General features: G+C 46.1%; 3 protein-coding genes across 4 annotated transcripts; 1 reads left to right on the forward strand and 2 right to left on the reverse strand.

The window, feature by feature from the left end:
- Positions 1 to 41,056: 41,056 nt before the first annotated feature.
- LOC140398691 (zinc finger protein Aiolos-like) lies at positions 41,057 to 337,511 on the reverse strand. Of its 2 annotated transcripts, none has more exons than XM_072487687.1 (8): positions 337,297 to 337,511; positions 318,403 to 318,454; positions 317,251 to 317,367; positions 240,193 to 240,357; positions 236,627 to 236,794; positions 85,387 to 85,503; positions 50,485 to 50,607; positions 41,057 to 43,226 (listed from the first exon to the last, which is right to left on the reverse strand). In XM_072487687.1, the coding sequence occupies exons 2-8, from the start codon at positions 318,449 to 318,451 to the stop codon at positions 42,520 to 42,522; spliced, it is 1,446 nt and encodes a 481-aa protein (XP_072343788.1). In that variant the 5' UTR covers positions 318,452 to 318,454; positions 337,297 to 337,511; the 3' UTR covers positions 41,057 to 42,519. The 2 variants fall into 2 exon arrangements, with proteins under 2 accessions (XP_072343788.1, XP_072343787.1); XM_072487686.1 differs by having other exon boundaries at positions 240,097 to 240,357.
- A 392-nt stretch (positions 337,512 to 337,903) lies between these two features.
- Positions 337,904 to 413,177, forward strand: LOC140398692 (zona pellucida-binding protein 2-like). The gene is made up of 8 exons (XM_072487688.1): positions 337,904 to 338,003; positions 357,574 to 357,663; positions 360,589 to 360,714; positions 376,489 to 376,638; positions 387,397 to 387,615; positions 389,359 to 389,444; positions 391,522 to 391,699; positions 412,493 to 413,177. The coding sequence occupies exons 1-8, from the start codon at positions 337,931 to 337,933 to the stop codon at positions 412,588 to 412,590; spliced, it is 1,020 nt and encodes a 339-aa protein (XP_072343789.1). The 5' UTR covers positions 337,904 to 337,930; the 3' UTR covers positions 412,591 to 413,177.
- Positions 413,178 to 413,340: 163 nt separating this feature from the next.
- LOC140398693 (von Willebrand factor C domain-containing protein 2-like) lies at positions 413,341 to 420,784 on the reverse strand. Its single transcript, XM_072487689.1, has 3 exons — positions 419,569 to 420,784; positions 416,650 to 416,779; positions 413,341 to 414,265 (listed from the first exon to the last, which is right to left on the reverse strand). The coding sequence occupies exons 1-3, from the start codon at positions 419,944 to 419,946 to the stop codon at positions 414,063 to 414,065; spliced, it is 711 nt and encodes a 236-aa protein (XP_072343790.1). The 5' UTR covers positions 419,947 to 420,784; the 3' UTR covers positions 413,341 to 414,062.
- Positions 420,785 to 430,881: the final 10,097 nt, after the last annotated feature.

Here is a 430,881-nt window from a genome sequence, read left to right on the forward strand (position 1 = left end):
AAAGCCTCCGCACATTCGCGTTCAACTGTCTCCCCTTCACAAACCCCGTCTGGTCTTCATGGATGATCTGCGGCACACAATCCTCAATCCTCGTGGCTAAGACCTTCGCCAGCACCTTGGCATCTACATTTAGCAAGGAAATCGGTCTGTAAGACCCACATTGCAGGGGATCCTTGTCCCGCTTCAGGATCAAGGAGATCAGTGCCCGGGACATCGTCGGGGGTCAAGCCCCCCCCTCCCGTGCCTCATTAAAGTTCCTAACTAACAGCGGGTCCAACAGGTCCATATATTTTTTATAGAACTCGACCAGGAAACCATCCGGCCCCAGTGCCTTCCCCGCCTGCATGCTCCCTATCCCTTTGGCCAGCTCCTCCAGCCCAATCGGGGCCCCCAATCCCGCCACCAGTCCCTCTTCCACCTTTGGAAACCTCAATTGGTCCAGGAAACGGCCCATCCCTCCCTCCTCCCGTGGGGGCTCGGACCGATACAGTTCCTCGTAGAAGTCCCTGAAGACCCCATTGATGCCAACGACTAGCCACATTAATACTGTGGCTATCAGGACAGGTCGAAGGCTAGGAATCCTATGGCGGTAACTCACCTCCTGACCCCGCCAAAGCCTGTCCACCATCTACAAGGCACAGGTCAGGAGTGTGATGGAAACTCTCCACTTGCCTGGATGAGCGCAGCTCCAACAACACTAAAGAAGCTCGACACCATCCAGGACAAAGCAGCCCCGCTTGATTGCTCCCCTTCCACAAACATTCAAACCCTCCCCCACCGACGCACAGTGGCAGCCGTGTGTACCATCTACACGATGCATAGCAGTAACTCACCAACAGCGCTGAGACAGCACCTTCCAAACCTACAACCTCTACCATTTAGAAGAACAAGAGCAGCAGATACCTGGGAACCCCACCACCTGGAGGTTCCCCTCCAAGTCATTCACCACCATGACTGGGAAATATATCGTTGTTCCTTCACTGTCGCTGGGACAAAATTCTGGAACTCTACCTAACAGCACAGTGGGTGTACCTCGGGGACTGCAGCGGTTCAAGAAGGCAGCTCACCACCACCTTCTGAAGTGCAATAAATGCTGAACAGCGTCGCCCACTACCTGTAAATTAATTTTGAAAAATGGTCTCACAGAGCGGATTACAATGTAAAGTTAAAGCACATGGGATTACGGGTAGTGTCTCGAGATGGAATGAAAGCGGGTTAGCAGACAGGAAGCGAAACTTTGGAATAAATGGGTCTTTTTCCGATTGGCAGGCAGTGACTAGTGGGGGACCGCAGGGATCAGTGCCAGGACCCCAACTGTTCACATTATATATTAATGATTTGGATGAGGGAACTGAATGTCTCCAAATTTGCAGATGATACAAAGCTGGGTGGGAGGGTGAGCTGTGAGGAGGATGCAGAGATGTTTCAGCGGCATTGGGACAGGCTGAGTGAGTGGGACACGCACGGCAGATACAGTATAATGTGGATAAATGTGAGGTTATCCACTTTGGTAGCAAAAATAGGAAGGCTGATTATTATGTGAATGGGTGTAAATTGAGGAGGTGGATACTCAGCGAGACCTTGTGTCCTCGTGCATCAGTCGCTGAAAGGAAGCGCGCAGGTACAGCAGGCAGCCAAGAAGGCAAATGGTACGTTGGCCTTCATAGCGAGAGGATTGGAGTATCGGAACAGAGATGTTTTCCTACAATTGTTTAGGGCATTGGCGAGGCCGAACCTGGAGTATTGTGAGCAGTTTTGGTGTCCTTCTCTGAGGAAGGATGTTCTCGCTGTGGAGGGAGCGCAGCGAAGGTTTACCAGACTGATTCCTGGGATGGCGGGACTGTCATATGAGGAGAGACTAAGTCGGTTAGGATTATATTCATTGGAGTTTCGAAGAGTGAGAGGGGATCTCACAGAAACTTACAAAATTCGAACAGGATTAGACAGGGTAGATTCAGAAAGAATGTTCCCGATGGTGGGGGAGTCCAGAACTAGGGGTTGTAGTATAAGGGTCCTTCCGATTTATTTCCTTATTTCTCCTTTCTTTTATTTTTGCCGTTGATTTTTGATCCATGGGTGATTAATGGACATCTGACTTTAAGGCAAGTGGCCTGGATCTTTAATTTGAGTGGAAGAATCCAGAAGATCCAGGGGAGGACATTCTGATGAGCTGCAGATTTGTCGACACCAGTGAGAGAGATGAGGTTTTGACTCGGTTTGATTAATTGGCCCAAAAGGCTGTGCTCTGCCCTGTAACAGGTGGTGATTGAATCCACTCCCACTGGAATGCTTTCCGAATCCCAAGGTTTCAGTTTTGTTACTGGCAGCCTGGAGACAGGATTCTGCTAACTCTGTAGCGCACTGGGGTTTATTATAGGGACAGTGACAGCGCACTGGGGTTTAATATAAGAACAGTAACAGCGCACTCGGGTTTATTGAAGGGACAGTGACAGCGCACTGGGGTTTATTATAGGGGCAGTGACAGCGCACTGGGGTTTATTATAGGGACAGTGACAGCGCACAGGGGTTTATTGAAGGGACAGTGACAGCGCACTGGGGTTTATTATAGGGACAGTGAGAGCGCACTGGGGGTTATTATAGGGACAGTGACAGCGCACTGGGGTTTATTATAGGGACAGTGACAGCGCACTGGGGTTTATTATCGAGACAGTGACAGCGCACTGGGGTTTATTATAGGGACAGTGAGAGCGCACTGGGGGTTATTATAGGGACAGTGACCGCGCACTGGGGTTTATTATAGGGACAGTGACAGTGACTGGGGTTTATTATAGGGACAGTGAGAGTGCACTGGGGGTTATTATAGGGACAGTGATAGCGCACTGGGGTTTATTATAGGGACTGTGAGAGCCCACCGGGATTTATTATAGGGACAGTGATAGCGCACTGGGGTTTATCATAGGGACAGTGACAGTGACTGGGGTTTATTATAGGGACAGTGATAACGCACTGGGGTTTATTATAGGGACAGTGACAGTGACTGGGGTTTATTATAGGGACTGTGAGAGCGCATTGGGGTTTATTATAGGGATAGTGAGAGCCCACTGGGATTTATTATAGGGACAGTGAGAGCGCACTGGGGTTTATTATAGGGACAGTGACAGCGCACTGGGGTTTATTATAGGCACAGTGACAGCGCACCGGGGTTTATTATAGGGACAGTGAAAGCGCACTGGGGTTTATTATAGGGACAGTGAGAGCGCACTGGGGATTATTATAGGCACAGTGACAGCGCACTGGGGTTTATTATAGGGACAGTGACACGCACTGGGGTTTATTATAGGGACAGTGAAAGCGCACTGGGGTTTATTATAGGGACAGTGAGAGCACACTGGGGTTTATTATAGGGTCTGTGAGAGCCCACTGGGATTTATTATAGGGACAGTGATAGCGCACTGGGGTTTATTATAGTGACTGTGAGAGCCCACTGGGATTTATTATAGGGACAGTGACAGCGCACTGGGGTTTATTATAGGGACTGTGACAGCGCACTGGTTTTTATTGTAGGCACAGTGATAGCGCACTGGGGGTTATTATAGGGACTGTGATAGCGCACTGGGGTTTATTATAGGGACTGTGAGAGGCCACTGGGATTTATTATAGGGACAGTGAGAGTGCACTGGGGTTTATTATAGGGACAGTGATAGCGCACTGGGGTTTATTATAGGGACAGTGACAGCGCACTGGGATTTATTATAGTGACAGTGACAGCGCACTGGGGTTTATTATAGGGACTGTGACAGCGCACTGGTTTTTATTGTAGGCACAGTGATAGCGCATTGGGGTTTATTGTAGGGACAGTGACAGCACACTGGTTTTTATTGTAGGCACAGTGATAGCGCACTGGGGGCTATTATAGGGACTGTGAGAGCACACTGGGATTTATTATAGGGACAGTGATAGCGCACTGGGGTTTATTATAGGGGCTGTGAGAGCCCACTGGGATTTATTATAGGCACAGTGACAGCGCACTGGGGTTTATTATAGGGACAGTGAAAGCGCACTGGGGTTTATTATAGGGACAGTGACAGTGACTGGGGTTTTTTATAGGGACTGTGAGAGCCCACTGCGATTTATTATAGGGACAGTGATAGCGCACTGGGGTTTATTATTGGGACAGTGACAGCGCACTGGGGTTTATTATAGGGACAGTGACAGCGCACTGGGGTTTATTATAGGGACAGTGACAGCGCACTGGGGTTCATTATAGGCACAGTGACAGCGCACTGGGGTTTATTATAGGGACAGTGACAGCGCACTGGGGTTTATTATACGAACAGTAACAGCGCACTGGGGTTTATTATAGGGACAGTGACAGCGCACTGGGGTTTATTATAGGGACAGTGACAGCGCACTGGGGTTCATTATAGGCACAGTGACAGCGCACTGGGGTTTATTATAGGGACAGTGATAGCGCACTGGGGTTTATTATAGGGACAGTGAGAGCGCACTGGGGTTTATTATATGAACAGTGACAGGACACTGGGGTTTATTATAGGCACAGTGACAGCGCACTGGGGTTTATTATAGGGACAGTGAGAGTGCACTGGGGTTTATTATAGGGACAGTGAGAGCGCACTGGGGTTTATTATAGGCACAGTGACAGCGTACTGGGGTTTATTATAGGGACAGTGACAGCGCACTGGGGTTCATTATAGGCACAGTGACAGCGTACTGGGGTTTATTATAGGAACAGTGACAGCGCACTGGGGTTTATTATAGGGACAGTGATAGCGCACTGGGGTTTATTATAGGGACAGTGAGAGCGCACTGGGGTTTATTATAGGGACAGTGATAGCGCACTGGGGTTTATTATAGGGACAGTGAGAGCGCACTGGGGTTTATTATAGGAACAGTGACAGCGCACAGGGGTTTATTATAGGGACGGTGATAGCGCACTGGGGTTTATTATAGGGACAGTGAGAGCGCACTGAGGTTTATTATATGAACAGTGACAGCACACTGGGGTTTATTATGGGCACAGTGACAGCGCACTGGGGTTTATTATAGGGACAGTGAGAGCGCACTGGGGGTTTATTATATGAACAGTGACAGCACACTGGGGATTATTATAGGCACAGTGACAGCGCACTGGGGTTTATTATAGGGACAGTGACAGTGACTGGGGTTTATTATAGGGACAGTGAGAGCGCACTGAGGTTTATTATATGAACAGTGACAGCACACTGGGGATTATTATAGGCACAGTGACAGCGCACTGGGGTTTATTATAGGGACAGTGACAGTGACTGGGGTTTATTATAGGGACATTGATAACGCACTGGGGTTTATTATAGGGACAGTGACAGTGACTGGGGTTTATTATAGGGACTGTGAGAGCGCATTGGGGTTTATTATAGGGACAGTGAGAGCCCACTGGGATTTATTATAGGGACAGTGAAAGCGCACTGGGGTTTATTATAGGGACAGTGACAGTGACTGGGGTTTATTATAGGGACAGTGAGAGCGCACTGAGGTTTATTATATGAACAGTGACAGCACACTGGGGATTATTATAGGCACAGTGACAGCGCACTGGGGTTTATTATAGGGACAGTGACAGTGACTGGGGTTTATTATAGGGACATTGATAACGCACTGGGGTTTATTATAGGGACAGTGACAGTGACTGGGGTTTACTATAGGGACTGTGAGAGCGCATTGGGGTTTATTATAGGGACAGTGAGAGCCCACTGGGATTTATTATAGGGACAGTGAAAGCGCACTGGGGTTTATTATAGGGACAGTGACAGGGAACTGGGGTTTATTATAGGCACAGTGACAGCGCACCGGGGTTTATTATAGGGACAGTGAAAGCGCACTGGGGTTTATTATAGGGACAGTGAGAGCGCACTGGGGATTATTATAGGCACAGTGACAGCGCAATGGGGTTTATTATAGGGACAGTGACAGCGCACTGGGGTTTATTATAGGGACAGTGAGAGCGCACTGGGGGTTATTATAGGGACAGTGACAGTCACTGGGGTTTATTATAGGGACAGTGGCAGCGCACTGGGGTTTATTATAGGGACAGTGACAGCGCACTGGGGTTTATTATAGACACAGTGAGAGTGCACTGGGGTTTATTATAGGCACAGTGACAGTGACTGGGGTTTTTTATAGGGACTGTGAGAGCCCACTGGGATTTATTATAGGGAGAGTGATAGCGCACTGGGGTTTATTATTGGGACAGTGACAGCGCACTGGGGTTTATTATAGGGACAGTGAAAGCGCACTGGGGTTTATTATAGGGACAGTGACAGTGCACTGGGGTTCATTATAGGCACAGTGACAGCGCACTGGGGTTTATTATAGGGACAGTGACAGCGCACTGGGGTTTATTATACGAACAGTAACAGCGCACTGGGGTTTATTATAGGGACAGTGACAGCGCACTGGGGTTTATTATAGGGACAGTGACAGCGCACTGGGGCTCATTATAGGCACAGTGACAGTGCACTGGGGTTTATTATAGGGACAGTGATAGCGCACTGGGGTTTATTATAGGGACAGTGAGAGCGCACTGGGGTTTATTATATGAACAGTGACAGCACACTGGGGTTTATTATAGGCACAGTGACAGCGCACTGAGGTTTATGATAGGGACAGTGAGAGTGCACTGGGGTTTATTATAGGGACAGTGAGAGCGCACTGGGGTTTATTATAGGCACAGTGACAGCGTACTGGGGTTTATTATAGGGACAGTGACAGCGCACTGGGGTTCATTGTAGGCACAGTGACAGCGTACTGGGGTTTATTATAGGAACAGTGACAGCGCACTGGGTTTATTATAGGGACAGTGATAGCGCACTGGGGTTTATTATAGGGACAGTGAGAGCGCACTGGGGTTTATTTTCGGGACAGTGATAGCGCACTGGGGTTTATTATAGGGACAGTGAGAGCGCACTGGGGTTTATTATAGGAACAGTGACAGCGCACTGGGGTTTATTATAGGGACAGTGATAGCGCACTGGGGTTTATTATAGGGACAGTGAGAGCGCACTGGGGTTTATTATATGAACAGTGACAGCACACTGGGGTTTATTATAGGCACAGTGACAGCGCACTGGGGTTTATTACAGGGACAGTGACAGTGACTGGGGTTTATTATAGGGACATTGATAACGCACTGGGGTTTATTATAGGGACAGTGACAGTGACTGGGGTTTATTATAGGGACTGTGAGAGCGCATTGGGGTTTATTATAGGGACAGTGAGAGCCCACTGGGATTTATTATAGGGACAGTGAGAGCGCACTGGGGTTTATTATAGGGACAGTGACAGCGCACTGGGGTTTATTATAGGCACAGTGACAGCGCACCGGGGTTTATTATAGGGACAGTGAAAGCGCACTGGGGTTTATTATAGGGACAGTGAGAGCGCACTGGGGATTATTATAGGCACAGTGACAGCGCACTGGGGTTTATTATAGGGACAGTGACAGCGCACTGGGGTTTATTATAGGGACAGTGAGAGCGCACTGGGGGTTATTATAGGGACAGTGACAGTCACTGGGGTTTATTATAGGGACAGTGGCAGCGCACTGGGGTTTATTATAGGGACAGTGACAGCGCACTGGGGTTTATTATAGACACAGTGAGAGTGCACTGGGGTTTATTATAGGGACAGTGACAGTAACTAGGGTTTATTATCGGGACAGTGACAGTCACTGGGGTTTATTATAGGCACAGTGACAGTCACTGGGGTTTATTATAGGGACAGTGAGAGCGCACTGGGGTTTATTATAGGCACAGTGACAGCACACTGGCGTTTATTATAGGGACAGTGAGAGCGCACTGGGAGTTATTATAGGGACAGTGACAGTCACTGGGGTTTATTATAGGGACAGTGACAGTGCACTGGGGTTTATTATAGGGACAGTGACAGTCACTGGGGTATATTATAGGCACAGTGAAAGCGCACTGGGGTTTATTATAGGGACAGTGACAGCGCACTGGGGTTTATTATAGGGACAGTGGCAGCGCACTGGGGTTTAATATAGGGACAGTGATAGCGCACTGGGGTTTATTATAGGGACAGTGAGAGCGCACTGGGGTTTATTATAGGGACAGTGATAGCGCACTGGGGTTTATTATAGGGACAGTGAGAGCGCACTGGGGTTTATTATAGGGACAGTGACAGCACACTGGCGTTTATTATAGGGACAGTGAGAGCGCACTGGGAGTTATTATAGGGACAGTGACAGTCACTGGGGTTTATTATAGGGACAGTGACAGCGCACTGGGGTTTATTATAGGGACAGTGACAGTCACTGGGTTATATTATAGGCACAGTGAAAGCGCACTGGGGTTTATTATAGGGACAGTGACAGCGCACTGGTTTTTATTGTAGGCACAGTGATAGCGCATTGGGGTTTATTGTAGGGACAGTGACAGCACACTGGTTTTTATTGTAGGCACAGTGATAGCGCACTGGGGGCTATTATAGGGACTGTGAGAGCACACTGGGATTTATTATAGGGACAGTGATAGCGCACTGGGGTTTATTATAGGGGCTGTGAGAGCCCACTGGGATTTATTATAGGCACAGTGACAGCGCACTGGGGTTTATTATAGGGACAGTGAAAGCGCACTGGGGTTTATTATAGGGACAGTGACAGTGACTGGGGTTTTTTATAGGGACTGTGAGAGACCACTGGGATTTATTATAGGGAGAGTGATAGCGCACTGGGGTTTATTATTGGGACAGTGACAGCGCACTGGGGTTTATTATAGGGACAGTGAAAGCGCACTGGGGTTTATTATAGGGACAGTGACAGCGCACTGGGGTTCATTATAGGCACAGTGACAGCGCACTGGGGTTTATTATAGGGACAGTGACAGCGCACTGGGGTTTATTATACGAACAGTAACAGCGCACTGGGGTTTATTATAGGGACAGTGACAGCGCACTGGGGTTTATTATAGGGACAGTGACAGCGCACTGGGGTTCATTATAGGCACAGTGACAGCGCACTGGGGTTTATTATAGGGACAGTGATAGCGCACTGGGGTTTATTATAGGGACAGTGAGAGAGCACTGGGGTTTATTATATGAACAGTGACAGCACACTGGGGTTTATTATAGGCACAGTGACAGCGCACTGGGGTTTATTATAGGGACAGTGAGAGCGCACTGGGGTTTATTATAGGAACAGTGACAGCGCACAGGGGTTTATTATAGGGACGGTGATAGCGCACTGGGGTTTATTATAGGTACAGTGAGAGCGCACTGAGGTTTATTATATGAACAGTGACAGCACACTGGGGTTTATTATAGGCACAGTGACAGCGCACTGGGGTTTATTATAGGGACAGTGACAGTGACTGGGGTTTATTATAGGGACATTGATAACGCACTGGGGTTTATTATAGGGACAGTGACAGTGACTGGGGTTTATTATAGGGACTGTGAGAGCGCATTGGGGTTTATTATAGGGACAGTGAGAGCCCACTGGGATTTATTATAGGGACAGTGAGAGCGCACTGGGGTTTATTATAGGGACAGTGACAGCGCACTGGGGTTTATTATAGGCACAGTGACAGCGCACCGGGGTTTATTATAGGGACAGTGAAAGCGCACTGGGGTTTATTATAGGGACAGTGAGAGCGCACTGGGGATTATTATAGGCACAGTGACAGCGCAATGGGGTTTATTATAGGGACAGTGACAGCGCACTGGGGTTTATTATAGGGACAGTGAGAGCGCACTGGGGGTTATTATAGGGACAGTGACAGTCACTGGGGTTTATTATAGGGACAGTGGCAGCGCACTGGGGTTTATTATAGGGACAGTGACAGCGCACTGGGGTTTATTATAGACACAGTGAGAGTGCACTGGGGTTTATTATAGGGACAGTGACAGTCACTGGGGTTTATTATAGGGACAGTGACAGTCACTGGGGTTTATTATAGGCACAGTGACAGTCACTGGGGTTTATTATAGGGACAGTGAGAGCGCACTGGGGTTTATTATAGGCACAGTGACAGCACACTGGCGTTTATTATAGGGACAGTGAGAGCGCACTGGGAGTTATTATAGGGACAGTGACAGTCACTGGGGTTTATTATAGGGACAGTGACAGCGCACTGGGGTTTATTATAGGGACAGTGACAGTCACTGGGGTATATTATAGGCACAGTGAAAGCGCACTGGGGTTTATTATAGGGACAGTGACAGCGCACTGGTTTTTATTGTAGGCACAGTGATAGCGCATTGGGGTTTATTGTAGGGACAGTGACAGCACACTGGTTTTTATTGTAGGCACAGTGATAGCGCACTGGGGCTATTATAGGGACTGTGAGAGCACACTGGGATTTATTATAGGGACAGTGATAGCGCACTGGGGTTTATTATAGGGGCTGTGAGAGCCCACTGGGATTTATTATAGGCACAGTGACAGCGCACTGGGGTTTATTATAGGGACAGTGAAAGCGCACTGGGGTTTATTATAGGGACAGTGACAGTGACTGGGGTTTTTTATAGGGACTGTGAGAGCCCACTGGGATTTATTATAGGGAGAGTGATAGCGCACTGGGGTTTATTATTGGGACAGTGACAGCGCACTGGGGTTTATTATAGGGACAGTGAAAGCGCACTGGGGTTTATTATAGGGACAGTGACAGCGCACTGGGGTTCATTATAGGCACAGTGACAGCGCACTGGGGTTTATTATAGGGACAGTGACAGCGCACTGGGGTTTATTATACGAACAGTAACAGCGCAATGGGGTTTATTATAGGGACAGTGACAGCGCACTGGGGTTTATTATAGGGACAGTGACAGCGCACTGGGGTTCATTATAGGCACAGTGACAGCGCACTGGGGTTTATTATAGGGACAGTGATAGCGCACTGGGGTTTATTATAGGGACAGTGAGAGCGCACTGGGGTTTATTATATGAACAGTGACAGCACACTGGGGTTTATTATAGGCACAGTGACAGCGCACTGAGGTTTATTATAGGTACAGTGAGAGCGCACTGGGGTTTATTATAGGCACAGTGACAGCGTACTGGGGTTTATTATAGGGACAGTGACAGCGCACTGGGGTTCATTGTAGGCACAGTGACAGCGTACTGGGGTTTATTATAGGAACAGTGACAGCGCACTGGGTTTATTATAGGGACAGTGATAGCGCACTGGGGTTTATTATAGGGACAGTGAGAGCGCACTGGGGTTTATTATAGGGACAGTGATAGCGCACTGGGGTTTATTATAGGGACAGTGAGAGCGCACTGGGGTTTATTATAGGAACAGTGACAGCGCACTGGGGTTTATTATAGGGACAGTGATAGCGCACTGGGGTTTATTATAGGGACAGTGAGAGCGCACTGGGGTTTATTATATGAACAGTGACAGCACACTGGGGTTTATTATAGGCACAGTGACAGCGCACTGGGGTTTATTATAGGGACAGTGACAGTGACTGGGGTTTATTATAGGGACTGTGAGAGCGCATTGGGGTTTATTATAGGGACAGTTAGAGCCCACTGGGATTTATTATAGGGACAGTGAGAGCGCACTGGGGTTTATTATAGGGACAGTGACAGCGCACTGGTGTTTATTATAGGCACAGTGACAGCGCACCGGGGTTTATTATAGGGACAGTGAAAGCGCACTGGGGTTTATTATAGGGACAGTGAGAGCGCACTGGGGATTATTATAGGCACAGTGACAGCGCACTGGGGTTTATTATAGGGACAGTGACAGCGCACTGGGGTTTATTATAGGGACAGTGAGAGCGTACTGGGGGTTATTATAGGGACAGTGACAGTCACTGGGGTTTATTATAGGGACAGTGGCAGCGCACTGGGGTTTATTATAGGGACAGTGACAGCGCACTGGGGTTTATTATAGACACAGTGAGAGTGCACTGGGGTTTATTATAGGGACAGTGACAGTAACTGGGGTTTATTATAGGGACAGTGACAGTCACTGGGGTTTATTATAGGCACAGTGACAGTCACTGGGGTTTATTATAGGGACAGTGAGAGCGCACTGGGGTTTATTATAGGCACAGTGACAGCACACTGGCGTTTATTATAGGGACAGTGAGAGCGCACTGGGAGTTATTATAGGGACAGTGACAGTCACTGGGGTTTATTATAGGGACAGTGACAGTGCACTTGGGTTTATTATAGGGACAGTGACAGTCACTGGGGTATATTATAGGCACAGTGAAAGCGCACTGGGGTTTATTATAGGGACAGTGACAGCGCACTGGGGTTTATTATAGGGACAGTGGCAGCGCACTGGGGTTTATTATAGGGACAGTGACAGCGCACTGGGGTTTATTATAGGGACAGTGAGAGCGCACTGGGGTTTATTATAGGGACAGTGATAGCGCACTGGGGTTTATTATAGGGACAGTGAGAGGGCACTGGGGTTTATTATAGGGACAGTGACAGCACACTGGCGTTTATTATAGGGACAGTGAGAGCGCACTGGGAGTTATTATAGGGACAGTGACAGTCACTGGGGTTTATTATAGGGACAGTGAAAGCGCACTGGGGTTTATTATAGGGACAGTGACAGTCACTGGGGTATATTATAGGCACAGTGAAAGCGCACTGGGGTTTATTATAGGGACAGTGACAGCGCACTGGTTTTTATTGTAGGCACAGTGATAGCGCATTGGGGTTTATTGTAGGGACAGTGACAGCACACTGGTTTTTATTGTAGGCACAGTGATAGCGCACTGGGGGCTATTATAGGGACTGTGAGAGCACACTGGGATTTATTATAGGGACAGTGATAGCGCACTGGGGTTTATTATTGGGGCTGTGAGAGCCCACTGGGATTTATTATAGGCACAGTGACAGCGCACTGGGGTTTATTATAGGGACAGTGAAAGCGCACTGGGGTTTATTATAGGGACAGTGACAGTGACTGGGGTTTTTTATAGGGACTGTGAGAGCCCACTGGGATTTATTATAGGGAGAGTGATAGCGCACTGGGGTTTATTATTGGGACAGTGACAGCGCACTGGGGTTTATTATAGGGACAGTGAAAGCGCACTGGGGTTTATTATAGGGACAGTGACAGCGCACTGGGGTTCATTATAGGCACAGTGACAGCGCACTGGGGTTTATTATAGGGACAGTGACAGCGCACTGGGGTTTATTATACGAACAGTAACAGCGCACTGGGGTTTATTATAGGGACAGTGACAGCGCACTGGGGTTTATTATAGGGACAGTGACAGCGCACTGGGGTTCATTATAGGCACAGTGACAGCGCACTGGGGTTTATTATAGGGACAGTGATAGCGCACTGGGGTTTATTATAGGGACAGTGAGAGCGCACTGGGGTTTATTATATGAACAGTGACAGCACACTGGGGTTTATTATAGGCACAGTCACAGCGCACTGGGGTTTATTATAGGGACAGTGAGAGTGCACTGGGGTTTATTATAGGGACAGTGACAGCGCACTGGGGTTCATTATAGGCACAGTGACAGTGCACTGGGGTTTATTATAGGGACAGTGACAGTGCACTGGGGTTTATTATAGGGACAGTGATAGCGCACTGGGGTTTATTATAGGGACAGTGAGAGCGCACTGGGGTTTATTATATGAACAGTGACAGCACACTGGGGTTTATTATAGGCACAGTGACAGCGCACTGAGGTTTATTATAGGGACAGTGAGAGTGCACTGGGGTTTATTATAGGGACAGTGAGAGCGCACTGGGGTTTATTATAGGCACAGTGACAGCGTACTGGGGTTTATTATAGGAACAGTGACAGCGCACTGGGTTTATTATAGGGACAGTGATAGCGCACTGGGGTTTATTATAGGGACAGTGAGAGCGCACTGGGGTTTATTTTCGGGACAGTGATAGCGCACTGGGGTTTATTATAGGGACAGTGAGAGCGCACTGGGGTTTATTATAGGAACAGTGACAGCGCACTGGGGTTTATTATAGGGACAGTGATAGCGCACTGGGGTTTATTATAGGGACAGTGAGAGCGCACTGGGGTTTATTATATGAACAGTGACAGCACACTGGGGTTTATTATAGGCACAGTGACAGCGCACTGGGGTTTATTATAGGGACAGTGACAGTGACTGGGGTTTATTATAGGGACATTGATAACGCACTGGGGTTTATTATAGGGACAGTGACAGTGACTGGGGTTTATTATAGGGACTGTGAGAGCGCATTGGGGTTTATTATAGGGACAGTGAGAGCCCACTGGGATTTATTATAGGGACAGTGAGAGCGCACTGGGGTTTATTATAGGGACAGTGACAGCGCACTGGGGTTTATTATAGGCACAGTGACAGCGCACCGGGGTTTATTATAGGGACAGTGAAAGCGCACTGGGGTTTATTATAGGGACAGTGAGAGCGCACTGGGGATTATTATAGGCACAGTGACAGCGCACTGGGGTTTATTATAGGGACAGTGACAGCGCACTGGGGTTTATTATAGGGACAGTGAGAGCGCACTGGGGGTTATTATAGGGACAGTGACAGTCACTGGGGTTTATTATAGGGACAGTGGCAGCGCACTGGGGTTTATTATAGGGACAGTGACAGCGCACTGGGGTTTATTATAGACACAGTGAGAGTGCACTGGGGTTTATTATAGGGACAGTGACAGTAACTAGGGTTTATTATCGGGACAGTGACAGTCACTGGGGTTTATTATAGGCACAGTGACAGTCACTGGGGTTTATTATAGGGACAGTGAGAGCGCACTGGGGTTTATTATAGGCACAGTGACAGCACACTGGCGTTTATTATAGGGACAGTGAGAGCGCACTGGGAGTTATTATAGGGACAGTGACAGTCACTGGGGTTTATTATAGGGACAGTGACAGTGCACTGGGGTTTATTATAGGGACAGTGAGAGCGCACTGGGGTTTATTATAGGAACAGTGACAGCGCACTGGGGTTTATTATAGGGACAGTGATAGCGCACTGGGGTTTATTATAGGGACAGTGAGAGCGCACTGGGGTTTATTATATGAACAGTGACAGCACACTGGGGTTTATTATAGGCACAGTGACAGCGCACTGGGGTTTATTATAGGGACAGTGACAGTGACTGGGGTTTATTATAGGGACATTGATAACGCACTGGGGTTTATTATAGGGACAGTGACAGTGACTGGGGTTTATTATAGGGACTGTGAGAGCGCATTGGGGTTTATTATAGGGACAGTGAGAGCCCACTGGGATTTATTATAGGGACAGTGAGAGCGCACTGGGGTTTATTATAGGGACAGTGACAGCGCACTGGGGTTTATTATAGGCACAGTGACAGCGCACCGGGGTTTATTATAGGGACAGTGAAAGCGCACTGGGGTTTATTATAGGGACAGTGAGAGCGCACTGGGGATTATTATAGGCACAGTGACAGCGCACTGGGGTTTATTATAGGGACAGTGACAGCGCACTGGGGTTTATTATAGGGACAGTGAGAGCGCACTGGGGGTTATTATAGGGACAGTGACAGTCACTGGGGTTTATTATAGGGACAGTGGCAGCGCACTGGGGTTTATTATAGGGACAGTGACAGCGCACTGGGGTTTATTATAGACACAGTGAGAGTGCACTGGGGTTTATTATAGGGACAGTGACAGTAACTAGGGTTTATTATCGGGACAGTGACAGTCACTGGGGTTTATTATAGGCACAGTGACAGTCACTGGGGTTTATTATAGGGACAGTGAGAGCGCACTGGGGTTTATTATAGGCACAGTGACAGCACACTGGCGTTTATTATAGGGACAGTGAGAGCGCACTGGGAGTTATTATAGGGACAGTGACAGTCACTGGGGTTTATTATAGGGACAGTGACAGTGCACTGGGGTTTATTATAGGGGCAGTGACAGTCACTGGGGTATATTATAGGCACAGTGAAAGCGCACTGGGGTTTATTATAGGGACAGTGACAGCGCACTGGGGTTTATTATAGGGACAGTGGCAGCGCACTGGGGTTTATTATAGGGACAGTGATAGCGCACTGGGGTTTATTATAGGGACAGTGAGAGCGCACTGGGGTTTATTATAGGGACAGTGATAGCGCACTGGGGTTTATTATAGGGACAGTGAGAGCGCACTGGGGTTTATTATAGGGACAGTGACAGCACACTGGCGTTTATTATAGGGACAGTGAGAGCGCACTGGGAGTTATTATAGGGACAGTGACAGTCACTGGGGTTTATTATAGGGACAGTGACAGCGCACTGGGGTTTATTATAGGGACAGTGACAGTCACTGGGGTATATTATAGGCACAGTGAAAGCGCACTGGGGTTTATTATAGGGACAGTGACAGCGCACTGGTTTTTATTGTAGGCACAGTGATAGCGCATTGGGGTTTATTGTAGGGACAGTGACAGCACACTGGTTTTTATTGTAGGCACAGTGATAGCGCACTGGGGGCTATTATAGGGACTGTGAGAGCACACTGGGATTTATTATAGGGACAGTGATAGCGCACTGGGGTTTATTATAGGGGCTGTGAGAGCCCACTGGGATTTATTATAGGCACAGTGACAGCGCACTGGGGTTTATTATAGGGACAGTGAAAGCGCACTGGGGTTTATTATAGGGACAGTGACAGTGACTGGGGTTTTTTATAGGGACTGTGAGAGACCACTGGGATTTATTATAGGGAGAGTGATAGCGCACTGGGGTTTATTATTGGGACAGTGACAGCGCACTGGGGTTTATTATAGGGACAGTGAAAGCGCACTGGGGTTTATTATAGGGACAGTGACAGCGCACTGGGGTTCATTATAGGCACAGTGACAGCGCACTGGGGTTTATTATAGGGACAGTGACAGCGCACTGGGGTTTATTATACGAACAGTAACAGCGCACTGGGGTTTATTATAGGGACAGTGACAGCGCACTGGGGTTTATTATAGGGACAGTGACAGCGCACTGGGGTTCATTATAGGCACAGTGACAGCGCACTGGGGTTTATTATAGGGACAGTGATAGCGCACTGGGGTTTATTATAGGGACAGTGAGAGAGCACTGGGGTTTATTATATGAACAGTGACAGCACACTGGGGTTTATTATAGGCACAGTGACAGCGCACTGGGGTTTATTATAGGGACAGTGAGAGCGCACTGGGGTTTATTATAGGAACAGTGACAGCGCACAGGGGTTTATTATAGGGACGGTGATAGCGCACTGGGGTTTATTATAGGGACAGTGAGAGCGCACTGAGGTTTATTATATGAACAGTGACAGCACACTGGGGTTTATTATAGGCACAGTGACAGCGCACTGGGGTTTATTATAGGGACAGTGACAGTGACTGGGGTTTATTATAGGGACATTGATAACGCACTGGGGTTTATTATAGGGACAGTGACAGTGACTGGGGTTTATTATAGGGACTGTGAGAGCGCATTGGGGTTTATTATAGGGACAGTGAGAGCCCACTGGGATTTATTATAGGGACAGTGAGAGCGCACTGGGGTTTATTATAGGGACAGTGACAGCGCACTGGGGTTTATTATAGGCACAGTGACAGCGCACCGGGGTTTATTATAGGGACAGTGAAAGCGCACTGGGGTTTATTATAGGGACAGTGAGAGCGCACTGGGGATTATTATAGGCACAGTGACAGCGCAATGGGGTTTATTATAGGGACAGTGACAGCGCACTGGGGTTTATTATAGGGACAGTGAGAGCGCACTGGGGGTTATTATAGGGACAGTGACAGTCACTGGGGTTTATTATAGGGACAGTGGCAGCGCACTGGGGTTTATTATAGGGACAGTGACAGCGCACTGGGGTTTATTATAGACACAGTGAGAGTGCACTGGGGTTTATTATAGGGACAGTGACAGTCACTGGGGTTTATTATAGGGACAGTGACAGTCACTGGGGTTTATTATAGGCACAGTGACAGTCACTGGGGTTTATTATAGGGACAGTGAGAGCGCACTGGGGTTTATTATAGGCACAGTGACAGCACACTGGCGTTTATTATAGGGACAGTGAGAGCGCACTGGGAGTTATTATAGGGACAGTGACAGTCACTGGGGTTTATTATAGGGACAGTGACAGCGCACTGGGGTTTATTATAGGGACAGTGACAGTCACTGGGGTATATTATAGGCACAGTGAAAGCGCACTGGGGTTTATTATAGGGACAGTGACAGCGCACTGGTTTTTATTGTAGGCACAGTGATAGCGCATTGGGGTTTATTGTAGGGACAGTGACAGCACACTGGTTTTTATTGTAGGCACAGTGATAGCGCACTGGGGGCTATTATAGGGACTGTGAGAGCACACTGGGATTTATTATAGGGACAGTGATAGCGCACTGGGGTTTATTATAGGGGCTGTGAGAGCCCACTGGGATTTATTATAGGCACAGTGACAGCGCACTGGGGTTTATTATAGGGACAGTGAAAGCGCACTGGGGTTTATTATAGGGACAGTGACAGTGACTGGGGTTTTTTATAGGGACTGTGAGAGCCCACTGGGATTTATTATAGGGAGAGTGATAGCGCACTGGGGTTTATTATTGGGACAGTGACAGCGCACTGGGGTTTATTATAGGGACAGTGAAAGCGCACTGGGGTTTATTATAGGGACAGTGACAGCGCACTGGGGTTCATTATAGGCACAGTGACAGCGCACTGGGGTTTATTATAGGGACAGTGACAGCGCACTGGGGTTTATTAGACGAACAGTAACAGCGCAATGGGGTTTATTATAGGGACAGTGACAGCGCACTGGGGTTTATTATAGGGACAGTGACAGCGCACTGGGGTTCATTATAGGCACAGTGACAGCGCACTGGGGTTTATTATAGGGACAGTGATAGCGCACTGGGGTTTATTATAGGGACAGTGAGAGCGCACTGGGGTTTATTATATGAACAGTGACAGCACACTGGGGTTTATTATAGGCACAGTGACAGCGCACTGAGGTTTATTATAGGGACAGTGAGAGTGCACTGGGGTTTATTATAGGGACAGTGAGAGCGCACTGGGGTTTATTATAGGCACAGTGACAGCGTACTGGGGTTTATTATAGGGACAGTGACAGCGCACTGGGGTTCATTGTAGGCACAGTGACAGCGTACTGGGGTTTATTATAGGAACAGTGACAGCGCACTGGGTTTATTATAGGGACAGTGATAGCGCACTGGGGTTTATTATAGGGACAGTGAGAGCGCACTGGGGTTTATTATAGGGACAGTGATAGCGCACTGGGGTTTATTATAGGGACAGTGAGAGCGCACTGGGGTTTATTATAGGAACAGTGACAGCGCACTGGGGTTTATTATAGGGACAGTGATAGCGCACTGGGGTTTATTATAGGGACAGTGAGAGCGCACTGGGGTTTATTATATGAACAGTGACAGCACACTGGGGTTTATTATAGGCACAGTGACAGCGCACTGGGGTTTATTATAGGGACAGTGACAGTGACTGGGGTTTATTATAGGGACTGTGAGAGCGCATTGGGGTTTATTATAGGGACAGTTAGAGCCCACTGGGATTTATTATAGGGACAGTGAGAGCGCACTGGGGTTTATTATAGGGACAGTGACAGCGCACTGGTGTTTATTATAGGCACAGTGACAGCGCACCGGGGTTTATTATAGGGACAGTGAAAGCGCACTGGGGTTTATTATAGGGACAGTGAGAGCGCACTGGGGATTATTATAGGCACAGTGACAGCGCACTGGGGTTTATTATAGGGACAGTGACAGCGCACTGGGGTTTATTATAGGGACAGTGAGAGCATACTGGGGGTTATTATAGGGACAGTGACAGTCACTGGGGTTTATTATAGGGACAGTGGCAGCGCACTGGGGTTTATTATAGGGACAGTGACAGCGCACTGGGGTTTATTATAGACACAGTGAGAGTGCACTGGGGTTTATTATAGGGACAGTGACAGTAACTGGGGTTTATTATAGGGACAGTGATAGTCACTGGGGTTTATTATAGGCACAGTGACAGTCACTGGGGTTTATTATAGGGACAGTGAGAGCGCACTGGGGTTTATTATAGGCACAGTGACAGCACACTGGCGTTTATTATAGGGACAGTGAGAGCGCACTGGGAGTTATTATAGGGACAGTGACAGTCACTGGGGTTTATTATAGGGACAGTGACAGTGCACTTGGGTTTATTATAGGGACAGTGACAGTCACTGGGGTATATTATAGGCACAGTGAAAGCGCACTGGGGTTTATTATAGGGACAGTGACAGCGCACTGGGGTTTATTATAGGGACAGTGGCAGCGCACTGGGGTTTATTATAGGGACAGTGACAGCGCACTGGGGTTTATTATAGGGACAGTGAGAGCGCACTGGGGTTTATTATAGGGACAGTGATAGCGCACTGGGGTTTATTATAGGGACAGTGAGAGGGCACTGGGGTTTATTATAGGGACAGTGACAGCACACTGGCGTTTATTATAGGGACAGTGAGAGCGCACTGGGAGTTATTATAGGGACAGTGACAGTCACTGGGGTTTATTATAGGGACAGTGAAAGCGCACTGGGGTTTATTACAGGGACAGTGACAGTCACTGGGGTATATTATAGGCACAGTGAAAGCGCACTGGGGTTTATTATAGGGACAGTGACAGCGCACTGGTTTTTATTGTAGGCACAGTGATAGCGCATTGGGGTTTATTGTAGGGACAGTGACAGCACACTGGTTTTTATTGTAGGCACAGTGATAGCGCACTGGGGGCTATTATAGGGACTGTGAGAGCACACTGGGATTTATTATAGGGACAGTGATAGCGCACTGGGGTTTATTATAGGGGCTGTGAGAGCCCACTGGGATTTATTATAGGCACAGTGACAGCGCACTGGGGTTTATTATAGGGACAGTGAAAGCGCACTGGGGTTTATTATAGGGACAGTGACAGTGACTGGGGTTTTTTATAGGGACTGTGAGAGCCCACTGGGATTTATTATAGGGAGAGTGATAGCGCACTGGGGTTTATTATTGGGACAGTGACAGCGCACTGGGGTTTATTATAGGGACAGTGAAAGCGCACTGGGGTTTATTATAGGGACAGTGACAGCGCACTGGGGTTCATTATAGGCACAGTGACAGCGCACTGGGGTTTATTATAGGGACAGTGACAGCGCACTGGGGTTTATTATACGAACAGTAACAGCGCACTGGGGTTTATTATAGGGACAGTGACAGCGCACTGGGGTTTATTATAGGGACAGTGACAGCGCACTGGGGTTCATTATAGGCACAGTGACAGCGCACTGGGGTTTATTATAGGGACAGTGATAGCGCACTGGGGTTTATTATAGGGACAGTGAGAGCGCACTGGGGTTTATTATATGAACAGTGACAGCACACTGGGGTTTATTATAGGCACAGTGACAGCGCACTGGGGTTTATTATAGGGACAGTGAGAGTGCACTGGGGTTTATTATAGGGACAGTGAGAGCGCACTGGGGTTTATTATAGGCACAGTGACAGCGTACTGGGGTTTATTATACGGACAGTGACAGCGCACTGTGGTTCATTATAGGCACAGTGACAGCGTACTGGGGTTTATTATAGGAACAGTGACAGCGCACTGGGGTTTATTATAGAGACAGTGATAGCGCACTGGGGTTTATTATAGGGACAGTGAGAGCGCACTGGGGTTTATTATAGGGACAGTGATAGCGCACTGGGGTTTATTATAGGGACAGTGAGAGCGCACTGGGGTTTATTATAGGAACAGTGACAGCGCACTGGGGTTTATTATAGGGACAGTGATAGCGCACTGGGGTTTATTATAGGGACAGTGAGAGCGCACTGGGGTTTATTATATGAACAGTGACATCACACTGGGGTTTATTATAGGCACAGTGACAGCGCACTGGGGTTTATTATAGGGACAGTGACAGTGACTGGGGTTTATTATAGGGACATTGATAACGCACTGGGGTTTATTATAGGGACAGTGACAGTGACTGGGGTTTATTATAGGGACTGTGAGAGCGCATTGGGGTTTATTATAGGGACAGTGAGAGCCCACTGGGATTTATTATAGGGACAGTGAGAGCGCACTGGGGTTTATTATAGGGACAGTGACAGCGCACTGGGGTTTATTATAGGCACAGTGACAGCGCACCGGGGTTTATTATAGGGACAGTGAAAGCGCACTGGGGTTTATTATAGGGACAGTGAGAGCGCACTGGGGATTATTATAGGCACAGTGATAGCGCACTGGGGTTTATTATAGGGACAGTGACAGCGCACTAGGGTTTATTATAGGGACAGTGAGAGCGCACTGGGGGTTATTATAGGGACAGTGACAGTCACTGGGGTTTATTATAGGGACAGTGGCAGCGCACTGGGGTTTATTATAGGGACAGTGACAGCGCACTGGGGTTTATTATAGGGACAGTGACAGTGACTGGGGTTTATTATAGGGACTGTGAGAGCGCATTGGGGTTTATTATAGGGACAGTTAGAGCCCACTGGGATTTATTATAGGGACAGTGAGAGCGCACTGGGGTTTATTATAGGGACAGTGACAGCGCACTGGTGTTTATTATAGGCACAGTGACAGCGCACCGGGGTTTATTATAGGGACAGTGAAAGCGCACTGGGGTTTATTATAGGGACAGTGAGAGCGCACTGGGGATTATTATAGGCACAGTGACAGCGCACTGGGGTTTATTATAGGGACAGTGACAGCGCACTGGGGTTTATTATAGGGACAGTGAGAGCATACTGGGGGTTATTATAGGGACAGTGACAGTCACTGGGGTTTATTATAGGGACAGTGGCAGCGCACTGGGGTTTATTATAGGGACAGTGACAGCGCACTGGGGTTTATTATAGACACAGTGAGAGTGCACTGGGGTTTATTATAGGGACAGTGACAGTAACTGGGGTTTATTATAGGGACAGTGATAGTCACTGGGGTTTATTATAGGCACAGTGACAGTCACTGGGGTTTATTATAGGGACAGTGAGAGCGCACTGGGGTTTATTATAGGCACAGTGACAGCACACTGGCGTTTATTATAGGGACAGTGAGAGCGCACTGGGAGTTATTATAGGGACAGTGACAGTCACTGGGGTTTATTATAGGGACAGTGACAGTGCACTTGGGTTTATTATAGGGACAGTGACAGTCACTGGGGTATATTATAGGCACAGTGAAAGCGCACTGGGGTTTATTATAGGGACAGTGACAGCGCACTGGGGTTTATTATAGGGACAGTGGCAGCGCACTGGGGTTTATTATAGGGACAGTGACAGCGCACTGGGGTTTATTATAGGGACAGTGAGAGCGCACTGGGGTTTATTATAGGGACAGTGATAGCGCACTGGGGTTTATTATAGGGACAGTGAGAGGGCACTGGGGTTTATTATAGGGACAGTGACAGCACACTGGCGTTTATTATAGGGACAGTGAGAGCGCACTGGGAGTTATTATAGGGACAGTGACAGTCACTGGGGTTTATTATAGGGACAGTGAAAGCGCACTGGGGTTTATTACAGGGACAGTGACAGTCACTGGGGTATATTATAGGCACAGTGAAAGCGCACTGGGGTTTATTATAGGGACAGTGACAGCGCACTGGTTTTTATTGTAGGCACAGTGATAGCGCATTGGGGTTTATTGTAGGGACAGTGACAGCACACTGGTTTTTATTGTAGGCACAGTGATAGCGCACTGGGGGCTATTATAGGGACTGTGAGAGCACACTGGGATTTATTATAGGGACAGTGATAGCGCACTGGGGTTTATTATAGGGGCTGTGAGAGCCCACTGGGATTTATTATAGGCACAGTGACAGCGCACTGGGGTTTATTATAGGGACAGTGAAAGCGCACTGGGGTTTATTATAGGGACAGTGACAGTGACTGGGGTTTTTTATAGGGACTGTGAGAGCCCACTGGGATTTATTATAGGGAGAGTGATAGCGCACTGGGGTTTATTATTGGGACAGTGACAGCGCACTGGGGTTTATTATAGGGACAGTGAAAGCGCACTGGGGTTTATTATAGGGACAGTGACAGCGCACTGGGGTTCATTATAGGCACAGTGACAGCGCACTGGGGTTTATTATAGGGACAGTGACAGCGCACTGGGGTTTATTATACGAACAGTAACAGCGCACTGGGGTTTATTATAGGGACAGTGACAGCGCACTGGGGTTTATTATAGGGACAGTGACAGCGCACTGGGGTTCATTATAGGCACAGTGACAGCGCACTGGGGTTTATTATAGGGACAGTGATAGCGCACTGGGGTTTATTATAGGGACAGTGAGAGCGCACTGGGGTTTATTATATGAACAGTGACAGCACACTGGGGTTTATTATAGGCACAGTGACAGCGCACTGGGGTTTATTATAGGGACAGTGAGAGTGCACTGGGGTTTATTATAGGGACAGTGAGAGCGCACTGGGGTTTATTATAGGCACAGTGACAGCGTACTGGGGTTTATTATACGGACAGTGACAGCGCACTGGGGTTCATTATAGGCACAGTGACAGCGTACTGGGGTTTATTATAGGAACAGTGACAGCGCACTGGGGTTTATTATAGAGACAGTGATAGCGCACTGGGGTTTATTATAGGGACAGTGAGAGCGCACTGGGGTTTATTATAGGGACAGTGATAGCGCACTGGGGTTTATTATAGGGACAGTGAGAGCGCACTGGGGTTTATTATAGGAACAGTGACAGCGCACTGGGGTTTATTATAGGGACAGTGATAGCGCACTGGGGTTTATTATAGGGACAGTGAGAGCGCACTGGGGTTTATTATATGAACAGTGACATCACACTGGGGTTTATTATAGGCACAGTGACAGCGCACTGGGGTTTATTATAGGGACAGTGACAGTGACTGGGGTTTATTATAGGGACATTGATAACGCACTGGGGTTTATTATAGGGACAGTGACAGTGACTGGGGTTTATTATAGGGACTGTGAGAGCGCATTGGGGTTTATTATAGGGACAGTGAGAGCCCACTGGGATTTATTATAGGGACAGTGAGAGCGCACTGGGGTTTATTATAGGGACAGTGACAGCGCACTGGGGTTTATTATAGGCACAGTGACAGCGCACCGGGGTTTATTATAGGGACAGTGAAAGCGCACTGGGGTTTATTATAGGGACAGTGAGAGCGCACTGGGGATTATTATAGGCACAGTGATAGCGCACTGGGGTTTATTATAGGGACAGTGACAGCGCACTAGGGTTTATTATAGGGACAGTGAGAGCGCACTGGGGGTTATTATAGGGACAGTGACAGTCACTGGGGTTTATTATAGGGACAGTGGCAGCGCACTGGGGTTTATTATAGGGACAGTGACAGCGCACTGGGGTTTATTATAGACACAGTGAGAGTGCACTGGGGTTTATTATAGGGACAGTGACAGTAACTGGGGTTTATTATAGGGACAGTGACAGTCACTGGGGTTTATTATAGGCACAGTGACAGTCACTGGGGTTTATTATAGGGACAGTGAGAGCGCACTGGGGTTTATTATAGGCACAGTGACAGCACACTGGCGTTTATTATAGGGACAGTGAGAGCGCACTGGGAGTTATTATATGGACAGTGACAGTCACTGGGGTTTATTATAGGGACAGTGACAGTGCACTGGGGTTTATTATAGGGACAGTGACAGTCACTGGGGCATATTATAGGCACAGTGAAAGCGCACTGGGGTTTATTATAGGGACTGTGAGAGCACACTGGGATTTATTATAGGGACAGTGATAGCGCACTGGGGTTTATTATAGGGGCTGTGAGAGCCCACTGGGATTTATTATAGGCACAGTGACAGCGCACTGGGGTTTATTATAGGGACAGTGAAAGCGCACTGGGGTTTATTATAGGGACAGTGACAGTGACTGGGGTTTTTTATAGGGACTGTGAGAGCCCACTGGGATTTATTATAGGGAGAGTGATAGCGCACTGGGGTTTATTATTGGGACAGTGACAGCGCACTGGGGTTTATTATAGGGACAGTGAAAGCGCACTGGGGTTTATTATAGGGACAGTGACAGCGCACTGGGGTTCATTATAGGCACAGTGACAGCGCACTGGGGTTTATTATAGGGACAGTGACAGCGCACTGGGGTTTATTATACGAACAGTAACAGCGCACTGGGGTTTATTATAGGGACAGTGACAGCGCACTGGGGTTTATTATAGGGACAGTGACAGCGCACTGGGGTTCATTATAGGCACAGTGACAGCGCACTGGGGTTTATTATAGGGACAGTGATAGCGCACTGGGGTTTATTATAGGGACAGTGAGAGCGCACTGGGGTTTATTATATGAACAGTGACAGCACACTGGGGTTTATTATAGGCACAGTGACAGCGCACTGGGGTTTATTATAGGGACAGTGAGAGTGCACTGGGGTTTATTATAGGGACAGTGAGAGCGCACTGGGGTTTATTATAGGCACAGTGACAGCGTACTGGGGTTTATTATACGGACAGTGACAGCGCACTGGGGTTCATTATAGGCACAGTGACAGCGTACTGGGGTTTATTATAGGAACAGTGACAGCGCACTGGGGTTTATTATAGAGACAGTGATAGCGCACTGGGGTTTATTATAGGGACAGTGAGAGCGCACTGGGGTTTATTATAGGGACAGTGATAGCGCACTGGGGTTTATTATAGGGACAGTGAGAGCGCACTGGGGTTTATTATAGGAACAGTGACAGCGCACTGGGGTTTATTATAGGGACAGTGATAGCGCACTGGGGTTTATTATAGGGACAGTGAGAGCGCACTGGGGTTTATTATATGAACAGTGACATCACACTGGGGTTTATTATAGGCACAGTGACAGCGCACTGGGGTTTATTATAGGGACAGTGACAGTGACTGGGGTTTATTATAGGGACATTGATAACGCACTGGGGTTTATTATAGGGACAGTGACAGTGACTGGGGTTTATTATAGGGACTGTGAGAGCGCATTGGGGTTTATTATAGGGACAGTGAGAGCCCACTGGGATTTATTATAGGGACAGTGAGAGCGCACTGGGGTTTATTATAGGGACAGTGACAGCGCACTGGGGTTTATTATAGGCACAGTGACAGCGCACCGGGGTTTATTATAGGGACAGTGAAAGCGCACTGGGGTTTATTATAGGGACAGTGAGAGCGCACTGGGGATTATTATAGGCACAGTGATAGCGCACTGGGGTTTATTATAGGGACAGTGACAGCGCACTAGGGTTTATTATAGGGACAGTGAGAGCGCACTGGGGGTTATTATAGGGACAGTGACAGTCACTGGGGTTTATTATAGGGACAGTGGCAGCGCACTGGGGTTTATTATAGGGACAGTGACAGCGCACTGGGGTTTATTATAGACACAGTGAGAGTGCACTGGGGTTTATTATAGGGACAGTGACAGTAACTGGGGTTTATTATAGGGACAGTGACAGTCACTGGGGTTTATTATAGGCACAGTGACAGTCACTGGGGTTTATTATAGGGACAGTGAGAGCGCACTGGGGTTTATTATAGGCACAGTGACAGCACACTGGCGTTTATTATAGGGACAGTGAGAGCGCACTGGGAGTTATTATATGGACAGTGACAGTCACTGGGGTTTATTATAGGGACAGTGACAGTGCACTGGGGTTTATTATAGGGACAGTGACAGTCACTGGGGCATATTATAGGCACAGTGAAAGCGCACTGGGGTTTATTATAGGGACAGTGACAGCGCACTGGGGTTTATTATAGGGACAGTGGCAGCGCACTGGGGTTTATTATAGGGACAGTGACAGCGCACTGGGGTTTATTATAGGGACAGTGAGAGCGCACTGGGGTTTATTATAGGGACAGTGATAGCGCACTGGGGTTTATTATAGGGACAGTGAGAGCGCACTGGGGTTTATTATAGGGACAGTGAAAGCGCACTGGGGTTTTTTATAGGGACAGTGACAGCGCACTGGGGTTTATTATAGGGACAGTGAGAGCGCACTGGGGTTTATTATAGGGACAGTGATAGCGCACTGGGGTTCATTATAGGGACAGTGAGGGCGCACTGGGGTTTATTATGGGGACTGTGAGAGTGCACTGGGGTTTATTATAGGAACAGTGACAGCGCACTGGGGTTTATTATAGGGACAGTGACTGGGGTTTATTATAGGGACAGTGAGAGCGCACTGGGGTTTATTATAGGGGCAGTGAGAGCGCACTGGGGTTTATTATAGGAACAGTGACAGCGCACTGGGGTTTATTATAGGGACAGTGATAGCGCACTGGGGTTTATTATAGGGACAGTGACAGTGACTGGGGTTTATTATAGGGACAGTGAGAGCGCACTGGGGTTTATTATTGGGACAGTGACAGCGCACTGGGGTTTATTATAGGGACAGTGAGAGCGCACTGGGGTTTATTATAGGGACAGTGAGAGCGCATTGGGGTTTATTATAGGGGCAGTGAGAGCGCACTGGGGTTTATTATAGGGACAGTGAAAGCGCACTGGGGTTTATTATAGGAACAGTGACAGCGCACTGGGGTTTATTATAGGAACAGTGACAGCGCACTGGGGTTTATTATAGGAACAGTGACAGCGCACTGGGGTTTATTATAGGGACAGTGATAGCGCACTGGGGTTTATTATAGGGACAGTGACAGTGACTGGGGTTTATTATAGGGACAGTGAGAGCGCACTGGGGTTTATTATTGGGACAGTGACAGCGCATTGGGGTTTATTATAGGGGCAGTGAGAGCGCACTGGGGTTTATTATAGGGACAGTGAGAGCGCACTGGGGATTATTATAGGCACAGTGACAGCGCACTGGGGTTTATTATAGGGACAGTGACAGCGCACTGGTGTTTATTATAGGGACAGTGAGAGCGCACTGGGGGTTATTATAGGGACAGTGACAGTCACTGGGGTTTATTATAGGGACAGTGGCAGCGCACTGGGGTTTATTATAGGGACAGTGACAGCGCACTGGGGTTTATTATAGACACAGTGAGAGTGCACTGGGGTTTATTATAGGGACAGTGACAGTAACTGGGTTTTATTATAGGGACAGTGACAGTCACTGGGGTTTATTATAGGCACAGTGACAGTCACTGGGGTTTATTATAGGGACAGTGAGAGCGCACTGGGAGTTATTATAGGGACAGTGACAGTCACTGGGGTTTATTATAGGGACAGTGACAGTGCACTGGGGTTTATTATAGGGACAGTGACAGTCACTGGGGTATATTATAGGCACAGTGAAAGCGCACTGGGGTTTATTATAGGGACAGTGACAGCGCACTGGGGTTTATTATAGGGACAGTGGCAGCGCACTGGGGTTTATTATAGGGACAGTGACAGCGCACTGGGGTTTATTATAGGGACAGTGAGAGCGCACTGGGGTTTATTATAGGGACAGTGATAGCGCACTGGGGTTTATTATAGGGACAGTGAGAGCGCACTGGGGTTTATTATAGGGACAGTGAAAGCGCACTGGGGTTTTTTATAGGGACAGTGACAGCGCACTGGGGTTTATTATAGGGACAGTGAGAGCACACTGGGGTTTATTATAGGGACAGTGATAGCGCACTGGGGTTTATTATAGGGACAGTGAGGGCGCACTGGGGTTTATTATAGGGACTGTGAGAGTGCACTGGGGTTTATTATAGGAACAGTGACAGCGCACTGGGGTTTATTATAGGGACAGTGACTGGGGTTTATTATAGGGACAGTGAGAGCGCACTGGGGTTCATTATAGGGGCAGTGAGAGCGCACTGGGGTTTATTATAGGAACAGTGACAGCGCACTGGGGTTTATTATAGGGACAGTGATAGCGCACTGGGATTTATTATAGGGCCAGTGACAGTGACTGGGGTTTATTATAGGGACAGTGAGAGCGCACTGGGGTTTATTATTGGGACAGTGACAGCGCACTGGGGTTTATTATAGGGACAGTGAGAGCGCACTGGGGTTTATTATAGGGACAGTGAGAGCGCATTGGGGTTTATTATAGGGGCAGTGAGAGCGCACTGGGGTTTATTATAGGCACAGTGAAAGCGCACTGGGGTTTATTATAGGAACAGTGATAGCGCACTGGGGTTTATTATAGGAACAGTGACAGCGCACTGGGGTTTATTATAGGAACAGTGACAGCGCACTGGGGTTTATTATAGGGACAGTGATAGCGCACTGGGGTTTATTATAGGGACAGTGACAGTGACTGGGGTTTATTATAGGGACAGTGAGAGCGCACTGGGGTTTATTATTGGGACAGTGACAGCGCATTGGGGTTTATTATAGGGGCAGTGAGAGCGCACTGGGGTTTATTATAGGGACAGTGAAAGCGCACTGGGGTTTATTATAGGAACAGTGACAGCGCACTGGGGTTTATTATAGGAACAGTGACAGCACACTGGGGTGTATTACAAAGACAGTGTCACAGGCACAGCTTGTCATTACATTGCTGCAAATCTGATTTATTGCTGCATCACTGCTATATGTATACCTCAATACTCCAAATGTACTCTTTTGACAGGCTATAAGACCATAAGACAGAGGAGCAGAATTAGGCCACTCGGCCCATCGAGTCTGCTCCGCCATTCAATCATGGCTGATATTTTTCTCATCCTCATTCTCCTGCCTTCTCCCCATAATCCCTGATCCCCTTATTAATCAAGAACCTATTTATCGGGCAGCACGGTGGCGCAGTGGGTTAGCACTGCGCCCTCACGGCGCCGAGGTCCCAGGTTTGACCCCGGCTCTGGGTCACTGTCTGTGTGGAGTTTGCACATTCTCCCCGTGTTTGCGTGCGTTTCGCCCCCACAACCCAAACATGTGCAGGCTAGGTGAATTGGCCACGCTAAATTGCAAGAAATTAATTGGGTACTCTAAATTTATTTTTAAAAAGAACCTATCTATCTCTGTCTTTTATTCGCAAGTTATAGCTTCAGATTTTCGGCAGGATCAGTGGCCAGGGGTCTGTTGGGAAGGTACGTTTACCCTTTAACAACTTACCTTGCAGGAGAAGCGGCCTTCAGATTTTCGGCGGGAGCAGTGGCCCGGGGTCTGTCGGGAAGTTAAGTAGCTGGGAGAAATTTAACTCTTCCTGGGTTGGTAAGTATTGTGATTGGTAAGTAAAATCTTTATTCCTTTCACTTATTCATTATTTGATATTATCTTTGTAATCAGTTAAGGTAAAGTGTAAAAATGGCAGGCGATCCCAGACCCATGCTATGCTCCTCGTGCTCAATGTGGGAGTTCAGGGACGTGGCCGATGCCCCTGACTCCTTCATGTGCGGGAAGTGTGTCCAGCTGCAGCTCCTGTTAGACCGCATGACGGCTCTGGAGCTGCGGATTAGGGTTGGTGAGGGAGACAGGGAATGGGTGACCAAAAGGCAGAGAAAGAGCAGGAAGGCAGTGCAGGTGTCCCCTGCGGCCATCTCCCTCCAAAACAGGTATACCGTTTTGGATACTGTTGGGGGAGGTGACTCACCAGGGGAAGGCAGTAGTAGCCAGGCTCATGGCACCGTGGCTGGCTCTGCTGCACAGAAGGGCGGGAAAAAGACTGGCAGGGCTATAGTCATAGGGGATTCAATCGTAAGGGGAGTAGACAGGTGTTTCTGTGGTCGAAAACGAGACTCCCGAATGGTATGTTGCCTCCCGGGTGCACGGGTCAGGGATGTCTCAGATCGGCTGCAGGACATACTGAAGGGGGAGGGTGAACAGCCAGTTGTCGTGGTGCATATAGGCACCAACGATATAAGTAAAAAACGGGATGAGGTCGTACAATCAGAATTTAGGGAGTTAGGAGATAAGTTAAAAAGTAGGACCTCAAAGGTAGTAATCTCAGGATTGCTACCAGTGTCATGAGACAGTCAGAGTAGAAATTCAAGAATAGTCAGAATGAATACGTGGCTTGAGAGATGGTGCAGGAGGGAGGGGTTCAGATTTTTGGGACATTGGAAGCAGTTCTGGGGGCGGTGGGACCATTACAAATCGGATGGTCTACACCTGGGCAGGACTGGAACCAATGTCCTAGGGGGTGCTTTTGCTAACACTGTTGGGGAGGTTTTAAACTAAAGTGGCAGGGGGATGGGAACCAGATTAGGAAGTTAGAGGTCAGTAAAGAGGCAGCAACTAAAGCCAGTAAGGTACTAGATAATAAACTCAATGTGACTAAGGGGAAGAGTAGACAGGGAAGAGATGATGAATGCAAAGGGGCAGGTGTTCTGAGGTGCATTTGTTTCAATGCGAGAAGTGTAGCAGGTAAGGCAGATGAACTTAGGGCTTGGATTGGTATGGGAATGTGATGTTATTGATATTACGGAGATTTGGTTGAGGGAAGGGCAAGACTGGCAACTAAATATCCCAGGGTATAGATGCTTCAGGAGGGGTAGAGAGGGAGGTAAAAGGGGTGGAGGAGTTGCATTACTGGTCAGAGATGATATCACAGCTATGATTAAGGAGGGCATGATGGAGGATTCGAGCACTGAGGCAATATGGGTAGAGCTAAGAAATAGGAAGGGTGCAGTAACATTGTTGGGACTTTACTACAGGCCTCCCAAAAGCGAGTGTGAAGTAGAGGTACAAATATGTAGACAGATTATAGAAAAATGTAGGAGCAATAGGGTGGTCGTGGTGGGAGATTTTAACTTCCCCAACATTGAATGGAACTCATGTAGTGTTGGAGGTGTAGATGGAGCAGAATTTGTAAGGAGCATCTAGGAGAGTTTTTTAGAGCAGTATGTAAATAGTCGAACTCGGGAAGGGGCCATACTGGACCTGGTATTGGGGAATGATCCCGGCCAGGTGGTTGAAGTTTCAGTCAGTGATTACTTTGGGAATAGCGATCACAATTCCGTAAATTTTAGAATACTCATGGACAAAGACGAGTGTGGTCCTAAAGAAACAGTGCTAAATTAGGGAAAGGCCAAGTATAACAAAATTCGGCAGGAGCTAGGGAATGTGGATTGGGAGCAGCTGTTTAAGGGTAAATCCACATTTGAAATGTGGGAGTCTTTTAAGGAAAGGATGGTTAGAGTGCAGGACAGACATGTCCCTGTGAAAATGAGGGATAGAAATGGCAAGATTAGGGAACCATGGATGATGTGTGGAATTGTGAGACTAACTAAGATGAAAAAGGAAGCATACATAAGATCTAGGCGACTTAAATCTGATGAAGCTTTGGAGGAATATCGGGAAAGTAGGACAAATCTCAAACGCGCAATAAAGAGGGCTAAAAGGGGTCATGAAATATCTTTGGCGAACAGGGTTAAGGAAAATCCCAAAGCCTTTTATTCGTATCTAAGGAGCAAGAGGGTAACTAGAGAAAGGATTGGCCCACTCAAAGACAAAAGAGGGAATTTATGCATGGAGTCAGAGGAAATGGGTGAGATTCTTAATGAGTACTTTGCATCGGTATTCACCAAGGAGAGGGACATGACGGATGTTGAGGCCAAGGATGGATGTTTAAATACTCTAGGTCAAGACAGCATAAGGGAAAGTTTTGGGTATTCTGAAAGGCATTAAGGTGGACAAGTCCCCAGGTCCGGATGGGATCTATCCCAGGTTACTGAGGGAAGCGAGGGAAGAAATAGCTGGGCCCTTAACAGATATCTTTGCAGCATCCTTGAGCACGGGTGAGGTCCCGGAGGACTGGAGAATTGCTAATGTTGTCCCTTTGTTTAAGAAGGGTAGCAGGAATAATCCAGGGAATTATAGACCTGTGAGCTTGACGTCAGCGGTAGGCAAACTGTTGGAGAAGATACTGAGGGATAGGATCTATTCACATTTAGAAGAAAATAGACTTATCAGTGGTAGGCAGCATGGTTTTGTGCAGGGAAGGTCATGTCTTACAAACCTAATAGAATTCTTTGAGGAAGTGACGTTAATTGATGAGGGAAGGGCTGTAGATGTCATATACATGTACTTCAGTAAGGCGTTTGATAAAGTCTCCCATGGCAAGTTGATGGAAAAAGTGAAGTCGTATGGGGTTCAGGGTGTACTAGCTAGATGGATAAAGAACTGGCTGGGTAACAGGAGAAAGAGAGTAGTGGTGGAAGGGAGTGTCTCAAAATGGAGAAAGGTGACTAGTGGTGTTCCACAGGGATCCGTGCTCGGACCACTGTTGTTTGTGATTTACATAAATTATCTGGACGAAGGTATAGGTGGCCTAATTCGCTAGTTTGCAGATGATATTAAGACTGGTGGAGTTGCAGATAGCGAGGAGGACTGTCAGAGAATACAGCAAAATATAGATAGATTGGAGAGTTAGGCAGAGAAATGGCAGATGGAGTTCAATCCAGGCAAATGCGAGGTGATGCATTTTGGAAGATCTAATTCAAGAGTGGACTATACGGTCAATGGAAGAGTCCTGGGGAAAATTGATGTACAGAGAGATCTGGGAGTTCAGGTCCATTGTACCCTGACGGTGGCAACGCAGGTCGATAGAGTGGTCAAGAAGGCATACAGCATGCTTGTCTTCATTGGACGGGGTATTGAGTACAAGAGTCGGCAGGTCATGTTACAGTTGTATAGGACTTTGGTGCGGCCACATTTGGAATACTGCATGCAGTTCTGGTCGCCACATTACCAGAAGGATGTGGCTTCAGAGAGAGTGCAGAGGAGGTTCACCAGGATGTTGCCTGGTATGGAGGGTGCTAGCTATGAAGAAAGGTTGAGTAGATTAGGATTGTTTTCGTTGGAAAGACGGAGGTTGAGGGGGGATCTGATTGAGGTCTACAAAATTATGAGAGGTATGGACAGGGTGGATAGCAACAAGCTTTTTCAAAGAGTGGGGGTGTCAATTACAAGGGGTCACGATTTCAAGGTGAGAGGGGGAAAGTTTAAGGGAGATGTGCGTGGAAAGTTTTTTACGCAGAGGGTGGTGGGTGCCTGGAACGCTTTGCCAGCGGAGGTGGTAGAGGCGGGCACGATAGCATCATTTAAGATGCATCTAGAGATATATGAACGGACGGGGAACAGATTGAAGTAGATCCTTGGAAAATAGGTGACAGGTTTAAAGGATCTGGATCGGCGCAGGCTGGGAGGGCCGAAGGGCCTGTTCCTGTGCTGTAATTTTCTTTGTTTTTTGTCTTAAAGGCACTCAGTGAATTGGCCACCACAGCCTTCTGCGGCAAAGAGTTCCACAGATTCACCACCCTCTGGCTGAAGAAATTTCTCCTCATCTCTGTTTTAAAGGATCGTCCCTTTCGTCTGAGATTGTGACCTCTGGTTCTAGTTTTTCCTACAAGTGGAAACATCCTCTCCACATCCACTCTATCCAGGCCTCGCAGTATCTTTTAAGTTTCAATAAGATCCCCTCTCATCCTTCTAAACTCCAACGAGTACAGACCCAGAGTCCTCAAACGTTTCTCATATGACATGTTCTTCATTCCAGGGATTACTAGGTCTAACTAGGGTAGGCTAGTTAGTGTTCCCTTCTGCCTCGGGTCAAATCATATCGGGCCAATGTGATGAATGATTCCTCTGGCTGTAGATGAAATGTGTCTGGACAACATTGTATTAATTTTTGGACAGCTTTTTATTAATTCTTTTTGGAGCGCTAAATACATTTCCAACTGACAAATTTGACCAAAGGAGTCTGCAGGCTGAATCTATGGGGATGGAGAAATACCTGGTTGGGGCTGGGATGGATTATCTGCAATCAGGGAGAAGACACTCTTTGATGAAAATATAGTTTACCTAAATTAGTTGGGAACATAAGTACTAGGAACAGGAGTCGGCCATCTGGCCCCTCGAGCCTGCTCCACCATTCAATGGGATCATGGCTGATCTTTTGTGGACTCAGCTCCACTTTCCGGCCCGAACACCATAACCCTTAATTCTTCAAAAAAATATCTATCTTTATCTTGAAAACATTTAATGAAGGAGCCTCAACTGCTTCACTGGGCAAGGAATTCCATAGATTCACAACCCTTTGGGTGAAGAAGATTTAAGCTCAGTCTTAAATCTACTAACTGCAACTTTTATCATATTTCTGGAAAATCCTTGTATTTGGCACATCATATTTAAATTCTCATTCGGTTTTGTACTCAAATGATTTCTTAAAATACTTCAGATGATCTGCAACTGCTCGGATTGTCCCAGTGGCTGTGTGTGTGGAGAAGCCTGTGATCATTGACCTGTGATTTACTGTGCATGTGACAGGCTCAGTCTGGCACCTAAAACACGAGAACAGTTCCAATCATTGATTACATTTCAGACTTTCACCCACAGAATTAATTCAGGGCTTTCTTGCCTCACCCAATCCCCTGGACTCCAGAAACTGTGAATCTGGATGACCTCTCTCAGGACTGCGTACAATCTTGTTTGACTCAGTGAGATTCTAATTATAAAAGTAAATTGCCAGTACAGAATGGGCCTGGAGTGAGTGGTGTGATATGTGTCAGTCTGATGGGAAATCTATGCCAGTGGGAGGTCTGTGCAAATCTACCGTTAATTGGGGAAATTCAGATCATTTGCACAAATTGCCAAGGGACTGGAAGCCGGTCGTGCTGGCACTCTGAGAATGCATCAAGGGCTGTGCCAAGATATCTCCTGCAGTTATATGCTGCACGAATAATGTTTATAATTATTGCCTCTTTTTCTTTATTTCTCCAGCAGAGGAAGAAACAACAAAATTCTTTGCAGTACATCAAAGGCCTTCTCCAGCTAGAGCATTAATATAGGTGGAACAGGCTCCGCACCATCTGGGATATGTAGTACACAAACTCTCCCAGTGTGCAGTCAATGCTGGACCCTTCAGCAACAGTGGTCAAACAGGCAGCTAAATATTCAAACCCTGCTTGCGATATTAGCAAAGGAAAGTATTTCAGTTTCTCCAAGTAAAAGGTGACTATGCCGCATGTATGTTGTAATTGCAATGAACACCAAATGATTTTAAAAGCTGTTAGTTTAACAGCTATGCTTCTCAGATTAAATTAGTTTGCAAACTCATTGTGTCACGACTATCTCAACAATGGAGAAAATAAAACTGAAGAAAGACTGCCGAATTCATTCACACACAACAAAGTATTTCCAAATTCTTTATTTGACAGTTAATTAAACAGTAATTTAGTCCTGCATTACACAAGAACATGATTTAAAAATAGAAAGTCTGACATTTATATCGCGCTTTCCACTACCTCAGCCGATTGAAGTATTTTGGACGTGGAGACACTGTTGCAATGTAGCATTTTGTGCAAATATGTCCATGTGCACAGCACTCCCACAATGACCTGGTCATCTGTTTTTCACTAATGCTCTTCACAATGGAGCCATGGGATCTTTTACAGAATCACAGATTAATACAGCTCAGAAGAGGCCCTTCGGCCCATCAAGCCTACACCGATGGACAGATGGAGCCTGTTTAAGGCTCCAAAGGAAAGACAGCCCCTCCAACAGTGCCAGCCTAGATTTTTACACTCATGTCTCTAAAGTGGGAATATGAACCCACAGCCTCCTGCCTCAGGTGCGAGCGCTCCCCACTCAGCCAGGGCTGGCACTAATACCAGAGCCGAGATTTCCCAGCCCCGTCTGCAACCAGGGACTCCCGGTCCCACTAGAATGGCTGGTTTGCTGCACCCGCCGCACCGGGGCTAACCACGGTGCAGCCAGGAAATACAGGCCTAAACTCCAAAATCTATTCATTCTCTCATGGCCCCCTGTCCATGGTGAGGGTTCAGGGGTTTGTGGGGGAGAGAAGTTGGTCAGGGGAAGAATAATTGTCAGTTGAGTTTGGGATTTTATCCCAGTACCTCTGATCCATGACAGTTTGCAACAGGATCAAACTGCAGGGACTGCAGGAATATATGGGATTCTATGCAGCTGAGCAATGAGGCAATGACTGCTGCTCTATTACGAATTCTAATAGGCTGAGGTGCACCTTGAACATGACTCTCTGCAACTACTGTACTGAAAGCATTCACACACATATAGAATGAGGTGTGTTCCAATGCTGCTAGCTTGCATCAAGCAATGTACTGGTCTTGTTTATTTCAAAGGGAGGGTTGTAAGTATTTTAAAATTTCACTGACACAATTGTGGGTGGCACGGTATCACAGTGGTTAGCACTGTTGCTTCACAGCGGCAGGGTCCTAGGCTCAATTCCCAGCTTGGGTCACTGTCTGTGCGGAGTCTGCACGTTCTCCCCGTGTCTGCGTGGGTTTCCTCCGGGTGCTCCGGTTTCCTCCCACAAGTCCTGAAAGACGTGCTCAGAACATAAGACATAGGAGCAGAATTAGGCCACTCGGCCCATCGAGTCTGCTCCGCCATTCAATCATGGCTGATATCTTTCTCATCCCCATTCTCCTGCCTTCTCCCCACAACCCTGATCCACGTATTGATCAAAAACCCATCTATCTCTGTCTTAAAGACATTCAGTGATTTAGGTGAATTGGACATTCTGAATTCTCCCTCCCTGTAGCGAAACAGGTGCCGGAATGTGGCGACGAGGGGATTTTCACAGTAACTTCATTGGAGTTACAATAAACAGTAAACCTACTTGTGATACTAATAAAGATTATTACCTAGACTGTGGGGCAGGACTGGATTCAGTGTAACCGTTCATTGGATATTTGAAGTCTGGAGTTCACATGTACAGCCAGCAGGTTTGGTGTAGGGTATCTTGGGATTCTTCTTGCCCTGGCGAAGCTCATCTCCAATGGCTGGGACAGCACTGGTGCGATCGGTGTCTATTTCAAACATGATTGTAACGTTTTTAAAATAACATGCAACAAGTTTTGCATCAGTATTCCGTTGTGAGTGAGTCAGACAGACCAAAATAAAAACTGTCATGAATCTGCTACTTCAGAAGTCACTGTCTGGAACCTTTATTTTTAAAGGAACAAAACCTGGTGGAATCTGTTCACTTCGATTATTAAAAAAATACATGCAAATGGTTCCAGATAAAAAGAATTATATTACAGAAAGCGAACAAAGCACAGCTCAATAGTAAAATGCACAAACTATATAAAATAAAAAAGAGCTTTGTTTGGAAATAACTTTACTGTGTCAATCTAGTGTAAAATCTAGTGAAGCAGGAAATATAAAAACGTTTCACATTTACATTCACAGTAGAAAGGGGTATTTTGGGTGTTTATGCACCAACAGCTGGTTCTATCAGACAGCACAGTGAATCTGCTTTCCTGTCTTATAGACTGTTCCCGCGGGTTCCTGTTCCGATGTGGGTCAATGATCACTCACTTTGCTGTCTTAGATACTGCCCTAATAATGGAATCTGAACTAAATCTTAGCAACTGCGGGACAATGCAAAGGGCTCTGCCTGTTCTTTCTCCGTACTCCAACACTCTTTCATCCCAATACCACCCCATCAAATGTTTCTGACAGCTGAGCTCTGTGCAAACAGACTCCAGTCTCGTCTACAACACAAGTACAACAGAGAATGCTCAAAGAATTTAGATTTTCTGCAGTTTAAATTCTTTGTTATAAAGTTGCATTGTTTACTTTGCAATAGATGAAAAAGCAGAGAGAAGTTAAGGGTTAATGATTTGGGGATGCAATATATCTCATGTAGGTGTGAACCATAGAATCCATAGAACTGTGAACAATTTCTTGGAAGCGGATACTGCTTGTGAGATGTATATATTATAATGAACTGTATCACAAGGTCATGTATTAGACCTGACAGGAAAAACTCAGAGAAAACCTGATTGCAGTCTTCATTATGAAGTCCATTAGGTCTGTATAAAAAAATGAGATGGATTTGAAAAGGTTTATTTACTGCACCATCCATGTGCTGGATGTGAACTACAGTACAATGTGCTTTCAACATTTACAGGGTCAGCCAAAGCTTCTAATCTTAACAGGCTACACCTGAGTGAACATCACTGTAAGTGAACTCACAACCTGCCCGATATTAATGGTTTCAGGATTCTCATGGACTGTCCACTAGCAATATCACTGGATTTTGGAAAGCTTCCAGTAAAACTTGTCAAGTATAGAAACACATTGGAAGTAACTGGGGTTCCCCAGGGCAGCAGCGGGGCATAGTCTGTGCAATGACAGTGCTGACGTTAGACGCATGGTTAGATGGCCGTTGTTGTAAGGCTTGAACGTGGGGCCAAGAACAAGAGCTACAGCAGAAATGAGTTGGGAATCCAAAACCAGATTACCCAATCACAGGAGCATTAAACATTGATGGGGCCATTCCTCGTGTTACACTGAAATTAACGTCAACAAAAGGAATACTTCACCTGCAATCTGAGGGTATTGTGCCAACTCACACGTCAGATTGGTCAGATTGACGCTGCTCAGATGCAGTGTTGATGTGCACAGATTAACTGTGACTCCTGAACAATGGCATCAGGCAATTGGAAAGGAGTTACTTCCTGCATTTCTTATTTACTTGTGTGGAAATGGGAAATAAAAGTGCTTTTTCAGTTCATCTTGAGATTCGTATCTTCCGTCCAACACACAGACATGCGGTCTAAAATCTTACGAATTTAGTATTTTATAACAACACTGTGTAAAAATTATAATGATGAAAATCAGAAAAGAAATACAAAAATTAAAATGAAGGCACTAAGGATGGAATGTGAAGAATGGGATTGAAATTAAAGCTGTTAAAGCTGGAATCCTAAAATGTTTATACAAATTCAAAAGTAAACCATTACATGAATTTTCTGGAAGGATGAATATGCGATGTAGTTAAAGGTAGTAGTAAGGAATGTCCATTCTTGCTGCGCACAGCACAGTGGGCGCAATTCTCCCATCGGGAGTCTAAGTCCCAACGCCGGAGTGAAAACTGGAGTGTTTCACTCCGGCGTCGGAGGCCGTTCCTAGCCCCCTATTCTCCCACCTCCGGGGGGGGCTAGGAGCGGTGCCGCGTCATTTACGTACGCCGGGCCTTAGCGCCGCGTAAATGACGCGGCCGGCGCCGCGTAAATGACATCACCCGCGCATGCGCGGGTGCCGTCCTCCCCGCGGTCGCCCCGCAAGAATATGTCGGATGTATCCTGTGGGGCAGCGGAGGAAAGGAGGTCCTCCTTCAGAGAGGCCGACCCGCCCATCGGTGGGCGCCCATCGGTGGGCACCGATTGCGGGCCAGACCCCTTTTGAGGCCCCCTCCCCCCAGGTGCAGGAACCCCCCTCTCCCCCCCCAACGTTCCCGCACTGTTCCCGCCGGCAGCAACCAGGTGTGGATGGCGCCGGCGGGAACCTGTCGTACTGGGCAGGCCGCTCGGCCCATTCGGGCCGGAGAATCGGCGCTCGCCCATTACCAACAGCAAGCGGCAATTCTCCCAGCGGCCAGCCGTGTTTCGCGCCGCGCCAGTTTGGGGGGGGGGGGGGAGAATCGCGTGCAGGCATCGGGGCGGCACTCACGCGGCACCCGGGCGATTCTCCCACCCGGCGTGGGGGGGGGGGGGGGGGGGAGAATTCCGCCCATGGGGTTTCCTCACAGTAACTTAGCTAGAGCAATAAAGGAACAAATCAAAACTTAACATGGCATCAACTTTGCAACAGACACCTGTGAAGCTACTGTTTTGTTCTGTTCCAATATTACTGTCTCCATACAATATGAAAGCAGTGTTAAAAGGCAGGTGGAAGCTATTTACAAAAGCTGAAAGAATGCAACAAGAAAGGCAATGCCATGTGTCTGTCTGAGGTACTGCTCCAATGCACAATCCAATTGGGGAATGTGGTCCTTCAACGTGGATGGAATTAAATGTCACTTTCTCTTGTAACCTGCATTTGATGATTCGCATCCACCGAACAGGAACCTCTGAGATGAGCTATCTTCAAACTCCAGCAACTGTTTTTGAGTGTTAGGTGGCACTGGAATACGCTCTTATCAGGATAGGTAATGAATTCTGAACTCTGGAATTCACATTTGTAACTATCTGGTGGAAGAGCTTCAGTTAATGGAGTCAAGAAAGAAAATAGTCTTTTGAGAGATAGCAGTTACGAAGCAGCTGGAACAGGAGAGAGGTGTCTGACTACAGCTAGGCCAGAATCCCACTAACTTCCAGAACAAATGACACTCTGTCACAGGGCACAGAAAGATCTTGATTAAATACCAGAGGAAACAATGAAGTACACCGCTCACAATTTTAACGGAGATGCTGGCCGGCAGGCTTGGTGGGATGGATCACCGGATTGTCCTTCAGTTATTGACAGAGGAGGATTTAGACGAGGATGGCAACTCAATCTGGTGCCTGTTGCTTCACAGAAAGTCAGAGAATATTGAAGATTAACTGTTCTAATTGGTGAAGTTCATTGTTCTCTTAGGAGGTATTTGTGAAATGTTCAGATCGAATCTCTGTGCCTGGGAGGTGCACCTTGCTGAAGGTGCAGTCATTCCATGTTTAGCATTGCTGCATATCTGTTACTGGATGAGTTCATTACTGCTACAATGTAATGTCTCCAAGTGATTCACGTTATTGCTCAACAAATGAAACGTCTTTTACCCGAGTGCAGATTTCAGATTTGTGCTCAGTAAGGCACACAGCATTAAGTATGAAAGCATAGCATGAGGCCTAAAAATATTTTTGTTCTTTTTTGATTCCCGAATAGAACATCTCTGCAGCTCATTTCCTGTAGTAACGATGCTCCCCTCTTGCTATATGTGAGGAGAACTCGTACCTGTCCTGACTGTGGTACCCACACACATTACATTCAAAAGGATTACGAAAACCATGGCAGCCCATATGAATAGTGAACATCACATAATCCAGGTACAGCACTCGACAGTGGTCACATTTGAATACTCTGACCTGTTCACCCTCATTAGTGATCACTTTAAACATCTCGCGACCCAATCCCCCTGTTGTTTTGATGATGTCAAACGGTTTGGGACCCTCTTTGACGGCGGGGACCCCATTTCTTATTCGGGGCGCAATCATCTGGTGCTGCAGGTAGGCCTGATGGTGTCGCTCCTCATGGTTACTCTCAGTGTCTGTGGAGTCCTGGCTAGGGGACGTGCCTCTTTCAGAGGACTTTGTTTTCAATTGGGAGCCGCTGTTCTCTGTGGCTACTTCTCGCATATGATGGCCATTCGCGGCATCAGATCGTGTCAGTGACAGTGGGTAAAGGCTGCTGATAACGGACACCATCTCTGATGTGGGAGCAGGGGCTGTCTGGACGAGGGGTCGCAATGATTCTGCCCCCAGGTAAGAAATGGCATTGTTGATAGCCTGGTCCATAAAACGGGTCTGCATCATCTCACCATCCTTGTCATAAATTGGGGCTGAGGCGTACTGCAGGTCAGGGTAGCCTAGGCAAAATTGCTTCTCACCTGCATACAAAAAAAAGGCATATTTTAGGGCTCAGGGGAAGCATCACAAACTCAAATTCTGCATGCGCTGAAAAACTACAGGGACATTCGGAGAGTTACTTGAATCCTGAGGATAACTGGTTTTACGGACAACATCATTTGTTGTAACATGAGCTGGTTACTTACTGAAGTGGAGCCTATTATCTGGATCAATATGAAGTGGGTCTGTGAGGAGAGGCACATCTGTAACTTAATCCAGGGTCTGTAAACTCTCAGGCTGGTTATTCAATGTCACTCCCTCAACCACTGGGAAATATCTGGCAGCATTTATTCAGGGACGTGACCTGGAGCCCAGTCGGTGGGGAATATCCCAGTTTATATTCAGGATTCTGTGTTTTTACTGCAGGTGGGAATGCATTCTTCAAAATGAGAGAAACTGTTTGTAATGTTGCTGTGAACTAATGATATATGAAACTGAGACGGTCACATTAAATATCAGCAATCAAAACACTTGTTAATTTCTTCTTAATGTTAATTTCCTGTTTTGTATTTATACCTCTCACAGTGTGATTTTTCCAAATGTCACTTATGGGGGGGGGGGGGGGGTCTGCATTAACCCCAATGTTCAACACTTTTTAATTTGCTTCAACCTCAAATTTAAATCTTTTTGCCTCTATTATATTTTCTAAAACAATGCCATAATTTCTTTGAAATACTATCCTCAGCATTAGATTCCAGTACAACTTATTCCTTACCACTGAAGGGGTAATTTTGTGATCCTATGCTCCCACTATGGAGCTAGCCTTGCAGGAACTGGGGTTAGTGAACGTCACACTCGCTCTCTCGCCTGTATCGCTGGTGCGTGCATCATTCCCCATTGCAAACCTGAGGCTGCACAATGACTTTCTATTTTCTAAACTGTGGAGTTAATGGAGGTACGGGGTCTCGGCTAGCAGCTGACAGGAGCTCCACTTCACCTCGTTTGCCTCTATTATATTTTTATAAAACAGTGCCACCATTTCTTTGAAATGCTATCCTCAGCTTTAGAGTCCAGTACAACTTATTCCCTACTATTGAAGGAGTAACTGTGTGAGCTTATGCTCCTAATATACAGCTAGACTTGTAGGGAACTAGGGTTATAGAATGTCACAGAGAACGCCTGCCAAATTAAGTTCTACTCAAGCACTTGTCAGACCAGCAGCATGGGGACTCTGGTAACACACAGGCAACAGTCTTCTCTAGGTTGTGGTACGGGGACCAAGGCCCAATTTGTTGGGACGTGACTGGTGGCAAGTCCTCTGTTTCAACTGAAAACAGGTTTTACGGGCACCGGGAATCTCCATGAGGTACTGAACAAATATCCCAAAGTGTTGCAGGAGGGTCTGTGCAGGATAAAATGGGCCAATGTCCTTATCAACATGGATCCTAAGACTCAGCCCTGGTACTTCAGGGCAAAGCCTGTCCCCTAAGCATTGCCTGCCAGGGTTGACGTGGAGCTTCAGCGACTGAAGAATCTGGGAATTATACGCCCTGTACAATTTGCAGAGTGGGCCGCATCTGCGGTGCCCGTAATGTAGCCTGGTTAATCTGTCCGACCCTGCGGTAAACAGAGCTTCACACCTGGACTGGTACCTGATGCCTAGAGTGGAAACTCAACAGGGGACACGCCTATTTACAGGTGGAGCTACATCCAGAGATGAGGATGAATTTATTCTCTCAGTGGGTAGTGAATCTGTGGAATTCTTTACCCCAGAGAACTGTTGAGGTTGCGTCATTAAGTTTGTTCAAGACTGGCGGCACGGTGGCGCAGTGGTTAGCACTGCTGCCTCACGCCGCTGAGATCCCGGGTTCGATCCCGGATCTGGGTCACTGTCTGTGTGGAGTTTGCACATTCTCCCCGTGTTTGCGTGGGTTTCACCCCCACCCACAACACAAAAGATGGGCAGGGTAGGTGGGTTGGTCACGCTAAATTGCCCTTAATTGGGAAAAAAAATGATTTGAGTACGTTAAATTTAGTTTTTAAAATATGGAGACAAGAAATTCAACCAATATGTTTATGGGAGACACCTCTGACCACTGAGAATAAGTAAATCTCACCCATCACATCAGCCAGAATTCAGCGTTGGGCGTTTCTACTCGCTGTGAATGAATATTTGTTCTCTCACCGCCCGGGTACACAGATTACCAATACCGACGCTCTCAGTCGTCTACCATTGCCCACAAGGTTGGATACCTTGCCAGTGACGGCCACTCAGGTGCGAGCATGGACGCAGCTTTTGAGCAGCAGAATGCAGAGGACCCATCCTGTAGCCCGACAGACCTTTGTCCTGAAGCTCTCTGAGCTCAGTGTGGAGGATGGTGCCATATTGTCATCACGCCACAGGCCAGGAGTCTCTGCTGAAGGACATACAGAGTGAGCCCCCTGGCAACTCCAAGATGAAGACATAACCATAGCTATGTCTGGTGGTCCAGCATCGATGGGGATATTGAGAGGATCGTATGCAGCTGCCCAGCGTGCCAAGACCATCAGAAGGTCCCGCCAGCAGCCTTCCTTTATCCATGGGAATGGCTGGGATGCCCGTTGCTGCGACTGCACACAGACTTTGTAGGGCCATTCGTGGGGTCCATGTTTCTCTCTTCGTAGTTGCCCACTCAAAGTGGCTTGACTTGTAAAAGATGGCCTCGATGACATTCGGGGCCACGGAGGAGAAGCTCCAGTGCTCGTTCAACACCCACGGGATCCCTGAGGTGCTGGTGATGGACAATGGGATGCCTTTCACGAGTGAGGAGTTTGCTACATTTACAAAACGGAATGGCATCCGGCCTATAAGAACCGCCCCGTACCATCCCTCATCCAACAGTGGAAAGGGTGGTCCAGACTTTCAAAGGGGGCAAAAAAAACCAACCACGGGCTCCATGGTAATGCAACTGGTGCGGTTCCTTTTTAACTAATGCCACACGTGACAACAGGAATCACCCCTGCACAACTGCTGATGGGCCGAAGGCTTCGAACCCGGTTGAGTCACACATTTCAGAACCTCGGCAGGAAAGTGGAGGTGCAGCAAGGAGGCGCAGAAGCAGCACCATGACTTGAGGTCGTCAGGGCAGCAGGTTCACTCAGGGGATGCATCTATGTCGCAACTTTGGAGACGGGGCACTGAGGCTCCCAGGTGTCGTGCTGGAGGGAACGGGACCGGTCTCCTACAAAGTTAGGATTCAGGGGATGGTCAGCGGAAGTATTTGGACCACCTCAAGAGGCAGGAGCCTGCGCTACGTGACGCCCATCCAGAAGCTTTAGTTTAGATGTCCTCTCTATGCCAGGAACTGCCCCTCAGCCAGGGGACCCAGCCGTCTATGTCTAAGTGCGCAGTCCAGCGGGAGAAGGATGACTCCGGCTCAGAAATGGACATGGAAGTATCCATGCAGACGGACGACGTCATGTCCAGAACCAAGATCCTGGCGTTAACATTTCGGAGGTCGGCCAGAAAGAGACGGTCGAAAAACCGATATACAGCGCCTGACCCAGAGCCGCTGCAAGCTGACGTACCGCCTCGGGCGAAGTGGCGCAGAAGGCCCCTACCGCTGTTGGCTGAAGGGGAATGTTTGGACTGGCGGGAGGGGGGGGGGGTTCATAACCCCCCCCACGAGGACCATGGGAAAACCATTGTCGATCTCCCTGTGGGACCCGTGGAGTACGAGCTTCCCAGGTAGAGGGCGGAGGCCACCCGGCTGGAACTCGTTAAAGACTACACATAAAAACTGGCCCAAGCAGGGCCCGCAGTTGTTGGTTGTCCCAACAAGGACTGGATTGGGAGAGAGTTACTGCTATGGACAGAGTTTGTACATAGTTCAATAAATCCTTGTTCCACTACGGATGTCTTCCTCAAGTTACTCAACCCCACCATGGAGCAGTTAGTTAGACAGCTGGACAACTCGCAAAAGCAACTGATGCCCTTCCAAAGGCAAGTGGATAAATAGCTGACAGTAATCAGGATTAGGAATACAGTCGAGAAAAACAAATTCTCCAGTGCGGGGGCAATGACAATCCCTATTCTGCAGAAGACAAAATCGAGGGAGACGGGGGTTGGACAGCAGATGGATTGATTGATAATCAGAGTTTTTCCGAGGGAACAGGAAGTACTTATTGCAAATGGGGCAAAGCATATAATGAGGGTAGATTGCATATGGATTGTGGAAAGGGCGGGTCTGATAACCTGCATTATTCTCTTCCGATGTTTACTGAAAGCCTGTCATTACAGGAAAGGATCCCAGGTAATAATAGAAAAGTCTGCAACATGGAAATCATGAAACTGCTCGACATGTGGCCACTTCTGCATGGTGCAAGTGGAAATGTACAGTATTTGAAACTGAAATTCTCACCACATTCACCCCCTGTTTAATGTCTATTTCACACATTCTGGTAATCCAGAAATTGAGTGGGGCTTGTTTGAATATACAGGAGACCTAACAATGGAAACAGGTAGTTAATGTATTATCCACTGTTAAACACTCTGGAATACAAGGTGATAAATTATTTTACATTTTTCATTACTGAATAAGAAGTGTAATTGTGTTGCAGTCTAACATTGTTCAATAGGATGCTCTGTCTCCCGAGATTTTAGGAGGTGCAGTTTTGAAACAATGAGCATGTTGAGTACTGGCATCGAGTTTAACACCTTAGAAAGTTGTTACCGGTACATCATGATCTGAGTGAGCTGGTTAAGAAGATGTCAATCCAGGTTTATTCAACCTGTGCTCATCGTTTAAACCTTCAGCCTTGCTATCCATCTGGTGAATCTGCTCTGCACGCTTTCCAAGGCAATATATTTTTGCTGGGATATGAATTGAATGGAGTTCCCAATCCTAACAGGATCACAGGGGGATGTATAGACAGATCCTGCTTCCAGCAGTAATCTTCTTGTCCTTCAGTCAATACTTGACTAAGGAAACCACAAAACCGTAGGTTTCAAGTGAAGGAGAAGAGCTGGGAACTAAATGGAAACACAGTGCACTGCTGCTGGGAATGTAAACCCCATGGCATTCAGGTTCACCCTGTATACAATATGGAAGCTGTGAACAGTTAAGATGCACCAATGCACAGCTTTTGGAAGCCTTGAATCTGTACCAGAGCCACTGATATTAACAAACCCGCCTTCACTTGAAACTGAGAAAAGTGACTCACGAGCTTAAATACTCATCAATATGATGTGAAGTGAGCTGATCCGGTGGCAGAGGATGTCACTTCTTCCCTCTCCTACTAAAACAAGCCTAATCCAAATGGTATTGTGGGTTTGGTCTAAATGAGTAAAACATACAGATATCTATCACAATGTTCTTACATTTACGGGTAACATAAATGTCAAGAGCTCTCAAGCAGATGAAAGCGATTGTTCAAATCATTTTGGTTGGATTCTTGTTACTTTCTCTCTTAATTTACAGAACACAGATAACAAGAGTTCAGAAAAACCGGTGTGAAAAAGCCTCCAGTGAACAGGAAAAGGACTCTGACACTTTGATCCACATTAACACTTTAGCTACAGTCAGTGCAGCTTTGCTGAATCTATTTGAAAACCCTTTGCAAAGTATCTTTTTTGTGGTAAATGGCTGGGAACAAAATGATATAAACTGGGAAACGTTCAGAGAAAAAGGTCTTCTTTTTAAAAAAATGTATTTCCTGTAAAGTGGAAACCTTTGGGGGTTGTGCTGTACAGAGAGAACTCCTAGAAACTTTAAAAGGGTTAAAATACCACAGGCAGAGGTGTTACAAAGTTTAGTATTTTTATCTCTTGGAACTGCTGCTAACATGAAACTATAATATTACGCTTTGGTAGATCGGACAAGGGTAATTTTATTTGATGTGTTGAGTTAACCCATACAATATTACAGATCAATTTTCAGCTGCAAAGAAAACTAAACTGCTACAATGTGAAATGTACAATCATACCTGTAGCTAAACCAGGCCCTGCATTTAATATTCCCTGATGTCACACACAGCACGATTTGCTTTGTCACTATTTAATTGAATGATTTAAAAGGCATTGATCCATATAAAGAGAACAGAACAGGCCAAAATGCAATAACTTCTGATAGATGAAGTTCACATTGTAAACTGATATTATGTACCCGTCTGCACTACTTTTATACCAGTGTTAATCCAGTTAATTGGTAAAATTAGCACACAAATACAAACTCTTAAGCGTTCGACCTGGGTTTTGCATTGAAAAGTCGAACCTAAAGTCTCTAAATATTGATTTGATTCTCAGTGAATGCTCTAAACAGCAGAAAATCTTAACCGAATACAAGTTGCTTCAATTCTTTTCCTGAAATGATTTGCACCTGTCATATGAATTGTAAAGCATTTTTATTTTTTTTTAAATCCTGCAGCTTAGAATTTCAAACATGACACCTGGTAACATGAGAAAAACGTAGCACAGAATATTAAAACACGGAACACAATGACAGAAATTCAAGGGCTGAACTAACTTCTCAGTTTCTTATTAGACTGAAGGGTGTTTTACACGAGGAGTTGAACATTTAATATAATTCACCTTTTTCCCTCCAAATTTATTCTTTGACCATGCTTCATTTTAATTAGCCTTTTAGTTAACGTTGATTATAAAATCTGATTTATTTCAGTGGAACTTATCTTTTAGTTTAAAACTGGGATCCTAGTAATGAAACTGAACTGGTTAATCTTTCAGCAAAACTAACATATAAATGGATTAGTAACATGACGTCCTCAAATAACATCACAGCAACTGTATATCGAGCTCTGAATCCTTCAGATCCATAAAGGACCAAGAAAGTTTAATTTTACAGCAAAATGGTTATTACATTGTAGACAGCGTACAGATACACATGTCTGTATTTTAAATGAAAACAGCTCTACAGGCAATGCCTGGAGGATACTGTGTAACTATTTTTTTCAACAGTAACCTTTCTAAAATCCACTACAAAAATATCACTCTTTTCTTGAAAGAACAAGTTGCAAAAAACTTTAAAAACTCCAACCAAACGTAATCTTCAATTGTAAAAAAAGCTTCAACAGTCCAGCAATTGCTAACTCTACAGCAGCTAATTACCAGAGATCTATTTCTCTCAGGGTTTGTCATTGCTACAAGCAACACCAGAAAAAGCGACACTGCCATTTATGAAAATAAGAGCTCAATCCAAACACCAGAGTGTAAAAATCTTCAGCTTCATCTGCAGGAACTGGTGGGCGTCAGAAGCCAGCTTACTTACAATGACTAAAATAAAGTGTCTAAGTTCTTGGTCTTACCAATAAACTTTTGAGGCATTGAGCTTTTCCGTTTGGCAACATTACTCGCAAGCCTATCCAGGACCAGAGCTCTCTCGGATCCCATCTCTGTCTTTAGGCTGTGCTGTCGAACTTCTTCAGTCGCTGCGAAAAGAGAAAAAAAAAATCAACAGAATAACATGAGGTTTCACCTCTGAACAGTTTGTGGCAGGTGGAAGGAAGGTCTGACGTAACGACAGGGTGCTGACTCTGGCCAGTGGGGGCATGCAGAGAAACCTTGTGGTTACCAAAGTTATGCTGGAGATGTACTATCAGTGTTATTTCATCAATGGAGGAAATAACTGATCAAAACTGAGCTTGGGGTGAACAGAGAGGAAGACAATGAGGAACATTTGCTGGATCAACACTAAACTCTACAATCCTGGCTAACTAGGCTAAATGAAACTCTGCCGTGACTTCCGATGATGTACGTGGGGGAGTCGCACACGCGTGTTAAAAATACATTATTTTGAAGCCCAACGGATAATCAAAACAGCTTTCAGGCTCAACAACTTGGCATAGGAAGGCATTGACCTTATAAAAATGTCAAAAGAGATAAAAGTAAGTAGGGTCCCAATCACTCATCAGAATCCGAGGCGTCACAGCACTCGGTACTAAGTAAGATGATGGGAGCAGCGAGCTCACCTTCTCCCCAATGACCATGCCACTGCCGGCCGACAACATCAGCTGGAATTAGATGGAATTAGAAAAACATCACCAAGATTTGGTGGCAGAATTAAAACAATCTTTTGATGACGCTCCAGCCAACATGACTGTAAAATGAGATTGTTGGAGCCGGAGCTGTCACAGGGAAACGGCAGTGTAGCAGCCCAGCCGGACCAGAGAGCAGCTCACATCCTCAGAAGCACCACTTGACCTCAGTAATCTAAGGGTTAAAATAACCGACCTGGAGAAGTGGTCACAAAGGCAAAGAGCTGGATTCTCCGCTGCTCCGGCAGCGCTCCCACGCCTGGGGGTTTTCCGCCGGCTTGGAGCTGCCCACAATGGGAAATCCCATTGGCCGGCTGGCGTTACGGAGGATCCTGGGGCGGCGGGGCGGAGAATCCCACCCAAAATGTCTGCATTGTGGGGTTACCGGAGAAGATAGAGGACAACGCTCCTACTGATTACTGGTATGTCATATAAAATGGTGGGTGAGGCTATGTTCACAACCCCCCTGAGCTAGGCGGGGCTGATTGCTCTCCGCGACGAGGCCTCGAGCTGGCCGACCATCACGTGTGGGAGTCAACCAGGTCCACAACTTTGAAAAGAAGCAGGGGCGGGAATCTCCGACCACCCGCTGGGTCAGAGAATCACCGGGGGGCTGCGTGAATCCCGCCCCAACGGCTGCCGAATTCTCCGGCGCCAGGGATTTGGCGGGGGGCGGGAATCGCGCCGCGCCGGCCGGGGTCCAATGTGCCGAGTGGCTGCCCGTTCACGACCGGTCCCGCCGGCGTAAATTAGAGTAGGTACTTACCGGCGGAACCTGGCTCCGCGGGTGGCCTCCGGGGTCCTCGGGAGGATCTAGCCCCGGGGGATGCCCCCACGGTGGCCTGGTCCGCGGTCGGGGCCCACCGATCCGCGGGGGGGCCTGTGCCGTGGGGGCACTCTATTCCTCCGCGTCGGCTGGTGTGGACCTCCGCGATGGCCGACGCGGAGATTAACCACCCTGCGCATGCGCTGGGATGACACCAGCACACGCTGGCGCTCCTGCGTATGCGCCAACTCGCGCCAGCCGGCGGAGGCCCTTCGGCACCGGTTGGTGTGGCACCAATCCCCTTCCGCGACGGCTGGCGCGGCGCAAACCACTCCGGCGCCGGCCTAGCCCCTGAGGGTGCGGAGGAATCCGCATCTTCGAGGCGGCCTGATGCCGGAGTGGTTCACGCCACTCCTTCGCGCCGGAGTTGTCCGCCCCACCGATTCCCGCCCCAGGTCCCTTGCTGGGCCAGGGAGCACTGGGAGAGAAAGTGGGAGCCCACTCCATCCAGATTTATCACCATCTGAGCTCAGGCCTGGCAAAGAGAAGAGCTGCCTTCACCAGGCTGAAGACCATCCCATATCCAAAAATATTTAGGTTTTGGTATGACCTACCCAGCCCCCCTCCATGTGACTGTTGTAGAGAAGGGTAATTTCTTTGATTCTCTTGAAGAACAAACTCCTTTATTCAAAGACTTAACTTGAATTCTGTTTGATTCTTCTTCCTGTTTGTTTTATTACGTACACTGATGTCTGGCCATTTTTATATTGCTTGTTTTTACTGAGGTTGGGGATTGTAATCCCGGTTAATGATGAGGTTTAGTTGACGGGAGAGTCTCCCGGTTAATGATGGGGTTTAGCTGACGGGAGAGTCTCCCGGTTAATGATGAGGTTTAGTTGACGGGAGAGTCTCCCGGTTAATGATGAGGTTTAGTTGACGGGAGTCTCCCGGTTAATGATGAGGTTTAGTTGACGGGAGAGTCTCACGGTTAATGATGAGTTTTAGTTGACGGGAGTCTCTCGGTTAATGATGGGGTTTAGCTGACGGGAGCCTCCCGGTTAATGATGAGGTTTAGTTGACGGGAGTCTCTCGGTTAATGATGGGGTTTAGCTGACGGGAGCCTCCCGGTTAATGATGGGGCTTAGCTGACGGGAGAGTCTCCCGGTTAATGATGAGGTTTAGTTGACGGGAGCCTCCCGGTTAATGATGGGGTTTAGCTGACGGGAGAGTCTCCCGGTTAATGATGAGGTTTAGCTGACGGGAGAGTCTCCCGGTTAATGATGGGGTTTAGCTGACGGGAGAGTCTCCCGGTTAATGATGAGGTTTAGTTGACGGGAGAGTCTCCCGGTTAATGATGAGGTTTAGTTGACGGGAGAGTCTCCCGGTTAATGATAGGGTTTAGCTGACGGGAGACTCCCGGTTAATGATGGAGTTTAGCTGACGGGTGAGTCTCTCGGTTAATGATGGGGTTTAGGTGACGGGAGTGTCTCACGGTTAATGATGGGGTTTAGGTGACGGGAGTGTCTCTCGGTTAATGATAGGGTTTAGCTGACGGGTGAGTCTCCCGGTTAATGACGAGGTTTAGTTGACGGGAGAGTCTCCCGGTTAATGATGGGGTTTAGCTGACGGAAGAGTCTCCCGGTTAATGATGGGGTTTAGCTGACGGGTGAGTTTCTCGGTTAATGATGGGGTTTAGTTAACGGGAGTCTCTCAGTTGATGATGGGGTTTAGTTGACGGGAGTCTCTCGGTTAAGGATGGGGTTTAGTTGACGGGAGAGTCTCCCGGTTAATGATGAGGTTTAGTTGACGGGAGAGACTCCCGGTTAATGATGTGGTTTAGTTGACGGGAGAGTCTCCCGGTTAATGATGGGGTTTAGTTGACGGGAGAGTCTCCCGGTTAATGATGAGGTTTAGTTGACGGGAGTGTCTCCCGGTTAATGATGGGGTTTAGCTGACGGGAGAGTCTCCCGGTTCATGATGAGGTTTAGTTGACGGGTGAGTCTCTCGGTTAATGATGGGGTTTAGCTGACGGGAGAGTCTCCTGGTTAATGATGGGGTTTAGCTGACGGGAGAGTCTCCTGGTTAATGATGAGGTTTAGTTGACGGATGAGTCTCCCGGTTAATGATGGGGTTTAGCTGACGGGAGAGTCTCCCGGTTAATGATGAGGTTTAGTTGACGGGAGAGTCTCCCGGTTAATGATGAGGTTTAGTTGACGGGAGAGTCTCCCGGTTAATGATGGGGTTTAGCTGACGGGAGAGTCTCCTGGTTAATGATGGGGTTTAGCTGACGGGTGAGTCTCTCGGTTAATGATGGGGTTTAGGTGACGGGAGTGTCTCTCGGTTAATGATGGGGTTTAGCTGACGGGTGAGTCTCCCGGTTAATGACGAGGTTTAGTTGACGGGAGAGTCTCCCGGTTAATGATGAGGTTTAGTTGACGGGAGAGTCTCCCGGTTAATGATGGGGTTTAGCTGACGGAAGAGTCTCCCGGTTAATGATGAGGTTTAGCTGACGGGAGACTCCCGGTTAATGATGGGGTTTAGTTGACGGGAGTCTCTCGGTTAATGATGGGGTTTAGCTGACGGGAGAGTCTCCCAGTTAATGATGGGGTTTAGGTGACGGGAGAGTCTCTCGGTTAATGATGGGGTTTAGCTGACGGGAGTGTCTCCCGGTTAATGATGGGGTTTAGTTGACGGGAGAGTCTCCCGGTTCATGATGAGGTTTAGTTGACGGGAGAGTCTCCCGGTTAATGATGAGGTTTAGTTGATGTGAGAGTCTCCCGGTTAATGATGGGGTTTAGCTGACGGGAGAGTCTCCCGGTTAATGATGGGGTTTAGCTGACGGGAGAGTCTCCCGGTTAATGATGGGGTTTAGCTGACGGGAGAGTCTCCCGGTTAATGATGAGGTTTAGTTGACGGGAGAGTCTCCCGGTTAATGATGAGGTTTAGTTGACGGGAGAGTCTCCCGGTTAATGATGAGGTTTAGTTGACGGGAGAGTCTCCCGGTTAATGATGGGGTTTAGCTGACGGGAGTGTCTCTCGGTTAATGATGGGGTTTAGCTGACGGGTGAGTCTCCCGGTTAATGACGAGGTTTAGTTGACGGGAGAGTCTCCCGGTTAATGATGAGGTTTAGCTGACAGGAGAGTCTCCCGGTTAATGATGGGGTTTAGCTGACGGAAGAGGCTCCCGGTTAATGATGGGGTTTAGCTGACGGGTGAGTTTCTCGGTTAATGATGGGGTTTAGTTAACGGGAGTCTCTCAGTTAATGATGGGGTTTAGTTGACGGGAGTCTCTCGGTTAAGGATGGGGTTTAGTTGACGGGAGAGTCTCCCGGTTAATGATGGGGTTTAGCTGACGGGAGCCTCCCGGTTAATGATGAGGTTTAGTTGACGGGAGAGACTCCCGGTTAATGATGAGGTTTAGTTGACGGGAGAGTCTCCCGGTTAATGATGGGGTTTAGTTGACGGGAGTGTATCCCGGTTAATGATGGGGTTTAGCTGACGGGAGAGTCTCCCGGTTAATGATGGGGTTTAGTTGATGGGAGAGACTCCCGGTTAATGATGAGGTTTAGTTGACGGGAGAGTCTCCCGGTTAATGATGAGGTTTAGTTGACGGGAGAGTCTCCCGGTTAATGATGGGGTTTAGTTGACGGGAGTGTATCCCGGTTAATGATGGGGTTTAGCTGACGGGAGAGTCTCCCGGTTAATGATGGGGTTTAGTTGACGGGAGTGTATCCCGGTTAATGATGGGGTTTAGTTGACGGGAGAGTCTCCCGGTTAATGATGAGGTTTAGTTGACGGGAGAGGCTCCCGGTTAATGATGAGGTTTAGTTGACGGGAGAGTCTCCCGGTTAATGATGGGGTTTAGTTGACGGGAGTGTATCCCGGTTAATGATGGGGTTTAGCTGACGGGAGAGTCTCCCTGTTAATGATGGGGTTTAGTTGACGGGAGTGTATCCCGGTTAATGATGGGGTTTAGCTGACGGGAGAGTCTCCCTGTTAATGATGAGGTTTAGTTGACGGGAGTGTATCCCGGTTAATGATGGGGTTTAGTTGACGGGAGAGTCTCCCGGTTAATGATGGGGTTTAGTTGACGGGAGTGTATCCCGGTTAATGATGAGGTTTAATTGACGGGTGTGTCTCCCGGTTAATGATGGGGTTCAGCTGACGGGAGAGTCTCTCGGTTAATGATGGGGTTTAGCTGACGGGAGAGTCTCTCGGTTAATGATGAGGTTAAGCTGACGGGAGAGTCTCCCGGTTAATGATGAGGTTTAGTTGACGGGTGAGTCTCCCGGTTAATGATGGGGTTTAGTTGACGGGTGAGTCTCCCGGTTAATGATGAGGTTTAGATGATGGAAGAGTCTCCCGGTTAATGATGAGGTTAAGCTGACGGGAGAGTCTCCCGGTTAATGATGAGGTTTAGTTGACGGGTGAGTCTCCCGGTTAATGATGGGGTTTAGTTGACGGGTGAGTCTCCCGGTTAATGATGAGGTTTAGCTGACGGGAGAGTCTCTCGGTTAATGATGAGGTTAAGCTGACGGGAGAGTCTCCCGGTTAATGATGAGGTTTAGTTGACGGGTGAGTCTCCCGGTTAATGATGAGGTTTAGTTGACGGGTGAGTCTCCCGGTTAATGATGGGGTTTAGTTGACGGGTGAGTCTCCCGGTTAATGATGAGGTTTAGCTGACGGGAGAGTCTCTCGGTTAATGATGAGGTTAAGCTGACGGGAGAGCCTCCCGGTTAATGATGAGGTTTAGTTGACGGGAGAGTCTCTCGGTTAATGATGAGGTTTAGTTGACGGGAGAGTCTCCCGGTTAATGATGGGGTTTAGCTGACGGGAGAGTCTCCCGGTTAATGATGGGGTTTAGCTGATGGGAGAGTCTCCTGGTTAATGATGAGGTTTAGCTGATGGGAGAGTCTCCCGGTTAATGATGAGGTTTCGTTGACAGGAGAGTCTCCCGGTTAATGATGGGGTTTAGTTGACGGGAGAGTCTCTCGGTTAATGATGGGGTTTAGCTGATGGGAGAGTCTCCCGGTTAATGATGAGGTTTCGTTGACGGGAGAGTCTCCCGGTTAATGATGGGGTTTAGTTGACGGGAGAGTCTCCCGGTTAATGATGGGGTTTAGCTGATGGGAGAGTCTCTTGGTTAATGATGAGGTTTAGCTGACGGGAGAGTCTCCCGGTTAATGACGGGGTTTAGCTGATGGGAGAGTCTCCCGGTTAATGATGGGGTTTAGCTGATGGGAGAGTCTCGCGGTTAATGATGAGGTTTAGTTGACGGGAGAGTCTCCCGGTTAATGATGGGGTTTAGCTGATGGGAGAGTCTCTTGGTTAATGATGAGGTTTAGTTAACGGGAGTCTCTCGGTTAATGATGAGGTTTAGATGATGGAAGAGTCTCTTGGTTAACGATGAGGTTTAGCAGACGGGAGAGTCTCTCGGTTAATGATGGGGTTTAGTTGACGGGAGAGTCTCCCGGTTAATGATGGGGTTTAGTTAACGGGAGAGTCTCCCGGTTAATGATGGGGTTTAGCTGACGGGAGAGTCTCTCGGTTAATGATGGGGTTTAGCTGACGGGAGAGTTTCTCGGTTAATGATGAGGTTTAGCTGACGGGAGAGTCTCTCGGTTAATGATGGGGTTTAGCTGACGGGAGCCTCCCGGTTAATGATGGGGTTTAGTTGACGGGAGAGTCTCTCGGTTAATGATGGGGTTTAGCTGACGGGAGAGTTTCTCGGTTAATGATGAGGTTTAGCTGACGGGAGAGTCTCTCGGTTAATGATGGGGTTTAGCTGACGGGAGCCTCCCGGTTAATGATGGGGTTTAGTTGACGGGAGAGTCTCCCGGTTAATGATGGGGTTTAGCTGACGGGACTGATGAGAGAGGGCTTGCTGTAGCTCATCACAAATGGTTTGTGAATAGGAGCTAAGACCGTACTTTTAGTCGGGTCCTGTTAAGTAGGGGCTTAGGGATAAGGTATTGTCTGTTAATGTTATTGAGCGGCGTTGTTGGGACGGGCAGGGTGAAGGTGTTAATGTTGCTTCGCTGATGGTGTCTTTATGACTTGCCTTGGTTGCGGTCTTGGGTGCATCTTCTCACTTTAACTTTTCGAGATGCCTTGCTTGATATTCCTGAGTGGATATATCCGGTGTACAGAGTAAAGTGGGACCTCCACTTCGCTTCGTAATCTGCAATGTTCGAGGTCGAAATGGCCCAGTAAAGCGGGGTGGGACTTTTGCCCATTTTAAGAATCTAAACTCTGATCTTGTGTTTTTACAGGACACCCACCTGCGTGTGAAGGACGAGACAAGGCCTTGTAAAAACTGGGTCGGAGGGTCCTTCACTCGAGTTTTAACAGTAGGACCAGAGGCACGGCAATTCTAATTCATAAAATAATACAATACTCCTCCTCGGATTATAGATTACCCTGACGATCGCTATATTATGTTTGTAGTTTATTGGCAAGCACTCCAGTAATCCTAGTAAACATCTCTGCTCCCAAATGGGAAAACCCGAACTTTACAAAGGTACCATTGAACTCCCTCCCTGAGCTGATTCACACCAGATGATTCTGGGAGGCATCCTGAACTGTGTCTTGGGCCCAAATCTGATCCAGTCCATTCAATGTGGGATGGCCAGGGTATTGACCTCATTTGCAGAATGGCATGGTGGGACAGTCCCGTACCGTTTTCTACATCCAGGCAATCAAGAATTTTTTTTCACATGTCCACCATGCTTATTCCCGAGTGGATGATTTTATTGTTGATAAGACCCTTCTCCCTTCAGTGGTACCAACTGAATATTCACCGATTATCACCTAACACCACGCCCCTCATTTTGTTGATTTATGCTTTGATTTTGGCCCTTCCCAACACCCACCTTGGAGACCAGACACCACACTGATGTCTGATGACAAATTCTGTGAGCGTTTATCTGCTGCCACAGCAGACTTTATCAAGCTCAACAAGCCAGAGTCAGGCTCTTCTTCGACACTCTGGGAGATCCTAAAGCAATCATTTTAATGTCCTCGTGCATCAGTCGCTGAAAGTAAGCATGCAGGTACAGCAGGCAGTCAAGAAAGCAAATGTTGGCCTTCAAAGCGAGAGGATAGGAGTATAGGAATAGAGATGTTTTACTGCAATTGTACAGGGCATTGGTGAGGCCACACCTGGAGTATTGTGGGCAGTTTTGGTCTCCTTCTCTGAGGAAGGATGTTCTTGCTCTCGAGGGAGAGCAGCGAAGGTTTACCAGGCTGATTCCTGGACTGTCATATGAGGTTAGGATTAAATTCATTGGAGTTTAGAAGAGTGAGAGGGGATCTCATAGAAATTTATAAAATTCTAACAGGGTTAGACAGGGTAGATTCAGAAAGAATGTTCCCGATGGTGGGGAGTCCAGAACTCGGGGTCATAGTTTGAGGATAAGGGGTAAACCTTTTAGGACTGAGGTGAGGAGAAATGTCTTCACCCAGAGAGCAGTGAATCTGTGGAATTCACTCCCACAGAAAGTAGTTGAGGCCAAAATGTTGTGTAATTTCAAGAAGGAATTCGATACAGCTCTCGGGACGAAAGGGGGATGAGGGGAAGGTGGGATCAGGGTCTTGAGCTTGATGATCAGCAATGATCATAATGAATGGTGGAGCAGGCTAGAAGGGCCGAATGGCCTCCTCCTGCTCCTATTTTCTATGTTTTTATAAATGTGGAAATTATCTCATATAAAGCTCACACCATAAAAACGGAGAGATTGAGGTGACAGGGGCAAGTGGACTCCATTTTGGACGTTGACCACCAATATTCACAAGTCCCGATGGTGGAGCTACTGACGCATGGGAAAAAAAATTACTGTTGCAATTTGAACTGATATCTACCAGTAAGGCAGTGTGTCAGTTACGGTGCTCGAGGGGCACCTGCTATGAACATGGTGAGAAGGTTCAAGCGGAAAACCGCCTCTCGGGAGATGCCAATGATTGGAACAAGGAGGGTAATCTGGTTTCCGCTCCTCTCCAGGTTAATACGACTTTCGGTTTGTATCACCGTGAACTATAAGAGTCAGAGCCTCCTCTGAACACATCAGGTATGGTAAATTTTACCAAGATCCACATATCCCGACCATTGAGGAATGTAGGGGACAGGAATTGGATTCCCCCTCTGCCAGGGCGAGATACTGAAGAGCATTGGGCGGCTGCAACCTGGCAATGCCCACGGTCCTGGCGGATTCCCAGCCGAGTTTTACAAAAGGTTCTCGGAACAGCTCATACCTTTATTAATGGACATGTTTAACCACTCGCTGTCCAAGGGTCACTATCCCGACCTTCACTCAAGCCTCAATTTTGTTGCTCCTCAAGGGAGATGAGGACCCAGCAGAATGTGGGTCATACCGACCCATTTCTAGGCGTTAAGCTGCTGGCTGAGGTCCTGTCGGATGCCTCATCTCCCAGGTAGAATATCTGAGGGGAAGACAGGCTTTGTGAAATGAAATGAAAATGAAAATCGCCTATTGTCACAAGTAGGCTTCAAATGAAGTTACTGTGAAAAGCCCCTAGTCACCACATTCCGGCGCCTGTTCAGGGAGGCTGGTACGGGAAGGGCCGGCAGTTGTCAATCAATGTTCGACTCCTCTTAAACATTGTCCTCTCTCCTTCCACTGCACCGGAACCTGCAGTCATAGTGTCTTTGGATACTGAAAAAGCATTTGATGGGGTGAAATAGGGCTTTCTACTTGAGATTCTGGGCATTTGGATTGGGCCCTAAATTAGCCTCCTGGATTTGTCTGTTGTACAATGCCCCTGAGGCCAATATTTGTACAAATACGGTATTTTCAGAATACTTTCCCTTAGGCAGGGGCACGAGACAGAGCTGTGCTCGCCTCCCGCTGCTCTTTGCATTAGCTATTAAGCCCCTCTTGAAAGCGTTGAGGGCATCTGATTGGTGGAGGGTTATTTCATAGAATCATAGAATCCCTACAGTGCCGGAGGCCATTCGGTCCATCGAGACTGCACGGCCCTCTGAAAGAGCACCTACCTAGGCCCAATCCCCCACCCTATCCTCGGAACCCCACCTAGGGGCAATCTAGAATGGCCAATCAACCTAACCTGCACTGAGGTAGGAAACCGGAGCACCCAGAGGAAACCCACGCAGACACGGGAAGAAAGTGCAAACTCCACACAGTCACCTGAGGTTGGAATCGAACCCGAGTTCCTGGCGCTGTGAGGCAGCAGTGCTCGCCACTGTGTCATCGTGCCGCCCCATTTGTTGGGGCAGAGTGGAGCATCGGGTATCGCTTACATTACAGACCTGGCTCCCTCTGCAGACGACATAATGAAGATAGTCACTACCTTTGGTACCTTCTCTGGTGACAGACTAAATGTGGGTAATAGTGGGTGTTTTCCAGTGAGTCTACTTGCTAGAGGAGCTCAACTTAATTCATTGCCTTTTCGCATCTCTGACACCAGTTTCTGTTATTTGGGGGTCCGTGTAGCTCATAATTGGGCATCACTTCACAAATTGAATTATTCAACCTCATCAGTAATGTCAAAGCAGATCAGCAGAGGTGGAGAAGCCTCCCTTTGTCCCTGGCAGGTAGCATCCAAACAATTAAAACAAATGTGCTTCCCAGATTCCTCTTTTTCTTTCAACATATCTCCACTTTTTTGCCCATATCAATTTTTATTATGGCCAACAAATAGATTTCTGCTTTTATTTGGGTGGACAAGTGTTCCCGAGTCAGCAGCGCTCTGCTTCAGAGAGACAGGGGATCAGGAGGTTTGACCCTCCCAAATCTTTTGTTTTATTATTGGGCTGCCAACATACAGAAAATCCTGCAATGGCCGAGTGACCCTGGCTGGATTTGGGGCAAAATGGAGGCTCAATCATGGTCCACCACTGTGGTGAACACCACGAGTGGTATATTATATGTATTATGGCACTGCCCGTACATTAGAGGTACCGACGGTAAATCCCTGCCTGCTGGCTCCGCCCAGTAGGCGGAGTATAAATGTGTGTGCTCGCCGTGCTGCAGCCATTCTGGTTCCAGCTGCAGGAGGCACAACATCTTTGCTCAATAAAGCCTCGATTATCCCACCATTCCCGTCTCGTGGTTGTTGACGGTACATCAACCACCTCCTCTCTTTGCGCCATAATTACTGTTAACGCACCCAAGGCACTAAGAATAAAGGGAATTGGGATGGGGTGAGCACGAGGTTAGGACATTATCTGTGTACTGTCCTTAGCTAAACAAATCAACAAACGGTGATACTGCTGTGTGCGTGAAGTACCTGCAAAAGCCTCAACAACCAGATTTTTTAAATTTCCTTGAAGGCGACAGGTAGGGCAAATAAATCCAGCGCACTCTGGATGACGACAGAGTTGGAGGAGTGAGGTGTGACGATGAAAAAGAAGAAGTGCGAGTACAACAGATGTCAGGCAGAAAATACTCTTTTTAAAGTATGTTTATTAAAATGTTTAATATAAAACAACTAACCCCAGTTACAATATCACAGAACAAGACAAACAAATCTAGGCACAAATTAACTTAACCCCACAGAACTAAACTAAACCCCTGAATAACTAATGGTGACTAGCTCTTGGAAAAAGGAATTGAATGGCTGCCATCTTAGGTAGAACCCTTCTCCTGACCCCCTGATGGTGAACTTAACCTTCTCCAAACGTTAGTAAGACATGAGGTCACCCAGCCAAGCTGGTGGACTGGCCTCCACCCAAGCAGAACTCGTCTCCGGGCTATTAACAAAGCAAAGGCAAGGACATCAGCCTTCACCCTCATCTGGAGCACCGACGAGTCTGACACCCCGAAAATGGCCACCGGCGGACACGGCTCCAGATCGACATTGAGTATCTGTGACATGGTGTTGAAGAAAGAGACCCAAAAGCTTACTAACTTGGGACAAGACCAGAAAATATGAGTGTGGTTGGCTGGCCCCCGAGAACAACACTCACACTCTTCCTCCACCCCAGAGAAGACACTGCTCATCCTTGCTTTAGTCAGATAAGCCCCGTGCACCACCTTGAACTGGATCAGACTAAGCCGAGCACATGAGGATACAGAGTTGACCCTGTGGAGGATTTCGCTCCATACCTCCTCATCCAGAATGGGACCCAACTCACCCTCTCATTTTATCTTTACTTCATTCAGACTCCGCTGATAGGATCTGGCCGTTTCTGCACAAAATATTCCCCCCACCAGACTCGAACAAAGACAAAATCATCTTCAACAGGGAGGAGAGTGGTGCCAAGGGGAAAGAGGGAAAAGCCTTGCGTGAACAATTGTGAATCTGAAAGTATAATCTGAAAGGACCTGAAAAGACTGGAACCAGGCAGTGGAAATTTCTCCGCCAGCTCCTTAAAGCTGGCAAACCTTCCCTCAACATGAACAGGTCCCCAAACCTCTCCAAACCCTTCCCCTCCCGTAACCTAAATGTTGAGTCCAAACCCGGTGGCAAAAAAGGTGATTGTTGCAGATAAGGGGGCAGCAAAGACATGGGACTGAGTTTAAAATGCTGCCTGAACTGCTTCCAGATTCTCAGGGTGGACACCACTACCGGATTCAGGGAAAATCTTGCCGGAGAGAACAGCAGCAATATGATTCCTATTGCACGGAGGCTCGAACCCTTACAGACTCCATTTGCCCCCAGATTGAACCCGGATCATTGAACCACAACAGTACTTTCTGAATATTGGCTGCCCAAGAGCAAAATAATAAATTGGGTAAAGTCAAGCCTGTGGGCTTAGCGCAGGTGCTCTTTCTAAGGGCGGGTGCAGACTCGATGGGCTGAATGGCCTCCTTCTGCACTGTAAATTCTATGAAATCCTAACTGCCTGTCTCTCTGGAACAAAGCCCACAGACCCTTGGAGTCTTAACCACCCAAATAAATGAAGACATATTTTATTAACTTTGACAAAGAAGGACTTGGGGAGGAAAGTGGGGAGACATTGAAAAAGAAATAGAAATCTCTGAAGCACATTAATTTGAATAGCCTGAACCCTGCCCGCCAAGGACAGGGGAAGGTTGTCCCACTTCTGACTCCCCAACTCAGATTTAACCCCATTAACCAGACTAGTACAATTCAATTTATGAAGCAAGGTCCAACTGTGGACCCCCCGGATTCCCAGATAACGAAAGCTGGATCTGGCAAGGCAAAAAGGTAACACCCCCAGAAAGGCTCCCCTCCCCGGGGGGTTAACCGGGAAGCATTCGCTCTGATCCAAATTCAACTTATACCCAGAGAGGGAGCCCAAACTCCCAAGCAGCTTCATTATCTCACCCATAATGGATACTGGGTCCGTAATGTAAAGAATGAGTTCATCTGCTCACAAGGAAACCCTATGCTCCACCCCTCCTCGAATTATGCCACTCCACTTAATAAAAGGTCTCACTCTATGGCAAGCGGTTCTGTTGCCAAAGCAAACAGGAACAGAGACAATGGACATCCCTGCCTCGTGCCCCTATTCAGCGCGAAGTAGTTAGCATTCGTGCGAACACCAGCAATGAGGGCCCTATAAAATAAGCGAGTACAGGATATAAACTTCTGTCCAAATCCAAACCTTCCAAAATCTCAAACCGATATTCCCACTCCTTTCTATCCAACGCCTTTTCAGTGTCTCGGGAAACAATCTCCTTCGGTTCGGGCATCGAGGAGGGGAGAGGACAACATTTAACAGACGGCGTATATTGGCCGACAATTGCCGACACTTGACAAAGCCTGTCTGATCTTCCAAGATCACCCCTGGGAGGGCTCCAAACGCAGCGCCAGCACTTTGGCAAGTTACCTAATATCCGTATTTAAAAGTGAAACAGGTCTTTACGACCCACTCTGTTGGGTCTTTGTCTTTCTTAAGCATCAAGGAAATAGAGGCCTGCACAAGTGTATCGGGCAATGAGCCCGGATAAGGAGTCGTGAGCATATCTAAAATTAGAGGTACCAATTGCTCTGCAAACTTCTGATAAAACCCAAAGGGGCAGCCATCAGGGCTGGGAGCTTTACCCGTCTGCATCAACCTAGTGGGGCAGCCATCAGGGCTGGGAGCTTTACCCGTCTGCATCAACCCAATGCATTTCCTCATTTTCTCTGGCCCAACGGGGATTCCAACTCTGCGCACCTCTCCCCCTCCACAGCCGGATGCATAATCCATCCAAAAAAAATCAATCATGACCAAACTCTTTGCCGGTGCTCCAATGCATAGAGACCCCGATAACACGGTTCAAAAGGCATTATGACTTGAGATGGGGTGGAAACCAGGCTGTCTGCCTCTCAAGTCACGTACCTGTACAATCTCCCAGGAAGTCACCTGTCATTTCAGCTGGTGCACTAAGAGGCGCCTGGCCTTCTCCCCGTGTTCATAAAATACTCCCCTAGAACGTTGCAGCTGGCCCGCAGCCCTATCCACTGACAATAATTTAAATTGTGTCTGCAGCTTTATCCTACTTGCCTCAAATCTGGGGCAACCTAACTCCCACCCCCCTCATCTTCAGACACTACTACACCCAAATACGCATATAGAAAACAGCAAGGAGAACATAAACCACTAAAACCTACTTTTAATAAACATAACTCCAAACAGAACAAAAACACTAAGCTCATTATTGATGCACCTATCAATTACGACGAGACGAGAGTAGAGAGTAATCGAGGTTTTATTAAGCAGAGATGTGTGGCCTCCTACAGCTGCTGCCGAAATGGCTGCAGCTCGGTGAGCACACACATTTATACTCCACCTATTGGGCGGAGCCAGCAGGCAGGGATCTACCCCCGTACCTGTAGTACAGGGACCTTACCGTAATACCCTCATATACAGTGCAGTATATACAATGTAATACAACAGTGGTGACTACCACAATTATCTAAAACAGAACGACTATAATGAGAATCAGTCAACCCCTAACACCACTCCCCTTAGCTCAGTCTTCAGGGAGAAAATACAATGGAATATAAGGCTGGATGTAGAAGGAACACAGGGAAGTGAAAATGCTAATCAGAAAGACAAGGAGAGAGCATTAAAGTGACTGGCATTGTTCAATCAAGGTTACGAGGACCAGGCAGGGGTGTGGGAGGAGGTAGAATGCTTTTTCAGAGAGCCGCTGCAGGCTTGATAGCCTCTTACCACACTCAAAATTCTGTGATGTGAAAACTGGTATTTATTATTATGCCAAGTTTGTGTACCTGGCTTTAAACTGTCCACATTTTGAAGCTGAAGTCAAACTCAGGCCCAGGAGGAATGTGAATCTAAGCCACTGCACAAACCAATACTTTGAATGCTAGACGATTTATTGATCTGATGTTTTAAATAATGCGTGATACGGTAAGAGTTTGTTATGGTGTTTTCACATGTGTGACAAGTGTGGAGTTCCCTCATCTAGGTACACAGCAACATGTGGAAGTGTACAAGATTTTCATAGAAGTCACAGAATAGCTGAAGCATGAACTGATTTGGCCCATTGTCTGTGCCAGCTCTCTGAAGGAGCAATTCACCCAGTGCCTCTCCCCCGTCCTGCATTCTTCCTTTTCAGATCGTAATCCAATTCCCTCTTGGGGCGGGATTCTCCAATCCCGCGGCAGTGTCCACGCCATCATTAACGCCGTCGTGTTTTACGACAGTGTGAATGGGCCGCTCCCACGTCTAATTCTGGCCTCTACAGGGGGCCAGCACGCTGGAGTGGTTTGCGCCGCTCCAGATCCCGGCGCGAACTGGACGCCGCGGGATCCGCGCATGCGCAGTGGCCTCCTTCAGCACGCCGGCCTTGACGCAACATGGCGCAGGATTACAGGGTCCGGCGCGTAGGAAAGGAGGCCCCCAGCCAGAGAGGCCGGCCCGTCGATCGGTGGGTCCCAATCGTGGGCCAGGCCACATCGGATCCCCCCCCCCCCCCCCACAGGCCGCCACCCGACCCTTCCACGCCGAGCTCCCGCCGGCCCAGAGCAGGTTAGAATGGCGCCGGCGGGACTCAGCTCCTTTCCTACGGCCGCTCGGCCCAGAGAATCGGTGGGCTGGCCGCGGAGAATAGCGTGCCGTCCACCAATGGGAACAGTTTCTCCCAATCTACATAATTTTGGATACCTCTTCAAATTTACTGCCAACCTTCTCTGCTCCAAACAAAACAGCCCCGATTTCCCCAATTTATCTGTGGTGTGTCATTCATTTATGACACAAAAATAGGTGAGCGGCAGGTGGTGAGGATGTCACAAAGAGTCTACAGAGGGATATGGACAGGTTAGGTGAGTGGACAAAAACTTGGCAGGTGGAATATGATGTAGGAAAATGCGAAGTTATGCACTTTGCAGGGAAGAAAAAAGGGGGTGAATATTGTTCAAATGGAAAAAGTTGCAGTCCAGAGGGGATTTGGGTGTTTGTGTGCATCAATCTGAAAAGCTAGCATACAAGTTCAGCGGGTAATTGGGAAGGCGAGTGGAATGTGGGCCTTCATTGCAAAAGAAATGGAGTATAAAAATAGGGAAGTCCTGCTCAAACTATACAAAGCACTAGTTGGACCACAACTGGAATACAGTGAACAGTTTAGGTCCCCTTAACTAAGGAAAGACAGACTGGCATTGGAGGCAGTCCAGAGAAGGTTCACTAAGTTGATCCTGGTTAAGGAGGGATTTTCTTATGAGGAGAAATGTTAACATTGCATTTGCCTTCCTAACTGCCAACTGAACCTGCACATTAACCTGAAGAAAATCTTTTTTTTTTTTTAAACGCATTTTATTCAAACTTGTATCAAAGTAGATTACAGCAAATAAACACCCCGGGAAACATTCTTTCCAACAATCAACTATACAGTTTGTACAGATATTTCTCCTTTTTCACCCCCCCCCCCGACGAACAGCTCCTCAAACACGGTCACAAACATCCCCCACTTTTTCTCAAACTCCTCTGCTGAGCCCCTTAACTCATACTTTATCTTCTCTCTAATCGCAGGAAGTTGTACAGGTCACCCAACCAAGCTGCTACCCCCGGTGGCGATGCCGACCGCCACTCCAGCAAAATTCGCTGCGTGCAATCAGAGAGGCAAAGGCCACGACATCGGCCTTCCTCCTCTCCATGAGCTCCGGCTTCTCTGAAACCCCAAATATCGTCACCAAAGGGTCCGGGTCCACCTCCTCCTCCACTATCCTGGCTAAGACCGCGAGCACTCCCGCCCAGAATCTTCCCAATTTTTCACAACCCCAAAACATGTGCGCATGATTCGCTGGCCCCCGCCCACACCTCTCACACTCATCTGCTACCCCCTGAAAGAACCCACTCATTCTCACCTGAGTCATATGCACCCTGTGCACCAACTTAAACTGTATCAGGCTCATCCTGGCACAGGAGGAGGTCCCATTTACCCTTCGCAGTGCCTCACTCCATACTCCCCAATTGATCTCCATTCCCAACTCCGCTTCCCATTTCTCCTTGATCTTCACCACCCGCTCCCCCAGCCACTTAGAGATATCCCCGATTCTTCCCTCCCCTTCCACATCCGGAAGCAGCAGTCGCTCCAGCAGGGTGTATCCCAACAATCTAGGGAACCCCTTCCAGACCTTTTGTGCAAAGTCCTGTAGATACCTGAACTCACTACCCCTCGGCAGCTCTACCCTCTCCCTTAGCTCCTCCAGACTGGCGAACCCTTCCTCCAAGTACAAATCCCTCACCTTGACCAGCCCCACTTCCCTCCACCTCCTGTATACACTATCCAACCCCCCGGCTCAAACCCATGATTCTCGCACAGCGACGTTAGCACCGACATCCCTTCCACCCTAAAATGCCTCCTCAGCTGATTCCATATCTTCACCGTGGACTGCACCACTGGGCTCCCTGAATACCTACTCGGAGCCATTGGCAACGCTGCCGTCACCATAGCCCTCAAACTAGACCCCTTACAAAATTCCTCCTCCATCCTAACCCACTCTACCCCTTCTCCATCTCAGCACCGCCGCACCTTGTCCACATTCGCCGCCCAATAATAACGAAGCAAGTTTGGCAATGCCAACCCCCCCCTGCTGCCTCTGCCGCAGGGTCCTCCCCACCCTCGGCACCTTCCCTGCCCATACAAAGTCAGATATGATTGTGTCCACTTTCCGAAAAAAGGCCTTTGGTATAAAGATCGGGAGAGCCTGAAAGATAAACAAACCTTAAGAAAATCTTGAACAAGGACCCCCAAGTCCCTTTGTGCTTCTGATTTCTTAAGCATTTCCCCATCTAGAAAATAGTCTATGCCTCCATTCCTCCTTCCAAAGTGCATAACCTCACACATTTCCACATTGTATTTCATTTGCCACTTCTTTGCCCACTCTCCTAGCCTGTCCAAGTCCTTCTGCAGCCCCCTTGCTTCCTCAATACTATCTGTCCCTCTACAGATCTTCGTATCATCTGCATCATCTGCAAACTTAGCAACAGTGCCTTCAGTTCCTTCTTCCAGATCATTAATGTATATTGTGAAAAGTTGTGGTCCCAGCACAGACCCCTGAGGCACACCACTAGTCAGCAGCTGCCATCCTGAAAAAGACCCCTTTATCCTCACTCTCTGCCTTCTGCCAGTCAGCCAATCCTCTATCCATGCCAGGATCTTACCCTTAACTTATTTAACAGTCTCCTAGGTGGCACCTTGTCAAAGGCTTTCTGGAAATCTAAATAAACCACGTCCACTGGTTCTCCTTTGTCTAACTTCCTTGTTACCTCCTCAAAGAACTCTAACAGGTGCATGATGGTATTATAGATTTCAAACAACTAACAGCTCTTTGAACTTTGTTTTTTTTCATAGAATCATAGAATTTACAATGCAGAAGGAGGCCATTCAGCCCATCGAGTCTGCACCCCCCCTGTAACCCCCATCGATCTGCACCCCCCCCTGTAAACCCCATTGAGTCCGCACCGGCCCTGTAACCCCCATCGAGTCCGCACCGGCCCTGTAACCCTCCCTGTAACCCCCATCGGGTCTGCACTGGCCCTGTAACCCCCCCCTGTAACCCCCATCGGGTATGCACTGGCCCCTGTAACCCCCATCGATCTGCACCGGCCCTGTAACCCCCATCGAGTCCGCACCGGCCCTGTAACCCCCCTTGTAACCCCCATCGGGTCTGCACTGGCCCTGTAACCCCCCCCTGTAACCCCCATCGGGTATGCACCCCCCCCTGTAACCCCCAGCGTGTCTGCACCGGCCCTGTAACCCCCCTGTAACCCCCATCGGGTCTGCACCGGCCCTATAACCCCCCTGTAACCCAGTAACCCCCATTTAACCGTTTTGAACAGTAACGGCAATTTACCATGGCCAATCCACCTAACCTGCACACCTTTGGACTGTGGGAGGAAACCGGAGCACCCGGAGGAAACCCACGCACACACGGGGAGGACGTGCAGACTCCGCACAGACAGTGACCCAAGCAGGGAATCGAACCTGGGACCCTGGAGGTGTGAAGCAACTGTGCTAACCACTGCGCTACCGTGAGAATCCAGTAACTTTTTTCCAAGGGGCAATTTAGCGTGGCCAATCCACCTAACCGGCACATCTTTTTGGGTTGTGGGGGTGAGACCCACGCAGATACGGGGAGAATGTGCTAACTCCACACAGACAGTGACCCAAGGTCGGGATTGAATCCTGGTCCTCAGCACAATAGGCAGCAGTGCTAACCACTGCATCACCTTGCTGCCCGAGCTGCTTGAACTTTGCTTGTCCTCTCAACTCTGACAACCTTCCGATAAAATAACCTAGAACAGCAAACTGCAGGACTGGATGGAACGAGCAAACTATTTCAATGATGCTCTCATTGAAAATTCTTTTACGATGTATAATTATTTGAGAGTATTCAATTTCTGGAGAATTGCAAAGTTTTGAAATGAGAAATTAAAAGAATGTAACGTCACAGATCAGAAGCTGTGACCTATATAAAGGGATGTGATGCGATCATATCTGAATGTAGTGCCCTATTTAATAAAATGGAAATTTTACATAAAGGAAAATAAAATGATCGCACTTTTAACCTTTTGACTAATGACAGGTGCAGGGAAGTGGCAAGCTTCTTAGACCAGCTAGTCACTTTTTCAAATTTCAGCCACACAGCCCGGTGACGAAACGCGGTTGAGTAAGGCTCTGTAACAAGTGTCCGTTGTTACAAAATATCTCTCTTCCAGAACCATCACTGGCTGGATTCCCCGTCACCGTGTCCAAAATGCGAATTGCGATCAGGCAGAGAATCGCGAGGTAAACCAAAAATCCAGGTCTGTGCCCGGCACCGATTCCGACACCACGCTCCTGTCCCTCACTGGCGAGGATATGGATGTTTGCGCCCACGGGGTGGGTGGGGGTTGCCGAGGCCGGGGTGCAGTAGTGGTGAGTGACTTGGTGCATTTCCCCCTCGGGATCAGGGTGGCTTGGCTCAGACCGCCATTGTTGCCGTCTAGCTGTTTAATGAACCCCTTTGGTGTTCCGTACCGGCCCCTGGCTGCTCACTTTGCTGAGTGCTACCGGTGTCCCGTGAATGCTCAGAGAGCCTCGGGCCATCTGGGAGCCCACCCAGGCCGCTCCTCTGGATATCCTCATACCCCAGTGATTCATCAAGGGGATGGGCGTGGCCATGTTCAACCAGGGCACACAGGTGTTGGCACGCCTCAGTAGCGCTGCCCCACTGCACAGAAAGCAGGGGATCAGCAGAGCTCACCTCAACACGAGGATACCTGCACATGACCTTTACAGTCCTCCCTGGTTCTCTGCCTGTCTCAGGGCAGAGGCCTCAACGGTGACCGCCACCCGTCCAGATCTCCTCCTGGTGAGACTGGCAGCGCTGACAGCCTCTGCCACCACCCCCCAGGCGCTGTTCAGGCGGGCGGGCTTGAGACTGCAGCGCACCCTGGGGAAGGCAAGCCTGGAGCTGTGGGTCCACCTGGGACTCCCGAACTCGGGTGGTAGGTCTTATGTGAGCCATTTTTGTGGGTGCAGTGAGTGTGTGGTAAATGGAGTGCTTAAAAACAGCTCCAGCAGGTTAGCACTGCTGCCTCACGACGGCGAGGACCCAGGTTCAATCCCGGCTCCGGGTCACTGTCCGTGTGGAGTTTGCACATTCTCCCCGTGTCGGTGAGGGTCTCACCCCCACAACACAAAGATGTGCAGGGTAGGTGGATTGGCCACGCTAAATTACCCCTTTATTGGAAATTTAAAACAAAAACAGCTCCAGCTGCCAGGCTCTTTAGCGCTAACTCCGGCTCCAGTGATTACAATGTCCTTAGGGCCAGGAATTGCTCTGAATTTACACTGGCAGAGTGCTGGCCATTTTCATGTCCTGACTCGTTTACCGAATAGCACCTGCAGTGGGAATGTGAATCACACACTATCCAGCCCCAACGGCAATAATTAGGCTGCGATTCAGTAACCGCGTTGCGCCCGGCGCGGATCCGGGTGAATTGTGCGGGAACCACTCCGGCGTCGGGCTGCCTCAAAGGTGCAGAAGTCTCCGCACCTTTAGGGGCCAAGCTCTCACCTTGAGGGGCTAGGCCCGCGCCAGAGTGGTTTGCGCTCCACCGGCCGGCGGGAAAGGCCTTTGACTCCACGACAGCCGGGGCCAAAAGGTCTTCGCCCGGTGACGCGGGTCGGCGCATGCGCAGGGGAGGGGGTCTCTTCCGCCTCCGCCATAGTGAAGACCATGGCGAAGGCGGAAGAAAAAGAGTGCCCCCACGGCACAGGCTCGCCCGCGGATCGGTGGGCCCCAATCGCGGGCCAGGCCAGATCGCCTCGCGCCCCCCCAGGACCCCGGAGCCCACCTGCGCCACCTTGTCCCGCCGTTCAAAAGTTGGTTTACTCCACGCTGGCGGGACAGGCATTCCAGCAGCGGGACTTCGGCCCATCGCGGGCTGGAGAATCGGTGGGGGTGGGCCTGCCGACCGGCGCGGCACGATTCCCGCCCCCGCCGAATCTCTGGTGGCAGAGACTTCGGCCCATCGCGGGCCGGAGAATCGGCGGGGGTGGGCCTGCCGACCGGCGCGGCACGATTCCCGCCCCCGCCGAATCTCTGGTGGCGGAGACTTCGGGACACGGCGGGGGCGGGATTCACGCCAGTCCCCGGCGATTCTCCGACCCAGCGGGGGTGGGGGGGTCGGAGAATCCCGCCCAAGGGCTGGAATCTCATGGCCCTGCATGCCAAAGGGATCATCCAGTTCCGCCGATAGTGCGCCCCAGCTGCGGGCTTCCCGATGGCGAGGGGGGTGGGTTGCGTGGACAATACCGTCCACGGATTTGCAAAATCTTCCCTCTTGCGTCCGGTTTTGTCTCCAAATGAGATGATGCTGCTGAGTTGATCAGCCAGGAGGTGAATATTTGTGGAATATTCGCCCAAGCAGTATCTCAGTAAACCATCAGAGTGCGGGGCACCGTCCAACACCAGCAATGAGAACCATTTTGTGAACACCCTTGGTGCTGAGGAACATGTACCCTGGAAATTGAGCTACAGATACCGGAAGTGAAAATTCTTAATGGGACTGTGAACGTAAGCATTTTTCAGACTGATTTAGACCAGTCCATTTTTTTGTGGACTCACTGCATGGTTAACTTTTAAAAAATAAATTTAGAGTACCCACTTCATTTTTCCAATTAAGGGGCAATTTAGCCTGGCCAATCCACCTACCCTGCACATCTTTGGGTTATGGGGTTGAGACCCACGCAGACACGGGGAAAATGTGCAAACTCCACACGGACAGAGACCCAGAGCCGGGATCAAACCTGGGACCTTGGCGCCGTGAGGCAGCAGTGCTAACCACTGCGCACCGTACTGCCCACTGCAGGATTAACTTGAGGCAGTATTAGACTCCTGAACCTTTCCTTCTTCAAAAACTTGTTAAACTTTCTGGGATAGCATCGTCCATGACAGATGCTGTTGTCGGGCTGGAGGGATAGTGTCAGGGGCGGAAAAATACACTTTCTTCCCCTCACTCCCAGAGAAATTATTATGGACCAAAGTCTGGTTGGTTCCTACAAGGTGTTCAATCCAACATGACACTGGTACCTGGATACAATGAAAGAGGGAGAAATGTGAAAAGTGTTTGCACTGTCAGCCTCACTTTCTAAACCTCACCAGTGACATAATCACATCGACCCCCTTCAAATAACACATGACTCCCTCTGAATGATCAGTTGAAGATAACACGGTAGCACAGTGGTTAGCACTGTTGCTTCACAGCGCCAGGGTCCCAGGTTCAATTCCCGGCTTGGGTCACTGTCTGTGCGGAGTCTGCACGTTCTCCCCGTGTCTGCGTGGGTTTCCTCCGGGAGCTCCGGTTTCCTCCCCCAAGTCTCGAAAGACATGCTTGTTAAATAATTTGGACATTCTGAATTCTCCCTCTGTGTACCCGAACAGGCGGCGGAGTGTGGCGACTAGGGGATTTTCACAGTAACTTCATTGCAGTGTGTGGTGGTATGTATTAGGGGTATTAAGGTACCCTGGGATGCCGAGAGGCTATTGGTGGATAGACACTGGATCCCGATTGGATCAGCCGCCTGCTGGCTCCACCCAGCAAGGCGGAGTATAAGAGCCCGGGTTCTCCCAGCAGCCGCATTCTGTAACTGTGCTGCTGGGGAACAAGTCTGCGTAATAAAGCCATCGTTCGACTCCTTCTCATCTCGCCTCGTGAGTGATTAATTGTGCTACAATTTATTACGCAAAATTTTAAGGACATGGAGCTCCGAATCATGCCGGAGTGTCTGCGAATCAGCCCCCACACGGCAAACGCAGCGGCCGCTTTTATACATTGGTTAGTGTGTTTCCAGGGATACCTCCGAACGGCCCCCGGCATACCTACAGAGGAACAGAAAACCCAGGTCCTGCATGCCAGGGTGAGCCCTGATATCTACACGCTCATAGAGGATGCGGACGATTTCCTGACGGGAATCACGATGCTGATAGGAATCTACGTTCGGCCCGTCAACCAGGTCTACGCACGCCACCAGCACGCGACGAGACGGCAGATCCCCGGGAGTCGCTGGACAAATTCTACAGTGCGCTGTTGATACTGGGGAGAAACTGCAACTGCCCATCGGTTTCGACTAACGAACACACAGAGCTGCTGGTCCGAGATGCGTTCATGGCAGGTATGCTTTCATCCCAAATTCGCCAGCGATTGCTGGAAAGAAACACACTAGGCCTCAAAGAGGCAAAGGCCCTTGCGGCCTCGTTTGATGTGGCGCCATAGAACGCCAGCGCCTACGTCCCCAACCGCGCGGCAGTCCCTTGGGCACCGTGGACCCCGCCGCGACCGAACCCCCGGGACTTCCTGGGGGCCTGCACTGCCAGAGCGGCAGATCACCCGGGGGGGCCCTGCTGCTACTTTTGCGGGCAGGGGAAACACCCCTGGATGCGCTGCCTGGCCCGCTCGGCCCTCTGTAAAGGGTGCGGGAAAAAGGGCCATTTCGTTGCTGTGTGCCTTGCCCGGGGGTAGCCACAATCTCCGGGGGAGAACCCAAACTCAACCCCCACAGCGATCCATGTGCGGCCAATGGGCGCCGTCATCTTGGGTCCCGGACTCCACGCGGAGGGATGTGCGCCGCCATTTTATACCCCCCCAGCAACGTGCGACCCGTGGACGCTGGCATCATGCCCACCCCCGACTGTGTGCGACCCGTGGACGCCGCTATCTTGGCTGACGTCTAAGGACCCCGGGATGGATGCCCACACGGGGCCTGAAGAAAACGCCCCGATGCAGCAACTACGACTGGCTTCGGTGACCCTGGACCAGTCGCGGTCCCGAACGCTCCAAACAGCATCAACAACGATATTCGTAAACGGGTACGAGATGCCCTGCCTGATCGACTCTGGGAGCACGGAGAGTTTTATACATCCTGATACGGTAAGACGACGTTCCCTTCTGATCCACCCAAGTAATTTTTAAAAAATTCTGGCAGCGGGGTCCCATTTGGTAGAGATAAAAGGGTTCTGCATCGCGAACCTCACGGTGCAGGGGAGGGAGTTCAAAAACTACCGGCTGTACGTCCTTCCCCACCTCTGCGCTGCCACACTCCTGGGATTGGATTTTCAGTGCAATCTCCAGAGATTAACGTTTAAATTCGGCGGCCCTATACCCCCACTCACTATCTGCAGCCTCGCGACACTCAAGGTCGATACACCTTCCCTGTTCGCGAACCTCACCTGGATTGCAAACCAGTCGCAACTAGGAGCAGACAGTACAGTGCCCAGGACCAATCTTTTATCCGGTCAGAAGTCCAGCGGCTTCTGAGGGAAGGCATAATCCAGGCCAGCAATAGTCCCTGGAGAGCACAGGTGGTAGTAGTAAAGACCGGGGAGAAGCAGAGGATGGTCGTAGACTATAGTCAAACCATCAATAGGTACACGCAGCTAGATGCGTACCCTCTCCCCCGCATATCCGACATGGTCAATCGGATTGCACAGTACAAGGTCTTTTCCACGGTGGACCTTAAGTCCGCCTACCACCAGCTCCACATCCGCCCAAGCGACCAAAAATACACTGCTTTCGAAGCAGATGGGCGGCTCTATCATTTTTTAAGGGTTCCATTCGGCGTCACTAACGGGGTCTCGGTCTTCCAACGGGAGATGGACCGAATGGTTGATCGGTACGGTTTGCGGGCCACGTTCCCGTATCTCGACAACGTCACCATCTGCGGCAACGACCAGCAGGACCACGATGCCAACCTCCGCAAATTCCTCCAGACCGCAAACGCCCTGAATCTCACATACAACAGGGAGAAATGCGTGTTTAGCACCGACCATCTAGCCATCCTTGGCTACGTAGTGCGAAATGGAGTGATAGGCCCCGACCCCGAACGCATGCGCCCCCTCATGGAGTTCCCCCTCCCCCACTGCTCCAAGGCCCTGAAACGCTGCCTGGGCTTCTTCTCTTATTACGCCCAGTGGGTCCCCAACTACGCGGACAAGGCCCGTCCGCTAATCCAGTCCACGGTTTTTCCCCTGCCGACAGAGGCCCTTCAGCCGCATCAAAGCGGATATCGCAAAGGCCACAATGCACGCCATCGACGAGTCCCTCCCCTTCCAAGTCGAGAGCGACGCGTCTGACCTAGCTCTGGCGGCCACCCTCAACCAAGCGGGCAGGCCCGTGGCTTTTTTCTCCCGAACCCTCCACGCTTCAGAAATTCGCCACTCCTCAGTGGAAAAGGAGGCCCAAGCCATAGTGGAAGCTGTGCGACATTGGAGGCATTACCTGGCCGGTAGATTCACTCTCCTCACCGACCAACGGTCGGTTGCCTTCATGTTCGATAATGCGCAGCGGGGCAAGAACAAGAACGACAAGATCTTGCGGTGGAGGATCGAACTCTCCACCTATAACTATGAGATCTTGTATCGTCCCGGAAAGCTGAACGAGCCGTCAGATGCCCTATCCCGTGGTATATGTGCCAACACACAAGTGGACCGTCTCCGAACCCTCCACGAGGACCTCTGCCACACGGGGCTCACTTGGTTCTATCACTTCGTAAAGACCCGCAACCTGCCCTACTCCAGCGAGGAGGTCAGGACCGCCACCAGGAACTGCCACATCTGCGCAGAGTGCAAGCCGCATTTCTACCGGCCAGAGAAAGCGCACCTGATAAAGGCTTCCCGTCCCTTTGAAGGCCTCAGTCTGGACTTCAAAGTCCCCCTCCCCTCCACCGATCGCAACACGTACTTCCTGAACGTGATTGACGAATACTCCCTGTTCCCATTTGCCATTCCCTGTCCCGACATGACCGCGGCCACGGTCATTAAAGCCCTCGGCACCAGCTTTACACTGTTCGGTTTCCCCGCCTACATACATAGCGATAGGGGGTCCTCCTTCATGAGCGACGAACTGCGTCAGCAAGGGCATTGCCTCGAGCAGGACGACCAGTTACAACCCCCGGGGGAACGGTCAGGTAGAGAGGGAGAACGGAACGGTCTGGAAGACTGTCCTGCTGGCCCTGTGGTCCAGACGTCTCCCAGTTTCCCGCTGGCAGGAAGTCCTCCCGGACGCCCTCCACTCCATCCGGTCGCTGCTGTGTACAACAACAAATCAAACACCTCACGAACGCCTCCTTGTCTTCCCTAGGAAGTCCTCCTCCGGAACGTCACTTCCGACCTGGCTGGCAGCCCCGGGACCCATCCTGCTCCGAAAGTATGTGTGGACGCACAAATCGGACCCGTTGGTCGAGAGGGTTCATCTCCTCCACGGGAACCCTCAAAACGCCTACGTGGCGTACCCCGACGGCCGACAGGACACGGTCTCCCTGCCGGACCTGGCACCTGCCAGAGCCCCACCCCCTCCCCAACAACAGTGACCCCCTCTGGAGCCACGCACACACCCCCAACACCAATCACCCCCTCCCTCCCGCCGGCGCACCCCACAGCTACCCCCTTCCAGGGTGGATCGGTCCTTCCCCCGGCCCCAAATAGGGATATTGGACCGGGACGAGGCATCGCGACGCTCCCAGAGACGACGAGGCCAGAACCGACGCCTGCATCACCACCGGGGCTAAGCCGATCGGTGAGGACGACCGGGGCACCCATTCGACTCATCGAATCTGTATAATGAAGCGAGATTTGCCTCTGTAAATATTGTTTTGGGTTGCCCAGTAAAAGCGGCATTGTAAGTAGTTAATATCGGAGCATAGCCGCCATGTTAGCGGCATCCGAGGTACCGACTCTGGAAACCCCTACCACCATACGGCCCACTACCCCGCCGGGTTCCTTTTTAACAAGCGGTGAATGTGGTGGCATGTATTAGGGGTATTAAGGTACCACTGGGATGCCGAGAGGCTATTGGTGGATAGACACTGGATCCCGATTGGATCAGCCGCCTGTTGGCTCCACCCAGTAAGGCGGAGTATAAGAGCCCGGGTTCTCCCAGCAGCCGCATTCTGTAACTGTGCTGCTGGGGAACAAATCTGTGTAATAAAGCCATCGTTCGACTCCTACTCATCTCGTCTCGTGAGTGATTGATTGTGCTACACAGTGTTAATGTAAGCTGACTTGTGACACTAATAATGATTATTATTATTATAACACAAATACTTGAGTAGAGGAGGTTGAAGGGCTGACACTACCAGTAAGCTCCAGGACATGGCAGCACCTAGTGGCTCCACAAATGCTGTTTCTGTCCTTCTCTGCTGGGTCTTTGCTTTGTTGGGTGAAGTTCAGCACAAGTTGATGCGGAAATGCTTGCGACACTCAAACATGCCAGAAGTTGGCTCCCGGAGTCCTCCTGATGTTTTATTTTTCTCCTAATCATTCCGGAATTATGCAGGACTGTGTTTGGAGTCAGACCAGGCAGCTCCTGCCAGAAAGGTAAAGGTGCTGCTCTAACATTGTCGGTTCAGTGTGTTTGGAGTAGCATTTGGAATTTGTTTGCTGGCTAATGTTCAGCTTACCAACTGTACCCTGGAATCTTCAGTTGAAATCTGTGGTGTCAACCAAGAAAAATGACTACAGACAACAGTTGGTACTAAGATAATGATCAACTGTGGTAATGGCCGTGTACGTTGGTTGGAAAGCTCTCAAGTAGTGCAGAAAGCAAGATAATGGCCAGCTATGAGCATCGGCTGACTAACACTGCCAATCAATGTCAGCTACAATAATAACAAAGCAGCCAGTCGACATTAATAGATACCGCTGTCAGAAATACTCATAGATCAGGCCTCCCACCAAATGGTTTGTGTGTGATCAGCCTCCTACGCTCCAGCAATGGGGGGAAGATGCTAAAAGAGGAATAATGGAAGAGGTTGGTTTATTGAGCAGCTATTTGATGAGAGAGTGAATGGGAAACATGTTTAGATTGTTGGATGCTAAAATCAAAACAAAATGGAAATTGGGCAGTATCTATAATGGGTGCTGAATTTACAATGACAATTTATATGGGTGGCAAACTAAAAATCCGCTCCTTGGGAATCTATAATATATAAATGAATGGGAAGGTGTTTAGGTTGTACAAAATCCGTAATATGAGAGTAAGTGGTAAGAGAGTTTAGTAGGGATTCTAAGGTGCAGGACTGAATGGGAAGGAAGCCACCCGTCTGGAAGAAATCACTTATCATTCCACTGCATATATATTGGGATCTTCAGGTGGGAGGCCCAGGCTACCTGCTAGAATTAGGCAAGAGGTATTTCACTATATGTAATGCAATATTGGGGGACATAGGACCCAAATGCAATTGACAGTGACAACTGGATAGAGTGTGCGAGAAACACTTCACTAGTTAAGACTGAGTGGGGCAAAGGAAAAGGCCCCATAAACAAGCTCCGTGCGAATGGCACTCCTGCTCTCGAGTACTGCTCTATTTGCCTTGTAGGCAGGTCAGCCTCTGAACCTCCCAATATTGGGCCAGGCTATACAGCCAGCGAGATGCAGTGGAATGCCAGTTTGGGATGTGCAGCTAACCACCAGCATTGCAATGCGACCCTCAGAAAGAATCAGGCCGCCTGGTGCCAGCGTGCCCCACGCCCACAGAGAGGGTCTGGACACACTGGATAGGAAAAAGCCACAGCCATTGGTAGAAGGATGGAGAAGACACGGGCACACATTTAAAATAATTGGTGAAGACGCAATGGTGCCATGAGGTGAAAGATTTTCACGCAGTGAGAGGTTCAGAGTACAGTGCCTGAGAGTGTGGTGGAGGCACGTTCAATCCAGACATTCGAGAGGGAATTGGAATCTGGAAAGGAAAAGTGTAGGGATACAGGGAGAAGGCAGGGGAGCGGCACTAGGTAAATTAATCTTACGGAAAGCTGGTGCTGACACAAGCCACATAACCTCTTTCTGTAACCATTCTGTGGAAATGACGATAGTTTAATTCTATGGGTGTCTACTGACAAGGTTTTGGCTTCAGTCTCGAAAACATGTTCACCAGCCCTTGAGATAAATCAAGTTTATTGATGAACTGGTACATTTTGAAACAATGTGTAGAACAAATTGTTCCAGCCACAAGCATCATGACTGGGTGTCCAGATTTGTCAGATGTACAATGAAAAAAACACCAGGTTCAACCACCTAGGCCCAGCATAAGTAAAGGAAAATGCTCATTTCCTGTTAGATATGTAATGTGGTTGGCTCGTGATAGAGGGATGTGCACAGAGGTAGATTATTTTGCAATCACAACTGCCTATCTGATTAACAATGATTATTATCAGAGGCAGCTGGGATCCTCTGATAATGATTGCATAAAAAGAAACTTGTTTGATTTCAGGATATGTTTGCTGACAGCTTCAATAGGAAATGGTTGCTTTGTGCGTGTTGGAATGTTGCAGCATAAAAATGTCTCATTGGTTGTAAATATTTTATTTTGTGAATTTGGTCTTTTTGAAAATTAATGTTTCAACTGGAAGTGGATGGTGGGTGATAGGCTTCCCGGGATAACTGGAACCTCTCCTTTTAACTTTGCAAGTGGTACAGCCTCATTTTTACTGAATTCAAGGGGAACGTTCCTCTGAAATTCCCCAACGTTCTTCGTGGGAAACTCCACCACTCGCCTAGTGACACATCTCAAATCCGGTATTGCCAGATTTGTTTAAAATAGTTGCACATGAAGGAATGATCAGTCTGGTTCATTAAAACATTTTCCACAATTGCGTCTGCAAAATAACTAATGTGTTGCCTGAAAATATCGGGAGCATGCACCAGGTGTTCTCAGTGCTGTAAGAGTTCGAGATTTCACACCCCATATTGTGCTGGGGGGCAGTGAGGAGGCACAAAGCACAGTACTACAAAGAATAAAAACCCAAACAATTTGTAAGAAGACAGATACTTTTAGAAACAGTTTCCTTTTCAATTTCAATGCCAAAATCCCGTCAATCTTTCCAATGCGCAGTCTGAAAAACTGCTCCTTGGACACTCCATCCTTTCTTTCCAAAAGAGAAGTTAATTGCCTTTTTTCAATGTCTTCCAATTAGGAAGTTGAGTTTCTGCAAAGTTAGGTTAAGTCATTTTTCACATTAAAAATCTGACCACGTTGAACCAAAGAAATCCAGTCGATCACAACATGACGATGTTCTGATATTGTTCGAGCAATGAATGAGTTTCTGAATTGTTTCAGATCATGTTTCCTTTATCTAGCTGGGCAGGAGTATGTTTCCATTACAGCTCAATTATACAATGCAGGAAAATTATACATTTTCGTCAAAATAAGTTCTGAAATGCTAACTTGACCTTCCTGTCTCCAAAGTTTCTGGGCGCTATTCTACCCCCACCCCCCCCACGCCGGGTGGGAGAATAGCCGGGGTGCCATGCGAATCGCACCACGCCTTCCCGACCCCCGCACGCGATTCCCCCACCCCCCGGAAACCAGCGGGGCGCGATTTGCACCGGGCCGCTCGGAGAACCGGCGATTCTCCGACCTGGATGAGCCGAGCAGCTGCTACGACACGACAGGTTCCCGCCGGCGCCGTCCACCCCTGGTCGCTGCCGGCGGGAACTCTGCGGGAACGCTGGGGGGGGGGGGGGGGGGGGCGGCCTGTGGGGAGGGAGGGGGGCTCCTTCACCGGGGTGGCCTCCGATGGGGTCTGGCCCGCGATCGGGGCCCACCGATCGGCGGGCCGGCCTCTCCCCCCCCCCCCCCCCGGGCCTACCTCCTTCCGCGCGCGGCCCCAGAACACCGCCGCCATGTTGGTGAGGGGCCGGCGTGCGTAAGCGTAAGACGTTCCACGTGCATGCACGGGTTGGCGCGGCGCCCATTTGGCACCTCTTAAGGATGCTGGAGTGGCGTGAACTGCTCGAGCGCTGTGCTGCCCCCTGTGGGGGCCAGAATAGGTTGTGCCCGGGCCCTGATCGTGCCTTCGTGAAACGTGATGGCGTTCACAATGGTGCGAACACGTGGCCGCCATATTGGAGAATCGCCCCCTTATCTTTAGTTTCCACCATTGTCTTTTTTTTGTAGTTCTGACATCAGCTGTCCCTCGATTCAAAGAAGATTTTACCCAGGGTCACGGTCATCGGTCTGTAAAACCCACAGATCTTTCGGTACATGGGGTATGGTATCTCACGGAGGTAGTGAGACACAGAATGCAGGATGTCCTCCCCTTTCTTTAATTTCTCAGCTGTTGTTCTGCCAGGTGCTTAGACCGAAAGGTTTTAACGCAGCTTGACACAAGTTGCTGCCATTCTGAATGATTGGTAGCAGGTTCTCCCAATCGTTCATGCCAACCCTGCAGCACTTCAGGGAGACCCTCAGCGTTTTTGAAGCATTTCCGTTGTCGTCCTGTGGAATGTTGTCCATTTGCAAGTTGAGAAAACAGGAATTTTGCCATCAACTCCATTTTCTCGCCCTCTCCCCATATCCCTTAATGTACTGTGAGCCCAAAAATCTCTCTATCCCTGTGTGTTCAGTGATGGAACATCCACAACCCTTTGGGATAGGGAATGCCAAAGATTCACAACCCTCTGAGTCAATTAATTTATCTTCATCTCAGTCCTGCAAACTTGGCTGATGGAATATAACTGAGGGAAATGTGAAGTTATGCACTTTGCTAGGAGCTGAATATTGTTTAAATCGGGAAAGACTGCAGAAAGCTGCAGCACAGAGGGATCTGGGGGTTTGTGTGCATAAATCACAAAGAGCGAGCATGCAGGTTCAGGGGGTAATTACAGTTCTCACCCTGCATTAAGGCAGACTTTTCTCTGTTTCCATAGCTGGCTATCCCTGGAACAGATCGCTAGTCTGTATGTAAAAGGTTTATAGCTTGAGAAGCGCCACTTGGCATCAAGCGTGACTGACCAGAAGTCTCTCCTGCTCTTATCGTCTGCCATTGGTGTGTTGGAAGGATTCGCACTCAATCCGTTTGGCTCCGTTGTGAACGCCACCAGGCCTGAGGCGGGATTCTCCCCGACCCGGCGGGGGGTCCCGGGGGGATGGAGTGACGTGAACCACTCCGGCTTCGGGCCACCCCAAAGGTGCGGACAATCCGCACCTTTAGGGGCCATGCCCTCACCTTTAGGGGCGAGGCCCGTGCCGGAGTGGTTGCCGTCCCGCCGCTCGGCGTGGAAAGCCTTTGGCGCCATGCCAGCCGGGGCCAAAGGGACTCCGCCGGCCGGCAGAAGTCAGCGCATGCGCGGGGGTCACCTCCGCGTCGGCCATCGTGGAGGCTGTGGAAGATTCTAGGACCAGTGGGCATAATCTCAACGTTCGGGGTCACCAATTTAAGATAGAAATTAGGAGGAATAGTGAATCTGTGGAATTCTTTACCGCAGGGAGCTTGGAGACTGGGTTGCTCAATACGTTCAAGACTGAGATAGCCAGATTTTTAATCAGTAAAGGAATCAAGGGTTAAGGGGATAAGGTGGGGAAGTGGAGTTGAGGATTATCATATCAGACTGAATGGCAAAGCAGACTCGATGGGCCGAATAGCCGACTCTACTCCTACTCCTTTTGGTCAAAATGATTGGCCCCGTATCTTGAGACTGTGCCCGTGTTTTAGACTCCCAGCCAGCAGAAACATTCTCTCGGCACCTAAGGGGATCAGGGGCTATGGGGAGAAGGCAGGAGAATGGGGGATAAGAAAATATCAGCCATGATTGAATGGCGGAGCAGACTCGATGGGCCGAGTGGCCTAATTCTGCTCCTATGTCGTCTGGTCTTATCAAACCCCCTCAGAATGTTGGAGGCTTTACTGGGATCACCTCCTCATGCTTACAAACTCCAGAGAATAAACCCAATCTATTAACCTCAGCCCAGGACAACAACCCACTCATTTGGCAGCAAAAAAACAATCCCAAGGTGATAAAGGGAAAGGAAGCCACACATTCAGTTAGTTTGATTGTTTGAGGTTGGTGGCACCCTACAACGTCCAAACAGTGTTATTATTTAATATTTGGGACACATTAAAGAGGTCGGTATTTTACCCAGAAGCAGAATATTATAATTTCCTGGGTTCCAGTCTTCCTTTGGTAACTTTGCTGGAATGAATCTGTGGTGAATAGTCAAAGGAAAACCTCTGGGGGGGGAAAGTACATACTGAACAAAGATGGGTTCTGGTGAGGGAGCTACCCTGCCGCTCTGACCAATTTACAAGGTGTTAAATTTCAGAAATTAAAAAGAAAGGTTTGTATTTATATAGTGCCTTTCATAACCACAAGCTGCTCCAAAGCACTTTGTAAGCAATGAAATACTTCTGAAGAGCAGTCACTGCAATGAAGGAAATGCAGCAGCCAATTTGTGAACAGCAAGATCTCACAAACTGCCAGATGATCTGTTTTTAGGTGTTGGATGAGGGATAAATGTTGGCCAGGACACTGGGAGAACTCCTTGCTCTTCTTTCTACCCAAGAGGTTTAACAGCATTTCTGACAATGCAACACAAGGAAGAATTTCTTTATTGTGCTGGGCGAGAGAAAAACTATGTGGGGCTCATTGCACTCTCCACGATCCATTCTTCAATTGCCACTTGACCTGTAAGGGCTTTTAAAAGAAACTCCATCCATCTTTTGAAAATACATAAATATATAAATCTCACCTGGGGCGCAGAGGCCTGTTTTCTCCAGGTAACTGTGGCAACGATCCTTGTGCTCTTCGAGGGAGCTGCGTTGTTTATAACTCCGTCCACAGAAGCTACACTTGTAGGGCTTATCAACTGCAATGAAAACACGCAAATGGTGAAACATCTCACAGGAATACAAAGTAAACACGTGTGAGTTTAAGAGCTATTGTTAGCAGTAATATTTTTAACTTCGAGCCAGTTAACAAAAAAATATATTTTAAGTAAATAGTAATTGTGGCATAAGTAATAGTCGTCTGTGTACATTAATAAAAATATCACTCAGAGAGAAAATTGCGCGTGACAGCCAAACACAACCACTCGTGAGCCTCTGACTTACATTTAAGAGGCTAAGATGTTGGAGCAGTAACTGCGCTGGTATTCGCTTGGTTCAATGGCAGCTTCACAAAGCTCGAACCATAATCATTTGGCCCATTTCTTTTCAGTCAAGAAATCTGCATTTCAGCAAATCACAAGGTTTCTTTGTTTGCTTTTATATCCGTTTTCTCTTCATTTGGACACTAGCTGCCGGTATTTCAATGTTTTAGCCCTCTCACAAAACCTGTCCGTCCAATTTTACTCAGAATGCTTTTTGTTAATTCATTCTCAGGATGTGGTGGCATTGGCAAGGTTGGCATTTATTGTTCATCCCAGGGCGCCCTGAGAAGGCAGTCATTGTAATTGATGCCCACATCAGGATTGTTCATGCTTTTGAAGTGGTTCATGCTTTTGGAGCGGAGCAAGTACATAGACTAGGCAAATATAGCACAAAAATATCATTTTTAATCCAAACAACTTAATTCCCTTCCATTGTAGTTGTTTTTACCACTTTTGGAAAGGGGGTCATTCTGCCTTTTGAGTTAATAATAATATATAATAATCGCTTATTGTCACAAGTAGGCTTCAATGAAGTTACTGTGAAAAGCCCCTAGTCGCCACATTCCGGCGCCTGTTCGGGGGGGCTGGTAAGGGAATTGAACCCGCGCTGCTGGCATTGTTCTGCATTACAAGCTAGCTGTTTAGCCCACTGATTGTTCCATTGTTCAGTTAGATCTTGGCTGGTTGATATCTCAGCTTATTTACCTGCTTCAGCTCGATATCCCAAGCCATCCTTACCCAACAACATTCTGTTAGGCTCAGTGTTGAAAAGTTCAATTGACAATCCCCCTCACCGCTGCATGCAGCACGCACCACGCTCATGGAGAGCAAGTTCCAGATTTGTACTACTCTTTGCGAGGAAAGCTATTTCCTGATTTTATTCCTGAATTTTGCATTTACTCACTGATAACAGGAACAGTAGAATATCTAGTTCACTTCTCTAGATGGGAAAACAATAATTGTTGTGAAATATTAAGGGTTCCTCATTTGCAAAGCAATTTTGCCCAACTTGCCTGTGTTCTGAGCAGCTGTGCAAGCCCATTGGGCTGAATGGCCTATTTCTAAACTGTAACAACCTATAATTATGCAGGGTCTGTTGACCGGGTAAAAGCAACTTAAAGGCCAGTTCTGAAAATGATTTTCTTGCAAAACTAGGATATACTGGCAGCTGTTTGTAAATACATTAAATGAAAATCGCTTATTGTCACAAGTAGGCTTCAAATGAAGTTACTGTGAAAAGCCCCTAGTCGCCACATTCCGGCGCCTGTTCGGGGAGGCTGGTACTCTTCGGGAGGGTTTAAACTAATTTGGCAGAGGAATGGGAACCGGATTTGTAGTCCAGCAACTAAGGTCGCCGATATTCAGGACGCCAAAGCGTGTAATGAGGCAGTGGGGAAGGGAACACTGACAAAGGAGAGTACTTGCAGGCACGGAGATGGGTTGAAGTGTGTATACTTCAACGCAAGAAGCATCAGGAATAAGGTGGGTGAACTTAAGGCATGGATCGGTACTTGGGACTACGATGTGGTGGGCATCACGGAAACTTGGATAGAAGAGGGGCAGAAATGGTTGTTGGAGGTCCCTGGTTATAGATGTTTCAATAAGATTAGGGAGGGTGGTAAAAGAGGTGGGGGGGGTGGCATTGTTAATTAGAGATAGTGTAACAGCTGCAGAAAGGCAGTTCGAGGAGTATCGCCCTATTGAGGTAGTATGGGTTGAAGTCAGAAATAGGAAAGGAGCAGTCACCTTGTTAGGAGTTTTCTATAGGCCCCCCAATAGTAGCAGAGATGTGGAGGAACAGATTGGGAAACAGATTTTGGAAAGGTGCAGAGGTCACAGGGTAGTAGTCATGGGTGACTTCCCAAATATTGAGTGGAAACTCTTTAGATCAAATAGTTTGGATGGGGTGGTGTTTGTGCAGTGTGTCCAGGAAGCTTTTCTAACACAGTATGTAGATTGTCCGACCAGAGGAGGGGCAATATTGGATTTAGTACTTGGTAATGAACCAGGGCAAGTGATAGATTTGTTAGTGGGGGAGCATTTTGGAGATAGTGACCACAATTCTGTGACTTTCACTTTAGTAATGGAGAGGGATAGGTGCGTGCAACAGGGCAAGGTTTACAATTGGGGGAAGGGTAAATACGGTGTTGTCAGACAAGAATTGAAGTGCATAAGTTGGGAACATAGGCTGTTAGGGAAGGACACAAGTGAAATGTGGAACTTGTTCAAGGAACAGGTACTACGTGTCCTTGATATGTATGTCCCTGTCAGGGCAGGGAAGAGATGGTCAAGTGAGGGAACCATGGTTGACAAGAGAGGTTGAATGTCTTGTTAAGAGGAAAAAGGAGACTTATGTAAGGCTGAGGAAACAAGGTTCAGACAGGGCATTGGAGGGATACAAGATAGCCAGGAGGGAACTGAAGAAAGGGATTAGGAGAGCTAAGAGAGGGCATGAACAATCTTTGGCGGGTAGGATCAAGGAAAACCCCAAGGCCATTGACACATATGTGAGAAATATGAGAATGACTAGTGCGAGGGTAGGTCCGATCAAGGACAGTAGCGGGAGATTGTGTATTGAGTCTGAAGAGATAGGAGAGGTCTTGAACGAGTACTTTTCTTCTGTATTTACAAATGAGAGGGGCCATATTGTTGGAGAGGACAGTGTGAAACAGACTGGTAAGCTCGAGGAAATACTTGTTAGGAAGGAAGATGTGTTGGGCATTTTGAAAAACTTGAGGATAGACAAGTCCCCCGGGCCTGACGGGATATATCCAAGGGTTCTATGGGAAGCAAGAGATAAAATTGCAGAGCCGTTGGCAATGATCTTTTCGTCCTCACTGTCAACAGGGGTGGTACCAGGGGATTGGAGAGTGGCGAATGTCGTGCCCCTGTTCAAAAAAGGGACTAGGGTTAACCCTGGGAATTACAGGCCAGTTAGTCTTACTTCGGTGGTCGGCAAAGTAATGGAAAGGGTACTGAAGGATAGGATTTCTGAGCATCTGGAAAGACACTGCTTGATTAGGGATAGTCAGCACGGATTTGTGAGGGGTAGGTCTTGCCTTACAAGTCTTATTGAATTCTTTGAGGAGGTGACCAAGCATGTGGATGAAGGTAAAGCAGTGGATGTAGTGTACATGGATTTTAGTAAGGCATTTGATAAGGTTCCCCATGGTAGGCTTCTGCAGAAAGTAAAGAGGCATGGGATAGTGGGAAATTTGGCCAGTTCGATAGAAGTCAGAGAGTGGTGGTGGATGGCAAATATTCAGCCTGGATCCCAGTTACCAGTGGCGTACCGCAGGGGTCAGTTCTGGGTCCTCTGCTGTTTGTGATTTTCATTAATGACTTGGATGAGGGAGTTGAAGGGTGGGTCAGTAAATTTGCAGACGATACGAAGATTGGTGGAGTTGTGGATAGTGAGGAGGGCTGTTGTCGGCTGCAAAGAGACATAGATAGGATGCAGAGCTGGGCTGAGAAGTGGCAGATGGAGTTTAACCCTGAAAGTGTGAGGTTGTCCATTTTGGAAGGACAAGTATGAATGCGGAATACAGGGTTAACGGTAGAGTTCTTGGCAATGTGGAGGAGCAGAGAGATCTTGGGGTCTATGTTCATACATCTTTGAAAGTTGCCACTCAAGTGGATAGAGCTGTGAAGAAGGCCTATGGTGTGCTCGCGTTCATTAGCAGAGGGATTGAATTTAAGAGCCGTGAGGTGATGATGCAGCTGTACAAAACTTTGGTAAGGCCACATTTGGAGTACTATGTGCAGTTCTGGTCGCCTCATTTTAGGAAGGATGTGGAAGCTTTGGAAAAGGTGCAAAGGAGATTTACCAGGATGATGCCTGGAATGGAGAGTAGGTCTTACGAGGAAAGGTTGAGGGTGCTAGGCCTTTTCTCATTAGAACGGAGAAGGATGAGGGGCGACTTGATAGAGGTTTATAAGATGATCAGGGGAATAGATAGAGTAGACAGTCAGAGACTTTTTCCCCGGGTGGAACAAACCATTACAAGGGGACATAAATTTAAGGTGAAAGGTGGAAGATATAGGAGGGATATCAGAGGTAGGTTCTTTACCCAGAGAGGAGTGGGGGCATGGAATGCACTGCCTGTGGAAGTAGTTGAGTCAGAAACATTGGGGACCTTCAAGCAGCTATTGGATAGGTACATGGATTACGGTAAAATGATATAATGTAGATTTATTTGTTCTTAAGGGCAGCACGGTAGCATTGTGGATAGCACAATTGCCTCACAGCTCCAGGGTCCCAGGTTCGATTCCGGCTTGGATCACTGACTGTGCGGAGTCTGCACATCCTCCTCGTGTGTGCGTGGGTTTCCTCCGGGTGCTCCGGTTTCCTCCCACAGTCCAAAGATGTGCAGGTTAGGTGGATTGGCCATGATAAATTGCCCTTAGTGTCCAAAATTGCCCTTGGTGTTGTGTGGAGGTGTTGAGTTTGGGTAGGGTGCTCTTTCCAAGAGCCGGTGCAGACTCAAAGGGCCGAATGGCCTCCTTCTGCACTGTAAATTCAATGATAATCTATGATTAATCTGGGACAAAGGTTCGGCACAACATCGTGGGCTGAAGGGCCTGTTCTGTGCTGTGTTTTCTATGTTCTATGTACGGGATGGTACATTTACAGCAAGCTAACTGAAGAGACCATAACACATAGGAGCAGAATTAGGCCACTCGGCCCATCGAGTCTGCTCTACCATTCAATCATGGCTGATATTTTCTCATCCCCATTCTCCTGCCTTCTCCCCATAACCCCTGATCCTATCTCTGTCTTAAAGACACTCAGTGATTTTGCCTCCACAGCCTTCTGTGGCAAAGTGTTCCACAGATTCACCACCCTTTTCCCGTTTGCAGGGTGGATGTTTTGCAGAATAGAGGTGTAGGACTGGCTGGAGAAGAGTCTGACGCCACTGGTGGGGCTGGTGGATGGATCCACGGACCAGAAGTGGGTCGAGAAGAAGGGAGCAGTTGGAGCAAGAGAATCTTTGTGCACCACAGGACAAGATGGCGGAGGGTAAATAGTCTGCCCTGCCTGCCCAGTGGTCGACGGAGCAACTTGTGGACTGTCGAACTGAAAAGTTTAGCCTACAGAGGAAGGAGGCCCAGGAGGATCGAGCCAAGGTAGTCGAGCCGTTAAAAGCGGGAATTGACCGGATGGAGCAGAGGTTGGAGTCCCAGGGCCAGGCCATTCGGAAAGTGGAGGAGGCGGTGGGGGAAGCACAAGGAGCCTCGATTGCGACCGCGATCAGGATGATGTGGGAGGCTTAGCAGTGTTTCAGGGAGAAGGTTGAAGACTTGGAGAACCGTTCCAGGAGGCAGAACCTAAGAATCGTGGGGTTGCCTGAAGACATTGAGGGAGCAGACGCTGGCATGTATGTGGCCAAAATGTTGGAGAGGTTGATGGGGAGGGGGCTTTTGACCGGACCTGGATGTCGACCGAGCGCACAGGGCGCTGATGAGGAAGCCGCAGGCGAACGGGTCGCCAAGGGCGACGGTGGGGAGTCTTCACCAATCCCTGGACAAGGAAAAGATACTGAGATGGGCGAGGCAAACGAGAGGGTGCACCTGGGAGGGGAGCGAGGTTCAGGTGTACCAGAACCTGGGCGTGGACCTGGCGAAGAGGACAGCCGGATTTAACAGGGTGAAGACTGCTCTCTTTAAAAAGGGGGTGAAGTTTGGGATGTTGTACCAGGGCCGCCTCTGGGTGACTTTTAATAGCCGAGAGCACTATTTGTCAACACCAGAGGAGGCGATGGAATTTGTATCGGACAATGGACCGACAGGGGAAGGAGGACATTGAACTGTGGAGGAGGTTGTTTGAGGGTGTACTGTTGGATTCATTTTTTTGTGGTAGGTAAGACGTGATTGGCGGAGGTGGTCAACTCGGGGTACTCGACGATCGCGGTGTCAGACCATGCTCTGCATTGGGTGGAGTTGCAAGTGGATAGGGGGGCTCAGCGCTCGCACTGGAGGCTGGACGGAGGGTTGCTGGCGGATGAGGAGTTTTGAGAGCAGGTGAGAGTCGCCATTCGGGGGGATGTGGAACTAAATTATACACGTGAGGTCTTGGCCGCCACGCTGTGGGAGACACTCAAGGCAGTGGTCAGGGGGGAGTTCATATTGATCTGGGCACACAGGGAGAAGGGGGAGTGAGCAGAGATGGCAAGGCTGGTAGATGAGATTTTGCGGGTGGACAGGAGATAGTCAGAGGCCCCGGGGGCAGGATTGTTGGGCAGAGGCAGAAGCTCCAGGTGGAGTTTGGGCTGATGTCCACGGGGAAGGCAGTGGGACAGCTGTGGAGGGCCGGGGGGGGCAGTGTATGAGTACGGGGAGAAGGCTAGTAGGATACGGGCCCATCAACTCAGGAAGCAGGAGGCATCAAGGGAGACTGGAAGGGTGAAGGATGGGTCGGGGTGGAGTGGTATTGGATCCGGTGGCGCTAAATCGGGTATTTGAGGAGTTTTATAGGAGGCGTTATAAATCGGAGCCCCCGACAGGGGGGGAGGGAATGCGGCGATTCCTGTATGGGTTGGACTTCCCCAAGGTGGAGGAGGACCTGGTAGAGGCGTTGGGATCACCTATTGGACTGGTGGAGGTGATGAGGGTTTTGGGGGCGATGCAGGCAGGGAAGACCCCGGGCCCGGATGGTTTTCCGGTGGAATTTTATAAAAAGCCTTTGGGTGACCTGGGACTCCTGGCTGGTAAGGACATTCAATGAGGTGAGGGAGAAGGCGAGCTCCCCTCCACATTGTCACAGACCTCAATATCTTTAAATTTGAAGAGGGATAAAGACCCGGAGCAGTGTGGGTCTTACCGCCTGATACCACTGCTGAATGTGGACGCCAATATGTTGGCTAAGATCTTGGCCTCATGGATTGAGGACTGTGTGTCGGCGGTGATAGGAGAAGACCAGACGGGGTTTGTTAAGGGGAGGCATCTGTCAGCTAACGTTAGGCGTTTTATGAATGTTATAATGATGGCGTCGGAGGGATGGAATGTGGAGGTGGCGATGGATGCGGGGAAGGCCTTTGATCGGGTAGAATGGGAATATCTCTCAGAGGTACTGGGGCGGTTTGGGTTTGGGCAAGGGTTTGTGGACTGGGTCCAGTTGTTGTATCAGGCGAGTGTAAGGACGAATTGGGTGAGTTTGGGATACTTTAGGCTGTATCATGGGACGAGGCAGGAATGCCCACTCTCGCCATTGTTCTTTGCCTTGGCTATAGAGCAACTGGCAATAGCGCTTAGAGCGTCAAGGAGTTGGCAGGGGATAGTGTGGGAGGGGGGCTGTTGAGCACAGAGTCTTGCTATATGCAGACGACCTGTTGCTCTACATATTGGACCCATTGCAAAGCATAGTAATAATAATAATCGCTCATTGTCACAAGTCGGCTTCAATGAAGTTACTGTGAAAAGCCCCTAGTCGCCACATTCCGGCGCCTATTCGGGGAGGTCGGTATGGGAATTGCACCCGCGCTGCTGGCATTGTTCTGCATTACACGCCAGCTGTTTAGCCCACTATGCTAAACCAGCCCCTGGAGGGATCCAGCATTGGAGGGACCATGGTCATTTTGGTAGAATTCGGCCAGTTTTCGGGGTATAAGTTAAATATGGGGAAGAGTGAAGTCTTCCCGATCCAGGCGAGGGGGCAGGAGTGGAGGTTGGGCGAGCTGCTGTTTAAGGTAGTGGGGGCGAGCTTCAGATCTGAGCCAGATGGTGCGGAGATGGGAGCAGCTACATAAACTGAATTTGGTCTGGTTGATGGAACAAATGAAGGGGAATTTTAGGAGATGGGACGTGCTCCCGTTGTCAATGGCGGGGTGGATGAAGTCCATGAGGATGACGGTACTCCTGAGGTTTTTATTAGTGTTTCAGAACCTTCCGATTGTTATTTAAAAGGCCTTTTTTAGGAAGGTCAATTTGTTGATCTTGGGGTTTTTGTGTGGGCGGGGAAAGCACCTTGGGTGAAGAAGGAGCTGTTGAGGTGGGGGCTGCCATACCAAACTTAATAAACTATTACTGGGCAGCAAACATAGCCATGGTAAGGAAGTGGGTAGTGGGGGAGGGGTCGGTATAGGAACGGATGGAGACAGCCTCGTGTAAGGGCACTAGTTTGGGGGCACTGTTGACGTGCCTCTGCTGTTCTTGCCACCCAGGAACTCCACAAGTCCGGTAGTGGGTGTGGGGACAGTGGCGGCAGCACCTGAGGCCGGAGGAGGCCTGGGTATGAGCTTTGATTTGTGGGAACCACAGGTTTGTTCCGGGGGGGGGGCACGCGTTCTGGGCCTGTCTGAAGCTGGAGGGATTTTGGCGGGGGTTCGCTGACGTGATGTCTGAGGTGCTGAGGGTGAAGGTGGCCCCGAGTCCAGAAGTGGCGATTTTTGGAGTGTCGGAAGACCTGAGATTCCAGGGGGGGGAGAGAGGCCGACGTTTTGGCCTTTGCCTCTCTGGTGGCCCGGAGACGGATCTTGTTGGGATGGAGGGACTCGGGGCTGCCAAACCCGGGGGTGAGAGTGAGCAACCTTCCAGAGTTCCTCGGGATGGAACAAAATCAAGCCCGTCTTGAGAGGGTCTGTGGAGGGCTTTGCCCGGAGATGGAATTTTTCCAGGATAGTTAAGTCAGCAGTTGGAGTTTGTGGGGGGGAGTTTTAAAAAAATCTGGAATTAAAAGCTAGTCTCAGTCATAGTGACTGTGACCATGATTGTTGTAAACACCCGTCTGGTTCACTAATGTCCCTTTAGGGAAGGAAAATTTCCATCCTTACCTGGTCTGGCCTACATTTGAGTTCAGGCAACAATGTGGTTGGCTTCTAAATGCCTCCAAACTGGCCGAGCAAACCACTGCAAAATGGGATGAATCTGGATGGTCGCCTGTCATCGAGCTAGGCACCAGTTACGACAAAAGCAAATCCAGTACTAATATCTGGGTGCTTGTGCCAGAATTAGGTCAGCTATCTCCCAGCCTAGTCAAGCAACAGCCTGACATTGTATTTAAGGTATTGGTCCGTGAGTATGACTATATCCCAGGCACCATCATCACCATCCCAGCAGAGGTGGTGCCACGGTGGTATACAGTCGGGAGCCTCAACATGAACTCGAGATCCCATGAAACTCCAAAGTATCAGGTCAAACACAGGAAATGGGTCCTCCTGCTGACTACCAGCACTCCTCTTTGGAGGAAGCACTGAGGGTAACAAGGGTACAGAATGTACTCTGGGTGGGAGACTTCAATGCCCATTACCAGGATTGGTTCAGTAGCACACTACTGACTGTGCCAGCCAGGGGCCCTCCAGGACATAGCTGCTAGGCTGGGTCTCAGCAGGTGTGAGTGGAGCAACATGTGGGAAAGATCAACTGGAGGCTCATCCTCACCAATCTCTCTGTCCATGACAGGATCGGTAGGAGAGACCATCACACAGACTTGTGAAGACAAGGCCCTGGCTCGGCAGTGAGGATACTCTCAATTGTATTATATGGCACTACCACCGTGCTAAATGGGTTAGATTTTGAACAGATCTAGAGACTCAACTCTGGGCATCCATGAAGCGCTGTGGGTCATCAACAGGCAGCAGAATTGTACTCTACCATAATCTGTAATTTCAGGGCTCCGCATATCCCCCACTCTACTCTTCCCATCAAAAGCTGTGGGATCAAACGTGGCTCAATGCAGAGCGCCGGGAGGCGAGTTCTGCTGGGGTGGAGGTCTCCTACTCTGCCCAGCGTCTCGGTATGATTGGGTGACCTAGTGGAATTAGTACCTGGAGAAAGTCAAGTACATCGCATGCCAGAGCAACACCAATTATACCTAAAAATGAGGTGTCAATCTGGTGAAGCTACAACACAGGACTACATGCGTGTCAAACAGCTGAAGCAGCATGCATTAGACATGCTCAATGGTGGGAGAGCCCATCAGTGCATTCGTGATGTTTGAAGCATCTTCAGCCAGACGTGTCGAGTGGATGATCCGTCCTCCTGAGGTTCCCAGCATCAGAGTTGCTAGTCTTCAGTCAATTCGATTCACTCCAAGAGTTCACAAGAAATTGTGAAGGCACTAGATATTGTGGGCAAGGACAACTTTCTGAATACAGTACTGAAGCCTTGTGTTCCAGAACTAGCTGCGACCTAGCCAAGCTGTTCCAGTACAGCTACAAAACTGGCAGCTACCCAGCAATATGGAAAATTGCCCAGTCCACAGAGCAGGACAAATCCAATGAGACCAATTACTGGCCCATCAATTTACTCTTGACCATCAGTAAAGTGATGGAAGTTTTTGTCAACAGTGCAGTCAGGCACACTCACAATAACCTGCCCACTGGCGCTCAATTTGTGTTCTGCTCGGGCCACTCAGCTCCTGACGTCATTGCAGCCTTGATCCAAGCATGGACAAATGAGCTGAACTCACGAGGGGTGAGAGTGGCTATTCTCGACATCAAAACAGCATTTGACTGAATGTGGCATCAAGGAGCCCGAGCAAAACTAGAGTCAATGGGAATTGGGGAAACCTCTCCACTGATTGCAGTCATACCTAGCACAAAAGGAGACAGCTACGGTTGTTAGAGATCAATAACTTCAGTCCCAGGACATCACTGCAGGAAGTCCTCAGGGTAATGTCCAAGGCCCAGCCATCTTCAGCTGTTTCATCAATGAATTTCCCTCCATTAATAAGGCAAAAGTGAGGATGTTCGCTGATGATTGCACGACCTTCAGTTCCATTTGCAACTCCTCAGATACTGAAGCAGTCTGTGTCCATACGCAGCAAGGCCTGGACAACATTCAGCCTTGGGCTTATGAGTCACACGTAACATGCGTGCCACACTGGAAACTGAACAGGGCCAGCCAAATAAATACTGTGGCAACAAGAGAAGTTCAGAGACTGAGAATTCTGCAGTAAGTAACGCATCTCCTGACTCTCCAAAGCCTGCCCACCATCCACAAGGCTCAAGTCAGGAATGTAATGGAATACTCTCAGCTTGCCTGGATGAGTGTAACTCCAGCAACACTTATGAAGGTTGACACCACACAGGAAAAAGATGTCCGCTTGCTTGGCACCCCATCCAACACCTTAAGTATTTACTCGTTCCATCACATTGGCACTGCAGAAACTCACCAAGGCTCCTTCAACAATACCTTTGATATCTGCAACCTCTACCACCTCAAAAAACAAGGGCAAAGCAGATACATGAGGACACCACCACCTGCAAGTTCCCCTCCAAGCCACACGCCATCCTGACTTAAAACTGTATCGGTTACTTCACTGTTGCTGGGCCAAATTCCAGGAACTCTCTTCCTAACAGCATTGTGGGTGTACCTACTGTGGTTTCAGAAGGCAACCCACCACCACCTTCTCAAGGACTATTAGGGGTGAGTAATAAATGCTCACCCAGTCAGTGACACCCAGAACCCAAGAATAAAAAAATATTAACTTCCATTTACACGCAATCTTCGATTTATTACAATTAAATAATAGGATACCAATATTTTCATGCAACAGAAATCCTGCAAAGTTTCAAATATGCACTGCAATATTTTAAATGTCAGCTTTCAGATCCATCTGATACTTAATGATATGTTTTTGTCGGGAAACTTTTGATGGAAGGAGAAAAAAGTTGAAGCAGAGGACTCATCCAGATCGCAGCCTTGAGCCAAGTCCTGGTCTCAGTTTCTAGTCTGACTAAGATTGGATGTTCGAAGTGAATGTTGCTGGCTTGCAAGGTTGTGTGTTTAGAGTCCTGTGGTTTCAAATTATCTGTGTGAGTTGATAAGGCTGAAATCTATCACACAATAGAGCTGACTTACTACAAAAAGGTTTCCTTTTACTGCAAGTATCAGTAGTATCAGAATTAAAACATCCAACAGGGATGTAATTCAGCACAATTAGAAGGCTGGAGTAAATGTGCCCCGCATGCAAGCAGTTTCACATCTCGACTAGCAATTCCTTTTGCTACATTAACCACAACTTTAAAAAGATTTAAACAGAGAGTCCATTCGGGACCAGTACCTGACCACAGTGAGTCTGCTGTTGTGGGAGCAGCATTGCGTGCTGGACATTGCCACGTAGCAGGCTGCATTGGGAGATTTCCACATCGTCAAAATGTAATTTGCAGACAATTCAAAGAATTAAAACTTAATGATTGGTTAAAATAATGAGGTGGATTTTTCAGGGTATAAACTGAACATGGGGAAAAGTGAGTTGTTTGTGGTGCATCCAGGGGAGCAGAGCAGAGAGTTAGATGATTTACCGTTGAGGAAGGTAACAAGGGACGTCCGGTACTTGGGGATCCAGATAGCCAAGAATTGGGGTACATTACACAGGCTTAATTTAACGCGGTTGGTGGAACAGATGGAGGAGGACTTTAAGAGATGGGACATGGTGTCCCTGTCATTGGCAGGTAGGGTGCAGGCGGTTAAAATGGTGGTCCTCCCGAGATTCCTTTTTGTGTTTCAGTGCCTCCCGGTGGTGATCACGAAGGCTTTTTTCAAAAGAATCGAGAAGAGTATTGTGGGTTTTGTGTGGGCTGGGAAGACCCCGAGAGTGAGGAGGGGATTCTTGCAGCGTAGTAGGGACAGGGGGGGGGGGGGGGGGGGCTGGCACTACCAAGCCTAAGTGAGTACTACTGGGCCGCCAATGTTTCAATGGTGTGTAAGTGGATGGGAGAAGGGGAGGGAGCTGCGTGGAAGAGATTGGAGAGGGCGTCCTGCAGGGGGACTAGCCTACAAGCAATGGTGACGGCACCGTCGCCGTTCTCACCAAAGAAATACACCACAAGCCCGGTGGTGGTGGCTACATTGAAAATTTGGGGGCAGTGGAGACGGCATAGGGGAAGGACGGGAGCTTCGGTGCGGTCCCCGATAAGAAACAATCATAGGTTCGTTCCGGGGAGAATGGATGGGGGATTTGGAGCATGGCAAAGAGCTGAGGTAGTACAACTGAGAGATCTGTTTGTAGATGGGACGTTTGCGAGTCTGGGAGCGCTGACGGAAAAATAGGGTTGCCCCAAGGGAATGCATTTTGGTACATGCAATTGAGGGCTTTTGCGAGGCAACAGGTGAGGGAATTCCCGCAGCTCCTGACGCAGGAGGTGCAGGATACAGTGATCTCAGAGACATGGGTGGGGGATGGTAAGGTGTTGGACATATACAGGGAAATGAGGGACGAGGGGGAGATCATGGTAGATGAGCTGAAAGGGAAATGGGAAGAAGAACTGGGGGAGGAGATTGAGGAGGGGCTGTGGGCTGATGCCCTACGTAGGGTAAACTCATCGTCCTCGTGTGCCAGGCTAAGCCTGATACAATTTAAGGTGTTACACAGGGCGCATATGACTGGAGCACGGCTTAGTAAATTTTTGGGGGCAGAGGATAGGTGTGCGAGATGCTTGAGAGGCCCAGCGAATCACACCCACATGTTCTGGTCATGCCCGGCACTACAGGGGTTCTGGGTGGGGGTGGCAAAGGTGCTTTCGAAGGTGGTGGGGGTCCGGGTCGAACCAAGCTGGGGGTTAGCTATATTTGGGGTTGCAGAAGAGCCGGGAGTGCAGGAGGCGAGAGAGGCTGACGTGTTGGCCTTTGCGTCCCTAGTAGCCCGGCGCAGGATATTGTTAATGTGGAAGGAAGCCAAACCCCCGGGTGTGGAGACCTGGATAAACGACATGGCAGGGTTTATAAAGTTAGAACGGATTAAGTTCGTGTTAAGGGGTTCGGCTCAGGGGTTCACCAGGCGGTGGCAACCGTTCGGCGATTACCTCACAGAAAGATAGAGGGAATGGAAAAGAAGTAGACAACAGCAGCAACCCAGGGGGGAGGGGGGTGGGGGAGGAATCAGACGGACTCTCAGAGATGTTATTGTATATGTATAATATGTATAGGTATTTGTTATAGGTAATTGTATATTGGATTATTGGGTTGTATTTTTGGAGAGTAGTTATTTTGGACAAGGCAGTTGCCATTCAGTTTTGTTTTTGTTTATATATTATTTATTTATTTGTTTAAAACTGGCCACTGTTATTTATATTGCTTTATTGTTGTGTAAAAGAAACACTACGTACTGTTATGTTTGGCCAAAAATCTTGAATAAAATATATTTAAAAAAATAAAAAATAATGAGGTGCCATTGGTTAAGGACAGCAGGCTAACTTGACTCCAGCTTGTGTCTCATCTGCCAGGTCGTCACCTTGTTCTTCACTCAGCCATTCTTTAAATTGAGAAACCGTGGTAAAGAATATCACTGAAGTAAAGGATCCAGTTGTGGAGGACACCACTGAGCAGAAACCAATATTATCTACTGGTTACATGAAGATTCCGCTGGATTGTCCAAGACTGTACATTAGAAGAACATAAGAAATAGGAGCAGGAGTGGGCCATTCAGCCCTGCTAAACCATTCAATGAGGTCATGGCTGATATTCTACTTCCACGCCATTTTCCTGCACTATCCCCGATTTTAATTCATGTTTTTAATAGTAATAGTAAAAACCGCTTATTGTCACAAATAGGCTTCAATGAAGTGACTGTGAAAAGCCCCTAGTCGCCACATTCTGGCACCTGTTCGGGGAGGCTGGTATGGGAATCGAACCTGCTTGATCTGTCTTGAAAATATTCAATGGCCGAGCCTCGACAGCCCTCTGGGGGAGAGAATTCCAAAGATTCCCCAGCCTCTGAGTAAAGAAACTTCTCCTCAACTCAGTTCTAAACAAGCTGCCCTTTATGCTGAGACTGTGTGCCCTGGTTCGAGACCGTCTGCCAGGGAAAACATCCCACCGGCATTTACCCTGTCGGGCCCTGTAAGTATTGTGTGTACTTCAATGAGATTTATCTCAATGAGATTACCTCGCAATAACGGCCAACATACAGTTTGCTTTCTTGATTGCTTTCCGTATCTGCATGTTGGCTTCCAATGAACAAAGACACCCAAAGTCCCTTTGAAGTTCAACACTTTCCAGCCTCTCACTGTTCCAGAAATACTCTGCCTTTCTATTCTTCCGACCATAGTGGATAACCTCACCTTTCTCCACAATTGTATTCAATCTGCCAGTTCCCCCTTATCTATTCTGCCAGTTACAGTCTTTAAAAAATCCATCAGATTTGTTAAACGTGATTTCCCTTTTACAAATCCACACTGACTCTGCCCAACCCGTACCATTTTTTTCTCAGTGTCCTGGTCATCCATTATTATAGATTCTAGCATTTTTCCTACTACTGATGTCACTATAACGGGCCTGTGGTTCCCCATATTCTCACTCCCAATATTTGCCAATTTCCAATCTGCAGGAATCATTCCACAGTCCAGAATTTTGAAAGATGACCACAAATGCATCTACTATCTGTGCAGCAACCCCTTTCAACACTCTTGAGATGCCGTTCATCAATTCTGGGGGATTTATATTTCATATTATTTTCAACTAATATTAATATTTTGCCATTCCTCATTTACACTTGCTTATTCATTATTTATGGGTTTTTTTTGTTGTATTTTCCCCCTTGAAGACAGACACATTCCTTAGGCCCCAATAGAATCGCTGCAGTGCAGAAGGAAGCCATTTGGACCATCGAGTCTTCACTGACCCTCTGAAAGAGCACCCTAACTAGGCCCACTATCCACCCGATCCCCTAGCCCCACCTAGCCTGCACATCCTTTGACACTAAGGGGTAATTTTAGCATGCACCTAACCTGCACATCTTTGGACTGTGGGAGGAAACTGGAGCACTCAGAGAAAATCCATGCAGACAAGGGGAGAATGTGCAAATTCCACACACTCACCCAAATCCAGAATCAAACTGGGGTCCCTGGTACTTGAAACAGCAGAGCTAACCACTGTGCCACCGTGCTGCCTTATTCCCGAATAGAAATTCTCCTAACTATGCATGTAATGGACCCATATGTGCTTTGCTCCTTTTTACATCTCTGTAGAATATTTCAGTCCGTTTTCATGTTTCTCACTAGTTTACTCTCAAATTCTATTTTCCCTTTATTAATCTTTTTCTTGCTTCTCCTTTGCAGAATCTCCAATTCTTAAGCTTGCCTTTTTTGGACAACTTTATATGTTAAGAAAACAAAGGTAGTTTAAAGGGATTTATATTTGTATTGGCAAACATTAGAAATAATTTTAGTTTTAAGTGGGTTTAATTTAATGTTTCTGTGCCTGGAATATAAAACAAATAGTTAGATACATGCTGGACAAAGGTGCTGGATATGTGGGGGTTGGTTAAGATCCAGCTGTTTCTATTGTGCTTAGAGAGAGCTACAACGTGAAGAATAAATAGGCCAGCAGTGGTTGCTTAGTAACTGGGGCCTTGTAAGGTAGAGAAGCTTTATGTTTTAGCTTGGCTAATTTGCTTGCTGTTGAGGATAGGTAGTGAGAAAGAAGGCAGCTCTCACAGCTCTGCTAGAAGCAAATGGTTTCGAACGCAAGTGAGGAAACATCTCTCTCAGCTTTGCTAGAAGAAAAGTCATACCCTGGAGTAATGGTGAAGAATGCAAGTGCAAAGATCTAAAGGGCAGCTAGTTAAGGGAACTAGGGGAGACATTCTCCTTTATAGAGACTCTGCTCTGCCGCCGGAGGAGAATTGCTACCGATTTACGTTCCCTGGGAACGCAAATCTGGAGGCAATTCAGTATCCCTTGCCATGAAAATCTATGCATGGCACGGAATCCAAGGGATTCCTGAAGGAATCCTGCTATTGGGCCGTCATTTTGAGCGGGTGGCCCAATAGCGAAGTCCTGCAGCCGGCCACCACCCCACCACAAATCAGTTCCCCACCCCACCCCCGTACCGCAAAGCAGCCTCCCACTCCTGGATTGCCTGGGTGCTCCCCCTTCCCCCAAATACGTGGATGACAACCCCCCCCCCCCACCCGCAGGGGCTCCCTAACCAGGGAGACCCTCCTCAGGGACCACCTTAATAGGAAGATCCCATAAGGGAATCAATTAATAGGGAGACCTCCCCTCCTTGAAGAGATCCCCTATATATAGGGATCCGCACAGAGACTCCTTAACCAAAGAAACACCCCCACAGAAACTCGCCAACCAGAAGGACCCCCACAAAGACTCCCAAACTAAAGGAACTCCCGCCCCACAGGGACCCCCTAACTAATGCAATCCCCCTTCAGGAAGCCCCTGACTATAGGGACCCCACCCCTCCAGAAAAGAAACCCCTTTCTGGAACCTAGAGAGCAGTCCAGACAGTGGCAGTGAAAAAAATTACAGCTGTAACACTTACGTGGAAGCTCCATGTGTCCATTGCTGGAAGGAGAACAGAAGTGTGCCTGAACCCCTCAGGTCCATTAGCTGCAAGTCATTCATTCATTTCTAGTAGTGGACTGTACTTGACAGCTTCCACTAAACAGCAGCAGCCATGATTCATTCATCTCCCTTCATGGATGAGTGACTCTAAGTGCTGAAACCCCAATGTTTACAAAAATCAACAACTTCAAAGAGAGGTAAATGTTCATGGTTATTCATGAAGGCCTCACCTTCTCAAACTTGCCCCTTGCCTGAGGCGTGGTGAGATCCTCAGGTTAAACTAGCACCAGTCAGCTCTCTCCCTCAAAGGGGAAAGCAGCCGATGGTCATCTGGGACTATGGCAACTTCACCTTTACCTGCATTCCAATCACTCAAACATTTCATGCTTAATAAATGTTTTTTCTTGTTGTTAAACCCAATTAGTGGTCATGTGACTCTGTTCCTCCACATTTTACATTTAAAAAAATGAAAGTTAGGGTCTTTTAAGCAGTTCTCCCTTCTAGGATCTTCCCATTCAGTTGTAACATTAACTGAAATCATAACACATATGCCTCTTCCTTTGATCTAATTGTTAAGAACATAGGAATTTCAGATATATTGTATTCTCTGTATTTGGTGCAGTAAGTGTTTCCGGAGAAATACAGCCAGAGATTCTGCATTGTTCTAACCCGGTACCCGGTCTCTTTCTTTAAGCAGTCTCAAAAATCTTGGTTTCTCAAAGTGGATTATCCAGGACATCTCTTTACAGCAAGTATTCCTGAATCTGCTAAAAGTGGGTGTGATCTGAGATGGTTTTGTTGTTTGAGTGGGAGTAAAGATAGCAGTTAAGGGTTATTGTGTCACTGCACACCGAGGAAACCGGAGCACCCGGAGGAAACCCATGTAGACACGGGAAGAACGTGCAGACTCCGCAAAGACAGTGACCCAAGCGGGAATCGAACCCGAGAGCCTGGTGCTGTGAAGCAACAGTGTTAACCTTAAATTTACAATCACTGTTCCTTCCTGTCACATTTCGATTACCATCATGTTCATAGCTACTTTGATCTATTGCCTTATTTACCATTAATGTATTCAATCTTGTCCTACATGATCACTTCCCCCCTTAATTTAGATTTTAAAAATAAATTCAGAGTATCCAATTATTTATTTTTTCAATTAAGGGGCAATTCAGCGTGGCCAATCCACCTAGCCTGCACGTTTTTGGGTTGTGGGGGTGAGACCCACGCAGACACGGGGAAAACGTGCAAACTCCACACAGACAGTGAGCCAGGGCCGGGATCGAACCTCTGACCTTGGCGCCATGAGGCAGCAGTGCTAACCACTGCGCCACTGTGCCGCACTCACCCCTTAATTTAGTTAACATTTATTTTAACATACAAACTAGAAGCAGAAGTCAGCTAATTGACCCCTCCAGCCTGCTCGGCCATTCAAAAAGATCATGGTCAAGCTGGAAGGTGATACAGTCTGATGCTCGAGTCTACAGCGCTTCTGTCACCTCCCGGATATACCTGTGGGTGGATGACTGGGATATGCTGTATAGGACCTTAGTTAGGCCACAATTGGAGTATAGTGTTCAATTCTGGTCGCCACACTACCAGAAGGATGTGGAGGCTTTAGAGAGGGTGCAAAAGAGATTTACCAGGATGTTGCCTGGTATGGAGGGCATTAGCTATGAGGAGCGATTGAATAAACTCGGTTTGTTCTCACTGAAACGATGGAGGTTGAGGGGCGACCTGATAGAGGTCAATAAAATTATGAGGGGCACAGACAGGGTGGATAGTCTGAGGCGTTTCCCCAGGGTAGAGGGGTCAATTACTAGGGGGCATAGGTTTAAGGTGAGAGGGGCAAGGTTTAGAGGAGATGTACGAGGCAAGTTTTTTTACGCAGAGGGTAGTGGGTGCCTGGAACTCGCTGCCGGAGGAGGTGGTGGAAGCAGGGACGATAGTGACACTTAAGGGGCATCTTGACAAATACATGAATAGGATGGGAATAGAGGGATACGGAGCCAGGAAGTGTAGAAGATTTTAGTTTAGTCGGGCAGCATGGTCGGCACGGGCTTGGAGGGCCGAAGGGCTTGTTCCTGTGCTGTACACCAGTGGCTGACAGCTAACAAAGTATTGCCATTGACACAGCTCAAAAAATCCCACTCATTTGAGATCCTGTTATTCCGACTGGAACACACTCCACACCCTACAAACTGACAGCAGCTCCACCTCTCAATGGTGCATCTCTTAGCTGGCTGCAAACATCACCAACCACAAGCTGGTGACTGACCGGCGTGGTTCGGACACAGGTTTCAACACAGAAAATCTGCCTGTCCCTCAAATTGTAACTGTGACCATCCAAGTCAGGTCATCACCCCCACACTGAACTGCCCCGAGAGATCACCCCCATACTGAACTGTCCCGAGAGATCACCCCCACACTGAACTGCCCCGAGAGATCACCCCCATACTGAACTGCCCCGAGAGATCACCCCCATACTGAACTGCCCTGAGAGATCACCCCCATACTGAACTGTCCCGAGAGATCACCCCCACACTGAACTGCCCCGAGAGATCACCCCCATACTGAACTGCCCTGCGAGATCACCCCCATACTGAACTGTCCCGAGAGATCACCCCCACACTGAACTGACCCGAGAGATCACCCCATACTGAACTGCCCTGAGAGATCACCCCCACACTGAACTGCCCCGAGAGATCACCCCCATACTGAACTGCCCCGAGAGATCACCCCCATACTGAACTGTCCCGAGAGATCACCCCCACACTGAACTGCCCCGAGAGATCACCCCCATACTGAACTGCCCTGCGAGATCACCCCCATACTGAACTGACCCGAGAGATCACCCCATACTGAACTGCCCTGAGAGATCACCCCCACACTGAACAGCCCCGAGAGATCACCCCCACACTGAACTGCCCCGAGAGATCACCCCCACACTGAACTGCCCCGAGAGATCACCCCCATACTGAACTGCCCCGAGAGATTACCCCCATACTGAACTGACCCGAGAGATCACCCCCACACTGAACTGCCCCGAGAGATCACCCCCACACTGAACTGCCCCGAGAGATCACCCCCATACTGAACTGCCCCGAGAGATCACCCCCATACTGAACTGCCCCGAGAGATCACCCCCACACTGAACTGCCCCGAGAGATCACCCCCATACTGAACTGTCCCGAGAGATCACCCCCATACTGAACTGCCCCGAGAGATCACCCCCATACTGAACTGTCCCGAGAGATCACCCCCATACTGAACTGTCCCGAGAGATCACCCCCACACTGAACTGCCCCGAGAGATCACCCCCATACTGAACTGTCCCGAGAGATCACCCCCATACTGAACTGCCCCGAGAGATCACCCCCATACTGAACTGCCCCGAGAGATCACCCCCATACTGAACTGTCCCGAGAGATCACCCCCATACTGAACTGCCCCGAGAGATCACCCCCACACTGAACTGCCCCGAGAGATCACCCCCATACTGAACTTCCCTGAGAGATCACCCCATACTGAACTGCCCCGAGAGATCACCCCCATACTGAAATGCCCTGCGAGATCACCCCATACTGAACTGCCCCGAGAGATCACCCCCATACTGAACTGCCCCGAGAGATCACCCCCATACTGAACTGCGCTGAGAGATCACCCCCATACTGAACTGCCCCGAGAGATCACCCCCATACTGAACTGTGCTGAGAGATCACCCCCATACTGAACTGCCCTGAGAGATCACCCCCATACTGAACTGACCCGAGAGATCACCCCCATACTGAACTGCGCTGAGAGATCACCCCCATACTGAACTGCCCCGAGAGATCACCCCCATACTGAACTGCCCTGAGAGATCACCCCCATACTGAACTGCCCCGAGAGATCACCCCCATACTGAACTGCCCCGAGAGATCACCCCCATACTGAACTGCGCTGAGAGATCACCCCCATGCTGAACTGCCCCGAGAGATCACCCCCATACTGAACTGCCCCGAGAGATCACCCCCATACTGAACTGCCCTGAGAGATCACCCCCATACTGAACTGCCCCGAGAGATCACCCCCATACTGAACTGCCCCGAGAGATCACCCCCATACTGAACTGCCCTGCGAGATCACCCCATACTGAACTGCCCCGAGAGATCACCCCCAAACTGAACTGCCCCGAGAGATCACCCCCATACTGAACTGCCCCGAGAGATCACCCCCATACTGAACTGCGCTGAGAGATCACCCCCATACTGAACTGCTCCGAGAGATCACCCCCATACTGAACTTCCCCGAGAGATCACCCCCATACTGAACTGCCCTGAGAGATCACCCTCATACTGAACTGCCCCGAGAGATCTCCCCATACAGAACTGCGCTGAGAGATCACCCCCATACTGAACTTCCCCGAGAGATCACCCCCATACTGAACTGCCCTGCGACATCACCCCCATACTGAACTGCCCCGAGAGATCACCCCCATACTGAACTGCCCCGAGAGATCACCCCCATACTGAACTGCCCCGAGAGATCACCCCCATACTGAACTGCCCCGAGAGATCACCCCCATACTGAACTGCCCCGAGAGATCACCCCCATACTATACTGCCCCGAGAGATCACCCCCATACTGAACTGCCCCGAGAGATCACCCCCATACTGAACTGCCCCGAGCGATCACCCCCATACTGAACTGCCCTGAGAGATCACCCCCATACTGAACTGCCCCGAGAGATCACCCCCATACTGAACTGCCCTGAGAGATCACCCCCATACTGAACTGCCTTGAGAGATCACCCCCATACTGAACTGCCCCGAGAGAATACCCCCATACTGAACTGCCCTGGGAGATCACCCCCATACTGAACTGCCCCGAGAGATCACCCCCATACTGAACTGCCCCGAGAGATCACCCCCATACTGAACTGCCCTGAGAGATCACCCCCATACTGAACTGCCCCGAGAGATCACCCCCATACTGAACTGCCCTGAGAGATCACCCCCATACTGAACTGCTCCGAGAGATCACCCCCATACTGAACTTCCCCGAGAGATCACCCCCATACTGAACTGCCCTGAGAGATCACCCCCATACTGAACTGCCCCGAGAGATCACCCCCATACAGAACTGCGCTGAGAGATCACCCCCATACTGAACTTCCCCGAGAGATCACCCCCATACTGAACTGCCCTGCGACATCACCCCCATACTGAACTGCCCCGAGAGATCACCCCCATACTGAACTGCCCCGAGAGATCACCCCCATACTGAACTGCCCTGAGAGATCACCCCCATACTGAACTGCCCCGAGAGATCACCCCCATACTGAACTGCCCCGAGAGATCACCCCCATACTATACTGCCCCGAGAGATCACCCCCATACTGAACTGCCCCGAGAGATCACCCCCATACTGAACTGCCCCGAGCGATCACCCCCATACTGAACTGCCCTGAGAGATCACCCCCATACTGAACTGCCCCGAGAGATCACCCCCATACTGAACTGCCCTGAGAGATCACCCCCATACTGAACTGCCTTGAGAGATCACCCCCATACTGAACTGCCCCGAGAGAATACCCCCATACTGAACTGCCCTGGGAGATCACCCCCATACTGAACTGCCCTGAGAGATCACCCCCATACTGAACTGCCCCGAGAGATCACCCCCATACTGAACTGCCCCGAGAGATCACCCCCATACTGAACTGCCCCGAGAGATCACCCCCATACTGAACTGCCCCGAGAGATCACCCCCATACTGAACTGCCCCGAGAGATCACCCCATACAGAACTGCGCTGAGAGATCACCCCCATACTGAACTTCCCCGAGAGATCACCCCCATACTGAACTGCGCTGCGACATCACCCCCATACTGAACTGCCCCGAGAGATCACCCCCATACTGAACTGCCCCGAGAGATCACCCCCATACTGAACTGCCCTGAGAGATCACCCCCATACTGAACTGCCCCGAGAGATCACCCCCATACTGAACTGCCCCGAGAGATCACCCCCATACTATACTGCCCCGAGAGATCACCCCCATACTGAACTGCCCCGAGAGATCACCCCCATACTGAACTGCCCCGAGCGATCACCCCCATACTGAACTGCCCTGAGAGATCACCCCCATACTGAACTGCCCCGAGAGATCACCCCCATACTGAACTGCCCTGAGAGATCACCCCCATACTGAACTGCCTTGAGAGATCACCCCCATACTGAACTGCCCCGAGAGAATACCCCCATACTGAACTGCCCTGGGAGATCACCCCCATACTGAACTGCCCTGAGAGATCACCCCCATACTGAACTGCCCCGAGAGATCACCCCCATACTGAACTGCCCTGAGAGATCACCCCCATACTGAACTGCTCCGAGAGATCACCCCCATACTGAACTTCCCCGAGAGATCACCCCCATACTGAACTGCCCTGAGAGATCACCCCCATACTGAACTGCCCCGAGAGATCACCCCCATACAGAACTGCGCTGAGAGATCACCCCCATACTGAACTTCCCCGAGAGATCACCCCCATACTGAACTGCCCTGCGACATCACCCCCATACTGAACTGCCCCGAGAGATCACCCCCATACTGAACTGCCCCGAGAGATCACCCCCATACTGAACTGCCCTGAGAGATCACCCCCATACTGAACTGCCCCGAGAGATCACCCCCATACTGAACTGCCCCGAGAGATCACCCCCATACTATACTGCCCCGAGAGATCACCCCCATACTGAACTGCCCCGAGAGATCACCCCCATACTGAACTGCCCCGAGCGATCACCCCCATACTGAACTGCCCTGAGAGATCACCCCCATACTGAACTGCCCCGAGAGATCACCCCCATACTGAACTGCCCTGAGAGATCACCCCCATACTGAACTGCCTTGAGAGATCACCCCCATACTGAACTGCCCCGAGAGAATACCCCCATACTGAACTGCCCTGGGAGATCACCCCCATACTGAACTGCCCTGAGAGATCACCCCCATACTGAACTGCCCCGAGAGATCACCCCCATACTGAACTGCCCCGAGAGATCACCCCCATACTGAACTGCCCCGAGAGATCACCCCCATACTGAACTGCCCCGAGAGATCACCCCCATACTGAACTGCCCCGAGAGATCACCCCCATACTGAACTGCCCTGAGAGATCACCCCCATACTGAACTGCCCTGAGAGATCACCCCCATACTGAACTGCCCTGAGAGATCACCCCCATACTGAACTCACCCGAGATCACCCCCATACTAAACTGCCCCGAGAGATCACCCCCATACTGAACTGCCCTGAGAGATCACCCCCATACTGAACTGCCCTGAGAGATCACCCCCATACTGAACTGCCCTGAGAGATCACCCCAATACTGAACTGCCCCGAGAGATCACCCCCATACTGAGCTGCCCTGAGAGATCACCCCCATACAGAACTGCCCAGAGAGTTCACCCCCATACTGAACTGCCCCGAGAGATCACCCCCATACTGAACTGCCCCGAGAGATCACCCCCATACTGAACTGCCCCGAGAGATCACCCCCATACTGAACTGCCCTGAGAGATCACCCCTATACTGAACTGCCCTGAGAGATCACCCCCATACTGAACTGCCCTGAGAGATCACCCCCATACTGAACTGCCCCGAGAGATCACCCCCATACTGAACTGCCCTGCGAGATCACCCCCATACTGAACTGCCCTGAGAGATCACGCCCATACTGAACTGCCCTGCGAGATCACCCCCATACTGAACTGCCCCGAGAGATCACCCCCATACTGAACTGCCCCGAGAGATCACCCCCATACTGAACTGCCCTGAGAGATCACCCCCATACTGAACTGCCTCGAGAGATCACCCCCATACTGAACTGCCCTGAGAGATCACCCCCATTCTGAACTGCCCCGAGAGATCACCCCCATACTGAACTGCCCCGAGAGATCACCCCGTACTGAACTGCCCCGAGAGATCACCCCCATACTGAACTGCCCGGAGAGATCACCCCCATACTAAACTGCCCCGAGAGATCACCCCCATACTGAACTGCCCCGAGAGATCACCCCCATACTGAACTGCCCCGAGAGATCACCCCCACACTGAACTGCCCCGAGAGATCACCCCATACTGAACTGCCCCGAGAGATCACCCCCATACTGAACTGCCCCGAGAGATCACCCCCATACTGAACTGCCCTGAGAGATCACCCCCATACTGAACTGCTCCGAGAGATCAACCCCATACTGAACTTCCCCGAGAGATCACCCCCATACTGAACTGCCCTGAGAGATCACCCCCATACTGAACTGCCCCGAGAGATCACCCCCATACAGAACTGCGCTGAGAGATCACCCCCATACTGAACTTCCCCGAGAGATCACCCCCATACTGAACTGCCCTGCGACATCACCCCCATACTGAACTGCCCCGAGAGATCACCCCCATACTGAACTGCCCCGAGAGATCACCCCCATACTGAACTGCCCTGAGAGATCACTCCCATACTGAACTGCCCCGAGAGATCACCCCCATACTGAACTGCCCTGAGAGATCACCCCCATACTGAACTGCCCCGAGAGATCACCCCCATACTGAACTGCCCTGAGAGATCACCCCCATACTGAACTGCCCTGAGAGATCACCCTCATACTGAACTGCGCCGAGAGATCACCCCCATACTGAACTGCCCCGAGAGATCACCCCCATACTGAACTGCCCCGAGAGATCACCCCCATACTGAACTGCCCCGAGAGATCACCCCCATACTGAACTTCCCCGAGAGATCACCCCCATACTGAACTGCCCCGAGAGATCCCCCCCATACAGAACTGCCCCGAGAGATCACCCCCATACTGAACTGCCCCGAGAGATCACCCCCATACTGAACTGCCCTGAGAGATCACCCCCATACTGAACTGCCCCGAGAGATCACCCCCATACAGAACTGCCCCGAGAGATCACCCCCATACTGAACTGCCCCGAGAGATCACCCCCATACTGAACTGCCCCGAGAGATCACCCCCATACTGAACTGCCCTGAGAGATCACCCCCATACTGAACTGCGCTGAGAGATCACCCCCATACTGAACTCACCCGAGAGCTCACCCCCATACTGAACTGCCCCGAGAGATCACCCCCATACTGAACTGCCCCGAGAGATCACCCCCATACTGAACTCACCCGAGAGATCACCCCCATACTGAACTGCCCTGAGAGATCACCCCCATACTGAACTGCCCTGAGAGATCACCCCCATACTGAACTGCCCAGAGAGTTCACCCCCATACTGAACTGCCCCGAGAGATCACCCCCATACTGAACTGCCCCGAGAGATCACCCCCATACTGAACTGCCCAGAGAGATCACCCCATACTGAACTGCCCTGAGAGATCACCCCATACTGAACTGCCCGGAGAGATCACCCCCATACTGAACTGCCCCGAGAGATCTATTCCTGGTGGCATCACCACCGTTCACACTGCATCAATAGATCGTTAATCTCGCAATCAAACAATAACTGCTCCCCATACAAATAAAAAAAATGCAGGATAAAAAATACATTTAAAAGCTTGTGTGCAGTGGTGTGTAATGTGCCTGAGCTGTATTGATCCGTCTGTCACGCGGCGTGCGGTTTCCAGCAGCAAGAGAGGTCACAAGAGGGAGGGTCTGACAAAGGCTCATTACTTTCAGTTGTTAGTGTAGATTATGATAAATCTTCTGTATATGTAAATTTCACTTCAGCTAAGAGCAAATATATTGTCATTTCAGGAGAGCTTGTTTTGCAGAGGAAGGGTGTAGTGAAATGAGAAAACTGTTGGTTAGATTACTTGCCATTTGTAGTTTCAGTGTTAGCCTTACCCTGCACATCAACTCCCACACCCACGGCCCTCCCTCCATCTCACCCATTTGCCACCTCAGAGGTTTTTTTCACCATCTCTCCATCCTCAACACCTCCCTCCCTGCCTCCAATAAATTGCTGAAAAGCTGTAAAACGACGCTCCCTGCGTTCTCCTTTTCCCGGGGGAGGGGAGTGATATGGTGACGGTTGGAGGGTTACGTAGTGTGGGTTGGGGCAAGGGTGGAGTCAGGGCCAGGGTGCAGGGTTGGCTGCGATGGGTATTGAGGTGTGGTGAGATGGGGTGGAGTGAGGTTGGCGTGTTACAGGGTCACATATTCTGAGCTGAAAGAGAAAGGCTGCCATAACATCCTCAATTTCAAGTTGTTCATCTCAGAAGCTTCAAATTAAATCCACAATCTGGGAAGACACAATGTCCTGATCCATATCTGCAAGAACCCGGAGCACTTCTGCACAAACAGACAGCGTGAATTTAATGGCAGTAAAAGCTAGCAGCCAATGCGGGGGCAGAGAAGACTCCGACAAAGGTCCAAAACTAATTTTTAGTGGTCAACAATATCAGAATGAGACCTGAAACTAGACCAGATATGATGGGTCTGGTTTAGACAGCCGCTAACTGGGTAGCATAACAGTCACGGCAGTGCAGAGGAGTAATTCATTATGTAAAACACTTTATGATGTGTCTGAATGAAGCAAAAGGTGGTGAATAAATGAAAGTCTTTAGATTTTTATTTCTAAACAAAACGTGCCACATTCAAAGGTGGTTTTGTGTTGCATTCATTGTAGGTGTATTCTAAATGTCCCTGACACCAGGGGCGGAATTCTCCCCTCCCCCGGCGGGGCGTGGGGTCCCGGCGGGATGGAGTGGCGTGAATCACTCCGGCGTCGGGCCGCCCCAAACGTGTGATCCGCACCTTTCGGGGCCAAGCCTTCACCTTGAGGGGCTAGCCCCGCGCCGGAGTGGTTGGCGCGCCACCAGCCAGCGGGAAAGGCCTTTGGCGCCACGCCAGCCGGGGCCGAAAGGACGTCGCCAGGCAGCAGAGGTCCGCGCATGCGCGGGAGCATCAGCGGACGTCATCCCTGCGCATGCGCGGGGGGGGGGGGAGTGTGTCTGTTCCGTGTCGGCCATGGTGAAGACTGTGGCCAAGGCGGAGGGAAAAGAGTGCCTCCACGGCACAGGCCCACCCGCGGATCGGTGGGCCCCGATTGCGGACCATGCCACCGTGGGGGCTCCCCCTGGGGCCAGATCGCTCCCCCCCCCCCTCCCAGGACCCCGGAGCCCGCCCGCATCGCCTTGTCCCACTGAGAGAGAGTTGGTAGGTCCTGGCCGGCAGGACAGGCATTCCAGCAGCGGGACTTCGGCTCATCACGGGCCGGAGAATGGCCAGGGGGGCGCTCACCGACCGGCACGATTCCCGCCCCCGCCGAATATCCGGTGCGAGTGAATTCGGCAACCGGCGGGGACGGGATTCACGTCAGCCCCCGGCGATTCGGGGCGGAGAATCCCACCCCTGTTTAACTTTCTGCACAACTGCCATGTTTAATTTGGACATCTGGGGCGAGATTCTCCGTAATCGGCGCAATGTCCGCCGACCGGCGCCAAAACTGGCGCGAATCAGTCCGGCATCGCGCCACCCCAAAGGTGCGGAATCCTCCGCATCTTGAGCGGCCGAGCCCTTACCTTGAGGGGCTAGGCCCGCGCCGGACTGATTTCCGCCCCGCCAGCTGGCGGGAAAGGCCTTTGGTGCCCCGCCAGCTGGCGCGGAAATGACATTGCCGGGCGGCGCATGCGCGGGTGCGTCAGCGGCCGCTCACGGCATCCCCGCGCGTGCACAGTGGAGGGAGTCTCTTCTGCCTCCGCCATGGTGGAGACCGTGGCGAAGGCGGAAGGAAAAGAGTGCCCCCACGGCACAGGCCCGCCCGCAGATCGGTGGGCCCCGATCGCAGGCCAGGCCACCATGGGGGCACCCCCCAGGGCCAGATCACCCCGTGCCCCCCCAGGACCACAGAGCCCGCCCGCGCTGCCTTGTCCCGCCGGTAAGAGAGGTGGTTTAATCCACGCCGGCGGGACAGGCATTCTAGCAGCGGGACTTCGGCCCATCCGGGCCGGAGAATCGCCGGGGGGGGGGGGGGCCGCCAACCGGCGCGATTCCCGCCCCCGCCGAATCTCCAGTGCCGGAGAATTCAGCAACCGGCGGGGGCGGGATTCACGCCAGCTCCTGGAGATTCTCCGACCCGGCGGGGGTTCAGAGAATCCCGCCCATAGGGTGGGATTCTCCGACCCCGCCTCGGCGGGTCGGAGAATCACCGGGGGGGTGGGGGGGTGGGGCGGGGCGGCGGAAATCCCGCCCGGCCGCCCTGCGATATTCTCCGGCCCCCCCAAAAAAAATCTGTCGACGTGAATCGCGCCGCGCGCCTCGGAGAATGCCGAGGACTGGCACGACGCAACGGGCCCCGGGGCCTCCCCAATTCTCCGGGCCGGATGGGCCGAAGTTCCGCCGACATGACCACGGGTCACGCCGGCGTAAATCAATCCACCTATTTAATGGCCTCAACCAGTCGTGCTGGTTGACGCTGGCCAGCGCGGAGGTTGGGGTTGGCGTGGAGCGGCCGCTGGAGAAGTGACGGCACGGCCGCAGGTGGTGAGGGGGGGGTCGCAGGAGCCGTTGGAGTGCATGGGGGGGGGGGGCTGGGGGAAGGGGATGGGGCTGGGGAGGAGAGGAGGGCGGGTGCGTGTTGGAGAGGGTGCATGCTGAGAGGAGTTTTCCCCATGTGGGAGAAACTAGAGCGAAAGGAAAACAGTTTAAAAATAAGGGGTCTCCTATTTATTCAATGGTCTAATCCTGCCACTAATTTGTATGTATGTATTGTAAAATTCAACATTGAATACGTTCCCAAAGGGAAAGGGTAAATAATTATTTTCTAACTAAAATAACTTCAGTGCTTTTTTATATTAGTTTATTGAGTCATTTTCTTTGAAAAGATGCAAAATCTTCGCACATTTCTGATCACAGATGAATATCTAGTGTAGTGAATCATTAACCCCTGATCCCAGGCATTTTGGGGAGGCCAGAGGGAAGGGAACAGTTTTACACATTGACGGTGCACGTTGCTCACAGCAGCTGGAGGGCAGCAGTTGAGGGTCACAGAATGTAACCATTAGCTTGGGTCTGGGAATGGTGTGTAGTTTGGGATCAAAAAGGAGGAAATTATTATTGCATGAATGGCGGAGGAGGAGGTAACTGTACTGTTTCTTTCTGTTATATTGTTAATCACCCACACATTACAGTACGTGCTTCTGTAGTGTAGGTGACAATGTGAAACTTTCCGCTGTGCTGATGAGGTGATGAATCAATAATAACACGGTTATAAATTGCTAAGCCGAAAAGTTGGCAGCAATGAGGAGAGTCAGACTTCAAAATTACGAGAAAATGTTCACTCAGAGTTATTGGGATCTGGAACGCTCAACCTGAAACGGTAGTGGAAGCGATTCTATAAATAATTTTAAAAGGAAGATGGGCAGATACTTGACCGAATCATCAAATGATTACAACACGCAGCAGCGCGGTGGCGCAGTGGTTAGCATTGCTACCTCACAGCGCCAAGATCAATCCCGGCTCTGGGTCACTGTCCGTGTGGAGTTTGCACATTCTCCCCGTGTTTGCGTGGGTTTTGCCCCCACAACCCAAAGATATGCAGGGTAGGTGGATTGGTCACACTAAAATTGCCCCTTAATTGGAAAAAATGAATTGGGTACTCTAAATTTATTTTAAAAATGATTACAACACAGAGACCATTCTGCAAGAACAACTCAGCTAGCCCCACTCTCCTGCCGTTTCCCCGTAGCCCTGCAAATCTTTTCTCTACAGATAACTACAAAATTCTCTTTTGAAAGCTACGATTGAATCTGCCACCACCACACTCTCAGGCAGTGCATTCCAGATCCTAACCACTCCCTGTGTAATAGTTTTTCTTCAAGTCAGTGTTGGTTTTCTTACCAATCACTTTACATGGTGTCCTCTGGTTCTCGAGCATCCACCAATGGGAACAATTTCTACCCATCTACTCTGTTCAGAGACCCCTCATGATTTTGAACACCCTTCACAACATTCTCTTCCCTAAGGAGAACAGCCTCAGCTTCCCCAAACTATCTACAGAACCAAAGTCCCTCATCCTTGGAACCATTGTCACAAATCATTTCAGCACATTCGAGGTGAGGGCAGGAGGATGCCAGACCGCCCTTCAAATCTGCTCCACCAATTAAGAAGAACATGGCTGATCTAATTGCAATCTGAACTCCAAATTCCAGCCTACCCCTGCTAACTTTTCACTGCTGGCTTATCAAGAATCTATCTACATCTGCCTTAAAAATATTGAAAACTCTATGCGCGGTCTACTGGCCGTTCAGGCAGACGGGATATTCCGGTCCCTCGTCGTGGCACGGGTTTCCGGGCACGAGGGGTACAGTCACCAGCAAATCCCGTTGACAACGGCGGGGCCGGTAAATCCCACATCCGGGCTGCCTCCGCCTCCGAAAACCATGTGAATCCCGTCCGCCGCTTCAGTCAACTTTTGAGGATGAGAGTTCCAGAGACTCACGACTCTCCCAGTGAAAAGAATTCTCCTAATCTCGGTCTTAAATGGGTTTCCTCTTATTTTTAAACAGTGACCCCCGAGTTCTAGATTCTCCGAGAATAGGAAGCATCCTTTCCACATTCATCCTGTCAAAGACCTCTCAGGATCCTATATGTTGCAATCAAGTTGCTTCTTGCTCTTCTAAACTCAAACAGATACAATTTGAGCCTGCTCAACTTTTCCTCGTAAGACATAGCATTCTGGGTATTAGTCTCGTAAACTTTCTTTGAACTGCTTCCAAAGTATTTACAACCTTCTTTAAATAAGGAAACCAATACTCCAGATGTGGTCTGACCATTGCCCTGTATAAATGAAGCATAACCTCCCCACTTTCGCAATCAATTCCCCTCACAATAATTGATAACATTCTACTAGGTTTGCTAATGTACCTGCAGACGAACCTTTGGAGATTTGTGCACCTGGACACACAGATCCCTCTGCGTCTCACAGCTCCTTCCATCTATCACCATTTAGGTAATAAGCTTTTTTATTCTGCCTGTAAAAATGGGAAATTTCAGGCTGTCCCACATTATACTATATTTGCCAGATCTTTGCTCACTAACTTAACCTAACTACATCCGTCCTTATGGTCTCTTCACAACTTACTTTCCGAACTACCTTTGTGTCATCAGGAAATTTGGCAAGTATACTTCAGTCACTTATACCCTCTCCAAAATACCATTATACTTCAGTCACTTATACCCTGTCCAATATACCATTATACTTCAGTCACTTATACCCGCTCCAAAATACCATTATACTTCAGTCACTTATACCCTCTCCAATACACCATTATACTTCAGTCACTTATACCCTGTCCAATATACCATTATACTTCAGTCACTTATACCCGCTCCAAAATACCATTATACTTCAGTCACTTATACCCGCTCCAAAATACCATTATACTTCAGTCACTTATACCCTCTCCAATATACCATTATACTTCAGTCACTTATACCCTCTCCAGGAAACCATTATACTTCAGTCACTTATACCCTCTCCAATATACTTCCGTCACTTATACCCTCTCCAATTTACCATTATACTTCAGTCACTTATACCCTGTCCAATATACCATTATACTTCAGTCACTTATACCCTGTCCAATATACCATTATACTTCAGTCACTTATACCCTGTCCAATATACCATTATACTTCAGTCACTTATACCCTCTCCAATATACCATTATACTTCAGTCACTTATACCCTCTCCAATATACTTCAGTCACTTATACCCTCTCCAATATACTTCAGTCACTTATACCCTCTCCAATATACTTCAGTCACTTATACCCTCTCCAATATACCATTATACTTCAGTCACTTATACCCTCTCCAATATACCATTATACTTCAGTCACTTATACACTCTCCAATATACCATTACACTTCAGTCACTTATACACTCTCCAGGAAACCATTATACTTCAGTCACTTATACACTCTCCAATATACCATTATACTTCAGTCACTTATACCCTCTCCAATATACCATTATACTTCAGTCACTTATACCCTCTCCAATATACTTCAGTCACTTATACCCTCTCCAATATACTTCAGTCACTTATACCCTCTCCAATATACCATTATACTTCAGTCACTTATACCCTCTCCAATATACCATTATACTTCAGTCACTTATACCCTCTCCAATATACTTCAGTCACTTATACCCTCTCCATTATACTTCAGTCACTTATACCCTCTCCAATATACCATTATACTTCAGTCACTTATACCCTCTCCAATATACCATTATACTTCAGTCACTTATACCCTCTCCAATATACCATTATACTTCAGTCACTTATACCCTCTCCAATATACCATTATACTTCAGTCACTTATACCCTCTCCAATATACTTCAGTCACTTATACCCTCTCCATTATACTTCAGTCACTTATACCCTCTCCAATATACCATTATACTTCAGTCACTTATACACTCTCCAATATACCATTATACTTCAGTCACTTATACCCTCTCCAATATACTTCAGTCACTTATACCCTCTCCATTATACTTCAGTCACTTATACCCTCTCCAATATACTTCAGTCACTTATACCCTCTCCAATATACTTCAGTCACTTATACCCTCTCCATTATACTTCAGTCACTTATACCCTCTCCAATATACTTCAGTCACTTATACACTCTCCAATATACTTCAGTCACTTATACCCTCTCCATTATACGTCAGTCACTTATACACTCTCCAATATACTTCAGTCACTTATACCCTCTCCAATATACCATTATACTTCAGTCACTTATACCCTCTCCAGGAAACCATTATACTTCAGTCACTTATACCCTCTCCAATATACTTCAGTCACTTATACACTCTCCAATATACTTCAGTCACTTATACCCTCTCCATTATACGTCAGTCACTTATACCCTCTCCATTATACTTCAGTCACTTATACCCTCTCCATTATACTTCAGTCACTTATACCCTCTCCAATATACCATTATACTTCAGTCACTTATACCCTCTCCAATATACCATTATACTTCAGTCACTTATATCCTCTCCAATATACTTCAGTCACTTATACCCTCTCCAATATACCATTATACTTCAGTCACTTATACCCTCTCCAATATACTTCAGTCACTTATACCCTCTCCAATATACCATTATACTTCAGTCACTTATACCCTCTCCAGGAAACCATTATACTTCAGTCACTTATACCCTCTCCAATATACTTCAGTCACTTATACCCTCTCCAATATACCATTATACTTCAGTCACTTATACCCTCTCCAATATACTTCAGTCACTTATACCCTCTCCAATTTACCATTATACTTCAGTCACTTATACCCTCTCCAATATACCATTATACTTCAGTCACTTATACCCTCTCCAATATACTTCAGTCACTTATACCCTCTCCAATATACCATTATACTTCAGTCACTTATACCCTCTCCAGGAAACCATTATACTTCAGTCACTTATACCCTCTCCAATATACTTCAGTCACTTATACCCTCTCCAATATACCATTATACTTCAGTCACTTATACCCTCTCCAATATACCATTATACTTCAGTCACTTATACCCTCTCCATTATACCATTATACTTCAGTCACTTATACCCTGTCCAATATACCATTATACTTCAGTCACTTATACCCTCTCCAGGAAACCATTATACTTCAGTCACTTATACCCTCTCCAATATACTTAAGTCACTTATACCCTCTCCAAGATACCATGATACTTCAGTCACTTATACCCTCTCCAATATACCATTATACTTCAGTCACTTATACCCTCTCCAATATACCATTATACTTCAGTCACTTATACCCTCTCCAATGTACTTCAGTCACTGATACCCTCTCCAATATACCATTATACTTCAGTCACTTATACCCTCTCCAATATACCATTATACTTCAGTCACTTATACCCTCTCCAATATACTTCAGTCACTTATACGCTCTCCAACATACCATTATACTTCAGTCACTTATACCCTCTCCAATATACCATTATACTTCAGTCACTTATACCCTCTCCAATATCCCATTATACTTCAGTCACTTATACCCTGTCCATTATACCATTATACTTCAGTCACTTATACCCTCTCCAATATACCATTATACTTCAGTCACTTATACCCTCTCCAATATACCATTATTCTTCAGTCACTTATACCCTCTCCAATATACCATTATACTTCAGTCACTTATACCCTGTCCAATATACCATTATATTTCAGTCACTTATACCCTCTCCAATATACTTCAGTCACTTCTCCCCTCTCCAACATACCATTATACTTCAGTCACTTATACCCTCTCCAAGATACCATTATACTTAAGTCACTTATACCCTGTCCATTATACTTCAGTCACAGATACCCTCTCCAATATACCATTATACTTCAGTCACTAATACCCTCTCCAATATACCATTATACTTCAGTCACTTATACCCTCTCCAAGATACCATTATACTTCAGTCACTTATACCCTGTCCATTATACATCAGTCACTTATACCATCTCCAATATACCATTGTACTTCAGTCACTTATACCCTCTCCAATATACCATTATACTTCAGTCTCTTATACCCTTTCCATTATACTTCAGTCACTTATACCCTCTCCATTATACTTCAGTCACTATACCCTCTCCAATATACCATTATACTTCAGTCACTTCTACCCTCTCCAATACACCATTATACTTCAGTCACTTATACCCTCTCCAATATACCATTATACTTCAGTCACTTCTACCCTCTCCAATACACCATTATACTTCAGTCACCTATACCCTCTCCAATATACTTCAGTCACTTATACCCACTCCAACATACCATTATACTTCAGTCACTTATACCCTCTCCAATATACCGTTATACTTCAGTCACTTATACCCTCCCCAATATACATTATACTTCAGTCACTTATCTCCTCTCCAATATACCATTATACTTCAGTCACTTATACCCTGTCCAATATACCATTGGACTTCTCATTTATACCCTGTCCAATATACCATTATACTTCAGTCACTTATGCCCTCTCCAATATACCATTATACTTCAGTCAATTATACCCTCTCCAATATACTTTAGTCACTTATACCCTCTCCACCATACCATTATACTTCAGTAACTTATACCCTCTCCAATATACCATTTTACTTCAGTCACTTATACCCTCTCCAATATACTTCAGTCACTTATACCCTCTCCAATATACCAGTATACTTCAGTCACTTATACCCTCTCCAATATACCATTATACTTCAGTCTCTTATACCCTCTCCATTATAGTTGAGTCACTTATACCCTCTCCAATATACCAGAATACTTCAGTCACTTATACCCTCTCCAATATACTTCAGTCACTTATACCCTCTCCAATATACCATTATACTTCAGTCACTTATACCCTCTCCAGGAAACCATTATACTTCAGTCACTTATACCCTCTCCAATATACCATTATACTTCAGTCACTTATACCCTCTCCAATATACTTCAGTCACTTATACCCTCTCCAATATACCATTATACTTCAGTCACTTATACCCTCTGCAATATACCATTATACTTGAGTCACTTATACCCTCTCCAATATACCATTATACGTCAGTCACTTATACCATCTCCATTATACTTCAGTCACTTATACCCTCTCCAATATACTTCAGTCACTTATACCCTCTCCAATATACCATTATACTTCAGTCACTTATACCCTCTCCAATATACTTCAGTCACTTATACCCTCTCCAATATACCATTATACTTCAGTCACTTATACCCTCTGCAATATACCATTATACTTGAGTCACTTATACCCTCTCCAATATCCCATCATACTTCAGTCACTTATACCCCCTCCAATATACCAGTACACTTCAGTCACTTATACCCTCTCCATTATACTTAAGTCACTTATACCCGCTCCAATATACCATTATACTTCAGTCACTTATACCCTCTCCATTATACTTAAGTCACTTATAACCTCTCCAATATACCAAAAGACTTCAGTCACTTATACCCTCTCCAATATACCATTATACTTCAGTCACTTCTACACTCTCCAGGAAACCATTATACTTCAGTCACTTATACCCTCTCCAATATACCATTATACTTCAGTCACTTATACCCTCTCCATTATACTTAAGTCACTTATACCCTCTCCAAGATGCCATTATACTTCAGTCACTTATACCCTCTCCAACATACCATTATACTTCAGTCACTTATACCCTCTCCATTATACCATTATACTTCACTCACTTATACCCTCTCCAATATACTTCAGTCACTTATACTCTCTCCAATATACCATTATACTTCAGTCACTTATACCCTCTCCAATATACCATTATACTTCAGTCACTTATACCCTCTACAACATACCATTATACTTCACTCACTTATACCCTCTCCATTATACTTCAGTCACTTACACCCTGTCCAATATACCATTATACTTCACTCACATATACCCTCTTCAATATACCATTATTCTTCACTCAATTATACCCTCTCCAATATACTTCAGTCACTTATACCCTCTCCAATATACCATTCTACTTCTGTCACTTATACCCTTTCCAATATACCATTATACTTCAGTCACTCATACCCTCTCCAATAGACCATTATACTTCAGTCACTTAAACACTCTCCAATATACCATTATCCTTCAGTCACTTATACCCTCTCCATTGTACTTCAATCACTTATACCCTGTCCATAATACAATTATACTTCAGTCACGTATACCCTCTCCAATATACCATTATACTTCAGTCACTTATACACTCTCCATTATACTTCAGTCACTTAAACCCTCTCCAATATACCATTATACTTCAGTCACTTATACACTCTCCATTATACTTCAGTCACTTAAACCCTCTCCAATATACCATTATACTTCAGTCACTTATACCCTCTCTATTGTACTTCAATCACTTATACCCTGTCCATAATACCATTATACTTCAGTCACGTATACCCTCTCCAATATACCATTATACTTCAGTCACTTATACACTCTCCATTATACTTCAGTCACTTAAACCCTCTCCAATATAACATGAAACTTCAGTCACTTATACCCTCTCCAATTTACTTCAGTCACTTATACCCTCTCCATTATACTTCAATTACTTATACCCTCTCCAATGTACCATTATACTTTAGTCACTTATACCCTCTCCAATATACCATTATACTTCAGTCACTTATACCCTCTCCAATATACTTCAGTCACTTATACCCTCTCCAATATCCCATCATACTTCAGTCACTTATACCCCCTCCAATATACCATTATACTTCAGTCACTTATACCCTTTCCATTATACTTCAGTCACTTATACCCTGTCCAATATACCATTATACTTCAGTCACTTATACACTCTCCAATATACCATTATACTTCAGTCACTTATACCCTCTACAATATACTTCAGTCACTTATACCCTCTCCAATATACCATTATACTTCAGTCACTTATACACTCTCCAATATACCATTATACTTCAGTCACTTATACCCTTTCCATTATACTTCAGTCACTTATTCCCTCTCCATTATACTTCAGTCACTTATACCCTCTCCAATATACCATTATACTTCAGTCACTTATACCCTCTCCATTATACCATTATACTTCACTCACTTATACCCTCTCCAATATACTTCAGTCACTTATACTCTCTCCAATATACCATTATACTTCAGTCACTTATACCCTCTCCAATATACCATTATACTTCAGTCACTTATACCCTCTACAACATACCATTATACTTCACTCACTTATACCCTCTCCATTATACTTCAGTCACTTACACCCTGTCCAATATACCATTATACTTCACTCACATATACCCTCTTCAATATACCATTATTCTTCACTCACTTATACCCTCTCCAATATACTTCAGTCACTTATACCCTCTCCAATATACCATTCTACTTCTGTCACTTATACCCTTTCCAATATACCATTATACTTCAGTCACTCATACCCTCTCCAATAGACCATTATACTTCAGTCACTTAAACACTCTCCAATATACCATTATCCTTCAGTCACTTATACCCTCTCCATTGTACTTCAATCACTTATACCCTGTCCATAATACAATTATACTTCAGTCACGTATACCCTCTCCAATATACCATTATACTTCAGTCACTTATACACTCTCCATTATACTTCAGTCACTTAAACCCTCTCCAATATACCATTATACTTCAGTCACTTATACACTCTCCATTATACTTCAGTCACTTAAACCCTCTCCAATATACCATTATACTTCAGTCACTTATACCCTCTCTATTGTACTTCAATCACTTATACCCTGTCCATAATACCATTATACTTCAGTCACGTATACCCTCTCCAATATACCATTATACTTCAGTCACTTATACTCTCCATTATACTTCAGTCACTTAAACCCTCTCCAATATAACATGAAACTTCAGTCACTTATACCCTCTCCAATTTACTTCAGTCACTTATACCCTCTCCATTATACTTCAATTACTTATACCCTCTCCAATGTACCATTATACTTTAGTCACTTATACCCTCTCCAATATACCATTATACTTCAGTCACTTATACCCTCTCCAATATACTTCAGTCACTTATACCCTCTCCAATATCCCATCATACTTCAGTCACTTATACCCCCTCCAATATACCATTATACTTCAGTCACTTATACCCTCTCCATTATACTTAAGTCACTTATACCCGCTCCAATATACGATTATACTTCAGTCACTTGTACCCTCTCCATTATACTTAAGTCACTTATACCCTCTCCAATATCCCATCATACTTCAGTCACTTATACCCCCTCCAATATACCATTATACTTCAGTCACTTATACCCTCTCCATTATACTTAAGTCACTTATACCCTCTCCAATATACCAAAAGACTTCAGTCACTTATACCCTCTCCAATATACCATTATACTTCAGTCACTTATACCCTCTCCAATATACCATTATACTTCAGTCACTTATACCCTCTCCATTATACTTAAGTCACTTATACCCTCTCCAAGATACCATTATACTTCAGTCACATACCCTCTCCAACATACCATTATACTTCAGTCACTTATACCCTCTCCAATATACCATTATACTTCAGTCACTTATCCCCACTCCAATATACCATTATACTTCAGTCACATACCCTCTACAACATACCATTATACTTCACTCACTTATACCCTCTCCAACATACTTCAGTCACTTATACCCTCTCCAAAATACCATTATACTTCAGTCTCTTATACCCTCTCCAATATACCATTATACTTCAGTCACTGACACCCTCTCCAATATACCATTATACTTCAGTCACTTATACCCTTTCCATTATACTTCAGTCACTTATACCCTGTCCAATATACCATTACGCTTCAGTCACTAATACACTCTCCAATATACCATTATACTTCAGTCACTTATACCCTCTACAATATACTTCAGTCACTTATACCCTCTCCAATATACTATTATACTTCAGTCTCTTATACCCTCTCCAATATACCATTATACTTCAGTCACTTATACCCTCTACAACATACCATTATACTTCACTCACTTATACCCTCTCCAATATACTTCAGTCACTTATACCCTCTCCAAAATACCATTATACTTCAGTCTCTTACACCCTCTCCAATATACCATTATACTTCAGTCACTTATACCCTTTCCATTATACTTCAGTCACTTATACCCTGTCCAATATACCATTATACTTCAGTCACTTATACACTCCCCAATATACCATTATACTTCAGTCACTTATACCCTCTCCAATATACTTCAGTCACTTTTACCCTCTCCAATATCCCATCATACTTCAGTCACTTATACCCCCTCCAATATACCATTATACTTCAGTCACTTATACCCTCTCCATTATACTTAAGTCACTTATACCCGCTCCAATATACGATTATACTTCAGTCACTTATACCCTCTCCATTATACTTAAGTCACTTATACCCTCTCCAATATACCAAAAGACTTCAGTCACTTATACCCTCTCCAATATACCATTATACTTCAGTCACTTATACCCTCTCCAATATACCATTATACTTCAGTCACTTATACCCTCTCCATTATACTTAAGTCACTTATACCCTCTCCAAGATACCATTATACTTCAGTCACATACCCTCTCCAACATACCATTATACTTCAGTCACTTATACCCTCTCCAATATACCATTATACTTCAGTCACTTATCCCCACTCCAATATACCATTATACTTCAGTCACATACCCTCTACAACATACCATTATACTTCACTCACTTATACCCTCTCCAACATACTTCAGTCACTTATACCCTCTCCAAAATACCATTATACTTCAGTCTCTTATACCCTCTCCAATATACCATTATACTTCAGTCACTGACACCCTCTCCAATATACCATTATACTTCAGTCACTTATACCCTTTCCATTATACTTCAGTCACTTATACCCTGTCCAATATACCATTACGCTTCAGTCACTAATACACTCTCCAATATACCATTATACTTCAGTCTCTTATACCCTCTCCAATATACCATTATACTTCAGTCACTTATACCCTCTACAACATACCATTATACTTCACTCACTTATACCCTCTCCAATATACTTCAGTCACTTATACCCTCTCCAAAATACCATTATACTTCAGTCTCTTACACCCTCTCCAATATACCATTATACTTCAGTCACTTATACACTCTCCAATATACCATTATACTTCAGTCACTTATACCCTCTACAATATACTTCAGTCACTTATACCCTCTCCAATATACCATTATACTTCAGTCACTTATACACTCTGCAATATACCATTATACTTCAGTCACTTATACCCTTTCCATTATACTTCAGTCACTTATTCCCTCTCCATTATACTTCAGTCACTTATACCCTGTCCAATATACCATTATACTTCAGTCACTTATACACTCTCCAATATACCATTATACTTCAGTCACTTATACCCTCTACAATATACTTCAGTCACTTATACCCTCTCCAATATACCATTATACTTCAGTCACTTATACACTCTGCAATATACCATTATACTTCAGTCACTTATACCCTTTCCATTATACTTCAGTCACTTATTCCCTCTCCATTATACTTCAGTCACTTATACCCTGTCCAATATACCATTATACTTCAGTCTCTTATACCCTCTCCAATATACCATTACACTTCAGTCACTTATACACTCTCCAATATACCATTATACTTCAGTCACTTATACCCTTTCCATTATACTTCAGTTACTTATACCCTTTCCATTAAACTTCAATCACTTATACCCTCTCCATTATACTTCAGTCACTTATACCCTCTCCAATATACCATTATACTTCAGTCACGTATACCCTCTCCATTATACTTCAGTCACTTATACCCTCTGCAATATACCATTATACTTCAGTCACTTTTACCCTCTCCAATATACCATTATACGTCAGTCACTTATACCCTCTCCATTATACTTCAGTCACTTATACCCTCTCCAATGTACCATTATACTTCAGTCACTTATACCCTCTCCAATATACCATTATATTTCGGTCACTTATACCCTCTCCATTATACTTCAGTCGCTTATCCCCTCTCCAATATACCATTATACTTCAGTCACTTACACCCTCTCCAATATACCATTATACTTCAGTCACTTATACCCTCTCCAATATACCATTATATTTCGGTCACTTATACCCTCTCCATTATACTTCAGTCGCTTATCCCCTCTCCAATATACCATTATACTTCAGTCACTTATACCCTCTCCAACATAACATTATGCTTCAGTCTCTTCTACCCTTTCCATTATACTTCAGTCACTTATACCCTCTCCATTATACTTCAGTCACTTATACCATCTCCAATATACCATTATACTTCAGTCACGTATACCCTCTCCAATATACCATGATACTTCAGTCATTGATACCCTCTCCAATATACCATTATACTTCAGTCACTTATACCCTCTCTATTGTACTTCAATCACTTATACCCTGTCCATAATACCATTATACTTCAGTCACGTATACCCTCTCCAATATACCATTATACTTCAGTCACTTATACTCTCCATTATACTTCAGTCACTTAAACCCTCTCCAATATAACATGAAACTTCAGTCACTTATACCCTCTCCAATTTACTTCAGTCACTTATACCCTCTCCATTATACTTCAATTACTTATACCCTCTCCAATGTACCATTATACTTTAGTCACTTATACCCTCTCCAATATACCATTATACTTCAGTCACTTATACCCTCTCCAATATACTTCAGTCACTTATACCCTCTCCAATATCCCATCATACTTCAGTCACTTATACCCCCTCCAATATACCATTATACTTCAGTCACTTATACCCTCTCCATTATACTTAAGTCACTTATACCCGCTCCAATATACGATTATACTTCAGTCACTTGTACCCTCTCCATTATACTTAAGTCACTTATACCCTCTCCAATATCCCATCATACTTCAGTCACTTATACCCCCTCCAATATACCATTATACTTCAGTCACTTATACCCTCTCCATTATACTTAAGTCACTTATACCCTCTCCAATATACCAAAAGACTTCAGTCACTTATACCCTCTCCAATATACCATTATACTTCAGTCACTTATACCCTCTCCAATATACCATTATACTTCAGTCACTTATACCCTCTCCATTATACTTAAGTCACTTATACCCTCTCCAAGATACCATTATACTTCAGTCACATACCCTCTCCAACATACCATTATACTTCAGTCACTTATACCCTCTCCAATATACCATTATACTTCAGTCACTTATCCCCACTCCAATATACCATTATACTTCAGTCACATACCCTCTACAACATACCATTATACTTCACTCACTTATACCCTCTCCAACATACTTCAGTCACTTATACCCTCTCCAAAATACCATTATACTTCAGTCTCTTATACCCTCTCCAATATACCATTATACTTCAGTCACTGACACCCTCTCCAATATACCATTATACTTCAGTCACTTATACCCTTTCCATTATACTTCAGTCACTTATACCCTGTCCAATATACCATTACGCTTCAGTCACTAATACACTCTCCAATATACCATTATACTTCAGTCACTTATACCCTCTACAATATACTTCAGTCACTTATACCCTCTCCAATATACTATTATACTTCAGTCTCTTATACCCTCTCCAATATACCATTATACTTCAGTCACTTATACCCTCTACAACATACCATTATACTTCACTCACTTATACCCTCTCCAATATACTTCAGTCACTTATACCCTCTCCAAAATACCATTATACTTCAGTCTCTTACACCCTCTCCAATATACCATTATACTTCAGTCACTTATACCCTTTCCATTATACTTCAGTCACTTATACCCTGTCCAATATACCATTATACTTCAGTCACTTATACACTCTCCAATATACCATTATACTTCAGTCACTTATACCCTCTCCAATATACTTCAGTCACTTATACCCTCTCCAATATCCCATCATACTTCAGTCACTTATACCCCCTCCAATATACCATTATACTTCAGTCACTTATACCCTCTCCATTATACTTAAGTCACTTATACCCGCTCCAATATACGATTATACTTCAGTCACTTATACCCTCTCCATTATACTTAAGTCACTTATACCCTCTCCAATATACCAAAAGACTTCAGTCACTTATACCCTCTCCAATATACCATTATACTTCAGTCACTTATACCCTCTCCAATATACCATTATACTTCAGTCACTTATACCCTCTCCATTATACTTAAGTCACTTATACCCTCTCCAAGATACCATTATACTTCAGTCACATACCCTCTCCAACATACCATTATACTTCAGTCACTTATACCCTCTCCAATATACCATTATACTTCAGTCACTTATCCCCACTCCAATATACCATTATACTTCAGTCACATACCCTCTACAACATACCATTATACTTCACTCACTTATACCCTCTCCAACATACTTCAGTCACTTATACCCTCTCCAAAATACCATTATACTTCAGTCTCTTATACCCTCTCCAATATACCATTATACTTCAGTCACTGACACCCTCTCCAATATACCATTATACTTCAGTCACTTATACCCTTTCCATTATACTTCAGTCACTTATACCCTGTCCAATATACCATTACGCTTCAGTCACTAATACACTCTCCAATATACCATTATACTTCAGTCTCTTATACCCTCTCCAATATACCATTATACTTCAGTCACTTATACCCTCTACAACATACCATTATACTTCACTCACTTATACCCTCTCCAATATACTTCAGTCACTTATACCCTCTCCAAAATACCATTATACTTCAGTCTCTTACACCCTCTCCAATATACCATTATACTTCAGTCACTTATACACTCTCCAATATACCATTATACTTCAGTCACTTATACCCTCTACAATATACTTCAGTCACTTATACCCTCTCCAATATACCATTATACTTCAGTCACTTATACACTCTGCAATATACCATTATACTTCAGTCACTTATACCCTTTCCATTATACTTCAGTCACTTATTCCCTCTCCATTATACTTCAGTCACTTATACCCTGTCCAATATACCATTATACTTCAGTCACTTATACACTCTCCAATATACCATTATACTTCAGTCACTTATACCCTCTACAATATACTTCAGTCACTTATACCCTCTCCAATATACCATTATACTTCAGTCACTTATACACTCTGCAATATACCATTATACTTCAGTCACTTATACCCTTTCCATTATACTTCAGTCACTTATTCCCTCTCCATTATACTTCAGTCACTTATACCCTGTCCAATATACCATTATACTTCAGTCTCTTATACCCTCTCCAATATACCATTACACTTCAGTCACTTATACACTCTCCAATATACCATTATACTTCAGTCACTTATACCCTTTCCATTATACTTCAGTTACTTATACCCTTTCCATTAAACTTCAATCACTTATACCCTCTCCATTATACTTCAGTCACTTATACCCTCTCCAATATACCATTATACTTCAGTCACGTATACCCTCTCCATTATACTTCAGTCACTTATACCCTCTGCAATATACCATTATACTTCAGTCACTTATACCCTCTCCAATATACCATTATACGTCAGTCACTTATACCCTCTCCATTATACTTCAGTCACTTATACCCTCTCCAATGTACCATTATACTTCAGTCACTTATACCCTCTCCAATATACCATTATATTTCGGTCACTTATACCCTCTCCATTATACTTCAGTCGCTTATCCCCTCTCCAATATACCATTATACTTCAGTCACTTACACCCTCTCCAATATACCATTATACTTCAGTCACTTATACCCTCTCCAATATACCATTATATTTCGGTCACTTATACCCTCTCCATTATACTTCAGTCGCTTATCCCCTCTCCAATATACCATTATACTTCAGTCACTTATACCCTCTCCAACATAACATTATGCTTCAGTCTCTTCTACCCTTTCCATTATACTTCAGTCACTTATACCCTCTCCATTATACTTCAGTCACTTATACCATCTCCAATATACCATTATACTTCAGTCACGTATACCCTCTCCAATATACCATGATACTTCAGTCATTGATACCCTCTCCAATATACCATTATACTTCAGTCACTTATACCCTCTCCAATATACTTCAGTCACTTATACCCTCTCCAACATACCATTATACTTCAGTCACTTATACCCTCTCCAATATACCATGAGACTTCGGTCACTTATACCCTCTCCAATATACTTCAGTCACTTATACCCTCTCCAACATACCATTATACTTCAGTCACTTATACCCTCTCCAATATACCATTATACTTCAGTCACTTATACCCTCTCCAATATCCCAATATACTTCAGTCACTTATACCCTGTCCAATATACCATTATACTTCAGTCACTTAAACCCTCTCCAATATAACATGAAACTTCAGTCACTCATACCCTCTCCAATATACCATTATACTTCAGTCACTTATACCCTCTGCAATATACCATTATACTTCAGTCACTTATAGCCTCTCCAATATACCATTATACGTCAGTCACTTATACCCTCTCCATTATACTTCAGTCACTTATACCCTCTCCAATGTACCATTATACTTCAGTCACTTATAACCCCTCCAACATACCATTATACTTCAGTCACTTATACCCTCTCCATTATACTTAAGTCACTTATACCCGCTCCAATGTACCATTATTTCAGTCACCTATACCCTCTCCATTATACTTAAGTCACTTATACCCTCTCCAATATACCAAGACTTCAGTCACTTATAACCTCTCCAATATACCATTATACTTCAGTCACTTATACCCACTCCATTATACTTAAGTCACTTATACCCTCTCCAGCAAACCATTATACATTCAGTCACCTATACCCTCTCCAATATACCATTATAGTTCAGTCACTTATACCCACTCCAATATACCATTATACTTCAGTCACTAATAGCCTCTACAACATACCATTATACTTCACTCACTTATACCCTCTCCATTATACTTCAGTCACTTACACCCTGTCCAATATACCATTATACTTCACTCACTTATACCCTCTTCAATATACCATTATACTTCACTCACTTATACCCTCTCCAATATATTTCAGTCACTTATACCCTCTCCAATATAACATGAAACTTCAGTCACTTATACCCTCTCCAATATACCATTATACTTCAGTCACTTATACCCTCTCCAATATACCATTATACGTCAGTCACTTATACCCTCTCCATTATACTTCAGTCACTTATACCCTCTCCAATGTACCATTATACTTCAGTCACTTATACCCCCTCCAATATACCATTATACTTCAGTCACTTATACCCTCTCCAGGAAACCATGAAACTTCAGTCACTTATACCTTCTCCAATATATCATTATACTTCAGTCACTTATACCCTCTCCATTATACTTAAGTCACTTATACCCTCTCCAAGATACCATTATACTTCAGTCACTTATACCCTCTCCAGGAAACCATTATACTTCAGTCACTTATACCCTCTCCAATATACCATTATACTTCAGTCACTTATACCCACTCCAATATACCATTATACTTCAGTCACTTATACCCTCTACAACATACCATTATACTTCACTCACTTATACCCTCTCCAATATACTTCAATCACTTATACCCTCTCCAATATACCATTATACTTCAGTCACTTATACCCTCTCCAATATACCATTATACTTCAGTCACTTATAGCCTCTACAACTTACCATTATACTTCACTCACTTATACCCTCTCCATTATACTTCAGTCACTTACACCCTGTCCAATATACCATTATATTTCACTCACTTATACCCTCTTCAATATACCATTATCCTTCACTCACTTATACCCTCTCCAATATACTTCAGTCACTTATACCCTCTCCAATATACCATTACACTTCAGTCACTTATACCCTCTACAATATACCTATATCCTTCAGTCACGTACACCCTCTCCAATATACCATTATATTTCGGTCACTTATACCCTCTCCATTATACTTCAGTCACTTATACCCTCTCCTATATAACATTATGCTTCAGTCTCTTCTACCCTTTCCATTATACTTCAGTCACTTATACCCTCTCCATTATACTTCAGTCACTTATACCATCTCCAATATACCATTATACTTCAGTCATTGATACCCTCTCCAATATACCATTATACTTCAGTAACTTATCCCCTCTCCAATATACTTCAGTCACTTATACCCTCTCCAACATACCATTATACTTCAGTCACTTATACCCTCTCCAATATACCATTAGACTTCAGTCACTTATACCTTCCCCATTATACTTCAGTCACTTATACCCTGTCCATTTTTCTTCAGTCACTCATACCCTTTCCAATATACCATTATACTTCAGTCACTTATACCCTCTCCAATATCCCATTATACTTCAGTCACTTATACCCTGTCCAATATACCATTATACTTCAGTCACTTATACCCTCTCCAATATACCATTATACTTCACTCACTTATACCCTCTCCAATATACCATTATTCTTTAGTCACTTATACCCTCTCCAATATACCATTATACTTCAGTCACATATACCCTGTCCAATATACCATTATACTTCAGTCATTTATACCCTGTCCAATATACCATTATACTTCAGTCACTTATACCCTCTCCAATATACCATTATACATCAGTCACTTATACCCTCTCCATTATACTTCAGTCACTTATACCCTGTCCATTATACCATTATACTTCAGTCACTTATCCCCTCTCCAATATACCATTATACTTCAGTCACTTATACCCTGTCCAATATACTTCAGTCACTTGTACCCTCTCCAACATACCATTATACTTCAGTCTCTTATACCCTTTCCATTATACTTCAGTCACTTATACCCTCTCCAATATACCATTATACTTCAGTCACTTCTCCCCTCTCCAATATACCAGAATACTTCAGTCACTTATACCCACTCCAATATACCATTATACTTATGTCACTTATACCGTCTCCAATATACCATTATACTTCAGTCACTTATACCCTCTCCAATATACCATTATACTTCAGTCACTTATACCCTCTCCAATATACCAGAATACTTCAGTCACTTATACCCACTCCAATATACCATTATACTTCAGTCACTTATACCCTCTCCAATATACCATTATACTTCAGTCACTTGTACCCTCTCCAACATACCATTATACTTCAGTCACTTATACCGTCTCCAATATACCATTATACTTCAGTCACTTATACCCTCTCCAATATACCATTATACTTCAGTCACTTGTACCCTCTCCAACATACCATTATACTTCAGTCTCTTATACCCTTTCCATTATACTTCAGTCACTTATACCCTCTCCAATATACCATTATACTTCAGTCACTTATACCCTCTCCAATATACCAGAATACTTCAGTCACTTATACCCACTCCAATATACCATTATACTTCAGTCACTTATACCCTGTCCATTATACCATTATACTTCAGTCACTTGTACCCTCTCCAACATACCATTATACTTCAGTCTCTTATACCCTTTCCATTATACTTCAGTCACTTATACCCTCTCCAATATACCATTATACTTCAGTCACTTATACCCTCTCCAATATACCATTATACTTCAGTCACTTTTACCCTCTCAGATATACCATTATACTTCCGTCACTTTTCCCCTGTCCATTATACTTCAGTCACTTATACCCTCTCCAATATACTTCAGTCACTTATACCCTCTCCAATATACCATTATACTTCAGTCACTTTTCCCCTGTCCATTATACTTCAGTCACTTATACCCTCTCCAATATACCATTATGCTTCAGTCACTTGTACCCTCTCTAAGAAACCATTATGTTTCCGTCTCTTATACCCTTTCCATTATACTTTAGTCACTTATACCCTCTCCAATATACCATTATACTTCAGTCACTTTTCCCCGGTCCATTATACTTCAGTCACTTATACCATCTCCAATATACCATTATGCTTCAGTCACTTATACCCTCTCCAATATACCATTATACTTCAGTCACTGACACCCTCTCCAATATACCATTATACTTCAGTCACTTATACCCACTCCAATATACCTTTAAACTTCAGTCACTTATACATTCTCCAATATACTTCAGTCACTTATACCCTCTCCAACATACCATTATACTTCAGACACTTATACCCTCCCCAATATACTTCAGTCACTTATACCCTCTCCAATGTACCATTATACTTCAGTCACTTATACCCTCTCCAATATCCCATTATACTTCAGTCACTTAGACCCTGTCCATTATACCATTATACTTCAGTCATTTATACCCTTTCCAATACACCATTATACTTCAGTCACTTATACCCTGTCCAATATACCATTGTACTTCAGTCACTTATACCCTGTCCAATATACCATTATACTTCAGTCATTTATACCCTGTCCAATACACCATTATACTTCAGTCACTTATACCCTGTCCAATATACAATTATACTTCAGTCACTTATACCCTGTCCATTATACTTCAGTCACTTCTTCCCTCTCCATTGTACTTCAGTCCCTTCTTCCCTCTCCAATATACCATTATTCTTCAGTCACTTATACCATCTCCAATATACCTTCCACTTGAGTCACTTATACCCTGTCCATTATACCATTATACCTCAGTCACTTATACCCTCTCCAATATACCTTCTACTTGAGTCACTTATACCCTGTCCATTATACCATTATACTTCAGTCACTTATACCCTCTAAAATATACCATTATACTTCAGTCACTTATACCCTGTCCAATATACCATTATACTTCAGTCACTTATACACTCTCCAATATACCATTATACTTCAGTCACTTATACCCTCTCCATTATACTTCAGGCACTTATACCCTCTCCAATATACCATTATACTTCAGTCACTTATACCCTCTCCAATATACCATTATACTTCAGTCACTTATACCCTCTCCATTATACTTAAGTCACTTATACCCTCTCCAGCAAACCATTATACATTCAGTCACCTATACCCTCTCCAATATACCATTATAGTTCAGTCACTTATACCCACTCCAATATACCATTATACTTCAGTCACTAATAGCCTCTACAACATACCATTATACTTCACTCACTTATACCCTCTCCATTATACTTCAGTCACTTACACCCTGTCCAATATACCATTATACTTCACTCACTTATACCCTCTTCAATATACCATTATACTTCACTCACTTATACCCTCTCCAATATACTTCAGTCACTTATACCCTCTCCAATATAACATGAAACTTCAGTCACTTATACCCTCTCCAATATACCATTATACGTCAGTCACTTATACCCTCTCCATTATACTTCAGTCACTTATACCCTCTCCAATGTACCATTATACTTCAGTCACTTATACCCCCTCCAATATACCATTATACTTCTGTCACTTATACCCTCTCCATTATACTTAAGTCACTTATACCAGCTCCAATATACCATTATACTTCAGTCACTTATACCCTCTCCATTATACTTAAGTCACTTATACCCTCTCCAATATGCCAAAAGACTTCAGTCACTTATACCCTCTCCAATATACCATTATACTTCAGTCACTTCTACCCTCTCCAGGAAACCATGAAACTTCAGTCACTTATACCTTCTCCAATATATCATTATACTTCAGTCACTTATACCCTCTCCATTATACTTAAGTCACTTATACCCTCTCCAAGATACCATTATACTTCAGTCACTTATACCCTCTCCAGGAAACCATTATACTTCAGTCACTTATACCCTCTCCAATATACCATTATACTTCAGTCACTTATACCCACTCCAATATACCATTATACTTCAGTCACTTATACCCTCTACAACATACCATTATACTTCACTCACTTATACCCTCTCCAATATACTTCAATCACTTATACCCTCTCCAATATACCATTATACTTCAGTCACTTATACCCTCTCCAATATACCATTATACTTCAGTCACTTATAGCCTCTACAACTTACCATTATACTTCACTCACTTATACCCTCTCCATTATACTTCAGTCACTTACACCCTGTCCAATATACCATTATACTTCACTCACTTATACCCTCTTCAATATACCATTATCCTTCACTCACTTATACCCTCTCCAATATACTTCAGTCACTTATACCCTCTCCAATATACCATTACACTTCAGTCACTTATACCCTCTACAATATACCTATATACTTCAGTCACGTACACCCTCTCCAATATACCATTATATTTCGGTCACTTATACCCTCTCCATTGTACTTCAGTCGCTTATCCCCTTTCCAATCTTCCATTATACTTCAGTCACTTATACCCTCTCCTATATAACATTATGCTTCAGTCTCTTCTACCCTTTCCATTATACTTCAGTCACTTATACCCTCTCCATTATACTTCAGTCACTTATACCATCTCCAATATACCATTATACTTCAGTCACGTAAACCCTCTCCAATATACCATTATACTTCAGTCATTGATACCCTCTCCAATATACCATTATACTTCAGTAACTTATCCCCTCTCCAATATACTTCAGTCACTTATACCCTCTCCAACATACCATTATACTTCAGTCACTTATACCCTCTCCAATATACCATTAGACTTCAGTCACTTATACCTTCCCCAATATACTTCAGTCACTTATACCCTGTCCATTTTTCTTCAGTCACTCATACCCTCTCCAATATACCATTATACTTCAGTCACTTATACCCTCTCCAATATCCCATTATACTTCAGTCACTTATACCCTGTCCAATATACCATTATACTTCAGTCACTTATACCCTCTCCAATATACCATTATACTTCAGTCACTTATACCCTCTCCAATATACCATTATTCTTTAGTCACTTATACCCTCTCCAATATACCATTATACTTCAGTCACATATACCCTGTCCAATATACCATTATACTTCAGTCATTTATACCCTGTCCAATATACCATTATACTTCAGTCACTTATACCCTCTCCAATATACCATTATACATCAGTCACTTATACCCTCTCCATTATACTTCAGTCACTTATCCCCTCTCCAATATACCATTATACTTCAGTCACTTATACCCTGTCCAATATACTTCAGTCACTTATACCCTCTCCAACATACCATTATACTTCAGTCTCTTATACCCTCTCCATTATACTTCAGTCACTTATACCCTCTCCAATATACCATTATACTTCAGTCACTGACACCCTCTCCAATATACCATTATACTTCAGTCACTTATACCCACTCCAATATACCTTTAAACTTCAGTCACTTATACATTCTCCAATATACTTCAGTCACTTATACCCTCTCCAACATACCATTATACTTCAGACACTTATACCCTCCCCAATATACTTCAGTCACTTATACCCTCTCCAATGTACCATTATACTTCAGTCACTTATACCCTCTCCAATATCCCATTATACTTCAGTCACTTAGACCCTGTCCATTATACCATTATACTTCAGTCATTTATACCCTTTCCAATACACCATTATACTTCAGTCACTTATACCCTGTCCAATATACCATTGTACTTCAGTCACTTATACCCTGTCCAATATACCATTATACTTCAGTCATTTATACCCTGTCCAATACACCATTATACTTCAGTCACTTATACCCTGTCCAATATACAATTATACTTCAGTCACTTATACCCTGTCCATTATACTTCAGTCACTTCTTCCCTCTCCATTGTACTTCAGTCCCTTCTTCCCTCTCCAATATACCATTATTCTTCAGTCACTTATACCATCTCCAATATACCTTCCACTTGAGTCACTTATACCCTGTCCATTATACCATTATACCTCAGTCACTTATACCCTCTCCAATATACCTTCTACTTGAGTCACTTATACCCTGTCCATTATACCATTATACTTCAGTCACTTATACCCTCTAAAATATACCATTATACTTCAGTCACTTATACCCTGTCCAATATACCATTATACTTCAGTCACTTATACACTCTCCAATATACCATTATACTTCAGTCACTTATACCCTCTCCATTATACTTCAGGCACTTATACCCTCTCCAATATACCATTATACTTCAGTCACTTATACCCTCTCCAATATACCATTATACTTCAGTCACTTATACCCTCTCCATTATACTTAAGTCACTTATACCCTCTCCAGCAAACCATTATACATTCAGTCACCTATACCCTCTCCAATATACCATTATAGTTCAGTCACTTATACCCACTCCAATATACCATTATACTTCAGTCACTAATAGCCTCTACAACATACCATTATACTTCACTCACTTATACCCTCTCCATTATACTTCAGTCACTTACACCCTGTCCAATATACCATTATACTTCACTCACTTATACCCTCTTCAATATACCATTATACTTCACTCACTTATACCCTCTCCAATATACTTCAGTCACTTATACCCTCTCCAATATAACATGAAACTTCAGTCACTTATACCCTCTCCAATATACCATTATACTTCAGTCACTTATACCCTCTCCAATATACCATTATACGTCAGTCACTTATACCCTCTCCATTATACTTCAGTCACTTATACCCTCTCCAATGTACCATTATACTTCAGTCACTTATACCCCCTCCAATATACCATTATACTTCAGTCACTTATACCCTCTCCATTATACTTAAGTCACTTATACCCGCTCCAATATACCATTATACTTCAGTCACTTATACCCTCTCCAATATACTTAAGTCACTTATACCCTCTCCAATATGCCAAAAGACTTCAGTCACTTATACCCTCTCCAATATACCATTATACTTCAGTCACTTCTACCCTCTCCAGGAAACCATGAAACTTCAGTCACTTATACCTTCTCCAATATATCATTATACTTCAGTCACTTATACCCTCTCCATTATACTTAAGTCACTTATACCCTCTCCAAGATACCATTATACTTCAGTCACTTATACCCTCTCCAGGAAACCATTATACTTCAGTCACTTATACCCTCTCCAATATACCATTATACTTCAGTCACTTATACCCACTCCAATATACCATTATACTTCAGTCACTTATACCCTCTACAACATACCATTATACTTCACTCACTTATACCCTCTCCAATATACTTCAATCACTTATACCCTCTCCAATATACCATTATACTTCAGTCACTTATACCCTCTCCAATATACCATTATACTTCAGTCACTTATAGCCTCTACAACTTACCATTATACTTCACTCACTTATACCCTCTCCATTATACTTCAGTCACTTACACCCTGTCCAATATACCATTATACTTCACTCACTTATACCCTCTTCAATATACCATTATCCTTCACTCACTTATACCCTCTCCAATATACTTCAGTCACTTATACCCTCTCCAATATACCATTACACTTCAGTCACTTATACCCTCTACAATATACCTATATACTTCAGTCACGTACACCCTCTCCAATATACCATTATATTTCGGTCACTTATACCCTCTCCATTGTACTTCAGTCGCTTATCCCCTTTCCAATCTTCCATTATACTTCAGTCACTTATACCCTCTCCTATATAACATTATGCTTCAGTCTCTTCTACCCTTTCCATTATACTTCAGTCACTTATACCCTCTCCATTATACTTCAGTCACTTATACCATCTCCAATATACCATTATACTTCAGTCACGTAAACCCTCTCCAATATACCATTATACTTCAGTCATTGATACCCTCTCCAATATACCATTATACTTCAGTAACTTATCCCCTCTCCAATATACTTCAGTCACTTATACCCTCTCCAACATACCATTATACTTCAGTCACTTATACCCTCTCCAATATACCATTAGACTTCAGTCACTTATACCTTCCCCAATATACTTCAGTCACTTATACCCTGTCCATTTTTCTTCAGTCACTCATACCCTCTCCAATATACCATTATACTTCAGTCACTTATACCCTCTCCAATATCCCATTATACTTCAGTCACTTATACCCTGTCCAATATACCATTATACTTCAGTCACTTATACCCTCTCCAATATACCATTATACTTCAGTCACTTATACCCTCTCCAATATACCATTATTCTTTAGTCACTTATACCCTCTCCAATATACCATTATACTTCAGTCACATATACCCTGTCCAATATACCATTATACTTCAGTCATTTATACCCTGTCCAATATACCATTATACTTCAGTCACTTATACCCTCTCCAATATACCATTATACATCAGTCACTTATACCCTCTCCATTATACTTCAGTCACTTATCCCCTCTCCAATATACCATTATACTTCAGTCACTTATACCCTGTCCAATATACTTCAGTCACTTATACCCTCTCCAACATACCATTATACTTCAGTCTCTTATACCCTCTCCATTATACTTCAGTCACTTATACCCTCTCCAATATACCATTATACTTCAGTCACTTATACCCTCTCCAATATACCAGAATATTTCAGTCACTTATACCCACTCCAATATACCATTAGACTTATGTCACTTATACCCTCTCCAATATACCATTATACTTCAGTCACTTATACCCTCTCCAATATACCATTATACTTCAGTCACTTAAACCCTCTCCAATATACCATTATACTTCAGTCACTTTTCCCCTGTCCATTATACTTCAGTCACTTATACCCTCTCCAATATACCATTATACTTCAGTCACTTGTACCCTCTCTAAGAAACCATTATGTTTCCGTCTCTTATACCCTTTCCATTATACTTTAGTCACTTATACCCTCTCCAATATACCATTATACTTCAGTCACTTTTCCCCGGTCCATTATACTTCAGTCACTTATACCCTCTCCAATATACCATTATACTTCAGTCACTTTTCCCCGGTCCATTATACTTCAGTCACTTATACCCTCTCCAATACACCATTATACTTCAGTCACTGACACCCTCTCCAATATACCATTATACTTCAGTCACTTATACCCACTCCAATATACCTTTAAACTTCAGTCACTTATACATTCTCCAATATACTTCAGTCACTTATACCCTCTCCAACATACCATTATACTTCAGACACTTATACCCTCCCCAATATACTTCAGTCACTTATACCCTCTCCAATGTACCATTATACTTCAGTCACTTATACCCTCTCCAATATCCCATTATACTTCAGTCACTTAGACCCTGTCCATTATACCATTATACTTCAGTCATTTATACCCTTTCCAATACACCATTATACTTCAGTCACTTATACCCTGTCCAATATACCATTGTACTTCAGTCACTTATACCCTGTCCAATATACCATTATACTTCAGTCATTTATACCCTGTCCAATACACCATTATACTTCAGTCACTTATACCCTGTCCAATATACAATTATACTTCAGTCACTTATACCCTGTCCATTATACTTCAGTCACTTATTCCCTCTCCATTGTACTTCAGTCCCTTCTTCCCTCTCCAATATACCATTATTCTTCAGTCACTTATACCATCTCCAATATACCTTCCACTTGAGTCACTTATACCCTGTCCATTATACCATTATACCTCAGTCACTTATACCCTCTCCAATATACCTTCTACTTGAGTCACTTATACCCTGTCCATTATACCATTATACCTCAGTCACTTATACCCTCTAAAATATACCATTATACTTCAGTCACTTATAACCTGTCCAATATACCATTATACTTCAGTCACTTATACACTCTCCAATATACCATTATACTTCAGTCACTTATACCCTCTCCATTATACTTCAGTCACTTATACCCTGTCCATTATACCATTATACTTCAGTCACTTATCCCCTCTCCAATATACCATTATACTTCAGTCACTTATACACTCTCCAATATACCGTTATACTTCAGTCACTTATACCCTCTCCAATATACCATTATACTTCAGTCACTTATACCCTGTCCAATATACCATTATACTTCAGTCACTTAAATCCTGTCCATTATACCATTATACTTCAGTCACTTATCCCCTCTCCAATATACCATTATACTTCAGTCACTTATACACTCTCCATTATACCATTATACTTCAGTCACTTATACCCTCTCCAATATACCGTTATACTTCAGTCACTTATACCCTCTCCAATATACCATTATACTTCAGTCACTTATACCCTGTCCAATATACCATTATACTTCAGTCACTTATACCCTGTCCATTATACCATTATACTTCAGTCACTTATCCCCTCTCCAAAAGACCTTTATACTTCAGTCATTTATACCCTGTCCAATATACCATTATACTTCAGTCACTTATACCCTCTCCAACATACCATTATACTTCAGTCATTTATACCCTCTCCAACATACCATTATACTTCAGTCACTTATACCCTCTCCAATATACCATTATACTTCAGTCACTGATACCCTGTCCATTATACCATCATACTTCAGTCACTTATACCCTGTCCAATATACCATTATACTTCAGTCACTTATACCCTCTCCAACATACCATTATACTTCAGTCATTTATACCCTCTCCAACATACCATTATACTTCAGTCACTAATACCCTCTCCAATATACCATTATACTTCAGTCACTTATACCCTCTCCATTATACTTCAGTCACTTATACCCACTCCAATATACCATTATACTTCAGTCACTAATACCCTCTCCAATATACCATTATACTTCAGTCACTTATACCCTGTCCAAGATACCATTATACTTCAGTCACTTCTCCCCTCTCCAACATACCATTATACTTCAGTCACTTATACCCTCTCCAAGATACCATTATACTTCAGTCACTTCTCCCCTCTCCAATATGCTTCAGTCACTTATACCCTCTCCAATATACCATTCTACTTCAGTCACTTATACCCTCTCCAATATACCATTATACTTCAGTCACTGATACCCTGTCCATTGTTTTTCAGTCACTTATACCCTGTCGAATATACCATTATACCTCAGTGACTAATACCCTGTCCAATATACCATTATACTTCAGTCACTTATGCCCTGTCCAATATACCATTATACTTCTGTCACTTATACCCTGTCCAATATACCATTATATTTCAGTCACTTATCCCCTCTCTAATATGCTTCAGTCACTTCTCCCCTCTCCAACATACCATTATACTTCAGTCACTTATAGCCTCTCCAATATACTATTATACTTCAGTCACTTATACCCTGTCCAAGATACTTCAGTCACTTGTACCCTCTCCAACATACCATTATACTTCAGTCACTTATACCCTCTCCAATATACCATTATACTTCAGTCACTTATACCCTGTCCATTATAGATCAGTCACTTATACCCTCACCAATATACCATTATACTACAGTGACTTTGACCCTCTCCAATATACCATTATACTTCAGTCACTTATTCCCTCTCCATTATACTTCAGTCCCTTCTTCCCTCTCCAATATACCATTATTCTTCAGTCACTTATACCCTTTCTAATATACCATTATACCTCAGTCACTTATACCCTCTCCAATATACCTTCTACTTGAGTCACTCATACCCTGTCCATTATACCATTATACTTCAGTGACTAATACCCTCTCCAATATACCATTATACTTCAGTCACTTATACCCTCTAAAATATACCATTATACTTCAGTCACTTATACACTCTCCAATATACCATTATACTTCAGTCACTTATACCCTCTCCATTATACTTCAGTCACTTATACCCTGTCCATTATACCATTATACTTCAGTCACGTCTCCCCTCTCCAATATACCATTATACTTCAGTCACTTATACCCTTTCCAATATACCATTCTACTTCAGTCACTTATACCCTGTCCAATATACCATTATATTTCAGTCAATTATACCGTCTCCAATATACCATTCTATTTCAGTCAATTATACCCTCTCCAAAATACTTCAGTCACTTCTCCCCCCTCCAATATACCATTCTACTTCAGTCACTTATACCCTCTCCAATATACCATTATACTTCAGTCACTTATACCCTCTCCATTATACTTCAGTCACTTATACCCACTCCAATATACCATTATACTTCAGTCACTAATACCCTCTCCAACATACCATTATACTTCAGTCACTTATACCCTGTCCAAGATACCATTATACTTCAGTCACTTCTCCCCTCTCCAATATGCTTCAGTCACTTATATCCTCTCCAATATACCATTCTACTTCAGTCACTTATACCCTCTCCAATATACCATTATACTTCAGTCACTGATACCCTGTCCATTATACTTCAGTCACTTATACCCTGTCGAATATACCATTATACTTCAGTGACTAATACCCTGTCCAATATACCATTATACTTCAGTCACTTCTTCCCTCTAAAATATACCATTATACTTCAGTCACTTATGCCCTGTCCAATATACCATTATACTTCTGTCACTTATACCCTGTCCAATATACCATTATATTTCAGTCACTTATCCCCTCTCGAATATGCTTCAGTCACTTCTCCCCTCTCCAACATACCATTATACTTCAGTCACTTATACCCTCTCCAATATACCATTCTACTTCAGTCACTTATACCCTGTCCAATATACCATTATACTTCAGTCACTTCTTCCCTCTAAAATATACCATTATACTTCAGTCACTTATAGCCTCTCCAATATACTATTATACTTCAGTCACTTATACCCTGTCCAAGATACTTCAGTCACTTGTACCCTCTCCAACATACCATTATACTTCAGTCACTTATACCCTCTCCAATATACCATTATACTTCAGTCACTTATACCCTGTCCATTATACATCAGTCACTTATACCCTCACCAATATACCATTATACTACAGTCACTTTGACCCTCTCCAATATACCATTATACTTCAGTCTCTTATACCCACTCCATTATACTTCAGTCACTTATACCCTCTTCAACATACAATTATACTTCAGTCACTTATTCCCTCTCCATTATACTTCAGTCCCTTCTTCCCTCTCCAATATACCATTATTCTTCAGTCACTTATACCCTTTCTAATATACCATTATACCTCAGTCACTTATACCCTCTCCAATATACATTCTACTTGAGTCACTTATACCCTGTCCATTATACCATTATACTTCAGTGACTAATACCCTCTCCAATATACCATTATACTTCAGTCACTTATACACTCTCCAATATACCATTATACTTCAGTCACTTATACCCTCTCCATTATACTTCAGTCACTTATACCCTGTCCATTATACCATTATACTTCAGTCACGTCTCCCCTCTCCAATATACCATTATACTTCAGTCACTTATACCCTTTCCAATATACCATTCTACTTCAGTCACTTATACTCTGTCCAATATACCATTATATTTCAGTCAATTATACCGTCTCCAATATACCATTCTATTTCAGTCAATTATACCCTCTCCAAAATACTTCAGTCACTTCTCCCCTCTCCAATATACCATTCTACTTCAGTCACTTATACCCTCTCCAATATACCATTATACTTCAGTCACTGATACCCTGTCCATTATACTTCAGTCACCTATACCCTGTCGAAAATACCATTATACTTCAGTGACTAATACCCTGTCCAATATACCATTATACTTCAGTCACTTCTTCCCTCTAAAATATACCATTATACTTCAGTCACTTATGCCCTGTCCAATATACCATTATACTTCAGTCACGTCTCCCCTCTCCAATATACCATTATACTTCAGTCACTTATACACTCTCCATTACACTTCAGTCACTTATACCCTCTCCAATATACCATTATACTTCAGTCACTTATACCCTCTCCAATATACCATTATACTTCAGTCACTTATACCCTCTCCAATATACCATTATACTTCAGTCACTTATACCCTCTCCAATATACCGTTATACTTCAGTCACTTATACCCTCTCCAATATACCATTATACTTCAGTCACTTATACCCTGTCCAATATACCATTATACTTCAGTCACTTATACCCTGTCCATTATACCATTATACTTCAGTCACTTATCCCCTCTCCAAAAGACCTTTATACTTCAGTCATTTATACCCTGTCCAATATACCATTATACTTCAGTCACTTATACCCTCTCCAACATACCATTATACTTCAGTCATTTATACCCTGTCCAATATACCATTATACTTCAGTCACTTATACCCTCTCCAACATACCATTATACTTCAGTCACTTATACCCTCTCCAATATACCATTATACTTCAGTCACTTATACCCTCTCCAATATACCATTATACTTCAGTCATTTATACCCTGTCCAATATACCATTATACTTCAGTCACTTATACCCTCTCCAATATACCATTATACATCAGTCACTTATACCCTCTCCATTATACTTCAGTCACTTATACCCTGTCCATTATACCATTATACTTCAGTCACTTATCCCCTCTCCAATATACCATTATACTTCAGTCACTTATACCCTGTCCAATATACTTCAGTCACTTGTACCCTCTCCAACATACCATTATACTTCAGTCTCTTATACCCTCTCCATTATACTTCAGTCACTTATACCCTCTCCAATATACCATTATACTTCAGTCACTTATACCCTCTCCAATATACCATTCTACTTCAGTCACTTATACCCTGTCCAATATACCATTATACTTCAGTCACTTCTTCCCTCTAAAATATACCATTATACTTCAGTCACTTATAGCCTCTCCAATATACTATTATACTTCAGTCACTTATACCCTGTCCAAGATACTTCAGTCACTTGTACCCTCTCCAACATACCATTATACTTCAGTCACTTATACCCTCTCCAATATACCATTATACTTCAGTCACTTATACCCTGTCCATTATACATCAGTCACTTATACCCTCACCAATATACCATTATACTACAGTCACTTTGACCCTCTCCAATATACCATTATACTTCAGTCTCTTATACCCACTCCATTATACTTCAGTCACTTATACCCTCTTCAACATACCATTATACTTCAGTCACTTATTCCCCCTCCATTATACTTCAGTCCCTTCTTCCCTCTCCAATATACCATTATTCTTCAGTCACTTATACCATCTCCAATATACCTTCTACTTGAGTCACTTATACCCTGTCCATTATACCATTATACTTCAGTCACGTCTCCCCTCTCCAATATACCATTATACTTCAGTCACTTATACACTCTCCATTATACTTCAGTCACTTATACCCTCTCCAATATACCATTATACTTCAGTCACTTATACCCTCTCCAATATACCATTATACTTCAGTCACTTATACCCTCTCCAATATACCATTATACTTCAGTCACTTATACCCTCTCCAATATACCGTTATACTTCAGTCACTTATACCCTCTCCAATATACCATTATACTTCAGTCACTTATACCCTGTCCAATATACCATTATACTTCAGTCACTTAAATTCTGTCCATTATACCATTATACTTCAGTCACTTATCCCCTCTCCAATATACCATTATACTTCAGTCACTTATACACTCTCCATTATACTTCAGTCACTTATACCCTCTCCAATATACCATTATACTTCAGTCACTTATACCCTCTCCAATATACCATTATACTTCAGTCACTTATACCCTCTCCAATATACCATTATACTTCAGTCACTTATACCCTCTCCAATATACCGTTATACTTCAGTCACTTATACCCTCTCCAATATACCATTATACTTCAGTCACTTATACCCTGTCCAATATACCATTATACTTCAGTCACTTATACCCTGTCCATTATACCATTATACTTCAGTCACTTATCCCCTCTCCAAAAGACCTTTATACTTCAGTCATTTATACCCTGTCCAATATACCATTATACTTCAGTCACTTATACCCTCTCCAACATACCATTATACTTCAGTCATTTATACCCTGTCCAATATACCATTATACTTCAGTCACTTATACCCTCTCCAACATACCATTATACTTCAGTCACTTATACCCTCTCCAATATACCATTATACTTCAGTCACTGATACCCTGTCCATTATACCATCATACTTCAGTCACTTATACCCTGTCCAATATACCATTATACTTCAGTCACTGATACCCTCTCCAATATACCATTATACTTCAGTCACTTATACCCTCTCCATTATACTTCAGTCACTTATACCCACTCCAATATACCATTATACTTCAGTCACTAATACCCTCTCCAATATACCATTATACTTCAGTCACTTATACCCTGTCCAAGATACCATTATACTTCAGTCACTTCTCCCCTCTCCAACATACCATTATACTTCAGTCACTTATACCCTCTCCAACATACCATTATACTTCAGTCACTTCTCCCCTCTCCAATATGCTTCAGTCACTTATACCCTCTCCAATATACCATTCTACTTCAGTCACTTATACCGTCTCCAATATACCATTATACTTCAGTCACTGATACCCTGTCCATTATACTTCAGTCACTTATACCCTGTCGAATATACCATTATACTTCAGTGACTAATACCCTGTCCAATATACCATTATACTTCAGTCACTTCTTCCCTCTAAAATCTACCATTATACTTCAGTCACTTATGCCCTGTCCAATATACCATTATACTTCTGTCACTTATACCCTGTCCAATATACCATTATATTTCAGTCACTTATCCCCTCTCTAATATGCTTCAGTCACTTCTCCCCTCTCCAACATACCATTATACTTCAGTCACTTATACCCTCTCCAATATACCATTCTACTTCAGTCACTTATACCCTGTCCAATATACCATTATACTTCAGTCACTTCTTCCCTCTAAAATATACCATTATACTTCAGTCACTTATAGCCTCTCCAATATACTATTATACTTCAGTCACTTATACCCTCTCCATTATACTTCAGTCACGTAAACCCTCTCCAATATACCATTATACTTCAGTCATTGATACCCTCTCCAATATACCATTATACTTCAGTAACTTATCCCCTCTCCAATATACTTCAGTCACTTATACCCTCTCCAACATACCATTATACTTCAGTCACTTATACCCTCTCCAATATACCATTAGACTTCAGTCACTTATACCTTCCCCAATATACTTCAGTCACTTATACCCTGTCCATTTTTCTTCAGTCACTCATACCCTCTCCAATATACCATTATACTTCAGTCACTTATACCCTCTCCAATATCCCATTATACTTCAGTCACTTATACCCTGTCCAATATACCATTATACTTCAGTCACTTATACCCTCTCCAATATACGATTATACTTCAGTCACTTATACCCTCTCCAATATACCATTATTCTTTAGTCACTTATACCCTCTCCAATATACCATTATACTTCAGTCACATATACCCTGTCCAATATACCATTATACTTCAGTCATTTATACCCTGTCCAATATACCATTATACTTCAGTCACTTATACCCTCTCCAATATACCATTATACATCAGTCACTTATACCCTCTCCATTATACTTCAGTCACTTATACCCTGTCCATTATACCATTATACTTCAGTCACTTATCCCCTCTCCAATATACCATTATACTTCAGTCACTTATACCCTGTCCAATATACTTCAGTCACTTGTACCCTCTCCAACATACCATTATACTTCAGTCTCTTATACCCTCTCCATTATACTTCAGTCACTTATACCCTCTCCAATATACCATTATACTTCAGTCACTTATACCCTCTCCAATATACCATTCTACTTCAGTCACTTATACCCTGTCCAATATACCATTATACTTCAGTCACTTCTTCCCTCTAAAATATACCATTATACTTCAGTCACTTATAGCCTCTCCAATATACTATTATACTTCAGTCACTTATACCCTGTCCAAGATACTTCAGTCACTTGTACCCTCTCCAACATACCATTATACTTCAGTCACTTATACCCTCTCCAATATACCATTATACTTCAGTCACTTATACCCTGTCCATTATACATCAGTCACTTATACCCTCACCAATATACCATTATACTACAGTCACTTTGACCCTCTCCAATATACCATTATACTTCAGTCTCTTATACCCACTCCATTATACTTCAGTCACTTATACCCTCTTCAACATACCATTATACTTCAGTCACTTATTCCCTCTCCATTATACTTCAGTCCCTTCTTCCCTCTCCAATATACCATTATTCTTCAGTCACTTATACCATCTCCAATATACCTTCTACTTGAGTCACTTATACCCTGTCCATTATACCATTATACTTCAGTCACGTCTCCCCTCTCCAATATACCATTATACTTCAGTCACTTATACACTCTCCATTATACTTCAGTCACTTATACCCTCTCCAATATACCATTATACTTCAGTCACTTATACCCTCTCCAATATACCATTATACTTCAGTCACTTATACCCTCTCCAATATACCATTATACTTCAGTCACTTATACCCTCTCCAATATACCGTTATACTTCAGTCACTTATACCCTCTCCAATATACCATTATACTTCAGTCACTTATACCCTGTCCAATATACCATTATACTTCAGTCACTTAAATTCTGTCCATTATACCATTATACTTCAGTCACTTATCCCCTCTCCAATATACCATTATACTTCAGTCACTTATACACTCTCCATTATACTTCAGTCACTTATACCCTCTCCAATATACCATTATACTTCAGTCACTTATACCCTCTCCAATATACCATTATACTTCAGTCACTTATACCCTCTCCAATATACCATTATACTTCAGTCACTTATACCCTCTCCAATATACCGTTATACTTCAGTCACTTATACCCTCTCCAATATACCATTATACTTCAGTCACTTATACCCTGTCCAATATACCATTATACTTCAGTCACTTATACCCTGTCCATTATACCATTATACTTCAGTCACTTATCCCCTCTCCAAAAGACCTTTATACTTCAGTCATTTATACCCTGTCCAATATACCATTATACTTCAGTCACTTATACCCTCTCCAACATACCATTATACTTCAGTCATTTATACCCTGTCCAATATACCATTATACTTCAGTCACTTATACCCTCTCCAACATACCATTATACTTCAGTCACTTATACCCTCTCCAATATACCATTATACTTCAGTCACTGATACCCTGTCCATTATACCATCATACTTCAGTCACTTATACCCTGTCCAATATACCATTATACTTCAGTCACTGATACCCTCTCCAATATACCATTATACTTCAGTCACTTATACCCTCTCCATTATACTTCAGTCACTTATACCCACTCCAATATACCATTATACTTCAGTCACTAATACCCTCTCCAATATACCATTATACTTCAGTCACTTATACCCTGTCCAAGATACCATTATACTTCAGTCACTTCTCCCCTCTCCAACATACCATTATACTTCAGTCACTTATACCCTCTCCAACATACCATTATACTTCAGTCACTTCTCCCCTCTCCAATATGCTTCAGTCACTTATACCCTCTCCAATATACCATTCTACTTCAGTCACTTATACCGTCTCCAATATACCATTATACTTCAGTCACTGATACCCTGTCCATTATACTTCAGTCACTTATACCCTGTCGAATATACCATTATACTTCAGTGACTAATACCCTGTCCAATATACCATTATACTTCAGTCACTTCTTCCCTCTAAAATCTACCATTATACTTCAGTCACTTATGCCCTGTCCAATATACCATTATACTTCTGTCACTTATACCCTGTCCAATATACCATTATATTTCAGTCACTTATCCCCTCTCTAATATGCTTCAGTCACTTCTCCCCTCTCCAACATACCATTATACTTCAGTCACTTATACCCTCTCCAATATACCATTCTACTTCAGTCACTTATACCCTGTCCAATATACCATTATACTTCAGTCACTTCTTCCCTCTAAAATATACCATTATACTTCAGTCACTTATAGCCTCTCCAATATACTATTATACTTCAGTCACTTATACCCTGTCCAAGATACTTCAGTCACTTGTACCCTCTCCAACATACCATTATACTTCAGTCACTTATACCCTCTCCAATATACCATTATACTTCAGTCACTTATACCCTGTCCATTATACATCAGTCACTTATACCCTCACCAATATACCATTATACTACAGTCACTTTGACCCTCTCCAATATACCATTATACTTCAGTCTCTTATACCCACTCCATTATACTTCAGTCACTTATACCCTCTTCAACATACCATTATACTTCAGTCACTTATTCCCTCTCCATTATACTTCAGTCCCTTCTTCCCTCTCCAATATACCATTATTCTTCAGTCACTTATACCATCTCCAATATACCTTCTACTTGAGTCACTTATACCCTGTCCATTATACCATTATACTTCAGTCACGTCTCCCCTCTCCAATATACCATTATACTTCAGTCACTTATACACTCTCCATTATACTTCAGTCACTTATACCCTCTCCAATATACCATTATACTTCAGTCACTTATACCCTCTCCAATATACCATTATACTTCAGTCACTTATACCCTCTCCAATATACCATTATACTTCAGTCACTTATACCCTCTCCAATATACCGTTATACTTCAGTCACTTATACCCTCTCCAATATACCATTATACTTCAGTCACTTATACCCTGTCCAATATACCATTATACTTCAGTCACTTAAATTCTGTCCATTATACCATTATACTTCAGTCACTTATCCCCTCTCCAATATACCATTATACTTCAGTCACTTATACACTCTCCATTATACTTCAGTCACTTATACCCTCTCCAATATACCATTATACTTCAGTCACTTATACCCTCTCCAATATACCATTACACTTCAGTCACTTATACCCTCTCCAATATACCATTATACTTCAGTCACTTATACCCTCTCCAATATACCGTTATACTTCAGTCACTTATACCGTCTCCAATATACCATTATACTTCAGTCACTTATACCCTGTCCAATATACCATTATACTTCAGTCACTTATACCCTGTCCATTATACCATTATACTTCAGTCACTTATCCCCTCTCCAAAAGACCTTTATACTTCAGTCATTTATACCCTGTCCAATATACCATTATACTTCAGTCACTTATACCCTCTCCAACATACCATTATACTTCAGTCATTTATACCCTGTCCAATATACCATTATACTTCAGTCACTTATACCCTCTCCAACATACCATTATACTTCAGTCACTTATACCCTCTCCAATATACCATTATACTTCAGTCACTGATACCCTGTCCATTATACCATCATACTTCAGTCACTTATACCCTGTCCAATATACCATTATACTTCAGTCACTGATACCCTCTCCAATATACCATTATACTTCAGTCACTTATACCCTCTCCATTATACTTCAGTCACTTATACCCACTCCAATATACCATTATACTTCAGTCACTAATACCCTCTCCAATATACCATTATACTTCAGTCACTTATACCCTGTCCAAGATACCATTATACTTCAGTCACTTCTCCCCTCTCCAACATACCATTATACTTCAGTCACTTATACCCTCTCCAACATACCATTATACTTCAGTCACTTCTCCCCTCTCCAATATGCTTCAGTCACTTATACCCTCTCCAATATACCATTCTACTTCAGTCACTTATACCGTCTCCAATATACCATTATACTTCAGTCACTGATACCCTGTCCATTATACTTCAGTCACTTATACCCTGTCGAATATACCATTATACTTCAGTGACTAATACCCTGTCCAATATACCATTATACTTCAGTCACTTCTTCCCTCTAAAATCTACCATTATACTTCAGTCACTTATGCCCTGTCCAATATACCATTATACTTCTGTCACTTATACCCTGTCCAATATACCATTATATTTCAGTCACTTATCCCCTCTCTAATATGCTTCAGTCACTTCTCCCCTCTCCAACATACCATTATACTTCAGTCACTTATACCCTCTCCAATATACCATTCTACTTCAGTCACTTATACCCTGTCCAATATACCATTATACTTCAGTCACTTCTTCCCTCTAAAATATACCATTATACTTCAGTCACTTATAGCCTCTCCAATATACTATTATACTTCAGTCACTTATACCCTCTCCATTATACTTCAGTCACGTAAACCCTCTCCAATATACCATTATACTTCAGTCATTGATACCCTCTCCAATATACCATTATACTTCAGTAACTTATCCCCTCTCCAATATACTTCAGTCACTTATACCCTCTCCAACATACCATTATACTTCAGTCACTTATACCCTCTCCAATATACCATTAGACTTCAGTCACTTATACCTTCCCCAATATACTTCAGTCACTTATACCCTGTCCATTTTTCTTCAGTCACTCATACCCTCTCCAATATACCATTATACTTCAGTCACTTATACCCTCTCCAATATCCCATTATACTTCAGTCACTTATACCCTTTCCAATATACCATTATACTTCAGTCACTTATACCCTCTCCAATATACGATTATACTTCAGTCACTTATACCCTCTCCAATATACCATTATTCTTTAGTCACTTATACCCTCTCCAATATACCATTATACTTCAGTCACATATACCCTGTCCAATATACCATTATACTTCAGTCATTTATACCCTGTCCAATATACCATTATACTTCAGTCACTTATACCCTCTCCAATATACCATTATACATCAGTCACTTATACCCTCTCCATTATACTTCAGTCACTTATACCCTGTCCATTATACCATTATACTTCAGTCACTTATACCCTGTCCAATATACTTCAGTCACTTGTACCCTCTCCAACATACCATTATACTTCAGTCTCTTATACCCTGTCCATTATACCATTATACTTCAGTCACTTATCCCCTCTCCAATATACCATTATACTTCAGTCACTTATACCCTGTCCAATATACTTCAGTCACTTGTACCCTCTCCAACATACCATTATACTTCAGTCACTTATACCCTCTCCAATATACCATTATACTTCAGTCACTTATACCCTCTCAGATATACCATTATACTTCCGTCACTTTTCCCCTGTCCATTATACTTCAGTCACTTTTCCCCTGTCCATTATACTTCAGTCACTTATACCCTCTCCAATATACCATTATACTTCAGTCACTTAAACCCTCTCCAATATACCATTATACTTCAGTCACTTGTACCCTCTCTAAGAAACCATTATGTTTCCGTCTCTTATACCCTTTCCATTATACTTTAGTCACTTATACAATCTCCAATATACCATTATACTTCAGTCACTTTTCCCCGGTCCATTATACTTCAGTCACTTATACCATCTCCAATATACCATTATGCTTCAGTCACTTATACCCTCTCCAATATACCATTATACTTCAGTCACTGACACCCTCTCCAATATACCATTATACTTCAGTCACTTATACCCACTCCAATATACCTTTAAACTTCAGTCACTTATACATTCTCCAATATACTTCAGTCACTTATACCCTCTCCAACATACCATTATACTTCAGACACTTATACCCTCCCCAATATACTTCAGTCACTTATACCCTCTCCAATGTACCATTATACTTCAGTCACTTATACCCTCTCCAATATCCCATTATACTTCAGTCACTTAGACCCTGTCCATTATACCATTATACTTCAGTCATTTATACCCTTTCCAATACACCATTATACTTCAGTCACTTATACCCTGTCCAATATACCATTGTACTTCAGTCACTTATACCCTGTCCAATATACCATTATACTTCAGTCATTTATACCCTGTCCAATACACCATTATACTTCAGTCACTTATACCCTGTCCAATATACAATTATACTTCAGTCACTTATACCCTGTCCATTATACTTCAGTCACTTATTCCCTCTCCATTGTACTTCAGTCCCTTCTTCCCTCTCCAATATACCATTATTCTTCAGTCACTTATACCATCTCCAATATACCTTCCACTTGAGTCACTTATACCCTGTCCATTATACCATTATACTTCAGTCACTTATACCCTCTAAAATATACCATTATACTTGAGTCACTTATACCCTGTCCAATATACCATTATACTTCAGTCACTTATACACTCTCCAATATACCATTATACTTCAGTCACTTATACCCTCTCCATTATACTTCAGTCACTTATACCCTGTCCATTATACCATTATACTTCAGTCACGTCTCCCCTCTCCAATATACCATTATACTTCAGTCACTTATACACTCTCCATTATACTTCAGTCACTTATACCCTCTCCAATATACCATTATACTTCAGTCACTTATACCCTCTCCAATATACCATTATACTTCAGTCACTTATACCCTCTCCAATATACCATTATACTTCAGTCACTTATACCCTCTCCAATATACCGTTATACTTCAGTCACTTATACCCTCTCCAATATACCATTATACTTCAGTCACCTATACCCTGTCCAATATACCATTATACTTCAGTCACTTAAATCCTGTCCATTATACCATTATACTTCAGTCACTTATCCCCTCTCCAATATACCATTATACTTCAGTCACTTATACACTCTCCATTATACCATTATACTTCAGTCACTTATACCCTCTCCAATATACCGTTATACTTCAGTCACTTATACCCTCTCCAATATACCATTATACTTCAGTCACTTATACCCTGTCCAATATACCATTATACTTCAGTCACTTATACCCTGTCCATTATACCATTATACTTCAGTCACTTATCCCCTCTCCAAAAGACCTTTATACTTCAGTCATTTATACCCTGTCCAATATACCATTATACTTCAGTCACTTATACCCTCTCCAACATACCATTATACTTCAGTCATTTATACCCTCTCCAACATACCATTATACTTCAGTCACTTATACCCTCTCCAATATACCATTATACTTCAGTCACTGATACCCTGTCCATTATACCATCATACTTCAGTCACTTATACCCTGTCCAATATACCATTATACTTCAGTCACTAATACCCTCTCCAATATACCATTATACTTCAGTCACTTATACCCTCTCCATTATACTTCAGTCACTTATACCCACTCCAATATACCATTATACTTCAGTCACTAATACCCTCTCCAATATACCATTATACTTCAGTCACTTATACCCTGTCCAAGATACCATTATACTTCAGTCACTTCTCCCCTCTCCAACATACCATTATACTTCAGTCACTTATACCCTCTCCAAGATACCATTATACTTCAGTCACTTCTCCCCTCTCCAATATGCTTCAGTCACTTATACCCTCTCCAATATACCATTCTACTTCAGTCACTTATACCCTCTCCAATATACCATTATACTTCAGTCACTGATACCCTGTCCATTATATTTCAGTCACTTATACCCTGTCGAATATACCATTATACTTCAGTGACTAATACCCTGTCCAATATACCATTATACTTCAGTCACTTCTTCCCTCTAAAATATACCATTATACTTCAGTCACTTATGCCCTGTCCAATATACCATTATACTTCTGTCACTTATACCCTGTCCAATATACCATTATCTTTCAGTCGCTTATCCCCTCTCTAATATGCTTCAGTCACTTCTCCCCTCTCCAACATACCATTATACTTCAGTCACTTATACCCTCTCCAATATACCATTCTACTTCAGTCACTTATACCCTGTCCAATATACCATTATACTTCAGTCACTTCTTCCCTCTAAAATATACCATTATACTTCAGTCACTTATAGCCTCTCCAATATACTATTATACTTCAGTCACTTATACCCTGTCCAAGATACTTCAGTCACTTGTACCCTCTCCAACATACCATTATACTTCAGTCACTTATACCCTCTCCAATATACCATTATACTTCAGTCACTTATACCCTGTCCATTATACATCAGTCACTTATACCCTCACCAATATACCATTATACTACAGTCACTTTGACCCTCTCCAATATACCATTATACTTCAGTCTCTTATACCCACTCCATTATACTTCAGTCACTTATACCCTCTTCAACATACCATTATACTTCAGTCACTTATTCCCTCTCCATTATACTTCAGTCCCTTCTTCCCTCTCCAATATACCATTATTCTTCAGTCACTTATACCCTTTCTAATATACCATTATACCTCAGTCACTTATACCCTCTCCAATATACCTTCTACTTGAGTCACTTATACCCTGTCCATTATACCATTATACTTCAGTGACTAATACCCTCTCCAATATACCATTATACTTCAGTCACTTATACCCTCTAAAATATACCATTATACTTCAGTCACTTATACACTCTCCAATATACCATTATACTTCAGTCACTTATACCCTCTCCATTATACTTCAGTCACTTATACCCTGTCCATTATACCATTATACTTCAGTCACGTCTCCCCTCTCCAATATACCATTATACTTCAGTCACTTATACCCTTTCCAATATACCATTCTACTTCAGTCACTTATACCCTGTCCAATATACCATTATATTTCAGTCAATTATACCGTCTCCAATATACCATTCTATTTCAGTCAATTATACCCTCTCCAAAATACTTCAGTCACTTCTCCCCTCTCCAATATACCATTCTACTTCAGTCACTTATACCCTCTCCAATATACCATTATACTTCAGTCACTTATACCCTCTCCATTATACTTCAGTCACTTATACCCACTCCAATATACCATTATACTTCAGTCACTAATACCCTCTCCAATATACCATTATACTTCAGTCACTTATACCCTGTCCAAGATACCATTATACTTCAGTCACTTCTCCCCTCTCCAACATACCATTATACTTCAGTCACTTATACCCTCTCCAAGATACCATTATACTTCAGTCACTTCTCCCCTCTCCAATATGCTTCAGTCACTTATATCCTCTCCAATATACCATTCTACTTCAGTCACTTATACCATCTCCAATATACCTTCTACTTGAGTCACTTATACCCTGTCCATTATACCATTATACTTGAGTGACTAATACCCTCTCCAATATACCATTATACTTCAGTCACTTATACCCTCTAAAATATACCATTATACTTCAGTCACTTATACACTCTCCAATATACCATTATACTTCAGTCACTTATACCCTCTCCATTATACTTCAGTCACTTAAACCCTGTCCATTATACCATTATACTTCAGTCACGTCTCCCCCCTCCAATATACCATTATATTTCAGTCACTTATACCCTTTCCAATATACCATTATACTTCAGTCACTTATACCCTCTCCAATATACCATTACACTTCAGTCACTTATACCCTCTCCAATATACCATTATACTTCAGTCACTTATACCCTCTCCAATATACCATTATACTTCAGTCACTTATACCCTGTCCAATATACCATTATACTTCAGTCACTTATACCCTCTCCAATATACCATTATACTTCAGTCACTGATACCCTGTCCATTATACCATTATATTTCAGTCACTTATACCCTCTCCAATATACCATTATACTTCAGTCACTGATACCCTGTCCATTATACTTCAGTCACTTATCCCCTCTCCAATATACCATTATACTTCAGTCACTTATACCATGTCCAATATACCATTATACTTCAGTCACTTATACACTCTCCAATATACCATTATACTTCAGTGACTAATACCCTCTCCAATATACCACTATACATCAGTCACTTACTTCTTCCCTCTAAAATATACCATTATTCTTCAGTCACTTATACCCTCTCCAATATACCATTATACTTCAGTCACTTATACCCTGTCCAATATACCATTCTACTTCAGTCACTTATACCCTCTCCAATATACCATTACACTTCAGTCACTTATACCCTCTCCAATATACCATTATACTTCAGTCACTTATACCCTCTCCAATATACCATTATACTTCAGTCACTTATACCCTGTCCAATATACCATTATACTTCAGTCACTTATACCCTCTCCAATATACCATTATACTTCAGTCACTGATACCCTGTCCATTATACCATTATATTTCAGTCACTTATACCCTCTCCAATATACCATTATACTTCAGTCACTGATACCCTGTCCATTATACTTCAGTCACTTATCCCCTCTCCAATATACCATTATACTTCAGTCACTTATACCATGTCCAATATACCATTATACTTCAGTCACTTATACACTCTCCAATATACCATTATACTTCAGTGACTAATACCCTCTCCAATATACCACTATACATCAGTCACTTCTTCCCTCTAAAATATACCATTATTCTTCAGTCACTTATACCCTCTCCAATATACCATTATACTTCAGTCACTTATACCCTGTCCAATATACCATTCTACTTCAGTCACTTATACCCTGTCCAATATACCATTATATTTCAGTCAATTATACCCTCTCTAATATACTTCAGTCACTTATACCCTCTCCAATATACCATCATACTTCAGTCACTTATACCCTCTCCAAGATACCATTATACTTCAGTCACTTATACCCTCTCCAATATACCATTATACTTCAGTCACTGATACCCTGTCCATTATACTTCAGTCACTTATACCCTGTAGAATATACCATTATACTTCAGTGACTAATACCCTGTCCAATATACCATTATACTTCAGTCACTTCTTCCCTCTAAAATATACCATTATACTTCAGTCACTTATACCCTGTCCAATATACCATTATACTTCAGTCACTTCTACCCTGTCCATTATACTTCAGTCACTTATACCCTCTCCAATATACCATTATACTTCAGTCACTTATACCCTCTCCATTATACCATTATACTTCAGTCACTTATACCCTCCACAATATACTTCAGTCACTTATACCCTGTCCATTTTACTTCAGTCACTCATACCCTCTCCAATATCCCATTATACTTCAGTCACTTATGCCTTCTCCAATATCCCATTATACTTCAGTCACTTATACCCTCTCTAATATGCTTCAGTCACTTCTCCCCTCTCCAACATACCATTATACTTCAGTCACTTATACCCTCTCCAATATACCATTCTACTTCAGTCACTTATACCCTGTCCAATATACCATTATACTTCAGTCACTTCTTCCCTCTAAAATATACCATTATACTTCAGTCACTTATAGCCTCTCCAATATACTATTATACTTCAGTCACTTATACCCTGTCCAAGATACTTCAGTCACTTGTACCCTCTCCAACATACCATTATACTTCAGTCACTTATACCCTCTCCAATATACCATTATACTTCAGTCACTTATACCCTGTCCATTATAGATCAGTCACTTATACCCTCACCAATATACCATTATACTACAGTGACTTTGACCCTCTCCAATATACCATTATACTTCAGTCACTTATTCCCTCTCCATTATACTTCAGTCCCTTCTTCCCTCTCCAATATACCATTATTCTTCAGTCACTTATACCCTTTCTAATATACCATTATACCTCAGTCACTTATACCCTCTCCAATATACCTTCTACTTGAGTCACTCATACCCTGTCCATTATACCATTATACTTCAGTGACTAATACCCTCTCCAATATACCATTATACTTCAGTCACTTATACCCTCTAAAATATACCATTATACTTCAGTCACTTATACACTCTCCAATATACCATTATACTTCAGTCACTTATACCCTCTCCATTATACTTCAGTCACTTATACCCTGTCCATTATACCATTATACTTCAGTCACGTCTCCCCTCTCCAATATACCATTATACTTCAGTCACTTATACCCTTTCCAATATACCATTCTACTTCAGTCACTTATACCCTGTCCAATATACCATTATATTTCAGTCAATTATACCGTCTCCAATATACCATTCTATTTCAGTCAATTATACCCTCTCCAAAATACTTCAGTCACTTCTCCCCTCTCCAATATACCATTCTACTTCAGTCACTTATACCCTCTCCAATATACCATTATACTTCAGTCACTTATACCCTCTCCAATATACCATTATACTTCAGTCACTTATACCCTCTCCAATATACCATTATACTTCAGTCACTTATAGCCTCTCCAATATACTATTATACTTCAGTCACTTATACCCTGTCCAAGATACTTCAGTCACTTGTACCCTCTCCAACATACCATTATACTTCAGTCACTTATACCCTCTCCAATATACCATTATACTTCAGTCACTTATACCCTGTCCATTATACATCAGTCACTTATACCCTCACCAATATACCATTATACTACAGTCACTTTGACCCTCTCCAATATACCATTATACTTCAGTCTCTTATACCCACTCCATTATACTTCAGTCACTTATACCCTCTTCAACATACCATTATACTTCAGTCACTTATTCCCTCTCCATTATACTTCAGTCCCTTCTTCCCTCTCCAATATACCATTATTCTTCAGTCACTTATACCCTTTCTAATATACCATTATACCTCAGTCACTTATACCCTCTCCAATATACCTTCTACTTGAGTCACTTATACCCTGTCCATTATACCATTATACTTCAGTGACTAATACCCTCTCCAATATACCATTATACTTCAGTCACTTATACCCTCTAAAATATACCATTATACTTCAGTCACTTATACACTCTCCAATATACCATTATACTTCAGTCACTTATACCCTCTCCATTATACTTCAGTCACTTATACCCTGTCCATTATACCATTATACTTCAGTCACGTCTCCCCTCTCCAATATACCATTATACTTCAGTCACTTATACCCTTTCCAATATACCATTCTACTTCAGTCACTTATACCCTGTCCAATATACCATTATATTTCAGTCAATTATACCGTCTCCAATATACCATTCTATTTCAGTCAATTATACCCTCTCCAAAATACTTCAGTCACTTCTCCCCTCTCCAATATACCATTCTACTTCAGTCACTTATACCCTCTCCAATATACCATTATACTTCAGTCACTTATACCCTCTCCATTATACTTCAGTCACTTATACCCACTCCAATATACCATTATACTTCAGTCACTAATACCCTCTCCAATATACCATTATACTTCAGTCACTTATACCCTGTCCAAGATACCATTATACTTCAGTCACTTCTCCCCTCTCCAACATACCATTATACTTCAGTCACTTATACCCTCTCCAAGATACCATTATACTTCAGTCACTTCTCCCCTCTCCAATATGCTTCAGTCACTTACATCCTCTCCAATATACCATTCTACTTCAGTCACTTATACCATCTCCAATATACCTTCTACTTGAGTCACTTATACCCTGTCCATTATACCATTATACTTGAGTGACTAATACCCTCTCCAATATACCATTATACTTCAGTCACTTATACCCTCTAAAATATACCATTAAACTTCAGTCACTTATACACTCTCCAATATACCATTATACTTCAGTCACTTATACCCTCTCCATTATACTTCAGTCACTTAAACCCTGTCCATTATACCATTATACTTCAGTCACGTCTCCCCCCTCCAATATACCATTATATTTCAGTCACTTATACCCTTTCCAATATACCATTATACTTCAGTCACTTATACCCTCTCCAATATACCATTACACTTCAGTCACTTATACCCTCTCCAATATACCATTATACTTCAGTCACTTATACCCTCTCCAATATACCATTATACTTCAGTCACTTATACCCTGTCCAATATACCATTATACTTCAGTCACTTATACCCTCTCCAATATACCATTATACTTCAGTCACTGATACCCTGTCCATTATACCATTATATTTCAGTCACTTATACCCTCTCCAATATACCATTATACTTCAGTCACTGATACCCTGTCCATTATACTTCAGTCACTTATCCCCTCTCCAATATACCATTATACTTCAGTCACTTATACCATGTCCAATATACCATTATACTTCAGTGACTAATACCCTCTCCAATATACCACTATACATCAGTCACTTCTTCCCTCTAAAATATACCATTATTCTTCAGTCACTTATACCCTCTCCAATATACCATTATACTTCAGTCACTTATACCCTGTCCAATATACCATTCTACTTCAGTCACTTATACCCTCTCCAATATACCATTACACTTCAGTCACTTATACCCTCTCCAATATACCATTATACTTCAGTCACTTATACCCTCTCCAATATACCATTATACTTCAGTCACTTATACCCTGTCCAATATACCATTATACTTCAGTCACTTATACCCTCTCCAATATACCATTATACTTCAGTCACTGATACCCTGTCCATTATACCATTATATTTCAGTCACTTATACCCTCTCCAATATACCATTATACTTCAGTCACTGATACCCTGTCCATTATACTTCAGTCACTTATCCCCTCTCCAATATACCATTATACTTCAGTCACTTATACCATGTCCAATATACCATTATACTTCAGTCACTTATACACTCTCCAATATACCATTATACTTCAGTGACTAATACCCTCTCCAATATACCACTATACATCAGTCACTTCTTCCCTCTAAAATATACCATTATTCTTCAGTCACTTATACCCTCTCCAATATACCATTATACTTCAGTCACTTATACCCTGTCCAATATACCATTCTACTTCAGTCACTTATACCCTGTCCAATATACCATTATATTTCAGTCAATTATACCCTCTCTAATATACTTCAGTCACTTATACCCTCTCCAATATACCATCATACTTCAGTCACTTATACCCTCTCCAAGATACCATTATACTTCAGTCACTTATACCCTCTCCAATATACCATTATACTTCAGTCACTGATACCCTGTCCATTATACTTCAGTCACTTATACCCTGTAGAATATACCATTATACTTCAGTGACTAATACCCTGTCCAATATACCATTATACTTCAGTCACTTCTTCCCTCTAAAATATACCATTATACTTCAGTCACTTATACCCTGTCCAATATACCATTATACTTCAGTCACTTCTACCCTGTCCATTATACTTCAGTCACTTATACCCTCTCCAATATACCATTATACTTCAGTCACTTATACCCTCTCCATTATACCATTATACTTCAGTCACTTATACCCTCCACAATATACTTCAGTCACTTATACCCTGTCCATTTTACTTCAGTCACTCATACCCTCTCCAATATCCCATTATACTTCAGTCACTTATGCCTTCTCCAATATCCCATTATACTTCAGTCACTTATACCCTCTCTAATATGCTTCAGTCACTTCTCCCCTCTCCAACATACCATTATACTTCAGTCACTTATACCCTCTCCAATATACCATTCTACTTCAGTCACTTATACCCTGTCCAATATACCATTATACTTCAGTCACTTCTTCCCTCTAAAATATACCATTATACTTCAGTCACTTATAGCCTCTCCAATATACTATTATACTTCAGTCACTTATACCCTGTCCAAGATACTTCAGTCACTTGTACCCTCTCCAACATACCATTATACTTCAGTCACTTATACCCTCTCCAATATACCATTATACTTCAGTCACTTATACCCTGTCCATTATAGATCAGTCACTTATACCCTCACCAATATACCATTATACTACAGTGACTTTGACCCTCTCCAATATACCATTATACTTCAGTCACTTATTCCCTCTCCATTATACTTCAGTCCCTTCTTCCCTCTCCAATATACCATTATTCTTCAGTCACTTATACCCTTTCTAATATACCATTATACCTCAGTCACTTATACCCTCTCCAATATACCTTCTACTTGAGTCACTCATACCCTGTCCATTATACCATTATACTTCAGTGACTAATACCCTCTCCAATATACCATTATACTTCAGTCACTTATACCCTCTAAAATATACCATTATACTTCAGTCACTTATACACTCTCCAATATACCATTATACTTCAGTCACTTATACCCTCTCCATTATACTTCAGTCACTTATACCCTGTCCATTATACCATTATACTTCAGTCACGTCTCCCCTCTCCAATATACCATTATACTTCAGTCACTTATACCCTTTCCAATATACCATTCTACTTCAGTCACTTATACCCTGTCCAATATACCATTATATTTCAGTCAATTATACCGTCTCCAATATACCATTCTATTTCAGTCAATTATACCCTCTCCAAAATACTTCAGTCACTTCTCCCCTCTCCAATATACCATTCTACTTCAGTCACTTATACCCTCTCCAATATACCATTATACTTCAGTCACTTATACCCTCTCCATTATACTTCAGTCACTTATACCCACTCCAATATACCATTATACTTCAGTCACTAATACCCTCTCCAATATACCATTATACTTCAGTCACTTATACCCTGTCCAAGATACCATTATACTTCAGTCACTTCTCCCCTCTCCAACATACCATTATACTTCAGTCACTTATACCCTCTCCAAGATACCATTATACTTCAGTCACTTCTCCCCTCTCCAATATGCTTCAGTCACTTATATCCTCTCCAATATACCATTCTACTTCAGTCACTTATACCCTCTCCAATATACCATTATACTTCAGTCACTGATACCCTGTCCATTATACTTCAGTCACTTATACCCTGTCGAATATACCATTATACTTCAGTGACTAATACCCTGTCCAATATACCATTATACTTCAGTCACTTCTTCCCTCTAAAATATACCATTATACTTCAGTCACTTATGCCCTGTCCAATATACCATTATACTTCTGTCACTTATACCCTGTCCAATATACCATTATATTTCAGTCACTTATCCCCTCTCTAATATGCTTCAGTCACTTCTCCCCTCTCCAACATACCATTATACTTCAGTCACTTATACCCTCTCCAATATACCATTCTACTTCAGTCACTTATACCCTGTCCAATATACCATTATACTTCAGTCACTTCTTCCCTCTAAAATATACCATTATACTTCAGTCACTTATAGCCTCTCCAATATACTATTATACTTCAGTCACTTATACCCTGTCCAAGATACTTCAGTCACTTGTACCCTCTCCAACATACCATTATACTTCAGTCACTTATACCCTCTGCAATATACCATTATACTTCAGTCACTTATACCCTGTCCATTATACATCAGTCACTTATACCCTCACCAATATACCATTATACTACAGTCACTTTGACCCTCTCCAATATACCATTATACTTCAGTCTCTTATACCCACTCCATTATACTTCAGTCACTTATACCCTCTTCAACATACAATTATACTTCAGTCACTTATTCCCTCTCCATTATACTTCAGTCCCTTCTTCCCTCTCCAATATACCATTATTCTTCAGTCACTTATACCCTTTCTAATATACCATTATACCTCAGTCACTTATACCCTCTCCAATATACATTCTACTTGAGTCACTTATACCCTGTCCATTATACCATTATACTTCAGTGACTAATACCCTCTCCAATATACCATTATACTTCAGTCACTTATACACTCTCCAATATACCATTATACTTCAGTCACTTATACCCTCTCCATTATACTTCAGTCACTTATACCCTGTCCATTATACCATTATACTTCAGTCACGTCTCCCCTCTCCAATATACCATTATACTTCAGTCACTTATACCCTTTCCAATATACCATTCTACTTCAGTCACTTATACCCTGTCCAATATACCATTATATTTCAGTCAATTATACCGTCTCCAATATACCATTCTATTTCAGTCAATTATACCCTCTCCAAAATACTTCAGTCACTTCTCCCCTCTCCAATATACCATTCTACTTCAGTCACTTATACCCTCTCCAATATACCATTATACTTCAGTCACTGATACCCTGTCCATTATACTTCAGTCACTTATACCCTGTCGAAAATACCATTATACTTCAGTGACTAATACCCTGTCCAATATACCATTATACTTCAGTCACTTCTTCCCTCTAAAATATACCATTATACTTCAGTCACTTATGCCCTGTCCAATATACCATTATACTTCTGTCACTTATACCCTGTCCAATATACCATTATATTTCAGTCACTTATCCCCTCTCTAATATGCTTCAGTCACTTCTCCCCTCTCCAACATACCATTATACTTCAGTCACTTATACCCTCTCCAATATACCATTCTACTTCAGTCACTTATACCCTGTCCAATATACCATTATACTTCAGTCACTTCTTCCCTCTAAAATATACCATTATACTTCAGTCACTTATAGCCTCTCCAATATACTATTATACTTCAGTCACTTATACCCTGTCCAAGATACTTCAGTCACTTGTACCCTCTCCAACATACCATTATACTTCAGTCACTTATACCCTCTCCAATATACCATTATACTTCAGTCACTTATACCCTGTCCATTATACATCAGTCACTTATACACTCACCAATATACCATTATACTACAGTCACTTTGACCCTCTCCAATATACCATTATACTTCAGTCTCTTATACCCACTCCATTATACTTCAGTCACTTATACCCTCTTCAACATACCATTATACTTCAGTCACTTATTCCCTCTCCATTATACTTCAGTCCCTTCTTCCCTCTCCAATATACCATTATTCTTCAGTCACTTATACCATCTCCAATATACCTTCTACTTGAGTCACTTATACCCTGTCCATTATACCATTATACTTCAGTCACGTCTCCCCTCTCCAATATACCATTATACTTCAGTCACTTATACACTCTCCATTATACTTCAGTCACTTATACCCTCTCCAATATACCATTATACTTCAGTCACTTATACCCTCTCCAATATACCATTATACTTCAGTCACTTATACCCTCTCCAATATACCATTATACTTCAGTCACTTATACCCTCTCCAATATACCGTTATACTTCAGTCACTTATACCCTCTCCAATATACCATTATACTTCAGTCACTTATACCCTGTCCAATATACCATTATACTTCAGTCACTTAAATTCTGTCCATTATACCATTATACTTCAGTCACTTATCCCCTCTCCAATATACCATTATACTTCAGTCACTTATACACTCTCCATTATACTTCAGTCACTTATACCCTCTCCAATATTCCATTATACTTCAGTCACTTATACCCTCTCCAATATACCATTATACTTCAGTCACTTATACCCTCTCCAATATACCATTATACTTCAGTCACTTATACCCTCTCCAATATACCGTTATACTTCAGTCACTTATACCCTCTCCAATATACCATTATACTTCAGTCACTTATACCCTGTCCAATATACCATTATACTTCAGTCACTTATACCCTGTCCATTATACCATTATACTTCAGTCACTTATCCCCTCTCCAAAAGACCTTTATACTTCAGTCATTTATACCCTGTCCAATATACCATTATACTTCAGTCACTTATACCCTCTCCAACATACCATTATACTTCAGTCATTTATACCCTGTGCAATATACCATTATACTTCAGTCACTTATACCCTCTCCAACATACCATTATACTTCAGTCACTTATACCCTCCCCAATATACCATTATACTTCAGTCACTGATACCCTGTCCATTATACCATCATACTTCAGTCACTTATACCCTGTCCAATATACCATTATACTTCAGTCACTGATACCCTCTCCAATATACCATTATACTTCAGTCACTTATACCCTCTCCATTATACTTCAGTCACTTATACCCACTCCAATATACCATTATACTTCAGTCACTAATACCCTCTCCAATATACCATTATACTTCAGTCACTTATACCCTGTCCAAGATACCATTATACTTCAGTCACTTCTCCCCTCTCCAACATACCATTATACTTCAGTCACTTATACCCTCTCCAACATACCATTATACTTCAGTCACTTCTCCCCTCTCCAATATGCTTCAGTCACTTATACCCTCTCCAATATACCATTCTACTTCAGTCACTTATACCGTCTCCAATATACCATTATACTTCAGTCACTGATACCCTGTCCATTATACTTCAGTCACTTATACCCTGTCGAATATACCATTATACTTCAGTGACTAATACCCTGTCCAATATACCATTATACTTCAGTCACTTCTTCCCTCTAAAATCTACCATTATACTTCAGTCACTTATGCCCTGTCCAATATACCATTATACTTCTGTCACTTATACCCTGTCCAATATACCATTATATTTCAGTCACTTATCCCCTCTCTAATATGCTTCAGTCACTTCTCCCCTCTCCAACTAACCATTATACTTCAGTCACTTATACCCTCTCCAATATACCATTCTACTTCAGTCACTTATACCCTGTCCAATATACCATTATACTTCAGTCACTTCTTCCCTCTAAAATATACCATTATACTTCAGTCACTTATAGCCTCTCCAATATACTATTATACTTCAGTCACTTATACCCTGTCCAAGATACTTCAGTCACTTGTACCCTCTCCAACATACCATTATACTTCAGTCACTTATACCCTCTCCAATATACCATTATACTTCAGTCACTTATACCCTGTCCATTATAGATCAGTCAATTATACCCTCACCAATATACCATTATACTACAGTGACTTTGACCCTCTCCAATATACCATTATACTTCAGTCACTTATTCCCTCTCCATTATACTTCAGTCCCTTCTTCCCTCTCCAATATACCATTATTCTTCAGTCACTTATACCCTTTCTAATATACCATTATACCTCAGTCACTTATACCCTCTCCAATATACCTTCTACTTGAGTCACTCATACCCTGTCCATTATACCATTATACTTCAGTGACTAATACCCTCTCCAATATACCATTATACTTCAGTCACTTATACCCTCTAAAATATACCATTATACTTCAGTCACTTATACACTCTCCAATATACCATTATACTTCAGTCACTTATACCCTCTCCATTATACTTCAGTCACTTATACCCTGTCCATTATACCATTATACTTCAGTCACGTCTCCCCTCTCCAATATACCATTATACTTCAGTCACTTATACCCTTTCCAATATACCATTCTACTTCAGTCACTTATACCCTGTCCAATATACCATTATATTTCAGTCAATTATACCGTCTCCAATATACCATTCTATTTCAGTCAATTATACCCTCTCCAAAATACTTCAGTCACTTCTCCCCTCTCCAATATACCATTCTACTTCAGTCACTTATACCCTCTCCAATATACCATTATACTTCAGTCACTTATACCCTCTCCATTATACTTCAGTCACTTATACCCACTCCAATATACCATTATACTTCAGTCACTAATACCCTCTCCAATATACCATTATACTTCAGTCACTTATACCCTGTCCAAGATACCATTATACTTCAGTCACTTCTCCCCTCTCCAACATACCATTATACTTCAGTCACTTATACCCTCTCCAAGATACCATTATACTTCAGTCACTTCTCCCCTCTCCAATATGCTTCAGTCACTTATATCCTCTCCAATATACCATTCTACTTCAGTCACTTATACCCTCTCCAATATACCATTATACTTCAGTCACTGATACCCTGTCCATTATACTTCAGTCACTTATACCCTGTCGAATATACCATTATACTTCAGTGACTAATACCCTGTCCAATATACCATTATACTTCAGTCACTTCTTCCCTCTAAAATATACCATTATACTTCAGTCACTTATGCCCTGTCCAATATACCATTATACTTCTGTCACTTATACCCTGTCCAATATACCATTATATTTCAGTCACTTATCCCCTCTCTAATATGCTTCAGTCACTTCTCCCCTCTCCAACATACCATTATACTTCAGTCACTTATACCCTCTCCAATATACCATTCTACTTCAGTCACTTATACCCTGTCCAATATACCATTATACTTCAGTCACTTCTTCCCTCTAAAATATACCATTATACTTCAGTCACTTATAGCCTCTCCAATATACTATTATACTTCAGTCACTTATACCCTGTCCAAGATACTTCAGTCACTTGTACCCTCTCCAACATACCATTATACTTCAGTCACTTATACCCTCTCCAATATACCATTATACTTCAGTCACTTATACCCTGTCCATTATACATCAGTCACTTATACCCTCACCAATATACCATTATACTACAGTCACTTTGACCCTCTCCAATATACCATTATACTTCAGTCTCTTATACCCACTCCATTATACTTCAGTCACTTATACCCTCTTCAACATACAATTATACTTCAGTCACTTATTCCCTCTCCATTATACTTCAGTCCCTTCTTCCCTCTCCAATATACCATTATTCTTCAGTCACTTATACCCTTTCTAATATACCATTATACCTCAGTCACTTATACCCTCTCCAATATACATTCTACTTGAGTCACTTATACCCTGTCCATTATACCATTATACTTCAGTGACTAATACCCTCTCCAATATACCATTATACTTCAGTCACTTATACACTCTCCAATATACCATTATACTTCAGTCACTTATACCCTCTCCATTATACTTCAGTCACTTATACCCTGTCCATTATACCATTATACTTCAGTCACGTCTCCCCTCTCCAATATACCATTATACTTCAGTCACTTATACCCTTTCCAATATACCATTCTACTTCAGTCACTTATACCCTGTCCAATATACCATTATATTTCAGTCAATTATACCGTCTCCAATATACCATTCTATTTCAGTCAATTATACCCTCTCCAAAATACTTCAGTCACTTCTCCCCTCTCCAATATACCATTCTACTTCAGTCACTTATACCCTCTCCAATATACCATTATACTTCAGTCACTGATACCCTGTCCATTATACTTCAGTCACTTATACCCTGTCGAAAATACCATTATACTTCAGTGACTAATACCCTGTCCAATATACCATTATACTTCAGTCACTTCTTCCCTCTAAAATATACCATTATACTTCAGTCACTTATGCCCTGTCCAATATACCATTATACTTCTGTCACTTATACCCTGTCCAATATACCATTATATTTCAGTCACTTATCCCCTCTCTAATATGCTTCAGTCACTTCTCCCCTCTCCAACATACCATTATACTTCAGTCACTTATACCCTCTCCAATATACCATTCTACTTCAGTCACTTATACCCTGTCCAATATACCATTATACTTCAGTCACTTCTTCCCTCTAAAATATACCATTATACTTCAGTCACTTATAGCCTCTCCAATATACTATTATACTTCAGTCACTTATACCCTGTCCAAGATACTTCAGTCACTTGTACCCTCTCCAACATACCATTATACTTCAGTCACTTATACCCTCTCCAATATACCATTATACTTCAGTCACTTATACCCTGTCCATTATACATCAGTCACTTATACCCTCACCAATATACCATTATACGACAGTCACTTTGACCCTCTCCAATCTACCATTATACTTCAGTCTCTTATACCCACTCCATTATACTTCAGTCACTTATACCCTCTTCAACATACCATTATACTTCAGTCACTTATTCCCTCTCCATTATACTTCAGTCCCTTCTTCCCTCTCCAATATACCATTATTCTTCAGTCACTTATACCATCTCCAATATACCTTCTACTTGAGTCACTTATACCCTGTCCATTATACCATTATACTTCAGTCACGTCTGCCCTCTCCAATATACCATTATACTTCAGTCACTTATACACTCTCCATTATACTTCAGTCACTTATACCCTCTCCAATATACCATTATACTTCAGTCACTTATACCCTCTCCAATATACCATTATACTTCAGTCACTTATACCCTCTCCAATATACCATTATACTTCAGTCACTTATACCCTCTCCAATATACCGTTATACTTCAGTCACTTATACCCTCTCCAATATACCATTATACTTCAGTCACTTATACCCTGTCCAATATACCATTATACTTCAGTCACTTAAATTCTGTCCATTATACCATTATACTTCAGTCACTTATCCCCTCTCCAATATACCATTATACTTCAGTCACTTATACACTCTCCATTATACTTCAGTCACTTATACCCTCTCCAATATACCATTATACTTCAGTCACTTATACCCTCTCCAATATACCATTATACTTCAGTCACTTATACCCTCTCCAATATACCATTATACTTCAGTCACTTATACCCTCTCCAATATACCGTTATACTTCAGTCACTTATACCCTCTCCAATATACCATTATACTTCAGTCACTTATACCCTGTCCAATATACCATTATACTTCAGTCACTTATACCCTGTCCATTATACCATTATACTTCAGTCACTTATCCCCTCTCCAAAAGACCTTTATACTTCAGTCATTTATACCCTGTCCAATATACCATTATACTTCAGTCACTTATACCCTCTCCAACATACCATTATACTTCAGTCATTTATACCCTGTCCAATATACCATTATACTTCAGTCACTTATACCCTCTCCAACATACCATTATACTTCAGTCACTTATACCCTCTCCAATATACCATTATACTTCAGTCACTGATACCCTGTCCATTATACCATCATACTTCAGTCACTTATACCCTGTCCAATATACCATTATACTTCAGTCACTGATACCCTCTCCAATATACCATTATACTTCAGTCACTTATACCCTCTCCATTATACTTCAGTCACTTATACCCACTCCAATATACCATTATACTTCAGTCACTAATACCCTCTCCAATATACCATTATACTTCAGTCACTTATACCCTGTCCAAGATACCATTATACTTCAGTCACTTCTCCCCTCTCCAACATACCATTATACTTCAGTCACTTATACCCTCTCCAACATACCATTATACTTCAGTCACTTCTCCCCTCTCCAATATGCTTCAGTCACTTATACCCTCTCCAATATACCATTCTACTTCAGTCACTTATACCGTCTCCAATATACCATTATACTTCAGTCACTGATACCCTGTCCATTATACTTCAGTCACTTATACCCTGTCGAATATACCATTATACTTCAGTGACTAATACCCTGTCCAATATACCATTATACTTCAGTCACTTCTTCCCTCTAAAATCTACCATTATACTTCAGTCACTTATGCCCTGTCCAATATACCATTATACTTCTGTCACTTATACCCTGTCCAATATACCATTATATTTCAGTCACTTATCCCCTCTCTAATATGCTTCAGTCACTTCTCCCCTCTCCAACATACCATTATACTTCAGTCACTTATACCCTCTCCAATATACCATTCTACTTCAGTCACTTATACCCTGTCCAATATACCATTATACTTCAGTCACTTCTTCCCTCTAAAATATACCATTATACTTCAGTCACTTATAGCCTCTCCAATATACTATTATACTTCAGTCACTTATACCCTCTCCATTATACTTCAGTCACGTAAACCCTCTCCAATATACCATTATACTTCAGTCATTGATACCCTCTCCAATATACCATTATACTTCAGTAACTTATCCCCTCTCCAATATACTTCAGTCACTTATACCCTCTCCAACATACCATTATACTTCAGTCACTTATACCCTCTCCAATATACCATTAGACTTCAGTCACTTATACCTTCCCCAATATACTTCAGTCACTTATACCCTGTCCATTTTTCTTCAGTCACTCATACCCTCTCCAATATACCATTATACTTCAGTCACTTATACCCTCTCCAATATCCCATTATACTTCAGTCACTTATACCCTGTCCAATATACCATTATACTTCAGTCACTTATACCCTCTCCAATATACCATTATACTTCAGTCACTTATACCCTCTCCAATATACCATTATTCTTTAGTCACTTATACCCTCTCCAATATACCATTATACTTCAGTCACATATACCCTGTCCAATATACCATTATACTTCAGTCATTTATACCCTGTCCAATATACCATTATACTTCAGTCACTTATACCCTCTCCAATATACCATTATACATCAGTCACTTATACCCTCTCCATTATACTTCAGTCACTTATACCCTGTCCATTATACCATTATACTTCAGTCACTTATCCCCTCTCCAATATACCATTATACTTCAGTCACTTATACCCTGTCCAATGTACTTCAGTCACTTGTACCCTCTCCAACATACCATTATACTTCAGTCTCTTATACCCTCTCCATTATACTTCAGTCACTTATACCCTCTCCAATATACCATTATACTTCAGTCACTTATACCCTCTCCAATATACCAGAATACTTCAGTCACTTATACCCACTCCAATATACCATTATACTTATGTCACTTATACCCTCTCCAATATACCATTATACTTCAGTCACTTATACCCTCTCCAATTTACCATTATACTTCCGTCACTTTTCCCCTGTCCATTATACTTCAGTCACTTATACCCTCTCCAATATACTTCAGTCACTTATACCCTCTCCAATATACCATTATACTTCAGTCACTTAAACCCTCTCCAATATACCATTATACTTCAGTCACTTTTCCCCTGTCCATTATACTTCAGTCACTTATACCCTCTCCAATATACCATTATACTTCAGTCACTTGTACCCTCTCTAAGAAACCATTATGTTTCCGTCTCTTATACCCTTTCCATTATACTTTAGTCACTTATACAATCTCCAATATACCATTATACTTCAGTCACTTTTCCCCGGTCCATTATACTTCAGTCACTTATACCATCTCCAATATACCATTATGCTTCAGTCACTTATACCCTCTCCAATATACCATTATACTTCAGTCACTGACACCCTCTCCAATATACCATTATACTTCAGTCACTTATACCCACTCCAATATACCTTTAAACTTCAGTCACTTATACATTCTCCAATATACTTCAGTCACTTATACCCTCTCCAACATACCATTATACTTCAGACACTTATACCCTCCCCAATATACTTCAGTCACTTATACCCTCTCCAATGTACCATTATACTTCAGTCACTTATACCCTCTCCAATATCCCATTATACTTCAGTCACTTAGACCCTGTCCATTATACCATTATACTTAAGTCATTTATACCCTTTCCAATACACCATTATACTTCAGTCACTTATACCCTGTCCAATATACCATTGTACTTCAGTCACTTATACCCTGTCCAATATACCATTATACTTCAGTCATTTATACCCTGTCCAATACACCATTATACTTCAGTCACTTATACCCTGTCCAATATACAATTATACTTCAGTCACTTATACCCTGTCCATTATACTTCAGTCACTTATTCCCTCTCCATTGTACTTCAGTCCCTTCTTCCCTCTCCAATATACCATTATTCTTCAGTCACTTATACCATCTCCAATATACCTTCCACTTGAGTCACTTATACCCTGTCCATTATACCATTATACCTCAGTCACTTATACCCTCTCCAATATACCTTCTACTTGAGTCACTTATACCCTGTCCATTATACCATTATACTTCAGTCACTTATACCCTCTAAAATATACCATTATACTTCAGTCACTTATACCCTGTCCAATATACCATTATACTTCAGTCACTTATACACTCTCCAATATACCATTATACTTCAGTCACTTATACCCTCTCCATTATACTTCAGTCACTTATACCCTGTCCATTATACCATTATACTTCAGTCACGTCTCCCCTCTCCAATATACCATTATACTTCAGTCACTTATACACTCTCCATTATACTTCAGTCACTTATACCCTCTCCAATATACCATTATACTTCAGTCACTTATACCCTCTCCAATATACCATTATACTTCAGTCACTTATACCCTCTCCAATATACCATTATACTTCAGTCACTTATACCCTCTCCAATATACCGTTATACTTCAGTCACTTATACCCTCTCCAATATACCATTATACTTCAGTCACCTATACCCTGTCCAATATACCATTATACTTCAGTCACTTAAATCCTGTCCATTATACCATTATACTTCAGTCACTTATCCCCTCTCCAATATACCATTATACTTCAGTCACTTATACACTCTCCATTATACCATTATACTTCAGTCACTTATACCCTCTCCAATATACCGTTATACTTCAGTCACTTATACCCTCTCCAATATACCATTATACTTCAGTCACTTATACCCTGTCCAATATACCATTATACTTCAGTCACTTATCCCCTCTCCAAAAGACCTTTATACTTCAGTCATTTATACCCTGTCCAATATACCATTATACTTCAGTCACTTATACCCTCTCCAACATACCATTATACTTCAGTCATTTATACCCTCTCCAACATACCATTATACTTCAGTCACTTATACCCTCTCCAATATACCATTATACTTCAGTCACTGATACCCTGTCCATTATACCATCATACTTCAGTCACTTATACCCTGTCCAATATACCATTATACTTCAGTCACTAATACCCTCTCCAATATACCATTATACTTCAGTCACTTATACCCTCTCCATTATACTTCAGTCACTTATACCCACTCCAATATACCATTATACTTCAGTCACTAATACCCTCTCCAATATACCATTATACTTCAGTCACTTATACCCTGTCCAAGATACCATTATACTTCAGTCACTTCTCCCCTCTCCAACATACCATTATACTTCAGTCACTTATACCCTCTCCAAGATACCATTATACTTCAGTCACTTCTCCCCTCTCCAATATACCATTCTACTTCAGTCACTTATACCCTCTCCAATATACCATTATACTTCAGTCACTGATACCCTGTCCATTATATTTCAGTCACTTATACCCTGTCGAATATACCATTATACTTCAGTGACTAATACCCTGTCCAATATACCATTATACTTCAGTCACTTCTTCCCTCTAAAATATACCATTATACTTCAGTCACTTATGCCCTGTCCAATATACCATTATACTTCAGTCACTTCTTCCCTCTCCAATATACCATTATACTTCTGTCACTTATACCCTGTCCAATATACCATTATATTTCAGTCACTTATCCCCTCTCTAATATGCTTCAGTCACTTCTCCCCTCTCCAACATACCATTATACTTCAGTCACTTATACCCTCTCCAACATACCATTCTACTTCAGTCACTTATACCCTGTCCAATATACCATTATACTTCAGTCACTTCTTCCCTCTAAAATATACCATTATACTTCAGTCACTTATAGCCTCTCCAATATACTATTATACTTCAGTCACTTATACCCTGTCCAAGATACTTCAGTCACTTGTACCCTCTCCAACATACCATTATACTTCAGTCACTTATACCCTCTCCAATATACCATTATACTTCAGTCACTTATACCCTGTCCATTATACATCAGTCACTTATACCCTCACCAATATACCATTATACTACAGTCACTTTGACCCTCTCCAATATACCATTATACTTCAGTCTCTTATACCCACTCCATTATACTTCAGTCACTTATACCCTCTTCAACATACCATTATACTTCAGTCACTTATTCCCTCTCCATTATACTTCAGTCCCTTCTTCCCTCTCCAATATACCATTATTCTTCAGTCACTTATACCCTTTCTAATATACCATTATACCTCAGTCACTTATACCCTCTCCAATATACCTTCTACTTGAGTCACTTATACCCTGTCCATTATACCATTATACTTCAGTGACTAATACCCTCTCCAATATACCATTATACTTCAGTCACTTATACCCTCTAAAATATACCATTATACTTCAGTCACTTATACACTCTCCAATATACCATTATACTTCAGTCACTTATACCCTCTCCATTATACTTCAGTCACTTATACCCTGTCCATTATACCATTATACTTCAGTCACGTCTCCCCTCTCCAATATACCATTATACTTCAGTCACTTATACCCTTTCCAATATACCATTCTACTTCAGTCACTTATACCCTGTCCAATATACCATTATATTTCAGTCAATTATACCGTCTCCAATATACCATTCTATTTCAGTCAATTATACCCTCTCCAAAATACTTCAGTCACTTCTCCCCTCTCCAATATACCATTCTACTTCAGTCACTTATACCCTCTCCAATATACCATTATACTTCAGTCACTTATACCCTCTCCATTATACTTCAGTCACTTATACCCACTCCAATATACCATTATACTTCAGTCACTAATACCCTCTCCAATATACCATTATACTTCAGTCACTTATACCCTGTCCAAGATACCATTATACTTCAGTCACTTCTCCCCTCTCCAACATACCATTATACTTCAGTCACTTATACCCTCTCCAAGATACCATTATACTTCAGTCACTTCTCCCCTCTCCAATATGCTTCAGTCACTTATATCCTCTCCAATATACCATTCTACTTCAGTCACTTATACCATCTCCAATATACCTTCTACTTGAGTCACTTATACCCTGTCCATTATACCATTATACTTGAGTGACTAATACCCTCTCCAATATACCATTATACTTCAGTCACTTATACCCTCTAAAATATACCATTATACTTCAGTCACTTATACACTCTCCAATATACCATTATACTTCAGTCACTTATACCCTCTCCATTATACTTCAGTCACTTAAACCCTGTCCATTATACCATTATACTTCAGTCACGTCTCCCCCCTCCAATATACCATTATATTTCAGTCACTTATACCCTTTCCAATATACCATTATACTTCAGTCACTTATACCCTCTCCAATATACCATTACACTTCAGTCACTTATACCCTCTCCAATATACCATTATACTTCAGTCACTTATACCCTCTCCAATATACCATTATACTTCAGTCACTTATACCCTGTCCAATATACCATTATACTTCAGTCACTTATACCCTCTCCAATATACCATTATACTTCAGTCACTGATACCCTGTCCATTATACCATTATATTTCAGTCACTTATACCCTCTCCAATATACCATTATACTTCAGTCACTGATACCCTGTCCATTATACTTCAGTCACTTATCCCCTCTCCAATATACCATTATACTTCAGTCACTTATACCATGTCCAATATACCATTATACTTCAGTCACTTATACCCTGTCCAATATACCATTCTACTTCAGTCACTTATACCCTCTCCAATATACCATTACACTTCAGTCACTTATACCCTGTCCAATATACCATTATACTTCAGTCACTTATACCCTCTCCAATATACCATTATACTTCAGTCACTTGTACCCTCTCTAAGAAACCATTATGTTTCCGTCTCTTATACCCTTTCCATTATACTTTAGTCACTTATACAATCTCCAATATACCATTATACTTCAGTCACTTTTCCCCGGTCCATTATACTTCAGTCACTTATACCATCTCCAATATACCATTATGCTTCAGTCACTTATACCCTCTCCAATATACCATTATACTTCAGTCACTGACACCCTCTCCAATATACCATTATACTTCAGTCACTTATACCCACTCCAATATACCTTTAAACTTCAGTCACTTATACATTCTCCAATATACTTCAGTCACTTATACCCTCTCCAACATACCATTATACTTCAGACACTTATACCCTCCCCAATATACTTCAGTCACTTATACCCTCTCCAATGTACCATTATACTTCAGTCACTTATACCCTCTCCAATATCCCATTATACTTCAGTCACTTAGACCCTGTCCATTATACCATTATACTTAAGTCATTTATACCCTTTCCAATACACCATTATACTTCAGTCACTTATACCCTGTCCAATATACCATTGTACTTCAGTCACTTATACCCTGTCCAATATACCATTATACTTCAGTCATTTATACCCTGTCCAATACACCATTATACTTCAGTCACTTATACCCTGTCCAATATACAATTATACTTCAGTCACTTATACCCTGTCCATTATACTTCAGTCACTTATTCCCTCTCCATTGTACTTCAGTCCCTTCTTCCCTCTCCAATATACCATTATTCTTCAGTCACTTATACCATCTCCAATATACCTTCCACTTGAGTCACTTATACCCTGTCCATTATACCATTATACCTCAGTCACTTATACCCTCTCCAATATACCTTCTACTTGAGTCACTTATACCCTGTCCATTATACCATTATACTTCAGTCACTTATACCCTCTAAAATATACCATTATACTTCAGTCACTTATACCCTGTCCAATATACCATTATACTTCAGTCACTTATACACTCTCCAATATACCATTATACTTCAGTCACTTATACCCTCTCCATTATACTTCAGTCACTTATACCCTGTCCATTATACCATTATACTTCAGTCACGTCTCCCCTCTCCAATATACCATTATACTTCAGTCACTTATACACTCTCCATTATACTTCAGTCACTTATACCCTCTCCAATATACCATTATACTTCAGTCACTTATACCCTCTCCAATATACCATTATACTTCAGTCACTTATACCCTCTCCAATATACCATTATACTTCAGTCACTTATACCCTCTCCAATATACCGTTATACTTCAGTCACTTATACCCTCTCCAATATACCATTATACTTCAGTCACCTATACCCTGTCCAATATACCATTATACTTCAGTCACTTAAATCCTGTCCATTATACCATTATACTTCAGTCACTTATCCCCTCTCCAATATACCATTATACTTCAGTCACTTATACACTCTCCATTATACCATTATACTTCAGTCACTTATACCCTCTCCAATATACCGTTATACTTCAGTCACTTATACCCTCTCCAATATACCATTATACTTCAGTCACTTATACCCTGTCCAATATACCATTATACTTCAGTCACTTATCCCCTCTCCAAAAGACCTTTATACTTCAGTCATTTATACCCTGTCCAATATACCATTATACTTCAGTCACTTATACCCTCTCCAACATACCATTATACTTCAGTCATTTATACCCTCTCCAACATACCATTATACTTCAGTCACTTATACCCTCTCCAATATACCATTATACTTCAGTCACTGATACCCTGTCCATTATACCATCATACTTCAGTCACTTATACCCTGTCCAATATACCATTATACTTCAGTCACTAATACCCTCTCCAATATACCATTATACTTCAGTCACTTATACCCTCTCCATTATACTTCAGTCACTTATACCCACTCCAATATACCATTATACTTCAGTCACTAATACCCTCTCCAATATACCATTATACTTCAGTCACTTATACCCTGTCCAAGATACCATTATACTTCAGTCACTTCTCCCCTCTCCAACATACCATTATACTTCAGTCACTTATACCCTCTCCAAGATACCATTATACTTCAGTCACTTCTCCCCTCTCCAATATACCATTCTACTTCAGTCACTTATACCCTCTCCAATATACCATTATACTTCAGTCACTGATACCCTGTCCATTATATTTCAGTCACTTATACCCTGTCGAATATACCATTATACTTCAGTGACTAATACCCTGTCCAATATACCATTATACTTCAGTCACTTCTTCCCTCTAAAATATACCATTATACTTCAGTCACTTATGCCCTGTCCAATATACCATTATACTTCAGTCACTTCTTCCCTCTCCAATATACCATTATACTTCTGTCACTTATACCCTGTCCAATATACCATTATATTTCAGTCACTTATCCCCTCTCTAATATGCTTCAGTCACTTCTCCCCTCTCCAACATACCATTATACTTCAGTCACTTATACCCTCTCCAACATACCATTCTACTTCAGTCACTTATACCCTGTCCAATATACCATTATACTTCAGTCACTTCTTCCCTCTAAAATATACCATTATACTTCAGTCACTTATAGCCTCTCCAATATACTATTATACTTCAGTCACTTATACCCTGTCCAAGATACTTCAGTCACTTGTACCCTCTCCAACATACCATTATACTTCAGTCACTTATACCCTCTCCAATATACCATTATACTTCAGTCACTTATACCCTGTCCATTATACATCAGTCACTTATACCCTCACCAATATACCATTATACTACAGTCACTTTGACCCTCTCCAATATACCATTATACTTCAGTCTCTTATACCCACTCCATTATACTTCAGTCACTTATACCCTCTTCAACATACCATTATACTTCAGTCACTTATTCCCTCTCCATTATACTTCAGTCCCTTCTTCCCTCTCCAATATACCATTATTCTTCAGTCACTTATACCCTTTCTAATATACCATTATACCTCAGTCACTTATACCCTCTCCAATATACCTTCTACTTGAGTCACTTATACCCTGTCCATTATACCATTATACTTCAGTGACTAATACCCTCTCCAATATACCATTATACTTCAGTCACTTATACCCTCTAAAATATACCATTATACTTCAGTCACTTATACACTCTCCAATATACCATTATACTTCAGTCACTTATACCCTCTCCATTATACTTCAGTCACTTATACCCTGTCCATTATACCATTATACTTCAGTCACGTCTCCCCTCTCCAATATACCATTATACTTCAGTCACTTATACCCTTTCCAATATACCATTCTACTTCAGTCACTTATACCCTGTCCAATATACCATTATATTTCAGTCAATTATACCGTCTCCAATATACCATTCTATTTCAGTCAATTATACCCTCTCCAAAATACTTCAGTCACTTCTCCCCTCTCCAATATACCATTCTACTTCAGTCACTTATACCCTCTCCAATATACCATTATACTTCAGTCACTTATACCCTCTCCATTATACTTCAGTCACTTATACCCACTCCAATATACCATTATACTTCAGTCACTAATACCCTCTCCAATATACCATTATACTTCAGTCACTTATACCCTGTCCAAGATACCATTATACTTCAGTCACTTCTCCCCTCTCCAACATACCATTATACTTCAGTCACTTATACCCTCTCCAAGATACCATTATACTTCAGTCACTTCTCCCCTCTCCAATATGCTTCAGTCACTTATATCCTCTCCAATATACCATTCTACTTCAGTCACTTATACCATCTCCAATATACCTTCTACTTGAGTCACTTATACCCTGTCCATTATACCATTATACTTGAGTGACTAATACCCTCTCCAATATACCATTATACTTCAGTCACTTATACCCTCTAAAATATACCATTATACTTCAGTCACTTATACACTCTCCAATATACCATTATACTTCAGTCACTTATACCCTCTCCATTATACTTCAGTCACTTAAACCCTGTCCATTATACCATTATACTTCAGTCACGTCTCCCCCCTCCAATATACCATTATATTTCAGTCACTTATACCCTTTCCAATATACCATTATACTTCAGTCACTTATACCCTCTCCAATATACCATTACACTTCAGTCACTTATACCCTCTCCAATATACCATTATACTTCAGTCACTTATACCCTCTCCAATATACCATTATACTTCAGTCACTTATACCCTGTCCAATATACCATTATACTTCAGTCACTTATACCCTCTCCAATATACCATTATACTTCAGTCACTGATACCCTGTCCATTATACCATTATATTTCAGTCACTTATACCCTCTCCAATATACCATTATACTTCAGTCACTGATACCCTGTCCATTATACTTCAGTCACTTATCCCCTCTCCAATATACCATTATACTTCAGTCACTTATACCATGTCCAATATACCATTATACTTCAGTCACTTATACACTCTCCAATATACCATTATACTTCAGTGACTAATACCCTCTCCAATATACCACTATACATCAGTCACTTCTTCCCTCTAAAATATACCATTATTCTTCAGTCACTTATACCCTCTCCAATATACCATTCTACTTCAGTCACTTATACCCTGTCCAATATACCATTCTACTTCAGTCACTTATACCCTCTCCAATATACCATTACACTTCAGTCACTTATACCCTCTCCAATATACCATTATACTTCAGTCACTTATACCCTCTCCAATATACCATTATACTTCAGTCACTTATACCCTGTCCAATATACCATTATACTTCAGTCACTTATACCCTCTCCAATATACCATTATACTTCAGTCACTGATACCCTGTCCATTATACCATTATATTTCAGTCACTTATACCCTCTCCAATATACCATTATACTTCAGTCACTGATACCCTGTCCATTATACTTCAGTCACTTATCCCCTCTCCAATATACCATTATACTTCAGTCACTTATACCATGTCCAATATACCATTATACTTCAGTCACTTATACACTCTCCAATATACCATTATACTTCAGTGACTAATACCCTCTCCAATATACCACTATACATCAGTCACTTCTTCCCTCTAAAATATACCATTATACTTCAGTCACTTATACCCTGTCCAATATACCATTCTACTTCAGTCACTTATACCCTGTCCAATATACCATTATATTTCAGTCAATTATACCCTCTCTAATATACCACTATACATCAGTCACTTCTTCCCTCTAAAATATACCATTATACTTCAGTCACTTATACCCTGTCCAATATACTTCAGTCACTTATACCCTCTCCAATATACCATTATACTTCAGTCACTTATACCCTCTCCATTATACCATTATACTTCAGTCACTTATACCCTCCACAATATACTTCAGTCACTTATACCCTGTCCATTTTACTTCAGTCACTCATACCCTCTCCAATATCCCATTATACTTCAGTCACTTATGCCTTCTCCAATATCCCATTATACTTCAGTCACTTATACCCTATCCATTATACCATTTTACTTCAGTCACTTATCCCCTCTCCAAAATACCATTATACTTCAGTCACTTATACCCTGTCCAATATACCATCACACTTATCATTTATACCCTGTCCAATATACCATTATACTTCAGTCACTTATACCCTCTCCAATATACCATTATACTTCAGTCACTTATACCCTGTCCATTATACATCAGTCACTTATGCCCTCACCAATATACCATTATACTACAGTCACTTTGACCCTCTCCAATATACCATTATACTTCAGTCACTTATACCCTCTCCATTACACTTCAGTCACTTATCCCCTCTCCAATATACCATTATACTTCAGTCACTTATACCCTGTCCAATATACCATCATACTTATCATTTATACCCTGTCCAATATACCATTATACTTCAGTCACTTATACCCTCTCCAATATACCATTATACTTCAGTCACTTATACCCTCTCCATTATACTTCAGTCACTTATACCGTCTCCAATATACCAGAAGACTTCAGTCACTTATGCCCTCTGCAATATACCATTATACTTCAGTCACTTATACCCTCTCCAATATACCATTTTACTTCAGTCACTTATACCCTCTCCAATATACCATTATACTTCAGTCACTTATACCCTGTCCAATATACCATTATACTTCAGTCACTTATACACTCTCATATATACCATTATACTTGCGTCACTTTTCCCCTGTCCATTATACTTCAGTCACTTATACCCTCTCCAATATACTTCAGTCACTTATACCCTCTCCAATATACCATTATACTTCTGTCACTTATACCCTCTCCAATATACCATTATACTTCAGTCACTTATACCCTCTCGAAGAAACCATTATGTTTCAGTCACTTTTCCCCTGTCCATTATACTTCAGTCACTTATACCCTCTCCATTATACTTCAGTCACTTATACAATCTCCAATATACCATTATACTTCAGTCACTTATACCCTCTCCAATATACCATTATACTTCAGTCACTGACACTCTCTCCAATATACCATTATACTTCAGTCACTGATACCCTGTCCATTATACCATTATACTTCAGTCACTTATACCCTCTCCAATATACCATTATACTTCAGTCACTGATACCGTGTCCATTATACTTCAGTCACTTATCCCCTCTCCAATATACCATTATACTTCATTCACTTATACCCTGTCCAATATACCATTATACTTCAGTCACTTATACACTCTCCAATGTACCATTAAACTACAGTGACTAATACCCTCTCCAATATACCATTATACATCAGTCACTTCTTCCCTCTAAAATATACCATTATACTTCAGTCACTTATACCCTGTCCAATATACCATTATTCTTCAGTCACTTATACCATCTCCAATATACCTTCCACTTGAGTCACTTATACCCTGTCCATTATACCATTATACCTCAGTCACTTATACCCTCTCCAATATACCTTCTACTTGAGTCACTTATACCCTGTCCATTATACCATTATACTTCAGTGACTAATACACTCTCCAATATACCATTATACTTCAGTCACTTATACACTCTCCAATATACCATTATACTTCAGTCACTTATACCCTCTCCAATATACCATTATGATTCAGTCACTTATACCCTCTCCAATATACCATTATACTTCAGTCACTGACACCCTCTCCAATATACCATTATACTTCAGTCACTTATACCCTCTCCAATATACCTTTAAACTTCAGTCACTTATACATTCTCCAATATACCATTATGATTCAGTCACTTATACCCTCTCCAATATACCATTATACTTCAGTCACTGACACCCTCTCCAATATACCATTATACTTCAGTCACTTATACCCTCTCCAATATACCATTATGATTCAGTCACTTATACCCTCTCCAATATACCATTATACTTCAGTCACTGACACCCTCTCCAATATACCATTATACTTCAGTCACTTATACCCTCTCCAATATACCTTTAAACTTCAGTCACTTATACATTCTCCAATATACTTCAGTCACTTATACCCTCTCCAACATACCATTATACTTCAGACACTTATACCCTCCCCAATATACTTCAGTCACTTATACCCTCTCCAATGTACCATTATACTTCAGTCACTTATACCCTCTCCAATATCCCATTATACTTCAGTCACTTATACCCTGTCCATTATACCATTATACTACAGTCACTTATACCCTCTCCAAGATACCATTATACTTCAGTCACTTCTCCCCTCTCCAATATGCTTCAGTCACTTATACCCTCTCCAATATACCATTCTACTTCAGTCACTTATACCTTCTCTCCAGTATACCATTATACTTCAGTCACTGATACCCTGTCCATTATACTTCAGTCACTTATACCCTGTCGAATATACCATTATACTTCAGTGACTAATACCCTGTCCAATATACCATTATACTTCAGTCACTTCTTCCCTCTAAAATATACCATTATACTTCAGTCACTTATGCCCTGTCCAATATACCATTATACTTCTGTCACTTATACCCTGTCCAATATACCATTCTACTTCTGTCACTTATACCCTGTCCAATATACCATTATATTTCAGTCACTTATCCCCTCTCTAATATACTTCATTCACTTCTCCCCTCTCCAACATACCATTATACTTCAGTCACTTATACCCTCTCCAATATACCATTCTACTTCAGTCACTTATACCCTGTCCATTATACATCAGTCACTTATACCCTCACCAATATACCATTATACTACAGTCACTTTGACCCTCTCCAATATACCATTATACTTCAGTCTCTTATACCCACTCCATTATACTTCAGTCACTTATACCCTCTTCAACATACCATTATACCTCAGTCACTTATTCCCTCTCCATTATACTTCAGTCCCTTCTTCCCTCTCCAATATACCATTATTCTTCAGTCACTTATACCATCTCCAATATACCTTCCACTTGAGTCACTTATACCCTGTCCATTATACCATTATACCTCAGTCACTTATACCCTCTCCACTATACCTTCTACTTGAGTCACTTATACCCTGTCCATTATACCATTATACTTCAGTGACTAATACACTCTCCAATATACCATTATACTTCAGTCACTTATACCCTCTAAAATATACCATTATACTTCAGTCACTTATACACTCTCCTATATACCATTATACTTCAGTCACTTATACCCTCTCCATTATACTTCAGTCACTTATATCCTGTCCATTATACCATTATACTTCAGTCACGTCTCCCCTCTCCAATATACCATTATACTTCAGTCACTTATACCCTGTCGAATATACCATTATACTTCAGTGACTAATACCCTGTCCAATATACCATTATACTTCAGTCACTTCTTCCCTCTAAAATATACAATTATACTTCAGTCACTTATGCCCTGTCCAATATACCATTATACTTCTGTCACTTATACCCTGTCCAATATACCATTATATTTCAGTCACTTATCCCCTCTCTAATATGCTTCAGTCACTTCTCCCCTCTCCAACATACCATTATACTTCAGTCACTTATACCCTCTCCAATATACCATTCTACTTCAGTCACTTATACCCTGTCCAATATACCATTATACTTCAGTCACTTCTTCCCTCAAAAATATACCATTATACTTCAGTCACTTATAGCCTCTCCAATATACTATTATACTTCAGTCACTTATACCCTGTCCAAGATACTTCAGTCACTTGTACCCTCTCCAACATACCATTATACTTCAGTCACTTTTCATAGAATTTACAGTGCAGAAGGAGGCCATTTGGCCCATCGAGTCTGCACCGGCCCTTGGAAAGAGCACCCTACCCAAGGTCAACACCGCCACCCTATCCCCATAACCCAGTAACCCCACCCAACACTAAGGGCAATTTTGGACACTAAGGGCAATTTATCATGGCCAATCCACCTAACCCGCACATCTTTGGACTGTGGGAGGAAACCGGAGCACCCGGAGGAAACCCACGCACACACGGGGAGGATGTGCAGACTCCGCACAGACAGTGACCCAAGCTGGAATCGAACCTGGGACCCTGGAGCTGTGAAGCAATTGTGCTATCCACAAGGCTACCGTGCTGCCCCCCTTATACCACTTATTCAGTCACTTATACCATCTCCAATATACCTTCCACTTGAGTCACTTATACCCTGTCCATTATACCATTATACCTCAGTCACTTATACCCTCTCCAATATACCTTCTACTTGAGTCACTTATACCCTGTCCATTATACCATTATACTTCAGTCACTTATACCCTCTAAAATATACCATTATACTTCAGTCACTTATACCCTGTCCAATATACCATTATACTTCAGTCACTTATACACTCTCCAATATACCATTATACTTCAGTCACTTATACCCTCTCCATTATACTTCAGTCACTTATACCCTGTCCATTATACCATTATACTTCAGTCACGTCTCCCCTCTCCAATATACCATTATACTTCAGTCACTTATACCCTCTCCAATATACCATTATACTTCAGTCACTTATATCCTCTCCAATATACCATTATACTTCAGTCACTTATACCCTCTCCAATATACCGTTATACTTCAGTCACTTTTCCCCTCTCCAATATACCATTATACTTCAGTCACTTATACCCTGTCCAATATACCATTATACTTCAGTCACTTAAATCCTCTCCAATATACCATTCTACTTCAGTCACTTATACCCTGTCCATTATACCATTATACTTCAGTCACTTATCCCCTCTCCAATATACCTTTATACTTCAGTCATTTATACCCTGTCCAATATATCATTATACTTCAGTCACTTATACCCTCTCCAACATACCATTATACTTCAGTCACTTATATCCTCTCCAATATACCATTATACTTCAGTCATTTATACCCTCTCCAACATACCATTATACTTCAGTCACTTCTACCCTCTCCAATATACCATTATACTTCAGTCACTGATACCCTGTCCATTATACCATCATACTTCAGTCACTTATACACTGTCCAATATACCATTATACTTCAGTCACTAATACCCTCTCCAATATACCATTATACTTCAGTCACTTATACCCTCTCCATTATACTTCAGTCACTTATACCCACTCCAATATACCATTACATTTCATTCACTAAAACCCTCTCCAATATACCATTATACTTCAGTCACTTATACCCTGTCCAATATACCATTATACTTCAGTCACTTATACACTCTCCAATATACCATTATACTTCAGTGACTAATAAACTCTCCAATACACCATTATTTTTTAGTCACTTCTTCCCCCTAAAATATACCATTATACTTCAGTCACTTATACCCTCTCCAATACACCATTATACTTCAGTCACTTATACCCTGTCCAATATACCATTCTACTTCAGTCACTTATACCCTGTCCAATATACCATTATATTTCAGTCAATTATACCGTCTCCAATATACCATTCTATTTCAGTCACTTATACCCTCTCCAAGATACCATTATACTTCAGTCACTTCTCCCCTCTCCAATATGCTTCAGTCACTTATACCCTCTCCAATATACCATTCTACTTCAGTCACTTATACCCTCTCCAGTATACCATTATACTTCAGTCACTGATACCCTGTCCATTATACTTCAGTCACTTATACCCTGTCGAATATATCATTATACTTCAGTGACTAATACCCTGTCCAATATACCATTATACTTCAGTCACTTCTTCCCTCTAAAATATACCATTATACTTCAGTCACTTATAGCCTCTCCAATATACTATTATACTTCAGTCACTTATCCCCTCTCTAATATGCTTCAGTCACTTCTCCCCTCTCCAACATACCATTATACTTCAGTCACTTATACCCTCTCCAATATACCATTCTACTTCAGTCACTTATACCCTGTCCAATATACCATTATACTTCAGTCACTTCTTCCCTCAAAAATATACCATTATACTTCAGTCACTTATAGCCTCTCCAATATACTATTATACTTCAGTCACTTATACCCTGTCCAAGATACTTCAGTCACTTGTACCCTCTCCAACATACCATTATACTTCAGTCACTTTTCATAGAATTTACAGTGCAGAAGGAGGCCATTTGGCCCATCGAGTCTGCACCGGCCCTTGGAAAGAGCACCCTACCCAAGGTCAACACCGCCACCCTATCCCCATAACCCAGTAACCCCACCCAACACTAAGGGCAATTTTGGACACTAAGGGCAATTTATCATGGCCAATCCACCTAACCCGCACATCTTTGGACTGTGGGAGGAAACCGGAGCACCCGGAGGAAACCCACGCACACACGGGGAGGATGTGCAGACTTCGCACAGACAGTGACCCAAGCTGGAATCGAACCTGGGACCCTGGAGCTGTGAAGCAATTGTGCTATCCACAAGGCTACCGTGCTGCCCCCCTTATACCACTTATTCAGTCACTTATACCATCTCCAATATACCTTCCACTTGAGTCACTTATACCCTGTCCATTATACCATTATACCTCAGTCACTTATACCCTCTCCAATATACCTTCTACTTGAGTCACTTATACCCTGTCCATTATACCATTATACTTCAGTCACTTATACCCTCTAAAATATACCATTATACTTCAGTCACTTATACCCTGTCCAATATACCATTATACTTCAGTCACTTATACACTCTCCAATATACCATTATACTTCAGTCACTTATACCCTCTCCATTATACTTCAGTCACTTATACCCTGTCCATTATACCATTATACTTCAGTCACGTCTCCCCTCTCCAATATACCATTATACTTCAGTCACTTATACCCTCTCCAATATACCATTATACTTCAGTCACTTATATCCTCTCCAATATACCATTATACTTCAGTCACTTATACCCTCTCCAATATACCGTTATACTTCAGTCACTTTTCCCCTCTCCAATATACCATTATACTTCAGTCACTTATACCCTGTCCAATATACCATTATACTTCAGTCACTTAAATCCTCTCCAATATACCATTCTACTTCAGTCACTTATACCCTGTCCATTATACCATTATACTTCAGTCACTTATCCCCTCTCCAATATACCTTTATACTTCAGTCATTTATACCCTGTCCAATATATCATTATACTTCAGTCACTTATACCCTCTCCAACATACCATTATACTTCAGTCACTTATATCCTCTCCAATATACCATTATACTTCAGTCATTTATACCCTCTCCAACATACCATTATACTTCAGTCACTTCTACCCTCTCCAATATACCATTATACTTCAGTCACTGATACCCTGTCCATTATACCATCATACTTCAGTCACTTATACACTGTCCAATATACCATTATACTTCAGTCACTAATACCCTCTCCAATATACCATTATACTTCAGTCACTTATACCCTCTCCATTATACTTCAGTCACTTATACCCACTCCAATATACCATTACATTTCATTCACTAAAACCCTCTCCAATATACCATTATACTTCAGTCACTTATACCCTGTCCAATATACCATTATACTTCAGTCACTTATACACTCTCCAATATACCATTATACTTCAGTGACTAATAAACTCTCCAATACACCATTATTTTTTAGTCACTTCTTCCCCCTAAAATATACCATTATACTTCAGTCACTTATACCCTCTCCAATACACCATTATACTTCAGTCACTTATACCCTGTCCAATATACCATTCTACTTCAGTCACTTATACCCTGTCCAATATACCATTATATTTCAGTCAATTATACCGTCTCCAATATACCATTATACCATTTTAATTTTAATTAATTGACGCAATGTCAGTTAGAGGGGTGCTGTGCTCTGACTGTGAGATGTGGCAGGTCCGGGAGGCTTCCAGCGTCCCGGATGGCTTCATCTGCAGAAAGTGCACCCAACTGCAGCTCCTCACAGACCGCATGGTTCGGTTGGAGCAGCAATTGGATGCACTTAGGAGCATGCAGGTGGCGGAAAGCGTCATAGATCGCAGTTATGTAAGTGTGGTCACACCCAAGGTGCAGGCAGAGAAATGGGTGACCACCAGAAAGGGCAGGCAGTCAGTGCAGGAATCCCCTGTGGTTGTCCCCCTCTCGAACAGATATACCCCTTTGGATACTGTCGGGGGGGATAGCCTATCAGGGGAAAACAGCAGCAGCCAGAGCAGTGGCACCACGGCTGGCTCTGATGTTCAGAAGGGAGGGTCAAAGCGCAGAAGAGTAATAGTTATAGGGGACTCTATAGTCAGGGGCACAGATAGGCGCTTCTGTGGACGTGAAAGAGACTCCAGGATGGTATGTTGCCTCCCTGGTGCCAGGGTCCAGGATGTCTCCGAACGGGTAGAGGGAATCCTGAAGGGGGAGGGCAAACAGGCAGAGGTCGTTGTACATATTGGTACTAACGACATAGGCAGGAAGGGGCATGAGGTCCTGCAGCAGGAGTTCAGGGAGCTAGGCAGAAAGTTAAAAGACAGGACCTCGAGGGTTGTAATCTCGGGATTACTCCCTGTGCCACGTGCCAGTGAGGCTAGAAATAGGAAGATAGAGCAGACAAACACGTGGCTAAACAGCTGGTGTAGGAGGGAGGGTTTCTGTTATCTGGACCACTGGGAGCTCTTCCGGGGCAGGTGTGACCTGTATAAGATGGACGGGTTGCATCTAAACCGGAGAGGCATAAATATCCTGGCCGCGAGGTTTGCTAGTGTCACACGGGAGGGTTTAAACTAGTATGGCAGGGGGGTGGGCACGGGAGCAAGAGGTCAGAAGGTGAGAGCATTGAGGGAGAACTAGGGAATAGGGACAGTGTGGCTCTGAGGCAGCGCAGACGGGGAGAAGTTGCTGAACACAGCGGGTCTGGTGGCCTGAAGTGCATATGTTTTAATGCAAGGAGCATTACGGGTAAGGCAGATGAACTTAGAGCTTGGATTACTACTTGGAACTATGATGTTGTTGCCATTACAGAGACCTGGTTGAGGGAAGGGCAGGATTGGCAGCTAAACGTTCCAGGATTTAGATGTTTCAGGCGGGATAGAGGGGGATGTAAAAGGGGAGGCGGAGTTGCGCTACTTGTTCAGGAGAGTATCACAGCTATACAGCGAGAGGACACCTCAGAGGGCAGTGAGGCTATATGGGTAGAGATCAGGAATAAGAAGGGTGCAGTCACAATGTTGGGGGTATACTACAGGCCTCCCAACAGCCAGCGGGAGATAGAGGAGCAGATAGGTAGACAGATTTTGGAAAAGAGTAAAAACAACAGGGTTGTGGTGATGGGAGACTTCAACTTCCCCAATATTGACTGGGACTCACTTAGTGCCAGGGGCTTAGACGGGGCAGAGTTTGTAAGGAGCATCCAGGAGGGCTTCTTAAAACAATATGTAAACAGTCCAACTAGGGAAGGGGCGGTACTGGACCTGGTATTGGGGAATGAGCCCGGCCAGGTGGTAGATGTTTCAGTAGGGGAGCATTTCGGTAACAGTGACCACAATTCAGTAAGTTTTAAAGTACTGGTGGACAAGGATAAGAGTGGCCCGAGGATGAATGTGCTAAATTGGGGGAAGGCTAATTATAACAATATTAGGCGGGAACTGAAGAACATAGATTGGGGGCGGATGTTTGAGGGCAAATCAACATCTGACATGTGGGAGGCTTTCAAGTGTCAGTTGAAAGGAATACAGGACAGGCATGTTCCTGTGAGGAAGAAAGATAAATACGGCAATTTTCGGGAACCTTGGATGACGAGTGATATTGTAGGCCTCGTCAAAAAGAAAAAGGAGGCATTTGTCAGGGCTAAAAGGCTGGGAACAGACGAAGCCTGTGTGGCATATAAGGAAAGTAGGAAGGAACTTAAGCAAGGAGTCAGGAGGGCTAGAAGGGGTCATGAAAAGGCATTGGCAAATAGGGTTAAGGAAAATCCCAAGGCTTTTTACACTTACATAAAAAGCAAGAGGGTAGCCAGGGAAAGGGTTGGCCCACTGAAGGATAGGCAAGGGAATCTATGTGTGGAGCCAGAGGAAATGGGCGAGGTACTAAATGAATACTTTGCATCAGTATTCACCAAAGAGAAGGAATTGGTAGATGTTGAGTCTGGAGAAGGGGGTGTAGATAGCCTGGGTCACATTGTGATCCAAAAAGACGAGGTGTTGGGTGTCTTAAAAAATATTAAGGTAGATAAGTCCCCAGGGCCGGATGGGATCTACCCCAGAATACTGAAGGAGGCTGGAGAGGAAATTGCTGAGGCCTTGACAGAAATCTTTGGATCCTCGCTGTCTTCAGGGGATGTCCCGGAGGACTGGAGAATAGCCAATGTTGTTCCTCTGTTTAAGAAGGGTGGCAGGGATAATCCCGGGAACTACAGGCCGGTGAGCCTTACTTCAGTGGTAGGGAAATTACTGGAGAGAATTCTTCGAGACAGGATCTACTCCCATTTGGAAGCAAATGGACGTATTAGTGAGAGGCAGCACGGTTTTGTGAAGGGGAGGTCGTGTCTCACTAACTTGATAGAGTTTTTCGAGGAGGTCACTAAGATGATTGATGCAGGTAGGGCAGTAGATGTTGTCTATATGGACTTCAGTAAGGCCTTTGACAAGGTCCCTCATGGTAGACTAGTACAAAAGGTGAAGTCACACGGGATCAGGGGTGAACTGGCAAGGTGGATACAGAACTGGCTAGGCCATAGAAGGCAGAGGGTAGCAATGGAGGGATGCTTTTCTAATTGGAGGGCTGTGACCAGTGGTGTTCCACAGGGATCAGTGCTGGGACCTTTGCTCTTTGTAGTATATATAAATGATTTGGAGGAAAATGTAACTGGTCTGATTAGTAAGTTTGCAGACGACACAAAGGTTGGTGGAATTGCGGATAGCGATGAGGACTGTCTGAGGATACAGCAGGATTTAGATTGTCTGGAGACTTGGGCGGAGAGATGGCAGATGGAGTTTAACCTGGACAAATGTGAGGTAATGCATTTTGGAAGGGCTAATGCAGGTAGGGAATATACAGTGAATGGTAGAACCCTCAAGAGTATTGAAAGTCAAAGAGATCTAGGAGTACAGGTCCACCGATCACTGAAAGGGGCTACACAGGTGGAGAAGGTAGTCAAGAAGGCATACGGCATGCTTGCCTTCATTGGCCGGGGCATTGAGTATAAGAATTGGCAAGTCATGTTGCAGCTGTATAGAACCTTAGTTAGGCCACACTTGGAGTATAGTGTTCAATTCTGGTCGCCACACTACCAGAAGGATGTGGAGGCTTTAGAGAGGGTGCAGAAGAGATTTACCAGAATGTTGCCTGGTATGGAGGGCATAAGCTATGAGGAGCGATTGAATAAACTCGGTTTGTTCTCACTGGAACGAAGGAGGTTGAGGGGCGACCTGATAGAGGTATACAAAATTATGAGGGGCATAGACAGAGTGGATAGTCAGAGGTTTTTCCCCAGGGTAGAGGGGTCAATTACTAGGGGGCATAGGTTTAAGGTGAGAGGGGCAAAGTTTAGAGTAGATGTACGAGGCAAGTATTTTACGCAGAGGGTAGTGGGTGCCTGGAACTCGCTACCGGAGGAGGTAGTGGAGGCAGGGACGATAGGGACATTTAAGGGGCATCTTGACAAATATATGAATAGGATGGGAATAGAAGGATACGGACCCAGGAAGTGTAGAAGATTGTAGTTTAGTCGGGCAGTATGGTCGGCACGGGCTTGGAGGGCCGAAGGGCCTGTTCCTGTGCTGTACATTTCTTTGTTCTTTGTTCTTTGTTCAGTCACTTCTCCCCTCTCCAATATGCTTCAGTCACTTATACCCTCTCCAATATACCATTCTACTTCAGTCACTTATACCCTCTCCAGTATACCATTATACTTCAGTCACTGATACCCTGTCCATTATACTTCAGTCACTTATACCCTGTCGAATATATCATTATACTTCAGTGACTAATACCCTGTCCAATATACCATTATACTTCAGTCACTTCTTCCCTCTAAAATATACCATTATACTTCAGTCACTTATACCCTGTCCAATATACCATTATAATTCTGTCACTTATACCCTGTCCAATATACCATTATATTTCAGTCACTTATCCGCTCTCCAATATACTTCAGTCACTTCTCCCCTTTCCAACATACCATTATACATCAGTCACATATACCCTCTCCAAGATACCATTATACTTCATTCACTGATACCCTGTCCATTATACTTCAGTCACTTATACCCTCTCCATTATACTTCAGTCACTTATACCCTGTCCAATATACCATCTTACTTATCATTTATACCCTGTCCAATATACCATTATACTTCAGTCACTTATCCCCTCTGCAATAAACCATTATACTTCAGTCACTTATACCCTGTCCAATATACCATCTTACTTATCATTTATACCCTGTCCATTATACCATTATACTACAGTCACTTATCCCCTCTCCAATATACCATTATACTTCAGTCACTTATACCCTCTCCAAGATACTTCAGTCACTTGTACCCTCTCCAACATACCATTATACTTCAGTCACTTATACCCTGTCCATTGTACCATTATACTTCAGTCATTTATACCCTTTCAAATACACCATTATACTTCAGTCATTTATACCCTGTCCAATACACCATTATACTTCAGTCACTTATACCCTGTCCAATATACCATTATACTTCAGTCACTTATACCCTCTCCATTATACTTCAGTCACTTATACCCTCTCCAATATACCATTATAATTCAGTCTTGTGTACCCTCTCCAATATACTTCAGTCACTTATACCCTCTTCAACATACCATTATACTTAAGTCATTTATACCCTGTACAATATACCATTATACTTCAGTCACTTATACCCTCTCCATTATACTTCAGTCATTTATACCCTGTCCAATATACCATTATACTTCAGTCACTTATACCCTCTCCAATATACCATTATAATTCAGTCACTTATACACTCTCCAATATACTTCAGTCACTTATACCCTCTTCAACATACCATTATACTTAAGTCACTTATACCCTGTCCAATATACCATTATACTTCAGTCACTTATTCCCTCTCCATTATACTTCAGTCCCTTCTTCCCTCTCCAATATACCATTATACTTCAGTCATTTATACCCTGTCCAATATACCATTATACTTCAGTCACTCATACCCTCTCCAATATACCATTGTACATCAGTCACTTATACCCTCTCCAATATACTTGTCACTTATACCCTCTCCAATATACCATTATACTTCAGTCACTTATACCCTCTCCAATATACCATTATACATCAGTCACTTATACCCTCTCCAATATACCATTATACTTCAGTCACTTATACCCTCTCCAATATACCATTATACTTCAGTCACTTATACCCTCTCCAATATACCAATATACTTCAGTCACTGATACCCTGTCCAATATACCATTATACTTCAGTCACTTATACCCTCTCCAATATACCATTATACTTCAGTCACTTATACACTCTCCAATATACCATTATACTTCAGTGACTAATACTCTCTCCAATACACCATTATACTTCAGTCACTTCTTCCCTCTAAAATATACCATTATACTTCAGTCACTGATACCCTGTCCAATATACCATTATACTTCAGTCACTTATACACTCTCCAATATACCATTATACTTCAGTGACTAATACCCTCTCCAATACACCATTATACTTCAGTCACATCTTCCCTCTAAAATATACCATTATACTTCAGTCACTTATACCCTGTCCAATATACCATTATACTTCTGTCACTTATACCCTGTCCAATATACCATTATATTTCAGTCACTTATCCCCTCTCCAACATACCATTATACTTCAGTCACTTATACCCTCTCCAACATACCATTATACATCAGTCACATATACCCTCTCCAAGATACCATTATACTTCATTCACTGATACCCTGTCCATTATACTTCAGTCACTTATACCCTCTCCATTATACTTCAATCACTTATACCCTCTCCAATATACCATTATACTTCAGTCACTTATACCCTCCACAATATACTTCAGTCACTTATACCCTGTCCATTATACTTCAGTCACTTATACCCACTCCAATATACCATTATACTTCAGTCATTTATACCCTCTACAACATACCATTATACTTCACTCACTTATACCATCTCCAATATACCATTATACTTCAGTCACTTATACCCTCTCCAATATCCCATTATCCTTCAGTCACTTATACCCTGTCCATTGTACCATTATACTTCAGTCACTTATCCCCTCTCCAATATATCATTATACTTCAGTCACTTATACCCTGTTGAATATACCATCATACTTATCATTTATACCTTGTCCAATATACCATTATACTTCAGTCACTTATACCCTCTCCAATATACCATTATACTTCAGTCACTTATACCCTCTCCAAGATACTTCAGTCACTTGTACCCTCTCCAACATACAATCATACTTCAGTCACTTATATCCTCTCCAATATACCGTTATACTTCAGTCACTTATACCCTGTCCATTATACATCAATCACTTATACCCTCACCAATATACCATTATACTACAGTCACTTATACCCTCTCTAATATTCCATTATACTTCAGTCTCTTATACCCTCTCCATTATACTTCAGTCACTTATACCCTCTCCAATATACCATTATACTTCAGTCACTTCTACCCTCTCCAATATACCATTATACTTCAGTCACTTATACCCTCTCCAATATACAATTATACTTCAGTCACATATACCCTCTCCAATATACCATTATACTTCAGTCACTTTTCCCCTGTCCATTATACTTCAGTCACTTATACCCTCTCCAATATACCATTATACTTCAGTCACTTATACCCTCTCTAAGAAACCATTATGTTTCAGTCTCTTATACCCTTTCCATTATACTTTAGTCACTTATACCCTCTCCATTATACTTCAGTCACTTATACCATCTCCAATATACCATTATACTTCAGTCACTTATACCCTCTCCAATATACCATTATACTTCAGTCACTGACACCCTCTCCAATATACCATTATACTTCAGGCACTTATACCCTCTCCAATATACCATTATACTTCAGTCACTTATACATTCTCCAATATACTTCAGTCACTTATACCCTCTCCAACATACCATTATACTTCAGACACTTATACCCTCCCCAATATACTTCAGTCACTTATACCCTGTCCATTATACTTCAGTGACTCATACTCTATCCAATGTACCATTATACTTCAGTCACTTATACCCTCTCCAATATACCATTATACTTCAGTCACTTATACCCTGTCCAATATACCATTATACTTCAGTCATTTCTACCCTGTCCAATATACCATTATACTTCAGTCACTTATACCCTCTCCAATATACCATTATAATTCAGTCACTTATACCCTCTCCATTATACTTCAGTCACTTATCCCCTCTCCAATATACCATTATACTTCAGTCACTTATACCCTGTTCAATATACCATTATAATTCAGTCATTTATACCCTGTCCAATATACCATTATACTTCAGTCACTTATACCCTCTCCAATCTACCATTATACTTCAGTCACTTATACCCTGTCCAATATACCATTATACTTCAGTCATTTATACCCTGTCCAATATACCATTATACTTCAGTCACTTGTACCCTCTCCAATATACCATTATACTTCAGTCATTTATTCCCCCTCCATTATACTTCAGTCCCTTCTTCCCTCTCCAATATACCATTATACTTCAGTCGTTTATACCCTGTCCAATATACTATTATACTTCAGTCACTTATACCCTCTCCAATATACCATTGTACATCAGTCACTTATACCCTCTCCAATATACTTCAGTCACTTATACCCTCTCCAACATACCATTATACTTCAGTCACTTATACCCTCTCCAATATACCATTATAATTCAGTCACTTATACCCTCTCCAATATACTTCAGTCACGTATACCCTCTTCAACATACCATTATACTTAAGTCACTTATTCCCTGTCCAATATACCATTATACTTCAGTCCCTTCTTCCCTCTCCAATATACCATTATACTTCAGTCACTTATACCCTCTCCAATATACCATTATACTTCAGTCATTTATACCCTGTCCAATATACCATTATACCTCAGTCACTTGTACCCTCTCCAATATACCATTGTACATCAGTCACTTATACCCTCTCCAATATACTTCAGTCACTTATACCCTCTCCAACATACCATTATACTTCAGTCACTTATACCCTGTCCAATATACCATTATACTTCAGTCACTTATACACTCTCCAATATACCATTATACTTCAGTCACTTATACCCTCTACAACATACCATTATACTTCAGTCATTTATACCCTCTACAACATACCATTATACTTCAGTCATTTATACCCTCTCCAATATACCATTATACTTCAGTCACTTATACCCTGTCCAATATACCATTCTACTTCAGTCACTTATACCCTGTCCAATATACCATTATACTTCAGTCATTTATACCCTCTCCAATATACTTCAGTCACTTATACCCTCTCCAACATCCCATTATACTTCAGTCACTATCCCCTCTCCAATATACCATTATACTTCAGTCACTTATACCCTCTCCAATATACCATTATACTTCAGTCACTTATACCCTGTCCAATATACCATTCTACTTCAGTCACTTATACCCTGTCCAATATACCATTATACTTCAGTCACTGATACCCTGTCCATTATACTTCAGTCACTTATACCCTCTCCAATATACCATTATACTTCAGTCACTTATACCCTCTCCAAGATACCATTATACTTCAGTCACTTCTCCCCTCTCCAATAAACTTCAGTCACTTATACCCTCTCCAATATACCATTCTACTTCAGTCACTTATACCCTCTCCAATATACCATTATACTTCAGTCACTGATACCCTGTCCATTATACTTCAGTCACTTATACCCTGTCGAATATACCATTATACTTCAGTGACTAATACCCTGTCCAATATACCATTATACTTCAGTCACTTCATCCCTCTAAAATATACCATTATACTTCAGTCACTTATACCCTGTCCAATATACCATTATACTTCTGTCACTTATACCCTGTCCAATATACCATTATATTTCAGTCACTTATCCGCTCTCCAATATACTTCAGTCACTTCTCCCCTCTCCAACATACCATTATACTTCAGTCACTTATACCCTCTCCAACATACCATTATACATCAGTCACATATACCCTCTCCAAGATACCATTATACCTCATTCACTGATACCCTGTCAATTATACTTCAGTCACTTATACCCTCTCCATTATACTTCAGTCACTTATACCCTCTCCAATATACCATTATACTTCAGTCACTTATACCCTCCACAATATACTTCTATCACTTATACCCTGTCCATTATACTTCAGTCACCCATACCCTCTCCAATATCCCATTATACTTCAGTCACTTATACCCTCTCCAATATACCATTATACTTCAGTCACTTATACCCTCTCCAATATCCCATTATACTTCAGTCACTTATACCCTGTCCAATATACCATCTTACTTATCATTTATACCCTGTCCAATATACAATTATACTTCAGTCACTTATCCCCCCTGCAATAAACCATTATACTTCAGTCACTTATACCCTGTCCAATATACCATCTTACTTATCATTTATACCCTGTCCATTATACCATTATACTTCAGTCACTTATCCCCTCTCCAATATACCATTATACTTCAGTCACTTATACCCTCTCCAAGATACTTCAGTCACTTGTACCCTCTCCAACATACCATTATACTTCAGTCACTTATACCCTGTCCATTATACCATTATACTTCAGTCATTTATACCCTTTCCAATACACCATCATACTTCAGTCATTTATACCCTGTCCAATACACCATTATACTTCAGTCACTAATACCCTGTCCAATATACCATTATACTTCAGTCTCTTATACCCTCTCCATTATACTTCAGTCACTTATACCCTCTCCAATATACCATTATAATTCAGTCACTTATACCCTGTCCAATATACCATTATACTTCAGTCATTTATACCCTGTCCAATATACCATTATACTTCAGTCACTTATACCCTCTCCAATATACCATTATAATTCAGTCACTTATACCCTCTCCATTATACTTCAGTCACTTATCCCCTCTCCAATATACCATTATACTTCAGTCACTTATACCCTGTCCAATATACCATTATAATTCAGTCATTTATACCCTGTCCAATATACCATTATACTTCAGTCACTTATACCCTCTCCAATCTACCATTATACTTCAGTCACTTATACCCTGTCCAATATACCATTATACTTCAGTCATTTATACCCTGTCCAATATACCATTATACTTCAGTCACTTGTACCCTCTCCAATATACCATTATACTTCAGTCACTTATTCCCTCTCCATTATACTTCAGTCCCTTCTTCCCTCTCCAATATACCATTATACTTCAGTCATTTATACCCTGTCCAATATACCATTATACTTCAGTCACTTATACCCTCTCCAATATACCATTGTACATCAGTCACTTATACCCTCTCCAATATACTTCAGTCACTTATACCCTCTCCAACATACCATTATACTTCAGTCACTTATACCCTCTCCCATATACCATTATAATTCAGTCACTTATACCCTCCCAATATACTTCAGTCACGTATACCCTCTTCAACATACCATTATACTTAAGTCACTTATACCCTGTCCAATATACCATTATACTTCAGTCCCTTCTTCCCTCTCCAATATACCATTATACTTCAGTCACTTATACCCTCTCCAATATACCATTATACTTCAGTCATTTATACCCTGTCCAATATACCATTATACTTCAGTCACTTATACCCTCTCCAATATACCATTGTACATCAGTCACTTATACCCTCTCCAATATACTTCAGTCACTTCTACCCTCTCCAACATACCATTATACTTCAGTCACTTATACCCTCTCCAATATACCATTATAATTCAGTCACTTATACCCTCTCCAATATACTTCAGTCACGTATACCCTCTTCAACATACCATTATACTTAAGTCACTTATTCCCTGTCCAATATACCATTATACTTCAGTCCCTTCTTCCCTCTCCAATATACCATTATACTTCAGTCACTTATACCCTCTCCAATATACCATTATACTTCAGTCATTTATACCCTGTCCAATATACCATTATACTTCAGTCACTTGTACCCTCTCCAATATACCATTGTACATCAGTCACTTATCCCCTCTCCAATATACTTCAGTCACTTATACCCTCTCCAACATACCATTATACTTCAGTCACTTATACCCTCTCCAATATACCATTATACTTCAGTCACTTATACCCTGTCCAATATACCATTATACTTCAGTCACTTATACACTCTCCAATATACCATTATACTTCAGTCACTTATACCCTCTACAACATACCATTATACTTCAGTCATTTATACCCTCTCCAATATACCATTATACTTCAGTCACTTATACCCTCTACAACATACCATTATACTTCAGTCACTTATACCCTCTCCAATATACTTCAGTCACTTATACCCTCTCCAACATACCATTATACTTCAGTCACGTATACCCTCTCCAATATACCATTATACATCAGTCACTTATACCCTCTCCAATATACCATTATACTTCATTCACTTATCCCCTGTCCAATATACCATTCTACTTCAGTCACTTATACCCTGTCCAATATACCATTATACTTCAGTCACTGATACCCTGTCCATTATACTTCAGTCACTTATACCCTCTCCAATATACCATTATACTTCAGTCACTTATACCCTCTCCAAGATACCATTATACTTCAGTCACTTCTCCCCTCTCCAATAAACTTCAGTCACTTATACCCTCTCCAATATGCCATTCTACTTCAGTCACTTATACCCTCTCCAATATACCATTATACTTCAGTCACTGATACCCTGTCCATTATACTTCAGTCACTTATTTCCTGTCGAATATACCATTATACTTCAGTGACTAATACCCTGTCCAATATACCATAATACTTCAGTCACTTCTTCCCTCTAAAATATACCATTATACTTCTGTCACTTATACCCTGTCCAATATACCATTATATTTCAGTCACTTATCCGCTCTCCAATATACTTCAGTCACTTCTCTCCTCTCCAACATACCATTATACTTCAGTCACTTATACCCTCTCCAACATACCATTATACATCTGTCACATATACCCTCTCCAAGATACCATTATACTTCATTCACTGATACCCTGTCCATTATACTTCAGTCACTTATACCCTCTCCATTATACTTCATTCACTTATACCCTCTCCAATATACCATTATACTTCAGTCACTTATACCCTCCACAATATACTTCTGTCACTTATACCCTGTCCATTATACTTCAGTCACTCATACCCTCTCCAATATCCCATTATACTTCAGTCACTTATACCCTCTCCAATATATCATTATACTTCAGTCACTTATACCCTCTCCAATATCCCATTATACTTCAGTCACTTATACCCTGTCCAATATACCATCTTACTTATCATTTATACCCTGTCCAATATACCATTATACTTCAGTCACTTATCCCCTCTGCAATAAACCATTATACTTCAGTCACTTATACCCTGTCCAATATACCATCTTACTTATCATTTGTTCCCTGTCCATTATACCATTATACTTCAGTCATTTATACCCTGTCCAATATACCATTATACTTCAGTCACTTATACCCTCTCCAATATACCATTGTACATCAGTCACTTATACCCTCTCCAATATACTTCAGTCACTTATACCCTCTCCAACATACCATTATACTTCAGTCACTTATACCCTCTCCAATATACCATTATAATTCAGTCACTTATACCCTCTCCAATATACTTCAGTCACGTATACCCTCTTCAACATACCATTATACTTAAGTCACTTATTCCCTGTCCAATATACCATTATACTTCAGTCCCTTCTTCCCTCTCCAATATACCATTATACTTCAGTCACTTATACCCTCTCCAATATACCATTATACTTCAGTCATTTATACCCTGTCCAATATACCATTATACCTCAGTCACTTGTACCCTCTCCAATATACCATTGTACATCAGTCACTTGTACCCTCTCCAATATACTTCAGTCACTTATACCCTCTCCAACATACCATTATACTTCAGTCACTTATACCCTCTCCAATATACCATTATACTTCAGTCACTTATACCCTGTCCAATATACCATTATACTTCAGTCACTTATACACTCTCCAATATACCATTATACTTCAGTCACTTATACCCTCTACAACATACCATTATACTTCAGTCATTTATACCCTCTCCAATATACCATTATACTTCAGTCAATTATACCCTCTACAACATACCATTATACTTCAGTCACTTATACCCTCTCCAATATACTTCAGTCACTTATACCCTCTCCAATATACCATTATACTTCAGTCACTTATACCCTCTCCAACATACCATTATACTTCAGTCACTTATACCCTCTCCAATATACCATTATACTTCAGTCACTTATACCCTGTCCAATATACCATTCTACTTCAGTCACTTATACCCTGTCCAATATACCATTATACTTCAGTCACTGATACCCTGTCCATTATACTTCAGTCACTTATACCCTCTCCAATATACCATTATACTTCAGTCACTTATACCCTGTCCAATATACCATTCTACTTCAGTCACTTATACCCTGTCCAATATACCATTATACTTCAGTCACTGATACCCTGTCCATTATACTTCAGTCACTTATACCCTGTCCAATATACCATTATACTTCAGTCTCTTATACCCTCTCCATTATACTTCAGTCACTTATACCCTCTCCAATATACCATTATAATTCAGTCACTTATACCCTGTCCAATATACCATTATACTTCAGTCATTTATACCCTGTCCAATATACCATTATACTTCAGTCACTTATACCCTCTCCAATATACCATTATAATTCAGTCACTTATACCCTCTCCATTATACTTCAGTCACTTATCCCCTCTCCAATATACCATTATACTTCAGTCACTTATACCCTGTCCAATATACCATTATAATTCAGTCATTTATACCCTGTCCAATATACCATTATACTTCAGTCACTTATACCCTCTCCAATCTACCATTATACTTCAGTCACTTATACCCTGTCCAATATACCATTATACTTCAGTCATTTATACCCTGTCCAATATACCATTATACTTCAGTCACTTGTACCCTCTCCAATATACCATTATACTTCAGTCACTTATTCCCTCTCCATTATACTTCAGTCCCTTCTTCCCTCTCCAATATACCATTATACTTCAGTCATTTATACCCTGTCCAATATACCATTATACTTCAGTCACTTATACCCTCTCCAATATACCATTGTACATCAGTCACTTATACCCTCTCCAATATACTTCAGTCACTTATACCCTCTCCAACATACCATTATACTTCAGTCACTTATACCCTCTCCCATATACCATTATAATTCAGTCACTTATACCCTCCCAATATACTTCAGTCACGTATACCCTCTTCAACATACCATTATACTTAAGTCACTTATACCCTGTCCAATATACCATTATACTTCAGTCCCTTCTTCCCTCTCCAATATACCATTATACTTCAGTCACTTATACCCTCTCCAATATACCATTATACTTCAGTCATTTATACCCTGTCCAATATACCATTATACTTCAGTCACTTATACCCTCTCCAATATACCATTGTACATCAGTCACTTATACCCTCTCCAATATACTTCAGTCACTTCTACCCTCTCCAACATACCATTATACTTCAGTCACTTATACCCTCTCCAATATACCATTATAATTCAGTCACTTATACCCTCTCCAATATACTTCAGTCACGTATACCCTCTTCAACATACCATTATACTTAAGTCACTTATTCCCTGTCCAATATACCATTATACTTCAGTCCCTTCTTCCCTCTCCAATATACCATTATACTTCAGTCACTTATACCCTCTCCAATATACCATTATACTTCAGTCATTTATACCCTGTCCAATATACCATTATGCTTCAGTCACTTGTACCCTCTCCAATATACCATTGTACATCAGTCACTTATCCCCTCTCCAATATACTTCAGTCACTTATACCCTCTCCAACATACCATTATACTTCAGTCACTTATACCCTCTCCAATATACCATTATACTTCAGTCACTTATACCCTGTCCAATATACCATTATACTTCAGTCACTTATACACTCTCCAATATACCATTATACTTCAGTCACTTATACCCTCTACAACATACCATTATACTTCAGTCATTTATACCCTCTCCAATATACCATTATACTTCAGTCACTTATACCCTCTACAACATACCATTATACTTCAGTCACTTATACCCTCTCCAATATACTTCAGTCACTTATACCCTCTCCAACATACCATTATACTTCAGTCACGTATACCCTCTCCAATATACCATTATACATCAGTCACTTATACCCTCTCCAATATACCATTATACTTCATTCACTTATCCCCTGTCCAATATACCATTCTACTTCAGTCACTTATACCCTGTCCAATATACCATTATACTTCAGTCACTGATACCCTGTCCATTATACTTCAGTCACTTATACCCTCTCCAATATACCATTATACTTCAGTCACTTATACCCTCTCCAAGATACCATTATACTTCAGTCACTTCTCCCCTCTCCAATAAACTTCAGTCACTTATACCCTCTCCAATATACCATTCTACTTCAGTCACTTATACCCTCTCCAATATACCATTATACTTCAGTCACTGATACCCTGTCCATTATACTTCAGTCACTTATTTCCTGTCAAATATACCATTATACTTCAGTGACTAATACCCTGTCCAATATACCATAATACTTCAGTCACTTCTTCCCTCTAAAATATACCATTATACTTCTGTCACTTATACCCTGTCCAATATACCATTATATTTCAGTCACTTATCCGCTCTCCAATATACTTCAGTCACTTCTCTCCTCTCCAACATACCATTATACTTCAGTCACTTATACCCTCTCCAACATACCATTATACATCTGTCACATATACCCTCTCCAAGATACCATTATACTTCATTCACTGATACCCTGTCCATTATACTTCAGTCACTTATACCCTCTCCATTATACTTCATTCACTTATACCCTCTCCAATATACCATTATACTTCAGTCACTTATACCCTCCACAATATACTTCTGTCACTTATACCCTGTCCATTATACTTCAGTCACTCATACCCTCTCCAATATCCCATTATACTTCAGTCACTTATACCCTCTCCAATATATCATTATACGTCAGTCACTTATACCCTCTCCAATATCCCATTATACTTCAGTCACTTATACCCTGTCCAATATACCATCTTACTTATCATTTATACCCTGTCCAATATACCATTATACTTCAGTCACTTATCCCCTCTGCAATAAACCATTATACTTCAGTCACTTATACCCTGTCCAATATACCATCTTACTTATCATTTGTTCCCTGTCCATTATACCATTATACTTCAGTCATTTATACCCTGTCCAATATACCATTATACTTCAGTCACTTATACCCTCTCCAATATACCATTGTACATCAGTCACTTATACCCTCTCCAATATACTTCAGTCACTTATACCCTCTCCAACATACCATTATACTTCAGTCACTTATACCCTCTCCAATATACCTTTATAATTCAGTCACTTATACCCTCTCCAATATACTTCAGTCACGTATACCCTCTTCAACATACCATTATACTTAAGTCACTTATTCCCTGTCCAATATACCATTATACTTCAGTCCCTTCTTCCCTCTCCAATATACCATTATACTTCAGTCACTTATACCCTCTCCAATATACCATTATACTTCAGTCATTTATACCCTGTCCAATATACCATTATACCTCAGTCACTTGTACCCTCTCCAATATACCATTGTACATCAGTCACTTGTACCCTCTCCAATATACTTCAGTCACTTATACCCTCTCCAACATACCATTATACTTCAGTCACTTATACCCTCTCCAATATACCATTATACTTCAGTCACTTATACCCTGTCCAATATACCATTATACTTCAGTCACTTATACACTCTCCAATATACCATTATACTTCAGTCACTTATACCCTCTACAACATACCATTATACTTCAGTCATTTATACCCTCTCCAATATACCATTATACTTCAGTCAATTATACCCTCTACAACATACCATTATACTTCAGTCACTTATACCCTCTCCAATATACTTCAGTCACTTATACCCTCTCCAATATACCATTATACTTCAGTCACTTATACCCTCTCCAACATACCATTATACTTCAGTCACTTATACCCTCTCCAATATACCATTATACTTCAGTCACTTATACCCTGTCCAATATACCATTCTACTTCAGTCACTTATACCCTGTCCAATATACCATTATACTTCAGTCACTGATACCCTGTCCATTATACTTCAGTCACTTATACCCTCTCCAATATACCATTATACTTCAGTCACTTATACCCTCTCCAAGATACCATTATACTTCAGTCACTTCTCCCCTCTCCAATAAACTTCAGTCACTTATACCCTCTCCAATATACCATTGTACTTCAGTCACTTATACCCTCTCCAATATACCATTATACTTCAGTCATTGATACCCTGTCCATTATACTTCAGTCACTTATACCCTGTCGAATATACCATTATACTTCAGTGACTAATACCCTGTCCAATATACCATTATACTTCAGTCACTTCTTCCCTCTAAAATATACCATTATACTTCAGTCACTTATACCCTGTCCAATATACCATTATACTTCTGTCACTTATACCCTGTCCAATATACCATTATATTTCAGTCACTTATCCGCTCTCCAATATACTTCAGTCACTTCTCCCCTCTCCAACATACCATTATACTTCAGTCACTTATACCCTCTCCAACATACCATTATACATCAGTCACATATACCCTCTCCAAGATACCATTATCCTTCATTCACTGATACCCTGTCAATTATACTTCAGTCACTTATACCCTCTCCATTATACTTCAGTCACTTATACCCTCTCCAATATACCATTATACTTCAGTCACTTATACCCTCCACAATATACTTCTATCACTTATACCCTGTCCATTATACTTCAGTCACTCATACCCTCTCCAATATCCCATTATACTTCAGTCACTTATACACTCTCCAATATACCATTATACTTCAGTCACTTATACCCTCTCCAATATCCCATTATACTTCAGTCACTTATACCCTGTCCAATATACCATCTTACTTATCATTTATACCCTGTCCAATATACAATTATACTTCAGTCACTTATCCCCTCTGCAATAAACCATTATACTTCAGTCACTTATACCCTGTCCAATATACCATCTTACTTATCATTTATACCCTGTCCATTATACCATTATACTTCAGTCACTTATCCCCTCTCCAATATACCATTATACTTCAGTCACTTATACCCTCTCCAAGATACTTCAGTCACTTGTACCCTCTCCAACATACCATTATACTTCAGTCACTTATACCCTGTCCATTATACCATTATACTTCAGTCATTTATACCCTTTCCAATACACCATCATACTTCAGTCATTTATACCCTGTCCAATACACCATTATACTTCAGTCACTTATACCCTGTCCAATATACCATTATACTTCAGTCACTTATACCCTCTCCATTATACTTCAGTCACTTATACCCTCTCCAATATACCATTATACTTCACTCACTTATACCCTGTCCAATATACCATTATACTTCAGTCACTTACCCTCTCCATTATACTTCAGTCACTTATACCCTCTCCAATATACCATTATAATTCAGTCACTAATACCCTCTCCAATATACTTCAGTCACTTATACCCTCTTCAACATACCATTATAATTCAGTCACTTATACCATCTCCAATATACCTTCCACTTGAGTCACTTATACCCTGTCCATTATACCATTATACCTCAGTCACTTATACCCTCTCCAATATACCTTCTACTTGAGTCACTTATACCCTGTCCATTATACCATTATACTTCAGTCACTTATACCCTATAAAATATACCATTATACTTCAGTCACTTATACCCTGTCCAATATACCATTATACTTCAGTCACTTATACCCTGTCCAATATACCATTATACTTCAGTCATTTATACCCTGTCCAATATACCATTATACTTCAGTCACTTATACCCTCTCCAATATACCATTATAATTCAGTCACTTATACCCTCTCCATTATACTTCAGTCACTTATCCCCTCTCCAATATACCATTATACTTCAGTCACTTATACCCTGTCCAATATACCATTATAATTCAGTCATTTATACCCTGTCCAATATACCATTATACTTCAGTCACTTATACCCTCTCCAATCTACCATTATATTTCAGTCACTTATACCCTGTCCAATATACCATTATACTTCAGTCATTTATACCCTGTCCAATATACCATTATACTTCAGTCACTTGTACCCTCTCCAATATACCATTATACTTCAGTCACTTATTCCCTCTCCATTATACTTCAGTCCCTTCTTCCCTCTCCAATATACCATTATACTTCAGTCATTTATACCCTGTCCAATATACTATTATACTTCAGTCACTTATACCCTCTCCAATATACCATTGTACATCAGTCACTTATACCCTCTCCAATATACTTCAGTCACTTATACCCTCTCCAACATACCATTATACTTCAGTCACTTATACCCTCTCCAATATACCATTATAATTCAGTCACTTATACCCTCTCCAATATACTTCAGTCACGTATACCCTCTTCAACATACCATTATACTTAAGTCACTTATACCCTGTCCAATATACCATTATACTTCAGTCCCTTCTTCCCTCTCCAATATACCATTATACTTCAGTCACTTATACCCTCTCCAATATACCATTATACTTCAGTCATTTATACCCTGTCCAATATACCATTATACTTCAGTCACTTATACCCTCTCCAATATACCATTGTACATCAGTCACTTATACCCTCTCCAATATACTTCAGTCACTTATACCCTCTCCAACATACCATTATACTTCAGTCACTTATACCCTCTCCAATATACCATTATAATTCAGTCACTTATACCCTCTCCAATATACTTCAGTCACGTATACCCTCTTCAACATCCCATTATACTTAAGTCACTTATTCCCTGTCCAATATACCATTATACTTCAGTCCCTTCTTCCCTCTCCAATATACGATTATACTTCAGTCACTTATACCCTCTCCAATATACCATTATACTTCAGTCATTTATACCCTGTCCAATATACCATTATACTTCAGTCACTTGTACCCTCTCCAATATACCATTGTACATCAGTCACTTATACCCTCTCCAATATACTTCAGTCACTTATACCCTCTCGAACATACCATTATACTTCAGTCACTTATACCCTCTCCAATATACCATTATACTTCAGTCACTTATACCCTGTCCAATATACCATTATACTTCAGTCACTTATACACTCTCCAATATACCATTATACTTCAGTCACTTCTACCCTCTACAACATACCATTATACTTCAGTCATTTATACCCTCTCCAATATACCATTATACTTCAGTCACTTATACCCTCTACAACATACCATTATACTTCAGTCACTTATACCCTCTCCAATATACTTCAGTCACTTATACCCTCTCCAACATACCATTATACTTCAGTCACTTATACCCTCTCCAATATACCATTATACTTCAGTCACTTATACCCTCTCCAATATACCATTATACTTCAGTCACTTATACCCTGTCCAATATACCATTCTACTTCAGTCACTTATACCCTGTCCAATATACCATTATACTTCAGTCACTGATACCCTGTCCATTATACTTCAGTCACTTATCCCCTCTGCAATAAACCATTATACTTCAGTCACTTATACCCTGTCCAATATACCATCTTACTTATCATTTATACCCTGTCCATTATACCATTATACTTCAGTCACTTATCCCCTCTCCAATATACCATTATACTTCAGTCACTTATACCCTCTCCAAGATATATCAGTCACTTGTACCCTCTCCAACATACCATTATACTTCAGTCACTTATACCCTGTCCATTATACCATTATACTTCAGTCATTTATACCCTTTCCAATACACCATCATACTTCAGTCATTTATACCCTGTCCAATACACCATTATACTTCAGTCACTTATACCCTGTCCAATATACCATTATACTTCAGTCACTTATACCCTCTCCATTATACTTCAGTCACTTATACCCTCTCCAATATAACATTATAATTCAGTCACTTATACCCTCTCCAATATACTTCAGTCACTTCTACCCTCTTCAACATACCATTATACTTAAGTCATTTATACCCTGTCCAATATACCATTATACTTCAGTCACTTATTCCCTCTCCATTATACTTCAGTCCCTTCTTCCCTCTCCAATATACCATTATTCTTCAGTCACTTATACCATCTCCAATATACCTTCCACTTGAGTCACTTATACCCTGTCCATTATACCATTATACCTCAGTCACTTATACCCTCTCCAATATACCTTCTACTTGAGTCACTTATACCCTGTCCATTATACCATTATACTTCAGTCACTTATACCCTCTAAAATATACCATTATACTTCAGTCACTTATACCCTGTCCAATATACCATTATACTTCAGTCACTTATACACTCTCCAATATACCATTATACTTCAGTCACTTATACCCTCTCCATTATACTTCAGTCACTTATACCCTGTCCATTATACCATTATACTTCAGTCACGTCTCCCCTCTCCAATATACCATTATACTTCAGTCACTTATACCCTCTGCATTATACTTCAGTCACTTATACCCTCTCCAATATACCATTATACTTCAGACATTTATACCCTCTCCAATATGCTTCAGTCACTTATACCCTCTCCAATATACTTCAGTCACTTATACCCTCTCCAATATACTTCAGTCACTTATACCCTCTCGATTATACTTCAGTCACTTATACCCTCTCCAATATACTTCAGTCACTTATACCCTCTCCATTATACTTCAGTCACTTGTACCCTCTCCAATATACCATTATACTTCAGTCACTTATACCCTCTCCATTATACTTCAGTCACTTCTACCCTCTCCAATATACCATTATACTTCAGTCACTTATACCCTCTGCAATATACCATTATACTTCAGTCACTTATACCCTCTCCATTATACTTCAGTCACTTATACCCTCCCCAATATACTTCAGTCACTTATACCCTCTCCAATATACCATTATACTTCAGTCACTTATACCCTCTCCAATATACCATTATACTTCAGTCACTTATACCCTCTCCAATATACCATTATACTTCAGTCACTTATACCCTCTCCAATATACCATTATACTTCAGTCACTTATACCCTCTCCAATATACTTCAGCCACTGATACCCTCTCGAATGTACCAGTATACTTCAGTCACTTATACCCTCTCCATTATACCATTATACTTCAGTCACTTATACCCTCTCCAATATACTTCAGTCACTTATACCCTCTGCAATATACTTCAGTCACTTATACCCTCTCCATTATGCTTCAGGCACTTATACCCTCCCCAATATACTTCAGTCACTTATACCCTGTCCATTATACTTCAGTCACTCATACCCTCTCCAATATACCATTATACTTGAGTCACTTATACCCTCTCCAATATCCCATTATACTTCAGTCACGAATACCCTCTCCAATATACCATTATACTTCAGTCACTTATTCACTGTCCATGATACTTCAGTCACTTATACCCTCTCCAATATACCTTTATACTTCAGTCACTTATACCCTCTCCATTATACTTCAGTCACTTATACCCTCTCCAATATACCATTATACTTTAGTCACTTACACCCTCTCCAATATACCATTATACTTCAGTCACTTATACCCTCTCCAATATACCATTATACTTCAGTCCCTTATACCCTCTCCAATATACCATTATACTTCAGTCACTTATACCCTCTCCAATATACTTCAGTCACTTATACCCTCTCCATTTTCCCATTATACTTCAGTCACTTATACCCTCTCCAATATACCATTATCCTTTAGTCACTTACACCCTCTCCAATATACCATTATACTTCAGTCACTTATACCCTCTACAACATACCATTATACTTCAGTCACTTATACCCTCTCCAATATACCATTATACTTCAGTCACTTATACCCTCTCCATCATACTTCAGTCACTTATACCCTCTCCAATATACCATTATACTTCAGTCACTTATACCCTCTCCAATATACCATTATACTTGTCACTTATACCCTCTCCAATATACCATTATACATCAGTCAGTAATACCCTCTCCTCTATACCATTATACTTCAGTCACTGATACCCTCTCCAATATACCATTATACTTCAGTCACTAATACCCTCTCCAATATACCATTATACTTCAGTCACTTATACCCTCTCCAATATACCATTATACTTCAGTCACTTATACCCTCTCCAATATACCATTATACTTCAGTCACTTATACCCTGTCCATTATACCTCAGTCACTTATACCCTCTCCGATATACCATTATACTTCAGTCGCTTATACCCTCTCCAATATACCATCATATTTGCTCTGAGTGCTGAATTTGGTGCATTTGAGTGCGATAGTGAGAGTTTGGTGACCGAGGGAGTATAAGGCTTCATTTTTATCTATAGTTTAGTCTTTCTTTTATTTAGTTAATTAACTTAAAAGTTACTGTTTGGTTTAGAAGAAGGTGAATTTTCAATAAGCTTTAACCAGGCTTCTACTTGTAGGCACTTGCAGCTGGAGCTTGTTAATTAGTTAATTGGATTAGGCCAGTTTTCAGAGGCTAGATTCACAGTATAAAAGTGATCCCCTCCAGTGCAGACTTTGTTTGCACTGAGTGCTGAATTTGGTGCATTTGAGTGCGATAGTGAGAGTTTGGTGACCGAGGGAGTGCTGAATTTGGTGCATTTGAGTGCGATAGTGAGAGTTTGGTGACCGAGGGAGTGCTGAATTTGGTGCATTTGAGTGCGATAGTGAGAGTTTGGTGACCGAGGGAGTTAGGTGAGGAGGGAGTAAGGTGCTCCTTTCATTTTGTTTCCGACATTTCCGCAAAGAATGCGAAGAGAGCCAGGAGTTTACAGAAAGTGTAGCTGACTGGGAGCAGGGTCGGAGGGCGGAGATCTAGTTAGTCCACAGGGCAGCTATATTCTGTCAGGTAAGAGGGGATGGAGGCTAGGCCAGTTACATGCTCCTCCTGTAGGATGTGGGTGGTGAGGGATACCACCGGTGTCCCCACTGACTATACCTGCGGGAAGTGCACCCAACTTCTGCTCCTCAAAGACCGTGTTAGGGAACTGGAGCTGAAGCTGGATGAACTTTGGATCATCCGGGGGGCAGAGGGGGTGATTGAGAAGAGTTACAAGAAGGTAACCACACCCAAGGTACAGGACAAGAATAGCTGGGTTACAGTCAGGGGGAAAAAAACAAACAGGCAGAAAGTGCAGGGATCCCTCATGGCCGTTCCCCTTCAAAACAAGTATACCATTTTGGATGCTGTTGGGGGGGATGACCTACCGGGGGAAGGCCCTAGCGGCCAGGTCTCTGGCACTGAGTCTGGCTCTGGGGCTCAGAAGGGAAGGGGGGAGAATAGAAAAGCAATAGTTGTAGGAGATTCAATGGTTAGGGGAATAGATAGGAGATTCTGTGGTCGCGGGCGAGACTCCCGGAAGGTATGTTGCCTCCCGGGTGCCAGGGCCAGGGATGTCTCGGATCGTGTCTTCAGGATCCTTAAGGGGGAGGGGGAGCAGCCAGAAGTCATGGTGCACATTGGTACCAACGACATAGGTAGGAAAAGGGGTGTGGAGGTAATAAACAAGTTTAGGGAGTTAGGCTGGAAGTTAAAAGCTAGGACAGACAGAGTTGTCATCTCTGGTTTGTTGCCGGTGCCACGTGATAGCGAGGCTAGGAATAGGGAGAGAGTGCAGTTGAACACGTGGCTGCAGGAATGGTGTAGGAGGGAGGGCTTCAGGTATTTGGATAATTGGAGCGCATTCTGGGGAAGGTGGGACCTGTACAAGCAGGACGGGTTGCATCTGAACCAGAGGGGCACCAATATCCTGGGAGGGAGGTTTTCTAGTACTCTTCGGGAGGGTTTAAACTAATTTGGCAGGGGAATGGGAACCGGATTTGTAGTCCAGCAACTAAGGTAGCCGATATTCAGGACGCCAAAGCGTGTAATGAGGCAGTGGGGAAGGGAACACTGACAAAGGAGAGTACTTGCAGGCACGGAGATGGGTTGAAGTGTGTATACTTCAACGCAAGAAGCATCAGGAATAAGGTGGGTGAACTTAAGGCATGGATTGGTACTACGATGCGGTGGCCATCACGGAAACTTGGATAGAAGAGGGGCAGAAATGGTTGTTGGAGGTCCCTGGTTATAGATGTTTCAATAACATTAGGGAGGGTGGTAAAAGAGGTGGGGGGGTGGCATTATTAATTAGAGATCGTATAACAGCTGCAGAAAGGCAGTTCGAGGAGTATCACCCTATTGAGGTAGTATGGGTTGAAGTCAGAAATAGGAAAGGAGCAGTCATCTTGTTAGGAGTTTTCTATAGGCCCCCCAATAGTAGCAGAGATGTGGAGGAACAGATTGGGAAACAGATTTTGGAAAGGTGCAGAAGTCATAGGGTAGTAGTCATGGGCGACTTTAACTTCCCAAATATTGAGTGGAAACTCTTTAGATCAAATAGTTTGGATGGGGTGGTGTTTGTGCAGTGTGTCCAGGAAGCTTTTCTAACACAGTATGTAGATTGTCCGACCAGAGGAGGGGCAATATTGGATTTAGTACTGGGTAATGAACCAGGGCAAGTGATAGATTTGTTAGTGGGGGAGCATTTTGGAGATAGTGACCACAATTCTGTGACTTTCACTTTAGTAATGGAGAGGGATAGGTACGTGCAACAGGGCAAGGTTTACAATTGGGGGAAGGGTAAATACGATGTTGTCAGACAAGAATTGAAGTGCATAAGTTGGGAACATAGGCTGTCAGGGAAGGACACAAGTGAAATGTGGAACTTGTTCAAGGAACAGGTGCTACGTGTCCTTGATATGTATGTCCCTGTCAGGCTGGGAAGAGATGGTCGAGTGAGGGAACCATGGTTGACAAGAGAGGTTGAATGTCTTGTTAAGAGGAAAAAGGAGACTTATGTAAGGCTGAGGAAACAAGGTTCAGACAGGGCATTGGAGGGATACAAGATAGCCAGGAGGGAACTGAAGAAAGGGATTAGGAGAGCTAAGAGAGGGCATGAACAATCTTTGGCGGGTAGGATCAAGGAAAACCCCAAGGCCTTTTCCACATATGTGAGGAATATGAGAATGACTAGAGCGAGGGTAGGTCCGATCAAGGACAGTAGCGGGAGATTGTGTATTGAGTCTGAAGAGATAGGAGAGGTCTTGAACGAGTACTTTTCTTTGTATTTACAAATGAGAGGGGCGATATTGTTGGAGAGGACAGTGTGAAACAGATTGGTAAGCTCGAGGAAATACTTGTTAGGAAGGAAGATGTGTTGGGCATTTTGAAAAACTTGAGGATAGACAAGTCCCCCGGGCCTGACGGGATATATCCAAGGATTCTATGGGAAGCAAGAGATGAAATTGCAGAGCCGTTGGCAATGATCTTTTCGTCCTCACTGTCAACAGGGGTGGTACCAGGGGATTGGAGAGTGGCGAATGTCGTGCCCCTGTTCAAAAAAGGGACTAGGGATAACCCTGGGAATTACAGGCCAGTTAGTCTTACTTCGGTGGTAGGCAAAGTAATGGAAAGGGTACTGAAGGATAGGATTTCTGAGCATCTGGAAAGACACTGCTTGATTAGGGATAGTCAGCACGGATTTGTGAGGGGTAGGTCTTGCCTTACAAATCTTATTGAATTCTTTGAGGAGGTGACCAAGCATGTGGATGAAGGTAAAGCAGTGGATGTAGTGTACATGGATTTTAGTAAGGCATTTGATAAAGTTCCCCATGGTAGGCTTATGCAGAAAGTAAGGAGGCATGGGATAGTGGGAAATTTGGCCAGTTGGATAACGAACTGGCTAACCGATAGAAGTCAGAGTGGTGGTGGATGGCAAATATTCAGCCTGGATCCCAGTTACCAGTGGCGTACCGCAGGGATCAGTTCTGGGTCCTCTGCTGTTTGTGATTTTCATTAATGACTTGGATGAGGGAGTTGAAGGGTGGGTCAGTAAATTTGCAGACGATACGAAGATTGGTGGAGTTGTGGATAGTAAAGAGGGCTGTTGTCGGCTGCAAAGAGACATAGATAGGATGCAGAGCTGGGCTGAGAAGTGGCAGATGGAGTTTAACCCTGAAAAGTGTGAGGTTGTCCATTTTGGAAGGACAAATATGAATGCGGAATACAGGGTTAACGGTAGAGTTCTTGGCAATGTGGAGGAGCAGAGAGATCTTGGGGTCTATGTTCATACATCTTTGAAAGTTGCCACTCAAGTGGATAGAGCTGTGAAGAAGGCCTATGGTGTGCTCGCGTTCATTAACAGAGGGATTGAATTTAAGAGCCGTGAGGTGATGATGCAGCTGTACAAAACTTTGGTAAGGCCACATTTGGAGTATTGTGTACAGTTTTGGTCGCCTCATTTTAGGAAGGATGTGGAAGCTTTGGAAAAGGTGCAAAGAAGATTTACCAGGATGTTGCCTGGAATGGAGAGTAGGTCTTACGAGGAAAGGTTGAGGGTGCTAGGCCTTTTCTCATTAGAACGGAGAAGGATGAGGGGCGACTTGATAGAGGTTTATAAGATGATCAGGGGAATAGATAGAGTAGACAGTCAGAGACTTTTTCCCCGGGTGGAAGAAACCATTACAAGGGGACATAAATTTAAGGTGAAAGGTGGAAGATATAGGAGGGATATCAGAGGTAGGTTCTTTACCCAGAGAGTAGTGGGGGCATGGAATGCACTGCCTGTGGAAGTAGTTGAGTCGGAAACATTAGGGACCTTCAAGCAGCTATTGGATAGGTACATGGATTACGGTAAAATGATATAGTGTAGATTTATTTGTTCTCAAGGGCAGCACGGTAGCATTGTGGATAGCACAATTGCTTCACAGCTCCAGGGTCCCAGGTTCGATTCCGGCTTGGGTCACTGTCTGTGCGGAGTCTGCACGTCCTCCCCGTGTCTTCGTGGGTTTCCTCCGGGTGCTCCGGTTTCCTCCCACAGTCCAGAGATGTGCGGGTTAGGTGAATTGGCCAATGATAAATTGCCCTTAATGTCCAAATTGCCCTTGGTGTTGGGTGGAGGTGTTGAGTTTGGGTAGGGTGCTCTTTCCAAGAGCCGGTGCAGACTCAAAGGGCCGAATGGCCTCCTTCTGCACTGTAAATTCAATGATAATCTATGATTAATCTAGGACAAAGGTTCGGCACAACATCGTGGGCCGAAGGGCATGTTCTGTGCTGTATTTTCTATGTTCTATGTATACTTCAGTCAATTATACCCTCTCCATTATACCATTATACTTCAGTCACTTATACCCTCTCCAATATACCATTATACTTCAGTCACTTATACCCTCTCCATTATACTTCAGTCACTTATACCCTCTCCAATATACCATTATACTTCAGTCACTTATACCCTCTCCAATATACCCTACAACGTATAACTAAAAAAGATCAATAACAGTTGACAGTGACTAACTCTCTGAAAAAGGAAATGAATGGCTGCCGTCACGAGTAAAACTCTTCTACCCACTCTCTAGGAGTGTATTTGACCTCCTCTAGCTACAGGAACACCATTAAATCAGCCAGCCAGGCCAAGGCACTGGGCGGGTCGGATATCTCCACCACAGCAGAACTCGCCTCCGGGCAATCAACAAGGCAAAGGTGAGGTCTTCCGCCGCCAACCGTCTTCAGCATCAATGAGCCCAAAATCCCGAAAATGGCCACCAGTGGTCACGGTGCCAGCTCGATATCAAGAATCCCTGACATGGTGTTAAAGAAGGAGACCCAGAAGCTTACAAGTTTAGGACATGACCAGAACATATGGGTCCGGTTCGCTGGCCCTCCTGAGAACAGTGTTTGCATCTATCCTCCACCCCTGAGAAGAGAACACTCATCCTCGTCTTGCTCAGATGTGCCCTGTGCACCGCCTTGAACTGTATCAAGCTGAGCCTATCACAGGAGGAGGTGGAGTTGACCCTGTGAAGAGCCTCACTTTCCCCCCCCCCATTAAAAACCAGAAGCAGCTCACCCTCGCACTTCCTCTTCACCTCATTCAACAGCTCCATCAAATCCAACAAGCCTATCTATCCTCCAGACAGATCCCCAAACCGCTCCAGCCTCTCCTCCCCCATCAGTTGAAATTCGAGATTCCTACAAACAGGGGCTGCCAACGACATGGAATCGAGCTTAAAATGTTGTCTGAACTGCCTCCAAACCCTCAGAGTGGACACCACTATTGGATCCGAGGTACCAGAAAGTATTCGCTCTTATCCAAATTCAACCTTTCACCTGAGAAGGAGCTGAAACTCCTAAGTAGCTTCATTATCTTGTCTGTGGTGGAGACTGGGCCGGTAATATAAAGAAGCAGATCACCTGCATACAAGGACACCCTATGCTCCCTCCCTCCTTCCTGCTTTATCCCCCTCCAATCAGTGGAAGGTCTTAACGCTATGGCCAGTGGTTCGATTGCCAAAACGGTGACAACGGACAACACTGCTTCGTACCCCTATTCAACTGGGCTTCAGCCGTTTGTGTGAACACTCGCGGTGGGAGCCCTAAACAACAACCCAATGATAAACACAGGTCCAAAACCAAACCCCCCAAGAATCTCAAATCGATCCCCCCACTGACCCTATCAAAACGCTTTTTAGTCCATTGAAACAATCAGCTGCGGTTTGGGGGCTGGAGAGGGAAAAGGACGATATTTAATCATCAACGGATATTAGCCGGCAGCTTCCCACCCTTGACAAAACCCAAAATCTTCCACAACCACCCCTGGAAGGCAGGACTCCAAGGCCATTGCCAACACTTTAGGCAGTAATTTAGCATCAGCATTCAGCAACGAGATAGGCTAATAGGGCCCACATTCTGTCGGGCCCTTATCCTTTTTCAAAATCAGGGAAATAGAGACCTGCGATATGTGACTGGAAATACTCCCCCCTCCCGGAACAAGGAATCATTAAATATGTCCAATAGCAGCAGGGGATGTTTAGCACAGGGCTAAATCGCTGGCTTTTAAAGCAGACCAAGGCAGGCCAGCAGCACGGTTCAATTCCCGTACCAGCCTCCCCAAACAGGCGCCGGAATGTGGCGACTAGGGGCTTTTCACAGTAACTTCATTTGAAGCCGACTTGTGACAATAAGCGATTTTCATTTCATTTCATTTTTCAGAAACTGCCCCACAAATTTCTCATATAAACTCGATGGGAAATCCATCCGGGCCTGGAGCTTTACCCAACTGCATTAAGCCAATTCATTTCATAACCACTTCGGGGCCTATCGGGGATTCCAACTCCTCCCTTCTCTCCGTCTCCACCACCGGGAGGGAGAACCCCTCCAAAAACTGCATCATGGGCGGCCTCTCCTCCGGGGCCTCCAACCTGTACACACTTCGATAATAAGCTTCAAACACAGCATCAACCTTTGATGGGGTGGAAACCAACCTGCCACCCGGGCCCCCCCACAATCTCCCGGGTGGCAGCCTGTCGCCTCCGCTTGTGCGTTAAAAGGTGACTGGCCGACTTCCGGGTGCGGCGATGACCAGCTGAGTCGCATGTTTCGGCAGCTCCCGGTGAAAGGGACTTTTGGGCTCTTGATAGGAGCCCCAACGTCAATTTTGACGGCTAAAAACACTGTGCGGTAAACCAGAAGGGAATCCCCCCTGGATACGGATGAAAAAAGGAGGAGAAAGTGGCCGGATTGCAGTGGATCCTTTAGAACAGCGGCAAGGAAGGCAAGCAAAAACCAAGATGGCGTCGGAAGGTGGCAGTTTAACATGGGGCCCTGAACTACAAGAGTTCTTGAAATGCTATGTGGAAGAGCTCAAAAAGGAAATGAAGAAAGAGCTGTTGGTCCCGATACTACAGGCGATCGAAGGGCTAAAGGAGGAACAAAAGACCCAGGAGCGGGAGCTTCGGGTCGTGAAGGCAAAGGCAGCCGAGAATGAGGACGACATACAGGGCCTGGTGGTGAAGACGGAGACGCAGGAGGCACATCAGAAACGATGTGTGGAAAGGTTGGAGGCACTGGAAAACAACGCAAGGAGGAACAACCTGAGGATTCTTGGTCTTCCTGAAGGTGTGGAGGGAGCGGACGTCGGGGCATATGTGAGCACGATGCTGCACTCGTTAATGGGAGCGGAGGCCCCGGCGGGTCCGTTGGAGGTGGAGGGAGCATACCGAGTGATGGAGCGAGGACCGAGAGCAGGAGAAATTCCCAGAGCCATAGTGGTGAGATTCCTCCGTTTTAAGGATAGAGAAATGGTCCTTAGATGGGCAAAGAAAACTCGGAGCAGTAAATGGGAGAACGCGGTGATCCGCGTTTATCAAGACTGGAGTGCGGAGGTGGCGAGAAGGAGGACGAGCTTTAATCGGGCCAAGGCGGTGCTTCATAAAAAGAAGATAAAATTTGGAATGCTGCAACCGGCAAGACTGTGGGTCACATATCGAGGGAGGCACCACTACTTTGAGACGGCGGATGAAGCGTGGACTTTTATTGTGGAAGAAAAACTGGAATGAGCGGGTTATTAAAAAGAACGTTTGAACAAAGTGGTGGGGCGAATGTGGGGGGCGAAGAGGGGGGTTAAAAAGGGGGGAAAGAGGAGTTTTATGTACTAACCTGCGATGTGGTAACTTTTCTCTCTTCCACAGGTGGTGATGGGGGGAGGAGGGGAGGTGGAGGAGATGGGGCGTTGGCCATTGGGGGCGGGGCCAAGGGAGAAGCGCGGGCTTGGTTCCCGCGCTATGATAATCATGGCGGGAATAGAGAAGCAGGAAGGAGGGGGCGTCGCACGGTGCGAGCCGAGGTCACGGGGGGGAAGCCGAGGTCGGCCAGAGTTTGCTGACTTCTGGGAGCAACATGGGGGGAGTAATTATGCTAGCGGGGGATCTAGCGGGGGTGGTGGGAGGGGGGAATTATTGGGTTGCTGCTGCTGGGGAGAGGGGGGAGCTGGTATGGGAGGGGATGGGCGGGGGGGGCACTGCCTGGGGGAGATACAGCTGCGTGGGAACCGGGTGAGGAGCTGGAAAAAGGGGATGGCTAATCGACAAGGGGGGGGTAAAAAGCCCCCCAACCCGGCTGATCACGTGGAACGTGAGAGGGCTGAACGGGCCGATAAAGAGGGCACGGGTACTCGCACACCTTAAGAAACTTAAGGCAGATGTGGTTATGTTACAGGAAACGCACCTGAAACTGATAGACCAGGTTAGGCTACGCAAAGGATGGGTGGGGCAGGTGTTCCATTCGGGGCTAGATGCGAAAAACAGGGGGGTGGCTATATTAGTGGGGAAGCGGGTAATGTTCGAGGCAGAGACTATAGTGGCGGATAACGGGGGCAGATACGTGATGGTGAGTGGCAAACTACAGGGGGAGACGGTGGTTTTGATAAACGTATATGCCCCGAACTGGGATGATGCCAATTTTATGAGGCGGATGCTAGGACGCATTCCGGACCTAGAGATGGGAAAGCTGATAATGGGGGGAGATTTTAATACGGTGTTGGAACCAGGGCTGGATAGGTCGAAGTCCAGGACTGGAAGGAGGCCGGCAGAAGCCAAGGTACTTAAAGATTTTATGGAGCAGATGGGAGGTGTAGACCCGTGGAGATTTAGCAGACCTAGGAGTTCTCGTTTTTCTCCTATGTCCATAAAGTCTACTCGCGAATAGACTTTTTTGTGCTGGGAAGGGCGTTGATCCCGAAGGTGAGGGGAACGGAGTATACGGCTATAGCCATTTCGGATCACGCTCCACTCTGGGTAGACTTGGAGATAGGGGAGGAAACAGGAGGGCGCCCACCCTGGAGAATGGACATGGGACTAATGGCAGATGAGGGGGTGTGTCTAAGGGTGAGGGGGTGCATTGAAAAGTACTTGGAACTCAATGATAATGGGGAGGTCCAGGTGGGAGTGGTCTGGGAGGAGCTGAAGGCGGTGGTTAGAGGGGAGCTGATATCAATAAGGGCACATAAAGGGAAGCAGGAGAGTAAGGAACGGGAGCGGTTGCTGCAAGAACTTTTGAGGGTGGACAGACAATATGCGGAAGCACCGGAGGAGGGACTGTACAGGGAAAGGCAAAGGCTACATGTAGAATTTTACTTGCTAACTACGGGCACTGCAGAGGCACAATGGAGGAAGGCACAGGGTGTACAGTACGAATATGGGGAGAAGGCGAGCAGGTTGCTGGCACACCAATTGAGGAAAAGGGGAGCAGCGAGGGAAATAGGGGGAGTGAGGGATGAGGAAGGAGAGATGGAGCGGGGAGAGTGAATGAAGTGTTCAAGACATTTTATAAAAAATTATATGAAGCTCAACCCCCGGATGGGAGGGAGAGAATGATGGAGTTTTTGGATCGGCTGGAATTTCCCAAGGTGGAAGAGCAGGAAAGGGTGGGACTGGGAGCACAGATCGAGGTAGGAGAAGTGGTGACAGGAATTAGGAGCATGCAGGCGGGAAAGGCCCCGGGACCGGATGGATTCCCAGTCGAATTCTATAGAAAATGTGTGGGCTTGCTCGCCCCGGTACTGACAAGGACCTTTAATGAGGCAAAGGAAAGGGGACAACTGCCCCCGACTATGTCTGAAGCAACGATATCGCTTCTCTTAAAGAAGGAAAAGGACCCGCTACAATGCGGGTCCTATAGACCTATTTCCCTCCTAAATGTAGATGCCAAGATTCTGGCCAAGGTAATGGCAATGAGAATAGAGGAATGTGTCCCGGGGGTGGTCCACGAGGACCAAACTGGGTTTGTGAAGGGGAGACAGCTGAACACGAATATACGGAGGCTGTTAGGGGTAATGATGATGCCCCCACCAGAGGGGGAAACGGAGATAGTAGTGGCGATGGATGCCGAGAAAGCATTTGATAGAGTGGAGTGGGATTATTTGTGGGAGGTGTTGAGGAGATTTGGTTTTGGAGAGGGGTATGTTAGATGGGTGCAGCTGTTGTATAGGGCCCCGATGGCGAGCGTGGTCACGAATGAACGGGGATCTGCATATTTTCGGCTCCATAGAGGGACAAGGCAGGGATGCCCTCTGTCCCCATTATTGTTTGCACTGGCGATTGAGCCCCTGGCGATAGCGTTGAGGGGTTCCAAGAAGTGGAGGGGAGTACTTAGAGGAGGAGAAGAACACCGGGTATCTTTGTATGCGGACGATTTGCTACTATACGTGGCAGACCCGGCGGAGGGGATGCCAGAAATAATGCGGATACTTGGGGAGTTTGGGGATTTTTCAGGGTATAAATTGAACATGGGGAAAAGTGAGTTGTTTGTGGTGCATCCAGGGGAGCAGAGTAGAGAAATAGAGGACCTACCGTTGAGGAAGGTAACAAGGGACTTTCGTTACCTGGGGATCCAGATAGCCAAGAATTGGGGCACATTGCATAGGTTAAATTTAACGCGGTTGGTGGAACAAATGGAGGAGGATTTCAAGAGATGGGATATGGTATCCCTGTCATTGACAGGGAGGGTGCAGGCAGTTAAGATGGTGGTCCTCCCGAGATTCCTCTTTGTGTTTCAGTGCCTCCCGGTGGTGATCACGAAGGCTTTTTTTAAAAGGATTGAAAAGAGCATTATGGGTTTTGTGTGGGCCGGGAAGACCCCGAGAGTGAGGAAGGGATTCTTACAGCGTAGCAGGGATAGGGGGGGGCTGGCACTACCGAGCCTAAGTGAGTATTATTGGGCCGCTAATATTTCAATGGTGAGTAAGTGGATGGGAGAGGAGGAGGGAGCGGCGTGGAAGAGATTAGAGAGGGCGTCCTGTAGGGGGACTAGCCTACAGGCTATGGTGACAGCCCCATTGCCGTTCTCACCGAGGAACTACACCACAAGCCCGGTGGTGGTGGCTACACTGAAGATTTGGGGACAGTGGAGACGGCATAGGGGAAAGACTGGAGCCTTGGGGGGGGTCCCCGATAAGAAACAACCATAGGTTTGCCCCGGGGGGAATGGATGGAGGATATGGAATGTGGCAAAGAGCAGGAATAACGCAACTGAAAGATCTGTTTGTGGATGGGAAGTTCGCGAGTCTGGGAGCGCTGACCGAGAAATATGGGTTGCCCCAAGGGAATGCATTCCGGTATATGCAACTGAGGGCTTTTGCGAGGCAACAGGTGAGGGAATTCCCGCAGCTCCCGACACAAGAGGTGCAGGACAGAGTGATCTCAAAGAAATGGGTGGGGGACGGTAAGGTGTCGGATATATATAGGGAAATGAGAGACGAAGGGGAGACTATGGTGGACGAACTAAAAGGGAAATGGGAAGAAGAGCTAGGAGAGGAGATCGAGTAGGGGCTGTGGGCAGATGCCCTAAGCAGGGTAAACTCGTCGTCCTCGTGTGCCAGGCTAAGCCTGATTCAGTTTAAGGTATTACACAGCGCGCATATGACTGGAACACGGCTCAGTAAATTTTTTGGGGTGGAGGATAGGTGTGCGAGGTGCTCGAGAAGCCCAGCGAATCATACCCATATGTTTTTGTCATGCCCGGCACTACAGGGGTTTTGGATGGGGGTGACAAAGGTGCTTTCAAAAGTAGTGGGGGTCCGGGTCGAACCAAGCTGGGGGTTGGCTATATTTGGGGTTGCACAAGAGAGGGGAGTGCAGGTGGCGAGAGAGGCCGATGTTTTGGCCTTTGCGTCCCTAGTAGCCCGGCGCAGGATATTGCTAATGTGGAAAGAAGCCAAGCCCCCGGGGGTGGAGACCTGGATAAATTACATGGCAGGGTTTATAAAGCTAGAGCGGATTAAGTTCGTTCTAAGGGGGTCGGCTCAAGGGTTCACCAGGCGGTGGCAACCGTTCGTCGAATACCTCGCAGAAAGATAGATGGAATGGAAAAAAGAAGGCAGCAGCAGCAGCTTTGTGTTGTTATAATATTGTGTAAAGGATGCACAATGTACTGTGTTGGTTGACCAAAAATTTTCAATAAAATATTTTATTTAAAAAAAGGTGACTGGCCTTCTCCCCGTGTTCACAGAACGTCCCTGTCGAGTGTCGAGCTGGCTCACCGCCTCACCCGCTGAGAGTAATTCAAATTGCGTCTGCAACTTTTTCCTACTCGCCAGCATCTCCAGTGTAAGAGCAGAGGGACGTGCTGGCGGTCCACATCAAGGACAATCCAGCAGCCCCCGTCGCTCCAGCCTCCCAATCCTTTCATTGTGTGACTTGTAGGAAATGATCTCCCCCTAATGACCACATTAAGGGCCTCCCACAGCACAGAAGCTGAGATGGACTCCCTCTTACTAAACGTAATGTACTCCCCAGTGGCAGAGGATATGTGTTCACAAAATCCTTTGTCTGCCAACAACGCCATGTCCAGTCCCCTTGGCAGCCTTTGAGAAAGACCAAATCCACAAAACCTGGGGCGAGATCTGAGCAATTGCCGAGTCTCCCACCCTCTTCACCGCAGGAAGAAGAGACCTTCCCACCACAAAAAGGTCAATCTGAGATTGGGTAGCCAGGATCTTAGCTGAAAAAGGAAACCCTTTTATTAATCAAAACTGAAGCTTTGTTGGTCGGTGCTCTGCATGTTTTGGCCATGCTGAGTGTTCAGTACATCAGTGTGAATGCTAGCCATAATTCTTTACTTTCTGTGATACTGTACATGTGCCTGCATTTAACTTCACCTGTCATGTTTCTATCCATTTACTTATTTCAACTCATTCTGTAACTTCTGGGTTGCCTCCGCCAATTCCACCAATTTTTCTCGTTTGGTATCAACTACAAATGTGAATAAGTTACAATGAGCTTCTGAATGTAAACCATTGAATTAAATTACTGGTCTCAGCAGCAATACTTGCGACATCCGATTTACTACAACCCTCACCTTACATAGCTCCTCTGACAAGTGTCTTTTGATTTTTACCCGTCAGTCATTTGATTATCTGTTCATAAAATCCCTACAGTGCAGAAGGAGACCATTCAGCCCATTGAGTCTGCACCAATCCTTGGAAAGAGCATCCTACATGAACCCAATTTCCTATCCACCCTGCCCTATCCCCGTAATCTAACCTGTACATCTTTGGACACTAAGGGGCAATTTAGCATGGCCAATCCACCTAACGAACACATCTTTAGACTGTGCAATAAAACCGGAGCACCCGGAGGAAACTCACAGACACTACACAAGTCAAAGGATGGTCATGATCAAAATTGTACAGTATGTGCTCACACTGCACTGAGTTTGGTTTAGCCATGAAAGCAAAAGAGATTTGGAGGCACCGCACAGATGGACTATGAGCCCGATTCCTTATGGCAGAGGGGTTAAGCTTTGAGGAAAACAATGAAGAACTCTTCAGTCTTGGAAGGTGATGTCTGAGAGATAACCTGACAGCAACAAGAAGGACTGGAAAGATGAAATGAAATGAAAGTCGCTTATTGTCACAAGTAGGCTTCAATGAAGTTACTGTGAAAAGCCCTTAGTCGCCACATTCCGCCGCCTGTTCGGGGAGGCTGGTACGGGAAATGAACCGTGCTGCTGGCCTGCCTGGGTCTGCTTTAAAAGCCAGCGATTTAGCCCTGTGCTAAACCAGCCCCTTTAGATGATGGAAAAGGTAAATCTGAAAATTACTTCAAATTAAATTACATGAATAGGACAAGGAGACGTAGATTCAAACTAACATAGAGGCAAATTTAGGATTAATGTCAGGAGTTTCCTCTTCACAAGAAAAGTGAACACATCATGGAATTGGTTTTCAGTTAGTGTATTGGAAGTGAAAGCCCTGAAATAATTTAAGAGAAATTGGATGTGGCGCTGCGAAGAACTGAATGTCTCTCTAGATGGACGAATCATAACGGTCTTGCTCGTCTATAATTATCATGTGGTATCATCTTTCTTTTTAAATTCATTCCTGGGACGTGGGCGACGCAGGCTGTGCCAGCATTTATTGCCCAACCCTAATTGCCCTTGAGGAGACAGTTAAGAGTCAACCACATTGCTGTGGGTCTGGAGTCACGTGTAGGCCAGACCGGGTAATGACGGCAGATTTCCTTCCCTCAAAGACATTAGTGAACCAGATGAGTTTTTAAGACAATCGGCAATGGTTTCATGGTTACCATTAGACTTTTTTAATTCAGGATTTTTCTTGAATTCAAATTTCACCATCTGAAGTGGCGGGATTTGAACCTGCATTTTCTGGCCCCGCCCCCACCAGGACAGGGTGGTAAAATTCCGCCCGAGGGTTAGTTGAATAGGTAGCGAGGGTTTATTGCGGCAGAACACCAATCAAGTTACTGTGAAAAAGTAAAACTGAATATATTGGTGGTACACTGAATATTTGATTTTAACATTATTTTCTGCCTTGCTCCTTTCGATGAGTCCTACTTCACTGCGGAAAACTCGAACTGATATTAACGCGTTGCAAACAATCATGGCAGACAGATATACTGACAACAAAATCACTGACACGTACTGGTGTTACAAACTGTTCACATTTCTTCTTGCAATTATAATTTTATAGATTATGAAATAGTTTGATTTGCTTCTGGCCTATTTCCTCAAATGAAGCTTGCATGCAAATCATGACCTTTACTCATACTTCTTGGAAGCTGATCTGAAACAATGTCAAAATTTTTGATGACACTAAATAATTTAATTCACTGATCGACTTACTGGAATGTGTACGCAGGTGACCTGACAGGGCGTCTCTGCGTCGACAAGCGTAATTACAGAGGTGACATTTGAAGGGCTTTTCGCCAGTGTGAAGTTTTATGTGGCGCAGAAGATTTCCTTTCTGAGTAAAGGATGCTCCACATTGACTACAGTGAAATGGCCGCTCACCTGCAAAAGCAAGAGATGCCATTAATGATTCAAGGAGTTCACATACAGAACATTCTCAAACATTCACGTACTATTTTGGGAGGCAGATTGTTGAAGAATGTAACGTGTTTGGAATGACCCTTTGGCGGCAAAATTTTGTTTGAAAACTAACAAGTCTGCGGGACGGTGTTTGCTGGCCAGTCGCAGTGGGTACTTTCAGCACTTCACACTCCTGCCAGCGCACCGCACCCTCCACGATTTCCCCCCTGTTAACATGCAGGAAACCAGAATGTTTTGGAGGTGAATCTCTGTGCAAGAATGCAAATTTGTAAAATTAACCCGGGATAAATTTGTTTCAGAGTGATGGTGATGATCAGGAAGGTGAACTTAATGCTGATCAACATGAACTCTAACTTCAGTAAATGAACGTAGCCTTGGGCCATGCTCACTACCTCGGCCACGTGTCAATGGGTGTCTCACCAGGCTCATGTGAATCTTCACTGATGGGAAAATGGAATTTTAATGTGGAAATCCAATTTGTTGGGAATGAAAAAAACCAAACCAAACCCTCTGCTTCCCAAGCCTCTTGGATAATCCACATCATTCCAATAACATGAAAACGATGGTTATCCGAGAAATTAGTGATGGTGCCCCAGAAAAATGTTTTAGTTTTAGTGTAGACAGCCTGCTCGTTGTGTTGCCTTTGCATTAACCACAGCTAGGTGGCAGAATTCTGATTGTTTGTCACAGGCTGTTGTGGCAAGGTTCCTCACTGCCCTGCTTGATCTTCAAGTTAATTTACAATACTTATGGGAAATTGAAATAGCTTCTTCTTTGTAATGGATGAGTTGTGATGCACTGAGAAGGTACTGAGGGACTGGGGAAAGTGAGGTCAGGATGCAAATAATTTGCACAAACACTTTCCCGTTCCTGACAAAACTTCCAAACCATCTGCTCAGAATAATCAAAGCAGGATATCGGTGCGAACTCATGCAGCGGGAAAGAGGTGATATGCATTTCCCAGGAATTAGGTGGAGGCAGGTTCAAACAATTCAGAATTGGTTAATTATCTGAAAACAAAGCATGTGCAGGGCCACGGGGAGAAGCTGGGGAGTGGCTCAGGGTTCCCTTGTGCAGCCAGTGCAGGCATGGCAGGACAAACCGCCTTGTTCTGTGCCATAGCCATTCTGTGATTCTATTGTCTTGGAGGGCTGAAGGGCCTGTTCCTGTGCTGTACTTTTCTTTGTTCTTTGTTCAGCAGCCCACAAAGAGATGTCGGGCGAGATTCTCCAGCCTCCCTGTGGTGTGAATCTCGGTGGCGGGAGACAGGCTGCTATTGGCTTGCGTCGGGACTTGTGGTCCCACTGCTGTCACTGGGATTTCACTGCGCTATCAGCAGGACCGGAAGAACCCGCCAACATGAGCAACCAGAAGATCTCGCCCATGGAATGTTGTTTCTTAGGGTCACCATGGAAATAAAAGGCAACATTTCACCATTGGCTTCTGCAATGTTTCAGGCACACTGCTTTCCTTGTTAAGCTTCATTCAACATTGTTGTAAAAACCTATTTGCAATTTAAGGACCGATTAAAAAGTGAAGCACGGTTGATCAGTGCTGGTCAACTCGGGTTTAAGCCGTCCTGTGATTGTCAACTAGTTTGTTGTGAAAATGGATGATCTGTAACTTTGAAATCATTAGAAAGGGACAAAGCTTTATTCTTGCATTAAACTGAGGGGTGACCAGTGCATTTAGCTGTGACACACAGTCTCTCTGAGCAGTTACAAGGCAGCTGTGAGCGTATCGCCTCCTGGCCAATTGCGCACAGGATACGGGCAGCAAATACTGGCCAATGAATTTCTCAATAAGCACCTTGTTATTCGCCAAATGTAAAACGGACACCAGTAAAGGAGTACACCTTCTGTTGGTTGATTGGCCAAACATTATACTTTCACGAGCATCTGTCCTGGAATCGCACGAATAATGGGTTGAATTTTATGGGGTGTGCCGACTGCTCCCCACCCATTCACCATAGAAGGAAAGTCGGCCGGAAGCCGGCATGTACCAGGGAAGCATGCCCGCGCAGCAATATCACGCTATAAGCAGGCTAAAGTGGCTGAGAATAGGGCTTCCGCCCCTCAATGACAGGAAGTCCCAACCTCCCTCAGTTCCAGCAGTGCCGTTGTTTAGAAATGGGCAACAGTGGGACTTCAGGAAGAAACTCAAAGAGGATCACGGCTGCTCAGAATAGGTACATCCTGGGGTTTTAGGGCAGGGAGAGATCCTAGAGCAGAGAGGCAGTACAGATGAAGGGTGGGGGTGTTGTCATCTTGAGGGAGGGGGGGGCCCTCCTGATGTGCACAGTGCACCCCCTGAATGAGGTGCCCACCCCCCACCACGCTTCCTTACCACCTTTTCTCATGACGGTCTTAAAAATGGCCTGCCACACCCGACCAACTGCCCACGCCAACCATATTACTGTGTGGGCAGCGATTATTCCGGTCAAGAGACTTGTTAACAAACATGATTAACCTTTAAATATTCATTTAACTATGCCGGGAGAAAAGATTTTGATGCCCAGCCGTCTAGCATATTCTGGGAATTGGGTCGGAGTGGGTGGGAAACTGGAGGGCTTGCCACCAGGTTTATTCTGTAGAACATACAGTGCAGGAGAAGGCCATTCGGCCCATCGAGTCTGCACCTACCCACTTAAGCCCTCATTTCCACCCTATCCCCGTAACCCAATAACCCCTCCTAACCTTTTTTGGTCACTAAGGGTAATTTAGCATGGCCAATCCACCTAACCTGTACGTTTTTGGACTGTGGGAGGAAACCGGAGCACCCGGAGGAAACTCACGCAGACACGGGGAGAACGTGCAGACTCCGCAGACAGTGATCCAGCCGGAATCGAACCTGGGACCCTGGCGCTGTGAAGCCACAGTGCTAACCACTTGTGCTCCCGTATGTGATCACTCCCCTCGCCCGGCCGAAAACATGCCAGGAAGGGACAGGTAAAACGCAGCCCAAAGTGTGCACCTTCCACTAGTCATTGTGCAGTGACATGGCCAGGAAGCATGTCTTTTACTAACTGAGAGTGGTGGGTGGGGAAGTACAAGGCTCAGACTTCACCCGAGCACTTAAGGTCTCCTGCAAAGAAATGCCGTAGGTTAAAAAGAATCCTGTATTCAGGATGTAAAACAATTACATATTAACTAAATTAACACTGAAGTGTGATATTTGTTAAATGTTATGCATTTAAATTGGTTCCACTGTACAATGCTGAATGGATTATGGTCTTGTACTGTAAATTTAGTAACACCAATTACCAGTGTGGCTTCGCTTGTGTACCATGAGGACATTTGGCCCAACACATGACAGTCCACAGATATCACATGTCAGTTTTCCATTAGACGCTCTAATACCATCGGCTGAAGTCGATCGATTGTTGCAGTGATCCCCGTCATAGCTTTCATTCTCTAGCACGCAGCCGCTGCTGTTGGTTCCTCCATATTCCTCAACGTGACATCCATCATCCCGAAGATCAAGAGCTTGCTCACCATCATCATAATCAGGAGTCACTGCGTCTGCTGTACAATAAGCAATAGCAAAGCCGTCAGTTCATTCTTCCAGTGGTTAACACTGTGCATCAAAAATGACTTACTCATACGAACAAACAAATCAGGAGCAGGCCATTCAGCCCCTCGAGCCTGTTCTGCCATTCAATCAGCCATAGTTAACCTCAACCCCACATTCCCACCTACCCCCGAGAATCTGACACACGCTTGTTTATCAACAATCTATCTGCATCTGCCTTAAAAATATACATAGACTCTGCTTCTCTCAACTTCTGAGGAAGAGAGTTCCAGAGGCTCATGGTCCCCCGAGAGGAGGGGCTGGTTTAGCACAGGGCTAAATCGCTGGCTTTCAAGGCAGGCCAGCAGCACGGTTCAAATCACGTACCAGCCTCCCCGAACAGGCGCTGGAATGTGGCGACTAGGGGCTTTTCATTTGAAGCCTACTTGTGACAATAAGCGATTTTCAGAGGAAGAAATTCTCATCTGTCTTAAATGGACGACCCCTTATTTTTAAGCATTGGCTCCTAGTCCTAGATTCTCCCAGATAAGGAAACATTATTTCCAAATCAACTGTCAATATCCCTCAGCCATAGTCACACAGCACAGAAAGGACCTTTCAGTCATTGCGTCTGTGCCAGTCAGCAACCACCATCTAACTATTCGAATCCCATTTCCAGGACTTGGCCCATTGGATTTCATGTTTCAATCGAGTCACCTCTTAACTTTTCTAAACTCCAGCAGATACAAGCCCAGCCTGTCGACCCTTTCCTCATAAGACATGGCACAGTGGTTAGCACTGCTGCTTCACAGCGTCAAGGACGCAGGTTCAATTCCTGCCTTGGCTAACTGTCTGTGTGGAGCTTGTACATTCTTCCCGTGCCTGCACGGGTTTCCACCGGGTGCTCCGGTTTCCTCCCACAGTCCAAAGGTGTGCAGGTTAGGTGGATTGGCCATGCTAAATTGTCCCTTAGTGTCCAGGGATGTGCAGGTTAGATTACAGGAGACCGGGCTGGTTGGGCAGGCGAGTGGGCCTGGGTAAGGTGCTCTTTCACAGGGTTGGTGCAGACTCGATGGGCTGAATGGCCTCCTTCTGCCCTGCAGGGATTATATACCATTCCAGGTATTTAGTCTCGTAAACTTCCTTTGAACTGCTTCCAATGCATTTACATCTTTCCTTAAATAAGGAGACCAATACCGTCGTCCAGATGTGGCTTCACTAATACCCGTATAAATGAAGCATAATCTCCCTACTTTTGTACTCAATCCCCCTCACAATACACAACAACATTCTATTAGCTTTCCTGAATACTTGCTGTATCTGCATACTAACCTTTTGTGATTTGTGCACAAGGATACCGAGATCCCTGTGCATCATCGAGCTCGGAAATCTCTCACCATTTAGATAATATGCTTTTTTTATTCTTCCAGCCAAAATGAACAAGTTCATGTTTCCCACATTACATGACATTTGCCAGATCTTTGCCCACTCACCAAACCTATCTACATCTCTTTGTAGCTTCTTTATGTCCTCTTCATAACTTACTGGAGCTGGAGCTCGATGAACTTCGGATCATTCGGGAGGCAGAGGTGGTCATAGATAGAAGCTTCAGGGATGTAGTTACTCCAAAGAATAAAGATAGATGGGTGACGGTGAGAGGGGCTGGGAGGAAGCAGTCAGTACAGGGATCCCCTGTGGCCGTTCCCCTGAGTAACAAGTATACCGCTTTGGATACGTTTGGGTGGGGGGGGTGGGGGGGAGACTTACCAGGGGTAAGCCATGGGGTACAGGTCTCTGGCACAGAGTCTGTCCCTGTTGCTCAGAAGGGTAGGGGGAGAGGAGTAGAGCATTAGTCATTGGAGACTCCATAGTTAGGGGGATAGATAGGAGATTCTGTGGGAACGAGAGAGACTCGCGGTTGGTGTGTTGCCTCCCAGGTGCCAGGGTCCGTGATGTCTCGGATCGTGTTTTCGGGATCCTTCAGGGGGAGGGGGTGCAGCCCCAAGTCGTGGTCCACATAGGTACCAATGACAGAGGTAGGAAAAGGGATAGGGATGTAAGGCAGGAATTCAGGGAGCTAGGGTGGAAACTTAGATCTAGGACAAACAGAGTTATTATTTCTGGGTTGTTACCCGTGCCACGTGATAGCGAGGCGAGGAATAGGGAGAGAGAGGAGTTGAACACGTGGCTACAGGGATGGTGCAGGAGGGAGGGTTTCAGATTTCTGGATAATTGGGGCTCATTCTGGGGTCGGTGGGACCTCTACAAACGGGATGGTCTACATCTGGACCAGAGGGGTACCAATACCTGCGGGGAAATTTGCGAACGCTCTTCGGGAGGGTTTAAACTAGTTCAGCAGGGGCTTGGGAACCTGAATTGTAGCTCCAGTGTACAGGAGGTTGAGAGTAGTGAGGTCATGAGTAAGGTTTCAAGTTGCAGGAGTGTACCGGCAGGCAGGAAGGTGGTTTAAAGTGTGTCTTCTTCAATGCCAGGAGCATCCGGAATAAGGTGGGTGAACTTGCGGCATGGGTTGGTACCTGGGACTTCGATGTTGTGGCCATTTCGGAGACATGGATAGAGCAGGGACAGGAATGGTTGTTGCAGGTGCCGGGGTTTAGATATTTCAGTAAGCTCAGGGAAGGTGGTAAAAGAGGGGGAGGGGTGGCATTGTTAGTCAAGGACAGTATTACGGTGGCAGAAAGGACGTTTGATGAGGACTCGTCTACTGAGGTATATGGGCTGAGGTTATAAACAGGAAAAGAGAGGTCACCCTGTTAGGGATTTTCTATAGGCCTCCGAAAAGTTCCAGAGATGTAGAGGAAAGGATTGCAAAGATGATTCTGGATAGGAGCTAAAGCAACAGGGTAGTTGTTATGGGGGACTTTAACTTTCCAAATATTGACCGGAAACGCTATAGTTTGAGTACTTTAGATGGGTCAGTTTTTGTCCAATGTGTGCAGGAGGGTTTCCTGACACAGTATGTAGATAGACCAGCGAGAGGCAAGGCCATATTGGATTTGGTACTGGGTAATGAACCAGGACAGGTGTTAGATTTGGAGATAGGTGAGCACTTTGGTGATAGTGACCACAATTCGATTACATTTACTTTAGTGATGGAAAGGGATAGGTATATACTGCAGGACAAGAGTTATATCTGGGGGAAAGGCAATTATGATGCGATGAGGCAAGACTTAGGATGCATCGGATGGAGAGGAAAACTGCTGGGGATGGGCACAATGGAAATGTGGAGCTTGTTCAAGGAACAGCTACTGCGTGTCCTTGATAAGTATGTACCTGTCAGGCAGGGAGGAAGTGGTCGAGCGAGGGAACCGTGGTTTACTAAAGCAGTCGAAACACTTGTTAAGAGGAAGAAGGAGGCTTATGTAAAGCTGAGACATGAAGGTTCAGTTAGGGGGCTCAAGAGTTACAAGTTAGCGAGGAAGGACCTAAAGAGAGAGCTAAGAAGAGCCAGGAGGAGACATGGGAAGTCTTTGACAGGTAGGATCAAGGATAACCCTAAAGCTTTCTATAGATATGTCAGGAATAAACGAATGACTAGGGTAAGAGTAGTGCCAGTCAAGGACAGTAGTGGGAAGTTGTGCTTGGAGTCCGAGGAGATAGGAGAGGTGCTAAATGAATATTTTTCATCAGTATTCACACAGGAAAAAGACAATGTTGTCGAGGAGACTACTGAGATTCAGGCTACTAGACTAGAAGGGCTTGAGGTTCATAAGGAGGAGGTGTTAGTAATTCTGGAAAGTGTGAAAATAGATAAGCCTCCTGGGCCGGATGGGATTTATCCTAGGATTCTCTGGGAAGCTAGGGAGGAGATTGCTGAGCCTTTGGCTTTGATCTTTAAGTCATCTTTGTCTACAGGAATAGTGCCAGAAGACTGGAGGATAGCAAATGTTGTCCCCTTGTTCAAGAAGGGGAGTAGAGACAACCCAGGTAACTATAGACCAGTGAGCCTTACTTCTGTTGTGGGCAAAATCTTGGAAAGGTTTATAAGAGATAGGATGTACAATCATCTGGAAAGGAATAATTTGATTAGAGATAGTCAACACGGTTTTGTGAAGGGTAGGTAGTGCCTCACAAACCTTATTGAGTTCTTTGAGAAGGTGACCAAACAGGTGGATGAGGGTAAAGCAGTTGATGTGGTGTATATGGATTTCAGTAAAGCGTTTGATAAGGTTCCCCACGGTAGGCTACGACAGAAAATACAGAGGCAGGGGATTCAGGGTGATTTAGCAGTTTGGATCAGAAATTGGCTAGCTGGAAGAAGACAAAGGGTGGTGGTTGATGGAAAATGTTCAGACTGGAGTCCAGTTACTAGTGGTGTACCACAAGGATCTGTTTTGGGGCCACTGCTGTTTGTCATTTTTATAAATGACCTGGAGGAGGGCGTAGAAGGAAGGGTGAGTAAATTTGCAGATGACACTAAAGTCGGTGGCGTTGTGGACAGTGCGGAAGGATGTTACAAGTTACAGAGGGACATAGATAAGCTGCAGCGCTGGGCTGAGAGGTGGCAAATGGAGTTTAATGCAGAAAAGTGTGAGGCGATTCATTTTGGAAGGAATAACAGGAAGACAGAGTACTGGGCTAATGGTAAGATTCTAGGTAGTGTGGATGAGCAGAGAAATCTCGGTGTCCATGTACTTGGATCCATGAAAGTTGCCACCCAGGTTAAGAGGGTTGTTAAGAAGGCGTACTGTGTGTTAGCTTTTATTGGTAGAGGGATTGAGTTTCGGAGCCATGATGTCATGTTGCAGCTGTACAAAACTCTGGTGCGGCCGCATTTGGAGTATTGCGTGCAATTCTGGTCGCCGCATTATAGGAAGGATGTGGAAGCTTTGGAAAGGTTGCAGAGGAGATTGACCAGAATGTTGCCTGGTTTGGAGGGAAGATCTTATAAGGAGAGGCTGAGGGACTTGAGGCTGTTTTTGTTAAGAGAAAAGAAGGTTAAGATGATCAGAGGATTGGATAGGGTGGACAGTGAGAGCCTTTTTCCTTGGATGGTGATGTCTAGCATGAGGGGACATAGCTTTAAATTGAGGGGAGATAGATATCGGACAGATGTCAGAGGTAGGTTCTTTACTCAGAGTAGTAAGGGCGTGGAATGCCCTGCCTGCAACAGTAGTGGACTCGCCAACACTAAGGACATTCAAATGGTCATTGGATAGACATATGGACGATAAGGGAATAGTGTAGATGGGCTTTAGAGTGGGTTCACAGGTCGGCGCAACATCGAGGGCCGAAGGGCCTGTACTGCGCTGCAATGTTCTATGTTCTACTTTACTATCTATCTTTGTGTCATTAGCAAATTGACCATAACTCTGATTCCTTAATGCAAGTCGTTTATATAAATTGTAAAAAGTTGAGACCGCAGCACTGATCCGTGCGGCACAGCACCCGCCACACTGTCAACCAGAAAATGACCCATTTATACCTCCTCTCTGCTTCCTGTTCGCTAGTCAATCTTCTATCCAGGCCAAAATGCTACTCCCTATATTGGGAGCTGCCCACAATAATCTTTGATGTGGTAGTTTATCAAATGTGCTGGCACTCAGTAGTCACTGATTTACCTTTATTCACAGCACATGTTACTTCTTCAAAGAATTCTAATGAATCGGTTCAACTCGATTTCCCTCTCACAGAACCATGTTGGCTCTGCCTGATTAACTTGAATGTTTCCAAGTGCCCTGCCATAGCCTCTTTAATATTGGCTCCTAATATTGTCCCCCATGACAGGTGTTCGGCTAACTGGCCTGTAGCTTCTGTTTTCTGTCTCCCACCCTTTTTGAATACAGGAGTTATATTCGCTATTTTCTAATCTGATTAAACCTTCCCCAAATCTTGGGAAATTAAAACCAACGCACCAACTATCTCATTAGTCACTTCTTTTGAGACCCTCGGATGAAGTCTATCAGGACTCAGGGACCTGTCAGCCCACAGCTCCTACAATTTGCTCAGTATCACTTCCCTGGTGATTGTAATTTTCCTGAGTTCTTCCCTCGCTTCCATTTCCTGATTTGCAGCTATTTCTGGGATGTCACTTGTTCCTCTGTAGTGAACTCAGCTGAAAAATACCTGCTCCATTCATCTGCCACCGTCTTATTTTCCATTGTTCGATCGCCAGGCTCATTTTCTGTAATACCAGTACTCGCTTTGTTGACTCTTTTCTTTTCAAAATATGTGCAGACACTTGCTTCCGTCTTTTCTTGCTTTTACGTTACTATTTCCCTCCTTATTAATCTTTTAGTCATTCTTCGTCGTTTCTTATATTCTGTCCAATCTTCTGACCTGACGCCCATCTTTGTGCAAATACTTTAATTTTTTTAGTTAACTACGGATGGTGGGTCTTCCCTTGGAATGTTTGTTTCACATTGAAATGTATCCATTCTGTTCCCACACCCTGGGTTAGCGCGCGGTCAATTCCAGCTCCATTGACCTGGAGTCGCAACACAATTAAAATCAACTCTTAATTTCAAAATTAAATCCAAAGTCTCTGCTCTCTGGCTGCCCAATAACTACAGAAACCGGGACCGGGATTCTCCCCTACCCGGCGGGGGGCCCCGGCGGGATGGAGTGGCGGGAACCACTCCGGCGTCGGGCCGCCCCAAAAGGTGCGGAGAAACCGCACCTTTAGGGGCCAAGCCCTCACCTTGAGGGGCTAGACCCGCGGCGGAGTGGTTGGTGCGCCGCCGGCCGGCAGGAAAGGCCTTTGGCGCCACAGCAGCCGGGGCGAAGGGTCTCCGCCGGCCAGAGGAAGTCCGCGCATGCGTGGGAGCGTCAGCGGCTGCTGCCGTCATCCCCGCGCATGCGCGGGGGGGGGGGGTTGTCTCTTACGCGTCGGCCATGGTGAAGGCTGTGGCTGAGGGAAAAGAGTGCCCCCACGGCACAGGCCCGCCCGCGGATCGGTGGGCCCCGATCGCGGGCCAGGCCACCGTAGGGGCACCCCCCCCGGAGCCAGATCGCCCCACGCCCCCCCAGGACCCCGGAGCCCGCCCGCGCCCCCTTGTCCCGCCGGTAAGAGAGGTGGTTTGATTCTCGCCGGCGGGACAGGCATTCCAGCAGCGGGACTTCGGCCCATTCGGGCCGGAGAATCGCCGGGGGGGAGGCCCAGCGTCCAGCGCGATTCCCGCCCCCACATAATATCCGGTGCCGGAGAATTCGTCAACCGGCGGGGGCGGGATTCACGCCAGCCCCTGGCGATTCTCCGACCCGGCGGGGGGTCGGAGAATCCCGCCCCTGGTTTGTAAATTTAAACACAATTAACAATAACTGTGAGTAAACAGGCAACAAATACAACTGGTTAACTTGTTTCCCATTTCTAACCGCCCCCCCCCCCACACACACACACAAACACACAAAGACAAATAAACATAGAGGGGAAAGAGGGATGTGAAAAATATTAAAAGTAAAAGAATGAAAGTATCTGTTTCAGATGGACACTTTCCAATTTGATTTCTCTTCAGTCCAGGCCTCCCACTTGGATGCTTTTGCTTTCAGTCTGTGATGGTTTTCACTGCAGACTCATCAGGGCCTCGAGCAAATTTATCAATTCGACCACGCAAGAGAAACAACTGGCCCTGGAATTCACTGATTGCACCCGGACCCCGAGTCGGGCGTACTGCGATCGCTGAATCGCGCCCTATGTCTCTGTTTTAAATTCTTACTGGCTGCAAACTGACTCATCTGGACATACAACAACAATTCGCATTTGTATACCGCCTTTAATATAGTGAAACATCCAAAGTCGGTTCACAGAAGTGTTATGAACTAACTATAACATTGAGACACATCAGGAGACACGAGGGCAGATGGCCAACATCTTGATCAAAAAGAAGTGTCTTTTTAAAATTATTTTATGGGTTGTGGGCTTCGCTGGCCAGGCCAGCATTGGTTGCCATCCCTAATTGCCCTTGGAAAGGTCGTGGTGAGCTGCCTTCTTACACCGCTGCAGTCCATGTGGTGCAGGTGCATCCACAGTGCTGTTAGAGAGTGAGTTCCAGGATCCTGACGCTGCAACGATGAAAGAACAGAGATACAGTTCCAAGTCAGGGTGGTGTGGCTCTGAGGGGAACTTGCAGGTGGTGGTCTTGCCATCCATTTGCTGCCCTAGTCCTTCTACATGGTAGAGGTGACGGTTTTGGAAGGTGCTGCCGAAGGATCCTTCAGGAGTTGCTGCAGTGCATGGTGTAGATGCTGCACCCTGCTGGCACAGCGGGTAGGTGGTGCAGGGAGTGAATGTTCAAAGTGCTCGGATGGTGTGCCAATCGTGGGCTTTGCCCTGGAGGAAAGAGGAGAGGCAGAGGGGTTTATGGAAGGAATGCCAGAGCTTAGGGCCCAGGAAGCTGAAGGCACACCCACTAATGCTGGAACAATTAAAATCAGGGATGCTCAAGAGTCTAGAAGTGGAGCAGTGCGTAGTGCATAGATTTCAGTGGGTTTTACGGCTGGAGGAGGCTACAGAGATAGGGAATGATGAGGCCATGGAGGGACCTGAACTCAAGAATAATTGCTTTGCAAATTGAGGTACTGCTTCACTTGAATAGGTCAGTGAGCACAGGGGTGATAGGTGAACAGGATTTGGTCTGACTCAGGATATAAGCAAAGTATTGGATACATTTAGTTTTACGGAGGGGTGGAAGATAGGACATTGGCCAGGAAAATGGTGGAATAAAAATAAAGAGATAGCAAAGGCATGGATGAGGGTTTCAGCTGCTAAAGCATGGGTGGATTTAGGTGATGTTGTGGAAGTAGAAATAGAAATCTTAGCGATGGCATGAATATGTGGTCAAAAGCTCAACTCCAGATCAAAAATGACCAAGATTACAAACAGTCTTGTTCAGTCATCAGACAGAGGGATGGAGCCAATGGCGAGGGAACTGAACTTGTAATGGAGACTGAAGACATTGGCCAGAATTCCCGGCCGTTAGGATTCTCTGTTCCCGCCGGCAGCGCACCGCCGCCTCTGGGTTTTCCCGTGGCATGGGATGGCTTCAATGAGAAATCCCGTTGACAAACGGCGGGAGCGGAGAATCACGCCACCAGCGACCGGTGCGCCGCCGGGGAACACGCGACTGGGGGGGGCGGGAGAACCCAGCCAATGGCACAGGTCTTCTAATTGTTTATTGGGAGGAAACTTCTGTTCATCCGTGTCGCACAAGCAATTTGATAGTTTAGACATGATGGAGGGATCAGGAATAATTCTTGTGAGGTCTAAATGAGTGTTGCCAGCATAAATGTGGAAAATGATGCTGTGCTTTCTGATGAAGTCACTCAGAGGCACCCCATGCAGATGGAAGACCAGAAGACGTAGGAGCAGAGGTCAGCCATTCAGCCCATCGAGTCTACTCCGCTATTCAATGCGATCAAGACTGATATGACATAATAATCCTCAAATCTACTTTCCCGCCATATCCCCACAACCCTTGATTCTTTTACGGATTAAAAATCTGTCTTTCTCAGCCTTGAAAATACTCAACAACCAGCTCTACATCTTTCAATAACAGGGTTTTTCAAGCGACCCACAGGAACATCGCAGACAGGTGTCAGAAGGGTGGCGGAGCTAAGGTCACAGTGTTCTGTGTCCGTCAGCCGTGAATGAAGGGTTTCCCCAATGGCAGCATCCAGGAGATTGCAGGGAAAATCCTGCCTAAAATATCACTTCAGTCACCTAGAACAGGCATTGTCAAACTCGGGGGCGCGACCCACGGGTGGGTCGCGGGGGCGTCCGTCGCGGCTCTCCCGATCACGCAAATCTGTGCGCAACAGCCGGCTGTTAATAACGGCGGCTGCAAGCGGACTTCAAAATGGCCACGAACATGTAAAAAAAATGCGGCCGCACTGTGCACGCGCGCCGATGATCGGGTGCGCAATGCGGCCGCACTGTGCACGCGCGCCGATGATCGGGTGCGCAATGCGGCCGCACTGTGCACGCGCGCCGATGATCGGGTGCGCAATGCGGCCGCATTGTGCACGCGCGCCGATGATCGGGTGCGCAGGCGCAGTGCGGCCGCTTTTTTTTTTTAACGGCCACAGCTTTGTTTTACAAATTCAGGGCAGTTTTATTCATTTATTTTATTCTTTTTTTTACAAGTTCGGGGTGGTTTTATTTGATAAAAACTTTATAGGAAAAAAATGCAGAACTTTGGACAGATGGAGACTCCATACTTTCCGACACCGGAAGGCTTCACCTTCATCCAACAGGTTCCATTGGAGGAGCGTGTACGAGGGCCAAAGGGACCCAAAACCATTTCCTCCATTTTTGTCAGCAGCAAACAAGGCAAGAGAAAATGGTGGGTCGCGGAGGTCGGCCGGCGTGGGTCGCGGAGGTCGGCCGGCGTGGGTTGCGAAGGTTGGCCGGTTGGCAAAAATGGGTCCCCGGAAAAAAGGTTTGAAGAACACTGATCTAGAAGGAACAATGATTTGATGGAAGGGGGGGAAAGAAGCTCCAGAATTTCTCTGAAACTGATTGTAGCTAGTCCCTCAATCTCGTGGCAATCACCAATGAAACTGTAATATTAATATGGGGTATTTAAAAATGTCACTCCAGTAAATCTTGCCCTCCCCTCTTCCCCCCACCAGCCCCTTCTGGGAGGCAGCTCTGCTTCAAAAATCATGTGCCGCAAAATGTTTAGCGGCTTCCTCGCCTTCTCCAGGTCAAAGCAGCGGCCCAAGCTTGCCCAGACGCGGTTCACCTGCACTTCCATCTCCCTGGACATGGACCCCACATGCTCTGCCCCGAGGCAGAACAGTGATCTGGTTGTCAATATCAAGGGATAATACGCCCCCTCCGGGAGACCACTCCACAGCAGAAAGAACCCGTCATCAAACAGAATGAGACCATCCGAGATCTCAACGCCGAGCTCGGCAGATTTGAGTCAGAGCCTTCGGTGAGTGAACACAAACCTGGACAGGGTTTCCCTGTTTGCATGTATGTGTGTTTGTCGTTCTCGGTGATGGCAACAGCAATACAACTGAGGCAATGTCTCCATGCAGACAAATAGCTTGAGAATCTTCTGCAGATCTTCTAGCAGTGTGGTAGCTGCTGAGGGGTCAGAAGCGTGTGTGTCAGCGATGGAGGCACCTTCAATGGGAGCAAATCTGCTGCCATTTCAGCAAAAGCTACATTATTGGAGATCAATGTCTCCAGGAAATGACTGCAATAGTGTGGCCTCTGGTTGGCGAGACATGAGCACGTCACGATGCCACAATTGAATAGCAGAGAAAATACTGAATATCTGAGAAAACCTTTTTCAATGTCCATTCTGTCTGATTAATGACAACCAGAACAGTTAGTTTGTCAGTTGTCTGTGGGCAGTTTTAGTGTTGTCAGCATTCATCAATATTGGTGAACTTGTTTCCAATAGTGTACTTTGAAGTTGAATAAACTTGCAATGTGTAACTGAATTGCATTTATGCCAATTATTAATCAAGGCTTTGATATCACTGTGGTGATACCAGGTATTGCAGTACCTGAGAGGTGGATGACCATTGGCTAGACCCAGGAGTCTACCATTGGCTGATGTACATAGCTCCGCCCTGAGAGGCGGAGTATAAGAACCGATGCCGACCCAGCAGCCTTCACTTTCTGTATCGAAGCTGCTGGGGAAGAGTTCTAGCAGATTAAAGCCTATTAGTTATGACTCACCTTGTCTCGAGAGTAATTGCGCATCAATCACCATCTCCCGATTTACGGCTGTTTTATTTACAAGAACCACATATGGCTCGCCCCCAGTGATATCTGTTCTTTGTTCTCCTCTCCCCAGTCTGATTTGTTTCCTTGAGGTAGTGACCCAGGATGAATGCAGGTTCACAATTGTTGGCAGCTCTCCAGTATCTCACGTGAGTAACTATCCTTCACGTGTGCCCCAGGACAGTGGAATACATCACCAGGTGCTCCAGTTTCCTCCCACAATTCCTGAATGTGGCGACTAGGGGATTTTCACAGTAACTTCATTGCAGTGTTAATGTAAGCCTACTTGTGACAATAAAGGTTATTATTATTGATTATTATATGATCCAGTCCTCACTTAATGTTGACATAAATTCAATGCACCTGGGCTTCTGGATAGTGAACAAGAAAACTAGACGATTAACTTCCCTCCATTGTGTGGGGCAAGAAAACTTTAGTGTCTCAAACGTTGCCTTGACTCAGGATAGACTGGGTAAGCAAACGTGGAATGGGTCCCAAAGGTTGGCTGACGTGGGTTCCCAACATCGGCCAGTTGGCAAAAGTGGGTCCCGGGAAAAAAAGTTTGAAAAACACCACTCAGTGATAAAGATTCACTCCCGTCTGAGAGGAGAAATTCCTCCTCACCTCTGTCGGAAATGGGTGACCCTTTACTCTGAGATTCTGCCCTCTGGTCCTGGACTCTCCCAGAAGATATCAAGCCCCCTGAGAATCCGATATGTCTCAATAAGGTCGTCTCTCATTTTTCTAAACTTCAATGAGTCCAAGTCCAATCTTTCCTTTGAAAAAGAGGCCAAAACTGTTCACAGTATTCCAGGTGAGGTCTAACTGCTGCCTTGTATAGTTTTAGCAAGCAAGACTTCCCTCTTATAATTCATTCCCTTTGAAATAAACATTCCATGTTTAGCACAGACTGTTTAGCACAGGTCTAAATCGCTGGCTTTGACAGCAGACCAGCAGCACGGTTCAATTCCCGTAACAGCCTCCCCGAACAGGTGCCGGAATGTGGCGACTAGGGGCTTTTCACAGTAACTTCATTTGAAGCCTACTTGTGACAATAAGCGATTTTCATTTTTCATTCCATTTGCCCACCCTGTTACCTGCTGAACTTGCTGGCATTTTGTGATTTATGCACGAGCATCCCCAAATCCCTCGGTGCTGCCGCTTTCTCCATTTAAATAATATTCAGCTACTTTATTTTTTCTATCAAAATGCATAACGTCACATGTTCCTCAGTATATTCCATCTGCCAAGTTTTTCTCACTCAATTAACTGTCTATATCCCTCTGTTCTGTGTCATCCTAATCACTCGCCTTCCCATCTACCTTTGTGTCATCCTCAAACTTGGCAATAGTACATTCCCTTCCATCCTCAAAGTCAATCAGAGATATTGTAAATAATTATGCCCCCATCACTGACCCGTGTGGCATTCCACTAGTTACACCTACAGGTTGCCATCCTGAAAATGCCCCTCTTATCCCAACACTCTGGGTGCGATCTACCCGAATGGGGACAGAGTCTCATAGTGGGCAGGGTGAGCTGGGTATTTTCCGATGCTTGGAGTGGCAAGAAACACCCCGCTATCCGACACCCATCCGGGTAGATCGGTGGCCTCAGCGAGGAATGTGCGCCGAGGCCGCACTTAGCCCCGTTCCCTGCACTGAGGACCTCCGCTTGACGGAACTCCTCAGTACAGGGAGATCCCCAACCTGATCGCCGTGCAAATAATGCCAGGCTGACACCCACTGGCACTGCCAGGGTGCCCAGGTGGCATCAACAGCGCCAGGGTGCCCGATCTCCCAACACCTCGAAGCGATCCCCGGACACCCCCAACACACTTGTTGAGGTATCCTTGAGACCCCCCCGCACCCCACCTCATGGGCAAGGAACTCCAGGCCTGACCCCGAGTGCGGGAAAAATGACACCTGAGCACTGCCAGCCTGGCTCCCAGGTGGAAGTGCCAAGGTGGCAGTGCCAGGGTGCCCCGGTGACATCAGTAATTCCTGGGTGCCACCCTGCCCAGAGGCCAACCACCCGGGGCGTCCGATCGCCTGGAGACCCCCCCCCCCAACCCGCTTGTGAGGAACAGTGCCAAACGACACCCGGCAGGGGTCTCCTCGGTGAGGCCGGTAGATCCCGGGGGCCGTTTAGATCCATTGTGGGCAGGATCCAGATCCACGTCTCACGCGATCTCATTTGATCTCACAGGGCATACCGACCATCAGGAATCCCGGAAGAGGCCTCTTGCTGGATCTACCAGCCATGACCCCTCCCGATTCCAACTGGACTCCCACGGTGCCGCACTCCCACGGTGCCGCACTCCCACGGTGCCGCACTCCCAGGGTGCAGCACTCCCAGGGTGCAGCACTCCCACGGTGCCGCACTCCCACGGTGCCGCACTCCCAGGGTGCCGCGCTCCCACGGTGCCGCGCTCCCACGGTGCCGCACTCCCACGGTGCCGCACTCCCAGGGTGCCGCACTCCCACGGTGCCGCGCTCCCACGGTGCAGCGCTCCCACGGTGCCGCACTCCCACGGTGCACCACTCCCACGGTGCCGCACTCCCACAGTGCCGCACTCCCACGGTGCACCACTCCCACGGTGCCGCACTCCCACGGTGCACCACTCCCACGGTGCCGCACTCCCACGGTGCACCACTCCCACGGTGCCGCACTCCCACGGTGCCGCGCTCCCACGGTGCAGCGCTCCCACGGTGCAGCGCTCCCACGGTGCCGCGCTCCCACGGTGCCGCGCTCCCACGGTGCCGCGCTCCCACGGTGCCGCACTCCCACGGTGCCGCACTCCCACGGTGCAGCGCTCCCAGGGTGCCGCACTCCCAGGGTGCCGCACTCCCAGGGTGCCGCACTCCCACGGTGCACCACTCCCACGGTGCCGCACTCCCACGGTGCAGCACTCCCACGGTGCCGCACTCCCAGGGTGCCGCACTCCCACGGTGCACCACTCCCACGGTGCCGCACTCCCACGGTGCAGCACTCCCACGGTGCCGCACTCCCAGGGTGCCGCACTCCCACGGTGCCGCACTCCCACGGTGCCGCACTCCCACGGTGCCGCACTCCCACGGTGCAGCACTCCCACGGTGCCGCACTCCCACGGTGCCGCACTCCCACGGTGCCGCACTCCCACGGTGCCGCACTCCCACGGTGCCGCACTCCCACGGTGCCGCACTCCCACGGTGCCGCACTCCCACGGTGCCGCACTCCCACGGTGCAGCACTCCCACGGTGCCGCACTCCCAGGGTGCCGCACACCCAGGGTGCCGCGCTCCCACGGTGCCGCGCTCCCACGGTGCCGCGCTCCCACGGTGCCGCGCTCCCACGGTGCCGCGCTCCCAGGGTGCCGCGCTCCCACGGTGCCGCGCTCCCACGGTGCCGCGCTCCCACGGTGCCGCGCTCCCACGGTGCCGCACTCCCAGGGTGCAGCACTCCCACGGTGCCGCACTCCCAGGGTGCCGCGCTCCCGGGGTGCCGCGCTCCCGGGGTGCCGCGCTCCCGCGGTGCCGCGCTCCCGCGGTGCCGCGCTCCCACGGTGCCGCGCTCCCACGGTGCCGCGCTCCCACGGTGCCGCGCTCCCACGGTGCACCACTCCCACGGTGCCGCACTCCCACGGTGCCGCACTCCCACGGTGCCGCACTCCCACGGTGCCGCACTCCCACGGTGCCGCACTCCCAGGGTGCCGCACTCCCAGGGTGCCGCACTCCCACGGTGCACCACTCCCACGGTGCACCACTCCCACGGTGCAGCACTCCCACGGTGCACCACTCCCACGGTGCACCACTCCCACGGTGCAGCACTCCCACGGTGCCGCGCTCCCACGGTGCCGTGCTCCCACGGTGCACCACTCCCACGGTGCCGCACTCCCACGGTGCCGCACTCCCACGGTGCCGCACTCCCAGGGTGCAGCACTCCCAGGGTGCCGCACTCCCACGGTGCACCACTCCCACGGTGCACCACTCCCACGGTGCAGCACTCCCACGGTGCCGCACTCCCACGGTGCACCACTCCCACGGTGCACCACTCCCACGGTGCAGCACTCCCACGGTGCCGCACTCCCAGGGTGCAGCACTCCCACGGTGCCGCACTCCCACGGTGCACCACTCCCACGGTGCCGCACTCCCAGGGTGCAGCACTCCCACGGTGCCGCACTCCCAGGGTGCCGCACTCCCAGGGTGCCGCACTCCCACGGTGCCGACCTCCCACGGTGCCGCACTCCCACGGTGCCGCACTCCCACGGTGCCGCACTCCCACGGTGCCGCACTCCCACGGTGCCGCACTCCCACGGTGCCGCACTCCCACGGTGCAGCACTCCCACGGTGCCGCACTCCCACGGTGCCGCACTCCCACGGTGCACCACTCCCACGGTGCCGCACTCCCACGGTGCCGCACTCCCACGGTGCCGCACTCCCACGGTGCCGCACTCCCACGGTGCCGCACTCCCAGGGTGCCGCACTCCCAGGGTGCCGCACTCCCAGGGTGCCGCACTCCCAGGGTGCCGCGCTCCCGCGGTGCCGCGCTCCCACGGTGCCGCGCTCCCACGGTGCCGCGCTCCCACGGTGCCGCGCTCCCACGGTGCACCACTCCCACGGTGCCGCACTCCCACGGTGCCGCACTCCCACGGTGCCGCACTCCCACGGTGCCGCACTCCCAGGGTGCAGCACTCCCAGGGTGCCGCACTCCCAGGGTGCCGCACTCCCAGGGTGCCGCACTCCCACGGTGCACCACTCCCACGGTGCACCACTCCCACGGTGCAGCACTCCCACGGTGCACCACTCCCACGGTGCACCACTCCCACGGTGCACCACTCCCACGGTGCAGCACTCCCACGGTGCCGCGCTCCCACGGTGCCGTGCTCCCACGGTGCACCACTCCCACGGTGCCGCACTCCCACGGTGCCGCACTCCCACGGTGCCGCACTCCCACGGTGCCGCACTCCCAGGGTGCAGCACTCCCAGGGTGCCGCACTCCCACGGTGCACCACTCCCACGGTGCACCACTCCCACGGTGCACCACTCCCACGGTGCCGCACTCCCACGGTGCACCACTCCCACGGTGCACCACTCCCACGGTGCACCACTCCCACGGTGCCGCACTCCCAGGGTGCAGCACTCCCACGGTGCACCACTCCCACGGTGCACCACTCCCACGGTGCCGCACTCCCACGGTGCCGCACTCCCAGGGTGCCGCACTCCCAGGGTGCCGCACTCCCAGGGTGCCGCACTCCCAGGGTGCCGCACTCCCACGGTGCCGCACTCCCACGGTGCCGCACTCCCACGGTGCCGCACTCCCACGGTGCAGCACTCCCACGGTGCAGCACTCCCACGGTGCCGCACTCCCACGGTGCCGCACTCCCACAGTACTAGTACTAGAACTTGTTTGGAAGGAAGTAACATGTATGCATGTACTAGGAAATAACATGCATGTATGTACTATGTCATATCCTCAGGCCATCCAAAAGCACTTCAGAACCAGTGATTTCATTTTGATATGAACACAGCAGCCATTTTGCACAGTATTATCTCATTTGTTGAGTGAAGAAGCTGAGTGCAAATGGAGATTTCACCCAGGAGAAGGCAAGCTGCCGTTGATGCAAAACATTTTCACGTTTCAGTTGCTGATCAGATGTATCGTGAAGTGAAATGTGCTGCGCGAGGACAATCTTTGTTCTCCTGAAAATCAGCTTTAAAATGTTGTGTGACCTTCACACTTCAATAAGAACTAGTTTGCTAAAGGATGCACCTGACTTTCGGTCTCCTCAGCTGTGCTGCCCTCCCGCCAGTCTGCTTGTTCAAGTGTAGGCGTAAAAAGTACAAAGGCAGCATCAACATATAAAGCTGAGCAGGCTGAACTCAGAATGTTGCCTGTGCTCTCAGTACCTGAGAAAACAGGAACGAGGCTGCTGTTTGCTGGTGTATGATCAGAGAGCCAGGCACCCTCACACATACCCAACATACTTGCTATATTCTTGCCAGAAAACCCTATCAACTGCACCTTATGTCAAGCCATTGCAATGACTGCCTATAAATTGTGTTATTTATACCCTCCCATCAGTTTAAGATATATATTATTTTAATTTCCCATTGTTTGTTGTATCAGGTGACCAAAATCTCTGTATCTGCTGTCAGCCAGCCGCTAGAGGAAGACACCACCCAAGCTGCGTTCCCCATTTCTCTTGGTTTTAGGAGGACCCCCACTGCACCTTAATGGAGGCTGTGGTTGGTTTAACACTAATGGTGATATATTCACATTTACTGATCGACAGTATTAATGCAGCAACTCTTGATCTGGCTCCTGGTTAAGGGAAGCAGTCATTTTAGAATTCTCATACTTGCTGTCAAATTCCTCTGTCGCCTTGCCCCTCCTTTTCTCTGTAACTCCTCCAGTTTTATAACGGACTGAGAGCTCTGCACACCTTCCAAATCTGAGCTCTTCAGCATTCTCAATTTTAATCGCTCCACCCTTGGCAGCTATGTAGCAATTTCATGGGTTTTTAGCTTCACTTAAAAGAGTTGTTAAGTGACAAACGCATTAACGTGGGACTAGACTCACCACATATAGGCACACATATAGGTTTGAATTTCAGGTTTCCCGCTACCCATCACTGCTCATAAATCAGCAGCGTCAGAATGAAGTCCTTAAGTGGGCATTAATTGCCTCTATTAGCATCTGGGTGGGAAGACCATCCATAATTGTGAGGATGACCCTGAGCGACTTCAGAAGGACATTGACAAGTTGGCCAAATAGGCAGACACCTGTCAGATGAATTTCAATGCAGAGAAATGTGAAAACTGCATTTTGGGAGAAGAAACATGGGGTGGGATTCTCCGACCACCCACTGGGTCAGAGAATCGCCAGGGGTCGGCGTGAATCCCGCCCCCACCGTCCTCCAAATTCTCCGGCCCCCGGAAAATCGCCCCGGCGTGAATCGCGCCACCCGCCTCGGAAAATGGCGGGGACCGGCGCGACTCAATGTGCCCCGGGGCCGCCCAAATTCTCCGGGCACGATGGGCCGAAGTACCGCCCATTTAACAAGGGTCCCGCCGTGTAAATCAAGGTTGGTCCCTACCAGCGGGACGCAGCTCCGTGGGCGGCCTATGGGGTCCTTGGGGGGAGGGGCGCGGGGCGATCTGGCCTCGGGGGATGCCCCCATGGTGGCCTGGCCCGTGATCGGGGCCCACTGATCCGCGGGCGGGCCTGTGCCGTGGTGGCACTCTATTCCTCCGCGTCAGCCTTGTACCGATCCACGATGGCCGACGCGGAGATGAACCCCGCCCTGCGCATGCGCGGGGATGACGCCAGCAGGCGCTAGCGCTCCCACGCATGCGCCAACTCGCGGCGGCTGGCGGAGGCCCATCGGCGGCGGTTAGCGTGGCACCAGCCCCTTCCCGCCGGCCGGCGCAAACCACTCCGGTGCTGTCCTAGCCCCCGAAGGTGCGTAGGATTCCGCACCTTTGGGCCGGCTCGACACTGGAGTGGTTCCTGCCAGGGTTTGTGCCGTGTTTTCCCGCCCCGGCGATTTGCACAGAATCCCGCCCATGGAGAGACAATACAGGCTCAATGGTACAACTTTGAGGGGAGTACAGGGGCAGACCTCGGGGTTCAAGTGCACAATTCTCTGAAGGTGGCCAGGCAAGGTGAAACAGTTGTGAAAAAGGTTGACAGGATCCATGGGTTTATAAATAGTGGTATAGAGTATAAAAGCAAGGGAGTGATCCTACACCTCTAGAAATCATTGGTCAGACCACAGTTGGAATATTGTGTTCAGTTCTGTGCACCTTATTTAAGGAAGGATGTTAAAGCCCTGGAGAGAGTGCAGAGCGGACTCGGCTGATATCAGGAATGAGGAATTTTAGATACAAGGAAAGATTGGAGAAATTGGGCTTGTTCTCCTTGGAGCAGAGAAGATTAAGAGGTGACCTCATTGAGGTGTTCAAAACTATGAACAATTTTGACAGGGTAAAAAAAGATATTGGGCTGGATTCTTCGATTTAAAGACTATGTGCTGACGGTGCCGTGGGAACAGTGGCGTTTTACGCCAGAAAAACTGGAACAAAAGCTCCACCGATCCTCTGTCTTGTGGGGGGCTAGCAGGCACGCAGCGTAAAGCCCCGGCTTTACCAGCGGATACAGCCGAAGAATTTCCGGGTCCGCGGCCTGCAGCGGTCGTGCCGTGCAACATGGCGCTGGCCGCGAGCGGACTCCTCTGGCCAAAAACTGCTCCCCTTTGACCAGGCTCGCCACCCCTGGACCACCCCCCAGCAGTGCCCCCAGCCCCCGCCCGGAACGGCTCCATCCCCCAACTGTGGTGGCGCTGGACTCAGTCTCGAACGGTGTGAGCACACGTGTCCCACGCTGGCGGGAAGTTGGCCCATCGGGGGAGGGCCTGAGATGACGTCCTGAGGCCGTCCGTACGGTGGACTTGCCGAGTACGCTGTGTTTGAGGGGGCGGAGCATCGTAAATCGGCGCTGACCCCGATTTCAGAGCAAACGGGGATTCTCTGCCCAATCGCCGAACGTGATTTCGGCATGGGCGACCGGAGAATCCCGCCCATTCTGTTTCCACTAGTTGGTAAATCAGTGACCGGGGGAGGGGGGGGGTCACAATTTCAAGATGGTGAGCAGGAGAGCTCAGAGTGAGATGAGGAGAAACCTCTTTACTGAGAGAGTTGTTGGGATTTGGAATGTGCTGCCTGGGAGAGTGATGGCGGAGGATTCCAGGGGAGGTTTCTAAAGGGAACAAGTGATGAATTTAGAGGGCCACGGAGATAGGGTTGGAGAATGGGACTAGCTGGGTAGCTCTTTTGGGAGCAGGTGCAGACGCGATGGGCTGAATGGTCTCCTTCTATGCTGTATGATTCTAAAAGCCTACCCGCTCCAGAGTTAATTGGGCAGAGAAAGGAAGACAGCAGGGTCCTCAAACTTTGCGCCGGGAGGTGCGGCGGGGGGGGGGGGGGGGGGGGGGGGGGGGGGGTGGGGGGGGGGGGGCCATTAAATGTCAGCCATGGTCAATTTTACTGAGACCAGCTTTTGACTTCTGGCTTTCTTTACAGCTGGATGGGAATTTGAAGCCAAGCTCTGCTGGATTATTAGCCCAGTAACAAAGCAGCACATTACTATTCCCTGTAATGTATTCGCAGAGACTCTGACAGCAGCTGGAAGCGAAGGAACCAAGAGGAAGGGAGAGATTGGATGGTACCGTTGAGAGTTTTTTTGAAAGATAAAGTAGCTTTCAAGGAGTACTCCAGAGGCCAGAGTGAGTAAGTGACCTCAAGCATGCACAGTCACACAGTGGTTAGCACAGTTGCTTCACAGCTTCAGGGTCCCAGGTTCAATTCCCGGCTTGGGTCACTGTCTGTGCGGAGTCTGCACGTTCTCCCCGTGTGTGCGTGGGTTTCCTCCGGGTGCTCCGGTTTCCTCCCACAGTCCAAAGATGTGCAGGTTAGGTGGATTGGCCATGCTAAATTGCCCTTAGTGTCTAAAAGTTAGTTGGGGTTACGGGGATAGGGTGGAGGTGTAGGAATAGGGTGGAGGTATCTTAGGTGGGGTGCTCTTTCCAAGGGCTGGTGCAGACTCGCTGGGCCGAATGGTCTCCTTCTGCACTGTAAATTCTATGATTCAATGTATATGATGTTAAGGAATAGCATGAAAATGATAAAGAGTAGGGGGCCAAAGAGGGATTTGGATCTGTGCAACCACGCCTCAACAAGAAGCAGGATATTGAAGGTAGGAGAGAAATGGGAGAGAAACCCTGAGAAAGAAGGCAGTTGGAGGGGGTGTAAATTATTTGCCGATTAGTGAAATTGCTCAGTCTTCAGTAAGGGTTTAAATGAGCGATTTTTATCAGCGATATGGCCTGCCAAAATACTTTGCATAACAAAGCTGCCAAAAAGATTATGATTTTTTCACCAGTTCACAAATATGTAATAAAAGCATTTACTTTTCACATTTCTCAGAGTGAAATTCTCAGAAGGGCAGTAAAGCTGATGATGGATTTTCCGTAGGCCCTCACCTAACCAGAGATTTAATTTTCAAGCACTCTGATTACAGTAGCAATCCTACGCTTTACTCTGATTTCTTTTAAGCAACAGTAAATTGAGCTATGTGGAAAATGTAAGATTATTGTCGCATCGTAATGTGGAGGTCACCACACAATGGCTGATTTGCATCTCCCAGTTGTACCAGGGTGGAACAGGATTCTGTAAGAACACTACAGGCAACTTTGAAGTTCAAAAAGCAGAAACACGTTTGCATTGTCCACTGAACATATTTATACTGCTGAAGGGCAAGATCTCGGTGACTGTCCGGACAATGATTCTCAATAAGCTACTTCAGATAATAGCAGGATATCCATAGAATCCCCACAGTGCAGAAGTCGGCCATCAGCTCATCGAGTTTGCACCAACCCTCTGGAAGAGCACCCTATCTAGATCCCCCCCCCCCCCCCGCCTTATCCCTGTAACCCCACCTAACCTGCACATCTTTGGATCGTGGGGGGGAAACCGGGGGCGGGATTCTCTGTCCTGAGGCTAAGTGTTGACGCCGTCATAAATGTTGTTGCGTTTCTCGACAGCGTTAACATGCCCTCAGGAGCCCAATTCTGACCCCTACACCCGGTGCCGGTGTCAGATGGGCGCCGCGGGGTCTGCACGCGCGCAGTGGGACCGGTGCCAACGCGCACATACGCAGTGGCTCCCTTCTCCGCGCCGGCCGCGACGCAACATGGCGTAGGGCTACAGGGGCCGGCGCGGAACAAAAGAGGCCCCCAGCCCGAGAGGCCGGCCCGCCGATTGGTAGGCCCCGATCGTGGGCCAGGTCACAGCGGAGGCCCTCCCCCCTGGGTCTCCCACCAGGCCGCCCCCGGATGCATGCACGCCGAGGTCCCGCCGGGTAAGACCACACGTAGACGGCGACGGCGGGACTCGGATGTTTTGTACAGCCACTTGGCCCACCCCGGGCGGAGAATCGCCGGGGGGGCCGCGTAGAGCGGACCCCGACCAGCGCCGCGCCGGCGCCAATTCGCCACTCTCCGGAGAATCGCCGGGGGGCGGCATTGCGCGATTCGCGCCCGTCCCAGCGATTCTCCGGCCCGGCCTGGGCTGAGAGAATCCCGTCACGGAGTCCCCACGCTAACACGGGGAGCACATGCAAACACCACATAGACAGTCACCCAAGGCTGTGATTGAACCCGGGTCCCTGGCGGTGAGGCAGCAGTGCTAACCACTGTGCCACCGTGGACTTTTGCTAGTGATCCTCTCGAAGACGAGGCGGTCCTCACTGCAGCAGAGACAACAGATGAGGCACAAAGTGAATCAGTGGAGAGGTACAAAAAATAATTCTTGAAAAAATGGACTGTTGTCCTTTATATCAAAGGGGCTGGAATACAAAACTAAATAAGTTACGCTACAGTTCAATAAAGTTCAGGATGTGCCCCATCTAGACTTTATGTCCTGTCCTGGTCACCGCACCTTGGGAAGTATATATTGGCATTGGAATGGGGGCAGTGAAATTTCACTAGAATAATGCAGGGGTTAAAAGGGTTAAATTATGAGGACCAGTTGCAAGATATTCCCTTGAAGATTAAAGGATGATATAATCAAGGTGTTTGAGATGATTAAAGTACTTGATAGGGTGAATAGAGAGGAACTGGGTGGATACAAATAAACTATTTCCTTTGGTGATGGGGTCTGGAACTGCGGTATAATTCTGAAATAAGAGCTGGGCCGTTCGCGGTGAGGGGTTGTGGAAATTTCTCTTCCAAAAAGCTGTTGAGGTTGTGAGGAAACTGAAAATTTCAAAACTGAGATTGGGAGATTTTTGTTGGGCAAAGGTATTGAGGAGTTAGAAAAGCAGGACGCCACACTTCAGAAGTGAGCATACCTTCCACGATCCCCCACATAAAACCTGCATTTTAGCCGAGGTCCAGTCAAGAATTCTAGTTAGTATTTGAGCCTCGACCTCCTGGATTGGAGCGCTGTACTCTACTGTCTCAGCACATCAACAGAGCACGCATGTTCTCCCTCTCCTCCTGAAGCTAGTGAATCTAGCCAGCAAATGTTGATAAACTATTTGAGCTTGGAAAAGAAAAGCACAGCCCAGGCCCCTGTGCAGCCAACTCTTGCACATGTGGACTTCCAGCATCAGCACTGGGTAGCAATCAGGAATGGGATCCTGCCCAGCGTTTACTCTCGCTCTCTTGGGTACAGTGAAGGTAACCAAAATCTCTTTCACACCACTGGTTTGAGCCAGTTCACTAAATTCAGCACCTGGCACCTCTCTGATGAGTATGCCTCACAAGATTGGAAATGCATCTATACCCAGTGTCACCAGCAGACAGAATAGACACAATTTCCATTAGGCTAGTAGCAGGTACTTGTCCCATTGAGAAGTCCTTCTGCTTGCTTTACCAGTGGTCAGTCAGCTTAATGCTTGGAACCTGAAGACTCAAACGATATCTATTTAATTGTTTCCTAAAGTCTTCAAAGGACTAAATTCGGAGGTCAAAAATGAGGAACTAAATGTTTTCTGAACTCCTGGTTCTTAGTTGACCTGTATCACCTTCACTTGCTGAAGATTCTGAATAATGGGGGTAAGTGTGCAACGAGAAATTCTCATCAATCTTCCTTTCTGCTACAATTTTATGCTTTCAATTTTAATGCATCCTTTTCTGGGTTGTCTCGCAGCAGGTGCTGACGCTGGTTGAGAGGATGGGTATAACCACGTACAATCCCACACAGTGGTTCTTTCTGTCTTTGTTCCCCAGGGAAGAGCTGTATTTCTGCTCCGTGTCTCTGCATTTACCCAACCAGACAGGTACCATGTGGCAAATTCATAGAGAAAATTCGACAGCCAACCACTGTCTCTATTCTATTCTATTCTATTCTACTGCGCCACTTTATCCTGATCTCCTTTCCTGCTTCTGTTATGGTGAGGACATCCTCTAAGCAGTTTCCTCAATCACTTACAACACAGCTCAGCACCACTTTAAGTGCTGAAAGAGATATATTCTAAACTTGCACTAGAAATCCATGTCCCAGGATCAAGACCCCTTCTAGCTTTAAAAAAACTGGATAATACAGGGTGGAAAACGGCAACGCCACAATCAGGAAAAATGACAAAAAAAACTGACATGGTCCGCTTGACTGTCATTTGTTACCTACAGAAAATCCCCAGCTATTGAGTTACAGCAGCAAAGCTGTGATGCCGCGAGATAAGTCTCGCTCCCATGAGATAGGGTTTATCTGGGCTTCAGAGATGTAGCATGTTGATAAAGACTTCCTCTCACAGCCGATATGAGCAATCCTGCAGCAGGGGCTCAGTGTCTGTGCAGTCAAGTGAGCAGCGTGTGCAGACTTCTCACCTCTCCAGTCTCACTCCACAGCAATAAATAGAAATCCTTTCCAATTGTACACTCAACAGTATTTGACATCCATGAACCACAATGTGCTTTGCTGAGAAGCTTAAAACCCACAAGCACTTGTTCACCTAAACAGGCAGAGGGCTGGTAACACTCACTATAGAACCACTGTGTTAAAAATGCTGCACAGCCTGATCACTGTGTATCTTCGTTTATTTACAAGGATGTGTTTCCTGTGAACTGTACACCAGTGTAGAGAACAGAGCGCCTAGCACTGAAATGGTGGAGGAAACACAATTCAACAATAACTTTCCAAAGAGAATGATAAGCTAACTCAGTAAAATAGAGATGGCTGGGCAGGCGATGTGCTGTAGCTGCAGGGTGTGGGAACTGGGCAGGCGATGTGCTGTAGCTGCAGGGTGTGGGAGCTGGGCAGGCGATGTGCCGTAGCTGCAGGGTGTGGGAGCTGGGCAGGCGATGTGCTGTAGCTGCAGGGTGTGGGAACTGGGCAGGCAATGTCCTGTAGCTGCAGGGTGTGGGAGCTGGGCAGGCAATGTCCTGTAGCTGCAGGGTGTGGGAACTGGGCAGGCGATGTGCTGTAGCTGCATGATGTGGGAACTGGGCAGGCGATGTGCTGTAGCTGCAGGGTGTGGGAACTGGGCAGGTGATGTGCTGTAGCTGCAGGGTGTGGGAGCTGGGCAGGCGATGTGCTGTACCTGCAGGGTGTGGGAGCTGGGCAGGCGATGTGCTGTAGCTGCAGGGTGTGGGAACTGGGCAGGCGATGTGCTGTAGCTGCAGGGTGTGGGAGCTGGGCAGGCGATTTGCTGTAGCTGCAGGATGTGGGAGCTGGGCAGGCGATGTGCTGTAGCTGCAGGGTGTGGGAGCTGGGCAGGCGATGTGCTGTAGCTGCATGATGTGGGAGCTGGGCAGGCGATGTGCTGTAGCTGCAGGGTGTGGGAACTGGGCAGGCGATGTGCTGTAACTGCAGGGTGTGGGAGCTGGGCAGGCGATGTGCTGTAGCTGCAGGGTGTGGGAGCTGGGCAAGCGATGTGCTGTAGCTGCAGGGTGTGGGAGCTGGGCAAGCGATGTGCTGTAGCTGCAGGGTGTGGGAGCTGGGCAGGCGATGTGCTGCAGCTGCAGTATGTGGGAGCTGGGCAGGCGATGTGCTGTAGCTGCAGTATGTGGGAGCTGGGCAGGCGATGTGCTGTAGCTGCAGGGTGTGGGAGCTGGGCAGGCGATGTGCTGTAGCTGCAGGGTGTGGGAGCTGGGCAGGCGATGTGCTGTAGCTGCAGAGTGTGGGAGCTGGGCAGGTGATGTGCTGTAGCTGCATGATGTGGGAACTGGGCAGGCAAAGTGCTGTAGCTGCAGGATGTGGGAACTGGGCAGGCAAAGTGCTGTAGCTGCATGATGTGGGAACTGGGCAGGCGATGTGCTGTAGCTGCAGGGTGTGGGAGCTGGGCAGGCGATGTGCTGTAGCTGCAGGGTGTGGGAGCTGGGCAGGTGATGTGCTGTAGCTGCATGATGTGGGAACTGGGCAGGCGATGTGCTGTAGCTGCAGGGTGTGGGAGCTGGGCAGGCGATGTGCTGTAGCTGCAGGGTGTGGGAGCTGGGCCGGCGATTTGCTGTAGCTGCAGGGTGTGGGAGCTGGGCCGGCGATTTGCTGTAGCTGCAGAGTGTGGGAGCTGGGCAGGTGATGTCCTGTAGCTGCAGGGTGTGGGAGCTGGGCCGGCGATTTGCTGTAGCTGCAGGGTGTGGGAGCTGGGCAGGCGATGTGCTCTAGCTGCAGGGTGTGGGAGGAGGGCAGGTGATGTGCTCTAGCTGCAGGGTGTGGGAGCTGGGCAGGCGATTTGCTGTAGCTGCAGGGTGTGGGAACTGGCAGATCCCATTCGAGCTGCAGTGACCAGTTTGCAGCTCGAGGTATTTGGGCTCAGAGTTGATGAGCTGGAGTCTGGGCGACAGAGACGGCGGTACATCCGGGAGGGGGAGAGTTACCTGGACGCTTTGTTTCAGGAGGCAGCCACACCCCGTAGATTAATTATCTTAAATTCGGCCAGTGGTCAGGGACAGCAGGTGTGACTGCCAGTGAGGGTAGCAGAGGGATCCTGAATTCAGGAATGGATGAGCTTCAGCTCTTAACTTTGTCCAACAGGTCGTAGGTACCTGCTCCCTGTGTGGATAAGGAAAAGGGCTGTAGGGGGGGGGTGAACGATCTGCACTGTAGTCCAGGAGGCCATTCAAGCACGGGGGTGGGGGTGATAGCAAAAAGACAAGTAGTAGTGGTAGGGGATTCTATAATTTGGGGACTGATAGCATCCTTTGTAAGCAGGACCGAGAGTCCCGCATGGTATGTTGCCTGCCCGGTGCCAGGGTGAGGGACATCTCTGACCGGCTGAAAGGATATTGGAGTGGGAGGGGGAAGATCCAGTTGTTGTGGTCCACGTTGGGACAAACAACATCGGCAAGACTTGGAAAGAGGACCTGTTTGGGGAATATCAGGAACTAGGAACTAAATTAAAGAACAGGTCCTCAAGGGTTATAATCTCTGGATTATTAACAGAGCCACGTGCAAATTGGCACAGGGACGAGAAAATTAGGGAAGTAAACACGTGGCTAAAGGAGTGGTGCAGGAAAGGGGGGACCAGGGTCCAAGCGGAAAGGATAAATAGGGAGGTCACAAGGACTTGAAACGAGCAAATGTGGGAGGAAAGGGAGGCCTCAGGAGAACTCAATACAGTTCCAAAAATAAGAAGCTGGGCAGAGAGTAAAGAAATAGTCAGGAACTCAATTTCTGGAACTGCAGCCAATGGCAAAACTGCAAGTATACTGGTTAAAGCAAAAGAGAAAAATAATAACAAGCAAATAAAGCATCATGCTGAGGCACAGAATCATAGAATTTACAGTGCAGAAGGAGGCCATTCGGCCCATCGAGTCTACACCGGCCCTTGAAAGAGCAGCCTACTTAACCCCACGCCTCCACCCTATCCCCCGAACACAGTAATCCCACCTAACATTTTGGATAGTAAGGGGCAATTTAGCACGGCCAACCCACCTAACCTTCACATCTTTGTACTTTGGGAGGAAACCGGAGCATCCGGAGGAAACCCACGCAGACATAGGGAGAAAGTGCAAACTCCGCACAGACAGTGACCCGAGGCCGGAATCAAACCTGGGACCCTGGCGTTGTGAGGTAGCAGTGTTAACCACTGTGCCACCATGCCGGCCCCAGGTTAGGGGGATAGCCCAATTAAGAGTTCTATAAATTAATGCATGGAGTGTAAGGAATAAACTAGATGAGCTGCAGATGCAAACTGAAGATTATGTTGTAATATCTATCACAGAGACCTGGCTGCATGGTCGGGACTGGGTCTAAATATCCCTGGTTATAAAGTTTACAGGAGGGACAGGGTTGGCGACAGAGGGGGTGGAGTAGCCTCACTGATTGAAAATACTATCACCTCAATGGTGAGGGAGGATAAAATAAGGGGACGTATCCAGTGGAGACCATGGGCGCAATCAAATGGCCACGCTGCACCCAAAAAGCAGCACATTGCGGTACAACATGGCCGATACAAGCCGGGAGACCCCGCTCCCGGGGTCTATCTGGCTCACAATGCCTCGCAAGATCTAACCCGGTCTCACAAGACGTTGCGATGCGAATCCCGCTCGCGTTTTGGCAAATCTGCACATTACAACAAGACAGTTAGGCGCACTCTAATATGCAGCTTCCCAACGCACCTGAGGCGTTGGGATCTATCACCTTCGCCTCGAAGACCTCGGTACTACGTCACCACAAAGGGGGAACAGATGGAACGGCACTCATGGGGGTCTTCCACGGGATTGGAGGCTCGGAGGTGCATGCCCTTTGGGCAGGTGGCAGTGCCATCTGGGTGCCAGCCTGGCACTGCCAATGTGCCCAGGTGACACTGCTGGGGTACACGGTTGGCACTGTTAAGGTGCCACGCTGGCATTTTTTTGCACAGTGCCGATTGAGCCAGGGTGCCCTGCGTGGGTGTTTGATGGGGATACGGGTAGGCCATGGTGAGTTGGGACTTGCCGGGGAGGGGGGGATCACATCGGGGCTACAGAGATCTCATTGCCGCAAAAGGCTGTAGAGGCCAAATACTGAGCGTCTTTAAGACAGAGATGAATAGATTCTTGTAATAAGGAGATCAGGGGTTATGGGGAGAAGGCAGGAGAATGGGGTGAGAAACATAATAATTTAATAATCGTTATTAGTGTCACAAGTAGGCTTACATTAACACTGCAATGAAGTTACTGTGAAAAGCCCCGAGTCGTCACACTCCAGCGTCTGGTCGAGGGAGAATTCAGAATATCCAATTCAACTAACAAGCACGTCTTTGTGGGAGGAACCGGAGCACCCGGAGGAAACCCACGCGCAGACACAGGGAGAACGTGCAGAATCCGCACAGTCAGTGGCCCAAGCGTGGGAATCGAACCCTGGTCTCTGGCGCCGTGAAGCAACAATGCTAACCACTGTAACGGCCGCATCTGCCATGTATGATTGGTGGAGCAGACTCAATGGGCCGAATGGCCAATTCTGCTCCTGTGTCTTATGGTCTTAAAATGTGCACAGCAACATCCTGGGAAGGCATTTTAATTGTTATGCAAAAATTTACAGGAATACAAACATTTTCTACAGACCTACCAACCGTACTCCTTTATCGGAGATGAATGGCGTCCACTCACTCTCTCTCCAGAAATCCAACTTCTGATTCCACTTATATTTCCTGTAGCATCTTTCCTGCTAACATATTTCACAACTTCTAATGGTGTTTAGTCTGACCTTCCTTTTTACTTCAAACAATTTAATGTTCCTGTGATTGAACCTTTTACAGTAATGAGCACTTGTTCTATATTAAAGAATGCATTATCACCCAGGGAAAACAGTGCCTGTACGTTCCTGTGGCATTGTTCTGCAAGTGGGCCCTCAAAGGGCTGGTGTGAGGGGATTTTGCCCACTCGTTGTTGTGTATGGACCCCCAGCCCAGATCCCAGGATTTGGGACATGTACAGCATGTTGGACACTCCATTCGGATGGGCAGTATTTGCATGATGTCTGTTATAATTAAGTCAAGTCATGCTTCTGATCAAAGGTTTTAAACTGAATTCACAAATCACCCCCCCCCCCCCTTCAAAAGACAATTTCAAATATAGCCCCTGCCCCATCTCCTGGACCAAAGGCAACCATTATGGCCAATTTTAATAAGGTGCAAATAATATTCTAAAACACCGCCCCACATTTGGAAGGATATATTATACACCCGATGCCATTTCTGGTGGAAATGTGGGGCAGTGAGGATGTGCACCTGCCAAGGTTTTCATGCGAGGGGCAAAGTTTAGGTGTGTGAGGGGGGCTTTTCCACGAGTGCCTGGAACTCGCTGCGCGCAGGGAGGTGGTGGAAGCAGGGACGATAGTGACGTTTGAGGGGCGTTTTGACAAATACGTGAATAGGATGGGAATAGAGGGATACGGACCCAGGAAGTGTAGAACATAGAACATAGAAAATACAGCAGGTTTTAATTCAGTCGGGCAGCATGGTCGGCACGGGCTTGGAGGGCCAAAGGGCCTGTTCCTGTGCTGTCTTTGTTCTTTGTTCTAAAATGTAATTGTTATGCATGGCCCATTTTCTTCCATGTTTAGTCCTTCAAATTATTTGACATTGTCTTACATACACTTTATTTATCACAGGAGAAGGCCTGCATGCTTCCTATCAGGCAGCTGTGCAGCCGCACCTCCATTCGGTCTAGCTGCTACGTTGCTCCTCCCTGCTGTACAGATTCGGACAATGCTGAAGTTGCAGTCTGGTCACTCCTGTGCAATCAGAGCTTCAGGTGGAGTAGAGAAATCCAAACAATTGAGACGATTTTCGCACCACCCAAGTACAATATTCTGCATTTTCTTATTTAATACCCCCTGTCACTCTATTGATAAACTATATAAACATAATCTCGGTGATAATGTTGGCAGGGTTAGCAGCAGAATGCCAGATATGTTTGGGTGACATTCTTTTGTCTGCCTGTTTAGCAACTTTCACTCAGTGAAGGCTTTAAAATAGTAGCAAAGGAATGTCATATGATTAAGAAGCACTTGGCACCTATTTCCCACCAACAGACATTTCTGGGCTCATAATCTGCAATGCTGTGGGGAGATGAAGCACATGACCGCGTGTATACCAGCAATAAACATTCTGGCGGTGTGTAAACTCATCCTCACCACAGACTGGTGTTATTTTCAGCACACTTGTTACTTCAAACCATTTATATTCCTGGGATTGAACCTTTTACAGTAATGAAGACTTGTTCTACATTAAGGGATTCATTACCATCCAGGTCATAAAGGTTTTGTCCCAGAACGCCCTTCCACCCATCGTCTATGCTAGCGCTAGTTCCTCACTGGAGCTGCCCAGTCTGAATAATCAGTAGACGTACTCCAGTGTTGCTGAGGCTCCAGGCGTGTCCCTATTTTGTTTAACTGCCCCAGCAGATTTTTAGCCATGATTCAAGATATTATATGGCCATCTTGCCATCATGTCTACGCCGGTCAAAAACAACTACCTAAGTATTCTAATCCCATTTTCCAGCATTTGGCCCATAGCCTTGTCTGCCCTGGGATTGCAAATCCAGATCTAAATATTTCTGCAATGTTCTGAGGGTCTCTGCCTCCACCCCCCTTTCAGGCAGCGAGTTCCAGACTCCCACCCCCCCTCTGGGGGAAAAGGCTTTTTCTCACATCCCCTCTAAACCTCCTGCCCCTCACCTTAAATCTCTGCCCCCTGGTCACTGATCCCTCCCCCAAGGGGAAAAGGTTTCTTCCTGTCTACTCTATCTATGCCCCTCATAATTTTATACATCTCAATCCTGTCCCCCCTCAGTCTCCTCTGCTCCAAGGAAAACAACCCCAGTCTATCCAATCTCTCTTCATAGCTGAAACTCTCCAGCCCAGGCACCATCCTGGTAAATCTCCTCTGCACCCTTTCCAGTGGCTATCACATCCCTCCTACAATGTGGATTCCAGAACTGTACACAATACTCTCGCTGTGGCCTAACCAATGTTTTATACAATTCCAGCATAACCTCCCTGCTCTTAAACTTTATGTTTGGGCAAAAAAGGCAAGTATATTATATGCCTTCTACCTTAAGGGACCGGTGCACATGCACTTGATCCTCGGTGCTTCTAGGGTCCTGCCGTTTATCATGTATTCCCTTGTCTTGTTTGTCCTGCCCAAGTGCATCACCTCTATTCAAAAAGGGAGGTAGAGAGAAAGCAAGGAATTATAGACCAGTAAACCTGACGTCAGTAGTGGGGAAAATTCTAGAATCCATTATCAAAGATTTAGATCGGACAGAGTCAGCATGGATTTATGAAGGGGAATCATGCTTGACATCCTCTTTGAGGATGTAACGAGTAGAGTTGGTGAAGGGTAGCCAGTGGATGTGGTGTATTTGGATTTTCAGAAGGCTTTTGGCAAAGTCGCACATAAAAGATCAGCATGTAAAATTAAAGCACATGGGATTGGGAGAGGTGTATTGAGATAGACAAAGAACAAAGAAAATTACAGCACAGGAACAGGCCCTTCGGCCCTCCCAGCCTGCGCCAATCCAGATCCTTTATCTAAACCTGTCGCCTATTTTCCAAGGATCTACTTCCCTCTGTTCCCCGCCCGTTCATATATCTGTCTAGATGCATCTTAAATGATGCTATCGTGCCCGCCTCTACCACCTCCGCTGGCAAAGCGTTCCTGGCACCCACCACCCTCTGCGTAAAAAACTTTCCACGCACATCTCCCTTAAACTTTCCCCCTCTCACCTTGTAATTGATACCCCCACTCTTGGAAAAAGCTTGTTGCTATCCACCCTGTCCATACCTCTCATAATTTTGTAGACCTCAATCAGGTCCCCCCTCAACCTCCGTCTTTCCAACGAAAACAATCCCAATCTACTCAACCTTTCTTCATAGCTAGCACCCTCCATACCAGGCAACATCCTGGTGAACCTCCTCTGCACCCTCTCTAAAGCATCCACATCCTTCTGGTAATGTGGCGACCAGAACTGCACGCAGTATTCCAAATGTGGCCTACCCATAGTCCTATAAGATGGATAGAAAACTGATCGGCAGACAGGAAACAAAGAGTAGGAATTAATAGGTCTTTTTCAAATTGGCAGGCAGTGACTAGTGGGGTACCGCAGGGATCGGTGCTGGGACCCCAGCTATTCACAATATATATTAATGATTTAGATGAGGGAACAAAATGTCATATCTCCAAATTTGCAGATGACACCAAGTTGGGTGGGAGGGTGAGCTGTGAGGAGGATGCAGAGATCCTTCAGTGTGATTTGGACAAGTTGAGTGAGTGGGAGACTTCAGTATAATTTGGAGAAATGAGAGGTTATCCACTTTGGTAGCAAAAACAAGAAGGCAGATTATTATCTGAATGGCCATAAATTAGGAGAGGGAAATGTACCCTATCCCTGTAACCCCACCTAATCTGTACATCTTTGGACACTAAGGGGCAATTTTAGCATGGCCAATCTCGCCCAGCGAGAGCAAAATCCAGATTGTGACGTCTTGCGCGACTTTGTTAAATCTCACGAGATGTTTCGAGCGGCGTGAGCCTCTGCCAAGATTCAATGGCCTTGTCCCAGCACCAAGGTGGACGCAACAAGGTTGTTGAATAGCACCGAGTACCTCTGTTAGAAAGCGAGATGGTCACAAGGGACTCCTGCACTAACTGCCTTCCTCTACTCTGCCTGGTGGTCATCCATGTCCTTTCTGCCTGTTCAGGCTTCACCTGCGGTGTTACCACTGGGAGCCAGGTGTATTCGGTTTGAAATGGTCCGAGTATATTTAAATGCTCATTGATATATTCATCTTGTTCGTGTCCAACAAGGGTGTGAACTACATTGCGTCAAGTGCCGCGGGCCGGGAACATCGCACTCCGTTCAGTGCCCAAGTGAGCCCCGTTTAGGGGCTCTCCCGCTATTCTCCCGGAATAGCCTGAGACGCAGGCGGCGAATCACCTCCTAATGTAGCGGACAACCAGACAGGAGGCCACAGGCAATGCTGAGGGGGTGAGGGCATTGACTGAGGCCAGTCAAGCAATGGAGATGGTAAGGTACCTGAGAAGAGAGTGAATGATCGCTGCTGTTTAAGTTCCAGGAGGACAATGGGTGAGGGGAGGTACTGAGGTTAAGTGGCTGCGACATCAACCTCACTGCCTCTCTCTCACATCCTTCGCAGCTTACCGAACAAGACCGGAATAGAGCCAGTGGAGCTGGCAATTTGGCTAATTACAGGTTTGGAGGAGCACAGACTCCATTAGCAACGAGCGGCGTCACCCAGAGAACATTCAGCATAAGGAGACCCAGGCCGCAGGACAGGCTCAAGGGACAACAACAGCAGCAGTTGAACAGGGGGCATGAAGTCAGCAGGGTGCTGGGCCTTGTTCCTGCTGATCAGAAAATGCAGGATGGTGATGATGACTCGCAGTGAGGGAAGCTCGGTGATGCACCTGAGCTATTCACACCTGTCTGCCAGCACACTGAAATCCCGGTTCATGCGTGAGGAAGTTTCGGCCCTAGATCCCTTTGTTGTATAGCATTAGAGAGGGACTGGGGGCCAAGGTCGAGGGATCACTGATTAATTCCAGAGTTCTTTCAGGAATGATGTTATTTTCACTTTGAATGAGTCTAATCATTTGCCAGAGTTCGCGGGCCTGGGAGACGTGCTGAGTCCAGAAAGGATGAGGTGCTATCCCATTGAGAGGAGGGTTAACGACAGTGACACCTTAAGGTTGTGAAGAACAAGAATTTTAATGTGTTGACATGTGCATTTATAACATTTAATAAAGACCCCCAGATATCTGTGCCTAACTTCACCCGTGCCCACTCTGTGCCATTACAATTCCTTAGTCTTGCAAACCCTCCCACTCTGTCTGAGTGCAGTCCCAGGGTGCACAGCAGAAATGGAGATGGCCTGCTGCCTTCCATGCCCTGGTGCTTGGTGTGCTCTGTAGGCAGGTACCCGGGGCCCTGGTTTACTCTCAGGTGCCACTGATGTTGCTGCATCACTCTGTTCAGCTTGCTGCCCCTGAGGTGCGCTGGTATCAGGGAGGACTGGTCACTCCCAGGCTCTCCTGGGTGGAAGACCCCAGGAGGTGCTCCAGTGGTTCCTCCTCCATCCAGGTGCGTGTAGGTCCCTGGGTTACTTCACCACACGAAGGGGCAGCTGGGGTGAGCTCCAGGAGCATCAACGTCATCTGGTGCTGCCAGTCCTGGAGGCCTGCCATTGCACTGACCAGGGTGTTTACTTCTCAGCCATGGTTCTCGGGGACTGAACCATGCTTTGCAGTTCAGTAGTCATGAATCTGGCTTTCCAATGCAGCCGCCACCCTTGCACTCTTGGCCTGGGTGTCATGCATCGTCGGCAATATCGCCTGCAACAGGAGACTTTGGGACTCCTCCATTTGGCCTTGCAGCCGCAGGAATGTCGCTGACAACCCCTCCTGGTATTCCTCGCTCTGCCTTTGCATTTCAAACAGATAAGGGGAGAGCATGTCCAGAGACATGGCGCCTGGCTGGGGCACAGCTGTGTCCTGGGATCCAGCAGACCTCTGACTGTCCGATCCTCGGGACGTCCATGCCTCCACCTGATGTTCATCAGAAGTAGTTCAGTGTGTGTTGCTGCAATGGTGGATGGTGTGTGTGACAGCTGTGACTCTTCATCTGTGTTCCTCCTCCGGAATGTTGTTGAGGGTGGACGGTGGGGCACTGCTGGTTGACAGGCCAGGCTCCTCGGCTGATGTCCTGCAAGGCTTTAGTACTTGGCCCGGTCAAGGGTTTGGACAACAAAGCATTCCCTTGAGACTGATCATCTGGATGAAGTTGCAGTGGCTCTTCACTTTTCTCCTGCAGGCCAACCTTGCTCTCAGAGCAGGCCCAGTCCTGCTCTTCCCCTGCGAGTTCCATGGCCCTCTCCTCGAAAGGTATCAGGATCCTCACCTCGGGCATTCTGCCGCCCGTTTTCTCTCTCAGGTTGTGGGCTATCTCCTCCTGCAGGGACATAAAAGGGCACAATGTGACCTGGAGAGGGGTTTGAGGATGATGCTGGAAGGTCAGTGCTGGGAACCCGGAGGTGGTGACTTGTGAATTCCAGGGGGTGATGGAAAGGGGGCAGGGGGGCCCCCGAGAGGAGACAGAGAGCACCTACCTTTACTGATCGCAACAGATCATTCATCTTCTTCCGACACTGCACTGCCGCCCTCTTGGTTGGGCTGCTGACACTAACCAGTGCTGCCACCGTCTCCCAGGTGGGATTCGCGACCTTGCTGGAGGGTCTCATGCCAACCTGAGGGTATATTGTTGCACGACTCTCCTCCACGGCATCAAGCATATGGGTGAGGGCCCCCTCTGTAAACCGAGCAGCTGGTTTCCTTGCTGTCATCCTCCTGGTTTGAGCAATAAGAGCCTTTGAGTAGAGACCCACTCATGCCTCCGGAAGACAAGTAGCTGGCACCGGTTTACTTGTCACGTTCTCTGTGAGGCAACAATTCCGCCCACAGCTGAATTAAGAGCAGAGGCACCAAGTACTGGTCTTAAAATCTACAAGAAATGTTGGTACAAGAAAAATGGCAAGGACCTCAAAATGCTTTTTTACATCAAACGGATGCTGAACAAAGGAAGAATATTTTGTGAGGACGGTAAGTAGCTTGGTGAGCAAAAGGTAGGTGTTAAAGAGGAAGGGAGGTGCAAAGGTGGGAATTCTGGATGGTGAGGCCCAGCTGGCTGAACTTGGGTCATCATTGGAAGTACAAGGGGTATGAGTGAATGTGGTCTGAATCAGGAGAATGGGGATTGCAGTAGGGCTAGAGGAGGTTACAGAGATGGCCAGTTGGTGAAGAATTAAATTTGATCTATCTTTATTTATTTCAAACTTATTCACAAAGTGGAAACATTCCAAATGCATACCTCCTAACTCAAACTCACAACAGTGTCTGTAAGTCTCTTTAACCAATGGAACAAAAAGTAAACTAATCAACAAGTTTACTGATTAAACTGGCAGACCCTTAAAGGAGCACTGTATCAAAAGAGAAACACTTCACCAATCAAATTAAAATGACATCTTTGGGGCCGAGGATACACTCCAGCCCCAGCTGTGCCCACCGGTCACAGTATAATCTTCTGCTAAGATTAAGATTCACACCAAAGTCAGAGGCTTTATCAATTGGCCCATACAGCATGGCAATTGGTTACATGTAGATAGCTCAGGGGCACCAATCCACAAACATGGAGCCAGGCCTCCATCAACATAGAACATACAGTGCAGAAGGAGGCCATTCGGTAACCCCCCCACCCCAGGTCTCTGGTGCTGTGAGGCAGCAGTGCTAACCTCTGGGGCTGGTTTAGCACAGTGGGCTAACCAGCTGGCTTGTACTGCAGAAGAAAGCCAGCAGCGCGGGTTCAATCCCCATACCGGCCTCCCCGAACAGGCGCCGGAATGTGGCGACTAGGAGCTCTTCACAGTAACTTCATTGAAGCCGACTTGTGACAATAAGCGATTATTATTATTATTATTAACCACCGTGCCACAATGCCGCCCACATCGTTTTTGGAATTCCTTCGGATATGAAACTTCGGCCGGGATTCCATGGCCCCGCTGCGGAGGGTTCCCCATGGAGGATGCATGAACCATTCACATCTCGGTTGGCTTCGGTGGGGTCGGAAGATTCCACCAGCAGGAGGGGCTGGAACCCCCCCCCCCCCCCACAGAATCTGTCTTATCACATTCATTATATTTCAGACACAGATTTAAAAACTAGATCAAAGTCATATTAGCTAATCAACACTTTCTTAAAACACCTCGTTTTATTTTCTTGACAACCGTAATAACTTTAACTTGGTGCCTTTTATATTGGGCACCAATGTAAATTCTGGGGGAAATTTTGAGAAACTGCAGCTGATTTTCTCACTGAATCTTTCACAACTTTCCAGAACCAAATCTAACACATCATTTCCTAAAGTGAAAATGTTCCTCTAAAAATTATCTGTGATTTATAACAATACATCACGTCACAACACACAGCAAGGCCCTGTGTCGTTACAAACTCTCATATGAACTGAAACTCAGGTTAACGATTGCCAGGATACAGTGCCACAATTGTCTGGGTGCTCAACATTCACAAGCACACAATTTCAAGCTGTGATCTGCAAGGTCTTTAGATTTATGGGGACGGGTTACCATTCTGGCATGGCGGCACAGTGGTTAACGGGCGGCGCAGTGGTTGTCACTGCTGCCTCACAGCTCCAGGGACCCAGGTTCAATTCCGACCTTGGGTGACTGACTGTGTGGCATTTGCATTTTCTCCCTATGTCTGCGTGGGTTTCCTCCGGATGCTCTGGTTTCCTCCCACAGTCCAAAGATGTGCAGGTTAGATGGATTGGCCGTGCTAAATTGCCCCTAAAGTGTCCAAAAGGTTAGGTGGGGTTATTGGGTTATGGGGATAGGGTGGAGGCGTGGGCTTAAGTTGGGTGCTCTTTCCAGGGAACGGTGCAGACTCGATGAGCCAAATTGCCTCCTTCTGCACTGTATGGATTCTATTCTCTGATTCTATCAGTAATCTGCAACATTAACCCTGCTTAAGTTTCAGGGTTCAGTGGGAGGGCACTTCATATGTGCAGCACTATTAGGCAGAAGACCCACTTGGTACTTCTTTGGCATCTTCCTTCCCATGACAATGTAAGTAGTGCCCAGACTCATTCCCAACAGCAATGTGTACAGTCCACGTTTTCTTTAAAAAACGATGTTTGCTATTTCAGTCTGAGGGCTTTCACCATTGGATTTGTGCTGCATGATTGATTTCACAACCTACCAATATCACAACAGGGTGTCTGTCAGTTCACAGCTTGATTCAAAGTTCAAGTGCTTATATGTGTGGCTATAAATACAAATGCTTTTTATTGTAATGGATTAAGTAGTTGAAGGAATTTCTATGTAGCGATTTTTTTAATGAATGAGAGTTCTTTTAAAGTCACAAATTAATCAATAGACACTTAGAACTTTATTTTATTTCCTCTCAGCATGGGTCCTGAGGTCTTCCCATGGTGAATACTGGGTGGGGTTGACAAAGGATTTGGGGGGCGTGGGTTGGCATGAGCTAGCACCAAGTTGGCATGGGGCTATAAAGGGCTATGGTGGGTGAGTGGAGGGTCAGAAGTTAGCATAGAAGGTATCATGGGCCATGGTGAGTGGGTGGACGCAATAGGTTGGCATGTAGGGTATGTGGTAGCATAGATAAGCCATGTGGGGTGAGGGCGGAGATGGGGGGGGGGGGGGGGAGGATTTTTTGTTTTGTTGATTTATTTTTGCAGCTGGCCTGATGCCCAGCCCGTGACCGGACCCAGCAGCCCCTGTACTGCTTTGAAACTGTTTCTCAAAATGGTAGGGTCGGTTCTTGCTAACACCCGCCTCCCAGAACAAAAATCAGACATCCCGGGGCTGTTTGTCGAGAGTTGGGTTTGCAGAGCAAGGGGTTCACTCGACTCTATGCCACCAATCTGGGAGGGCAAATTCAGGCCATTGTTCTTGTAAAAGAAACATGGAAAGTAAATATACAGGCAGAGCAGGCAATGTGGAAGGTAAATGGTATATTGGCCTTTCTTGTCAGAGTATGGAAGTAGAAGAGTAAGGAACATTTTCTGCAATTATACAGGGCTTTGGTGAGAGTTGGAGTACAGTGTGCAATTTTGGGCCCAGATCTTTACCACAATAGAGAGGTTCAATGGAATCCCTACAGTGCAAAAAGAGGCCATTCAGCCCATCGAGTCTGCACAAACCCTCTGAAAGAGCATCCTACCTCGCCCCCCCCCCCCCACCCTATCCCCATAACCCCACCTAACCTGCGGGACTTGGAAGTTTCAGCCATTTCCAGGATTTTCGCCACGACTGGCGTGTGGAGTTTGCTCGTTCTCCCTGTATCTGATACTGGCCCACATGTGGGTTTCCTCCTGGTGCTCCGGTTTTCTCCTACAGTCCACTAAGGGGATATTTAGCATGGTTAATCCACCTAACCTGCACATCTTGGCATATGGACGATAAGGGAATAGTGTAGATGGGCTTCAGAGTGGTTTCAGAGGTCGGCGCAACATCGAGGGCCGAAGGGCCTGTACTGCGCTGTAATGTTCTATGTTCTATCTTTGACTTTGCGCGAAACCGGAGCACCCGGCGGAAACCCACGCAGATACAGAGAGAACATGCTAACTCCACACAGACTGTCATGGCGAAAATCCTGGAAATGGCTGAAATGTCTATGTCCTGTCCCTGTACCTGGCATTTACCATCTTGGTGGGCACGGGTCTGGAGTCTGGCCAGGTTTTGCACGTGAGCAATTAGCGGGGGCAGCTGGCCATTCCATTTACCAGCTGCCTCCACTGAAATGGGATTTTGGCAGAACGTAATTGTGGAATCTGGAGTTTCAAGATGAGAACAAAGAACAAAGAAAAGTACAGCACAGGAACAGGCCCTTCGGCCCTCCAAGCCCGTGCCGACCATGCTGCCAGAACAGGTAAGAGAAGGTCTGAACTTCGTGGCTCTGTTTGGATAGCCAGGATACCCCTTTGGAGAGGTAAGGCACCCCTTTGGATAGGGTCCCAGAGCACCTTTGGGAGAGGTAAGGCACCCTTTGGGATTGTTAAAAGTGAACATAATTAGCACTTTTTACAACATCATCGGAACTATTAAGCTTTCAAAGAGCTGTCCTGGAATTGTCCAGTTGTCAAGGAACTGCTAAAGACCTGTCCAGCTGTCGAGCCTGACAAAACTATCAAGGAAGTGTCAAAGCTGTCAAGGAACTGTGCAACTGAGTTGGATGGATGGGCTAAGGGTGGCCATGGGAGGCATTGGATGGCACTAGGTTGACACAGATGGTATGAGGCCATTGTTGTGGGTACAATGGCTCTAAATTGGCATGGGGTAGGTAGGGGCACAGGTTGGCATTGATGGGGCATAGGGAATGTGTTAATGATTTTTGTTTAATTATTTTTTATTTATTTAAACACAGTACCGGGTGCAGATGCAGGCCTTGTGCCCAACATGCGGGGAAATCTGCTGTGTTACCCTTTCCTCCTCCCCTGGCTGCAGGCCGCTTGTGCCTAGTGCCTCACCATGTGTGGGTCCTTCCCCTAAGCCATTCTCTACAATATGCAAAAGTGTAAGTATCTGAGCCAGTGGCTGCAAGTGTGAGTGAGTGATGGTTTTTGTTCTTCATCAGCCTCTTCTTCCTCTTTCACTTCTTCCCCGCGCAAAACATCCTGGCCAGGTGGCTATCCAAAAAGAGAATGGCACAAAGAAGGGATTGTGGTGAGGTGAAGGGTGAAAGGCATGTCAGGCGACCTCCAGCTTGTAAATAAGAGATTGTGACGAGTGGGAAGTTGGATGTGAGGAGGATGAGGTAAGAGCATCTTGAGTCCTTTCAGCCCCATTCTGTCATGACCTCAATCATGGGAATGAATTTTACCAGGGTGCATATTGATCCCCAAGTTAGAAAAGTCAACTGATTTGAAAAAGGCTGCCCTGCGGTAATATTTACCCTGCGCACGGCCTTCACAAGCTCAGTGTGGCACTTCTACTCCTCACAGGCAGGACGTTCCACCTACGAACAAAGAAATGTACAGCACAGGAACAGGCCCTTCGGCCCTCCAAGCCCGTGCCGACCATGCTGCCCGACTAAACTAAAATCTCCTACACTTCCTGGGTCCGTATCCCTCTATTCCCATCCTATTCATGTATTTGTCAAGATGCCCCTTAAATGTCACTATCGTCCCTGCTTCCACCACCTCCTCCGGCAGCGAGTTCCAGGCACCCACTACCCTCTGTGTAAAAAAACTTGCCTCGTACATTTACTCTAAACCTTGCCCCTCTCACCTTAAACCTATGCCCCCTAGTAATTGACCCCTCTACCCTGGGAAAAAGCCTCTCACTATCCACTCTGTCTACGCCCCTCATAATTTTGTAGACCTCTATCAAGTCGCCCCTCAATCTCCGTCATTCCAGTGAGAACAAACCGAGTTTATTCAACCGCTCCTCATAGCTAATGCCCTCCATACCAGGCAACATTCTGGTAAATCTCTTCTGCACCCTCTCTAAAGCCTCCACATCCTTCTGGTAGTGTGGCAACCAGAATTGAACACTATACTCCAAGTGTGGCCTAACTGAGGTTCTATACAGCTGCAACATGACTTGCCAATTCTTATACTCAATGCCCCGGCCAATGAAGGCAAGCATGCCGTATGCCTTCTTGACTACCTTCTCCACCTGCGTTGCCCCTTTCAGTGACCTGTGGACCTGTACACCTAGATCTCTCTGACTTTCAATACTCTTAAGGGTTCTACCATTCACTGTATATTCTCTACCTGCATTAGACCTTCCAAAATGCATTACCTCACATTTGTCCGGATTAAACTCCATCTGCCATCTCTCTGCCCAAGTCTCCAAACAATCTAAATCCTGCTGTATCCTCTGACAGTCCTCATCGCTATCCGCAATTCCACCAACCTTTGTGTCGTCTGCAAACTTACTAATCAGACCAGTTACATTTTCCTCCAAATCATTTATATATACTACAAACAGCAAAGGTCCCAGCACTGATCCCTGCGGAACACCACTGGGCACAGCCCTCCAATTAGAAAAGCACCCTTCCATTGCTACTCTCTGCCTTCTATGACCTTGCCAGTTCTGTATCCACCTTGCCAGCTCACCCCTGATCCCGTGTGACTTCACCTTTTGTACTAGTCTACCATGAGGGACCTTGGCAAAGGCCTTACTGAAGTCCTTATAGACAACATCCACTGCCCTACCTGCATCAATCATCTTTGTGACCTCCTCGAAAAACTCTATCGAGTTAGTGAGACACAACCTCCCCTTCACAAAACCATGCTGCCTCTCACTAATACGTCCATTTGCTTCCAAATGGGAGTAGATCCTGTCTCGAAGAATTCTCTCCAATAATTCCCCTACTACTGAAGTAAAGCTCACCGGCCTGTAGTTCCCTGGATTATCCTTGCTACCCTTCTTAAACAGAGGAACAACATTGGCTATTCTCCAGTCCTCCGGGACATCACCTGAAGACAGTGAGGATCCAAAGATTTCTGTCAAGGCCTCAGCAATTTCCTCTCCAGCCTCCTTCAGTATTCTGGGGTAGATCCCATCAGGCCCTGGGGACTTATCTACCTTAATATTTTTTAAGACGCCCAACACCTCGTCTTTTTGGATCTCAATGTGACCCAGGCTATCTACACATCCTTCTCCAGACTCAACATCTACCAATTTCTTCTCTTTGGTGAATACTGATGCAAAGTATTCATTTAGTACCTCGCCCATTTCCTCTGGCTCCACACATAGATTCCCTTGCCTAGCCTTCAGTGGGCCAACCCTTTCCCTGGCTACCCTCTTGCTTTTTATGTACGTGTAAAAAGCCTTGGGATTTTCCTTAACCCTATTTGCCAATGACTTTTCGTGACCCCTTCTAGCCCTCCTGACTCCTTGCTTAAGTTCCTTCCTACTTTCCTTATATTCCACACAGGCTTCGTCTGTTCCCAGCCTTTTAGCCCTGATAAATGCCTCCTTTTTCTTTTTGACGAGGCCTACAATAGCTCTCGTTATCCAAGGTTCCCGAAAATTGCCGCATTTATCCTTCTTCCTCACAGGAACATGCCGGTCCTGAATTCCTTTCAACTGACACTTGAAAGCCTCCCACATGTCAGATGTTGATTTGCCCTCAAACATCCGCCCCCAATCTAGGTTCTTCAGTTCCCGCCTAATATTGTTATAATTAGCCTTTCCCCAATTTAGCACATTCATCCTAGGACCACTCTTATCCTTGTCCACCAGCACTTTAAAACTTACTGAATTGTGGTCACTGTTCCCGAAATGCTCCCCTACTGAAACTTCTACCACCTGGCCGGGCTCATTCCCCAATACCAGGTCCAGTACCGCCCCTTCCCTAGTTGGACTGTCTATATATTGTTTTAAGAAGCCCTCCTGGATGCTCCTGACAAACTCTGCCCCGTCTAAGCCCCTGGCACTAAGTGAGTCCCAGTCAATATTGGGGAAGTTGAAGTCTCCCATCACCACAACCCTGTTGTTTTTACTCTTTTCCAAAATCTGTCTACCTATCTGCTCCTCTATCTCCCGCTGGCTATTGGGAGGCCTGTAGTAAACCCCCAACATTGTGACTGCACCCTTCATATAGCCTCAGAGCCCTCTGAGGTGTCCTCCCGCAGTACAGCTGTTATATCCTCCCTAACCAGTAGCGCAACTCCGCCACCCCTTTTACAGCCCCCTCTATCCCGCCTGAAACATCTAAATCCTGGAACGTTTAGCTGCCGATCCTGCCCTCCCCTCAACCAGGTCTCTGTAATGGCAACAACATCATAGTTCCAAGTACTAATCCAAGCTCTAAGTTCATCTGCCTTACCTGTAATACTTCTTGCATTAAAACATATGCACTTCAGGCCACCAGACCCGCTGTGTTCAGCAACTTCTCCCTGTCTGCTCTGCCTCAGAGCCCCACTTTCCCTATTCCCAAGTTCTCCCTCAATGCTCTCACCTTCTGACATATTGCTCCCATGCCCACCCCCCTGCCATACTAGTTTTAACCCTCCCGTGTGACACTAGCAAACCTCGCGGCCAGGATATAGGAGCTATTGGCCAATCAGACCTTTTGGCATTCTGATGATCTTAGCAGTGCTAAAACTCAGTAGTGGGCATGAAGAACAGCAAAGGATCCTGGATAAGGGGAGGCAGTGGTATTGTCGCTGTATTAGTAATCCAGAGACCTCGGTCCCTCTGGAATTCCAGCTTCAAATCCCACCACAGCAGATGGTGAAATTTGAATTCAATAAAAATCTGGAATGGAAAGTCTGAAACCATTGTCGTACCATCTGGTTCACTAAGACCACAAGACCATAAGACATAGGAGCAGAATTAGGCCACTCGGCCCATTGAGTCTGCTCCGCCAATGTCCTTTAGGGAAGGTAATCTGTCATCCTCCAGATCCACAGCAGCGTGTTTGACTCTAGATTGCCCTCGGGGATGGCCCAGCCAGTGACCCCCACGTCCCATGAACGAATCACAAAAAAAAAAATAAGTCCGAGCTTTTTGGGTTGGGAGGGATCAGGCGGAGGGGCTGTAAATTCACCCTTGATGGCTGCAATTGTGGAAAGCACGGTCTCAATCATTGAGGTGAAAGTATCCAGCTGTACCTGTCCCCAATAGCTAGATGCTGCTACCTGTAGTTGTGCGCTACCTTCTCTTGAAAGAGTGTCCTGGAAGAGTATAATGAGTGTGGTGTGTGTTTGTGTGTTGAGGCTGTCATAGTTCATTACCTGGCAATGTGCGCAAATTGTGAGATGTGAGGTGAGGTGAGCAGTAACATTAGGTGCGTGAGGATGAAGGGAAGCTGTGTGTGAGGTTGGAGTTGTGGGTGATTGACATTGTTGGTAGCTGAGAGGTGATGAGTTAAGCTGTGTGTGTATATGAGGCCAGTAGTTCTGGAAGGTAACTGAACTTCTGGTCTCATTGCATCCAGGCTCTTGGGATGAGATTTTTGGCATTCACCACAACAGATATCGGCTTCTATTGCCTGTGTATATCTATAGGGCTTACTGGGTCCCTTTGGATAAAGCCCCGCTCTATTCCTGTCCACCAAAGCCATCTTCAGTGATGTGTTGGGGAACCCTGCTCAGTTGCACTCTTATTCAGTATTCATCCTGCTTGATTACTTTGTCTCAGCCACTTCCAGCATCTGTTCCAGTCACAATTCACCTCCTCTGGTTTTGACTGCTGTTAGCTGTTGTGTTACGCTGCTTCGTGTAGCATAAACTGCTTCCTTGATGTACGCTTTGACAAAGGAAGCTCCAGACTACGAAATGAGTTCAACGTGTTTATTGAACTATTAACACAGTTCTTAGATGCGTTCCACTCTCTGCTGATCTAACTGTAGTAACTCAGTCTATCTTTACCAGCCTGCTTTAAGCCACGTGCTGGGTGTGATGCTGCTGATCAACCCTGATGTACTCTCTAGATGTCTGTCTGTGGGAAGGGGCAGAGCCTGTGTGCCCTGTCCTTTTATATGGGTTGTGAAGTGCCCCCTTGTGGTAATGCCACCTCTGGGTGTCCTGATTACCCATTGGTTGTGTCCTGTTGTAATGACCCATTGGCTGTATGTTTGCATGTCATAACAGCTTTGGTGCTCCCTCTAGTGGTTACTTAGTTGTAGTGTATTTACATTAACCACGTGTGTATATACAGTGATGCATATCACCACATTAGCGTTTCCTAATTTTACACTCCATGTTCAGACAGGCAGCCTTTCAGTTGTACGGTTATCACTGGCTGCGCGCTACAATCATGGTAAAGAACAGGCAACACAAAGCTTGCATGCTGCTGGGAAGAAACAGGCATTGGTTACTCCTGTATTCAGACCCCTGCACCCATTTTTGGATCTTATCGGATTTTGCGACAAAATGTGTTAAAAAATTATTGTTAAATCAAACTTCACACATTTGATTCTAACCATGAAAGAAATTCTCCAGAGGACATTTTCGGATTAATTTTTGTCAGGGTATTTTATTGATTTCTTTTTCAGGATAAGTGGTGAATCTATATATAAAAGTTTCCACCGTGCCAGTGCCATTGTTTAAGGTGCAATGAGAACAAGCTAGTGGTTAAGTCAATAGCTTAAAGTTTGACGCAAGTTTAAACCACTCAGATTCTTATTGGTGACATGTGGATGGGGGTTTCCAGGAGTGTTGCTGCTAATCACATAATGTTCAACAAGTTGAAAATACTTGGGTTACTGACAGTCTGGAAGTGGCATGAGCAAGGTCAGACCACAAAACCCAATACAAAACTTGATGAATAGCAATTGCAAAAGAAATACTGCAAACAGAGCTACCTTTGGCAGCTCCTCATAAGGCAACATTTCATTTTCTCAGAGACACATAGAATATATTATATATGTTACAGGTTACATTAACATATCTACTGGGCTTGTCCCCAAAAGGTCAAGAGGAAGTAGCAGATGGGAGGGAGGAATGAAATAGCTCAGTGTCCCGTTACAAATCTGTGATTCCTACAAAAACAAATTGCAATACGATCACGCAGTGGGAATGGCAACGGCAACCCAGTTGGAAAGTGACATAGTGGCGGGACATTGTTTGTTCTGGTTGCGTGTGATATGTTCAAATCCATCCACAGCATCAGAACTAACATGGACATAAGTAATTAATTCCCTAACATCTCTTTATAAACAATTCACAGCTCTATAACCCAAGTGTACCAACAAGCTATATAGCTTCTTTAATGGAGTACTGCATCTTAAGCACTTTGCAGGTGTATTATCAGCCGCAGAAGGATATCAGGAGAGATAAACAAAACCTTGGTCAAAGAGGTAAGTTTTAAGAAGCATCAAAGAGGTAAGTTTTAAGAAGCATCCTAAAAGTGGAGAGAGAGTGATGCACGATCAATTACTGCAAAGACGAGGTTAAAGCATAACTGAAGGTTTTAATAGACTAGAACTGTTCCCCAGCAGCTCAGGTACAGAATGAGGGCTGCTGGGACGGCACCGACTCTTATACCCCGCCTATCTGGGCGGAGCTACATACTATACAGCCAATGGTAAACCATCAGGTTTGACCAATGGAACTTCAGCCTCTTGGGTGCGGCAATACCTGATAATACCACATTCACCCCCTGTTAAAAAAAAGAGTCCGGCGGGGGAGGTGGCCAACGGCTACATGGTATGATCAGATATGGAGGTAGCGTGATACCTCCTTACAGTGTTTAGAGGATATTTATAGTCATGGCAGATATATACAGTCAGTGTTTATTATTTACAGTTACAGATCGGTTAAGATGAAGCAATCAGTCGTTAGGGTGCCCTGGTCGTCCTCTGGGACCATCTGGGCCTCAGTGGTGATTCCGGTGGGGGTCCAGGCGTCTGCGATTCCGGGAGCGTGGCTTCGGCCTCCATGTCAGCTTCGTCACCCCTAGACGGCGCTGGTGGGGAGAGCAGTTGACCTGGGAGGGGGGCGCCGGTGGGTGGGCGGGCCCAGGCAGGAGCGGCGGGAGGACTGACCCTCCGGTGAGGTGCTGTGGAGGGGGTGTGGGGGTGGTGGTTGGGGTGCACGTGGGGTTCCGGCGGGCGCCAGGTCCCGTCGGGAGACCGTATCTTGTCGGCCGTCAGGGAATGCCACGTAGGCGTACTAGAGGTTAGCGTGCAGCAGGTGGACCCTCTCGATCAACGGGTCCGAATTGTGCGCCCGCACGTGTTTTCGGAGCAGGATGGGTCTGGGTGTCAGGTTGGGAGCGCGGTCCCGGAGGAGGACTTCCTGGGGAAGACAAGGAGACGTTCATGAGGTGTCTGATTGGTGGTCGTACAGAGCAATGACTGGATGGAGTGGAGGGCCTCCTGGAGGACTTCTTGCCAGCGGGAGGCTGGGAGGTTCCTGGACCGTAGGGCCAGTAGAACGGTCTTCCAGACCGTTCCGTTCTCCCTCTCTACCTGCCCGTTTCCCCGGGGGTTGTAACTGGTCATCCTGCTTGAGGCGATGCCCTTGCTGAGCAGGAATTGACGCAGTTCGTCACTCATAAAGGAGGACCCCCTATCGCTGTGTATGTAGGCGGGGAACCCGAACAGTGTAAAGACACCCTGGAGGGCCTTGATGACGGTGGTGGTGGCGGTCATGTCTGGGCAGGGGATGGCGAAGGGGAACCGGGAGTACTCGTCAATCACGTTCAGGAAATACGTGTTGCGGTCGGTGGAGGGGAGGGGGCCTTTGAAGTCCATGCTGAGGCGTTCAAAGGGACGGGAAGCCTTTATCAGGTGCGCCCTTTCTGGCCGGTAGAAGTGCGGTTTGCACTCTGCGCAGATTTGGCAGTCCCTGGTGGCTGTCCTGACCTCCTCGATGGAGTAGGGCAGGTTGCGGGTCTTAACATAGTGGAAACAGCGAGTGACCCCCCGGGTGGCAGAGGTCCTCGTGAAGGGCTCGGAGGCGGTCCACTTGTGCGGTGGCACATGTGCCGCGGGACAGGGCGTCAGGAGGCTCGTTTAGCTTCCCGGGACGATACAAGATCTCGTAGTTGTAGTTGGAGAGTTCGATCCTCCACCGCAAGATCTTGTCGTTTTTTATCTTGCCCCGTTGTGCATTATCGAACATGAACGCCATCGACCGTTGGTCAGTGAGGAGAGTGAATCTCCTGCCGGCCAGGTAATACCTCCAATGTCGCACAGCTTCTACTATGGCCTGGGCCTCCTTTTCCACTGAGGAGTGGAGGATTTCAGAAGCATGGAGGGTTCGGGAGAAGAAAGCCACGGGCCTGCCCGCTTGGTTGAGAGTGGCCGCCAGAGCTATGTTGGATGCATCGCTCTCGACCTGGAAGGGGAGGGACTCGTCAATGGCGTGCATCGTGGCATTTGCGATGTCCGCTTTGATGCGGCAGAAGGCCTGGCGGGCCTCCATCGACAGGGGAAAGGTTGTGGACTGGATCAGGGGATGGGCGTTGTCTGCGTAGTTAGGGACCCACTGGGCGTAGTAACTAAAAAACCCGAGGCAGCGATTCAGGGCCTTGGGGCAGTGAGGGAGGGGGAACTCCATGAGGGGGGGCATGCGTTCATGGTCGGGGCCTATAAGCACTACGTAGCCGAGAATGGCTAGACGGTCGGTGCTAAATACGCATTTATCCTTATTGTACGTTAAGTTAAGGATTTTAGCAGTCTGGAGGAATTTTCGGAGGTTGGTGTCGTGGTCCTGCTGGTCGTGGCCGCAGATGGTGACGTTATCGAGATACGGAAACGTTGCGCGTAAGCCGTACCGGTCAACTATTCGGTCCATCTCGCGTTGGAAGACCGAGACCCCGTTAGTGACACCGAAAGGAACCCTTAAAAAATGATAGAGCCGCCCATCTGCCTCAAAGGCAGTGTATTTGCCGTTGCTCGTGCGGAGGGGTAGCTGGTGGTAGGCGGACTTGATATCCACCGTGGAGAAGACCTTATAACGTGCGATCCTGTTTACCAGGTTGGATATGCAGGGGAGAGCGTTCGCGTCCAGCTGCGTAAACCTGTTGATGGTCTGACTGTAGTCAATGACCATCCTATGTTTCTCCCCGGTCTTTATCACCACTACTTGGCCTCTCCAGGGACTGTTGCTAGCTTCAATGACCCCTTCCCTTAGTAGCCTTTGGACCTCCGACCTAATGAAGGTCCAGTCCTGGGCACTGTACCGTCTGCTCCTGGTGGCGATGGGTTTGCAATCCGGGGTGAGGCTCGCAAACAGGGAAGGCGGGTCGACCTTAAGGGTCGCGAGGCCGCAGACAGTAAGGGGGGGTATGGGGCCGCCGAATTTGAAGATCAGACTTTGCAGGTTACACTGGAAGTCCAGTCCCAGGAGTGTAGCCGCGCAGAGGTGCGGAAGGACATAAAGGCGGAAATTGTTGAATTTCCTTCCTTGGACTGTGAGGATTGCTAGGCAGAACCCCTTTATTCTTTGATTTACAGGGTGGGTAAAAAGTGAACAGCGCCTTACCGTGTCGGGGTGTATAAAGCTCTCCATGCTCCCACAGTCGATCAGGCAGGACGTCTCGTGGCCGTTGATGAAGACCATCATCGTTGCTGTTGAGTGTTCGATGTCGAGTTTGGTCCAGAGTCTCCGAGGCCAGACGCAGTAGCTGTGAATTTTGATCGGGCAGTGTATAGATGGCCGGGCTGGGGTCCTGGGGCCCCATCCAAGATGGCGTCTCCCATGGGTCGCACATGGTGGTCGGAGATGGACAAATTGGCGGCGCCCATCCGTCCAGCGCGGTGTCCGGGAACAAGATGGCGGCGTCCCTGGCCGCGCATGGCCCTAGGATACGGGGGTGGTGGTGACTGCTGGCCGCCTGGGGCCCAAGGGGAAGTTCGCTGTGGCAGCTCGGAGTCGCCGCTGGAGACTGCAGCCAACGCTCGTGCCTGGCAGACCCCCACAAAATGGCCCTTCTTGCCGCACCCTTTGCAGGTGGATGTGCGAGCCGAGCAGCGCTGGTGCTTTTCTTGCCCGCAGAAGAAACAGCGGGGTCCATCGGAGTTGGCGGGCCGCCTTACAGCGCAGGCCTGCGGGGACATGGGGAAGGTCTGTGGGGCTGCCGCTGCGGGATTCCACGCTGCCCGGGGGGCCGCCACGCGGTCGGGCACATAGGATTGTGCGTTCCTGGAGGCAACGTCCAAGGACCCTGCCAAGGCCCGTGCCTCAAGTCCCAGAGTGTCTTTCTCTAAAAGACGCTGGCGGATCTCTGAGGAGTTCATACCTGCTACGATGGCAGCCCGGATTAGCAGTTCCGTGTGGTCGCTCGCCGAAACTTGCAGGCAGCCACAGCTTCTTCCCAGCACCAATAGCGCACGGTAGAACTCCCCCAATGATTCCCCGGGGCTTTGTCGTCTCGTTGCAAGCAGGTGACGGACGTAGACCTGGTTTACTGGGCAGATATAATGTCCTTTTAAAAGTTTGATTGCTGCGTCAAAGTCTTCTGCCTCCTCGATGAGGGTGTAGATCCCAGGGCTTACCCTTGACTGCAGGAGATGCAGTTTTTGCTCCACCGTGGGTGTGCCTCCAGCCGTCTCAAGGTAGCCTTTGAAACACGCCAGCCAGTGTTTGAAAATCGCCGCTGAGTTCGCCGCGTGGGGACTGAGTTGCAGACACTCCGACTTCTCTGCTTAAGTGTAGTCTATTAAATTGATGCACGATCAATTACTGCAAAGACCAGGTTAAAGCATAACTGAAGGCTTTAATAGACTATAACTGTTCTCCAGCAGCTCAGGTACAGAATGAGGGCTGCTGGGACGGCACCGACTCTTATACCCCGCATATCTGGGCGGAGCTACATATTATACAGCCAATGGTAAACCCCCAGGTTTGACCAATGGAACTTCAGCCTCTCGGGTGCTGCAATACCTGATAATACCACAGAGAGGTAGAAAAACAGAGAGGTATTCTTTCAAGTTCCTTTTGAAATTATCGATGCTCTCTGCTTCCACTACCACCGTGGGCAGTAAGTTACATGTCATTACCACTTGCAGTGTAGGAAAGTTCTCGTCTCATTCCCCCTGTATCCCTCGCCCCAAACCTTAAATCTGTCTCCCCATGTCCTTGTCCAGCTTTACTTTCCACCTTCTAAACCTGTCATAATCTTGCTCAGAGATGGAATTCCACAGCCTAGGGCCCAAACAGCTGAAGGCACTGATACCAATGATGGAGTAATTAAAATTGGGAATGCACGGTGTTAAGAAACTCAGATACTTACCTTCTGTAGTTCATAGGTATAATGGCCGTGATTCTCCGAAAATGGGGCGATGTCCCCGCTCCCGCCGGAAACTGGGCGCGAATCACTCGACCTTTTTCAAAAAGTCCGAAGTTATTCTCTGACTTCAGGAGGCAGAGCAGGGCCCCAGCATGCGCCCCCCCCCAGCTCCTGCTGCCAATAAGGGGCCCTGCACTTCCGGCTGCGGGTCCACGCATTCGTGCGGCGGCCGGTTTCACGCCAGCCCCCGCGCAACATGGTGGAGCCACACAGCGGGCCAGCGCGGAAGAAGACAGCCCCCCCGGATAGCGCGCGCCTGCCAATCGGTAGCCCCCGATTGCGGGCCTGGCTGTTGCGGAGGCCCCCCCCCCCCGGGAGTCTGATTCCCCCCCCCCCCGCCACCAGGACGGCCACCGCGGCCGCGGGTCCGAGTCCCGCCGGGTGAAACCATACGAGAACAACGCCGGCGGAACTCGGCCGATCGACCGCGGAGAATAACCGCAGAGGCCTCTTTCAACGGCCCCCGACCAGCGCCGCGTCGACCGCGCATGCGTGACTGGCGCCGATTCTCCAGTCGCCGGAGAATTGCGTTCCGGTGTCGGAACCGATCGCGGGTCTGAGACCTCATTCTCCGCCCCCGCGCTGAGCGTGATTTCGGCGCGGAGAATCCCGGCCAATATCTTCAGGAGTCCCGAGAAGGTTGCACAAAGAAAATTTATTTTGGCAAACAAAAATACAGGTGTACAACACAAGTCTCAGTCGGGTATACCGATCTTGCCAGTTCAAATCCGGGCTGGCTTTTAAATACGAGCCCCAGCTGCTAGGCCTCCGCCCTGATTGGGAAACTCATATTTCACATGCCCCACGTGGAGATCAATTGGGTCATCACCGTGACTCTCATGAGGGTTATTGCATCTCTTCGCACCCCCCCCACAACCCGAAGTCCTTAGGTCCCTCTGTCGCTGGAGGAATCTCCTTCACTGCTTTGCCTGACGGTGTGTTTCCAGCAGTTGTGGTGCTGGGTCGGAGAGTGTGTAACATGTCAGGCAGCGATGCTTCCACACAGATCCTGTCAGCAGTCTCTCCCTGACCAAACTGTCACCCGAGATAATGGATGTTTCTGTCTCCATGTCTGACCCAGTATCCTCCGTTTCAAGCAGATCAGTGTTAAGAACAAAGAACAAAGAAAAGTACAGGAAATGCTGCCCATATAACCTATAACCTGCTTGGTCCGTATCCCTCTATTCCCATCCTATTCATGTATTTGTCAAGACGCCCCTTAAATGTCACTATTGTCCCTGCTACCACCACCTCCTCCGGCAGCGGGTTCCAGGCTCCCCCATCTCCTCTAAACCTTGCCCCTCGCACTTTAAACCTATGCCCCCTAGTAATTGACCCCTCTACCCTGGGGAAAAGCCTCTGACTATCCAATCTGTCTATGCCCATCATAATTTTGTAGACCTCTATCAGGTCGCCCCTCAACCTCCGTCGTTCCAGTGAGAACAAACCGAGTTTATCCAACCTCTCCTCATAGCTAATGTGCTCCATAATAGGCAACGTTCTGGTAAATCTCTTCTGCACCCTTTCCAAAGCCCCCACATCCTTCTTGTTGTGCGGCGACCAGAATTAAACACTATATTCCAAGTGTGGCCTAATTAAAGTTCTATATAGCTGCAGCATGACTTTTATACTCAATGCCCCGGCCAATGAAGGAAAGCAAGCTGTACGCCTTCTTGACTACCTTCTCCACCTGTGGTGCCGCTTTCAGTGCTCCTAAACGCCCAAATACCTCTGCCTATCAATACTTTTAAGGGGGCGGCCATTCACTGTATATTTCCCACCTGCATTAGACTTTCCAAAATGCATTAACTCATATTTGTCTGGATTAAACTCTATCTGCCTCCTCTCTGCCCAAGTCTCCAACCTATCGTATCCTACTGTATCCTCTGACAGTCCTCATTACTATCCGCAATTCGAGGCGGCATGTGGCGCAGTGGTTAGCACTGGCACTGCGGTGCCGAGGACCCGGTTTCGAACCCCGGCCCTGGGTCACTGTCCGTGTGGAGTTTGCCCATTCTCCCCATGTCTGCATGGGTTTCACCCCCACAACCCAAAGATGTGCAGGGTAGGTGGATTGGCCACGCTAAACTGCCCCTTAATTGGAAAAAAATTAATTGGGTACTCTTAAAAAAAAATTTTTTTTTTAATTACTATCTGCAATTCCACCAACCTTTGTGTCATCCACAAACTTACCAATTAGACCACTATATTTTCCTCCATATCATTTAAATATACTACAAACAGCAAAGGTCCCAGCACTGATCCCTGCGGAACACCACTAGTCACAGCCCTCCATTCAGAAAAGCACCCTTCCACTGCTACACTCTGCCTTCTATGACCTAGCCAGTTCTCTATCCGTCTTGCCAGCTCACCTCTGATCCCGTGTAACTTCACCTTTTGTACCAGTCTGCCATGAGGGATCTTGTCAAAGGCCTCATTGAAATCCATGTAGACAAAATCCACTGCCCTACCTGCATCAATCATCTTCGTCAATTCCTCAAAAAACCCGATCAAGTTAGTGAGGCACAACCTCCCTTTCACAAAACCATGCTGCCTCTCGCTAATACATCCATTTGCTTCCAAATGGGAGTAAATCCTATCTCGACGAATCCTCTCCAATACTTTTCCTACCACTGGTGTAAGGCTCACCGGCTTGTAATTTCCTGGATTATCCTTGCTATCCTTCTTAAACAAAGGAATAACTTTAGCTATTCTCCCGTCCTCTGGGACCTCACCTGTAGCCAATGAGGATACAAAGATTCCGGTCAAGGCCCCAGCAATTTCCACCCTTACCTCCCTCAGTATTCTGGGGTATATCCCATCAGGCCCTGGGGACTTATCTACCTTAGTGTTTATCAAGAAGCCAAACACCTCCTCCTATTTGATCCCAGATTATCTACACACCCTCCCCCAGACTCATCATCCACCAAATCCTTCTCTTTGGTGAATACTGATGCAAAATACTCATTTAGTGCCTCACCCATTTCGAACATAGAACAGTACAGCACAGTAAAGGCCCTTCAGCCCACGATGTTGTGCCGACCACTTATCCTAATCTAAGATCAACCTAACCGACACCCCTTCAATTTACTGCTGTCCATGTGCCTGTCCAAGAGTCACTTAAATGTCCCTAATGACTCTGACTCCACCACCTCTGCTGGCAGTGCATTCCACACACCCACCACTCTCTGTGTAAAGAACCTACCTCTGACATCTCCCCTATACCTTCCTCCAATCACCTTATTATGTCCCCTTGTGACAGCCATTTCCACCCTGGGGAAATCTGGGTCTCTGTCTATCCACTCTGTCTATGCCTCTCATTACCTTGTACAGCTCTATCAAGTCACCTCTCTTCCTTCTTCGCTCCAGTGAGAAAAGCCGTAGCTCCCTCAACCTTCTTCATAAGACATGCCGTCCAGTCCAGGCAGCATTCTGGTAAATCTCCTCTGCACCCTCTGGCTTCCCGCATAGATTCCTTCCCCTGCCCTTGAGTGGGCCAACCCTTTCCCTGGCTATCCTCTTGCTCTTTATATATGTTTAAAAAGCCTTGGGATTTTACTTAATCCTGTTTGCCAACATTCTGGCCCTTGGGGGGAATTACTCCCTGGGTGATGGACAAGAGGGACGGAGGACTGATTCATTCGGTGGGTCTGGCTCCAGTGTGGGTTCCCTGCCTTTGAGGTGGTCTACGTGTTTGCGTACTGTCCGTTCCTTGGTTTTTACCGTATAACAGACTGACCCTGTCTTCCTGACTATGGTTCCCGGTAACCACCGGGCACCGTCCCCAAAATTCCGACGTACACAGTGTTCCCTGGATTGATCCCTCAGTCCTGCTTCCGGTGCTCATGGGACTTTGTCTGGATATCTTATTTCTTCTCGACCGTCCCATCAAGATTGGGAAACATTAGACGAGTTTGTAGTCTTCGGCCCATCAGTAATTCTGCCTGTGCTACCTTGGGGTCGTCCTTTGCGGCGTGGTCCGATAGTTGAACAGGAAACATGACAATTTTGCCTCAACTGACCCTGTGGCTTGTTTCGTCATGCCCCCCTGAAAGGTCTGTACCGTAGCTCAGCCAGGTCGTTTGAAAAAGGGTAGCACGGATAGGTCCAAATGTTTCACTCCATTCGCCTGCATGAACTTTGAGAATTCCTTGCTGGTGAAGGATACCATGGACACTGAATGACTGCCGTAGCTTCTCTCTGGTGGTTCGCGAAGTGGCGGATGACATCTGGTAAACGTCCATCCATTTATAGTGGGCGTCGACAAGTATTAGAAACATTGACCCTAAGAAAGGACCAGGGAAGGTGACATGTAACCGCACCCAGGCCCAGCCTGGCCCCTCCCACTCCCAGGGGTGAAGGAAGGCTGATGGCAGGAGTTTTTGATGCTCTTGGTATGCTGCACAAATCTCTCAATGTCTCTATCAAGTCCCGGCCACCACACGTAGCTCCTGGCGAGCATCTTCATTTTGGACTACCCTGGGTGTCCATTGTGCAGGTCCTGCAGAATGGCTTTCCTGCCTTGCCTGGGACTAGTACACGGACTCCCCACAGGAGAATGCCGTCTTCAACACTAAGCTCCTGTTGCTTGGTTGTGAAAACCCACAGTTCTTCAGGCAGTTTCCCCGTAGCCCCCATGTAGGACAACGGGGCGCAGCTTTGCCAGCATCGGGTCTTTTTACGTCCACGAATGAAGTTGCGAGGCTGTGGCAAGCAACAAACATTTAGTGCCAGCATGACTTTGTCCCTACTGGCGGGGAAGGAGGGGCGTGTCGGCAATGGGCGTCGGCTCAGGGCATCCGCGTGCGCAGTCTGCGCCCCCGAACGATACTCAAAGGCATATCATATGCCGCCAACAATAACGTTCTTCTCTGGATCCTGGCCCATGCTTTCGGTGGTATTGCCTTGTCTTCTTTGAAGAGACTGAGTGACGGTTTGAGATCCGTAATGACTGCAAAGTGTTGCCCACAAACGTTTTGATGAAATATTGTGACCGCAAAGATCACTTTCCTTTTCAATCTGAGCATACCTGCGATCTGCATTAACTACGGTTCTCGATGTTTAGGCTTTGGGCCTCCCCATCCCGTCGTCCACCCAATGGACAGCACTGTCACGATACCATATGGGATACCATACCGATATCACATGTGACTAGGAGCGGTCTGGCAGGGTCATTATGTGTTAGCAGCTCAGAGGACAACAGTTATCGTTTTAATTTGGCAAATGCCTCCCCCTGTGGCACCGGCCACGCCCATTTCTGATGTTTCTTTCAGAGAGCATGTCACGGTGTCAGTATGATCGGCAGATTTGGAATGAACTTTCCAGAATAATTTATGAACCTGAGGAATGACCGTAGCTCTGTCACGTTCTCTGGCGTGGGGGCCTGCTTGATAGCTCGGACCTCCTCCTGTGCCAGGTGTAAATCGTCCTCGTCTACTCAATACCCCAGGTACATGACCTCTTCCTTCAGGAAGACAAATTTGCCCCTTTTCAGGCGGACAGCTGCCTCCGACAAACGGCTGAGGACTTCCTCTCAATTATCTAGGTGTTCCTCCGCGATGGCGCCAGTAATCAATACATGGTCCAGGTAGACCGCCCCCCCTGGGAGCCCTTGAAGGATGCTCTCCTTAATCCGCTAGAAAATCTCACAGGCGGATGGGAGTCTGATGTATTCATACAATCACCTGTGGGTAATGATGGCCACATATTTCCTGGACGCTGCATCCAACTCCAACTGGAGGTATGCGTGGCTCATGCCCAACTTGGAGGAAGACTGTCCTCCAGCCAATTTTCTATATATGCGGCATTTTATAATCACTGCACAGGCGGGCGCTCTTGTCTGGCTTCAGCAGCACGACCACCAGTGCTGCCCTCTCTGCGAAGTGGCCTGGGCGAATAATCCCCAACTTCTCCAGCCAGTTGAGCTCGACGTCCACTTTTGACAAGGCATATCGAACCAGGCGGGCCCTAAACTACCTGAGTTTGGCTTCTGGGCCCATGTAAAGTTTGGCCATGGCTCTCTTCATTTTCCCCAAACCATCTTGGAAAACTCCTGGGTATTTTCTCAGGACCTGGTACAACCCGCCTGGACCCATTTTAAAACTTTGCTTCCAGTCTTGGCGAAGCCTCTGTGACCAGTCGCGGCCCAATAGACTGGGTCCGTGCCTTTAACCACAATCTGTGGCAGGAAAACTGACTGCTGCTCAGTCCACCACAGTCGTCCTTGTTCCAATGATGGATAAAGGCTCTCCCGTATATGTCGCCAACCATGCTTTAGTATCCCTTAGGTCCATGTGTTGGATCCCCATGGGAACTTACTGGTACGTTTGTTGCTCAATGACCGAGACAGCAGCCCCTGTGTCTATTTCCATCTCTGATGGGTGACCATTTATCTGGATGGTGATCATGATGGGAGCTACTTTTGGTGCCGTCATACAATTTACTTGCATGCAATCATCCTCATCAGGTTGTGCTAAGTGTAAAGCCCTGGCTCTGGGTAGACGTGAACCCTGACCGGGGCGATGTGCTGGTTCATGGTTCTGTCATTCCCGGCTCCCCCACGGTTCCTGCGACCCACAGGGGCAGCACTGTTGCGAGTTGTCCTCCTGGGGTTCAGGAGAGATATCTCGCCAGGCTCCAGTGGCTCTTGGCCAATGGGTCTGACCACGATGTTGCTCAAGGGACGAATTGGCCCCATGGAACTCTGCTCTCATGGAGCCCTGGAGATCCTGGACTCCCTTTTCTGCATTTTCGCTAGAAAGGGACAATTCTATGGCTCTTTTTACGTCCAAAGAAGATTCCGCCAGCAACTTACGTTGGGTCGACATGTTGTTTATGCCAGAGATGATCCCGCAGCATCTATGGAAGGGATGGCCCATAGTCGCAATGTTCAGCCAGCTTGCATAAGCGTGTTACGAATTCCGCGAGGTTTGAAGCCCAGGGTTCGCCCGGCCATGTCAAGCCCACAGCTCTGCACTATCATCAACGACTTGGGGTTGTGACGGTCTGCCACAACTCCCACCAGCTCATCAAAGGTCTTTGAATCCAGGGCAAAGCCAACATTTGTTGCCCGTCCCTAATGTCCCTCAAGAGTCAACCACATTGCTGTGGGTCTGGAGTCACATGTAGACCAAACCAGGTAATGACGGCAGATTTCCTTCCCTAAAGGACATTAGCGAACCAGATGGGTTTTTACGACAATCGACAATGGTTTCATGGTCATCATTTGACTTTTATTTGCAGATTTTTTCATTAAATTCAAATTTCAACGTCTGCCATGGCGGAATTCGAACCTGGGTCCCCAGAGCATTACCCTTTGTGTCTCGATTACCAGTCCAATACCACAACACCATCGCCTCCCCCACTAAAGGTTGGGGCTCCGCAGGCAGTCAGGAGGATTAACTTTTGGCGATCGTCTCCTCCAATTGCATTCGCCTGAAAGAAATACCTCATCTGCTCAGCACACTGGGCCCAACCTTCCATCTGCTCAGCACACTGGGCCCAACCTTCCATCTGCCCAGCACACTGGGCCCAACCCTCCATCTGCTCAGTACACTGGCCCCAACCTTCCATCTGCCCAGCACACTGGGCCCAACCCTCCATCTGCTCAGTACACTGGGCCCAACCTTCCATCTGCCCAGCACACTGGGCCCAACCCTCCATCTGCTCAGTACACTGGGCCCAACCTTCCATCTGCTCAGTACACTGGGGCCCAACCCTCCATCTGCTCAGTACACTGGGGCCCAACCTTCCATTTGCTCAGTACACTGGGCCCCAACCTTCCATCTGCTCAGTACACTGGGCCCAACCTTCCACCTGCTCAGTACACTGGGCCCCAACCTTCCATCTGCTCAGTACACTGGGCCCAACCTTCCACCTGCTCAGTACACTGGGCCCAACCTTCCATCTGCTCAGCACACTGGGCCCAACCCTTCATCTGCTCAGTACACTGGGCCCAACCCTCCATCTGCTCAGTACACTGGGCCCAACCTTCCACCTGCTCAGTACACTGGGCCCAACCTTCCACCTGCTCAGTACACTGGGCCCAACCTTCCATCTGCTCAGTACACTGGAGCCCAACCTTCCATCTGCTCAGTACACTGGGCCCCAACCTTCCATCTGCTCAGTACACTGGGCCAAACCTTCCATCTGCTCAGTACACTGGGCCCAACCTTCCATCTGCTCAGCACACTGGGCCCAACCCTCCATCTGCTCAGTACACTGGGGCCCAACCTTCCATCTGCTCAGTACACTGGGCCCAACCTTCCACCTGCTCAGTACACTGGGCCCAACCTTCCATCTGCTCAGTACACTGGGCCCAACCCTCCATCTGCTCAGTACACTGGGCCCAACCTTCCATCTGCTCAGTACACTGGGCCCCAACCTTCCATCTGCTCAGCACACTGGGCCCAACCTTCCATCTGCTCAGTACACTGGGCCCCAACCTTCCATCTGCTCAGTACACTGGGCCCAACCCTCCATCTGCTCTGTACACTGGGCCCAACCTTCCACCTGCTCAGTACACTGGGCCCAATCTTCCATCTGCTCAGTACACTGGGCCCAACCTTCCATCTGCTCAGCACACTGGGCCCAACCTTCCATCTGCTCAGTACACTGGGCCCCAACCTTCCATCTGCTCAGTACACTGGGCCCAACCCTCCATCTGCTCAGTACACTGGGCCCAACCTTTCATCTGCTCAGTACACTGGGCCCCAACCTTCCATCTGCTCAGTACACTGGGCCCAACCCTCCATCTGCTCTGTACACTGGGCCCAACCTTCCACCTGCTCAGTACACTGGGCCCAATCTTCCATCTGCTCAGTACACTGGGCCCAACCTTCCATCTGCTCAGTACACTGGGCCCAACCCTCCATCTGCTCAGTACACTGGGCCCAACCTTCCATCTGCTCAGTACACTGGGCCCAATCTTCTACACCTGCATCGAAAGCCTCAAGTCTGCCAAAAAGCGGCATTTTTAAACTTGCTCTGACCTTGCTCTTGTGCCGAGGATTTCAAATGCAGGCCAGAATCACAGCCTAGTGTTTCCTTCTCGCCAGTAAATTATCTTCAGGAATCCCGAGGTTACATAAAGTAGGTTTATTTTGGCAAAGAAAAAGTAAAGGCCACAATGCGGCCTACAGTACATAGGTCCCAGACGGGGCTACTGATCTTGCCAGTCCCAGTCCGGGCCAGCTTTTAAGTACCAGTTCACAAGCTCCAGCTGCTATGCCACTGCCCCTCAGCAGGAGAGCTCATAATCCACGAGCCTCACGGGAATGTCAACTGGGTCATCCCCTTGGGTCTTGTGAGAGTTATTTGGTCAGGAATTCTGGTTCCGGATGGTACTCAAGCCTCATGCACATTCACCAGCTGGGAAATGGCTGCACATGTGCAGTTTGGTCAGGTTTTTTAAAAGCATCTTTTTAATATATATTATTATTAGAGCTATTCCATTTTTACAGATAACGCAACAAAATCCTAAAAACTGGTACAGTACCATATACATGCTTGAGCCTGCCCGGATCCCATTGGCTGGAGTCAATTGCTTACCCCATGGTCCTTGAGGAATACGAGCTCCCCCGATAAAGGGCGGTGGGGCAATGATTAGCAGTGCTGCTGGATAAGTAGAGCTGGCCAGTGTGGTGGCCGGTTAGAGAGGGGACCAGTAGTGAACTGTTGGTACTGCAGACATATGATGCAAATGAAGTTACTTTCTGTTTGACTCCACAAACCCGTGCTGGATTCTTCGTGGCCCTCACAAAACGTGTACAAGCACAGAAAAAAACAGGAGAACACCAACTGTCAGTTCACTCTTGGTGCCTCTGTTTATACCAGGAAAGACGGTAAACTGATAAACTCGAGAATGAGGGAGAGGAAGATAAAGCCGTGGTGAAGTGGCACACACCTTCACTTGTACCAGGGGCACCACTCAAATCCTGCCATCACTGGAAAGCTTAAACCATTCTCCACCAAGGAAACCCCACCAACAGGAAGAAGAATCGTCAATAGGATATCTCAGAGAAAAGTACACAACTCTCCTCCTCCTGACAGGATATGGGATAGAACCAAATACAAGAAATTGTTCATACAGCCCTCAAGAATATAGAATCGGATTTCCGTTCAGGCATACCCCAACTCCAATGGTAACAGAGACACCAATGACACATTATAATGTCTTTTCTTCAGACCTGAGACCTGCCTATACGTTTGCAGGAGCCGGTCAAGGATTCTTTGTCCCCAAAATAAAGAAAAGTAAAGAACAATTTTGCAAAGACAACAGTTCAAAGGGGATATTTGCAACAAAACCCCAACATTCGGTACTGTACAGAGTAATGATTATTCCATATATTCATACAGAGAAGACCAGCAAATATTCATACATTTGGTTCAGATTGTAATCATTGAGGTCAGCGTCTCCCTTCACACAATGACAGGATAAAAAGATAGCAAAAAGAGCCGGGGATCTGGGGATAACAGGATACCAGGATAAAGCCATGAGCACATAGCGGAGTATGCCTCCCCCACAAGATAAAACTACGCATTCAAACCTAACACAGCCTCCCAAGACCCCCAGGCAATGAATGGGTGCCCCAAGCAAAGGGGAACAATAGGATACCACCCTCAGTAGAAGACATGGCCTGGTGGTGTACATTCCCGTATACAGGAACCAGTGAGCCAAGGATACTCACACCATACCAACATCCGCCCGCCACACATCATACCTCACTGCTCCCCAGCCAAATCAGAGGCACCGCTCAGGCCCCCGCCAGCACTGGAAGACTTAAACCATCTTCCACCAAGGAAACCCCAATAAGGAGAAGAGTCGGCAAGACATCGTTTTTTAAAAATTCATTTACGGGATTTGGCATCGCGGGTTAGGCCAGCATTTATTACCCATTCCTAGTTGCCCTTCAGAAGGTGGTGATGAACTGCCTTCTTGAACCGCTGCAGTCCCTGAGGTGTAGGTACATCCACAGTGCTGTTAGGGACAGAGTTCCAGGATTTTAGCATATTTCCAAGTCGGGGTGGTGAGTGACTTTGAGGGGAATCTCCAGGTGGTGGGGTTCCCAGGTAACTGCTGCTCTTGTCCTTCTAGGTGGTAGCGGCTGTGGGTTTAGAAGGTGCTGCCTAAGGAGCCTTGGTGAGTTTCTGCAGTGCATCTTGTACCTGGTACTCACGCCTGCCACTGTGTGTCGGTGGTGGAAGGTTTAAATGTTTGTAGAAGGGGGGCCAATCTTTCAAATCTTTTCTGCGCATGTCTCTACATTCTTCCTAAAGTGTGTGTCCAGCTTTCGACACGTACCCCAGCTGAAGCAAAACCAGTGTTTTTGACAGCTTGATCAGAACTTCCTTACTTTTGTACTCTATCCCTTATCTCTAAACTCCAGGAACAGGTAAGCTTTAGTAACTGCTTTCACAACCTGGCTTGGCACCTTCAAAATTTGTGCAGATATCCCCAGATCCATCTGCTCCTGCACTCCCTTTAGAGTTGTACCTTTTATTTTATATTGCCTCGCCTCATTCTTCTACTAAAATGTATCACCTCACATTTCTCTGCATTAAATTTAATCTGCCATGTGTCCATCTATTCCAGCAGCCTACCTATATCGTCTTGAGGTTCATCACAATCCTCCTGACAGTTCACAATACTTCCAATTTTATTGTCATCTGCAAATTTTGAAATAATGCCCCGTATACCCAAGTCTAGATCATTAATAGATATCAAGAAAAGCTGTGGTCCTAACACTGGCCCTGCGGAAATCCACTATAAACATTCCCCCAATCCAAAAATCAAACCTGTTCACCACTACCCTCTGTTACCTATGAACTGGATTCAAGCATCTGTCCTCAACATGTTTCCATTGATAGTGAAAGTGACAGAAAGCCATGCAAGTACATGACCAAAGTCATGTTACGCTGCTGATGGATGGCAGAGCTTTGGGTTAACAATGAAAATTACCCTGCTACAAAGGTAACATAAAGAGTTGTCAAAGCTGAAGCACTTCAAACACTAATCTTTCAGTGAATAATCAAAATAGAACAATTATTTTTTGTTTATGGGTTGTAGGCATCATTGGATTGGCCAGCATTTATTGCCCAGTCCTAACTGCCCTCAAGACGGTGGTCTTGAACTGCTGCAGTCCATGTGGTGTAGGTACACCCACAGTATTGCAAAGGAGGGTGTTCCAGGAGTTTAACCCAGTAACGGTGAAGAAACGGCGATATATTTCTAAGTGAGGATAGTGAGTGACTTGAGGATAAGTTCCAGGTGGTGGTGTTCCAATGTGTTTGCTGCCCTGTCCTTCTAGATGTTAGTGTGATGAATGTCGGATACAGTTAAATGTTATTAAAATCCCTGTGTTCCAATACTTACAGGCAGTGTGCTTGCTAAAACTGTGATGTAGAGATGCCGGCGTTGGACTGGGGTGGGCACAGTAAGAAGTCTAACACCACCAGGTTAAAGTCCAACAGGTTTGTTTCGAATCACTAGCTTTCGGCGCACTGCTCCTTCCTCAGGTGAATGGCCCTGCGGCCATTAAAGAAGCCACCACCTATGGACAAGCCCTCTGTATACACAGGGTCTGCTCAGACAAGGAGGAGCATAACAGACATCTACAGACGCTGAAAGATGCCCTCGTACGAACGGGTCATGGCACTCGACTCGTCGATCGACAGTTCCAACGCGCCACAGCAAAAAACCGCACCAACCTCCTCAGAAGAGAAACACGGAACACAACTGACAGAGTACCCTTCGTCATCCAGTACTTCCTCGGAGCGGAGAAACTACGACATCTTCTTTGCAGCCTTCAACACCTCATCGATGAAGACGAACATCTTGCCAAGGTCATCCCCACACCCCCACTACTTGCCTTCAAACCGCGCAACCTCAGACCATTGTGTGCAGCAAACTACCCAGCCTTCAGAACAGCGACCCCGACACCACACAACCCTGTCATGGCAATCTCTGCAAGACGTGCCAGATCATCGACATGGGCACCACCATTACACGTGAGAACACCACCCACCAGGTACGTGGTACATACTCATGCGACTCGGCCAACGTTGTCTACCTCATACGCTGCAGGAAAGGATGTCCCGAAGCGTGGTACATTGGCGAGACCATGCAGACGCTGCGACAACGGATGAACGGACATCGCGTGACAATCGCCAGGCAGGAATGTTCCCTTCCAGTCGGGGAATACTTCAGCAGTCAAGGGCATTCAGCCTCTGATCTTCGGGTAAGCATTTTCCAAGGCAGCCTTCAGGACGTGCGACAACGCAGAATCGCCGAGCAGAGATTTATGGCCAAGTTCCGCACACGTGAGTACGGCCTCAACCGGGACCTTGGATTCATGTCGCATTACATTCACCCCCCACCATCTGGCCTGGGCTTGCAAAATCCTACCAACTGTCCTGGCTTGAGACAATTCACACCTCTTTAACCTGGGATTATCCCCCTCTCCAGTTGCTCTGTCTGGACCTGTAAAGACTTAATTACCTGCAAAGACTCGCATTCAAAGTATTGTCTTGCATCTTTGAACATAGAACATAGAAAATACAGCACAGAACAGGCCCTTCGGCCCACGATGTTGTGCCGAACCTTTGTCCTAGATTAATCATAGATTATCATTGAATTTACAGTGCAGAAGGAGGCCATTCGGCCCTTTGAGTCTGCACCGGCTCTTGGAAAGAGCACCCTACCCAAACTCAACACCTCCACCCAACACCAAGGGCAATTTGGACATTAAGGGCAATTTATCATTGGCCAATTCACCTAACCCGCACATCTTTGGACTGTGGGAGGAAACCGGAGCACCCGGAGGAAACCCACGCAGACACGGGGAGGACGTGCAGACTCCGCACAGACAGTGACCCAAGCCGGAATCGAACCTGGGACCCTGGAGCTGTGAAGCAATTGTGCTATCCACAATGCTACCGTGCTGCCCTTTGAACAAATAAATCTACACTATATCATTTAACCGTAATCCATGTACCTATCCAATAGCTGCTTGAAGGTCCCTAATGTTTCCGACTCAACTACTTCCACAGGCAGTGCATTGGATTTGTCTATATATATGTTTCTGGAACCCACCTCTTCATTCACCTGAGGAAGGAGCAGTGCTCCAAAAGCTACTGATTCGAAACAAACCTGTTGGGACTTTAACCTGGTGTTGTAAGACTTCTTACTGTGCTAAAATTGTGATAAAGAGGTTGTAAACATAAGGTAATCATAAATTTTAGCCATTTACTTGTTTACATATAGATGGCTAATAGAATATTGTTGACGTTTAGGAGGCTCCCTGGGATGTAGATAATTATGAGGCATTATGTTTAGTCCTTGCTAAACAGGTCATGGGACATTATTAGTGGGAGGAGACGGGAGGACGCCTGACGCTTGTGGTAAGATACCAGGTCTGTCTGTAGTTTTGCAGTTTGCCATAGAATTTTAGTCTGACAAGACAGAAGGATTTCAGGTTGTTCCTGAAAGAGCCTCTCCATAGAATCCCCACAGTGGAGAAGGAGACCACGCAGCCCACTGAATCTGCACCAACCCTACAAAAAAGCACCAAGTCCAGGGGCCCCCCTCCCCGCCAACCCCATAATCCTGTACATTAATCATGGCCAATCCACCTAACCTGCACATAACTGAACTGTGGAAGGAAACCGGAGCACTTGCAGGACACCCACGCTGACATGGGGAGAATGTGCAAACTCCACACAGTCACCCAAGGTCGAAATTGAACCCATGTCCCTGCTAAAGGTAGCAGTGCTAAACACCGTACCACACTTCACTCCAAAGGTCTGCACAGAGAAACAAGAAGCAGATTATTAACTGCATTTAAATGGCATATGAACTGTATTGGGTTGCTTAATTGGAATATATAGTGGCAGGTGTAGATAGTGAATTAGAAGATATTTTCCCATTAAGTTAAGAACTGTTTTAACTGTCAAGTGTAAAGTTATTACTGTTTCTAACGCGATTGTGTTTAAAGTTTGTTTTACCATAAAAGATACCTATTGGTCAGTATTATCATTCCTGTGGTTTAGTAGTCTTCCCTCAGACTTTCAAATTGCAAATAGTTGGGATTCTCGTACGCAGTCCTGACAGTAGAAGTGTGGGTTTGGAAGGTGCTGCCTGAGGAGCCATGGTGAGTTCCTGCAGTGCATCTTGTAGATGGTACACACGGCTGCCAGTGTGCGTCGGTGGTGAAGGGAGTGAATGTTTGTGGATGGGGTGCCAATCAAGCGGCTGCTTTGTCCTGGGTGGTGTTGAGCTTCTCGATTATTGTTGCAGCTGCTCTCATCCAGGCAAGTGGAGCGTATTCCCAAATGGTGTTGGGAAAATTGATGGGATTGAAGGCAGATAAATCCCCAGCCCGATAACCGATAATCTACATCCCAGAGTACTTAAGGAAATGGCCCAAGAAATAGTGGATGCATTATTGGTAATCTTCCAAGATTCTATAGGTTCTACAGCAATTCCTACAGATTGGAGGGTAGTAACCCCACTATTTAAAAAAGGGAGGTAGAGAGAAATCAGGGAATGTTGACCAAGTCAGCCTGATGTTGGTCACGAGAAAAATTCTAGAATCCATTGTCAAAGATTCAATAGCAGTCATTTGAAAAACAGTGGCAGGATCGGCCAGAGTCAGCATGGATTTATGAAGGGGAAATCATGCTTGACAAATTCTTCGAGGATGTAACTAAGGGCAGAACGGTGGGGCAGTGGTTAGCACTGCGGCCTCACGGCAGTCCCAGGTTCGATCCCGGCTCTGGGTCACTGTCCGTGTGGAATTTGCACATTCTCCCCGTGTCTGTGTGGGTTTCGCCCCCACAACCCAAAGCTGTGCAGGGTAGGTGGATTGGCCACGCTAAATTGCCCCTTAATTGGAAAAAATGAATTGGGTACTCTAAATTTTAAAAAAAAGAGAATGTAACTAGTAGAGTTGATGAGGGGGAGCTAGTGGATGCTGTTTATTTGACAAGTCACACATAAAAGATTAGCATGTAAAATTAAAACACATGGGATTAGGGCTTTTGACAAGTCCCACATAAAAGATTAGCATGTAAAATTAAAACACATGGGATTAGGGGTACTGTCTTGAGATGGATAGAAAACTGGTTGGCAGACAGGAAACAAAGCTTAGGAATAAGTAGATATTTTTCCAAATGACAGGCAGTGACTAGTGGGGTACCGCAGGGATTGGTCCTCAGCTAGTCACAATATATATATTAATGATTTAGATGAGGGTACTGATGCACGATCAATAACTACTAAAATGAGGTTGTAGTACAACTGAAGGCTTTAATAAGCTAGAAGTATTCCCCAGCAGCTCAGGTACAGAATGAGGGCTGCTGGGACGGCACGGGTTCTTATACCCCACCTATCGGGGCGGAGCTACCATACTCTACAACCAATGGCACTTCAGCCTCTCAGGTAGCTCCATACCTGATAATACCACAGGTACTAAATGTAATATCTCCAAATTTGCAGATGACACAGCGCTGTGTGGGAGAGTGAGCTATGAGGAGGACAGAGAGATCCTGCAGTGTGATTTGGAGAAATTGAGTGGGCGGGCAAATGAATGGCAGATGCAGTATAATTTGGAGAAATGCGAGATTATCCACTTTGGTCGTAAAAACGAGAAGGCAAATTGTTATCTGAATGGCCATAAAGTAAGCGAGCGGAGTGTGCAACGATGCCTGGGTGTTCCCGTACACCAGTTGTTGAAGGTAAGCATGCAGGTGTAACAGGCAGTAAAGAAGACATATGGTATGTTGGCCTTCATAGTGAGAGGATTGGCGTACAGAGGCAGGGATGTCTTGCTGCAATTGTACAGTGCCATGGTGAGGCTACACTTGGAATATTGTGTGCGGCAATATTCGGAGTGTCGGAAGATCCGGGCCCGGGGGCCGGGGGGGGGGGGGGGGGGGGGGAGAGGCTGACGTTTTGGCCTTTGCCTCCCTGGTGGCCTGGAGACGGATTCTGCTGGGAAGGAGGGACTCGGAGCCTCCAAAGTCGAGGGTTTAGGTCAGTCACATGACAGGGTTTCTCAGGCTAGAGAAAATTAAGTTTGCCTTAAGGGGTTCATTGCAGGGTTGGAGGTGGCAGCCGTTCATCGACTTCTTCAAGGAGAATTGACCGTCAGCAGCGGGGGGGGGGGGGGGGGGATAAAATATGAGGAGAGATTGAGTCAGTTGATTGTATTCACTGGAGTTCAGAAGAATGAGGGTGGGTATTGTGGTGAACCACTGTATTAGGAGATGGAAGGTAGGACCTGCATTACAGGTTCGCCGGTAGCTCCTGCCGGCTGGCTCCGCCCACGGAGAACTGTATAAATATGCATGACCTCCAGTGCCCTGCCATTTCGCCAGCTGCAGCAGGAGGCCTCGCATCTGACTGGAATAAAGCCACAGTTGTACCCAACTTTAGTCTATGTGCAATTGATCGTGCATCAGGAATCTCATAGAAGCCTAAACAAATTCTAAAAGGACTAGATAGGGTAGATACAGGAAGGATGTTCGCGATGGTGGGGTGTCCAGAACCTGACCTCACATTCTGATGATACAGGGTAGCCCGTTTAAGACAAAGGTGAGGAGAAATTTCTTCACCCAGAGTGTGGTCAGCCTGTGGAATTCATTACCACAGGAAGTAGTTGAAGGGCAATTAGGGATGGGACAAGAAATGCTGGCCCAGCAGCAACGCCCACATCCCATGAATGAATAGAAAATAAAATTTTCTTTCAACTCCAATCTTGCCGAGTAAAGAAACCCATTCCATTGCACCAGCCTGTTTGACTACTATGGCCAACATCAAGATCCTCTGCTCTCTGGATCCCCAACAAATCACTTCTCTTCCGTAGATATTTTCTTAATTAGTGCGGTGAATTTTAACTCTCCAATTATTTTCGGCTGGTCAGTTCTGTCCTAATCTAAGTTCAACAGTTTAGTTTCTAGCATGGTCGTCCCCCTAGTGACCTTCAAACCTCTTTGGAAAACCTTTGCAAATCTGCGTTTAAACATGTTGTTAAAACTACTTTGTTGCTTTGAGCGTCTCCAAATGTTTTGACAGGGTCTGGCACCTTACACTTCGAAACAAAGTTTTCAGAATGTGGCCTCCCATCAGAGCTCTGATCAAGGTACCCAAATCTCCTCTCACATTATTCTACTTGTGTTGTAGTTCATGTCTGATCCTCTGATTCTTTCCATTAATGCAAGAGTTACCAAGACTCTGTGCTTCAAATCAGTTACTTCACCAAATCAATAACCTCACTTGCTCACCATCCACTCAGTTTCCCCTGTCCTGGTGATCTCTGCACTCGACACTGAGCTCCCTCCAGGTCCCAGGACCCTCAGTGCAGCAAATTAATGATTGAATCTTGTCCTTCGACAGGGCAATAAAACCTTTTCTTTAATTCCTCAAAGATTTTCATACCTCATGCAGGTCTAACCAATTGCTCCTTTCTCTGACCTTCGATGGTTATAAAGCTGACCTTCATTTAGGAGAATTCTTGGCCTCTTCATCTCCACTGATCTCGAATGTAAGTCACGCATCACTGAAGCTCCAAGAAGATTCTCATTCTGACTCAAATACTTGTTTTCCCTCAAAAAATCTTAATACACCATGGGCGGGATTCTCTGAGCCGAAATCACGTTCGGCTCGGGGGCGGAGAATGGGCGTTCGCGTGGGAATCGTAACGGACGCCGCTGAAGCGATTCTCTGGTCGTGCGCACGCAAGCGGTCTACGCGGTGCGGGTAGGGAGCCATTGACAGAGATCCCCCCCCGCGACTGGCCAAGTTCCCGACGTTGTGGTTCGGACTACATATCGGCCGTCGGGAACCTCGGGTGGCGGCTGCGGACTCAGTCTGCGGCCGCCCTGGTGGGGGCCTCATGGACGGCCAGGCAAGCGATCAAGCGGCACCGATCCGCGGGTGTGCGCGATCTTGGGGGGACCTACTTCGTTCATCATAGTCCGCGGTGTGAGTCCGCCACGTCGCACGGGGCCGCCGCCGTGCATCTGCGTGGACTCACGCCCAGGGGCTCCGTATCCGCAGCCAGAGCTGCGAGAAGCACTCCGGAGCCCTGCAAGCCCCCTGCCCAGTAGGAGAATCGCTCTGGACTTTCTCAAGTTATGATGCTGGCTTGGGGACAGAACCCCATTTTGGAGAATCCAGCCCTGTAAATTCAAAATTTATCCAACAATTCTTCATTTGGAAAAGCTCTTCCAATACCTGGCTACCATTTATAGAATGCACTTGGTAGAGAGCTTGCCATTTGATTAATGACCCAGCTCTCACCCGAGTCTCCAGCCTATATGACTGCCCTAACCTATCCTTCCCGTTTCTTTTTTAATTCAATTTATTAAAGTTACAGGGTTCTCGTCTGTCGAATACTAACACAGTTGAAAACAACTGCTGCTGCACAGTCTCATTCTTTTTTTAAAAATTCCAATTAAGGGGCAATTTAGTGTGGCCAACCCACCTAGCCTGCACATCTTTGTGTTGTGGGGGTGAGACCCACGCAAACACGGGGAGAATGTGCAAACTCCGCACGGACAGTGACCCGGGGCCGGTGCCACCTCACAGTCTCGTTCTTTAACTCACTCTTTCTTAGTTGCCCAAAATTGTTGGGTACCTGAACTATCATAGTCTTCAGTTTCCCAATTAATCTTCTGGCTTTTAAATCAAAGTTTGTGTTGCCCAGCCATCGCTTATCTTTATTCTGTCTTTAATTTGTTACCAAATTGGTCATGTCCTAAAATGAATCTCACCTTTTAATCTTGAGTTCTAGTCCATGACCCCTTCTTCCCACCGCCCCAAATTCACTTTCACCCCAATTTCTATTGTAATTTTTAAAAATTCGTTCCTGGGATGTGGGCGTCGCTGGGTCAGCATTTATTGTCCATCCCTGAGGGCAGTTAAGAGTCAACCACATTGCTGTGGGTCTGGAGTCACGTGTAGGCCAGACCAGGTCAGGGCGGCAGATTTCCTTCCCTAATGGACATTAGTGAACCAGATGGGTTTTTACGACAATTGACAATGGTTTCATGACTTTCAATTCCAGATTTCTATTGAATTCAAATTCCACTGACTGAGTGGTGGGATTCGAACACAGGTCCCCAGAGTATTACCCTGAATCTTTGGATTACTAGTCCAGCGATAATACCACTGCGTCACCGCCTCCCCAACATTACTGTTTCAAACATTTCTCCTAAAATGTTATTTGGGAAGCAAATTTCTCTGAAACAAAGGGCTGAATTTTCTCAGTCTTGCAGGGGTGGGTTAGAAGGCGAGACTCAGAGTTAAAGCAGAAAAGAGTGCATCAGATCAGCTACCTAACGTGGGCCTGAAATTAGTTTCATTCTGCCAGTCGGACATTGCTGCAAGAATTCCGATTGGCTACACACTGGTCCACCTGCTGTCCTACGGAGTCTCTGGGGACGGCTTTTCAATTGGCAGCCCTCTGGAAAGATCATCAGTTGTATCCCATACATGGACACTTCCATGTTGAGGCCAGCATCGGAATCATGGACTAAGCAGACAAATCCGGTCTGAAGTGAATTGCTGAAGGTGTAAGTGTGGAACCGTACACAGGAGAAGGCGATTAACTTTCAGGATCCTGATTTCAGGACCACTCCCACGACTACCTTGGGCAACACCACCTGATCTTTGCCGGTGCTCATCTTTTGAGGCTGGAAAGATCTCCAGGGAGAGATCCTTTCTGTGAGGCCACGAAGGAGTCCACACCAAGTAATTCAAAGAAACTTAGTTTATTTACAATAACTATGATAAACATCACACGAGATCCAAACTGGATCTGCCTTTCCGATGCCTGACTGGCTGGCTTTATAGATCGTCCAACTATACATTATTTAATGGTCTCTCGCCCCCTTAACGGGCGAGCTGATGCACGATCAATTGCACAAAGACTAAAGTTGGGTACAACTATGGCTTTATTACAGTCAGATGCGTGGCCTCCTGCTCCAGCTGGCGAAATAGCAGGGCACTGGAGGTCATGCATATTTATACAGTTCTCCGTGGGCGGAGCCAGCCGGCAGGAGCTACCGGCGAACCTGTAATGCAGGTCCTACCTTACATCTCCTATTACAGTGGTTCACCACACAAGCTCGTATTCGGCAAGATTCACGGGGAGGTTCACTGTTCCTGGCACAAAGTAACTTGCGGGTTATAACAATACTGGCTTTTGTTGTCGTGGGATTAAAAATAAATCTGTTTGAACATTATGTGGCTTTAGTGATTGGAAGGTTGCGATGTCCAGTCTTCTCCGTGTTGCTCACTGAAGTGCTCACTTACACTTGCATTGGATAAAGAAATTCATTGAGAATCTGTAGTGGACGTTTTTATTATTTCCACAACCAAAACCAACCACTTATTGCACAAACAGGGTCATGGTAAACTCTTAAGTATAAATAAAGATTATAACTGTATAGGAACGACTTCCAATTATTACACTGTTCATAACTATAGTTGGCCATGTTTATGCTCCACGTAAGCCACGTACGGTGAGGACGTTTTTTACATGGAGTATTGTGTATAGACCAACGTTTGTGCATTTGAATTGAAAATGAAATGAATATAGCATTTGATGCTATATGTCTAACTAATTGATGTATCAATTAGGAGGAACTTCTTCACCCAAAGGGTTGTGAATCTATGAAATTCCTTGCCCAGTGAAGCAGTAGAGGCTCCTTCATTAAATGTTTTTAAGATAAAGATAGATAGTTTTTTGAAGAATAAAGGGATTAAGGGTTATGGTGTCCGGGCCGGAAAGTGGAGCTGAGTCCACAAAAGATCAGCCGTGATCTCATTGAATGGTGGAGCAGGCTCGAGGGGCCAGATGGCCTACTCCTGCTCCTAGTTCTTATGTTCTTATTATTGAGTTCCACATTCTCACCATTCTCAGGGGAAATGCGTTCCTCCTGAGCTCCCTATTGGATTTATTAATGGCTGTTTCATATTTATGATCCCATATGTTTGGCCAATGACCCAAGTGGAAACAACTTTCCATCAGATCACCCTCAGCCTTCCCTCTTCTAGACAAATCAACATTCTTTAAAAAATGTTTTTATCCCATCCTCAAAGTTACAAAGCCAATGCGCAGAGTGGAGAGGGAAAACCCATAATCCATCTCATTGCTTGCTACAAAAAACAATTCAAATTGAACCCAACTCATGGTTTCCACAAGGAAGACATACAACATCCAAGCTGACAAGAAAAGACATTGCACCTCATCTTGGGCTCGATCTGACACTTCATCTTAGCCAAAAGGCCGAGAAGTTTAAATAGGAACAAAGTCCAATCGCAATTCAAGTTGTACAGCCACGTTTCCCAGCGCTCGCAGTGCTGAGAAACACGTGACTATATAACGTGACTCGCGTCGTATAAGGGGAATCAGCGGGGAACTCACGGCTGAGGCTGCACAGGGCCCCGTTTTATACACTGAGGTGCTCCGTACGCCAGATGTCCCCAGTGTAGCGAGAGATTGGGATGCCATTTATAAATGGCGTTCCCATCTCCAAGGTTCCCAAAGCAACCCCCCACCACCCAACCCTGCCTGAACGCACTATGGGAAGGTCCCCGCACCCGGCCAACACCCATGCAGGGCACCCCTGGCCCAATGCATGCACAAAAAATGCCAGCTTGGCACCTTGGCAGTGCCAGGCTGGCAAACAGGTGGCACTGGCAAGGTGCCAGGCTGGCACTGCCAAGATGCCACAGTAGCACCAGCAGTGCCAGAGCACCCCCCTGCCCAAAGGTCATGAAGCTGGGGGCATCCGATTACCGGGGAGACCTCCATGAGTGTCATTCTGTCTGGTCCCCATTTATGGAGACTAGGCTGAATGGTGCTTGCTTGAGGTCTCTGAGGCAAAGGGGACGAATTGCAAAGCCTAAGGTACATTGGGAATCTGCACATTGGAATGAGACTAGCTATCTCACTCTAACATGCAGATTTGCCAAAAGATGACCCTGTCCACAATGGGCGGGATTTACATCGCAATGTCTCGCGAGATCGTGTTCGATCTCACGAGGTGTTGCGAACCAGGTAGATCCTGGGAGCGGGATTCCCCGGTTTTTATCAGCCACGATGTGCAGCGGTGAGCTGCTTTTTGGGCGCAACGTGGCCATTGGATCGCGTCCAAAATGTTTTTTGCATCTTCTCCAGCACTTCTATATCTTTTTATTAATATGATGTGGGGATGCCGCAGGTTTCTTTCGAATCACTAGCTTTCGGAGCGCAGCTCCTTCATCCGTAATTTTAGTAATATAGAGACCTGACACAGTGCCATATTCTAAGTGTGATCAAACCAAGATTCAATATTAACTTTGCTGCTTCCACATTGCGTATGTGTTAATTTAAACATTAATAACAGGATAAACACATTCATCCACTACCTATTTCTAGTGGTGCTACACAGACTGATTCCCCAGGTGAAGACAGCGCCACGAGCGATGCAGTCCGCAGCGTTAGAAGTGACGCTACTGGAACAAATTTCTCCCTCATAAATGTTATTATTTTAGGTCAGGAAGTCAGTGTCAATCATCTTGTGAGATCAGTTCGCATCACTAGGTGAAATGTACTTTTTATTTTCATAATTGTGGATTTATTCTAGTACCAGTGCAGTAGAAATAACTCATTTTAACCTGATTCAACACTGATGGTGATAGGTTTTGTGGTGCAGTGGGTGGAGTGCCTGCCTCTGAACTAGAAGTTGCGGGTTTGAGTCCCACTCTAGAAATTGAAGGCCGAGGAAGTGTTCACAATGTGGCCAAATAGATTGATTATCAACCTGAACATCTTTCCAATATGCCTACGGCAGGTGGTGGGAGCCGGAGAGACTGCCATGCTTGATGCAGAGTGGCACTGCTCAAGTTATAGCCTCTGGTTCCTTCAGGCTGGTGGTGACCTGTTCCAGGTAAACAAGCTGACAGCTAAACCAATGTGAGCATGTGCTTTATCTGCCTCTTGCATCTGTGGATGTGGGAAGTGTTCAAAGTCTAAGTCAATGCAGAAGGATCTGGTCAGTCCATGTATAACAGAGATTTTAGTCGAAAAAGTTGATGGAAACAAGCACAATATGTTGCTTCTATAGTCCCAGTGCTTCAGTTTGGAGGCCTATTTCAGTAGGTCAATGGATCCAATTTGGCTATGAAAACCACCCTGTCCTAGTCTGGGTATTACCAGGTTTCACATGGGCGATTAGTTGGGAGTGCCCTATGTATGAGCACGCTGTAGAGGACAGGTATTGTTTAATTCATTCCTCATAAATAAAATGACTTGTCATCTGTTTATACAATATAGCAGCATTGATGACTGGCAGTCCTCAAGAAAGATCCATAAAGAACTTCCTGATCAAAAGCCTGACAGGGAGCAACCATCTGACAAGATAATCTGCTAAAAGTCTAACTGGTTGTCTTACCAATAACGGCTTCCGTGTTTAGCTGTTCCTGATTATTGGGCTCCTGAACAGGGTCGGAGGCATCGCTCTTCTCTGGAAGATCTGGAGCTTCACTAACAGTGGGGATTGCCTCAACATCTAAACAATAAAAATGTCGTACCTGATTATATATTACAATGGTAAATGGTAAAGGTTTAAAAGTGCTAGCCAAGGTGACATTGTTAGCAGCAAAATTACTAAAATAGTTAAATCTTCTGTTACAAGCTTATGCAATGAACATCTGCACAAAAATGATAGCAAATATAAGACTAAGGGGCAATTTAGCGTGGCCAATCCACCTACCCTGCACATCTTTGGATTGTGGGGGTGAGACCCACGCAGACACGGGGAGAATGTGCAAACTCCACACGGACAGTGACCCGGGGCCAGGATCAAACCTGGGTCCTCGGCACCGTGAGGCAGCAGTGCTAACCACTGCGCCACCGTGCAGCCTCTTAGAGTGTGTTACATCCACTTTTGATCCATAGAATCCCTACAATTCAGAAGGAAGCTATTTAGCCCATCAAGTCTGCACCAATCCTCCAAAAGAGTAGCCCACTCCCCGTCCTATCCCCGTAACCCCACCGAACCTACACATCCCTGGACACAAAGGGGCAATTTATCATGGACAATTCACCTAATCTGCACATCATTAGGTTGTGGGAGGAAACCGGAGCACCCGGGGGAAACCCACGCAAACAGTTACCCAAGGTTGGAATTGAACCTGGGGCCCTGGCACTGTGAGGCAGCAGTGCTAACCCACTGTGCCACCATGCTGTCCAAGGTCAAAGATGCTACCTTACTTGTGACGATTTCCAGCATTTTCTGATTTTATTTCAGATTTCCAGCATCTGCAGTATTTCACTTTGGTCAAAGTCATTTTACTTACCAACTTTTAAATATATTTTAATTCCGAAAAATTAAAATTGCCTTCTTTCAGCTGGATTCAAATTGCCTCCAAACTTGAGATGACAGTGAGTTAGGATTGTCCCAGGGGACTGACGTTACAATTGTAAGCACACCCTTTCCTTTCCTAAAAGTCTTTGCTCCCTTAGGTGGCATTACATGTTGGGATTGCCCTAAACTGATATTATCTTCCAGAATGATTTATTAGTCAAGTAAAGGCAGCATTACCTTCGTGTTGAGTCTTTTCTTGGATCTCTTCCATTCCCATATCAGACATATTCTGGAAGAGAAAGTATTAAAATCACCCAAATTTCAGAAACAAATTCAATTTGAATGTAAATATTGTCTGAATATATTATTAACTACAATAAATAGATGTTAATCCCTTCATTAATGAACTGAGGAATTTCAGTACAATGATAAAACAAACAATGTTTAGCCGCTTAGCTCAATTTTTATGTAAATTACAAACACAAATGCCATTATTTGCAGTAGTAAATTAATACATTTATGCACACTCTCATTGATAATCTTTTGTGGCTTTTATAGTTGTGATTTTAAAAAATTCATTCATGGGATGTGAACATCGCTGGCCAGGCCAGCATTTTTGCCCAATCCTAATTGCCCTTGCGAAAGTGTTGAGCTGCTTTCTTGAACCGCTGAAGTCCATGTAGTGTAGGTACATTCCCAGTGCTGTTAGGGAGGGAATCCCACTATTCTGACCGAGCAACAGTGAAGGAATGATGATACAGTACAGTAGCACAAGTGGATAGCACTGTGGTTTCACAGCGCCAGGGTCCCAGGTTCGATCCCCGCTGGGTCACTGTCTGTGCGGAGTCTGCACGTTCTCCCCGTGTCTGCGTGGGTTTCCTCCGGGTGCTCCGGTTTCCTCCCACAGTCCAAAGACGTGCAGGTTAGGTGGATTGGCCGTGATAAATTGCCCTTAGTGTCCAAAAAGGTTAGGAGGGGTTATTGGGTTATGGGGATAGGGTGGAAGTGAGGGCTTAATGTGGGTCGGTGCAGACTCGATGGGCCGAATGGCCTCCTTCTGCACTGTATGTTCTATGTTCTAAGTCAGGATGGTGCATGGCTTTGAGGCGAACGTGCAGGTGATGATGTTCCATGCAACTACTGTTGTTGTCCTTCAAATGGTAGAGATTACCAGTTTGGAAGGTGCTTTTGAAGGAACCTTGGCGAGTTGCTGCAGTGCATCTTGTAGATGGTCCACATTTCTGTCACTGTGCCTCGGTGGCGGAGAGAGTGAATGTCGAAGGTAGTGGATGGGGTGCCAATCAAACGGGCTGCTTCGTCCAGGATGGTGTCGAGCCTCTTGGGTTTTATTGGAGCTGCACTCATCCAAGCGCCATCACACTCCTGACTTGTAAATGGTGGGGGTGAGTTACTCACTGCAGGATTCGGATCCTCTGACCAGCTCTTGTAGCCACAGTACTGAAATGGCTAGTCGAGTTCAGTTTCCTGGGTAACCCCCAGGATGTTGGTTGTGGGGCATTCAGTGGTGGTAATGACACTGAATGTCAAGGGGTGATGGTTAGATCCTCTCTCGTTGGAGATGATCATTGCCTGGCCCGTGTTTGGCATGAAAGTCACGATCCACTGTCAACCCTAGCCTGGGTATTGTTCGGGTCTTGCTACATCTGGACAGAGACTGATTCAGTATCTGAGGAATTACGAATTGTGCTGGACATTGTGCAATCAGCGAACATCCCAACGTCTGACCTTATGATGGAAGGTCATTGATGAAGCAGCTGAAGATGATTGAGCCTAGGGCAGTACCCTGAGGATCTCCTGCTGTAATGTCCTGAGATGATTGACCTCCAACCACCACAATCATCTTATTTTGTGCCGGGTATGACTCCAACCAGCAGAGAGTTTCCCCCTGATTCACACTGACTCCAGTTTTGCTCCGGTTCTTTGATGCCATAATCGGTGAAATGCTGCCTTGATGTCGGGAGCAGTCACTCTCACCTCACTGCTGCTGTTCACTTCTGGTCGTGTTTATGAATCTGTTGAAATTATTCATGGAAATTTACTAATCTACTGTCACAAATTAGTCATGCTTGTTCCTGTATTTTACACTTTTAAACTGCTGGTTAGTTAGAGAAGCCTGGGAGTAGAGGTTGAATGAGTCAGGTCGATACTATTTCTGGGCATCACTGGAATTGGACTTTATAAAATCACCATTACCACGGCACCCTGATCAATCGAAAACAAATAAAACACTCAATCAGGAAAGGACTGAGAGATTTCAGCAGATATGGATACCTACCATGTATATATGTCAACTCAGTGGAAAAACCTTAAGCTCAAATTAAAATCACTTAGTTTTATCTCTATTAGCATTCTTCAATATGACACCGCCTGCCTCAACATTACTGTGGCAGCTACCTCCAATATCAAAGCCTTTACAGTAATGGCAGTTCCAGTACAGTAAGCAGAAACAATTCTTCACACTTCATTTCAACATCACAGGACCTTTTCAAGACTGTATGAACGCACTCAAAATGCTCCATAAGGTGGCATCACTGGGGCTCATTCACAAAATCATAGAATCGGTTCTGACCAGTTAACACTCTGATAGTGGGTTGTTTTTGAGATTGAAGCCTGTGACCAGCGATGTACCGCAGGGATCGGGGCTGGGATCACTGCTGTTTGTTATATACATTAACAACTTGGATGTGAATGTAGAAGGTATAATTAGCAAGTTCGCAGACGACACAAAGATTAGTGGTGGCGTGGATAGCGAGGGCGATAGTCTTAGGCTACAGACTGATATTGATCAGCTGGTAAATTGGACAGAGCAATTACAGATGGAATTTAATCCTGATAAATGTGAGGTGATGCATTTTGGAAGGTCTAATAAGTGTAGGATATACACAATGAACGGTAGGTCCAGAGGGAGTATTGAGGAACAAAGGGATCTTGGTGTACTAGCCCATGGATCCCTGAAGGTGGCAGCACAGGGAGATAGGGTGAAGAAGGCACACGGAATGTTTGCCTTCATTAACCGGGGCATAGAATATAGGAGCAGGGAGGTCTTGGTACAACTTTATAGAACATTGGTTAGGCCACAGATGGAATATTGTGAGCAGTTCTGGTCGCCACACTATTGGAAGGACATGATTGCACTGGAGGGCGTGCTGAGGAGATTCACCAGGATGTTGCCTGGGATGGAAAGTTTCAGCCACGAGGAGTGACTGAATAGATTGGGTTTGCTTTACCTGGAACAGAAGATGGTGAGGGGGGAATGTGATAAGAGGTTTACAAAATTACGAGAGGCATTGATAGAGTAGATTGTAAGAATCTTTCCCGCATGGCAGAGGTGTCTAAGACCAGAAGGCTTGGGTTAATTAGTTTAGAGGGGACTTGAGGAAATATTCTTTCACCCAGAATGTGGTGGGAATATGGAACGAGCTGCCTGAGCGGGTGGTGGAGACAGGAACTCTCACAGCATTTAAAAAGCATCTGGACAAGAACTTAAATCGCCAAAGCATAGTAGGCTATGGACCAAGTGCTGGTAAATGGGATTAGTATAGATTGGTATTGATGGTCAGCATAGACATGGGGGCCGAAGGGCCTGTTTCTGTGCTGTATGAGCCTATAACTCTCTACATAACCAATCAGTAGGAACCTACAATGCTGTATTGTTTTTCTTAAGATTCCAGCATCTTTTGCCATCATTATTACCCTCCCCAGAAATCTATTCCTTTTATTGATCACTCTTAATATGCAGAAGAACTGCCTGATAGCCTTTCCAGAAGATTGCCATTCAAAGATTAGACAAGAATGTTGGTTGAAAAGCCTCATTGATGCTGATTATTAAAAATTGTTGAATAGGATTTGCCATAAATTGTGAAACAGCTGACTTGGCTGTGATAATAATGAAGTTTCTCACTCACTCCCCTCTTAACCCAGATACTTAAAAGGACAGATGCTGACGTAGCTCTCCTGCGTCGATTCCAGAGCTAGGAAACTCTCAGCTTCACAGGATCAAAGTCAATTTCGTCTTGAGTCCCACAAATTGTTCTTGAGTGTAAAATTCAGTTTTTGTTTTTAAATGATCCACTTCAAGAGGAATTCTGTAAATTACCATTTTTCAAAGTGAGGCTGGATTAGCTTATCTCTCCAATGCTACAAATGGAGCATTATGATTGGCTAGTGACCCTGGAGCGGGAGAGCAATAAAGGTTGCTCCACTTGACATCAGGGGCGGAATTCTCTGAAAATGTGGCTATGTCGCCATGCCCACGGGAAAACGGGCGCGAATCACTCTGAATTTTCCTGGAGAAAGTCCAGAGTGGTTCTCCATTTTGAAGGGGGCTAGCAGGACCCTGGAGTAGTCCGCGCAGCTCCGGCTGCCGATTCAGGACCCTGCACTTCCGGCAGTGGCCCCGCTCAACATAGCGGACCCACACAGTGGGTCAGCTCTGACAATATAGTCCCCCCCCCCCGCCCCAGATCCCGCCCGCCCGCCAATCGGTGGACTGGGTCCGCAGCCGCACTTGTATTAGAGTTGGTACAGCAAAGGTTCACTGGATGTTCTCTGGGATGAGAGGGTTGTCCTGTGATGAGAGGCTGAGTAAATTGGATTATGTTCTCTGGAGTTTAGAAGGATGAAAGGGAATCTCATTGAAACATCGAAGATTCAGAAGTGGTTTGCTAGGGAGGACAGGGAGAGGCTGTTTCCTCTGACTAGGAAATCTAGAACACAGTACTGTTCCAGAATAAGGGAGTTGATCCTTTAGGACTGAGATGATGACAAATTTCTTCACTCAAATGGTTGTGAATCTTTGGAATTCTCTATCCCAGAGAGTTTGGGTGGGATTCCCCGGCCGCGCCTGCCCGGCGACCAGATATTCCCGCCCGAGGTCAGTGGACCTTTACATGGTCCACCACCCAGCCGTGGTGATGTGAGGTGGGTGGGGCAGAAGAATCCAGCCCTGTATGCGTGTGGATAGGTGGGTGCGTGGGGTATGTCCACGTGTGGGATAGCTGTGCATCGAGTTTGTGTGTGAGGGAATGTGGGTGTGAGTATGTCCATGGGTGGGTCTGCTTGTGTGTGGAATGCGTGTAACTGGGGTGTATGGGTAGGGGTGGGGGGGGGGGGGATGGGTTTGTACTTGGGCGGAGTATGTCTGTGTGTTGGGGTGGAGGTGTGGTGGATGTGTGAGCTGCTGACTGGTATGTGGGGTGTTTTTGATGGGGTGTGGAGTGGGTGTGCGTGGGGCGGGATGTAGAATATGTGCATGTGTAAGTGTTTGTAAGTGGGATGAGTGTGGTGGTGCGTATGTTTGTGTGTAGTAGCCATTGGTGTGTGCATGTGAAGGGTGTGGTGTGTGTGGAGTTGGTGTTTGTGTAGGTGGGGGACTTTTGTGTGCAGGGTGTGTCCATGGAGTGGGTGTGTATGGTGGTGAATTTGGGTAAAAGACAAGATTGGATGAAGCTATGATGTGCCCCATAATTAAATAGCTTTATGATTCTCCTGGAAGCCCACTGTCATCTGTTAAACCACAACCCAGCAACGGTTAGCAGCTTCAGGGGATACAGGGTTGAAAATAGGCAAGTATTGATGCCCAATCTTCCTCTGCAAAAGATGTTCTAATAGAAAGCCAGGTGGCCAGATGGCCTGTCTCTTCCATCAACCACTCGTGTTATTTTCCTTTGTGGGTTTTAAAACCCCTGAGAATACAGAAATGTCATTCCTGTAATACTCTCTGAATAAAGTAACAACTGAAATGTTGTTCTGTTTTTCGTTTTGATGCAAACATGAAACTGCAGATCTCAAAGAGTTAAACCCACGACTACTGCTCCGCCTGCTCCTAACTTATTCTAATGGTTACTTCTGAAAACAGCTTCTGGTTAAATTTGCTAAACTTTACTAAAACCAAACAACCAAGATTCTAAACTCAAAAATGGTTCTCATGGCCCCTTACTCTCCAGCAACAGGTCCTGTATAAATAAAATTAAATTTAAAGAGGGTTATACTGAAGGAGCAGAATTCACCCTCCTTCTACTGAAGGTGGAGGGTAATTAAAGTTTATTTTAATCGTACGTTTTTTTTCCAAGCTATTCATAGATAGAGAGCCCCTTCAGTCAGTGTTATCATTTGGTGAGTGAAACACCATCAAAATAGGAGTTCCCCCGGAAGAACCTTGTGTGTCTGGTGATATCACAGCAGCCTAATAGCGACCAGTGAGGAGACACAACATATCCCATAACACAAGAGAGAAGCCAAAGAGAAAATGCTGGAAAATCTCAGCAGGTCTGGCAGCATCTGTGGGGAGAAAAGAGCGAAAGTTTCGAGTCCAGATGATCCTTTGTCAAAGCGCCTAACACAGACAGCTACCAACAGCTTTGAACTTAAGAACAGCTATGGTACAAGAGAAAAAAGGCAGCTGATGTCAAGGATTCTTGTTAGGATGTAAACAGAGCCAGAATGAATGGTTTCCTTGTAAGACTGTAAGAAGCAGTCTGTTCCTTCACAAATCTTCATCCATATCAGCTTCACTCAGGGAGTATGGATACAGTTGGACATTTTCAAGGAGCTCTTTCACTGTGTACTGATCGCCACCTTAACCCAACTACCGTAAGGTCTGGGATAATATATATAGCGAAAATATTCTGATCACTTCAGAAAATTAGTCATTACAACCTTTAAGGGTTAGTGTGAAAGTGGGCCAATAGGCTGCCAGACAGTGCCTGCAATACTGGCAGGATCCACAAATGTTTCATACCCAGCCTGCCTGCTTTATTCAAATAATCTACAAACGTACAATGCAAGGACAACCTGTGAGCAACTTCAGCAAAATTGTAACCAAACGTGTTACAAATAATAATGCTGTGAATAATCTAATGCCCGGATTTTTGTGCGAATGAGGTATGAAAATTCTGTCACAATAATAAAGATTTACATTTACCTCTGTGGCAATGTTTTCTTGAATTTTCATCTGTGTGATCCTGAGATGCTGCTGGTTACTGGGAGCAATTTCCTGAAAGCCTGTCAGACAATGCGACCTCACCAAGTGCCGGTTCTTCATGTCTGTGCGGACAGTGTGCCTTGGCAGAGTATTCCAGGCAAGAGGAGCGATCATCACAACCAAACCCAATCATGGTCTTACCGAACATTCTCATGTACTTTCAAAAATATGTGGATGGGAGATAAAGAACAGATCACTTTTCTTCTCAGTTCCAGGATACCGAGATCAATTGGACCAGTTCGATCAATGCCGAGGTCAGATCAACTAAATCAACACAGATAGAGAATGGAGCCCAGGGCTTTGTACCATAAAGGTTCAGTGATGCTCTGACTGAGTCATACTGGTCCATGAGAAAGCACTTTGCCACATGGATTTAATATACATAGATACATATAATATGGGAGCAGGAGGAGGCCTTTTTGCCCTTCGAGCCTGCTCCGCCATTCATCACCATCATGGCTGATCATCCAACTCAATAGCCTAATCCTGCTTTCTCCCCATAGCCTTTGATCCCATTCTCCCCAAGTGCTATATCCAGCCGCCTCTTGAATATATTCAATGTTTTAGCATCAACTACTTCCTGTGGTAATTAATTCCACAGGCTCACCACTCTTTGTGTGAAGAAATGTCTCCCCATCTCTGTCCGAAATGGTTTAAACCATTAACACGGCACTTTCAGCCAGATTTTTGTAGAAATTGGGTTTGGGCTATTCATACATGGAAACATGTATAGAAAATAGGAGGAGGCCATTCGGCCCTTCGAGTCTGCTCCACCATTCATTATGATCATGGCTGATCATCAAGTTCAACACCCTGATCCTCCCCCATACCCCTTGACCCTTTAGCCCCAAGAGCTGTATCAAATTCCTTCTTGAAATTACACAATGTTTTGGCCTCAACTACTTTCTGTGGGAGTGAATTCCACAGATTCACCGCTCTCTGGGTGAAGAGATTTATCCTCGCCTCAAGCCTAAAGGTTTCACCCCTTGAGCTCAAACTATGTCCCCTAGTTCTGGACTCCCCACCATCAGGAACATTCTTTCTGAATCTACCCTGTCTAGTCCGGTTAGAATTTTACAAGTTTCTATGAGATCCCCTCTCACTCTCCTAAACTCCAATTACTATAACCCTAACCAACTTAGTCCCACCATCCCAGGAATCAGCTTGCTAAACCTTTGCTACACTCCTTCCATAGCAAGAATATCTTTCCTCAGATAAGGTCACCAAAACTGCCCACAATACTCCAGGTGTGACCTCACCCACGCCCTATATGATTGCAGTAAAACATCCCCATTCCTATTATAGAATATATTCCCATTTTGTAGAATCATAGAATTCCTACAGTGCAGAAGGAGGCCATTCGACCCATCAAGTCTGCAACGACCCTCCGAAAGAGCACTCTACCTAGGCCCACTCCCTTGCCCTATCCCCAGAACCCCGTGCATTGATCATGGCCAATCCATCTAACCTGTACATCTTTGGACAGTGAGAAGAAACTGGAGCACCCGGAGGAAACCCCCGCAGACCTGGAGAGAACGTGAAAACTCCACACAGACAGTAACCCAATCGAACCCAGGTCCCTGGTGCTGTGAGGCAGCAGTGCTAACCACTCTGCCACCCCCACTGTAGTCAATTATAACAGGAGGACTTAGCTCTGGGATTTTCACTCCAGATCTTAATTTAATTCTGATCAGTACATCGAGAATCAATTTGTAATGTTTTGCACAATCACAATTGTGAAAGAAATTATGAGGGAACAAAAGCGTGGAACTCTCTCCCACAAAAGCAGTAACTACTCAAACACATACTTTGTGCAGATTATCAACTTATCCCCAGTCATAAAAGCGGCTGTGCAAACAATCCCACAATTTTCATTTCCATTGCTTTCTGGATAATCTTCACTGTTTTAAAGTCTTTTGGCAGAGTAGCGTGGACCCTCATAAATCCAGTCAGATTATTGTAGCAGAAGGAACAGCTCTGGAAATCAAAATCTCGAAAGTCACAGTTTCTGGATTGTGAGGGACAAGGTCTGCATGTGTGAGAGGCAGTTGCCCCATGTAAAGGCTGTGTAAAGACCAAGTGCCGTGATCCAATCACCAAGCTGTAAAGTGATGCTTCAGGGATATTTTATTTCAAATGGCTAGATTTGGAAAAAGTTCAATGGATAATATACACCTGCACAGACAGGTATATTTTAGGGGCTCTTTGATCAGAAGTCATCAGAATTTTCTTTTGCATTTTAAAAGCTTTCTAATATCTCATGATTCAGACACTTATTATAATTCAATATAACATCATTTTAGTTTAATCCTTTTGAAGTGTGATGCCCGAACTGCATACAGTGCTCGAGATGTGGTCAAACCAGGGCTTTGTATAGCTTCGCAAAACCTCCTCCTCATTATATTCTAGCCCTTTTGATATAAAGTTTAACTTTCCATTCACCTTCTGATTAATTTTTGTACTTGATTATTATATTTTAGTGATCTATATGCCGACACCTCTAGGTCTCTCTAGACCTCCACTGTTCTTCATCATTTAAACATATACATTAAATATATAATTCAACATCATTTAAATAATTTGTGTAAAACCTAAACTTAGGCATCGTCCTTCACGCTGAGTCTGAATAACCAGCATTTACTTCTGATTGCCAAATCAGGAGGGAAGCTACTTAAATTTGTTCCATGAAGCATTGGTGCTTTATTCAATGCCTTATTAGCCCTGTGTGCATCAATCTTTGCATCAACATAAATTTCTAAAGGCTAAGTCATGTCTAACAAACCTAGTTGACTTTTTGAGGCGGTAACTAATGTGGTAGGTGAGTGTCTATGGATGTTTTTTATATGAATTTTTATTTATTTGTTCACAGGGTGTAACAAAGCTTTGAAAAAGAGTCTCCCAGACTTGAAAAGTTAGCTCCCTTCCCTCTCCGCTGATGCTGTTAGACGTGCTGAGATTGTCCAGTATTTTTGTTTTTTGTTTCAGATTCCAGCATCCACAGTAATTTGCTTTTATCTTAGAGCTTGTGGGTTTGGAAGGTGCTATTGAAGGAACATTATTGAGTTGCTGCAGTGCATCTTCTTGATGATACATATTGCTGCCACTGTACGTCAGTAGTGGAGGGAGTCAATGTTTTTTACATGGACTTCCAGAAGGCAAGCAACAAGGATTTTCACAGTAACTTTATTGTAGTGTCTTACAAGTAGGTAAGCCTACTTGTGACACTAATAAAGATTACTATGATAAGAGACTGTTGACAAAAATGGGAGCACTTGGAATTGGAGGCAACCTATTGGCATGGATAGGCAATATGTTAAAAATTAGAAGCAAGGGTGATGGGTATGTACTCCAATTGACAGGAAGAACCTGGTTGTGTCCCTCAGGAATCTACACTGGGGCCTCAGCTTTTCACCATGTTCACAAATGATTTTAATAATGGAATAGAGAATTATATATCCACGTTTGCTGACAGCACTGAGTTAAGTGGCATAGTAAATAATGTAGCTTGCAGCAGAAAATTCTAAAGAGACATTGATCTGTTAAATGAATGTGCAATCATCCACTCTGGACCAAAGAAAGATAGATCAGAATATATTAAATAGGGAAAAGTTAGAGAGATTTAAGGGTTCAAGTACAGAAATCACAAAAGCTCATGGACAGCTACAAAAAATAATCTAACAGGCTAACGGGATGTTGGTCTTTATCTCGAGACTGGAAGATATTTCTGATTTTTAAAAAGGGTTAAAGGGATATAGGGAACAGGCCAGGAGGTGGATTTGAAACCAGGAAGAGATCAGCCAGGGTCTGATTGAATGGCGGATCAGGCTCGAGGGGCTGAATGGCCGATTTCTGCTCCTAATCCCTATGTTCCCAATATAAAGTTGTGAAAGTTATTTTCTATATACAAATCTGATTGGAGTATTCACTCATTTGTGAGTTCAACATCTTAGAACGATATATCAGCCTTGGAAGAATTGCTATGCAGATTCACAAGAATGATATAAGGGCCAAAAGGGTTACATTTATAAGGATCGGTTGTATCCCCTTGGAAATTAGATATTAAAGAGTTATCTAACTCAGGTGTTTAAGATGATTAAAGGAATGAATAGGATCAAGTTACAGGAACTATCTCCTCACATGGTGGTGGGGGGGGGGGGGGGGGGCGTGGGGGGCAGTCCAGAACAAGAGGAAATAATGTTAAAATTTGAGCTAGATGCTTCAGCGTGATGTCAGGAATCACTTCTTCACAAAAAGGGTATTGGAAATACCCCTGAAAAGTAGTTGAGGCTGGAGATCAGCTGAAAATGTCAAAATTGATGTGAAAGATATTTTGTTCAGAAACGGTATTCAGAGTCACAAAGCCAAGGCAGGTAAATGGAGTTAACATATACATCAGCCGTAATCTAAATGGGGTGCGACAGGCTGGAGGGGCTGAATGGTCAATTCCTGTTTGTATGAGACCCAATGCTCATACTTTCTCCAGTGTAACACAACATTCCACTAAATCCATATACTATTTGGGGGACACGGCAGCACAGTGGTTAGTACAGTTGCTTCACAGCTCCAGGGTCCCAGGTTCGATTCCCGGCTTGGGTCACTGTCTGTGCGGAGTCTGCGCGTCCTCCCCGTGTCTGCGTGGGTTTCCTCCGGGTGCTCCGGTTTCCTCCCACAGCCCAAAGATGTGCAGGTTAGGTGGATTGGCCACCATAAATTGCCCTTAGTGTCCAAAAAAGATTGGGTTAGGTTGGGTGGGGTCTCGATGGGCCGAATGGCCACCTTCTGCACCATAAATTCTATGATACTATGATTTGGAACATCAAGTGTCTATTTATCATTTTTACACAAATAACTGGCGGATTTTACATGGCGTCATTAGATTTCAGATTTTTTTAAGTGTAATGCTCATTTATATCTTTGTGGTGTTACATACGAACAAACCAGTGTTTCTGCTAGAATTGTCTCGCTCCCTGCTTGTGTCCTCGAGCCTTTCACTTTGTTATCCATTAATCTGAATTGTTTGACACCACTCTCTTTTCCTTCCTCTTCTTCTGTTTCTTCTTTCCTGCTTCATATTCCTCTCCACTTCTTTGTCATATACTTCATTCTTGGACAGCCATGATTCCCATCCATGCTTTTTACTGTCGCTGTGACAGTCCTGTCAGATTTAGGAAACTGATTGGATCAGGTACTAGTACTGGCAGGCTGGCCCAGCCTCCTCCATTCGATACAGTTTAACAGGGGAGCAGATTAATTACCTCTATCGGGGTGTAAAGTTTACTCTTTTGAGTAACTATTTTCTACATTTAGCCACTTACCCCTGTGTCAACAACTTCAGATAACATCTACTGATCTGTAAACTCAACCCCAGCATTACTCCTGCCACCTGCTAGATGTCCATAGTGCTCTACTTATCTTTAATTGACCCTGCTTCCAATTCCAAAACCCATACCCAAATAGCAGCCAGATCTCTGCTGATTCCACTCCGATTGCACCAAATCATTTCCAATATGGTTATCTTATTTCTCTTTGCGTTCCTTTTTTAAAAAATCTTGCCTTTTTCATTGTTGTTTGTGAAAGCTTGCTGTGCATAAACTGGTTGCCATGTTTGTTTGCCTAACAATGACGACAAGTCCAAAGCAATTCATTGTCTGTGAAACACTTTGGGACGTCCAGAGGTAGTGAAAGTGCTGTAGAAATGAAAGTTCTTTCTTCTTCCTTTTACTTCAAAATCACCTTCAGCAAGAATGCTTTTCTCAGATACCAGGAAGGGCATTTTTCAAAGTACAGGACTCTTCTGGGCTGCTCTCCTCAACCAGGCACCCGACAGGAGGCAGTGTGGTCACCACAGGACAACTGATAAGATTGTTACGCTGTGGCCAGAGCACGGAGAGGTAAAAATAGCAACTTGCAGTGCTCATTTCTCATTCAAGACAAATGTGTATTTTTGTAACCTCAACCCACCCATTCCACTTAGTTATTGACCATATTAAGATTCATTATCTCTTTTATTGCCAAATTAAAATTCATATAGAAACATATACCAAGTGCTGATCAGCGATGACACCTCAATGTGAAAAAGTAACCAATAGATTTATAGTGTAAGGGTCCATCCTCTATTTTCCCTTATTTACCCGTTCTTTTATTTTGTCGTTCTTATTTTGATCCATGGATGATTATTGGACATACCTCTTTAAGGCAAGCAGCCGGTATCTGTAATTCAACCAGAAGGATCCAGATGTTACAAGAGAGATCACTTTGCTAGTCTGTGCTGGTTTGAACAGGAGCTGCAAACCCGCTGGTACCAGGGAGAGAGATGGGGTTGGGACTTGGTTTGATTGATTGGCTGGTGGCCAATGAATTGGCCCAAAATGCTGTGCTCTGCCCGGCAACAGGTGGTGATTGGAAGGCTTTTCAGAGTTCCAAGGTGTTTCACTTTTGATCCTGGCAGCACGAAGGTCCTGCTATTCTCTCTCTCTTCCGAATTTCTATCCAGAAAGCCTGCTATGAGTGCTGTATTACTGGAACAACAGTGGCCTGAATACAAACCACGAACTGAAACGAAAATTTGAAGAAAGGTGAGGTGCCTCTCCAGAAAAGCTGCTGAATTCCTGAACTTGCAGAGAAACCATTACAGGCTCCAAAACAAAGACCAGAACCTGCAAGCTTGCTGTGAAGGAAAGTGTGCTGAAAAACCCTCATCTGAAACTCACTTCCTTTCACTTATGATTTTTACCCCTTTCCACCCCTCTGTGTTTGTCTGCCTGTGTAGAGGGTGGGGGAAAGTTAAAGTGGGGAGTTAGGAAATAGTAGTTAACCAGTTGTATTTGCTGAATAGTTCATTGTAGTTCTTGTTATAAACAGTAGTTGTGTTTAAACTTACAAACCTGGTGACTATAATTATTGGACAGCCAAGGGCCAAAGACTTTGGGAATTTTTCTAAGAATTATTGGTTAATTCAGTTGTGTTGTGTCTCAGGGACGAGTGTGGCTGGAATTGACCACACACTTGCCCAGAGTGTCGTAGCAATAGGGCTTTATGCAGTAATACCATCATTAATATGTGTAAATTAAATGTGTACAGTATACACATCGATGTCATGGGATGTGGCGTATAATTAAAAACTATTCCCAACAGAATGCAACTTACAGGCAAGGTCATATCTCAGAATAAATTTTGAGAAACAGCAGTGTGTCTGCACGGATAGGCCCCGAATTTGGAAATACAATATCAGTGTCAATATCTAATAACGACCATGAAACCATTGTCAATTGTCGTAAAAACCCATCTGGGTCACTAATATCCTTTAGGGAAGGGAATCTGTCACCTTTACCTGGTCTGGCCTACATGTAGCTCCAGATCCACAGCAATGTGGTTGACTCGAGTGCCCTTAGGGGGTGGGGAATTAATGCTGGCCCAGCGACGCCCACATCCCATGAACAAATTTTTTAAAACTTTGGCAGGAAGCAGAAGAACAGTACAAACAAAATGGTACAATAAAGGGAGGCAGGAACAGAGCTTGTGGTTTATTTGCAAATATTTGAAGGAGACAGGACATGTAAACACAATAAAAAATCTTTAGGAACAGAAGCATAAGATAGTTTTCCCAGCCCCACATAGGATCAGAAATAAAAACACCGGATCTTGTTGGGACATCCGGAGTCTCCCTGCCAGCTGGAGAGCCAGCAGGACCGGCCCTGCCTCTTATTGGGAAGGCCTGCCCGAACCACGTACCTGACAGGCAGTGGTAAAGCCAGTGGTGCGCCTTCCCCTGGAATCAAGACCCCCAGAGGCAGACATCTCACCTCCTGAGAGCCACTGACCAATTAGAGAAAGGTTCAGAAGAATCAACAGCAAGGGCAGGGGCTGGTTCCTGGTGGGCCTCCTTCCTGATGTCAATCAGAGGCTGGCCAACCTCCCTCCCTTCCAGGTGACAAGCTGGCCACTGAACTTTACCTGTCACATACACTATGGCCACCCACAGCTGGGTTAATACGAGCGGTGATGGGATGGGGAGGTTGATCGTGGGTCTTTCCGCCAGAACCTATTACTGCTGGAGGTAGCGAGGTGGCACAGTTCTGGCATCCCACCATCCGGCCTCCAGGTTCACCACCAGTGACAACACAGGATTCCAGCTGACACTCCCCAACATGTTCCCGCCTCTTCACATTTTCCAGGAGTAGGATCACAGCTGTGACAGCAATCTACCCGGCAGCAGCAGACATCCCCATCAAGGTATTTAATGAGCCAATTAGCACCTATATTACCAGAGGAATGCAATATTCAGAGCATCATACAGACCACCCACTGGGTCAGAATTTCAGAAACTTGGGAGGCAGTTGCACTGCAGGAGATTGAAGTTAGGATTGATTTGAAGGATTTTAAATGTGCACACACCAAAAAAAGGCAAGAATGCTGTCATCCCAGGTCAGGGGCTTGCTATTGTGCAGGGTCTCCTAAAGCCTCATGTCTCTGACTGTGCTGGGACTGATACAACTGCTCTGCTGGTAAAGATGGCACCTCCACTGAGCTCCTGCTGCTTGAACCTCAGCAACATTCTCACTGATGAGACAGCGAAGGCTGCTGGCTGCCAGCTGCCCAAGTAACGGTCCTTGATGTTAATCCCCCGCCTCCGGAACCCACCTACCGTCCCTTATTGCACAGCGACTCACATGTAGCTTGCTAATTGGCTGGCTGTTTAAGACTTTGCCGGGAGCTCGCTGCTGCAACATGCAGGGCTGGGCCTTGAACTTGAAATTAATGCCCTACACACTCAGCTGCAGGTCATTAACATATAATCAAAGGGAGCAATGGTCCTACTACTGACCCCTGGGGATTGCTGCTGTAAAACTACCTGAGGCCACACAGCACAATAGCGAGAAAGTTTTGCTAAATTTTGTGAAGCACTGATTGGGCCTCAGCTGGTGAATTGTGTCCAATTTGGGGGACCACACTTTAGGAAGGATATCAAAGACGTTACAAAAGTATTTGAAGTGGGGAAACTCAGAGGGACAAGGGGGCAGAAATGGGGAGTTGGACTAAACAGACAGCTGTACCAAAGAGCTGGCACAATTCATGGGGTCGAATGGCCTCATTCTGTACTACTTTTGGGATATGAAGTGAGGGTCGGAGTTATCCGTTAACCAGAGCAGGCACTAGTGGTGGTTCCTTCCTCTGAAGTCAGCCATTTGGGTTAAACGATAGTCCGACAGCTCTCACAAGTTATTTTATTGGATTAGTGGCCAGCCACGAGTTACTAGATTTATTGTATTCAATTTCACAAAATGCCATGAGGTCTTATTTCACAAACTCTGGTTTCTAGTACCATAAGTTTCTGTACCCATCAGACACTGCTCTTCTGAAATAGGAAAAGATAGTTATGTTTTGTAACACTCGCTACTTTTTTCCTGTTCCATCTGAGCAAGCTGTTCTGGTTATTTATTTCACACGAGAATACTGGAAAATCTGAATCAAAGCATTTCAGTGTTAGCGAGCAGGCAGACACCCAAAGTAATTTCAGAGGTTACTGGACGGGGTGGCACAAATCCAGTGATCTATCCAGTGGTCTGTCTCCTCCTCAGCCCAGAGGGGGAGTTTGAGGTTTCTTGCAATAATCAAGAATTCCTGCTATATCAGGTGATCAATGGCATCCAATTCTAGAATTTTATACAACTGAACAACTATTTAAGGAAAGGTTTCATGAAGAAAAACAATTCAGCCAAAAACAGTGAAACTTTGCTAACAATATTCTGTAAACTGTCACCAAGGAATACTGGGCATTGCCACGGAGTTACCCTGCTTCAGATTGTTTCTCCTTTTCCATAACCATATAAAATAAGATGAGAGATTTGTGACGAGTCTGGAACACACAATATTTCTATTGAAGCACATCACCATTGGGCAGGTCCTTTCTTTATTGCATCATTGTGATGCCATAAAGGCATAATTTAAAATAAAATCTGCATTCTAAATTAACATTGAATCCCTACAGTGCAGACGGAGGCCACTCAGCCCATCAAGTCTGTAACAACCCTCCAAAAGAGCACCCTACCTAGGCCCTTTCCCCCGTCCACCCCATCATGTCCCTCTAACCCGGTAACCTAACCTGCACCACCCTGGATAATTTAACATGGCCAATCCATCTAACCTGCACATCTTTGGACTGTGGCAGGAAACCGGAGCACCCGGAGGAAACCCACGCACACACGGGGAGAACGTGCAGACTCCGCGCTGTGAGGCCACCCATGTATTTGATAAATAGGAGACAGATTATTATTTCCGCTCTTCAAGTTGAGCACAAAATCACGTCCTTAGAATTCATCATCATCTCGCTTTTGAACAAATCTATAATCAAGCATGTCCTATATCTATACACCTAATATTTGCTGGTTAAGATGTCCCTGAATGTGCTCCTACGGAGGTCAATTCATCACTGTCTCTGCACAGCAATGGGCACCAATCTGCCACACTCACAATTGTTCCTTCAAAATGGCTGCCCTTGTCCATCTGTGCCCCATTGCCTGTGGGTGGGTAGACAAACCAAATTAAGGTTGTGTCAGTGAGCACAGGGAAGTATTGGAGATGTTTAAGATCGCTGTATCATATTGAATACTTCAGTCTGAATCCAATTTGGATTAACAGCCTAACATATCAAATAATGCCTAGCTGTAAAAGGAGAAGTTATTGACCATTCATTCCGGGCAAATGCTGCTGAAATTACTGGACAAGATGGCAATAATCTTCTGGATTGTGTTAGTTTTAGTGAAGATGCTCGCACAACTCATGTTCCAAAGTGCAGGGAGATCCATCAGCTCCGCACTCTGTATATTACAAAGAAAAGCCACTAAATAACTAAGCCAGGATGATATGTTTGAACCAATGAAGAAAACGTTTATTTTTGAAGATAGTCCATAAAATTATAATCACAATCTTAAAAAAAAACATTTTTTCACCAGAAAATTCGTTCTTACTATCCGTGTGGCCGAAATACACCCAGAAACCTGCTTACATTTTGGTTTCTGTACTTCAGACGAACTGTTCGATGTGCTTGAGACTGAATGCGTGTTAAAAACTGTATGACAGCAGATCTCGGGCGCCGATAGGTGACACGCAGTGTGATTTCACAGCAACAAGAGAATGTAACGGACAGGCAATGGTTCCAACAAAATGAGATGCCCACAGTAGATAGCGGGAACACAGAAGAGCAATCGGCACCTGCGGATTTTGAGATCAGGGTTGGACTTTGGGTCCACAAATGCTGGCCGAGGTGGTTCCTGCAGCTCCCCTTGTTGCTTCCGATATCCAGCATTGACTTTTTTTTGTAGAGGTAAAATAGACCTTCAGAAGAAACCAGTCTTACAACAACCATTCTTCAAAAGATTGTTGCATAATTCAATTACGTAACTTAAAAATGCACCGAAAGGTCTTATCGTAAGAGGTGTGGAAACAAATTCGAGGTACCTGCTTCTCACGCACACGAAGCCCTCGGAATCAGCAGACTGGTCAAATTAAGCAACTCTTTGCAAGAAGCCAGCCCTCCAGTATGCATCAGCAAGAAGGACATGATCAACTGGCAGAGCACTGTTATTCACAGCAGCCTCAAATGCAGAAACACCTCGACAATACGGGACATTAATGGCAGGATTTCTGCTTGTCACTCACTCACCACCTTCACACTTTAACATTTTATTCTCGCCCTATCCATTAATCTAAAAATGCAATTTTGGACCTGATATCCTTTCAGCAAATATAGACGATTAAATCCACACCATTAAAATGCCTCCCCTGTGAATACACAACAGTATATTGTTTGCTCCGCTCTGGGCTGTCAATAGTTTGTAATCTACTGTTTACGTCTCTACCAACATCAGATCGCGTTTAGGTCACGGGATTCGTACGCGGAACCTCGAAAGGAAGCAATTAAAACGAAGCAAAGGATATCTCCATGATTACTAAACCCCCAACTGTACTTAAAAACGTTTTTGTTTCAGGTTTCCCACCTATTTTGCTGTTCGCAAACTTCCACATTTGAGTTTGTAATCCCAGAAAAGCCCTGCTGGATGTGCCCCCCCCCCGGTATTCCCAATGCGGGTGTGGTTTGAGGAATGCCGCTCGCTGTGTGGCTGTCTAACCTGTGCTTGGCCGCTGTGTTGCCGCTCCCACGTGTGCAGTGTGGCGCCGCTCTGCCTCCTTCACATGGATACATTGACAGGCGGGAGAATCCCTCCACGCACGCTTCCGCACTCCCGTGACGCCAGCACGTAACTGGGATACTCTGCGTGCGCGCGTGGCTGGCTGCCACCGGGACTCCGACGTCATCACGTCAACGGGCGGGAAGACGTCCACGTGACGCGCGACCCTCTTGAGGCGGGGCCTCCCTCATCCCAAGGTGAAGGTACGGAGTCAGTGCGCTATCGCGATTCGCCCCAACTTAGTATTAACGGTTAAATATACACGCATATTACTGGCAAAAGTCAACCAGCCTTCCATATCTGCGGTGTTTCTAATTAATAATAAACCATTAGTGATTGTGCGTCGAACATCAGCTCCGGCTCAGACCCAGGCGCGCGCAGTCGCAGTCGGCAGGGGGGACAGGCAGAGCGACGCATGCGCCGGGGGACAGGCAGAGCGACGCATGCGCCGGCAGGGGACGAAGCAGGGCGACGCATGCGCGGCGACTTCCCGCGCTCCCTGGCGGCAGTGCGCAGGCGCGTGGCTGGGCGCGCGCTCGTCGGTTGGTGCGCGGCCTCCTCGGCGGCGCCGACCATGAGGAGCAGCGGGGCGGCCTGGCTGCCACTCCGAGTCGCGGCGCTGGCGGTCCTCGTGTGCGCCGGACCAGGTGAGAGGGGCGGGGGCTGCAACAGCTGGGCGGCAGTTGGAAAATGAACAGCTGAGAAGAGCGACCTCAGTCTGCTCCTCACCCCCTCCCAACCCCCCCTCACCCCCAACCCCCCCCCTCACCCCCAACCCCCCCTCACCCCCAACCCCCCCCCTCACCCCCAACCCCCCCCCTCACCCCCAACCCCCCCCTCACCCCCAACCCCCCCCCTCACCCCCAACCCCCCCCCTCACCCCCAACCCCCCCCCTCACCCCCAACCCCCCCCCACCCCCTCCCAACCCCCCCCTCAACCCCCCCTCACCCCCAACCCCTCACCCCCAACCCCCCCCCTCACCCCCAACCCCCCCCTCACCCCCAACCCCCCCCCTCACCCCCAACCCCCCCCCCCCAACCCCCCCCTCACCCCCAACCCCCCCCCCCCAACCCCCCCCTCACCCCCAACCCCCCCCCCTCACCCCCAACCCCCCCCCCTCACCCCCAACCCCCCCCCTCACCCCCAACCCCCCCCCTCACCCCCAACCCCCCCCCCTCACCCCCAACCCCCCCCCTCACCCCCAACCCCCCCCCCTCACCCCCAACTCACCCCCAACCCCCCCCTCACCCCCAACCCCCCCCCTCACCCCCAACCCCCTCCCTCACCCCCAACCCCCCCCTCACCCCCAACCCCCCCCTCACCCCCAACCCCCCCCTCACCCCCAACCCACCCCTCACCCCCAACCCACCCCTCACCCCCTTAACCCCCCCAACCCCCCCCCGTGCCCCCCAACCCCCCCCCCGTGCCCCCCAACCCCCCTCCGTGCCCCCCAACCCCCCCCCGTGCCCCCCAACCCCCCCCCGTTCCCCCCAACCCCCCCCCGTTCCCCCCAACCCCCCCCCGTGCCCCCCAACCCCCCCTTACCCCCCCAACCCCCCCTTATCCCCCAACATCCCCTTATCCCCCAACATCCCCCCTTATCCCCAACATCCCCCCTTACCCCCAACATCCCCCCTTACCCCCAACATCCCCCCTTACCCCCAACATCCCCCCTTACCCCCAACATCCCCCCTTACCCCCAACATCCCCCCTTACCCCCAACATCCCCCCTTACCCCCAACATCCCCCCTTACCCCCAACATCCCCCCTTACCCCCAACATCCCCCCTTACCCCCAACATCCCCCCTTACCCCCAACATCCCCCCTTACCCCCAACATCCCCCCTTACCCCCAACATCCCCCCTTACCCCCAACATCCCCCCTTACCCCCAACATCCCCCCCTTACCCCCAACATCCCCCCCTTACCCCCAACATCCCCCCCTTACCCCCAACATCCCCCCCTTACCCCCAACATCCCCCCCTTACCCCCAACATCCCCCCCTACCCCCAACATCCCCCCTTACCCCCAACATCCCACCCTTACCCCCAACATCCCACCCTTACCCCCAACATCCCACCCTTACCCCCAACATCCCACCCTTACCCCCAACATCCCACCCTTACCCCCAACATCCCACCCTTACCCCCAACATCCCACCCTTACCCCCAACATCCCACCCTTACCCCCAACATCCCACCCTTACCCCCAACACCCCACCCTTACCCCCAACACCCCACCCTTACCCCCAACACCCCACCCTTACCCCCAACACCCCACCCTTACCCCCAACACCCCACCCTTACCCCCAACATCCCACCCTTACCCCCAACATCCCACCCTTACCCCCAACATCCCACCCTTACCCCCAACATCCCACCCTTACCCCCAACATCCCACCCTTACCCCCAACATCCCACCCTTACCCCCAACATCCCACCCTTACCCCCAACATCCCACCCTTACCCCCAACATCCCACCCTTACCCCCAACATCCCACCCTTACCCCCAACATCCCACCCTTACCCCCAACATCCCACCCTTACCCCCAACATCCCACCCTTACCCCCAACATCCCACCCTTACCCCCAACATCCCACCCTTACCCCCAACATCCCACCCTTACCCCCAACATCCCACCCTTACCCCCAACATCCCACCCTTACCCCCAACATCCCACCCTTACCCCCAACATCCCACCCTTACCCCCAACATCCCACCCTTACCCCCAACATCCCACCCTTACCCCCAACATCCCACCCTTACCCCCAACATCCCACCCTTACCCCCAACATCCCACCCTTACCCCCAACATCCCACCCTTACCCCCAACATCCCACCCTTACCCCCAACATCCCACCCTTACCCCCAACATCCCACCCTTACCCCCAACATCCCACCCTTACCCCCAACATCCCACCCTTACCCCCAACATCCCCCCCCTTACCCCCAACATCCCCCCCCTTACCCCCAACATCCCCCCCTTACCCCCAACATCCCCCCCTTACCCCCAACATCCCCCCTTACCCCCAACATCCCCCCCTTACCCCCAACATCCCCCCTTACCCCCAACATCCCCCCCTTACCCCCAACATCCCCCCTTACCCCCAACATCCCCCCCTTACCCCCAACATCCCCCCTTACCCCCAACATCCCCCCTTACCCCCAACATCCCCCCTTACCCCCAACATCCCCCCCTTACCCCCAACATCCCCCCTTACCCCCAACATCCCCCCTTACCCCCAACATCCCCCCCTTACCCCCAACATCCCCCCTTACCCCCAACATCCCCCCCTTACCCCCAACATCCCCCCTTACCCCCAACATCCCCCCCTTACCCCCAACATCCCCCCTTACCCCCAACATCCCCCCCTTACCCCCAACATCCCCCCCTTACCCCCAACATCCCCCCCTTACCCCCAACATCCCCCCCTTACCCCCAACATCCCCCCCTTACCCCCAACATCCCCCCCTTACCCCCAACATCCCCCCCTTACCCCCAACATCCCCCCCTTACCCCCAACATCCCCCCTTACCCCCAACATCCCCCCCTTACCCCCAACATCCCCCCCTTACCCCCAACATCCCCCCCTTACCCCCAACATCCCCCCCTTACCCCCAACATCCCCCCCTTACCCCCAACATCCCCCCCTTACCCCCAACATCCCCCCCTTACCCCCAACATCCCCCCCTTACCCCCAACATGCCCCCCCTTACCCCCAACATGCCCCCCTTACCCCCAACATGCCCCCCTTACCCCCAACATCCCCCTTACCCCCAACATCCCCCTTACCCCCAACATCCCCCCTTACCCCCAACATCCCCCCTTACCCCCAACATCCCCCCTTACCCCCAAAACACCCCCAACACCCCCTTACCCCCAACACCTCCCTTACCCCCCCACTCACCCAACACCCCCTTCACCTCAACACTTACTCAAAAATCACTCCAATCCTCCTTACCCAAACACCCCCTTACCCCCAAGACCCACTCCAAATCACCCTTACCCCCAAGACCCACTCCAAATCACCCTTACCCCCAACACGCCCCTTTCCCCCAACACCCCCCTTACCCCCAACCCCACTCTTGCCCCAAGCCCCCCTTCACCCCATTCATCCTTTTTCTGCAATCTCCACTGTCCAAAATCCCATCCTTTTACACTCCCCTCTTTCTACTGCCTCTGCCCATTCCCCTCATTTTCCTCCACTATCTTGTGAGTTCTTTTCCACCTCCTGTGTCTTTTCACCAGGTTGGTTTGTTGGGAACCCCACAATGTTTCCCAGCATTGGTTTTTCATGAAAATAACAATATAATAATAGTAATCTTTATTATTGTCACAAGTAGGCTTACATTAATACTGCAATGAAGTGACTGAAAATCCCCTAGTCGCCACACTCAGGCACCTGTTTGGGTACAGAGGGAAAATTCCGAATGTCCAATTCACCTAACAGCACATCTTTCGAGACTTGTGGGAGGAAACCAGAGCACCCGGAGGAAACCCGCGCAGACACGGGGAGAATGTGCAGACTCCGCACAGACAGTGACCCAAGCCGGGAATTGAACCTGCTAACCACTGTGCTACCGTGCCGCCCATTGGACCCAATCTGCATACTGAAAGAAAGACCATGCTGTTTTCCTGTGGGTACCCTTCCCATCAACTTGGGAAAAGCAGATTAAAATCAGAGCTTGTGAGTGGGAGATCAGCGGTTAAGCTTCACTGGCAAATTCCTGCCTGCTTTTTGCTGAATGGGCACAGTTAGAATTGTTCCTTTTGCTTTTCTGCAATATTTGAAAAATTGAAATAAAGATTCAATTTGTTATAACATGCCTGATTATTACTGGCTGGGAATCCCACAATCCTGTGAGTATGAGCATCCCCAATGAGAGGCGGGGCGGAGAAATCATTAGCAGAGTCACCTGCATAAATAGAGCAGGCCCGTGTGGAACCAGCTAGAGAGGCAAGAGCAGTGGTGGAGTACTGCTGCAGTTGGATATATGTAATTGTAAATAAAGCTATTTCTTTCGATTCTACAAACTTGTGCTGGATTCTTCATGGCCTCACAAAACTGGCGACGAGGGTTAAAGTGGATAGCTGTTTGTGCTGCTGAAGCCAGCTCCCTGGATTATTGTTGGATACAGGATGGAATTTTTTTTCTGTTACATCATGCCACTTTGTGGACGCTTGCATATCTTTGCTGCTGCACTGGAAAGTTGGAACCAGTGCGCACAACCGATTTCTATTTCCGGGCGAAAAACATCACCGCAAACGAGTGCCAGGTGGTCATTTTGCTCACTGCCTGTGGCCCACACACGTTTGGGGTGAAGAGGAGTCTTGCGTACCCAGTTGCGCCGGACATCATGACGTTTGATCAACGTCTTGATGGGGCAACATTTTAACCCAACCCAGTCCACGATAGTCCAGCGTTACCGGTTTAATATCGTAGAGAGGACCCCTGGAGAATCCCTTGCTGAGTTTCTATCCAGGGTACACAGGATTGCCGAGTGTATGGTGAGACTTTGTCAGAAATGTTACACGACCATTTGGTTTGTGGTATTAACAACGCGGCTCGAAAGCAAAAAGTGGGGATTAATGGATATTTCTCTGGTTGGCAATCAGTCGTTAGTGTTGGGCCCACAATTGTTCACAATTTACATAGATGATTTGGAGTTGGGGACCAAGTGCAATGTGTCCAAGTTTGCAGACGACACTAAGATGAGTGGTAAAGCAAAAGTGCAGAGGATACCGGAAGTCTGCAGAGGGATTTGGATAGGTTAAGTGAATGGGCTAGGGTCTGGCAGATGGAATACAATGTTGACAAATGTGAGGTTATCCATTTTGGTAGGAATAACAGCAAAAGGGATTATTATTTAAATGATAAAATATTAAAACATGCTGCTGTGCAGAGTGACCTGGGTATGCTAGTGCATGAGTCGCGTGTGCTAGTGCATGAGTCGCAAAAAGTTGGTTTATAGGTGCAACAGGTGTTTAAGAAGGCAAATGGAATTTTGTCCTTCATTGCTAGAGGGATGGAGTTTAAGACTAGGGAGGTTATGCTGCAATTGTATAAGGTGTGAGTGAGGCCACACCTGGAGTATTGTGTTCAGTTTTGGTCTCCTTACCTGAGAAAGGACATACTGGCACTGGAGGGTGTGTGGAGGAGATTCACTAGGTTAATCCCAGAGTTGAAGGGGTTGGATTACGAGGAGAGGTTGAGTAGATTAGGACCGTAGTCGTTGGAATTTAGAAGGATGAGGGGGGATCTTATAGAAACAAAATTTTAGAAGGGAATAGATAGGATAGATGCGGGCAGGTTGTTTCCACTGGCGGGTGAAAGCAGAACTCAGGGGCATAGCTTCAAAATAAGGGGAAGTAGATTTAGGACTGAGTTTAGGAGGAACTTCTTCACCCAACGGGTTGTGATTCTATGGAATTCCTTGCCCAGTGAAGCAGTTGAGGCTCCTTCATTGAATGTTTTTAAGATGAAGATGGATAGTTTTTTGAAGAATAAAGGGATTAAGGGTTATGGTGTTCGGGCCGGAAAGTGAAGCTGAGTCCACAAAAGATCAGCCATGATCTCATCGAATGGCGGAGCAGGGTCGAGGGGCCAGATGGCCTACTCCTGCTCCTAGTTCTTATGTTCTTACCCAGAGACGTTGTTAGCCGAGCCGACAATGGCTTTTCAACAGGCCATTCAGATAGCATTGTCCCGAGAGAGTGCAGAATGGGGGGGGTGCAGGAGCTACAGGGAATGGAGGTGCATGCCTTGGGGCGCAACCTCTTCCATCCAAAAGTGTTTCCCGCACCCCTGCCGTACCTTGGGTGGGGCAGTGTCCGGATCAACGCCAGTGGCCGCCGGACATTCCTCCCCGAAGGGAGCCTTCTCCAGAACCAATGGATGAGGAGCCATGTCAGTATCGGACTTGTGGACGCCAATCCCCGTCGCGGACGCCGATCCTGGGGGCGCCAGAGGCACCGTAGTTCCGACAGAAACTGGGGCCAGCCCAGGGGCCGTATCTTCCATTTGGATGAACCTGCAGCGATTACTCCCGAGGATGTGGAGACAGAGGACGACTGCCTGCAGCTGCATTGTGTGGCAGCTCCCCGTGTGGCTCCCATTAACGTGACTGTACAGGTTAATGGTCACCCGCTTGAGATGAAGTTGGACACTGGTGCAGCAGTCTCCGTGATTGCCCAGAGGACATTCAACCACATCAAGCAGTTATACAAACCCTTACATTAACCGATACACAGGCCAGGTTGGGCAACTATACGAGGGAACCATTGGACCTTGCTGGAACTACGATGACCCCTGTTGCTTATGGACGCCAGGAGGGGCGTTTCCCGCCTATCGTGGTGCACAGCCATGGGCCCAGCCTGTTGGGTCGGGACTGGTTGCGCCATTTGCGGCTGCAGTGGCAGCACGTCCTTCAAACAGGTTCTGGAGGGTTGACAGAGGTACTAGGACGGTACCCAGATGTATACCAGCTCATTTGGGGAAGATAAAAGGGGCCGTAGCCCGTATCCAAGTTGAACCAGGAGCCATTTCCAGGCACGCCCGGAGCCTTGCTCGAGAAGGTAGAAGGGGAGCTCACTCTTTGGAGTCCTTGGGTATTATCAGGCCCCTCCATTTCGCTGACTGGGCAGCGCCAATTGTACCTGTAATGAAGCCAGATGCCACGGTTCGCTTGTGTGGCGACTATAAACTTACAGTAAATACGGCTTCCCGGCTCGACCGATATCCAACACATAGAAGATCTCTACGCGAAGCTTGCAGGCGGACTCTCGTTCACAAAATTAGATACGAGTCTCGCCTACCTCCAGTTGGAGCTGAACCCTGTCTCCCAGACCGATGTAACTATTAATATACACAATGGCCTGTATGAATATACACAGTTGCCCTTTGGAGTATCCTCTGCCTGCGTTATCTTTCAACGTGTCATGGAGGGCATCTTGAGAGGTTTACCGCATGGCGCTGTCTACTTCGATGACGTTTTGATTACGGGGACATCGGAGCAGGAAAATTTGGAAGCTGTCCTTAGATGCTTCTCAGAGGCTGGAGTCCGTTTACGTTGTGCAAAGTGCATCTTTCAGGCGAAGGAAATGGTCTACCCGGGTTATCGTTCTCTGAGTTACTAACCCACTGTGATCCTGGAAAGCCTTTGCTCATCACGTGTGATGCATCCCATATGGTATTGGGGGCGTCCTGTCCCACAAGATGGAAAACGGAGCTGAGCGCCCGATAGCTTTCGTCTCCTGCACATTGACTGCAGCGGCAAAGAAGTACGCACAGATCGAGAAGGAGGGCCTGCCGGTGATCTTTGCGGTGAAACGCTTCCACCAGTATGTTTATGGCCGCCACTTCACTATTGTGACTGATCATAATCCTCTGCTTGGACTTTTCCGAGAGGATAAGCCAATTTCACCCATTGCTTCCGCACGGATCCAGCGCTGGACTTTGTTGCTCGCTGCCTGTGAGTATACTTTAGAGCATAAACCAGGGACCCAGATAGCAAATGTCGATGCACTGAGTCGATGCCGATGCACAATGATCGAGAAGATGAAAATGAAATGAAATGAAAATCGCTTATTGTCACAGTAAGAAGTTTTACAACACCAGGTTAAAGTCCAACAGGTTTGTTTCGATGTCACTAGCTTTCAGAGCGCTGCTCCTTCCTCAGGTGAATGAAGAGGTATGTTCCAGAAACATATATATAGACAGATTCAAAGATGCCAGACAATGCTTGGAATGCGAGCATTAGCAGTCACATGTAGGCTTCAAATTGCAGACAACGGCACTCCTTTCACCAGTGAAGAGTTTGCGAGGTTCATGAAGGTGAACGGCATACGCCATATCTGCACTGCACCGTACCACACGGCGTCCAATGGATATGTGGAGCGCGCAGTGCAGTCTTTCAAACGGGGCCTAAAGAAACAGTCTTCCGGGCCTATGGACACTAGACTGGCTCGTTTTTTGTTTTCATATAGGACCACTCCACATCCAGTGACTGGGATAGCTCCCGCGGAACTCCTAATGGGCCGGAGACTTCGCACCCGCCTTAGCATGGTTTTCCTGGACATTGGCACAAAACTTACGCCGCACTCTAGAACGTCAGTGGGATGGCCTTTCTCGGCATCGGCCAATTCGGCAGTTTGCGCCTGGTGACCTGGTGTTCGTTCGAAATTTTGCTGGTGGTGCCAGTGGATCCCTGGCATTATCTTTCGACGAACGGGTCCTATTTCTTACGAGGCGCAAGCCCAGGGTCGTCTCCAGCGCAAGCATGTAGACCGCATTCGGCCCAGAAGGCTGCCTCTTCCAAAGATTCCCTGCTCCCGGAGCTCACTTCTACAACTGCTTAGCAACTGGGACCTGCTAAGGTAGCAAAGCTTCAAAGTTTTAGTTCAGCTAATTTGGTGGCAGTTGGTGACAGGATCTCAGAGTGAACGTCTCTCAACTCGGCCAGAAGAAAGGCTGGACAGGATGGAGCTGCAAAGAGACGGGCTTCCTAAAGTATAATTTACGGTCCAGATAACCAGGAAATTGGAATAGAAAAGTGTTTACAATGACTGAAGTTAAGTGAACAGAGAGCAAGATATTGTTCAGAAGAATTCAAAGAAGATTAAACTAAATGTTCTGAGTTAAAGATACAATTGTAGTAGCTAGCTTTAAAGTGGGACAGCAGCCTTCAAAGGTAAATCAAACATCTGATATTTTTTTAATACAGTCTGGGAATCGAGAATTATAGCAATTGTGAGCAGTTTGCACAGCAATCAAGACATAGAAATCCTAATGGCATTGGTGTAAAATCCTGGACTTGATATGCTGTTAAAAATGGAGCAGAAGCTTTGTTTAAAAGCTTTGTTTTAAAAGATTTAAAAGTCTAATTTGGAAAACCTGGTCTAGATTTTGGAAGCAAATTACTAAGGAAAAGCATAATAATGAGAGAAGATTTTAAAGCATGTTTGTGGGATTGGAGTTTGAAAACTCACAGAAACGTAGAAAATAGGAGCAGGAGGAGGTCCTTCAAGCCTGCTCTGCCGTTCATTATGATCGTAGCTGATCCACCTCAGTAGCCTGCCCTGTCTTCTCTGCCCCCCCCCTCTCTATTTCCTTTGATCCTCTTATCCCCTTCACCCAAGTGCTATATCTAACTGCGTTTTGAAAACATACAATGTTTTGGCCTCAGCTGCTTTCTGTGGTAACATTCCACAGGCCGACCACACTCTGGGTGAAGAAATTTCTCCTCCCCATAGTCCTAACACTGTATCCTTAGACTGTGACCCCTGGTGTTGGACACCCCACCATCGGATACATCCTTCTTGCATCTACCCTGTCCACTCCTGTTCGAATTTTATAGGTTTTTGTGAGATACTCCCTCATTCTTCGTAACTCCAACCAATATAATCCTACCTGACTCAATCTCCCCCATATACATCCATCCTGCCATCCCAGGCATCAGCCTGGTAAATCTTCGCTGCACTCCCTCCAGAGCAAGAACATCCTTCCTCGGATAAAGAAACCAAAACTGCACACAATATTCCAGGTATGGCCTCACCAAGGGCATGTACAATTGCAGCAAGACATCCCTGCTCCTGTATTCTAATCCTCCCGCTATGAAAGGCTTTCCCGCTGCTGTATCTGCATGCTTACCTCCAGCGACTGGTGAACGAGGACACCCAGGTCTTGTTGCACACTCCTCTCAATTCATGGTCATTCAGATAATAGGCTGTCTTCCCTTTTTTGCTACCAAAGTGGATAACCTCACAGTTATCTAAATGATACTGCATCTGCCATTCATTTGCTCACTCACTCAACTTGTCCAAATCACACTGAACAATCTCTGTATCCTCCTCATAGCTCACCCTCCCACCCAACATTGTGTTGTCTGCAAATTTGGAGATATTACATTTTGTTCCCTCATCTAAATCATTAATATATGTTATGAACAGCTGGGGTCCCAGCGATCCCTGCAGTACCCCACTAGTCACTGACTGCCAATTCGAAAAAGGCCTGTCAATTCCTACTCTTTGTTTCCTGTCTGCCAACCAGTTTTCTATCCATCGCGATACACTACCCCCAATCCCATGCACTTTAATTTTACACACTAATCTCTTTTGAGAGACTTTGTCAAAAGCCTTCTGAAAGTCCAAATAAACCATATCCACTGGCTCGCAATCATAAACTCTACTAGTTACATTCTAGAAAAATTCCAGTAGATTTGTCAAGCACGATTTCCCCTTCATAAATCCATGCTGACTGTCCAATCCTGCCACTGTTTTTAAAATGCTTTGTTACAAAATTTTTGATAATGGATTCTTGATTTTTTTCCCACTACCGATGTTGGGATTACTGGTCTATAATACCCTGTTTTCTCTCTACCTCCCTTTTTAAATAGCAGGGTTACATTAGTGATGCAGGAACATAGAATCCTGGAAGATGACCACCAATGCATCCACTATTTCTAGAGCTACTTCCTTAAATTATCTGGGATGTAGATTATCAGGCCCTGGGGATTAATCAGTTTTTAATCCCATCAATTTACCCAACATCATTTCTCTACTAATATTGATCTCCTTCAGTGCCTCCCTCTCACTAAACCATTCTTTTTTCAACATTTCTGGTATCTTATTTTTAACCTCATTATTTAGTTACTCAGCCATTTCTTTGCCCGCATTATAAATCCCCCTGTTTCTGATTAAGGGACCGACATATGTCTTTACCAATCTTTGTCTCTTCACGTATCTATAGAATCTTTTACAGTCAGTTTTTATGGTCCCTGCAAGTTTACTCTTTGTACTCTATTTTCCTCTTCTTAATTAATCCCTTGGTCCACTTTTGCTGAATTCTAAACTGCTCCCAATCCTCAGACCTCTTGTTTTCGTTAGCCAATTTGTATGCTTATTCCTTGGATTGAATGCTATCTCCCTTGTAAGCCATAGATTGGCCACCTTTCCCACTTTTGTGCACGATAGGAATAAATGATTGTTGCAGTTCCCCTATGTACTCCTTGAATGTTTGCCATTGCCGATCCACTGTCATCCCTTTAAGTAATGTTTCCCAATCCACCATAGTCGCATAACATCTTAGATTCCTTTATTTAAATTCAGGACCCTAATCTCAGAATCAACTTATCTCACGCCATCTTGATGAAAAATTCCATCATATTATGATCACTTATCCCGAATCTAGCACAACTAGATTGCCAATGATTCTGTTCTCAATCATACAGTACCCAGTTAGGATGGCCTGTTCTCTAGTTGGCTCCTCAATGTATTGGTCCTGAAAACCATCCTGTTAACACTGCAAGAATTATATGGTATTGTGACTAATTCCATTTGCCCAATCTATATGCAGATTAATATCATCAAATGTTCTTTTATAACATGCATCTCCAATTTCCTGTTTAAAGCCATTCCCAACATCATCACTACAGTTTGAGGATCTATATACAATTCCCACTAATATATTTTGCCCCTTGGTGTTTCTGAGCTTGACCCATTCAGATTCCACATTGTCGGAGCTAATATCCTTCCTCACTATTGCGTTAATTTCCTCTTTAATCAGCAATGCAACTCCACAGCCTTTTCCTTTTTGTCTGTCCTTCCGAAATACTGAATACCCCTGGATGCTTGGTTCCCATCCCTTTTATGAAATAAATTTAGAGTACCCAATTCTTTTTCTTCAATTATGGGACAATTTAATGTGGCCAATCCACCTACCCTACACATCTTTTTGGGATGTGGGGATGAGACCCACACAGACACTTGGAGAATGTGCAAACTCCACACAGCCAGGTCCTCCGTGGCCGTGAGGCAGCAGTGCTAGACACTGCTGCACTGTGCCGCCCTTTCAGTTCCCATCCCTAGTCACCTTGCAGCCATGTCTCCCTAATCCCTATCATATCATGGGCAGCGCGGCAGCACAAGTGGTTAGCACTGAGGCTTCACAGCGCCAGGGTCCCAGATTCAATTCAGTGACCGCTGGGTCACTGTGCGGAGCCTGCAGGTTCTCCCCGTGTGTGCGTGGGTTTCTTCCGGGTACTCTGGTTTCCTCCCACAGTCCAAAGACGTGCAGGTTAGGTGGATTGGCCATGATAAATTGCCCTTAGTGTCCAAAAAGGTTTAGGAGGGGTTATTGGGTTACGGGGATAGGATGGATCAGTAGGATGCTGGCCCATCAGTTGAGGAAGCAAGCAGCGGCAAGGGAGATTGATAGAGTGAGGAATGAAGGATCGGGGGTGGGGGGGGAACACTCCCTCCACGGCAGGCCTGCCAGCCCTCCACAGCAGGCCTGCCAGCCCACGGCTGCTCCTTTGGGAACGTATCTTACATCCTCTCTCTCCCTTAGCAGCAATGGTGCCTGCTTCCTGATTTTAAATACTGCAAGTGAACTTCGCCATCAGTAATTCCACCTGGCGGAGGTGGAGCATCACAGGAGGCCCGGGGAATGCCATGGACGGCCCGTTAATTGCCAACGCTGTTTACTGAACAGTTTGCATGTCCACACCGCCATGCAGCATGGTACGCATTCACTCCGCTGTCGAGGCACCTCAGAGCATGGCATTCTGTCCGGCTCCAGCCTCGATTTCCAGCTGACACACGATGCTCTGCCCAATCGGGCTTGCCGATTCCGACGTCACTGGACGTAGAGTCCCGCCCACAGTCTCTTGAGCCAGGGTTCCATTCTGGAATTTTCCCATCCAGTTGTAACATTAACTGGGATCTTAACAAGCTGAAGGTGAGGACAAGGCAAATCCTATCATGGTTCTTGGAGGGAAGGGAAGGAGTGAGAGCAGAGATGTATGAAATGGATCAGACCTGTTGGAGGGCCCTGTCAACCATCCTGGGCGGGTATCCTCAATTGAGGGAGAAGGAAGATGCGTTGGATATGCTGGGTGGGAAGGTTGCATCATCTGAACAGATGCAACGGAGAGACAGAGATTTAAGTAGACTCCTTTTCGGAAGATGGGTACAAGGAAGTGTAGTTCTGCTAGCTGTAGGAATCCATTGATTTGTAATGAACATTGGTAGATAGCCTATCAGTAGTGTAATAATGAAAATCGCTTATTGTCACAAGTGGGCTTCAAATGAAGTTACTGTGAAAATCCCTTAGTAATAAGTCCACGGAGGCAGATGTCACCAGAATTCCTTTTATTTACAAACCCAACAGCTGAACAACCATGACCATTCAGTCTGCTGTCTACACCGGGAGTGCAGAGGATCTGACACTCCCTGTTATATACACAGAAAGGGGTTCCCTGATTGGGCCACTAATCAGGGAACTCTTATTCTAATTGGCTAATCTCAAAGGCCTGGCCTAAGTCATTACAAATAGAGAGAGAAGTTGAGGAAGGAACGAATCAGAGGGACCAGGTAAAGGTGGGGGAAGGGGGAAAATTCAAAACAAAGTCAATGACTTTTTAAAAAAAATATTTTATTGGAAATTTTTGGTCAACCATCACAGTACATTGTGTATCCTTTACACAATAATATAACAGTATAAATAACAATGACCTGTTTTATAAACAAAGAATAAATAATATATAACAAAAACGAAAACTAAAACTAAATGGCAACTGCCTTGTCTCAGATAAACACTCTCCAAAAATATGATTTAACAGTCCAATATACAATTATTTATAGCAACGACCTATACATATTATACATATATATTAATAACCCTGAGACTCCTTCTGGTTCCCCCCCCCCCCCCCCCGGGCTGCTGCTGCTGCCGCCTTCTTTTCCATTCCCTCTATCTTTCTGTGAGGTATTCGACGAACGGTTGCCACCGCCGGGTGAACCCTTGAGCCGATCCCCTTAGGACGAACTTAATCCGTTCCAGCTTTATGAACCCTGCCATGTCATTTATCCAGGTCTCCACCCCCGGGGGCTTGGCTTCCTTCCACATCAACAGTATCCTGCGCCGGGCTACTAGGGACGCAAAGGCCAAAACATTGGCCTCTCTCGCCTCCTGCACTCCCGGCTCTTGTGCAACCCCAAATATAGCCAACCCCCAGCTTGGTTCGACCTGGACCCCCACTTCTTTCGAAAGCACCTTTGTCACCCCACCCAGAACCCCTGTAGTGCTGGACATGACCAGAACATGTGGGTGTGATTCGCTGGGCTTCTCGAGCATCTCGCACACCTATCCTCTACCCCAAACAATTTACTGAGCCGTGCTCCAGTCATATGCGCCCTGTGTAACACCTTAAATTGAATCAGGCTTAGCCTGGCACACGAGGACGATGAGTTTACCCTACTTAGGGCATCCGCCCACAGCCCCTCCTCAATCTCCTCCCCCAGCTCTTCTTCCCATTTCCCTTTCAGCTCATCTACCATAATCTCCCCCTCGTCCCTCATTTCCCTATATATATCTGACACCTTACCGTCCCCCACCCATGTCTTTGAGATTACTCTGTCCTGCACCTCATGCGTCGGGAGCTGTGGGAATTCCCTCACCTGCTGCCTCGCAAAAGCCCTCAGTTGCATATAATGCATTCCCTTGGGGCAACCCATATTTCTCGGTCAGCGCTCCCAGACTTGCGAACTTCCCATCCACAAACAGATCTTTCAGTTGCGTTACTCCTGCTCTTTGCCATATTCCAAATCCCCCATCCATTCTCCCCGGGGCAAACCTATGGTTATTTCTTATCGGGGACCCCACCAAGGCTCCCGTCTTTCCCCTATGCCGTCTCCACTGTCCCCAAATTTTCAAAGTCGCCACCACCACCGGGCTTGTGGTGTATTTCTTCGGTGAGAACGGCAATGGGGCCGTCACCATAGCTTGTAGGCTAGTCCCCCTACAGGACGCCCTCTCCAATCTCTTCCACGCCGCTCCCTCCTCTTCTCCCATCCACTTACTCACCATTGAGATATTGGCGGCCCAGTAGTACTCACTTAGGCTCGGTAGTGCCAGCCCCCCCCCCCCTATCCCTACTACGCTGTAAGAATCCCTTCCTCACTCTCGGGGTCTTCCTGGCCCACACAAAACTCATGATACTCTTTTCGATCCTTTTGAAAAAAGCCTTCGTGATCACCACCGGGAGGCACTGAAACACAAAGAGGAATCTCGGGAGGACTACCATTTTAACCGCCTGCACCCTCCCTGCCAGTGACAGGGATACCATGTCCCATCTCTTGAAGTCCTCCTCCATTTGTTCCACCAATCGCGTTAAATTTAACCTATGCAATGTACCCCAATTCTTGGCTATCTGGATCCCCAAGTAACGAAAGTCCCTTGTTACCTTCCTCAGCGGAAAGTCCTCTATTTCTCTGCTCTGCTCCCCTGGATGCACCACAAACAACTCACTTTTCCCCATGTTCAGTTTATATCCTGAGAATTCTCCAAACTCCCGAAGTGTCCGCATTATCTCTGGCATCCCCTCCGCCGGGTCCGCTACATATAACAAATCATCCGCATACAGAGATACCCGGTGTTCTTCTCCTCCTCTAAGTACTCCCCTCCACTTCTTGGAACCCCTCAATGCTATTGCCAGGGGCTCAATTGCCAGTGCAAACAGTAATGGGGACAGAGGGCATCCCTGCCTTGTCCCTCTATGGAGCCGAAAGTATGCAGATCCCCGTCCATTCGTGACCACACTCGCCACTGGGGCCCGATACAACAGCTGCCCCATCCAACATACTCATCTCCAAAACCAAATCTCCTCAGCACCTCCCACAAATAATCCCACTCCACTCTATCAAATGCTTTCTCGGCATCCATCGCCACCACTATCTCCGCTTCCCCCTCTGGTGGGGGCATCATCATTACCCCTAGCAGCCTCCGTATATTCGTATTCAGCTGTCTCCCCTTCACAAACCCAGTTTCGTCCTCATGGACCAGCCTCGGGACACAATCCTCTATCCTCGTTGCCATTACCGTGGCCAGAATCTTAGCGTCTACATTTAGGAGGGAAATAGGTCTATAGGACCCGCATTGCAGCGGGTCCTTTTCCTTCTTTAGGAGAAGCGATATCGTTGCCTCAGACATAGTCGGGGGCAGCTGTCCCCTTTCCTTTGCCTCATTAAAGGTCCTCATCAGTAGCAGGGCGAGCAAGTCCACATATTTCCTGTAAAATTCAACTGGGAATCCATCCGGTCCCGGAGCCTTCCCCGCCTGCATGCTCCTAATTCCTTTCACTACTTCCTCTATTTCAATCTGTGCTCCCAGTCCCACCCTTTCCTGCTCGTCCACCTTGGGAAATTCCAGCCGGTCCATAAAGCCCATCATTCTCTCCCTCCCATCCGGGGGTTGAGCTTCGTATAATTTTTTATAAAATGCCTTGAACACTCCATTCACTCTCTCCGCTCCCCGCTCCATCTCTCCTTCCTCATCCCTCACTCCCCCTATTTCCCCTCGCTGCTCCCCTTTTCCTCAATTGGTGGGCCAGCAACCTGCTCGCCTTCTCCCCATATTCGTACTGTACACCCTGTGCCTTCCTCCATTGTGCCTCTGCAGTACCTGTTGTCAGCAAGTCAAATTCTACGTGTAGCCTTTGCCTTTCCCTGTACAGTCCCTCCTCCGGTGCCTCCGCATATTGCCTGTCCACCCTCAGAAGTTCTTGCAGCAACCGCTCCCGTTCCCTACTCTCCTGCTTTCCTTTATGTGCCCTTATTGATATCAGCTCCCCTCTAACCACTGCCTTCAGCGCCTCCCAGACCACTCCCACCTGGACCTCCCCATTATCATTTCAATACGGTTCCAACACCGTATTGAAATCTCCCCCCATTACCAACTTTCCCACCTCTAGGAGGATGCGTCCTAGAATACGCCTCATAAAATTGGCATCATCCCAGTTCGGGGCATATACGTTTACCAAAACCACCGTCTCCCCCTGTAGTTTGCCACTCACCATCACGTATCTGCCCCCGCTATCCGCCACTATAGTCTTTGCCTCAAACATTACCCGCTTCCCCACTAATATAGCCACCCCCCTATTTTTCGCATCTAGCCCCGAATGGAACACCTGCCCCACTCAACCTTTGCGTAGTCTCACCTGGTCTATCAGTTTCAAGTGCGTTTCCTGTAACATAACCACGTCGGCCTTAAGTTTCTTAAGGTGTGCGAGTACCCGTGCCCTCTTTATCGGCCCGTTCAGCCCTCTCACGTTCCACGTGATCAGCCGGGTTGGGGGGCTTTTTACCCCCCCCTTGTCGATTAGCCATCCCCTTTTTCCAGCTCCTCACCCGGTTCCCACACAGCTGTGTGTCCCCCAGGCGGTGCCCCCCCGCCCATCCCACTCCATACCAGCTTCCCCCTCTCCCCAGCAGCAGCAGCCCAATAATTCCCCCCTCCCACCCCCCCCCCGCTAGATCCCCCACTAGCGTAGTTACACCCCCATGTTGCTCCCAGAAGTCAGCAAACTCTGGCCGACCTCGGCTTCCCCCCGTGACCTCGGCTCGCACCGTGCGACGCCCCCTCCTTCCTGCTTCCCTATTCCCGCCATGATTATCATAGCGCGGGAACCGAGCCCGCGCTTCCCCCTTGGCCCCGCCCCCAATGGCCAACGCCCCATCTCTTCCACCTCCTTTCCTCCCCCCACCACCTCCTGTGGAAGAGAGAAAAGTTACCACATCGCAGGATTAATAACATAAAACTCCTCTTTCCCCCCTTTTTACCCCGCTCTTCGCCCCCCCATACTCGCCCCACCACTTTGTTTCAAACGTTCTTTTTTTAATAACCCGCTCATTCCAATTTTTCTTCCACGATAAAAGTCCACGCCTCATCCGCCGTCTCAAAGTAGTGGTGCCTCCCTTGATATGTGACCCACAGTCTTGCCGGTTGCAGCATTCCGAATTTTATCTTCTTTTTGTGAAGCACCGCCTTGGCCCGATTAAAGCTCGCCCTCCTTCTCGCCACCTCCGCACTCCAGTCTTGGTATACGCGGATCACCGCGTTCTCCCACTTACTGCTCCGAGTTTTCTTTGCCCATCTAAGGACCATCTCTCTGTCCTTAAAACGGAGGAATCTCACCACTATGGCTCTAGGAATTTCTCCTGCTCTCGGTCCTCGCGCCATCACTCGGTATGCTCCCTCCACCTCCAGCGGACCCGCCGGGGCCTCCGCTCCCATTAACGAGTGCAGCATCGTGCTCACATATGCCCCGACGTCCGCGCCCTCCGCACCTTCAGGAAGACCAAGAATCCTTAGGTTGTTCCTCCTCGCGTTGTTCTCCAGCGCCTCCAGCCTTTCCACACATCGTTTCTGATGTGCCTCGTGCATCTCCGTCTTCACCACCAGGCCCTGTATGTCGTCCTCATTCTCGGCAGCCTTTGCCTTCACGACCGAAGCTCCCGCTCCTGGGTCTTTTGCTCCTCCTTTAGCCCTTCGATCGCCTGTAATATCGGGGCCAACAGCTCCTTCTTCATTTCCTTTTTTGAGTTCTTCCACGCAGCGTTTCAAAAACTCGTGTTGTTCAGGGCCCCATATTAAACTGCCACCTTCCGACGCCATCTTGGTTTTTGCTTGCCTTCCTTGCCGCTGCTCTAAAGGATCCACCGCAATCTGACCTCCTTCCTCTCCTTTTTTCATCCGTATCCAGGGGGGATTCCCTTCTGGTTCACCGCACAGTACTTTTAGCCGTTAAAATTGCCGCTGGGGCTCTTATTAAGAGCCCAAAAGTCCGTTCCACCGGGAGCTGCCGAAACGTGCGACTCAGCTGGTCATCGCCGCACCCGGAAGTCTGTCCGCACCCGGAAGTCTGTCGTCAATGACATTTTTAAGTTCATGGTGAAAGCAAGAGGTGGCACCAATACAATCATCAATGTGCTCGAAAAATAAATGAAGGAGGGGGCCTGAATAGGGCTGGGATAATAAATGTTCCACATCTCCCTCAAAAGGCAGGCATAACTGGGATCATTGCGGGTCCTCATAACAACACTTTCTATTTGGAGGAAGTGAGTGGAGTGGAAGGAGTGGTTGTTCAGATTGAGAACAAGTTCAGCCAGGCAGAGGAGGAGCGTGATTGTGGGTGCGAACTGGTTGGGCCTCCATTTTAAGAAAAAGCGGAGAGCTGTGGGACCGTCGGAGTGGGGTATGGAAGTGTACAGGGATTGAGTTTAATTTGAAAATTGAATTAGGTGATCTCAGCAAAATGACTCCAGTTGGAATTTCTAAATCCATCTTGCTTTTCAGCGTATGTGTATAGGGTTTACAGATGTTTACCTGCTTCAGCCCTAAAGACGCAATGACATTACAACTGTTCTTTTATTTAACACAGGCAGAACCATTGAGTTCATTGGCATAACACAAAGTCAACAGGAGCAACCTGAACAAATCATAGACATTTATGGCAACAGCAACAGACCAGGTAACTAAAAGCAAGAATGGTTGAATCTGATCAATGACTAACACTAGTTATCTTGGTAAGGCTACTACATGATGCAAAACCCAGAAATTAAGGAAACTTAATAACTTAACAAAAAACAAATCAAATGATTTCGATTGTAAAATGAAATGAAATGAAAATCGCTTATTGTCACAAGTAGTCTTCAAATGAAGTTACTGTGAAAAGCCCCTAGTCGCCACATTCCGGCGCCTGTTCGGGGAGGCTGGTACGGGAATTGGACCGTGCTGCTGGCCTGCCTTGGTCTGCTTTAAAAGCCAGTGATTTAGCCCAGTGTGCTGAACCAGCCCCTTAAATTTTCTTCAGGAAAGGTTTATTATTTATTTTGAGGCCAGGAGGGGTAAGAAGACCAGTTTAAATTTATTTGAGGCCGAACAATACCCAATCTTCCACCTCTCCAGAAAGTTATTGTAAAAATATTATGGTTGTGTCTGATATTGTTAGATGTGATTTAACACTGTACATTCTCATGATAATTTTAACAATAAATCTCAATATTAATCCTTCAGGGAACCTTTACATCAGATGCTGCGAGAGTCTGCCATTGGCTACTACTACTGGCAACAAAACAAAATTGAACTGATTGCATTAAATCCAAGTTGTATTGCTGCCTCAGTGCTTCATACTTGCATGGTGGGGAGGGGGTGGTGTTGCTGTTTCAGTATCTGGATTGTAAAGGTCCTTCCTGTTTATTCCCTTATTTCCCCTTTCTTTTACTTTGCCACTCTGATTTTGATCCATGGATAATTAATGGACATGTCATTTTAAGGAAAACAGCCTTAAATAATAATATTATTATTAACAGTGTTAAAGTGGACACAGTGGTTAGCACAGCTGCCTCACAGCACCATGGACCCCGGTTGCCTTGGGTCACTGTCTGTGTGGAGTTTGTAAGTTCTCCCCATGTCTGCGTGGGTTTCCTCCGGGTGCTCCAGTTTCCTCCCCCCACAGTCCAAAGATGTGCAGGTTAGGTGGAATAGCCATGCTAAATTGCCCCTTGGTGTCCAGGGATGTACAGGTTAGGTTATGGGGTAACAGGGATAGGGTGGGGTGAATATTGGAGTAGACATGGGTAGATCGCTCGTTCGAAGGGCCTGTGGAGCCTCAATGGACTGAATGGCCTCCTTCTGCACTGTAGGGATTCTATGATGGCCTGTATCATTAATTCAAATGGGAGAATCCAGAAGGTCCAGGAAAGAACATTCTGCTACTCTGCTGGTTTAAACTGGAGCTGCAGACCCTGTGGCACCAGGGAGAGAGATAGGGTCGGGACTCTGTTTGATTGATTGGCTGGTGATCAACGAATTGGCGCCAAAGCTGTACTCTGCCTGGTAACAGGTAGTGATTATCAAAGTTCCAAGGTTTCAGTTTCGATTCTGGCAGCACAAGAGGCAGAACCAACTCACGCTCTCTCCAGAAGCCAGCTGTGAGTGCTATCTCTCTCTTTAGAAAGCCTGTGGGTGCTGTATTCCTGAAACCAGAGAGACCTGGATACAAACCATGAACTGAAAGCAAAGTTTGGACAGAAGTAAAGTGCCTCTCTAGAAAAGCCTGTGAGTACTGCATCTCTAAACTACAGAGAACATGAATGAATGAATCTACAGAGAAGGAGAAGGCCATTACAAGCTGTACACCAAAGACTCTGCAAGCTTGCTGTGAAGTTTGATAAAAACCATCGTCTGAAACAAAGATTCCTTCTTCCTTTCACTTATGATTTTTACCCCTTTCCAACCCCTGTGTTTGTCTGCCGTGTGCGTGTGTACATAGAGGGTGGGGGCAAGTTAAAGTTGGAATAGGAATTAGCTTCTAAGTAACCAGTTGTATTTGCTGCATATTTCATGTTAGTTCTCGTTATAAATAAACAGTAATTGTGTTTACATTTACTAACCTGATGACTGTAGATATTGGGTAGCCAAGGGCAAAGATTTCAGGTATTTTTTAATAAGAATTGACCACCCACTTTCCCAGGGTGTTGTAACAGGATCTGTCTCAGCACCATTTTCAGTGTTTGTTCTGTTGTATCAGTCTTTGCCTTGCGTCATGTCAGACTTTCCCAATGATGTCTCAGTGACTGTGGCAATGTATCTGCATCTGTCTCACTCATTGCATTACCATATACCAACATACTGCATTCACCAGTCGAAACACAGAAAGTCTTCATAGCCAAGTTAGAGACATGCCTAAGAATGTTTTCAGAAGTGTGAAGAATAATTCATGCTGAAATACAATCTGAGGTTCAATTTCCAGTGTGCGTCATGTTAACTGATCTCAACTGGAACATTTACACATATGGCCTCCATGTCACTGGGTAATTGTTCTGAATTGCTGCCCAGTACCTTGTGCTGGAAAATGTGTATGTTCAGAGTCTATGTGAAAATAAAAAAAGCTGAAACAACCTCTGTGATAAATTAGCCTGTTGATGTCACTGTTTAGGCTCAGACAAGAAAAATGGCCTGCAGGGCTTCAGGACCTATAGATCTGCACTCTGATGTGAATTAGTATCTTTGCTGGACAAGAAGAGAAAAGGGAGACTGAGAAATCTTGTAGCGAGATGTGGATTATGAAATTTTCAAATTTCAGGTGAATCGTCCGTGTTTTTCATGTAATCCCGGGCAGCACGGTGACGCAGTGGTTAGCACTGCTGCCTCACGGCTCCAAGGACCTGGGTTTGATCCGGGCACCGGGTCACTGTCCGCGTGGAGTTTGCACATTCTACCCGTGTCTGCGTGGGTCTCACCCCACAACCCAAAAAGATGTGCAGGGTAGGTGGATTGGCCACGCTAAATTGCCCCTTATTTAGAAAAATAAAGAATTGGGTACTCTTAAAAATTTTTTAAAAATGTAATCCTACTATACAAATAATGATAATCTTCATTAACTGTTTTGTAGTAAAAGTTTATGTGAAGATGTACCATGACAGCCCAGCTCTTCTCTGTACAACTCAGGAGCTTTCGGAAAAAGAATTAGTGGATCCATATTTCATATGGGTGGGCCCATCAGGAAGGAATATAAAAGGTGAGATGCATTACTTTTCTTCCAGGTTCAGAACAAACTGGGCACAAGAAGTTCAATGATCTGACAGATAGTTCTGGCATGAAGCAAGATTACCATGCTATGTGGTTACCAGATAGAACATCATCAATTAGCAGAGGTTATTTACAGCTGAAGGATATAGCGACAGTGCCATGGATGTCAAAGTAATTTGTTGATGCTACTGCTTTAACTGGGAAGTAGAGGAAAATGTGGGATCACACAGTTAAAATTCGTGATGCTTTCAGAATCAATATTTTGATCACCCGCATAGGATTCCACTCTCCTTGGAATTTTTAACATTAAAGGCTGAGAGGTTGTGACACTAAGGAACTCTTGGGGAATTAACGGATATGGGAACTGGGCAGGAAAGTGGAGATGAGATTGAAGATCAGCCATGATCTTACCAAATGGTGAAGCAGGCTCAAAGGGCTCCAAAGCCCACTCCTATCCTTATTTTGTACGTTCTCCCCATGTCTGCGTGGGCTTCCTCTGGGAGCTCCGGTTTCCTCCCACAGTCTAAAGATCTTGCTGGTTAGGTGGATTAGCCATGCTAAATTGCCCCTTGGTGTCCAATGGTTAGATGGGGCTACGGGGATAGGGCAGGGGTGTGGGCCTAGTTAGGGTGCTCTTTCAGAGGGTCGGTGGAGACTTGATGGGTCGAATGGCCTCCTGCACTGTAGGGATTTTATATTCCTACATTCTTGTATAGTTACCTAGTCCTGAATTAGTATTCAGGAGAAATATTCATCACAAAACTGGAGATGCATTTTAAAGATCGGAAACCAAGTTATGACTTTAAACACTTGAGTCATGCCTTTAAGGGAAGCAGGGTAGCATAGTGGTTAGCACAATTGCTTCACAGCTCCAGCGTCCTAGGTTCGATTCGCTTGGGTCACTGTCTGTGCGGAGTCTGCACTTTCTCCCCGTGTGTGCGTGGGTTTCCTCCGGGTGCTCCGGTTTCCTCCCACAGTCCAAAGATGTGCAGGTTAGGTGGATTGGCCATGATAAATTGCCCTTAGTGACCAAAAAGGTTAGATGGGGTTATTGGGTTATGGGGATAGGGTGGAAGTGAGGGCTTAAGTGGGTCGGTGCAGACTCGATGGGCCAAATGGCCTCCTTCTGCACTGTATGTTCTATATCTAAACCATAATCTTCTGTTTTAGGATGTAGAGTTGTAAATTTGATTCCATTGTATTTCTTCAAAATCCATACCTCTCAGCCTCCATGACTTCAGGTTAAAAAACCCTCAGGTTTAATATTATTTTTTCATAAGAACTAGGAGCAGGAGTAGGCCATCTGGCCCCTCGAGCCTGCTCCACCATTCAATGAGATCATGGCTGATCTTTTGTGGACTCAAGCTCCACTTTCCCGCCTGACCACCATAACCCTTTATTCTTCAAAAAACTATCTTTATCTTGAAAACATTTAATGAAGGAGCCTCAACTGCTTCACTGGGCAAGGAATTTCATAGATTCACAACCCTTTGGATGAAGAAATTCCTCCTAAACTCAGTCCTAAATCTACTTCCCCTTATTTTGAGGCTATGCCCCCTAGTTCTGCTTTCACCCGCCAGTGGAAACAACCTGCCCGCATCTATCCTGTCTATTCCCTCTATAATTTTATGTTTCTATAAGATCCCCCCGCCTCCTTCTAAATTCCAACGAGTACAGTCCCAGTCTACTCAACCTCTCCTCGTAATCCAACCCCCTCTGTTATACGTTTTAGTTACTGTTGTATGAAGAGTCAAAAGTCCTGTTCCTTTTCACCAAACACCATTTATTTCACTTCCACCGCCTCTGCACAAAATTCTAACAACACACCACCTGACACAAGAGCCACCTGAAGCCCCTTTACATATCAGTGTCAATCATTGGATACTTAACATAAATGAGAGAACAAATTGCAATGTCTCTTAATGCATTACTTAACCCTTAACCCATTACTTAACACCCTCAACTCTGGGATTAACCTCGTGAATCTCCACTGCACACCCTCCAGCATCAGTACGTCCTTTCTCGGGTAAGGAGACCAAAACTGAACACACTAACATCTTATACAGTTGCAGCATAACCTCCCTAGTCTTAAACTCCATCCCACGAGCAATGAAGGACAAAATTCCATTTGCCTTCTTAATCACCTGTTGCACCTGTGAACCAACTTTTTGCGACTCATGCACTAGGACACCCAGGTCCCTCTGCACAGCAGCATGTTTTAATATTTTATCATTTAAATAATCCTTTTTTCTGTTATTCCGACCAAAATGAATAACCTCACATTTGTCAACATTGTATTCCATCTGCCAGACCATAGCCCATTCACTTAACCTATCCAAATCCCTCTGCAGACTTCCAGTATCCTCTGCACTTTTTGCTTTACCACACATCTTAATGTCGTCTGCAAGCTTGGACACATTGCCCTTGATCCCCAACTCCAAATCATCTATGTAAATTGTGAACAATTGTGGGCCCAACACTGATCCCTGAGGGACACCACTAGCTACTGATTGCCAACCAGAGAAACCCCCATTAATCCCCACTCTTTGCTTTCTATTAATTAACCAATCCTCTATCCATGCTACTCCTTTCCCCTTAACGCCATGCATCTTTATCTTATGCAGCAACCTTTTGTGTGGCACCTTGTCAAAAGCTTCCTGGAAATCCAGATTTACCACATCCATTGGCTCCTCGCTGTCTACTGCACTGGTAATGTCCTCAAAAAATTCCACTAAATTAGTTAGGCACGACCTGCCCTTTATGAACCCACGCTGCGTCTGCCCAATGGGACAATTTCCATCCAGATGCTTCGTTATGACTTCCTTGATGATAGATTCCAGCATTTTCCCTCCTACACCTATCCATAGATGCCAAATGATAAATGTACCAGTGTTTTACATGCACCTTTCCTTCTCCACTTTTGATCTGATCAATTTTCTCTAAATGTATACTTTCCCCTCAACCCTAACCCCAAAAAGATCTTGGCTGGGATTTTCCACTCCAGTTTGCATCGAGAGGGGGGAGGGGCACGGATTTGGTGGTGGGAGCAGAAATTATTGCGAAAATATGAAATCGCACTTTACATTGCGTAAATGGTCAGTGGTGGGGCCTGTTTCTTGGCATTCAATGTCGGGAACATCATTTGAATACATTACCACATCATTATCAGGCCCTGACTCCTCAATCATCCCAATCAAGAAAAAAGCAACAAGTCTGGCAGCATCTGGAGTTAACGGGTGCAATTTGGCGGACTCGAGTTAAAGTATTCTAAACGGCACGTTTAGCGGGGTGTTTCTTGTTACCTGCAGTGACGGGTAATACCCTGCTATTCAGTGGCACTTGGCCGTTTTTATTGGCCTTTGGGGAGATTCCGTCGAGGTGGCGCTTAGAGGGATTGGGAAAAGCCCCTCACAAATCGGAGTGCCATTTTGGAAGGCCGCCGTGATCTCTTCCTCTCCCCCAACCTCCCATTTTTGGAACAACACCCTCTTACCCCAACTTGGGAAACCCCCTCCCCCCTCTCTGGGGCCAAACCCTGGAAGTGGCACCTGGACACCCTGGTAGAGCCAGCCGCGAACCCTGGCAGTGCCACCCTGCCCTGTCTCCGATCACCCGCGGGTCTCTCAATGGCACCCCCCATAGGTGCCGTTATGCCTGGTCCACGTTTGTGTGGACCAGTACTGAATGGTGCCCGAGCGAGATCTCCCAGGCGTGGCTGAATGGCTCACTTAAATGTGTGGATCGGGATCTCACCCAGCAAGGGCATGCTCCAGATCGTGCTGGGCGGAGTGAGTCGGGTGACTCATGATCAGCCCTGCGCGGAGCCCAGTTCACTTGTTGCGCCCAGATTTGCACTGGGTGGCAGCACGCTAGCTGAATTGCACCCAACATTTCAAGTCCGTATGGCTCTTTAAAGCAAAAGTCCTGTCTCCAATCAATTAAGACTTCACATCAGACAGCTGTAGGCTTGCTGTGATGGCATGAGTTCCCCACCATATTTCAGTTAGCAGAGTGGGAACCCTACCATTGGAAAATCCTGCCCCATGTCGCGGCAGGAAAATGCCAAGAATAGTGAATCATGGCACCCTCGAGTGGTCAAGAAATGTACAACAATCTTGTCATTTGGTGTCATTCGAGGATGTAAAATCAGGGAGGAACTTTTAAAAGCTTTGCACAGTATTTTTACAAGACAGCAATAACCACTACCTGTATTTCGCATTTTTCACATCGAAAAATATCCCAAAATCTAATGGAGGAGTTCATTAGGATAGTACGGTTAGATTTTGAGTAGGTTTCTAAGGAGGGGAGTGGTATCAGGTGAAGAGAAATCCAGAGCACAAAGTAGTGGGACCAGTGGTGGAGCAGAGAAGGGGGCAGTTAACCAGTGGAAAGTGTGGATCAGTGGTTCTTAATTATTTCATCCGATGTCAGTGAACCCTGGATCACACTTGGAGAACCACCAGTGCATAGTGTAATCCGGCCCCTTGTCAGTCCTCCCCAAGTGAATTACCTCATGCTTTTCTGAGTTGAATTCCATTTGCCACTGCTCTGCCCACCCAACCAGTTCATTTATATCCACCTGCAGTCGATGACTATCCTCCTCCCAATTTAACACCCGACCAATTTTTGTGTCATCCGTGAACTTCTTGATCATATTCTGTCCCACAGAATTCTTTCTCGTAGCTTCCCATCACCGAAATGCTGCTAACTAGCCTATCCCTACCTCCCTTTTTTAACAATGGGGCAATATCACCCATTTCAATATCAAGCTAAGATTGCCACCATCGCTGCTCCTACTCTATGATTTAAAATGGTACAGTTCAGCTGAAGTGATTGTCTTCGATTTTCTGGTACCATTGGAATACTGTTGTGTCGTCTATGACTATTTATTTTGAAAAATATTGTATTGAGGCATTTATATTATAACTTTTAACACAGTACACAATCACACACCCCAAAACCGGCCAACATGGTGCTTACATAACCAACACCCCAACAAAACTTCCCCACCAACCCGTCTCCACCTTGTCCGCCTCCCCCGCCTCCTCTTTTTAACCCCCCTGGTGACAGTTGAGTTCTTTCCAAGGAAGTGATAGACGGCTGCCATGTCCGGGCAAACCCTACCATCGAGCCCCTCTGGGCAAACTTAATTTTCTCAAGCCTGGGAAACCCAGCCATGTCACTCACCCATACCCCCGACTTCGGAGGGTCCGAGTCCCACCATGCTAGCAAGATCCGTCTCCGGGCTACCAGGGAGGCAAAGGCCAAGACATAAGCCTCTCTCGCCTGCTGGACTCCCGGGTCCTCGCCACCTCTGGACTCCGGACTACCCTTACCTTCAGAACCTCCGACATAACTTCGTCAAACCCCTGCCAGAATCCCCCTAGCTTCAGACAAGCCCACAACATACAGACATGGTTCACGCGACTACCCGCACACCGCCCACACCTATCCTTGACTCCTTCAAAAAACCTGCTCATCCGGGCCACAGTCAAAAGTGCCCTGTGGACCACCTTAAATTGTATAAGGTTAAGCTTGGCACACAACGCAGAATCATATATGACTTTATGTTGGACAAGCAGTCTTGACAGGTTGGAGTTCGTGTTTGAGAGAAGTGATGGGGAATTGGAACTGGGTACCATTAGTGCATATAAAGAATTGATTTGTGCCTATGGACAGTTGGAACAAGGGGTGATACGTCATCAAGGAAGGAGGAGAAAAAATCATAAATCTTTGGAGATCTCAACTGATGAGTACTAAGGGGGGATGAGATGGGATTGTGTATAGAGTGAGACGGAAGAGATTGGAGAGAAATTGCCTTGCCAGTGAGCGAGACTTCATTAAAGAAAAGCTGCAATGGATGATAATGTCAAGGGGTTCACAAAGAATATGCGTGAGGGAGTTTATATGAAGAGTGAGGATGTGAGTGTCGGTTGAAATCAATTCCTCACTTTTTGCCACTTGTTTCATTGCATTTGAATAGTTGTAGCTTCTGATATGCCAGTCTTGTGATGACCTTTTGCAAATGGGCTTTTTGAGAATTGGAGTTCACTTAAAATATCACAATGGTGACCGTTCCCATTTTAATTTGCTTCATCTTTTGAACTAATAAGTGAAGTACTCAGGGTGATAACTGCCTCTGAAGAATTGTTAAAGCTGCTTTCTACTCTTGTGTAATCACTTGATACAATGACAAAGAGTTTGCCTTTGGTGAAAAATAACTGAAACATAACTGTATTGCATAAACAATATCTCATGTTTTTTACTCCTGATATCTGTCTATTCAGTTTACCCTCCAGTGCGAGGCAATGTTCTGTAGTGATTCCTTAAGCTTTGTAATAGCTAGAGTCATTTAAAGCTGGTACTTCCATAATATCGATAAAGCCAGTTGTGCAAATCCTTTGAAAATTATGGATTTTTACACTTTACTATACTTTAAAAGAAAATGATCCTATTTACTTAGTCATTTCTCAGTAGCGTTTGTCATGATTTGCAAACATGCAGCTAATGAACACATAGAATAGGACACGACCAATGAGCAGTGAGGACACTCAGGGGTGGTATCTCACTATAAAAGGGATGAGGCACTCCCACCGCACCTCTTTCCACAGACCAACATCTACAGAGTGAGACAGGGTGCATCCTCAGCAACACACCCTAGCACGTGGCTGAGAGCAAGGCTGGTTCAGTTAGACTGAGTTACTACATTTAGATTAGCAGAGAGTCGAACTCATTGAGAACTGTGCCAATAGTTCAATAAAACACATTGAACTCACTTCAAAGTCTGGAGCATCTTTTACTCAAAACTGCATCAAGTGGCAGCTTTTGTTATTCCAAATTACATAACACAACATGAAACCAGGAGTCTGTTCAATCTAGTTAGTTCAACTCCGCAAGATCCGTGACGACCAGCGAAGTATACTGGCACAATGGAAAAGATTCAGGCTCCTCACCAGCTCAGACCTCCGACAATCTCAGTGCCAACTGGTGGACATTCAAGCAGAAATTTCAGCTTTACGTCGAAGCATCAGACCTCAATGGTGCGTCTGATGCACGGAAGATAGCTCTTCTCACCACAGTGGGTGATCACGCCTTGGAAATATTCAACTACTTTCACTTCGCCGAAGACCAGGACAAGACAAAGTTTCAGATCATCCTGGACAAGTTTGACAGCCACTGTGAGGTGAACACCAACAAAATCTTTGACCGCTACATATTCACGCAGCGATTGCAAGGTAAAGACGAATCCTTCAACTCATATTTAACTAACCTTAGACTGCTAGCGCAATCCTGCAGCTTCGGTGATATCACTGACTCCATGATCAGAGACCAAATTGTTTTTGGAGTTCACTCTGATCCTCTGAGAGAGCAGTTACTGAAGATCAAGCATATGACCCTGCCAGTCGCTATTGAAACATGCACAGTGCATGAGCACACTAAAAATCGCTATTCCCAGTACAAAAGGGCAGAAAATGATAAACTAGCCTCCCACAAGGTGGAGAGCATGCAGGCCATCTCCCGGATGCAGCGCCTCGACGTTGACAATTTTGCGCGCTCTTCCCGGGGCCGACGAATGCGCGATGTGAACGGGATAACGAAGCGGCCGAAACCCGCACTGCGCAGGTGCAGACATCTGAGAACTGCACTGCGCATGTGCAACGACGCACGGAGCGGCAGGACGCCGATGTCATGACGTGTTCGAACTGTGGCACCGCCCATTTAAAGAAACACTGCCCTGCAAGAGGCAGACGCTGTTTAAACTGCGGGAAGCCAGGCCACTATGCAGACCTGTGCAGATCTGCACCACCAGTCAGGAGCCAGCACTCCCAATTCCGATGACGGCGCATCCGGAGTGTGCAACAATGCCTACAGGATTCTGATTCTGGCAGTGCAACGGATCCAGTGTGGGCATTATTACAAAGTGTGAATATGCCACACCAGACACATCGCACGTCCCATTAATCCTAGCTGTGGATTCCAAGGACGAATGGCGAACCGTGATGAAGGTCAACCACTGCCCATCCAGTCCAAGCTGGACACGGGTGCCTCTGCCAACCTCCTCTCACAGGCAGACTTCAGATGCATTAAGAAGCCTCCCACGGTCCTTCCGGCTGCCTACAAGCTCCTAGATTACAACGGGAATGCCATCACGGCACTGGGCTCCTGCCATCTGCACATATCCAACCGACACACACAAGCACGGTTACGCTTTGAAATTGTTAAGTCAGACAGGGCATCCCTACTTGGTGCGCTCGCCTGCAAGCAGCTGAACCTCACTCAAAGGGTTTACACCATGACATCCTCCCATTTGGATCTTCAGGCCGGCATCGATGACATCCTCGCCCAGTATCCAGATGTGTTCAATGGGATGGCACGCTGCCGTATCGATACAAGATTCTGCTATGACCTGATGCCAAGCAGTGGTCCACGCACCTCGACGAGTCTCTGCTTCACTGAGAGAGCGCCTGAAGGCACAGCTCAAGGATCTTCAGCAAAAAGGCATCATATCCAAGGTCACCGAACCGACTGACTGGGTCAGCTCGATGGTGTGCATAAAGAAGCCTTCGGGGGACCTGCGCATCAACATTGATCCCAAGGATCTCAATAAGAATATCATGCGGGAACACTACCCCATCCCGAAGCGGGAGGAACTCACGAGTAAGATGGCACACGCGTGCTTCTTCACCAAATTGGATGCATCACAGGGATTTTGGCAAATCCAGCTGGAAGAGTCACGCAGAAGGCTCTGCACCTTCAAAACGCCTTTTGGCAGGTGCTGCTACAATCGCATGCCATTTGGCATCATCTCGGCATCGGATATATTCCATCGCATCATGGAGCAGATGATGGAAGGCATTGAAGGGGTTTGTGTGTATGTGGACGACATCATCGTATGGTCCACGACCCCTGAAAAGCATGTGTCCCGTCTCCAGAAGGTATTCCGCCGTGTACATGCCAACAGCCTAAAGTTAAACAGGACCAAATGTTGTTTTGGCACATCGACGCTCAAGTTCCTAGGCGACCAGATCTCACAGCATGGTGTGCGCCTGGACACTTGCAAAATCAAGGTCATCCAGGCGATGAAGGTCCCCGAGGACAAAAAGGCGGTACTGCGCTTCTTGGGTATGGTCAATTTTCTGGGCAAGTTCATTCCAAACATGGCCCCACACACCACGGCCCTACGCAACCAGGTGAAAAAGTCAACTGCCTTTGAGTGGAAGGTGGCACACCAGACAGAGTGGCTGGAGCTGAAAGCCAAGCTCACCACTGCACCAGTCCTGGCATTCTTCGACCCGGACCGGGAGACAAAGATATCCACAGACGCGAGTCAGGATGGCATCGGTGCGGTGTTGCTTCAACGAGATGACACATCCTCCTGGGCACCAGTAGCCTACACATCAAGGGCGATGACGCCCACTGAAACCAGATATGCACAGATTGAGAAGGAGTGCTTGGGTCTTCTCATCGGTATCCTCAAATTTCATGATTATGTCTACGGCCAGCCGACATTGTCGAGACGGATCATAGGCCTCTGGTCCACATCATCCACAAGGACCTGAACGACATGACTCCTCGGTTGCAGAGAATCTTAAACTTAGGAGGTATGACTTCAACTTGGTATACACACCTGGCAAGGAGCTCATCATCGCTGATGCATTGTCCCGCTCCGTCACCTCGCCCAGTGAGCCACTGGAAATCATCCAGCATATCGAATCGCAGGTGCAGCTGTGTGCTAGCACTCTCCCGGCGACAGATGAGAAGGTAGTTCTCATCCGTGATGAGACAGCCAAAGACCCTCTCTTGCAGCGCGTCATCCACAACCTCACCAATGGCTGGCAGAAAGGGCAGTGCCCACAATTTTACAATGTGACGGATGACCTGACGGTGATTGATGGTATCCTCCTCAAGCTGGACAGGATTGTCATTCCGCTCAGCCTCCAGAGCTTGGTGCTGCGCCAGAACATAGAACATTACAGCGCAGTACAGGCCCTTCGGCCCTCGATGTTGCGCCGACCTGTGAAACCACTCTAAAGCCCATCTACACTATTCCCTTATCGTCCATATGTTTATCCAGTGACCATTTGAATGCCCTTAGTGTTGGCGAGTCCACTACTGTTGCAGGCAGGGCATTCCATGCCCTTACTACTCTCTGAGTAAAGAACCTACCTCTGACATCTGTCCTATATCTATCTCCCCTCAATTTAAAGCTATGTCTCCTCGTGCTAGATATCACCATCCGAGGAAAAAGGCTCTCACTGTCCACCCTATCTAATCCTCTGATCATCTTGTATGCCTCAATTAAGTCACCCCTTAACCTTAGTCTCTCTAACGAAAACAACCTCAAGTCCCTCAGCCTTCCCTCATAAGATCTTCCCTCCATACCAGGCAACATTCTGGTAAATCTCCTCTGCACCCTTTCCAATGCTTCCACATCCTTCCTATAATGCGGCGACCAGAATTGCACGCAATACTCCAAATGCGGCCGCACCAGAGTTTTGTACAGCTGCAACATGACTTCATGGCTCCGAAACTCAATCCCTCTACCAATAAAAGCTAACACACCGTACGCCTTAACAACCCTCTCAACCTGGGTGGCAACTTTCAGGGATCTATGTACATGGACACCGAGATCTGTCTGCTCATCCACACTACCAAGAATCTTATCATTAGCCCAGTATTCTGTCTTCCTGTTCCTTCCAAAATGAATCACCTCACACTTTTCTGCATTAAACTCCATTTGCCACCTCTCAGCCCAGCGCTGCAGCTTATCTATGTCCCTCTGTAACTTGTAACATCCTTCCGCACTGTCCACAACTCCACCGACTTTCGTGTCATCTGCAAATTTACTCACCCATCCTTCTACGCCCTCCTCCAGGTCATTTATAAAAATGACAAACAGCAGTGGCCCCAAAACAGATCCTTGTGGTACACCACTAGTAACTGGACTCCAGTCTGAACATTTCCCATCAACCACCACCCTTTGTCTTCTTCCAGCTAGCCAATTTCTGATCCAAACTGCTAAATCACCCTGAATCCCCTGCCTCTGTATTTTCTGTCGTAGCCTACCGTGGGGAACCTTATCAAACGCTTTACTGAAATCCATATACACCACATCAACTGCTTTACCCTCATCCACCTGTTTGGTCACCTTCTCAAAGAACTCAATAAGGTTTGTGAGGCACGACCTACCCTTCACAAAACCGTGTTCACTATCTCTAATCAAATTATTCCTTTCCAGATGATTGTACATCCTATCTCTTATAAACCTTTCCAAGATTTTGCCCACAACAGAAGTAAGGCTCACTGGTCTATAGTTACCTGGGTTGTCTCTACTCCCCTTCTTGAACAAGGGGACAACATTTGCTGTCCTCCAGTCTTCTGGCACTATTCCTGTAGACAAAGATGACTTAAAGATCAAAGCCAAAAGCTCAGCAATCTCCTCCCTAGCTTCCCAGAGAATCCTAGGATAAATCCCATCCAGCCCAGGAGGCTTATCTATTTTCACACTTTCCAGAATTACTAACACCTCCTCCTTATGAACCTCAAGCCCTTCTAGTCTAGTAGCCTGAATCTCCTCGATAACATTGTCTTTTTCCTGTGTGAATACTGATGAAAAATATTCATTTAGCACCTCTCCTATCTCCTCGGACTCCAAGCACAACTTCCCACTACTGTCCTTGACTGGCACTACTCTTACCCTAGTCATTCGTTTATTCCTGACATATCTATAGAAAGCTTTAGGGTTATCCTTGACCCTACCTGCCAACGACTTCCCATGTCTCCTCCTCGCTCTTCTTAGCTCTCTCTTTAGGTCCTTCCTCGCTAACTTGTAACTCTTGAGCCCCCTAACTGAACCTTCATGTCTCATCTTTACATAAGCCTCCTTCTTCCTCTTGACAAGTGTTTCGACTGCTTTAGTAAACCACTGTTCCCTCGCTCTACCATTTCCTCCCTGCCTGACAGGTACATACTTATCAAGGACACGCAGCAGCTGTTCCTTGAACAAGCTCCACATTTCCATTGTGCCCATCCCCTGCAGTTTTCCTCTCCATCCGATGCATCCTAAGTCTTGCCTCATCGCATCATAATTACCTTTCCCCCAGATATAACTCTTGCCCTGCGGTATATACCTATCCCTTTCCATCACTAAAGTAAACATAATCGAATTGTGGTCACTATCACCAAAGTGCTCACCTACCTCCAAATCTAACACCTGTCCTGGTTCATTACCCAGTACCAAATCCAATATGGCCTCGCCTCCCGTTGGCTTATCTACATATTGTGTCAGGAAACCCTCCTGCACACTGGACAAAAACGGACTCATCTAAAGTACTCGAACTATAGCGTTTCCAGTCAATATTTGGAAAGTTAAAGTCCCCCATAACAACTACCCTGTTGCTTTCGCTCCTATCCAGAATCATCTTTGCAATCCTTTCCTCTACATCTCTGGAACTTTTCGGAGGCCTATAGAAAACCCCTAACAGGGTGAACTCTCCTTTCCTGTTTCTAACCTCAGCCCATACTACCTCAGTAGACGAGTCCCCATCAAACGTCCTTTCTGTCACCGTAATACTGTCCTTGACAACAATGCCACCCCTCCACCTCTTTTACCACCTTCCCTGAGCTTACTGAAATATCTAAACCCCGGCACCCGCAACAACCATTCCTGTCCCTGCTCTATCCATGTCTCCGAAATGGCCACAACATCGAAGTCCCAGGTACCAACCCATGCCGCATGTTCACCCACCTTATTCCGGATGCTCCTGGCATTGAAGAAGACACACTTTAAACCACCTTCCTGCCTGCCGGTACACTCCTGCAACTTTGAAACCTTACTCATGACCTCACTACTCTCAACCTCATGTAGACTGGAGCTACAATTCAGGTTCCCAATCCCCTGCTGAACTAGTTTAAACCCTCCCGAAGAGCATGAGCAAATTTCCCCACTAGGATATTGGTACCCCTCTGGTCCAGGTGTAGACCATCCTGTTTGTAGAGGTCCCACCGACCCCAGAATGAACCCCAATTATCCAGAAATCTGAAACCCTCCCTCCTGCACCATCCCTGTAGCCACGTGTTCAACTCCTCTCTCTCCCTATTCCTCGTCTCGCTCGCACGTGGCACGGGTAACAACCCAGAGATAATAACTCTGTTTGTCCTAGATCTAAGTTTCCACCCTAACTCCCTGAATTCCTGCCTTACATACCTATCCCTTTTCCTACCTATGTCGTTGGTACCTATGTGGACCACGACTTGGGGCTGTTCCCCCTCCCCCTTAAGGATCCCGAAAACACGATCCGAGACATCACGGACCCTGGAACTTGGGAGGCAACATACCAACCGCGAGTCTCTCTCGTTCCCACAGAATCTCCTATCTATCCCCCTAACTATGGAGTCTCCAATGACTAATGCTCTACTCCTCCCCCCTTCCCTTCTGAGCAACAGGGACAGACTCTGTGCCAGAGACCTGTACCCCATGGCTTACCCCTGGTAAGTCCCCCCCCCCCCAACAGTATCCAAAGTGGTATACTTGTTACTAAGGGGAACGACCACAGGTGATCCCTGTACTGACTGCTTCCTCCCAGACCCTCTCACCGTCACCCATCTATCTTTATTCTTTGGAGTAACTACATCCCTGAAGCTTCTACCTATGACCACCTCTGCCTCCCGAATGATCCGAAGTTCATCCAGCCCCAGCTCCAGTTCCCTAACGCGGTTTCTGAGGAGCTGGAGATGGGTGCACTTCCCACAGATTAAATCAGCAGGGACACTGACGGCGTACTTCACCTCAAACATTCTGCAGGAGGAACATTGCACTGCCTTCCTTGCCATCCCTTCTGGATAAAAAAAGAAAAAGAAAGAAAGAGCTTACCTGTTATTCACTCTACCCCTTAAGCTATAAGGAGGCCAGATTCATGAGGGACACCTGGGCGTCGAGAAGTGCAGACGCAGAGCCCGGCAAGCTGTCTACTGGCCCGGCATCAACCAGGACATCACGAACATGGTCCTGAACTGTGCTACCTGTCAGCGGTTCCAGCCAACGCAGAGCAAGGAGACGCTCCAACAGCATGACATAGTGACCTCTCTGTGGTCCAAGGTTGGCATCGAATGGTCGCGACTACGTCTTGATCATCGACTATTTCTCAAATTACCCTGAGGTGCTGAAGCTCCCGGACCTCACCTCTCAGACCGTCATCAAAGCCTGTAAGGAGACGTTCTCAAGGCACGGCATCCCAATCACCGTCATGAGCGACAATGGCCCGTGCTTTAACGGTCGAGAATGGTCCACATTTGCCAGGTCATACAATTTCCAGCATGGCACCTCCAGTCCGCACTATCGGCAGTCCAGTGGAAAAGTCGAGAAAGGGGTGCACATTGTGAAACAGCTCATCTGAAAGGCCGCGGCCTCTGCTTCCGACATACACCTTGCACTGCTCACGTACAGGGCGACTCCATTGTCCACTGACATGTCGCCGGCTCAACTCCTGATGAACAGGGACCTGTGGACGACGCTTCCAGCCATACACCTGCCCGACCTGGATCACCTCCTGATGCTGCAGAAGATGCAGCAGCTAAGAGACCATCAAAAGCAGGGTTACGATGCCCATGCCACCGATCTGGCCGTGCTATCCCCAGCAGACCTTATCCGGATCAAGATGGTGGGTAGTCTGCCCCAGCTGTCGTTGTTCGACAGGCCGCGCCCCACTCTTATGTTGTACGTAAGGCTGATGGCTCCATCGTGTGAAGGAATCAACTGGGCACTGCGCAAAGTTGCCTGTCCACAACCACTTTCTCCTCCATTTCCATATGTTGAATTGCCACCTCCTGATGCCTCGCACCACGAGGCCACCAGTCAGGCTTCCACCCTGCCTGTCAAGGCGCCGTCGTCCTCTCCGCCACCTCTCCAGCGGTTGACCAGGATCAGACGCAAGCCTCAGAGACTGGACTTGTGAACATTTGTTTTGTTTGCTCTGTTCTGTTGTCCTCCATCAGTCACGTTAGACAGACTCATTCACATGTAAATACATTAACATACGCCAACAAAACATTAAAAAAAGGGGAAGATGTCATGATATGCAAACATGCAGCTAATGAACACATAGAATTTGGACACGACCAATGAGCAGTCAGGACACTCAGGGGTGGTATCTCACTATAAAAGGGATGAGGCACTCACACCCCGCCTCTTTCCACAGACCAACATCTACAGAGTGAGACAGGGTGTATCCTCAGCATCACGCCCCAGCACGTGGCTTAGAGCAAGGCTGGTTCAGTTAGACTGAGTTACACAGTTAGATTAGCAGAGTCGAACTCATTGAGAACTGTGCTAATAGTTCAATAAAACACATTGAACTCACTTCAAAGTCTGGAGCATCGTTTACTCAAAACTGCATCAAGTGGCAACTTGTGTTATTTCAAATTACAGAACACAACATTGTTCACCAAGAAAAGTCGTAGCATGTACAAACCAACCTCAGAAATAAATCTGAAAATCCCACAATTACGTAATGAAAACATCCGGGTCACCCCTGAAATATACGGAGTCCGAGGATCCGCCATCAATAATCAGCTTCAGTCACATTGGCAACAAGTTTAATTGCGTCCTGTAGTTAAGAACTGTGTTGCTCCACAAATAATTCTCTGTGTGTTGAGGATCTTAGAACATAGAAAAGTGTTTCAACTAAACTTTCCTTCAAATGAATACAAGAGGAAGAATTATATGACCCATTGCTTACAGTAGTTTTTGTGTGTTCCATTTCAGGGGAGCCTTATGTGAGGATATCGGAAACAGGAAGCCTTATGCTGAAATCCTTTGACAAGTTAATGTCAGGAGATTACACATGCACAGTTTCCTACAAGGATGTGGAGAAGAACAAGGAACTATTCCTTGATATGAAATTCTCGATATATGGTAAATATTGGGTAAAAGACAAAGGGCACATTTTTACACTCTAACTATAGCTAAATTTCCACTACACGGAGCTTGGATTTCCATATTTTCAGCTGCTCACAGTAAAATTAGAGCGAAAGCTGGGAGAATTTCCTTGCAAGGAGAATTAGGGCCACATTGTTCTCAAGAGGTAGCAGTGAGCTCATTTTACATGGAGGATAATAAGGGTTTCACAGTGGTTCCAATATTCTGCCATATTCACTGGAGTAATATTGTTTAATGGCTGAAGGTTGGCAGTGATGTTATCTCCATGGGAGTTATGTTGATCTCTCACTGAAGCTTTAGCACAGGATTAGAACATCTCTGACAGAATTTCAGGACCACATCATTTGGGATCAGCAGCTTTCTGAGACACAGAATAGGCTGACAATATACTGCACTGCTCACCCATGAGCATGTATGTGAGTTTATAATCTAATAATGTTTCACTATCTCCATTCTACTGACACTAACAAACTTCTGAATGCATGGTACAGTTTACAGCATAGGATCATTAGATATAGGAGCAGAAATAGGCCATTCGGCCCATTGAGTCTGCTCCTCCAATCGATCATAGAACATACAAACTAGGAGCAGGAGTAGGCCATCTGGCCCCTCGAGCCTGCTCCGCCATTCAATGAGATCATGGCTGATCTTTTCTGGACTCAGCTCCACTTTCCGGCCCGAACATCATAACCCTTAATCCCTTTATTCTTCAAAAAACTATCTATCTTTATCTTAAAAACATTTAATGAAGGAGCTCCTACTGCTTCTCTGGGCAAGGAATTCCATAGATTCACAACCCTTTGGGTGAAGAAGTTCCTCCTAAACTCAGTCCTAAATCTACTTCCCCTTATTTTGAGGTTATGCCCCCGAGTTCTGCTTTCACCCGCCAGTGGAAACAACCTGCCCGCATCTATCCGATCTATTCCTTTCACAATTTTATATGTTTCTATAAGATCCCCCCTCATCCTTCTAAATTCCAACGAGTACAGTCCCAGTCTACTCAACCTCTCCTCATAATCCAACCCCTTCAGCTCTGGGATTAACCTAGTGAATCTCCTCTGCACACCCTCCAGTGCCAGTACGTCCTTTCTCCAGTAAGGAGACCAAAATTGAACACAATACTCCAGGTGTGGCCTCACTAACACCTTATACAATTGCAGCAGAACCTCCCTAGTCTTAAACTCCATCCCTCTAGCAATGAAGGACAAAATTCCATTTGCCTTCTTAATCACCTGTAAACCAACTTTTTGCGACTCATGCACTAGCACACCCAGGTCTCTCTGCACAGCAGCATGTTTTAATGTTTTATCATTTAAATAATAATCCCTTTTGCTGTTATTCCTACCAAAATGGATAACCTCACATTTGTCAACATTGTATTCCATCTGCCAGACCCTAGCCCATTCACTTAGCCTATCCAAATCCCTCTGCAGACTTCAAGTATCCTCTGCACTTTTTGCTTTACCACTTATCTTAGTGTCGTCTGCAAACTTGGACACATTGCCCTTGGTCCCCAACTCGAAATCATCTATGTAAATTGTGAATAGTTGTGGGCCCAACACTGATCCCTGAGGGACACCACTAGCTACTGATTGCCAACCAGAGAAACACCCATTAATCCCCACTCTTTGCTTTCTATTAATTAACCAATCCTCTATCCATGCTACTACTTTCCCCTTAATGCCATGCATCTTTATCTTATGCAGCAACCTTTTGTGTGGCACCTTGTCAAAGGCTTTCTGGAAATCCAGATATACCACATCCATTGGCTCCCGTTATCTACCGCACTGTTAATGTCCTCAAAATATTCCACTAAATTAGTTAAGCATGACCTGCCCTTTATGAACCCATGCTGCGTCTGCCCAATGGGACAATTTCCATCCAGATGCCTCGCTATTTCTTCCTTGATGATAGATTCCAGCATCTTCCCTACTACCGAAGTTAAGCTCACTGACCTGCTTTCTGCCTACCTCCTTTTTTAAACAGTGGTGTCACGTTTGCTAATTTCCAATCCGCCAGGACCACCCCAGAGTCTAGTGAATTTTGGTAAATTATCACTAGTGCATTTGCAATTTCCCTAGCCATCTCTTTTAGCACTCTGGGATGCATTCCATCAGGTCCAGGAGACTTGTCTACCTTTAGCCCCATTAGCTTGCCCATCACTACCTCCTTGGTGATAACAATCCTCTCAAGGTCCTAACCTGTCATAGCCTCATTTCCATCAGTCACTGGCATGTTATTTGTGTCTTCCACTGTGAAGACCGACCCAAAAAACCTGTTCAGTTCCTCAGCCATTTCCTCATCTCCCATTATTAAATCTCCCTTCTCATCCTCTAAAGGTCCAATATTTACCTTAGCCACTCTTTTTTGTTTTATGTATTTGTAGAAACTTTTACTATCTGTTTTTATATTCTGAGCAAGTTTACTCATAATCTATCTTACTCTTCTTTATAGCTTTTTTAGTCGCTTCCTGTTGCCCCCTAAAGATTTCCCAGTCCTCTAGTCTCCCACTGATCTTTGCTACTTTGTATGTTTTTTCCATCAATTTGATACTCTCCCTTATTTCCTTAGATGTCCACGGTCGATTTTCCCTCTTTTTACCGTCCTTCCATTTTGTTGGTATAAACCTTTGCTGAGCACTGAAAAATCACTTGGAAGGTTCTCCACTGTTCCTCAACTGTTTCACTATAAAGTCTTTGCTCCCAGTCTACCTTAGCTAGTTCTTCTCTCATCCCATTGTAATCTCCTTTGTTTAAGCACAAAACACAAGTGCTTGATTTTACCTTCTCACCCTCCATCTGTATTTTAAATTCCACCATATTGTGATCGCTCCTTCCGAGAGGATCCCTAACTATGAGATCCTGAATCAATCCTGTCTCATTACACAGGACCAGATCTAGGACCGCTTGTTCCCTCGTAGGATCCATTACATACTGTTCTAGGAAACTATCGCGGATACATTCTATAAACTCCTCCTCAAGGCTGCCTTGACCGACCTGGTTAAACTAATCGACATGTAGATTAAAATCCCCCATGATAACTGCTGTACCATTTCTACATGCATCATAGGACATAGAACATAGAAATTACAGCACAGAACAGGCCCTTCGGCACACGATGTTGTGCCGAACCTTTGTCCTAGATTAATCATAGATTGTCATTGAATTTACAGTGCAGAAGGAGGCCATTCAGCCCCCTGAGTCTGCACCGGCTCTTGGAAAGAGCACCTGACCCAAACTCAACACCTCCACCCAACACCAAGGGCAATTTTGGACACTAAGGGCAATTTATCATGGCCAATCCACCTACCCTGCACATCTTTGGACTGTGGGAGGAAACCGGAGCACCCGGAGGAAATCCACGCAACACGGGGAGGATGTGCAGACTCCGCACAGACAGTGACCCAAGCCGGAATCGAACCTGGGACCCTGGAGCTGTGAAGCAATTGTGCTATCCACAATGCTACCGTGCTGCCCTTAAGAACAAATAAATCTACAGTATATCATTTTACCGTAATCCATGTACCTATCCAATAGCTGCTTGAAGGTCCCTAATGTTTCCGACTCAACTACTTCCACAGGCAGTGCATTCCATGCCCCCACTACTCTCTGGGTAAAGAACCTACCTCTGATATCCCTCCTATATCTTCAACCATTCACCTTAAATTTATGTCCCCTTGTAATGGTTTGTTCCACCCGGGAAAAAGTCTCTAACTGTCTACTCTATCTATTCCCCTGATCATCTTATAAACCTCTATCAAGTCGCCCCCCTCATCCTTCTCCGTTCTAATGAGAAAAGGCCTAGCACCCTCAACCTTTCCTCGTAAGACCTACTCTCCATTCCAGGTAACATCCTGGTAAATCTTCTTTGCACCTTTTCCAAAGCTTCCACATTCTTCCTAAAATGAGGTGACCAGAACTGTACACAGTACTCCAAATGTGGCCTTACCAAAGTTTTGTACAGCTGCATCATCACCTCACGGCTCTTAAATTCAATCCCTCTGTTAATGAACGCGAGCACACCATAGGCCTTCTTCACAGCTCTATCCACTTGAGTGGCAACTTTCAAAGACGTATGAACATAGACCCCGTGATCTCTCTGCTCCTCCACATTGCCAAGAACTCTACCGTTATCAGTTATTTCTTTGTTTATTGCCTGCCACACAATAATGTTACTATTTGGTGGTCTATAGATTACTCCTATCAGTGACTTTTTCGCCTTACTATTCCTGATTTCCACCCAAATGGATTCAACGTTATCCTCCATAGCACCGATGTCATCCCTTACTGTTGCTCGGATGTCATCTTTAAATAACAGAGCTACACCACCTCCCTTACCATCCACTCTGTCCTTCCGAAAAATTTGATACCCTCGGATATTTAACTCCCAGTCGTGACCATCCTTTAACCATGTTTCAGTAATGGCCACTAAATCATAGTCATTCACGATGATTTGCGCCATCAACTCATTTACCTTATTCCGAATACTACGAGCATTCAGGTAAAGTACATTTATGTTGGCTTTTTTTACCTCTGTTCTGAATCTTAACACCTCGATCAGTAACCTCTCCTAAGTTATATTTCCTCTTAACCTTTCTCCTAATTTTCCTTGTCGTTGAACCCATGTCTTCGTGTAGCTACCTGCCGCGTCGCTGACCATTAATGTTTTCACTTCCCGTTTTATTTCTTTTAGTATTCCTGGTCCTATTCACTGAGCTCCCCTCAGTCACTGTACCTTGTACTGTCGACTTTTTTATTTTCGACTATGGCTTCTCTGCCTTACACTTTCCCCCTTACTGCCTTTTATTTCTGTCCCTGTTTTACTACCTTCCAACTTCCTGCATCGGTTCCCATACCCCTGCCACATTAGTTTAAACTCTCCCCAACAGCTCTAGCAAACCCCCCCCCCCCAGGACATCGGTTCCAGTCCTGCCCAGGTGCAGACCGTCCGGTTTGTACTGGTCCCACCTCCCCCAGAACGGGTTCCAATGTCCCAGGAATTTGAATCCCTCCCTCTTGCACCATCTCTCGAGCCACGCATTCATCCTCTCTGTCCTGACATCCTACTCTGACTAGCTCGTGGCACTGGTAGCAATCCTGAGATTACTACCTTTGAGGTCCTACTTTTTAGTTTAACTCCTAGCTCCCTAAATTCAGCTTGTAGGACCTCGTCCCGTATTTTACCTATATCGTTGGTGCCTATGGGCACCACGACAGCTGGCTGTTTACCCCCCCCCCCCCCCCCCCCCCCCCCCCCCACCCCCCCCACCCCACACACAGAATGTCCTGCAGCCGCTCCGAGACATCCTTGACCCTTGCACCAGGGAGGCAACATACCATCCTGGAGTCTCGATTGCGTCCACAGAACCGCCTGTCTATTCCCCTTACAATTGAGTCCCCTATCACTATAGCCCTGCCATTCTTCTTCCTGCCCAGCTGCGCAGCAGAGCCAGCCACGGTGCCATGAACCTGGCTGCTGCTGCCTTCCCCTGGTGAGCCATCTCCCTCAACAGTATCCAAAGCGGTATATCTGTTTTGCAGGGAGATGACCGCAGAGGACACCTGCACTGCCTTCCTACTCTTGCTCTGTCTTTTGGTCACCCATTTTCTATCTCCCTCAGTACCTTTCACCTGCGGTGTGACCAACTCGCTAAACGTGCTATCCACGACGTCCTCAGCATCGCGGATGCTCCAAAGTGAGTCCATCCGCAGCTCCAGAGCCGTCAAGCGGTCTAACAGGAGCTGCAACTGGACACACGTCTTGCACGTGAAGGAGCCAGGGACAGTGGACGTGTCCCTGAGCTCCCACATCGCACACGAGGAGCATGACACGGGTCTGAGATCTCCTGCCATGTCTTAAACCTTCGGTTAACTTCAACAACTGCAATTTCAACAAAAAAAACAACAAAGAAAAAAAAATATATATACCAATGAAAAGAAACAGAAAAACAGAAACACGACTTACCAGTCACTTACCAGGGATAAAAAGCACTTCCTCCCCCCCCCAGCTTTGAATTCCCACCTAGATTCAAATTCCCAAACTCACTCTTGGTTCTGTCTCACTCCTGGCTCTGTCTTCTCTCTGGCTCACTGGGAGAACTCACTGAGAGTGAGTTTACAAGTGGCTCTTTTTAAACTGTCCTGAATTGACTCCCCTCCCCCACCTGCTTTTAGATCAAGGTAGATTTAAGTGACTGACACTTAACTGCCAACCAGTTATGTGAGTGGGTGGGGCAGCCCTTGTTAACCTACACTGCACAATACTAGCTTAATTTAAATTAATTTAAACTCCTGAAATTTAAAAGGAGCTGCCTTACTGATTTAATTCAATTCCCACCTAGATTCAAATTCCCAAACTCACTCTTAGCTGTGTCTCACTCCTGGCTGTGTCTTCTCTGACTCACTGGGAGTGAGTGAGTTTACAAGTTGCTCTTTTTAAACTGTCCTGAATTGACTCCCCTCCCCCACCTGCTTTTAGATCAAGGTAGATTTAAGTGACTGACACTTAACTGCCAACCAGTTATGTGAGTGGGTGGGGCAGCCCTTGTTAACCTACACTGCACAATACTAGCTTAAATTTAAATTAATTTAAACTCCTGAAATGTAAAAGGAGCTGCCTTACTGATTTGATTAATTCCCACCTGATATGTTCCTCATTCTCATTCCTTCTCCCCATAACCCCTGACCCCCTTATTAATTAAGAAATCCCTTATTAATCAGGAACAGCAGATTTGTGCTTGTGTTTCCGTCAGGGCCACAGACCAAGTGCTGGAGGATAGTCATTAACACTGGGCTAGATTCTCCCATTCTGGGGCTATGTCCCCACGCCGGCCTGGGAACGCTGGCATTTTAAGCCAAAAGAAATGGCGCTCAACGGCCACCGATCCTCCGTTTGGTGGGGGCTAGTATGCCGACAGCGTAGAGCACCCGGCTCCAACTACCGATACGGCATGGAGAATTGCTATGTCCGTGGCACACATGCGCATGGCGGCAGCCTACAGCGGCCGCGCTGTGGTACATAGCGGAGGCCACTCGTGGACTCGGCCCGCGAAATAGTGATCCCTCTTTGGCAGGCTCACACACCGGGACCGCCTTCCCCTGACTGACGGCGCTGGACTGAGTTATTAAAGAATAGTTAAAATGCCTTTGTATACCTGTTAAAATGGAACTTCAACGCTGTTCAATATCTTTTTAAAAAATATTTTATTCAGGCATTTGGGAAAACAAACAACAAACAAATGAAAGCAGAAGTAAAATTATACAATGTAATAAATAACCAGCATTCCCCCCCCCCGCCACACCCCTCCTTCCCATCCTGCCTTCCCCATTTTAACCCCCTTAGTCACCCCCTCCTCTGCTGACTCCTCAATTCTCCTTAAAGAAGTCAATGAACGGCTTCCACCTCCGGGCGAACCCATCAACCGACCCCCCCCTCCCCCCCGCCCGAGACGAACTTGACTTTCTCCAGCCTTAGGAATTCTGCCAGGTCGCTCACGCACACACACGCTTTCGGCGGTTCCGAGTCCCACCCGAGTAAAATCCATCTTCAGGCTATCAGGGAAGCAAGGACATTGGCCTCTCTCACCCCATGCACTCACGGGCCTTCCGCCACCCCAAATATCTCTACCTCTGGGCTCGGGGACACCTTTACCTCAAACCTCCGATATTAGGTCGTAAACCCCTGCCAGAACCCCTTCATGTTCGGACATGCCCAGAAAGTGTAGACATGATTCACGGGCCTCCCTGTGCACCGCCCACACCTTTCCGCTACACCCTCAAAGAACCCACTCATCCTACCAGGGAGGAGGAACTGGGGCAGGGACGAGGAACTGGGGCAGGGGGAGCTGGAGCAGGAGGGAGGAGGAGCTGGGGCATGGGGGGATGAGCTGGGGCATGGGGGGAGGAGCTGGGGCAGGAGGGAGGAGGAGCTGGGGCAGGAGGGAGGAGGAGCTGGGGCATGGAGGGAGGAGCTGGGGCATGGGGGGAGGAGCTGGGGCATGGGGGGATGAGCTGGGGCATGGGGCAGGAGAATACCGGTCCCAAGGGCGGCAACCCGGGAAAGGATGGCACCTCACGCCTCACGAAATCCCAGACCTGAAATCGTTCTCCTTGGCAGCCCGTACTCTTCCTCCAGGTTCTCTAAATTCGCAAAACCTCCCCCTACAAACAGATCCCCGAATCACACAATCCCTGCCTGCGGCCACCCCTGAAACCCCTCACACCCTGCCCCCCCCCCCCCCGCCCCCCCGGGTGCAAACTGACGATTATCGCAGATAATACCTTCAAACCAACCCCTCCCTGACTATCCATTTCCTAACCATAGCCTTGTTTGCCGTCCAGTAGTTCGTAATTCATTATATTCGACAATGCCAGCACACCATCCCCCCCCCCCCCCCCCGCCCTTCCCCGAATATCAGTTTGATATGTGCTGATAGCAAACCCTGATATCAGCACATTAATCTTCTTATAAAATAACTTTGGGACAAAGCTCAGCAGATTCTGAAACACGAACAGGAACCTTGGCAGCACCGTTACCTTCACTGTCTGCACCCGTCCCGTCAACCACAGTGGCAGCGCATCCCATCTCTTAAAATCTCCCTTCATCTGCTCCACCAGCCGAGTCAAATTTAACTTGTGCAGCTGCGCCCAACCCTGTCTCACCTGAATGCCCAGGTACCTGAAGTGCACCACCACCTTGAACGGCAGCTCCCCTAACCTCCTCTCCTGTCCTCTGGTCTCAGTCGGGAACACCTCGCTCTTTCCCATGTTCAACTTTACCCGGAGAACCATCAAGAGTCCTCCAAATTCCCCATAATGCCCCGATGACACCCAGTGGGTCCAAAATAAATGCTGTTCATTCTCATTTGATACTTGTGCGGAAGAGTTAATATTGGAATTTAATTGCCTTTCTCATGTGGCAGTTGAATTCTATTTCACATAAAGTAGTGTGTAGCATGGTCTGATCCTTTCCTGAATTAGGGAAAGCAAAGTAATTTACACCTTACGCTGCAAATCAGGGAGTGATATTCATGGTCTAACTTCTTCCAATTGAAAGGGAATAGTTAGGCCTGGAGATTCCCTCTGGACCCACAGAGACAGGGGCATAGAAAGAACAGAATGGCTGCAATAAATGTACCATTTAACCCGCTGTGTGACTGGAGATTGTTGCCATGTTGAAGAAGCAATAAAAGTGCTTTTGAGGTACTAGGCTCAGTTTTAAGTGATAATAAGTGAGTTCGAGATGATACTGGATTGTTGATGATTGTGAGCTGTGGGTTATTGTGGCCTCTAGTGGTGGGTGATGGTGGGTTGTCAATGATGCTAAACTGTCTTGGATGGGCGTGCACCTGTTAATGCAGTTGAGCTGTCTTGGGGTGAGCATGTCAATAGGGGGGGTGGGGGAGCTGTCCGGGGTGAGTTCTCATTGGGAGTGAGTTGTCTGCGGGTGAGCTGTCTGGGGGTGAGCTGCCAGTGGGGGTGAGCTGCCAGTGGGGGTGAACTGTCTGGGGGGTGAACTGTCTGGGGTAAGCTGTCTAGGGGTGAGCTGTCTGGGGGTGAACTGTCAGTGGGGGGGGAACTGTCAGAGGGTAAGCTGTCTGGGGACGAAGTGTCTGGTGTTGTGCTGTCAAAGTGTGAGCTGTTAATGAGGGTAAATTGTCTGAGGGTGGAGCTATCGGTCTTAGAAGCTGTCAGTGGGCGGAGTTGTCAGCGGGCAGAGAAAGCGGTGGGCGGAGCTAGCGTTGGGCAGAGCTGGCGGTGGACGGAGCTGGCGGTCGGCAGAGCTGTCAGTGGGCCGAGCTGGTGGTGGGCCGAGCTGTCGGTAGGCGGATCTGGTGGTGTGCCGAGCTGGCTCTGGGCGGTGCTGTCGGTGGGCGGAGCTTTCGGTGGGCGGAGCTGTCGGTGGGCGGAGCTGTCGGTGGGCGGTGCTGTCGGTGGGCGGAGCTGTCGGTGGGCGGTGCTGTCGGTGGGCGGTGCTGTCGGTGGGCGGTGCAGTCGGTGGGCGGAGCTGTCGGTGGGCGGTGCTGTCGGTGGGCGGAGCTGTCGGTGGGCGGTGCTGTCGGTGGGCGGTGCTGTCGGTGGGCGGTGCTGTCGGTGGGCGGTGCTGTCGGTGGGCGGTGCTGGCGGTGGGCGGTGCTGTCGGTGTGTGCGGTGCTGTCGGTGTGTGCGGTGCTGTCGGTGGGCGGAGCTGGCGGTGGGCGGAGCTGTCGGTGGGCAGAGCTGTCGGTGGGCGGAGCTGTCGGTGGGCGGAGCTGTCGGTGGGCGGAGCTGCCGGTGGGCGGAGCTGCCGGTGGGCGGAGCTGTCGGTGGGCGGTGCTGTCGGTGGGCGGAGCTGTCGGTGGGCGGTGCTGTCGGTGGGCGGTGCTGTCGGTGGGCGGTGCTGGCTCTGGGCAGAGCTAGCGGTAGGCGGATCTGGCGCTGGGCGGATCTGGCGGTAGGCAGAGCTAGCGGTAGGCATATCTGGCGCTGGGCGGAGCTGGCGGTGGGCAGAGCTAGCGGTGGGCGGATCTGGCGCTGGGCGGAGCTGGCGCTGGGCGGAGCTGGCGCTGGGCGGAGCTGGCGCTGGGCGGAGCTGGCGCTGGGCGGAGCTGGCGCTGGGCGGAGCTGGCGCTGGGCGGAGCTGGCGCTGGGCGGAGCTGGCGCTGGGCGGAGCTGCTGGTGTGTATTTCATGATCCTTCAGCTTTATTAATTTTCTAGTAGTTCTGACAAAGAAACCTTTTAATTGAAATATTCCAGGCTTTCGTGAACCCGACTATTCATTTAAGTTTTCAACTCGCTATCATACACATGAATGCCATGATCCTTCCAATAATCGTTTTTTTCGTAAGTTCAAGTCAGTGGAGAAGGAGCTAATTGCCGACCTGACCTGCAGAATAACTGATGTAGAGATGAAATGCCACGTTGTCAAATTACCACACAAGGGCCTAATCACTGAACTCTTCATTACATTTAAAGGTAAGTTCAATATGCATTGGAGCATCTGGAGTGTGTGATTCTTTTGTCTTCAATGTGTAAGTGACTTTTTCTCAAAACTCTGTTGTTGAATATGTATACACGGCATGCCTTTACTAGCTTTGTGCACACCTGTGAATTGATGTGTTTCTAGAAGAAGTGTGTGCCTCTGTTATTTTGCAAATCCGTGTTTTTGAACATACACCAATCTCCACTAATCATTCAGTCTGTAGCCTTTCAGTGCTTGAATAAATCTTTCAGAAAGAACATTTAATTACCCAAATATGTGGGTGGTGTACTGCCTACTTCCAGAGGACGTACATTTAAGGTTATCCCAAGAAGAACAAAAGAAGGAAGTTCTGCCCACAAAGTGTCATTAATAAATGGAATGTGCACCACAAAGAGCGGGTGGCTCCATCATAGGTTTTAAAAGGAAACGTTTGAAAGGAATAGGGGGAGCCAGTGAATGGGATAGATGCAATGGGCTTAATGGTCTCTTCTTCTGCATGGTTTAAGAACATACTGAAGTGAATGAGAATATATCTGTAACCACTGAAGGGCAGGTGTAGTATGACAGAGATACTGAAACTCTTTGCAACACTAGGCATTGTCTTTGGCCTCCTCTATATATTTGATGCCCTTACTACTTATTCCGCCATTGGGTTCGATCCCGGCTCTGGGTCACTGTCCATGTGGAGTTTGCACATTCTCCCCGTGTCTGCGTGGGTTTCATCCCCACAACCCAAAGATGTGCAGGTTAGGTGGATTAGCCACGCTAAATTGTTCTTTAATTGGAAAAAAAATGATTGAGTACTCTTTATTAAAAAACAATATATTCTATCCGCCATTTGGCCACTATGTCAGATTGAACTAAACGATTCATAATCTCAGTCTCAGGTCAATTCCAATCTAAGATATTGACCCCGTATCCCCTGCACACAAAGACCATCTATTTTCACTTCCATAACATTGTTGCCTTCACATTTATCTCAGCCCTTCTAATGCTGATTCTCTGATCCATGTGTTTGTCATCTACCAAGTCAACCAATGCAATGTTCTCCCAGCCAGCTTTGCATTTTCCACTCTATTTGTTTAAATTCATTTGAAACTCTGTTGCCTATATCCTATCCTGTACCGTGGATGTCAGTTGGCTTGGTGGCTGGTTTGTGATGTGGAATGACTCCAACGGCATGGGTTCAATTCCTGTACCGGTTCAGGTTATCCATGATCTTCTCACCCTTGCCCCTCGCCTGAGGTGTGGTGACCCTCACTACCAATCACCTCTCTCTCAAAAGGGGGGAGTGGCCAATGGATTCTGGCGACTTCCATCCCGCACTGCTGTATGTTTCTATATTGAAGTGCAGGATTCGAGATCTTTACCCCTATGATTCCAACTGAACAGCTTTTCTAAACCATGTCCCTGATGCTAGACTAAACAAAATGGAGTACAGGGCCCGCCTCCGAGTGTTAGCTATACATGATAACCACAGCAGCATGGGTATGATCGTGTGATATGATCATTGAAAGACTTAAAGAGTGGTGGCATTTAATTGGATGATATTCCAATAATGTCTGCAAAGATTTTCAGAATGTCACACCAAGGTAAGGTGACGTTTTTTAAATTCACTTCTTTGTGAACCAGTCACTTAAAACTAAACTGATTGAAAAATCTGTCGAAGATCTGAGCTGTAGGCTCAACCTGTAACACAGCTTAAAACAAGAACTGTTTTCTCTTCAAACCTGCAGTGGATCCTTTTGGCTATGGATGGGAAGAAGTATGTAGCAAATTCATACAAGACTGTGAGGATGAAACAAACAGAAGAGTAGAGAAAGTAAGTTAAAGAACACAGAGCAACTCCTGCCAGGTCACTGAGATGTGTAACAATCTGATAGTGAAAGCCCATCTCCAAGTTTTAAGTGTAAGATGTATATCAGTGTATGAACACTTGGGCTCAGCTTTTCATTCCCGGGTCAGGTGCACAAAAGTGGGAGAATTCCCGGCCCCACAAACCCAACCTTTAAAAGTGATGCCCAGATGTCGGACTCTCGCTACAAAGAGGGGGTGGTGGGCTGGGTTTGAGGTCAAGGTGAGCAATCTGGGAAGAACTGAAGAGGCTGCAGGGGACGAAGGCAGGCTGGGGTTGGCCTGCCTCAGGGCTGCAGCACTGCCCAATGTTTAAAAATAAAGATTAAAACATGTAACATTCCCTCCTTTCCCACCCCCACATTCCTTATGTGCCATCGATGCCAACCCCCATAGGGCCAGGCAGTGGTGTACTGGTGTTGTCGCTGAACGAATAATAATAATAATCTTTATTGTTGTCACAAGTCGGCTTACATTAACACTACATTGAAAACACTGAAAATCCCCTAGTCGCCACATTCCGGCGCCTGTTCGGGCACACAGAGGGAGAATTCAGAATGTCCAATTCACCTAACAAGCACGTCTTTTGGGATTTGTGGGAGGAAACCGGAGCACCCGGAGGAAACCCACGCAGGCACGGGGAAAACGTGCAGACTCCGCACAGATAGTGACCCAAGCCGGGAATCGAACCTGGGTCCCTGGCGCTGTGAAGCCGCAGTGCTAATCACCGTGATACCGTGCTGCCCATGAGGTACTTCCATTTGATTCCGTCGAAGGCCTTTTCTGCATCCAGCGGGACGATCACCTCTGGGGTTCTCTCCCTTGGGGTCATTATTACATTCAGCAGCCGCCTGATGTTCGCAGTTAGCTGTCTACGTATGACAAAGCCCGTCTGGTCCTCTGCTACCACCTCTGGTACACAGCTCTCAAGTCTCTTAGACAGGACTTTCACGAATATCTTCGCGTCCAAATTGAGCAGTGAAATGGGTCTGTATGATCCGCATTCCGTCGGGTCTTTGTCTTTTTTTGGGTATCAGCGATATCGTGGCCTGTGTTAGCGTTGGAGGCAGGGTGCCCTTCGCTAGCGAATCTGCAAATATTTCCCGTAGGTGTGGGGCCAGGGTTGGTGCAAAATATTTGTAGAAGTCCACCGGATATCTATCAGGTCCAGCATCTTCTCTGCCTGCATGATCGCTCCCAGTCCTATTGGTGCTTCCTGCTCCTCTCCCCTGGCATGTCCAGTCAATTGAAGAACTGTTTCATCACTGTCGTTGGGATCGAAGGTGTACAGTCCCCGGTAGAAGGCCTCAGATGCTTAGTTGACCTTTTTTGGTTCGGCTACCAGTCCGCCTCTATTGTCCTTCACCTGCGCTATCTCCCTTGTGGCTGCCTGGTTTCTCAGCTGGTGAGCCAGTAGATGGCCAGCCTTCTCGCCGTCATCATAGAAGGTCCCCCGTGTCCGGCGGAGTTGGTGCAACGCTTTCCTGATGGACAGCAGGTTAAAGGCCATTTGTAGCTTTTTCCTCTCCTCCAGGGGTCCCACGCCACCAGGAAACCCGCTGGTGGGGGTCTCACTGGGAAACCCGTGGGCGAGGATGTCACTGAGAAATCCGCGGCGGGAGTCCCACAACACCGGGAAATCCGCGGGTGGGAGGCCCACAACACCGGGAAATCCGCGGGTGGGAGGCCCACAACACCGGGAAATCCGCGGGTGGGAGGCCCACAACACCGGGAAACCCGCGGGTGGGAGGCCCACAACACCGGGAAATCCGCGGGTGGGGGTCCCATTGGGAAACCCGCAGGCTGGGGTCCCACACCACTGAGAAACCCCCGGGCGAGGGTCCGCTGCCAACAAGAAAAGTGAATCGCGACAACCAGAGAAATCCAGCCATTATCACGAGGAACATATACAACACAGCTGTCCAGGGCAATTAAAATGCCCCACAACCTGCTACCATTCCAGTATTTCCATGTTATTCCTTCTCCATTCTGTCAGGGACCATCTCCTGATGTTGTGACGCAGCCTGTGTGTGATTCTGTTTCAGGCCCGAAATCGTATTGAGGCTTTCTTCAAGAAACAGAGTGTTGCATTGGAAGCGATGAAAGACAACACGCCCACCTTTTATTACATTGCAAATTCTCTGAACACAGTCCGATTGGATCATTGCCGGCCAGGGTTTGGAAAAAATAAGTTATCACACTTAGATTGTTCTGAATGCTGCGGTGAGTTGTGAGCTGCTGTTTTTGTAATTAGTGACTGAATCTTTCTGTGGCTTTTGTATCCTTTCCATAATGGGATGTCCAGGAATGCAGGTGGGGCAACTATTTAAAAAAAATGTAATTTATTCCAAACATATTCAAAAGTACAACACAATTCAGTACAACACAGGTGCGATTCCGGCTTGGGTCACTGTCTGTGCGGAGTCTGCACGTTCTCCCCGTGTCTGCGCGGGTTTCCTCCGGGTGCTCCGGTTTCCTCCCACAGTCCAAAGATGGGCAGGTTAGGTGGATTGGCCCTGATAAATTGCCCTTAGTGTCCAAAATTGCCCTTAGTGTTGGGTGAGATTACTGGGTAATGGGGATAGGGTGGAGGTGTTGATCTTGGGTAGGGTGCTCTTTCCAAGAGCCGGTGCAGACTCGATGGGCCGAATGGCCTCCTGCACTGTAAATTCTATGATAATGATGATAATTCAACTCACATTCCCAACACCCTCACAACTCACATTCCCAACACCCTCACAATAACATTCCCAACACCCTCACAATAACATTCCTATCATAGAATTTACAGTGCAGAAGGAGGCCATTCGGCCCATCGAGTCTGCACCGGCTGTTGGAAAGAGCACCCTACCCAAGGTCAACACCTCCACCCTATCCCCATAACCCAGTAACCCCACCCAACACTAAGGGCTATTTTGGACACTAAGGGCAATTTATCATGGCCAATCCACCTAACCTGCACATCTTTGGACTGTGGGAGGAAACCGGAGCACCCGGAGGAAACCCGCGCGCACACGGGGAGGATGTGCAGACTCCGCACAGTCAGTGACCAAAGGCGGAATCAAACCTGGGACTCTGGAGCTGTGAAGCAATTGTGCTATCCACAATGCTACCGTGCTGCCTAACACCCTCACAATAACATTCCCAACACCCTCACAACTCACATTCCCAACACCCTCACAATTCAGCTTGTACAATTTCTCCCCATTTTCAAACCCTCCACATCCTCTTTCCCCCCCCCCCCCACACCCACGACAAACAATTCCTCAAACATTGTCATGAACAATCCCCACCGTGTATCGAAGCCCCCCGCTGATCCCCCAACTCGAACTTGATCTTTTCCAGCCAAAGGCAGTCATACAGGTCTCCCAGCCAGGCCGCCAGCACCACCGACCCAGCCAGGTACCCCACCCCCCCCCACCCAGGCGGCATCACCGACCCAGCCAGGCCACCCCCCCTCCCCCGGCGGCATCACCGACCCAGCCAGGCCGCGCAACCCCCCCCCACGTAATGGGTTCATCCTCACACACAAGGAGGTCGAATTTACCCTATGCATCGCCTCGCTTCACACTCCCCTACGCATCGCCTCACTTCACACTCCCCATCCTATCTCCGCCCCCACTCCTTCCATTTATTCTTGATACTCACCACCTGTGCTCCCCCAGCCAACCATATATATTCCCAATCCTGCCCGCCCCCTGCCCTCCACATCCGGGAGCAGCAGCCACTCCAGCAGGGTATACTCCGGCAGCTTGGGGAAACCTCTCCATTCCTTCTGCGCAAAATCCCTCGCTTGCATACACCTGAATTCACTTCCCTTCGGAAACTCCACCCTCTCCCGCAACTCTTCCAGACTTGTGAACGACTCTTCCAGGTACAAATTCTTCGCCCTCACCAACCCCACCTCGCTCCACTTCCTGCACTGCCATCCATCTCACCCCGGCTTAAACCCACGGTTCCCACACAGCGGTGTCAGCACCGACATCCCCTCCATTCGAAGGTGTCTCCTCAACTAATTCCACACCAAGATCATCACTGTACCACTGGGCGGAAGCGACGGCGTCACCAATGCCCTCAGGTTGGATCCCCTACAGGACTCCTCCTCTATCCTGACCCACTTTTTAAAAAATATTTTATTGAAAATTTTTGGTCAACCAACACAGTACATTGTGCATCCTTTACACAATATTATAACAACACAAATAACAATGACCTATTTTATAAACAGAAAATAAATAAATAATAAATAACAAAAATGAAAACTAACCCTAATTGGCAACTGCCTTATCACAAGTAACACTCTCCAAAAATATAATTTAACAGTCCAATATATAATCCTGACCCACTCTTAACAGTCCCCCTCCCACCACCGTCTCAACTTCTCCACATTCGCCGCCCAGTAGCAATGCAGCAGGTTTTGGAGCGCCAGCCCCTCTTTCTGCCTCTGTAACAGAGCCCTCTTTACCCTTGGTACTTACCCCACCCAGACAAACCCGGAGATCACTGCCTCCAATTTCCGGAAAAAAGCCTTAGCGATGACGACTTCCGGGTGCGGCGATGACCAGCTGAGTCGCACGTTTCGGCAGCTCCCTGTGAAACGGACTTTTGGGCTCTTGATAGGAGCCCCAACGGCAATTTTAACGGCTGAAAACACCGTGCGGTAAACCAGAAGGGTGTTCCCCCTGGACACGGATGGAAAAAGGAGAGGAAAGTGGCCGGATTGCAGCGGATCCTTTGGAACAACGGCAAGGAAGGCAAGCAGAAACCAAGATGGCGTCGGAAGGTGGCAGTTTCATATGGGGCCCTGAACAACAAGAGTTTTTGAAACGCTGCGTGGAGGAGATAAAAAAGGAAATGAAGAAAGAGTTGTTGGCCCCGATATTACAGGCGATTGAAGGGCTGAAAGAGGAACAAAAGACCCAGGAGCAGGAGCTTCGGGTCGTGAAGGCGAAAGCAGCAGAGAATGAAAACGATATACAGGGCCTGGTGGTGAAGTCGGAGATACAGGAGGCACACCAGAAACGATCTGTGGAGAGGTTGGAGGCACTGGAAAATAACGCAAGGAGGAACAACTTGAGGATTCTTGGCCTTCCTGAAGGTGTGGAGGGGGCGGACGTCGGGGCATATGTGAGCACGATGCTGCACTCGTTAATGGGAGTGGAGGCCCCGACGGGTCCGTTGGAGGTGGAGGGAGCATACCGAGTTATGGTGCGAGGACCGAGAGCAGGAGAAGCTCCCAGAGCCATAGTGGTGAGATTTCTCCGTTTTAAGGATAGAGAAATGGTCCTTAGATGGGCGAAGAAAACTCGGTGTAGTAAATGGGAGAACGCGGTGATCCGCGTCTATCAAGATTGGAGTGCGGAGGTGGCGAGAAGGAGGGCGAGCTTTAATCGGGCCAAAGCGGTACTTCACAAAAAAAAGATAAAGTTTGGAATGCTGCAACCGGCAAGACTGTGGGTCACATATCAAGGGAGGCACCACTACTTTGAGACGGCGGATGAAGCGTGGACTTTTATTGTAGAAGAAAAATTGGAATGATTGGACTACGAAAATGAACGTTTGGACAAAGTGGTGGGACGAGTGGGGGGGGGGGCGAAGAGGGATTGTATGATTAATCCTGCGGTATGGTAACTTTTCTTTCTCCCACAGGTGGTGATGGGGGGAGGTGGGGAGGGAGAGGAGATGGGGCGTTGGCCATGGGAGGCGGGGCCGAGGGAGAGGCGCGGGCTTGGTTCCCGCGCTATGATAATTATGGCGGGAATAGAGAAGCAGGAAGGAGGGGGCGCCGCACGGGGCGAGCCGTGATCACGGGGGGAAGCCGAGGTCAGCCAGAGTTTGCTGACTTCTGGGAGCAACATGGGGGGAGTAATTACGCTAGCGGGGGGTCTAGCGGGGGGGGGGGGGGGAGGGGGGAATTACTGGGTTGCTGCTGCTGGGGAAAGGGGGGAGTGGGTGCGGGAAAGGATGGGCGGGGGGGCACCGTCTGGGAGAAATACAGCCGCGTGGGAACTGGGCGAGAAGCTGGAAAAAGATGATGGCTAACCGGCAAGGGGGGGGGTGGGAAGCCCCCCAACTCGGCTGATCACGTGGAACGTGAGGGGGCTTAACGGGCCGATAAAGAGGGCACGAGTACTCGCACACCTTAAGAAACTTAAAGCAGATGTGGTCATGTTACAGGAAACGCACCTGAAACTGATAGATCAGGTTAGGTTGCGCAAAGGATGGGTAGGGCAGGTGTTCCATTCGGGGCTGGATGCGAAAAACAGGGGGGTGGCTATATTAGTGGGGAAGCGGGTAATGTTCGAGGCAAAGACTATAGTGGCGGATAACGGGGGCAGATACGTGATGGTGAGTGGCAAATTACAGGGAGAGATGGTGGTGTTGGTAAACGTGTATGCCCCGAATTGGGACGATGCCAATTTTATGAGGCGAATGCTAGGACGCATCCCAGACCTAGAGACCGGAAAGCTGATAATGGGGGGAGACTTTAACACGGTGTTGGAACCAAGGCTGGATAGGTCGAAGTCCAGGACTGGTAGGAGGCCGGCAGCAGCCAAGGTGCTTAAGGATTTTATGGAGCAGATGGGAGGGGTGGACCCGTGGAGATTCAGTAGACCTAGGAGTAAGGAGTTCTCGTTTTTCTCCTATGTCCATAAAGTCTATTCACGCATAGACTTTTTTGTGTTGGGTAGGGCATTGATCCCGAGGGTGAGGGGAACGGAATATACGGCTATAGCCATTTCGGATCATGCCCCACACTGGGTAGACTTGGAGATAGGGGAGGAAACAAGAGGGCGTCCACCCTGGAGAATGGATATGGGACTAATGGCGGATGAGGGGGTGTGCTTAAGGGTGAGGGGATGCATTGAAAAGTACTTGGAACTCAATGACAATGGGGAGGTTCAGGTGGGAGTGGTCTGGGAGGCGTTGAAGGCGGTGGTTAGGGGGGAGCTGATATCAATAAGGACACATAAAGGGAAGCAGGAGAGTAAGGAACGGGAGCGATTGTTGCAAGAACTTTTGAGGGTGGACAGACAGTATGCGGAAGCACCGGAGGAGGGACTGTATAGGGAAAGGCAAAGGCTGCATGTGGAATTTGACTTGCTGACCACAGGCACTGCAGAGGCACAATGGAGGAAGGCGCAGGGTGTACAGTATGAATATGGAGAGAAGGCGAGCAGATTGCTGGCACACCAATTGAGGAAAAGGGGAGCAGCGAGGGAAATAGGGGGGGTGAGAGACGAAGATGGAGAGACGGAGCGGGGAGCGGAGAGAGTGAATGAAGTGTTTAAGACATTTTATAAAAAATTGTATGAAGCTCAACCCCCGGATGGGAGGGAGAGAATGATGGAGTTTTTGGATCGGCTGGAAATTCCCAAGGTGGAAGAGCAGGAAAGGATGGGATTGGGAGCACAGATCACGGTAGAAGAAGTGGTGAAAGGAATTAGGAACATGCAGACGGGAAAGGCCCCGGGACCGGACGGATTCCCAGTTGAATTTTACAGAAAATATTTGGACTTGCTCGCCCCGCTACTGACGAGGACCTTCAACGAGGCAAAGGAAAGGGGACAACTGCCCCCGACTATGTCAGAAGCAACGATATCGCTTCTTTTAAAGATGGAAAAGGATCCGCTACAATGCGGGTCCTACAGACCAATCTCCCTCCTCAATGTAGATGCCAAGGTCTTGGCCAAGGTAATGGCAATGAGAATAGAGGAATGTGTCCCGGGGGTGGTTCATGAGGACCAAACTGGGTTTGTGAAGGGGAGACAGCTGAACACGAACATACGGAGGTTGTTAGGGGTAATGATGATGGCCCCACCAGAGGGTGAAACGGAGATAGTAGTGGCGATGGATGCCGAGAAAGCATTTGATAGAGTGGAGTGGGATTATCTGTGGGAGGTGTTGAGGAGATTTGGGTTCGGAGAGGGGTATGTTAGATGGGTGCAGCTGTTGTATAGGGCCCCAGTGGCGAGTGTGGTCACGAATGGACGGGGATCGGCATATTTTCGGCTCCATAGAGGGACAAGGCAGGGATGTCCTCTGTCCCCATTACTGTTTGCACTGGCGATTGAGCCCCTGGCGATAGCGCTGAGAGGTTCCAAGGGATGGAGGGGAATACTTAGGGGAGGAGAAGAACACCGGGTATCTTTATATGCGGATGATCTGCTACTATATGTGGCGGATCCAGCGGAGGGGATGCCAGAAATAATGCGGATACTTGGGGAGTTTGGGGATTTTTCAGGGTATAAATTGAATATGGGAAAGAGTGAGCTGTTTGTGGTGCATCCAGGGGAGCAGAGTAGAGAAATAGAAGACCTACCGTTGAGGAAGGTAACAAGAGACTTTCGTTACCTGGGGATCCAGATAGCTAAGAATTGGGGCACATTGCACAGGCTAAATTTGACACGGTTGGTGGAACAGATGGAGGAAGATTTCAAGAGATGGGACATGGTAGCATTGTCAATGGCAGGGAGGGTGCAGGCAGTTAAGATGGTGGTCCTCCCGAGATTCCTTTTTGTGTTTCAGTGTCTCCCGGTGGTGATCACGAAGGCTTTTTTCAAAAGGATAGAAAAGTGTATTATGGGTTTTGTTTGGGCCGGGAAGACTCCGAGAGTGAGGAAGGGATTCTTACAGCGTAGTAGGGATAGGGGGGGGCTGGCACTACCGAGCCTAAGTGAGTATTATTGGGCCGCTAATATTTCAATGGTGAGTAAGTGGATGGGACAGGAGGAAGGAGCGGCGTGGAAGAGATTAGAGAGGGCGTCCTGTAGGGGGACCAGCCTGCAGGCTATGGTGACAGCCCCATTGCCGTTCTCACCAAGGAACTATACCACGAGTCCGGTGGTGGTAGCTACACTGAAGATTTGGGGACAGTGGAGACGACATAGGGGAAAGACCGGAGCACTGGGGGGGTCCCCGATAAGAAACAACCATAGGTTTGCCCCGGGGGGAATGGATGGGGGATATGGAATGTGGCAAAGAGCAGGTATAACGCAATTGAAAGATCTATTTGTGGATGGGAAGTTTGCGAGTCTGGGAGCGCTGACCGAGAAATATGGGTTGCCCCAAGGGAATGCATTCAGGTACATGCAATTGAGGGCTTTTGCGAGGCAGCAGGTGAGGGAATTCCCGCAGCTCCCGACACAAGAGGTGCAGGACAGAGTCATCTCAAAGAAATGGGTGGGGGACGGTAAGGTGTCGGATATATATAGGGAAATGAGAGACGAAGGGGAGACTATGATGGACGAACTAAAAGGGAAATGGGAAGAAGAGCTAGGGGAGGAGATTGAGGAGGGGATGTGGGCAGATGCCCTAAACAGGGTAAACTCGTCGTCCTCGTGCGCCAGGCTAAGCCTGATTCAGTTTAAGGTATTACACAGGGCACATATGACTGGAACACGGCTCAGTAAATTTTTTTGGGTGGAGGATAGGTGTGCGAGGTGCTCGAGAAGCCCAGCGAATCATACCCATATGTTTTGGTCATGCCCGGCACTACAGGGGTTTTGGATGGGGGTGACAAAGGTGCTTTCGAAAGTAGTAGGAGTCCGGGTCGAACCAAGCTGGGGGTTGGCTATATTTGGGGTTGCACAAGAGCCGGGAGTGCAGGAGGCGAAAGAGGCCGATGTTTTGGCCTTTGCGTCCCTAGTAGCCCGGCGCAGAATATTGCTAATGTGGAAAGAAGCCAAGCCCCCGGGGGTGGAGACCTGGATAAATGATATGGCGGGGTTCATAAAGTTAGAGCGGATTAAGTTCGTCCTAAGGGGGTCGGCTCAAGGGTTTACTAGGCGGTGGCAACCGTTCGTCGAATATCTTGCGGAAAGATAGATAGGGGAGAACAAAGAAGGCAGCAGCAGCGGCCCAGGACTTGGGGGGGGGGGGGAGGGATGGGGGGGGATGGGGGGGGGGGGGGTGTGGCCTGAGACAAGGCAGTTGCCAATTAGGGCTAGTTTTTATTTTTTGTTATTTAATATTTATTTATTTGTTGTTGTTTTTGTTTAAATTTAAAAAAGGTCATTATTATCTGTATTGTTACAATGTTGTGTAAAGGATGCACAATGTACTGTGTTGGTTGACCAAAAATTTTCAATAAAATATTATTTATAAAAAAAAAAAAAAAAGCCTTAGCGATGATGATCAGGAGGGTCTGAAATCAATCAGGAACCCTGGCAACACATTGATTTTAACCACCTGGACCCTCCCCGCCAATGTCAGGTGCAGCGTATCCCACCTCCTAAAATCACCCCGAACCTCCTCCATCACCGTTATCAGATTTCAATTGTGCATCGTCACCCACTCCCCCGCCACCTGGACCCCTAAATACCCAAACCTATCGCTGGCCATCCTGAATGGCAACACCGCCAGGTTGGCCCACCCGACCCGCCATATTCACCGGGAACATCTCACTCTTCCCGACATTTAACTTATATCCTGAAAAGGCCCCAAACATCTCCAGTATGTCCATAATTCTCCCCATACTCTCCAGTGGGTCCGACACAAACAGCAACAGGTCATTCTCGGACAGCGACACCCAGTATTCCCTACTCCCCCTCATAATCCCCTGCCACTCCACTGACCCCCTAAGGGCCATCGCCAAGGGCTCTATCGCCAGCGCAAATAGGAGTTGACCTGCTACAAACTTGTAGCCCCCTGAAAAAGTCAAAAACACACAACCTAAAAGAAACACCCTCCACAATACCCGTATCTTCCGTCTGCTGCTGTTCCAGCTTCTCCATCTCCCGTCGAATTCAGTTCTCTCCCAGTTACGGTCTCTTATAAAGTCATTGGCTTCTTCTGGCATTTAAAAATAGTCCACCCGACCTTCGAAAGTCACCCACAGTTTCACCGGGTACAGCACCCCGAACCGGATCTGCCTTCGATAGAATACCGCCTTAGTTTTGTTAAATCCGGCACACCTCTCCGCCTGCTCCGCGCCAATATCTTGGTAAATTCAGACCTGGTTCCCCTCCCATTCGCAGTTCCGCTCCTCCCTAGCCCACTGCAGGATCTTTTCCTTCTCCATAGACTTGTGGAGCCTCACAATCACCGCCCGCGACGGTTACCCTACTCTCGACTTCTGCATTAGGGACCTGTGCGCCCTATCTACCTCTAGGGCATTGTCCAGCAACCCCTCCACCACCAGCCCTGCCAGCATCCTCAAAACGTATTTTGTGGTGCTTGTACCTTCCACACCCTCCCACAGGCCTGTGATTTGTGGAATCTGCATCCTGGACCTATTCTCCTGCTCCTCTACCTTTGCCCTCAGCGACTTGCAAAGGTCCCCCAGGAGCCCCACCTCCACCTCCGATGACACCACCCAATCTCAATGATCGTAGACTACCTTCTCCATCTACCAGATCTGCGATCCCTGTGCCTCCAGACACTTCTCGACTCTCTCCATTGATCCTCTCAGGGGTGCTACTGCTTCCTCAATGGCCTTCGACCTGTCCCCGTACACCTCCTGTCTTTGCTGGTGGACCTCCTCGCTGATAAACGCCATCTGCTGCTCCATCTGGGGCGTTCCCACTTGTGACGACCCTTCCCCCTCCGCCATCTTCACAATTGTTGCTGCGCCATAGGTCTCCTCCAGTTCCTTGGCCAGGTCCTTCACTGTTTGTTGCCGGGTCTGCCACTCACGGGGGAGACTTCTCCTTCACACCATCTGCTACACGTTCCTGCCGGAGCTACCCCAATTTCGGGTAAAAAAGCTGAAACCAACGTCTTTGAGCCGGAGCTGTCCTGTGCGACCACTCACTCCATGGCCGCCACCGGAAGTCCGCATGTAGAACATAGAAAAATACAGCACAGAACAGGCCCTTCGGCCCACGATGTTGTGCCAAACCTTTGTCCTAGATTAATCATAGATTATCATAGAATTTACAGCGCAGAAGGAGGCCATTTGACCCATTGAGTCTGCACCGGCTCTTGGAAAGAGCACCCTACCCAAGCCCACACATCCACCCTATCCCCATAACTCAGTAACCCCAGCCAACACTAAGGGCAATTTTGGACACTATGGGCAATTTATCATGGCCAATCCACCTAACCTGCACATCCTTGGACTGTGGGAGCAAACCAGAGCACCCGAAGGAAACCCACGCACACACGGGGAGGATGTGCAGACTCCGCACAGATAGTGACCCAAGCCGGATTCGAACCTGGGACTCTGGAGCTGTGAAGCAATTGTGCAATCCACAATGCTACCGTGCTGCCCCTAAGAACAAATAAATCTACACTATATCATTTTACCGTAATCCATGTACCTATCCAATAGCTGCTTGAAGGTCCCTAATGTTTCCGACTCAACTACTTCCACAGGCAGTGCATTCCATGCCCCCACTACTCTCTGGGTAAAGAACCTACCTCTGACATCCCCCCTATATCTTCAACCATTCACCTTAAATTTATGTTCCCTTGTAATGGTTTGTTCCACCCAGGGAAAAAGTCTCTGACTGTCTACTCTATCTATTCCCCTGATCATCTTATAAACCTCTATCAAGTCGCCCCTCATCCTTCTCCATTCTAATGAGAAAAGGCCTAGCACCCTCAACCTTTCCTCGTAAGACCTACCCTCCATTCCAGGCAACATCCTGGTAAATCTCCTTTGCACCTTTTCCAAAGCTTCCACATCCTTCCTAAAATGAGGCGACCAGCACTGTACACAGTACTCCAAATGTGGCCTTACCAAAGTTTTGTACAGCTGCATCATCACCTCACAGCTCTTAAATTCAATCCCTCTGTTAATGAACGCTAGCACACCATAGGCCTTCTTCACAGCTCTATCCACTTGAGTGGCAACTTTCAAAGATGTATGAACGTAGACCCTAAGATCTCTCTGCTCCTCCACATTGCCAAGAACTCTACCGTTAACCCTGTATTCCGCATTCATATATGTCCTTCCAAAATGGACAACCTCACATTTTTCAGGGTTAAACTCCATCTGCCACTTCTCAGCCCAGCTCTGCATCCTATCTATGTCTCTTTGCAGCCGACAACAGCCCTCCTCACTATCCACAACTCCACCAATCTTCGTATCGTCTGCAAATTTACTGACCCACGCTTCAACTCCCTCATTAAAGTCATTAATGAAAATCACAAACAGCAGAGGAACCAGAACTGATCCCTGCGGTACGCCACTGGTAACTGGGATCCAGGCTGAATATTTGCCATCCACCACCACTCTCTAACTTCTATCGGTTAGCCAGTTTGTTATCCAACTGGCCAAATTTCCCAATATCCCATGCCTCCTTACTTTCTGCATAAGCCTACCATGGGGAACCTTATCAAATGCCTTACTAAATTCCATGTACACAACATCCACTGCTTTATCTTCATCCATATGCTTGGTCACCTCCTCAAAGAATTCAATAAGACTTGTAAGGCAAGACCTACCCCTCACAAATCCGTGCTGACTATCCTTCATCAAGCAGTGTCTTTCCAGATGTTCAGAAATCCTATCCTTCAGTACCCTTTCCATTACTTTGCCTACCACCGAAGTAAGACTAACTGGCCTGTAATTCCCAGGGTTATCCTTAGTCCCTTTTTTGAACAGAGGCACGACATTTGCCACTCTCCAATCCCCTGGTACCAGCCCTGTTGACAGTGAGGACGAAAAGATCATTGCCAACGGCTCTGCAATTTCATCTCTTGCTTCCCATAGAATCCTTGGATATATCCCGTCAGGCCCGGGGGACTTGTCTATCCTCAAGTTTTTCAAAATGCCCAACACATCTTCCTTCCTAACAAGTATTTCCTCGAGCTTACCAGTCTGTTTCACACTGTCCTCTCCAACAATATGGCCCCTCTCATTTGTAAATACAGAAGAAAAGTACTCGTTCAAGACCTCTCCTATCTCTTCAGACTCAATACTCAATCTCCCGCTACTGTCCTACCCTCGCTCTAGTCATTCTCATATTTCTCACATGTGTAAAAGGCCTTGGGGTTTTCCTTGATCCTACCCGCCAAAGATTGTTCATGCCCTCTCTTAGCTCTCCTAATTCCTTTCTTCAGTTCCCTCCTGGCTATCTTGTATCCCTCCAACACCCTGTCTGAACCTTGTTTCCTCAGCCTTACATAAGTCTCCTTTTTCCTCTTAACAAAACATTCAACCTCTCTTGTCAACCATGGTTCCCTCACTCGACCATCTCTTCCCTGCCTGACAGGGACATACATATCAAGGACACGTAGTACCTGTTCCTTTAACAAGTTCCACATTTCACTTGTGTCCTTCCCTGACAGCCTATGTTCCCAACTTATGCACTTCAATTCTTGTCTGACAACATCGTATTTACCCTTCCCCAATTGCAAACCTTGCCCTGTTGCACGCACCTATCCCTCTCCATTACTAAAGTGAAAGTCACAGAATTGTGGTCACTATCTCCAAAATGCTCCCCCACTAACAAATCTATCACTTGCCCTGGTTCATTACCAAGTACTAAATCCAATATTGCCCCTCCTCTGGTCGGACAATCTACATACTGTGTTAGTAAAGCTTCCTGGACACACTGCACAAACACCATCCCATCCAAACTATTTGATCTAAAGAGTTTCCACTCAATGTTTGGGAAGTTAAAGTCACCCATGACTACTACCCTGTGACATCTGCACCTTTCCAAAATCTGTTTCCCAATCTGTTCCTCCACATCTCTGCTACTATTGGGGGGCCTATAGAAAACTCCTAACAAGGTTACTGCTCCTTTCCTATTTCTGACTTCTGGTGCCCCTCTGGTTCGGATGCAACCCGTCCTGCTTGTACAGGTCCCACCTTCCCCAGAATGCACTCCAATTATCCAAATACCTGAAGCCCTCCCTCCTACACCATTCCTGCAGCCACGTGTTCAGCTGTACTCTCTCCCTATTCCTAGCCTCGCTATCACGTGGCACCGGCAACAAACCAGAGATGACAACTCTGTCTGTCCTGGCTTTTAACTTCCAGCCTAACTCCCTAAACTCGTTTATTACCTCCACACCCCTTTTCCTACCTACGTCGTTGGTACCAATGTGCACCATGACTTCTGGCTGCTCCCCCTCCCCCTGAAGACACGATCCGAGACGAGGTGCAACTATGGTCTCACTTATTAGTAGTCCTGATAAAATCCCAAACCTAATTCGACCTTTTATGTTCTTTCCTACAATCCCACCTTTGAAGATCTACTGGTCATTATTGCTGACAATAAATTAAAAGATAATGTTGGTATATCTTTCTTAACTTGGTGTTTTTTGTTCCTCAGTTGTTTTCTCTCTTTCGGTTTCTCTATTCTCCTTTTCTTCTCTCTGTTTATTAACACTGGTAGTTGGGACCTCTGGGTGGTTGGGGTAGGGGTTGGGGATCTGACCAAGGGCCAAGATTGGCAGAATATGGTCTTTATGAGGTGCTGGTTATAGAATTTACAGTGGAGAAGGAGGCCATTCGGCCCATCGAGTCTGCACCGGCTCTTGGAAAGAGCACCCCACCCAAGGCCAACACCTCCACCCTATCCCCACAACCCAGCAACCCCACCCAACACTAAGGGCAATTTTGGACACTAAGGGCAGTTCATCATGGCCAATCCACCTAACCTGCACATCTTTGGACTGTGGGAGGAAACCGGAGTACCCGGAGAAAACCCACGCACACACGGGGAGGATGTGCAGACTCCGCACAGACAGTGACCCAAGCCGGAATCAAACCTGGGACCCTGGAGCTGTGAAGCAATTGTGCTATCCACAATGCTACCGTGCTGCCCCTTGATGATCTACAGCCACTTTTTGCATTGATGGGTGCAGGATGTAGATTGGGGAGTTAACACTTATTGCACCGGGAGGAGATAATGACAGATAGGAACATGCACACTGGTGTATCCTGCTGATTCCAGCAGCATCATACCTAACACCACCTACCGGGGACAATGGGTACTGAAAGTTAGGAAATGTAAATCTCAGCAATTGAAATCTAATATCCAAGTGTGGTATTCAGGTGTGACAGAAAGAGTATGGTGTGACCTTCCTGTAAAAATAGAAAATGGTTTGTTATATATAAACATTTAATACATTGTCGGAAAATAGCGATCTCTGCTCTTCCATATCTTGATTCTTCTGCATATTTAAGGATCTTACCATTTAGGCTATATGTCCTTTCCTTGTTCTTGTTCCTGAATACCACTACATCACATTTCTCTGCATTTAACTTCATTTGCCACCTATTCACCCACTCCCCTGGCAGACATTCACAGTTACTGCAACAACAAAGAAATACTCAATGCAGTGCACAAGAATGTGAATTTTAAAACAGTCAAACAGCGAATGAATTTTGTTAGGTATTTTCTTGGGGATGCTCCAGTTCCATCCTGTAACTGGTGGATATTCCGCGGAAACCGGCCTTACGCAGGAACAGGGCATCTGCAGAACATCAGGCAAAGTATAGCGGGTGGAGTGCGTTACAGCCGGTCCCCACATTTGTTACCTTCCGATCCCTCTGTGTAAACTACCTCAGCTTGAGCCCAAATTTGTTAAATTCCAGATGGGATACCTCCAAATTGTTATGCGAAGAGGAATAAACTGGCCCCCTCTCTTTATTCAATCGCCTCAGTTGGTTGCAACAAATTTACTTCAAAAGGATCCCTTCCCATGCGGTTATTTTTCCAGTCCAATGTATTTATGTTTTAAGAGGAAGCCAGGCTTTCTTCAGTTTTTAAAAATTAATTTACAGAATGTGGGCTTCGCTGGTTAGGCCAGCATTTATTGCCATCCCTAGTTGCCCTTCAGAAGGTGGTAGTGAGCTGCCTTCTTGAACCGCTGCAGTACACCCACTGCCTTTTATTGTGTGTTTTCGTAGGGGTTGAATACGACTGAGTGGCTTGGCTAGGCCATTTCAGAGTCAACCACATTGCTGTGGGTCTGGAGTCACATATAGGCCAGACCAGGTAAGGACGGCAGATTTCCTTCCTTAAAGGAGATTAGTGAACCAGATGGATTTTTACGACAATCAACAATGGTTTCGTGGTCAGGGGAGGGATTACAGGATCACAGGAGATGGCAATTCATGTTTACATGGCTTCTTCCTTTAGCATGTCTGTCTGAGAAAGGGTGTGACATTCCACTGACTTTTAATTCCAGATATTTTATTGAGTTTAAATTACACCACCTGCCGGGGAGGGATTTGAACCCGGGTCCCCAGATCATCATCCTGCGTCTCTGCATTACTAGTCCAACGACAATACCACTACACCACCACCTCCCCATTAAAGATATAATTTGTTTATTAACTATTAAACGTAAGTAAACTAATAAACACCACATGCACATACATTCACATAAATTAGTAATGAGTACAAAAAAATACAAATCAGTCTTTGACTCGTCTGTTAGTAATTGGTGAAATGTTACAGCTGTTTGAGACTTCCCATAGCACTGACTTTAGCAGTTGAATAGTCGGTTTTGAGATTGCAGGGTTCTGCAGTTTTGCTGAGAGAGTTGTCTTGCTGTCATTTCAGCTGTGGCTTTGCTGACTTGGCTTGTTTTCAATCAGAGAGAGTGAAACTTTTATTTTTTTACCTGCCAGAACAGCCGTGACTGCTGTTGCCTTTTCTTGCTTCTGTGTCACACACTCTGCCACACCCAGCACGAGTCCACACACCAAGAGCAGAACCAAGGCAGGACTTCCTTCCAAGGGTGGACAGAGGTCCTGCCCACTGCCAATCAACGCTGAAGTGAGTGCGATCACTCACCATCCTTAAAATTCTATCCCAACTTTTGCAGCTGGCTTTTTAATACCAGATCCTTGGGAAGGGAAAATGCACAAAACAGATCTGGGGCATAAGTTACAGGATATAATTCCTGCTGAGATGTCCAAGATGATAATCAGCTTCCATTGTCACCACAGGAGATGGCAATTCATGTTTACATGGCTTCTTCCTTTAGCATGTCTGTCTGAGAAAGGGTGTGACATTCCACTGACTCTCTCTTAGCATCACCCACACAAGACCCTCTCAGACGGTCACTTAATTTTACATTCTCAGCATTTACATCCTCAGCCTCTTTGGCTTTTTAACATTTATCTTATTAGAGTTTTAATCATATTTACACATCACGCAACAAATGTGCAAAACATAAACAGGTACAGTACAGAACAAATAGTTTTGTAAACGTAAGAACCGAGAAAGAAAGGATAATCGCAGAACTATAGTCCATCAGGATCAATCAGAGAGGCTGGGGGGGGGGGGGAAGAAGATAGAGCCATACAAACATATAATGGCATAAGAAGATGCACAACTTTATGTACAGCGAGATCAAGACTTACAACATGACTGACAGAAAACCTTGCAGGAGCAGATCAGACTGAGCGGTGTCACGGGAATGTCACTTTAAGAAATGTTTGGCTGCTCATGTTACTGCAGTGATGTGGGTGGAGCTGAGCGCTGGCTCTGTTTTTTAGTTTCACTTTGAGAAAAGCTTGGGTGTGTCTGTCTTTTTGGTTTCGTTTTCAGTGTTGGAGCTGAGGCCAGACAAAGCAGCTGCATAGCTGTTCTCTCTGCCATGAAAAGACTATCTCTTGATCATTTAGTGAATTCAGAATTATAAATATTTTCAGTAGTGACTTTAACCTGATGTGCTTCTGTTAAAGGTTTTGTTTTTAAGGTGTATGGATGTTAAAAGGGAAGCTTAAAGGATTACTTAGTGTTGTAGTCTTTGGGGGTTGTATTTGAATTGATGGTTGCTAAGATGTTCACTATGTTTTAAAAAGGTTAACTTGAGTTCATAGAATAAACATTGTTTTGCTTTAAAAAATACTTTTCCATTTCTGCTGTACCACACCTGTAGAGCGAGCCGTGTGCTCCCCATACCACAATCTAGTAAAAGTTGTGGGTCAGGTGAACTCCATGATACACTTTGGGGTTCTCTAAACTCTGGCCCATAACAGCAGAGCCTATATATTTGAGATAGGCATCTTGCACTTTACGGAATGTATCCAACTTAGAACGGAGTACAGAAGTCCGGAATTCCATAGCAATACAATCCATAACTATTTTATGCCAATTCTGAATCAAAGGATTTGAATCTAGGAGCAGAGGATAGTTTTCCGAGCTGCAACGGTTTGGATGTTATACAGCCTTTTTTTCACTAATGTCAATAATTCTCCTGGAAGACCCAGAATTGGGATGAAAGGATCAAATTTTAAAGCCTTGCCAAATATCCTCCCAAATTCCTTATCTACACCAGACTAATAGGATTGAATCTTGACACAGGACCATACACAGTGTATACAATCACCCTCGACTACCAGGCACTTTAAGCACATCTAGATCATACGGTATCATAGAACTTGCTAATTAACTGTTGAGGCTCCGCAGAAGTCAGGTCCCCCTGCCACCACCACCACCGAGGAACAGAATTATCAAGGTACATAGTTGTCTTATTAACAATAAAGTCTTTAAGTTGCAGATACTTTAAAAAAGGTGTGTCTCAGAATGTCAAATTGTTGGCATAGCTGCTCAAAGGATGACCACTGAACATATCTCCCAGCCTATAAATACCTCTATCTCTCCAAATATCAAATCCATGGTCCATAAGACATGGTGGGAGGTCCAAGTTGCCCTGAATGGGAGAGAGAGCGGAAGTCAGTTTAGATCTCCCTTCTAATTGACAGACTCTCCTCCACTTTCTATGGGTATTAATAGGATTTTCACACCTAGCAGAGCCCAATCAAAAGTCTATAAAACAACAGGACCTATAAAGCATACACTAAATAGCTTGCTTTAATATAGAGTCAGATGGAGGTGGGGTCCTCTCTAACCCAGTCCCTCATGAACCTAGGATAAGAGGCTAATTGGTACATTCTGCAATCCCCCTTTCGAACCTGGAAGCTGCAACTTGGGTAACTTCAAACAAGGCTTCTTCTTATTCGAGATGAATAAGCTGATTACTCTGTTGATCTTTTTTAAGACCTTAGCAGACAATAAGATTGACAACATCTGTAAAGAATACAGCAATGAAGACATTCATTTTGACCAATGCAATCGTACCAGCCTTGATATCGGCAGGGAGGACCAACGAGTCAGGTCTCAACTGATGGACTCGATCAGCTGAGGAAAATTGGCCCCATCCAGTTGCTTAAAGAAAGGGGTAATTACAACATTCAAATAACTAAACCCTGAAGGGGGCACCGGAATGGGAAATTAGCAAATGAGATGCACTGCAGTAAACGCCCTGCAAAAAGGAGGAAAAGATCAGGTCATGGCTCACACCGATCAAAAGACTCAATGATGGTGGAAGCAGCAGGAACTGCCAAGGTGGGACCTGGGGTGGTGGTGATGGGAAGGATATTAGGGTTTTGAAGCTGGTTACAGTACATGTGACTGTGATAAGAACAAAGAAAAGTACAGCACAGGAACAGGCCCTTCGGCCCTCCAAGCCCGTGCCGACCATGCTGCCCGTCTAAACTAAAATCGTCTACACTTTCTGGGTCCGTATCCCTCTATTCCCATCCTATTCATGTATTTGTCAAGATGCCCCTTAAATGTCACTATCGTCCCTGCTTCCACCACCTCCTCCGGCAGCGCGTTCCAGGCACCCACTACCCTCTGTGTAAAATACTTGCCTCGTACATCTCCTCTAAACCTTGCCCCTCGCACCTTAAACCTATGCCTGCTAGTAATTGACCCCTCTACCTTGGAGAAAAGCCTCTGAGTATCCACTCTGTCTATGCCCCTCAAAATTTTGTAGACCTCTATCAGGCAACCCCTCAACCTCCGTCGTTCCAGTGAGAACAAACCGAGTTTATTCAACCGCTCCTCATAGCTAATGCCCTCCATACCAGGCAACATCCTGGTAAATCTCTTCTGCACCCTCTCTAAAGCCTCCACATCCTTCTGGTAGTGTGGCGACCAGAATTGAACACTACACTCCCAAGTGTGGCCTAACTAAGGTTGTATACAGCTGCACCATGACTTGCCAATTCTGATACTCAGTGCCCGGCCAATAAAGGCAAGCATGCCGTATGCCTTCTTGACTACCTTCTCCACCTGTGTTGCCCCTTTCAGTGACCTGTGGACCTGTACACCTAGATCTCTCTGACTTTCAATACTCTAGAGGGTTCCACCATTCACTGTATATTCCCTACCTGCATTAGACCTTCCAAAATGCATTACCTCACATTTGTCCGGATTAAACTCCATCTGCCATCTCTCCGCCCAAGTCTCCAAATGATCTAAATCCTGCTGTATCCTCTGACAGTCCTCATCGCTATCCACAATTCCACCAACCTTTGTCGTCTGCAAACTTACTAATCAGACCAGTTACATTTTCCTCCAAATCATTTATATAGACTATGAACAGCAAAGGTCCCAGCACTGATCTCTGCGGAACACCACTAGTCACAGCCCTCCAATTAGAAAAGCACCCCTCCATTGCTACTCTCTGCCTTCTATGACCTAGCCAGTTCTGTATCCATCTTGCCAGCTCACCCCTAATCGCATGTGACTTCACCTTTTGTACCAGTCTACCATGAGGGACCTTGTCAAAGGCCTTTCTGAAGTCCATACAGACAACATCCACTGCCCTACCTGCATCAATCATCTTTGTGACCTCTTCGAAAAACTCTTATCAAGTTAGTGAGACACGACCTCCCATTCACAAAACCGTGCTGCCTCTCACTAATACGTCCATTTGCTTCCAGATGGGAGTAGATCCTGTCTCGAAGAATTCTCTCCAGTAATTTCCCTACCACTGACGTAAGGTTCACCGGCCTGTAGTTCCCTGGATTATCCTTGCTACCCTTCTTAAACAGAGGAACAACATTGGCTAGTCTCCAGTCCTCCGAGACATCACCTGAAGACAGTGAGGATCCAAAGATTTCTGTCAAGGCCTCAGCAATTTCCTCTCTAGCCTCCTTCAGTATTCTGGGGTAGATCCCATCAGGCCCTGGGGACTTATCTACCGTAATATTTTTCAAGACACCCAACACCTCATCTTTTTGGATCTCAATGTGACCCAGGCTATCTACCTCACCCATTTCCTCTGGCTCCACACATAGATTCCCTTGCCTAGCCTTCAGTGGGCCAACCCTTTCCCTGGTTACCCTCTTGCTTTTTATGTATGTGTAAAAAGCCTTGGGATTTTCCTTAACCCTATTTGCCAATGACTTTTCGTGACCCCTTCTAGCCCTCCTGAGTCCTTGCTTCAGTGATGTTGGGATTAAAATGGAGGCCTGGCTCAAAGGAGGGCAGGGCTGAACATTAAATATTCTGGGATACAGGAGGATATTGGACCATTATCTGAAAGGGAAGAATGTGCGGGGTTACGGGGAGGAGGCAGGGAAATGGCATTTGGTAAATTGTTCTTCTAGAGAGCTGGCACAGACACAGCGGACTGAATGGCCTCCTGTGTTATAACCCTTCTCTGTTTTCGATTTTTAGTGGCGACTTTCTATGGTCTTGGATTCCATGAGTGTGATGGTGACGCCGCCCTCCGGGTAAAGAAGTGTTGGAGCGGGAATCCCAAGCAGGCGTTAGCCTCTTATTTGCATATGCAAATAGCCTCGTCAGGAAAGGACACCCTCATTTATCCTTACCTAATATGGCACGCAGCCTATTCCTACCCTGCTGGGATTCCTGCCCATCACATTGGGGAATTCAAAGACTGCTTTCTGCCTTTACATGAGTTCCACTTGCCACAATTTCTGGACCAATGTCTACTCAATACACAGTGACTGTTTACGGCTGGACTGTAGAAGGATTTACAATATCACTAGTCACTGTACAGAGAACACACACATTCTGACATTACACTTCCAATTCCTGTCTTGTAGGAAGTGTAAACTAAATTACTGATGATCTATGCAGACATTACACTTGAAAACCTGTCCACTTGTACCTTATGGTGTCAGGTTAATGATTGCAACCAGGTGAATGACTTTGGTACCTATCACCTCAGCTTTGTGAATATGTTAGATGTTGACTGTGAGGACGTCTGAGAAATTGCTTCTGTTTCAGTTGCCATGTTGTGTATCCTAACAATATGTCTCCATGTTTACTCCCACAGTGGTTTGTGATCACGGAATGTACAGTCCCAACAACGATGTTTTCTGTAAACCCTGCACTAGTGTCAAGATTAATTACTATGGAGCAACTGCCTGCTAACCAGAGCCATATTATTGCAATTTTATATTCACCTCAACAATTAATGCTGCTCTCTTACAAAAATAATTTCACCTGCTGAGCACAAGTTAACCTGTGATATTATTAGTAAGATTACATTATTGTCTTACAAGGATCTACCTGTTTACATCAACAAAATTTGTGAAATCTATATTGGGAGCAATTGCTGTAAGATCTAGCTTTGTGGGAATTTGTGACTGCTTCTGCTGTCCTAATTAGATTGACTTTATTTATCTCCAGTTGGTAATCGTTAAATATCGTACAAATCCCAGTTTGCTGACGTCTCTAATATTCAGCAATAATGTGGTAATAGTGTGGATCATTGTTATGTATAATCAAACTCTCGATTATTGAACTATCCATGAATTATCAGAAAGTGTTAAAGCTTCTTTAAAAATGCGACTAAAACCTAGCACCAGCTTCTTTAAGTTTGCATTTATCAATTAGTTGTTTAACGAGAAGATCAGTCGTATATGTCAGTGATTGTTTTATCTTAAGGCAATCAATCATCGGGTTTGTTAAAACAGTGCACATTGAACTGCTGCTGGGCACAGTGACTGCGTGTGAGGCACTAGGTTCACTAAACAGTCAAGGCTGCACAATCCTATCAAAAAACAAACAGGTGGGGAAAAACTCAATTTAACTAACTTATGGTGCAGGCTGAACTTTCGTTAATGTTTTATCATGGTTTGCAGTTTTAAGTCAATGTAAACACAGGTACACAGTGCCATAAACTGTACCACCAAACAACTTTTATTTATATTTTTACAATAAATGTCAGACACTCTGCAAACAGGTGTGGAGATTCAGTGAGGAGCAGGCTCCACAATTAGCAGAGACGGTTGCTACATTTGACTGGAAGTTATGGGCAGAGCAATTTGTGTCAGACTTCCCATACCGCTGGAACAGGATTGTAGCAAGCACTTTCCCAATACTGACACAGAAGGAAGGAGAGGTTTTAATTCTCTCCGCCCAGCAGAAATAGGGCGGTAACAATTAAAATTCAGGTGATTCACTTGCTTCCCAATTCCTGCTCATCCACCATTTTCTTCCCACTGGAGGTGCCCCAGGCATCCACCTGTCTTGAACCTCACTGACTTGATGCATGAAGAACCCAATGAAGTTTTGAGGGCCAGGTGGAGGTGCTACAATCCAAATGATTCAGTAAAACTCGGCGGGCAGAGGATGGGGCCTTCGAACGGGAAACCTCAAATTATTCCTGTGCAACCAAGAGAAAGAGGAATTAACAGCTCCATCCCAACCTTACCCTACCCTCTGACAAGACTCGCTTTACTGCTGGCAGAGTGATTATCATGGTCTGTTAATTGACCTGGCCTTTCCCTGAATGGATCGGTTGGCCTGTGACCAATTGGTTAAGATCCCCTTTATAATATGAGCACAATCTGGGAACATTCATTATGACAGTAGCAGGTCCACAGCATTCTGCAAAGAGCCTATCGTCCATGTGCCCACTCCCATTGGTGTCCTTCATTTACACCATAATGATGGCCCTGCCTTCTGCCATGGGAGCTACAGATTGCTTGCTGTTGAGGTTCCCAGGAGCCATCCTTATATGGACAGAAACAGACAGACTTTCCATCCATTTCCACTTTCACACCAGCAGGGATAATGGTGTTTCCTGCAAAGCAGTTGGGTCCTGCAAGAATGAAACAGTGTTATAATGCCAGGGACAGGCAAGGCTGACTAGTAAATAAAGGTTTAATACAAATCCTGAATCCAGCCCAAATGTGAAATAGGAGGAGACCGTATTGCCCCTTGACCTGTGACGCTCAATTAGATCATGGCTGATTGATGCTTCAACTCCATTTACTTGTTTTTGCCCAATTCTCCCAACAGAAATGTATGTATCTCAGTCTTGAACGTCTCGCTGTCCCCAAGCATCCACATCAATAAAGATGTATTGACTTCCCTCCTCACTCATGTTAAACTTGCACTGCCTTGTTGTGGACTCCACAGAATTGTCAAGGTGCAGGAGGAGGCCATTTGCCTCATCGTGTATGAAGCAGCTCTCCAGTCTATCCTTACAACTGAAGTCTCTCCCTCAACCATTCTGGTGAACATCTTCTGCGGTCTCTCCATGTGTTCACATTCTTCCTATAGTGTGGTGCCCAGAACTGTACACAATATTCCAGCTGAGGTCTAACTAGTGTCTTGTATAAGTTCAACATAACCTTGCTCTTGTGCCCCTATTAATAAAGCCTATTAATAAATACTTTATTAACTGTTCTCTCCACCTGTCCTACAATGGTCCATACACATATGCACCCAGGTCCCTCCACTCCTTATTTTACCCCTTTATATTGTCTCCATCTTATTCCTACCAAAATGTATCACCTCACACCTCTGCACATTGAACTTCATCTGCCACCTATCTGCCCACGACACCAACTTGTCCATGTCCTTTTGAAGTTCTGCACTGTCCTCGTCACAGTTTACAATGTTTCCAAGTTTTGTATCATCCACAAACTTTGAAATTGTCCCCTGCACACCAAGCTCTAGGTTATTAATAAATATCAGGAAAAGTAAATGTCCCAACGCCAACCCCTGCAGAACACCATTACAAACCTTCCTCCAGCCCAGAAAATATCCATTTACCATTACTCTCGGCTTCCTATTATTCAGCCAATTTTGTATCCATATTGCTGCTGTCTCGTTTATTCAGTCAGCTACAACTGTTCCCATCGGTCTGTTGTGTGGCACTATACTAAATGCCTTCTGAAAGTCCAAGTGCACCACAGCAACAGCATTACCTTCATCAACACTTTCTATTCCCTCCCCACAAGATTTCTCTCTACCCATTTAAATCCTGTGGCCATTGAAACCACCTAAGTTAGAGCCCCCTTTACTCTTGAAACTAAAGGGAATGCAAATGTTTTCACATCCTGTCCTCATAGTTTAACCCTTATGTCCACCTGTAGCAAACTGAACATCTGACACCATTCTCTAATCCACATTATTAATACTTATGGTGAAAGGTTGAGGCTCCAGATCCAAGAGTAACAGCACTCGCCTCTCTGATATTTCACATGTGTCCAACTCCGTCACAGGAGTCAGTTTTGGAACTGAATACAGGAATGGCTAATAAATAGATTGCAAGCTGTATCATTTAGCAAGGAGGAAATCTAGATGCGCTAGGAGGGAGAGTGGTCTTTCTATTCAGAGTCTGCTTAACTCCCATCTGCTTCTTTTATATTGGCCCCATACCGCTGCCATCCTTGAAGCAGCACCTGACGATAAACTGGCAGGGTGTTCCTGGTTACCAGCCTTAGAAAGTCTCTTTGATGTTGCCATCAGTCATTCAAGAGCTGTGTGTTGGGAGCCAGTGTTACCAAAGTGGCAAATGTGCAAACAAGGAGCTTCTTGAGGGGCAGTTGCACTGCCATTGGGGAACCCGTGTGTCCTTGCAGAACTGACTCAGTGGTATTGCTAATGGAGAGGAGCCATTGACCCATCAGTGGAATGGCTGTAGGAGCCTGAACTCTGTCTTACCCGACCCTAGGTGTTGTTGTAGAGTGTAAGCACGGTAACACAGTGGTTAGCACAGTTGCCTCACTGCTCCAGGGACCCAGGTTAAATTCTAGCCTGAGGTGACTGTGTGGCGTTGCACGTTCTCCCCGTGTCTGCGTGGGTTTCCTCCGGGTGCTCCGGTTTCCTCCCACAGTCCAAAGATGTGCAGGTTAGGTGGATTAGCTGTGCTAAATTGCCCCTTCGTGTCCAAAAAGATGGCTGGGGTTACAGGGATAGGGTGGAGGTGTGGGCTTGGGTAGGGTGCTCTTTCCAAGGGCCGGTGCAGATTCGATGGCCTCCTGTAAATTCTATCTATCTAAATCCTCACAACTCCAACCAAACCAGGGATGATGGCTGAGCTGAGCACTCAGTGCCAGCTGGAATACAGCAGCAAAGCTTTGGAATTCAAATGGATAGAGGACTGGAAGGCAGCCAGGAGCACTTTGGAAAAGTCAAGTCCTTCCCATCCTAAAGCGCTTTTGACCCTACATTGGTATTGTAAATGGAACTTACCCTGCTTGCACACAGGACAGCACTGGTTGGGTTCATATGATGGGTTGACACAGTGGACAGGAGCACATTCTGCAGTCAGACAGTATACTTCGTGATTAGCCTCACATCGACACCTCTCACAGGCAGATGGCTACAGAAACAATGTTAAAAATCAGAAATTGGTGATCCATCAAGCCAAACTTCCTGGAAATATCATTTCAACAGTATCATAATTTAAAACCTGACAGGTTGATGGGTCTGTGACACATTTCATTGAAGGAGCCCGAGTGGGGACTTGATATTGAATTCTCTAAGTTTCCAGCTCTTACTGTTCTGATATCTTGGATAGCAAACACTATCAAATATAGCACCAGCCAGGATGTAGCCCACAAGTATCACAGAGTTGTTCCGATGCAGAAGGCCACTCGGCCGATCGTATCTGCCCAGCTCTCCAAATAAGCATCATCACTTGCTGCTATTTTCCTGTCTTTTCCCTGGTCCCCTGCACATTGTTTCTATTCAAGTAATCATCCAATGCCCTCTTGAATTGAAATTGCCTCCCCCACGTTTCCAGGCCGTGCATTCCAGACCCCAACCACTCGCTGTGAAAAAGTTTTCCTCACATTTGTTTCCTTTGCAAAATCACTTTCCCTCTCGTTCCCGATCCTTTTAAGAGCAGGAACAGTTTCTCCCTGTCTATTTTGACCAGCCCACTCATGATTTTGAACATCTCTATTAAATCTCCTTTTAGCTTACTTCTCTCCGAGGACCTCTCCAGTCTAACCTCGCCAACCTATCCTCATAACTGAAGTTTCTCATCCCTGGGACTATCCTTGTAAACCTCTTCTGCTCTCTCCAATGGGTTCACATCCTTTCTATAGTGTGGCACCCAGAACTGTACACAATATTCCAGCTGAGGTTGAATGAGTGCCTTCCACAAGTTCAGTACAACCTCCTCGGTCTTGTCCTCTGTCCTATTAATAAAGTCCAGAACACTCTGCTTTATTAACTGCTCCCCCCCCCCCCCCCCCCCGCCCGCCCTACCTGCCTGCCACCTTCAATGATTTACGCACATATACACCAGTAAGAAATAATCATTCAACAGATTGAATTGGTATAAATTTACCGACAGCAGGCAATGATTGTTAAGTTGTGCATCAATTGGGAACAAAGACCCACTGGCTTATGTTAGACTGCAGATGGGGTAACTGTGGAGAGAGAGCATAATCTGTTCAATTCACAAAGTTACCGTTTAAAGGCAGCAGGTGGCAGTGTTGGTATGATAATAAAGAAGTCTGCAGTAGAGACAGATCTGTCCCTCCTAAAGCTTTACACTTTGGTAAGCATGCACATTTATACATCACATTGAAAAAATATAACAAAAAGGTATCAAATCAACTTTGCTCAGACAGTTAGACACAATAAGAGTTCAATCAGTCTGATCTGTACCTGGAACCCGTTTATCAGCCTTTGCTCCCTTCGTATATTTAACAACAAAAAAAATCTAGTGATCTCAGTCATGATGCTCAACTTCTCTCCACAACTTCCACAGGAGTGAGTAAATTGCAGATTAGGATTAGAAAATGGCTGCAGCCCATTATGTTCATGCCGGCGCACTGCAGGATTCTAACCACACTCTCAGTGCATTCCTGACATTCCAGATTTTGACCACACTCTGACACAGTACATTCCAGATCCTAACCACACTCAGTACATTCCAGATCCTAACCACACACTCAGTCCATTCCAGATCCTAACCACACTCTCAGACAGTGCATTCCAGATCCTAACCACTCTCAGTACATTCCAGATCCTAACCACACTCTCAGTACATTCCAGATCCTAACCACACTCTCAGTACATTCCAGATCCTAACCACACTCTCAGACAGTGCATTCCAGATCCTAACCACACTCTCAGTACATTCCAGATCCTAACCACACTCTCAGTACATTCCAGATCCTAACCACACTCTCAGTACATTCCAGATCCTAACCACACTCAGTACATTCCAGATCCTAACCACACTCTCAGTACATTCCAGATCCTAACCACACTCTCACACAGTACATTCCAGATCCTAACCACACTCAGTACTTTCCAGATCCTAACCACACTCTCAGTACTTTCCAGATCCTAACCACACTCTCAGTACATTCCAGATCCTAACCACTCTCAGACAGTACATTCCAGATCCTAACCACACTCTCAGTACATTCCAGATCCTAACCACTCTCAGACAGTACATTCCAGATCCTAACCACACTCTCAGTACATTCCAGATCCTAACCACACTCTCAGTACATTCCAGATCCTAACCACACTCTCAGACAGTCCATTCCAGATCCTAACCACACTCAGTACATTCCAGATTCTGACCACACTCTCACACAGCAAAGGCTGATAAACGTGTTCCAGGTACAGATCAGACTGATTGAACTCTCTTAGACAGTGCATTGCAGATCGTAACATTAGCTGTGTTAAATGGTTTGTCATCATTTTGTCGTTGGTTCTTTTGCGAAACACCTTAATTTTTGTGTCCTGTAGTTCAGCCCTTTTCCACCAATGGGAAATGTATTTCAATCCCTCTGTCTTGACCTTTCATGATTTTGAACACCTCTCAATCTCTCGACCTTCTTTTCAAAAGGAGAACAAGCTAATCTTCACATTTGCACTGTATCTATTTTGGGTCTAAAATGTGCTTCCTGATATCACTCTTGATATCACTCCTCTAAATCCAATTTAGGATGATGGTCCCTTTCTGATACCTGCACCAGGCAAAACAGTTTATCTCTTTATAACCCATGGAATTTGTTTAAAGCTGTTGATTTCAGGGAAATTTGCAACTACAGGATATGCATAAAAATCAGTGCTGGTCATCTGAACAAAAATCACAGAAAACAATTGAAAGCAGAAATGGGATCAAAGAAATTAAGTTACCCAGAACTCCTGGAAGAGCCGGTACATCTTGCCGCCATATTGACACGAATTGCGGAATTGGGCACAGCGCGGGCAGCAGGAATGATAATTGAGGCGGGTACACCGGGGTGGGATTCGGGGGCACTGCGGCTTACGGCAGACGGGACCAGCTTCAGTGCAGACACAGGGACACGCTGCAGCCGTGGGGTAAAACCTCTCGCCCACATCAAACACAAACCCATTGTCATCAATGCAGCCTTTCCCTCGGTAATCTGGCAGCATGTAGTCAGAATCACCTTTAGAAAGGATTTCATTGGCACTGGCTGCTTTGGATATTTCCACGTGTTTCAGCGTCAGGAACAACAACACGAGCCGGGAAACATTTCTTAAAAGTGCCATCTGCGAGGAACAATGTCAAAGTTTTTTTTTTGTGTTGTTCTCAGCAAAGGGACAAAGATGATGAAATGCTGCGAATCTGCCACCCAGTTATAAACATTCAGCCTGAGTGACGTATTGTACAAACCTGCAGGTACCTGGCACCAATCACTCAGCCAAAAATGCCCATCTCATTGAGAAATGCCTCCTGCTAAGTTCCATCAGCAGAGACAGCCTGAGGCCGTCAGTCCAGAAAGCAGAAATAGATCCAAACAGATGCCACCTCTCTTGTTTGGCACCAGCTGCTGTCTTTGGACCAGACATTAGCGAGGTGCTGTGTGGGACTTCGGCCTGACACGGGACCATGTTGCAGTTAGTCACAATATTACACTTCAGCCGGTAAAACACAATCAGATTCATTCCTACAGCAGCCTTCGCCCAAGGACAGTCTCACATGTCACAGAGAAGAGATCGCAAAATGAGCAACAAACAAGATAGAAGAGGAACACAAAATTGAGGCTGGTAGATGAGTGGGGAGGGGCAGGGATAAGGAGGGTAGGGGCAGGGGATATAGGACCAGGAACAGTTCTTTTATTCTAAAAGGTCTGTATTTAACTCGGACTCCCTTAGCTGTGGAGAAAGGCAGTAACTGCTCTCTGAAAGCTAGATGGTGGGCTGAATAGTCTCCTGTGCTGTCACTATTCGTGGCGCAGTGGGTACTGCCCAGAAGCTGGTCCAGAAGTTCCAGGTTCAAGTCCAATGCCAGGATCTGATCGTCACGGAAGGAGTGTTCAACACGATTCAATGTGTTGATAATCAGGTCAGGAATCCTTCCACCACTCCGACACTATTCCCCAAAGGGTGAAAAACAATCCATGGCTGTGAGGAGACACTGAGGGAGCACTGCACTGTCTCAGTACTGACCCACTGACAGTGCGGCACTCCCTCGGTACTGACCCTCTGACAGTGCAGCACTCCCTCAGTACTGACCCACTGACAGAGCGGCACTCCCTCAGTACTGACCCACTGACAGTGCGGCATTCCCTCAGTACTGACCCTCTGACAGTGCAGCACTCCCTCAGTACTGACCCTCTGACAGTGCGGCTCTCCCTCAGTACTGACCCCCCGACAGTGTGGCACTCCCTCAGTACTGACCCTCTGACAGTGCGGAGCTCCCTCAGTACTGACCCTCTGACAGTGTGGCACTCCCTCAGTACTGACCCTCTGACAGTGCAGCACTCCCTCAGTACTGACCCTCTGACAGTGCAGCACTCCCTCAGTACTGACCCTCTGACAGTGCGGCACTCCCTCAGTACTGACCCTCTGACAGTGCAGCACTCCCTCAGTACTGACCCTCTGACAGTGCGGCTCTCCCTCAGTACTGACCCTCCGACAGTGTGGCACTCCCTCAGTACTGACCCTCTGACAGTGCAGCACTCCCTCAGTACTGACCCTCTGACAGTGCGGCACTCCCTCAGTACTGACCCTCCGACAGTGTGGCACTCCCTCAGTACTGACCCTCTGACAGTGCGGAGCTCCCTCAGTACTGACCCTCTGACAGTGTGGCACTCCCTCAGTACTGACCCTCTGACAGTGCAGCACTCCCTCAGTACTGACCCTCTGACAGTGCAGCATTCCCTCAGTACTGACCCTCTGACAGTGCGGCACTCCCTCAGTACTGACCCTCTGACAGTGCAGCACTCCCTCAGTACTGACCCTCTGACAGTGCAGCACTCCCTCAGTACTGACCCTCTGACAGTGCAGCACTCCCTCAGTACTGACCCTCTGACAGTGCAGCACTCCCTCAGTACCCACCCCCTGACAGTGCAGCACTCCCTCAGTACTGACCCTCTGACAGTGCAGCACTCCCTCAGTACTGACCCTCTGACAGTGCGGCACTCCCTCAGTACTGACCCCTTGACAGTGCGGCACTCCCTCAGTACCCACCCCCTGACAGTGCAGCACTCCCTCAGTACCCACCCCCTGACAGTGCGGCACTCCCTCAGTACCCACCCCCTGACAGTGTGGGATTTGCTCAGTACAGTATATTTCTGGATCCAAAATCTTCCCTGAATCCTGAAATAAAAACAGGAAGTTCTGGAAAAACTCATCAGATCTGGCAGCATCTATGAAAGGAAAAACAGTTCACGCTTCAATTCCAATGCTCCCTTCACTTATTTTTGCTGATTGTTTACTTTCAGCCTGTCATTCCTGACCAAGGTCGCTGCAGCAAGAAGTGATGTTTGTTTCTTCTGTTGCCCCATAAAAATCTATGCCATCTGCTAACTGGCAGCTCAGAGACATCCTCTCTGCTGAGTTACTACCAGGCAGAAGTAGCATCTGCCTCGGACTATTTATGGATTCAGTACTAATTGGCGCAGCCTTTCTTTAGCCACGGAAGTTAACAGCGGGTATCTGGTGACCTAGTTGTTCTCAATGATTTACCTGCAGTTGGAGCCATGACGTGTGTTTCATGCTGCCTTGTAGCTCACAGCCCTGTTATTTGTGTGGTCCAGCGCAGGATCCTGGACATCTCCATTCCCATAACAGCCTCCCCGAACAGGCGCCAGAATGTGGCAACTAGGGGCTTTTCACAGTAACTTCGTTTGAAGCCTACTTGTGACAATAAGAGATTTTCATTTTCATTTCCCTGGTTCCTGCTTTTTGAACATTTTCAGTCATTGACTTGGAAACATAATGCCGTTCCTTCATTCTTGCTGGTAAAGGTCCTAGACCTCTTCCCCCCCCCCCCCCCCCCCCCCAATAGCACTGTGAGCGTCTCTGGCCAGGTTGTCATTTAATGCCCATCCCTAAAGGTGGTGGTGGTGAGCTGCCTTCTTGAACCGCTGCAGTCCCGGAGATGTACGTACACCCACAGAGCTGTTAGGGAGGGAGTACCAGCGACAGTGAAGGAACGGCCGATATATTTACAAGTCAGGGTAGTGAACGGCCCAGTGAGGAACTGGTAGGTGGTGACATTCCCATGTGTTTCCTGCTTTTGTCCTTCTAGGTTGTGGGTATGGAAGGTGCTGTTGAAGGAGTCCTGGTGAGTTCCTGCAGTGGAACATAGGGATTAGGAGCAGAAATCGGCAATTCAGCCCCTCGAGCCTGGTCCGCCATTCAATCAGACCCTGGCTGATCTCTTCCTGGTTTCAAATCCACCTCCTGGCCTGTTCCCCATATCCCTTTAGCCCGTTTTATGAAATCAGAAATATATCTATCTCCTTCTTGAAACCATTTAATGACTCAGACTCCACCACACTATGGGGCAGCGATTTCCACAAATTCACCACCCTTTGCAAGAAGTTCCTCCTCATCTCTAAATGTTTTGAGTATAAAAACTGGCAAGTCATTCTATAGAACCTTGGTAAGGCTGCACTTGGAATATTGCGCACAATTCTGGTCGCCACACTACCAGAAGGATGTGGAGGCTTTGGAGAGGGTGCAGAGGAGGTTCACCAGGATGTTGCCTGGTCTGGAGGGTGTTAGCTATGTGGACAGGCTGAATAGACTCGAGGTTGAAAAACCGAGGTTGAGGAGTGATCTGATAGAGGTCTACAAGATTATGAGGGGCATGGATAGAGTGGATGGGCAGGCACTCTTTCACAGGGTGGAGGGGTCAGTCACAAGGGCATAGGTTTAAGGTCCGTGGGGCAAAGTTTGGAGGAGATGTGCGAGGCAGGTTTTTTTACGCACGGGGTGGTGAGTGTCTGGAACGCGTTGCCAGGGGAGGTTGTGGAAGCAGATACATTAACAGCATTCAAAGGCATCTTGACAAACACATGGACAGGATGGGTATCGAGCAGTGTTCTTCAAACTTTTTTACGGGGACCCATTTTTACGAACTGGCCAACCTTCAGTACCCAACCCGGCTGACCTTCATGACCCATGCCAGTCGACCTTCGCGACCCACACCGGCCGACCTTCACGGCCCACGCCGGCTGACCTTCGCGACCCACGCCGGCCAACCTGCGCGACCCACCATTTTCTCTTACCTTGTTTGTTGCTGACAAAAATGGAGAAAATGGTTTTGGGTCTCTTTGGCCCCAATGGTTCCTTTGGCCCCCCCGAACTTGGGGAAAAAAAAGGCTGTGACCATATAAAGAAAATGTGGCCGCACTGCGCATGCGTCCCCGATCATCGTGGGCATGCACAAAACAGCACAGGCGTCCCCGATCATCGTGGGCATGCACAAAACAGCACAGGCGTCCCCGATCATCGTGGGCATGCACAAAACAGCACAGGCGTCCCCGATCATCGTGGGCATGCACAAAACAGCACAGGCGTCCCCGATCATCGGGGGCATGCACAAAACAGCACAGGCGTCCCCGATCATCGGGGGCATGCACAAAACAGCACAGGCGTCCCCGATCATCGGGGGCATGCACAAAACAGCACAGGCGTCCCCGATCATCGTGGGCATGCACAAAACAGCACAGGCGTCCCCGATCATCGGGGGCATGCACAAAACAGCACAGGCATCCCCGATCAGGCACGCATGCGCAGCGCGGACACATTTTTAAAATCTGTTCCTGGCCATTTTGAAGGCCGCTCGCAGCCGGCACAGTTAAAAGCCGGACGCTGCGGCTGTTGTGCGCGGATTTGTGCGATTGGGAGCTCCACGACTGACGGCTCCGCGACCCTCCCGCCACCCACCCGCGGATCGCGTCCCCGAGTTTGACAACGCCTGGTATAGAGGGATACGGTACAAGAAGTGCTGAGGGGTTTTGGCAACGGTTGGTATCACGACCGGTACAGGCTTGGAGGGCCGAAGGGCCTGTTCTGTGTAGTATTCTTTGTAAATCTACCGCCTCTCAACCTATATCTGTGACCTCTCGTTCTAGATTTCCCCACAAGGGGAAACATTTGGTCTATGTTTACTTTATCAATCCCTTTTAATATTTTATGTAGCTCGATCAGACCCTCTCTCACCCTTCTAAACTCCAGCGAGTACAAACCCAAACTGTTAATCTCTCCTCATCCGTCAATCCTTTCATCCCTTGAATCAATCTGGTGACCCTCCTCTGAACTGCCTCCAATGCCACCACATCCTTCCTCAAATAAGGAGACCAAAACTGGACACAATATTCCAGATGTGGTCTCACCAACACCCTGTACAATTGCAACAACACTTCTCTACTTTTATACTAGTCCTTTTGCAATAAATGCTAAAGTTCCATTTTCCTATTTAATTACATGCTGTACCTGCATCCTGACTTTCTGCGATTCATGAACACAGATCCCTCTGCCCAGGAGCATCTTGAGTCGGCTTTCCATTTGGATAATAATTTGCCTTTCTATTCTTTCGGCCAAAATGATTAATAGTCAGTGTGTGTGTAACAGTATCCCAGTGAGAGTCAGTGTGTGTGTAACAGTATCCCAGTGAGAGTCAGTGTGTGTGTAACAGTATCCCAGTGAGAGTCAGTGTGTGTGTAACAGTATCCCAGTGAGAGTCAGTGTGTGTGGAACTGTACCCCAGTGAGAGTCAGTGTGTGTGGAACTGTATACCAGTGAGAGTCAGTGTGTGTGGAACTGTATCCCAGTGAGAGTCAGTGTGTGTGGAACTGTATACCAGTGAGAGTCAGTGTGTGTGGAACTGTATCCCAGTGAGACTCAGTGTGTGTGGAACTGTATCCCAGTGAGACTCAGTGTGTGTGGAACTGTACCCCAGTGAGAGTCAGTGTGTGTGGAACTGTATCCCAGTGAGAGTCAGTGTGTGTGGAACTGTACCCCAGTGAGAGTCAGTGTGTGTGGAACTGTATACCAGTGAGAGTCAGTGTGTGTGGAACTGTATCCCAGTGAGACTCAGTGTGTGTGGAACTGTATCCCAGTGAGACTCAGTGTGTGTGGAACTGTACCCCAGTGAGAGTCAGTGTGTGTGGAACTGTACCCCAGTGAGAGTCAGTGTGTGTGGAACTGTATCCCAGTGAGACTCAGTGTGTGTGGAAATGTACCCCAGTGAGAGTCAGTGTGTGTGGAACTGTATCCCAGTGAGAGTCAGTGTGTGTGGCACTGTACCCCAGTGAGAGTCAGTGTGTGTGGAACTGTATACCAGTGAGAGTCAGTGTGTGTGGAACTGTATCCCAGTGAGAGTCAGTGTGTGTGGAACTGTATCCCAGTGAGAGTCAGTGTGTGTGGAACTGTATCCCAGTGAGAGTCAGTGTGTGTGGAACTGTATCCCAGTGAGAGTCAGTGTGTGTGGAACTGTATTCCAATGAGAGTCAGTGTGTGTGGAACTGTATCCCACTGAGAGTCAGTGTGTGTGGAACTGTATCCCAGAGAGAGTCAGTGTGTGTGGAACTGTATCCCAGTGAGAGTCAGTGTGTGTGGAACTTTATCCCAGTGAGAGTCAGTGTGTGTGGAACTGTATCCCAGTGAGAGTCAGTGTGTGTGGAACTGTATCCCAGTGAGAGTCAGTGTGTGTGGAACTGTATCCCAGTGAGAGTCAGTGTGTGTGTAACTGTACACCAGTGAGAGTCAGTGTGTGTGGAACTGTATCCCAGAGAGAGTCAGTGTGTGTGGAACTGTATCCCAGTGAGAGTCAGTGTGTGTGGAACTGTATCCCAGTGAGAGTCAGTGTGTGTGGAATTCTAGCCCAGTGAGTCAGTGTGTGGGGAACTGTATCCCAGTGAGAGTCAGTGTGTGTGGAACTGTCCCCCAGTGAGAGTCAGTGTGTGTGGAACTGTATCCCAGTGAGAGTCAGTGTGTGTGGAACTATATCCCAGTGAGAGTCAGTGTGTGTGGAACTGTATCCCAGTGAGAGTCAGTGTGTGTGGAACTGTCCCCCAGTGAGAGTCAGTGTGTGTGGAACTGTATCCCAGTGAGAGTCAGTGTGTGTGGAACTGTATCCCAGAGAGAGTCAGTGTGTGTGGAACTGTATCCCAGTGAGAGACAGTGTGTGTGGAACTGTATCCCAGTGAGAGTCAGTGTGTGTGGAACTGTATCCCAGTGAGAGTCAGTGTGTGTGGAACTGTATCCCAGTGAGAGTCAGTGTGTGTGGAACTGTATCCCAGTGAGAGTCAGTGTGTGTGGAACTGTACCCCAGTGAGAGTCAGTGTGTGTGGAACTGTATCCCAGTGAGAGTCAGTGAGTGTGGAACTGTATCCCAGTGAGAGTCAGTGTGTGTGGAATTCTAGCCCAGTGAGAGTCAGTGTGTGGAACTGTACCCCAGTGAGAGTCAGTGTGTGTGGAACTGTATCCCAGTGAGAGTCAGTGTGTGTGGAATTCTAGCCCAGTGAGAGTCAGTGTGTGTGGAACTGTATCCTAGTGAGAGTCAGTGTGTGTGGAATTCTAGCCCAGTGAGAGTCAGTGTGTGTAGAACTGTATCCCAGTGAGAGTCAGTGTGTGTGGAACTGTATCCCAGTGAGAGTCAGTGTGTGTGGAATTCTAGCCCAGTGAGAGTCAGTGTGTGTAGAACTGTTTCCCAGTGAGAGTCAGTGTGTGTGGAACAGTATCCCAGTGAGAGTCAGTGTGTGTGGGACTGTATCCCAGTGAGAGTCAGTGTGTGGGGAACCCGTACCCCAGTGAGAGTCAGTGTGTGTGGAACTGTATCCCAGTGAGAGTCAGTGTGTGTGGAATTCTAGCCCAGTGAGAGTCAGTGTGTGTAGAACTGTTTCCCAGTGAGAGTCAGTGTGTGTGGAACAGTATCCCAGTGAGAGTCAGTGTGTGTGGAACTGTATCCCAGTGAGAGTCAGTGTGTGGGGAACCCGTACCCCAGTGAGAGTCAGTGTGTGTGGAACTGTATCCCAGTGAGAGTCAGTGTGTGTGGAATTCTAGCCCAGTGAGAGTCAGTGTGTGTAGAACTGTATCCCAGTGAGAGTCAGTGTGTGTGGAACAGTATCCCAGTGAGAGTCAGTGTGTGTGGGATTGTATCCCAGTGAGAGTCAGTGTGTGTGGAACTGTATCCCAGTGAGAGTCAGTGTGTGTGGAACTGTATCCCAGTGAGAGACAGTGTGTGTGGAACTGTATCCCAGTGAGAGTCAGTGTGTGTGGAACTGTATCCCAGTGAGAGTCAGTGTGTGTGGAACTGTATCCCAGTGAGAGTCAGTGTGTGTGGAACTGTATCCCAGTGAGAGTCAGTGTGTGTGGAACTGTATCCCAGTGAGAGTCAGTGTGTGTGGAACTGTATCCCAGTGAGAGTCAGTGTGTGTGGAACTGTACCCCAGCGAGAGTCAGTGTGTGTGGAACTGTATCCCAGTGAGAGTCAGTGTGTGTGGGACTGTACCCCAGTGAGAGTCAGTCTGTGTGGGACTGTATCCCAGTGAGAGTCAGTGTGTGTGGAACTGTATCCCAGTGAGAGTCAGTGTGCGTGGAACAGTATCCCAGTGAGAGTCAGTGTGTGTGGAACTGTACCCCAGTGAGAGTCAGTGTGTGTGGAACTGTATCCCAGTGAGAGTCAGTGTGTGTGGAACTGTCCCCCAGTGAGAGTCAGTGTGTGTGGAACTGTATCCCAGTGAGAGTCAGTGTGTGTGGAACTGTATCCCAGTGAGAGTCAGTGTATATGGAACTGTACCCCAGTGAGAGTCAGTGTGTGGGGAACTGTACCCCAGTGAGAGTCAGTGTGTGGGGAACTGTACCCCAGTGAGAGTCAGTGTGTGTGGAACTGTATCCTAGTGAGAGTCAGTGTGTGTGGAATTCTAGCCCAGTGAGAGTCAGTGTGTGTAGAACTGTATCCCAGTGAGAGTCAGTGTGTGTGCAACTGTATCCCAGTGAGAGTCAGTGTGTGTGGAATTCTAGCCCAGTGAGAGTCAGTGTGTGTAGAACTGTATCCCAGTGAGAGTCAGTGTGTGTGGAACAGTATCCCAGTGAGAGTCAGTGTGTGTGGGACTGTATCCCAGTGAGAGTCAGTGTGTGTGGAACTGTATCCCAGTGAGAGTCAGTGTGTGTGGAACTGTATCCCAGTGAGAGTCAGTGTGTGTTGAACTGTACCCCAGTGAGAGTCAGTGTGTGTGGAACTGTATCCCAGTGAGAGTCAGTGTGTGTGGAACTGTACCCCAGTGAGAGTCAGTGTGTGTGGAACTGTATCCCAGTGAGAGTCAGTGTGTGTGGAACTGTATCCCAGTGAGAGTCAGTGTGTGTGGAACTGTACCCCAGTGAGAGTCAGTGTGTGTGGAACTGTACCCCAGTGAGAGTCAGTGTGTGTGGGATCCGTACCCCAGTGAGAGTCAGTGTGTGTGGAACTGTATCCCAGTGAGAGTCAGTGTGTGTGGAACTGTATCCCAGTGAGAGTCAGTGTGTGGGGAACTGTATCCCAGTGAGAGTCAGTGTGTGTGGAACTGTATCCCAGTGAGAGTCAGTGTGTGGGGACATGAGAATGTTTTAACACAAAATAGTCAATCTTGCATTTAAGAGATTATTTAGTGTATTGTGCTTATGTTGCCTCTTTTGTTATTTTTTCCTGGGATGTGGGCTTCGCTGGCTGGGTCAACATTTATTGCTCTCCCCTAGTTCCCCTTGTGGGGCATCTGAGAGTTAACCCCATTGCTGTGGGTCTGGATTCACATGTAGGCCAGACCGGGTAAGGATGGCAGATTTCCTTCCCTCAAGGACATTAGTGACCCAGATGGGTTTTTACCACAATCAGCAATGATTTCGTGGTCATTAGACTTTGAATTCCAGATTTCTTTTTAAATTGAATTCAAATGTCATCACCTTTCATTGTGGGATTTGAACCGAGGTCCTCAGAATATTACCCAGGGTCTCTGGAATACTCGTCCAGTGACAACACCACTGCCCCCCCTTTTTCCTGTTTGTCCAATTCCACCTCCGTTTCCAGCAGGACATCAACGTACTGCATCGAAGTACATTGCCATCTTCTCTCTGCTCCTCCTGCTGATCATCTTCAACGTGTCCCACTGGTTACTGACCCCGCCACTCGAACGTTTCTCCGTCAGGGCCGTTCATACTTTACTCAATCATAACCCTTTCGATCAAATCTCCCTCGAACCTTCACTGCACTAAAGAGACAATACCAGCTTCTCATCTCTCTCTGCATGTAACCCTCGTCTCCGTGGCCCATTCAGAATACAGGAGGGAGATAGAGAACCTAGTGGAGTGATGCAGCGACAACAATCTCTCCCTCAATGTCAGCAAAACTAAGGAGCTGGTCATCAGGAAGCGAAGCACTGTACACACCCCTGTCAGCATCAACGGGGCCGAGGTGGAGATGGTTGACAGCTTCAAATTCCTAGGGGTGCACATCTCCAAAAATCTGTCCTGGTCCACCCACGTCGACTCTACCACCAAGAAAGCACAACAGCGCCTATACTTCCTCAGGGAACTAAGGAAATTCAACATGTCCACATTGACTTTTTACAGGTGCACCATAGAAAGCATCCTATCTGGCTGCATCGCAGCCTGGTATGGCAACTGCTCGGCCCAGGACCGTAAGAAACTTCAGAGAGTTGTGAACACCGCCCAGTCCATCACATGAACCTGCCTCCCATCCATTGAGTCCATCTACGCCTCCCGCTGCCTGGGGAAAGCGGGCAGCATAATCAAAGATCCCTCCCACCCGGCTTATTCTCTCTTCCAACCTCTTCCATCGGGCAGGAGATACAAAAGTCTGAGAACATGCACTAACAGATTCAAAAACAGCTTCTTCCCCGCTGTTACCAGACTCTTGAATGACCCTCTGATGGACTGAAGTGATCTCTCCACACATCTTCTCTACTGAGTAGCACTACGCTCCGTATGCTTCACCCGATGTCTATATCTACATATTTCCATGTGTATCTATCGTATGTCCGATGTTTTTTCATGTATGGAACGATCTGTCTGGACTGTACGCAGAACAATACTTTTCACTGTACCTTGGAACACATAACAATAAACCCAACTCCAACTTCCATTCCAGTAAGATCTCCTGGACATCCTCTCCAGCATCTGCAAATGCTCTCTAAAATCTGCTGACGAGAATTGCACACACTGGTGCCTGACCGGTGCTTTTTCAAATGAGAA

The sequence above is a fragment of the Scyliorhinus torazame genome, chromosome 21, assembly GCF_047496885.1.
Source record: "Scyliorhinus torazame isolate Kashiwa2021f chromosome 21, sScyTor2.1, whole genome shotgun sequence".
NCBI lineage: Eukaryota > Metazoa > Chordata > Chondrichthyes > Carcharhiniformes > Scyliorhinidae > Scyliorhinus > Scyliorhinus torazame.

Bases quoted from the DNA above. Each gene is read 5' to 3' on its own strand.
- LOC140398691 (XM_072487686.1), bottom strand. From the start codon at position 318,451: ATGTCTGATATGGGAATGGAAGAGATCCAAGAAAAGACTCAACACGAA. The intron at 317,368-318,402 runs GTAATGCTGCCT...TTTATTGTTTAG, and splicing joins AGAAAAGACTCAACACGAAG to ATGTTGAGGCAATCCCCACT. The intron at 50,608-85,386 runs GTGAGATTTATA...CTCTTTTCGCAG, and splicing joins AACAGGCCTCTGCGCCCCAG to CGACTGAAGAAGTTCGACAG.
- LOC140398692 (XM_072487688.1), top strand. From the start codon at position 337,931: ATGAGGAGCAGCGGGGCGGCCTGGCTGCCACTCCGAGTCGCGGCGCTG. The intron at 338,004-357,573 runs GTGAGAGGGGCG...TATTTAACACAG, and splicing joins CCTCGTGTGCGCCGGACCAG to GCAGAACCATTGAGTTCATT. The intron at 387,616-389,358 runs GTAAGTTCAATA...TCAAACCTGCAG, and splicing joins ACTCTTCATTACATTTAAAG to TGGATCCTTTTGGCTATGGA.
- LOC140398693 (XM_072487689.1), bottom strand. From the start codon at position 419,946: ATGGCACTTTTAAGAAATGTTTCCCGGCTCGTGTTGTTGTTCCTGACG. The intron at 416,780-419,568 runs GTAACTTAATTT...TTGTTTCTGTAG, and splicing joins GGCTCTTCCAGGAGTTCTGG to CCATCTGCCTGTGAGAGGTG. The intron at 414,266-416,649 runs GTAAGTTCCATT...TCATTCTTGCAG, and splicing joins CTGTCCTGTGTGCAAGCAGG to GACCCAACTGCTTTGCAGGA.